Below are 576716 nucleotides of genomic sequence, written 5' to 3' on the forward strand. Positions count from 1 at the left end.
CGCCACTCCGCCGGCCGCCAACTTCCTCGCGCTGTCGCTGGTCCCAAGGGGGCGCAGAGTTTCCTTCCGAGCCAAACCCAGAAGCGCGACCTTTCCTGCTTGTATTCTCGGGCGCACACCGCAGCCCTTATCTCTCGCGGCGAGGCCGATACGAACCGCGCCGCGCTAGCTCTCATCTCGCAATTCGTGAAACCTGGCGATGGAGAATCATACGCGCCGAGTGGACTCTCGGTCGGAAGTCGGGCTGGAACGGTTCCTGTGGCCAGAGGAGGCAAAAATTGTCCTCGCGTCTGTCCGAACGCTTTAGGCCCGCAGGGGGAGCGCTGCGGGGACGAGCCCGGGGTGAGTAACCTCGCCTGGTTCCAGTCTCTCCTGTTTTTGTTCTTTCTGCGCGTCCTTCCTCTGCGCCGCGTAATACGCGAAATCACGTCCCAACATAAATACATCCGCGCAGATACCGTCCCCGGAACGTCAAACGAAATGGGCACAAGCAATGATAAGTACGACGGCCAAGAAGTAAGAATCATAAGAGGAGCTCTTCTCGCTGTTCCATGCCACGGGAGGGAGAGAAAAAAAAAAAAAAAAAAACTCACTCGACGGGACTGGTCAGCGAGCCGACGAGATTCGGGACCGAAAAGAAGTCGCCTAAACGGCGCTGTCTGTGAGAAGGGGCAAAAAAGAATCAACAAAGGATGGAGAAGAAACAGGTTCCCGCGGTCTCCTCCTCCCCCGCGGCGTCCCTCTCCCTGGGGGCCGCGCATCCTGATGCGCTGCCGTTAATAAGAACAAGTCCGGCCTCGCGATGTCTGCGGAGATGCGCCTCCCGGGGCCGTTCTCTCCCCCGGGCTCGCTCCGTTAAGACAAAGGAGCCGGGGACCCTCGCGCGGAAGTTTACGGGTGCGCACCGCAGCCACGCCAGCCCCGAAGCCAGGCCACGCCTTCGGCGACGCCGCGCTGCACGAGAGTCGTGCCTCCGGTCGCACTGGATGCATGCGAGCTGAGAGCGTGAACACGGCGGATTTGTTGAAGCGAGGAGAAACAAACAAACACGCTCACTTGAGATTAATGGGGAGTATCTGTCTATACCTCGCCATATGTCTCCTGCATCAACTTTTTATTTTTTTTTTCCACGTGCGCGCTAAAGTTTTCTTCAAGCACAACTGGCACGCTTCAAGGGAGTTCCAGCCGCGAGTGATATCTCGTCCTTGTGTTGGAATGCCTATTTCTAAACAGTGAAGGCGACATATGAGCGCCGACTTGTGTAACCGCCTGTGGTAATGGCAACAGAGCGCGTTTTCACAAAATATGACTTGCGGCGAGCAAACACTGTGACACGATGAGCACGCCTCTCGCGGGTCATGCTGCTGCCACGTTGGCAGCAGCGCGGCGCCCGGAGTGCTGCACCTTCGTTTCAGCAGGGTGCCGACTAACCAACCAACATTAAGAACTACACAGCACTTTCGCAGCCTCTGAAATGGACCGTCCTTCTATCATCTCTGTTAACACTGCCACGTGTGGCACCGAATCCCAGCTGCGGCGGCCGCATTTTGATGTAGGCGACCCGCCGCGGTGGCTCAGTGGTAAGGAGCCCGTCTACCGAGCCGGAGTACCCGGGTTCGAACCCGCGGCCGCGGCGGCCGCGTTTCGATGGAGGCGAAACGCAAGAGGCGCCCGTGTGATGTGCGATGTCAGTGCACGCTAAAGATCCCCAGGTGGTCGAAATTATTCCGGAGACCTCCACTACGGCACCTCTTTCTTCTTTAACTCCTACCTTCCTCCCTTACCTTACGGCGCGGTTCAGTTGTCCGCCGAGATATGTGAGACAGATACTGCTCCATTGCCTTTCCTCAAAAACCAAAAACCAACCAATGCAAAAAGGTCCGAGTGCCGCGTGGTGTCGTTGCACGCTGAAGAGCCCCGGGTGATGGAAAATGAACCCGGAGCCCGCCAAAACGGCGCCTCTCACAGGCCATCTGCACTATCAGGACGTTGAAACCACACATACCAGCAACATTACGGCACTCCAGCAGAGATAGGGGAAATGAAAAAGATCATTCATTGATGCTAAGTACCACGCGTTTCCTTGCTGGAAGTACCACGATGAATTGTGCTGGAGAAATAATGTGCTTGTTATTTACGCCACGAAGCAGGCTTATCTCTCAACTTAAATATGAAGGATGAGTTGCTAGTAGAACTTAGCTCATGTGACTCTTAGCTGTGCAGTTCTACCGGCTCAGTCGTCGCTGCACAAGCACCCTTTTATACCTGTTTACGCTCCCCTTCCTCTTGCTCAAACCGAATGCATTTGAGAAAACTTGCTTACTAGGCCCAAGGAATATATTTTTCCTTTGCACATAAAGTAAATGTCGACATAAAACGTCCTGCGCGTCAGTACTGTTCTGATATCAGCCCTGCTCTGCGCAGACGCAACTTCCTGATTTTTTTTTTTTATGAGAAGTTCAATTAAGAATGCAAAACATGGCGTCAAAAGAGAGCGTTTCATCGCGTTAACGGGGAGTTTCTTTTCGTGCCTTATGCTCTCCAGCGCTTTTTTTTTCTCTCCTTAGGCAATGGGAGAGAGTCGGAGAGGCGGGACTAGGAGTGCTTTATCCTTCCTGTCTCAACTGATGCAAAAGCATCCCAACAGTAAACCGGCTTTCCTACTCACATCCACTTTTAACGTGTACTTGTTTCAACGTTTCACCTTGGGGAGAATTAACTCGTTCTTAAGTTGATAGAATAAAGTTCATGTCTCTCTCTCCGTCTCCGTCCAGGCCACGACGCATAGACCTGTGCGGAGGCTCAGAAAGCGTAGTGAATATCTCCATGACTGGCCAAGCTTCCTTTGGAAGTTCACGTCTATGCTTCCGGAGTCCGGCTTCTACCTTATCCGACCGCTGAGCAAGCGGACACGGAGATCGAGCAGTCAGCGCAAACTTGAGGGGGCGCGTCGTAAAAACACGCGTGTCGGGGGACTAGCGCGCACCTAGAGGCGTTCTTTCGGGGAACAACGGTGTCCGATCGCGTAACGAGCCCCGCAGCGGCGTGCTCCGAGACGCGTGGGCGTGCCCCGAGCGGCCCCAGATAGGCCGCGGCGCCACGTCGTGCCACTTGCGCGCACCGCCGATGCCGACGTGCGTAAGATATTTCAATAGTAGCATCTCGCGGCCGCCGCGACCCGTCCAACTGGTTTCCGATTCCGGCGTCCTCACTCAGCAACCGAGCCACGCGACGCTGGTGCGACGGGGCGAAGCGCGCCAGCAGGGGCTCCCGGCGATCAGTCTGCCGGGAACCCGTGGCGCATACGGGAACGGCCTCCCGAATGCGCCGAAAGATGCGCTCGTTCCGCAAAACGCGTTCACCAACCACCGAGCTATTGTGGTTGGGGAGGGGCAAGCCCATTCAACGTTGTTTTTTTCTTTTTCTTTTTCGACTCTTTTCCGACGCTCTTAGTGAGGAGGGAGAAACTCCAGGCGCCAGAAAGTTTCCAATTTGAGCCCGGCATTGACCGCTCTCCGCGAACTTAAAATTCTCTAAGCATTTAAAAATTTTCAGACTATCTCCCTAAAAGCTGCTTACAGTACATATCAGTTGGGAGTGTTTGAAGAAAAGTTTCAAATATGCGGCACTCAAACACTATCTCTGTAAAAGACTGCAGCATTGCGAACGCTTCAGCGGGCGGCAGCCAATTGGGAGCCGAATGTACAGTGCCTTTAAATGTTAATAAGAACCCGATAACAAAGATGGCAAGCGCAGATACAGCTGATGTTCACTTCCGCTCTTCGCGGAGGAGGGACAGGTATACCTCGAGAGTTGGAAAAGGAGTCCGACATTACGGAGGCCATTTTCCTTGTAATGTGAATAAGAACAATATTTTACTTGCACTTGTTATAGTTACACGGAAGGCTGCCACATAAGCCCCCTTCTGAAGAAATGAGGAAGTCGCACCGCGGGATGGCCACGTTTCGATAAGCAGCCAAAGGGGCCGAATCCCTGATAGCAAGCCGTGGCGGCCGGCAGTTGTACTCGTGCGACGCGCCCTCTCGCAGACCTGCCGCTCCCCGTGTGAAATGTTTGCATGAAACAGAAGCCTGGCACAAACCACAGGTTGTAGCAAAGCCCGCCGGGATTTCAGCTTTAGAAACGCCGGCGTCAGGGTCGACGTATCTGCACGTTTTCAGGAGGCGCTCATTCAAGTCAGGCACACTTCGAGAACACGCAGCAGTCTCTGCAGGCGAGTTCGATTGCCTTTTATAGACTTTACGTATCCTGGCTTTTCCGTTTGCGTTGCCCCTGTGGCGCACGGGAAGCGGGGCCCATCCGCAACAGCGCTCGACGCAAGTCCTACGGCGGTGTCCCCCCAGTGGGCGCCCGGCGGCAGCGCTGTCAGCCGCTGTCGAAGCTGACGGCGCGGGCGGCCGAGCGTTCCTTGCACAACCGGGGGCACCGCGAGAGGACCCCCTCATTGATCAGGGTCGACGTCCGGCGCGGCCCTTCAACTCGCCGGCTCAACCGGTTGCACTGTCCGGTCCCCCTCACACATGCAGGCCGCTTAGCGTGGACGGGCCGCCGCGGAATGCCGCCTTCCGGCCACTTTCGTTTTCGGCCGCTTTTCAGCGCCGTCCGGGGATGCGCAACAGGGCCCCTCCTTCGCATCTCCGAGGGGCGTAATGGGCGCGCATGCCCCTTCTCCGCCGGGGCCCATTGTTGCTCGACCGGATGCGGCCGGCGCTAAAACAGGGGCCATGAAAATACCAGCAGCGGCGACCAGCGGCGTCGGGAATGTCTCGGCAGCTTTCCCACACGGCACCGCCGAGCGCCTGGTCCGTGAACTCGGCGCGAGCAAGACGCGCCGCTGAGCGCCGGGGAGGTCATCACGCGTGCGCCAACAATGGACGCGAGGCCCGCGGTGGCGCCTGCGGCCGAAAATCCAGTGCAGGGCCGGTGGGAGGGCTTAATTGCCGCACCCGAATGCACCACTGTCTCGTCTCCGCGCTCAGTGATTGATGACATCTGGAGACGCGTTTAGCGGCCGCAGTCTCCGTCCGACATAGGCCTTGAACTCCTTCCGCCCTGCTGTCGCCTCTGCTCTTCCTTGTCCGTGGCGCCGCCTGTACCTTCAGACGCCGCCTTGGTAGTTTCGTTCGATACGGTCGCAACTGCCACAAAGGCCGCACGCTGAGGACCTCGCGTGAAGTGAACTACATTTGCAGGCTCGTTCTATGCTCAGGATTCGGAAGATGCAAGGTGACTCCTGCCGTATGCACAGCTGGGTTGGCTTATCGCTAATGGCTACATTTCTTTGTTGGTGCAGGCGTTAATGGCGTTAGTTGGCGGCGTCTGAGGTCGCCTTTTATTATGAAAGGCGTATGTTTTGCACCAGAAAAAACGGACAGTTCATGGCGCATGCTGCGTTGAAAACACACTTTTGCGGCCAATTTACGTCATATTTATGACCACTGCCAGTTCTGAGAGGTCACTTCAGGGACCCAGAAAAAGTGACAGTAAATATTTTGTAAGTTTATTTAACATCAGGGCTAAGCCACTGCCGCCATTGATGAAAACCACAATCTTCCATTGATGAAAGGCACAAATTAAAAAAAGAAAAACAGAGATCTCTACGCTCCGTGGTTTCGTTGAGTGTTGGCTTCCGTCATGTATGTCATAACAGCACCTCTTTCCGTGCCCTTGTCTGCTCCCTCCAGACAAGTTACATATATATGGAGCGAACAGTCACCGACCAAGGAAATCATATACGGCAATGTTTCTATTTTCTTTTAAATTTTCGGCGTTGATCAACAAGAAACTATTAGAGCCGCCGCGGTGGCTCGGTGGTTATGGTGCTCGACTGCTGACCCAAAAGACGCGGGTTCGATCCCGGCCGCGGCGGCTAGAATTTCTTTGAAGGAGAAATTCTGGAGGCCCGTGTACTATGCGATGTCAGTGCACGTTAAAGAACCCCAGGTGGTCGAAATTTCCGGAGCCCTCCACTACGGCGTCTCTCATAGCCTTAGTCGCTTTGGGACTTTAAACCCCATAAACCAACCTACCAACAGAAACTATTAGGGCATTAATTCTATGGATGAAAGGTAATTGCTTTTAAAGTTGAAAAAAAAAAAAGAACCGCATGCCGCAGGCGGGATCTGAATCCACGTCCAAATTTCGCTTACGATGGTTTACCAACTGAGCTTCGGCGGCGGCTGTCCAATCTACTTTCGGGGGCATTTATGTTGCGCGCAACAGTAGCCAACAGTAACTTCCAACAGCCACCTTCAGAGTGTTCACCAGCGCCACATTCGTCCATAGCGGCGGACGCAGTACGTTTTGTACGACCGCAAGCGTCAAGTGGAACGTGATCGAACGGTGTGGGCGGAAGCTGCGCGAGAACCCTCTTATGACACCTACGGCATCAAGACTGCCAGAACCGAGGACCTCGTTTGGTTATTGAGCAGACAATAGATGGAGAAAGACAGGCTCGTCATGAATACGTATGGAGGAAGCCAAGTCACCGAAGCCAAGAAAAGAATAGGGAAACTTATGTTTCGATTTAAGTGCGAAAGCACTAATCCGGAGGTTCAGAGTAGAGCACTGCACGGGCCTGAATTTGAGGCCCGAGCCCGGCCCGGGCCCGCGACCTGAAGCCCGAGCCCGGCCCAGGCCCGCGGCTTCAAGCCCGGGCCCGGCCCGGGCCCGCTAAATTATCGCTCTAGTGAGCCCGGCCCGGCCCGGGAATCCCGGAGTGAAGCCCAGCCCGAGCCCGGCCCGTTTGAGCAAGTAGACTGCTACTACACCGATAAGGAACTGGCCGACAAAGGTTCTGAAACCGCAGTTTGGCTTAAAGAAAGTTGGTTCTTTTTAACCCAGAAGGAAGTGATGAAGAGTAGTTCTCGGCAGGCCCGTCTTTTGGAGACTGATCTCGTGTAGGTGGGCAAAGATAAACTCGGAAGTTTCGAGAGTCAAATAAAAAGGGCTGCATACACGCGTATTGGTCTACTCTGCGTTCCCCCATGATTGTAATCAGTTATATTCTGCCGCCTGCGAAGTATAAATATTAAAGCTGCCTAGCAAGCAGTAGGATGACATTTTTTTTACTGAATGCGATCTCACAGGTTGAGCTCATAGCCGAACTGGTCACCTTTCAGCAGAAACGAAAAGCTAAAAGGCTTGAGTATTTCATGGTAAGTGCTTGAAGACCATAAGCGTCCTAAACTAATTGTTCTTCCCTAATGCATTTCTAATAGTGTATAGGTATGTTTTGGGAACGCGAATGATCAATGGCCAATTAAGGCCCGTTGAATTTTACTCTTACTGCACCGCGGCGTGTAAATAAGGAAATATATAAGTCAATGAATAAAGCTTAGTATTTTTCTCAGCGTGTACTATAACTGATAGCTCATCCGTGTCGCTGCTTCAATGCCACAGTTCTGCACTTCACTCTGCAATATTGAATGAAAAGTCGGACACCAGCCGTTTCTGTACGGACCGAAGCCTGGCTCGGGCCCGCAGCTTTGAGCCCGAGCCCGGCCCGGGCCCGCAACTTCAGGCCCGGGTCCGGCCCAGGCCCGGCAAAATAAATCATGTCCTGGCCCGGCCCGCGGGCCGGGCCCGGGCTTTTGGGCTGGCCCGAGCCCGTGCAGTGCACTAGTTCAGAGCCTAGCAAAATCGTATCGTATGTGCAGCTCAGGTGCATAAAAAAAAAAAAGAGGCAGAAAAAGAAACCACATCAGGATAAATGACTGGGAGTCAAACCCGCGGTGGCGCGAACAGATCAGCTTCAAAGGCCGCTATGCGGGACCACTAGGCTACCGCCGCAGTTTTTTTTTTCTTTATTGCACGGAAATCAAACCTGCTCAGCTACCAAATGCTGCAGCTACACACGTACTATTCCGCGATGCAAGCACATACTCATGTTTTTGGCAGTGCACTCTACCAGCTCGTCAAAACTGCGGGAGACATACACATGCGTCAAGAATAGGCAACCATTCAAGCGGCCGGGTCTGCGCAACATAAACCTCCCGCACCAAGGCACTGAATAGAGACTTAGATGAACGTGGTGGTTCTGCGTGTCGATCCATCTTGCAGCTGTTCCACAGGCTTTTTTAAAAAGTCCAATCAGCATTAACAGATCGCACGGAATCCCGGAGTCCTTCAGGACAGGCCAGAACCGTATACTGTAAGGTGAGATCTCAATGCCCGTTTTGATTGTCCGCTGTAGTATGACCCAGAAAAACACAGCATCACGGCACCACACAAAGCAGTGATCGATCGTCTCTGGTTGGCCGCACAGGCGACAGTTCGCCGACCATGGCACAAAAGTCCCTTTGGCGATAAGCCAGACCTTTACGGGTAGTGTTGAAGTGTGGAGTTTAAAAAAGAAGGATCTTGCAGCAGATTGAGTATACATTCGCTGAACTCGCTTCAATACACTCGAATCCATAAAACCAAGGTAAGGTTGCCGATACACAGGCACAGGGAATAGAGGTTCTATTAGTACTTTTGTCATCTGCCCGAGCGCATACCCACCACCTCATCCAGGCTACTCTGGCTTAGAGAGTAGGCAACCGCTTCTGGAGCTCAGGGAAATCCTGGAATACTATTGTGAATGGCATCGGCTTTCACCGGTCCCTGCTAAGGGCCTAGTAAAGACGATGAGCGAACTCCGAGGCGCCTGCAGACCAACACTTTGTTGTGTACTGCAATGGCGAAACATTTTTAACCCCAAAACGAATGGGCGCTGCCCTCACTGTGGGGAAGTGCCCAATGACTTCCACATGGCTTGGGCCTGTTAGGAGAATCCTTCCCTTCCTCCAAACCCTTACCCTTCCGAAGAGGAATGGGAGGCAGCCCTGCTCAACTGCTCGGGGCTGGAGTCTTAAAGCGGCTCTAGTCCGGTGGGCGCGAGTAGCGGCCTCGTCCAGCGGGGTCCCGGACTAAGGACTCCACCTTATGTAAAGGGCCACTTTTGCCTGTAAACTCTCCTTTCACTGAATAAAAAGTTTTCCCCACTACCACCTCCTTGAAAGGCTATCGCCGCAGCCGAACACAGTGACGCCGCGGTGGCCCAGTGGTCATGGTGCTCGGCTACCCGAAAGACGTGGGTTCGATCCCGGCCGCGGCGGCTGGAATTTCTTTGGAGGAGAAATTCTAGAGGCCCGTGTACTGTGCGATGTCAGTGCACGTTGAAGAACCCCGGGTGGTCGAAATTTCCGGAGCCCTTTACTACGGCGTCAATCATAGTCTGAGTCGCCTTGGCATGTTAAACCCCAGCAAACCAAACCTAAACCAAGCAGCCGAACACGCCTCGTGTTAAACTACAGCACACTCTCGCGCTGTGCATTGCAGAGCGTCGTCTGCATCAACTTCCATCTGCGGCGTGAATAGTTAAGCGCCTTTCCTTTCCTCAAAACCTCCCCGCAGGGAGGCGTCTGCAGCATGCAGACGTTGGTGAGTGGCGACACCACGGGGTTAACCCGAGCATCCGCAGGGACATCCCCGCAGGGGGATGATGGTGAACAATGCGTCACCACGGACCCGAGCATCCGCGCTTAGCCGTGCGTGGCATCGCCGTGTCCGGGGAAAAGGGGATCCTGGTGGTTGAGCTGATGCCGAGCGTTTGGACCCTTAAGGCCCCTCGGCGGAGGCAACACACCACTTTGGCCCCAGCTTCCTGTAGACGGCACCTCCGGCCTGACCCGACCGGGGGAAATCGGCAGTCGCCTTTTCCTGTTCTCCTCTCCATCTTTCACTTTCCTATCTCCTTTCTTACAACTCTCCTGTATCCTCCTCCCTTCTTGGTTTTTTCCTCTTTTTCCTGGCGGCGAGGGTTAACCGTGTGTGACCAACTACCCTGTGTTGAGTCATATTAGGTTATAGTTAAGGTGTACAGCTGGCGTGGGCAGGACTTTCTTTCAAGTTCCTGTCGCGTCCCCTTGTTGGACTCCATGGTGGGTGGCTGGCACCATGACCGAAAAACATCAATTTTTTATGGCTCCCCCCCTTTCCAAACCTGATCGCTCTCTTAAAAGAGTGCGGAACGAAGCAGAGAACTTTTTTTCCAAAAAGAAACCAACATTTGCCAAATTCCATGTCATCCACAGTGAAGTTCAAGATAAACAGGCCAGAATTCTATCCCCCTTCATGGTATCGAAGTGCTTAACAGAAGCTTTGGGCCCCGGCTACAAAGTATCCAAAATGACCAGTGGCGATTTATTGCTGGAACTCCGAGAAAATGTCCAAACCACCAAACTCTGTAACATAGTGTCTATTGGGGACACACCTGTCTCCATCACTGCACACCGATCACTCAACACTGTCCGTGGCGTCATCTCAGAAAATGATTTTCTACACCTTACCGAGAAAGAAATGCTGGAAGGGCTTTCCGAGCAAAATGTCATTGATGTATATCGAATCAAGATCCGCAAGGACAACAAAGAAATAGATACCAAACACCTAGTCCTGACTTTTAACACATGCACATTGCCCGAAACCATCGACGTTGGATACCTCAAAGTAAATGTAAGACACTACATCCCTAACCCCCGAAGGTGCTTTAATTGTCAACGGTTTGGCCACGGATCGCAGAGTTGCCGCGGCCACAAAACTTGCGCGAAATGCGCGTCGAAGGAACACCATTCTGAGGAATGCGACGCAGCTCTACGCTGCGCTAATTGTGAAGGAGAACATGCTGCGTACTCCAGGGCGTGTCCGTCCTGGAAGAAGGAAAAGGAAATCATCACCATTAAGACCAAGGAAAACATTTCATTCAAAGAAGCCAGAAGGCGTTTTGCACTGACAAATACATTCTCTTTCACAGCCAAACCAAACTATGCTGACGTGGCGCGCAGGGGCGGTGCACCACGCAGCACTCCGGCATCTGCCGCGGCCACTCCCACCGCGCCTGTGGTAGTGCCATCAACGCCCCAGGCAGAGACAGCCAAGGCTGCTCTGCCAACTCCAAGCCAGGGAGTGCCGGCCCATGGGCCAGCATCCCGCAGGACTTCCCCCCGTCGGGGGAGGCCTGACACCAACACATCCGCGGCTTCGCGGTCCTCCAGCACCTCTGGTGAGGTGATGGATACAACTACCACTCCGCCCGCTTTACGGCGGCGGACCGGCTCTCACGAGCGAAGAAAAGATAAAACCCCGGTAACGGGCCCAGAACAGTAAATTCCTTCAGTTCCATTCACACCCAAAAAAACAAACATGATATTTGCGATTCAATGGAACTGTAGAGGAATGTTAAGGAACTACAGTGATATAACACATATTCTAGGGTCCGTGATGCCTCTAGCTCTATGTCTCCAGGAGACCAATCTTGGTCCACAACATTCAAATATCTTAAAGCATTATACAACTTTTAGGCGTGATCGCGAACATGCAAGTAGACTCTCGGGAGGCGTCGCAATCATCATCCAAAGCGGCGTCCCGGCTCAAGAAATCAAACTGAAAACAAAACTTGAGGCGGTTGCGGTTAGCGTCATCAGCTACAAAACCATAACAATATGTTCTGTATATCTTCCCCCACACATCACATTAACATGCCAAGATCTAGAAGGCCTGATCGATGAACTGCCGGAGCCATTTCTGGTAGTTGGCGATTTTAACGCTCACTCTCCGTTTTGGGGAAGCGAACGCTGCGACTCTAGAGGCCAAACAATCGAAGATTTTATACTTTCGAATAATGTCTGTCTTTTAAATACGGGAAAAGCCACATATTGCTGCCCAAGCTCAGCAAAAATGAGCTCTCTCGATTTAGCCTTCGCATCACCATTACTTTTTAACGATTTTAAATGGGATGTTTTAAATGACCCCATGGGCAGCGATCACTTACCTACCGTCATCAGGCTCTCATCATCCACTCCAATCATCCCCACAAGGCCACGGCGCTGGAAAATTCAGCTTGCCGACTGGTCACTCTTTACAAAAAGTGCCACTCTGGAAAAGGAATTTTGTGACGACCTTAGCACAGATGAAATTAATCAGAAGTTTACTGAATGCATAATATCGGCCGCAACACTCGCTATACCACAAACAACAGGACTTGCACAAAAGAAACACAAAGTATGGTGGACAAAAGAATGCACATTAGCAAAAAAACAACAAAACAAAGCCTGGAGCGCTCTGCGTCGATATCCCACTGCTGAGAACTTACTTACCTTTAAGAAGGCAAAAGCCAGAGCGCGGTATGTCCGAAGAAATGCAGAAAAAACCTCTTGGCAGAAATATGTCTCCTCAATAAACAGCTCAACAACATCAAAGAAAATGTGGGAAAAAGTGCGTAAATTTACTGGTGACCATACCCCTTTCACACTTCCTCTCTTGACAGCACCCGGGACACAAACATCTTTAGAAGAACAGGCCAACATACTGGGCGAGCATTTTGCTGAGATCTCAAGCTCATCCAACTACACAAACACATTTCAGAAACACAAAGCAATAGCTGAAAAACAAAAATTTCCATCTGGAGCAGGTGTTCATGAGGATTACAACCAGCCTCTCACACTACAAGAAATAAATAAGGTATTATCTTCTGGAAAAAAGACAGCACCAGGACCAGACAACGTGCATTACGCTATGCTTGCACATCTCTCCGAGGCTGCTGTAGAGGCACTGTTAAAATTTTTTAATAAAATCTGGATAACTGGAAATATACCTGACGAGTGGAAAAAAGCAGTCATAATACCCTTTCTCAAACACGGAAAACCACCAACAAGTCCTAGCAGTTACAGACCAATAGCCCTCACCAGCTGCATTGCTAAATCTTTCGAAAGTGTAATAAACATTAGACTGACCTTCGCACTTGAATCTCGGCAACTACTAGATAAACACCAATGTGGGTTTAAGAAAACATGCTCCACCACAGATCACCTTGTCCGCCTAGAAAACACCATCCGGGAGGCGTTCATCCACAAGCAGCACTGTATTGGGGTCTTCTTCGACCTGGAGAAGGCCTACGATACTACGTGGAAGTTCGGCATCCTCCGTGACCTAGCAGAGCTAGGTATCCGCGGCAGGATGTTGAACTGCTTGAACGACTTCCTGGCTAACCGCACATTCCGAGTCCGCCTAGGAGCAACTCTCTCCATGACTTTCACCCAAGAGAACGGCGTACCCCAGGGGTACATTCTAAGCACGACACTCTTCATAATAAAAATGAATTCCTTAGCTAAAGAAATACCCAAGTCCATAATGTATTCAGTTTATGTAGATGACCTACAAATAGCATGCACGTCCTCCAGCATATCAACCTGTGAGAGACAAATACAAATCACACTAAATAAACTAGGTTCTTGGGCAGACAAAAATGGATTTAAATTTTCCCCTCAAAAAACAGTAGCTGTTCTTTTCTCATTGCGACGAGGCCTACAGGTCGATCCCAGTCTATACCTGAATCACACTGCGCTACCAATTAAACAAGAACACAAATTTTTAGGCCTAACTTTCGACAAGAAACTCACATTTCTACCACACATTATCAACCTTAAAAAGAAAGCTTCTCAAGCCCTCAATGTCTTAAAAGTGCTCTCACGGAAGCGGTGGGGGTCCGATAGAGCAAGCCTTTTACAAATATATCGCTCTCTGGTGCGCTCCAAGCTGGACTACGGGTGCATAGTATCTGGTTCGGCAAGAGCATCCTACTTAAAAAGATTAGACCCCATTCATAATCTTGGTCTCCGCCTATCATCTGGAGCATACAGAACATCACCAGTAGCCAGCCTATACGTTGAAACTAATGAGCCCGCTCTTGAGGACCGAAGAATCGCACTAACATGCACATACGTCTTAAAAATCCGTTCTCTTCCGAAACATCTCTGCCATCCAGTTGTCACCAAGTGCCCATCTAAAAGATTATTCATCAACAAACCACATTCTATCAGGCCATTACTACTGCGCTTTGAAGATAAATGTGAAGAGCTAACAGTACTAGATGCCCTACCGAATATTGCACAAAGGAATGAATATTTGCCACCATGGTACAGCCTGCCTTCAGTATGTGACTTCACAATGACACATTTAGACAAAAAGCAAACGCCAAACGAGTACATATTACAGGAATTCTTTGCACTACAAGAAACGTATGACACCTACATTGAATTTTATACCGATGGCTCAAAAACAGAAAGTCATGTTGGAAGTGCAGTAATCCAAGAAAAAAATAAACAGATAATACGACTACCAGAATGCGCATCAGTTTTTACTGCTGAGTGTTATGCCATCTTCATAGCTGTAGAAAAAATAGTAAGAGAGAACATCAAAAATAGCATCATTTACACCGATTCCCTCAGTATGCTCAAAGCACTGCACTCCAGGAATGCTACTGAACCCATAATAGGAAACATCATACATAACATAGTTAAAATCACAAAACAAAAGCACAACATTAAATTCTGCTGGGTTCCTAGCCATGTTGGAATTGTAGGTAATGAGAAAGCAGATGTATGTGCTGCACAAGCCCGGAATGGCCAAATAAAGCAAGTGAACATACCGCACAGGGATTGTTTAAAGTTTATCTACAGTAAACTCAGAAATTAGTGGCAGGCAGAATGGGAAGAGCACGCAAACAACAAATTACATTCTGTTAAGCCCATTTTAGGGGAATGGCAATCGTGTAGGCATCAAGAACGTTTTACCGAAGTTATTTTATGTCGGCTCCGCATTGGACACACCCACCTCACGCACAACTTTTTGCTAACCAAACAAAACAAACCTCTCTGTGACATGTGTGGTGCTGAACTCACAGTGAACCACATTTTAATTTCATGTATAAAGCTAGAAGAGCTAAGAAAGAAATATTTTACAACGTTTTACAGGGAAACCATCCCATTACACCCCATGTTACTTTTAGGTGATCGAGCACTGGTTGACATCTCATGTATTATTAGGTTTCTCAAGGAAGCAAGCATTTTAAACAAACTTTAAGTATAGAAAGCTTCACCTTTAACAAAAACTCTAACCTTGTGTTTGGCGCATCATAGCCTCAGTTGCTTTTGCGCCATTAAAATCAATATAACTAACTAACTAACTTTCCTCAAAACCAGATAAAGTTCTAGACTACGTTGATTTTTAGGAAAGGAAACGCACATAGCTGGCTCCCCTAGGTCAGTGGACACCTCAATCGCGCTTTCAGGCGCGTGGCGGTGGTGTCCGCTTGGGAAAAAAACCGTGCTTTCCCGCAATATTTCGTACTTACCAATGATAAACCGCCAGTATTTTGTTTTTAATTTGCGGTGTTGGTGGAAATTTATTATGTATTCTTTTTGTGGGTAAAAGATCATTGAGCAGAAAGTAGAAGAAAAAGCAATCGCATACCGCCTTCCTGTACCCACTCCCCTGCTATAATCAAGGGCGTCCGCAGAACTTTTTCCAGGGGGGTGCACCCGATGTCTGGAGATGGGGGAGGCGGTAGGTTTGTAGTTGTTTTCTACTAGGGCATAAATAATGTCCGTAATTCCAAGGGGGGGCAACCGCCCCCCCTTGCCCCCCCTTCCGGACGCCCATGGCTATAATGCCTCGGCGCGGCACAGTGCACATCTACTGAACAAAAAAAGAAAAGAAAAACTAGTTATGTAGTGTGAAGCCTAAAAGACCTGACAAAGGCGATCTTAACATAAATGTCTTAACCTATCGCCCCTCTCAGTTGTTTTATAACATATTATTTGCATAGATTATGTCAATACAATTCAAGTTTATTTGCCTGTTAAGGAATGAGAATGAACGAGGCACAGTTTGACAACGGTCCCGCCACCCTACAGGTTGGTAACACACCTGTTTCAAGCGCACTATGCTTTAAAGAGCAAAAAATAGTGTATGACAAAATTGCATATATAGGTACAATACATAGCGTATAAATTTATACATATCCCCTTACAGAAGGAACGACAGCAGGTGCATGTCGGGCAACGTCCCCTTCGTGTTTGCTGTTTTGAGAGCAGCCTTGGTTGCGACTATTATTACGGTAGTAAGCCTTCACAAGGAAACGAGGCATAATCACGCTACTAAGCAGGGGAGCGTGGCTGCTACATGCGAAAATATCGACTGCGCATAAAGATGATGACCTGAGGTATGTACGAAGTGTGCGAAGCATACCGCGGCGCCTTAACCGCACCGAGTTGAGAATAGTTTTAACTGAATGTTCTTGTCGAAAGTCTGCACGCCACAACACGCACGCTGGAATCGCCGCGGGGCGTGTGGGGGGCCTTCCTGTTTCCGATAGCGTAAAGTACCCTTGCTGTAAATTACTACCGGAGCCCCAAAAGCGCTGCTAGAACTTCATAGCATGGCGTGGCGACTGTTCCGGTCACTGTTTCAGTAGCCAGCGCATTTTCTGACATAGACGGTGCACAGCGCAGCATCTATAGGCTCGAGAGAGGATGGCGATGGGGCGAATAAGACATTAGGAGCGAAACCTCTGCATAAATGTCCGCAGCACAAAGCGACCCGCCTCACCCAGCAGTTTTGAGCAAATGGGAAAGGTCACGCATGTTAACCGTGGCATTGACAACTCTACGCAGAGATAAGAGCCAAAGGGGACTTGTGCTACCGCAATGATCGGAAGTGGCTTCGCGCCACTGCCTCCCATCTTTGTCGAGGTGCTCATACGTAACAGTTTATCTATCGTCTCGTTATTTTTACAAAGGTTTTGGGAGCAAATATAGGAGGGATGGATATGGAAGCTTAGGTGTGCGTGATAGGGGGGATGAGTACAGCGGCAACGGGAGGCTTTTCGCGGGGGATCCGTATGACAGCCTTGCTATAAAAAAATAATGGGATATAATGTGCTCAGGCGGCGTGCTGATGTACTTGAGAAACAGTTTACCACTCGACACAGGGCTGAATTGAACTGAAAAGCGGCCTTCTTTACAGAGTGCCCCTTGAAATGCACTGTTGCTAGTGACACCCGGGCGGGCGTGCGGCGGCACCGAGCAGTCACGGCGGCCAAGGCGGATGTTGACTCCGTCGCCGTCAAAGGCCGTCGTGCTCAGGCCGTCATGGATGAATTCCGCGAGCTTGCCCTAGAGCACAAACACACAGAAAGTGACATATCACAATTCAAAACATGGGTTTGGTATTGACTGTCGAAGTTGCTGTCCTTTATTCCGAATGTTGCACAGCAAGCATTGTTGCTGTTGTTGGTAACTAAACGGAGGGCGGGAGGGCTCTGATTTTGTTACCCTTTTAAGGGAGCACTGCTTGGAGCGTGGTGGGTGGGGAAGGGAAGATGCGGCCACGGCGCAACTGCATAGCTTTTGTCGGGAAACATAAGCAGCAAGGGAGTTGTATAAAGTACTCCTACTGACCTAACGTATCTCTGAGATGCATTATTGCTCCAACAGGGTACACCATCCATTTTGTCAACAAAATGGAGTAAACGTAGTTGAGGTACAGGGACATAATTATACAATGGCGAAGGTGAGGGGAGGGAGGGAAAGGAGACGGAGTATGGAGTCACGGGCGCTGGAGGCCGAATCTCGCGTAAAACTTTGCCATCGCATGCCGGGAGATTCGAACAAAAACGGAGAGAAAACCGCGCAGCGGCGTGAGAGCTGAGGCAAATTAGCAGAAGCACGGCTGCAGCCACCGGAACGACGACCGGTGGCCCGGCCGCGCTCGGCGGGCCGGACGAGAGTCCCTTCGCGTTTATCGCGGAGGGTGGCTGAGCCGAGCGAGGGGAGCGTTGGGGAGCCAGCTGCTGCTGCTGCGGCATCGCGGCGCCCTTATCTCGCTCCCCTTCCTAACACACTTGCGACGCCGTTTCCCAGACGACCACCGCACAGACGGGCGCAGGCGAGCTCGAGCGGCTGGACGACAGCAAGTGTGACGGGCGAGCTGCGCCGAGTGCTTCTCTCCAATGTGCTGCAAGAAACAAAGCGCGCTCGTGCAGTCGCTAAGATAAGAGCGGAGGCGAATCCAATGTAAGAAGCAACAACAAAAAAGTAGGAAGTATAAGCAAAAACAAAATGGAACTCTAGTTAACTTTAACATCATCACCGTCAGTCACAGCGGCCTCTCTCTCAGCGGTCTGCAACCCTGTCATGCGCCAGGAACACCCATCTTGCGAATTGCTTGACCATGACATCCCTCACGACACTCTGCCAAATCCGACTACCCTTCCCTTCCTATAGCTATCCGCTCTGTCACTCTAATAGGCCGCCGATCATCTGTCTTACGCATCATGACCCGGCCCAAAAGTCATCTCCCGTCGCTTAATTACCGCTAGAATATCGTCCTCTGGCGTTCCTTCTCTGATCAACGCCGCCTTCTTTCTTCATTTTAAGTTACACCTGTGGCCTACTTTGTTATTGCTTCACGCATACGAATTGCGCAAGAACGGCTTCCTTCGGGTGTCATGGGCGTTGTTTCGGTGGCGTATTTAATTCGAGTTGTTTAATTATTATTTTTTTTCGCTAGAACAGAAATTTCGGAATGGGTAAGGGATCGCTGCTGGGTTGTACTGTGTGGCTCGTTATGCAGCGCTAGCGTTGCAAATCTCTGGAAGCTGAGAGCAACTCTCGTCCTCACCCCAACGAAACTTAGGTTTTGCGCGTAAGCTACGACGGCCCTTCTACGCGGCTTTGAAGCATGCTCTTTCGGCCATTTCTAATGCTACTTAAGTAGTACAGCTTGGCAATACAGCCTCAGACACGCACCGAGACCGCTGGAGTTAAGAAACATTTCACGTTTAAAGCGACGGGGCTCTCCGTTCAGCCAGGCTTCTCCTCGAAGTTTGTACGTGCTTGGAACAATTTGCCTCTTGCCAAAAAGGTGATGCAATCCAGCGCGTGCTGACAACGCAGCGCAAGCCGGCATTCGGTTTCCAGGACACCATGAGCGAACGCTTCCTCTTCCGACGACGGCCGACGCTTGCGCAACCACTTCGCGCAGACGAAGTCCCCGATACAAGGTCGGCGCAACCCGAACAGGTTATGTGATAATCATAACGTCCCTTTTTATTTGACACGAACTTGAGATCTGCACAATGATTAAAAAAAATTGCTGACTTGGAAGAGCCTTTCATTGAGCTTAATACAGCATCTTATGCACATGTGAAGTGTTTCATCACAGAGGAGTTTGACCACAGTTAGATATTAAGAGATTGAGCGAATATATGTGTCCCCGAGTACTTAATCCATACATGGGCCTTCGCTACAAGCTATAAGGGGAAAATTGGCTGTGGTTTAGAATTGCTAAGCACGAAATATTGTGCGCAAGCACTGTTTTTTTGCAGTGGACACCACCGCCACGTAACCTCAAAGCGCGAGTCAGGCGTCCACTGACCCAAGGAGCCAGTTATGCGCCTTTCCTTTTCTAAGAATCAACTGTGTCTACAGCAGTGTCAGCGCCAGAGCCAATGAACCCAGTGAACGCCGGCAGCCTATTGCTCCAGTGCCGCGTTCCTACCGTAACGTTGTCAACGTCGACGCATGCAGCGCACATCTCTCTCTCACCACAGCCACGTAGCTGAAAGCGCGACTGAGGTGTCCACTGACCCAGGGAGCCAGTTATGCGCCTTTCCTTTCGTGACTCTCTCAGAGGCTTCACGCAAACAGACGGATTTATCGGGGTAGGAGGCTTATAGTGCTTTCGCATGCCAGCTTCAGAAGCATGCCCGGCTTCTACTGCCAACGGATTCTATGTTGAGAAACAGAATGAACGGGCAGCGTGCGACCAGCTGCCCTTGCGTACCTTGATCTCAGAGTTTTAGGGCACGTGGCTTCACGGCCATGCACGTTTTAATCCATACTTTTCGAATAAAGAACCCGAGCCCTGCTCATGGCTCGTCTTGAACAGTTGTAGGATGTCCAAGCATACAGCCAGCCCTGCTTTAACCATATCATAACGTGGTATCGACTGGGGGCATTTCGTAGGCTGTTTAATCAATACATTCATTATTTAGGGGCAGTTATAGAAATCATTGCACGAAATGCATTATATGGTTGCAGCTAGACTTTCCGGTGTCCGTTATCCCGGTACCTACTTTTTCAGTGCCCGCTCCTTCGCACCTGTGCTAAGTTCGATCAACGCCTACTTTACAGCTGTCCCTCATACAGCTAGTGCTGTAATACATGGGCTGCAATGCGAGCCCACCTGGATAACAGAGCAGCACTAAGGTACACTTACAAAAGATCGGCGAACACGGGCCTGGGAGGAATTCGAAGAAGACATGAGTCATGCAAGAAAGGTGCGGTGGGGAACAGCGGCGACGGCGGCGGCGTCAGGTGGCCAAGTCTGCCCACGGGTCGCCGGACGGAGTGACGCGGTGAAAGGTCACGCTGTGGATTTTACTTGAAAGGCGACTGCGACATTGACAGAGGTCTCGCGTTTCGGACATCAGGCGGGGGCGTACAAGGCCCCTCATTCACCTGCTGGGAAACGCAGCGCAGTTCCCTTCCCATGGAGGCACCGATCTCAACACAGTGCTGAAGTCGACACGACAGCCTTCGATGACGTGTCTTTCCCCACTGTCCACCGGCTGGGAAACGGCGTGGCATTCCTTTCCCACGATGGCGCTGGACCTGCCAATTCGACACGACAGTGTTCAGGCGCTGCTGGCTTTTCCCCTTCCCATCGACCGAGCTGCAAAAGAGCGAGAAAGTTCAGCACCACCCCCTGACGTGGGTGGTACTGCCAGCGCCCACAGCTGTCCACCTGACTGGACATCGATCTCCGAACTTTATTCCCCAGTCAGGGATCTGGGGAATACGAAGGGTATTTAACGCGATGTTGTTTGGTGATCGAAGCACTCCCATCTTGACTGTAAATATGTAAAATAAACCTTCTGGACAGTTTCCTCCATAGCGGAGTTCGACACCGTACTTCGGAGCCGGGACCTGCGGGGCTGAACGAGTCAGTCATCTTCAGGACCCCTCCATCTTCAACAAAGCGTAGACCATAGCATCAAAGGGTGCATGGGCTTCTACCGGAGCTCCGTTAAGAGAAGCGCCGCGCTAAGATGCCCAACTACACTGCTGCATTTAATGATAGGGAAGGGGTCTCGAACCCATCCCGTGACGCCGGCCACATTGGCCAACCTTCGCAGGCCAGTGCACGGAAAGAAGGACAGAGGCAGCGTACCCTCCATGTCGCCTTTATCAAATTCAGTTCTTCGGCTCCCTAAAAAGCACCGAAATCCAAACGCTGACTCAGAGTTGGAAATAGTACGATGTAGGCAGATTATACTACCCCTGGAGTACGACAGGAAGCTTGCCTAGCCGCTGACTTGGAGGTATTGATGCGTAAGCATTACTTAGCTCATGCGTGGCGCGAACAGAAAGTGTAAGCAGAAAGTATGGGCACTTACCCGAGCTTACCTGAGTTGAGTGAAGGATGTTGGGCGAGTTGGTACTTGTTCATTATTCACAACAGCGCACGAAACACGGACAAAAGGGGGAGAATCGACAACACAACAGCGCTTGTGTTGTCGATTCTCCCCCTTTTGTCCGTGTTTCGTGCGCTGTTGTGAATAATATACCTGAGTTACCGCCGCGCAAGCTGCAGCCAATAGCAGGAAGCTCGGGTACTTTCGGAAGAGCGTCGCGCCAGCTGTGCGAGAAGTTGCTCAGGAAGAGCAACATGGTCGCGCAATCCCTACGGGTGTGTGACAGGAACAGCCATCTGCCAGTGCAGTGGCGCATCGCTTAACCGCTGCGCCACTGCGGGCTGGTAGTGGTATGAGGACTCGCCTCTACCTATTAATCTTAAGTAGAGAATGACCAATTTTCATATATGGACATTAACCCACGGAGCTCCGAATAGTGTGCAATTTGGTGACCAACGCGAACTAGGCTACACAAATGCACAAATGCACAAACCACAAACGCACCAACGGAAACAGCAGTAGTGCACAATGCTTTCCCATTCAAAGCACGTAAGCACACTTAAGTTCCTCCGGTAGTTTTTTATACGTTAAGCCATCGGCCCGTGTAAAACTGTTAACAGCCACAGAGATACAATATGGATGAGAAGAAACCAAGCTGATACCGGCACTTAGCTTCGGGAGAAAAGGTTGCAGTCTTTAGGGAGGCACGACAAGGCTTTGTACGCCTCATGCGGCCCACATGTTTGAGCTCTCTGCACAAGTTAATTCAGTTTAGGTGTCTTTCAGTTTAGGCGTTCATGTCAGAGACATTAATATTTCACACATCCCCCCCCCCCCCCCTCTTTGGCGCCAGATCCGGAGAAATAATCTTGCAGCTCATCTGTTTGCTGTTCAACACCTGTAGCCTTAGTCGCTTTGGGACGATAAACCCCATAAACCAAACCTGTGACCATATTATTAGCACACTGAAGCGCTTGAGCTCTGCCTCCCGGTGGCCTGCCGCTTGTGCTCAGGCATCCGTTCTCTCTCAGATGTATTTGCAGCTTTGTTCAGACCGACTCTACATTACGGCATGCACCACTCTTAGACGTGCGGAAAAGTGAACACACAGCCGCCGCGGTGGCTCAGTGGTTCTGGCACTCGGACGCTGACCCGAAAGACGCGGGTTCTATCCCGGCCGCGGCGGTCGAATTTCGACGGAGGCGAAATTCTAGAGGCCCGTGCACTGTGCGATGTCAGCGCACGTTAAAGCATCCCAGGTGGTCGAAATTTCCGGAGCCCTTCACTACAGCGTCCCTCATGGCCTGATTGGCTTTGGGAAGCTAAACCTCAATAAACCAACCAAAAAATGGCTGAGGCTTAGCTAAGGTTAAGCCTAGTCAGATGCGAAGCATATTGATGGCTAGGCTTGGTAAAGTTCCTCGCTTTGTTCTTCAGTTGTTGTAGAACGTTGTCGCCGAGCCGCATATTGAGCACGCCGCTTAGCCAGACGTTCATCCCGCTCTTCATCGGTCTCTGTGGCACGCTGAAGCTTTCGCTTCTCGTTCAAATCAGCCCTGCTTCTAGGCGGCATCCCAACACCTGGCCGCCTCGTAAGTGCCCGGAGAGCGAGGCAAGCTCAGCTTTATACCGCTGCTGTAGCGTCACGTGGTCAGCTGCAGCGCCTCTGATGTGGAGCCTCCACCGCCGCGGCCGACCGCGCGAGCCGCAGCCCACCTCTCCTCTGCTGTGACGTCATGTTGTCACGTGGTCAGCCGCCGCGCCTCTGATGTGGAGCCTCCCCCGCCGCGGCCGACCGCGCGAGCCGGCAGCCCATCATCATCATCATCAAAACGTTTATTTCCACCGAAATGAGACTCCTTTTTGGACCCCCCGGCACGCAGGCCTAAGGGAGCCCTACTTAGGAGCCTCGCAAACTAAGGTCTGATGAAGACACATTGTCTCTTCATCGGCCTCAGCCGCCAGGCGGATGGCTTGTTGCTGCTTAGCGGGGTCCTCGCTCCGCATCTCTCCTCTGCTGTGACGTCATGTTGTCACGTGGTGTCACGTGGTCATGCTAAAGGTCAATGGTAGCTCCACCGCCGCGCTCGACGGGCTGTAGTGTAGCTCTAGTAATATGCTTCGCATAAAAGTGCGCATACAACGGGAGCCTGCAGTCGCCACCTGACCCCAGTACTTCCAAGGGATTCACGATCCGTAAGGCTATGTGTGTGGCTCCTACTAAGAAGCATGGAAGTATGGGGAGCAGTCTTCGGCCCACACTACCACACCGCGGCTGCAGCGTCTTTTCTCGCTAACCGCGGAGGGGTTCGTGCTTGAGGGAACAAAGGGAGGGACGACAACAAAGCATGCACATTCAGTTGCTATTTATTACACTTGCAGAATACACACAGCGGGCCAGCTAGCTGCAGATCATCAACGAGACATTCTTCGGAAGTAGAGGGCTACGTAACAAGGGCTTCCGACTTACCGGCTGGGACAGGCAGGGGCGCTACTTCGGCGGTGTTGGCGCCGAGCGTTTGCAGGCGCCAATAATGGAGGCCGGGTCTTCCCGCGCGCCACATTTATGGGACAAAGCCATCCCCAGGCATTTTCCGGGGGAGGTGGCGACAGCGCGCGTTTGCTGCGCTCGCTTCGCTGCCCTGAACAAGAAGTGCGGCGGCGGTGCGCCACGGACCTTCCGTGCGCCTGCCATGGAAGGCGACGATGCGGCGAGAACATGCGGCCATAACCACTCTTGGCGCTGGCCAGAACCCGAAGAGACTTTCCCCGGCTCCGCGGAGTTTCGCGTAGCCATCGAGGTGGCGCTCCCGTCACTGCTTCAGCTTCCCCCATGAGGCAGCTTTCCTCTTCACCCAGCCGGCGCTGCAGAAGTAATAGGAAATTAGAATAGTGAACCCTATCGATTAGAGTGAGTTGCGCGACTGTTTTCCCCGCGCCGCTCGTAACACTAATCGCGGAGCGGTGATCGCGTGATCCTGCTGACGTCAAATGCTCCAATTCCTGTGGAGGTATGAGCGGGAGGGGGCGAACCGCTCCCATCATGAGCGCACTCTGCTTTGTTATCCGACTGAGGGGCTATTGCATAGCCACCAACGGGAGCAGGAGGGGTTCAGCTGCTCTCATCTTGAGCGCAGTCTGCTTTGTTATCGGACTGAGGGTGATATGGTATTGTATAGCCAACACCGGGAGGAGGAGGGGTGCCTGTGAACTGCCACCTCGTGTGGCAGGTGCAACACGAGTGCCACATAAGAAATAAAGACAAGGTACGTTCGATTCGTCTGAACTGCGTGAACTGGTTCTTGCGGTGCTGCACTTCACCATTCGTTTCAAATAAGTGCAGACGTTGTGCAGGTCTAGTTCAGGAAAACTGTGCACCTCCTCAGTGGTCAGTGCCGAAATGGTGCAGCTGCAGCCGCCATGGAAGCAGACGATGGCTTGCGCGACGATGGCTTGCGCTTTGCGATAAACGGCGGAGATACTAAAAATTTTCCACTCGTCGATGAGAACGGTGCTCCACACGGGCCCGACTCTGATGGATCGTGACTGGCCACCCGAGAAGGCGGCGACGGAGGTGGGAACGGCGGCCCTCGCCGGCACCTTGCATATCTCGACCACTGTGCTCTTGACGGACCCGTCATCGGCGTCTTTCCTTTTGACATATAAAGTTATAACAGTACTCTAAGCCAGTTATGTTAGCTAAAAAGTAAAAACGTACTATCGGGGACAAAAGTGGTATACTCCACGCGGCGGGAGCCGGAGTAACGGAAAACTGCGTTGCAATGCCATCTACAGGCGGCATCTGGGATCGAAACAGCCAATGCGTGACCTTTAATATCAGTAGGCATGTCGCTTGGCTCGTTTCAATGTTTCGTGCTTTAGCTCGCCGAAATGCCGCAGTTTTCCGTTGCTCCGGCTCCCGCCGCGTGGAGTATACCACTTTTGTTCCCGATAGTACATGCAGTGTGATGCACGTTGTTGCAACAACCGCTTAACATGCAAGTCGGCGCGCGCACACCTCAGTCGATCGTGTTCAGTAAAAGAAGAGGCGTGATTTTCGCTTAGCTGCCGCGAGGACGCATCGAGGCTGATTCATGGCAACACTTCGCTGCCATGTGCTGTTTGAAAATTTTTTGTGCGGTTCGGGATATTGGCGGCCGTTGATATGGGCACCAGGCTGCTGGCTGCAATTTGGTGGCGACGCCAAGGCTAGCAGACGACCAGGCCTGCACTCGACCATTCGTACTGGAAACAGCCAGTGCCAAGCTCCACTTGAACTGCAGGAACAGGCGCTGCACGGCTACAGCAGCACCGCGGAATGCAGGCGAATCGAACGGGCCTTTTGCCGCAGAGCTTGGAACAAAATGCCGGACCTTCGAGCAAGAATAGCGGGACACCAGTGCGCGTGCGCAGGACAATAGGGGCTTTTAAAATAGAGTGACCCCATCGGTTAGGGGCTGTTGAAGACGGAGGAGTCCTGGTGTTGAATGACTCGTTCAGCCCTGCAGGTCCCGGCTCCGAAGGACGGGGTCGAACTCCGATATGGAGGAAACTGTACAGAAGGTTTATTTTACATATTTACAGTCGAGATGGGAGTGCTTCGGTCACCAAACAACATCCCGTTAAATACCCTTCGTATTCCCCAGATCCCTGACTGTGGTATAAAGTTCGGAGAGCGATGTCCAATCAGGTGGACAGTTGTGGGCACTGGCGGTACCACCCACGTCAGGGGGCGGTGCTGAACTCTCTCGCTCTCTTGCAGCTCGGTCGATGGGAGGAGGAAAAGCCAGCAGCCCCTGAACACTGTCGTGTCGAATTGGTAGGTCCAGCGCCATCGTAGGAAAGGAATGCCACGTCGTTTCCCAGCCGGTGGACGGGGGGGAAAGACAAGTCATCGAAGGCTGTCGTGTCGACATCAGCACTGTGTTGAGATCGGTGCCTCCATGGGAAGGGAACTGCGCTGCGTTTCCCAGCAGGTGAATGAGGGGACTTGTACGCCCCCGCCTGATGTCCGAAACGCGGGACCTCTGTCAATGTCGAAGTCGCCTTTCAAGTAAAATCAATAGCTTGACCCTTCACCACATCACTCCGTCCCACGATCCGAGGGCAGACTTGGCCAGCTGACGTGGCCACCTGACCGCCGCACCTATGTTGCATGACTCATGCCTCCTTGGAATTCCGCCCCGGCCCGTGTTCGCCGAACTCAACAGGGCATAGGGGAATAGGGGGGCGCCAGTGCGATGGGGTCACCCTATACTGTAAATGTCTATACCAACCATAGGGGCGTTAGTGTTGTGCGCGTGCGCACTGGCGCCCCGCTATCCCCTCATCCTCCTAATCGGTATGTTCATCCTATTCCATAATGTGCCCATGCGTGGGAGTGCGGCTGGTATACGACTCAGGAGCGAGCACTCCGTGTCTCTGTACTCTGCGAAGACAAGAGCGAATGCAGTGCGATATAATATGACAGAGCAGCGCAGGTCCCCTCTGTGCCTGCTCACGCTTCTATCGCGCATCCGAGCCTCAGGATCAGGGAAGGTGACGTGCGGGTTGTCCAGCGTAAGCTATGGAGTCGGCCTGTGCCGAGAGCACGGCCGGCGAACTGATCTGCAAACAGAGCGACACCTGTAGCAGCTGCTCTAGACAACACTTGTGTGAAATCAGAAGCCAGGTGGGTGCACGTTACATGAAAAACATCGCCCGCTGTTTCACTTCATTTTTTGTAGCCTCTGAAGCTACCGTTGCGCCCTGCTAGAGTGTACAAGTGTGACGCCGGCTGTACAGTCAAGCTTACTGGTTTATATAAAGGGTTCGAAAGGCCGCGCGGCTGTCCATCAGTGTTGGGTCTGTTAAGGACCAGCAATTCAAATTAAAGCCAACCGCCAAGAAGCTGAATGTTTCGGGCTTCTGCTCACCGAAGTACGCCGGAAAGCATAAATTACGTTCTGTGGCTACCAATACGTCGGTTCCTGAAAAAATTGTAGGGACCCAAATATGCAAGCGTGCCAGCTAATACAAAGCCCTGGATTCAAGATTTCTGTAACAAACATTGCAAGCAACTCAACGCAAACGAATGCTGAAAATTGCGAGCTTGTTTTAAAGTGTAAAGATGTGGGCGAGTTCATCAAACTTAATGTGCGAAGAATGGCGCGGCAGAAGCTGACACGGGCGAGAATAGGGCGCACACACAATTGGAGCTTGGATGTATGTCCTCCTCTTGTCCGTGTCAGTTTCTGCCGCGCCATTCTTCGCACATAATGCATTGAAGCGTTCCGGCGAAAAGAATAAATGTCCTGCAGGTATACCCTAAAACAGAATGAAGTTGTTACTGGCTTGCAAGTGGCATATAACGTACCATGTATAATTACCTACTTATTGCTGCTGTTTTACAGGAAAACTGCAAATCAGTGACACTCTGTTCATTGCTTGGATGGGGAGGTCGAAATGCGGCTGGTGATAATTTCGGTTTCGAATGACTTCAATATACGCGAAGACTGTACACATTTCATTAGATGGGAGTTGTCTTCCTGTTTTCAATGCAGCCCGTTACCTTCATATTTGAACGAGTAGTTTGCCGTTTACAAGCTTGCCCTATGTCAATTTTTACTTTTCTGTGAACAGAATGCTACTCCTCAGTTTTCAGTTTATATCGTGAGAACTGCCAGTGGAGGGGCCTGCGGCGTTGTCAGGGTCCGCCTTTTCCGCAGACCTCAGGCATCAATTAATTTGATGCGAGTAAAGTTCCTTTGTATTGTGTTGCGTTGTATTGACTATTTTAGCGAGCGTTTTCCCGCGATTTGCGGTAGTTTGGTTCCCCGTTGCGCCACAAAACTGTTCTCTGAATTTTGAAATATTCACATCATGTAGTCCACAGGACCGGCCGAAAGGAAATCCAAACCGCACCGAGCGGCACCACTCGGCACCACACGATCGAGGTCGCATTAGGTGGAAGAGTGCATACAACTGCACTGCCCCAACTGCCAATGACAGGTGCAATTTTTTCTCTGTAACACACTGGTGCTCTTCCGAACGTGTTTATGTTTTGGAGCCGAGAGTCATAAGTTTATATAGCGAACCTTGGAAGCTGACGCTTCGTCATTTCCGTTTCTCCTTCCCATCACCGGAATTATTTTTGTGAATAGTGTCCTTGTTTATCACCCTCCATTAGGCACAAAAGTAAGTATTACAACAAGCAAGATTTTCAAGCATTTTATACTTGTTCGGATGTTTGTTGCACTGCGCATACGATGTCCGAAGCTTCTAAGCGGGTCTATTCGACATAGAGCGCCTGCTTATGGCCCGCTAAGTCTGTTATATCGCATTTAATGTATTCACTGAAAGGTGCAGCTTAATCGAATTTTTTTTTTCCGGAATTGAATTTCTATGACGGCCTCCGAATTACTGGCTAATTCGATTGGTATACCACTCGCTTCGGAGAGGAACGCTTAGCCACCTACTTGCAGAGGAAAGTGCTCACGCAAGTTTTCATTCGAAGTAAGTTGCATTCGCAAAATTTAGATTGCCTATTGCATGCAGTTTTCTTACCTAAACAGCGGCTCAGACGCCCTGGTTATGGTACCTAAGAAATTTTAAGTAAGATTCAACCTCTCAGGTAATGATCTTCGCACTGGGGCTATTATAAGATATCTCTCCGATGAAAAATTTCTTTAGAGTGCCAAAAGATACTGTTATCGAGATAGTATTCAGAAACAGTTATTGTATTCAGTCATTTTCAGGCCTCTACTAGGGGATTATATGAAGGGGAGTGGGATCAGAAAAAAATACGGCGGAAGAGCTACAATAAAATTTGTAAAAATATTTGCAAAGCCGGCATACAAGAAAGAACCGTGGGCATCTCTCGTACATCTTAATAAAGGAACGCAAGTGGTTTTATGAACTATAACCACGACAAAACAGCTTACACAGGCTGTAAACAAAGTACATAGCTACAATCTACACTTATGTGCGCTGTGAAAAGCGGGCACAAGTAAACACTTGAAAGCACGAGAGCAGAGAGCGAGAGAGAGAGAGAGAGAGCGAGAGAGCAGAGAAAGAAACGGACAACACAGCGCTGTGTTGTCCGTTTCTTTCTCTGCTCTCTTCTTTGGCTTTCGGCCTTGCGCTGCTTCAAATCAAACAAGTAAACACTTCAGCTTAATGTTAATTTGAGTAAGCATCAAAAGCTTCATGCTTAGAGGTGTAGGCCAGTGACATCGGGAAGATTATTCGAAACGTGTGTTTCCGTCCTCTGGCAGCTTATTCGGCATGGCTTTCTAGCTGTCGTATATATTACTAAGGCACTTTTTTAGACCCGCATTTGCTGCACATCGCTTGTGGAGATCAATTTGTTTCGCGGCGTCAAACGGGAGAGGAAAATCTTTATTGAAGCGCAGAGTGCTCTACCGGCAGTATACACGCCATACGCTGCTTGCATTATACGGTGCAAGATGCGGGTTTCGGACGGGAAAAACCGCAGTGGGCGGAGAGGCCGGAAAAAACAAAGTGAGTTACTCAGGAAAGAAAGCTGAGATGAGACATTTTACATCGGTGCAGAAAGCGCATGTCTTAAAACCCTTGAAAGACACCCCTGAGTTCCGCGTATCAAAGGAGTGCGATTGTATAACGCCGGACAAGGCCGCCAATACTATTTATACTGTCACCTCCACTAACCTCGCTTTTATAGAGAAAGCGGATGCAGGAATGCCTGGTTCATAAAAGCACAAAAAGCAAAACGAATAAAAGAGAGACGTAACGTACATTGCATGCGCTAGAACCTTCCTTGAAAAAAAATTACTGCTTACACTTAATCTGCGTGATGTTGCAACTCGCGCATTTTTTCCGTGTGTCACAGTAAGCGGGGGGTGATTACCGTATACGTTCACATCACGGATGTTTCAGAGATCAGGCAGATAAAACCATTTGTCTTGTCCTGCTCCTTTTTTTGTTGTTTTCTCTTCCTTGCTCGCGCGCGTCCGCGTATACATTATGCGGCTGATTGGTGGGCCGGGGTGTCGGAAGCCGCGCTGCAATGGCGAGGAGGCCGCCGGCCGGTCGCGGTCCGGTCGCTCCGGTCATCGCTCGTTCGCCTCCCCGCTGGTTGGCAAGTTTGCGTTACCGCTGACTCCTGTGCGCGCGGCGTACGCCCCCCCCACCCCCCCCCCCCCCCCCCCCTCCGTTAGTGCACTGTAGCATTTGGTTGTCGGCTTTAAAACGAGCATTGTGACTGTATTGATCAGGACGTATTTATAGGGCCATTCGTTTTAGGGTAAAGCACAGTTTTGTCCGACTCTTGCGCCCCGAACAGTACTGGTCATATGTCTGAATAGCATCGTTGTATCAAGCGCTACCGTAACGCTAACGACGTCTCTCTTTAAGGCACCTGTGTGTTTAAAATGGTCGTGGTGACATTGAATGAATATTTTTGCAGCGTACAAACAAAGCTAGGCAGGTCTTGTACGTACACGGAAGTGCTGCGCAGATGGTAATGCCCGCGCGACGAAATAATTACAATCAATCAGAAAAAAAAAACTGATTTGGTGAATAGTTTTAATGCGAGCAGTCGTGTTTATGTTTTTCATGAAATAATGAGAAACATATTGGCTATCTTCATAAAAATTCTCCTCTGAAAAAAAAAAATAAAAAATGGCTCGAAACAACCTGAATTTCGAAACTTTTTGCTACGTAACCCGGTTTGTAGCCGAATTTCGGTTAAAACAATATCGCCTGATTTTTACCCCTCGAATTTTCGAAAAAAGTAAAACGAGCGGGTCTATGGACATACGCAGCCCGGCAGCCAATGGGGTTGGAAGGGAAGCAGTGCCACCCCAGAGTGGCGCCACCACAGCATACTGCCAAGAAGGCTTGCACATAAATAGGGACACACAATCACCGACTCACAGATTCGGCAAGCGCTTAAATCTGGTTACAAGAAATATTTCTGTATTTCTAAATACACTATTTTTAAATACGTTGCAAGAGAGCTGTCTTAAAGTTCTGTTTTTTCGCAATATAGCATCAATCACGGTTAGCATCAATATATTATCTGGAAAGATCGTTATTGCCAGATTAGTAGCATATGTATGTGCTTAGCATAAGAGACGTTAGCAGTATGCCTGCCACCAAAATTAGCAAACATACGGAAAGTCTGCGCACAGGAGTGGGGCCGCCACATTCGCCGTATATTAACTTGTGTCCTGCAGCTGCAAGTCTGCACACGTTTTGGATATGTATGCCTCAGCGTGCATATGTAATACGAGTATATGTCTAAGCTCTACTCATCATTGTCGCCATAAACATCTGCCAAGCCACGTGCACTGCAGGGCAAAGGCCTATCGCATTTCATCTTTAATTCGCGCCGACTGGCTGCGCCCTCCGCAGATTTCTTGGTATCATCTGCCCACCGACCCTCTACCGCTCCCTGCATAGCTCTGCTATTCGGGCCTGCTAGTGCTGTTACAGCACTGCATGTGTATTGACCTTGCGTCATACTGATCGATCGTGCACGAGAAGAGAAAAGACGGGCCGAAAATCGGATCGCGCAGTTGCAGCCCACGTCAGCGGGTTTAGCAACAGGTCGTGGACCGGTTCAAGCCTCCCTCGAAGTGACTCGAGCGCCTACGGGGTGCGACACTGCACTCGTCTTGGCCGGGCCGCTGAAGGCACCGCGGCGGCAGCGCAAAAACGGGTGCTCGCGGCACACGGCCGATGGGTAGCCACCGTAAGCCGTGCCTCGGCCAGCCTCGGCCTAAGCTGCAGACTCTCCCCCTCGCAACGTCTGGCCTGACGCGCGCTCTCTCGGCACGTGCCGGAGGAAACGTGGACGAATTGTTTCAGCTGCGCAGGCGCATGCCGGACTACTTCCCCCGTTATCCGTCATCTTCTCGCGCTCCCTTTCTTATTCTCTTTAATAACGCATGCAGGTCGTGGGCGCGCGCAGAGAAGCGTCGGGGAGAAGGACCCACGTGAGAACGCTCGTGCGTGGAGAAAAAGAATACGTGCTGCCATCTGGCCTAACGCGGCTGCACACGAGTGCGAGCTGCTTCCTGCCAGACGCGAGCGGTGGCGCTTCCTCCAACCTTCCTCGCTTTCGAGAAGTTTTTGACAGCAACACTTTTATAGGGCACCGTCTCCGGGGCAAACACGGTCGCCGTCGCTGTACGTAATGCGTAGTAGTAGTATAAAACTTTATTCCGCAAAATGCGACGGGGTTTAGGGGTTGGGGTTTCGAGCTGCAGGTGGTGTTACTAGGTACAGGATCCCATTGGTTCTTGCTGCCTCCTCGGCCCGCTCAACCAGCGCAAGCTGATCTTGCGGGTCGGAACTGGACAGAAGCTCCTCCCACTGCTCGACTGACGGGTTTGTAATTTTGGGCTCTATCGGGCTCGCCCGACAGCCCGTAATGCGTGGTGGCTGAAAAGTGACAAAACGTGATTGAGGTGAGCCGCGGTCACAGCCACGGTCGCACGTCACAGAGCCCCAGTCCCTACTTATGCAGTGAACCTCTAGGAGCGGAAGTCTGGGAGCTTTATCAATGCTCCTTGCACAGTAGTTTCCGCTAATATTCCGCCGTAAGTTCACTAAAGTTAAGGTGTATATGTACTTCTTCCTGCCCATGGCCCCGTTCAGGGTTAGTTCAAAGGATATGGAATAGGCCTTTGTCCTGCAGCGGGCGTAGTTATGCTGCAGCTGCCGATGATGATGACTACACTTCCCTCCCATATCAACGTGTGGAGAAGAAAAACCCATAAAGGAGCGCTCCAAACATCGCTAAACATTGATCAAGGTGCACTGAATTCCATATGGAAAAAAAACTGCTCGAGTTTCCACGTTCCAACGAGATTTGAAAGAGCGCACAGCGGCGCATGAAAACACTTAGGTGACATAGCCGAAATTTTCTACTGTGAGGCGGAGGGGTGTCCGGGGCCCGATTCTCGATATTCACATTCGCCTGTCGGCGCCATATTGCCTCTCTGATTGGCTGTCAGAAGTGTCAATCGCCGTCAATGGGCGTGCCAATCAGGGTCGGTTACACGAGCACTTTTTGCGGTGACGTCAATTTGACGTGGCATTGAAAATGCATTTTCGTAGCGCTATTCTTGGTGGCCGGCTGGTACATATATGTGATTGTGAAGGGAAAAGAAGCTACAAGTGGTCCGCCGCGAGACCCACGAAACACAAAAAGCGCTAATAGACGTCTAAAAAAAGTCTCGGAAGAAAAAGCTTGACATCTAAAAGAAGTTTCATCTAAGCAGTTTTTTAGACTTAGACGTCTACTAGCCCTCTATTAGCTCTGCTAACGCTACGCTTGTATACGGCTAGAAAACTTCTGAGGTAGAACTTTTTTAGAATTTTTTTAGACGTTCCTTTTTTTTCCGAAATGGGTGCCTGTAATATCTTACGCATTTCAAGACTGATTTTTAGTGCTGCCTTTAAACCCTCTAAAGCTTTAAAAATGTTATAGTTCATTTTTCTGGTATACACTCAAAATGAACTCAAAGCTGATTTGCAAAGACCCGAAAAATGAGCACACTTTTCAGTCACTGCATTATTCTTTATTGAATCCAGTGCATACACCCACACAAAAAAAGAAAGGGACCAGGAAATTAATGTTAGAAGCCACGGAGGAGGTAGCTTCACTGGTTTGGCTGACATTACAACGGTAAGCACTTGGATGGCGGGAAAGTGTCGAGCAGCAACCAATTGTTAAATCAAAAATTCATTCGGCCCCAGGCCTTGTTCACAACGGATGCGTTGACGATCAAGTTGCTGTGATGTGGACGGCAATGAAGAGATCGCTAGGTGTTCCAAACATCGCTTTTCTTGCAAGGAGGATGCCAACTAGACGGTATACAAGGGGAAGTCAAATCCAGCTCTGTTCAGCAGCCTGCAGAAGTGAAAAATATTAGAGTAACCAAAAGCACAGTCAGTCAGGTGCATGTAGAATGGCCAATGAGGAGTCGGAAGCAAGTAAGACCAGGAAATGGCAAGGAGTGACAGCACAGGCAATAAAATAAGCTAACCAAAAACATATATGCATATGATGTCATTGCAAGCGGCATTTCAGCAGAGTGCTACGGCTCACCATAAACTCAAGAAGTCAACCACTGTGGAGGCCTTTAAGAGAAGCAAAATTCAAACAGCGTGCATGGACACTGAAAGCCAAGCAGTCAATAGCAAGTGCACTGCCTTACTGCGATGCACACTGTACTCACAGAACCTCCTAAGCTGTATCTCGCAAACAGGCTTTCTCTTACCTGAAAGAAGTGGCTGAATCAAAAGTGGTTGATGGTTGACATCTTGCACCGTCGCACGAAACCATAGAAGAGATGCTGCTGTCCTGGTAATATCTGCATCACTTCGGTATACATAAGAGATGCGTTAAATCTTGGACCTAACCTTGACAGCCACACAGGGGCACATCTGAAAGATAAGACAAATAAAAGTGCGTGTGTATAAGGCTCTTAACACTGCATTGCCAAACAAGCCCTTTCTAATCTGTACGATGAAGCTCAAACAGCGGGCAAGAGATTACTTACACCACTGCACAAGAAGCATTTGTCCAGATTCCCACCTCAGAACTGAAACAATCTCCAGACCAAGTCTTCTGAACAACCAAGTACAAGGTGCTGCAATTAATTTGCGTGAAACTAGACCAGGTCCTTGCTCCTCCAGCCAATAGTTGGAGTTCTAAGGGTCAAACAAATAATGGGGCTTGTGGAATGAACATTAGCAAACAGCCTAGACCTATACAAGAAATAATGAAGTGAAAGAAAAGGTGTCAGCTGCAAAGCGTGCTCACCAAAACTTGAGAAGTTGAGCAGGCAAGGAGGTCCTCTGAAAACCACTGTTGAACAGCCTGTACCCAAAACGAAATGCACACAGTGAAGCAGGGACAACGCCAGCTGTGCATGGCGCAATGGTTTCCCAAAAAATAAAAGCTGCCACGCCTGCAAAGAGCCGTAGTACTTCTCTGCACTGTCATACAGTCTGCACACATACAGAGCAGCACCACTGAGTAAACTACCTTTGTGCCGGGGCTCTCAATCGTAATGAAATAAAAGCTTGACGCAGTTAAGAGAACCATAAACTGAAGGCACAGCGCACGAAGGACAGGACAGGTCCTTCGTGCCCTATGCCTTCAGTTTTAACAATGTACCGACTAGCCCAAACAAATACCTTAGTGAAGATAACCAAAGCCTTTTTAACGGGAGTTTCACTGACGGCAATCACAGCAAGGAGAATTGGAGCACACAGGTGGCCAGATGATAGTCCTTGGCAAGAATAAAACCCTGCCAGAATGCAATAGAGCACAGACTTTAATCAATGTCTAGGAAAAAATTCGCGCCTTATCAACGTACGCTTAAACAAAGCTGGTTGGTTTGAAGCTTTGTCACGTTCACATTGTCACCGCCTTGGTAAAGAAAGTAACTCGCATAGCCTAGCTGTATCCACTTAACAAAAGCTCACATAGCACTTTGGTATGTAAAGCACTGGCTGATACTGTTTTGTGATTTGTAAACCAAAGGAGTGACACACTAGCCGACCGTTCAATCAGGCGCGTTAGAGGCTTAGCTAAAGCAAGGCCGACACTTTCACCACAGAAAAGAAATGGAAGGTTACTTACTTTTGCGGAAAACGAGGCTCACATCTCAGTGCAAAACTGGTAGTAAACGATACCGCAGAAAAAGGGGAAACTGCGAACTGCAGCGGCGTCAAGTGCCAACCAGCGCGGAAAAAAGTGCGCAGCGAAACGTACAAGGTACGCAGCATCCACTTCGCGCGCGTAGCTATCGCTAGCCTCTGCAACGCCAAATGAAGTACTAAATTTCTAAACGTAAAAATAAACAAATCATCAAAGAACCAAAAAAAACAAACTGAATCTAATATTTTCATGTAAAACTAAGCACTTGCAGCTTGCACTAAGATTTAGTTCTGCTGGAAACGGTTAAAACCACTTTGGCAAACTAGCCTGCATCGCCACCGTGCGGAGCGACACCAAGCAGCAAGCTGCGGCGTGACTCAAGAAAGATTATTGCCTTCAAGATCTGCCGACACGATAGCGCGCGGGTGACAAGCGCGCGAGCGAGCTCGGCGAAGGCGGCGTAGGCAGCGTACGCTGCGCCTGTCAATCCGCGTGCTGCCGCCAGCTAGCCGAGGGGTAACAGAGGCGTTCGCAACATGAAGCAAATTTTTTCGCTCGCGTAACTACCGTCGGCTTTCAGGGCCATTATATGTTACCTAAATCCATCCTTACGAGTGGCGGCTTAGCTGCACTCGATGTGGAACGTGATTCGGGCTCCATAGGAGAAAACGCGCTTTCAGTGTTCGAATACAAAGAGCGGTCTGTGGACCGGCGCGCCTGCTCTTCGAAACGTCAAGCAGGAGAGCCACCTAATTTATGTGCCGTGATTTACAGCATGTTTAATCCACGGCGGCAACTCCCTGCTGATTGCTAGGCGCGTCTCATTGACGTGGTCTCAAGTTCCACGTGTTAGAAACAAGTCTAGAAAACATCTGACTTCAGATGTTTCACAGAAGTTTAACAGCAAACATCTGACTGCAGATGTTTAAGAGACGTCGCAGAGGAAACTTCTTCTTGTCGACATCTATGAGACGTTTGAACGCAGCGCAAGACGTTTGTAGTCATTTTTAGCTGTTCCGAGACGTTTGTAAGACGTTTTGTGTTTCGTGGGGAGCACTTGCGCTCGACTTGCCAATTTGGAGAAAATAGCTGCACACCGGAAATGGCAACATCCTAGAATCTGATTGGTTGGAACAATATCACGTAAAGCACGTGATAGGCACACATTTTGGAGTGATGTCAGAATGACGTTTCATCACGTTTACGTTGTGCCGCCATTGCAAAAAATGGCTGAAATTCGCCGCCATCATTTCGCCCGGCGAAAGGTACCCGAATCATGCAAATGAGTTAGTGAAATGCTGATTTATACGGCGTTAGGTAGCCGCACTTTAATGCGTATTTATTTCAAGACAAAACTAAGCTTACAAAAGTCTTGTTTTGATTGCACAATGTAATGGTATGGCGTTATAAGAGCACATCTGAAATAAGCAACCCTTGAGAGCGTTAATAGTGAAGGCTTAAGCGTACAGCCGCATAGGGGCGCTAACTGCTCTCCCGTTGCAAAGCCTTCGCTCGCAGTGAGAAATCATCGGTCCGTGCGGTTAGTGAAGCGCGAAAATTGCTCGAATGGCGGTGCCGGCGCTGCGATTTGCTGCTCGTTGCATTCATTCGTCGTTTGTTAAATCCTATAAGTGGGAAAGGTGAGCGACCTTCGAGGTCACCGCGATGCTTTCGAGTTGTCTCTGACTAGACAGCTCGTCTGTGCAATCACCTGACGAGGCATATGGTGTGGTGGCTATGCAAGGATGCATTGCGACGAGAAGCAGTGCCGAACTGTCGAGCTCTGAGGGGCGATCGCTGTGAAACGTCGCAGAACGGATGGGCTTTGCGCGCGTGATGAGCGGATGACACGCGGCCGAGCAACAAACTCCAGGAATGTGTCGGGCTTCTCGACGAGACATCCGTGTGTGTGTAGCGTCATTCTCATTCCTTTTGCATGCATGCTGCGAATCAGAAATTTTTATTCGGCATTTCGCGTTGCTTTTTTTTTTTCATCATACTGTTTTCAGTTTTTGCACACGGCTCAAGTTGAGAAAACAAAGTCTAGCATGCTAGTACGTTGGTCGATTTCTTTGTTTTTGGTGTTGATGAATGGGAAAGGCAGCATAGGGGAAATCAGCTGGAAGGCGTCGTTTCCTTAAGTGTGGAAAAAAAAATTGCGTGAAACTCTAAAAGAATACTATACCCTGGCTTAAGCATTATGAGTGAAGCAGACAAAAGTGATTTTGCTATTCAAGGTAATATTTTCATAACAGTGTTACATCATCAGTTACACAGCAGTCACGTGGAAATGACCGTAGGAGGGTGAAAAAAATCATCTCTTTAGGGCGCGCGAAAAACAAATATGTACGACTCTTGTACATTTTATTTACAGGTGTGTTGTTCCTGCTGGTGAAGGTTCCAGCTCACTCGAAGTCTGTGCGGGATCCATCCATGACCCGTTTGTGTGCAATCTCTCATCATGTGCTGCCCGCATGGAAATCGTCAAGCTGGTGAGCACGCGCTTAGTGTGTTGGGGCAAGCATTAAGGGATAACATGTTTGCCTTTAGTAAGATTGCATACGGCTAATGATATCTGATTGCATTTATATATAGTTTATTCAGCAAGCAAGAACAGTGTAAATAGAACCACATATGGAAATAATGTAAATTAATCATGTCTGTACTTTTCAGGTGACAGCGGAGATAGGTGTGCATGACACGCAGTGTTGTTCTGTGGTTTTGAATTTCTCTCAGTGACCGCAATGTCAAGGTAGCCCCATTTCGATTGGTGCAAAATGCGAAAGCATGCATATACTAAAAAACTCAAGGTAGTCATAAACAGTTAAACTTGTGCCCTTCCTTGCAGTGCATTCTGTAGCGGTTTTCTTGAGCATAAAAAGACTGTAGTAATTATTTCTGTGCATCAGTTTGGGAAATCTGCCATCAAGTACCTCTAGCTATATAGAAACAGTTTTCTTTGATACTAATGATTGGTTTTGCAGTGAGCGTATTTTACATTTGTACATAAAACTAGACTATTTCTGAACACTATGTCTAGCTCGTTGGGAGATTTCAGTGTGATTAGTGTGCAGGTGATGGTGTGCATCTTATGCAGATGTGGCAGACCACCCTCACCATGGGGTCTCATGTGCTCTGGAGCCAGGATACCAGATTCATGTTTGGTCACTTCCCAGCTGGTCTGGTTACCAGCTGGGTGGCCATACCGGGCTCCTGAGGTGTCTGCAAAGGCCATGGTACAGCATGATCAAGAGTCCTCTGCGAAGGTCACCACAGCTTGCATTGTGCAACCCAACATATTCATCCACACTCAGCTGCAGGACCATGACACCTCTGGCAAGTGGTGATAATAGCAGGAGCACCAACACCTACAACAAGGAGGAGGACACAGCACCATTTGGGTTCTGCCTGACAGACCGGAAGTGCATGATCAGCAGCTGCGTGCGGGAATTGCACTCACTGCCACGGTTTTCACGTGTAGCTATGCCACAAGTAATCAGTGTACATTTGCTCTGCTTCAAGTTTGATGGCATACTGCTAGGAAGCCGGTGAAGTCTTCATCATTTCGGTGTTCTTCATTAAACTAGACCATATTGGTGGTATCCATGACAGTAGAAATCAGTTTTGTCTGGTGCTGCAGTTTTTTGTGAGTCAGGAAGTGTCCCAAGTGTTTTCAGCCTACCGTCTGCCAACTTGCTGAGTGCGTGCAACACATACTTTGGTGATTGTGAAGAAGTGCTTTCCTTCGAGTGGTGCCTCCCTATGTGGTCTGCTTGTACACAACGCACATTTTATTTGGTGCTTAAGTTCAGTGAAAGACAGGAAGCCACCAAAATGTTTTCCTTCTAGCACCAGGGTGTTCACTGCACATGCATTCACCAGTGCTTTTCTGTTTGCTTTGGTGTTTGTTGAGAGCCAGCAGTCCACAACATCCTCAACTTACAGCATGGTCGCTGTGTCTCTAGTCATTTACAACATCTGTTCTTCAGGGTGCAACATGCCTTGTGTGGCACTGTTTGTGTGATAAGATCGCAACATGCTTTGTCTCATGGCATCTGGTTGCCTCTGTGTGCTTGCTTTTGACTGCCTCTTTCACAAGCTGCTTGTAGTTATACAGCAGTGAACTATTTTTCCTGAAGGAGAAGTCAGTAATTGTTTCATGGTCATTTTCCCAGATGAAAATGCAAGGCCTGGCCAGCGTCTTCACACGTCTACCCATTCCCATCTTCTAGCTCAAATTTGTACCTGTGACGAAAACCTAGAATTTGTATATTAATTCAGTTGAAGGTAAATGGAGGTATAAATTATGCAGCTGGACGTAATTTGTGTTTCAATAATAAAGCTCCAAATGGCATTTTGTAGCTGGAAGGGCATGATCCGGTTCAATAATTCTACAGGAAATGGATCATAATAGTCGTAGTAGTAGTAGTAAACTTTGTTGATCTTTCTGGGTTACTCAGGCGGTCTTCCCAGGTTTGGGATCTTTTTCTCCTTCCAGGATTTGTGGTCTGTGTTCTTTTTCTGTGCTGGGCCATCAACCTTGAATGCATGCATTGGAAGATCACTGCCCACCTGTCCTCCCAGTGAAACTCTGTTAGATCCCATTTTCATTGACATGTTTCCTTGCGTTTTGCTTCATGAAAATTGGGGATGCTGTTTGGTCATTTTATGAAAAATCCGAGACAACCTGCTCACCCCCTGAACCCTTAGTGTGACTGGACCATATCAGTGTACATGCTGCCATTTTTCTGTTTAGCAAAGGCGACTGCTGGCTACTTAAGTTTGCGAACTAGGCAACACTAATGTGCATGTATACCACTGTCAAACGGTTATGAAAGACGGGTCTGTCCCCAAAAAATTCTTATCTTTGTAGACGCAACATATTCGTCAATGTGTATTGTTGCACTAGGTAATGATTCGCAGTTAGGCTGCATAATGAATTCTAGGATGCATGAAGTTCAGTGATGGAAATAAATTATTTTGCCAATAATGGCTTCCACAAACTTTTCACTCTGCATGTAAAAGACACCTCACTTTTTTTAAGCAAATTGTAACACCTAAGAGGCAATGCAACTTGTCACGCTCCCCAAAAATGTAGGGGCACACTTAAGCTCAGCATTCATGGGTATCACACAACAGTGTTTATGGCTCCCTGCAGCGGTTTCTCTTCACACACACAGTCACTGTTCTTCATTCGTGTTCACACATTTATCACAGTTGCCTCAACACAGGTTCTTTGAACTCTTCCACACTGTAGTTCACCTACATAATGTTATTGTAATTAGTTTCTCACTAATTGGCACATCTATAGTTCACTGCAGTAATTACAATGCTAGGCTTCAAATTAAGCCAACAGCACCCGCGCATCACTCCCTCCCACTTTGTACCTCAGTAAAGTCAATGTGCCTGCATGGCCTAGTTGGTAGCGTGCCTGGCTGGCGATCCAGGGGTCATGGGTTTCAAGGCAGACAGAAATTTATTAATTTTCTGTACGTAAAATCTATTATTTTATAAAGTGAAGTAGTTTCAGACATGTGCTGACGTTTGATTCAGATTACAAATCCTCTTTTCAGTGTCTTTCCCTGCCGACATACACGCGTGAAGCACGTTTTTTGACACAATGCCGGCTGGATAACACTGGGTCTTCTGCAGAATCGCAGCCTCTCTCCTTGACAGTGGTGTGTGCAGGCTTTCTGTACCTTTCTTTTCTGGTTGCACATGGCACCCAATAACTTCTTAGCACTAATTGCGATGCCATCATATACCATACAGCACTAATGATATTACTTGGTGGTAGTCAGAAAAAAAAAATTATTCTGATAGTGTGAAAAAAGAATAGCAGCCTGTTTCCAACTGACTTGGTTTGGTTTCATACTTCTGCTAGAACTTAAAGAGAAATTAGCCAGCAAAGCTGTACAAGACGGTAATTTTTCAGGGGGCTTAAATTTTATGCACAGGCACTTGCAATGACTCCAATTTCATCAACATTTTGCAACCTGTTCTATCATTATATTGGTGATGAATAGCTTCTGTTCATTAATTTAACACTCTCCTCGGGGAAACTCTGAGTCAAACTTGCTTGACATTTTTCAAGCTGCCTTAATCATGCTCAAAAAAAAACAATTTACCCTCCATGCGCACACACCACTAGGCATTTTAAGTGTTGTATTTTTTTTTTCATGCAGTGGAGTGTAATACATACATAGAAGGGAGAAATCTCCAACCTGTCACTTATGCTCAAGCACCAGAGTGGATTTTAAATGCACATATCAGGCTTGCCCAAACAAACCGAAACCTCCTTTCCAAGGGATGGAATCACAGGAGCGATGGGAGGCTGCTCTGCGCATTGCATCATGGTCTGGGCCTTGAAGGTCACTGTAGCCAAACAGTGCCTGGTCACCTAGAGTGGCCTGAGGGCCGTCGCCAACCTGTTCAACACCCCTTCAGCCACCCTCGCCTGATCCACTGAAGTGGGACTAATAAAGTTATTACCAACCAAGGGCTCCTTCCTGCCAACACGCTTCACCACAGTAATTTTGAACTGCTTCATTGAACAAATAATCTCTGAGCTGTACACAAGCTTTGTTCTCAGTACAGGTAGGCCCTTTGTTATTGGAATGTGGTAATCTACTTTTGCAGAGCAACTTTGATTGGTCCTCAGTGTCCTTTCAGACATTTGCCGACATTTCAGCACCTACATCTGGTATGGTGCCCTTCACTGAACTGTAGATGTCATATTTTGAGTGTGCATAGAGGGTTGTCTATTTTAGTTCACAGTAAAGGAAAGTACTTTGAGAGTGAACGCATTTCATTGAGCATTACTCTCCTGTAGTGCACAATAGTGGCATCACAGGGTCTTTATTGCATCAGCGTATGGTGTAAATGTTGCCTAATGGCACTGTGATTCACCACTCAAAGAGAACCAACAATGGCCCTGATATGTATGTGGTCAGGAGTGTGCACAGAGGGAAAGTCATGCACTTGCACATCAGGCTAGAAACATGACTGAGGCCTCTTGTAGATTGCTCGTGGAGTGCACATGGCTTGCCAAAACCAATCCACATCATCCAGTGTTATCATGCTGCATTAATGGACCTTCTGCCAGAATACCACTGCTTGTCTGTGATGCTGCCTCCCTCAAATACTGTGGGCCATGTTAGCCTTGCATTTCATGCCCCCTTTGTGTGTTATCTTGCTGCTGTGCAATGCTTGTGCTCTTCTTGTTGCGTTGCTGTTCTTCCTTCTTAACTCACCATTGTTTTTATTCTCCTTCAGCTCCTTGACCTGACACCGAGGCATGTTCAGGCTTAATATGACATGTGCACTAGATAATACGCGTGTATGTGCATCCTATGATAATAACTTGCATGCACGTTAAAGAACCCCAGGTGGCCGAAATTTCCGGAGCCCTCCACTACGGCGTCCCTCATAGCCTGAGTTGCTTTGGGACATTAAACCCCAATAAACCAAACCAATAACTTGCATGAAGCGAATAAAGCAAGTGTCTTGCACACTGCATTAGCTGTTTGTAATGTGGCATCACCCTCCACTTTCACTATCCTCTTCTATATTCGTCCCACTCCCCAATGTTGAGTAGCATATGTGAAGATATCTTTTTCCAGCCGACTTCACCTCTCTTGACATCATACGTTGCCCTCTTACAAGGAATTTTGCTGCATTGAAAGGAGCTGCCTGGTGCTGCTGTAGATGCATTACTGTTGTCCTACAGCAAAGGAATTGTAGGGATGGGCATGACAAATTTTGTTTCACCTCTCACATTTTGGTGCGTACTTGCATCACACGAGTGGTGTAGCTGCCTATATGCCCTTGGTAAGTGCTGTGTACTCAGTGTTAGACAGAATTAAAGAGATTGAGGGCCTTTTCAAACATTGAAATTAAATAGCATTATTGAGAGCCTTTTTTTATTTGAATGGAATAATGTACCTGCCACTCTACGCCATGCATTCGTGAGGTGCTTTTATATAAAGTCCGTGAAGTCTGCTTGCAGGCAGACTTATTCACAAAGCAAAAGATGAGTGCCATGTCCTATTCAGATTAAGTGAAACGCCAACACTGTGAAATACATGCTTCTGTTGACAGTGGACTTTTAGCTGTGTCTGCTTTTCTTTAAGTACTGGCGGGAAACAATATCTCCCTATTGTGCTTTCGCATTTGACGCTTTTGATAATAAGAAGTACGCGCTCATAGCGTTGCACTTGACGCGATTCGCAGTCGCGTTACGTGCGCGGCCGCTTGCAAACGTAACCAAGGGTAGCGTTAAGTTCTATGCACCTGAAGAAGTGACACGGTGAGGTAAAGCTTTCCAACGCCACTGACGCGTTGAGGTTACGATCGAGAGCCAGCCGTTTCTCCGCCAATTCCTCTCCCCGTGACGCTGATCGCATCTCAAGTACGGAGACGCGACACGCTGCGCGATGGCTTCGGGCAATAAGCGGTCGCTCTTATTTCCGTGACGACCGGCCACAGGGTTAGCGTCGCATTCAGCACCATCACTCAGCTAATGTGTGCGGCGAGTACGCCGAGACCGCCGCCGCAACGCATTTCACCGTCCATCTCTACGGTGCTACTGTGCTAACTCACCTTCGCGCCGAAACTCGGCGTTGTTTTTTGTACTTGGCGCCAAGTAGCAGACGACACTTCATTTTTTTGTCGTACTTTTTTCTTTATTCTTCGATGTCGTCATTCTATTCTGCTGTTACGCATTTTCGCACCGCCCCGATTCACACGTCAGGGGTACGCCCCGCTCATGGCGGATTGGCGAATATCGAGAATCGGGCCCCGGGCAGACTAAGACACAGGTGCAAAAGTATAACTGTTTATTTGAGAACGGCCATAGGCGTCCGGCGAGCCCGGTGGCACTCAACCGACTGCCTAACTGCGCTAGCAAGCCAGCGGCCTCCCTCGGGATATGCGCGATATGCGCGTACTACTCTCGACAGAACTAAATGTGAGGCGCTGGCGCGTGGCATGCCGTCGACGCGTAGAGAGAGAAAGCAAGTCCGAGGTGCGCGCGGGGCGCGGCATGCCGTCGACGCGTAGCGAGAGAGAGCAAGTCCAAGGTGCGCGCGGGGCTGGCGCGCACACGTGCACTCGAAGGGGCGTCGGAGAAGTTATAATATGGTAGTCCTCACATCCCACCCCTCTTTAAAAAATTTCCCATCCTCTTACTTTACTTCTCATAGTCTTCCAGCCACCTCGGCGGACGAATATGACGCCGGGGGCGATTGGAAACACGGGCGAGCTGCTCTGCCTGAGCAATGTTCTCAGTGTTCTGAGAAACAAAGTCAGATGTTTCGGGAGGGAGTTCAGGTATGTCACCATTTTCACTGTGCACAGCACTTTCGGTTGATGATGGAAGTGGCGTTGGATGTTGGTCTAGCAGGACTTGATCGATATACGGTGGCCGGAATCGTTTGATCTGGCTCATATGAACAGTTCTTTCGTCCCTTGATGAAGTACTGGCAGGATGGGCAGTGGCGCGACGAACTACGAAGGTGACAGGCGTCTTTTGGTCGACTATTCTGTAAAGACCCTTGAACTTGGCGGCAAGCTTGGACGTGCCATCTGTAATGGGCTCTTGGCGCTGAAGCCACACGTACTGACCGACTTGAAAGTTGGTATCGCGATGTGTTTGGTCGTAGCGTTTTTTTCGTTCTTGTTGAGCTTGAATTGAATTTGCATGTGCCTCTGAGCGATGTTCGATGAGGTCTATCAGCCTTGTCTCAAAGTTGGTTCCCACGAAACACAAAACGTCTTACGAACGTCTCGGAACAGCTTCAAATGACTACAAACGTCTTGCGCTGTGTTCAAACGTCTCATAGATGTCGACAAGGAGAAGTTTCCTCTGCGACGTCTCTTAAACATCTGCAGTCAGACGTTTGCTGTGAAACTTCTGTGAAACTTCTGTAGTCAGATGTTTTCTAGACTTAATTGTTTCTAACACGTGGAACTTGAGACCACGTCAAGGAGATGCGCCAGTAATCAGCAGAGTTGCCACCGTGGATTAAACATGCTGTAAATCACGGCACATAAATTAGATGGCTCTCCTGCTTGACGTTTCGAAGAGCAGGCGCGCCAGTGCAAAGACCGCTCTTTGTATTCGAACACAGAAAGCGCGTTTTATCCTACGGAGCCCGAATCACGTTCCACATCGAGTGCAGCTAACCCGCCACTCGTAAGGCTGGATTTAGGTAACATATAATGGCCCTGAAAGCCGACGGTAGTTACGCGAGTGAAAAAATTTGTTTCATGTTGCGAACGCCTCTGTTACGCCTCGGCTAGCTGGCGGCAGCATGAGGATTGACAGGCGCAGCGCAGCGCACGCTGCCTTCGCCGAGCTCGCTCGCGCGGTTTATCGCGCAGATCACCCGCGCGCTATCTTTTCGTGGCGGCGTATCTTGGAGGCAATCTTTCTTGAGTCACGCTACACTGTAGTCACGCCGCAGCTTGCTGCTTGGTGTCGCTCCGCACGGTGGCGATGCAGGATAGTTTGCCAAAGTGGTTTTAACCGTTTAAAGCAGAAAAAAATCTTAGTGGAAGCTGCAAGTGCTTAGTTTTACATGAAAGTATTAGATTCAATTTGCTTTTTGGTCCTTTAATGATTTGTTTATTTTTTACGTTTAGAAATTTAGTACTTCATTTGGTCATTTGGCGTTGCAGAGGCTAGCGATAGCTACGCGCGAGAAGCGGGTGCTGCGCACGTTGTAGTACGTTTCGGTGCGCACTTTTTTCCGCGCTGGTTGGCACTTCACGCCGCTGCAGTTCGCATTTTCCCTTTTTTCTGCGGTATCGTTTACTACCAGTGTTGCACTGAGGTGTGAGCCTCGTTTTCTGCAAAAGTAAGTAACCTTCCATTTCTCTTCTGTGGTGAAAGTGTCGGCTTTGCCACTAACGCGCCTGATTGAACCTTTGGTTTACAAATCACAAAACAGTATCAGCCAGTGTTTTACATACCAAAGTGCAGCGTTGAATGTTTTAAAACAGGGCATTTGCATGTATTTGAGCTCTTGTTAAGTGGATACAGCTAGGCTGCTATCGCATGCGAGTTGCTTTCTTTACCAAGGCGATGACAAGGTGAACGTGACAAAGCTTCAAACCAACCAGCTTTGTTTAAGCGTACGTTGATAAGGCGCGATTTTTTTCCTACACATTGATTAAAGTCTGTGCTCTATTGCATTCTGGCAGGGTTTTATTCTTGCCAAGGACTCTCATCTGGCCACCTGTGTGCTCCAATTCTCCTTGCTGTGATTGCCGTCAGTGAAACTCGCGTTAAAAAGGCTTTGGTTATCTTAACTGCGTCAAGCTTTTATTTCATTGCGATTGAGAGCCCCGGCACAAAGGTAGTTTACTCAGTGGTGCTGCTCTGCATGTGTGCAGGCTGTGTGACAGTGCAGTGAAGTACTACGGCTCTTTGCAGGCATGGCAGCTTTTATTTTTTGGAAAACCGTTGCACTGTGCACAGCTGGTGTTGTCCCTGCTTCAGTGTGTGCATTTCGTTTTGGGTACAGGCTGTTCAACAGCGGTTTTCAGAGGACCTCCTTGCCTGCTCAACTCAAGTTTTGATAAGCATGCTTTGCAGCTGACACCTTTTCTTTCACTTCATGATTTCTTATATAGGTCTAGGCTCTTTGCTAATGTTCATTCCACAAGCCCCATTATTTGTTTGTCCTTTAGAACTCCAACTGTTGGCCGGAGGAGCAAGGACCTGGTCTAGTTTCACGCAAATTAATAGCAGCACCTTGTACTTGGTTGTTCAGATGACTTGGCCTGGAGATTGTTTCAGTTCTGAGGTGGGAATCTGGACTAATGCTTCTTGCAGTGGTGTAAGTAATCTCTTGCAGTGGTGTAAGTAATCTCTTGCCCACTGTTTGAGCTTCATCGTACAGATTAGAAAGGGCTTCTTTGGCAATGCAGTGTTAGGAACCTTATACACACGCACTTTTATTTGTCTTATCTTTCAGATGTGCCCTGTGTGGCTGTCAAGTTAAGGTCCAATATTTAACACATCTATGGTGTATACTGAAGTGATGCAGGCATTACCAGGACAGCAGCATCTCTGCTATGTTTTCATGCGACGGTGCAGGATGTAAAACATCAACCACTTTTGATTCAGCCACATCTTGCAGGTAAGAGAAAGCCTGTTTGCAAGATGCAGCTTAGGAGGTTCTATGAGTACAGTGTGCATCACAGTAAGGCAGTGCACTTGCTATTGACTGCTTGGCTTTCAGTGTCCATGCACGCTGTTTGGATTTTGCTTCTGTTAAAGGCCTCCACAGTGATTGACTTCTTGAGTTTATGGTGAGCCGTAGCACTCTGCTGAAATGCCACTTGCAGTGACACCATATGCATCTATGTTTTTAATTAGCTTATTTTATTGTCTGTGCTGTCACTCCTTGCCATTTCCTGGTCTTATTTGCTTCCGACTCCTCATTGGCCATTCTACATGCACCTGACTGACTGTGCTTTTGGTTACTCTAATATTTTTCCCTTCTGCAGGCTGCTGAACAGAGCTGGATTTGACTTCCCCTTGTTACCGTCTAGTTGGCATCCTCCTTGCAAGAAAAGTGATTTTTGGAACACCTAGCGAGCTCTTCAGTGCCATCCACATCACAGCAACTTGCTCATCAACGCATCCGTTGTGAACAAGGCCCGGGGTCGAATGAATTTTTGATTTAACAATTGGTTGCTGCTCGACACTTTCCCGCCATCCAAGTGCTTACCGTTGTAAAGTCAGCCAAACCAGTGAAGCTACCTCCTCCGTGGCTTCTAACATTAATTTCCTGATCCTTTTCTTTTTTGTGTGTGGGTGTATATGCACTGGATTCAATAAAGAGTAACACAGTGACTGAAAAGTGCGCTAGCACATGCATTTATGGCTCATTACTACAGCCATACATCCCTTGTAATGTGGGCTCATTGTTCGGGTCATTGCAAATCAGTTTTGAGTTCATTTTTTAGTGGTGTATACCAGAAAAATGAACTATAACATTTTTAAAGCTTTAGAGGGTTTAAAGGCAGCACTAAAATGAGTCTTGAAATGCGTAAAATAATACAGGCACCCATTTCGGAAAAAAAAAAGAAACGTCTAAAAAAATTCTAGAAAAGTTCTACCTCAGAAGTTTTCTAGCCGTATACAAGCGTAGCGTTAGCAGAGCTAATAGAAGGCTAGTAAACGTCTAAGTCTAAAAAACTGCTTAGGTGAAACTTCTTCTAGATGTCAAGCTTTTTTTTCCGAGACATTTTTTAGACGTCTATTAGCGCTTTTTGTGTTTCGTGGGTTGTCGCTTCGCGGCGGAATTTCTCTGTTGGCAGTTTGGGAACATACCCATGTAGAAGTTCAAAGGGCGAAAATCCCAAGCTCGCGTTTATGGCAGTGTTGACGGCAAAGGCTGCCGCATTAAGCTTTCTTTCCCAACTGAATGGTTCAGCGCTGCATGTCTTCTTGAGCACGGAGACGAGAGTTGCGTTACTGCGCTCTACGAGACCGTTGCTGGACGCACGGTACGGGACAGAAAAGTGTTGTTCAATGCCATGTAGTCTCAGAAAACGTTTAAACTCATGGGAGTCGAAAGCGCGGCCGTGATCTGACAAACAGTCATTGGGGACACCATAACGGTAGAACACCGAGTACAGATGGTGGATTACTTCTTTGGTGCTTGTTGTGACCACTGCAGCGAGTACAATGAGTGCAAAGTCTATTACGTTGAGGATGTACTTATGGTTGCTGTCATTAGGAGGCATGGTGATGTGGTCCAATGCAATAGCAGCAAATGGCACTTCCGCTGTGGGCATAAAACACATTTTTCCTACATTTCTTGAGACAGGACGATTGTGAGACTGGCAAATCTGACAGCCTTGAAAGTACTCAGTCACAGTGCTGGTCATTCGTGGCCACCAATAGCGGTCTTGCACTTTCCTAAGTGTACGCTTTGCATCCATGTGGCCGCCATTATCATGAGTCAGTTCAAGAACAGATTGGCGCAGCTTGGCGGGCACAACAATTGTGTTCAAGTCCGAATGTGTGTTGCGATACAGAATATCGTCCACGATGAGGAAGTCTGCGCTCCCGTCGCCGTCATTCACCAGCTTGTGGCGTATGGATGAGCATTCTTGATCTTCCCGCTGGAGTTGATGCAATGTTGTCATGGGCTCAATGGTGGCACAGGCAAGGCGTGAAAGCATGTCCGCAACCACATTCTGTTTTCCCGGCTTGTGTTGAACAGTGAAGTCAAACTCGACAAGGTCCATGAGCATATTAGTAAATCGACGTGACGGCTTAATGTTGTTAGTAAGGCAGGCCACGGTCCAGTTATCCGTCAGAAGGCGAAACTTCCTGTTGAGAAGGTAGGGGCGAAACTTCAAACAAATCGCCCAATGAACAGCCAGACACTCCCAAGCATTGCTGTGTAAGTTCTTTTCTGGCGCTGACAAAGCTCTGCTGGCATATTCGATGACAACTTCGTTAGCACCTTGGCGTTGAGACAGCACAGCTCCGAGTGCCAAAGCGGAGGCATCCGTTGTCACGGTAGTTGGCGCGGCGGGGTCAAAGTGAGCAAGTATGGGGGCTGTTGTTAGTGCTTGGCGAAGCGATTGGAATGCAGAATCGCAAGCTGCAGTCCAAGTGAAAACTCCTGTTCTGACGATTGCCTGCAGGGGTCCTGAAATTTTGGCAAAGTTAGGTATGAACCGTCTGTAAAAATTTGCCGTCTGTAGCCAGGATAGGACAGACTTCGCATTTGTTGGCCTGGGCATGTTCAGAATCGCTTCCACTTTCGCAGGGTTTGGCTGTTTGCCGTCTTGGGAGAGAACGTAACCCAAGAATGTCAACGACGGTACTGCAAACTGGCATTTGGCAAGTGTCACTTTGAAGCCACTTCTCAGCAGTAGTGTAAGGACCTCCTGTAGCAGGTCCACGAACTCGGCGAAGTTGGTGCCAAAGCGAAGGACATCATCGAGATATACTCGAACACCACACTTTGGATGTCGCGGCCTCAGCTGTCGAAAGATGTTTTGCATGGCTTTCTGAAAAGTTGCAGGGGCGTTCTTAAGACCAAATGGCATCCTAGTCCACTTAAAGGTGCCATGATGAGTTATGAATGACGTCTTAGGCTGATCTTCCTCTCGTACTCGAATTTGCCAGTACGCGAATTTCAGGTCTACACTTCCGAAGAGGGAGCAGCCAGCGATATCGTCCATAATGTCTTCGGAACGGGGCAGGGGCTGGGCAATGCTGACAGTCTGCTTATTGAGAGGGATGTAGTTTACACAGAGCCGCTTTTTGGTACCTCTTGAAACAACAACTGCCGGAAAGGCCCATGGGCTTGTGGATGGCACAATAATGCCTCTTTTTAAGAGCTCGTCAGTTTGCTTCTCAATGAATGCTCTATCATCAGCAGCATAACGGTACGGTTGTCGGCTATATGGCACGGCTCCAGGGGCAAGATCGATGGAGTGTTCAGCCCCCTCATAGAGGCCCAAATCATTGTCATCAGAGGCAAAAAGCTTTATATGTTGCTGAAGAACATCTCGGACAACGGCAGATTGTTCTTTGTCTAGCTGTTTGCCTATCTGTGCTTCACGCAGGATGAGACTCGTTTCTTCCAATGATGAGCTGCCTGCACAGTTGGGTGGCTCGGCTGTCTTTTCATCGACACCGTTATCCTGAGGTGCTATTTCGTGGCATGCCAGTGAAAGCCACGGTGGCTGGTTCACATCTGGAAGGGGCTCGAGCTGTAAGCCTCCAATGGCGAAGTGAGTTGGAGCAAACGGGGACTGGGTCATTGTGCGTGGCAATACAGCGTTCGACATTCTCGGGAACACTTTTTCATTACAGAGCAGGATGGTGTTTGTGCTCGGCTGGTGGACTTCTGTTGGCTTGGGTGGCTTCACGACGAGTTCGGCATGGGCAGCTTCAAACCAGTCCTCACCGAGGATCAGAGGTAGCGGGTTACGTGGGAGTACCGTCACATCTATCACCGCGGAGATAGGTCCAATGGAGATGCATGTAGATATTATCCCTGCTGGTGTCACCGTACCACCACCGACGACGGAGATGGGTGGCTTCGTCCAAGGCGACAATGCAGACGATGTGACAAGGTCCTGGGACAGTATTGTCAGCTTGGAGCCGCTGTCGGGGAACGCATCAACTTTTCCGACACCTGCGACATGAGCTTCTATCACAGCACACTGAACCAGTGATCCCTCGAGGCAAGACATGGCAGTAGTATGGGGTTTGGCGTTGCCCGGAGGTTGTTGGCGTGGAGCTCTGGGCGCAGTGCACTTGGCAGACAGGTGTCCTGGTTGGCGACAGTTGAAACAGATAGCATTACTAAGGTCGTCTCCAGGGCGGTAGGCAGGGGCGCCGTGCTTAGAGGAGATTTTATTGTACCAAGCATCTCGCTGGTCTGGTGGAAGAGCTGAAAAACGTTGTGGTCGATCTGTTCTGGTTGCAGCTATCTGGGGATTTGTACGATCTGGGTTCCGTAGTGGGGCTTGCACTCTGGGCACTGAGAACTTGGCACTCGAACTCTCTGGTCGCATGAGTCGAATTGATGAATGACTTATTGTTTGGTCCAGTTGCGTGACAATATCCATGTACGCGGCGACTGTTGTTGGGCGTTGGGCTGCAATGGTGGTGGCAAGATTCGCGTCGGAAATTCCCTGAAGGGCGTACTCTATGCGCTGAGGGTCGCTGAGGTCGACTGGGCACCCAGCAATGAGCTTAAATTTAGCCAGCGAGTAGTTTAGGAGACTCTCTCCGTGGGCTTGAACGCGACAGGTAACTGACTGTTGCCACTGCAACAATGTGAGCTTGTCGCTGAACTGATCGAGAAAGGCTTGCCTGAAGCTTATCCATGTTGGGCACTGACGGCCGATGACGGCTTTCCAGTCAGCCGCGGCTCCGCGCAGTTTCCCAAGGGCGACGGCGAGAAGAGTCGAAGGCTCCCACGAAGCCAGGTCTCGAGTTCGCTCGAGCTCTTCGATCCAGTGGGCCGCTGAGATGCTGCCGTCAGCGCTGAATGTCGGAAGCGATCCGGATAGGTCTGGCAGAGTTGTAACCTGGACTGGGGCTACGGGGCGTTGAGACACGTGGAGGAGCTGTTGCACTAAGCCCGCAAGAAGCTCTGTGGTATCGAGACTCGGCGAAGGCAGTGCATGGTCAGGGCGCTGGGTGGATGCTACGGAGTCTGGGGAATGGCCAGGTGGAGTCGTTGGGCGGTTTTTGGCAATATCGGCGAGCAGGCGATGTATTATTTCTTCCTTCGACCCGGTAGCATCAAGGTTTCGGCGAGTGAGCTCTTCGCGGAGATAATCCGCTGTAAAGCCGGCGAGGTCCTCCGGAGTAGCTTCGCTCCAGTTTACGAGGGGCATGGCGGTCGACGGGGCAGCACACGTAAAGAAACACGAACACACAGGCAGGCGTAGAAACGCAAGGCGAGCAGGACAAAAAGTTCAGGCAGGGCGGGCGAGGTGCTTCATCAAGCAGGCAGGCATCACACAGGTCGGCGTAGCAAGGCAAACAGGCGAAGAGGCGAGCTGATTCGGGTGAAGCGGGCGAATGGCTTCATTTGGCGGGAGAGCGACAAAATGGCGGGAACAAGTACAGCACCATCGGAGAAGCGAGCTGGGCAAACAGTTCGGCGGATTACTTCACCAGGCGGGCAGCTGTCGACGTTCCCAGCATGGTCCAAGATCGACTGCGCCAAATGTGAGGCGGAGGGGTGTCCGGGCAGACTAAGACACAGGTGCAAAAGTATAACTGTTTATTTGAGAACGGCCATAGGCGTCCGGCGAGCCCGGTGGCACTCAACCGACTGCCTAACTGCGCTAGCAAGCCAGCGGCCTCCCTCGGGATATGCGCGATATGCGCGTACTACTCTCGACAGAACTAAATGTGAGGCGCTGGCGCGCGGCATGCCGTCGACGCGTAGAGAGAGAAAGCAAGTCCGAGGTGCGCGCGGGGCGCGGCATGCCGTCGACGCGTAGCGAGAGAGAGCAAGTCCAAGGTGCGCGCGGGGCTGGCGCGCACACGTGCACTCGAAGGGGCGTCGGAGAAGTTATAATATGGTAGTCTTCACACTACGAAGGGTCTAAAGATACGTCCGACGACCAAGTCAGTTCTCATTAAAGGCACGACGAACGTCGCTGTAGGCACATGGTTAAAGTCACGTCCTACGTCTGCCAGTCATGTTGCTTGTTATGCTCTCTTCCCCGCAAAGCGTATGCAAGTTACAGTTATATTCGCGACTTTCGAGGAGCTCTAAAGAGTAGTTTATCCGTTCTTGCAACACCGCTCGCCGACAAATGACACAGATCGGTGTCTTCACGCCCGAATGCGCGCGTTGAGCACCAGGTTGAATGCAAGCAACGGCGGCAGGCGACGCGACCTAAGTACACGTTTGCCGAGATACGTTCGATGACTTCGCGTCGCACTTAGTAAACTGTCTCGTAATCGTCACCTCGATCTGCTTGTAATTTAAGCTCGTCTGCAATTCTGCACCGACCTCTGAAACGCAGGAATTGTGCTGTGGATCGAGCGCCTCTACTCGGCACAACACACAAATTGTGATCTGTGATAGGTGCTGTGTTGAGTTTTATAACACATAGGCAAATGAGGCCATAAGAAAATGTTATGCTAGCTCTTCTTTACCGGGAAACATAGCAGATAGGATGTTCATTATTGAAATATTTAAATTATACCCAGCCATGGCAAAAGGTATGTCGAATCTGAGGCCTGCGCTGGTACAGCGGCGACAACAAGGCCAGCGAACCTGCCGAGGTGAAGACGTGCTCCACCGCATTGCACGTAGGAGAGACCGGAAAGCCAGAAGCGTGAATGATCCTCGAAAACATAAAACGACGCCTAGCTTGCAGCTTTGTCTACTCGTGAAAGCTCGCGTGCCCGGAGCTTAAACCCACGCGGGTATGATGTTAGCGCAAGCAGAACGGCCCCTGCTCTCCCGTCGGAGCTGAGATGTGGCGCGCACTCAGCTACGACTGGAGAACACGGCGCGCCGCTAGGAAAGCCTCAACTTCCGGACTTCAGCATACGGTAGAAAATCCCATGCGCCTCATGTGTGCATGAAATAAGCCGGGAGTAAGTTTGCAGTTCGCAGACTGCAAGCCAACCTTATTTGCCAACCGGTATACAATTGAAAGACATGGTGTTCATCATGAGCGCAGTAGCACCAACAGTTCATTGCTGGCGCACTCAAATTACGCGCACCGAACGCCAATCGCCCCATTCCGGGAATTGGGTAGACATGGGTTAAGCTGTGGAAAGCTGCGCCACCGCGCGACCCGCACTATATACAGTCAAAAGCCTCTATACACAAAATGAACGGGACCTCGAAATCGCTTTGTTATACAGGCCAGTCTGTTATAGCGATCACGTCGCCGTACGGCCTCCATAAAGCAGAATTAGGACTTTGGGTGAAGCCAGCTTTATTCCGGGTGGATACAGCATATATTAGAGGAAGCAGCCGGCAATTTTTTTTTGTTTCCCACGGTGCGCCTCACAGGATACGCAAATACCGCAGACCTCAGCGTACTTTGACGGAAGGCCCAGCAGATCCTTTACTTGGCCTGCTTCATAGTTCATAAGGCTAAGTAAAGCTCCTCATATTTTCGGCTCAAAAGAATCACTCTCCCAGTGGAATTGCTGTGGAATTGTAGCGGTATCGATAAAATCCGAAAAAAGATCACAAGCGGCGAAAAACAAACTTTTTTCCTGACATTTTCATTGCGCGTATATATGAGCAGCGGCATTCGGCCGGGTGAAAAAATGACAGGCGGTATAGCATTATAACTCTTTCTTGGGCGAGTTGGTTCATCTCTGGTAAAGGTAAATAGGCAAAGTAAGGTGGTAATGGTGGTTTAGCATTGCTCAGCACGAATTATTGTGCGAAAGCACGGTGGACTACCCAAATATTTGGGGGTGCGTCAAACCTATTCCGAGGCTGTCCCAGTTCGGTTCCGGACGTGGATCAACTCAATTTTAAAATATTTGGGGGTGGGCCAACCTCATTTGTGGAGGTAGGCCCATTCCAATCTAAGACTAGGGCAAGCCTGTCTTCCACTCGTGCACACACAGGTTCACCGGCAGTCTAATTCAGCCAAGGTCAATCAAAGGCGAATTTTCCGTGTCCTAACCATATTTAGGACATGGCTTGTGTGCCATACCATGCGTTGCCGAACTTACCCTGCGGGGCCATCCCCAAACTGAGAGTTGCTCGGTGCCTCACAAGTCTTTAAATCGACCAAGGTCATTCCAACGTCTGATTTCGGGTGGTCCAAACCATATCTGGGACATGCCTCGTGTGCCATATCATGCGTTGCCATCCTTAGCCTGCAGGGCCATCCCCAAAATTGAGCTTTGCTTGGTCCATTGCCATGCACACCCGTTCCCTTACCGAGTCTCGCTGGGGCTTCATATTCTACGCGTGAGACGTCGAAATCGCGAGCGTAGGCTAGAAGAGCCTTCGCAATATAAAGCGATCAAGCAGCTGCACGCACAGGTAGAAGCAATACGAGAGGGAACACAACAGCGCGTGGCCGCCGCACTTCGCGGACGCTGTCGCCGAGAAGCGGCGAAAACCGGCGATAAAAAAAGGCGCGTGCCCAGTAAGCAAGGACGGCTGCTCTTTCCGCGCATGCCCCCGGTGCCTCCAATTTTCTTCGTTCTCGGCGACAGTTCTTCACGAAGCGCGGAGGCCACGTGCTCCCGTGTGCCCTCTCAAATGGCGTCTACCTGCACCAAGTAGCGCTTCGCACTTCGTCCAGATGGAGACCGGCTGACCCTTGCAACCTTGCGCATCGCAAGCAAAACTATTTGTAGCTCTTCGTCCACGAAATAAATGACGGCGCCATGTTTTCATCCTAGTAGTCACATCTCAGGCTAAGGTGTCCAACCGTGAAGATTGGGCTTAAGACGTTTGAGATTTACGTGTAGTTCGTATGTCACGAATTCGCGACGACGACTGGAAGAGGTGAAAAATAGTCGTGTGAATCATGCCAGAACGCTTGATAAGAAGAAAAAGATGCATTGCGGCCACAAGGACATGGTTTAATTAGAAATTTCGTCTGGCGAATTTTGATTGTTTTGTAGCCCAACAGCCGTCCGAGATCCCAGAAGCTGGAGAATCTTGTTGGTAGCCATTCTCGTTGGTAAATGCTCGGGTTGCCCGTATTGAACTCTAGATGATTCCACGAGCTGTGGAGGCCGTTATAGCATGCTTCTGTGTCAAACGGTCCATTTTGCCTTATAGATGAGAACATGGCTGTCGTACTTCTCCTTGGCTCTCCAGGACTCCTGCTGGTTCACTCCACCTAATTGGTTCCCGATTTTGCTGCTTGATTCGCTGCGAGCGGCACATTAGGTTCTTTGTTACTTCTTGGCAGCCCCGCGCTTCCTGCGAGTGCTTGCACGGGTCCCAGAGCGCCTAATTTTCTTGCGGGGCTTCCCCGCCGAGCTGCTTTCAGAGGATGCGCTCGTCGAATGCCCTCGCCGCTTCCCCGTCCGCTTGCCATGGGCACGGCTGCTCGATGAGCGCGAAGTTCCCGACCGGCGGCGCCTCCGGCCATGGCGCCTGGAAGCAGAGCCGCTGTCGGAGGAGGTTGAGGCGGCTCGGCGGTGTGACCTGGAACGGCGCCTTCCTCCAGCGCTGCTGTGCGACCGGTGTCGCTTCCTTCCGCGGCTCCTTTTGCCACCTGCGGTGCTCCTCGATCGGTGGCGGGTGCGAGCACCTCGCTTCGTCTCGCGGCCGCTGGCTGACGAGGCACTCCTGGAGCGGCGAGTCCTACTGGCCTTGGGCTTCTCCTCGCTGCTGTTTGCGGAAGTCCCGACCGGAGAGCGGCCCTTCCGGCGAGTGGCCACACTCCGAGAGTGACCCTTGGACCCCCCACAGTCCACACCGCTAGGCAGATGTTGCGCGCCTTTCGTCTTGTTGGCGGCTGTCTGTTCGGGAAGTGTGGGCCTCGCTGTAGATGCTGCGCCGCCGATGTTCTCACCCTCCTGCTTTATCAGTGGGGACGCTTCAGACGGGCTCACCTCGGTGTTAGCGCGACTCGTGATCGCTGTGGCATCAGTGACCGCGTCTGCGGAGGAGGCCTTTGCTTTCTTCTCTGCTCGCTGATTGGTCGGTTTGCCGTCGTCTCCTTCAGGAAGAGGGGTCGACTGCTTCATCGACGGTTCCTTCGCTGGCTCGGTCTCGTCGCTAGGCATACTATAGCTTGGTGCTCCGCGGACAACTTGAGTGCTTTTAGGGCGATGCTTTGGCGATGTTGTCGAAACCACGAAAGGGCCCGGGGTCTGATGCAGCGCAGTATGGGAAGAGCCTCGGGCGGGTGCACAGCCTTCGCCAAGCCCTTCAGGTCGAAAGTCCCCCTGGGCGCTAGCGACGTCTGCGACGAGCTTCAGCGGGTGCCGGACGGAGGCACGGCGCTGCACAACCGCATCCCGTGTCCAAGCAGCCTTCGGGGGAAGCGGCTTGACTGGCGCAGTCCTGGGCGGCCGTGCGAACGCTCGAGCTGCCAGGGCACCAGTGCGCGTGGCTCTTGGCTGGTGCTCTCTTTCTCCACGTCTTCTATCCAAGCCGATGGAGGGCTGTGTTTAACTAGCCAAAGGCCGCAAGCGATCTAATGGAACCGTTAAAATTTGTGGCTTGACATATCACGTGGAAATAATGTCAGAAGCTCCGAATTTTGTGCCGTGCTTCGAGAGAAATGACAACGCACCACTGTGTGTACTCAGAGTTTCTTAATTTTACGAGAGGCCTTCTGCACCTTTTTTGCTGCATGGTGATATAGCTTCTGAGGAGAGAGGGGGAAAAATTATTTGTCTCGGAAAGTTTGGTTGCGGAAGCTTCCCATGATGTAGGGATAGCAGCTGCCACCAGGGCACAACGTGAAGTCAGGATGCAATCAAGTGGCGCCGGATTTTATAGCAGTAGCTTGTGCCAGAGCACCAGCTACTGATATAAGCGGCGCTTGTATATACCTGTGACATTTTCTCAGCCTTTCTTCGCGTGAAAATTGGTTGGCTGCATCTGCATAAGGAATATTTCTTCTTGCTGTTTGCGGGAAATAAATACAGGAGCCGGACGACAGCCGGTGCGCCAGCCGATAGTGCGAGCCGAAGCCAACCATGCGAAAATCCGGCCCCACAAGGTGACTGCGCACTAAATCAGTTCATAGACGCCTTGCATAACTCAATGCGGCTCCAAAGTGCTGCAGTCACTACTTGGCACGCTTTTCGCTATCGAGCTTTGAAGTCCATCATCACATGAGCAAACCTTCCGTAACACTTAAGGACCGTTCGGAGGCGAACGTTGACAGCAGATAAGAAGGAAGGCGTGTGAAGAGCACCCATACGCAATCCTACGCTGTCGCCATACCTCGTTCCACGGTAACCACTCTATAGATGGTTCCGGTGATAAGTAGTGAGTGGTTACCATGGCAACACGCCTACCGATTACGCCGATTGCTACGACTACCACTGCAACCACTATTACTACCACGCGAAACCCAGGAACGGACGCAAGTGGCTATCACTGTAAAAAAAAGAAGAAGCGAGGGTACCCTACTAAACAAAAAACAACGATTTAATTTAGGACGAGGAAGAAAAGGAAGGACAGAAGCGAGACCGCTCTGCTAGAATGTGAATTCACAACTTTTCTTTCTCCGTATTTTTTGTATTGTACAAATTCTAGCTCTGTGTCCCAAATTTTAGATTTAATTATACTCCATTCCCTGTACTTGAGTGCGTTTGTATCCGCTATGCACCCTGGCCAATCCCCCTCCGTGGGTATGGGCCATTCAGCCCGAGGACATCATCATCATCATCATCACCGGTGCATCTAGCAGGGAAACCTGGGAGAGTGAATTTGTGGGCAGCGGAGCGAACTGTTCCGTTGCTGCAGCCCAGCTGGGTAGCCCCAAACGAGGCTAAATTCGGAACTGTCCTAGACGGACATAATTTTTCGGAAGGAATTTCCAGGAAAATTGTTCACCTATTCTGCCCTTACTTCCCTGTTTTCCTTTATAGGCAGGTGCCAGCTTCAAGCATTTTCTTTAGATGAAACACTCAAAATATTCCTTTCTCTTGTTTGATCACTTGAAGCATTTGCAGCATAAGTGGAATCCAGGTCTTTGCCTTTCGGGTCAATGCGAGGTGTCCCTGACCATTCTTAGGTGCAGAATTCCTCTCCAAAATTTTTATCTTCATAGGTTTTGGTGTTCTCCCTCAGCAAAGTGTTCATTCTGCAATGAACCGAAACTTTTGATAGTTTCTTGTTCTCCTGTCGCTGATTCGCCTCCCTCCGAAAGATTTTCCTGGAAATTCCTTCCCAAAAGTTATGTCCGCCTAGGACAGTTCCGAATTTACCCTCGTTTGGGGCTACCCAGCTGGGCTGCAGCAACGGAACAGTTCGCTCCGCTGCCCACAAATTCACTCTCCCAGGTTTCCCTGCTAGATGCACCGGTCTCGCTTCTATCCTTCCTTTTCTTCCTCGTCCTAAATTAAATCGTTGTTTTTTGTTTAGTAGGGTACCCTCGCTTCTTTTTTTTTTTTTTACAGTGATAGCCACTTGCGTCCGTTCCTGGGTTTTGCGTGGTAGTAATAGTGGTTGCAGTGGTAGTCGTAGCAATCGGCGTAATGGGTAGGCGTGTTGCCATGGTAACCACTCACTACTTATCACCGGAACCATCTATAGAGTGGTTACCGTGGAACGAGGTATGGCGACAGCGTAGGATTGCGTATGGGTGCTCTTCACTCGCCTTCCTTCTTATCTGCTGTCAACGTTCGCCTCCGAACGGTCCTTAAGTGTTACGGAAGGTTTGCTCATGTGATGATGGACTTCAAAGCTCGATAGCGAAAAGCGTGCCAAGTAGTGACTGCAGCACTTTGGAGCCGCATTGAGTTATGCAAGGCGTCTATGAACTGATTTAGTGCGCAGTCACCTTGTGGGGCCGGATTTTCGCATGGTTGGCTTCGGCTCGCACTATCGGCTGGCGCACCGGCTGTCGTCCGGCTCCTGTATTTATTTCCCGCAAACAGCAAGAAGAAATATTTCTTATGCAGATGCAGCCAACCAATTTTCACGCGAAGAAAGGCTGAGAAAATGTCACAGGTATATACAAGCGCCGCTTATATCAGTAGCTGGTGCTCTGGCACAAGCTACTGCTATAAAATCCGGCGCCACTTGATTGCATCCTGACTTCACGTTGTGCCCTGGTGGCAGCTGTTATCCCTACATCATGGGAAGCTTCCACAACCAAACTTTCCGAGACAAATAATTTTTTCCCCCTCTCTCCTCAGAAGCTGTATCACCATGCAGCAAAAAAGGTGCAGAAGGCCTCTCGTAAAATTAAGAAACTCTGAGTACACACAGTGGTGAGTTGTCATTTCTCTCGAAGCACGGCACAAAATTCGGAGCTTCTGACATTATTTCCACGTGATATGTCAAGCCACAAATTTTAACGGTTCCATTAGATCGCTTGCGGCCTTTGGCTAGTTAAACACAGCCCTCCATCGGCTTGGATAGAAGACGTGGAGAAAGAGAGCACCAGCCAAGAGCCACGCGCACTGGTGCCCTGGCAGCTCGAGCGTTCGCACGGCCGCCCAGGACTGCGCCGGTCAAGCCGCTTCCCCCGAAGGCTGCTTGGACACGGGATGCGGTTGTGCAGCGCCGTGCCTCCGTCCGGCACCCGCTGAAGCTCGTCGCAGACGTCGCTAGCGCCCAGGGGGACTTTCGACCTGAAGGGCTTGGCGAAGGCTGTGCACCCGCCCGAGGCTCTTCCCATACTGCGCTGCATCAGACCCCGGGCCCTTTCGTGGTTTCGACAACATCGCCAAAGCATCGCCCTAAAAGCACTCAAGTTGTCCGCGGAGCACCAAGCTATAGTATGCCTAGCGACGAGACCGAGCCAGCGAAGGAACCGTCGATGAAGCAGTCGACCCCTCTTCCTGAAGGAGACGACGGCAAACCGACCAATCAGCGAGCAGAGAAGAAAGCAAAGGCCTCCTCCGCAGACGCGGTCACTGATGCCACAGCGATCACGAGTCGCGCTAACACCGAGGTGAGCCCGTCTGAAGCGTCCCCACTGATAAAACAGGAGGGTGAGAACATCGGCGGCGCAGCATCTACAGCGAGGCCCACACTTCCCGAACAGACAGCCGCCAACAAGACGAAAGGCGCGCAACATCTGCCTAGCGGTGTGGACTGTGGGGGGTCCAAGGGTCACTCTCGGAGTGTGGCCACTCGCCGGAAGGGCCGCTCTCCGGTCGGGACTTCCGCAAACAGCAGCGAGGAGAAGCCCAAGGCCAGTAGGACTCGCCGCTCCAGGAGTGCCTCGTCAGCCAGCGGCCGCGAGACGAAGCGAGGTGCTCGCACCCGCCACCGATCGAGGAGCACCGCAGGTGGCAAAAGGAGCCGCGGAAGGAAGCGACACCGGTCGCACAGCAGCGCTGGAGGAAGGCGCCGTTCCAGGTCACACCGCCGAGCCGCCTCAACCTCCTCCGACAGCGGCTCTGCTTCCAGGCGCCATGGCCGGAGGCGCCGCCGGTCGGGAACTTCGCGCTCATCGAGCAGCCGTGCCCATGGCAAGCGGACGGGGAAGCGGCGAGGGCATTCGACGAGCGCATCCTCTGAAAGCAGCTCGGCGGGGAAGCCCCGCAAGAAAATTAGGCGCTCTGGGACCCGTGCAAGCACTCGCAGGAAGCGCGGGGCTGCCAAGAAGTAACAAAGAACCTAATGTGCCGCTCGCAGCGAATCAAGCAGCAAAATCGGGAATCAATTAGGTGGAGTGAACCAGCAGGAGTCCTGGAGAGCCAAGGAGAAGTACGACAGCCATGTTCTCATCTATAAGGCAAAATGGACCGTTTGACACAGAAGCATGCTATAACGGCCTCCACAGCTCGTGGAATCATCTAGAGTTCAATACGGGCAACCCGAGCATTTACCAACGAGAATGGCTACCAACAAGATTCTCCAGCTTCTGGGATCTCGGACGGCTGTTGGGCTACAAAACAATCAAAATTCGCCAGACGAAATTTCTAATTAAACCATGTCCTTGTGGCCGCAATGCATCTTTTTCTTCTTATCAAGCGTTCTGGCATGATTAACACGACTATTTTTCACCTCTTCCAGTTGTCGTCGCGAATTCGTGACATACGAACTACACGTAAATCTCAAACGTCTTAAGCCCAATCTTCACGGTTGGACACCTTAGCCTGAGATGTGACTACTAGGATGAAAACATGGCGCCGTCATTTATTTCGTGGACGAAGAGCTACAAATAGTTTTGCTTGCGATGCGCAAGGTTGCAAGGGTCAGCCGGTCTCCATCTGGACGAAGTGCGAAGCGCTACTTGGTGCAGGTAGACGCCATTTGAGAGGGCACACGGGAGCACGTGGCCTCCGCGCTTCGTGAAGAACTGTCGCCGAGAACGAAGAAAATTGGAGGCACCGGGGGCATGCGCGGAAAGAGCAGCCGTCCTTGCTTACTGGGCACGCGCCTTTTTTTATCGCCGGTTTTCGCCGCTTCTCGGCGACAGCGTCCGCGAAGTGCGGCGGCCACGCGCTGTTGTGTTCCCTCTCGTATTGCTTCTACCTGTGCGTGCAGCTGCTTGATCGCTTTATATTGCGAAGGCTCTTCTAGCCTACCCTCGCGATTTCGACGTCTCACGCGTAGAATATGAAGCCCCAGCGAGACTCGGTAAGGGAACGGGTGTGCATGGCAATGGACCAAGCAAAGCTCAATTTTGGGGATGGCCCTGCAGGCTAAGGATGGCAACGCATGATATGGCACACGAGGCATGTCCCAGATATGGTTTGGACCACCCGAAATCAGACGTTGGAATGACCTTGGTCGATTTAAAGACTTGTGAGGCACCGAGCAACTCTCAGTTTGGGGATGGCCCCGCAGGGTAAGGTCGGCAACGCATGGTATGGCACACAAGCCATGTCCTAAATATGGTTAGGACACGGAAAATTCGCCTTTGATTGACCTTGGCTGAATTAGACTGCCGGTGAACCTGTGTGTGCACGAGTGGAAGACAGGCTTGCCATAGTCTTAGATTGGAATGGGCCTACCTCCACAAATGAGGTTGGCCCACCCCCAAATATTTTAAAATTGAGTTGATCCACGTCCGGAACCGAACTGGGACAGCCTCGGAATAGGTTTGACCCACCCCAAAATATTTGGGTAGTCCACCGTGCTTTCGCACAATAATTCGTGCTGAGCAATGCTAAACCACCATTACCACCTTACTTTACCTCTTTACCTTTACCAGAGATGAACCAACTCGCCCAAGAAAGAGTTATAATGCTATACCGCCTGTCATTTTTTCACCTGGCCGAATGCAGCTGCTCAGATATACGCGCGAAGAAAATGTCAGGAAAAAAGTTTGTTTCTCGCCGCTTGTGATCTTTTTTCGGATTTTATCGATACCGCTACAATTCCACAGCAATTCCACTGGCAGAGTGATTCTTTTGAGCAGAAAATATGAGGAGCTTTACTTAGCTTTATGAACTATGGAGCAGGCCAGCTAAAGGAAGCCTATGAAGAATCGGGTGGACGAAGCATCAAGCTGCACGAGAAAGCACTCTGAGCGGAATTCAGCGATGTCAAATGAGTTAGTTTTGGAGGGCTGGGTGGTTTGTATTTGAAGAAAGAGGAAGATAAGAATTTCAGAGGTAGTCGTCGAGATAAAGTTCGTGTAGTGTAAGCGAAGGCAGATGCTCCATTGAAGCGGGCGAGTTCTTCCTCTACAAACAACCTGTATTCCGTCGGTGAATGCAGTCCTGTGGCTGTATTCAAGAGTGAGTCTCCAAGGGAAAACGGAGCAGGAACAGTAAAGTATGGAACAAAGTAGGCGAAGTGGTGCATCCATGTCACCCTTTCTTAACTACAGTCGGATGCAACTTTAGTCTGCCGTGAAGCTCTGTCCCCATTCAGGGGACGTGCGCGCCAGCCATGCCGAAGTGTGCCGTCGACGCCGCTCCCTGCAGCGGTCTGGAAATGCGTTGCAGCACCATCATCCGGAGCATGGAAATATCGCTCCGCCATCTCCGATAGATCATAGGCAAGCCACTGAAAGTCAATTGAGATGAAGCATCTTTTTTAGTCACTGCCGACAAAATAAAAACGGATCGGAAACCGAGTGGCGCAGTTGGAGGCAGCCTGCAGTTTATTTCATTTTATCATTGTGCAGCCCGTCGATGTGAGCGGCGGCCGCTCACCTTGGCGCGGTCAGCACCTGCGCTTCTTTCATCAAAATAAGATTGAGAGCGCTGCAGTTCGGCAGCGCAAGGTTGATTGTAAAACATTTTATTCGTCGGAAAGAGCTTGGTTCTAAGAGGTCGCGTTAAGTGGTCGAGAGTACAAAGCCCTCGACGACTTTGTCATCCCACTCTACGGCCAGAACTTGCGTTCTGGGGTCAGAGGTAGCCAGTATGGTCTTGCACCGCTCGAGAGAAGGTTCGGTTTGGTTTGGTTTATTAGGGTTTAACGTCCCGAAGCAACTCAGGCTATGAGGGACGCCGTAGTGAACGGCTCCGGAAATTTCGACCACCTGGGGTTCTTTAACGTGCATTGACATCGCACAACACATGGACCCCTAGAATTTCGCCTTCATCGAAATTCGTCCGCCGCGGCCGCGATGTAACCCGCGTCTTTCGGGTCAGCAGCCGAGCGCCGTAACCACTGAGCCACCGCGGCTGGTGCTCGAGAGAAGGATCGGTAACTAGGTCACCCGGAGGTGGCTCTATTTTGCAATCCCACAGGATGTGATCGTAGTTGGCTCGTTGGCCGAAGTGTTTACAGTTCGGGTTGTATTGGTCAGGATAAATGTGCGCGAGGAGTGAAGGGGTGCGATCGACCTCGTCTGTGGTCGAAATTCCCGGAGCCCTTCACTACGCGTCTCTCATAGCCTGAGTCGGTTTGGGACGTTAAACCCCATAAACCTAAACCAAACCATCGTCTGTAGACGACGCCACGTAACCTCTTGTTCTTTAGTCAGGCTTTTGTGCGAACGAAACTGCTAGGCGACGAATACATGTGCAGGTTCGGTAGCAGTGGAAAACTACAACGGCTACGGTAGTGTGAAACACGAACAATTCAACGAAAAGTTTTCCTCGCGGCGATTCTCCCGTTGCTTTTTGACTTTATGAGCACGCTGTTCGTCCTTTAGCACACGTTCATCAGGCCGCGGCTCCGGTCCGGCCAATGGCCAAGGCGGCAGCTAGGCCGGATACTTCCCTGTACGCATGCCAAACTCCACGTCCATCTTGCGACGACGTTCAGTTGGACAGCGAAGCCTGCCGACTCCGCGTTCCACCTCACGTATGTACCGCCGACAACACGCTTAACACGAACACTGGAGAGTGCGCCCTGCATATGTCAGAGCTGCTGAGCGCTGGGTTCGAGACCACGCTGCACGGTGTGTTTGCGGCGGTTGTCGACAACAGGTACCCTGCTTCCACCCGAACATTGTCTCAGAACCAGCGGCCGACGCCCAACGGCGCTAATGTTAGTGGAAGACACGCGCTTGAGCGTTCGTGTTAAGCTTGCTGCCTGCGGTACGGCTGGGTATTGCCGCTGCCGACGCTTCTCACGCTCACGTCGAGTCTCAGCTGCTCACTGCAGCTTATCCGACGGTCACGTGTTCGCCGTGGCGAAGGAATCGACGCCCCGCGCGGCCTCCGCTCTGAGTCGCAAAGACGACGAAACGGCTACGGGGGCGCTAGGAGCGCTCTGCTTGTCGTGGACTATCAGCCATTAATCAGCCACTGATCAGAGCGACACCATGCGGCAAGCAGTGGTGTGAAGAGACGCGCGCGCGGTTAGGGCGAAGGCATGGAGGAAGGAAAACTAAGGAGAGGCCCTTCGTATTCCCCATGGAGGAAGGAAAATAAGAGGAGAGGCCCTTTCCACACAGCACCCTGGGAGAAAAGTGTGGAGGAAATCACGTGGTTTTTTCTCGATTGGGAGGCCATCTTACTCCGGCAGCTTAGCAACGGCGTTGTAGTTGCTGTTTACAAACCGGGCGATAGCAGACGGCCGCGGCGTAGCATTTGAGGTGCGGCGTAGGCGTGCTTTCCTCAACTGCTCGAGTTTGTTTTTGATCGTGCTCACAGGCTGACGTTGGCGCCGTTCACTCATATCTCAGGTGGAATTCGCCGCAAAACTCTCGTTGTTGCGTGCATTGATTTCAACGTGCTCGGCGACCAGGATCGCACAGGCATTTCGTCTACTGCGTCACTGCTCGGAGCCGTCGGGAGACCGCCGCTGCATTCGCGCTGTTCGTTCACCAGTGATTCAATACGGCGTGCGGCAGAGCGGTCGTCGGCGCATTGTGCGGACGTTTCGCGTCCTGTACGTGCAGTGTGTGTGTGACATTCGCGCTCCCGTTTACATCGGCGGTGAAACCTCGTTGCTACCTATGCGTGTTCTTGCAACGCTCCAGCGATTGTCACTGACGTCGGTATAACTGTCATTTTCGTTTTTCGACGATTGCGCTTGTTTGAGCGACGGGGGCCATGACATGGGCGGAGAGCGATATTGTAAAGGAAGCAGCTGTTTGCTCTTAGTATACAGAAACTTTGTTGCATGCCCGTTTGAAGCGTGTAACGTTTGAAGCGTCTAGCGAGCTATTTGCCTCTGACCCGTGCCGGCCTCAAGTGTATTCGGTCATGTTGTAGCGTGCAACGCGAAATCAAACACCGGAGTACGAAAAACTGCGGCGGTCCCTCAGTGGTCCGAGCGCGCAACTCTTCTTTCTCTTCTACTGCATGCACTACTTCTGTCTCTTCGAATGCATGTATCAATATCGTGGCCAATTCTGTGCTTTTGGTCACGCGCTATGTTTATACCGGTTTCCTGTAGCAGGTTTGCAATTGCTTTTCTAGCTGATGTCATGGTCAAGAAGTGCGAAAAAGGCGAAGCTCTAACTGAAATTGGAGGCCTTTTCTCACATGCGTTTATTGTGCCCATGTCCTGTGATAGTGTTATTTGTCGTAAAAAGTACGTGGTGAAATGAGGATCCGCATGTGCGCTGAATTTCATTGATGCTTGTGGTGGTTATTGTGATCAGGAAAGTAAAAACAGCGCTAAATTTTACACAAACCAGACAGAAAGACGGACAGCGCCCGTCCTGTCCATCTTTCTGTGTGGTTTGTGTAAAATTTATGCTGTTTTTACTTTCCTGAACATAATGTCACACCAACTAGCCCAGCAAAAGGGCCTGCGGTTATGTTGAAAAATATTATTTGATGCATTCATTACGTACAACAGATCGACTTTCATTGCCTGTATTGTCGATCACAACTAAAGTGTGCTACTATGCAGTGACATTACAAGCTAGTATTTCACCAAGTAGAGAAAAGTGGAGCGTACAGCTGCAGCTCTGCACATTAAATACGAAACACAGCATTGAAATGAGGCACAACACCATGAAACTTATACTGCAGCCAGGTACTCCTAAACTTCTAGAAGTCTGAAAAGCTACGGTCATATATATTATGCACAATACTAGATCTGTGGATGTGAAACATATGCGATGTTGCCATGCTACAAAGGGTGGATTTACGGAGGGGGCAGTCATATAATTTAAACGTATATTTTCTGAAATTTTTTAATTGAGAAAAAGGTGTACATAATGGTTGTCCTATGTAAAATTTCAGTCTTTTGGAGGGAAGCGACGCCCCCCCCCCCCCCCCCCCCATCCATAAATCCTCCCCTGCCGTCTACTATATGCACTTTGGCCCTCTCCGTTTCTGTCGCCTCTATGAATGGCTTTTGAAGTTGTGAATCAAAAGTCATTGTTGGCACGGCCACCATTACAACACGTTATGATACTACATTTTGTGTTCAGGGTCAAGAACTCAAACTTATTAGTATATTTGCCCATCCTCACTGCTGTATGAGAAAGCATTCCTTGCACGGCCAGCCGCACGAAAACATGCAATGAAGATAAGTATGGTATTCAACACCAACAAAAAAATACTGCAGAATTTTTCTAATCCTCACTGCTGCAACAGAAGGCACTGTTGACACTGCCAGCTTCCAAAACATACACAATGGAGGCAGATTGCAACATACAGCGACAAGAGCTGCAATGAAAGGCAGGTTGAACTCTAAGGTGGGGTGTGGTCATGCATGGCAGCATTGTACGACGCAGTACGAAGCAGTAACTGGAAGTAGCCGCCTGTCTGACACGGGTATTTCCGCTTTATTAACTTTTCCGCTGACGAACACCAACATAGGGCACCCTAAACCGGCAAGCAGCCAAGCGCCACCCGCGCGGGGGCCTGCGCCCATGCGGTAGCACGCTCCTTCGTTGGCTTTGAAACGCGCGCGCAATCGGCGCGGCGGCGAAATGTAAACAGAAGCCCGCCGGAGTAAGATGGCGCCGAGCTTGTTTCCGGCTTCACAAAATGTCACGTGACGGCCTCTCTTTTTTTTCTTCCTCCATGGTATTCCCAATGCATTGACAAGAATGTGGCGGAAGTGACGTCAAAATTTAGGCTTAAAAAGTCGGGCCACTAGCAACGTTGTCGTTGTTGCTAAGAAAACTCGGGCCACTAGCAACGGCGTACGGCGTCGTTAGCGTCGTTGTTGCTAGGGGCCCGAGTGTTTCTCGGTGGCGGTGGACGGGCTTTCGGCACGGTGTGTTCGGCCTTGCGTGTTAAAGTCTACATGCCTGGAGTCGTGACGTTACGCACGCATCTAAGATTGCTTTTAAATGCAGCAAATAACCGCTCATTTGATATTTTGTTCGTCAAACTTGGTGTCGTTACGCGGAGCGATCGATGCATTGAAATGAATCTCGCGAAAAGGTGGCACTCCGGAACCGCGCTTCCATGGGCGAAGGGCACACTGAGAAGAGTAGCAAGAAAACGAATGTGTATGATACTGCTCTTGCGTCACCGGCCGGCCGCGCCGGCTGATGCGAACTGCGTGCACTCGCTCGCGAAACGATACCCGGCTACGACAGTGCTACTTTTAGCTGTGTTTTTTTTTCCACAGCCCTCGCTGTAAGAAGCCAGCGGCGACGACAGTGAAGTAAGCGAAACCGTTGATGAGGCAGATGGGAGAGAAGGTTCACTGCAACGCAAGCGTGTAAAACAAGCGCATGTCGACGGTACGGGTTTATGCAGCTTAAGTGTGTTTAGCGGATAATTTGCATGTTTCGCTCTTGGCGCAGAGCGAAGCCGATAATTTTTCGTTACTGATAACGTACACCACACAATCTGGAATTACGAAAGTTGCATTCGGCAGTTTAGAACCTTCGGCCTCACTGCGTCGAGGGCGTCCTGGTATGTCAGGAACGCTTTCAGAATCTGCCGTGTCGCCGGCAACAAAAATGCTTTACAGCTTTTCGAAAAAAAGAAAAAGACCATCTCAAAATTCCTGTATCATTGCTCATTTTTCTTTTGATTCTTGCTCGCCTCACATGTCCCACCTAACTTTTCCACAAAGAAATGAACAGAAAGACGTGCACAAGTAACAGCGAGGAAACGTCGCGCTGCTATTGGGTGCCTCGATGGCCAGCGTCGTTTTCTGGGTGAAGACACCGCTATCGACGCCGCGTTGCGGTCAATACAAACGAACGGGTTCGTTTGTATTGACCGCAACGCGGGCCATTTCGAAGAGAAAACTGTCACTGCCGCGAGGAATTCCGCAAATTTGGTGTTCTTCTAAGACAAACTGGCACCAGAGGCTATCTGAAATGTGAATCGGTGTTAGTTACGCTAAAGCATATCAACTTTCGCAGCTGATCTGCTGAGAAGGTCGGCGCCTTGTGAACAATCGTTACATTCTCACAACGTGCGTAGCATATTACAAAGCAATCTGTTAACCCGGATACCCTACATTTCGATTACTTTTCCAACAATCAGGATTACTTATTTCGAGCTGCAGTTTCATATTAGCCAAAGACTGCCATTCAAACAGCTTCTTGTTAGCCATGAAATCAAGTTCCGTTCAGTCGCCTTTGACGGCAGCTAATTTCAGTCATTATGAGAATTCCAAGTTAAAGTTGTGCATTATACCTCCGGCCCCACCAAAAATTGTTTTTGAATGAAAGTATTTAGCACGCGTTACGTCCTATACTTCGGAGTTGTCTGTTGGACTCCAGCCGTCTCGCTTGACCTGCGATTCCCACTTTTTTCTGCTCGCGCTGTTCCGAGCAATGCAAAATAGCCACTGTCCTTTTCTCGTGCGGGCAGAACACTCGGGCACACACAACAGCCTCTCGTAGATTGATCGCAGACTGCTGCATCACACATACCACACGAGCTCCCATCTAACAAAGGGACGAGGCTCGATGGGCTAAACTGCCCACTTTCGCCTCAGTTTTGCGTCTTTCGAGCGTTCCCCGCCGCCTTTTTCTACCGACGAATAATGCCTCGTTACACATCGCAGCCTTTCTTCTCCAGATTACAGCCGCCTCGATATACCTCGCACCTTCTGCACCACGCTGTCAGAAGTCGCAGGTTTTCGCCACCTGACCAAGAAGCACTTGCGTCAATGGCGTAGGCCGAGAAAGCTTAAATGTGAGCGTTAAAACCTCCCAGGCCGCATTAAAATTTTTCCGAGCGCTTTCTTCAGAGCCTGATGACACAGACGTTTCCCAGTAAGACAGCCGTATTATTTAGGCGCTCTCACTGGTAAGCGAATACGTGATGCTCTCGTCGCTGCATTTTGTTCAGATTATATATTTTATCTTTATACGCGTCAGTAAGCATAGAAGTCGTGGCTGTGTGTCGCCAACGAGTGAAGCTTTTTTTTTCCCCCAGTAGCGGTTTATTTTTCTTCCTTTTGGTGTTGCTTTTAAATAAACAACTGGGGAAAAAATGCTCCTTTAGGTGGTTTCATGCACCCACATGGGTAAAATTCGTTACGCGTGTTTCTAGGCAGGCGCATGTCCTAGAGCTTACTTTCTTTTTTGCCTCCCTGTTAACTCGTCCGTGTGTTTTGCGCGCTTTACCTCGAACGCTTCTTTCCAACTAGCTCATACCCATACCTTAGAACATCCTCCGAAATTTTCTGAGAGCTGCATCCCCCTCTCCCCTCCTTTCGGTCTTTCATTCGCCCTCACTATTTACACACCGCATCGATATAATAAAATGTAAAATGAAAATAAGAAGAGTGTCAGTTTATTAACGGCTCATATTAACGGCGGAAGTTATTGCATAAAATAGTCACTCTTTTTCACCATCGCACGACGTATGACACTTCTTTCCATTGTAGGCGCAGTACACGCAATTAAAAACACCTCTTCATGTCATCCTACTTATTCATGCTTTGTATTGTCCTCAAATGACCATAAACTATCGCGAAAATAAAAAGTACTTTTTTTTAAGCGCCTCTGCAGCCGGGCGCAGGTTCACATGCATGGGGTAGAAGTTTTGACAAATGCCTTTCGCTCGCAGTTGCTGACTTCGTTGTAGAGCAGAGGCTTCTGTGTTCTTGTATGTTATGTGAAAATATTCTAAATACCCGCGATTTTTTGTACGGGTGTTTTTTTGTGAGAAAATAAATGTTCTTTACCAGTCAAGTTCTCCGCGCGTCCTGCGTGCATGGTATTTTTATGTAGATATTACAGTGAACTAAACTAACCCTTCCGGTTTATTAAACAAGAAAAATGACTAAGATATTGTTTGGGCGCAGGCTATTTGTTTTTATTTTTTTGCCGGCGGCGTATGACACCGCTCGAAAAATATTTCTGGCTACGCCACTGACGACGAGACCAAATAGCCGCTGTCGTTTTTCAGTGCAGCCAGTGACTGGAGAACACCGCAGTCCGTCACAACTTTTCGATTGCCGTGTAGTCGGAGCAATTGTATCATGCATAAAAACTCAAAACTGTCAGAACGTTACTGCCACGAGTGAAACAACTATGTAGTGAATTTTCAGTTCAGTCGCATTATTGCAATTGCCGCGGAACATCACAGAAGCAACACTTTTGCCTGAAAATCGTGAGTTACTGTCCGACATCACCTCTTGCTGTGTGGCGGGCATTGCTTGAGCGCTTACGCAGAAGGGCTTAGCAGACGGCACTTTCCCAGTGCGATCCCTGGCCGGTTTCACCTCAAGTATCAACTCGGCCAGCTCTCAGTTTGTACAGAACCGAGCCAAAAACCAGCCAGATGCGCCTCAAAGCAAGTAGATCGAAATACGACAGCAACAGCAGCGTAAATTAATACAAAGTCCACGAATTTATTTGACTGGCACTCAAAGACACATACAGGAACGGACAGGTGCAATAAAATTTCTAACGCCATATGCGGCACTTTGTCACAGTAACACAGAGTCCATTAAAAGAAATTTCAAAGAATAAACAACCACTCTACTCTTCATCGAGGTCATCGTAATATTCGTAGTATTGTTCCAAGTCGTCGGCTTCATGATCCGAGTCGAAATCAGGCGAATCATCCGAAAAGTTAAACGAGGAGTCATCACCCCACGGGTAAATACCGTCGAGTACCGACAGCGGGCGCCGAAACCGGTCGTCAGACGGGGTGAAGGCGAGCTCGGTGGTGCTGCTGAAAGGCACGTACGCAGTGAAGCCGGCGTAGTGCAGGTCCATCTCTGGGGCACGGTCCGGACCGAGCATGTTGGGGTGCGCTCCGCCGGGGCGGCTTTCGCTGGGGCCCGCGGTCGTCGCATCCACGGTGACGGGCGCCGAAGTCATCGCAGCTGTCGGCGAGGGGACAGCGTCGACGCTCGTGTCTTGCGTCCAGTTGACCGAAGGGACTGGGACATGGTCCACAGTAGGCATGGGGGTCACCGCAAGAGTGGCTGCCGTCGGACGCGAGTAGATCAGGAATACAGTCACAATGAACGCTATCCGTCCCATGGCAACGGCCGCCGTTCGCCTGCAGTGTGTAACGCCGCACAGGGTAGAGTAAAGTGGGCGCCGCGCCGAGCGAAGAAGCTGCTTTTATATAAGCAGTAATGCTCAGCGCATGCGTCAGCGGGCTTCAGTGACACTATTAATACACGCTCGAAGTGTGTAGATAGACAATCTACACGCTCAAATCGAGCTCAGGTGCTTCAGGTTTCGATAGCAGAGGCCGCGGCAAGCAACATCTTTTCCTTCCGTTTGTATTTTATTATCGATGAGCCAGTAATAATGATAATCATGCTCTTTATTTCTGCTTTTTTCAAGCCGAAACATCTGACGACTGCATGCAAAGAGCGATAAAATGCCTCAGCGACGAAAAGCTTGAATTTATCAAATAGAAAAAGGCCGCCGCTTCAAATGAATTTGCCGTCTTGAGTACGCTAGAAAAGCGACACAACATGCGCGAAAGATGGCCCCTGTTTGCGCTTAAGCTATTAAAGATACAGCGGACGACATCCGGAGTCCGGGCTCCCTTAGCTTCCAATTATTGACATGCACAATTATTGACTGAGTGGCCAGCATGCGTCCATTGAGCACTGCTGTAGTACCGAGTACAGATGCTAGCAGGCTTGTCTCGAGCTCTCGAGCTGTGCTCCGCGGAGCAACATACGCGCAATTTTAAAGGAAGTGGTGGACAGTGCTAACGCTGAAGCATCGCCGCACATCTACATAAACGACAAAGGCACAAGCGCCGGGCCTCCAACAAAGCAGCTGCCCTAAGACTTGAATTTATTTGTCTCGCGGCACGCAGCTGCGCACGTGTGTACAAGTGAGCACGATGGGCATGCCGGATCCGCGTCGGCACTTCTGTCTCGTTGCGCAGGGCGGAGGCACCTCGCGACAATGACTACTTTATGAGACTGCCTCGCAACGCACTCGGCGGGAGTATGCTAGAAGTTCGCACAGCGACGAGTGCAGCTATATAGTGATCCGCGTTCGACATCCCAGGTCTACAGCACTACCTCACCTGCTTGCGTGTAGAGAACCATACTGTTTTTTTTTTTTTTTAGAATGAGAACGCGTCTCAGGACAGATAACTGGCGCCCAGAAAGCAATTAGATGGTTACTGTTGTGCACTGCATTTCCAACCAGTAGCTAACGACCCCATCTTGAGTTATGCGGTGCTCCCCTACTTGGAATTGCTCGCCCGCTTTGTTACCGCGCGTAGCGCTCGCAGCTGCAGGTATTTTCCTGCAACTAAATATGCTCCCATTAACGATGACGTAATAATCACAACATGGTTCGCAACGGCTCCGAAAGGCATGCCCAACAACATCGAAAGAGCCTTCCTTCAACCACCAGCGGCTTTAGAGCCATCGGACGACCCGGTGACATGTGAAAAGAATGGCGGTAGTCTAACGCGACTAAAAGGTTATCACTGTCGTTTTCCGGCCAAATAGGAGCCCCAATTTTTTTCCAGCGTGACGGTCGCTTAATCTGCAAGAAAAATGACGACTCAGGAGAGAGGAATCCTTCAACTTGCAAAGCTCATGTATTGTATTCAGTCTCCTTGCGAAAATAAACTGCCCAAGAGCAGTTTAATCTGAGTCGGGCTAAGCCTGAAGTTATCACATTCAAATCGCTTAAGACTGTGGATTGTAGGCTTTTTGACGTCCCGAAGTGATTCAGGCTATGAAAGACGCCGTAGTGGAGGGCTCCAGATTAATTTAGACCATCCCGGCCCCCGCGGCCGGGATCGAACCCGCGACCTTATAGGATGAGCAGCCGAACGCCAAAGCCACTGAGCCACCGCGGCGGATTACTCTTGACTACACTTCTACAAAGGGGCATGCGAGTGCAGAGGCCCCAAAGCTGCTCGGAGAGCTCTTCTTTTTCATGTGCTTGGCTCATTTGATTGTAAAACATTTTATTCGCCGGAAAGAGCTTGGTAAGAGGCCGCGTTAAGTGGTCAAGAGTACGCAGCCCTGAAGTATTTCGAATGTACCCTTTGTTTCCACCGCCACCAGTCGAGCCAGTCTGAGCCGCGCTACCAGCCAACTAGTACAGATCTTGGGCAAGCCAGACGCCTGTTGTGTCGACCCAACTGAAACGCTACCCAAGCGTCACTTCCCAAGCCAATCTGGACGCTGAATGGGAAAGGCATCCAGATTTAGGGACTGGGCGTATCGCGAAATCCTGTATAGTTTAGAAGAACTTCTATTTGGGCTAGATGGTTCATTGTACTCGAGAAATCGTGAACCTTTTGATCTTCGTCTTTTAACGTGTCTCAGCAGTTAGAACATGCACGGCTCAAGCCAACAGTCTCAATCGAAAAAAAAAAAGAAAGAAACGCCGTTGACGTCATCCTCGTCATCATTATAAAAACCCTTATGAGCAAGTTTTGAGCGGCTTTTATTGTGACAGAAGCCGTCTGTACAGCTTGACCTACACAGTCACGCTGGCTTATCTAACGAGCCACGCATTCTTTTTTTTTGCTTCCGCGTTTTGTAAAAAAAATTAGAGCGCTGAAGCATGGCTGTATTAACTAGTAACTGTCTTGTTATTCTACAACGGACAGTCGTAACTAAAATTCTACTTCCAATAGAGATTTTAACTTTTTTATACCCAGGCCATTCAGATACCTACAGACGTTTCCTTGTGACTCGCACATTCAAAGAGAAAAACCGGAGTTGGGTCCTTCTTAGATTAGAAAAAAAAAACAAAAAAAAAATCATCGCTAGACAGCATATCTGATCCCATCTTATTCATGAATATTTCTCAAAAACATGAATGAGTGATTAAGCCCTTGCAAGTAAATTCCGTCAACGTACTGTGCTGCAATTTTGCGTGTATTTGTTTTTATTTGTCTGTTTTTCTGCTCTCCTCCTGTATAACGAACTGCGTATATTTTTTAATCGGCCCTATGCATTTTTATTACCTTCAATCTTCCCTGTAAGCGATCTCCTCCGGAACATATATTGTACCATGCCTTGCAGCTTCTTTCTTAAGTATTTTTTATGCCCTTTCGCACGTTAGACACGAGCGTATAAGCTGGCACGAAAGGTAGAGAAAGAAAAGGCTGATTCTGTTGTCCGCCATGTTGGAGCCAGGTTCGGAGGTCAACATGGCATCGCCGGACTTGGATCCAAACGTAAGATTTGCTAAATTCTTACTGGATAGGCCCACGCTTCACTCTAAACCCGTTAGCGCGTTGGAGTTGCACAGCCAGCAGGACGTTTGCAAAGCAACTACTTTGGCAGTAAATGGTTAGCCCCCCCCCCCCCCCCCCCTCCCCCTGCACCCCCCATTCTCGGAGTGTTCCAGCAGTGCTTATAGAGAGCCGACGCAACCGTTCGCGCACACGACGCCGAAGGCCGGCCGCGCGTCCTTATGCGTAGCCTCGTTGACTCCGCCGGCTAACGTTTGTCCAGGAACCAGAGATAAGCACTAACCAATGACTGTTTCTGGCGGCACAACTGCATTCGTTGACAGGAGTCGGATAACGAAGAGTATGTCGACGTGGAGAGCCCCCCCGAACATGAAGGCTTTGAGGAATACCCGCCAGACGCGGGCAGCCCAGAGGCCGCATTGGAGGGTGGGGAAATCTTCGTGACAGCTGAGGGCCTCGACGCGGGCGATGGCGTCGAGCTGGCCGTCGAGGCTGGCGGCGGAATCGAGGTGGAAGAAGGCATCGAGGCCGCGGCAGCCCCTCGGGACCGCAAGTTCTACAGGGCCATGGACTCCATCATGGTGGCGAAGCACGACAAGCCGTGAGCAGCGTCGCATTGCGTGTGTCGTTCTTGTTGCCCGAATAATGGTACGGTAACTAGCAGGGCCCACTTTTGCGTTGTGAACTATATATGTAGCACAATATAATTTTCTAAGCTCAGTAATAAGTTCTGGAAAAAAAATGACCCGACGCCATTTCCATACCACATGATTACAGTACGGCGAACTCTTAAGATTGCCACCTTAACACAGCTGAGAGCTTTACAATTAGGCCATTTTATATTATTTATTTATTTATTTATTTATTTATTTATTTATTTATTTATTTATTTATTTATTTATTTATTCCATACTACGCGCCTCATACAGGTCCAGGCAGAGTGGGTACAGGGATAACAAAAAATATCAAAAAAGTTTATAAAGTACCAGGATATCAAAGCGCGGCGAAATGCAATAAACAATTATTCCAATAGGTTACAGTGCGTGGAAAAAATGAAAATTTGAGTAAATCTGTTCGTGCAAAATAAGGCGTCAGACAATGCGGATGGTGGTGGCGGGTGTGCCTCGACGTTAAAGACGATAGATAGGGTGATGGGTTGATTGCTATAGTTGTCGATTCTAAAGGAGGAAAAGAAATTGTAAACGTAAATTTTTCCTTCGTTGTTCGAGACATTGTATACCATTAGCCTGCATTATTTCAGAGAGCGATTCATACAGTTAAAAGTCCTCAATGCATAAATGTTTAAGAAGATGGTATACGCAGATCGATCGAAAATCTTAAAATATGCAGCTGTTTGCGTCACCTCTAACAAAAAAATTAGAGATCACTGCTGCGACCCGCATGGGAGAATGCGAAAGCGTTGACGCCACCTCGGCACTCGTCGCCTCTCTTTGCCTCTCCTTACTGATTAAATGCAGATAAATTGACTAATTACCGACCAATTGATTATTTATCAGTCAATTGATTAATCACCGGTCAAATAATTGATTATCGACCAATTGATTAATTATAGATCAATTGATTAATTATGGGTCAATTGATTAATTATAGTTCAATTGATTATTTAACTATTTAAACCTTATCAGTCGATGGTTGATTACCCATTTCGTTGTTCAAATTCGAAACCTTAATTGCTTTTCCGTCCACTTGCTATATACCCGTCCAAACCATTGAACCCTCCATTGCTTTTGCTTCTAATTAATTAACTAATTACTCCAAATCAATGAAGTGTTTTTAATCGATTACTTTGGTTTTCATTCACCAACCACGTTTCAATCCATTTCGAACTTTTATTTTTTCACTCATTTTGTACAATTCCCTGCTATTCCTTGCTATCCGCGCTATTTCGACGTTCAATTTTGACATTTTGGCTATAATTATTGGCTGTAATTAATTACTTAATCATCTTAGCGACAATTTTTTTTCTTTGCGCATTATCCTCACACCGTCCTCTATCGATCACGACCATTCGTTCGATGCTACCTCTTCTAAGAACGTCGCAACATCAAGACGTTTTGCAGACACGTTTTGGTCACACGACCCCGCCGACAAAGCCTAAATATGCTTTCTAATTAACAGATATAACTAAATAACTGCTGAGATATCGCGGTGATGGGCTAGTTGGTCCAAAGCATCGTGCGTTTCACAACGCACACGAGACGGGAGTCGGTTGACATTCACTTACATGCGTCCCAAAGCAAGCCATACTGCGCTTTTTTCTGTGTTTAACTCTACGAGTGTTTCTGAGGAAGTTCACCGACGGCTGACCACAAAGATCCCAGTCTGCTAACCTCCAGAAGCTGGTTGGGGGAGAGGCCTGGATATTTTTTTCCATGTATCATGAATGAATTTTTGTTCCGGGGAGGCGAGAGCTTCTCAAGCAAGAATATTCCTCTTTTTCTCTCTGCCTCCCACGACTTTGCGATGAAAAATGAAGCCATTATTATTATTATTATTATTATTATTATTATTATTATTATTATTATTATTATTATTATTATTATTATTATTATTATTATTATTATTATTATTATTATTATTATTATTATTATTATTATTATTATTTATCACGACCGTCGTAACAGCTAGGTTTCAATAAGGGAATCTCTCCCAAACGAAAACCGAGTCAGGTCTTTCAGATTGCTCAGTCACATACCTAGCAATTTTGGACAAAAGCATTTTTCAACAGGAAAGAGTTTACGAACACAATCTTTCCATATATTGTAAGATTTCACTATGAAAATTAGTATATCCACGTGTCTCCCGTCGGCAGGCTTGCGTTATTTTGCTATAATGTTCTTGCTATCGTCAAAAAACGTTGCCCATTGGTTTTTAATGGCAGCCTTAACAACCCGATGCAAGCGGTGGAAAAACTTTAAAAGACAGATTTTGCTACGCATCGGAAGAATAGACAATTACCTTTAATATTTTCATAACAGTACCTTACAATATCTTAATATTAAAAATTTTTGTCCAAGAAAGTTGGACTTGCATCGAATAATAAGAGTACACGAAGGAAGCAAAGAACTGCAGGCACCACAATGAAAACTTGCGACGAGGACTTTTTTTTTACTGATGCTTTGCAAGATACATATTCGGCTCAAGCAACAGCCCCAAGGAATCATAGGTGCGGACGCGATACCATTCTCAGACGCAATGTTCAAGCATGAAGGCCCACAACTCAGTGCCTGTGATCTGTGGCGAAGTTTTCTCCACATACGACTGAGAAATGCAAAACAATCTGTAGCATCTTCGGCACGATGCTCACTGTATGGTGAACATCCTCATTGGATTTGGAACTCTCATGCGCGTGCACGAAATTGCGAGCTGCCCGTCTGAGAGTACGACGAGGAAATTCTTCACGACTCTTAGAACGAAACAAAGGCGGGAAGAAAGACACACACTCGGCGCTGTTCACGTTTCCTATCCGTACGCTAATCATGCACAAATACCAACCAGCCCAGCTTCCTGTTCTTTTGGGCCATGTCTGTATAAATCATCCCCAAAAAATTGGCAGTGGTTTAGCTCTGGTTAAACCTGGAGGATTGCGAAAGCAACGAGGAGAGAGAGAGAGAGGCGATGGAGAATGCGCGGCAGCGGCGGCGGCCCCGGCCTATGCGCCGCTACTGCGCATGCGCAACTGGCGAGCGCGGCGGCGGCACCTCTGAGTCACCCGCGCTACCCGCGCAGAGACGGCGGCGGCGGGCCAGCTATGCGCCGTGTGACGTCACTGCTCCTCGCGCATGCGCAGTATGGCCTTGCCGCAGCTCCGCTAGCTCCGCGAAATGGCTCGGCGACTCGCGTAGTGTTGCTTTCGCAACAAAAAGCAGCGCAGCCATAAACGAATCAAGCTTCATGTTTTCTCTCTCTACGAGAGTTTCTTCAGTTTCTTCTTTTTCTGTCGGCTCATATAGAGTTTTCTTGCATGTTTACTGCGTATTTGAGGTCCTTTCACAACGGTAATGCATGAGATGCGACAGGAACACACTGAACAGTCGTTCTGCGTTGGACTGACCCGAAATTGCGGAGCTGTATTCGTAGCCCAACATACTCCGTGTGTGCAGCGAAACCCGACGTCAAGTCGCGCTCGCCCTCTGCGTGCTTCTTAGGTCTGCGGCAAAATCGTCTCATTCCGGCCTTTCTCCGCCCATAGGAGGCACCGGGTGGCTGAAAACTCGGGCGGCGGCAGCAGCAGCAGCAGCAGCAGCAGCCTCATGGCTTTCTGCGTCGCCGGTGGCTTGGCCTTGGTCCTCATGGCCATATGCACAGTTAGCTTCGTCATCGTCAAAATGATGAGTGAGCGCAAACGACATACATCTGTTGCACGGGGAATGCGTCTCGCTTACTTGGTTGGACGTGGGGAACAAGGGAACAAGGGCCAAAATGGGGAACTATGGGGAACAAGGGCCAAAAAACACGCGCTAATTTTACTGCTCGCAGAAAGAGACTAACGCAAGGGCCTACAAAAAAAATTAATTCTGGAATTCACGTTTATAAGCATATTATCGCAGACATCAGCATGCCTTTGATAAGACAATGAATCTTTGAAAAAGGAAAATTCCGCGAGAATTAGGCGATTTGAAGGTGGAATTTGTAAGATTGTTCTTTCTACCACGATATTATTATTTATTCCTGAACTTCTGAATTAAGAAAACGAAAGTGTTCGTCATTTATTTCTAGTTTTCGCCTACCTTCAATGACTATAGGGGCCTAATTCAGATTCTAATTGATTGCTTAAATAATTAGAAAATGAGAATTAGTGTCACTGGAACGATTCGAGCTCAAAAATTGGACAAATGATTACACCACTCTTGCAGTTTTTTTTAGAGAAGTCTGTCCCCTGTCAGATGGGACACCTTGCACCTGAGAATTACAAAAAAAAAATGTGCTTCAGATGTCGCGTATAATACATGTTTCATTCCACATTGAGTTTTTCTTTTATGTCCTCCCTGCTGAAATGCTTCACAAAATATATTGGCCTTGTTGGTATGCTGTCAACCATTCTTTTTTTCTTGACAGGTTCGTCGCGTAAGTAAAGCTTCTTCCAGGAAGATTTCTCTTCTTTACGATAATTTTTACTTTTTTGATCTAGTCCACCCTCCTCCACTTTTTTTGTTTTTTTCAACAGCGAGGTCAGGTAAATAGAAGCTTTTATTACCCTCTTTTATGCACACTGTTGAGGCAGCGCTTGAGTATTACAATGATACCGGTGATATGTAGAGCACATGATTCTGGTTATCTTCGCCACGTATCAGGCGCGTGCTGTCATCAGGGTGGAAAGCGCCCTGAAAAATTACGAGACGTCAAACAGTGAGGAAACACCTAACCCCGTTGATATATCGTCTTGAGATGGAGCTACCGATAGGTAGAATTTCAGCCCTGCCTGTGTGCGCGTTTATTCGATCCCAACCGAACGCGCGTAGCGGAAGGGGAGGAGGCTCTTCTCATTGGTTGTCCCGCACTGTGTGCAGGGCGGCTACACGATGAAGTCTATTAGAACGACGGGGTGAGTTGAGGAAGAGAGGTTGCTCAGGAAATGGGGAAAAAAAAATATAGGGGCGATCAATTGGATTGGTGCTGAGGAAATGCGATAGCACTCTTTCACTCGCCACTCTATTCCGATTCTAATTCTATTCTAATTCTATTCCACTTCCGACTACACAACTGCGCAAAATGGGCCACACTCTCATTCCAATCTTACTGCTATTCTAATTCTGTTCTTTCAGTCCCCAGCCTTTTTCAAATCTGATTCTATTCCAATTCCGACTATACAGCTGCGTAAAATGTGCCACACTCTCATTCCAATTCTAATTCTATTCTAATTCTGTTCTTTCAATCCCCAGCCTTTTTCAAATCTGATTCTATTCCAATTCCGACTACACAACTGCGCAAAATGTGCCACACTGATAGATGGCGGCGAGTCTTCATATCCCTACCGGCGGAGTGGCGCAGCGGTTAAGCGATGCGTCACTGTACTGGCAGGTGGCCGTTACGTACACAGTCACCGGCGGGGGATTTCGCAAGCCTAATTTCTGCATTTTTCGGGAGGCTCTGGCAGGTGGCAGTTGAATTAATGGTTGATCGCGAGAGGTTGCTCGGGAAGACAATTTGGGTCGCACAAGATCCACCGGTGCCAGCACCTGCCATCGCATGGCAGTGGCGCACTGCTCAACCGCTGTTGTGCAAGAAATGGTGTGAGGACTCCCAGGGACATATCAATTAAAATTTTACAATCACCAAATCCGCACACATGGACATTACATCATTAACGCTATCCATTCATATCCTTAAGGAGGAGCTTAAGTGTCCCTTGCATTTTTTTTTGCATGCTCCCTGATGTAACAGGCGCGGGAGCTGTTCTTTGCAAATTCATTCGCGACAACACTAGCATTATCACTGCTAGCGGCTGCCGTGGTCCCTCTTCTGTTGGCTAATGTATATCAGCAGTTCAATATTTCCTCCATGAATATGGTCGTAACCCTTTAATTATTCTCATGGATCACTTGAACTATCGATTGAACTACCATGCATCACTCCTCACTGATTTCAGACGCGGCAATTAATTCGATGAATAGCTTTAACATTCGTCAAAAGGCTTCGTATGAAACATTCTTGACTTGATATCAAGCACTGATCGTTTTCCCGTCCACCGCGGTGTAATTCTCATCATTGAAGGCATCTCAGATTACAACATATCACAATGTCGATTACCTCTTGGCTCCACCACTGCCCAGTTGACGCGATGACTAATCCATCTCACACATAAATTTGACAAGTTTGCCGAATTGTCATCTGGCATATCTGCAAACATATGGTCTGCATTTCTTACACCCCCGCTCTGACACATGGCAAATGATAATAAACATGCGAAAATTCGTTTTTGTGACCAGAACAAGACCAGAACATCCGTCGTGTTTCCTACACTTTTAGCGGCGTGTACCACTAAAGAAGGTTCGCCATAAATATTTAGGTAACATGTTAACTCCAAACCTCAGGCTGGACTAAGTTGCTAACATGACATCTATTTCTTTAAGAAAACTTTTTTTTTTTATCGGGAGACGCCCGTGACCCCGTGACACGCCCGTGACCCTCACCAGAATGTACCAAAATTCTAGCGTAAACATCATCCGGAAGCCCTGTCTTCGAATAGGTGAACAGAGTTTGGTTCCAGTAGTCAAGGCTAAAATCACAAAGCTGGAGGAAGTTGAACACAAAGCATATTATGAATCGTTCTTAACAAATGCAGGCGCACCAATTCCCCGACTATTTTTGCAGCTTCATCCGGCCTTGCTCATTGTCATCGAGAGCGAAACAAGCTTGCCTCAAGGCTTCATTCCAAAAACTGCACTACAAAAAATACGCCACAATCCATAACATACTCACAACTACGACCATCGCGGCATAAAAACACGTGTACATTAACTGAGTACCTCTGTCATAAGGACACGCACATGCGTTCTTTCATCCCCCTCACCGTTAGCGAATGGAATAGTCTGGATCACAACATTAATGGCACTGGATCGCTGTCTTCCTTAGCGTCACAGATAGAATTTTTTTATGGATACATTGCAGCAATGTAATAGCCCTGCCTAATAGGTCCTGATAACAAAACTACCATTTTGTAATGTACAATCATGGACAAAAGATTGCGGGATGCGGATGTGCGGGGAAAAAAAAAATTCGGCGTAGCCTCTCTACCCAGGCAGATTGTATTCTTCTAGCAGACAGAGAACGCGCGTCTCCTAATGCTTCTATACATTTCAATGCTCTGCTGCGCTTGACCGCGCCGCAGTTTTTTTTCCCGTGATTCCCCTTCCCGCAAACTTTCGCCCATTACTGTACAAGAGGTTGAATGTACTCAGAAGTTGAGCCTGCCATTGCCAATGGTGGCATTCTTGTTTCCCTTTAGTTTTTTGCTTCTGCCCATCCGTCTTCTTCGTCTACTAATAGCTTTTTGTATTTTTGCCACCCGTGAATGATTTGTTGTTTATTTATTTTCGGTTTGCATCGTATTAATTGCCCTTTTCTATGGACTTGCAATAAAACCGGCAGTATTGTAAATGAATAATCAGCGCATACAGCTTCACAAAAGCGACACCATCAGGCTAAAAAGTACTAGTAAGTATTTTCGACCTCTCATAACTTGCATATTTAATGATGCACTGTAGACACCAGAGGCAAAAAGCATCAAGGCGGATTATCATTGAAAACGAACACGCCCTCTCCTTGATTGGTGCCTTCCGTTCCGCGCGAGCGCTGATGGCTTCTATACCGTACGAAGCATGCTAGTGCCATAATCTGCTTTCATACTACCTCTGATCTGACCCCGAACGGCTACGAATGTGAGAAAAAGTAATTCTGCAGCGTTACGATGATTTAACTCTTCCTGAAATTTTCCCACCCACTCATTAACCCCTGTGTAAAAATCACAATTATCAAGCAGAGAACTGTTTGTTTGATCATTTTATTTTGACAGAACTGGGTACAATAGAAGACCGAATAGCACACATGGGTATAAAGCACTGCCAAGATCGACGAGGCAAAAGGCGTTTAATGCACGCCTGACGAGGCCTCGTCTCCGGAATATTGCATCAGGACAGACAAGTGGCCGGTCGCGCCAAGAACAAGAAAGAATAAAGAGGCAGCAAAACTGTACAGTTACAAAACAATCAGAAAGATGCGCTACAAGACGCAATCATTAGAAACATCAATCACTGAGCTGGTAGAATGCAATGCAAAGGCACAACTCAAGATACAATACGATACCATATAAAAAAAAACAAATAAAAACAAATAAAAACAGCATACATCAAAACAGGGTAGTTATGTTTTACCTAGTAAAAAAGTTATAACTTGTCATTCAAAACTATTAAGTGAGTTGGAGTTACAGACTATTTGAACAATTTCCTGAAACATGTTTAAAAGTGCAGGGATTTGAAAGTTAACCGACTGCTTCCCATAAGATGTTCTGATCAGGTTTGAAGTAAACATTACATTTCTCAACTCGTAGCCACAGTCAGCGCGTTCATATGTTGCGAAAAAGCCTGGTTGATCACGTTTGATTTCGTTGTATATTCTGAGTGCTAGTTCTTGGCGAAATATGTTAGTAAATGTAAGAATCTTGTTTTCAATGAAAAAATCTTGAGTGTGTTCACGTGCTGATAAGTTTTCAATCAATCGAATCGCTTTCTTCTGCATGATATGAAGCCGTTCAAGATTGCCCTTTGAAGAAGTGCTGTTGAAAACTGTTGAAACATTTCAATTGAAATTTACCGAGCCGCCATAAGGCTGGTCATAATTTAGTAAAGCTATACTGCAAACGGTTTATGTCAAATATAGAATAGGTAATGGTCCTTCATACCGTGTCGGCGGACGGCAAACATGTTGCGGGTGAATCCGCAACACGCATGCCATTCTGAGCGACGAATAATGCTCTGGGGGCCCTCTGACTTCGTGCATGTCGCGACTAATGGCACCGGTGCTTCTATTGTGTATCTTCAGTTCCAACAGCTCCGGCTCTTGAACAAGTCAGCAACCTAACCGAAACCACTGAGCAGCTGTTGGCCAGGAGTAAGTAACGACGTCCGGTAAGCGACGGAATTTTGCACGAAAAACTAGCGCCTAAAGGCATCCGTCGCTTCCACGATGCCCGCTTTCGCAAATAAACAGGCCGTTTTTTTTTTGCCTTTTATTTATACAGTGTAAATTGTGTTTATCGTCCGTGAGCGACACATGGGCTATCAGGAACGCCATAGTGAATGACTCTAGATTAATTCGGGGGTTGTTTAACGTGCGCTGACATCGCACAGCACACGGGCGTTTTTGTATTTCGCCTCCATCGAAACGCGGCCGTCGCGGCCGGATTCGATACCGCAACCTTGGGATCAGCAGCAGAACGCCACGGCCACAGAGTCGCCAAAAAAAAAAAAAAAGAAGATATTGCGAGATAGTGTGGCTAAGGCTTCCGCTCTTCGAGCTAAGATTGGAATACCAATTTCTACACTCATAGAAAAAAAAGGTAGTAGTACATACTAACTTTGGGGTAGTAACTGGTTGTCACATATGTTACTACCCTGTTAGTAACTGCCAGTTAGTAACGGGGAGGTTAGCAACAGTTACTAACCCATTGAGTTAGTAAAGGCTGCTACCCGCAGTTAGCAATAGCAAGCTAGTAGTATTTACTAAGAAAATGAAAAGAAACTCGCATATGCTGCTTGGTTCTTCGTAGGGTGTGCTGGCGTGGCTTGTCTAATTTGTGCGTACTCTAAAAATAAAAAGCTTCACAGTCAATTTGACTAATTCCGGAATCCACAAAGAGCTATCAGAGCGTGCTGACAGCAAATCACACACTTAGGTTTAAGCTTACCGCGCATTATATGTAGAAATTATGCGACATGATGGCATCAACGACCTTACCGCGCGCACACAAAGATTCAGAATGCAGGAAAAGCACAAATCAGGAAGAGTCACACTCGCGCACTGCGCGTGCACATGTAGGGAAATTCTTCTCAGTCTTATATGCTCCGTAAATCAGACTCATTTACGGGCTAGTGGCTCGTACCGGTTGAGCTAAGATACCAGCGTTAATTATGAAGTTGATTTTGTAGAAACAGCTTAATCTACCTAACCGCATGCCCCTGCAGATATGTTTAATTACAAAACCAGTTTATTGGCACGACAGTCTGCGCCAGTTACATTCTTTGACAATATTTTGACTTTATTTTGGGGTAAAAGGAACGGTTACTAACTAGGTAGTAACTGGCGACCACAGTTAGTAAAAAGGTAGCAAGTGCTACTTTTACTAACTATACCGTAGTAAGTAGTCAGCAAAAAGTAGTAAAACGAAGTCAGAATTAGTAACTGCTGCACTTACTACCTTTTTACTACCCATTTACTAACTTTTTACTAACTTTTTTTTGAGAGTGTACCTTTCCAAATGAAGCTGGATGCGTTGTCGGAAAAAGTGGCTGAGCGACATCTCCCTTCGCTGTCTGTCTAATGTGCTGTAGTCTAATCTATATTAGGTCTTGTACAGTGATGCTGTTGAAGTCCTCGCTGGTGTCCCGGCTATGATTACTACGTTAAAGAACTCGAGGTGGTCGAAATTATCTGGAGCTCTCCACTACGGCGTCCCTCATAGCCTTAGTCGCTTTGGGACGTTAAACCCCAATAAAATCAAATTACGTTAGGAGTGTAAATCCAAACGTGCACTCCACACTGCCAAAGTCGCTTTGAGAGTGTGTCATTAGGTTCGCCTGTTCCCTGGCCGCCTGACCCCGCCCCTCTTGATCCAGGACATTGTAGCATTTGACCACCCCTCCCTCTTCATGGTCGCTACGCCGCGTAGCCTAATGTAGATTCCAAAAGACTCCAGGCAGCCAAACGACGTGCCCAGAATCAATCTCCAGTTGCGTACCCAGGCGTGTTTCGCTTGTGAGTCGTGGCTCTCTATCCCTCGGTTTGGGATCCCGTACTGTGCCGTCCTAGCCAACTGTCATTAGAGGGCAACAGTGACTGCGGCTGGTGTACTGGCAAAAGAAAAAAAAAGTTTGCGAACTGCATGCATACAGTACGCGGGACTGGTATCGTCATACTGTGTGGTGAACAACATTAGTATTTATGGAAATCTTTAGTTCGGCTTAAAAAGCGCGAAGCTAGGCTTTACAATGTAACCCTGTAGCACACCCTGAGCGCTCGCAGAATGTAGAAGCACCGCGCTCAGAACATATGGTTTTTATGTCCGTGTTTACAAAAAACAGGAGCGCAGGAACGCCCTGGAAGCAGGAAACGTGAACTCAAGCCATATGCGGCCAGCGCATAACCACGGCCCGCTCGATCTGACGGAACAATATGACTTCGGTCGTAGTTTTGGTTTTGGCGTCGGTTGTGCGAGTTTGGTATTTTTTCTCCCCTTCTCCTCCTCCTCCTCACAGGTGCTGTAGAGCAAAGCTATGACATCACATTCGCCGAAGCGAGCATGGACCCAAGAGACTATGCGGATGACGACACTGGTAAAGCACACGACCTTCTCTCAAAGAAGGGAAACCTCAGTATGCAGAGTAAGAGGCTCCTAACGTTAAAAATCACCGGTGGTGGTGGTGTAAAACATTTATTTATACTATATACAAGAGAGGTATTGCTGGGACCGTGCCTGAAGGGCCCGGCCCTCACAATCACTAGGAGGGATCCCTAGTCCGGGACCCCTGTGGCCTCCGCGGCGGCCCGGGCTCTTGTCACCAGGGCTCGTTGGTCCTGGAGAGTTGAGCAGCCGAGCAGGGCAGCCTCCCAGTCCTCTCGGAGCCTGCGATTTATTTTACCACCGAGTAAAGTCAGGTTGTTCCTCTCCATCTCTCTGCTTCGTGGTGCGTGTTGATTTGGCGTAGGGACGTGTAGCAGACAGCCAGACGATGACGACGGACGAATGGATGACACATGGAGGAACAGACGAACTGGACTTTATAATGTCTCAAAAACGGTACAGAAGTAGTTTCACTCAAAAATGGCAAAAGCTTCGCACTCAGTTAAGAAACCCGATAACACTTATTTCTCCCCTACCGAGAGCTCAACGCTCGCTATTCAAGACTTGCCGAAAGCTGGTCCCTTCTACTTCGCTTCGCGTGACCCAAAACCGCCTAACATCGTGCAACACGCTCTCGCATAACCAAGCAGGAAATCTGTAAAAGCGGGAAGCAGCGCTGATAAAGGGACCAGGAGGCGCAGCAGGCTCTAGGATGCGTCTCTCTCCCCCTAAATTCTCATAGGGCTCGAACCATCGAACTTCTTGAATAATCTGTCCGCGCACGGCGCATCGTCAAGGTCGCGGGGAGAGGAGGACCAGGGCCGTGAGCTGGGACGCGCTTGCGGGAACGCGCGGCTTCCGGTGTGTTCCAGAAAACAAAAACGTTCCTGAATGTGGTTAGCGTGTCGAAAATAGAAGAAAAGCTTACCACTGTGTCTCTTTTTTATTTTTCAGGCCAAAACAAGTCTCGGGCAACTCCAGGAACAAGACCTGAAAACACATCCTTCTCACCGAAGTTTCCCTGGTTTTGACGCAGGCAAAAATTCAACAAAGCTGACTTTTTTCGCGCCCAGATGCCTCTTGGCTGGTTGCTTTTCATCTACTGCAGCACACAATATACTTTTATCTTAATGCATGCCGCGCAAGCATAGCGCAATCACAGCAATACTCGCCATGATAATTACAACACAGCTGTTCAAAAAAAAAAATCTCACCATATCGCCCTGATTAAGCAGAAATGCATCACATCGCTTTGAAAGCGAATTCGTCTTAGTCACCTTATGGACATGTTTTCAGCAAGGCATCTTTTCTTTCGTTACTAGTTTGAATAACGAGACGCTTTTCCGGCATATAGATTTTGTACGCGCGTCCTTCTTTTTCTGAGAAACCGTACACTCTTTCACTGCACGAGTCGCGACGGCACACAATTTTTTTTTTACTGTCTCGGTTGAAAAAGTATTGTTGTACCGCGCTCATTGTGAGCTGCAGCACACAAGGTGTGCTAGAACCATCGTTCTTGAAGCAGTATGAACCCATGGAGCGATGCTGGAAATTAATGCATTTAGCCGTAGGTGCAAAGAAGAAAGTGCGCTAAATGTGCGCACTTTGTGTGTGAGGGCGCGTTGGTTTAGCGTTTAGCTAGTATAAAGTGAAAAACGAAGTTTTTTCACCCCGACGTTCTGCAAGTCAATTGAGCATGATAGTAAAGTACGATAGCAAATTACGCAAGTTAGCATAACAAACGCTTGTGCAGCAAGGCGGCTATTTATAAGGCTATTTAGAAGCGCACCTGCTGCAGCTGGAAGGCATGCCTGGAACTCATTTTACACAAGCGCGTCCATAATATTTTGTGATTCGCGCTTGATTCGGGAAATAGTGTGAAAATGCCGACCTTTGAGCTGAATCTGCATACGCGGGAAAAAGTAGCCAGTCGGCGCTAAATCTGGTGAGTAGGGCGGGTGTGGGAGCGATAACACGTGATTGACGAGAAACTCACGAACGTGCTCAGCGAGACGCTTCACACTGCGGCACGTTTTGTTCCTTATGGGCCAGCGGTCGGGGCACAGACATTGACACGCCGTGTGCTCAATGTGGGCGTTGTGATTGTCTGCACTGATTCGTACGATTCAATGTCTAGAATCTCGCACATTGGCCTCCGGTGATCGTCATGCACGCTCCATTTTTTTTCCGAGTTGTTCATGTATGGTCTCCCAATCACTCGTCGTCTGCGACAGACACTATTTCACATCTGAAGTGCCTGTGTCACTTGGAACATTGTGCAGGGCTCATTGTCTCATCGCCGTACGCTTGCTAAAGTATGTTTGCCGTCTCTGTGGCCGATTCGCCCAGTTTAATGCAAAATTTCACGTCGGCACGTCGTTCCAACTTTTTGATTATGGTGCAACCGCGAACTGACAACACACACGTGATTACGAAGTCAGCCCCCGAACAACTGTCGGTGCTACCACAGCGGAGTATTTTGGCACACTGCCATTTCGAGTTTTAATGCGAAAGCATTAATAGTCCCATTACGAGAAAAGCCGGCGGTGTGTGCAGATGGTGCAGAAAATCCCAGCGATGGCAAGAAAAATGGGTGACGTCATCAAGAGGCCGTATGACGCACACAGCAAGCCGAGCACCGCCACTTAATGCAATCCTTGGTCGGTTTATGGGGTTTAACGTCCCAAAGCGACTAAGGCTATGAGAGACGCCATAGTGGAGGGCTCCGGAAATTTCGACCACCTGGGGTTCTTTAACGTGCACTGACATCGCGCAGTACACGGGCCTCTAGAATTTCTCCTCCAAAGAAATTCCAGCCGCCGCGGCCGGGATCGAACCACGCGTCTTTCGGGTCAGCAGCCGAGCACCATAACCGCTGAGCCACCGCGGCGGCACTTAATGCAATCCTATACATGCATGTAGTTCGTCTATATATACTCGTCACTCGCTGACCTCCAAGTGGCGCCAATTTTCCCGACGAATGGTACGGCAAAACAGCGCTGACGGACGGGACGGAAGAAGATGAGACAAACACATGCGCATGTGTTTGTCTCGCCTTCTTCCGTCCCGTCCGTCAGCGCTGTTTTGCCGTACCATTCAACATGAACCAACCAGCCCGACTCAGCCCTCTCCTTGAATTCCCGACGACACTCGTACAAAAACTGTGACGCAACCGTTTGTCGTACAGCCTTCCGGGTGGTGCCACAAGATTTCTCGTTGCATAGCTTACATGAGCTAGTTAAGTTGGAGGCTACGTTGTGAAAGGGATTCGAACCGACGAGTATCCGTATCGGAAATCAATTTCAGTTCTGTATCTTGTATTAGTATTGGAAGTAAAATTTTTGAGCGTATCGGGTATTGGTATCGAAGACGCTAAGTTTTTGAAGTATCGTGCCCAGCCCTGAGTGTTGCTTAGCTGCGAATGACCGCACGCGTGTCAATGTGTTGACAGCTAGGAGCGTGGTTGCTAAAATCGAGCGCCAAGCTTGATACCTCTGTTGTTAGCCAAAGATCGGTTTTACACACGTCAACGCCCATATAACTCGGAGCCAACAACTCGTCGTTACTAAACGCGCCCATGAATTGATCTAAGGAAGCGTTGATGATGCGTCTTCGCGCCACAAGACGTCGCCTTTGATCTTCATATCCCTACGCTACTTTTCTAAACTGATCATCGTTTACCAAGTCTCGGCCCTAGTCTGGTCACAATTCGCGTTACTTCAAGCTTCCCTCGCAATAGAATGCATAAATATGTTGTCCTTTTTTTCCTCGTAGTTAGCCTTCTTTACTTGTGAGGTGCGCCAACTGTTCCCGTTCACATATCGCTCCCTGCTGTTACGGAAGTTTCCGGGCATGCGCAATTCTTCCCTTGAAAATAATGTTTCAAATAAACGATGTTTCGTATTTAGCAGACAAGATTAGGGAACTTAGGGGCTCATTATGACATACGTTTTAAGGGATCTATCAGTAATCGAAACCTCTTATTCCTCGTATACCTCCTATTTCTTGTCCAGCGTCCGTTTTTGCTGGTAGACGTATTCAAACCAAGTAGATGAGGTAACATCAGTGAAATCTATGTAAAAGTCACCCATAACAATAACAGCGCAGTTTCTATTTAACAACACACTGAACATGTCATCAAGCTCTGCACAAAATTCTTTGTAGGAAGCCAGCTGATGCCGATCGATACACGACTCCTACAACAAGGTTCTGTGACAGTTTCATTCCGTTTCTGTCACTCTCAGTCCGGACGGATTCACCGCATTCTGTTTGAAAATCAACATCGGAACGCTGCTGATGTGAAATAGCTTCGTCAACGTGCAACACAGTACACAGTCTTATGTGTTCAGCAGCGCCACCCTCGTCCATAGCGTGGCGGATGTGAAACTTTATGCAATACCGCGAGTGCCACGTGAAGCACGATCGAACGATAAGGGCGGCGGCTGTCCGATTGATTTATTTATTTATTTATTTATTTATTTATTGATTGATATTTTTATTGGTTGGGCTAGAATTCTCGTAATCTTGGGTGGTCCGCCTAGTCCGGCAGCCAAGTTGCTTGCGCCGCAGCGTGGGCCCTGCGAACTAGTCCTGGTTGGTCGTCGAGGTCCTCGCTGCGCAGAATGGCCTTCCACTGTTCCTGATTGGGATTAGGAAGTCTGTCAATAGCGGGATTGAAATGGCATGTCCACGCCATTTGAAAAGCTGTAGCTATTTCTCCACAGTGAGGGCACCCTGGTTTGTAGAATGAGGGTTACCATTGATGTAGTTTAAGTGTTGTTAAGAGAGTGTCTGTAGTCGGCGGAGAGTGCGTTTTTCTGCCTTGCCTAAGGTTTCCTAAGATGTGGGGAATGTCCTTCTAGACTGTCTGTAGGCCTGTAGGTGTTCGGTAAAGGAGATTATGGGCTGTGTAACATGTTCCTCTGCCTCCGCTCCGGGTGTAAGTGCGCTACGGGTGTAAGTGAGCTCGGGCGTGACGGTGGGCGGCATCAACGAATCCCGAGGGCAAACTAATCAACTGCGTGTCAGTGCGCGCGTCCAACCCACACTCACGCAGAGGAGTCAGCCATTGCGCTAGCTCTAGCTACCAACCCAAACGCTGATGTAAAGACAGATTTCCAAAACGCGTGCCGTTGTTTCGCTGATTTTCAAATTCTGTTCGCTGATCGGCTGCAGCTTGAATCTTAAACGATTTTTCGTTTGGACCCGCGACTAACCAATGGTTATAGGTGCAATAAGTGCTTCGTATTTTGCATGACATGCTACAAATTAATGCAACAAAAAAATGTTAACAACGGACTAATCCATCAATCAGGACTCACACTCTTCGCAAAACATCCCCTTAGAGAAGTCTCAATCATATGGTTCCCCGGACACACGGAACCAACGGCACCTGCGCGAGAACCCTATTATGCTACCTATATGACATCAAGACTGCCAGAATCGAGGCCCTCGTTAAGCTATTGAGCGGAGAACAGGTGAGCGTATTTTTTAGCTGTTCAAGTCGTCCCTTCTTGTTCTTGTCCTGTTTTCCTGCACTACGTTTCTTTCACGAATCTATAACTTTTCTGAACATAGAGAGACACTATCATTGTGCAATCTGCAAGTCATTGCAAGCACTGCTCTCAAATACAGTATGTGTATCACACGTGTCCGTACTGGGACTAAGGAACAGAAGACAGGGCACTCTACCATTCTGTTATCTGCAAGTACCTTGTACCTTTGTTCTTATTCATTCTTTTTGTATGCTTACTTTCGTTTTTGTACTGGCTTTACAGAGATTGTGTATATGTTTTACTAATAACTTTTTTGTGTACAATGTGTATGCCTCTGCATCCGCCCCTCCCCTCTATAATGTACATTTGTACCCTGAGGGTATAATAAATAAATAAATAAATAAATATGCAGTGCTACACCTACGTTAGCTTCTGTAACTGAGTGAGGCAAGCGTTGTATGCGTGGCGTATTTTCTTGATGTAGACGATCGCCGTGGAGCGGCCCTAGAACTCTGTGGCATTTGGGGCGTCTGCCGTTAAGAGCTGATATGGTCAGAGCTCATGAGGTCAGAGAGCAAGCTTGCTATCTACAGGGCGTTCGACTCGCTGTACTGGGCGTCAGTTTATTGTAGGAATCATCATGACTGTCAGCCAGGTTACATATATACTGCGGTATAAAGGCCTCTCCCGCCGCCGCGGTGGCTCAGTGGCTATGGTGCTCGGCTGCTGACCCAAAAGACGCGGGTTCGATCCCGGCCGCGGCGACTGGAATTTCTTTGGAGGAGAAATTCTGGAGGCCCGTGTACTGTGCGATGTCAGTGCACGTTAAAGAACCCCAGGTGGTCGAAATTTCCGGAGCCCTTCACTACGGCGTCTCTCATAGCCTTGGTCGCTTTGGGACGTTAAACCCCACAAACCAAACCAAACCAAAGGCCTCTCCCATTGGTTTTCAACTACCCGCCGCTGAGCCCGTCGTGGCAGAATCGAAGGAGCAACACGGCTATAATGCTTTTTATCTGCTCGAGGTTGGATGAAAGGCCCATTTTCCAAAGTCATAGGGAAGCCGAGCAGTGTATCCAGGGGCAGTGGAGATCGGACTAGCGCACCTCCTCCATACGAAGGCGGATGTTCGAACTACTTGACCGTCGTTGCGGTAGGTGGTGACAGTTAATCCGTAGCCCTCCGCATACGGTGTCTCCCCCCTCGGACAACTCGTAACAGTAAGCCATACATACCATTCCGTACCATACTATACCAATGACTCTAATTATGGTCCTGTCCTGCGCCAGCCGCCCTATAACCTAGCATATTTCTCCACCTGAGTCTCTGCCACCTAGCCTACGTTTCACTTCCCTTGTAATCCGCCTCGTAACCTTAACGAACCGTCGTTTGTCTGTTCTCCACATCACGTGTCTCGCCCAAGTCCATTTTTCGTCCTCTTGGTTTCATCTGCGGTATCTTCAACACGTGATTTGTTCCCTGACCCACGCCGCTCGCTTTCTGTCTCTTAACGTTACCTTATCATCATTCCATCCCATATATAGCTCACTGCGCTATCCTCAGTCTGATTTCAAGCTATTTTGTTAGTTTCGGACTCATAAAAGAGTAGCAGACCAGATATTCATTTTTTCGGCGTGTTCTTGCATATTCTCCAATTCATTGCTTCTAATCCCCCGTCACTACCTGGCGTATGTAGAAGAACTCGCTTCTCAGTTTCCATCTTAAACTGTTGTTGCCTTCCCAGACTGTCGAAAATTACGAAAGGCCTACAAGATAGTAAACCGAGATCGCGCTGGTATGCGTTCGAGGACATCATCCTACAACGCGCCGAACTGTCAGAAGTTCTGCAAGTGCGCGCCACCTTCCTGAATACACTCCGAAAGCTGGAACTGCTCTTTTCGAAAACGCGTCAGTCAGAAAAATGTAGCTGTATATTCGTCCGTTTCAGGGGTGACCGAAGCTCGAAACGGAACAATTTTCAACACAGTCCCGCCGCCCTGCAGCGCATCGAGGCAACCGCAAATGAAGCACACAGCTATAACGAAGCTTATAAACGTTTCTCAGCCGCGGTTTCGTATAGAGAAAATTTAGCCACAAGTTTTTATCCACTGTAAAAGTAAGACAACCATCTGGACTAGAATGCTTAGGGAATCAAAAAGTTGTTGCGATTGTTTCCTGCATTTTTTTTTCTTGTTTTCCCTCCAACGGAAAGGAAACGTCCGACACCTGCGACTGTTAGCTGGCTGCTGGTTCGTAACAGGGTAGTAGTGGGAGAGGCAGAGTTAATTTTGACACCCCCACCCAGCCTTGCCCCTCTTGCTTTAGGCACCGAGCACGGATGACGGCATTGCGACGGTGTTACATCGCGACTTTCCCACAGTCTGGCTGAATGGCCCCCATCTCCATGTTAATATCCTCTGCGATGTTAGCGCTCAAGGACGCCTCCTAGCAGGCACAACGCTTCGCTCGCGGGGGGGACGAAAGGCATCACAAAGGGTGCCTGGGACGCGAAGGGTGCATCCGCCGCGGTCGCCGGAAGCGAAGGCACGGCGCAAGGGACCCACGGCCCGTGGACCGAACCGCGGCCAGCCTTCGCGCCGGGCGGCGCTCGAAGCTCGGGCGCTGACCCACATTCGGCCGGAATGGGTGCTTTCCGAGCTCTGCGGCGGGGGCAGGCGCTTTTGTCTAGCCCCGCGACCTTTTTATGCGCGGCCGCTCTGGTCGGCCGGGACGCGTAATGAAAACGCCAGTAATGGCCTTTGTGCGCCAAGCTGTATATACAGGGCGCGCTAAGGTAGTGGGCAGTGACAGTTCCATCATGAGTTGCGCTCGGGAGCGCAGAGGCGCTAGCGACCGTTGGCTCCGGAGCCTCCGTCGCGCGATGCTGATGACACTGGCGTTGTGGATGACAGCCTCCGCGTCAGCTAGTGACCCATGGGTAAGCGAGCTGCATGTGTTCCGTATTTCCGCCTCAGGAGAAAGTATAGTGCGCCGAATGTGCATCGCGTGTGTCACGAATGACCGGCAGACTACACGAACACAATGATGGGCTCTCGTTCGTGCGAGTAGAAAATGCTGACCTACCATGACAACATCGCGTGTTCGGTAGCAAATGTACCAGCACGGATAAATGAAGCATTAAATTAGCGGTGCTATGAACGCGTATACAAAATTGATGGAGCATATGTAAAGGCACAGTTCGTTTTCAGTTACCTTGTGAAAAGACCACTCTTGGTTTCTAAACTTGATTCGTCACGTTAAATTGGGCTTCCGTCAGCCGAAAAAAGAAATTGTGTTCGCCACGTTCACACTATCGCTTTCGCGTTTGGTTTTTCCGCGATAGTACACGTCAGGAGTGGACAATCTTCTCTATGCACCAATACTCATGACACGTGATTTAAAACGCTATTTGTACTCTCGAAGCAGTTCCAGACGCCGTATAGAGAGGCTTTTGCTATGCCTTCGTCTCTTGCACACAAACTGTCGCCCACCTCTCGTCATCTCTTCAGGAGGCATCGCAGTGCTCATGCAGTCACGGTGAAATAATTAACGCATTTACTCTTGATTTGCAACACTCGTCTATCCAGTGCCTTGACTGCCTGGTTTCGACCATATTCTCATCTCTTCCCCCTCCTTTATTTTTTTTATTTTTGCAGCGAGAGCTTTTGATAGCTTTGTTATAAGCCATTTAGGGGGTACAACGGCAGCCGCAACGCGTTACGTTACGCGGGCTGCTTTTCCATTTTCTCACTGCGCGGTTCAAGCGTCCACCTACAAAGTCCACCTGTTCCGTCCACCTACAATCATAGCAAAAAAAAAAAAAGAGACGGACGACACAGAAATGGACGGAACAGATGGTACTTCTGTGTCCACTTTTGTGTCGTCCGTGTCTTTTTTGCGCTTTCGAAGAACTGTTACCAACTAGCCCAAACCAAGCTACTGTTGCTACAAAGTGAGCCAGGAATGCGCCTTTCATTTCCTCAGAACCAAAAGAGTGTTTTAGATATTTAGACCGCGAATAAGATTCCCAGTCTAGCCTTATTAGCAGTCTCATACCCAACAATTCTGGACAAAAGCATTTCTGAACGGAAAAGAGTTTACGAATGCAATTTGTTCATATATTTAAAGATATCCCTGCAACAATCAATATATACATAGATGTCCCGTTTAATAGCATTTTATTGCTATTAACATTTTTGCTATCGTCAAAAGCGTTGCCCACTGGCTTTATATGGCAGTCTTAACTGCTCGATACGAGCGATGGAAAAACTTTCGCTTCAAGCAAGCGGCCCTGAACTGTGCCGGGAAGGATTGAAAGGGGCAGTCCATGATGCAAAACAACGCTATGACTCAGGCATACGTCTCTGGTCGTGCACGGCGCTTTCTAGTCCCGTCCCGCACTCCACGCGCAAGCAACGCTTTTTCAGTCCCGGCCGCGCGGCAGGCGTGTCTGAACCTTCCAGTTGTTTTTGTCACTGCTCGGTTCAGGTGTCCACTGACAAAATGTGCCAGATATGCGCCTTTCCTTTACTCAAATCCTGGGGAGGGTCTCGACGGCGAATAAGGTTAGGCTGAGAACTGGACAGTCTTATTTGCTTCGTGCAAGCAGGCCCTCAAGCCCGTGAAGTGTGCAGGGAATGCGATCGAATGGAAACCGCAAGCGGAAGAAGGCCGAGTGAGCACGACAGCGTATAGAGAGAGAGAGAAACAACTTTATTGCTAAGGGTTTGAGATCGTGGGCGACTGTACCTCAGTGTGACCCCCATACAGGGGTGACCTCCAAGGCACCGTTAACAAGAGCTTCCTGTGTTGTCTTCTCCTGCTTCAGCAGCAGTTGATTCTGCAGCTTTCTTCGGAGGGAGCTGGCAGAAGCAGACGAGGTGGAGGCTTGACCTCACGTCCCTATGATATGTGATCTTGGATTGTCAATTCCTGGCAATTTAAGCACGCAGGGTTATACTCCCCGTTCGTAATAAGTGATAACCTGTGGGGGCTTAGAACTGATCGAGTCCGGATCCTTCTTAGCATCGTGGCCTGTGCTTTGTTAAGGTCCACATGCGGAGGAGGATAAATCCGCCTTTTATAAATCCGTCTTTTATCCTTATAGTAGTTAGTTATGTGATGGTTCGTGGTCAGTGCTTCACCTCGGGGGTCCGAGTCTGAGGAGCTGGTCTCCCGGTTCGTCAGACCTCGGGCTATATACGATCTGCCTCCTCGTTCCCCGGATTCTCTGGAATGAGCTGGGCCAATATAAAACTGTACTAAATGTTGTGGAGTGCAACCCCGGAAGATGCGGGCTGCCGTCTTGTCTACCGCGCGCCTTCACAGAAATTCGTAATGGCCCGCTTGGAGTCACCTAAGACGGTGTGCGTCGATGTATCCGTGATGGCTAGCGCCACGGCAGCCTTTTCGGCTTCTACAACTGAGGCTGCTTTGTGTGGAGACGCCTAACCGGAAAGTCACCTGTTAAACGTCAAAACGGGCCTGCAGCTCCAGAACTGTTGGCGGCTAATGCCAGTCGGCTTTCGCTGATTAATCTGCTAAGCCGGTAAGCTTAGGTCCAACTATTTTTATTTATTTTTTTACGAGGAGGAGAAACTCATGCCTTTCATCGCTTGAGAGAAAGTTCTGCTCTTCAAAATAAATGTGTTGCTTACTTTTCAAGGTGCCAGGCATTATTATTTTGAAGTTAGGCACTTTGCAGGTCGTGACTCAGATGAGCATCTCTTGTACGCATTTACCGATGCCTTCGTCGGTGCGCTGATTTCGACGTGCGCCTCGCGAATTTCGAGATGATTAATATGATAATTTTATCGCACCATTTAATCTTGCAACTGTGTTATCAAGCAAGTGCGTCGCACGTCCAGCGATGTAACCCATCGCGAAGGTCGTGCACCCACCGCCTGAAAACAAGGATGCATCTCAACCCTTTTTTGAGGCACCCGTTGAATACGAACAACAATCTTTCGGCAAATATTATCCTGTCTTCATCAAGATTGCCCACTTTTTTTTACTTTATTCTGACATTTAATTAATGCTAGCGCGTTAACACGCACGGGGAAAGGCTACCTGTATAAAGCGGACGGTCCAGAGGCCCTGAACGCCACTCTCTGAAAGCAACTGCACGATGATGGCTGCATATATGGTGCCCTTCGCGGGCGGAAAAAGGTGGGTGATATCTGTTACCGTGTTTCTGAGGCCGTCAGCTGCAGTGTGGCCAAAATGAGGCGCCTGGATATCGCATAGGTATCCGGGACGACGTTCGTTCAGAAAGCGCGCGCTGCTGTCGAGGGTGCGGTCCATATTATCCCTTTTCTTTCTCAACGATAACCGCGTACGCCTGACCGTGCAGTGGACGATGTCTCATCGCATTCGCCAGAAATTCTCCGCCCAGCCAGGACAGCGATCGGGACTATTGTTCATGTCCTGAAACTTCCCTCGTATGTAACTGGAGGCTATCGCCACAACGGTAATGGCCACGCACCAGTGCTCGGTCCGCCCGCTACGACCACGAGTTCTTTACCGACCGATCACGCAGAAACTTCTGGATTTATTTCCACTTATTCGCTGTGTTGGTTCCAACTTAATCTGCGCGGCTTACGAAAACCATTCATAGGGTCGTGCAAATTCAGAAGTCGTAAATAAATAGGTGTACTGTGGTGAAACACCACGACTTTCTCTTTTAACATGACAGCGTTGGTACCCCATGTCGGAAAAGTCGGAAAAAATTTTCCGGCGTCGGCGACCGTTTGCAACCTCGAAGGCGGAGCGGCCGGACCCAGGTCATGCGACCTTGTGGCGTCATCACAGCCTGTTCATCGGATTGTGAGAAAACTGGCCACCGTGGAAAGCGGCAGTTAAATTAATTATTGATCGCGAGAGGTTGCTCGGGAAGAGCAACCTCCATGGGTCTCACAAACCCCACCGGTGGCTATGTTTGAAACAGCCACCTGCCTGGACAGTGGCGCATCGCTAAATCGCTGCACCAGTGCTCCAGGAGTGGCATGAGGACTCCCAGCGATCTGTGTATGTAGAGAATGACCAATTACGCATGGAGGTGATTAGTAGGAACATTAGTCCACCAACGCTAACGCTTCCTACCCTTGAAGCGGAGCTTAAGTGTCCCTTCCAGTTTTGTTTCCTTATTTATTTTGCAGCGTCTTACATTGAACTTAGCATGTGAACGGATACAGCTTGTTCGATGGCGAACTGGCCCCGTTTCAGTCAGTCCCGCGGGCGCGAATAATTAAACGTCGCGATCATTACACCCTCGCAACACCGCATAACGGGACGACGCAGTCATAGTGCAAGGCCGATGCTTCCTCTCCATTTTCTGAGGACGAAGCACTCAAAAACCAGAACTCGGGCAGGTGGAGAGGATGACTTCGACGGCCGAGCGCAGGTGCCGGCGGAGCTGAGCGGTTGTGGAGGTCCGTGCTGGAGTCCCTCGGGCCTGTTCCCGGACCCGGCCGACTGCTGCGGCTTCTACAGCTGCGCCTCGTGCCGCGCCTACCGGCTTCGCTGTGCCCCGGGCACTGTGTTCGACCGCCGCTTGGGCCTCTGCAACCACCCGCAGGATGCGCCTGCCTGCCTGGCCCCAAACCCTGGTACGCATTGCACACTCTGTTGGCCACCGGATGTGCGTGCATCACATCACATCACACGGTTGAAGCGCTCTTATTCGCCGTTACCATTGCGCATCTCTGTTCATCATCATCATCATCATCATCAGCAGCAGCAGCAGCAGCAGCAGCAGCAGCAGCAGCAGCAGCAGCAGCAGCAGCAGCAGCAGCAGCAGCAGCAGCAGCAGCAGCAGCCTGACTGCACCCACTGCAGGGCAAAGGCCTCTCCCATGTCTCTCTAATTAACCTTCTCCTTTGCCTGCTGCGCCCGCCGTGTCCCCGCAAACTTCTTAAAGGGACCATGAAAAGAATTAAAAGCCGCTTGTAAATGTTAGAAGTTATGCTCAGAAGCACTGACACCAAGTATGAGTCTTCGGAACTGAGCCGGCAATTTATTATGGCTTTTTAAAAATCGCGTTTTTTAAAATTCGCGGGCCGTTTGGTGTCTTCGTAGGGAGCGATTTTGAAACCAAAACCGGGAAAACAGACGTCACTAGTCCCATGACGTCGGTAGGCCACCACACGCTGTCATTCGCTCGAGCCGCGGCAGCTACAACGTCACGGGCACACTTCCGGTAGCGGTGAAAATCGTCTGCTCGCGCGACCCCCTCGGGCAAGCACGGGCCAGGGCATTGCCTTCACGCATATGTTTTCAATTTACCTCTGCCACCTCTTTCTGCCGGGAGTTCGGGAGCAAAGAAAGCGCCGAGACCGGAGAGACGCTGCCGACGCACGCTGCTCATCGGGAGTGCGACAACCGGAAGTCGTAAACCGAACGTCAGCGAATGACGTATTCATGGGCGGAGCCCAGTCCCGGAGCTGTTTTCTTTATTTTGTCTTGGTGCTCCGCGTATATGAGTTGAGGGGGGAGAGGAGGAGCGTAATTTTTAATCGTCTATAACTTCGTTGTTATTCATACTAGCTCGAAAATTCTTTCGCTGGGGTGACGAGTGATGGATTGCCTATCTTTACGTAATCTTTACGCTTGCCTTCTCTTGGAATCCACTCCATTGCCCTTAAGCACCGGCTTTTATCTTGCCTTCGCATTACATGCCCTGCCCAAGCCCATTTCTTCCTCTTGATTTCGACTAGAATGTCATCAACCCGCGTTTGTTCCCTTGCCCACTCTGCCCGCTTCCGGTCTCTTAAAGCTACACCAATCATTTTGCTTTCCATAGCTCGCTGCGTTGTCCTTAACTTAAGTTGAACCCTGTTCGTTAGCCTGCACGTTTCTGCCCCATATGTGAGTACCGGTACAGCTGTTGTATACTTTTTGTGTACTTTTCTCTTGAAGGATATAGATAAACTGCCATCCATGATCTGAGAGAACCTTCCATTTGCGCTCCGCCCCATTCTTCTAGTTATTTCCCTCTCATGATCCGGAGCAGCGGTCATTACCTGCCCTAAGTAGAGGTATTCCCCTACCACTTCCAGCACCTCGCTACCAATTCTCAACTGCTGTTACCTTGCGAGACTGTTAAACATTACTTTGGTTTTCTGCATGTTAATTTTTAGACCCACCGTTCTGTTCTGCCACTCCAACTCATTGACTATGCTTTGCAGTTCATCGCCTGAGTGACTTAGCAATGCAATCTCATCAGAGAATCGCAGATTTCTTAGGTATTCTCCATTAACTCTTATCCCCAACAGTTCCCAATTCAGGCCTCGGAATACCTCCTCGGTTAAAATTTTTCTACTACAGACATTCGAAACATCCCATCACATCTACTACAGACACTCTAAACATCACATCACATTATAGCCCTGCGTGCGTCTGATCATGAGAGTGGCTTGTTTCGTAACATGAGATAACATAATTATATAGAAATGTGCGCATATTATTTCGCTGTTATGACTGATTATTGCCTGGCGTTTGTCGTTAACGTGGTTGCAGAAATGTTAGTGACGGTAACACTCAGTGATAAAGCATAATGAAACTTGCAAGAGGAATTCGTCCAGATCTGCCGTCTTTATGTCATCACTACAATGTACCGTTTCTGCTTTCAGGGTGCTACCTCTACTACCTGAGCTCGTCGTTCACTGGGAAGAAATGAAATCCAAGCGGCCAGAGCCATTGGGAGCAACAACATCACGACAGAAGAAATTTCACACCTTTTTCTACTGTTGAATTAAGCCGTATATTTGTGCGCGCGAAAAAAGAGGTGGGACTCCACAATGATTTAAAAAATATATATATCAGTCGACGCAGCTGCTGTGGCGCTTTTTCATTGTCTCTGGCCGATGCAAGCGGTGCCTCTAGCAACGTGAGGTTGTTGCAGTGTAATTGAAGCAGTACAGCTTGATGCATGTTGATGATAAATTTTATAGGCGCAAGGGCAACTTTAGCCAAAGAGCGTCATGATACAAGCTATTTTCCTTTCCTCAAGGTGGCGTCAAAGACTCATTTTTGAAGGCATTTCACCCCAGAGAAGCCGCACACAAGAGCAGGGAACACCTTGTACCCATCCCCAGTGGGTACCCGGCGTCCCTAGGGATCGAACCGTGCAACTCCCGCATGCAAGGCGGATGCGCAAACTAAGCCACCGCTGCGGTCAGTACAGCTTGCGGCAGATAATTTCAAGCAGGAGTATGTAATTTTTTTTATTTTTAATGGTGGTGTGAATAAATCGCTAAAATGCATGCTTCAGCGTTACACCTCTCTACTCGGCCGGCGGCTCAGTACAAGGGGGAGGGGGGGGGGGGGGGTCACCGCGGGCGTTCGGATGAGCGCTGTGGTCAGTGTGTGCATTGAAACAGAAAACTGAGAATAAAAAAAGGCCGCAAATGCCTCTAGGATGATGTAGATGATGCGTTTTCCGCGACATGAGGATAGTTCTGAGTAGAGTACAAAGCGGTACAGAACGCATAGAAGAAAAAAAAAAACACTTTCTTGCCTCATTTCTTTGACCAGCCGGTATACATCTTGATCTAACATTTAGAATTTTTCTTCAACTCTAAAACTTCTGAGAAAGCTATAGATTTCCTTTCTAGCCATATGGCTGCGCTAAGGTGATGCGTATGAGCAATTACTCCCTAATTCCTATCCATCATGGTATCGAAAGGAGGAGTCGCGAAACGAAACTTTTCTGTCTGTGGGGGCCTGATTATAGATATGTCAAGCCGACAAGATCCGGAAAATAGATAAACATATATAAAAAATAAATAAAGTACTAAATAATGACCGGCCTGAGACGCAAATTATTATTTTTGCTTTATTTTTAACACCTCTATCCCATTTATCAGGCTATACGCAGCAATTAAGGCGCAGAACGCCCGGCATGATTATGAATAATTGCATGGGAATGCATATATACAAGGTGTGTCACCTAAGACTTTCAGCAATTTTTTAAAATAAGCTTTTTCAGCTAGAAGACAGCTTTTTTCCGGCATAGTATTATGAGCCGCGTAGTACATTAGAATGCTGCTAAGACGTGCCAACTAATAGGCTGGTCAAGTTATACTGAATGTTAACTCTCGGGTAGACCCCGAGCAAGTTATAATGCGATATCTGCGAGCTTGTGCCGAGTGAAAGATATAAATAAATATAAATCAAATAAATATCCGCGACATGGATTCGAACCAGATGCGGTGCGAACATATCAGGTCACTGCGCGAGAGCACTAAGGTATCGCCGCAGTTTTTTTTCTTTATTGCATGGAAGTACACCCACACAGGCAGGCTTCAAGTCCGACTTAACCAGGTCGCATCACGCAACCCGTCATACACAATCACGCCAGCGTCCAGCTCTCACTTTGCCTGTACATCAAAATTCCGGGAGGTAGACGCATACATCGAGTGAAGACAGCCAGACAGGAGGTCGATCCTGCGCAGCATATCCTGCGATCCTGAGCAGCGGAGACTAGATTGAGATTTTCAAATTACAAAAACTGATATTACTTAAGGCGGGCAACAAGCCTGGCTATAAATAAGAAACCTAAGAGTAATAGTTAAAAAGTCAATTATTCACTAATAGTTATCCAGCCTGCTAGTTAGCACATCATAGCCGTATCCTGATGGACTACACCGCTGACAATGTTATGCCGAAAAAAAACACACTTTTAACTCAAAAGCCTACTTTTAAAAACTGCGGAACATCTCATGAGAAACGCCTAGTATAATGGTAGCTAGTCCAGCTACATACCGTTATAGCTTGCAGAAGCACGAAAACAAAAGTACCAACAGACGAAACCAGCGATCGAGCATTTCTTCGAAACTAATTTACCTTTCAGAACAATCCCAATGAAAAAAATTCTGAAATGAACGCGAAGCAAGCCCATTTCGAGCGATACAAATGATCAGGTGCTTACAATACAAGGCCACGAAATACCCAGAGTGGCCGAATACAAATACCTCGGGATATGGCTAAACGAAGGGCAGATATACACGGAAAAGCATGAACAGTCTTTTAGGGCAAATGAGCGAAAAGACGCCGGGATAATGAAACATAGGGCATTAGGGGGGTGCAACAAATATGAAGTACTGAGAGGTATTTGGAAAGGAATAATGGTGCCGAGGCTTACTTTCGGGAATGCGGTTCTGTGCTTAAGGGCAGAAGCTCAGTCGAGATTAGACGTAAATCAGAGAGCTGTTGGAAGATTAGCACTAGGTGCCCACGGCGAAACCACAAACGAGACAGTACAAGGGGATATGGGCTGGGCATCGTTCGAAGCACGGGAAGCTAAGAGTAAAATACTATACGAAGAACGTCTGAGGAAATTGGACGTTAACAGGTGGGCAGCTAAGGTATTTAAATACTTATACAGAAGCAGCGTTGGCTCAAAGTGGCGGAAAAGAACTAGGAAACTAACCAGTAAGTATGCCGGACACGAGGACGGAGAAAGAAAGCGCATTAAACGACAGGTTAAAAACGCGGAAGTTAAAAATTGGATTAATTCAATGGAAAAGAAGCATAGTGTAGAACTATATCGATACTGGAAAAGGCAGATCAGGAAAGAATTTTTCTATGATAACTCAAGAGGCAGTGCCCTACTCTTTGAAGCCTGGTATGGGTGTCTTAGAACGCGCAGCTACAAAAAAAAAAAAAACAAATCAACGAAGATGATGACACATGTGCTGTGTGTGGTAGATCTGTAGAAACACTTGAACACCTCATACTCAAATGTGATGGTATCCATCCGAATGTCGATGCAGGCACAGTCACTCTTCCTGAGGCCCTAGGGTTTAAAGATAACAGTGGTCATGTAAATAAATCTGCAGTGGAAGTTAGCAAAAAGCGATTGGAGGATTGGTGGCTGAAAAACAGAGAGGTGACATAAGGTTAGAAGTGTAGTAAACAGTAGGGAAAGAAGATGGCGAATCTTAATGAGAATTAACAACATAGTTGAACAAAAATAAAGAAAGAAAAGCTGAGCATGGTGGCAATTGCCACCACCGCGTTTCAAAGGAGGCGCTCCTATCCATCCATCCAGGAAGTACCAATTATTCCTTGCGCTTTCCCGCGCTTTTCGCGTGCGCGTCGTCTGCTCTTCGAGCGTAGCTGCAAGAGGTGAAGATTACTCCCGCTGCCTTTTGAGATGGAGGTAACGCCTGAAGTTTATGCTGTGCTGTAAGCCATGTTCGCACATCCGAGCGCGGACCCGCACGGTAAGATTTCTTTGAGACCTTTATTGTACAAAACAGTCGCGGTTCACCATTTTCAGTCTTCCTGAGCAGAGCTGTAGCTGCACGACTTTGAGTTTATGACAAGATCGTTGCACATCATATGTTTTCACGTTTAGTTTACACGTCGTCATTCAGTCTACTACGTCATTTGTATCAGATTTATGAATCGCTTTCCGAGCTGGAACCTTCAGAAGATGAATCTACACTGCTACTGCTCTCCGACTCGCTGTCGTCAAGCAGAGCGAGCGCCAGTGCGCGAAACACTTTTGAGTCCATACCAGCGGGTGATGCTGATCGTCTGCTACGGAGCGCGGAGCCGGCGCGGCGGACGCGGCAAGCCGCCGGAAATGGAGGGCGCCGCTAGCGCCGCTGACAAAAAACGTCACGCAAACTTCCGGGCGACTCCGCCGATTTCGGCGGAGCTGTCTCGACTGCTCCACTGAGCTACCGGAGCGATTTCGGCTCGGCAGCCGCTCCCTGTCTATGATTGGAAGACGCGATCCGTGGCTCAGATCTGCGTTTGGAATATAGTTGTTCCGAAACGAGCAGAAAACGTTGCTCCCAAAGTGCTCCAACTCTGCGTTTGGAAGTCACCATGCAAGACTCTCACCGTCGACTCACAATTGCCAAGCCCGCAACCTGTCTTTCATACTTACGCTGGTTGCGCAAGGCTGAAACCGTCGCTTTCTATCGCGTGTTGCGTAAATCAGAGAAAATCGAAAAAAAAAAATTCTCTCGGCTTAACCGCGCGTTTGTTTGGGCTCAAATTTCGCACAGAGGTTGCATTTAGTGGTCAGTTTTGTTTTATACTACATTTAGGTGGGGTACTTGCCTGATTCGGGCAGAATTATTTGGAAATCCCCATCGTATGTGTCGACGACGATCCAAAACTGAAAGACATCGCAGCAATGGTACCCGTAGCGCCATCTTGCACCCACCGGAGAAACCCAGCTGTGCTAAGTGGAGAGCTCGTTTCTCCGATGGCTGCGAGATGGCGCCACGCGTACCACGCGTACTTTGCGTTTTTTTTGTTTTTTTTTTGTTTCTTTTCTTTTCTTGTGCGTTTTCATCTCGTTTTTTTTGTTTTTTGGTCTGGGTGCTCACTTCAGTGGTGCCCGCCCGTTACAAAGGGTACGGCCTCAAGTACCTATCTATCTATCTATCTGCGAAGTCTTTCGATTTTGGTTCTCTGTCGCCACAGACGATGGGGATTTCCAAATAATTCTGCCCGAATCAGGCAAGTACCCCAACTAAATGTAGTATAAAACAAAACTGACCACTAAATGCAACCTCTGTGCGAAATTTGAGCCCGAACAAACGCGCGGTTAAGCCGAGAGAATTTTTGTTCGATTTTCTCTGATTTGCGCAACAGTCGGTATGATGCCTTCTACAATGGAGAAAATATTTACTTCCTCAAAACTTCCATTTTCTACTTTCAAAGATGTGCGAGAAAGTGCAAAATGGACTTCTTTGCCATGACCAGGCTGAACTTGCAGGGGGAGGTTCCGAAAGTTATATCCTTGTCCCATAATATCTAACTGCGTCATAATATCTCATAATAGTCATAATATCTAACTGCGTCATAATAAAGCTTGATCACAAGATTTAGTTACTATTTCGCCGCCCAGCTCCTGCAAAGTCTTCTTTTGCCTAAATGAAAGCTTTTTCTCTTTCTCTCGCCAATCTCCCGCGTTTCGAGGGAGGCGAAACGATATAGGCGCGCGTATGCTGTGCGATGTTGTTGTTGTTGTTCACCTCGTGGAATGGCGCATACCCACATAGGGGGATCGGCCAAGAAGTGGGGAGCATGTCGGTGCATGTACGCGACCCAACTGGCCAGGCAGAGCTGGCAGCAGTTCAGTAGCTCGCTGGACGGCACCCTCAGCACGGCGAGAACGTGGCGTATACTCAAGACCCTCCTCGACCCTACCCAAACCAGGGCCGAAAGCGGGAAAGCTATCCGCAGACTCGTCCACACCTTCGAGGGTACGGAAGAGGAACTGCTAGATAAGGCCAAAGAGAAATGCTACGGCACGACCTTGCCTGCGGCATACGCGAAACCATACCTGGGGAAACCGAACACCCACTTAGACAGGCCGATCACCAGGGAAGAAGTGTTCGCTGCCATAAAGGCATGCACGCGCAACACTGCGGCGGGAGCAGACAAGATCCAGAACGCACTCATACGCAACCTCAGCGACGAGGCGGTCGACCAACTGACGACCTTCCTCAACGGGCACTGGGCCGCAGGAACGGTTCCTGAAGAGTGGAAGCATGCAGAGGTCGTAATGATCCCCAAACCGGGTAAGAAACTCCAGATCGAAAATCTCCGACCTATCTCACTCACCTCCTGCCTAGGCAAGCTCTACGAGCGAGTCGTTACTCGGAGGCTCCAAAGCTACATGGAAGACGAAGACCTGTACCCCCACAGTATGTTCGGCTTCCGAGCCCACCTCTCCACCCAGGACGTCCTCTTACAACTCAAAGAGGAAGTCCTCACCAACGTCCCGAGCGTAGGCGAGAACGTGGTTATGGCCCTGGACATCAAAGGAGCCTTTGACAACGTTAGCCACACGGCTGTAATGGAAGGACTTGACAACCTCCACTGCGGCGAGAAGATTCACAGCTACGTGAAGGCCTTTCTCTCCAACCGCACTGCAACGGTTGGGCTCGGAGACCTTCGCAGCGCTAAATTTTCGACCCCCAACAAAGGCACACCTCAAGGGTCCGTCATCTCGCCACTACTTTTCAACGTGGCCATGATCGGCCTCGCGAGACAACTCGAGAAGATCGAAGGCATACAGCACGCAATATACGCTGACGACGTCACGGTCTGGGTTACCACTGGGTCGCTCGGCCAGAAAGAAGAACGACTGCAAGCAGCGGCTACCTGCGTGGAAGAATATGTCAGTGCACGAGGCCTCGCCTGCTCCACCGAAAAATCAGAACTCCTGCGAGTCCACAAAGGGAAACACAAGGAAGGGTCCCTCAATGTCTCCCTCGAAGGACAGCTAATTCCCGAACGAGACAAGATACGAGTCTTGGGAATGTGGCTGCAGAGCAACCAGCGATGCGGCCATACGCTCGGCCTTCTCAAGCAATCGACCACTCAGGTCGCCAGAATGATCACGCGCGTGTCGCAGAAGCGGAGCGGCATGCGAGAGGGGGATACCCTGCGCCTGGTTCAGAGCCTGGTGGTCAGTCGCGTGGGTTACGCCCTCCCGTACTTCAGCCTCAACAAAGGAGAAGTTGATAGTGCAGATACCATACTCCGCAAAGCTTACAAGACTGCCCTGCATCTACCAATGACCACCTCCAACGAAAAACTACTGGCTCTTGGAATTCACAACACCTTCGAAGAGATCAAAGAAGCACAACTGGTCACGCAGTTAGCTAGGCTCCAGCAGACTCCTACGGGGCGCTCGCTCCTTAGGCGACTGGGGCTAGGCCGAACTGCGGAATTCGAGAATCGTACTGCGAGCATACCGGACGCAATTCGCCAGACGCTAAAGGTTCGCTCCCTTCCCCGGAACATGGACCCCAACTTGCATGCGGCCCGTAGGGCAGCCCGGGCGAGGTATGTACAACAAAATCTAGCTACAAAATCCACAACGGTATACACGGACGCGGCTCCGTATACAGGAAGCTCACATAACAGCACAGTGGCGGTAGTTATTGATTCGAACTTAAAGGAATTAGCTAGCGCCTCAGTGAGGGATTGCACGGTAACCGAAGGGGAGGAGCTGGCCGTAGCTCTAGCGGCGGTAGCCGGTTATCGAAGCAACATGTCCCTTACCATCCTTACAGATTCGAGAGAAGCGTGCCGTAACTACATGAACGGCCGCATAGGTCGCGCCGCGCTCCGGCTCCTCCAGAGCGCGACCCCACCAAAAGTCACACACAGCATTTACTGGGTGCCAGGACACACCGACATAGCCGGGAACGAACGCGCCGACGAGGTAGCTCGAGGGTATACGAGCCGAGCTTCCTCCCAATCGGACGATCTACCCGACCGAGTCAGCCCTACGTACTCAGACATTCTCAACTACTATAAGGGGGTACGGATCCGCTATCCGCCGCCTCATCCTGATCTAAATCAACTAGAGGCAGTGTATTGGCGAAGATTGCAGACAGGAACATTCCCAAACCTGCATATCCTTAGCAAGATTTACCCGACGCAATATCGGGACACTTGCCCGTGGTGTGGTAGCAAACCATCGTTGTACCACATCACGTGGGAATGCAGTAAAAACGACAACTTTCGCAAAGACCCGAGTGCAGAACAGTGGGAGAGCCGGCTCTCCAGCGGCGATCTGGGTTGCCAACAAGGTCTTATCCAGCACGCCCAACGAGCAGCGAAGCTCAGCGGAGCCCTGGAATAGGGGCACCGACCCTGTGAGAAGAAGGAAGATGGACCTCTTCTTTCTCGTCTGCTACTAGCACCTTTCTAGAGCAATTAAAGTCTTTCCTACCTACCTACCTACCCCAGGACCTCTTCCTCTCTGTCTTCTTTCACTCCACCTTTATCCCACCTTCCTTCCATCCCTCACGGTGCAGTCTACCAAGAAGTGAGACAGTTACTGCACCATTTCCTTTCCTCAAAAAAAAAAAAAAAAACACTAATGATGAACCACTACACCTATGACCATTGTTATGAAGGTTACGAGTGATACGATTAATACGACTGAAATCACCGAAACTGCTTAATAACGGTATCTGAGGACAAATGTCTACTAGCGCGATCTCGTGGCAACCAACTATATATCTAGGCTCATGCAAGATTACGTTCCCTTGCTTTCTCGTCTGATCTCGCCTGCTGCGTGAACGTCCTCTGCTGTCCCTCGTCAGAATGGCTGCAGTCGTGGGGAGGTTTGGAAATTCAAGTTTCCTGCGACTACAGTCTGGATCATTGATCAGTAAGGTAAAATGTGTCGGAATTGTGTTTTTCATTGCAGATTTTGCTTAGCCATTTGTAACATCACAGAAAGTACTGCTTGTACTGTCAATGTACAACGGTAATACAATCGCACGTTGTTTAACCCTGATACCGGCTGCTCTTCCTGCCTACCGGTGCGACCAAAAATTTTGTGCAGAAAAACAGTGAAGAAAAAAAAATCAGTACGCACCTCAAGCGCGAAGGTTGCAGCCCAGTTAACGTTTCTGGGCTTCCTGTGCATTGTTGCGATCATGCGGGCACCGGAATAGGTCGTGTAGTGTTCTTTTCTCCTAGTTAATATGCCCTACTAAGCTGAGGGTGAGGTTCATACGTTAATACACGCGTGCATACTACTCGGAAGCACTTAGAGATATAATTTCATTTCTTACGCTTACATTTCAGGCTCATGCGTCGACCTACACGCCATTGAGCAGGGGCAAGAAAGTCGTAAGTGGAAGATAGTTTGACCTTGCCTCTCCGAATTTTGTATGAATCGAATGTCCAACATTGAATTTAGAGCCTTCTGCTTCCACTCCTACTCCTGTTCATCATAGGGTGACCCCATATGAAACTGGTTATTGAATGTATGTTGTCGCGGACGTCGATGTGGATCGTAAGCACGTTGATGATTCATTTGATTTCTTGATTAAATAATAGAAATGATTGTACTGCTGTTTCCTGGTGTTTCACAAAATCTGGTGCCATCTTCACCATCCAGCTGTGTGTGGCGCATAGCCGTTTTTCGTTATGACCTTTGTAAACACGATTTGCTTTAGGATAGTACCCAAGTTTATAGGCCCCAAAAAACGTTATCGCTGCAAAGAAAATACTTGCATGATTTTGTTTAGGCTTTGAGGCACAGAGCAGAGAATGCAGGAAACGGTGCCGTGCTCAGCTGAATTTGTTATTCATTATTTTGCCACTGTAGGGATTCACCTTTGACTTATGAATTTGGACGTGGTGTTGTGTGTAGCTGTTCCTTTCTTTGAACATGCCCTCAATTTTTTTTAACTGCAAATGTGTGTTTTATTGTGCTAACTTGAGTGAAACCTGATTGTTTTCTGTTCCTTTCAAGGCCAAGCCACTTGTTTTACAGTGATGTTCCCTTGTATTAGGTCTAAAGGCTGTAGGTTCTATCTCCATTCCAGAGGGTGGACAAGCTGTTGAAGCAGTTATGCTCCAACAGGTTGTCTGTTCCATGGTCAACGCACTGTTATGATTTATTGGCTGCAATGTCTGCATTTCAGTGCTGGTCTTGTGCTGTATTGTACGTAGCTGTTTGTCTGTCTCCTGTCGTTAACTGTGAACTTATGTGGGCGATTCCAGTTTTTCAGTACTGTCGGTGTGGTTGGAGCTGGCGTAGCAGGCGTCATTTATGCCCTCAATGAATCGGTGAAAGCGTCTGACCTTGAGCTACATCCGCCCAAGTTGCCATGGTCCCACAAAGAGACGCTGATCAGCTCCCTGGACCACGCCAGGTTGGTGGCTGTCTCGAAAAGTTTTTTCTTACAGGAGCTCTAGCTGTTGCATGTTACGCTCGCATATGTACTGTGCATGAGACTGTTTGACTACATCGAGAGCTGCCAGCGATGTTTCTCAGCCTGATCTAGTCATTGGCCCTCTGTGTTCTTCTGAAGTGCACACCTATTGAAAGCTTTCTTTCAGGTATTTCAAGTTGTCAAACATAAGACAAAACCTGGAAACAGGAAGCTGCTTCATTTGCCTTCCTCTTCCTCCTCCCCCCTTTTCAGCTTCTATTGTTGTTTTGATAAGCAGCGGTTTAATGTGTGTTGTTTCTGATTGCATTCCTTGTATTTCTGAGATGCTAGTGGAATCAGGCAGTTATTTCTTCTCTGGCGCATGTTAATATCCCAAGTTTCAAATGTTTGTTCACATGGTGCGACGTTACCCATCCTTTGATGGCAGTACATTTAAAAAATAAGTGACTAAATAACCATCAGTGGTGTACCTGACCTGGTTTTTATACTCCAACCATAGCAGAACTCTAGATGGCCTAATTAATTATTAATATGAAAACTTAAGGCTATGTCTAAGTTTGAATATTTTGAGAAGGCAGTAGCATCAAAAGTAATATTTAGTTTCATAAATATAAAATGTGTGTACTGATCATTTGCTTCATAGAGATGCATGAAAAGTCACTTTATATGAAATTATCTACTTTGTTGGATTTCCTTGCAATATGTTGTATAGGTCTGTGCAAGATGATGTGGTTCTATTAGGGTAAGAGGATAGCTCCTGTGCAATGAATTATGGAAGTTAACAGCATTTTCTGCGTCATGCAACAACAACTTTGATTCTTTTTTAAAAGTCTCCATTTGCTTTAGTATAGCAGGCTACTAAGTTTGGTCTGCAGATTATGCCTTGCATTCACTGGGTTTTGTGTGTTGTGTACATTCAAACCATGAGCTTCTTGTAGGTGCATTAGTTTTAGAACTATACATGCCCTCTTTCTTTCTCTTCAGCATTCGCAGGGGCTACGAGGTCTACAAGCAGGTCTGTGCAGCGTGCCACAGCCTGCGTTTCATCGCATACCGCAACTTAGTTGGGGTGTCGCATACCGAAGCTGAAGCCAAGGCTGAAGCTGAATCGGTGGGTTCCCTGTTTCCTGCTGTCTATTTCTGGTCTGTATTTTCACCCTTTGAATCATCAGGACACCCTATAGCCATAGCCGTTGAAACATGCGTAATGAACAGCTCCTAACTTCTGGTTACACCTTCCCTTCAAACTAAAAGCTCTCATGTGTGCTTTTTGCATGCTTTTGATTATGGTTACGTTATGGTTAACTTAGCTGGACACTTTCAGAAATCTGAGACTAACATCATATTGCTTCCTCATCATTGAGCAAGCTAGCTTTAAGAATACTTGAGTGGATGTCATTTACCGTATTTACTCTCATATTGAATGCACTTTTTGCCCATAGAGTCAACTGGGGGGGTGCGTTCTTTACGCTGGGTAGAATATTCCAAAAAAATTTGAAATGGTGCAATAGAGGACAAAAATCAAGCTGGTGAAATAAATACTTCATCCAGTGCAGCTTGCCTTGAAATGATTTCTTAACCCCGCATGTGTAACGCGAGTAGTGGCCCACAACTCTGTTCAAAGAGAGCACTAATAAAGTTCATTCTAGTGCAACTTGCAGTATTCAGAGCAAGCCGAGCTGAGACAACTTTTTACAATCTTTAATATGACAGCTCGAACAAAGAAACCCTTTGTGGCCATGCATGGTTTTTATTGGTTTTTGGATTTTTTGCGGAATATTCTTTTTGGCAATTTGTCTTATAGGGGAGCTAGTGGGCTTGACACTCGACAAGATGGGGCTTTATATTATTGCGTAGTTTTTTTTTGGCATTCAAGTAAGGGTTCCTGCTGGCATTCATTATCGTTATCAGCTAACTGTGGGCTAAAAGACAAGGGTGCGTTCATTACGTGAGGGAAGAAAAAAAATTGTAGTTTTCGACAGCAAAAGTAAGGGATGTATTCATATAAAATTGGTTTTGAGGAAAGGAAATGACGCAGTAACTGCCTCACATATTGATTGATTGATTCAATTTTTATTTCTCAACATTCATTCAAGGCATGCTTGTGAAAACATCTGGATCCCTAGCTGAAAGCTAGTCGGGATCCATGCAATTCAGTTTCAAAGAAAATTGCAGGCATAACAAAAATTAATTACATTCATATAAAAGCTTATGAAATTAGAAAGACATAAATGGGTACATAGAGCAACAATATTCAGAGCACCCAGCCTCTTTTACAAACAGACACAAACATACAAAAATACATGAAAAGAAAAAAAAAGCAGTGGCTTCACTCATTGTTTATAATATTTCTTCAGTGACACAGGAAAAGTTTTACAAGCTTGTTCCACAGCTTAATACCAACATGGGCCATCCTTCTTTCTCCATAGACATTTTTTGTTTTCGGAAGAAGGAAATTTCTATGAGTGGCGCTGCAAGTGCATAGTGGTGGGATACAGAATAGCGATGAGTGTAACGGGTAATTGTCTGTAAGGCATGTGTGTATTGTCAAGACAGTCCTGTATTCAAGTAATGATTGTAGTGGCAGTATATCCATCTGTTTAAAAAGAGGAGCAGTGTGGGCGTTGTATCCTGAATGTGAAATGAATCGAATTGCCCTTTTTTGCAAGACCCTAAGTGGTTCCAAATAAGATTGGTAGGTGTGGCCCCATGATTCAATGCAATATGATAACTGGCTTTGAAAAATTGAGAAATAAATAATTCTGAGTATGTCATTACCATAATAATCTCGGCATTTGTAGAGTGCAAAGCATGCTGCAGCTAACTTTTTACAAAGCGCCTGAATGTATGGCTTCCAGTGTAGGTTCTCATCTAGAATTATTCCAAGATAAGTGATGTTATTGACAAGTGCAATAGGTGTTCCAAGCCATTGCACGGAAGGCAGGTTTTCATGTATTGTTTTTCTGGAGCCCCTAAATATTATGCATTTTGTCTTATTAACATTTACAACAAGTTTATTTGAAATAAACCAGCTACACAAAGTTTCCAATTCTCGGTTTGCGGTGCTAATAAGATCTGTTGTTGATTCATGAGCACATAGAAGAGCAGTGTCGTCAGCATACATAAAAACAGAGAAGTGTTGTATATTAATGACCTGCCGCATTTCACACAAGGTAAAAAAAATCGGACCAAGGACTGAACCCTGAGGCACACCAACCGTAACTGTTTCAAAGTCAGATTTTACACCACTAAGTTGGATCATTTGCCGCCGATTATTGAGATAACTTCTGAAAAATTCTAAACTAATACTTCTAAACCCGTAATGCGCCAGCTTTTTCAGTAAAGTTTCGTGATCAACAGTGTCAAATGCTTTCTTAATGTCCAAAAAAATTCCTAAGACTATTTTATTATATCTCGGTGGACACCTGAACTGCACCATTAGGGAAGGGATAAAGGAGGGAGTGAAAGAAGGAAGGAAGAAAGAGGTGCCGTAGTGGAGGTCTCCGGAATAATTTCGACCACCTGGGGATCTTTAACGTGCACTGATATCACACAGCACATGGGCGCCTTTTTGCGTTTCACCTCCATCGAAACTTACGCAAGTAAATTTGGTGCTTCTGCTGAAGTACAAATGGTAGCTTAAGAAAATCTGACGTACCTTTCACTTCGCCCATCGCAACAGCTTATTGGCTTTGGCATAGGCTGCTGGCCCTAAGGGGAGGTGAAATGCAAAAAGTGCCCTTGTGCTGTGTGATGCCAGAGCACGTTAAGGAACCCCAGGTGGTATAAATTAATCTGGAGCCCTCCACTGCGGCGTCCCTCATGGTTCAAGTATCACTTTGTATAAAGCACGACATGCACTGCTGTACCGTACCAGTACACCACACCGCATACTTGTTTTGAAATGTGGCTGTTAGAGTGGAACTGGAAGTGTGCACAGATGTTCTTCAGAATTCACTTTCATTTGCTAGCATGCAGCGTGGAAAATTGACACTTTCTATTTTAGTTTCAGAAGTCTCATAATCAGAAATCGGGGCTGTGGTGCTAAGGGTACTGGTATGGCCTCGAGGAAGGTGCATTTTCATTGTCATAGTAGCCTATGGCAAGTGTGAACTGGCATTATGCAAAATCCTTGACTTGTTCGAGGCACCTTTAGTGGTGGTTTAGTAGTACTGAGATTTTGGTACACAATAAAGAACTCTAGGTGGTTGACATTTGGAGCTCTGCACTGTGGTGTGCCTCTCAGCCCACAGTGTAGCTCTAATGAGCAAGAATCCCTTAATCATCTTGTGAAAAGAAATGGTAACTGATAAGCCTGTGATTAAAAAACCAAAGTGGCTTCGCTGCTATATTTCCAGGACTACTGAGGGGAGTTCCAGCCAGCAATGCCTTCAAATTTTGTGGCTCTGCACTGCCTGCAGTTTGCCCAAGTTGCTTCTCGTTATTTTTTGCTTGGGAGTTTTTTTTTTTTTTTTCAGGTTCAGTAATTGCAGTGTCTGGTATGGGAACATAGATGGCTCTAGTGGTTGATTCTAATTTTTTTTTTATTGCTTCCATGTGTTATAAATTAACTGAGCTATTCAGTTCATGTTTTGTTTGGTGAAGACTAATAACAGCTGCTTGGTACACAACAAAACCAAACCACTGAGATACATTTGGAGTGCAAAAACTGCTGCTTTCCTTCAGTGTTCCTTCTCTTTTTGTCCTTTGCGGTAGTGGCTAGGCTGGTGCTTTCAGGTGTATGGGTTTTATCGTTACTGCTGCTGTTTGTAAAAGGGCCTGAACCCCCCCTTGCCCTTCGTCTCCCTGAGCTTGAATAGTTATCTCAGCATAACAGTGAGAATATGTACCTATGAACTTACCAGTCAAGTTGCTTGGGCTCATACCGTGGATAGGACTTGCATAGTGCAAAGTTAAGATTCCCTTCTTTTCTTACTGGTTCTCTGTGACATAGTACTGCAGCTGGCATGCATTTGGCGGGTGACAACCACAGTTACATGTGCTGCCACCAGCTCCCGACCTTCAGAGTAGCACACCATGGTAGTGACCATGGTCTTGGCAAGCGGAAGAATGTTCCCAGAGGTCAAGTTTAGGGGAAATTGATAACAGAATTTGAGTTCAGGGAAACTGCAGAAGCTAATTATTTACAGTGTAATCCATGTATTACAATGAAATTCTTAAATTCATCAATTCTCTCATTGCCCCTATTTAAAAATAAACCGTATACAATGATAAAATTATCGGCAAAATTACAGATACGATGATAGAATTCTGGCTGCCCAGAAGGTGTTTACCACCAAAATTTGTCTGATAGAATACTTAGAAGCAAATGACGTGAAAACTCTGCAAACAGACCCGGACTGGCGTGGCAAAATGTGTGAAGGGGCGTTGCTTACGGCCTTGGGAATCAAGTGCTGTATTGTCAAAATCGCTGCAAGGAGGAGGGAAGAGCTTGCTTGGCCGCCACCGCGCAAGTCTTTAGTAAGCGGAAAACAATATCTCTCAACCCCCCCACTATTGTGGTTGAGAATTTAATTTTTTTTAAAGCATCAGGGCGTGCTTATCTTTGGATGGCAGCTCCTGCAGGGGTGGCTGCTTGGCAAATTTGGCAGAGCGCCAAGACGCTGTGCACCCTTGACAGGAGCGCCAGTGGCGGTGGCTACATGCATGGGTAGTAGTACCTGCATGCACGGCTTGGGTGTTCTTTTCGCTTTTTTTTTTGCCTTCGCGATGTAAGAATAATCCGTTACAACGATGCGATTTTCCTGTTTTCTCAATATCGCTAAAAGTGGATTGCACTGTATTTAGTATGTCAGCTCCTGCGCTGTATTTACGAAAAATATTTCAGGACTGTATCGCTCATGAGGCACCCCACAGTCTTCGAAGTGTTTCTGATTATTGACAAGAGTGATTCATGGCCCTCTCAATCAAGGCTTTGAATTAATGCAAGGAAGCACAGTTTGAGTTCTGTGCACAAATTTTGTACTTTTACGAAAGACAAATGGATGGAGTAGACGGAAGTAGCATGTGCTGTGCACATTTTTGCGGTTCAATTCATGTTAATGTGTATTTCTTCCAGTATTTCACTACAGTGTACACAGGTAGGGAACGGTGTGCAATAAAAATCACTTTCACATGTTTTTCCTCATTTTACTCTTTTGCTGTGAGACACTACATTTTTGTGTGCTACCTTATTGCTGAATGGAAACTAAGTGACAAAAAAAGAAGGAAAACGCACACGTAAGGAACGAATGGTCACAACAAGTGCTTGTTCTGTTCATTAGTATTTTTTTTGCATGTATGGTGTTTTCTTTGCTGGTTGCTTTCTCTGTAGCCATGCATCATCTGGTCCAACTCATGACTCTTCAGCAATACTTTCTTTCTTTGTGTGAACATCATTGTCGCCTTGGCTAAAGCTTGGCTGGTAACTCCTGTTTTCTAGGTGCAAATTACGGATGGTCCTGATGAAGAAGGTAATATGTACCAGCGGCCTGGGAAGTTGTCAGACTACTTTCCATCTCCGTATCCGAATGATGAGGCTGCTCGTGCTGCCAACAACGGAGCCCTTCCACCGGACCTGAGTTTCATCACCAACGCTCGGCATGGTGGCGAGGTAAAAACATGTGCACAGTTTCCACGTAATTTGCATATTCATCGTTCTCTTTACTGTTCCCACCATTTCATATTTTTGTTCCTCCAGTGCAGAGTGGCCGACTATAATCCTCCAGTTTATCTCCCCATTTTCTGTCCCGTTTCTGCTTACATGTGGTCTGTGTTCCCTATTGTTAGTTCACTACATAAATTTTTTCTTTTCTCATTTTCAAAGTGGGGAAAAAAGCCTTCTCAGTAAATATTTTTAGCAAAGGCTCATATTTAAACTGGAGGGCTTGCTGAGGTTTTCTGAAAAGGGAGGTGACTAATACCCCTGTCACATGGGTATACTATTATCTTTTTTTTTTGTCACGTGGAATTTTGTTTCTGAATATGAGTGCACGGTTACCTTAGTGTGGGTTAAATGTTCGCTTTCACGCGTCGGTGGATGAGTATCGATGGAATAAACACGGATGACGAATGTAGTGGTACGTGTTTGAAGATAATGACAATGGGGTATGGCTGAACTCCTTTAAACTCCCTTCAGCCAAGGTTGTCTTGATCTGAGGGAGATGCGTGCTGTGTTTTCACATGGCAGTCCTTAAGGTAAGGAAGTTTAAAAGTTCCTAGCGAAAGGAAATTTATCATCTCCCTCGAAGGGTGAAGGGAATACTCTCGTTTCCAATGTGCTTTATTTCCAAATAAGTAAATCGCATTTCTTCAATAATTTTATCTGAAATAGTAATTATATTAGTTTTTATTGCATAAAGTAATTATTCCAGCTCTGTTGTAATGCCAGTTTTGTTTTGATTTGTCAAACATGTGCCCACATCTCTCATGTTTCGCTGTGAAGCGTTCCTCCACGCCGTGCAGCGCTATGGCTCATTCACACAACTCGCACAGCCTCCACTAGCAAAGTGTCAGAGCGGAGAATTTGCAGAATCGCAATCCATTGCACAACGCCACACATGATCTAGCAAAGCAGACAGAAGTGCTGTGCTGCGAACATGTTCGTTGTTTTTCGCAAATGTTTTTTTTTTTTAATGCAATAATTGCATTTTGTGAAGGGAAAAAATGTATAAAAAATTTCACTTGCTTTGAACATTATAATATTACGTATTTGTACTGAATTAATAGCGCCTAATGGGCCCTTGGCAGATCCTCTGAGAAGCTCGTTACAGACCGTGCAACATGGTGACAACTCTTCTGAGGCAAAACTCTTTCGCAGTCCTATAGGTCAAGGGAGTTCAGAGTCTAATACCCTTGTCACATGGGCGTGGCTGAACTCCTTTCAGCTCCCTTCAACCAATGTCCTCTTAATACTGTGTGCTGTGTCAGTATGGCAGTCCTCATGAAGAGGTAGTTTAAAGAAGCAAAAGGAGAGATTGATCATGTCCCTCAAAGGGGGAAAGAGTATGCTCGTTTCAGATGTGCTTTACTTCAAGCTAGCAAGGAGTGTTGTAGAAAAAAAAAAGAAACACGAAGAAAGGCTTTGGGGAAGATACTAACGAGCCAGAAAGTGCGCGTATTTTTCCGGTGCATTTTGATCTGTTGTATTCTGTGTGCAAACATAAAAGTCCATTTTTCTCAAAATCACTTTTTTGGAATTTTTCGAACTGTCATGTACGTTTTCTCGAAACCTATCAGGCTGATTACACTGAAATTTTCTCAACGTCTACTAAAATCCCTTGCAAATAGTCTGAACCTAAAACTTTTAACATTGTTGGAGCTATTATTTCGAAAAAAAAATTCATTGGGAAGTTTCTCCAACGGTTGGTGTCAAGGGAGGCCAATATATTTTTTTTTTTTTTTGAGGTGCACATAGAAACCCATTTTTATTAGGTTCCGTTTAAAGCCACTATCTTGTGGAATTAGTGTGCTAAGTTTCTCGGTCATACTGTGTTTTGCTTCTGAGAAAAGGTACATTTAATTTTACACCCCAGCCTAAAATTTGGTTCTCAAATACAAAAAAAAGTAGAAAGCTTGCTGTGAAAAAATTGCACCAAAAGAAGGCCAAAGGCATTCTTATTCAGCAACCAAAATTTCACAATAAAATATGTAACAGCTGGTAAACTATAAAGCTGAAACCACGACGACCCATGTACCCTACCATACCCCCTCAAGGTAGTTTTGAACAAGCAGCAGGTAGTGCACGCCCCTTACCGGTGCCTCTTCTCGACTGGACCGTGCATCACAAAAGTATTTTACAGAAAATTAGAATTCTTTTACAGAGAATGCATCTGTTTACCTGCTTCTAGGACTACTTGTTTCATCTGCTGACTGGCTACTGCGATCCGCCAGCCGGTGTTAAGGTTCAAGAGGGCCAGTACTACAACCCATACTTCCCAGGAGGAGCAATAGGCATGGCACAGGCTCTGTACAATGAGGCCATGGAGTACTCTGATGGCACACCGGCCACCGCATCACAGATGGCCAAGGATGTGAGCACCTTCCTCAAATACTGCACTGAACCCGAGTTCGACGACCGGAAGCGCATGTTCATTAAGGTGAGTGTTACCGTTTTTAGTTCAGTAGTGTGCGAATACAGTCAGTCATGCTTGTGCTACATGAGTACAGAGTTGCTGCAACAGATGGATGGGTGGAAGATAGGAGCGTCCCCTTTGCAACGTAGTGGTGGCAGTTGCTACACTGCTCTTTTTTGGTGTAAACACTGTGACATTAAAGGGACATGGCCCGATGGGCAAAATCTCCCACTTTCGCCTCTGAACCAGGTTTCTGTGTGTTCCCTCGCTGCCTTTCTTCTCCCGATTAGAGACTCGTCGGTAGGCGCCGCAGCCCTTTTTTCTTTTTCACCTGATTAGAGCCATCCTAGAAGTCTCGTGCTTTTCCCACCAGACTTTTTAGAAACGCATGTGCCACTGATGGAGGCTGGGAGAGGGCTGTTGCAGATAGCTTTTAAGAATACGTGAGGATAATTTTGCTTTACTGTTTTTCGAGCGAACGTTGTCTGTTGCAGTTGTATCCATTTTGCTGTGCCGAGTACAAGCATCCTGTTTGCATAGGCATGTAGTACTGTCAAAATGAAGGTTTGCTGCCATTTCTCGCAGAAACAGAACTATATTATGTAGAATGTAAAATGAAGTGTACATGCGTCTGGTGACCTACTGCTGGATATGTAGTGGTAAGCCTGTGCAGCGGCTGTGCATTGCAAAAAGAAATGCTGGAACAGTGGGTATTTTTCTCCATTACGGCTTACTGCCTAGATACTCAACTTGTGGAGCACATTTCTTCACTTTTTTTATTATTTTGACCTATTCAGCCGACAAGGGAATGGAAAGAGGTGCTCGTTACGACAGAAATGATGGAAACCAAGTCACCGAAACCAAGGAGCATAGGGGATGTATTTTTTTTTTTTTACTTTCATGAATGGGAGATTAATAAAAGCAGAATAAAAAACTACCACATGTCGCCAGTGGTATCTGAACCCACCACCTCCGAATTTCATGTCCGGTGCTTCTGCTTTTATTAATCTCCCATTGATAAAAGCACAAAAAAAAATACATCCCCTATGCTCCTTGGTTTCGATGACTGTTGGCTTCCGTCATCTTTTTTTGCCTGGTTTGTTTTGTTTTACTTTGAGGACCATAGTGCAGGTCAAGACAATCTCTGTTTTTCAAATTTTTGAATTTTATATCTCTTTTATGAAATTTTCTTTCACTCTAGATATCTCTACAGATGTTATATCGCAAAAATTCAAAACCGCAATTCGTGCTTTGCGAAACAAAATTCCAGAAAATGTCTTCGACCCCGTAGTACAGCAGTAGGAATGCAATCAATGTTGAACCAGCCTTAGGAAACAATTTTCTGGAGATATAATGGCAAAATTTGTATACTGTGGTCATAAAGTTATTTCTAATATGCTAAAAAAAATATGTAATACTTCAAGGAATAAACTGCTTGCTGAAAGCCGCACACCCCCCTTAATAAGGGATCGCCACAGGCTTCCGCAATGGCGGGGAAGTAATGTTGTAGCCGCCTCGGGTGCTTGTGGCTGGAGTGTGGCAGCGATGTAAGCACTACGCAAAAGTTCAGCATAATACATCCGGCCAGTTCCTGTACTGTGATGAGTGAAGCGGATGCAACTGCTAAATGCGCAGTGAGAAGAGCAGCACTCAAAATCGCATTACCTGAGGGGGGAAACGTCCAGGGAAGTTTTTGCAATTTTTTCAATTTTACTGGAGGCAACTTTCTTTTTTTTTTGCCATTCTTTACATGTCCTCATACGAGGATGCCAGGGCTTGGAAAGGCTTGTTCATAAAATTGTTTGTTTTTTATTTGAAGCAGTGAAGCTGCACCTCAGATCTTTTTCTCGATGTGAAAGCTTCCCAGGGACTGTTAAAGGGACAGTCGGCCGATTTTTTATTGATCTCATGTTCTTTGCTGCAATTGAAAGTTCCTTGCCCAAATAACTTACACCCGACTAGAAGTTGAGACACGCGCAGAACAATTTAATACAATTTTTTCAACATCGGAGTTTCGCTTTTCCGTGGTAGGCCATGTCTGCAAACCCCTAGACTTGACATGATGATTGCCCACTGCCTGGGTTAAAAAAATAGTCTAAAGGCACTAAGAAAAGGCAATTGCTTGTCACGTGTTTGTGATATCCCTCGCTAGGCACATTCTGCAAGGAGATGCAGGACAGAATAACTAGTTGGAATAACTTGGGGGTGACATGAGGTCTGCTGATGAAGTGGCCTACCAGCCTGTTTTATTGCTTGGGGTTTCCACCAGCCGTTGTATCGGACAGACCTTCAGTGTGCCATCTCAAAGAAGGGTTCACCATACCAGCACTAGTTCTCTTAAAATACAGTCATCGCACAAATATAGAACACATAATGCAAGTTAGAAAAATGGTGCTTTCATTAAGGGCCACACCTAGTCAAAATTAAAAAAAATTTAAAAAAAATGTGACCTTTACACGAGTGTATATGGTAGTTGCAAAAAAAGAGAAAAAGATTAAGGTACCCGACGTTCATGTGTCCACTCCCGGTGATGCAGCTGAACTGCCAGCAGTGTGACGAAGTTTGAACACAGTGTCAACACAGTGAATGCAGTGCGAGTATAGTGTGGCACGACTGCCAGCTTTGGCCCAACTTTCTTTCGCCAGTTTAAAAATAAATCCTGCAAACAGCAGACCGTGAGTTCTGCCATTGTTACTGCCACCATAGGGAAAGATCTACCAGAATATGCCGATACTTTTTATACTGCTCTCTGGCAGATTTTCAGGATGCTTACACATGCCCCATTTCTCTACTCTTCCAGGCTTCCATGATTCTCATAGTGCTTACTGCAGTGTCTTGGTACTACAAGCGCTTCAAGTGGACTGTCATGAAGTCGAGGAAGATAGTCTATAAGCCTAAAAGTTACGAGTAGGTGCTGCACAGGATGATCATTGCCTTCTTGTTTTTCCTTTGCAATTTGTGATGTAGATAAAAGGAAAGCAGATGAAAGAGACTGACCTTCGGGCAGTAGCATATGCTTTCCTTTCAGTCAAAGGAATAAAATGCAGGCCTGTCTACACACCGCTGTCTTGTGCATATTGTTTGCATTCTCATGCAGTCCAGGAATGAAATGTGGTTAGTATCCTCAGGGAGGTGTATTTAAACCCAAATAAAACCTTGCTACTAAGGAATGTATCCTGCTTCAGTGAATGCAGTGGCAGATTTAATTGATGAGGGGCCCCACGCCGGTTGCCCTCTTTGCAGCAAATGAAGGTTAAAAAAAAAAGTGATGCACATGAGACTGCTCCCAGCCGCACGCTCCGAAATTGAGCAATAATGTGATGATTTTTCAGATACAACTCTTTCGAGCCTTTCACTCTGAAGAGTATCCAGTATTTTTTGTCGAAGATTGCTTTAGTAAAAAGAACTCCTGCATTGCAGCTCATTATAAAAAAACACCGCAAGTGGTCTCGGTATTGACTGGCATCAAATTTCACCAAATGCGCTACACGATTTCTCAGTCTAAATGCTTTGCTAGGAACATAAGTGTGCTTGCCCCATGCATCTCATGCAGTGATGTTAATGGCAAAATGCAGTTTAGAACAATTTTTGGAGCAGAGGAACGTCTATTTAGGAGCAATCTGGAGCATTTTGGAGCAATAAAACATTGGTTTAAAAGCACTCCATGTAGCTTTTAGTTTCCAAAAATCTCTCTGGTTGGCAAACAATGCTAGAAAAGTTTTATGTAAGGTTCTACTATACTGTTATACTGCTATACTGTTAAGATTATTTGCAGTTTTGAATGAACGGTCTTTAATTTTATGTTTTACGCTGCATAATTGAACAGGAGACACCTTTGCGAAATATGATTAAGTTTAGGAAGCTTTATCAAATCTCCTCCACTTTAAAGCAGGGGCCCACTCCAGCTGAGTGAATGCTTAATTTCAGGCTACGTTTGCGTGAGCACTCTGTGTTTTTCTTCAAACAGCTCAATGTAGGATTTTATGGGGCTTAACATCCCAAAGCAACTTGGCTATAAGGGACGCCGTAGTGGAGGGCTCTGGGAATTTCGACCACCTGGGATTCTTTAATGTGTACTGACATCGCACAGTATGTGGGCCTCTGGCATTCTGCCTCCATCGAAATGTGACTGCCACGGCCGGGATCGAACTCGGATCAGGAGCCGAGCACCATAACCGCAGATCCAACGTGGCGGCTAGCACAGTGTAGGCATCATTCCGAAGTTAAAACACTACTACTGCACAAGAGATGGTATTGTAGATGAAGTCTGTAGTTTCGTTGATATGACCTACTTCAGAGAACAATTCTAGAGAGACTGTTTCACTTGGGACTGTTTCATTTGGCCTACATATAGAATAGATGTTTATCTAGTATCATATGGTCTCAAAGTGTGTGTTCATTGAATTGTATTTGTTCGGCAGCCTTTTAAATACAGTCAAACCCACTTATAACAATACCGGTTATAACAATATATCGGATATAACAATGGTCGGTAGTGGCACCGTCAACTTTTGCATGTGTTCTATTGTATTTTCAGCACAACCCTGTTATAACAATTATTGGTTATAACAATGGTATTTCTATGGCACTTCAGTATTGTTATAAGTGGATTTGACTGTATAGCAAAATTTGGCTATCTTAGGTGCAAAGTTTAATCTACTTATCTTCATTAGTTCATTTTTAGTTTCCTTTTCAATTTGAAGATTTCTGTAATGCGGCCTCATGAAGTTTGGCGCAATTTGTCTTAATTTTTTATCAGGATGGTGTGGTTTGGCATAGTTTGCTGCAACGGTCGCGTCGCTGCACGTGGCACTATAAGCTGCTTGCAGGGTTATTTTTCAAAAGCTGTGCTCTACTTCAGAATGCATACTATGTTAAAGTTTTATGAAAATTAGTTTGACATCTCTTAATGCCAGTCATACTACCCATGCAAGCCGTTCTAGTGAATATACAGTGTCGATACTCAGCATTAAACTTCAAGGATCCTAGGTGTCCATGGCACTGCTCTCGTGAACTTCGGAATGAAGGTTAAATTTCAGTAACAGCAAGAAGGTTAACACAGGTTGGAATCTATAGTGCTTGTCAGAGAGCCTCAAACAGTGGTTGGTCTCAGCTAATCTGGTGACTTTTACTGCTGCATCAGTTTTTGCTCACTGTGCCTCTAGTTGTCATATTCGAGTTCATTTTTTTTTTAAAGAAATTACAGCTGCACTAAATTGGATAATTGCAATCGAAACACGGCTGCCGCGGTCGGGTTCCGGGTTCGAACCCGACCGCGGCGGCCGTGATTTGATGGAGGCGAAACGCAAGAAGCGCCCGTGTGCTGTGCAATGTCAGTGCACGTTCAAGATCCCCAAGTGGTCGAAATTATTCCGGAGACCTCCACTACGGCATCTCTTTCTTTTCTTTCACTCCCACATTCCTCCCTTCCCTTACGACGCGGTTCAGGTGTCCGCCGAGATATCTGAGACAGATACTGCACCATTTCCTTTCCTCAAAAACCAATTTAACTGTTCACTAATTAAAAACATGCTTCATTATAAATTTGGCCTTGCCCTAGCCATCTTTTAAGGCGGAAGCCTTTAATGCCTCATCGTTGTAACCACAAGTTGTCGACAGAAATGTCACGCTTTTCAATTGGTCGAAACGGTCATGACGTCACAGTGCGCGAATTTCAAACGGGGCCAATTGTACTTTGGCTAGTAACCATGCAACCAATTAAAGGGTTTGTATAGTGATGCTCCAAGTAAGTGGGAATGAGTTTAGTTAATTGCTTAATTACCCAATTAGCCTAATTAAGCTTTCTAGTCAGGCCAGATAAATAAATAAAACCAAGTAGGAAATTGGTCGAGTTCGGGAATCGAACTCCGGAGTGCGAGACGAGCACACTACAACACCGCCATGCCAGATCGATGGTTTGGAATGAACAAAGGCACGTCTAGTGAATACGGTGTCTTCGTTCACTCCCATCTTCCTCCCTTCCCATTACGGCGAGGTTCAGGTGTCCACCGAGGTATGCGAGACAGATACATTTCCTTTCCTCAAAAAACAATTTACTGACGAGCAAGGCGTACAACCGAACGGGCGATGGCGTTCAGTGGACTCCCTGGCTGCGTTGCAAGACGCTGTCACATTTCACTCTTAGAGGCGAAGCTTAACATCTTAACAACACATCAGTGACACAAGCAGCAACACTGCACTTAAGGCTTTTGCCTCACCGCACTTTAGGTTAACAAAGTGCCCCCCTGAATTTTTTTGAGCAACTGCCCTGTAAACAGTTGTGAAAACTGCATATCGTTACTTTTGTAGGCATGCAGTTACACTCGGGTGGACATAAGTAACTTGACTAAAGATTAAGACGTTTTTTTCTCTCTGATTCAAAAGATTTGTGGAATTAAAAGTTGGACAACACTGCAGCTTGTTAAAAACGAGGTTTGGCAGAAGTACTTATGATGAAGCAAATGCACTGCGATAGATTCCAGCATCGTTTTTATTAACAGTGACAACCTACACCGATGTGCTGGCATCATATGTACAGGTTTGTTGATGTGTAACAAACCACATATCGACCATGTGTGTCGGTATTTGAAGATGACGACATTCACCCTCAAATACCAGCGCACTGCTTTGTGCTGGTGTGCCTTCCTTGCTACAGCAGAGTGTTTCATACATAACTCGTGCTGTTTCCACGCATCTTGTGCTGAATCCAACAAAACAGCAGAGTGTTTCATACATAACTCGTGCTGTTTCCACGCCTCTTGTGCTGAATCCAACAAAACAGCAGCTTGTGTCATACATAATTCGTGCTGTTTCCACGCATCTTGTGCTGAATCCAACAAAACAGCTCCACATGACAACAGCAGTTTGGAGCTGCAGTTTGGAGCTGCAGCACAGGATGTGCTGGATCTAATAATGAAGCAGCTCAAAACGGTGACAGTATTGGGCTGAAGAGCTGTGATGGTTTCTTTTTTCCAAGCTGAAATGAAGAAGACGCATCACATCAGGTAAACCAGTACAGTGTTAAGCCTCAATAAAACAAGTTCAAGGACTGCAGTGTCCGAATATTCTTAGTTCTGCTGGTTACCTCTCTGTGTGGCTCTTTCATGACAGATTTTACTGCACTAAAACGCTACTTGATTTGCACAGGCAGAGCAGCAAAGTATGAGCATGGGTAAAAACAGACTACACTGCAATGAGAAGAGAGATCAGGCTTGACTTGTGAAATGAACGTAGACCTTTCTGTTTTCACTGCTTCTCTGCAGAGTATTTCCAGGTAGTCGAACCCTACTAAATCATACATTTCCTTCAATAGAAGCAACTCGTTAAATCATTTGCCATGAGGCCTCTGGCTCCACAAGGGATGTGGAAACGCAATGTAGTCCAGCAACTTCTGCTATTTCAAGCATTTACTCCTTCATTTCGAATACCTTGCAAAGCACTGAGTGACAACAAAAAGGTATAAAAGGTGAAAAGGCGAAAAATACTAAGAAACTATGCAGAAGTTGAGTAAACTGAAAGCATGTGCTTGAAGCTGAATTGATCACGAAGCTGTCGGGACTTGCACACTAGTTTTTTCCAGGGGAAGGAAAGATGGCATGGCAGAATTGACGTACCATATTTACCCAAATGTAATGCACCCACAATTGTAACGTGAGGGTTGAATTTCTGGGCACGGCGTAGAGGGGAAAAAAAAGCATACGAATGTAACTAGAGGGTCGTTTTTGTGTAAGTAAAACAGGAAAACGAAGTACACAAATGTACTGAGCAAGGCAGGAAAACAAGCAGTACACAATTGTAGCGAGCAAGGCAGCAGTATACAGGAAGTCGGGTAGAAGTTTATGAATAAAACTACCTCAAAAGATGGCTTTCCTGTAGCTCGACTTCTAAGCAAGGCGAGGTCGCCTTCAAGCATTAGTATGGCAGTTGCTACTATGGTTACCGTGCAAATGTCAAGAGAGGTGTACAAAAGATTCTCGGATAAGACCAGTATGAAAACAAGTACGTTTCACCGCGCCGTCAGTCATGCCTCCCGAAAATCGGTAGCTGTTCTCAACAACAATTAAATGAGCTGTCGTCTTATGCACGGAGCCAACAAAAATTTGTGCAGCAGCATGAGAGTTCGATGTCCGCATTAACGAAACAAAGACACCTTTGTCTTGCATGTTCTATCTAGTTTCCCCGGGACAATCCGTCAAATTCGCGCTCAGTGTGCAAAAGTGCCGTCTCAGATGAATTTCTCACTGCTCTGCTGCAGCTCCAATATGTGATGCGCCATGCCAGTCGCCTTAGATAAATATTTGAGACTTGGAGCTTCTGTTGGTCAACCAGTATGGCGTTCTTTTTTTTTGTTTGTTTGTTTCTTTCTTTCTTCCTTTTTCTATTGCCCAAAGTGGGGGATATCAGCACGATGCATCAATCAATATGGGAGTAAATACGGGATAGTGCTCCTTTGTCATCGCATAATATTTAATTACTACACAAGGGGCGACTTTTCACTTCTATTTTCGGTAAAACAAAAAACTTGCATTACATTCAAGTAAATAGGGTATATGTATAAGTAGTTGCATAACAGTTGTATAACAGTTGCAATCCTTATAAAGTGCTGTAGAAACTGCACTACAGCAACTCTTGAACAAAAATGTTACATTGTATGCCATAAAAAGTTCTATCTGCTTTGAAGTTTCTATCTAAATAAGTTAGCACTACCAGAATTGGAGCACTTATGTCTTGCCAAGCTCCAATAAACTCCAATGAAACCTATTACTTTATCATAAAGCAGGGAATTTCGTGCTCACAAAATGCAGTCTGCCTCTGCCTGTGATGAACTCATTGATGAACTATTTTGAACTAACGTTTCAAATTGCTGCATATCCAATATATTCCCGCGAAAATCATCAATGAAAGCATAAGGATGCTTTGCACCCATACTGAACTCTGCGTCTGTCTGTGCCTTTTGTACAAGGTGGACCACATTTAGCGGAAGCCCTTGAGCGCGTGGCTCTGAAGCTTGTGCAGTGCCAGCTGTGAGTGAGCACAGACATAATGGCAGTGCACCAGCAGCACACACGCTGTATGTTCCCACTACATGTAGTCCATCCTGTACATTGAACGAAGTGCCACACTTTCCCACAGCACCAGGTCATGCAGTAAGGCTTGCTTTTTCAACTGCAGTGAGTGCATCAGCTTGCACATCTACACTAATGGCAATGGAAGAACATGACGATTTCTTGCATAAGGATTGCTTAATCCTGTGTTATTTATAGAATGGTGTAATACTATGCAGATCTTCAAGGAATGAACCATGGTTGTCAGGTGGCCAGTTAGCAGACTCGTTTTTTAGAGCGCAGCTCTTAGGTGCCCGTTTCTGTTCACCGTTGTTAGAATAACCGAACGTGGAGCACAGCGGAAGATTAAAGACGGTGATAGTGAAGAGAGCACAAGAAGGAAAGCGGAGGAGGAGGATAGAGAGGCAGTGTGAAGAATAGCTGCAGGGCGGCGACCGACGGCATCAGTGTCACCGTCTGCTCGCCAATGACATCATCGATAAGGCATGCGTTGCTCGCCAGAGATGGCGCCAGAATAGGCGAGCGATGGCAGTTCTCTCGAGACAAGTTCATCGGTGGAGGAACGCTGTGCAAACTTCCCAAGTCGAAACCCAGAGTTGTCTCCGTTCGGCACTGTGTGTTCCGTATGCAGTCACCTATGGTTCGAGTACCTCAGCAGCTGCGCTCAAAAATCGCATTACCGAGAAGCACAATCGTTGGCTGATATCTAAATGGCCAATTTCTTACAGCAACATTGCAGAACACTTACTACTGTTTGTTGAAAACCAAACTATGCAAAAACCCTCCTCCATACTGGCACACCTAGCTGGTGCAGCCCCAACGCACAACCAATTGGCTTTGGTAAGCCAAGCTATAGAGATCCTAAGCACAATGTGTTACCAAAGTATATTGATCCTACCCCTTGGAACTTGAAGTGCAAATGGATGATGCAAGAAATGGTAGGCAAATGCACTGCAACCAACTGCAGTGAAGATGTTATGCATTACATCACGTTACGAAGCAGCGCTTCTTGACGGGTCACCATTGGCTTCAACCAATAGAACCATGGTTTTCGCATTAGTGCCCATATATAGACACTAGCAGCGACAATGTCCTGCTTTGTGTACAAGCAAGGCCACTAGCAAGGCTGGCACGATCTTAGTCAGGCCGAACAATACAGTGAGTAACTGTAGTATGCAAGCCAACCAGTGGTGTTGTTCGCACACTCCTAACAAACTACTTTCAGACATATGGCACTTCACTTTTTACAAGAATCCTGTTTTGGCAAGTGCTGAGTGTTAGCTGTGGCAGCACCAGCTGCCCTGCATGTCCCTAGGCATCATGTGACCCATGGGCCTGCATTAGCACATTGTGCAGAGTGGTGGTACTACCTCCGAGCAGGAATGCACAGAAAGCTCCAGCCTGCCTGTCAACCAAGGTAATGGAAGCTAGCATGTTACTTTGACCTACTATCAGGCACAAAAGTCTCCAAGACACACAAAAAGTGATTCAGTTTGACTATCATGTATTAGAGGCACCCAAGTTCGACTTTTGCCTTCATAAGCATGGTCTTGGGTCACCGGCTAATGACAGACCTATTGGGTTCGATTGCTAGTCGTGTGTCCTGCAGACTTCTGTCTCAGATGGTACATAAGCTGTGACACAGCATCAAGAATGGTGTCTTAAAAACATCACTGCTTTTTCTATTTATCAAGGAATCAGGCATCACACTTTTCTGGTCCATCCTGAATGTAGGATAGTAGAATCTGGATTAATTTTTACCACCTGAGGTTTTTAACTGCAACAACATAGCACAGTGCACACACATTTTTGCATTTCATCTCCATCGAAATGTGCCCATGGCAGCCAGGGTTCAATCCCACAATCTTGGAATCAGTAGCCAAAGCCCATTAAGCCATCGCAATGTATCCCTATAGCATGCTGTACTCAAGACGTGCACTAAAGTACTTGGTGCCGTCGAGGAATGCCTTGAAGCATTCTGAGTGTAAACTAATGTCACACTTTTCGCATTGAGTTGAGGTTTTCTGATGGCAGTAGGCATACCTCCTCCTGTGAGATAATGACCTTCAACTCGAAGGCTAGAGGAGAACATATCTTCTAAGCCAGGGCTTGCATCTATGCTTTTCGGGGTAGGAGCCGACTGCTGAAAAGTAAGGCTGTCCACATGTTCTCTTGTATGTTTCCACAAAATTACTGTGCGAAATGCTGTGGTATTGATGTGATGCTATGACCGCAGTAAGGTATTCTCCCCAACTGTAGTTCATCTGGTCCTTGTACATCCCATATTTGCATTCCACAAGGAGATAACCTACAGCTAGCTGCCGTGGTAGATCAGTGGTTATGGTGCTCGGCTGCTGACCCAAAAGACTTGGGTTCAGTCCCTGCCGTGGTGGTCATATTTCGATGGAGGTGAAATGCTAGAGGCCTGTATACTGTGCGGTGTCACTGCACATTAAAAAACCCTAGGGGGTCGAAATTATCCGGAGCGCCCCACTACGGTGTCCGTCATAGCCCGAGTTGATTTGGGATACTCAACCTCATAAACCAACCATAGCCTATAGCTGATCCCCCATGATCCTGTCACCTTTGTGCCCCGAGTAATGCCTCGCCACTTGTTCCAGTCCGATTCTATAAGCATTGAAACAAATTGTAACAAAGCCATCGTTCCTGCAAAGGTAATATATGATTTTATTATTAGCAGTCACGCAATCAAAAGCCCCAGGGTGCTTTTGAGAATCCTCTGACATTATATCATGATTTTCCAACTGCGTACTGCTCTTTGTCAGTCTTTTTCAGATCACATGATTGTCTTCACTCTCAGATATGTCATCATACTCCCTGAAGGTCGCTACCAGGCAAAATCTGGAAGAATCATCAGCTTCCAGGGACATCACTGCCTGCGTCTATGATGACCAAAGTATCTTACCACTGATGCCTTAGCAAGAGCCAAGAGGTTTTTCATAAGATAAAAAAAAAAAGAGAATTGGTAATATCAAAATGTCAGCAAGCATTCTACATGCAGGGTGCTATAGTAGGATACAACTTAAAAAAAAAAAAAAAACAGCAGCTGGTAACACTGGCCACAGTCCATGGCATCCTGTATTACTCCGCTCGCCAATTGCAACAGTGAACAAAATCAGCTTTTTTAAAGTTTGACTGCATAAAACAAGACAGAGGCACCAAATTCCTTAACCTTATAATTTCGTCTCATGATTAGATTATTGTTTAGGTAACTGGAAATTCTTTTGCAATGGTTTACTTTTTGTCACAGAGGAATCCTGTTCGGTGGTCCTGAATGTAGGCGGGGCTTCACTGCAGACTTTGATTGTATCTGAATTATAGGATATATGGGTTAAATTCGTAAAAAAGTTGCATGTTACGGTTACTATAAACAGTAGTCACATATATGGCAATCATGGGAATTAACAAAAAAATTGTTTTTGTGTGCAGATTCCAACATTTCATGATGTCAGATTTTTATAAACAGTAAAAGCTTGTTAATTTTGAAATCCGGATATTCCGAACTGTTGGCTTGGTCTCAGCCAGTGTCCATGTAAGTCTATGGCATCAGACGCCGGCTAATTCGAATGCTAGGTTAATTCGAACGGGCTCCCGAAGGGAGGCTGTGTCCAGGTATCACTAACACAGCAGGAGATCGTTGAAATTAACCTACTTAAAACCTGAGTTCGGTGCTGCATGGTCGCTCGCACACCTCTGGCAAACACGCGATGGCAGGCGTGCCAACGAACAAGCAGCACCGTATCAGAGAACACTCCGACTGCTCAGTTTCGCTTTTGCTTCTCTCAGCATTGTGCCAACACGCAGTGACGGCAGCTCAACCAGCCGGCCTAACCCATCTGAACACTGTTTCGGATGTTGATTAGCGTGTCGCTGCTGAAACTGTGCACTCGCCAAGTGTCATTTGCTGCTTGTGTGGTAAAGCCTCCTCACACGCCACTTATGATGGGCGCTACGCGGTAGCGTAATGCCACATGGGGCACCAGGTTGCATTATTCCCTCTCTCCCCTGACAGTCTGTTTTCCTTGAAAAGATAGCTGGCACCAGCACATCTCCAGACTGTCCGAAATCAATAAGAAACTGGCACATGCGACTTCCACTAGCGAAGAAACAAGCCAAGCAGCTGACCTAACGAACTGGTGGCACCAACTGCCAAGCACAGGTGTAACTGTACAGGTGTAAAGCAAGTCACTGAAAACTTTCAAAAATAGCATCACCATGTATCTGTTGTCACTCCAGGCATAACCACTCTTTTCGTTTTTATTCTGTTGTTTCTCAGAGTATTTGTCCAACTGTACATAAATGTTCAATATGAAATACTGCAGTTTCAATGTTAACCAACCACTCTATTTCCATCTCATTTTGTGTTTATTTTACACACTGAATGTCTTGTGCTCTCAAATAGGAGCAAGAAGGGCGCAGACTCCTTGTCAGGCATCCCTTTGCGTTTTGGTCTACACCCTAGGCAACTGTACCTTTGAGTTGTCTGAATAAATACTTTGACTTTGAAACTGCCTGTCCAGAAAGCCAGGTACCCTATGCATCAAGTGCATCTCTGCTCGAAAGGTGATGCTGCCTATCGAACCCATTACGTGCTTGGCTCACTTCTCCACAAATGGGAACTGCAGATGACGGCGGTTTGTTATTGTTTCCAGAAAATCCAGCCAAGAGTCGATGTTTTAACCCTTTAACCACCAACCTCGAGCTGTACTTATCATAAGAGATTGTACCAATATCGCCAATGACAAGTCGTACTCGTCCAGCCTGATGCTGCTCCCACCACCTAAGACGAGTTACGGTCAGCAATTGCATTGGTTGCAATTTCAACGCGGCAAAAAAATTTGTTGACCATGGTACACTTTTCGAGAATTAATTTGGCAGTTAAAGGGTTACTTCTCAAGCAAAACGTACCACAACATGCTACCTTGTGCAAAATATCAGGGCATATATAGGCCAGCACTTTCCACAAAAGAGCTCTTAGAATCCTCCAGCCAATAAAAAGCAAGAACCAGTACAATCTGTATAATGAATGTGATACCTTTTCGATTTGATAGGTTTGGGTTATCGTTAAACTTGGATGTAATGAATTTCATGGTAGCGAATTACTAGATATTATCAAGTTTCTTAATTTCCCCAACGCTGCCCCCACTGAAGTGCGTGTATATGAACTCCATGTAGTGAAGGTGTTGAGGCAATAAACCTTGATGTCATGAACTCACTACACTGACTATCTGTTAGCCAGTGCTGCGTTACCTGAAATTTGGCCACACCATGTGAAAGTTTTGTGATGATAAAACACAAACTGACATGAGAGGAATGCCTATGATTTCAACGAGCAACTGCAGTTGTGCTCCAGTGCCGTTGGCGCCTCTATGTGGCAAACGCAGCAGTCTCCACCGCTTTTACTTTGTAATGTCACACCACGTGGGGCTACCACAGCTCATGCTCAAAAGCACAGGAGAACAGTAGGACACAGCAAAAAGGACACGGGATGACCAGTGTGCACCCATCGCCACCACTTCATTGCTCGCATGATTACGGCGCCGGCAGCTGTCACGTGTCAAGAGTGAGGACGGCGGAAAGTTTGGAGACGCGAGGCAAACAGTCCATTTCCTAGGGCAATAGCGGAACATGTAGGAAGAACGCAGGGCTTAATGCCAGGGGGAGTCTCGCGGGGTCTCAGACCCCCCTTCAATATTTACGAAGGGTCTGAGACCTTCCTCGCCTTCATTGTCTTGAGGTATTGGCGAACTGGAATCTGCACACAGCGATCTTTTTTTTTTTTTTTTGCAAGCATTTGTGCAAGATGTTTTACTTCAGATACCGTTCAGCACACTGGCAGAGCGTGGGCATCGCTTGTTTCAGGTCTGTGTCATAACCTGACGATTTCTCCATGCACTCTGCATAAAACTATGCGTAAAATAGGCTGCCAGCCGCTTTCTCTCTCTCTCTCCCTCTGTTACCCTCTCCATCTGTGCTCCAATCACTAGAGACACCCCTCCGATGGAGCCAGACTTTAAGTCCTGGAAGAAGGTGTTTCCAAGGCAGGTCTAGAGGCAGCACTGCAACCACACATGCTCTCGTCTAGTCTGGCCATGGTGCCTCCAACTCACCCACTCTCCCCACCCCACTTGTAGCAGAGCTGTGCGAGCTGCGGCGGAGGTGGTGGCAGCTGCTGCCACAGTCGTGATATCAGCACGATCGCAAAACGTTCCTCCGCGTTTATGACTTCACATAACAAAAGTTCATCATGAACATTTTCAAGGTGATTTCACTCACATTTATTTTTTACTTGTTCATTATGAACATTTTCAACGTGATTTCTACATTTATTTCTTAAAGAACTTTGGTTTTCATTTTGCACATTCCTTTCGAGTCTTCATGTGAAAACTGCATATAACAAATAGCAGCGTGTAAAGAAAAATCTGGGATTTTTTTTCAATTTCGTTATACCCAGGTTTAACTGTACACTGTATTAGCAGAAAATGCAGATTTCACATAATCAAGTTATGCCATTTGGTAGGTGCTGTTTGATGATGATCACATTTCTGCTACATTCCTTTTTTCAGCAACGTATACTGAGGGGCGAGTTGGTCAGACATACTGCTGTGTAGCGCCCGTCTTCTCCTCGCCTTTTCTGTAAGCTTTCTCAACGCTTCATTCTTCGTTCAAACATTCCTTTCTGTCACAAAAAGTGGGATGCTGGTCAGTAAATAAGGCCTCGCAGATGAAACTGCCAGGATTATACTCCGTTTCATACATAGCAGTCAACGCAGCGAAGGCTGCGGCGCCTGTTCGTGCTCCTCGTCCGCATCGTAATGTAGTGCGTTGAAAGTGAAAAGAGTAATGAACTTAAAATTAAAATAAATGTTGGTCGATATTGTAGTATAATAATAAAAGTGTTTATTTTGCAAAAAGATTGCTTTTTCTTTTATGTTCTTCAAAAAAGAGTACCTTAGTTTTCTGGTTTTTTCCGGCTCCTCCTGTGTCAGGTTTTCGCAGCTAGGCTGGCCGGTGATGTCGTCTGCTTTCGTCTTTCGGTTTCTGAGTCTGCGACAATAGCACCGCTATCTCCTACTCGCCTTTTTCTTCGGCCACTGCGGCTTCAAAAACATCGCCTGCTCGGCTATTCTCCAAGCTGAAGTCTCCGAAAATTTCGAAAGACTACAATCAAGTCATTGTCAACGTTTACTCTAGCGTAAGGAAGTGCTTCTCAGAGAAGACTGTGCGTGAAGTTCTCGAAACTGTGGGCAAGATGACCGGGGTGACCCCTCGGACAGTTGCGAGGTTCAAGAAAGAAGGTCTCTCTACTGGAATAAGACCACCGCAAAAACGACCTAGCAAGGTGACAATATCTAGCTCTCGCAGTGTTAAATATGACAGCTTTCACTCAACGCCATCAGACTCAAGTTACATCGATGTATGCCGTACACTACACTGCCTTTTCCTTTCGAAACACGTAAACAGCGCTGTGTTTTTCAAAGTAGGTATTAGAGTTTGACATTTTCGAGTTTCTACCTAATGAATATTTAAAAAAAAAAATTTAAAAAACCCAGCCAAGCGGGGAGTCGAACCTTGGCCCCTTATAAAATGAACAGACAGGCGCGCACTTCGTACCACTCAGCCACGACGTGAGGCGGACGCGTACATTTTGCTTTTTTTTTGCAGCGGACTACTTTCGTACCTTTGGCAGCATTGACTGCTATGTATGAAACGAAGTATAGGTTCCCGCAAGGTAGCTGACTGGGCACATAGAGATGCAGAAAAGTGATGCAGGTCTTACACCCAAGTGCGTGCCTCAGCTCGTGCTTTCTTCTCAAGCAATGACACCTTGATAAGATTTTCATCGAGGCACCCATCACCACGATGTTCACACAATCAATGATGGCACATGCACCTTGTGGTCATGGAGTGAGCTCAACGATGATCTCCTGCTGGACCTGCTGGTGGGGTCCCTGTTGGAGGACCATGCCATCAGGCTCCTGCTGCACATACTGAATGAGGTAGGACCCCTGGGTGCCTAATAGCAGTGGTTGGCCATCCTGTTCACGCACAATGATGGCCTCTGGGTTCAGCGTCGTCAGCAAGCCCTCGGCATCTAAGGTCTGCAGCGTCACCTCCTGGCCTGCAGTTAGGGCACCTTGCTCCACCATCTGCTGTATCAGGCTCACTGTGCCTTCCTCTGCTGCCTCCTCTTCCACTGTGGCTTCCAGTGGAACCTGCATGAGTTGCAGAACGCATAACAAATGAAGATGATCCACATGCCAGCATTGCAAAGGACAGCTAAGTTCAAGGCAACAGTCAAGCAGAGTTGCTGTAGAACCAAAGGCACCGTCCAGTGTTCACAAACTGAGTGTAAGCAACTGCATATTCCAACATGCTGCCAAGTGAACCAATGAAACTCTTGCTTTTGCGTGTCTTTTGTATGAATATAGCTTGGCCAATAATTCGTATAGGTAGGATACTAATCAGAACAGGACAAACCACTCGGCCATTCTTACACACCAGTTATGTCATGTAGTAGTTTATGTCATTTACTCTGTTTTACAAACCACATGCCATTCCGCACATACTGGATAAGATACACCACACATATGTTCAAGGCAGCATCTTTGCTGTATAGAATGTTGCAAAAAGCAATGCAAGGTAATACAATGAAATGCAATTATATAATCAAAACCATCATACTGGTTTTGATTTCACTCTACCCTGATGTACCTATACCCTTTCAAAATATTGTCAACTGTAACATCAAGCAGAGAAGAATAAAAAGATGGAGGGCACGTTAGAACATACATTTGCTAAGATGACCAATGTATATGTGTACAGTGTATACTGGGATATAGCTGTATACAGTAAAACCTGGCTATTTCGGAAATCCAGATAATTCAGACTATCGGCATGGTCCCAGCCAACGTTAATGTATGTCTATGGCACCTGACGCTTGGCAATTCGGATGCTCTGGGTCTCACACTGGATTATTCGGGCGGGCTACTGAAGCAAGCCTGTGTTGAGGGTGACTAGCACGCAAGCGACTGTCCCAATAATTCACCTCAAACCTGAAATGCATGACACACTGTTGCTGGCAGACCTCTGATGTACACAACAGCTGGCATGATGACAATCTAAAAGCCACACTTCAGGAAAACAGCTTTTCTGAACTTCACACCACCCCGCAGTGACAGCGGCTACCGGCCGCACATCAGCCAGCCAAACTGAGCTCAGCTGCGTGTTGTTTTTGATGGCAACTGGTGCATCACTGGTCTTTCTGTTCTTTTTCTCGCCAGTCTGTGCCAGTGCATTTCCCTCGCTTATGTCCACCTGGTTCTTCCATTCTAACAGTGCACCGAAATTAGGCGCTTCTTACGTGCCACTTGCTGTTTGTGTGGTGAATGTTCCTCGCAAGCAACGTAGCCGCTTGCAAGGGACCCCACTGCTACTGTGACGCACTGTGAAGGATGCTACGGAGGCCCTTCCCATTTTGAAGCAGTTTTGCTTCGATGCTCCTGGCATCATCCTCATCATCAGCCTGACTGCGCCCACTGCAGGGCAAAGGCCTCTCCCATGTCTCTCCTATTAACACTGTTCCGTGCCAGCTGTGACCACTGTTTCGCAAATGAGAGAACAGGAAGTGGACGTGGAAGAGTCCCAATGGTGAGACTAAAAATGAAATATACTTCATTCTATGCGCTCACCCTGGCATCGTGCAGGATGTGGAGGTCCTCGGAAAGGTACACTGTAGCAACCACAGAATGGTGAAGCGGAAGCTCATTAACGAGTTAGCGGTAAGCGGGAAAGAGGAAGACGATCTTAATGTTCAAACAATGAACAATAAACCTCACAGCTATCATTACAAAGTGTGCCTTAGAAGTAGGTGGTAGGATGCTTCGACAGGATACTGACAAGCTATCTGAGGAGACGAAAGATGTGATTAAAAAATGTCAAAGCATGAGGGTGTCTAACCCTACAGACAGAATAGAACTAGCAGAGCTATCAAAGTTAATAAATAAATGCAAGGTAACTGACGTAAGGAAGTTTAATATGGAGAGAATTGAGCATGCTCTAAAGAATGGAGGTAGCCTAAAAGCGGTGAAGAGGAAACTAGGCATAGCTAAAAACCAGATGTATGTGTTGAGAGACGAAGAGGGTAATGTCATTAGTAGAGATAGTTAAAGTAGCCGAAGAGTTCTACACAAACTTATAGAGTAGCTAATGTAATCAGGATGTTAATGAGAGAGGCAGTAGCGCACAGCAATGGGACATCCCACCAGTAACGAAAGAGGAAGTAAAGAAAGCCTTAGGAGCAATGCAAAGGAAGAAAACAGGTGGTGAGGACCAGGTAACAGCAGACCTGTTGAAGGACAGACGGGAGACTGCACTAGAAAAACTAACCACCCTGCATAAGCAATGCCTTATGACCTAAAGCGTACCAGAAGCTTGGAAGAATGCTAACATTATCTTAATTCATAAGAAAGGAGACGTCAAGGACTCGAAAAATTACAGACCGATCAGCTTACTGTCCGCTGCCCACAAGGTATTTACCAAGGTAATCGCTAATAGAGTCAGGACAACCTTAAGGCGTGTTCACACTTGCCCAAAAATCCGGCGAGTGAAGCGGATTCGCTCGTCGCAAAAACTAGGACCTGTTCTCATCTGATGACGTCAGGTGAGGTGGAACCGCCGCGCCGCTGCTGTTTCTCGCTTTTCCACACCATGTCGCTGCTGGCGGCATACACAGATATAGTGACGAAATTAGAGCAAAAATTTACGCTGTCTACACACCATAAGTGTATGCATGCTTATGTACGTTAAACGCAGGCGCATTCCCACTTTTAGTTCAGCTTATGCTAGCACAGACACAAAAATAAACTAAACCTAGAGTGGCGCCATCTGGTTGTCAGGACGGCAACCATTACTGTCAATAAACCAACTCTCCTCTTTAGCCTAGAAGCGGCAGAATCGTCACTCTGAATAAAAAAATAAAGCAAATTTATCACTTATACGTTTTCTTAGAGGCGAGGTGAGACAAAGCGAAAGACCGGTGCCCCATTTATGGCCAGTGAATACACTGAAAAAGGCAGCAACAACGAGAATTCAGTCCGAAGCGAGGGGCCCGGCTTCGAAGGGCGCCGCCATGTTTGTTGCCACGCGGCAGAAATAGGTCTCGACCGATTGGCCTGGCTGCGCTGCTCTCCGCCTCGCTCAGCATCAAAGGCGGCCGAATCCGCTTCGCTTGCCGGATTTTTGGGCAAGTGTGAATGCGCCTTTAGACTTCAATCAACCAAATAATCAGGCAGGTTTTCATAAAGGATAACAATAGACTATATTCACACTATCAATCAGGTGATAGAGAAATGCGCACAACATAACCAACCCTTATATACTATAGCCTTCATTGATTATGCGAAAGCATTTGATGGAAACCTTAGCAGTCATGCAGGCGTTGGAGAATCTGGGTGTAAAAGAGTCTTATGTGAAAATACTGGAAGATATGTATGACAACTGCACAGCTACCATAGCCCTCCATAAAGTCGGTAATAAAATTCCAATAAGGAAGGGTGTCAGGCAGGAAGACACGATCTCGCCAATGCTATTCACCGCCTGTTTTCAGGAGGTATAGGTGGTATGCACTGGCACACAGCCGCACCGCGGCGCTGCGGTGCAAAGCCGCCGGCCGCCATGATTGAGGTGCACGTTGCAGATCAACTTCTGCTGTGCGAGCATGTTTTCTTCACATGTTGCGCTGCAGCTTGGAATCCGCGTACATCAGAGATTCGGCTGGCAGTCGCCGGGCCCGATAGCCGCATGAAACTGCATCGTAAACGAATTCCACTTTGATTGGACAGCTGCGCAATTGTTAACGCTGCCTGAGCTGGCCAAAAAAACAGGTGTAGCAACGAAAATTGGTCACGATTTTGGTTCCCCTCGATGCTGGGGTAGAAGCTCAGATAGTGGAAAATGACAGCAGCGCTTCCATGAAACCAGTGAGCCGCATTTAGCTAAGACACATTCGCGGCCAAGCAATCGGTGATCCGGCCTCTCACTATGACATCTGCAGTGCATAAGCACACCGGATAAATCTCTGACAAAAGGCACCGATTATGTCTTGTGTGGGAGTCCTGGGACTTGTTACCACTCTAAAGCAGTCGTTCTTTTCACAAAGGTGGTCGTAGATTGTCACAACGGCCGCTCATAAGACAGAAAACTGAGCTAGGTAGTTGCTCACTTTTGCACTTTGCATGCCGTGATGACAAAACTCGACACGAGAGTACCTGTTAGCTGACACTTGATAGTCCGCACTTCCTCAGTGTCGTGTCTCTTTTTCGTGCCGGCATATGAGAACACAGTGCACAGTGCAGAAATTAGTGTGCTGTTTTGGTAGAGATTGAGGTTAACGCGCCAGCTCGGGGGCTTGCAGTGTCACCCTCACGCAAGCGCAAATTTCACATCATCCACAATATAAAGACGCTGCCTGGGTGGTCACGACTCCACCAAAAAACGAAGCGCATGCCCCAAGAATTCATTTCAGTATCAACGAAAGCAAGAGGCAACATCCTTTCATTCAATATTTAAGCAAACTTTGGTGGCCATCCTGCGCTAGTTCGTCCAAAAATTTCACAGGTCCACCTAAGATTAAAATCTGCAGCAATATATCGAGGCCAGATATGTAGTAGAGCTTGGAAGTCAATGGCTCTGCACAGATACGCAGTCCACAGTTACACAAGGAGCACCGCAGACGCGCCACAGCGAGTGGCGCTGGGTCACCGATCTCTTCCCCGCAAATGTGCCTGAACTACATGTGGCTCTCCTGTTTCACGGAAGCGCTGCTGTCATTGACCATAATCCGAGCTTCTATCGGAGAATCGCCAGGAACCAAGCCCACGACCAACCCGAGTCAGGCTCCACTGGGTAGCCAGCAATGCATTTGGCCATGTAGATCCAAAAAACTGCAACATAGAGCTCCTTCGTTGTTTGCTCCCCTTCTGCACATGATATGCAGATTTTCAAGATGCCCTCTTCGAGTGAACTCGGCAGTGCAGCAGCTGTGCTGAGGCATAAATAGACCAAGCACTAACTGACAGGCACGGCATTTGAGAGTGCCTGAAACCTGTACACATGCACAACTCCACATGCATGTCTCACAATGAAGGTGTGATGCAGGATTGCAATGCAGAAGGCCATGGATGAGAAGTGCAGAGGCACAATGCCATCCCTGCCTCAATGCATAAAGCAACTGCTGAGAAGTGCACAATAGCACTTACAACTGACAATGAACTTTGCAACTCTCTTGTTGTGAGGTGCAGAAAGCACACTGAGTTTTCACTCCCTCCGTTTTCTGGACGTTAATGAGCGAGACAAGCACTACAATCTTCCAGACTGCCATGTGTACACGGCACAAAAACCTGCAATTGTCACCATACTTTTGAACTCCATACCATGTATAATGCTGACCACACTTTTGATAGGTCCACAAACTCAACCAAGCACACTACTTTGATATCAAAATAAAACATGTTTTGTGCACTGCTTGCCTTTGCCATATGCCTGTACACTTCCTTGAATGTACGGAAAGCCTTTGGCAAGCTTTTTGCAGCCTTGAAATGTTCTGTGCTCAAACTTTCTGATAACTGCAGCTATTGGGTCTACATTAACCAGCTTTCTATACCAGTAATGCAAGACACACACTGATGAACTAAAATCAGTTTGTGAAGCAATATGAAATGATTGGCAAGTTGGTATGAATTTGAAGAAAGAGACACTACTTCTCTGAAGAGGAAATGGTACACATGATTGGAATGATGAAAAATATCTTTTCAGTGCTAGCAAACATTTTGCTTTTTTTTCTCTCCCAATATGTATGATTTCAAATTTGCTCCTTCCATGTAGATGAAAACAACCCTACACAACACAACTAACTTACCCCAAGTGCTTCGATGTCTTCACTAGGAGCAGGCTCCATTGTCATCTCCTGCTGGGCACTAGCCGCAGCTGCCTCTGCCTCTGAAGCAAGAGCTTCTGCTGACACCTCTTCTACACTCAGATCCAAGTTCTCCAAGCATACGCCATGTTTCAACTGGGGTAAACACAAGTGTAGAATGCACTCTTAAGACCACTTGCCAGAAGCTCTCTGCCACGCATTCTTCAACTAGCTGAACTGCAGCTGAAGATCGCTGCTATTGCAACAGAATTTTAATAGCATGAACACTACAAGCATCAAAGGTAGGTCTAGCTCAAAGGTAATTAAAATTTTTCTGTCACTAAACGAGTGGGCTTCCAGAACATTTCGAAAATTTCCAAGGCAATGACCTCACAAGTCACAATGCACTACTTTTTCATAAAACAAACGCAATGACCTCCTCTCGCTAATCAGAATCAAAGAGTGTTGCAGACCATGTGTTCCTCACTCATAGCTCAGCTTCACCACTCACAATGAACACATGCAAAGCTGACATGCAAGTGAAACACAGCACCTGTCAAATTTCTGTGTCCCTCCCAAATAATAACTTTATTTCACTCCAGTTTTCTACAGCGCTGCACTACCACGAGGCTGGGCCTTCCTAACGCATTACTCATTTTTCATCATTTATGTGCAGCATACCATAGCGGCAGAGCAAGTCCAGGCCTCTTAAACAGGACCTCTAATTGTCTACATACTGCCACAGCTCCAAAGTGACTAAGTGAGCATGCATATAAGTCTGCACTGCAACTAAAAGAATGGGAATGTTCTCTCCTAAGTACTTGAAAGAAAAGTGATTCGCTAGCATCCAGTACTCTCAATAGGAACACAAAGAACAGCAGCTCTCACCCTTAAGTGCCGCTTCATGTCATTCATGTTGCCAAAAATGTAGGAGCAACTAAGACACTTGTACACTCTGTCCTTCTGTTGTTCAATGGAGCTAGGATCAGCAACAACTGAATTTTGATTGAAAACCTCTCCACGATGCTTCCGGCTGTAGTGGACCTACAATGCAGCAATAAATATGTAAAATGAAGCATAAAAAAACATGGGTGGGGGAAAGCGCAGTGTAAGGCAAATGCAAATGTGAAATGATGCTTCTTGTCCACAAGGTCACTTCAAGTTACCCACAGTGCATTGACATAACAATGCTTCATCGTGAACACAGCTTTACCAAATAATAGGTAAAACCACTTAACAGAACACTGAGGACAACTCCATCCAATTTTTTTTCTTAGTAAAAACAGATTTTGTGGCTCCTTCTCGATATGATGACATTTTATTAGCAGCAAAAGACGCATCTATTGCTGAGAAAATTAAATGTAAAGAATCACTCAATGCTCATCCCCTAATGCAGAGAGTATCAGTGCTAGCTGGTGTTGCACAACACTTAAATTATTTTATTGCGTCACGTTCCTGAACCAAAACCTTGGGGCCCTTGTGCACCTCGCATTGTTGTGGCACTTTGTGGGTGAACACCTCCCGACGTTTTCATGAGCCTCACATTTTTAATCGGTTGTCGCACTCTTGCCATAGACACTTCTGAAGGGTTGGTAACAGACGCTCTTAAGACCCCTTCAGCTCCAGGCACAGCACATTTCCAAGCTAGTGCTCATCACTTATGCACCATGTCCCGAGCACGGATTTCTGGATGATGCCATTGAGCTTGGTTTTGGTTTTGTGGGGTTTAACGTCCCAAAGCGACTAAGGCTATGAGAGACGCCGTAGTGAAGGGCTGCGGAAATTTCGACCACCTGGGGTTCTTTAACGTGCACTGACATCGCACAATACACGGGCCTCTAGAATTTCTCCTCCAAAGAAATTCTAGCCGCCGCGGCCGGGATCGAACCCGCGTGTTTTGGATCAGCAGCCGAGCACCATAGCCACTGAGCCACCGCGGCGGCTCCATTGAGCTTCATCCATCTCACTGCTTTCACCACGACTAACCCGACACACACACTGGTTCTCCATGTCTCTATCCACCATTGTGCCACACACTGCACCGAAGCCACACCTCTCTGATTGGCCATCAGCACCTGTGACATACGCATGATGCATCTTGATGTGTCACCCTGTTGCTGCATCTCTCCTGTGCACACATGGCTTTCCCCTTTAGCCTCTCCTCCTGTTCCTCCTCCTATGCTCTCCCTTTCCGTTTTGCATATGGGACCAAGGTCACATGATGGTGGATGCACCGGTGAAGATGCGGATGAAGCGAAACCAAGCCAGGGAGACTTTCCACATACAGCTACTGCTGTAAACTTTCCCGCTACTCAATTCAAACTTGTGACATCCTCACTAATAAGGTTCCATGGTGACAGTTTGGAAGTGACTGGCATTGTTGCCTAGCCTTGGAGATCCACGCCAAAAATCTGTGTTTGCGTCCAGGGTTTGCTTGAGAAAACAGTCAAGGGTGACAACATTCGTATATTGTTTTTTGAACTTATCTATTTTGAAACCTCCATTTTCAGGTAAAGTAGTGTCACTAGTTAGAACACTATAACCTATTGACACAGGCCAACTTCAATTTGTCCTCAGTGTCCCTTTAATGGCTAAGGTTCAACAAAAAAGAAAAGTCAAGTCAAATACGATGTGAGAAGTGAAATGCTCTGTCTATTGAATACTCAAAGATCATTCTTCTGGGTTCACATATTTCACTACCATTTTGTATGACAAACTGCTGGGCCAAAAGCTTGAAAGGCAACAGTCATGTTGAGAAGTACTTAACAAGTTATACTGAATCTTTAAAAATTAAATGCCGCAAATAGACTCAACTTGTATAATAAGATCATTCACAGCATACTCAGCAGGATAACAGGATAACTATTTGAATTCAGATGGAGCATTCTATGAAACATTTTTGCTCTGTGTGGGAGCTAAAATGCACAAAGGGTATAAACTGCCGTCTCAAACAAAACTGAGAAGTTATGAGAACATAAATAAAAAGCAAGAGAGTAAAAATAAAAGCACACAAAGTAAACATGCATCTTTAGCTGTGTTTGCATGAGTACGACTGTAGTGCACTTTCCTAGCATATACAGTGAACTCTCACTTGAGTGAACTTCAAGGGACCGAAGGAAATAGTTCACTTAACTGAAAGTTCACTAAACTGAATATTCACTAGACTAACATAAGACATGGCATACAGAGTCAAAAGTTTGAAGTGCAATTCAAGGAGCATAAGACATGGCATCCATAGTGTCAAAAGTGTGAAATTTATACGTATCACCTTATACAAGGTGCATAGCAGTTAAAACGCTGCCTTTCTCACTTAAAAAATTCAGTAATTTTCTTCTGCACTTGTACATTTAAAGCACAGGAAGTAACAAAACTGTCGAAAGACTCAATGTTTAGGCTGAACGGAGCCGATGAAAAACACACACCACGTGGGTCGTTTGTGTGGACACGCGGAAGCGACGAGACCGGAAAGAAAAAAGCGACGTTCATGACTAGCCGATCGGAAAAGAACAGGCACACCACGTGGTTTGTGGTGTGACACATTGCCGCGTTGCTCCTGCGGCGCTGTAAACGCCAGCGATGTTATTTTGTTCATGGCCTCTGAGATCACTTGCACGTTTTACTATTGATCTCGGAGGCCATGCCTCCTTGCCGTTTTTCTTCCGCACCGCCGCTTTGCCCCATGGGCGCTGTAGCATGAGCGACGTTACACTGCCGCAGAAGCGGCGGTTCGATGAGGACGGGCATCGGTTGCGCCTGCAGTGGAGGGCTCAAAACTTCGTTGAACTGATCGGAAAAATAAGCCTGGGTCCTCTGAGCGAGTTCGTTAAACTGAAATATTCACTATTCCGAAATTCGTTTAAGTGAAACATTTGTGCATAGAATCTATAAGAAAACTGTCGGGGATTTTTAAAAAGTTTGTTATTCTGAAATATTCGATAAACCGGCGTTCGTACAACTGAGAGTTTACTGTATATACAACATCAAGCCTGGCAGGTCAGTGGAGCCATGCCCAGTGCACGCTGCAGCGACGCCAGCCGCTGCTATATTGTGTGCAGTCTGCTTTGTTTGCAGCAGCTGGGGTACTGTAGCCAGCACAGGTGGCAGGCAAGAGCACCTCCTTATAATCCAATAGGCTAAGCGCCACCTGTTGCCATTCACCATGGAAGTCAACCTGCTCTTCTCAATCTACCCCAACCCGATGGATTAGAGTAACATGCCGTCTTGGTGTGTCTTCCCCATTTTCATGAGCACTGCAAGCCAGAAAGTTGATTTCCAGCTGTTACATTCATGTAAACATAGCTTTTGCCAACATCAGCTGAAATAAACAATGTCATCACAAGTGCTGAGAGAATGATAAACTTTGCACAATTTCTATGCTGGAAAAAACAGGGAAAACTAATGTAAAATTGCTTCACTGGCTCAGAAGAATGTGAAAGAACAAAGGCAAAGCACAGAAAAAAGTGGCACGACCTTGATGCTATCACTTCACTATGGCAGCACCACACAGCAAGGATGACACAGTCTTGCATGGCATGCTATTCTTCCTTTCAGCAGTGAACAAGGCACATGCATTTGAGCACAATCCATGCAGTTTGTTCATTCGTTAAATTGCATCAATTAAACATTGACAAGGACATTCATGTAGCTAGCTTGCTAGTAAACTGACTGTTTTCTTCCTTGCGGACAGTGCGGTGGAGTTGGTTCACTATTCAGTCAGCAGGCAAAAAAACTGTGTCAATCAAACAAGAACTGCAATAAGTCAATGCCTGTAGATTTTCCATAATATGGCCTTTTACTGAAAAGTGTGTAGCTACAGGAGGGGGGATTACTCCACTCATTTCTGTAGCATTTCCCCTAATGAACTCCTCTCACACAAGCAGAATACCAAAAGTATGGTGACGTAACACAGAAGATCAGAGTAGAGTGCAACACAATCCTCATTCATAAGACAAAGTGCCCAATTCGCTCAAAATTTACAGGCATAACCACTGCAGGAACTCTTATTACATCTGAATGACAAATGGGAATAGGTCAGCTCACCTTCATATAATTTATCGTGTTTGAAGAGTATGAACAGTGCTCGCAGATGTAGCGGCGTATGATGTCATGAGTTTCCAGATGACGCTTCAGGTGGCATTTTTGCGTGGCGGTATATTCACACTTGTTGCAAGGATACAGAACTCCTCGGCCATGTGTTCTGCACAATGAGGAGAAATGAGTAAATCTGTCTAAAGATGTCACTCTCGTGAGTATTCATACTACAATCAATTTTGAGCTAGCTGGTACGGAACCTCTGGAAGAAGCCAAGAAAAAGTGCACAATTTTAAAAAATGCATGTGATCCTAGTAAATCAGCTTAAAGAGAGGGTCTTACAAATTTTTTATTAATGAAGTCACAACAATGAAATCTTCAGAGAATATGTATTTTTGTGTGCTGATTCCAAATATGTCTTAATTTTATGTAAAAGAAGTCCTGGTCCTCTTATGCAATAGATTGGGGCAATATATTGGGCAACTTTTTACCAAGAGCTTTCAAGAAATTTTGCTGCCAGAAACTCTAATATGCATGCCACTGGTTTCTCCTGCTATCAAGGTATGCAATAAGGGTAGAATTATCATCCTGCTTATCGCAGATGTCGAGTTTCAGGGTTCTGAAGTTGCCACTTCATAATGGGAAGAAAATTTTGTATTCCTTTTCTGAAGTGACTTCAAAAGCTATAGCTAAACTTCTATGACAGGTAGAATGATAAGTTCAGCCTTACTGCATACCTTGATGTCAAGAGAAATCCATGGCGTGCATATTAGAGAGTACCGAGCAGCAAAATTCCTTAAAAGGTGTCGGCAAAACGTTACATAATATATATTACATAACTGCGCAAGGTCGTTTTACACAAAATTAGAAGACATATTTGGAATCAGCACACAAAAATACATACTCCCTGAAGATTTGATTGATAGCTGTGACTTAAAGACCTTCTACCCCCCTTAAGAGGGCTCACCAGCTACAAGGCAACTCAGATTTGAACTTTTTCTGTCGATAGATGGCAGCACCTGAGTACCCCAAAAAAGAGGGAAGTTCTATTCCCCCTCCAGGTGTGTAAACTACACCGTGACACGAAAGTATTCGTTCTTCCGCGTACAAAAAGTAGAGCCCAGAACTTTCTGTAGGTATGCGGCCAAGGTTCCGGGGACCGAAGCACAAAAAAGTTAACCCCTCTCAAGCCATTGAGCACAGAAGGATGTGGGGGTCATACAATGGACCATTTCCCAGTAACCCACCAATTTAGCGTTTCTGGTTTGGGCCGCCTAAGCTTCCTTCAATCTTTTCTGCAAAAATTCTTTTAGAATGGTAAGGTGGGGTGACTGGTTTCGCCTGAGCAGACAGGCGTGGTCGGTTAAAATGGCGGAAGAGAGGCTTGGCGCATCCCCAGGACATTACCCGGAAAAGGTTCCATTGTGTTGAACACCTATGTAGTCAGTCTCTAAATAAAAGGAAAGAAAGGAGCTCCTAGCACAAGGCCTTATGACTGGTTTTCTTCCCATTCGCGCATAGCCTTCCTTAAATAGCTACGGAAGCATGTCCTCGGTTGTAGTGACAGCGTGTAGCTTACTTTGCCTAGTATCGTACGAGCCTTCCCAGTGCTGAACACCCATCTTCCGCTTCTTAGCACCAACAAGGCACCAAGCAAATAAAAGTTGGATGAAACTTAAAAGGACGAGAAGTGTGGTTTGCAAAAGCACCGAGGACGTCCTGTAGCTATGCATGGTGACTGAACGCAAACTTTGGCACTGCATAAGCGAGTTCTTGATTAGCTCTGTTTACATGAACTAATAACGCCAGGTTGAGTCGGGGGTCGGGCTGAGCGAAGTCAACCCAACTCGACCAACGCGTATTTACATGAACTCGATTTTAGCTAGTCGAGACAGGTTCATCAGCAGTGACACCAAGCGTCGAGCACCGCACTGCGAGCGAGCAGTGGTAGCATCCAAGATTGAGCCACACCACCGCTGCTTCGGAGGTGCGACGGCGCAAGTCAAAAACAAGTTTGCATTCATCCTCTCCCCTCCGTTTTTTCGGCCCGGCAGCGTTTACAGGTACATCGGGGCAGGGTAGAGTTGAGTCAACCTACCCCTTGCGGCGAAGTTTACTGGTCCCGACCCCTTGACTCTCGACTTGGCGCGTTTACATAAACCCAGTAACCGGTTTTTGACCCGACTCACGTGTGTTTTGGTGCGAACAATGCCTTACTATGTGTGCTGCGGGGAGAGGGGGGTGCTTTTGGGTGTGGCCTTGCATCCCGCTTCCTTTTCGTACCACAAGCTCGAGAAAAAAAGAAAAGCTGAAATCCTTTCGAAATACAGCCCAAGGAAGAAAAAAGGAAAGAAAGAAATCTAGTTCGTCCAGGTTCTAAGAAAAAAGTGCGCACGAACACAGACAAGCAAGAAGTTGGTGGTAGAGTGTAGTAGCGACAAATAATTTGTCGCCAGGTGGAGCCACGTCGCACTAGTAAAATTTTAGCGCGAAATTCAAATCCCCGCAGAAAATACATACACAACTTTCAGAGCCTGTAAAACGCAAACACTAGGTTTGATATGGATAAAAATTGCAGCTTAACAATCACGAAAGAAAAAGGGAGGAAATGTTGCGGACGAAATTTTGATATTTGGCTTAGTTTTTTCCCGAGATGACATGAAAGTTCGACATATCTAAAAGCACCATTTTTCTGGAACTTTGCGTCTAATTGGTAAAAAAATGAAACTTAAACAATAAAATCTGTCCGCAACATTTCCTCTATTCACTAAAGAAGAAAACGCTGCCACAAACCTTATGAAAATCGAGTCATATTTAGACACGGTATAGCTTCTGAAAGTTCCCATGTATTTCCTATGGACACTGCCACTGGTGAACCCTCTTAATGTCAGCACAAGTGAAATTCACATTCAGCTTCCATTAGTTTGCATTAAACAAGTTTGCATTCATGCACTCACTTCATTCTTTGCGTTACTGATATATAATAAAAAAATTTCACCAGTTTTTGTCTGCAATAAACATCTTATAAAAAAAATGTGTGTTTGGCTGAATGTGGTAAATGCTTATTAAATTAACAATTACCAGCAAGATTTTTAATAGCAATATTCTTGTTGGCACTGAATGTCCCCACTGAAAGGCATGTCATGTAGGAGCACATCTCTGCACCCAATAAAAGCATGCATGGAGGAAGCAGCTCAAGTTAAGGCTGGCATTACAGCAACCATAAGTGTCTGTAATACAACACTCCTGCCTCCAAGCATGGCTGTCTGTGATAAAGTGGTTCCATTGCGAACCACCACAGCTTTTGCTTGTTTTCTTAATGGCATCTTTTTACAGACAGCTGTGCCTTCCTATTAGGACTATTTGGTGGTTTAATGTGAAGCAAGGTAATGCCTGTAATGCAGCAAGCAAAAGCCTTCAGAAATTTCAACTTTTGAGCCTGTTTGCAACCTGCTACAGTTGGCTGAAATGCAAAGAATGCATAATAGCATTTGTGATGAATAATGAACAGTGTACTAATTTTCATCCACTTTTCTTCACATCACCCAGTTTGCATTCATATTAACATATTTACTTTTTTCAGTTATTCTATTCTATCCTTTTTAAGCTTTTACCATTCTACTGCGTAGTTTGCAAATTTTCTTTATTCTTTTGTTCATGTCAAGTGCTTTTTTGTTCATAAATTGTGCTCAAACACTGCTCTTGATCTACAGATATAATGCCTAGACAAATTATTATCAGATTCACGTTATTTGCTATTTATACCAACCTCTAGTACTTTGCATTACAAACATAATTTTGCTCTTCTCATCTCACCTTGTACTCATAAAAATTTATTTGTTTTGTACGTCCCATAAACCATACCTAAAAAGGAATATATTTATCAGACCTCTATTAGGCAATAAGTGTCTTTTCGGTACATGTACTTTGATTGCATATTTGCCTACATCTCTACATTTTCCCAACGCCTATCTAGTTTTGTACTTTATGCTCATTGTCTGTAAAAGGCCAAATTACATTCTATAAATGAGGGACCTTATTTTGAACAAGACTGTAACCAATGAATGAAGTAAAGTACTCATAAGTAAGTAGCCAGGTAAAATTAACTATTTACCTAGAAAAGAAAATCTGCCAATGAATGACAAACAAAAGGTACAGAAAGAGAGAAAATATGCCACTTTAAATTAGGTTACTAGAACGTCACTTATCAATATAACAAATATGCTGTCAAGTGGCCTCTATCATTTCCTTACAGTTGCACAGGCATGAAATGACACTAGCCCCGAAATTATTAACTGAACCATTGCCAAACAACCTGTGCCAGTCATGAGCACTATGGTGCCATAATACAGTAGCCAACTGATTTTTCGGACTCCAATAGTTTGGACTTTCATAGTGTTTAGGATTTGGTTGAGAAACCTTCACACACCTTACAGAAATGTGTACATATTCACAACCGATACTTCAAACTATGCAGAGTCCAAAAGTTCAATTTTCCAGACTTAAAAAGGTGCCAGCAGTAATATGGAGACCATTTCTTCAACCAAAAGCTTGTTTCTTCGAGCCAATAAAGATGCGAGCAAGCATCACTTTTGAAACCAACCAGATTTTATGGAGTCAATCGAACGTACTGGCTTGGATAGGCTTGGCTGTTATTCCTCACTGTTGCCACTCAAGTTAATGGCGCAGTCTTCACTGGCATAGAGATGGCCTACAAAGAGGGTGCGAGCATTTTTAGTGAATGCGCTGAAAATGAGCCAGCTGTGACGTCGTCTGCCGTGGCATAGACGATGACACCCATGGTGCGGGGCAGATGGAGGGATGTGGATATGGGCCAATCTTGGTTCTGCTTGCTTCTAGTCTGTTCCCTCACTCGGTCTTCGCAACTGTTGTTGCCCATGAAAACTCACTGTTCTTGCTTCACGCGGCGCGTTCATTACAGTGCATTCGCTGCACAACCTGCGACCACGTCGCACAGTCCAATACCGGCGACATAAAGTAGCGCAGACACTATGTATACATGACTCTGGCTCATATACTATATCTAATATTATCATTAGCAAACAGAACTTGGGAAATGGCAAAGTTCGTAATTCTTGAGGCCGGTTTCTTGTATAAAAGTTATTTTTTGAAGTTCACGGATTTTTTTATCTGTTCAATTATTCGGACCATTATTCGGGTCCCGCCGAATTCGAGAAAATTGGTTGGCCACTGTAACGATTTCCAGCCAGGCTAGCCGGGACTATAACGAAGGTCACTGGTAGCTGCTTCACTAGGTTTTCAGAGTGAAATATGGCTGTGCCACACATGGATGCAAACTTGCCCTTTCTGCACTCTGCTTTGAGAGTTTAAAGCAACCCTACCTGGTGTGCAAGCGCAGAGCTGCTTTAGACTTGTATCCTTTGCCACATTGGTCACAAAGGTGCGGCTTGTCATTGGAGTGGGTAAGGCGATGAACGTTGAGGTTGTTGCGGCTGCGGCACTGATATGGACATTCTGGGCATCGAAATGGTTTTACGCCTTCATGAATCCACATGTGTTTCTGCAGGTCAGTGCTTGAACGATGAAATACACGGCCACAGTAGGGGCACTTATATGTGCGCCGGCCAAGGCGCCCCATCACTCGAGGGGGACCACCAGGTACCTGGAAAAGAGCAGGTTGTTAACATTGGCAAATCTGCAAGAAATGGAGGAAAAGGCTCAAGAATGAACAGTGACACTGAGATCTTCTGTTGTTCTTAAGCTTTTCCAGCTATCTTAAATACTGAAAATTTGATTCAATCCATTTTTCACTTCACATGGTCAACAATCAGAGATAAGGAAAGAAGCACCACATACAGGCAAGCACTGAACATCTCAACCTCAACAATATATATAAAGGCTGTCTGCGTAGCTTGCCCTCGTCAAGTAGTTTTCAAAAAAAAGAGTATGGAAACTCTTCAAAGTTAAGACATAACTAGGATTCCCAAAGCTCTTGCTTTTTAGAGAAACTCTTCCCCATATCAGTGACAGCATATAAGTAATTAAAAGTTGGCGATTTTGGTTCAAACCGAAAAAAAAAAGATAAACATACAACAAATTCATTTTTTTTATATTCAGTTTTAACTGCAGGTCAGCATGCTTCAGATGCATGCCACAGCTTGGTGGCTGTTGAGTACGAGTCAATATCGACCACAAGAGAAAATTACTAAGTGCGGAAGCCAGGAGTGCGGTGAAACAACAGGATCGTTAAATCAATGTAGTGGAATTGTGCGTTTTGAGGCATTGCACTGCCACTTTAGAAAAATGCCTGGTGCAGACTGAGAAGTACCTACTGCGTCGAACTTCCTATATTAGCGAAACACCTTCTGCTCACAGACTACACATTATCAGAGCCATTCCTTGATTGAGGTGTTTTCGCATGGAATGTAAGGATACTGAAACATTTTGTAACCATTACAAACAACTGTCACCTCAAAACAATGCACAAACATCACAAAAAAGTGTCATGTTTTGGCTTCCACAACGGTTCAGCGGAGCTTCCATTGTTGCCATCATTGTGCGGACTTCGTGATTGGGTGAACTCTGGCTCCTTCTGGGTTTCGACCGAAATCACTTCTTCTTTCTTTCCAATCTGAAACTTCATTCTTGTGAAGCATTCGCTCCTTTCACAGTTAATTCTGTGAGTGAAGGAGTGGGCACTGCTGCAACCAACAAATACTTGCATTCACCACAACCAAATAAAGATCTACTCCATCATGAAGGCAACTATACAGAAAGGCTCTGTTCCATTTACCTAAGGAAGGCAAGTGTATATGTGTGTTGTTCCCCTGTTGCTTTCGCATGTCCCCCCTCCCCATTATTCGGGGTTTTGCACAACCCAGTCTTTAGAAGTAAATGTCTACTTACATTTTGTCTTATGGCTGGATTACATAAATTTCACTCTATTACAGCAAAACCTTGGTGATTCAAACTCAGCTAATTCGAAGAATTTTTTCAGTCCTGTTATTTCTAATGTAAATCTGACTGGATAACTCAAAGCGGCAGCGTGCACCAGCCCGGTTAATGCAAAGATCTGAGGTGCTGTGCGAGCATGTCCAATCCCGATTATGCCACAAGCCAATGCGACAGCTCCTCGGAGCTGCAAGGTGGCACTGCAGAGTGATGCTGATAAGTAACGCTGATGCTCGATATGCGATGTGCCCCAGCCTCAGTACTCTCAGCACAAAAAGCAATCGGTACAACTTGTGGACCACCGGACACGAGTCTGCAGAAACAACATGCTTCACAGCAGCACAGGCATGGATACTAGTTTCAAAGCAATGTGCTCTCAGTGCTTCATCAAGGCAAGGCCAGAATGGAGGCAGTGGCATGTGCGCTTGTCGCTCCTTCCAGCCTGGCCGTGGTCAAGGCAGCATCTAGCAGAGGTACTGTCAATGCGTGTCCCCCGACGTGACTATTCTTGCCATGTGCCCAGGATGGGTTGACTGTGCGAATGCCAGCCTGCGCTGCTTCTTTGAAAAGTGTGCCATGGTTAGAGGGTTACGTCAACCTTTATTTTTCTCAGCCCACTGCGGTGGCTCAGTGGTTATGGCACTCGGCTGCTGACCCAAAAGACATGAGTTCGATCCCGGCCATAGCGGTCGAATTTCAGTGGAGGTGAAATTCTAGAGGCCCGTGTACTGTGCGATGTCAGTGCACGTTAAAGAACCCCAGGTGGTCGAAATTTCCGGAGTCCTTCACAATGGCGCCTCTCATAGCCTGAGTCGCTTTTGGACGTCAAAACCCCATAAACCATAGACAATCTTCTTAAAAAAAAAGTTCATCCTAACACTCAGGGTTGACCTAAATGCAGAGCTGACCTATCTGCTGGGTCTGAGGTAGTTTTGGACGAGTGCCAGGTAGTACGCACCCCATGCCAGTGCCCGTTCTTGGCAGAACGCATGGGGCTCCATAACTCAAAAAAGTTAATTCTTATGTAAATGAGTTCCACTGAAGAAAATTCAAATTGTTGCGCGCTGTTTACCCAGCTTGTTTGCACTGGCAGTCGCTTCCTCGGACAAGCGGTAGGCAAACTTCCAATTCCCAGAATCTCCGGGATGTGCATCGTGCCAGAATCCAAAACTACAAGACTGTTCGCAGTTCAATCAGCCCAGCTTCACGCGAGTGTGGAGACAGGGTGGAAGCCCCCCTTTTCACTTTGATCTCCATTGGCTTCAGAAGGCTTCAGAACTAGGCTTCAGAAGGCGCCCGTGTGCTGTGCGATGTCAGTGCACGTTAAAGATCCCCAGGTGGTCGAAATTATTCCGGAGACCTCCACTATGGCACCTCTCTCCCTCTTTCTTCCTTCCTTTATTTCCACTTCCTTCCCTTCCCTCACGGTGCCGTTGAGGTGTCCACCGATAAGTATGACAACTACCGTGCTTTTCAGTTCCTGATAACCAATAAATTTTTTTTAATGGTAGCAGAACGTACCTAAAAAGGCTGACAGAGCCTAAGGATCTCCCACATTCCAACTTGCCAACTTTCTTAGTCACCCATGAGTAAAGATGCCGATGCTGGTACCTTGCAAAAGCATGCCAATCCTTGACTATTTTAGCATGTAATTATGAAGCTGAATAAAAAAAATTAAAGCTGTTTCTATGTTACCAAGTTTGTACTGATGTGAATGATTGTTATTTGCAACTTTTAAAATCACTTCAGTTTTATCTGCAACAGCATGACCCGAGGCTCATGCTAAACCATGAACTGTGGTTAGAACCCGAGTTGCTAAAATGGCACTGCACCTTGAACAGCTGCTGTGCATCTGGGTGTTGAGACAGCATATGCTGACGCAGAATGCGCCAGGATGGAAACTGTCGCTGGCACACTGGGCAGCGGCCTTGACCACCATTAGCCGTGTGCTTTTGACGATGCTGAAACAATGAGCTTCGCGACTGTGCCACAAAGTCACATCGCTCACATGGAAAGGTGCGCCCCTCGTGAGCTGTCTCCTGGTGCCTCTTCAGGTTGTCCTATAGGTCAACGGCATGAAGACAATGCCCTTTTAAGACACCCAACTCAAGAATAAAAGTTTAAATGCAGAAGTGGAAGGTTGTTCAAAGTTTACATTCCTTGAATACACTGGCTAAGAAACCCAGATTTAAATGGAAAAAAAAAATCAATACCATATACTGCCGATTATAAGTCAAATTTTTTTCGAGAAATGACCATCGAAAGCTGGGGGGTCGACTGATAATCGAAGTCAACCAATACGCAGAGTCCCAAGGTCAACCTATATGTGACGTCAAAAGTATGTATTTACCCATTTGATGAACCGACTTGCATAATGACCCCCCCACACTTTTGTCGAGAATTTTTTCTTTTTTTTTAGGCATTAGCTTTTCTCAGCGCGTTTCTCAGGTCCAGTTTCACGCCATCTGCAGCGTGGACTTGGTGGCACGCTAAGATGCTGCGCACCGATAACATCACGGCGTGTTTATCTTTTGACGAGAGCTCCTGCGGGAATGGTGCACTCAGTGAGCTAGGCAGAGTGCCGGCTCCCAACCGACATGGTCTGTGTGGTATTTTCCACATGCAGCATCTCGGCACCGCTTCCTACTACCAGCAGCAGCAGTGGCTCACAGGATAGCGATGACAGCGACTGTGTCCTTCTCAAAAGCAACGCCGTCGTAAGAGATGCCTCGTGGACAAATAAAAAGTTCCTCTGCATGACTCAGAATTCTGAATACCTTACTGGCGAGTTAGGGTCACAGGGTGGTCAACCTATATTCAGAGTCAAACTTTTTTTGTGCCCAAAGAGGGCCACTAGTTGGGGGTCGACTTATGAATCACAGTCTACTTTAATCGGCAATATATATATATATATATATATATATATATATTATATACAGTAAATAAAACTTTTTTAAGCTTTAATAAGCTTTTTTTTCCAACTCTGTACCACAGCACCCCACTCCCCAAATTACAAGTGTGTGCTTTGCATAGATCACACAATCACAGCAGGCACATCCTCAAGAGCACCTACTCCCGAGGCCCACATGCACCATTATCTCACTGAGGAGCAGGTAAATGTGGCAGTCTTTTATAACAAAATATGGCTGACATAACCCTCGGACAAAGTCCCTCGCATAACTGTCACTACTAAGAAGATCTGAACACCTTAACTGCTTGAATGCCATTTATCTCATGAAATAAAAAGCCAAAAAAAAAAAATGTGAAAGCGGCATTGCAAGCAGGAAAGTGCCGAAAACAGAGAGAGACAAGTTAGACCTGCTTTCGGAGCTAAGCAAGATGCGTATGAAGTGAACCTGCAAGCACAAATAAAGGCACATGTTTTAGATTTTGACAAGCTGAATTTTTCAGCAAAGAATGATTATGACCTACACCTAGCTCTAACACTAGTGAAGTGTGATGGCATGAAGCTGCGAAAATTTTGTGCATAATGGCAACCACAAGTCACTGTAGTGTTAACGTTGTCTACTTTTGCGGCCTCTGAGCAACTTTAAATGTGAGCGAATATACATATGTGCCGAAAACAGACAGAGAAGTTAGGCCTGCTTTTCGCATTTAAGCAAGATGCCTATGAAATGAACCTGCAAGCACAAATAAAGGCACATGTTTTAGGCCATCTACTCCAGTATGTGTTAATGACATGCGTCAGCGTGTGTGTTCAAGATGTGAATTTTACATGCGTCTCCTCACTGCGATGCGAGTGCCAGCCAGTGTGTGTGTGTGGACATCACTCATGAAACTCACTGTATTATGCCATCATCAACCTTCATTCGCACTTTCCCTTACCTCCCCTTCCCCTTTCCCCAGGGTGGAGTAGCAGGCCAGGGCCATGCTGCCACCGGCCGACCTTTCCTCTCATTAAAATTCCTTTCTCTCTCTCTCTCTCATATGTGCCATGCCATAACCACCTCACAAGTTCACAACTAATTTTGAAAGGCTGCACCAGGTGTTAAATAAGCACACACAGAGCCACGTGGGCAAAGCAGAGCCAATCATATTAAATAATAAAAGCAGCAAACAGCAAACACAAGAAAACAGGTGTTTGCTGATCTGTAGTGATGACTGCAACAGCTGCTTTTAAAGATTACAAAATTGGTTTAGAACTGGTTTAACCAATATTTATTTAGTTGCACCAAGCCACTAATGGCCTCAAATTGGCCACTTTCTGTGGTGGTGTAAAACAGGTGTCACAGTTATGGGAGAAAAAATAGGGACACAATGTACAAAGGAAGTTTTGACATGCATTTTAGAGGATAACACCAGCAATGAGAGGTAAAAGCAATTTATGATCATTATCTATGTATGATGACTGTCAAGCTAGCTTCAAATCAGTGTCAGTGCAATTCCTATTACCTCACCTGAAAAAAATGGGAAATGCATGCCAGTAGCATGATGCAGTTGATAAATGTCGGCAAAGCCAATGCCTCCAAAATCCCTAAAGTGACTGCTGTATTTCTTATTCAAAATGTGTGCAATAAACGACCTCTGCACTTAGTAACTTCGTTAACTCAGCTTCAAAGCAGCATCAGCAAAGCTTATATGGTTGCCAACAAAGGGCGGACTTGATAAGAGGACCTCCACTGACACTAGTCCACAGAAAAAGAAGGATCTCAGAGAAGACTTCAGAACCCGCCAGGAACTAGACTTAAATGAGGCCAGCTCTGTGCCCATAAAATCAGTACGGCTACTAGAAGGCACCAGCAGAGTGACAAAGCTGTGTGTCAACCCTGCCCTCAAATGCATCCACTCGATGCCTCGTAAGACGGTACAAGAGTAGACTTCTTACAATGGGGTGGAATATTGCATTATCAAAAGAAGTACAGAAAAATAACGGCATATAAAGGAATGCAACCCACAGAGATAAACTCAAGAGTAGACCTACCTTAGAGCCTGAAGAATAAGGGCACTTGCCACACTTGAAGGGTTTGTCCTCGGTATGAGTGAGACGGTGAGGGTCAAGATCAATGCGGCTGTGAAAGAGACGGCCACAGTCGGGACACTCTTCTTCCCCAAACACTTCCCGTATTTTGGAGTACACTTCCATGCTGAGTTGCTTGTAGTGAAGCTGTGACAATGACCACATCCCTGTCACACTGCTGCTCAGGGGTCCACTTGACTGCGCTAAGGATGCCTGCAACAAAGGTGACAGCACAGCAACACACAGACCGCAAGTGGTGAGCACCAAACTGTGCTTGAAGCTCACTGTCCATTGCTAAAGATGTGTCCAAGCATGAACAACCAAATGCCACCAAGAAGTGTCCAAACAGGACAACAAAATGTTCTTTACAGCTGTGTCTACTGACCACGTGTGGTGCATAGCTCTTATAAAATGTTGCCACATGCAGAAATCCTTCCATGGCTTATAACATCCATATCATCACGAACACCTTTCATTATCCAAATGGCACCTTTGAATCAGGTGGACAGGATATTTGTACCTACACATCAGCCACAAACAAATAATGCTGCTGCAACGAGAGTAACTCAAGATCCCAACAACGTGCATACACTCACATAGCACGCTGAAGCACCAAACAGCCACAGCATTATGTACAAGAAAAACTCATTAAATTTCCTTATTACAGAAGAAATGCAACAGCGCAGTTTAATCGCAGTAAATGATTACTTAAATGTAGAATTTTCAACATACCCCACCATATATGCTATGCTGTGCAGCTGTACAGATTCTAGGCCTAGCTGACAAACTCCCGCACTGCTGTCACTGGTTAAGAGGTAGCAGAAAGAGGGACAGAACTTGTTCACTCACTACACATGTGTTCTAAACGCAAACAGAACCACCGAGGTTTTAAAAATGGCTAAGAAACGGTTCTGACCAGCTGAAAATCGGGCCACATTATTTTTGACAACGGCTGCATATACATGCATACACGACAACATGGGGAAGATTCTCTGGATTACCCCATTATTACCATTTTTGTCGTGTAACAAAGATTATGCAAGACATTCCGAAGTTCAGTCTCACTAAATTTGTGGATGCATGGATGCAGGAGGTGTGGGGATCAATCCCCAGTGCCGCCGGGTACGCACCGGTTTTCCTCCTATGGGTACAAGCTTTCCCCTGGCCTGGTTCTTGGCTTCTTTGGGGCGAAATGCTTGGGAAAAAGGGTCTCTGACCCCACCTCGTGCAGACCAAATATGTTAGCGGTGGTGCTCTCTGTCCAAGCTGTCCTTGCGCCATTAAAATCAAATCATTATCATCATCAAAACTGTGTCTACATAGTTGCACTGTAGTGATGGCAGAGCATTTTTTTTTTATAAGAACTTTAGGACTTCTGAAAATTGTATAGTGAGAAAAAGTGTGTTTGATGATTACAGGGAACTTTCCAAATCATGTACAAACCGGCACTTTGTCTTATCCACCACAACAGCACCCTGTTACTTCACGTTCCATGTCACAAAAAGGTGGCGATGGGCAGCCAGTCCATCACACAGTTCTACAATGTTCTTCCAGCCCGGAATAACTTTAAAAAAATATGCTAACTGTACATGACATTCAATTTCATTCTATAGCCATAAATAATTGTGCATCATAACCTATCTAAGAAAAAAAAAGTGCAAAGGGGGACCATTCTCCATTCTAAAGCAAACGGTCAAGTCATTAGGTTTTCAGGTGGCAAAACAACACTGTAGGCTATTACGCAAGTTACAGTAGAGGGCTCCATGTTATTTTGACCCCCCCCCCCCCTGAGATTCTTTAATGTGCATCAAAATCTCACTACAGAGGCATTTTTTCCAACACCAGAACCAAACTTATGAACTTAAGCTGAGCAGTGAAATTCCATAGCAAGTAAGCCATCAGGGAGGATGCAAAAAGACACATGTGGAGGCTCCATAAGAAATGAACACAGTTCACAAGCTCACATGTTTGTCACAATCATAACATCGCATTGCCACAGAAGACAAACAAACTGATGGCTCTTCAACCAAAGCAAAGCCATGGCAGTGAATACTGACCAATACATACCATGTAAATTCCACAACATTACAAGAAGTACAAAATTCACAAATCTATTCAGAAACCCAAATTTGCAAGGGATTGGTAACACTGTGAAAATTTTGAAAATTCTATGTTCCTCCTCACATCACAGGTCCCCTCAGTGTACCTGCTGCCTCCTTCATCACAGTACAAGAAATGAATACCATGTTAAGTGCAGTACCATACAAAGGTTTCAATAATAAACAAAAGTGCTACAAAATATTTGGATTATGATATATATGCAATGCAATACATTCACAGTAAACTACGAAAATATGCAGATCAGTTTACCATCAAGCGTATTTAAAATTCCACATCTTCCAGAAGCTCATTTAGTTATTCTAAGTTGCAATATGTTCTTAATATTCACATCAAAGTTACATAAATTTATTATTGCCGCCGCGGTGGCTCAGTGGCTATGGTGCTCGGCTGCTGGCCCGAAAGACGCGGGTTCGATCCCGGCCGCGGCGGTTGAATTTCTTTGGAGGAGAAATTCGAGGCCCGTGTACTGTGCGATGTCAGTGCACGTTAAAGAACCCCAGGTGGTCGAAATTTCCGGAGCCCTCCACTACGGCGTCTCTCATAGCCTTAGTCGCTTTGGGACGTTAAACCCCATGAACCAAACCAAACCAAACCATAAATTTATTATGATTGCGATATTTATTTAAATTATGGCACGAAAGGATGAGAAAAACACTTATTAGGTACCGAATGTACACCACCTCTAAGTAAAGCCTCTTTAATTCAACCCATGTTAATTCAGAAATCCAGGCAATTTGGTCTGCAGGCATGGCCTGGGCCAACGCCCATGAAAGCCTAATGCATAGAAAGCTCATTCATTCTGACAGACTTCTGAAGGTGGGCAACATCAAAGTATGGACGGCACAGGCCCGTGACCTCTGACGTGTGGGCAACAGCAGGTGTAATGATGGTCAAAGGGCTGTCGCTGAAAAATAGCCTGGCTGTATGATAGTTTAGGTTTTACTTATCCGAGCTTTGCTCCAGCCTGCAGTGATGGCAGCTATCACCTATACCATGTCCACGCATCAGCCAGCCAGCTAAATACAGCTGTGTGATGTTTTGAATGCTGATCGGCACATTGCTGGCCTTTACGTCTATTTAGCAGGAGTCTCACTGTTCTGCCGCCAACTAGTGCCAACAGATCCCCCCCACACTTCTTCCGTTCTTCCATTGCACCGAAACTGTGAGCTTCTTTGGTTTATGGTTAATGGCGGTTCAACGCCCCAAAGCGACTGAGGCTATGAGAGGCGCCGTAGTGAAGGGCTCCGGAAATTTCGATCACCTGGGGTTCTTTAACGTGCACTGACATCGCACAGTACAGGGGCCCCTAGAATTTCGCCTCCATCGAAATTTGACCGCCGCGGCCAGGTTCAAGCCCGCATCTTTCGGGTCAGCAGCAGAGCACCATGACCACTGAGCCACCGTGGCGGCTAAAACTGTGGGCTTGCCATGCGCTGTTTGCAGTTAGAGAGGTGGAGACTCCAAACATGCGACACCACTGCATGTGAAGAGACTCTGCTGCTAGCACGTCACACCGTGAGGGAGTCTGCAGAGGTCTTTACCATTTTGGGGGAGTTCTGCCTCAACATTCCCAACAGTGCGCAATCAGTAAAGCTTATGGCAGAACTGTGAAAAACTGTAGCCTTGTAGTTTTTGTCTCAAAAGCAGCGAGTGTGGCCCAGTTGTCACCGTATAACTGCACAATGATGCAAACGGTTTTTGGCAGATTTTTGGGGGGCATTCAACAATTCAACCTTCAGATGACATGGAGGTTTTTCCTGTTCCCTTGAAGTCTGAGTTAGCGAGGCTTTACTGCAGTGGATTAAAAGGTGCCTTCAGTGGAAACCTGCGGAGCTACAAATAAACTTGCAACAAGCTGTGCTTGTCACCAATGATCAAGTGTTAGCATCACGTGAAAAACTATACTTTTTACGTCAGTGGAGTTAAACTCAATGTCCTTCAAGTAACAAAGAGAGCACAAAAAAAAAAAAATTGCAGGCAGCCGCATCAGCTCTCACCTGCAAATTAGAAGGGGAGTCAGAGCTGTTCTCCAGAGAGCCTTCAGTCAGCTCCTGAGGGATGTTGGCATAGCTGCTAATGATCCCATCAGGTTCAGGAAGATACCAGCTTTGACCAATAGAATCGGCGAAAAGTGACTCTAGTGTTGCATCGTTTGACGATGCTGCCTCAGCAGTTGCTTGAAAAAAGAAAAATAAGCACCACAATTACCACCGACAGCAAGTATCCTTGGGTTTTTTAGACTGTCCTTCTAAGCTCAAGCAGCAAGCTCAGCATATCCCTCACGCCCTACCTCCATTTTCTTTTTCTTCATCCACTTTATTGTGGAAACTGACCGCGGTGTCTTCTAAGCAAGTCTGAAGAGAGGACACTCTACCAAATTGAATTTTTCCAGTGTTTGGCCATGCATGTGGCGCCCTCTTAACTGGAGCTACACTACACTGACCATGCTGTAATGACGGCCACACATCTCTCTACTCATTTCTGCATGTGTGCCTGGCAGAAAGAGAGAAGGGCATAAATGCATTGGGTTGCTTGTCATTTGTTGAAAGCCAGTGTGTTCCTAAAGGCTGCAAGATTTGAGAATCACTGCTTTGCACAACCATCTTTCTTACTTTCAGGACATGAATACTACATTTCTGGTGCCAACTAAAGCACACTGAAGGACCTTAAATTTCTGTCTTCTACTGCACACACATAAGCTGAATAAAAAGAATATAAAATAATAAATGGTACATTCTAAAAACTTTTGCATACATCAATTCATTAATACTCCTGATAAAATAGCTACAAATCTAAGCCCAAAAATGTAAATGTGGAAACCTCCATTAAAAGAAGTACAGCCTTTGTCAAAAATAAAGAGCCCAAGGTGTTTGGTTCTGAGCCAAGCAGGGTGACTTTTTTTGCATTACCAGAGTTTCAACTCTCTTGAACGTGAGAAAAACTCACTCTCTCCCATCTGAAGCTTCGGAATTCCACGGGTGCTGCATGAGAAATGACACAAAAGCAAATCCCTTGGGCTGTACATTTTTGACAAAGGCTGTACACCGCTTTTCTGCCTTGGTACTACTTAGCTGCGGAAATGATCCCAAGAAAAAGCCCCCCCCCCCCCCCCCCCCCCCCTCTAAAAAAAGGGAGAAATAATAATTTTGTGCAGGCTGACACCAAAGAAAGCAATATAAACCATGATACAAAAAAGAATGACTGCACCAGTCACTTTCACAGGGATGGACCAAATTGTCAAAAGCAATTGGCTACACTTGCTGCACCAGTTCAAGGACAGCAGCGATTTCGAATTCATTTTGCCAGTGCGTTGCAGACCCCCTGCACTTCTGCACTTCTGCATTCATTTTGACAATGTGCCCCTCTAGTTCATCATGAGTTCTTCGCTGGCTTGCACTCTACCAAGTTGAAGTGCAGCTGTAGTGCAGCAAGATGGCGGCACCCCTGCGTAGGTAGGAGAAGATATGACCGCAGTCTGAAAGGAATTGTGGCAATCCTTTCTTGCAAAGAGGAGGTGGGTAGCTGTTCGTGGCTTCAGGATTGTAAACCTGAGCAGTCAAGTCAAGCACTGAGGGCAACGTTTCAGCGTACACAATAAAAGCTTGTTAATTCATCCCCCGTTACTTTGGAAATCCGGACAATAGACCAATTTCACCAGCAGTACACCTACGCCATCCCACCCGCAATGCATTCTGGGAGTTGTGGTGCACCGGCTGGCGGCTGCGTCGGCGTGGTGCGTGAGGTACGCGCAACAAGCAGACATGTTTGCATCCCCACATGGTGTTTACCTGCATGAATGCTGGATTTGTGGGACAAGTGGGTTCACCTGAGGAAAGTCACATGTTCAGACAGCTGAGCAAAGCAGCGGGCCCTGGGTTTTTCGTATTTTCGGAAAGAAGAAAAAATTCCCGAAAATAGAGCACAGGAGCTGGTCATGAGAGTCAGCTGAAGGAGCCCTATTCGGCATATTTAGACATCGTGTCCCTGTTAATCAGTGTACACTGGCAAATGGCGAATTCTCTAAAGCTTCGAAAATCCTTTTACGCACCATTCAGCTTTAAGGGAGGCCCTTAAACTGCCAACAAAAGCAGGTAGTCGAATTCTCCTTTGGGCTGCTTACGCCGACTTTACAGCGATTACTTCTCGATGTAAGGTTGTGGATGAAGAACTGTGCCAAGTTTTATTGTAATATTCAGGAGCCCACAATGCATGTGTGCTTGATGTGCATATTCATATACTAATCCCTCAAGCTGCCATATTAGCGATAGTGCTTTTTCTGTTTCATGGAATGAGAAAGCATGACTATAAAAATGTACAATTGTGGAAGATTTTTTAATTTTTTGTTGTATATCAGTCTTTGACTATTCCATTTTAACAACATACCATTTATGCCGGAGCATCACCCCCAGCTTGATCAATATTTTCAGAAATTAAATTAAAAAAAAAACTGGCATCTAGTGTTCACCAATCAGTTAGTACGTTCAGACCCGTACTGAGAAAATAGCGAGAGCGAGTCGCACGAGACGTGGGTGGGACAGTGCCCTCCGTGAGAACGAATGCCGAAGGGCCCCTGCGGAGAGATTCCCGGCCAGGTGGACAGACTCTCAAGTGAAAAAACTCAGCCGGAACCAGAAGGCGCAAGCTAGGCTTAGCTCGGCGCTGCCGAGCGAGGCCGCGCTACGCGCCTGCATGGATTCTGCGTTGTCGACGACAGCTACGCGGGCGCCCGCTGTGTTACCACCTGACGCGGCCTCCACGTCTACGCTACCTTCAGCGCCTACGGGTCTCCAACCTGCTCAGTCTCCCGATGCCACGACACTGGTCTGTGCCATGGACTGCTCCACCGCCTCCGTGCCTGTGGCACTCCCTCAAGAAACAGTGCCCGTCACACCTGTTCAGCACTCCCATCAAGGGTCGACACCAGCGTCTGAGCCCCTGCAGCCTCCACTGATGCCTCCCGTGAGTCGAGCCTCGCTTCCACCTGCTGCTCACTCTTTCCGCGTCACCATCAAGCCCACACTGCGCTTTGATATAACTGCAATCCCTGCCCGGTATGTTCAAGCCACAATTGACCACGCTCTTGGCTCTTCGAACTACTGCGGATTCGTCGTTTCATCGCCAATCTAACACCATCACGGTAAACTTGCCATCCTTGGTGGACGCCCAGAAAATGTGCGCAGTTACTCAGATCCCCCTGGACAATAGCAAGCATGTCCCGGTGCAAATATATTTTGCATCTAGTCCTGACACCCTCCGCTGCATGGTTTATCATGTTGACAGCACAAGTCCTCCGGAGGAGGTGCGGGCTAACATACGCTGCAAGTCTCACGTAGTACTGCAAGCACGGCCTATGGGACGCCGGGGCTCATACCTGCTCGTTCTGCAAGGCCCTTTGACTCTGCCGGAGTACCTTACTTACTACGGTGCGATTATCAAACCGCAGCCCTTTCGACCACGTCGTATTTTTTGCTATCATTGCCACAAAGAAGGCCATATGCAAACCACCTGCCCTAATCCTGCTGCTGTGATTGACATGAATGAACCATCAGTTCTTTGCGCCTTATGCAAATCGCCGGACCACGATATACGCTCTCCCGCTTGTCCAAAGAAGAAGCGAGCGAAGAAGCTGCACAATCCATCTGTTAAACAGGATATTCCTACAAGTAATCGTTTTGCTGCCCTCGCATGTGATGACGACGACTTCCCTGAGCTTCCTTCAACTGACCCCGCTGCGCAGCACCCGTCTTCTCAGCACCCCTCTTCTCGGCAGCGTTCATACGCACAAGCGGTTCGCCTTCGTGGATCAAATGATACACCAACACGACCAGTGCATCCCTCACAAGTGGATTCCACAGATGAAGACGCAGCTTTAGAAAATGCTATCGTGGAGGCTCCCCGTCGACTAGACGAACTCACCCAGCGCCGGGAACAGCGTCGTTCTCACTCCTCTAGAAGAACATTAATCACTCGGGAGCAATCTTCACAGGAATCACCCCCAATAACCACTGGACCACAATCATGTGCCGACCACCCGTTAACCGTGACTACCCCGACAGTGGATAAAATATTGGCGCTCATGAAGCAGTTGACCTCCCTCATCATAGAAGCTCTTCGGCCTCGCCATGGATAGTGCATCATCTATGGTGGTGCAGTGGAACTGTCGAGGCTTTGCTAATAAGGCCACTAAGGTGAATATCCGCCTTCGTGACGGAAAGTTGAAGGCATGGGCGTTCCTGTTGCAAGAGCATAATTCACTACCACGCCTTTCGGGATTCTGCGCATACAATTCACCCTCGATCCCTGATCGCCGTTGCATCGCCTCCTCCCTCACCCCAGGTAAATCTGCAATTTATATTCACAGCTCCATTCCTCATACTCCGCTAGACCTTTCACGGTGGTGCAACACACGTCAAGAGGTTGTCGCCCTTCTTGTTAAACCAGCACGCACCCCTCTTATTCTAGCTTCTTTTTATGGCCGTCCTAGCTCCGCATCTCCCAATCTTGGATGGGTACGTTTCCTTCGTTGTACCAACCCGGGTATCCCTATTCTAGTTGGTGGAGACTTCAACGGCGCACACACTTCGTGGGGTTACCCAGCAGATTCCTCAAGGGGTGCGCACATCCAAGGCAGCTTTTCAGATAATTCCTTTCAACTTTTAAACCACCCGAATACTTCTACCCGCCCAAGAGGTGGCCCGTATTCACCTGACTTGATTTGGTGGTTAGGGCCCGGTAACCCTCGTTGGGATGTTGAATCAGATTCTTGGGGTAGTGATCACTGCCCTATTTTTATCTCCCTCACTCCTTCGCGTCTACGGAAAGTACGCCGCAGCGTACGCATAACATCATGGGACTCTGTACGCGCTGATAATCGTTTATTAACATTCAACCCGTCTTCAGCAGTGTCTACCCTCTCTGATGTTCTTGCAACTCATACAATTACTAGTACTGTAAATGAAGGCGACCCAAACCCGGACATACACCTCCTGAATCTGTGGGCTCTTCGTCGCCAGGCCGATCATTATGCTTCTCGCAACCCTGAAGACCCCATGGCCCTTCCCTCTCTTCACCGAGCTACCGCCCGAGCGCGGCGTTATGCAAAGCAACTAGGCAGGAAACGCTGGGCTGCATGGTGTGCCCGCCTGTCCTCTACGCAGGGCAATCGACATCTTTGGAGAGTGTTTCACGCCATGGAGCGCCCTTCTCAGGTTGCAGATTACACTGAAAGCATTCGCCTCGCGCTGAATGTGGACGAAGATACATTTGCACAACAAGCGGCCCGTCAGTTTTTTCCACACCATGACTGCACCCCTACATCTCCTCCAGTCTTATCGGTTACAGAGCCTTCCGATGAGGTTACTTCTGATCTAACTATGGCAGAATTGCTAGCCTCGATTGAACGCCTCAAGACTACCACTTCTCCCGGGCACGACGGCATACCAAACTCTTTATTCCGTAACTTGGATGGGTCTGCTTTGCAAACCCTACTGGATACTTTCAACCAAGTGTGGCGTTCTGGTGTCATCCCTAGAGAGTGGAAGCATTCTATTGTGGTCCCAATACCCAAGTCAGGTCAGCCTCCAGTATCTCTTTCGGCCCTTTGTCCAATTTCTCTCACGCCTACCATCTGCAAGCTTTACGAAAGCATTCTCGCCGCACGCTTGTCGTGGTGGCTAGAATCACACGATTGTTACCCAGATTCCCAAATAGGTTTCCGTCCCCAAATTGGAACGGAGGATGGTCTTGCTACTTTGGCTACTGACGTGCTTCACCACTCTCCGCAGAGTCACCTCGTTTGAACGGTGATCGCGACAGACATAACAAAGGCATATGATAACATCCTTCACTCTGCCATTCTTGCCTCCCTTCAAACTCTTGGTCTCCCTCACCGGTTTCTCCTATCCATTCACGCCTTTTTAACAAATCGAACCTTCAGTGTACGGGTCCATGGAAAGCCCTTTGGTAACTTCACTTCCAATAGAGGAGTGCCCCAGGGCTCCGTTCTCGCCCCCACATTATTCAATGTGGCTTTTATTCCTCTTGTTAAAGCCCTAGAAACCATCCCTTCTATCCGTGTGCTTGCGTATGCCGATGACATAACCTTGTGGTGCTGTCACCCAGATGCGTCTATCCATCAGTCGGCCCTCCAACATGCGCTAGATGTCTTGACATCTCGCCTCCCACCTCTGGGTCTAACCCTCTCGCCTACTAAGTCATGTTTCATTCGCATTGGAAACAAAGCCGGCTTACGGAAAGCAGTCCCTTTAAACTTTACAGTAGATAGTTCTCCGATTCCTCAGGTAGAAACTGTTCGTATTCTTGGCCTCCTCCTTCATACCTCTGGGACTGGCACCCCTTGGCTGACAGTCACACGTAAATCAGCTCACGCTACTATAGGTCTGATTCTTCGCATAGCTATGCGATCTGGTGGCGCACGTGCTCATACGGCCCGCCAGCTTGTGCGCTCTATCCTTCAGCCACGGATAATATATCAGGCACAATTTCAACGTCTCACCCGCAGACAGTGGGACTCCCTTGAAGCTATCAATCGTGAGGCTATGCGCGCAATAACATTTTTGCCTCGTTTGACACCCATACCCGTGCTTCAGGAGTTCGCCCAAATTAATACTCTCAGTGAACTCATCGACCAGCGGGTGGCAAACAGAGCTCGCAAACAGTCTCTACAACTTCATCGTTTAAAGACGCTCCCTCCGTGGTCGTATTGTCAGCTCACAGATAATCGCCCCACTGTTTCCCCGTCGGTATCAGCCGCGCATCTGCCTGAAGGGTGCATATTGTACACCGATGCATCACATACTGCAGAGCGGGGAGTTACTGCTGTATATAGTCCCTCCCATCCGCATCTCAACTCTCGTGCGACGTACACCGCAGATACATGTACCCCCCTGGCATTGGAACTTCAAGCCATTTACAATGCCATTGCTTCCCTTCCGCTCGTTCCCACATTCAATGCAGTTCATATTTATACAGACTCCCTCGCCGCCCTTAAACAGCTTAAGGCTGTTCGACGCACATTCCTGATTACACAATCAATTCACCTACTCTGCGCAAAATACCCATGTCCTGTACGCATACACTGGGTTCGCGGTCATGCTCACGATCCACATAACATTCAAGCAGATGCTATGACTCACATTGACACATCAGACGACCCGCCACCTTCCCCTCTTCCCCCAGATCCGTTCCTGTCCCATGTCTCCGATTCACAAGCTCTGCGCCAGCGAACACGCGCTCTAATTCCTCCGTGTTCGCACCCTCTCCCCCGTAGTCTTACTCGGCAGGAGGAGGTATCAGTGCGCCGGATTCGGGCAGGGGCGGCCCTGACCCCATCTGTCCGTTATCGGTGGGGTGATAAATATCTGCCAGCAACTGACAGGTGCCCTCACTGCGGCGCTGCACCGGACATTTGTGATGTGCGGCACCTGTTGTGGACTTGCCCAGCGACGGCCCCTATTAGAAAACGGCTCCTCAGGGAGGTCGGCCTGTGGTGGAACCGCGACGGGGACTATGTGAAGTGGACTATGGACAATCACTCCACCAGCAGCCTATGCGAGTACCTCGCCGAAATTGGTCTACACTCCTTCTTTTAACTTTCTGTAACCTACATTCCACTCCCCCTTTTCTCAACTTATGCCTCAAGGCAGACTTCACGAATAAAAAAAAAAAAAAAGAGTCGCACGAGAGACACCCTGGCAGCACAGATTGTTATCCTAACTAAAAAAGAAATCGGTGTAACAACAACCTGCTCAAAATCCAACTTATTGGTCACAAGTATACATACCATTCTATCCTAATCTGGCACGCTCAAAAGCCTCTCCAGATTTGTTTTTTGTTTTCTCATTTTACACTGAACACACGTATTTGTGACCATTCTATTACGCAAAATGGCATAGACCATACTGCTCACCTTTCTTGTTGGTAAGCCAAAGCACTTTGCAAATATAGTTACATGTTTATCTGAGCAAATATCTGAGCAACTCCTTAAGGCTTCGCCTTAAGGCTTCGACTTAAGGAGTTGGAACGCCACAGCGTGTTGCAGCGCTGCCAGGGAGTCCACGGAATGCCATCGCCCGTTGTGCGCGACGCCTTGTCCATTGGAAACAGCTTTGAATGCAACGCATTTTTGAGTACAGGAAATTCAGTAATTGTCTCACATCTCGGTGGACACCCGAACCCCGCCGTAAGGAAAGGGAGGTAGGTGGGAGTGAAAGAAGGGAGAGAGAGAAAGAGGTGCCGTAATGAGGGAAGCGAAAACTGAATTTCAGGAAAGGAAGTTGCAGTAACTGTCTCACACATCTCGGTGGACACCCGCAGCCCCGTTATAGGTTGCCAGTTCGAATTCCTGCCGCAAGCTCTCTAACTTAACTAGTAACTTTATGCTGCTCGAAACGCTGAATGGTATTACACCATCTGGAACATTCTGCGGCAAACGGTTGGCATGATAGACTTTTTTCTGATGCGCGGTGCCGGCAGCTACAACTACGACGCCGACGGCTTTTCGACCGAACGAGCTGTATACGCTGGTGCGTAAACGACTATGTGTCGGATACTGAAAAGAGCATCATAGAACTACACAGATAAGAGCAATACCATCTGCTGGGCTAGTTGGTTGCGATTCATATGTATCAGCAGCGCGAACACAAAACAGAAAGAAGAAGGAAAAGAAAAGTTGTAAGTTCAGCGGTCTGTACTATCTTCTTCTTCTTCCAATTTTGTGTTTGCGCTGCTGATACATACAGATAAGACGGTCGCACTCATATTCTCAAACACAACATATCGCATTAACAGCTGACACTGAATATCGCGCTGACACGTGGTGACCGTCATGTCATTCGTTGTTTTTTAACCCCGTTGTTTCCCCGTAAATCCGTTGTTTTAACCTTAACCCCCGAGTAAGAGATATGCGGGTTGTGAGGCATCACACGTGGGCGTGGAGTGCTAGCCTTCGGTCGTAAGGATGCAGATGAGCAGTGGAGCTAGAAATTAAAACATGGTCAGGGCACTCACGTCTGCTTTACATCATGGCACAGGGGTGCGAGTGTGTGAAAGCAACTGGTTGAAGCAGCAGTGTGTCAAGTTTGTACAGCTGTGTGCTTGCATCGCTCTCCCCCCCCCCCCCCCCCCCCCAATTATACGTAGAAACTTTCAGAGGCACCCAGCAAACGCGGTAGCCGCATCTCCACGATAGCCTGCATGACAAGTTTTGTATACGACAGGACGTCCGGGTAGTCAATACACTAGATCAGTTAAAACCTTGTAGGCTAATCCAAGCTACGACCCGAAAGGCTTTTATTTATTAATGCTTCTGGGATTTTTTGCTCACAGCCAATGCCGCCGCCGACGACACCGGCTTTTCTGCGACATGGGGCCCTTAACGTTATCGTGTTAAAACAACTGCATGGTCATTTTTAGGAATGAAGAATGACGAAGAAATAAAGACAACAAACATTCTGTGACATGGTTAATGGATGCCTGGATGGATACCGTGAAAATTAACGGAAAGTGAGGCGGCAAGAAATGCAAGCACTGCAAGCACTCTAACGCGTGCAAAGCTATGCATTGAAATGTTCTGCTGGCAAAATGCACAATAGTGATGATCAAGCATGTTTTCGTCATCACCTGCAACTTCTAAACATGAAGGTTCGAGTAACAAGAGCAGCGTCGCCACCGCAGTCACCCCACTCCATGCAGCATCTAAACACGCTCTCAGCACTGCACTAGCTGTGATTAGCACTGCACCCCTGGAAACTCTGTAGTGGCGCCTCTGTTTCCTTTAGCTGACCATAATAAATGACACGGAGGAAAACTTCCACGACCGGGTCTAATGCCAGTCAAGGCGCCAAATAAGGTGGGCTGTCGTGTAGGTGCCGCCACACAGGACTACAACCAAGATGGTGCTTGACTACTTCGGGTAAACCCAAGCATGCGCAGTGGGCTTTGTAAAATCAGTCTATACAAACTGCCGGCACGGTCCTGGCGGATGCTCGCTAATTCGAACGCTGTAAGTCTCGCACTGGTTCATTTGAATGAGCTCCTGAAGGAGGTCGGGTCCAGGTATGACCGGAGTGGCAAGAAATCATCGAAATAGCCCTAATCAGAACACGAGTACCATGCTGCAGAGTCGCCCACGCACTTCTGATGTTGGCATAGTTCGGTTCTGACCGCATAATTTCGATTTCGCTTTTCTTTCCTTCACACCAGTCCATAGTGATGGCAGCTCAACCAGCCAGCACCCACCAGCCAACCTAATCTAGCTGAGCACCGATATGGGTGCCGACAGCCGCACCACTAGCATTTTCATTCCCCCTTTCTTTTTCTAACGCTTCGGTGACATTTCCTTTGCTTCCGTCCACATGGTTCCAGTCTTCCAGTGCGCCGAAACTGCATGCTCGTCATGCACCGTTCACTGTTCGCGCGATGAAGCCTCCACACACGCGACGGTCCCACTTATGATGGGTGTGACGCGGTAGCGGTGGAGCTCTACCGAGTCGCACCGTGAAGGATGCGGGAGGCCCTTGTGATTTTGAAGCAGTTCTGCTTTGATGCTCCCAACAGTATGCACGCAATAATACATTGATGAAGACATTAAAAATAGTAATAGTAATAGTAATTGCAGCACTGTTCTCATATCAAAATTAGGTAACCATTGCCCAGTCTCGCACCAAATAAATTTACTGTGCAAGCAGTTCTTGACAGTGTTTTTGGGGCCATTCGATAATCCGAACTTTTGAATAATTTGAACATTTTTTCCGATCCCTTGGAGTTCGAATTAACAAGGTTTGACTGTATCCGTAAATCATGTGTATGACAATTTTTTGTGGCTGGTTCACAGCGACATGTCACTGTGATTTGCTGCTTGTAAATTATTCATGCAATTTGAACTGCTGGAGGCCATTGATGTAGGCAGCACGCAGCTGGCTGCCATTCGGTGGCAACGCCAAGGCTAGCACATGATCAGGTTTTCATTCGACCATTCGTTTTGGAAGCAGCCAGTGCCAAGCTGCACTATAACTGCTCGAACTGCTACAGCACACTCATGGTACCTGGTGCAGCGAGTGCTGCCGAATTGAACAGACCTCACGCAACCGAATACAGACATAGCAAATCAAGTATGCCACAGTGCATAAAGCCTCCCTGTTGTGCTGACTCTAAGGAAGTACTAGCCGCGCGATGAGGCACACATCACTCGCACAAAACAGGAAGTGGCTGCAAGAAAACAAAATGAGCAGTAGTATTTTCTCTTTCAAAGTTGCAAAAATTTTTACTCTGAGCATGGTTTTCATGCAGGCTTGTTAAAATGGTGAGTGACTACAGGCATGTGAATTACATATGAAACAATACCTTCACTTTCTGTAGTAATCTCAGACAGGTCAGTGGTCTGAGTTGGCTCAGAGGGGTCGCCCAGCTCAGAGGTTGCTTGCAGCCCCTCAGACACAGTTTCCTCAGCTGTAGAGACCGTACCACTCTCGGCCACAAAGCATTCCATGCTCGAGTCAGGCTTGAGTACCCCTTCGTTTTCTGCAGCTTGCTTCTCCAGATGTTCTTTCTAAGGAAAGTCAAGATGAGGAGAGATACAACCAAACTAAGACACCATAATAAGACAGTGCAATTCCATGACCTCATCTTAACTTTGCTCATTTGTAGAAATTTAGACACCAAAGAGCATGTTTCATGTTCATACCACTCCAAAACCATGGTTGTACTTCAGCAAATGTTCAAACAAATCACAAATTCAATACACACAAAAGTCTAATATTGCCAATAGCAAAATCTATAGCTTAGACTATTAAAATAATCAAGAACACTGCACATTTTCTTGCCATTATTGTCAAGCCAATTTGGACTGCAAGTTTTGAGTTTTCAGTTTATTTTTCCAGAAATTCCGATAGCAACAGTGCAGGGCTTTACTGTTAGTTAAAAGCTTAACTATGAATAAAATCATAGCTACCCTTATTTGGTTAAAGTATAACAATTGCCATAGGAATTTCACCAAGTGATAAAATGGCAGTATACTATGCACTGCCTCCCTTCATCTGTAGCTTCTGCAATAAACTAAGCAAACAATGAATGTATACTATCCACTGTTTCCCAGCATATCCACTGAGGTGTTACACCTAGAGAGGACTTCGCCTAAGGACCTGCGCAAGTCACTCTTCTGCACCTTTCATTTTGCCATGTACTCTGCCATAGTGAACATACTTCTTCAATGGAGAGTTGCATTCTCAGAGTCTGCAAGGATGGTGGACACCACCAGATACAATACCAGCATGCAAAGGCTATAATTAACCTGGTGCAAAATGCAAATCAGCTCAATACTTTTTCGGTGTTTTTTTTTTAAGTGCATAACTATTATTAGCCTCCTGACCCACAAAATCCACATGTGGGCGTGAAGCCTCTAAGACAGACACGAAAGGAGAGTTGCATAACTGGCTCCCTGGGTCAGCCGACAGCTCAATCGTGCTTTGAGCTATGTGGTGGTAGTGAGAGAGAGAGAAGTGAGAGAGAAAGCTGCATGTGTTGGGGCTGACAACAATGTGACAGAAAGGCAGCACTGGAGCAACCACCGGCGTTGATTTGGCTCACTGGCGTTGGCGCTGACAATGTTGTTGGGTCAGTGGACACCTCAATCGCGCTTTGAGGTATGTGGCGGTGGCGACAGAGAGATGTGCGCTGCATGTGTTGGCGCTGACAACGCTGTGGCAGAAATGTAGCCCTGGAGCAATAGGCCACCGGCGTTCATTGGTGTTGGCGTTGACAACGTTGTAGACACCACTGATTTTGAGGAAAGGAAGGGCGCATAACTGCCTTGCTGGGTCAGTAGATACCTCAACTGTGCTTTGAGGTATGTGGCGGAGGTGACCACCTGCAAAAAACTGTGCTTTCGCACAATATTACGTGCTTAGCAGTGCTAACCCGCCAGCCATTTTTTTCTATTGCACAGACTAACTTGAAACCAGATTTTCAAAAAAAAAAATTCAGCATTATTTAGTTGTAATCAAAGACGCCTCAGTGTGTTTTAGCAGTGATCAAAAGGAACACTGTGCGCTGCAGCTTTGGGAAAGAAAACAATGGCTAGGGGGACAGGACATATGAGGAATTCAATGATGCAGTAAGGTAGTTCCAGCAAGAAGTTTTAGCTCTGTTCAACCTGGGTGCACTCAAACTTGTAAAATATGGCAATTCCTTTTCCCAGCCAATAATTCAGCACAGCAGCCTATCAAGTTAACTGGTTCCTATGCTATACTTTCTAGTGCTCTGACTAAACATGCACAATAACTTGTCTGCACTACTGATTAGCACATACATTTCTGAACACTAAGAACAACATATACGCACCTGCAGGTGTGCTCGAAGAGCTGTGGCACTCAGGTGCAAGCCGCAGCATACAGAGCAAACATACACGAGACGATGTTTACGATAGTGGTTTTCCAAATAGGTTCTTCGTGAAGCTTGGTAGCCGCAGAGTCCACACTGATATGCGGTCGGCGGCTCAGGGACATTGTGCACAAACAGATGCCGATCCCGGTCCACCTGAGCCCAGAACAAAGCAATTTGTAAGCACAGCCAACTTTTATATGACCGCATAACAATAATCAAGAGAGCAGCATGTTTCGTCAGCCCCATAGCTGACACAGGCAGCAAAATTTTGAGCAAGCAATGTATCTGGCCAGCAAAACACCTACCTTTTTCTTGAACTTGCGATTGCAAAGGTGACATATATGCAATACAGCCATGTTCTGAAGTTGCTTGCTTTGAAAGGAAGCAAGATATCGCTTTCCTGCTGGGCTTGTGTGGTACTTCCGGACATGGTTCACAAGAGACTTAATTGTGTTGTAGTCATTGCTGCACAGCTCACAGCGTTGCCTCACAGTGCTGTGTGTTGCCTGAAAGAAACCACAACAAAGTGATGCACTCCTTAAATAGCCTATTTCATGAAGCCTGGCCTTGGCCTGAAGTTTAAAGCATGGACCAGACCAAAGCCCATGAAATCATCTTAGTATCTTGGCATTAACTTGGCAAGGTTCGAACAGTTTGAAAAGATAAGTGTGATACAAATCGAATCGAATAGCAAACACTATTCATTACCTATTTGAAATTTCTAATATTCGCACAACCCTAGTCACTAGTTTATTGCACTCAGTTCCAACACATCATCCCGATACATCTGTGTGTATTAACAAGAGCCTTACCAATTCGGAACACTGTGTTAAACGTAGATTTTATGCTTTAAGTTGCATGGTATGTAATTAAGACATGCAACGATAGTAAAAATGTTATGGAATGCCAGCATTATTGACTTAACACACGTAAATCTCTGCCGGTGAGCCACACAAAAAAGACAACACAAGTCAGGCCCTGGCACACTGCAGTACCATCATGGAGAGGATGAGACAAAATAGAGATAAAAGTTTGGGGCCTGCGGAGGCATCGTTACGCCACCTAAAATGCTTCCAGTAGCATCGCCCGAAATTTACCTGGCTCACCGCAAGAAGGTTAATACGGTTAATACCGTAAAATACAACACAATGCAATGCAAAAAAAAAGGAAATAAACAAAAAAAAACTGGAATACATTGTGAAATGTTAAGATGCAGTTCTAATCAATACATGGTGGCGGATAGGCTAAAGGAGGGAATAGTAACAATAAAAATAAATGATAAAAATCAAAGCACGAGGTTGATTTTTCATTTGCTGTAATGTTCGATTAGTGAGTCTCTAAATTTAGTAGTGTCACGCTTGTTTACAAAGTGGTCTGGTAACTGGTTCCAATTTTCTATTGCTGTAGGTAGGAATGATTTATTGAAGGCTACTGTAGACCCATGTTGGTTAAATCATCTTGAAAATGTTTACAGCAAACTGCTGCTACTCAAAGGCATAAATGCGAAGCAACGATTACGATTGCGCTGATAACATGACTGTGGTAGCGGCCACCGCCACCGCTGCTCACATAACACCGCTATGAGTAAGGTGGGGAGAATGGGGGAGTAAGGAGTCAGAGGCACCACGAATGGGCCAGAGGAGAACATGCGCCGTCGCATCGCTGCCACTAGATCAGCCATGGAGGCACCTGCCTGTTCCTGCATGTTCTCGCTCTCGGTCTGCCCGCCACCATTACCCTAGGAAACAGACTTTCCCTTTGCCTTGCGTCATTTCGGCCTTGCGTCACTTTGCCTCAACTCACTTCGCGTCGTGTCGCCTGTGCTCTCCACTGTCCCCACTTCCGAAACACAACAGCTGTCGGCGCCGGAATCAAGTGAGCACCTCATACCTTTTTTTTTATGTCCTATTGTTTTTTGCTGCTTCTGAGCATAAACTACTGTAGTGCCACGTAGTGTTAAAAAAAACGAAAGCAGCGGAGACTGCTGTGTTTACCGCATAGAAGAGCCGATGGCGCTGAAGCATAGAATGTTGTGTCAACGGCAGTTGCGCGTTGCTATCGTAGACATTCCTTATGACAGTTAATGTTTATCGTCGTGAAACTTTCATGTGGTTCAGTCAAATTTCAAGTAATGCAATAACAGATGATAGACGGTCAGTGCAGCAAGTTCGTTATATCAAGGTCAATCACCGTAACACCTTCAGTGCATGGAGTCCACAAATACACGTGCTTCAATGGATGCGGCATTGGGAACTGGAGAAACTTCATAATATCGAGGAATTCGTTACATGGAGTTTCATTACATCCAGGATTAACTGTAGTGGCCCAAGCTAGGCCAGACCCAGGCTTTTGAATACGCCTTAAGCCATGCATTGCTTAGAATGGGCCAGGCATGCATGGCAACACCATTACATTTTTTTGTTGTTTTGATGGCTTTTGTGCTTTGTGTCCTATTATTCATACACCACTTCAATGAAAACTGCTCCAAAACACAAAATATCCTACCTTATACGTTCCAATTGCTGTTAACTTTCAAACACTTTACTTACCGAAGCCAATAACTTGCCCATCACAAAATTTTTATCACTCATACTGCAGTGAAGTATGTGATGAGTAACGGTACTTATGCTGACACTTTATTTTCTCTCAATAAAGCTTGATCCTTGGTAAGATCTGCATACCTAACAGTCATCAGAGGCAATCTGATAATTTAGACACACTTCATAATGAGGTTTGTAGTCCCTTTAAACATCAGATTCTAGAGAATGCCGGTTGGAATCTATTAACACCAGGCTATGCATGACCATAGCATGGTCAGCTCACACTGGCCTCCAATACTGCTGTGAATGATGCCAGAAGCCTAATACCCCTGTCACACGGGCACTTTCGATGCTCATTGAACTCGATCTGCATCGAGATTTTTGAGCACGCTCCGGTGCTCCACGGGCATTTTCAATGCTCATCGAGAAGTTTCCCTCATGTGCGTTAGGTGGCGCCAAATGTTCCTCCAAAAGCCATAACATGGTGATGTCCGGCAACGCTGTGCAGTCGGGGCCAGCGGCAGCCAAATCCGCAGCCAGTTGCGAAAGCGATTGGCGCCAAAACCAAAAGCTTTGTTGTGGCAGCTCTGTGAATTATTACGAGTTCAGAAAGCAAGAGCGAGATTGCTCTCATGATGGTGGTGGCTGCTGACCTCGAAGTCGAGATTGAGGCGGCTAAAGCAAAGACAGACAGCGCAAAAAGGCAGCTGCTTTTTGCGAACAAGCTGTGTATTGCGGCTGCGGTTGCGTGCGATGGTACAGTCCACCGGGACAGGTGGATGTACAATCGCAACGAACGCTGGTTTGAGGACACACTCCCCCACCTCGGTGAGCGATTCTTCAAGCAAAGCTTTCGTGTGATGCCTTCGACGTTCCGGTACATAGTCGAAGCTTGCCGGCCTCTGCTGCAGTGCGTCGATACGAATATGAGGCTGGCCATCTCTGTCGAGAAGCGCGTTGCAGTGGCGATGTATAAGCTGTGCTCCTCGGCAGAAGATCGGTCTGTGGCCAATCTTTTCGGCCTGGGGCGATCAACTGCCAACAGCATCTACCGGGAGTTTTGAGACACCGTAGTGTGCTTACTCGAGGACAAGTGGGTCAGTATGCCCTCTCCAGACGCAATGGGCGACCACATAAGAGAGTTTAGTGCCGTTTGCGACTTCCCACAAGCGATGGGGGCACTCAACGGGTGCCATTTCCCCGTGCCGCCGCCGAAGGAAAGCGCATTGGACTATTACAACTACAAAGGCTGGTGAGTTATCTCATACTTGGCTTATGTAGAGCTTACATGTTGAAGCCATAAAGGCAGCATTGCAATAATACGAATTTGCTAATGCAAAAGTCTTCAGTTCACAACTCATTGTGCTTGTCCATGATTTATGAAGAATTCTTTTAATGCTGTTTTTTTTTTTTTTTTCATAGGCACAGCATTGTGCTGCTCGCCTTGGTAGACCACCGGTACTGCTTCCTGTACGTGAATGTTGGCTCACCAGGATGCTGCCACGATGCGTACATCTACCAACGCTCCCGGCTGGTCGAGTTCATAAATGGGCCAACATTTCAGTCGCCAGCTGTAGTCATCAGTGGAACAGCTGTGCCTCCACTGATCCTCTGCGATCAAGCATTTCCCCTCACAGCCCACTTAATCAAACCCTTCAGCCACAGCGCCCATTTGGATGCCGACATGAAGAGATTGAACTACCACTTGTCGAAGGCCAGAAGGGTGGTGGAGAACGCGTTTGGCAGAATGAAGGCATGATTTAGGTTCTGCATGAAGGGGATGGAATGCAGCCTAGATACTGCTCCACTGGTGATTCGCGCCTGCTGTATGCTGAACAACATCTGTGAAGCGTTTGGCAACCACGTCATGCAAGACTGGACCTCTGATGAAGAAGTTACCGAGGCCCTGTATGAGCAGCCACAGAGAGTCACAGATGCTCAAACCACAACTGGTACTGCAGTACGACTTGCAATCCTAGAACACTACAAGCAGCGAGCACAGAACTGAGGTAAACAGTGCTATCCATTTACGATAACCGTGTTTTCAGGCTGGCTAGTTGGTACAATGCATTTCCTTTAAGAAACTGTGTGAAACAATAACAGAACACGTAGGAGACGCACAAAATATCAAAGTTCATACCTCTTTACAGGCTTGGCAGCCAACACTTTACAAAACAATGCATACATTACATTCAATGCAACCAAAGCAAAAAGATGAAGGACAAGACAAAAAGACGCTGGCTAGCTTTATTTTGTCTTTCGTATTTGTATGCTAGTCCTGTTGTCTGACCATGAATTACCAACATGCCCACAATGCTTTGTTGCTATATAATATATCACAGGAGAAATATCACAAACTGCAGCGAAATATTGCACAGGTACTGGAACAGGCGCAAAAAGCATAAAACAGCAAGAACGAAAAACAAAATAATAAACAGAATTGTAAGGAGTAACCTCACACGTCACACCGCATGTGGTTAACATTGCCGTGATTATTGCAAATCACTCAGGTACTGGAAAAAGCACAAGAAATACAAAACAATAGATAAAATCGAAAGGAGTAACTTTAGATAATGTAATATTGCACATAGGTAACACAGCTTTGAGTATCGGCCCACCGTGGTAGCTCAGTGGTTAAGGAGCCGGAGTACCCGGTTTCGAACCCAACTGTGGCAGCCACGTTTCGATGGAGGCGGAACAAAAAGGCGCACGTGTGCTGTGCGATGTCAGTGCAGGTTAAAGATCCCCAGGTGGTCAAAATTATTTACGGCACCTCTCTCTCTTTCTTCTTTCACTCCCACCTTCCTCCCTTCCCTTACGTCACATCAGATGATGTCATATTGCATGTGGCTAACAATGCCTTCAATATCACAAATTGCTGCGCAACATCACACATGGACTGAAACAAGTGCACCAAATGCCAACAGCAAAAAAGAAAACAAAACAATAGATAAAATCGAAAGGAATCACATTAGATAATGTAATATTGCACATAGTTAACGCATTCTTGAGTACCACAAATCATTGCACAACATTGCTCTGGCACTGGAACAAATGCAAAAAATGTGCACGGAAAAGAAAAGAGACAAAATCTGGAGTCACATCAGATGATGTTATACTGCATGTGGTTAACATTGCCTTCAATATCACAAATTGCTGCGCAACATCACACAGGCACTAAAACAAGTGCAACAAATGCACAACAGCAAGGTAGAAAAACAAAAACTATAAAACTGGAGTCATATCAAATAATGCCATACTGCACATAGCCTTGAAGAAAATGTCACACAGGATAAAAAAGTGCACGGCGCGACTTGCTGAGATGAAAGCAGGGGTAAAACATCAAGAAAACCGACGAATCTGAAAACTAGCACAAAAAGAAAACTGGTCGGCAAAGTAAAAATTGCCAAAATACAAACATACAACTCTGAAAAAATCAGAAAACCGTAAAAATTTGCTGAGAGTATGGCAAATAGATTAAAATGAAACTTAATGAGCTGTGTGGTATAGTTGCCAATAAAATAGGTATTAATTATGCATAAATACGCATGGAATGCATATGGCTAACCCTGTGCCCTTAACCCTTTCAGGCGCTTTGTACACAATTGTGTAAGCGGCAAACTTACAGCTTTTTCCGAGAAACTGGAGCACTTAACAGTGATTTCATTATTTCAGTCAAATTGAGTACCCTTCTTGTTGCAAATAAGTTGCTTTTTTGTACCATGTAGCGAATGCAGTAAATAATATTATACATAAGAGTGAGCTAGGTAGCACTTTGTCTGCCGTTTTTGTGCAGACAGATTTTGCCGCGAGTGAAAACATAGATTGTTTTTGCTCAATTTTGAGCATAATGTGAATCTTCCAAACAAAAAGCGATTCCACGATCCCTAGGGTGTTTGCCTGACACACGAGAACATTTTGATGTTATTATTTCTAACAAATCTGACACTTTGTATGGAATTCTCCACATCGTTGTAAGAACTGACCTGCTGGTCTTTCACGTTTCTGAATATACTACTTAGGTGAAAAAATAATTGATTTCAGTGAAAACAAAAAATGGCGCCTGAAAGGGTTAAAAAAAAAAATTCTTATGTCAATTCAAAAAATTTCGCGACAGCATTAACCAATTTTTCTTGCAGGGTCAAGTGCCGCTGCCTCATCTCCATTTCTCTGGCGTGGCACGCCTCAAAGCTTTCACGCAGCATCCTCTGCTCCGTGAGCAGAGCTTGTCTGAAGTCAGACGAAGCAGTGCGCATCCTTTTTCTGGGGTGCTGCTCGCGGATGCCTGCCTGCCCCTCAGTTCCTCCTTCCTCAATGGCCACGGACTCGGCTGCAACACGTTCAACGACCTGGCTGTCGTCCGCATTCAACGTGTGCTCTTGTGACGCCAGTGCTGGGTTGGCATCCTCAGCACCACTGTTGTTGGTGCCCACCACCATGTCAACAATGATCTGCATCATATAGAACAGAGAAGCAACAATTTATTATGTTTGCCTGTTAATGTTTTTGCTCCATAGAGAGGTGAGAAGTGTGGGATAATTTCTGCGTGTGTGAAACAAGGATGTCTCCAGTGACTAGGTGTGAATTGAAGCAGTGATATTGTCATGTGTACTTATCGATGGCCACGCCACGATGGCCCTCGTCGACACCAGCGCCGACTACTCCGTTGTAAGTGGGGAGCTGTCCCGCCGCCTTCGCAAAGTACTCACGCAGTGGGATGGCCCACAAATCCAAACCGCCGGAGGCCACCTCATCACCTCGGTAGGCCGCTGCACTTCTCGTGTTGAGATTAACGGTCTCACGTGCCCTGTAACCTTCGTCGTCTTGCAGCGCTGCTCGAGAGATATTATTCTCGGTATGGATTTTCTGACCGAGTTCAACGCTGTTATCGACCTCGCCGACTGTCGCTTCACCCTTTGTCGACCTTGCCTTGACACGCCGAGCTCAGAGGCGCGCGCGCATACCACGTGACTTTGCTGCCCGACTCAAGCATGTTCCTGCTGGTCAAGTCCGCACCAGTTGCCCCTGGCGAAGTTCTTCGTGAGGGTAATGTGCAGCTGCTTCTTGACAGGGGTTTTGGTGTTGCTAGAGGTGTCACGCGGCTTCACTCTGGCTGCACCGAAGTCCTCGTCACCAACTTTTGCAGCATACCGCAGCACCTCACCAAGGGCACAGTAATCGGCCTCATCGAGCGCCTCAACGCCCCTGTTGACGCTGAGACCCTGTCTGCGGCTCCTTCCTGTCCGCTCCCTCCCAAGCACTCGACGCTGCCTTTAGGTGTCAGCATTGCACCGCAACTCTCTGCTCAGGAGAGAGACGAGCTCATCGCTCTGCTGGGTGAGTTCCACGACTGCTTTTCTATGTCACCAGGGGTTCGCCAGACGCCAATAGCAAAGCACAGAATAATTACCGACGACGCTGTCCATCCTGTTCGTCAGTCACCTTATCGGATTTCGTTAAAAGAACGCGAAACTATACAACATCAAGTGCGCGAAATGTTGGCTGATGACACTATCCAACCATCTCACAGCCTGTGGGCTGCTCCGGTGGTGCTGGTGAGGAAAAAAAAAGGCACCCTTCGCTTCTGTGTTTATTACCGGCGCCTCAACAGAGTCACGAAGAAGGACGTATATCCACCTTTACGCATCGATGACGCTCTTGATCGCCTGTGCCATGCCCGTTACTTTACATCCTTCGACCTTAAAAGTGGGTATTGGCAGATAGAAGTGGATGAGCGCGACAGAGAGAAGACTGCTTTCGTCACCCCGGATGGACTCTGTACAGCTCCAGCGACCTTCCTGCACGTTATGGACACCGTGCTCACCGGCCTCGAGTGGCAAACATGCCTTGTCTACCTTGATGTAGGCATTTTTTCAAGCACGTTTAATGAACATCTGGTTCGCCTAAAAGCAGTCCTGCAGGCTATCAGGAACGCCGGCCTCACCCTCAAGCCAACGAAGTGCCAGTTTGCCTATGACGAACTGAAGTTTCTGGGTCACGTCATCAGTCACGAGGGCGTCCGTCCTGATCCCGATAAAACAGTGGCCGTCGGACAAGAACGCTGTGCGGAGATTTCTGGGCCTCTGCGCTTACTAGACACTTTGTCCCAACTTTTTGGATATCGCCGCACCGTTTACTCGCCTCAGGAAAGAGTCCGTCCACTTTCAGTGGTCTGATGAAGAGCAGATTGCATTTGACCATCTAAAACAGCGCCAGCAGGCTTCCCCTGTACTAGGCCATTTTGATCAGGACGCCGCGACTGAGGTACACACTGACGCTAGTAACACGGGCCTCGGGGCCGTCTTGATCGAGCATCAGAACGGCACCGAGCGTGTCATCGCATACGCCAGTCGCCTGGTGCATGGCAGGGAAGTCACTACCATGCTCGACGCTATGCTGCCCCACCAGCCAGATGTCTACACTCACGCCGATGCTCAACTCATCGCTCAACGTGCGGAAGAAGCCCGACAGCTGGCCCGCCTTCGCATCCAAGCCTGCCAGCGAGTCGGTGTTCGCCAATACAACAAAGGCCATCGTGATGTTAAATTCAATCCTGGCGATTGCGTGAGTGTGGACTCCAATTCGACGCCGTGGCCTTAGCGAGAAGCTGCTGAAAAGATACTTTGGCCCGTACGAGGTGATTTGCCATACAGGCGAGTTAAATTACGAAGTGCTGCCGATCATAACACTGGTGCCCCGCCGCCGCCTGCCTCCGAAGTTGTTCACGTCGCTCGCCTCAAAGAGTATTGTGACCGCTCGGAGCACGTGGCCTAACTCTTCGCGCTATATGCATACTTTTCAGCCTTGATTTTGCCTCTCTGCGCAACGGGACGATGCGTCTTTCGGGAGGGGAGCAGTGTCATGTGTGTTAATTGTGATTTCCGACTTAACGTCATCCTCAACTAGCGGGGAGCCGATCGACGGCAAAGAGGAAGAGGCTCGGTGGGAATCGCTCGTGAGCTTGGCTGCGACCCCTTGGACTGTCTCTGGCGCCTGCTCTCCTGTGGTCCCGGTCCTCCTGTGTCCCCACGACCCGCTTCGTTTGGACGACCCGTGACAATATTAGACAGATTTTGTTTCTGGCACACTTATATTCTTTTGCCATCTAGTGGAGAGAAGTTTCAGGCTTCAGAGAAGTTTCAGAGAAGTAATCAGGCTTTCGAAATACATTGGCAATGTTTCTTCCAAGGACATGTTTTCTTTACTTACTGCCTCAGCAAATGCCTTCAGGGGCCATCTATGGCAGATTCTGTTGACATCATGACCACACTTGAAACGTAAGGTGGTTGATACTTTGTAGCGCTACAGGATGACAGCACTAACAAATATGATGCGGAGAGGATGGAACTAGAGATAAACATCACTATGGCTCAAATGCAACCTAGCACATGCTGTGTGCTATGCAACGTGCAGCAGTTCTAAAAGACAGACTACTAATGTCAGGCTGTTTGCATTTTGTATGTGATGTCACCTTGGCATTTTTATTTAGCATTGGAGTGTGCCACATATTTCATGACCACAAGATCATAGCTACTCCAATAAAGGCCATTTTCCAAAGTTCATGGTGATGCATATGAAAAGGTGACAAAGTGATAGAGCACCACTTTTTTGGCAAGTGCCTTGCCAATCTTAAATTTGATCTACATACCTCCTCTACAGTGGCTCCCGCAGCACAGCAGGTTTCCAGAACGAGCGAGGGGTCGTTCATGGGTAACGACCCCAAGAATTCATGAATGCGGCTGTAATGGGGCCATTGGATGGCGACCGATCCTGTGGTAGTTCCGTTTTTGTTGATGTCCCTAAAAAGGATGGAAAGTCACGCAAATTTACATAACTGCTGAATGGCAGTGCAATGTGCATTTAAAAGCGACAAGAGAAGCCGTCATTAGTTCTATAGTAAACAGAAACAAGCCTGCCAGATTTTACATTCAGACGCCAGCCAAAATGAATGGAGACTTGCAATGACATCTCGTGAAGCGTGAATTCGAAGCAACGAAACAGAACAGGCGCAGGTGAAAAAGCAAAGGCCTGTGTACTTGAAGGCCATCTAAAAATGCTGCGTCGTTAACATGCACAGCCCCACTAATAAGCGCTTCGCAGCAAACGCCAGTTTACTTACCGGTACATTTGCGTCAAGTTTCTAATCTTGTGCCGCACCTCTGCTGCTGTTCTATCAAATCCAAGGGCCCGCAACGCCTCCGCGATTTCCGCGTAGATTGCGGCGTTCCTCTCCTGGCGCCGCAAATCGTCGAGGCGGTCTTGCCAGCAGTCTATAAAAGCGGCTGTCTCGCGCTCGCTCCACAGTTTGCGCGTCGACGAGCCGGAGGACGCCATCTTTGTTTACACTGACGAGCTGACGGGGGACGACGAAGTTTGTAGCATGGTGTCGAGATTATTTATAAATATGTTTTCATATAAGCAGGGATAGTGCCTGAGAATGTTCTGTCTTGCATTTTAATCAATTACAACAACAACAACTGTGGTTTTGTTTTGTTGCCTAGTGTTTATTGTTATAGCTTCGTGAGGGCGAGAGTGCTTGCGATTGCGCTTGGAACCTCAAGCACTCTTGAGGAGTCGGCATCGAGTCAAGCGGGATCGAGCTCGATTGCACTTGAAAGTGGCCGTGTGACAACCGTCGATCTGCATTGAGTTCGATGAGCATCGACTCAATGAGGATCGAAAGTACCCGTGTGACAGGGGTATAAGATCACCCGATTCAAGGCTACTGTAATGCAAAAAATTAGCTAGTCCTCTATGTTCAAAACAACGCTTAGTTAAGGATAAGTCTGGGTTGAGGACTTCTGTCAGAACACACCTTGTCCTAAAGTAAAGTACCAGTAATAAGGATTTGATCTGTGGCTACTAACATTGCATCGTCCTTCACAACATGCCATTACTATGCACACACACACCACATGGTCAACGCCTGGTGGTGCCAATCGCACCTTCTGAACCTCATGGCTACACCTATTATCTGAAATGGAACGTGTATCAAGCCAGCATGGATAACACAGAATGCAGAGGGCAGCAAATGTCTGAGAACAACCACAGACAACCATAATATATAATATTTTTATCTCTCAAAGGACACAGAGTGTGCAAATCCTGGGGGAATGAAGAAACCTGCTTAACATGACATGCATTCTTGCTTCTGAAGAAACAACAGTGAATGAATACAGTGCAGTTGAAAAAGCTTACAACAGCAGCAAACGTCTTTGGCAACTACTGCCGCAATTCTTGCAAGACGTTCACGGTATTCCAGGTACCCACAGCTTTTGATTTCTACAACCTTACAGGATGGTATTGACATCATCTAGCTTTGCTAGCACGCTTCCATAAATACCTCAGAGCTGCCAAGTTTTTGTGCAAAGCTATCAAGTATGCAATAAGCTCTAAATCTCAATTTAACACAAGGTAGCAAAGAGAAACCTACCTCGTGCTCAGCCATGTGGCTCCGGTTGCAGCTCCGAAAATCACAAAGGGAACATTTGAAGTAGTTACCAGTGTGTTTACGCATATGCGTGTACAAGTTGCCTTTGGCATTGGTGCTGAAATCACACTGATGACAGGTGAAAGGCTTCAGATCCGTGTGGATTAGACAGTGCAACCTCATGTGCGACTGCGTCTTGAACACCTGAAAAGAAATAGAGGAGTAATTCTCTGGTGCATGACCAAATGCAGTTTTGTCTGAAGTCCCATAAAAAAAAAAAAAAGACATACATGTTTACCCTCCACTACGTTCTCAGAATGAATGACCCGACCTCGCCTGGGTCCTGGCCCAGCCCTCCCTTCCTCTAGCCTAGCAGCCTAGCCTTGCCTATCAAAATGCACCTGCACTCCAAATGAGACCTATAGGATTTATATGAAGTAATATAATACCTTAAAATTTTGTTTGCATTTGGTTTTCACTCCAACAATTACGCAAAATGTTGACAAACTACCGTATTTACTCGCGTAATAGGCGCACTCGCATAATAGGCGCACCCCTAGTTAGGGCGCGAAAAATCAGATTTTTTTATTTCCGCGCATAATAGGCGCACCCCGAACTTGGCACTGTGATCAATACTGTATTTACACGATTGCAAGCCGACGCCTCGCCACCCCCCGCTTCCCAATCTTTATTTTAACAAAGTTTTTGCTGAACTGACTACTAGTCCCTACTAGTGCTGCTGCCGTCGCAGCTGCTGCGGACCCACAGCACGTACAACGACATCGCGTAGAACAGCCGCACACAGTTTTCAGGGATGCTCACTTTAAACGTCTGTTTGGAAAGCTTCATCTCCAGCCGGAAACGTTCCCGACTTAGGGCCGTTTCACATGCTGCGACTAGAACGAAAATAGTCGGCCTAGTCGGTGACGCCGCAGTGCGATTTTCGCACAGTGCTTTCACATGCAACGCGTACCCAGCGAATTCGGTCGGAGGGACACGCAAGGTTGCTCGATGTTCGCATAGGCAACCCACGATTAAACCCAACAGAAACACTGCACGGAATGTGTTGATGATATAATGACCAGCTTGTTTTTAGATGCAAGGCAATATTTCGTATGTTTTGATTAGAATAAACAGTTTTGCTTACGCCGCGGGAACAGCTCCCACGTGACCCCACGCCGAGACGGCGCGTGACGTCACGTCACGTGCGAGTTGTTGCCGCGGCAGGTCTCGACGCACGTGCGCTCTCGCTCGCGCGCCTGGAGACCGGTCGTGGCCGCGGCAGCTGCTCCCGCGTGACGTCACGTCACGTGCCGACTCGGCGCTGCCCATTGGTCAGTCGCAGAGCGACCACACCGACGCTGCGACTGGATTCCAACCGGACGGAACTTGGTCGCAGGCCGTCTGCGGCTAGACCGACGGCCCTCCCCAGTCGCAGACCGACCGAATTCGCAGCGTCGCAGGCGAGAATCGCATGCATGTGAAACGGCCCTTAGGCCCGCGAAAACCTTGGAGTCGCGTACGAAAATTTAAGGACGCCGCAGTCGCAACTGCCGCACTTCTCGGCCACGTCGTATTTTCCGACCTGCCGCACGCTTGCCGCGTTCGAGAGCAAACTCCCAGCCGTGTAGCTGTTAAGGTGCTTGCCCGTCGAGCTAAAACATCAACGATCCGCGGCAAAGCCATAAACCACGATAACTATCGCGCTACCGCAAATCCCGGCACTTGACAGCAACAACAACAACAAAAAAAAACGAGCTGGAGATGCTGATGGCGATATAGATAGCGAAAGCTCACGGCGGAGGAAAACGATGATGATGATGATGAGCTTGGCCTTGGGCGGCGTCTGGAAGCTCCTGTGCGCGTGTGTGGCCTCCGCGATCAAACGCCCGTTGCGCGCAGCCGGAGCCGATCGCGGAGGCCTCGGCGCGTGCATTCCGAAAGTTTCGGTGCGGCCCTTACACGGCCTTTTTTTTTTAACATTTTCTTCGCGAAAACGGGGTGCGGCCCGTACACGAGTGCGTTTACGCGGTGTGTTCAATTTTGCGAGTCGAAAAATTTCCGGAAATTTTACCCCGCGTAATAGGCGCACCCTGAACTTTGAGCCGGATTTTCTGGAAAAAAAGTGCGCCTATTATGCGAGTAAATACGGTATTTGAAACTATGCTAACCTCTTCATTCGCAGCAAATTTTCTGAGTTTCAGGCAATCTTTTTGCACACAGTCACCCTTTAAACCAGTTCAGTGCAGAAAATTTAAACAAGCGCCAGCATGTGCCTTCCGTTTTTGCACCAGGCTCTAGTACTACGTTTCTGCACCATTCTCTAGTACAATAAAGTCACATTCCTGTATGGTATCACACTGTGTGCTCTAGTACAGTAATGGACAGAAGAATGGAGGAATACTCACCTTTTTGCAGACATTGCAGGAGAATACATGAAGATCGCAGACCTCTTTAGGAGCCGGGCGGGTGCCTGGAGGGCAGGTTATCTCTTGGGCCACTTGGTGCTGTGTGTACAGGTGGTCGACGCAGCTCAGATCCACCCGATTAAGATGCTCCTCAAAGGCCAGCCTCTCCTCATCCCGAGAGAACACAGGCACATGCCGTGGGTCCTCCCTCCAGTGCAGCTTTCGGGGAGGTAGCTCCTCTGCTTCTTCTGCACAAGGTCCAGTTGCACCACGGACACAGCAGCAAAATGCAAATTACTCATTTAGTAACACACTTTCCAGTGCATAAGTTATGCTTTCTTCTTTTCTTTCCTCTTTTTTTTTTGCAATTTTCACTGCTGCAACATATATTTAGAGCCGTCCACAGACCTGCCTAGAGTACTCGAACTCCGTGCCGTCTGCACTCTACAGCGCGCACAGCGATGTCTAGCAGCAGCGCTTGGTTCGAGATTGCACATCTCTGATGCTCAGACGTTGCTCTGCGCGCTGCGGAGCGCAGACGGCACGGAGATCCGAGTGCTCTAGGCAGGTCTGTGGACGACTGTACTATGGTTTCTTTAAAATATCATAATAACAGCGCAAGCTTATTACATTTAACTGTTACAGCTGCTGAGTGAAGAGAAGAAGTCGAAGCATGTGCCATTTTTAGAGCAGCTCTTAAGGCGCAATCCATGAATGATGAAACAAAGAATTTGACACCAGTGGCCACTACAACCTCCATTAGAACACTGCAGTCTACATTCAGCTATATTCAATGATAAAGTTTATGGGGGTTTAACGTCCCAAAGTGACTCAGGCTATGAGGGACGCCGTAGTGAAGGGCTCCCGAAATCTCGACCACCTGGGGTTCTTTAACGTGCACTCACATCCCACAGCACATGGGCCTCTAAATTTCGCCTCCACCAAAATGCGACTGCTGCAGCCGGGATCAAAACCACATCTTTTGGGTCAGCAGCCGAACACCAGAACCACTGAGCCACTGCAACGGCTCTAGCTAGCAAAGTGTGAACGCAGCTGAGTTGCGAACCACTCCGTCCTTTTGACCTTACCTGCACCTCCTTCAGAAGCCTTATCAGCTGCAGCCTGGTCCTGGCGCACAAGATTCTCCTTGTTGGCTTCACCAGGTCCAGCAGACGACTCTGGGCCTGGACTGCCAGGTGTGCCTCGGCTAATGTTGCCCCGACGACCACCTCGATATCCACCTCGGCGAACACGATAGCGAGCCCAAGGCTCACGCTCACTGGTTCGGTGCAATCGAAAGTCTTCCGTTGTGTCTGCATCCTTGGCTTCCTCGTCAGGCACAAGGCCACTCTCCTCATCTTTCTGCGTGGCAATCAAAATGGTAATGGCTGCCAGCCCACTGCCAGCTAATGCCTGTCTGACACTAAAGAATTCACTCTACCCAAGCACAAAAAAATGAGACAAAGAAGGCTAACAGCTATGTGAAAGTTAAAAACGGTCACAATTCCATGAACTGTTCTTGCTTAAAAAATGTTGTTACATAACAGCAAGAAACAAGTGTTTAAAAAAAAATTAAAAAAATTAACAAGCAGGGGTTGTCATGATTACTCTGCTGCATACAGTAGCTTAGTTCATTTTCCTCTAAAATAACCCCCCAAAAGTGACCTTAGGGGTTGATAACAAAGCGGACTGAGCTGTTAACTGGAATGCATCTAAAGAGCATGGCACCGAGGATAGAAAACAAAGGACAGCAACAGTTCACCACAGTGAATGGTGAAAATGTGTAACCAACGAACACTACAAAACTACAAAGGTTAAGGTCCTGACTTGATGAACAAGTGTGCCTATAACTGCCTAGCAAAAAAATGCATGAGTAATGGCTTTTTGTTAGTTTTAGACGTGAAATGATTTTGGATTGCAATTGTACAACCTGAATTGTGATTCCACTCGTGTAAAATTTCAGAAATTAAAGAATGATAGGAAAAGTTGGCATCCCACTGAATTACTCCAATCTTATGATGATGATCAGCATGTAACCAGACATTTGCTAGAAATGAGGAGGCAGGGGGGCTTCCAAGCAGGTGGTCATTCTGATAAAATATATTACGGAACACTAGAAGGCTAGAGCATTTCCTATAAGCAAGAGGAAGCAGTTACAAAGATTCTTTTCACAAATGACAGGCCGAAACACAAAGAAGCATTCTTAGGGGTCGGCCAGGCATTACACACCCGGTCTCTTGCATGTGGCATCTTTGCGTCCCAATACATTGCTTCTCTCCTGAAGTTGCAATTTCCGTTTGGCTGGCCTAAGAACACTGCTTTGTGTTTCTGCCAGCATATCACTACCGCGAACCAACCGCGCTTGCCATTTTCCACACTGAATACAGTCAGGTCGCAGGTATCACTTTCAAATGTTGCCGCCACTGCCCACATCACTGTTTTTGCCTTGTCACATATGTAGCACTATCGAGCGTGGCTACGTTCACGAGTTCTAGATTTCAGAGTACTGCTGTTGCAGCATGCCAGCGGATGGTCATGTGGGTTTCTTTGTACAGTTCGTGGGCTTTCTTTCTATCACAAAAAAAAAACTAATCTACAGCCTACACTGATGAATTAGAAATCTTTTTTGGACACACTACAATTTGGCATTAGAGTTTTCACCATAAAAGCATAGCAAAAAAGTAAATTTCTTAAACTTATTTAAACACACAGCTCAACAAAATACCGTATTTACTCAAGTAATTTGTGCACATTTTTTGTTTAAATTAACGCTTCAAAAAGGGGATGTGCAAATTACACAGAGATTGCGCGAAACGCCCTAAAAAACTCTGCAAAGGTCATAGCGCACAACATATACCGTATACTGCCACCTATAAACACTAAATAAATTTGAGTGGTGCCATTTTGAAAGGGCTGTGGCGCCATCTGTTGAATGCGGACATTCGGGCTGCCACGCCAGGTGACACCACACATGGCGCATACAGGAGCAGTGGCTAAATGGCACTATATGAATGCTGCACGATGCCGTAATTGAACACATAATTTGCAGAGATCGAGTTTATTATCGTGCAACTTTCAGCGAGGCCGTTGTATCACTGGCGATGGATTTTGCAGGCCCCTTGTCCACCACCGAGGAAAATGTCTCCGGTGACTCCAAGAACTTGGCATGCGATTTTCTCAAACCGTGCGTTGTTAAAAGTCCGTAAAATGATGAGGCAGGGGTCAATAATGCACTCAGCATTGCTACAAACTGTTCATCTGCATGCCTGCCCTTTGCACGGTAATGCGGGAATACATGTACAGATAGCAGGTCTGATATGGTTTTGTCAAGCCGCTATCTCAAACCCTCCATGGCTGGCACTTATTGCGAGCCACAAATTACAAACTACGAACGTGCACAGTTGTGATATTACAAAATCCAGGGTACATGATAATTCGGAGAACGCTGACAAAGCGTTACCAACTTATATAGCACTTGAACACTCGAGCTACAACTGCAAGCCAATTCCAACGACCCCCACCTTGTCATAACTGTCAACGTAGTCACCCTTCGCCATACAGCGGTGACCAAGAATGTGCCGCTCCTTGCAGAAGGCCCGCTTGCAGCGTGAGCAGTGAAAAAGGCCATCTTGTCCTCTTAGAAGTGCATCTGGCGCTTCTTCAGGTTTGACAACAGCTGGCAGTGGCCTGCATTACGTTACATGTGCCTTACCAATCAAACACGTCTTCCCATCTAAAAACAATGTTTCATACGATAAGACAGAACTGCATTACTGTTTACAGTTGTTGCCCCAATTAAACAGGCACCCCTTACTGACAACCTTTGCACAACAGCTGAACTCCGCTAAAGCGAATGGCACTAACTGGAGACTCTCCCACAGCAAACTGTCGTCAAAAAATATGAGTCCAGTTCAACGCAATTTTCATGAGAGAGAGAGAGAGATACAGAGAGGGTGAAAGGCAGGGATGTTAACCAGAAAGGTTTCTGGTTGGCTACCCTGCACTGGGGAAGGGAATGAGGTGATTAAAAAGGGAAGAGGGAAGTTGTGTGCAATTTTCACGGCACACAACTAAGCTAATATAGGTCATTTCTTCTGCTTTGTGGTTCTTGACCTCCCCAAGGTACCACCAGAGTTGCAAAAACATTCAGAACTTCACTGTTTGGCACTGATGGCAACATAGTTCGGTATTCCATGAGGACTCCAAAATAAAAGGTGGCACTGAGTCAAGCCAAAGCCCAGTTGAAGAATGAAAGTTTTGTTCATGTTTATGTATTCATGACAGCCCTTCTGATGATAACTGCATCATGGAGGGATCATTGGCACCAATGAAAAATTAAACAGCGCTTTCAGCTACAGAGTTGAAATGTTTGATAGTACTACCATGAAGTAAGTCATAGCGCAATGAAAAACCATTCCATAAAAGAACAAGGCAATTCATATCACCTCGAATCTGCCCTAGCTCAAGCACATTAGCACTTTTTTGAACACCAGCAAGCTAACTTAACCACACCGGTGAATCTATCCAAACCAGCACTACTAAATTCATTCTCTTGAGGTAGTTTTTTAACACAATGTTGCATCTCACATGACTACCACCCAAATGCCAAGTATCCTAAACATACTAATATTAGCACGTTTCGACATCTGTTTTGATGCACCCTGCCGAAGCTGGAATCAAGTCCTGCCTATATTATATTCACATCTGACCCCTTTCATTCTATGTCAACCACTGATGATCACAGTTGATATGCTGGATCACTTAAGACTGCTGCCTTATATCACCTCAGAAGAAGTGATCCATAATAGGGCCTATGATATTACTGAATATAACTGATCAATAACCAAGCCTAAATACAGCATGTAAATCTTTCTCAGTCAAGAATTTTGCAGAAAAATGTTCTGCATAACAAACACTGAAATGAGTGAGAGATAAGAAGTTTGATCGTGGCACTTTTGCTAGAGACATCTACACTTAGGAAATATCCCCTACCTGACCTCAATATATTAACAAACTCGCATTAAAACATTAATTTCACATCATGCATCCTCTAACTAGAAGACAAAATTAACAATGACATAAAAACGACTGCATAGGTGGCCACACACATTGTCACATAAATGCACTTCAAACAAAGTAGTGCACAGCAAACAGCAAACATTGCACAAAGTGGCTACTGCCTCTAGTGCTAACATGAGACTCTGTAGTACACAACAGAACAGTAGCAACTTCTGAGTAACAAGGTAAGCCAACTAGACCTCTGCAGTTGATCAATTTTGCGAGGTCTACCCCTGCGACGCTTTGGAGGTGCTGGTGGACTGCTCGTTTCCACAACCAAATGCAGTGTTGTTGGCTGGGTCGGAGGCTCCTCGACATCCACAGGGAGCATGCGAAGTGTCCGCCTTTCTTCACCTGGAGTTGTGAGCACTGTGCACATAAAACAAAAAAAGAGGGCAGCCATTTTCTTGGACTACGCCATGGAGAGCAAGGCGTGAGGCTCAAACAATGGTAAACATGGAAAACAGAAGAAGCAACGTACCCGGAATTCACATCAGAGTTCTTGAAGAACACTAACTGACAGTGAATTTTTACATACAAAAGCAACAACGTAAGCTTTGGGGCACACCATAGTGAAGAGCTCCGGATTAATTTCAGCCACCAGGGGATCTTACACATGCTGTGAAATCTCAGTGCACAGGCATTCTTGCACTTGCGTCCGCTGAAATGTGGCCACCATGGCCAGGATCAAACACATGAACTCATGCTCAGAAGCTGAATGCGACAGCCACTGATCCACTATTATGGGTCTCTTATTAACGGCACACTGAGAACAACTCCGTACAATTTTTGCTCTAAGTAAATCTTGATTCTATGACTCTTTCTGGCTATGCTCACATCAGCAAAGGGCGCATTTATTGCTGAGAAAATTACACTTGCTATAAATTTCCCGACCACTTGATAGGAACTCATGATGTATATACCAAAAACAACTCCAAGGTCAATCTTGAAGTCAATGATGGTGTAGCCTAGCCTCCGAAATCTATGGTCATGATGTGTTGCCACACCGCAGTTTACTTGCAAAATCAGCCGGTGATGACTACACCTGTATTTACTTCTTATGCGAAGCTTAATACTTTCTTGTAGAGAAAAACAGAATACAAATCAGGTACAAGTAGGAGTGAACATTTCTCAGAAAGCATTTAATAAAATTATAATGTATGCACGGATGGGAGAAGGAGTTGTGCCTCCTCCCCAGACCATCGATAAGGAGAAAATTTTTATGTACACACTAAACGTCAACTGGAACACTGCTGGAAAGTTTTCCACACCTTTCAATAGACAGCCATGACCGTACTGACTCTGACAATATGGCTCATCTAAATCAACCTAATCCAACTCAAATCTCTCCTACATTTTAGTGCAACTAGGCAAGTATCCTCGTTAAAGTGCAATAAGCACAAACCCAAGTACCAACTTCTCCTTCAAGATAAGGCACAAACTAGAAAAGTGTTAAAGCAAGAATTTCGCAATGATGTGGGATAGCTGCTAAACACGCAAACAGCCTATTAAATGTTCCCAACCATGACTCTGCATATATGTGCATAAACAGAGCACACATTAAGTTCACATACAAAAAGAAAGAAAGAGAGGAAATAAGAAATAGCAAAGGTATTTGCCAACCCCCTAACAAAGAGTGCTGCAATACGTTTTATTTTTGACAAAATTATTAACATGCTTTATATTTCATGCTCTTCTTTTACCTTGCACTGTTTGCCTTGTGACTAGTGATGCAAAACTATGGATAGTACTATCGATAGTAGTATTGATAGTACCATCGATAGTACTATCGATAGTAGTATTGATAGTACCATCGATAGTACTATCGATAGTTCTATTGATAGTACTATCGATAGCCGTATCGATACTACTTGTTATATGTAGTACTATCGATACTATAAAATCAACTACGCATACCCACTGCATCCTAAACTTGGTTTCCAGAGTGTGTGGTATGGAGGTGATGGTATGAGTAACTGACAGGACTCGCCCGTTTTCGCAGCTTACGCGTCACCGAGCTCTGCAGACGTTCCCTACGTAAAGTTGCTGGATAAAATGTTAGCGTGTGAATGTCCTAGTTGCAAAACGTGTGCGAAAACCATTTCCGCAGCGGTTACGTCAGCAAGCCAGCACAAGGGCTGTTTGTTCTTTCATCGGATGCAGTTCCAGGTATTTTTCCGAACTGTCCCAGTGCACATTAAAGAACCATAGCTGGTCGAAATTTACCCGGAGACCTCTACTACGGCATCAATCATAGCTTTAGTTTTTTTGGGACATTAAGCCACATGAGACCGTCAAACCAATCAGGTATCGCAAATGTTTAGGTTATATCGCTGGCCAACAAATGCATAATATCAATATTGTTACTATCAATAATCTTACCATCGACAGTTTCACTATCGATAGCCTTGCTATCGATAGCGGTTCTATAGCTAGTATTATCGACAGTCTACTATCGATAGTAGAGTCGATAGTATTACTATCGATAGTAGACTATCGATAGTTTTTTTACACTATCGATAGTTTCAAAAAAACTATCGATACTATCGATAGTCAATTTTCCGATAGTTTTGCATCATTACTTGTGACCCACTCCAGTATGAGCCAGTAAAGGCTCACAGTATTTATGAATAAATAAAAATTCAGAGGAAGGAGTACGCATTTCACAAGGCATACCAGACATACCAGTGGGCGCCAGTTGCTGCAGGCGATAGTATGATGAGGGAGCCTCCTCAGAGCCCTTGGAAACATTGCGCTCGTGACTTTCGTTCACGTGGTTCACCATCTCCTCTTCACTCAATGCAAAGCACTGACATAGGCTACAGGCAAAGATGTCACTGACCACACTGTTCTCTGCAGAGAAAATAAAGAGCAAGGGCGTGGTAACACAGTGTGCACTAAGCTATTGTCTAAGGTCTTTCAGATATATACAGCTTTGTCGCTGCCAAAAAAAAAGATTAACTTTGCTCACAAAATCACTTCAAAAAAAGACAGCATTTTGTCATCAAGTGCAAAGGCTACCTTCATACCCGAGCCAACATTTTAAGCCTTTAGAGAGCAATTTAGGGAATTCAATTCTTCAAACCACAAGTTTAGAGGCTGAGCAGTAAAAAACAAAAATGAAAAAGTAAGACAAAGACAATACAACCCAGTAATGAGTGTGGTAGATAAACACATCAACCTACAACTACTGAATCCTCAAAATCGCAAAAGCTGCTCTCTCGGGACAGGACACGGCACGCGCACGGCATATAAATATTTACCTTGAGCGGCCGGCGTGCGACAACCAAGTGAGTGTGTGCGTGCGTCAATGTTCCCTCACGAACAATGGCCTCGCGCGATGCTCTGAATGGCGCAGGGCTACCGATCTGTGCTGGCGTGAAAGTCATCGCGTGGGCCACTATCGGTCGCTCCCTCCACCACGCAATTTGCACGCGCGCGCTCTTTAAAACCTCACGCGGTGCAGCACCCCACACTTATTTCTATTTCTATATCCTGTACTTGTACATAGTGTATATTGCTGCCCTACCCCTATCCTTTCTTACTATTGCTCTCCCCTTTCTTTCCCTTTTCCGGTCCTTTTATTCCCGCCATCCACAGCTCAGGTGCTTCAGGTTTCGATGGCAGATGCCGCAGCTAGCAACATCTGTTCCTTCCATTTTTATTTTTATTCTTTTTTATTACCAATAAATAGCCACTAACAACAAAAGGCGCCCATGTGCTGTGCGATGTCAGTGCACGTTAAAGATCCCAAGGTGGTCGAAATTATTCTGGGGACCTCCACTGCGGTACCTCTCTCTTTTTCTTCTCTCACTCCCTGCTTTATCCCTTCCCTTACAGCGCGGTTCAGGTGTCCAATAGACCAGGTGTTCAAAAAACCTATTTTCAGTTTTTCATTAAGTCATCACTCAAGAGGTACTACATCAGCATCATATCAAAGCTTAGCAAGCAATGGCCTGTTGCAGCATTGCAAACAGCAAACAGTAAATGGTAGAAATTAAAAGAGATTGCTTCATACAGAATCAAGCACTGCAAAGCAACAAAATGAAGATTTATATTTTTAATTTGGGCTGAAACTGCATAAAGCAAAATTAAGCAACCTCCAGCGGTGAAATGTTAGTATTACTGGAGTATCCTACCACGTGGCCTCGTCTCAGTAAATTATGACCTTTTTGTTGTCAAATGCATAATGCTTTTCTCTTTCAAAAGTGTTCATCACATTTTACTATGGTTCGCACTCAGTTCAATTTCTCTTTCTTGATAAAAAGCAATGCTTCCTTCGCACCACCGATAAATTTCCTCAAGTTAATATAAATAGATGATAGCTCAGTGGTCTGCATTTCTTAGGTCAAGGAGGTAGCTACTGTCCACTAAAATTGTCATCGATGACATGTACATCACTGTGCTGTAACATCTTTGCTTCTGGAAATGCATATGGACACTTAAGCTACATTAAAACTGTCCAGTCACTGTCCGTGGTTGGGGCCACACTAGCGTTTGGTTCCTCATTATCACTGATGTGCAATTGCTACTGCACACGCTGACCATAGTTCCTAGTATCAGTATACATAAGAAAAAAAGAGCACATCCACTGATCGAAAAATCCTCAGTAAAAACTTTCTGCTGCATTTCTAACAAAACCATAGCGGGATCGAACACCAAAGAAGCTAAGCTTTCAATTGCACAAAAAGATCTGGGTTATTTAAAATTCAATTGTTGGTCCCTTTAAATACACCAACAACTGAATTTTAATAACCCATTCCTTTCTTGCGCAACACAAAGCTTAGTGACCATGGTGCCCAATTTCACAATGATTTGATTAGAAACACCATTAAAGGTTAACACACTGTTGGGAGATATGGTGCATACTGCTAGAGGATGGCGGCGTGATGACAATAGCACCAGAAAGAGAATGACATATGCGCATGCACACGTGTTGTCCTTGTGCTGCCATTCACTAGCAACCACAAAAGATTTTCATGGAGAGTTTTTAGATTAGTGGATACACTTGCTTCCATGTATCCCGAAACTGGATGCCATGATGAGTGAGTTTAATGGTGATTGCACACGGACTAATGTGAAAAACCAAGAACAAATATGGTCCCAGCCAAACGGCAGTAATACGGTAATTTTAATACAGTGTAGTGGCCACTTGCATTTACACACGCAAAGCCTTTATGGCATACTGGCCTACAGTTCATGAACAACTAGTGTACCGCACCTACAAACGAATGCACAATACAGCGGTGACATCTAGAAACAATTCAAAGTGCTTCAACTCTGCAATACAAAAGGAATGCTGCTTTCCAGCTGACATTTCTTTAACACCAAAACGTGCACTGAAATAAACAGTAACAAGCACTTTTGAAAGACAACTCCATTTATTCAGCAACATATAAACCACACTTTACTAAGCTGAGGTCACATGGTTGAAAAAATCAATACTACTATGAAAGATTCATAGCATAATGTCACTTCAACTTGTCTTATAATGCCAGATTAAAATTAAAATTTCTTTTCATGGGTATTAGAATATTTCATTCTGTCGATATGTGAAAACGACTTTCCATTTTTATCAACTTACAACATGCTTTGGTCAGTAGTCATTTCTTTCAACTCGGAATTTCCCACAGATTGTCCCTTCTCACCGCTCTATGCTTAAAGGGGAGTAGAGATACCAAATTTTTCGTCCGCCGCCGGTGGCTCAGTGGTTATGGTGCTCGGCTGCTGACCCGAAAGACGTGGGTTCGATCCCGGCCACGGCGGTCGAATTTCTTTGGGGGAGAAATTCTAGAGGCCCGTGTACTGTGCGATGTCAGTGCACGTTAAAGAACCCCAGGTGGTCGAAATTTCCGGAGCCCTCCACTACGGCGTCTCTCATAGCCTTAGTCGCTTTGGGACGTTAAAACCCCATAAACCAAACTAACCAAACCAACCAGTTTTTTTTTTTTTCTTAGAAATGACACACATAAGACACTGCGTGCATACATCACCACATAGAATTTGCCTGCACCTGCTCAGTAATTTGTAATACAATTTATCTCTGAAATAGCTTCAGTTTTGGCTTCAACCACCAAACACTGGCCATGATGTATGGACAAGCTGACACAATGTTCACGTTGCACGAGCCATACAAAAAGTGCAAGAAAGTTGATGCTTAGCTGTTTTATTTCACTCCACCTTCTTCAACAGCCGTAATGATAAAAAATGAACAAACAGGTATTACACTGCAATTTTTGCATGCTTCATGTAGCCTCAATGTTGTCTCAAATTGTCTGCGACATCATAGCTACCGTTCGGTTGTTGAAACCGAAACATGACGGAAAAAATTGAATCATAAACTCTTTAGTGGGTATAGACGAATTCCATGTCATGATCCATGCATACTGATGTCTTCTGCATCAATCCAAAGAAAGGACACACAGCAAAAATTGGGTGCATCTACTCCTTTAGCCTCTCTCTAATATATTTCACTTTTTACATCACCTTGATCAAAATAAGGATTAGTACAGGTAGAAACTAGATAACTAAACAATGTGTGCCTTTAAACACCCACTGAAATACTACTGCAAAAGAAGATCACCATGAAAAGATTCTAACAGTTTACATCAGGCTATTAGCTGTCAAATTCCTCTTTACAATGGTATCCGAAAAGGATCTATGGTAGAACCCTGTTGATATGTTCCCAATTCGCATGATTTCCCAGTTCATACACTCAAAATGATCAGCAATAAAAAAACTTGCCAACAGTTACCATGCCTGTGTAACGCGACATTCTGCAACAGCAGTTTGTGGTGATGAATATATTGTTATTAATTGATCTCAGTCTTCTTCAAAGGTGTCCACAGAACTTATTGCAGGGGGGGGGGGGGGGCACCTGGTGGCCGGGGATGGGGGAGGCAGTAGTTAGCATCAAAAGGGCACTATTTGTGGTCTAAACCACACACATGAAACAAAAATTAGGAACAGCAAATTAGTGCTAGGCTTGGAGAACATACATCGGATTTTATTAATGAACAAAGAATTAAACTTAATAAGCAAAATGCGAAAAGTTACTATCCCCTAAGCGTGCTAATCAAGCTGTGTAGTTTTTTCTGCTAGTGCATAAAAATATCCGAAATTCCAAAAGGGGGGGGGGGGGGGGAGCCACCCCCCTTGCCCCCCCTCCGTTCCGGACACCCATGGTCTTTTTTTCTTTTCTTACTTCTGGTTGCGATCTTCTTAGTGTCACTTTATGCTGTTTCTAGTGCTCTGGGTGGTTGCGCTGTTGTCTTCAATGCGAGCAGTATTTCCCATGCAAATGCGCAAGCACTAGTTCTCACCACAGCACATAGAGGGTGCCACAAATATGTAGTGTGGTGCAGCGCAGCTTCCCTTTCCTATTCTTCTTCTTCACACTCCTTTGTGTTATGCCACCAACAGTGCTCACGCTGCACAACCTGGAAATGTGCCCTTAACTGCTATAGCAGTAAAATGTTCCTTTGACTTGCAGATTTTCCTTTGATAATTACGTTCCTGGATAGAAAGATTTCTTGGTAAGCGTCTTCATAAATCCAGGCAATATGTTTAGCAACCAACAGAAGGTGCGCTAACATAAGTGGCATGCGACGTGAACAAATGAGCAGCGGAAGTCTGCTACAAGGGCGTTTCTCCGCAGAGCAAATATGTAATGAGACAAAGCATAAACAAAAACGAAGCACAAACATACAAGCAGGCCGTGCCTCGGGGCACGCTACATGAACAGCAAGAGTGCAGCACGTCAGTTGCCTGAGTGGCTTCAACCAGTGCATAAGTGCGATGGGGTAAAGCATTACGATGACAATGAAAGCAAAGATTTTCGCCCGTCTTTTGCAATCACAGTTGTCAGCGGAGGCGTTTCCCGTTTCTTGATGTGACAGAACGCACCTAGTTGATGCCACGCGCACTAATGCTCTCAGGGTGTTAACAAGTAGACCAGTTTCTTGTAGGAGCACCTACAACCAGAAATAGTACGTACTGGATTAAAAAACAGACATTCATACCTGTGGCTTCAAATGAGAAACCTTCTGTAACTACGATGGTCTGCGAGTCTGCTGTAGTAGCACTGTCAATGGCAGCACTAATGTGGTTGTCACCTCCTCCACTGGATGGGTCAACCTCCATATTTTGCTCTAGCAACATCTCCTCCTCCCTGTGTACCAACCCTGTCAAAGAAGTGAAAAACGTGAAACGAATGCCTCATGTGTTCCTCAGCACTCCCAAATGGCAACAAGAAGTGCAGAATGCACACAATAATTCAAGTTAGGCATTGCCAATGCATATGGCATACCTCTGCAAGCGTGTACAGACAAGTGCCAGTGAGGTAGTAAAAAAGTAGTAGTACCATCACAGCATCCTAGAAGAGCTCACCCCACTTCTCCAGTGGGGAATAGCAACTCCAAAAGGAGGTTCTATTCTAGAATGCGTCAAGCTACTCACTTAACGCTAGTGAATTGAACTTGGCAGCAACATATTGGACAGCATGAAGGTACACACAGCTGCTGCAGCAATTCCGCAGACATTTTTTTTGGTACAATTTGTTGTTTAGGAATTCCAAATACTCAAGGAATTGCGATTCATGTAATTAATCTGTACTGGAGTCAATAGCAACCAACAGAAGGTGCGCTAACATATAAGAGGCATGCGACATGAACAAAAGAGCATGAACAAAAGAGTCAATAGTTTGATTAGCTGGAAGGTGTCTGAATTGTGGGCAACAGCTGGGAAGGCAGAAGGCAAAAATTATAGGAGCACCTAAGCAATTCTTATGATATGCAAATGCGAGAGCATTACTTGTTGCTGAGTTGTTGGTTAATGAGGTTTAATGTCCCAAAGCAACTCAGGCTATGAGGGACGCCATAGTGGAGGGCTCCGGAAATTTCGACCACCTGGGGTTCTTTAACGTGCACTGACATCGCACAGTACACAGGCCCCAAGATTTTCACCTCCATCAAAATTCGACCACCATGGCCGGAATCGAATTCGCGTCTTTTGGGCCAGCAGCCGAGCGCCATAACCACTGAGACATCATGGCAGGCTGTTGCCGAGTTGTTGTCGGAGATTTGGGATGTGAATGCTGTTTCGCTGCAGCAGCTCGCTTCGCATTTTCGCTGCCTTTTGATGGTCTCACACTTTGTCGCCAGTGAAATGCCGCCTCCAGCCATGCTTTCCCACCTCTCCTGATGATGTAGACATGAGCGATTCAACCTCTGACGATGAAGACTCCATAGCACCGCAACGTCAGTTTCCAAAAACTGTAGGCCAACTGACTGTGGCGGCAGGGAATTTCCTTTTTTAGTAATCTCTAGCAGCGTTCACATGAATACCACAGTGGCACATTGAATTTCCTAGTGTATCTCGCGGAGGCGGCAGGCCACTATTTACATACATACTCCATCAATGACGCAAGACTCTGGCCCACTGCATACAGTGGAGGGGGCCAGCCACTTCCATCTTGAGTATTGTCTGTTTTGTTATCCGACTGATGGGGTGGGTACTGCATAGGTACCCCAGGGAAGAGGAGGGGCACCCCCGAATCTGTTTCCAGCTGCTTCTGGCAGCTTCCCTTCCTTTTTTTTTTGTCTTGTGCAAGGAGGAGTTTCCCTCTGTTGCCTGGGAGGCATAGGTGACATTTTGATGAAGTGGATTCAGAGGGGGAGAGTCGCAGTGTGCAGTGCCAGGAGGAGTGTTTCCCTTTCTTGCATGGGCGGCGGCGGTGGCACTTGTGATGAACTTCTGCTCCAGGAGGAGCAAAGAAATGCGGGCCGTGTTTCTGCCATACATTTCTGCCATGGCTTTCTGAAAAAGGCGGAGGCTTTCCCACATCGAGCCAAGTAATGCTCTTGCATTAAAAAATGACGACATACACTGACGGCAATGACTACCAACTGCTGCCCACATCAATATAAAAATTTGTTTCCTGACAACTAAGTCCAAATGATGGCACCGTGCTGGAGCCAAAGTTACACACCTTGGGTTTGTGTTGGGTGCTCCTGGAGGGCATGCTGGGCTAACTCATCTTCTGTGTGAAAGATTGCAGTGCAGTGGCCACAGCTAACAGAACCTAGGGAATTCTTGTGCTCCACAAACTTGCCAATATCATGGAAGCCCATGTGACATACACCACAGATGAAAACGTCCATCTTTCAGTTGAATAATTGCAATAAGAGCGGTGCTGCCACCACTCCTCATGCATGGGGCCAAAAAGCACTGCGTCAGAAAGAAACCCATTAAAGTCAGACTGATACGAATTGGCATAGTGAGGCACAATGCACAAAATGGTTACCACAGCTGCTTAAAACACAGGCAGGGCTTTGTAGCAGCTATAGTCGGATACAACTTAAGAACAAAGAGACTTTTCCCCGTCACAGAACCCCCCACCAGCCAATGGCGTCGGCCGATTCTCATGACCCTGCTAGGGTGACAATGCAGGGAGCGGTGCCACAATGAAGAGAGCCTATCCCATAGTCTATCCCCGACTGTGGAGGGGGGGACTATCCCCTTTCACCTGCCACTCCCTGCACTGTCACACTAGCAGGACAATGAGAATTGGCCGACGCCATTGGCTGAAGGGGGGGGTCCTTTGACGGGGAAAAGCCACTTCGTTCTTAAGTTGCATCCGACTATAGTAGCAGGAAGATTTTAATGTGATCAAAGACTTCCAAGTGTCCACTTATACAGATTGTGGCTACTGAGATTGACATGAGAAGTTATTTCATTTGATGTATTCCCAAAAACAGGGACCAACAGACCTTGTGACCACAAAATGGATCTTAACTACACATGTTTATGCCAACAAGGTGGTCAACATGAAGATGGACGTTAGGTGCTTATGATGAACTGGCAGCCACCATAAGAGATGCACGTCTCAGACCCTGTGATGGCTTTACCGTGATTCACGCAATTCACTACAAACAAGAATTAATGAGACACTAGAAATGTACAAGTTTCACACCACCTATTCCAGTGCTCCACTTAAATCACACTCTAGAGTGTGGAGTATGAGCGAAATAAAGCACAACTTTCGTGATTTTCATTTCCATGCACAATCAAGTGACAGAAAACTTGGGCAGTTAAGAAAACAAACTCCAAGCTGAACGGTATAAATGCAATATGCACTCTATGTTACAGCTCCTAACGTGTCGTTCAGCACACCGCATTACATCACATCACTTTATTTTCCTTAAAGGCCCCCAATGGGATGTTACATAAGGGGTCTTGAAAAGACTTTATACCTGTGCGCAACCACGAAGAACGTTATGTTCTGGTTTTACAGCCCGCGCGCAGACCAGAACAACGATGCAGAAAACGAATGTGTACGAGGCAATGCAAGCACATGTAGAAGCTTGCTAAGCAAACCAAACGAACAATGACTGGGCATGGCCACCGCTTCTAGCAAAACACAAATAACTGGCGCCCAGCGAGGTGGCAATCGCACTCCTGGTGCGCAGAGCACCTCTGCGCGCTAGCTGTGCTGGGCTCAGCCGCGCAGTCGTCATTTGCCAGTCAGTAAGATGTCAAAATGGAGATGCGCGATCTTTACTCTTCGCATCGAACATCAATCAACCCTGACAAAGATTCAAAATAATGTCTTTATCACGCTGATGCTTAGATCCCGCCATAGGGTCTGTGGATTCCAGACCAAGGTGATTCACTTCACCAGAATTCCAAGAGAAATCAGTGGCACAAAGCACAAAAGCATTCGTTCTGTGTGCAAAACAAATCACAAATAAACAATGCAGGCGATGGTGCCAGTTAAATACAACTGCATGGGGTTCTTCCGGTCGGCTTCAAAAAAATAACGAATCGTCTGCTCGCAGCATTAAAACCCCAACACTGCGTATTTTCGCACACAAGGCCTTGGCTTGCGTATCAACGGAAAACAAGGATGCAGCTTAAACCAAAGCAAAATACACTTGAAAGAACACTTCAGTCCTCAAAAACAAGTTACATGGCTTGGCGCAATTATTTTAATGAAATGTGAAAGAAATGTGCGAAATGATGCCGAAGTGGCTCGGGGACGAATCAGCGGCCATTTCTCAAATCACAGTCTCTCCTCGGTTATTTTCGCCTTCATAAAATACTTAAATTCTGCTTCCTATGCCTACCGATGCATCACGAAGAAAGGGCGGAAATTTAATTCTCACTTAATGGCGAAACTTTCTCTGCTCAATTGAGCCATGTTATCGGCAGGAAAGAATTTCTTGACCATGCACTCACCCAATCTTCGTAGAAGGTAGGCTTAGCCAAAAGCACACAACCACAGATTACAATACCAGGTCTGTGGGAGCCATGTAGTGGTAGTGGTAGACCAGATCCTGTAAACTGATGCTTTTCAGACGGACACCGCCGAGAGGCGCTGGCGTAGCATTTAGTTTCAACGTGGCAGCATTTATCCAGCGAAAGCCACGCTTGACGCCAAATTTTGTTTTCCTTTCTTGCATTTCAGTGCGAACGCCTTCGATAAATGCTTTATTTCCGAATCTATAATGCGTCCTTTTTACAATAGGCCTAAAAAGAGTTTTTTTTTTTTCGCATTATTTCCTCCAATCTAGAGATTTTCGCCTACAAGCACTACGTGAAGCGAATACATGGGGAAAAAAAAAAAATGCTCCCGACAGCTTGTATCTGCTAGCTCATGTTCCATTGCGAGCAAAACAGGCGCGCACACAAACATTGCTAGGGTTTTCACGTAGTTAAACTGAGTAGACGTGCGAAAGCGTGTGTTTAGCCTGGATGGCTCATAGTTTTGCTTTGATGGGTCGTCGGCACGTCTGGCGACGATGTTAAGACTCGGGTTAAGATGACCTGATTTGTTCGCGCCCCAGATGGAAGTTGATGAAGACGATGACGTGCAATGCACAGCGCGAGAGGATGTTGCAGTTTAACGCGAGGCGTGTTCGAATGCATGCGTGTGCCTTCCAGAATTTTGATGTTAGGGAAGGTGGGGCCCTGCCAACGTTTTTAGGGCCCTGCGGGGTATATATGGTGGGCTCGTATTGTGTAGCCTGGTGTTTTGTGGCATGAGTACAATTTGATTGTCCTTTTCGGCTATTTTTTTTCATGCAATAACGAAAAAAAAAAAACTGCGGCGACAGCCTGGCGCTCTCGCGCAGCGGCCTGCGAAGCTGAGTTGTTCGGGCCGCCGCGGGTTCGACTCCCAGTCGTGGACATTGATTTCTTTTTAACTTAACACGGTTTCGCTGTTGCTAAGCAACGGCACAAGAAAGACGAAGATTCGTGGCCGGTGTTCATGAGCGCTTTCGCACTAAAAGTATTTTTCGCCACCTCAACGCAGGGGTATGCGACACCTGCGTTCAGGCAGGTGTTCCAAAGCGGACCTTAATCGCTACAGCAGCGCCCCTTGCAGCCGTCCACTTTCTCTTGGCCGATTGCTGAGAGTGGTTTTCACACGGAGGAAGGAAAGAACTGAGAGGCCCTGACGTCACTTTTTGTGAAGCCGCCCCGCAACCGGAAGTTGGCTCGGCTCTCCTCACTATCTTTTTTCTCCACCGAGCTACGGGGCGGGGTTCGCGCTCGGCTCGCAAGCGCTTCGTAAAAGAAAGGTATCAAAAAAACCGCGCCGCTTGCCGCTACACTCCTACACCTCCCTCCCCGTAAACACGCACCTAGACACAGACCGGCGCACAGGTGCGGTGAACCTTTTCCGACGATCCTCCTCGGGCTACCGTACACCCGCCGTGTGGCCTTCGAAACGCAGCTCAGCATCGCCGAGAGCGGCTTCATGTTTCTGTGCTGTTTGGTGAGGTGCGCAAGTTCACTGATCAAAACAATCAACGCTTCTTCGCGTGTCGAAGCGCGGTTCCGGAGTGCCACCTTTTCGCGAGATTCATTTCAATGCATCGATCGCTCCGCGTAACGACACCAAGTTTGACGAATAAAATATCAAATGAGCGGTTATTTGCTGCATTTAAAAGCAATCTTAGATGCGTGCGTAACGTCACGACGCCAGGCATGTAGACTTTAACACGCAAGGCCGAACACACCGTGCCGAAAGCCCGTCCACCGCCACCAAGAAACAATCGGGCCCCTAGCAACAACAACGCTAACGACGCCGTACGCCGTTGCTAGTGGCCCGAGTTTGCCTAGCAACAACGACAACGTTGCTAGTGGCCCCAGCTGGTCGAAACTTCCGGAGCCCTTCACTACGGCGTCCCTCATAGCCTGAGTTGCTTCGGGACGTTAAACCCCAATAAACCAAACCAAACCGACTTTTTAAGCCTAAATTTTGACGTCACTTCCGCCACATTCTCGCCAATGCATTGGGAATACGAAGGGCCTCTCCGTAGTTTTCCTTCCTCCATGGGTTTTCACTAGTTTTCACAAGTGAAACCTTGGCCGCATTTGTTTTTCCAGTCCCGGACTACTTGCTGGCAGGTCTCGGCTTCCGCTCGGACAGGAAAAGCGTCATGGTCACATGACCTACTTGCCATAGGCTGCTTTCGAACACGGCGCCAGAGTCGGGCTCCCCCTCGGTTACCGTACAAGGACGCTGTCATCTGCTAGCAGACGATGCAAGCCACGGCCACTACGACGCCGAAGCAACGCCGTGCGCTCGATCATGATACTGAGTCGATTTAAAGACTGTACTGTCAGCTTAGCGTAGGTGCATTACAGAACTCAGCTTCGGAGGTATGCTCGCCGCTACTGCTTGCGGCGAAGTTCGCACAAAGTAGCCCAACTCGTTGCGGAAAGGCGGATAGACGAAAGCCTCCGCAAAAATGTTGACAACAAGCTCTATAGCTGCTCCAGTATACGAGTGGTTCACCTGCGATGCTTTCAGGTAAGCGTACAGACAGCATGTGGCAAAACAAGCGAACAAGAACCTCTTGACGACACGAGCAAACAATACGCGCACGGAGCTCCGAACGCGCGTCCGTGTGCGGTGGATTTCAAGAAAATAAACGAAGATGCAAAAACAAAAAGTCTTGCGATGGCTCAGAGAGGAGCTACGGAGCTCATGTGAAGGTTTAACGCATGATATCGACCTCCAGGGACACGAAAAGCACTCAAAATGCACACGGAGTCTAACTTAATATGGCTGCCAGCGCGGCGCGCAGCTATCGTCTGCTGCCTTCTCAGCAGCCCCAAGCAGCCCGCGGACTGCCATAGGCTAAAAACGAACGCGTTGCTATGGCGATGCAAGCAGGTGGGCGGAGCTTTCGGGCTGCCCGAGAAAAACAAATACCGGACTCGAGTCCGCAAGTAGTCCCGGACAGTCCGGGACTGAAAAACAAATGCGCCCCTTGAGTTTTCACCACTGCGTACCTCTCCAACTTGAAGATCACGTGATCCCACGACGTCGTCATGACAACTTTAACGCCGTTGTACGAGCAATTCGAACCTGTCAACCAGCACGCAAGCAGAAAACTCGATAGCTTGAGTAGCTTTGGCGCGACTTTATGCTGTTATATGTGCATGCGCATGGAAGACGATATAGACATTCTTTTAGATGATGTCGAAGCGAAGTTCTGTAAACGTGTTGACCAGACAGTGTCTACGTCCGCTGTTGGGTACGTATGGTACAAACCTTTTGCTAGGCAATGGGCGCCACGGTGAACTGTTGATTTTCAGAACATCTTCGGACGACAGCATCGAAGACGCTATAAACGAAATATGCAGAGCTCCGGACCTTGACGTACGTACAGTGCGATCATTGTGTTCCTCAAACATCGATCATTTCGCTCCGAGCGGAGATTGTGCGCGGTTCGCCGCGCGACAGTCGTCCACTTTTGTCCACAACGCAGGTTCCGAACAGCGTCCCTGCCGAAAATAAGTTACTCAGCCGCAGACCTGCTCAGTAAGTAAAATAGCTACCCGACATCATAAATGATACGGCACACAGTAATAAATGTTATTTTTAGGTGTTTCGTAGTCTACCTCGCTGGCACAGATGTGGTATTTGGCGTGTCAACCAGCGCATCGAAGAGGTGCGTACACCTTTTATGCCTCGTGGCTGATCGCAACACACTATTAACTCTTACGTAAACGATTGCAGAGCCTGCAGCCACATCCACTGCTGCAGATGCGACTTCCAAGTTGCCATATTCGAAGATTTTGCCTGGGACCGGTCTACAGATTACCTGTTCTTCAGAAATAGCGCTCCAGACTTGAACAAGCTTCGTTCAAAGCTTGTTTGGAAACTTGGTAGAGCTGTCATTAGCACATACGTCCGACATATATAAAAAATAACTGCAATCTTCTAACTGTGCCTCGTGTGTTGCGCAGGCTGGCGTGCCTACTGCTGCCAGTGCCAGTGGCGTTCCGTGGCTGCACTCACATCTACACAGCAAGAGAAGCTCCCCTGGATGTGTGTTCGGCATTAGCGAACACCCCAACAAATCCTCATATGAAAGAAGCACGAGATATGAAACATCTGCTTCGGTGGCCCAAATAACTTGTGCTGCTACGGTCCATATGGTCATAGTTTCAGGCTGAATATTTGGCCACTGTAACTGCACTACGATGAGGGTACTCACTTTCGATGATGCAGCTTTGGGGTGCAAAATCCAGTGCTAGCACATAGGATCTCCCCAATTTCTTTTTTCTGCCACTCTTGGTTACATTTTTAGTAACGTAACCTGGTGCCCACCAGTTTCAAGATTAATGCAAGGAATTGTCTAGTCTTTTTCTCCTACATACCAGTTAGTGCATTTTGCCCTGTGGATACGTGCATTTCCTTTTTGCTTACTCTCTCTAATGGTATCTGCCTCTGGTTTTTGCTTTATTTCTTCCTTTTAATTTCTTGTAGTGATGTAAGTATATTCTGGCATTGTCTTTCCTGTCTTATGCAGCATTGGTTATTTTCTGTGTAAACAGTATATGCCAAATGTACAAGTGTGCCGTTATGTCTGCCTGCTGTGCAATGTACCGGTGGTGGAGCCTTGTCAGGCAGGAAATTATTTTACTTTTGTCCCATCACCTCAGGCCTTTTTTGTCTGAATAAAAAATATCAATCGCAAAAAACAAGCAGATCAAAACAGTAGCTCACCAAACTATGCCTACTTTCATAGCACGCATGGAGGAAGAAAAGAACTCTGGAGAGGCGTTTAAGTCACGTGTTTTGAAGCCGGCCTCTTACTTGGCTGCTGTCACAGCAGGCAATGCAGCAGACAACGCCGCTGCGCCCAGCGTTACTATTGTGTGCGCTGTCGGCAAAAGACTCCCAGTAGTCCTTGCGAAAACGCATAAATTCCAGCACACATTTTGGTGTGCAGCTCAAATAGCGAGAGCCTCTCCCAAGTTTTCCTTCCTCCATGGCATGTGAGACACACCATCATGCGCAGATAAGTCTAATCTGATTTGGTTTTGATCCATGTAAATACCATGTCGACCTATCATGTGACTAAATGAATACTCCCTTTCTAACCGCGTCAAATTCTGTTAAGCTATTCTTGCAGTCTGAATACGATCGTTCACTTACATAAAATGGTAGAACAATACTGTGGAGACCATTTGTGCTGACCTTGAATTATTTTTCATGGAAGATCCTTGCAAAACGGTCCCATCGCAACAGACAACGAGTTAGTGTTTTCTTTTGCACCCAGGGCACTGGTAGTTTGGCTGTGTGTATCTTGCATATTCAGACATTGGAAGATGGCAACAAAGAACAAGAAACTTTGTGGCTAGTGTTATCGAGAGGCGGCAGCCGTATCATCCTCCCTCTGCACTTACAAAATGACATCAGCTCCAATGCCAAGATTTTTGTCTTAAGTAGGCAATGGAAAGTCTCATTCATATTCAGGATCTTGTCACTGCCCATGGGCAGCAAGGCACGCTATAGTGCAGGGCCCCAGATTAATTTTGACCACCTGGTGTTTAACATGCATTGACTGTCAGCGATAGTGAGGATGAGTTGACTGCTTAGTGGCCAACTGCATGTGCCCCCCAGTATTACTCATGGTTAGCATAATTCTAAGCACGCAGATTATACTCCGTTTCACACGTAGCAAGTAACGCTGTGAAGTAGTGCGTCCGCGAAACTTATCACCAAGTATCATTCGTTCTTCTCGAAACTCCAGCGAGTGTCTGAATGAAAACAAAGTGGTACAACGATGCGGTAGCATTGAAAATCAAGGCCGAACCTGTGAGGCGATCGCTGTTTGGGCTCTCTGGCTGTCAGTGCACTAAGTGTGAACTACTTTTTGGGCACGGATTGCGTCGGAGCGATTCGCCCCACCAACTGCGTACCATACCGCCACATGTAATTCTTGCTTCTTGAAGTCTTGATGAGTCGCACGACAAAAATGTGTAAAGAGGCAAAATGAAGTCAATGAGGCGCCAATCACGGCACTTAAGCTTTTTCACAACAAAATATGCTTGTGTTCACTTTGGTTGCATGGCGGACTACTTTTTGGGCGCGGACTTAGCTTGTGCAAACAGGTGCATTAGCTTTGGCAGCGTTGCCGCCCATGTATGAAATGGAGTATAGGTCATAAATTTGACTTAGTTACCTGCTTAGTATAAGAGGCTGAAGTATAAAAACCCGAGCAAGAAGCCATAACTAAATAAAAAAGTTGTGGTTCCACTGCACATGTTGTACATAGCACAAATGGTAACACATTTCTTTAAAGAGCAACAATTTGTACTCTAGACAGGCACGTTAGAGCATTCACGAGATGTTTCGCATATCGTCAGTGTGTTTCAAAGACTCATAATTGTTAGCCATGCCGCAATAATTTCCTGAGAAGGCTTCTGGTACCCTAGCCCCTGGACAGCTCAGTTTGCCTGAAAGATGATGCACCGACTACTACCTCTTTCTAAAATCTATGATCTGCCTAGACCAAGGTTTCGAGCTTGAACTTGCAAGTATAACATCGTTAATTTGAATCCTGTTTAACTGCATAAAATATTCAAATTGTCCGAAATCAAAGCAAAACAAAAAATGCAAGCGCAAAACATCTCCAATCACTTGCAGCACATTAGCATCGCTACCATAGCATTGAAAAAAAGCAGCGGTCAACATTTCACTATTAACTCGTCCTACGGAGGGAGCCTGTTTAGACACGTGATTGCCACATCATTACCGATTGCCTAAAACTCCGTCGTGCTAGTTTCTAAGCTCGCAGATATGGTTGTGTACCTCTCAATGCAACTCTGTTATTGGCAAAGCTCTTCGCCAATTCAGTGGCATTGGTGACTGTGTGCGGGCATTGGGATTAACGAATACTAGACTCTGCTTTCCTTGTAGGATGCACTGCACCGCATCCATGGGAGGGGAATGGGTGGTCGGTACAGTGGATTCACCAACGGTTTCATACTCCTGACACTCGTGGCACGGCTCAGCATTAAGGCACATGCACGTAAGGGGGGCTGTTGTAGGTGGAAAAGGGGTGATGAGAAGGGTATGCACGGTCCGTCTGGCCAATCCGTGCTTGGCATGGTGTATTTTGTAAAATGGAAAGTTGTGCTAGTTGGTAGTTAGAGCGATGCGTGGGCTAGGGCCTACCTGGCTTGCAGGCTGGGCCAGGCCAAAAAATGTGCTCTTTCACGGGGCCTGGGCTTGAAGTTGTGGGTCCGGACCGGGCTTGGGCCCGTACATATAGGGGCTGTGTAGGGCTTATTGTCGGTTGTAGAGGGGCATTCTAGCAGCGACACCAGTAAAACAAGGTCATGGCGTTGGCTAAAAAAAAAAATAATAACTTGGCGCTTATTTAAAGGTGCCCTGCAACGTAAATAAAGCACGGGGTCTTTATTCTTTGTATGCAGAGTAAGGGACATTGCGAGTCCCGAACGCGCAATGAGATCACCGAAATCATAATATTTGATATTTTAATCTTCGCTAGAAATGCCTGTTTTGAGCCGATGGTGTCACAACGCGGCGGCCATTTGCGGCAGCGGAAATGAGGTGGCATCCAGATAGGGCGCTGCCTTTCTCATTAGTTGGGCGTCCAGTTTGCATATTGTTCCTTTATACTTGCGAAATGAATCCAAAATATTATGTCTCCGAGTACTGAAAGCTTTTCGCATGCCACAAAAACTGGAAAGAAGCAGGGAAAGCGAATGAAAACTAACAAGAATACAGCTAGGGGTGACACTTTCCATTCCGCTTCAAACCTTCGTGGCAGCCAGCGCATACCAAGACTTGGGGGGGAGGAGGGCTACTGCCCACTGCCTTCCAGTCCGACTAAAAAAGAAACTTTGGGGAGCTTCCTTTGTTGTTAGTCACCCCTGCCCTGAGTACGGCGTCGGCGTACACGGGGGGGGGGGGCCCCCGGGGGGGGAGGCGCGGTCAAAATGAGCGGGTGTCTACAGCCCCCACAAAGCAACAACTGATTGGTAGCGCCCAATCTCAGTACTGGGTGAGTGAAATGGGCGAGTGAAGTGCGTTTTCGTCTGAGCTTTTCATTTCGAATTTTCAGAGTGGAATAACTTTCGTTTGCATGCTCCGATTTCAATAATTCTTTTTGCTCTGGTCTCTGGAAAGCATGATGAATCTATTTAATGATATTAACTGGCACCGAGGAAATCATCGCGGTGCCCCTTTAACTTACTTTTGATGTCTTTTACAGTTGCAATTTGCTCATGGGAGAAAAATTACAAATGGTTGTTTTTTCTTATGGTTGGCTGGGACGTTTTGGAAAGGAAGGAGTCGCGATGCTAAACGCTTTCCAGTGCTTTAATAATAAACACTACTACTACTTTTTTGTTGACATGGAATTAGATGCAGCTCATCTATAAACAGAGTTTAGTCAGCGTGACTCGCAGTGCTATGTCAAAGTAACTGCGGATGCGCACGCCTGGCTGCACTGAACAATATACGAGAAGTTAAAAAAAAAAAAAGGCGCAAAATTCAGCGGCGGGCTGCAGTACAGCAACATTCTTAGTGCAGCGCTGTAACCCTCAACAAACGGCTCATTTGCACAAGTGCATTCACCTACTAAAGTACACAGCACCGCAGCTGCCTTGGGCTGTTTCAGCTATCAGCAAGCACATACCGCCCGATCTACGAGAAGGCGGTCACATTTGCTCAGTTTTGTGTTACCGCTCGTGACTAGACTTCAGAGGTATGAGGACTCCGAGGGATCTGTGAATGTAAAGTACAGAATGATATTCAGCATATATGGGAATTAACCCACTACACTATCGCGTCATATTCTTAAGGCGGAGCTTAAGTGTCCCCTCTTTTAATATATTGTTGCCCAATTACTGGAAAGGAGTGATCTGCAATTGGTTTCGCCCCCCAACTTTTTTTGAAGCACGCAATGACGTAGAAGTGGAGTTCCATGCTTCAGTGCTCCGCTGTTTTGGCCAACTTTGGTTATGAATTAAGTAAAGTATATTAAAGTTAGGCACCTGAAAGTTGTTTCAGTAAATATATGGATGCTTTTATTTGTGCTCAATTATTTTTGTTTGTCTGCAAGCTATAGATGTTTTTATAAAATTTTTCAAAATCCGCCCAGAGAACGTTTTTTTTTTTAAATCTAGTTTGCGGGTCGTTATATCAAAAACGGCTTGCAGCAGAGTGGCAGTGATTACGCACTATCATCTATGCGAACAGACCTATCAAACTGCTGAAGTTGATATTTACATGTCTTTTTGGCAGAGAGAGATGATCGCGCTAACTTCAAGAAACACAGAACAATGAAAACTTCTTACAAGTTAAAAAAAAAACATCTTTTTATATTTTTTCAACTTTGTCGACAGATTCTCCTTTGTAACAGATTTAACCATAAATAAAAACATGTTGCATAATTTTGTTTCTCTAGTAGTTGCGACCCCTCCAATGTGACCCTTGAGCAAGGATTGGCAAATGATGGTACATTTGATTTCTTGCCTTCTATGTCTATAGAATGAAGGGAGGATTAGATCTCAGTTTCTTAGAAAAGATCTGAAGTTGTGAAAAAGGTGTTGGTGGCACCAAGGGCGTCAATATTGAGATGATTTGGGCTCCACAGCGGCCATGAGAGTGGGGCTACTATGCATACGCCCGCACACCCCAGACGCTCGTTTTACTAGGCGACGCTTTGAGAGTTCGTTATTGCGTCTTTAGGCAGGCACGTGGGGTAGAGGAAACTGGCAGAAACTGCTCCTTTGTCCCCACACATGGTCACAGCGTAAGAGGATAATGCACGCTCACCCGCCGCCGCGTTGCTCGGCACGCCGAAGAACCACCGGAAATGAGGCCTTTTACGCTCAAAACTACGCGCGACATTCTTTTCTGTTGACGATGGCCGCAGTGTGACACAGCCCAGCACGATGATTGGAGCGATAGTCACTCGGGTCCTCTCCGGGTGGTCCATTATGGCAGACTTTAGGAGCAATCTTCATCAAGTTGACACAGGGTGCACCAGCCAAGTTTTGCCGACTGATTCCAGAGGAGACTTGCTGTCGTGCTGCAGTGGCTACGCCAGACGAATTCTAATCCACTTAGGGTGGAGGGGAGCCCGGGCACAGCACTTCCTATTGGTTTTCGGATGTTCACTTCCATCGCAGATGAGCAAAAGGCGCGCTTGCGTTTTGCTCGTACTGCATGCGCTGCTCACGTGCTCATGGCGACAAAGTATAGCTCTGACTGAGTGTTTTGTGCAGATTACCTTTCCAAGCACAAGAAGCTCATCCCAAAGTGAAATTTTCTCAGCATCGCCGACCTAGACATCAACGTTTTGAAGCAACTTCTAATAACCGAAAGACCTATGAATGTCGGTTAGACTGACTACTTGTGCTACCCGTGCTTTCGCTACTTCCGCAATAAAATATCTTCATGGAAAGAACAGTTTTGTGATGACATTTTTATGCCCCCTGAAGAAGAAATCGACATCCTCAACCGGAGCATTGCGACCACTGACATGTCCCCGTTGAAACCGCCAGGCGCAGTGACAAGTCGGGACAGGCCCGCTTACATCAAAAGGAAACAAAGTGAGGTGCAGCAGGCGGTAACTGAAAACGTTCGCTGCAAGATATGCCGGGCCTACAGCCAAAGTGATACATCGGGCAGCTTTGGGGGGGGGGGACCATTTGCTGATTCGACATTCGGTCGTTTTTTTCCACTCCCTTGAAGTCCGAATTAACGAAGTTTTACCGTAGCACATGTATTTACCAGTGCACCAAATAGCACATAAGGAAACCCATACATCATGTTTCTTCTATGCTGAGCCTTCGTTCAGTATGTCACCAAACCAGTGCTCTACTTTACAATCATAGATAGCTGGGAGTCCTCACACCACTCCTTGCGATTAAGCGATGCATGACTGCCTTCACGGCAGGTGGCTGTTTCAAACACAGCCACTGGTGGGGCTTTTGAGACTCAGGCTGCTCTCCCCAAGCAACCTCTCGCGACTAACCATTAACCGCCACTGTCACGGTGGGCAGTTTGCTCACAATCCTGTGGGCAGATTGTGATGACTCGCAGGTCACCTCTGGGTATATCTCGGTAGATTTTTCGCTCACACTGCCACCACTGCCCGGTTTTCCACTGTCGCGTTATATAAAGCTATGCTAGACTGCTGATTGCGCCCCCCTCCCCCACGAAATGCAGGCTGTATGTTGTCATTTTAAGACATGCAACCCTTGGAGTCTACAGCAAATCTGGGAAAATAAACCAAAACAAAACCATCTGGCCCACCCCTATGAAGTTTGCAAATACACATGCTTCAACGACAAAAGCATACGGGAACAGAGAAACTTTGTGATATCGAAGAATTTGCTACATGGAGGTACATCAGATTTGTGTTTAAAGATGCACTAAAGAGCGAGCGTACTGGAAAACCTAGTTTTCACTTATATTTTGTTTTTCGGGCTTCTGTGCACAAATAGTTTCAGTCGCAGACAAAACAGCTGCAAATTAAGGAGGGACCCTGATCTTGAAAAAAAAATTTTTATTAATGAAGTCACAGTTATAAAATTTTCAGGCCACATGTATTTTTGTGCGCTGATTTTAGATATGTCATTTAATTTTGTGTAAAACAATTCCTTGAGCACTTGTGCAATCTTTATGCAAATATTTTGGGAAAAGTTTTGCAGAAAATTTGCTGCAGGAAACTCGCTGAAATGCATGCCATTGGGTTCTCTTGACACCAAGGAATGCAATAAGGGTAAAATTATCATCCTGGCTATAATAGAACTTGAGTTATAGAGTTTTGAAGTTGTCGCTTCAGAAATGAGAAGAAAAGTGTGTATTCCTGTTTCTGAAGTGGCAGCTTCAGTATCCTATAACTCAAGTTATATGAGAGCCACTATGACAATTTTACCCTTATTGCATTCCTTGGTGTCAGGAGAACCCAATGGCACGCATTTCAGCGAGTTTCCTGCAGCAAATTTTCTTCAAAACTTTTCCCAAAATACTTGCATAAAAATTGCACAAGTGTTCAAGGAATTGTTTTACACGAAATTAAATGACACATCTAAAATCAGCACACAAAAATACATGTGGCCTGAAAATTTCATTACCATATCTAGATTAATAAAATTTTCTTTTCAAGACCAGGGTCTCCCCTTAAGCCCACAGTAATAAGAATACATGTGGACTCTAGCTTTCATGAGACTCAAACTCATCACCTTGCAATTGGCAAGTAAAAAATGTGAAGAGAGCCAAAGTGATTTTTATCACTCTTTTTGGATGCAATGTAAGTAACACTAGTTTGATAAAACCGCTACATATTTGTGGTTCAGAGAACATACCACCGAAAAAGCAAGCTTGAAACAATCGGACTGTTTTCTCCTTGTCTGCTACCGCAGGGTGATGTGCCCCATCACCTGCTCCGGCGGAAGCGCACGCCTCGCTTATTTCCTTGTCGTGGTGCAACGGTAAGCACCGTTCCCCTTTCTCAAAGGTCCCGTGTCTGCCCCACTCCCCAGGTCTGCAATCCCTTGACATCCATGGATCTGCACTTTTCCGCGTGACCTGTGGGGCACCATCACATTTTATTGCAGGTGCTTTTTGGTTCACGAGCAATCGCACATTTTCGAAGATCACTCCATGTATTACTCTACGAATTGCAGAGCGGCAAGCTGCCATGCAATTGGCTGAAAGGCACTCCAAGCATTGGCCGACTCCTCCTACTCTCTGCGGTCAGTTCAAAAATAAATAAAGGTGGGAGCCGGGACGTCTAATACGATTTAATAGAGAAATCGGCCGCACAGGACAACAGACGATATGCGAAATTGCTTGGTGGTCTGGCAACACAACGCCCACAACTTCCGGTTTCCATCTTGATTTGGGCGAGCTCGTCGAGAATCGGCACTGGGAAGTGTGTTGGCAAGTCGAACTCAGCGCCACTCTCATTTTAATTCGCGCATTAAAGCACCGGTTCAAGCATCACGCATTATCATGGCTATTTTATTCCCAGGTGGACGCGATTTCATCTCGTGGGGTAGCGAGCGGTTATTTTGCGCTGAGTGCACAGATGTCTTGACAAACTTCAGTGACAGTGTGAACTTTCATTCGCGCCGACGCCAGGAGCTTCGTGCATTGCAGTATATTCACACAGGACCCTCGACCAGCTGCGTAATGTGATTCCTTCAGTGCAATGTACAATGCACATCCGCGGTTTTCAACGTCACCGTTTCAGAGCTCGGCGCCGGCTAGTTTTCGTCGCAATTCGTTGAAACCGCGTCTTGCTTAAGACGCAGTTGAAGCGAGTATTGCGATGTTGTCAGTCGATATTAACAAAAGGAAAGTGGGCACATATAATTCAAAATATTGTAAGCAAAGACGCAGTTTTTTTTTTTCAGATACACTGAGCGGCGGCTTGGTTAGAGAAAGAGCGTACAGCTGTAGGTGCCTGCACGGACTCGATACGCTGGTCAAGCTGTGTATGCGAGGGTGAAATTCGCATGTTCGGTTGCCTCCGACACTTAAATCGCTTCCTCCCAAACCTACACAAATTTCTTTGTTGCGAAGCAAGCTGTTGCAGCTTGCCACAACAATAATAAAATCTGATGGCCTGAAGCGTTTTCAGAACAATGTTGCATGTACTTTCTAGCTTGGAAATGCGTCCCGCCTTCGCAATAAAGTAGCTTTTTTTTTGTTTTTTTTGCAGACTTTCGCCGCCAGAGATATCGAATGTGTAAGAATCCTAAAAAAATAAAGCATTCGCACCTCAGTTTTTATACGTAGGATGTATTGCTTCACAAAGACGCCTTAACGCGCATAACATATGCGGGCGCGATCACGCACGACATTATAAGAAAACAATGTGTGGGATCTTGCATCAACCCCATAGTCCAGAGATTGGATTGGAAAACACTTATTCCGTCAAAAATGCAGATGCAGACGGTCCGCTCTAGATGGCCACCAAACCATGGCTGGCGGCGACCTGAGCGGCCCACTCGGTGGCCAAGGCTTGAATGCCCGGATCCGAGCTGACCAGCACGGCCTCCCATCGCTCAACAGAAGGAATTCGTACTAGATCCTCCGGTGGAGGTTCTTCTTTACATTGCCATAGTATGTGGTCATACGTGGCTGTTTCGCCACAGAACCTCCACTCGGGATTGCTAGCCCTTCCAAAACTAATCGAACATGCGAAAAACTTAACTGAACACATAACAAATTAAGCAGTAATGTGCCTGTGGTTCTTCGAGTGCGCTTAGTACGCCACGGCATGAGCAATCGAGGTTTTTAGATGGAGCGCACTGAGCGCCCATGGCCGCGATTTACCTGCACATTAATGAACATGCTTCTTCGCGACTGGAATACACGCTTGAGGAACACAGGCGTAGGCTCGCTCAAAAAAATTACCTTCTCTATTATGTTGCTCAAGTACTATGTGTCTACATATATTCACGCCCAACCGGAGAGTTAATAAATGCACTAAATCGTCTTCTAATTTTGATCAGAGGCAACAAAGGCTGTGGTCCGTATCTTAATGTAAACGCAAATCACCTAGAAAGCTTTGTGAAAAATCAGCGCCAGCTGTGCACTGAATGGCGTGCTGACACAGGATACCTCACATGACATTTGCTGTTACTAAAACGTTGGGACAGAGTAAAGAAAAATAGAAAAGCGAAAAGCTGGAACGCACCTTGATCAGGCACGCATCGTAGTTTCTTTGCATAGTGGACAGCATAGCGTAATAGCGCATCGTTATTCCACTTTTCAAACGAAGCGCAGCCGTTTTAACCCAACGCAGGGCCGCAGTTTCGTTTTCTGTACCGAACCAACATGGAGGACTTAGTTCTCGGAGCGCCGAGAGATGGCGCTGCGCATTTCGCATATCGTCTATTATTCGAAGTTTCTAATAATGCTCGGTACATGTAAATAGAGTTCCCACAGTAAAAAGAAGAGCTCAGAATTCTCCTTAGTGCACCTTTAAACATAGTTGAAAACATCTGAGAAAAAATTTGACGCCTGGAATATATGACAGCTGTGAAGGTTGAAAACAGCACAGCGCTACTGTCGGCTCTGACCCGAATTTCTTTGATTTGAGATATAAATTCCTGTCAAAACCACGTGTTCTGCTCTCGTTACTATCACCACAGTGGAAGGTCCGCAAGAATATGCCAATATATTTATACTTGCCTCCAACAGTAGACTGTCCCTTTAAGCCCTACATTAAGAGCAACACAGCGATGGCGTAAAATAAAATGAACCAAAAATAACCCTGAAAGAGAGCAAGCAATGTTCTTTAATGTCTTTTCACTGATTACCTTGTGCTAAAAGAATGCAATAGGAGAGGGCCCGCCTCACTGTACATGGGGCACCTGGATAGCCACCCAGACTGCACACTGGCCTCAAGTCATGCTGTAATGACAACAGAGAAGATGAGAAATTCACCTCGGAAATTTCCACATTACACATAACAAAAGAACAGACAAGCAATGTTTTGGCAACTGATGGATAATGAAGGAAAATCACACAGGCTAGCTATTGCAGAGAACGGAACAGTTAAACATGTGATAAATTTTAATTCATACAGACGCAAATCCTTTGTATGTGCGCTACAATGATCAAGAAATTTAAATCACAGAAATTTTCAAAACTTGCGTCTAATCAATATTGACAGTTAAATACCAAAATGGTAAAAACAGTGATGATAAACTGTAGCACACTGTCAACAAAAATAAACCATATCAGTTAAACCTCCACCAACCAAAATATTTCAATTTTTATGTTCAGATTTATAGTTGGCTGAATTTAAACAGTCTGTGCTGGCTACATTACTTGTAGTCACCAGCATCGTAACAGTTCACATATGGCCAAATGCAAGCAACATGTGTCAAGCTGACAAAACACTGTCTGATGATCTAAGCATGCTGGCATCAAGGATATTTCAAATCCAGAAGCATAGTATGCTGATGCAGTGCACAAATATGGCACTGATATGCTCACACGTAAGAACACTATGATCCATTCAACTCCACAACTTCATACATCAGAGCACTCTGGTGGCAAGAGCCATTTTTTACTTACTTCTGGCATCACCTGTACAAGAATTTAACATAAGCAATATAGAGGATGTAACATAAGGTAATCGCACAAAGCAGCTTTTTGGTACAACCAGAAACAAATCATTATGTGCAGCTCGTCAAATTAAAAGACGCCAACTACTATACACAACCAGAGCCCATGTCAGGCAGCTTAAAAGGGTTCATAGGGCAAGCCAGGGGTTGTTTGCTCATACGCTTGAGCAGAAAGTTAAGCAAAAGAAAATTACATCGTTGACCCTAGCTAACTTCTATTTTGCATCTAGCCAAGTGAAGCCGTGGGAGCAATACACCTTATGTCTTATTCTGCAGCATGAAGACTTCCTTGCAAGCAAGAATTGCTCGTTTCAGAACAAATCTGTCATGGTTTCTGCATTGTTTGGCAAGTTTGTTGACAGTGACTTGCACCAGGTGATAATTCTTGACTACCTATATGATTGGTTAAGCAATTCAGCCATCCCTAGCAAGGTTGTTGGCATGACAGTTCAAAGGTGCAAGCTAATGGACTGCTCTGGTTCAAGGCTTCATACACATGGAATGGCGACTCCATCTATAAAACATTAGCAGCATCACATGCAACTTGCCTCTCAATCAGAGATGCCTTCATGGTCGTTGTGATGGCTGCTGGAGTGGCCTCGTTCAGCCGAAACACACTCTCCACCACTGAGAGCTCTGTGCTTGTGGTGTCCATGCCACAGAAGGCGCACCAGTCATTCACCACCATCCCTGCACCCACCACGTCGCTGCCTCGATTCACAGTGCCTGCCTGGACACAAACATACAAAATTTCCAGTCAGCTGCCCAACGTCCAGCATTGGCACACTGCCATTCCTCACAGCGAAAGCATTCACAAATATATGAAATGACCAGCTGAACATAATGTGATGTGCAAGTTCACCAGTAGTGAGACTTAACTTTGCAGAAATCAAGTAGGGCGATGTGTTGACACATGACCTAATTAGTATCGCACCGGACTTGCACTTCCACTCCTTAGTGCCTTTACTTTTTGTTCCCACAGATAAGTGCTAAGCTCCACCTCACGTGCAAGTTGTTATATCCTCTGGTGCACTGAGAATCCACAGCTATGAGGAGCCTGACAGAAAGCAGTGTACGTCATTGCAGGTGCCAAGAAAACGACGACTGATAAAAACTATGGAGAAGTCTGCAGCCCCCACACAGTTTAAGCAGTGCTCTGCAAGCAAAAAGTTCAAATTATCCCATGCGACGAGGCTTAGAGAGTGAACAGAATTCAAAATGCTTGTCTGGAAATTAAAAGACAATGACACTGCTCATCTAAATGTGTGGTCACAGTGTCTACGAGACAGCCACTTACAACAAGGGGGACTTGCAACAAGGAAGAAAGCTCTCCTTGGTCCTCAATGGACGTCCTTGGATGCACCTGCAAGGATGGTAAAGTTCCCACAGCTATTCAGAGAACACCAGCTTATGATCAAATAAATGTTTGATCAAATGTTTTTAGTTGTAAACTACAAGAGCTACATTCTTCAGCCGATCTTGTCACGCATCCCACAAGCGGCACCTGTGCCTGCAAGTCTGGCTACATTGCTCAAAAATCATAACTAGACATTGTAAGAGCAAAATTGAAAGAAAGGAAAAAGAAAAATCAATTAACAATGGGGGAAGTATAGGCTAGGTGGCACAAGCTGCTGCCCAATACAAAGGGTAAAGCTATTATCATCCATCCATCCATCCATCCATCCATCCATCCAAGGGCCAAGAATTCAAGAGCAACCGAGCTTGCTACTAAACACCACATATGTGGAAATAAAAGCCAAAACTGGAATAATTGGGCACTACAAGCCAATCTACAAGGACTACACATCAAAACAAAGACCAAGATGTCAGAACACAATCGCTGATTAGTACTGCGTCGGAAATCCTTTGCCAGCTACGACATCAGCGGTTTGCTTTGTGAATGAGTAATACAATGCATGCATAGTTTCCAACAAAATTTTGCACCATTTGCTTGCAAAACTGTGGCCAGCTCCTCAGCTGATGCCGGTAGAGGAAAATGATTCTTCACACAAATTGGAGCAGGTGCCCTATAGTGAAAATGCCAAGCTTAAAAAAACTGACAACGTACTGCACGAAGATTTGAATGGTGCAGGGTTGTAGGCGGCTGTCTTGGCCAGCTCTGTGCATATTTCTTTGAATGCGCCCCAATTTGCATAATGTGTAACATATTAAAATGAGCGAAATATTGCCGTTAATACTAGCGCAAATTTTTCTGTGCAAAAGTTGCAGATATTGAGAGAAACGCCCATTTCAGTTGTTTACTTTAATATCCCTCTAGCATAGTTTTTCTGAGCTTTAAAAAAAAAAAATCTGCAAGGTTTAAAAATTGGCACTTGACCGCGCTCCTATGTTGCAATGTTAGCACTCTGAATCATGCTCCGACCGAAGGAACTCTGTTAGCGAAAGCCAGAATGAATAAATGAAGGAATGAAGTGAGATCCATGGAATCGAGCTATATCAGCTGGAGCGCATTTGAAACCTTTCTTGTGGTCTTACACTGACCTTATGAGGTGTGACAGTGCTGTGCAAAAGCTCTATAAATCTAGCAAGACTCGAACTTAGCACTATTTGAGCCTCAATTTTTTTCTTTGCAAGTGCATTCACTGCGAAACCGGAAGAGGTTAGATTCCATTGGTCATCTTTCTCGTCACATATCACGAGAAGGAATCGCAGTCTTGCCTCTGCCCATTAGGCAGTAGCAGCTGTGCGCACTGGGTGGCAGCCTCAGCCTTTTCACATTGGCCGCCGCTCTTGGTTGCTGGAATAGTATTTTAGCGCAGCCTTGGTGCACTTTCATCAAAAGCCATTAAAGGGCCACTGCCCAGGGTCCGGACATTTTTGAAAAACAAGCCCACTGCATAGATGAGGCATCGAAGATAACCTCTGCAAAATACTAGAGCCATGCGCGCCCCGAAAAGCTGCGAAAATTCAAATCAAAGCCCATTCGTTCTTTCCTTCCTTCAAAAACGGGCCCGGCCCACTACTCTGCACCCCGCTGACGTCAAGGGGGGCTACTTTCGCTAAAGGCACTCCATTGGTGCATCGTTCTGACTGACGGGAGAAGGTTGGGCGTAGCCTTGGCGTCGAGTCGTCTGCACAAGGCTTTCCGCAGCGCCTTCTGTTCTGGCTCATGCCTACAAACCCGCATGAAGGAACAAAAAAAAAACTGCGGAGGGAGCGTGCGGCGACAGCTTTGAACCCTAGCCATAAAAAGTAAAAAAATAGTAAAACTGAGGGAGTTGGTTCGCCCCCCCCCCCCCTCCCCCCCCGCCGTGATCACGTCACGAGACGCTCTGCGTGCGCGCTCCCTTCTCAGTTTCTTTTCTTCTATGCGAGCCCCCCAAAACAAGGTTTTAATTAGTAGTGCAGCAGAGCCTTTCCCTCGCTCGCCCACTTGACCGCTCCGCACACACACCGCTTATCTTTCGTGCATCTTGCGTACGCCTTGACTCCAATGAATGACATATGCTTTGGAGGGGAGAAAAGACACAAACACACAGAACACAAACACGCATGGAGAAAAGCAAACGGGCCGTTGCCGGGTCCGCGCTTCGCCGTGTGTTTCGAACACAACCGACTTCCGCCCCTCCGCTCGTGAAACGGTGGGGAGGCCTAAAAGAAAATGAAAAGGTGGCTCGTTAACTGGGAATGACAAACAGATGTATGAAAGGATGCGCTCGCTAACAATTCTAGGTGGTCGAGCCGATCGCGCCTCTCGATCGTTCAGTGTGCGGAGAAAATGCAAAAACCAAGAAAAGAATTCTATTGAAGGCGGGGCCATGACGTCGCCCTGTGACGCACTCCACAGACACCACGCCTCCGGCTTACACCGGAGAAAGAAGGGGTGATTTTGCCTTGCCGAGCCTACTCGACGAGGAGCGGGAGAGAAGAATTTCGAGGAGGGAATGGAAGGAGAGGAGGCTCGCTCAAAGAGAGGTAGAGAGTGTCTGCTGCGCTGGGGTGGGCACGGGCCCTTTAAAGGGGCTGCGAAACACTGCTTGGGGGGATACCGCCTATACTTCAGGTGGGTTCTTTATGTCACACAGATGCTGACTTAAAAAGAATTACAGGAATCGATGCACAGGAACGGGAGTTATTCAGTGAAGAAATTTGAAAATACAAGCAAACAAAACGCTGCCCTCAACTCGATTTTGGCGGGGCTTCCCACTCCTATTTAGCTCTCCCAATGACGGCACCTGGCGCAACCAATCAAAACAGCCAGCCAGAGCACGTCGCGGAAGTTTGTACTCCATGGTTGCCTGCTCTCTGTAACTCGTTCTTGCTGAGACTGGCAGCGTCGTTTCCATGCCAGAGCGCCCCTGGTGGTGTATTTTTATTTTACTTGCTTTGCACATGCTTTTATCTAAGACAAACAAGTTGTTTTTGTTGATCTAACATAAAACGCAGACAGGTGACAAAATGTGTCTCTATTTATTCACACAATTTGCAGTATATTTACTGTTTGTCCGATCATCAAGCTCGCGCCAGGTGATGTCATATCCGCTGCTAAACACCCGCCACTGTGTGGCGACACCATCAGAGCCATGAAGTTGTTTTTGGGAGGACATTAAAATATTAAAAAACGGAATATACGCGGTATTACCGACGCTAATAGCACCATTATAACTCACTGTATGCAATCAACAGGCAAAACAGTTAACTAAGATTGTGTTTCTGGGCCCCTTTAATGTGTAGCAGCATGTAGCAGGTTTAATACGATGGTGCAAATTGGCAACATTGAGGCAACATTTCCACCACTGCACACTGATCTGAGGTACTCCAGAAAAGCCAAAATATGTTATGGTCAGGTGACTCCCAAGGCCATGAAATATGTTCTACTTCACTTTTGTACCTGTCAAACCATTTCTGTGCTCTGTATATTGGATCATCATCATCCTGATACATGGCACCGCCTTCTATATACAATGCTTAGATCACAGAGCGCACATGGTCTTCCAGTGTGACCCAATAGTCCTTATCAGCGAGCGCACAGAATGACAAAATATTGTGCCCAACATCTGACAAGATTTATGCTCTTAGCTCCACTGCAGGCAAAGCGTGGTGCTGCCACCTGTAACCAAGGGTTTGGCAATAGCAGTGTGGCCAAGAAAGTTCACCCTCAGAAGCTTGCAACATGCACTTTAGATAGAAACGGATATAAAGTTCTGCTGCAACTTAACAGCAGATATATTTTTTTAATGCAATAAACTTTAGCACCCAGACATCACATTCAGACAGCTTCCTCTTGCCATGACAGTTGATCCTTTCTGATGGTCCGTCTGTCTTAAAGGATATGCTCACATGATCCAAGATGCCATCACTCTTGATACATCGAAAAGATTTGCTGCCTTGTTCACTGGTATACTGGCAGCAAGCAACTACAACTTGTCCTTTTCTGGACATGGATATGACGCCGATTATGTGCCCGTCGAGCACAGCGTCCACAATTGTGGATACGATCAGCACATTCAAATCTTGCCTATACAAGGCACAATTTCCAGACACAGAAATATGCTGACGTCTAAACAATCTTGTCCAGAAAAATATGAAGTCAGCCATGAAAAATGAACACAGAAATCTGCTCTGTTTGAAGGATGGCTCTGCGTTTATGGTAGTTCTGGTATGGCTCCAGTGAGTGTCAATTTTTGCTTGCATTGTTTGTTTCTTTTACAAGCATAAACATTTTTATGCCCCTAAAATGTGCTGATTTGTCACACAATTACTTGTTGTGACAGGAATGAGTCAAAAAAAGCAGAATTGAGATCTTGAATACACATTGGACCCTACGGGATTAGCATAATTAATCACTGGGGAAGGTGGGATTTTTGCGTTAGATCTTTGCATGCTCCTCACAAAAATCTGAAACCCCCCCCCCATCATTAGCTCTCAGTTTGCGCCTGAAGGGCTACTGCTTGGTTGGCACTGTTTCATGCACAACAGTGCCACTGTTAACATAACTCAAGGCCACTCCCAGTCCTTCCTCATCAAAAGCAAGACAAGCAAAGCTGCCCACCAAAAACTGCATACAATGGCGTCAAACATGCAGCATCAGAAATGCTGAACGTATAGTGGTGAGCAAAAAGATTAGCACAAGTGACAGATGGCCAGAAGAGCGGAACCACACTGTAGGGCGGTGCAGTTTGTGAACATGCTGATAAGCGACAGTGCCAGGCAGTTCCCACGTTTGCATCAAGGGCAAGCCAGCAGGAGGCAACTTTTATCAAGAGCACCACTTCCCAAGTGTTGAAGCATCAGGATGCGAACTCAAGCATCAACCAGCCACGCGTGCCTCCGTGCATGAATTTGCTTTTCAGTACTGGTGTTGTGAGCAGCGGTATCTTCATTTTTATTAATGTTTTATCGTAAGCAAGCCTTATCGTAAGTCGCCACTGACCACCTCAGCACAGTCCGACAATGTGACTCAGAGCCTTAACCCCTCCACCCCATCTCCCTCCCCCACGCCTTTCGCATCACCGCTTTCCTTCTTTCGACATCCTGCTCCTCTCCATACATACTGAAAAAGACCCTACAGCTACTGCCCCCCCCCCCCCCCAGTCACCCCTGAAGAAGGAGCCCAGCCAGCTCCGAATGATGGGTTTTAAATAAAAGTTTTCAGTTGGAGATGTGTCAGAGTTTACTGTAAGTCATATAACCCAACCAGACAGGCAATTCTGTCAACATGTGCAGTTTTCAGTCTATTTATTATAATCAAGCCTTTCATCAAAAACAAGATAAAATTAACTCTTCGAAGATGATGACAGTGTTCCTGAGCTCCTCTTAGATAGAAGAATTAGAACAGCCTGGCAGTCTCATTATCCCAACTGCGCAGCCACACACTGTCACACCACCAATCCAGTACTCGGTCACTTGTGCTAATCTTATTTTTACTCACTACTGTACACCTGTAAATGTACTCCTTCAGGTCAAGATACTTAACCTCCAGGGAATAGCACAAAATTCAAATGTAACTTATTTAGTCTGCCTACAGCACCAACAAAGGATAAATAGGCACACAATTTCTCAAAGGTAGATGACACTTCATTTTACAGCATTCAAAGAATTCTGCTACCTGAATAACAAAACAAAGAATGTCATAGGTTAAACAAAAAAATTATACTTACCAGTCCACCTTGATTACTCAAGGTGCAATAACTGCCAACAAGAACATTCCCAGCTATTGTTTGCCGGAACACCTCCACCTTGAGAACATCGGCTATAATCTCCTCTGTCTCCTGAAAACATCAGAAAAAAGCCCAGTGGTCATTCCTAAAAGACAGCGATGCAACCAAAATGATGCGACTGTCACAAGGCAACTAACAGGTGTTACAATCAGCCCAATGCTAAGCAAGATACTGCTGCATGTAGTTTATTTGTGGTGAATGATGCTCATACTTGTGAGACCACATCCAAGAAATGTTATTTCCTGCAGATGACAAATTTAGTGCATAACAACTCACTGGACAAGGACATGAAGAATAAAAAAACTGCAGTCTCCCATACTCCCTATCGATATCAGTTTGATATTACACATGACTATTTAATGTACCAAAGGCAAATGAACAAAATAGTGCACTACCTGTTTCTTTCAAAGCAGTTAACCAGGCATGTTTTTGTGAATTATGCATGCATTTATGCAGCCAATACCAACAAAAACCCTGCCATCACTATTTTAGCCTGTTCTGTAGGCTTACAGATGCAGTCAAATTCAAATCTGACATTCTTGTTTAACATGTCATGAAATGTTCCAAAGGACAAGAACTGACATCAAAGAACTTGCTCGAGTTTGAAAATTTTGTCACAGTTTATCACATAATGATAATGATGTTATCAACAAGAACAATCAACGAAGGATACACCTTTGAAAGACAAGTCAGAAGTGCATGTGTGAAGTTAGTAGCCGGCTTCCACAGCTTAAGTGTAGCCAATATACTACAACAATATACATACTACAGCAGTGGAGAAGGCACACAACCAAAAACAGGTATAAGCCGAACTACAGCCAGAAAAGAAGTGAAGACCACCAGTGCAATGGCATAACATTTTGCTTCACCTGTTTCTAGCAGCTTCCACTATTCTAGGAATGATAAGAGGAAAGCCCTGGAATGCAATGCGAGGTCACTTTCAACTCTTTAACAGGTGCAAAACATTACAGAACAATTTTTGCCGGCAAAGATTCGTGAGGCAGTGCTCCCACATGCTCAAAGCATTTTACAACTTTACTAAAAAACTATTTTGAAGTTACTACAAAGTCTGCAGCCCAGGATACACAACATATAAAATTTAGAGGAAATAAAGAGCACACAGAATCAAACCTTGTCTAAATCTGGATGTGTCAGAGCAACATAGTCATTGCATGCTATGACATTCCCCAGTGCTGAAAGGCGTTCTTCTATCCGCTGTATCTTTACAGTATCAGGCAAGGAATTTCGAAGATGTTGAAGTTCTTGGTCAGTTGTGGTGTTGGGTACCAGCAAGCCATGGCGATTACCTGTGCATAAAAACACAAATGACTTATGAACAAACATAAGGTAAGCATTCAAAAAGAAAGTTGCACGAAATAGTTTCATTACAAATAACACCAGTTAGCACACATCCTTTAAGGAAACAAGTTTAAACAGGAATAGCCAAATACGAATTTCAACATGTACTTGAGCATGTCATCCTGTAAAAGTCGGGTTTATGGGGGTTTAACATCCCAAAGAGACTCGGGCTACGAGAGACGCAGTAGTGAAGGGCTCTGGAAATTTTGACTACCTGAGGTACTTTAACGCACACTGACATCCCACAGTACACAGGCCTCTAATATTCGCCTCCTGTGTCTTTCGGGCCAGCAGCCAAGTGCCACAACCACTGAGCCATCGCGGCGGCTCATCCTATAAAAGGAGTATAGGCACCCAATTTTTGGGTGCATGTTTTCTTCTTTGTAATGATGCATAAGCCAATAGTACAGGAGGTATTCACATGACGTTATCCGCAAGGGGCACTTAGCGGCCGGCACGGCATTTGCCACGTTGGCGGTCGCATGCGTGGCTGCTGCAGGCTTTTACTCGCTTGCGATCTGTGAAATGTAAGAGTATTTTGCGTCTCGTCACAGATAATTTCTGTCTGACCCATAAAACCGTGTGACTGGTAAGCTGTGAACTGTGCAAAACAGAGATGAGCAGGCACGCTGAAAAAAAAAAAAAAAAATAGGCAGTGGCTTTGCTCTGGTTAAGCCTGGATATACAAGCGAAAAGCTTCAGTTATGCTTGGTTTGAAGTCATGGCTGTCGCAGTTCGCGCACAATGCGCTGGGAGCACCACGTTAACGGTCTTGTGCATTGGAAGCAGCGCTATGTTGCTACAATCAAAACTGCAAAATATTCTCGCTGGGTCTGCCGTTTGTGCTGCAAGCGCATGACAGTATTTGCACGACCGTTCTATCGCGTAAATAACGCGGTTATGACGCTCTGCCTTTCTGCTGAAATATCGTCTGTTAAGCTTCAGCAATTCACACTCTACAGCCACTGGAAATATGAGTTTCTGTGGTGCCAGTTTTGTAATTTGGGTAATTTATCATGTGCTGTTCATCCAAGATGTGTCCTGCAAGAGTGATAGATGGTTATCAACTGATATGAAAAGCTGCAAGTTGTGTACATTCTTGAGTGCAGTGCAGCTTGCCAGTTTTGCTGCAGAGTTGCAGCATAGGGTGGCCGCCTAACTGAAACACTGAACAGGCAGCTCGGTTATATCATAACACAGAATACTGCTGCAAACTTCATGCACACAAAGTGTTCCACAAAAAAAAAAAAAACTGGACGCTGACACATTTAACAATGTGCAGAGATGTTATGGATCACTAGCAACATAGGCTCACGGCATACCTGACACTGCACAAGCTAATGTGAAACAACCGCCAACATGGCGAGCTAGCCTTGAGAACGCTTGCGCTGTCTGGTAGTGAGGCCTCAGTGAATACCTCCTATACACGAATTACCATAAGGTATTCACGTATGACAGCAAAATAATTTTTAATCAAATTTTTCTCTCATGCTTTTCGGTTTCGGTTTCAACAGCTCAACGATGGCTGTGACATCAAAGTTGCAAAGAGGTCACAGGAGGCACGAAAAAACACCGATATAATCGCTGCTTCATTGCTTTAATTCACTACAGCGCTAAAGACAGCCTGTGTCAAGAGCTGGAACGGCAGCGAACGAAGAAGCAGCGACTATATTGCAGTTTTTTCATGCCTCATGTAACCTATGCGGAACTTTGACATCACAGAGCTGTTCAAACTGAAACAGAAACAGCATGAGAGAAAAATTCTATTATAAATTATTTCGCTATCGTAGGCAGACACCACATTGTGATCCATGTGGTATCTTACACATTACTGCAAAGAAGAAAACATGTCACCAAAATTCGGTGTCTATACTCCTTAAAGGGTCGGAACAGTAAATTTTAAGCACCATTTTTTTTTGTTCTACAAAACGGAAAGCTTGCTGTCTAAGGTGCTGGATTCCCCAACGGTTCTGTTGGAAATGCTGTAGAAGAATTTTACCAAGAATTTTTCAATCCATACATGTGACCGTTTTTATGCATCCCAATGCTGGAAACCATGATCACCTAGTGCAATGGCGATTGCACATCAGCAAAAGTTCTGTACCAAAACTAATACAGATCTCACCCGCCAGACAGTAAATGAACGTTTTTAATATAGCGTAGCGTTCATGTTAGTTTCCACACCAAAGGTTGTTAAGGCACAGTGATGTACGCCTCGTAGACAAAAGTTTAGTGAACTGTGGTCACCACTCCATCTAAAAAATGCAAAACATAGTGGCACCACTACAGTGACAAAAGCTAAAAGCACATAGTTAACAGTATGAAGGGAGTGTTGCTTTTGATCAAAAGGCACATTAGAGAGAGTAAACTAATAAAACATGACAAATACTACTTAAAGAAAAAAACACTGCACTTGACCAAAGGGCACATTAGAGAGAGTAAACTAATAAAACATGACAAATACTCCTTAAAGAAAAAAACACTGCACTTGACAAATCAGTGACATTTTAATTTTACAGAGATGTGGTCACGTGCTGAGATGCACCGATAATGGCAGGTTGCACAGCAAGATAGCTTTTTATACGATTTTTAATGGCAAGTTAAAATTATAAATCATTGTTTCTTCAATACTGCAGTGCTGAATTCTTACAATATGAGACACTATCTTTTCATTTCCTCCATAACCTCATGACACATTTTGGTCAGTGGTCGGCCCCTTAAAAAAAAAACTGAACTTTGTCGTTCTTCTTACTTCGTCCTGTGTTTGCGCTGTTTCCCTTTTTGTCACTTAACCAGAGTTAGCATGACAAAGTAAAATGTGAAAACTTGTTCCAGACCACTTACAGAGCAAACCACCTCGTGGACGACTGTACTGCGCTCTCGGAATAAGGCCCTTTTTACGACCTGGCCAACATAAATGTATTTAAGGGAAAGAGCGCCGACCAAAGGTTATTTTTAATACGAAGACGTTTCGGCTTCCATACGGAAGCCTTGATCACTCCTCCCCTTAAATACATGAATCTTCTACCCGACCGGACGAGTTTTCGTCAAACATTAATTTCATAAATGTACTTACAACCCACATCCATGCCAAGCATTACGCAGGGTAGCTGTACTGTGTCACTGCAGACGTACAGTAAACACCTACAAAATACCCCACAAATTTGTGTCGCAGCTCTTTAAGAATATAACAACTTTAAAAATTCAGCTAGGCAAAGGAAGAAAAGGAAGCGCGCAATGTGCTGTTACGCACAGGCAGCCGCTGGCAACATACCTACGGTAAGCCGCCCGATAATACGGCAACCAGCGACAGATGCGTGGATCACAGGTATGGTATCCGCAAGCTCGCCTTCAAAGATGCTGTGGCAAAGATATCATTGTAACACGTTTCCATGATAATTAGCATGAACACTGCTCTGGTCGTTCAAAAGCTGCGCGCATGTCAGTGCGCACGCCGCTTACAACAGCTCGATTTTGTGATATCAATTCTCGCGTCTCAACTTAAAATGCAGATCTGACCTTGTTTACATTTTCATTTTATTGGCACCGATATACCCAGCACAGTTAACACCCACAGATTGCGACATTACCAAACAACACTGAATGGCACACAAGACAAATACTGCAACTCCATTTTTCTTATTGCGTACCCACGTATGTACACACAAGTCTTTCACTTAAACAATACCAAAAACTTAAGCGATGTTTCCAAGTAAGGTCGCAAAATCTTGTCACCAATGGCACATATCGCTTCAATTGCCACTTCGCTGACGACGCACGTGGACGAGCTGAGAGAGCTCACCTGTAGAAGTTTTCACTTCCCCCGATGGCCACCAAGCAGTAGGAGTTGGTCAGTTTAGCGAAAACGCCGATCTCATTATTGTTCTCAAACTGAGCTCTCACTGCCATGTCCGCCCTCAACAAGAACTCGTAAAAGTTCCTTACGCAAAATGCAAAATATAAGGACCGCGGTGCACACACCGTTTGCGCCTCTTGCCGTGCCCCAACGCAATACAACGCCACAGATTGCGACGATCCCTGGTGATGCTATGTTTAAGAGCGCCGTCACTTCATGTTCAAGTAGTTATGTTTGTTACAAACTAAAAAGTTTTAGATATTGCTTAGATCAGGAGTAAAAAAATAGATTTTCTGCCTGAAACACCACACGGAAGGTGAACGTGTACGCTAGTTTATGCGTAAGGTAGCAACGAAGCTCACCATCCGTCTGGCCACCAACACCCCGACGCAATTCTGCGTTTATTCGTTTTGTTTATCCGCTTTCTTCTGCGGCAGCGTGGAGCTTGGGCATGTGCTACTGATTCGTTGAACCGTTTTGCTACTTTGTGCTCTTCAAGACTTTTTTTTTTCCCTTTGTTCAAGCCGCTGCAAATATGGGTGCGTTATCAAACTTTAAGCGCGTGCAGCAGTGGGCGACGTTCACGCGCCGGTGGCTTCTGTACGACGCTCGGTGGCAGAACCCCTTCCAGTCCGCCGAGATGATCTCCGATGTGTTGCGAGGCAGACATAAGCCCATATTCTTCCCTACTAATGACTGCGGCGACCATGTCGTGGTGGTGAACTGCAAAGAGATTGCCATGCCGTGGTACGAGTGGAAGTACCGTATGTATTACCACGACACACGTTTTGCTGGCGGGCGCTCGTGGACTCCAGCTTGGCAGGTGCAGGACAAGGACGCCACGAAGGTTCTCTGGAAGGCCGTGTACAGAGCTCTGCCGGGTGATCTACGCAGACGGCCGTTAATGGCCAGATTGCATCTTTTCGCCGACGATCAGGTGCCGCACGACATCATGCAGAACATCTCGGGCCAGCTGAGGCAGCTCAGAGAAGTGCCCAAGAAGCTTGCAGAGTACTCGGAGGAAGAGCTGTCACAGTTCCCAAAAATCTTCGACTATCCGGATGACTACGTTATTCGCTAGCCTAGCAATTGTGACCGACTTTTTGCGTGTACATTGTAACCTAACCCATAGTCCCAAGGCTGTTCTACATGTAGAATAAAGTGCTACAACCGCATATTCGATGTTATTCCTCTTACAAGCACGGTTTAGATAGCGAAATGGCGCCGTTACCAATGAAAGTGTATTGCCACCGCCAAATGACAGAAAATGCAACAGGACCAACACATTTATTTCTCTACAACACACAAGATGTATTAACTGGCTGCTGAGATCCCAGACTTCCGGTGTCCAGTCTTGTTCTTTTCAAACTTCACAACCTACAGAAAGCACAGACAAAGATTAGTACTTTCGAAGTTGGTATTGGTATGTGGGTTTTAAAGTCGAGAAGTGACGCATGGGCTCCACTGGGCTTATGAGGGATGCTGTAGTGGAGGGCTCTGGATTATTTTAGATCTACGGTTTTTACGGCGCGAATTTAACACTTAGGTGGCCACTAGACATTTTCCACAATGTTTGCGCGATCGCTGGAATTCTACCGCTTACGATAAAAAAAACAAGTGAAGTGAGCAAAAAAATTATGGGGGCACCTAAGCAATTCTTGTGATGTGTAAATGCGAGAGCATTACTTGTCGCTGAGTGCGTTCCTGAGTTGTTGGAGGCTTGGGGAATGAATGCTGTTTCGCTGCGTTGTTATGGTCTCTTACTTTGTCGGCAGTGAACTGCTGCCTCCGGCCACACTTTGCTGTCTCACCTGATGATGCAGACGCGAGCAATTCAACTTCAGACGACGAAGACTCCATAGTGCCGCAACCTCACTCTCCGAAAGCTCAAAGCCAACTGACAGCGGTGGCGGGGACTTTCCCTTTTGTGTCAGCTCTAGCCATGTTTACATGTTTACATGCCACATTTACACGTTTACATGCCCCTTCAAGCTGTGCCAGTCTGAGCTCAGTATTACTCAAACAAACTTGCCCTAACTGTCTATGATCATCAACCAGCAATTGACTACGTTTTGATGGTCCTTGCGTGCCAATGGATACGAAAGAGCAGATATGAGCCAGTGCTTGTTTCATAACACTCTTTCTTTACAGCAGCTGGTTCATGCTTGCCACGATAACATTCTCAGTGTTGATCACCAGTTGTGAAAATGACTGCATTGTGTGCCCATATGACATTCAATCTTCTCTAGGTATCCAAAGTGAATTTTTGTAAGCCACCAGTTTGATGGGCTGAACAAAAAGCATTGAGCGATCCTTACCTGCACAGAAAAATAATCAACAGCTACTAAGCATTGTTATCAAAGGCTAAAAGGCAGCCACATGATAACCATGCAATATGCACAAAAACTGATAGAAACAGATCACACGCTAATAAACCATAAAATACTACAGGGAAAAAAACACCAGCATCTAGCAACACCTGCACCTCATGTGCAACAATATATGATGCTGATGATTTGGATTAACTACAAATGTCAAAAACTGCAGCATGTGGCACGCACCTGTTTTACATGAGAATCGGCAATCTTCTGTAACCGCTCACTGGTGCGACCAGTGCCGACAAGATCCTGTAAAATAGTAGGAAGATTTCGCGCAAATAATAATTCAATAATTTGAAGCAGAACTAAAGGACACGTTTATGTACAAACAGCACTCCTGCATAAGCTAAACATTTGCATCGAGTACTTCCACAAACAGTTACCAAGCTTTACGACTAAATTGTTCATCCGATACTGATGCAACAAGTGTGGAATCCTAAATGGGGGCTTCCGGATTACCATAAAGAAAGAAAAAATGCTCTTCACTAGACAAGAAAAATTAAAATGCAAAATACTGCTGTTACCTAGTGGGTGCCCCACGTTACAAGAAAAACTTTCAAACAGTGACAAACATGCTTAAAAAAACACAAAACACTGCCCAGCTTTGCCCACTCGCAGGGCCAACATGGAAAACCATCTGGACTGCAGCCCCATTGAGAACATCCACTCATGCGCCCACCTGTACCGCACAACTACAGGTGGCACATTCTCAAGAGCATCCAGGCTCAGAGCTACCTGGATAGCATTCTCTCCTTGGCCAGCAGATGAATATGGGAGCTCTTGGTTGCAGCACCAAATAACAACACCGCCTACGCCAGAAAATGTCCCTTATACAGCTATACCAGTAAAAACGTATGATTATATGTTAATAATAATAAATCCAGCTTCAACGCTCCAAGGATGTAAGAAGTGAGTTTTCACAACGCAAGGCACTGAATGTTCTAAAGCAAAGAAATAGCATTTAATTTTATTGTACTTAAAATCTGCACTTAGACTGGGGCTAAGATGTTTTGGCGGGCTAACTGGTTCAGAAGCATCATGAAGTGTACAGCGCAATTCGAGAGACACAGTAAAGGACGAAGCAACACAACATTATACACAGCACCGTGTATTGTCTAGTGTTCCTTCGTCCTTTACTGTGTTCTCAAATTGCGCTGTTCGCTTCATGATGCGACACTTAAAGTTGGCAGGCAAAACTCTGGCCTCCTTGTGACAAACGGTACCACATCAAATGTACTGGTACTGACAAAATGCAGATAGCAAAATGTTTCAGAAACAGCTAACAAGTACAACTGCAATTTCCTTCATTCAATGTAGGCAACTATTTTTCCTGATGTTTAGCTTGTTTTCATTTTACAGATTTGGGCCAGAAGGTATTGCACCTTGAAAGCAAAAAAAAGCTTTCCAAGCTGGCCGCTTGCTGAAGCCATGCAACATGCTAACAAGTGCAGTGCAACCCATCACACTGACTCTTGTTAGTGGAGCAACATGCCCGCACATGCCAATCAGAGACTTAAGTGAGACCTGCAGATATTACAGCAAACAATGGAAACAGCTACACAGAAATGTAATTTAGAGAAAAACCTCATACAAGAGAAGCACTTGTGTGATGCTTTCGCCCAAAGTTGGTACTTCATATAGACCTCTAGGCCAGGGGTACTCTAACTTTTCCTTAAGGAACTCAAACAGCCACATGCTAAGGAACTACTCCCCCATACTTCATGTGCGTATTCGCAAAGGCAAAGCGAAACAATCAGTCGGTGTTGCTTCTGAATGGGCTCTGAATGTCCATATCTCACTTGTGCTTAGGCTTCTAACTTCTAACTCCAAGATGAGAATGCAGAAAACTAGTCACAAGACAAATGTCCCACCACATTTCCGCACTCGACCGGCTGGGCTGTGCATAGAATCATGAGATGGCTTGCCCTGATTTCATTGGTCTGCCGCTCCCCACTCTGATGGCAGTGTGGCAGCGTTTTTTTTTTTTTCTACTTTGGCAGAGACTGGCTTTCTGGCGCAAATGGGCTCGTCGGCAGCAAAATTTCACCCCAGCACTGCCAATGCCATCGAACTGCCTGGAAAAACACCCCATATGGGCTACGTTACTAGGGCGGCTTGACTGGTTGAAGTGTGAAAAGCACCCCCCCCCCCCCCCCCCCCCCCCCCCCCCTGGAAACGGGCCCCACAGCATGCCAATGCTGTGCAAGGCAGTGCCCACAGCTTTCTCACGCTGTTTTGTGTCTTCGGATCTTCGCATATATATATTTTTTTTTTTGCTGCCATCTTCGCACTCTCGATAATAATTTGCGGAGCTTAAAGCTTAATGTTAGCCCCCTCTTTCATCTACCACTTGTGTTTAGACTTGATGAAGTGCACATGGGTTGCAGTGGATAAAAGCAGTGCACATGCATCTCAAGAATTTCAACAGGAATTTGAAGCCTGCGTTATAAACAAATAAAACTCTCACTGATACTGAGAAAAAAATTTTAAATGTGTATAAGTGCGCCTCTTTTTGAGCTGTGCTCAGATGAATATATATACTTAGCCTACGCCGCACTGTGTCATTCACAACTACGTAGTATTAGGGTATTAGTACAGTGGCTATAAGGCACGCCATAGTGAAGGGTTTGATTCAGATTAATTTAGACCCGTGGTGTGGTGTAGTTCGCATAAAAATGCCAGTACACAAGAAAACTGCGCAGCGTGCACGCGTCAAGGCGGTCTATGAAAAAAAAAGTGAATTTTTATCATGCAAGGAACCAATCGGTCAATGCAGCGCAAAGAACACCAGAACTGATTTTCTGACGGCTGCGTCAATGCCATCTGTATAAGATTCTTTAATTCAAGCTAAGGTAAATATTACTTGAGAAGGATAAACATTTGAATGGCTCCCTGAACATAAAAAGAAAGGAAGAAAAGAGTACTGTTAGCAAAAAATGAAACGCAAACAAGGAAACTGAGGCTATAATACAAAAACACCAACATATTAGGCTGCCAGAGAGGAAATACTAGCAAGGTTAAGATTAAAACTTCTGGAGAAGAGTCTTTGCGCCTTCGAAGTTAAAATAATCTGAGCTAGTAGTGAGCTTTCCCTGGCCAAGAGCTTCTTACGTTTCTTCTCATGTCTTAATTATCTTGTCCGCGTTTCATTTCTAGCTGATTGTCTATTGCAGAGAGCAAAAGTACATGAGGGGGTACCCAAAAGAAACCAAACACATTTTCTGGTGGGCAGAGCTTTTGCAGTACTGCGTTTGGCTGCTAGGAGCGCATAGAGCGAACATTCCAGACTCAGTAAGCCGAGTGCCGTCGCTGAAGGAGGTCAGACTAGCTTCGGCACAGTTTATAGCAACAACTGCTTTGTGTGAGTGTCGTTTTTGCAATGGCTGATTTTCGTGAACAGCGTGCGGCAGTGAAGTTCTGCTTTTTGCTCGGAAAAGGGGGAACAGAAACTCTGAAATGTTATAAATGGTACACAAGGACGATGCTATTAGGAAAACTCAAGTGTATGAGTGGTTCTCCCGCTTCAAAAATGGTGAAATGTCAATTGATGACGAGCTTTGTTCTGATCGTCCTTCCACGGCCCGAACACTTGAAAATGCTGAAAAAATTCACGCAATCATCAACCAAGATCAACGACAGACCACTGAAGAAATTGTGGAGCTGTTGGGAGTGACAGAGTTCAGTGCAGTGAATTTTGACAGAAGATTTGGGGATGAAAAGGGTGGCTGCCAAATTTGTGCCACGACTGCTGACTGCTGAACAAAAACAAGGTCGCGTGGAAGCATGCCATGCTTTGAAAGAAAAGTCCCGAAATAATCCAAACTTTTTTTTTTTTAATTATCACAGGTGACAAAACTTGATGCCATGCTTACGATCCTGAATCAAAGCAACAATCAAGCCAGTGGAAGACTTCAAGTTCGCTTCGCCCCAAGAATGCTCTTCAGGTGAAATTAAACCTCAAAACAATCGTGATTTGTTTTTTTGATGTGAGAGGAGTCGTCCATTCAGAGTTTGTTCTGCAGGGTCAGACAGTTAACCAGGCTTTCGACTTGGAAGTTCTAAAAAGACTGCGCAACAGTGTGTAGCGGAAGCGGCCTGGTTTGTGGCAAATTGGGTGACTGGTTTTTGCATCATGACAATGCCCCTGCTCACACAGCCCTGTTTGTACGTCAATTCTTGGCCAAAAATGGTATGACCTCTGTTCTTCACCCCGCACAGTACTCGCCCAACCTTCCCCTGTGCAACTTTTTTTTTGTGTCCTCGAATGAAAAGACACATGAACGGAAAGCTTTTGCTGATGTTGCTGAGGTGAAGAAATAAACGATGGAAGCACTGTCAAGCATCACAAAAGATGAATTTAAACAATGTTTCGAAAAACGAAATGAAAGATTAGACAAATGCATTAGTGCAAGTGGAGAGTACTTTGAAGGGGATTGAAGGTTTGTGCTTAAAATGTCAATAAATGGGTTCAAACAAAAATAATGTTCAGTTTCTTTTGGGTACCCCCTTGAATATGTGCATCACAATTTGTTTCATGCAAGTGTTTCTCTGTTTCATAAAGTTATTATTAGTAGCATGGGCCATACCTGGAATCGTCTGCGAGATGGATTCTCGAAGCCTTTTAAAGGAAGACATTAAAAGTGAGGTTTCTTGCATTACTGTCATGTCTGTGCAAATTCCAAATGTAGACCAATGAGGTTTCTTGCATTACTGTCATGTCTGTGCAAATTCCAAATGTAGACCAATGTCTAGTTCTAATCCTTGTTCTGCCTCCTGTTTGCAACGAGGGTCTCTCCTTTGAGCTAGTTGGCTTTTGGTCTTCATTTTTGTTTTCTTCACATGCATTTCACTTGCCTTCTTTCAACTTTTTCTAGCACCCTTGCACTACAGCCCCACTCGACGATTTTGCCACTGTCGGTTTGCCCGGTCCATCCAAGCTGAGCAAACTGCCCACCATGGCAGGTGGTAATTTATGATTGGTCGTGACAGGTTGCTCGCAAAGAGCAACCTGGGTCTCACAAGCACCACCAGTGGCAACGCCTTCCATCGCAGGGCAGTGGCACATCGCTTAACCACTGCACCACTGCACTAGAAGTGGTACAAGGACTCCCAGCGATCTATGAACATAAAGTAGAGAATGACCAATTCCACACACATGGGCTAAAATTCATTAACGCTATCGCATCATACCCTTGAGACGAAGCTTAAAGGGGTCATGACATGGTCTATCAACAAATACTGCTTTTACGTTGGAGCTACTAGCCACAACATTATTATGCGTACTTAAAAAAAAAGTAGAGCTCTTCATGCGCATCTGAGCTAGAAATTGTAATTTTATGTTACTGGCTCTAAGCCCCTCTCCTTGCCAGCAACGGCCATATTGGAAGCAGCCTGAGTGACGTCATAAACTGACAGCGCCGTCGTCTGCTGCATGTCAACTGCCGCGCGCACGGTTGGTGTGGAGCAGAGCGTGTGCCTACGCAAGTGTGGCCATGGCACATTGTGATGAAGTCGCCGAGACCAGGCAGAAGGTAGACAGAGCAGGGAAGGACACAGGCCTTTGATGCCTTTGTCCTCCTTGTGTCCTCCTCCCAATTCCCCTCTTTGCCCCACAACCTAAACCTGAACAACAAACAACTCATTCCCTTCACCACACGCAGTTCAGTCGTCCAGTTGTGAGCAAGCACGTGACTAAGTCTATGTCGTCTTGAACTGGGAGCGTGCCAGTGTTGCCTGACTGCCACACGGTTCAGAAACACCTTTCAAAATTCAATTACAAATTACTCGCTGCATCAAATGAGCTCATATTTTGTCCAGTTGTTCAGATATGTATAGCAAACAACACGCAATAAACAGCTTTAGTCTGAAAAATGGTGTCATGACCCCTTTAAGTTCAATTTTGCCAATTTTTGTCTGAAGCTTGCTTGACCTTGAAAACCTAGCCTAGAATCGTAACTGAAGTGAAAACCAAAGTGCTAGCACACTTTATTCACATTTGGCCTAACTATGCTAAATCATCCACCACTTTTTTTTTTTTTTTTCATCCTTTTACTAGCTTATTCCCTAGTACTATGCAAGCACACCTTTTACCTTTTGTTGACCTTCACAGTGGCTTCCACCCTTCCGCCTTGCTCCCTACGCGAACCCCCTGGTGGCATCGATGCATGGAGGGACCACTTTCAGCAAGGGAAACACATGCACTTCACACCTCAACAATTCTAGCCACCCTCACGCTATGGAGACGCGCACACTTTTTTTTCTGTCTCGGCTTGCTTCGCCTAGTGCAGTGGCACAGCCCACGCCTCCACAATTGCACACACAAGTGGCATCATGCAGCAATAAGGAACAGATGTGCAAATGCAGGCTAAGGTCAGTTACTCATGTGTAATGTGAACATCTGAGCACTAGCTACGGTGTGTGATGCTCAAGTGCACATACTCCATCATCCCACCGCGCACTCGCGTACCAGAAGCAGCAGCATCTTGGCAAGCTGCCAACTTTGCTGGGCAAGCCACCCCTGCTCTCAAACAAACATGCCCCACTTTTACTGGCGTGCTACCAAGGTCTGTGCAGTGGATGAAGCCAACACTGACAGAGCGAAACTGAGGAACCAGCTACGAGAAGCCAACACCTTGAAATGAGTTTTAACAAACCAGGCACTGTGTCTGGTCCCCTGCCTGTAAGTGTGCCGAAAAGGGGGGACCATGGCCGGTGTGGGTGGAGTGTGGGGCAGAGAAGTAAACTTGTCAAGGTGTAGGTGAAAAACAAAGACTCAGCACTTGTTATGCTTTATCACAAACTATCAATTCCTGTCACTTTTTACACTGTTGCTGTAGAAGTGAATTTTGAACACTGAATGTTCAAAAAGCTCTCGCACTGCACATCTGGAATTAAAATTCAAACAATTCCACACTGCCCACCTGAGCAAACGTTGTACAAATGGCAAACAGCTTCTTGCCACAAGGCTTGTAGAGAAGACTGCTTTGGGTCACGCCATTCTTCTCAAGTGCATTGGCCACAGCCACTCGCAGCTTCTGCAAAACAAGAAGGAAACAAATGAACTCACAAATAAGGTTACACAGCAACAGTAATCCAAACAGACAGAGCAGCAGCTCACCAAGCGTAGTTTCTCAGCTGCAGATGATACAGTACACAATGGGTCACACAGTTTCTTCCTGCTAAGAAAGCAAAAAAAAAAGTTCCCTTTAGAACTCAGAAGGTAAAATAAAAGCACATACACCCATCAATACATAAAACATGACACTCCAAGCCTCTACCCTCATGTGGACTGCTGTTGGGAGGATTTTCGTTGATAAGGAAGCTTCTGAATACAAGCTGAGACAGCATTTGTGACTTGCGCCTTCGAGTGTTTTCCGAAAAATGTACACCTCACCAGACCACGAAATTACTGCAGACCAAGCACTCAAACTATCTTTTTATTTGTTAAAACTTGTATATTGCATGTAAACATGGACATGGACATTAAGCAAGCATCATGCTTATGGCATGATGGTATTGTGTTATATTAAAGGATTACTGACATGCAGTAAAGCAGGAATACCTACCTGCTTCACTGCATGACAAAGAACTACATCTTCACTATTACCAAGCTTTTATTTTAATGACATAAAGCACCATGCAAGCCATATGTCACTATGCACACAGGAAGAAATTGCTGATGACCACATGAGCTCACAAGCCTCACAAACCATATAAGCACTTTTTTTATGAAGATCATAGGTGCTTGCAAACACACCAGTGAACTCGATTTCATCATGCTGATGCTCAAGTTGTATGAGGGCAAGCTGGCTGTCTCAGCACTTAAAATCATGCCACACTTTTGTGTTCGTTGCCTACAATCTGCATTCCTGTCTTTTGTTCCATTCAATAACTTTTCATTTTATACAGTTAAACCTGGTCATAACAAAATTTTAAGAAGTACGAAATTGTTCTTTACATTCACGTTTTCGTTACATGCAGTTTTCGCGAAATGAGTCTAAAGGACTCTACAGAACGGGAACCAAAATAAGAAATAAAAGTAGGCACAATCACCTTTAAAACGTTTACAGAAAGCAGCGTTACTTAAAAATCATAAATGCGGAGAAACGTTTCGCGATCGCGGCAGGAGCCGCCGCCACCTCCACCACCTCCGGGGGCACCGCAGCCCAGCTGGAGGGGAACGTGCCCGGCCACGCCACCACCTTAGACCGACCGCGGAGGTTCTTCCCGCATGCTCCCTCACTTGGTCTTCCTCTTGCTGCTGCCTTAGGAAACGGACTCCTCACCTTGCGTCGCCGGCGCTCTCCGCCGCACAGCAGCGGCGCAACCACGTGGAAGCGATGACCGCGCACTGCTCGTCTTTTATTTTTTGCTATGCCCTATTGTTTTTTGCTGCTTTTGAGCATGAACTGTTGTAATGCCACATAGTATGACGTTCCAAAAGAGAAAGCGCCAGAGATGCACCGACAGTGCTAGAGCACGGTGCGTTGCGTCAACTGCAGCGGCTTGATGCGATCGGCGTTCCTCTCATGTCAGTTCGTGCTTTACCGTCATGAAACTTTCACATGGTTCTGCCAAATTTTGAGTGACTCAGCACTAATAGATAGACGGCGTAGCCAGTTCGTTACATCAAGGTCAACCGCCGCAATACCTTTACTACATGAAGGTCTGAAATACACGCGCTTCAATGGGAGCGACGATGGGGAATTCACAAACTTCGTAATATCGAGGAATTCTCTATATGGAGGTTCGTTACATCCAGGTTGAACTGTACACGTTTGTTGCATTAGCATCACTTATGTCTTGTAACCAAATGTCATTCGCAACTCTGGCTAGTTTTCATGTTCAAGAAAAGAGGACCATGCATTCATAACAGCACCAAGACTATTCTGCTTTACAGCACTGAGCCGTGCATCTGCAGAGCCTGCTGCTTCAGGCATTAGCTGGTCCAGTACGCCCACTAACCTAGAAACACATAGAGATGAGGGAGAGCCCAACATACAAAGAACTGGCTGCATGAATGAAAAGGGCCTGCATGGATATCCTAAAATATAAGTAGAATCTCGGCGATATGAACATGGCTAATGCGAACTTCGATATTTAGAAGAACTTCAATTCGGGCTAGATGGTGCATACTGCTTGAGACAGCGCTGGTTCTGCGTCGTTCTCCCATTGTGTTCACCTTTGTACGCACTGTTGTTTCCTGTCTCAAAAACTTCGATATAATACAAATTCGTAAAATTCTCTGACCAAAATGCATTTTATACAATGCACGAATTTTTGATGCACTGAACACTTTCCCGCGCCCTTAGATGATATGAAAACAGGATCCATGACCGCACATAGAGCAACCCACGCATCACCAACACCACAATCGCCAGTCGCATCACGACCACTGAGTGGTAACGCGCGGCCTGCACATCACTGATGGTGATGCCATGATTGCCAGTCGCGCAATGTGTACCGCGACCACTGAGCAGAAACACACGGCCCAAACATCGTTGACGCTCTGATCACCAGTTGTGCAGTACATAATGCAACCACTGAGTAGCAATCTGGGCCCACACATCCCTGACGCCACAATCGCCAGTCAAGCAGTTCACACCACAGCCAGTGAGCGGTGCAGTGCAGTCTTAAATGAATCCCGTCAGCTGTAAAGATTTTTGTGAACACATTTCCTGTGCGTCCCCGTACAGATTTTTGTTTGTTTCTAATGATACAAATTTCAGGTGATACAAATATTTTTTGCGCTCCAGTGAAATTCGTATCACAGAGATTCTACTGACTACACAATAATCCTCTATTTTAAGGTACCTCTGCATATGCACCAAAACTGTATCGCAGAGCCTGGCAGCAGCAGTTGCATTTTGATGCAAAGATACTTATATGTAGTGCAATGTTCGTGCATGTTAAAGAGCCTCAGGTGGTCAAAATTAATCTGGAGCATTGCATTGTAGTGACCACGAAGCAAAGTCACACAGGAAAGTTGACTGCCGATGAATGAACACAACTAATGCTTTACCAGGCGGTGCTTTGGTGCATCTGATAGATGGTGTTGCAAAGTAATCAGCAAGGGGTTGGCAAGAGAAGGGAGGTTGAGGGGTGAGCATAGAGAAACACTGAGTATGTGATGCCAGCATGGCATTATCGGCGTTTGACAAATGCATTGCGCCACACCCAAGTCGGCGCTCCTGTCTATCTTACTCCATGGTAGCAACTCTTTCTCTCACTCTGCCTCACTTCACCTCTTCATGCCTTTCACAGCATGGTTCAGGTGTACAACATGAGCAAGCCAAAAAGAAAAAGACATGACAGGCCACGTGAAAATACACTCCTGCTGGATGTATAAGTTTCTGACAGTTCAATCCAACAGAAGCATAGTCGAAGAGATGAGACAGTAGGAAGACAGTAACACAATCACCATGTGTCTGACATCATTTCAGCTTCCCAGGCTTCACATGTTACCATGTGCTCCTTTGCTAACAGAATGATGCAATAGTAGAAAACTGGCATACCTTGTTTCATCCAACTGAAGCTTTCTGTCATTTTTACGTGGACTCCTTCGCAGCAGGATTTGAGAAGCAGCAACTCGTGAATTATTTTGGACAAGAGGGACAGTCTTTCGCAACACATTTCGAGTTGTGGCAGTCTTCCGTGGGCTCCTACGAAGAGGTGCTGACGCAACACGAGCACTGCGTGTTGATGCAAGGGAAAGCTTTCGTTGTTGGTCCCACATTGTAGTCTGGCTCCTGCTAACAGGTAGCTTTCGAGGGCTCTTGCGCACTGGAGCTTTGCTTGAGAGTTTTCTAACATTAGAAAGGGGCACAAGTAAACTTCCGATGCTGGAAGAACAAGTAGTAGCTGTCTCGTCAACTACGAACTTATCCCGTGTAGCGCTGTAGGTGCTCTCCAATGCTTCGGAGTTCGTGTTGTAGCTATGTTGAGGAGGAAAAAAAAGTGGCACATTATTTGAAAGTGATGACTCCATTACAAGAGTTGAGGTGCAGGTTAGCTGGTTGATCACGTTTGATGAAACAGCGCAAGGGACGAGGATGCAGACAGAAGAGGATGTATATATACATGGCTTGATGCATGACAGATGGAAACAGGTGCGATGCGTAAGTCAAAAACTGAAGCTACGATTGTTTTCTGGCAAGGTGTAAAAAAGATAAGTAGCTTTGGTTTTCGGCTTCTGCATAGCACCCATTTCCGTCTGTCACGCATCAAGCCACATATTTATACATGTGAATTTCTGCACAAATAAATCAGTTGTAAGTCAGCGCTGTGTTTGTACTAATCTGTCTACGTTCCCGTCCCTTGCGCTATTTCATCAAACAAACTCCATTAGTCTTCTTTTTATTGTTAGTCTTTAGTGCTAGGTTTAAGATCAACATGGAGAAATTAAGTGCCATGACTATGTGCAGAAGTGCTTGGCTGGACCTAGACTGCAACATGAGACAGCACAGCACAAGCTGCTTGTTTGAAATTGATCTGTAAGGGCCCAGGGAACCCTTTCTTTTCACAACTGATTATATTTTTTGCCAAATGCAAAATTCACATAAATTAACTTAAGCAAATGAAAGTTAATCATTTAAACACAACTATAAGAAGACATTAGACAAATATTGCACTTGCTGATGAAGAAATGGTTGCTACAAATCAGTAAAGCGCATTCCATACATGCAAAGGAAATCGGTAAGTGTTCTGAATGTACTAGAGGACATATGTGTTGGTTCATCCAACCACCCAACAGCATACGCGACCATTAGGCAAAACTACAAACAGTAGTTATTCCCATGCAAATTTCTCGCAACGCTCAACGATTAGAATTTTTTTCAGGAAATAAATGTATGTTGATGTGGAACACTTCGGTGTGGTTATTTTCTTTGTCCCCCGATAATTCGACATTTGGTTAATACACACATTTTCTCCGGTCCCAAGAAATCCCAATTAACAGGGTTGTATTGTACAAAGAAACGAGCTGTAAACTAAATAGGCAATCAACCAACGTGACAAAAGCCAATGGAGCCTGCCACCTCTCATCCACTGCTGAAAAATGCAATTACGTTGTGACACCACTGGACAGAAATGAGCATTTTAGAAGCAGATAAAGATATTAAATATTATGACTTGAGCATGTTCACAGGTACTAAGGCATTGCTGTATCCCATACTATGCAAACAAACAAAGCTGCATGCTAGATATAGGCTGCAGGGTCCCTTAAAAAGGGATACGGGCCTTGAGATCGCAAAAAATCGCGAAAATGTAGATTTTTAGAAAAACTGTCTCTCCAACTAAATATGCTTCAAACTACCTCCGTGAAATATCCATTCTCAAAACAATCCAAAAGTACAAAAAAATTAACACTTTGAGAGTAGCATAACTGAAAAACGGAACGCGAGCTTCAAAATGATGTTACACTTCACACGATCGAATTCCGAAATCGCTCTTCAACTGCCGCCATTTATCCATTTATCTACTGCCTGAAAGCTTGTTTCGCACCCTTTCGTTTAACACTGTCCAAGATAGCGTCAGAGCAGTACAGCCAATGCTACAGCTGTTTTCCCATGATGCAATTTCCGATGACTCAATATGAGCACGCAGACTTGAATTCTCTTTATCTCTGTACAGCCGCAGCGGTGGCTCAGTCGTTATGGTGCTCGGCTGCTGTCCCGAAAGACACGGGTTCAATCCCGACCCCGGCGGTCGCATTCCGATGAAGGCGAAATGCTAGAGGCCCGTGTGCTATGCGATGCCAGTGCACATTAAAGAACACCGGGTGGTTGAAACCATCCTGAGTACTCCACTATGCCCTTATAATCTGAGTTACTTTTGGACATTAAACCCCATAAACCATAAACCTTTACCTCTGTTCGTGATTTTAGAAATATACTGTATCTGCCACATGGGCTTTTTCTCTGGTTTGCCTTTGGCTAGTGAAATGAGCTTGGTATCCATTGTTCTAAGGAGTAAAGCTGTGTGGTGATGCTACTTTTACTACCTTTTACGGTATGCCTAAAATTTCTTTCTTTCTTTTCCTAAATTACCAGCCAATCCATTTTGCACGTTCTATTCACAGGTTTTTTTAGCAACATATTTTCAGTGGAGCAGGCATAAAGACAGCATCACTGCATGAATTGCAGCTTAGATGATGTAGTTGTGTTAATATTTATAACAATTTAAAAACTTTTTTTGGCTAATGGCCTGTAACGAAGGGCCCAATTAAAACCACAAAACTCCTTATAAATCACATTCTCAGGGAACTATTGAAAATCCATTTGCATATCTATACTCTGCATAAAAAAGCACTCCGTTATGTTAATTATGACAAAGATCATGCAATAAGTAAAAAAAAAAGCTTTAAGGCTCACATTTTTCATTTTCCTTTGACACTTTCTGTTGTTACCATCAGCAAAGCGAATTTCACAGCAATACAATGCTGACTCAAAGGCTTTACACGCTTCAATGCGGGCATTTTAGTGCTAAGACTATATCACCGACAGACTTTCAAAATAATGTTCATGCAGTGGCACCTTTTAAGGGGGGACATGGCTTTGAAATCACGAAAATGTCGAAAAAAATCTGATTTTATAAAACACCAGATTTTGTACCTAAAAGGGCTTTTAAATCACATTCCGAAAACAACCCAAAAGTGACTTTAGAAAACTGTTTTTGTCACCGTAGGCAGCGAAAAAAAACTGGCTGAAATCTCCGAGAAAATGGCAGTTTTCTCAAAAGTGAATTTTGTCCCAAATGCCCTGCTTGCAGAAAACGTAGCACGACAATGGCTTCACACATTTCATGTGGATTGTTGCATCGTGTTGTTTAAAAAATTTTTTATGCAGTGATGTTCATATAATTTTGAATTCGTTTTTTTCATTCTGTCACTAATTTGACATGAAGATAATGAGTGCATAATGCAAGCGTAGATATAACATTCCATGTAGAAAGCTATTATGCTGCTAAAAATATCTGGAGAATGTCACTCCATCAACCATTCCTTTGGGTAAAATCTGAGAGTGACTGCAGACTCCAACCATTCATTGTTATCACGTGAAGCTATCTGCAAGTTTGGTTTAGCAATGAATCATATAAAGATATATAATGTCAAAACTACTTGCAAGATATTTCAGTGAAATTTTGTATTTAAGTCAGTGGACTTTCCAATTAGCATGCCCATTTCATTACATTATGTCAAAAAAAATTTAAAATTTAACATCCGAAAGCAGTGTCCCCCCTTAATCAACATTTAGCTATTCATGGTTTAGCCCCTCAATCTCCTCTACCTACAAAAATTTCTCATTTATTGGCAGCTGTGAAGCATTTCTGAACAAAACAGCATAGTTTGCAGTAAATAAAATTTAATTCCATTTGCTATCATCATCCTTCCTTTGATGCTTACCCCTGCCCAAATACGTGTACCACAGCATTCAGGACACAGTAGTGTACTTTAGCAATTGGCACTACTTGGCCAAATGTTATCACATGCTGAAGAAGCAATCAGCACTGGCCCAGCCTCCTATTTTCAGTTTTCAAAGCGCACAGCAGTTACTTTTGGCCAAGAAATCATGCCCCCGCAAACTACAACAATGGTTTGCCTTAAAGGGGAGCCACTTGGACTGCAAGCAAACTTACATCAATGCTCAGTTGTCACATACAACACACTTCCTGCAATGCACCACAAATCGTCATTTTCAAAAACAAAAGCAAATAATGGTTACATTGGTAACTATCTCCCACAAGCTTTTGGCAGAGTGCTCAAAGAATTTCGTGCTTCTCATCGTTATAGCATTTATTTGTTTGCAGCACTGAGTGAAGCAGGTGCTTGACACTGTTGCTTTGCTAACAATCAAAGCTTTTCCCCCCTCAGACCATGTTACTGTCCCACAGCTGTGCCTCATCAGTGATGCAATAAATAATTACCAGGTGCAGCTGAACGAAACTATGGCTGTATTTCTTCTACTCAGCAAAAAGTACTAGAGCACGCTGCCAAGTATTGCAGGAATTAACCCCAAAATAAATGTTGACACACTTACTATATGTCATGGTACTTGCAATGAAGCACATCTGGCCACTGCATGCTTACCACCTGCTCCTTTGTCACAGAAGGTTTGGTGTTCTGGCCCTAAAAAAATATTTTCTGTTAAAAACAGCCAAAGCAGATATATGCATATTTCCTACCATAAATCCAGAAAGCAAAACTAAAATGTTGTTAAATTAAATACACTGCCACTTAATGTAAAATATGCCCCAAAAAATTTCCTTCCTGAAATTTGCAATATTTCAATTCCATGTAATCTGTCTGCCTCATACTTGTAAAGTTATTTTTTGTTGCGAAAGCAACACTAGCTAGTCGCCGAGCCATTTCGCGGAGCTGAGGCCAGGCCATACTGCGCATGCGCGAGGAACAGTGACGCCACGCTCGCCAGTTGCGCACGCGCAGTAGCGGCGCATAGCTAGCATGCCAGGGCCACTGCCACTGCCGCGCGCTCTCCATTGCCTCTCTCTCCTCTCCAATGCGCAGTAGCAGTGCACAGCTAGCATGCCGGGGCCGCCAGCACACCAGCTGTGCGTAGTGACGTCACTTGCTCCTCGAGCATGCGCAGTATGGTCGTGCAAGAGCACGCGAAACGGCAAGACTGTGGGCAATGTAGCTCACGCAACAATATATGGCTACGCACAGATGTTGCTTTCGCAATCCTCCAGGTTTAAGCAGAGCTAAACCACAGCCAATCTTTTAATTCTGAGTTGCATCTGACAGATCCTCAATACTGATTCTTTCTTTGACCACCCTTGTCCTATTTCTCATTCCTCCAAGTACACATTTACACACATATTGTATCGGGCTTGCGTGATAACACGATAACAATGTGCCTGACATGCGCAGTGCGTAAACCGCGCTATCACGAAGGCTATATATATCGATGCCCTGCAATAAACTTTGTTCTTCTTGTTCTGGCCTTCATGCTGTCGAGTGCCGTCATTGCGAACTGATACATGGTGTCAGAAGTGGCCAGTTGGGCAGGGCGTAGCTCGGAGCGCCATGGACCTGCTGAAGCCCCCGGAACCTTTGCAGCTCTCCGGTAACCTGTCGCAGAATTGGAAGCGGTTTAAGCAAAAACTGGAACTCTTCATCAAGGCGACCACGCCAAAGGACGACCCAAGAAGCGGAGCAGCGAAAGCTGCACTCCTGTTGAGCGTTGCCGGAGACGAAGCACTTGACGTCTTCAACACGTTTACGTTTGGTGAGCAGGAAGACAAGGAAGATTACGACACCCTGGTCCGGAAGTTTGAAGCATACTGTGCCGAGGTAAGTAATGAAGTGCATGAGCGGTATGTTTTTCGCTCGAGAAAACAAGAAGACGGAGAGCCGTTCGAAAGATTTATTAGAGACCTCAAGAAGCAAGCAGCGCAATGCAACTTCGAAGGACTGCACGATTCAATGATCAGGGATCAGATCGTCTTTGGGACGAATAATTCCAAACTGCGTGAAAAAATGCTGCGGGAAAAGAGCTTAACGTTGTTAAAGGCTGAAGAAATGTGCAGGGTAGCGGAATCAGTGGCACAAAGAACTCAGGTCTGGGCCAGGCCCAGTGACAGCATTGACTCCGTCTCTCGCAGTAGGGCATCGTGCCACCGCTGCGTAGACCGGCAAGAGACCAGTGCAGTAAACGATAGTTCGTACCGGTGCAAGAAATGCAACCGACGGCACGAGCCGAGGCAGTGTCCTGCTTACGGGAAAAGATGCAACACTTGTCGAAAGCTGCATCACTTTGCGATTTGTTGTCCGGCCAGGGCGGTCGTCAACGAAGTCGGCGCACAGTTCAATGATGAGTTTGATGTTCTTGACGTCTGCATCGACAGCTGCATTACTGGTGATTGGACTGTCGAAGCCAAAGTTGGGGGTCGTAAAGCATTATTCAAGGTGGATACCGGAGCACAAGCAAGCCTCTTACCATTTTCAATATACCGCAAGTTGAAAACTGCCGAACTGAATCCTACGAGCTCTGTGCTGCGAGCATACAATGGAGGCATCATCACCAACTTCGGAACAACAGTCCAAAAAATAACCGTTGGAGATGCTGCAACTGCAGTGAAATTCTACGTGGTGAAAAATGGACGTCGTGCAATACTGGGGCTTCACGCATGCGAAGCTCTAGGCCTTGTGCAGCGCACAGTGGACACTGTCAGCACTTCTGCTGAGTACGAAGCGATCAAGCACTTCAGGCACGTCTTTGAGGGTTTAGGATGCCTAAAGCAACCATACAGCATGGTACTACAGCCAGATGCTACCCCAGTCGTCCAGCCAGCGCGGCGGGTGCCCCTGTCTTTGCGCCAACCGCTTCGCGACGAGCTTCAAAGAATGGAGAGAGCTGGTATCATCACAAAAGAAGATGGACCTACCGACTGGGTAAGCCCTTTGGTTTTGGTCAAAAAGAAAGACTGCAGTCTTAGGGTGTGCATGGACCCGAGAAGGATCAATGAGCATATAAAGAGGCAACACTACCAGCTTCCCAGGCGAGAAGATATTGAAGCAGAATTGACCGGCGCTTGCTACTTTAGTTGCCTAGATGCAAACTCTGGATTTCACCAGATACCCCTCGACGACGCAACATCAAAAATTTGCACTTTTGCCACTCCTTTCGGTCGATACCGTTACTTGCGCCTGCCGTTTGGCATTTCATCGGCACCGGAAGTTTTTCACAAAATGCTGAGTCAGATGTTTGACGGGCTGCCAGGAGTTCACGTGTATATCGACGACATTTTGGTGTGGGGCACTACACGTCAAGAGCATGATGAACGGCTAGTAGCAGTTCTGAAAGCTGCCGAAACAGCAGGATTGACACTAAATGCCGAAAAATGCAAGTTCGGTTTAACAGAGGTGCATTTTCTGGGTGACGTTATCGGACAAAAAGGAATTTCCCCGAACCCGAAGCTTGTGCGCAATCTGTTGGAAATGCCAACACCAAAAAGCAAAGCCGATCTACAGCGCATGTTAGGAGTGATCAACTACTTCGGAAAATATGTGCCAGTGTTGTCAGAACGAACAGCGATGCTGCGAGCGCTTATCAAACCGCAAGTCGAGTTCGAGTGGACCGAAAACCACGCGAAGGAATGGAAATGCATCACGCAGGCACTTGCGACATCACCCTTGCTAGCAATATTTGACCCCAAAAAGAAAACAAAAATAACTTGCGATGCGTCCAAGGACGGCGTCGGAGCGGCGCTTTTACAGTGTCACGGTGGTCACTGGCGACCGGTGGCATATGCTTCACGAGTCTTAAAGGGACACTGAGGAGAGCACTATTAATATTTTTTTTATAGTAAAATCCGATAGTTCGGCATGTCATGGCTTTGTTGCCACTTGGCCGGCAGCGAAAGATGCATTTATTTCTAAGAAATTTGGATTCGAAGTTGAAAAAGTTTTTCCCGCCGCTCTGATTCAAACTTGGGATTCGTCTATGACGACAAGGGACTAAGAGACGTGAAACATGACGTGCACATGACGTAACGCAGACTCCGTGATTTCTGGCTGCCAGCAGTGCGGCCTAGCAGCAGCCGAAAAGAAAGCTACCGCCGGCCGCACGTTGAAGGCATCTATCGGCTATTGCGGCCGTCGCTACAGTCGCTTCGATTACGTTTGCACTGGCGTTTTGCCAGCGTTACGATGGATCTCGTTCTCGAAGTCGTCAACGAAGTTCTCGCAAATAGACACCTTTAGCATACCGTGTACCTTGTTACCGCTAGCGGAATACCGGGAGCCCGCCTACCGCCGGAAAACAGGCGCTGATTTGTCCCGATGCTTCAGGAGCGCGCGTAGCAGCCGGGCACGTGGCGCCATCTGGCGACGTCAAGGAGATTTGCGCATGCATTTGCTGCGCCTCAGTGATGCATGGCTTCTCGGTTCCTGGTGTTGCTAGAACCATTCGTTCTAGCAACACTGTTTTGGCCTATGATCTCATCACGCTTGTACTTGCGAGTTTGGCCTGTGGCGGCGATACCTGTATTTTGGTTCTTGCTCTTTTCTACGTTACAAGAGCTTTGTTGTCAGTATGAGTGGCGTTTTTGTAATCAGGAGCTGGTATTCTGTCGATACAAGCCAACTTCAATTTCTCCTCAGTGTCCCTTTAACACCACCGGAGCAGCGTTACGCGCAAATTGAAAAGGAGACGCTGGGAATTCTGTTCGGTTGCGAGAAGTTTCATCAGTTTGTGTATGGACAGACGGTCATTATCGAGACCGACCACAAGCCACTTCTGTCAATCGCTGCTAAAGGAATTTGTGACATGCCCCCACGATTGCAGAGATTTTTTTTAAGACTTCTCAGATATGACTATGTTCTACAGTACGTTCCAGGGAAGCAACTGGTCTTGGCAGACATGCTCTCACGATCGACTACACCCGGGGGTGTCGACAATGCTGGTGCCACAGAAGACGTCGAAGTTCACGCACTACAGCTCCTGAACGGCATGGTCACGGTAACAACGCAGCAAAAATTGGCAAAGGAAACTGCTCGTGACTGCTACTTGCAGACTGTCGTCAGCAACTTATCAGCAGGAAAACCAATTCAAGGTGAGCTGAAGCCGTTTTCATCTGAACTGTCCGTAATCAACGGAATTCTGTTCAAAGGAACAAAAGCTGTCATACCGAGACGCATGAGACAAGAAATGCTATCAAGAATCCATGCCGGCCACCTTGGTTTAAACAAATGCAAAGAAAGAGCAAGACTTCTCGTTTTTTGGCCAGGCTTGAACAACGACATCGCAGTGCTTCTCCAAAACTGTTCTACATGCAGAAAGTTCGCGTACCAGCAAGCTAAAGAACCGCTGATAATGCGCCCGGTGCCGCAGTGTGCGTGGTACAGGGTCGGAGCGGACATCTTTTGTTTTGGGGGAAATTCTTACGTTGTCGTATATGATGCTCTTTCCAACTTCCAGATGTCGAGAGGCTTCCAGACACAAGTGCAAGAAGTGTTGTTGCGGCTCTCAGTGCTATGTTTGCTCGATACGGCATTCCTGTCGAACTGTGCACTGATAATGGACCACAGTTTTCAAGCCAAGAATTTGCAGCCTTCGCTAAAGAGTATGATTTTGCGCACGTCACGTCTAGCCCACACTACCCGCAGTCTAACGGCCTTGCCGAAAAAGGTGTGCAGATTGTCAAGCGGATAATGAAGAAAACTCAAGACGCACGACACGACTTCTGGCTAGGCCTTCTGGCCTACCGATCAACGCCACTGATTGATGGTCAATCCCCTGGCGAGCTTCTTCAAGGCAGGCGCCTTCGATCTAATCTCCCCGATTTTGGCGGTATCAAGACTATCGAAGTCAAGAAGCACCGCCAGACGCCCAAAGGACAGCCGTTGCCTCCACTAGGTAAAGGTGACGTCGTCAGGCTGCGAGACACAACTTGGTCACAGAAAGGAAAGGTGGTTGGGGAAGCTGCCCCGAGGTCCTACCACGTTGTAACCGAAAGTCGTCGTGTTCTTCGGCGCAACAGGCGACACCTGCTTCATTCCAGCGAGCAGTATGCTGAAACAAGTGACGATGACACCGACGACGACTGCGCAGACGAAGCTGACTCAAATGCAAGGAACAGTCCAGGGAGTGTGACACCGCAGCTTTCTGGCACTACAAGTGCAGCACCCCAGCAGCCTCCGGGGCTCTGTGACCAACATCTAGCCCACGGTGCCACGCCTCCGGCTTCGATTACCCATCTAGAGCAACCCACAAGTGCCATCAGTCTGAGGAGGTCGACTCGTACCGTGAAGCCTCCCCAACGTCTTCGTTATGACGCTGCTTTCAATCAGTTATCATGAACTTGAACCACTGTCTTGTGCTAACCTTGGAAGGATGTATCGGGCTTGCGTGATAACACGATAACAATGTGCCTGACATGCGCAGTGCGTAAACCGCGCTATCACGAAGGCTATATATATCGATGCCCTGCAATAAACTTTGTTCTTCTTGTTCTGGCCTTCATGCTGTCGAGTGCCGTCATTGCGAACTGATACACATATAACATGACCACAAATATAATACAAGGGGAAGCTTCAGAGCTAACAAAAATGAAAAAAATATATTATTATAGCATGAGCACAGCTTGTTCAAGCCAACTACAGCTAAGGTACCAAGAACTCAGAAAAAAAAAGACAGCAATGCAAAAATACCGAAGCAACAGAGAGGCAGCACTTCAGGAATCCGCGCTACATCAGCAACTGCAGGAAAGCCTCCGGTGCGTTAACGCACGCAGTCTCATGCAGCATATTAGGTACTTTTAGCATAGCACATACTGCTACAGCTTACTGCATACTGTGCACCGCCACTGCGCACACGCTGATTTGTTCCGACGCAGCAGGTATCCGTGCTGTTGACGGGTATGCAGCGCTATCTGGCACCCTAAGGGTGATCCGTGCATGCACAGTGGTGGCTCGCGGTACGCAGAAAGTGATAGTGGTAGGGGTAAATACTATGCTAAAAGTATTAAAGGGACACTGAGGAGAAACTGAAGTTGGCTTGTATCGACAGAATATCAGCTCCTAAACACAAAAACACCACTCTTTCTGAAAACAAAGCTTTTGTAAGGTAGAAAAAGAGCAAGAACTAAAATACAGGTATCGCCGCCACAAGCCAATCCGCAAGTACAAGTGTGATGATGAAATAGGAGAAAAGAAACCACTGATCTCTGAGGGTGACAAATGTGCATGAAGGTTACCTGTTTGATCGATACGAAACAAGAATGCAGTGCTTAAAAAATCCTTAGATTTCTTAACAAAGCTGCTCAATCTTTTAACAATGAAAAACCTTTGATATAGGTATAAACCCCTAGAGCTAGCATCACTGTCGCTGTGCCACTGCTCGTACGTGTCTCATGCTGCTCACTCCTTGAGCCTGTTTACTCTTCTTTCCTTCCCCTTCTCCACTCAAATGTTTCAGTGCCTTCTTTTTTTAATGGCCCATGTCACATTCTTTCCAGGTTCTTCGCCACTCTCTCCTTTGCCTGTGCGTGCCACACCCCCCAAGGTCCTTAAACGGTTAGGTTCTCCTACCAGCTCGTGAGTCTGGAGGTGAAGGTTGCTGTAGTATCTTGAGGAGCAGAAGGAAAAAAAATTTCCGTTATACTCTGTTGGACCGAAGTCACGCCAAGTATTTGAAGTGTGCGCCCCTCTCCCCTCATCTCCTTGTTCATTGCTCCTGACCTTTTCTTCACGGTGGTGGCCGGCACAAACGAGTGGGGGGGGGGGGGGGGGTTGCAAGCTTGATAAACGGGGTGATCAGTCACCCCTCGACCCTAACGGACGCCTTGTCGCCCATGCAAAGGAACAGATACCCCAAGGTGTGGGACAATAAAGATTTTTTTTTTATGATTGCTGTGAGTCAGTGTCTGTGTGCCCTCAGGCAGAGGGAACACCCACTCGCCCATGCAGTGGAACGGATACCCCAAGATGAGAGACAATAAACTCGTTTTTCATAACTCATACCTTAGTTCCAAATATAATGCGAGATACATCCTGAAACCAATGAAGTAATAAACAAAAGTCACGTTATATTTGTGTAAATATGTAATTTCGCGCTAAGGCACAGTGGGGATTAAATTAACACTTTAATACCAGGTACTGCATGTCAGGCATCCACTCCTACCTCCGCTACCTCCTACCTCCGCTAGGTCAACTATTTAAAGGTAACACGTTGAAATACACTAATACTGAATGACTGTCGAAAATGAGAAGTAGATAAATGGCCAGTTAGTCTTACTAAGGATGCATAAGTTAAGATGCATAACAATGCATCTTAACTTTGAATGGTACTGAACTTACTTTCTTCCTTTGCAGGTTAACTTATGACATATTACACAGATATTGCCAAGACGACACAACAAAGGCACAAATTGCTTGGCAAGGCAACTAAATGTGGTATCAGCAAAATCACTGCAATATTTACAAAAATATAAAAACTCCCCTCTGTACTTCTCCTTGCTATCCTCTCCGCGTCCCTTAATTTCCACCAGCCGCAGGAACTGCCACGGCTGGCAACATGGACACATATTTTCCTTCCTTTTTGTATCTTTGTAATAATAAACCACTACTACTACTACTGCTACTGCTACTGCTACTGCTACTGCTACTACTACTACTACTGCAGATCTTTCTTTTCCAAAATGAATGTTTCTTTTTCTCTTTCAACCATGACATGAACAATGAAAGGTGCAAATATCAAGAAATTAGTGTGTTACGCCACAGAATTTAAAAGGACACATGTTGAGGCTTAACAGCACAGTAAAAGACCAAAAAAATTGAAATTATTCCGAAATCCTCCACTACAGTATAAAGAGAGTAAGATGTGGAACATCACATATTCATCAGTGTGGCAACTGTGGCATTTAATTAGGCAAACTTTTTTTTTTTTAACTTAATCCATCGGTTCTTCAGGAAAAACATACAACTCAGCATAATTGCAGTAGCATTGTGGTCCACTCACCAAAACACGAACACGGTGCAATGGCTTCCGTCTGGCACGCCCCGATTCATCAAACAGCTTCAGTATCTCTGCAGCTGATATGGAGACCACTAGAAACAGAACGATAGGTGTAGTACAGCAAAAAATTTCAATGATAATGCACAATGGCACCTCACTTAAGTGTTTTGTTTTATTACCTCCTTTTGCCATGCTGTGATTTTCACCAGTCGCCAAGCCTTTCAAAGAGTTAGACACAAGAAATCTCCTTTCGGGCCAATCAGAAGGATCCCCAGAGGATGCTAGAAATATAAGTCAAAGTGTGCACTTGGTCAAAGATATAGTACTGCACAAGCATAGGAAAATCAAAGTGCCTAACCAATTGTGCCATGGTCTGCTGGGCTCACAAACAGGTCCTTGGTAGAATCGGAGATCCATTCAGAGTCATCTGTGGTCAGCTTAGAGAGAGCCTTCTCAAGTTCTTCGATGTCATGGCTGGAGTTCTGACCATTCGCTGAAGCAAAAAAAAAGTACTGTGCAGTCTGGCAACAGCATGAAAAAGAAAATGTATTCATGCTTTACCTAAAAAATTCCGTAGCATTTCAAGGCGAAGAGAATTGGCATGATACACAGATCTAAGTATGCTACTAGATGAAACCACTGGGATGTCAGCCAGCAGCTTGACTGTAGAGTCATCAGGAATGGTAGGTACGTGAATTCCCTCCTCGTTTGAATACAGGCACGTTTCCAATGTTGGAGGTGTTTTTCGCAAAGGAAAAAGTAATGCCAAGCTGCCATTGGATACCAATACAAAATGTAGGTGGCCACTTGGTTCTTGAGGGCATGGATCTTTCAAGAAACCAGCTGTAAATGATAAACGGGAATACGTGACAAATTAAGAGCCAGGTTGGATGATGAAATACATACACACAAAAACAAAGAAAGCAAACTCACGCTGTATTGGCCCTTTTTCCAACAGAGAGCGCCGCCATTCCGAAGTAGTAAGCCTGGTAGGTCGTCTCTTCATCTCAACATTGTCCCAGAAAGATAGCCGCAGAGCCACACAATTCTGAACAAGAAATGAAGAGTGCATTAGGGTGCAGTGAGCAAAAATATAACCAGAAACCATATACAAATGTTTCTTTCCACATCTGCCGCAAGAAACTGCGACTGCATGTGCGGGAAACTAACAAACACGGTAACCGCAGCAGAACAATGGACTTTGCAAGATGTCACAGGGCTTACAATCAGGAATTATAGAATTATTCCACATGTATTTCAGTAGTACCATTTGTTATACATTTAAACAAACATACTCCTAACTGTAATTTTTCAAATTAAGAGGACAGTGCTGAGAAGGCACTTCAAATCAGACATGTGCGACACTCGTGGCCCGTACAGCACTGGGTCAGTTCTGCACTTGTGATGTATGGTGGGCCACTGGAAGGTCACAGCAGATTAGAATACATTAAAGATAACTTTGCATTTTTCTTCGTGACTGTTAGTCCCTCTAGCAGTTTCTTAGAACTTCACTGTCTACACAGATTAGAGGACATTACATCAAATTTGGTTCTCCAAACTTTTTTTTCAACTTCTAACAACTTTTTTTTCAACTTCTAACATCACAGAACATCTAAGTGCCATCAAGCAGAAAGAATCTCTACCTTTTTGTACTATTTCTTACATTTTGCTTGCTTTGTTCATTTTACAGGCTGTATGCAGCATGTGGGAATCCACATTACACAAAAACTCTTAAAACCTTCATACAACATTCAGTCAATTTTTTAAAGCTTAATAGTCCTAAAGACCACAGCAGTGGCCTAGTGATTTGAGCAACTGCCTCACATGCAGGACGTCTGGGTTTGATACCCAGTGCCGCTGGGTGCCCACAGGTGATACAGTAGGTCCAGGCTTTACCCTGGCCTGGTGTTCAGCTTCTCTGCTGTGAAATGCTTGGAAAAAGGCTCTTTGACTCCACCTTGTGAAAAAAGCCAAAGTTCTCCTTGTGCTATTAAAAAATTATAATCAAATAGTGCTAAATTTTACAAAAAAAAAAACTAACTCGGCATTTACACCACCATGTGTGTAAGACACGCAGTGAACAGTTCTAGATATGCAAGTCGGCATAGAAATACACAACGTACCTTTTGGTTCGCAATGAAGTGCTCCAGAAACGCTGCTGTCGTACTTTGGGGAGGTGCTGTCGACACGCTGGCCAAACAATGTTAAGATAAAAGCAACCAGCAGGACACAACTGCTTTTCATCATGGCTACATCACTGCATGCAGCTGTAAAATCCTGTGGTCTTCCAAAGTGACTTAACATTCAAGTTTTCTTTTCAAAAAAACAAATAAAGGAAACGTCATAGTGCAAGACCGTAAGAAAATAAAAACATTGCGTGGAAAAACTGTAGGTGAATTACAGTTCGATTGTCTGTGACATACTTTAAAGTTCAGACAAGAATTTGTCTATAACTGAATTCAAATATTGAACTACAGGTAAATTGGGCAAATCAGCACTGACAGCACCAATGCAGCCACGCCAAAATGCTTTACTACAATGAACAGTACACACAGCTTGGACTTTCTAATGGATTTCTTTTATACCAGCAGTAACACAAGTTTTACTCGCATAAGGCTACAATATGAGGACCCCCTTCTTCGCAAGAACCCCAAGCAGCATAAAGCAGCATAATGAGTACAGCCCATACTCAAACATATTAATAGCTCGATTGATTTTACATTAAGAATCTCTTTAAAATGTCACTAACAATATCTCACAACAGCTTTATACAAGTGGAAATAACATAATGCCAAATTTGCACTTTTTGAGTCATATATATGGAACAAAAGCACTGGTTATGAGCAGTATCAATGGCAAAGGATACAGCTGAAAAGGAAGTGGAATGACCAAATGCATTGGAAGACTGTTAAAAGAAAACTCCTCCAAAATTTCCAGATGGGAACTCCAACGTAGATCATCCTGATTTGGCAGCAAACAAAATAAAGTGCACTTTTAGAGAGAAGAGGATACTGCATACTGGAAAGCGAGTTTGTAAAACTGCTCCTGTATTCCTCTCATGGCAATGTGAATATCACATAATTAGAACAGGCTCCCTTTAACACAAACTTGAAGGGACTATGAAAATTTGTTACACCTTATCAGAAGTTCAGCTTATCAGAAGCATCCCAAAAAAGGATATGCGAGTATGCTAAGTGTGCCAAATATCTGTTACACAACAACAATATATTAAATTACCTTGTAGTGAGAAAATAATGACAAAGAGCATGCACTGCTCTAAGCATGAAGCGAGCTGAAAATGTGGGGTGTTCTACTTGGAAATGGCATTAGTCGTTTCTTTTTTAATGTAATAGCATACAGGCCAATATCTTACAAAAAATTTCCAGCTTCTCTGTAATGAAATTCCCTGATTCCCTGATGGCGTCATCAGAATCCCGGGACCTCAACTGATCAGTCAGAGAGCAGTTGCCACAATGCACTTGCCACCTGCCCACTGTGGCACCGCACATAAGCCTTACGGGAGCTTGGGAAGAGCAACCTGGGTCTCACAAGCCCCACTGGAGGCTGTGCTTGAAACAACCACCTGCTGGGGCAATGGCACATCGCTTAACCATTGCACCACTGTGCCAATAGGACATGAGGACTCCTCGTTATCTCTGGATGTGATTAACAGGGTTGTGACATCATCTACAACACGTGACCACCAGTGGACCAATCCAAGGCACCACCAAAGCTGAAAATGTAAGGAGCCCCAAAATTTGGAAGGTAGCCGACCCCAGAAAAGAGCGGGAAAAATGGCGGCCCACCACTAAAAATTAGTAGATCGGATCAGCACAATTCCATATAAAAATCAAATGGAAGGTACTGGAACGTTCTAGAAGGTGATGATGCATGCATACTATATAAGGGAAATGTAACCAGTTCCAACCAGAGTTTTGGCAGAAAAATTGCAAAAACATTAGACACTCATTGTAGACAACATAGCAGGAAACCTAAACGCTATTGTAGTGTTTTATTTTTTATGAATGTGGTCTAGAAGGCTCCCAGGTTTTTTCATGTTGCTGTTTCTTTCCATTCTGCAGTGCCCGCTATTTGTGTTCTTCCCGATTTTCTGCTTTTCCAAATGTTCCAAGGGCACTAAGGTGCCCAGCTTGCTAGCCATGTGGTGCGGGCTCTGAAAGCACATGACCATCCTTCTCTGTTATCCTACACTTTCTACAGCATGGCTGTTATCAACTAGACAAGCGGATGTACCTGATGTCTTACCATCCACCATAGGCCGAGCAGACGCGGCACAGATATATAGCCATGTCAGATATCTGCACCATGGAAACCTGTATATGGTAAATAGGGGCTTAACGTCCCAAAGCGACTAAGGCTATGAGAGACGCCACAGTGAAGGGCTCCGGAAATTTCGACCCCATTGGAAACCCGTGTTGTGACACCATGTCAATTGAAACTTTGGCTTTCATACGCCTAAGTAACACCAAAACATTATAATAATATTATTACTTTGTTCAAGTCAAACATAAATAGACTGTTCTTAATATCATTTTTTTCTAACTTTATTCAAATACCGCAAATAAACGCTAGTATAGTGTTTTCTAACAAACATTACTGGAACTTTTTTAAGATAACCATTTTGAAGGATCAGACCAAGCAGGTCTAACATTACATACATGCACAACAGCAGCCTCAATCAACTCTGCGTGAAGAATATTACAAGGGCGATAACAGACCAGTATAACATAGCACAACTATAAGACATGCCGCACTCATGCACTCACCTGATCTGCCTTGTTATCATGCGCGCATGCTTATATACTGCATGAGCAGTGCCCCTAAAAGTCCTTCATAATCAGCTGTTCTTCCCCTAAAAGTGTTAGTGGTGAATTGTTTTTTTCTAAAACAATTTTGACAGTACGTATAATCTATGGCTGGCACAAGCCAAAAGGTTTAGTTGCAATTTCTATTAGTTGAGGTTTACCACTACTGCCTGAAATGTGGAAAAAAAAGCCCTGGGACAGTGCTTAAATTAGCTGCTTGAATTTGGCTTGTGTTGGTCAGGAACATTAAGTTAATGTAGTAACATAATGTTAATGGTGTTTGGTTTGGTTTATGGGGTTTAACGTCCCAAAGCGCTATGAGAGACGCCATAGTGAAGGGCTCCGGAAATTTCGACCACCTGGGGTTCTTCATGCATTGGCATCACACAGTACACGGGCCTCTAGATCTGGCCATGTCAGAATGCTGCGTGGCTCGTCTTCGATACTCACACCTGCAAGAATGCTGCCCCGCACCTTTATGGCAAAGCGCAGGGAAGCTATCTTGTGAGGGTGAGCTCCGATGCAAGAAAGCTCTCTTGCGGGATACATTTGGCAAGGATGCATTTTTTTTCTTGCTTGCCACAAGAGTGCCACACAGAAGCTTTGAAAGTACAATTGCGCCGAGTCATCATAGGCCACGATCACAGCAAAAGCTCGTCTTAACCAATGGACGCGCAAAACAGTTCGTCTTAAGTGGATTTTTTTTTTTAGACTGAGTATATAGGACACCAACGAATGTTTTGACCCTGTTCGTCTTATCCAAGAGTACACCTTAATACAGTTCACCTTAACAAGAGACTACGGTATTTCATTTTTAATTGAAATTTCACAATACTGTGAAAGGTTACAACGTGAGACTATAGTTATTCTTCTTTTCGCTTACATCCAATTAAGCAGCATTTAATTTAGCAATTACAAACGTTGGAAGAGGTCCTGGCCAGAGTTCTGGATCCTGGTAATCAAGAGCTGCATTAAGAACTAAACACTGGACATTTTCTTTTTCTTTTGCACTAGACACAAACCAAGCTTTGTTTTTTTTCTTTCTTACCAAATCCAACCTGAGCAAGAAATCATTTTCGGTTAAGACAAGAATAAACTCCTAAGAAATGTAGCCTCAGTATGCTCAATGATGTGATGCCTTAATATTGCAAAGGACACTCATTTCCCCCTGTAAGCATTTGGCATATTTAAGCTGTTTCTTCTGTTAAGTAACTGAAGAGTGGGCTGTAAAAAGAAAATACTAGCAGGACAGCTTGCTTTCCTCACAACGTCCCACTGCAAGTACAGAAGGCAGAAAACTTGTCTAGAACGACCAAACTGTGTGTTCCGCAGCGCCCAATACCGCTCTGACCAGAAAGGAAAAAAATGACGATGAAATCCTATGAGTTTAACTGCACAGGCCAGACCATTTTTAATCAAATGTTATCACTAGATATCGCGTTTAGCTCGAAACATGCCAGAACGTGTTCTAGGCAAGCGTTCTGCCCTCTGTACTACACCAGTACGATGAACCAGTTAACAAAATTGGCTGAGGCTATAATTTTCTTGCTTTAGAGTAAAAGGAGAAGTGGACTTCTCACCTGAATAACAAAGAAATTAATAACAACAAGAACAATTAACAAACAAAACATTTTTTTTAGCCCAAGACCCTGACAATGGCACAGACTAGCTACACTGCTTACCTATGTCAATAACTGGACCTTGAGCTAACAAAATCTGCATTACAGACACTTTGCAAAACTCCAAAGAGTCAGCTTCCCTTCATAGCAAAAACCCATTTACCATGGCGGCTTATCCTGTCCCAGAAACAGAAGTTGGAGGCAGTGCTGGAGACGTAATTCAAGCCTTGTGTTCCACATGCACCTGGCGAGTGGCAGCTTGACATGGCTGCACACATTACCCGCCCATAAATGCAACACACACCAGATGCACTGCACGTGCCACTTGGCATAACAGCGCTTAATCCCGTTGTTTTGGCTGGAACACAAGGGAGGAGTGAGCAGGAAAAACCCCATTTTTCTGACCCAAAAGTTTCCAGTGCTGCGCCTAATTTCTAGCCCGAAAACAGGCCACGGTGAAAGATTTTTCACTGTGCAGGGAACCTGACTACCAAAGTTTAGCAAAGGATCCATTCCAGCTACACCTGTGGCAAAAAAGTGCCAGCAACAGTTGTGTAAAAGGCTCAGCTGCTGGCACTCTGCACATGCCCACTGACACACAGTGTTAAATGACCTCTCCCAACAACAGGCTGCTGCATACCTCTGGCCAAGAACTTGAAATTTCAGCAGTGTTTCAAGCGAAGCAGAGAGGGGACTCAATGTGGCATCAAAACTCTAGCCATTTTCCTCAGCTGCAGGGCACAGGTTCACCCAGTATTTTATCCATTATTATTTATTCACTATTTATGCAAGCTTAGGAATTGGCCACAGGAATGAGTGGTGTTATGAGATACATTTCATCTTTCAGACTGCAATGCTGCACGCACGAATGCATGAAGAGACAGCTGAGTAACTAAGTCCAAACTTGCACCATGGACAGAGTGGAAAGGAAGGCTATAGACCAATTTTGAACCCCTTCCCCAATTTTTCAACATCCATTAAAATCGCAGCACAACAGTGTTTTTGCATTCTAGGAATTGAAATGCAAGGTACATATCAAACCAGCAATGTTGTCCTCAGCAGCAGAACACTAACCAATAAGCAACAACAGCAAGTCAAGAGAGATTTAGCACCAGTACGCAAATATTAAAAGGCGAACGAGATCCAAAGGAGCCATGCGCACCGCAATGAGAATACAGTCAGTACGCCTTTGCAATGCCCTATCTATGCACTCTTATTTACGAAGTATCACCTCTTGTAATATACCATACAAATGGAACAGTCCAAGTTGTACTTGCTAATATGTACTTTGAATCCCACATCATATCTTCCACAAAGCTACATCAGACTTCCTTGCCATGTCTAAGCCCATGCTCAGATGGGATGCCAACCACACTTCAGCTGGTCACTTTCATAAGTAATAATAAGCCCCACAGACATGTGCCTGCCGTGAGGTACACACATTGGTCTAGCTCACCTCATTGGTTGACATGTCCACAAGAGTTTCTGCAGTGCTGTGCAGGGCCGTCAACTCAGAAGGAGGCACAGAACACTGGAGTTCAAATTGGCCCAACGGCGTGTTCTTCCCCCACTATGCAGAAGAAATAATAAATGCAAACCAAATACATACATACATAAACATATAAAACCCCTGGAAAGGTTAAAGCTGTGTTCAACTTCCACCTATCTCAGGAAAAAGAATACAACCAAAAGCATGCATGTTTACTGCTTCCTGCACATTATTAAAACAATGTTCTTGGACCAAAAGCAGCTTCACAGTCCCATTGTCACCATAGCAGAAGTAACTAAAGTGGTGCTGTAGCTGAGCCTTGTTTCAATTTTCCCGAGGTGCTGCCCTGGCCCTTTTGCTCAAACAAACATTCTTGCTGCTTGCGCAGTCCTTGTGTCACTCTCACATTACTGCTTGTGAATCCCAGCATTTAAGAGAAGTTTTCAGAAACATTAATTACCTACACAACAGCAGATTAGGGAAGAGAAAAGAGGGGATCATGATTGCATGCATGAAGCAAGCCAACAGCCATCGAAACCAAGGAGCCCAGGGGAATGTTTCTATTTTTTGAATTTGTGGTGTTGATCAATGGGAGATTAATATTGTAATTATTTTAAAACTCATCAAAAAAACAGAAGAAAAACAACAACATGCCGCCGGTGGGATCCGAGCCCACGACCTCCGAGTTATGCATCCTGTGCTCTACCAACTGAGCTACAGCGGCAGCTGTTCCATCTGCTTTTGAGGGCATTTATGTTGCATGCAACCTAACCTTGAGAGCGTTCAACAGCTCACACATGCTTGCTGCCATGCCATTCTTAACCTGTGCACCAGGTCATAGCAATGTTTTCACTGTCTTGCAGTTTTGTAGCCTTAAGAGTGACTCAGCAGGAGGTATGTGTGCAGTTATGTTTTTACTCAGGCTACGCAAGTCACTATAGTAGTCGTTCACCACACACTTATAGATGCCGTGCATTTAGGGACCTATTTTAGAAACCAGCCTTTGCTTAGTATTGTTCTCTGTGGTTCATGTATGAACCAGAATATGAACTTTTTGTGTAAAAATAAACTATATAACCAGTGTAATGATAAGAAAAGTCTTGACTAGTACACAATAAGCAACTGACTACCCACTGGGTGAATAACACAGACTTGGATAATAACACATAGGAGATGCTAAGAGATGCTATCATTCAACTTCATCTGTCAATATTTCATGAACCTAGTTCATGAAACTAGTTCTGTTTTTCAGTACACTGCACATAACAAAAAGACCAATCAGGATGTCTGCACGCTAATTTCTTCATGTTTTTGAAATACTACAGAAAACATTTTTTTTCCGGCTGGATTTTTTGCAATTTTAATCCATCGCAAATTTTATAAAGTGACCATATCCTGCAGATGCTGTGATCAAATGACTAAAACATTAATGTGCTCGCGGCAACCATGACTGACCATCTTGTTCTCGATTACAAAGGAAGTCTACAAAAGCCCATAGAGGAGGGACAGAATACAGTAGTTATCATGACAGAGTTATAACTCTTGTGGATGAATTTTTTGCATTTATCTGGAGGAAAGCAGGTTATGATTTGGCAGAAATTGCAAATTCTTTCTTTACCCATTACAGTAGAACCTCACTGACATTTTTTTTACCCCCCCCCCCCCCCCCCCCCCCCCCAAAAAGAAAGGTGTATTACCCAGAAGAACGGACCATCCAAAACTATTAAAATTTTGAAACACGTGACTCAAGAATAGTGCACAAAGACATTCATCAACACTTTCACCTACTAAAAATGGTGACTGATGCTTGTTGGCGCAAGATCTGAAGAGCTTTTCTAGTGCTTGTAGATTTATATTCACATTTGCGTTGTCCTTAGCAAGCAAGAAATTTCTAAACATATCCAGCACAGAGACAGCAAGGGCGAAAGTAGCCGGGACCACTTGACTGTCACCTGTCATCTGTCATCTGTCAATATTTCATGAACCTAGTTCATGAAACTAGTTCTGTTTTTCAGTACACTGCACATAACAAAAAGACCAATCAGGATTTCTGCACGCTAATTTCTTCATGTTTTTGAAATACTACAGAAAACATTTTTTTTCCGGCTGGATTTTTTGCAATTTTAATCCATCGCAAATTTTATAAAGTGACCATATCCTGCAGATGCTGTGATCAAATGACTAAAACATTAATGTGCTCGCGGCAACCATGACTGACCATCTTGTTCTCGATTACAAAGGAAGTCTACAAAAGCCCATAGAGGAGGGACAGAATACAGTAGTTATCATGACAGAGTTATAACTCTTGTGGATGAATTTTTTGCATTTATCTGGAGGAAAGCAGGTTATGATTTGGCAGAAATTGCAAATTCTTTCTTTACCCATTACAGTAGAACCTCACTGACATTTTTTTTACCCCCCCCCCCCCCCCCCCAAAAAAAAAAAGGTGTATTACCCAGAAGAACGGACCATCCAAAACTATTAAAATTTTGAAACACGTGACTCAAGAATAGTGCACAAAGACATTCATCAACACTTTCACCTACTAAAAATGGTGACTGATGCTTGTTGGCGCAAGATCTGAAGAGCTTTTCTAGTGCTTGTAGATTTATATTCACATTTGCGTTGTCCTTAGCAAGCAAGAAACTTCTAAACATATCCAGCACAGAGACAGCAAGGGCGAAAGTAGCCGGGACCACTTGACTGTCACCGCTGTCATTTCGAAAGCTTCCTCACATTGCATTCGCGCAATGCGGAGAAACCACTCTGGCAGCTGACTGCCGCTGAACTTCCATTCTCTGTGTTGCATGCCCCCAGGCTGGGTTTGCTCGTATATCAGTGCACCTTCTGTTGGTTGCTAAACATATCAGATGATCAGAATTTGATGAAAATATGAACATACTTGCTAGAAAAATTGTAATGTCCGGGAAAGTATTGAGCAGAAGAAAAACAACGTAACTCTCTAGGACATTTTTATTGCTCAAGATTTTGAGCGGATGAACCAGGAATGCGCTAATGAAGTTCTACTGTATTTCAACATGTTAATGGCAAAAACTTCACTGTCATAACTTAAGAACCTCCAAATGCAACTCTTGGCAAATTCATACTCATGCCAAAAGAACTGTAGCACCTACACCCCCCATTTCACCTGCATGGAAATGAAAACCGCTCAAGAGACCAGTTTTTCTATAAGCAGCAAGCCATTTGTAAAAATTAAGTCTACAGTATGTCACACCACTGCCTGTGCAAGTAAGTATCCCTCACTCCAATATGCTAGTCCATCAAAACGAATAAATTATGCGAAAAAATTTTTCTTAAAATTTTTGAGCAGTGGTGCTTCAATGCCGGTTATGTGACAAGCATTTGAAACATACAGCCACAGCACACAGGCTATCTGGCTAGAGTGTGCCAAAAGAAATCTTAGCAGCTTAAAAGATCTACTATGGCCAGCACACAGAAAAAGTTAACTTTAACTACAATTAAAGGTGACACATATCATTCATGATGACAACACAGCGCAAAAGACGAGGAACCAGAATAAGAAAGACACAGGACAAGTGCTGCGGACATATTATTCTTTCATATAGCCACAGCACAGGATGCACAAGGCATGAAGCAACAACTGACTTTAACGTTACAAATCTCCAGTAATGCAAGTATGCACCAGTGAATGCATTGGGGCAACTACCCATGAAATGACCTTTGGTGCAAGAATGTTGCAAGGTCAAATTATCAAACCTATAACATGATAACACAGGTTAAAGTAATTAAATATGGGTACTTATTCTTCCATTTAGACTATGTGATTTGCTCTTTCCTTGTCAAGCACTATGCAAGAGTAAGCACAATGCTTCTGGTCACAGCTATACTCACAGTAATAGCCCCCTTCCACATGGGAATCCAATCAGCTGGAAGCTGAACATCACAGGTATCCAGGTGGTCAAGCCAAGTATCATTCTGTGCACTGTTGAAGCCACTTCCATGAAGACGAAATGTGCCACAATGCCACGCGCGTGCTCGCAGCAGAGCACCATAGAGTGAAACATTCTCCCTGCGAAAATTTTAGAATAACACTCAGGTTTCACACCGATATTTCGAAAAAAGGTTACTATGCACACCTCACTCACTTGATTTCCAAGTCGCTGAATATTCTCCCATCCACCACAATATCCAAGGCATGGTTATCTGCAGCAAGAAAACAACAAGGCTGAATTGATTCAGCACAAAATCCTTCAGAAGCTTGTTCGCATTCAGAACGTACTAGGCAATCTGTCAAGGAGGTTGTGGATGCACTTGGCTGCGCTTTCACCTTCGGCCCTGAATTAAGCAGGAAAAATTGTAGAGAAAGTATAAATATCCTCTTGTGTGTAGAAGAAGCTGTAAAATACCTACGGTGACAGTTCCGATGGAAAGTGGTAGATATCCTTTAACCTTTCAATATCGTCGAGCCAGCTCTGCAAGGCACTTTCGAACAAACCCAGATTACAGGACCTCCAGGACACCTTTTAGAAGCCACAATAAAAGAAATCAGTGCGAACACTCGTCACTAGCCTCCTAAAAGCCTTTTACCAAAAAGTATGAAAACAGTTACCTCAGTTTCCTCACAGGTACTCAGAAGAAATGGCAAGATAGCGAAATGAATCATTCGATCGGGCACCAGCGGTAGCAAATGGCTTGCTACTGAGTGCACTTTCGATGACGTTGAAGCTGTGAGCACTTTCAAACGGTGTAAATATTCTTCCACGATGTCCTTTCCTGCGACATCTAAGAAGGCCGTTCGTCATAATATGCTATGACGTTCATCGAACGCAAATGAAAACTCACCTCTAATAAGGAACAAGCAGTTCCACTTCATGTTTGCGCACGACTAGAACCAGAGGGCATGGAAAGCGGCTTTTCACAGAGGTGTCATGGTATGCGAATGCCGTTAAACGGCACGGTAAGACAAGCAATGTATTCGAAATAAACTATTACGTGTCTGCATATTCTATGGCTCCACCGAAATCAACCGGCCGCGCGCCACGCTGCGCGCGTGCTGCGCGCGAATATTTCGAATCACTGTGTCCAGACCAGCGAGACTCCTTTCCAGATTTAGAGAAAATAGGTATAAAAAAAAAAACAGAAGACGATAATAAATTTCTGGCCGGTTGACCAGTGCTAGTATGGTAGTGCAGGCAGTGCGTCTGGTGCATCGTTGGCATATCGTCCTGAGTCAGACTAATAGTTGTTTTGAGCAGAGGAGGATTTGCTGATGATGCCCTGCTGTGCATGTCCCTCGTTTGCGTAACCTTGCGACCTCGCATCGACTTGGCGCGAACAAGAGCACGAAGAAAGCACTGCTTGACCTTATACTAACTCAAAATATAATTGTTACACGCTGTTGTGTCATCCTGTCGGCTTATGACGTCAACATGACCGCGCGACGAGATAAAGCCGATAAGGCTGATCAGATCTGCCAGAGCTCCATGCCAGAGCCTTTCGGGCATTGACCTAGCAGCTCCGAAGTGTGCTGGCAAATATTTCGCCTGAACAGAAAATGGTTTCGGTACTTAAGTTCCGCGAGATTTTCCAATCTGTACGTTGTGCTGTTATAGGAATGATACATGTAAAAGCTCTGCCAGGTTCGTGATGAGCACAGCGTATGCACGCTTGCTTTTTAGCTCGAATCTCAGTCATTGCTTGTGGTGTGTACGTATTGTACTTGCAACGGTTATGTTTTGCTTTGCAGGTGCACCATTTAACAAAATGAAATGCAGTCAAATTGTGGATGCCGCTTGTGAAGAAGCAGAGGTGTACAGGAACTGTGGCGTTGTATGTGGCTCCTTACCTTAACCTTGCCTTAAAATCTTAACCAGCCCAACTGGTTATGGAACAATTCTCATTTGGTTCCATACACCGGTTTGACCAGTTCCAACTGGAGCTAGTCTGTTCCTAATTGGTTCCAACTGGGCATTTGACTGGTCACAGTTGGAACCAACTGGGAATTCTGCCACAAACCAGTTAGACTAGTTAAGATTTTCACTTAGAAATGTGCTGTACATAAGAGTGCACTTGTCGCTGTAGTTTTTTTGCCTCGCATGTTAACCAGTAACATGTGATTCAGTGAAAAACAATTATGCTGCGCCTGTGTGCGCAACATTATTGAAACCATATAGAAGCTTATTTTGATTAAGGCGCACTGAATTTTGCACGCTGGAATTTCTGATATTTTCCCCTTTGTTTACAAGACCACAGGTTGGATCCATAATATTGTCACTCAGGAAATAAGATGAACCTGCAGGCGTAATAGATCTACAGTCATGCCTCGTATTAAGTATGGACATTTTGGTTCCATAAATCAAGTCATCTGTAATAACGAATCACGAAGAAAAAAAATTATCAGAAAAAAAAAGCTACAATTAGGTTCTGCTTCTGTGCATCGTCATGGTCAGTGAAGTTGAAGTGAAACGCAATTTGGGGCGCTCCAAGCCCATTATCCTGGTCACCATTATACTTGAAATAATGCCTTGCAGCTTCACATGCCTAGTGATCCATGTATGATACGCTTAACTGCGGCTCAAGGCCCCATGACTCAGTCAGCTGACGGCTGCTGAATTAGGCTTCCTGCATACCATAAATTGCAGAGAGTTTTCTTCACAACCGTTCAGTAGTACGGTAGATGATAAGGGGTGTGGACTTGACAACTTTGCATTTCAAAGCATAAAGCCACCAAAGAAAAGGGCCATCGCTCAGTCATTTTCACTTTTCCACTGCATTCCTCTGGTGTGCTGCGCTAAAATAGCAGAAAATGAAACATACATGGGCCCCAATAAGCTCTGTGCATTTTCCCCCTGTCCATTGTCCAGACAGAGTTTCCATATTAATGACGCATTCGGCAACCAGAAAAATTGTCCATAATTCGAGTCGTCCATAACAAGAGGTCTTAGAATTCAACGAGGCAAAAAGGTTGGATGTGTAAAACTTGCAGGTAAAGAATGCGAAGTCTTTTTGTGCTAAAATTAAAAATGAGAACGTAATTACTAAATGAAGCCTCATAGGCGTTCAGGCTGCTCTGTAGTGCGCAGCACCGGGCATGGGCCACAATAATGATGTCGTGTACGGCTGTGCTGTGTTTACAGCAAGGAAATGGTTTCTTGAAAGAACAAAACCAATGCCACCGAAAGTAAACCCCACAAAATGATGTTTGGAGGCAGAGGATGACACATAGCTGCATGTGGGCGAGGCAGCAGATATTTGAGATTTCGACAACAATGCATCTTCATGAGTTTCTTCCCACATCTCCTACACCATGAGAAGCCTGAACATTGTCACTGTTTCAGTCGGCGAATACGTCGCCATTTTAAATGCTAACGCAAAACTACTTGGTATGCTTCACCTAGAAGCTTCATACATTTGAACCATTGACTCACCTTGAATTCTCAGAAAACCATTTCAGCTTCCTTTCAACATAAGTTGCATTAATGAGACACAACTTTAATTCTGTGTCATATTTAACAAAAGTTTCGACACCTTTAACCTGCATCACATGCCATCATACTCTTCAGGGCACCTTTTGTTCTTGGGTTTATATTCAATATTTGGGGGATAAAAAACAGACACTATTTCTTATTCATAATTTGTATAGAAGTCAGGTTTTTCTTGAAAACATTCTACAGTTAAAAGTTTTTGGGTCATTTCTGTTGTAAAGAGAACTTCCAAAGACCATTACTGCAATGAGATCAGTCATTTTGTGTTTGGAAAAAATATTTCATTCCACAAAGAAGCTTCATTGCAACAAGAAAATGCATACAAACTTGCATGTTGCTTTTTTTTTTTTTCCGAAAACCCTTCTCCTTTATCAAATATGTTAATTCTAGACCTGCCAGCCCTTTGTGTGCATCCTAGCTGCGGAAAACGGCATTTTACTGTTGTAACTACCAGTTCGCAGATACATAATGGCTCTCAAGCAGCATAGACTAGTGAGACGAGATGTGGATTTTATTGGGGCCTCTTGAAATGAAGCCTTGCCTTGAGCAACAAAGATTTAATGATCAAAGCAGGGTAACATGGATAAGATCACTAGCAATTAACTGTAAAAGCCTTTCTGAAATGGCTCTTGGAAATCTGCTAGTCCCCTACCAGACACTCTGTACGGCTATAAAATAGGTTTAGGGAAAGCAGTTTTGGGTAAAATTTGTGCAGTAAAACAATCTTGGGAAGCAAAAATCATGACGAATTAGGTTTTACAAAAAGATAAGGAGCCTTCATATTCGTTTCATATGTCAACCTCAGTGTAAATGTTTGTGCCGAATTCTGCGGTGCTATACCTTAGAATTGACCACATGTAGCCAGTTTCTCATAATCTGTTCTTGTACGTCATGAATTCCGCTAGACATTCAACTGTTTCTTAGTGCTGGAACATTTACGAAGAAACCGTACTTGTTTGCCACTTTCTCAGTGTTGAAGTGCTATTTTACAACACACCATATTACTGCATTTAGAGCTGTCCATCATGGCGAGTGATGGCATTCAGAAGCAGTAAATGCAAAAGGTCTGCAAAGCAGCTGGGAATTGTTCCATAAACCAGTTGAGCTGGGAAAGATTTTCACCTGGGTAAACACTGTTCAGAGCTTTCAATACTTGTGCCTCTACTTGCGATCTATTGGCCATTCTGCTGGCATGGTTTCTTTTTTGGAACTTTGTTTTGCTCATAAAACCAGGATTTTTCAACAGAAAAAAGAACACTTTGTTAAAAGATGCTTGTGCATTCTTCCACTAGGACGGGGTTCTCATCGAAAATATGTTTGACCTCCCTTATGTCAAACCTTGTCAAGCTGGCCCAGAAACAACTGCGTTTATGACACGCATTTGCACAGAAGTGAAAAAGCTCCTTCCATCAGTGCCCTGTGGGGTCCAGATCCTTGCTGGAAACAATGAAAGTGCACTAGCTGTTGCAGCAGCTGCAGGTAACTGCTTAGTTTTGTCTCGTTTTAACGCGAAGCTTTAAGAAGTTCTGCCATTGGGAGTACCGTTTTTTTTTTTTTGTCTTCACAACAAATAAAACAATTTTACCTTAATGTTCCTTTTTATACTCAGACACATCATGTGGATGTAGCAAATATAAGGCATATGTACTTTGTAACTGACCTTATTTTTCCAGATTACAGCCTTTGTCAAAAATATAAACCCAAGGGGCTTCCTTCCAAGTCATGCACTACAGAACCGCTGGAAGTCCTCCTAGCTTTGGAGGGGAGATGATACTCAGGGACAGCCTTCTGTGGTGCACTAGAGCCACAGCTAGAGGACTAATGCACCAGTGTCGCTGCACAGTGGAGTGTGATCCCAAAGAGTTTCTCTCTGCCACACTGATTCAGCCATTAAGGCCAATAAAACTTCATACCTACTTTTTTTCTTTTACATAATTCCCACATGCATAGCATGATATTACCAAGCAACAGTAATATTTTTATTAACCTTTTTTTCGTTGCAACTATATATTGCACAAGATCACAGAGTTCATCTCTCCTTCAGAGAGATCTGGTACGTTGCCAATGCAAAAAGAGCAGCATGGCCCACAGCCAAACCTGTGAAGAATATGAGTATGCCCACTATCAGGATAATACTTATACTGGGAGCAGAACAGAAGTTTGCCCCTGGCTTTAAAAAATGCTGCATTGTTAGGCAATTGTGCAGCATGTAATCTGCCAAAAATATTGCTTCATAGTCAGTCAAAAAAAACGATACAACTTCTAGCCTAGCATAGAGAAAGAAAATGTAGGACTAATTAGCTCATGTCAATGCTGGCAAGCTTCTATGTGATACCTCTGTCTTGTCATTATTGTTCAAAGGCCGCTCATTTCCATAGGCTCTCATTTCATAAAGCATGGTGGAAAGAAATATATTGATATAGATTCACTGTGCAAGAATGTAGGTGAATACCTACCTGTATTAGTTGCATCGCAAGGAAATGCCAGTGCACACACCAGTATTCCATTATAATTATCTAAGTTTTTTCTTTTCCCAGGAGGAGAACAAATGTTTCAGCAGCAATGCAGTTTAGTCTAGCTGACGAAAGGAAATAGCATGCAGCGCTAGACGGCCGAGTGACAGACAAGGACAGAAAACAGGATAACAATTAGTGACAAGAACACACAAAAGTGGTTTGATTTTTTCTTTTTTCTCAAGAGCAAAATGTTTCACAAATAAGTTCAATGCAATTTTTAGGATTACACAGCAAGAAGCAACTTTGTAACAGATTCCTTGCTTTTGCAGAGCAAGAAATGCTAATGGCAATGTTTTTGTGGAAGGAAATAGCACTTTCATAGTTTTCCATCTGAAGGTTTCGTTTTAAAAGTTTTTTGTAGCAGAGCTTGTGAACACAACATTTTCCGTGAGGCTCACAAAGCAAATGGTGTGCAGGTCTCCAGTTTGTGCGTGCTGAAGGTTTTGTGTTTGGACATGTGGCAGACGAAGGTTTTATGGAATCCTGCGCGGGTGACCTACTGCGTTACAGACGCATCATCAATGCAGAGGACATCCTTGTGTTTACAGACATAAAGAAGAAACACAGGTCAGCAGTTTTTTTTATCACATCTCTGCTTTGCACTAGCCAGCAATACATAACCACTGCCAATACACCATCTTGTCTTGGCCAGTTCACATGCTATCACAAGTGACATCAGTGTCCTGGAAACAATGAAGGCAGCTGAATTTTTTCAGTCCGATGGTGTCGTACTGACAGGAGGTGCTACGGGCCAGCCTCCCAGTGCCAGTGAACTGCAAGGTGTGCTGCAAGTTTTGAACTGTTCCTATATTCTCACAGTGCATGTGTGTAGATTCTTTATAAAGATTAAAAGCTGGCAGGGTTTTTGTCTTTGCATGCAGCGGTGTCTTGGACAGCTCTTCAGTGGTTCTAGAGGTTACTGATCACAATGTCAGGAAGCAGAAAGAAGCCATCTTCTGGCACTCAAGCATTCACTAGGATGTCTAACATGTTCACTGCATCATGCATGTGGTACTCTGATGATAGTAGGCAGAGCCTTGGTTGATGAGCTTTTGCAAAAGGTCGCATTATAGCCCTTTGGAAGAGTGCACTGTCCAAATGACTGCATGTATTATTGGTTTGCAGAGGTGAAGGCAAAAGCAGCAGTGCCCGTATTGCTCGGATCAGGAATTGCATTGTGCAACATTGAAGACTTTTTTGCAGCAGATGCAGTGATTGTGGGTTCATCATTTAAGCATGGGAATATCTGGAGTGGCATGCTAAGCGACACACGGGTGCGTGCGTTTATGGAAAAGGTCCACCTGCTACGCCAAAATGTGTAGGTCTCTGAGCAGCCATTTTGCACAGCTCCTGTGCAACACGCATAGGGAAAGCTTTGTACTAGGATGTGGCATAAATAAAAGTATAACCTTCATTTCCTTCCCATATTTCTCAATGTGCACCAAAAACAATAATAGCCTAGCGCAACATTTACCATCATTTTATAAATAACAGTCGTGCAGTATTTGTGGTTAACACCTGTTTCATCACATGGTACCTTGTTGTCGATGTAAAGTGCACAAACTATAAAAAAATTCTTGTGTTAGGTACACCCTGGTGACACAGTACCACACAAAAGATGCATAGTGAGTACACTTTGTCCGTGCATCAAGTAGCAGAGTATAATCAATCTGTACACACAGGTGATTTGGTTGGACACTTGCTGCATCTATACCTATACACAAATAGTGGACAGCACACAGAATTTGGCAACACAACTTTCAAGTACACATCTGTTTTCAGAACTCTCAGTCCAAGGGCACAAGTGTAGCAATTTCAAAAATTATCAGAAAGGACAAAAGGGATGCAACAACATCGTATGAGTAAATCAGAATATCCAAAATTGCTGCCATAGTCGGTGCACTTTGTAAGCACCCTTTATATTCACTGCGGTATGCCTGTCAATTCCAGACAGTCACCCACAACACAATGTCCAGCTGTTAGAAAAGCCACACAGAGGTTGAGCTTATCGTCATTGCGGTCAAAACTCATTCAGTAAAAAGAGTTCTTTCCATACACGTAGCCCAATTGCTGCACCAAAGATATTGTGGGCTACATTCAGATTTAAATATATAAAGAGTAGGGGACACCCTGCATGTCTGAAAGCCATTAGAAAAGCATATTTTAAATCAAGAGGTTATACACACAGCTCAAAGGTGAAAACATTAAATAAAGCACAGAGAGTATGTTGTTAGTTGTTTGGCTACATCAAGTCCCACCCTGCAAATAAAACAGCTGTGTAACCACCTGTGAAGCTGAAACATGCATTAGACCCAACAAAACAGGAAAGAAGATCAGTACACCTCAAAACGCACAGCTGGTCCAGTGCATTTTTTTAGCACAACCTTTTTTCCTTTTGCAACAGCCATCTGAAAATTATTGTGAAAAAGAAAGGACTCTGTTGGCCTGGTAAGCGGAAGCATTATTTTCAAGCTTGATAAAAACAAAAAAATAGGAGAAACCTATGCGAGGTGCCTTAACTTGCAGTTTTTTAAAAGAGGCACAATTGTGAAAGAATACTAGCATTGCAGTGCGTGTGCTTGATGCAAGAAATTCTCCAAAAACATTCTAATATTGCATGAATGAAGCACTATTCTGCTAAAAACACTTACGCCTGGACAACTTATTCCTCTTTTCTTGCCTTTATTGTTCACAGGTTTGTTGTACCAACTGTAGGCCACAGACTAGACTTTTGGTTCCTTCCTGCTGAGTTCTTTTATACATATATACAGCCACGGGTAGTTGAGCTCATGCATGCAGTCATACAATTCACAGCTGAAAGGCATTGATTTGGTGTACTGTAGTGACCAAGAAAAAAAGCTGATGGGGCTGAGTCATTGTGCAGTACTGCACTGCATTACAGCAACTGACAGTTAACCAGAAAATATGCTGCCAATGCTGCTCACATTGCTAGGCCCTGCCCAACAAACCTAGTATTATGTGCATACATGCCATACAACTGGCAGAATTCTACAGATGCTACTAGAAGGGGTAGGTGCCTACAGTGAAATGACATTGTGCCAGCTTTTTGTGGCCACAACACTGAATATTGCCTCATACTGCACAGTGCTTCAAGGCTGCACTAGGCAAAGTATCATTAGAGCAGTAATTACACAAGTGCCTCAGTTGTTCCTAGCTATTACAGTCTTAATAAGGCTCAAAGTTTCACGAGCCACTTGGAAGATTAGCTTGAGATTTTAAGGACATTACACCGGGTAGCTTGGCCTGGACAGCAGGTAAGATGAACTGACACCAGTTTTTTGGGCTTACAAGATTGTTATGTGCCTGACAGTAAAAATTCTGCTCTAGAAAAGAAACCTGTGTGTGTGATGTGTAACAACTCTTTCAGGTGCCATTTTTTGTTTCTACTGAAAACAAATATTTTTTTTGTTTCAATAATACATTCAGACCTCAAGAAAGACAAGTTATTAGTTTAGCAATGCAAAATACTAGCAGTTAATTGTTTACCAAGATGTGCAAAATTTCATGTAGTCTGTCATAAGTGATAGAAATAGCAGCATCAAAATGTCGGGACTTGACCGGTAAACACCAGAATTATTGTGAAATCAAGTCCTTTTTCAAAGTTGAACACTATGCTCGAAATGGGGGGTGGGGGGGTGGGGGGGGGGAATGATGTTATTACTCGTGAGAATATCTGTCTGCATAAAAATTGCAGACAGTGTGCTACCCAGTTCACTGTTTTGTGAACGACCGTTTACTGTGTTCGCTATATGGTATAAAAAGCCATCTTGTTTGCGGCATGAAGGGTTCTATATTCATTTCGAAAAAAAGGAAACCCTTCTAGGTGTAGTACACTTTCAGAAAAAACCGTTAGTTTGCCTTATACACACTTGTGTACAAAGTACCTTAAAGGGTTAAGAGCATTAAACAATCCCTGCCAAAAGAAAAATTTTCTACATTATTTCTATGCTATATACTGCTTGTAAAATACATACTGTAATTTCCGGTATACAGTCCACACACTATACATGTTTAATAAAAGTTTAAATTTTGCGCTGTGAGAACTATCTATGGTTTCCGACTATAAAGTTTTTTTTCTTTCAAGCATCATCTAATATAGCATGAAAAACCCAACGAGATTCTGGCGATTCCACCACAAGTTTTGTAATATTTGCACAGTGCTTCTGCTGCCATTGCTTGGCTGACTGCTTGCATGCATACTTACTGGTTCTAGTTGCTATCTCAATTTCAAAGAACATGAACCTATGCAGGAGTGTGTAAGTGGGTGGTAGAATACTGGGAAGCTATTCCTCGTCAATTTATCATCAATGGCTTCTCTAAATCCAGCTTACAGACATCTGAGCAGAATCCAGAGAGCTAGTGAAATGAATACAATGATGAGCCTTCTCTCAGTGTGCAAACACTGGACTGTTTTTGTTCCAAGAGCTGAAATTATACTAACATGCACACAAATTTTTGCACAGACTACGAACTTCGACCCTGCAGATGGTCTAGTAAAAAAATTTTTTTCAGCCAAAACTGAGCCCTGTAGATTATACACCGGGTGAGGACTGTACACCGGAAATGACAGTACAACAAATTACCTGAGATATAAAGCTTGGAAAAATACTGAGGCCCACCTGCGGTGCTAAAGAAAACATCACACTGCAAGGTTCATTGTAAGAGCAACAGCATCCCCATCCTTGCTTGGCTGTGTGGCTTCAATTTTTGCAGTACCTCTGTCCCTGCTGTCAAACTGAAAAGCTAGAAGCCATGTAAAGGTAAGACCTATCTCAGTGTACTTCCACCTTCTTGAGGTGCCACTAGATCACTATTAGTCAAAAATTTTGTTACATGCTGGCAGTCCCAAGGCACTGTCCAAGGAACAATCTCCTGCAAAATGTTCTTGTGAAGGCGAAACAACAGTAGAGTTGCCCACTCCTTCAGTGCTTGCCCTCACCCTGCCACTGCCTGCCTCTTAAAGACCTTTTGGGAAAAGTCAGTGTGCAACACAGCCCAACACCACAGCAGCACACAATTTTTTTTTCCTTTGCTACATGCAGTGTTAGTTGCCACTCCTGGTGGTGATAGCCTCATGTGCTCTGCCTCAGCCAGCATCACCACCAGCTGTCACAAGCCTTCTGGCGACCACCAAAGCAAGCTGTCACCATGGGAGTCATGGGCGCATTACTAACGTCACTGGCAATGAAAAGAAATGGGCACTACTAAAAAGCACATGCGGCTTTCCATTTAACCTCACAAGCTTCCATTCGCCAGGTAGAGCACCGGTATTGGAGGAACATTATAATGACCACATTTTCTGCACTGTGGGCATGTTCATTCAAATATGCAAACCTGTTCACAGGTGCTTTAAGCCCATGATACAAGGAAAGTAGCCGAACAGCATGAATAGCTAGCCTTTAAGGCTGAATATATGCCAAATGCATTTTGTGACACTATTTTCGATGGAGGCCAAAGATGCTATGATGCAGGAGATTATTCCTCATGCCTATTGAAAGGGAAAAAAGTTGTGACTAAACCGGTGATGACATGGGAGGTCATTTGAAATCTCTTCCGGCCAACTACAGGGGCTGCAGTCATCCTTGCACCCTTAATGCACACACTTATGCCAGTTCTTTGGGTAGCATAGTCGGATTCTATGGCAGAAGTGCAGTCTGCCATCGATTGCCACTTTGTAAAGAGAAGGTATCAGTAACCCCAACAAGACCACAAATGCTACCATGAAATCTATAATGGTTAAGACAAAACTGGGCAGTTATGTGTTTTTAGAAACTTTTACACAAGCTCTGGATGAGAGGGACGGATTTGTGGGGAAAGTGCCAAAGGCACTGCGGTCTCAAGCCCAACATCCAAATCATGCGACTGCCTTCAGAGATGTTACTGTCAAGGTGAAGGTTGCACAAACACGGGGCGAACCACAAAGAAGAGACACAGAGACACAGCGCCTGTAGCGCCTGTGTGTGTCTCTGTGTCTCTTCTTTGTGGTTCGTCCCGTGTTTGCGTCACCTTGACAGTAACATGCACCAACTAGGCCCAACCGAAGTTTTATTGAAGTGCCTTCAGAGAAGGCGGTAGACTTCCGAACGCAAAGCTATACAGAATGGCCTTTTTTGCAGTCATAGACTTCATAATAAATGTTAAGTACGGCTGACAAAAAGGTTGCTTGAGAGTTCTGAAAAAGTTGTGAGCATGCCCTTAGACCTGAAAAAAGATATCAGTGTGTGAAACTAGGCATTAGCAAGGTTGTGTTAGCCATATATAAGTTAACAAGTCAAAAGCATATGGGGTAGGAAAATATACTGCATAAACTTAGCCAGCTGTGTGCACTAAAACAGTGTGGTTGTTCACAGTGATGTTGGCCACAGCTAGTCTTGAATGGTATAGAGAATAAAGGTTGTTTAGGTGGTTTTTTGTGCTCAGCATTCAGCAGTCTCTTAACGCTGGAAATTGTGCCAACACAGATCACCAGCGCGGTGTTCTAGATGGGGCAAAGTACAGCTGTGCCACTGCCAGCTTTCACCTCTGCCATGCATTGCATACCATTGATGTCCTGTTTATTATCACGTGTGGTGGCAGTGTAAAGGCATTTCTTAAGAGGTCATTATGGCCAGCATGTGCACACACATCCACACACACACACACATATACAAAAACAACTTTGTGTGGTTATTTACACATACTACACATTTCCACACTAACTTGCTAGCAGCTATTTATAATATGTATATATTAAAAAAAGCCATCTGAAAGTTACTCCACATTAATAACTCTTTACGCCTTTAATTTTTTTGTCACTTTTGCTATGCATTTTTTTCAAACTTTACATTTTTTTTTTGCCATTTTACAGCTATGTATATCTTGCGTCCTACGTGCACAAGGTTACAAAGCTAGAACATCAAGATATATATATATAGATTTTTTTTCACTTTCTTGCAGTTCACATAGTGGCATGCACTTCCAAGCGATATTTTTTCGCGTTTATTCTTTTACACTTTTTTTTTGTACCTCTTTGAGTTCTTTTTTTGAAGGAGGGGATGGGAGGGGGTATACACTTGGGCTTTTATAACTGTGCGCTAAAGAGATCATGTGCAATGAACGAGAATAGTGAGCTCCACTGCAATTTAAATCATAAGCACGACAGATTTGGGTTGCAAAGAGAAACAAGCCATGGGAGTGCATCTGTGCTGTATCACCAGTAAGAAGTGAAAGGCAGCTCTTTTGTGTCCCCAGATCTTTTAGATGACTTCCGTGGATTTTCTCCTCAGATGCCAGGAGCGACCCAATCACTATAAATGTTTCCAGCAGCAGGAGCTGGTGGCAAAATTGCAACAACAGTGCGGAACTGAACATTATGCTGCTTTAAAGCTTTATATAAGGCTTTTTATGTACAATGAAAGTTTAAGTTTCGCTGCTGGGTATCTATATATGTGTGTATTTATATACACACAGGAATACATTCACTGATGTTCCGGTAGTGGAAATACAGCTTTCTCTCAGTCATTCGTGTCCTTTGCCAACCAGCATCTGAGACAAATACAAACAGTATTTTAGGTCTGCTTGAGCACTGTCTGCACAGTGCCGCACTCAAGAATGCAAATTCTTTGTACATCTGCTGGATCAATTCCACTACTGACTGTCATAACGAAAGTATTAACGAGCAAGTGATGCTTATTAACCACTACAAAGGGTTCTTTCTGCAATGCTTGAGCCCAGAATTCAAACAAATCTAGAAAAAGGGAACAAGATATAACAAAATTTGTGGAGCATCACACTTTGGCTCAACCATGCATTCAGATAGGCACCGAGACTAAAATTTTCATGTTTTGCTCTGCTTTAGTTATATCATCTCTATTACACATTCATATAACAGAGCAATTTGTTAATTTACAAAGGTCATTTAGCCATGTTTCATGTACAATTCTATAAATGCAATGGTTTTTGTGGATATTAAATAGACATGTGCACACTGTCTGTGTGGTATATTAAACCAAGCAGCAACCAAGCAAAGAGAGCAAGAGCAGCCTAGCACAATGGCTTGTGTTTATGTTATTCTCTTGTCAAACACAGCCTGCATGTAGCAGTAGCATGACACACTCAGTAAAGAAACTCACGATAATAAATGGGCTTTCCAACTCGACTTGTTTTTGTTGTCTCAAGTGCCTAGAGCACAGTCTTCCTGCAGTGATGACTCGCTAGCACTTGCGGTTGTTGTTTGCACCAGACCGACGAGCAGCAGCACGATCGCGGCGCTTGGGGTGCCGATTGCCGGCTTGCGCCGTACGATTTTGCCGCTCCAGTTGGCTCCGGGCTAGCTGCCGTTGCTCGCGTTGTACCTGGCTCCGCTGGCTGGGCCGCAGCTGCTCCAACCAACCTGGACAGTGGCCATCCAGTTTCTTGTTGAAGGGCAGCTTAAAGCAGCAGATAAAATTTTTCACAGCTGCAGAGAACATTAATGGGACTGCACGAAATGTTTAAAGTCTGCCTATTGCTGAGTGAACCTCAGCCTATCTACTTTTCATGTCCTGAACAGGTTTTGCAATCAAACCCAACTTCTCCCCAAAAGATAAGTTTCCAGGGAACTTTTGGTCAGCATTCACAAATTATTCATTTAAAGGACAGTCACGTCAGTAAAAAACATGGCTGCAAAGAATCTTGCACAATGCCAAAAATAAGACCACACTATGACAGAGACAAAAGTGCTTGAGCAACACAGGAGCTCGGAGACACTGCCAGAAACTTCTGGAATGGTCTTCCACATGTCTGGGTCAGGCTTTTGAGGGAGGGATGTGACGACTAACAAAATAATTGTATTTTTTGTGGCAACTGCATTTAATGAGGTCCCAGCCCAGATGGCCCCCTAAACCTATAGCTGCCTTCAGGAGCTAGTATTGCAGAAATAGTACCTTGCTTATCAGTCTCATAGTTATAACTTGCATCGCCACTAATATTCATTCCTAACCTCAGAATTTAACACTGAAAATTATTTCTCAAGGTTCTATGGGAGGTACGGCTGATCATTCGCATCACAATCCTAAATGGCAACTCTCCAGCACAGGAACAACTGTGCTCACTGAACTTCATGTAGCAAAAATCAAATATTGAAGCCAACAAGGCACACGCTTACTCCACTTCAAACGCCTTGGGGCCTAGAGAATTTAACACAGCTACCCGGATGCTATGACTTTGACTTCGTAACATGGTCTTGAGAACTGAAAGGGAGCAAAGTAGCTCAGATGCCTTGTTTCTGTGATATTCCTACTGGTTGGTTCCTTTTTAACTAGTAAAGGTAAGGAAATGCTAGCTTTACTATTTAAAAATACAGCTGTCATTTCAGAATGACTGACTGAAGCAGGTCAATTACCCGACTGAAAAAAAAAAGAAAAGGAGATGTCCACTTTTTGTTTGTCTTTTTAATTTCAGAAATTTTCTGAATGCACACAGAGGCAAAGTTATGGGTCACTCTTAAGCAAAGGGGGAGGGGGGGAGGGTCCATTTCACTAATGTATCTCTTATTTTTTGGACTTTTTTTAGGCAAAAAAAAAAGGGGTTCAGCTTCTTGCTTGGAAGGGGGGGGGGGGGGGGGGACCACCCCCTCTCTTCCCCCTCTAAATTCACCCATCAATGCAGAAGCTAAAGATAATAGGCTTTGCACTGACAAGTAAAACACAGGCTTCCTTTGCGCATGTCCGCTGCTCTCCCACATGCACAGGCACCCATGCATGCACACACACTCACACATGAGCACAGAAAAAAAAAACATCCAAAGTGTATGCAGCTAAATGCGCATGTTATTGCTGTAACCACTGGTAGTGATATCCATGCCACACAGCAGTCCTCAAAGGCCTTTCTAGCAAAGGAGTCTTGTTTCATCAAAGCAGCAAGACCTCAAAGGAGCAGCAATGCTGCTATACAGTGCAGCTGAAATGTGGAACAGTCACTCCACCCCTAGATCACCATGGAGAAGCAGAAGTGAGAGCTTAAAATCTGAAGTGGCATATTTTATTCATTCGTTGAGCTTAGAAATCTATTTCATCATACTTCCTTCATGAAGGAACAACTGACAACTTAATTTGTCAGCAGCAGTAAGTTTGGTTCTTAATATTTAGACATGCAAAAGAACTAGATTCAGATAGACTTTTTTTTATATTTGTAAGATGCTTTCAAAGATCTTCAGTTGCTTAGATTTTCTCTTTGTTTTTGGTCTTCTATGCTAGATGGCACCATGACTGCAGCTTCTCGAAGGCCACTCCTTTGAGCTTCAAAGGTCTTCGATGGCCGCCTTTGCCTCCAAGGGCCTTTGCGGCAAAGGTGCTACACTTGTGTCGTTTAGGCGCACACCATGTGCCTTTCAAAAGAAGGACCCAATTCTCTAAAACCTTTGCAGCGCCCGTATGACAGGGGTATCGGTCACATTTGTTTACTGCACTGTGGATACATTTAAGGTTCAGTCAAAAGGCAAATTTAATGATGTTCAAAAATAGCACACCTGCTGACTCATGAAATGACCCTATTTTTTTTTAACCTCAATCCAACCAGCTGTGATACATGCACAGCAGTGCTCCTATGTCATATGGATGCCATAAAAAAAATAACAAAAAATGTGTAGGATGGTGGGGAAGCGTCTTTGCACATCACATTTCCTTCGTACCTTTTGACTGTGCTCTGGTTTCTAATCTTAAAACTATGCACTTCTTTCATGGTGCATGTTCCAAGGTACTGCATATTCCATAAGTAACACCTATAAGTGCCTCGCCAGTGCACATCCTTCAAACAGCTGGACAAACCATGTTACAAAATCTTAAGGCATAATGGCTATACATGTCCAATGGGACAAAATCCTTGGTTATGGTGGGGTCCACTACTGCAGGCCATGTCCCTGTTTAAAAGCACCACTTCAACTACAATCACAAACAAGCCAACACTCCTAGCAACACTTCATTCACTTGACATTGGTGGCAGAAGGTGGCAAAAGTAGTTGGGCTGTGTCTCTTCTTTGGGTTTACAGCACTGATAGCAGACAGAAGTGCTGCTCTGACAACATAGTTTCTGGACAACCCATGCAATGTTCACAAATGCTGCGAGCTCTTCAGAGGGCACTAATGAGCTGTCAATAAAGAAGAGCTCATATTTTTTTTTTGCTTTTTTTTCAGAACATGCATATACAAGGTGTTTCAGGGAAGACTAAGCAATTTTCAAAAACAGGTTTTTTGAGGTAGAAGTATGGCTTTTGCAGCATGGTATTGCCAGGTTTGACGGACACCAGAAAACCGGTGAATCATCTTAACTAGAAAGTTGGTTAACTAATTTCCCATAATTAACTTTAAGAATTAGGTACTATAACTATAAGAGTTAGGCACTAACTATAAGAGTTAGGCACCTGGTAGCAATTTGAGATTTGAAGCCGGTCGCTAGTAACAGCATACAAGTTTTTAGAGTTTCAAAAACACTCGGTGCTGTGGCACAACAAATCTTGCCTACATCGTGCCAAAATACACTCACATTCGAAGAGCATGCAGGCAAAGCAGCCCCTCCAGTGCATGTAACTAGTCGAAACAGCCAAATTTTGTAGAGCTACAACACCGAGGGTAGTCGCGTTTTCGAAATTCTAAAAACTTGCATGGCGGTTAAATTACTAATGACCGGCTACAAATCCTTAATTGCAACCAGGCGCCTAACTCTAATAGTTAAAAAGTTGACTATTGGAAATTAGTTAACCAGCTAACTAGTTAAGGTGATTCACCGGTTTTCTGGTGTACCATGCGCGAAAGCCATTTTTTTACCTCAAAAATCCTATTTTTGAAAATTACTTAGTCTCCCCTGAAATACCCGGTATGCAGAGCTTTCTGCTGCAAGCCTTTCATTGGGGCAAAATGTGTAGCGTCTAGTCTCATAAAATTCCTAATGACTCTTATCACTGAGAAATATTGCTCTAAGCCATTCCAAGAGAAGGCTCGTCACAAGCGATAAGCGAGGTAATACAGCTTGCACTGCCAGCTATGCCCATACCAGCTTTCATCCTGCAGTAGAAGATAAGCACTGATGGATCAAGGTAGGCCACATGCCTTTAGCAGTTGAGAGTGTGTCTTTTAAATGAGAAGACATTAACGAGAATAATTTGCATGAGATCTCACACACCACTCCCGTATTGCAAAACAGAAACACCATTCAACAAAAAAGCTCCCCAAGGCAACTGTTCTAGCAGAAAAAAGGGTTGAGAGTCTGAAGTATTTTCACTAACAACAGAAAAAGTTTAAAACCAGGAAATAGCAAGAAGCTAAGAAATCCAATGCAGAGAAGTCCTAAAACCAGTGATGCACAGGTTGCTTTATTGTTCAACCAGGAAGCTAATGACTTGGCTATTGTAGTTAAGAAATGATTTATTGTTGTTGAGTAAGCATGACTGGCACATGCACATTTATTTCAGTGAGGATAAAAAAAGCCTTGTTGAAGCAATTTTTTTACTCTGCCCCACACAAATCTTGAATGTCTGCAACAGCAATACATGACTTACAGCAAGTCATGAACCAACTGGCCCAACAATCTTCGTTTTGCAATAGACGACTTGCCAGCTATTTGTGCCCTGACTTGGAGTAAGCCTCAGCGATCATGTGTGCAGTGTCCCTATTCAAACTCTACAAGCAGGTGTACTACGTGTCTTTCCGTTCAACAGTGTCAACACGCCGATGGCGCCGATATCTGGCCATTTCTGTGCTTTGGAGCGCCAGTGTTAGAGTCAAAGGTGCACTCTGCACCTACACGCCTTTCAGTCCGCTGGAGAAAACGGGCGGCAGATGACGAGCGCGTGGTGCCGAGCTCTTAGTCATTTCATATATCTGCCCAGAGTGCAGGAGGCGCGAAGATGGCCTGCCTTTTCCGCACTGCAAGAAAGTTTCCCCATAAGAAAGCACGCTCCCGCAGGGCAGCTTCCCTGCACGTTTAGATGAAGGTGCGCAGAAGCTAACTTCTGGGGTGCGTTTTACGGGGTAGAAGCGCTTCAGTTTTTTTTTTCTCCCTCAACAGAGCCGCGAAGACAACCCGCGAGTGCCGTTGTGTGGAGTCGTCTTGGTTCGAAATCGCTATAAAATTTCGTCTTAACCGAACAGCATGCGAAACAATTTTGTGAAAGAATTTTACGCAACAGCGTGCGGGCGCCGTTCTGTAGAAAAGCTGGCGTCAGCGTTGCCATAGTCAGTATTACCGGATTTTCCGGCGTTACCAGAAATTCCAGATTGGTCGAAAAGGTGGCTGTTACAAGAGGCTCCCATAGATGGCGCCAGCCACGCATCAAATCTTCAGCGACTGAAGCAACCGCGAGCAACAACACCAAGCGCATCAGCCATTGGTCGCCACCTTCCTCCACACCCTCTTATAAGCATGGAGCAGACAAAAATGTTACAAGCGTTGCCTCTCAAGCTGCTAGGCAGCAGACCCATCGCTGTATTCCTAGTAACCACACCTATTTAACCATGGATAGCAATCTAACCCCCCTCGGGTTGCGAGTCAGACATGCCGCTACACCACAGAGGCACATTCATAGAGCTTGATTAAAACAGGGCTTTATATGTAGGTTGTGTAATCTTTGACATAATGGTTGCGATTGTAAACAAGGAAACCGTATGTGTCGGCGTAAGCAAGAGAACCGCCTGCGTGTCGTAACCTTAAAGACGGACCTTAAGGGTCCCCCTAATTTTTTTTTTACATTGAATCCAATGGGAAACAAACCAAATGATCTCACATTGTTCATCTTATCCGATAATTCGTCTTAATGGGACTCTACTGTATTTAGTTACGAAAGCCACAGCTATCAATGAAGAGCTAATTGAACTCAGCCTGATTATGCAGATGCAAGACCGTGAAAATGAAGTTTCACTTTGAAGTTCTGCAAGGCCATGAGCTAGGCACAGAAATCCCATTGGACCCACACCACCAAATGACAGTTTTTATCAGGACAGCAGTGAAGGTGCAGTAGCGACTAATGTGAACCACGCTTTCACTCAGTTCCTTGTGCCTTCATTAAACAGCCACTGTTCTTAAACTGAATTGGTGGAGGTTCATATCGGTAGTAGCATGTAGCTGTAGACCTCAGCATTGTATCTGCAGCTCTCCCTTGGATTCCGCAAAAAGCTGAGATGCAGCGCAGGCTACCGTAACTCAGGCAACTCCATTTCTGTAAGTGACAGAAGACCAACGTAACGGAAGCCAACAGCCACCGAAACCAAGGATCACAGGGGATGTCTTTTTTTTTTTTTTTCAATTTGTAGTTTTTCATCAGTGGAAGATTAATAAAAGTGGAAGAAAAAACAACCGGCATGTGTTTTTCTTTTCTGCTTTTATTAATTTCCCATTGATGAAAACTACAAATTAAAAAAAAAAGATGGTTTGGTTTGGTTTATGGGGTTTAACGTCCCAAAGCGACTCAGGCTATGAGAGACGCCGTAGTGAAGGGCTCCGGAAATTTCGACCACCTGGGGTTCATTAACGTGCGCTGACATCGCACAGTACACAGGCCTCTGCCTCTAGAATTTCGCCTCCATAGAAATTCGACTGCCGTGGCCGGGATCGAACCCATGTATTTCGGGTCAGCAGCCGAGCACCATAACCACTGAGCCACCGCGGCGGAAGCGTGTGTCTCTGACACATCTGAACATTGATCGCTCTCACTCAGCCGATTTGCTCTGATGATGTCGACCATACACAGCCGTCGACGTTCCCGCTGCCCCTTGCGGTTCGCACGGTTGAGCGCTGCCTGTTCCAAATTGCCGCTTTTCAGTGGCTCTGGGTGTAAAATCGGCACTTTCTCCTGTAGGTTTCCAAAAAAAAAAAAAAAAGACATCCTCTATGATCCTTGGTTTCAGTGGCTGTTGGCTTCCGTCATGTGTGCCATAACGAGTACCTCTTTTTTTCTTCAACTTTATGACAAAAGACCAAGAAAGCTTAGTTACAAACACCGAACTACTGACTTATGAGAGGTTTTTAACCAGTCTAACTGCTAAAGGTTTAGATTATACTATTAATAAGGTGGACTGGTGAGCTAGTTGGTTCATGATAGTATAACTGAGCAGCAGAAAGGAAACAAGGACGTCGAAGAAACATACAGACGAGGACGATGCTGCACTGACAACTGAAGATTTATTTGAAAAACCACATATTTATACTGAAGAACAGACACTGCTTCAAAAGATAATATATGGTCTTCTGCTCCTATCATACCTGTATCTATCATACCTGTACGGCAATGTAAGCAGAAGACCATAGATTATCTTTCGAAGCAATACTTGTTCTTCAGTATAAATATGCGGTTTTTCAAATAAACCTTCAGTTGTCAGTGCAGCATCGTACTCGTCTGTATGTTTCTTTGACGTCCTTGTTTCCTTTCTGCAGCTCAATTATACGATAGATTATACTAACTGAACCCTGGTAGGCATTAATGTGCTATTTTTGTTCCTTAATGTTGAGAAATTACAAGCCTGAGCGATATGTTTAGTTTGCATTTCTAAGAATGCTAGAGGAATTGACAACTAGCTAGCTAACCTGACTTATCCACAATACGGAAGTTAATCAGAACTAAAGCTTTTGCATAGCGCAGCTGGCATCGTAAAGCATGGCCCGCATGGAGCGTTTTTTGCCCGCGAAATTGCGTCGCGTGCCGACGCCCGTGCCGGCGTCAACGAATACACTCCCCCACTCCCGCATGGTCAGCAGACGAGCGGCGCGTGCTACGGGCACGTTACGGGATACGTTGACAAGATGGCGGCGCCCTGCTCGCCCACTTGGAAATAAATACATGTCACCGCTGGATTCTTTGACGCGATAGCTCGCCCACGCGTAGAGGTATAAGCGATAACTAGCCCTTGTTTTTCAGATAATTTGGCGATTTTCATACTCTTAGGCCTAACTAAATGCTGTGTGTTTACCTCGCAAGAACGACATCTGGCGAAGCAGTTTTCTAGCTTTTAGTCACTTGTTACATTTTCATCTATTTGCAGTTTTTCTTCTTGGAACGAAAAAAGGCTTGCAATGCACGCACCCTAGTTATCAGTAATTACGGACATGGGCGTCCGGAGGGGGGGCCAAGGGGGGGCGGCTGCACCCCCCTTGAAAATCACTCACTCGAACCGTGAGTGATGGCCGCACGCCAGGGGCGGTGGTGCGCTCAGCCAAAGGGTAAAAGCAGCCCCGCTTCCACACTTTGGGTCACATCTGCGAAATGCCGCATCCGGGCACGCGTCTTTACGCCGTTTTCAAACCACACCATCGTTAGCTCTCTGTTGAAGGGCGACCTGTTGCAGACATACAGCGGCACCGGCGAGCATGTGTTTCGAGCCGCCTTGAGATGGGTGTCTGTTTCTTTGATCTCTAGACAGATAGCGACACGGAGGCAGACAGTGCACAGGGCATCTTCACCGATGAATTCTTCAGGGGGGAAGGACAAATCAGCCGTGTCCACCCCGCTTTGTCGGGCTGCTCAGGGGCAAGCGGGCGATGAGTGGGCGCCGCCGCTCGCTGTCTCCTCCGATCCACGGGAGAGCGCAGTTCGGTAGAAGCGCCGCTTTCAGAATCTTCGGCAAAGGGGATTAGCTGCTTTTGTTCACGGCGACGCAGTCTCTAGAGGCGCCCCCACACCAGCGTTCCTTGCGTCTTCTCCGAAAACCAGCGCCTTTGGTCAACGCAGCCCGATGGCGCCTGCCTGGCTCGCCTGTCGCCTCTGGCTGGGTCTCAAATCACAACAGCGCTCATGTACTGTGCGATGTCAGTGCATGGGAAAGAGACCCAGATGGTCGACATTATACGAAACTCTGTACAACTCCGTCCCTCATAGCCTGAGTCGTTTTGGGGCTCTGAACACCATAAGAACACACAAAACAAATTTTCCGACCGGAGTGGCGAGTATCCCTTCCCCTCGGAAGTCGCGCGGAAGTAAGCCCTTGCACGTGTGCGCGCCGCTGTGTTTGTGCTTCGGTGTTTTTAGTGGCCGGTTGTCAACGAAGCTAAAAACAACCAAGACAGCGGACGAGAAAACGACGAGCGGCGAGCAGTGTGTGTGCGGTTGCTCGACTGTGCGGATGCGCGAGCAAGATGGAGCGAGGTGTATGAAGCTGTGAGCGTGCATTTATCTTGTAAATAAGTTTTCGTTGTATATATAGTCATCTTTTGTTTTCAACGTACGCGTTCAACCGTTTTTCCAATCAATGTGTATGATGAGTGCGCACCGAGAGCGTGTAATGAAGCACAGAAATGAATTTATCACCCGCGTAATCACGCAATTCGCCCAGAAAAATCCGAGGCGCCTAGAGTTGCTGTTCAAGGAAGACTGACTGAGTGACTGTAGTTGCGTGTTTGTGACCATATTGTGCTGTGTGCTGGTCATCAATCCGGGTGAGTCTTGAACCCGTATGCAGCAAGACTGAGCACTCTTCTCCACGAAGTGGCAGTATCTTTTTGCATTTTTATTAATTTTGATTGTTTCTTCATTGATAAACTCCAATGTATCTCTCCTAGCCACGCTTTAATTTGCTGTTTGTAATGTTTTCTTTCATGTGTGTATTTAACTTATTTTTTATTTATATATATAAATAAATAAATATAGTCCGCAAATAGTGCCTTTTTGCTACGAACATACCCCCCCCCCTCCGGCGCCAAAAACCAATGGGGCCCCCCCCTGCAAAAAATTCTGCGGACGCCCTTGATTACGGATGAAAATTTCTTCAACACAGCATTGATGTGCTTTGGCGTCTTGTCATTAGACGGCGCAACCGTTTATGCGTGCCCATCGCGTGCCCCTGAGGGACACTACGGCACGGCCAGCTAAAAGCGACTCCTCCGAAAGACAACAAGCTGCTCAGCCGTTTCGGCCGCGAAACCTGAAACCCAAGCCTCGGTACCCTCGAAGTGCTGAACACCCGCCTTTCCAGGAAGCGCAACGCAGTTTTGTGGGTCAAGCTACAGTGCCATCTCAAGCTCAAGCTCGTGAGCGCGTCTCTCTCGGCCGGTGTGGCTCCGTCCAGAATCATGTGACGCCCGCTCCGGCTCTCACTGACCTTCTAACGCTGCCCTCTCCTGGCATCAGCGCGGCGTCGGCGTTTTTTTCTGTCCTGCCAGAAGCCGACGATTTGGCAAAAACATCCTCTCCACAGCAAAAAAAAACGCTCCGGTGCCGTCGACACCGACGAATCACTTGGAAAAACGCTCCATGCAGGCCATGCTTAAGACGAGCAATATGCTTCTTAATGTCAGAGATTATTCTGAGCATGTGATCGTTACTGTTGCACTGGTAGGATGACAGCGAAGTTCTCGCCTTAGCACTATACAGCATTCCCGTACTCAAGTTTTTAATGTGAAAATTAGCTCTGATGCCACTTTGCCTTCAACCTCAGAACATACACTATCCACCAAACTTCAATATTTCATCCCTGCTGCACGAAGACCGTAGCAAAACATTAATAACGCAGTCCTCATTACTTATTCCTCTGGAAATTGCACAAGAATGTTGCATGTGCCACCTAAGAGTTTTCAGAACCAACTAGCACTGTTATCATCAAGTTGGCTCACATCTTGAGCTGTCGTACCCAGTTTGCTGTAGAAAAAAACTGGGAAAACTAGCTAAAAGACGACTGAAACGATTTGCAATGACAGTTTGTTGCAACCCTAAGGAAGCGTTTAAGAAATGGCGCCAGCTGCATTCCCTGACTGGTCTTCTGCAAATGGCTTGGGTTTTGCAGATACGTAATTTAAAATATTACTTGTAATGCAAGGCAATTGAGAGGTTAGTAAAACGAGCATGGAATGATTTTAAGATTAACACCAGTCCAAAACTCTAGCTCTGGCTTGCCAAATCCTTGGGAAGCCTTTTTGCAGACTGATCACAGCCAGAAGTGTTGAATACTGTAGTAAGAAATAGGCAGCTGGCACTCACCCACTCTGGCAGCCAGTGCGGCCGGCCTGGGGCCAGGCTGGGCGCGGCTCGCCGGGAGGGCAGCGCTGGGTGGTGGGGAAGGCGGGGGGGTCAGTGGTGCACCCCGCAGGCATGGCGGTCCATACACACTCATGCTGGGGTGTTCTATGAGCAGGTTCTCCAGAGGGGACGTCTCCAAATGCACCGGCCGCCGTGCCACAAAGCACGGCGGAGGTGTCACATACCTGCACGTGCCCACACACATCGTGCTCACCTCTGCTAAAGAGCTGCTAAGAGCACCCAAGGGGCTTCTCTTCTCATATCCCCTGAACTCTTCACCTCACTGGCATACCCGCTGGTTTTGTTTGTGTGCGTCTACCTTGCCAATAGCGCAGTGCAGGAATAGAGGTATCACTCTATTCCTGCAAATCGCATGATGACACAGTTTGCCACCTACTCTATCACCTGCTGTTTCTGTGGGCTGTATGTTACAGAAGGGACAAAAAATTTCTATGACTACAGGAACTTCAGTATAGTCTTTTCATGCTCACAAGGGTTGCTTTTACCAGGTATGCTGCCAGATATGGCTCAAAGATAATTTACTTAATGTCAATGTTCATGTGCCTGAGCTGGCTCTAACTGCCTTGCCTGCCTTCTTGGAATTTCCACTCTCTCAAAGGCAAAATAATAAAACTAGTTTGTGCATTTGGCACGCGAAATTCAGTTGATATTGAATCACCATTTTGATGGCCCACGCAAATGATCTTCATCATAGCCAGAACCAAGAAAATTTGTTATATATAATTTATAGCATACTTACACAGAAATGTTTTGCAATTCCCTCTCATTGTTTTCTTAGTGTTTCGGCATTAGTCCATGAAAAAAAAAAAACACATATTTTTGTGCCTTGTAACTATGGACATTTTGGTTCCCAACTGAAGCTGTCCATAACGCAAATCATCCACAATAATGAATCATAAAGATAGGCAAGAAATATTTATTGAGGAAAAAATCTTGTGAATAAAGTCAGTTTTCTGCATACCTGTATACAGTAAATTAAGACTTAGACGGCATTTTAACATGAAGCGCATTACGGTGTAAAAAAATCAAAGCGGTTTGAAGTGCCTCATGGGCCATGAGACAAGTGACAGCATTTCTCCTACTACTGCTATTCACATCTCATGAACCACTAGAACACATCTGCACTCAGGTGACTGACAGGTGCTGAACACGGCTGTCAAAGTAACTGCAGCTGTTGAAAAAAAGCCTTCTTCACATACATTCATGCAATGTGCTTGGACAAAAAAGAGAGGTGCTTCAACTAGGCACATCATTGGACAGTAAAGCCATCACTGAGGCATTTCAGCTTTCACACTGCTTTTGGCAGGGTCCTGTCCTCACCACTGCCCACATTAACATGACAAAAATACTTGGGTTCCAATGGACACTATGCACATTCACCCTGTCCGTTGCCGAACAGCTAGTTTCCACATTAACAGGGCATAAATATACACTGAAAAAGTTTGGTCCCAGAAAAATGGTATATCATTCGAGCCATTCATAACAATGAGGGTAGTATTAATAGAGCATGGCTGTATATACACATCCCAAGATTTGTGGCACCACTCTAAAGAGGGTTCCTTACCAGCTTCCGTCCATAGGACATGGACTCGATGGAGGTGTGGTCTCTTGAGGGGAATCCACCACTGCCACGGGCAAGGTGGTGGGGTGACTGTGTGGTCGCTCACTCGGTACCTCTGGCTGAGGACTGTCCTTGTCTGCAAGGATGCCAGAGGCACATTACTCTGTGAAGATTCATTCAGCTAATACAAGTGTGAGAAAAAAAATGGTAACAAGGCAATAATGGTCTTTACTTACGGGTTGCACTTTTTTTTTGGGGGGGGGGGGGGGGGGGGCTTTTTTTTTTGGTGTTCATTACAAAACAGAATTTTCGAGGGGTTCTTTTGGCAAATATGATTTCCTACAGAAGAATCATCCATATTTCTCCAACAATATATGTAGCATGCCTGTTTGACCAAAAGTCAGAGCTTATCATGGCTTTGTTGTTAACAAGAATAGCGGCTGTACCAGTAATACAGCCCTCCCAGTCTACATCATCAGCGCACGTGCTTCTGGTCTGGTGGGCAAAACGTGACTTCTGACAGCGTTGTGTAGGAGGTGCAACAGGTGCAACACATACCGAGGCGGCTCTAGTCAGAAGGAGAAGGGGTGCGATGCGTACCTAGCTGTGTATAATTGGTAGACGAGAGGTGGTGGGGCAATGCTTGACATTTGCAAAACTGGTTCATAAGCGAAAGTGGACAATTTTGCCCATTGGGTCACGTACTTCTGACATTACGTTGTTTACACCATTGAAAGGTCTATTAACGCGTGTACTGCCATATTTACAGCTGTGCTTGCAGAAGTAAATGCTATTGCTATCGGAAGGGTTAAGTATGGGAGCTAAGTGAGTGGGACATGAGACGAAAAATGTAAACAAATTTTTATCAAAATTTTCGCACAGACAGCAAACAAGCAAAAAAAATTGACATGACGGTTATCACTGTGTAACGCGAGATTCAATGACAGCTGTTAGGGTATTATATTTTACAATACATTGAGGTAGAGAATATGGGAGTGACTTCATGTATGTATAGTTCTAGAGTGCTCTTTCCATACATACTCACTTCTCGACTAGCTCTCCTTTCCACTCCGCCGCTCTAGGCACGCGGTGCCACCGACGACCCTCTCCTTGGGCAGCGCGTTTCACAGGAGCTGCCGCAGATAAACTGTGCTGCATTCCTCCGTTCTCGCCATACTCTCCCTCCTCCTTCCACAGTAACCACCCTCTGGATGGCTCCCATGGTAACCAGCCTCCAGTTACGCATTCCACTGCTCTCTCCATACCCTTCTTCTTCCACGGTAACACTCTCCTCCTCCTCCATTTAGGGTAACTACACTCCAGGACGTACCCATGGCAACCACCCTCCGCTTGCGCCTTACACTCTTGCCGCAAACTTCCTCCTTCCATGGAAACCATCCTCCACTTGGCAATTCCTAAGCTCTCGTTACATTCTCCTCCTTCTATGGTAACCATGTTCCAGATGGTTCCCATGGTCACCACCCTCCGGTTATGCCTTCCTACGCTTCCACCATACTCCTCTCCTTCCACGGTAATCCTCCACCTCCTTCAAGGGTAACTACCCTCTGCACCATGCACCGGTTGTGCCTTCTTGCACTCTCGCTATAGCCTCATAACCTCCTCCTCCCACAGCAACCATCCTCAGTTTTGGGATTCCTCTTCTCTCGCCACGCTCTCCTCTTTCCACGGCAACCACCTTCTGGATGATTTCTGTGGTAATCATCCACCGGTTACACCTTCCTGTGCTCTCGCCATACCCTCCTCTTCCTTCCAGGGATACTATCCTCTAAATGATTCCCATGGCAACCACACATCGGTTGTGACTTTTTACACTTTCACCATGCCCTCTCCCTTCCACAGTAAGCATTCTCCAGTTGAGGATTCCTCCGCTCTCGCGATACTCACTTCCTTCAATGGTAACCACCCTCCAGATGGTTCCAGTGGTACAGCTATAATGCAACAAAATGTTGCATTATAGCTGTATTCTAAACCAGACAAGTGGCACAGATAAAATAAGACTCAAAATTTACTCCCAAACTTGGTTTTAAAATTTAAGATGCATGCCTGCCGAAAGAAATTTTTACAACGTGGTAGCTACAGAAGATGAAACTTCTATGGGTACCTTTGTAAAACAGCATTGACATGCCTTGCTGCAATGTTCATATATGTTTAACATTTATTTTAATATGATAGTGTTAAGGTTCCCATTCTGCAGAAAATCCGGTGGCGGTGGTGGTGTCGTCGGCGTTGAGTGAAAAAGCAGGTGGCCCTCCTGCAACCCCGGTCACATGACCTTGTCATGCCATCACAACCTTCCCACTGTGAGCAAACTGCCCAGCGTAGCAGGCGGTAGTTAATGAGTGGTCGTGAGAGGTTGCTCGGGAAAAGCGACCTGGGTCCCACAAACCCTGCTGGTGGCTGTGTTGGAAACAGCCACCTGCTGGGCCAGTGGTGCATCACTTAACTGCTGCAACACTGCACCAGGAGAGGTACGAGAACTGCCCACGATCTATGAACGTAAAGTAAAGAATAACCAATTCTGCATATATAGGCATGCAGGCAGAACACAGGCGACAGAGAAGGACTAGTTGTGTGGGAGGGATCTCTAATGCTATCGCTACTCTTAAGAGTAGGTTAAGCGTTATGTAAAGGTGAAAGAAAGAACAGTATCCGTGTCTGCGAAGTGATACGCAAAGAGAATCCCAGGACACTGAACGGACCCATTAACGCTATCGCTTAAGTGTCCCCTCAAGCTTTTGCACTGCTATTTTTCAGGAGGCTGGCGCACCTGACACATCAACAAGCACCCAGTCGTCTTCAGCTTCCATTGTGCGATAGTCCAGGTCATCTTCAGCAGTGGGCGTAGGCGGGGCATTGAGAAAATAGCTGGCAATGCCACTCAGCATGATTCAACAATGCACTGCTTCTTAGACACCTTTTGGAAGTCTACCTGTACAGAGCAAAAAAAGTGCATAAAGATTCAGTCAAAATTTGTGTCCACAATGCCACTGGCAATTAAACATTAGTGAGGCTCCTGCACAATAAAAATTGTCTGCATCCATCATGAAATGAACAATATTGGTAATGTATAAACCCATCCCGTGAAAAAGGACAAATATGTAAGATATGTAACTAAGCTCCCACAAAGTGCATGAAGCAACTGTGTCCGCTTTCATCACTTACAAGAAGGTAAAAACCAACTGACAAGGCTGCACCCACGCTCTCATTTTAAAAGATGGTAAATTTTGGAAGACATGAATAAACATAAATCACTACATTGAATTTTCCTGCACCTAGCAAATGATTCAGTTAATTTTTTCAAATTATTTCTGGCTTTGTTTCATTCAATAGTTTAACGGTGGCCCTGGTATTAAAGTTGACTTGAGTCATGTGACGCATGAAAAAAAAACTGCGATATTATAGCTTCTTGTTCATTTGTAGTCAGTATTCCACATCTTGCAGCAGGTTGGTATATGGGCTGGAGTGAATTATAGTAGACTCAAGCTAGGTCAAGGTTAATGAACTAGGTTAAGATGAATTTTCGGATAAGATGAACAGTGTGAAACTATGCAGTTGGTTTCCCATACACTCAATGTAAAAAAAAAAAAAAAGAATCCACTTAAGACGAACTGTTTCCAGTTTCCACAGCGAACGCAACCCACGTCAACTCCGCGGAATGATACTCCCGGAGCATCCGTGCGGCACTCTCAAGGCAACCAAGAAAGAGAGAGAAAAAAAAAAAAAATTCGCCAGAGACATTTAAGGCTGCTTACGTGAGGGAACGCGAAAAACGCGAGGGTACGCGAGCCCCGCCGCGGTGGCTCATTAGTTACGGTGCTTGGCTGCTGACCCGTAATGGGCCTGCTTTCGCCTTAAAACGAAATGAAAAAATTTTAAACCGCGCTTTTGGCCCAACTACACATGCGAAGTGCAATTAGAACAGAGAAGCAAAGCCTCGCCACTGCAAACCGCAGTATCTCAGCGCTGCGCGAGCCTATACTTATTGAAAAGCAGCGGAAAGTGAGCGCGGCAAAGCGGGAGCACCTCGCCATGACACTCGATTTTCGCGCCCACACGGCGCGCGCAGACACCCGCGAATATCCACGCGCCCTCTTTCGAAGCGAGCCCCAGCGGCGAAACAGGCGAACGCCGCACATAGACTTTATCAGCCGTGTTACGTAACAACAGCTCGAGAGTGAGGGCGAAGGCTGTCGTCACGCGGTGCACTCTCGCAGCAAGCGCCGGTCGGAGACAGCAGCGCCGCGGTGCAGTGCGGCCCCGCGGCCGCTCGGCGCACTGAAGCCGTGGGCCGTGTATTTTTGAAAACGACTGTACCTGCGCAAGGGTTATTTCAAGTCCTGTTGCGATACATTAATTAGGACAGAAGCCCAGTACTGTAGAATCCTGCTGCATTCCTGGGTGCTGCACTTTACAGGCTGCTACGTTATTGTGGGCAGGTTCCTTCCATAGAATACGTCGTGCATTACAAACTCGGCATTGGGAATGTTTCTGCGTGACGCGTGGTGACTGCAACGTCGCGCCTGCCGCGAAACGAGTGCCAGCAGCCATTTTGAATTTCGACACGGCTTGGCCTGGCTTGACTACGGACGCACCAACCGCATGAGCATTACAGAGGCTGCAGACCATGGTCATGGTGGCTGCAGACTTCGCGTGCTCGGCACGGTGATGGTATGCCGTCCATAGTGGGACACTGCAAGTGCCCATCACAGCTTGGCCGCCACCTTGTTCGACAGCATCCAACGCACTCCGACGAGTGCGACGCATTGAGCTCTTGAGAGCGGCTTGATATATATGCTGCAGCTGTTGAAAAAGTTCCATCGCCGCCCACCACACAACCGAAAGCGCGTAAACGAAACTATGCTGCGAGATATGGCACGCTGGCAGCGCTTTGCAAGGTGCAGTAATGCGAGGTGTCTCCAGGGCTTCTGTTTCTGTTGTCCGCTTTTTCCTCATCCCCTATGGCTTAAAGGGCGGCGTTTCTGAGTTTTAGTAGACAAGAAATGCGTAAAGCGGTCCCCGCGAAAACGACCAGGAGCATATAAGCCTGCCCCGGCTTCGACCGAGCCCGTTTCCCTTCTACCGACCGCTGACCTGCAAGGAGGGCCATCGCAGGAATGCAGAACTATCGCGAGCGACGATCGCGAAAGCCGCAGTCTTGCAGTGGCAGACAACGACGCGCGATTTTTTCAGGAGCTAGTTTGAAACAAACTATAGAGCTCAGTACACTACGGCTCCTTCTCTATTTGATGCGAAAACGTGTTCTGCAGATGTTGAAATCGCACTAACCGAAATTCTGGAATCACCACTGCTCAAGGCCGTCATTTTGACAAAATTTGGCTTGCACAGCAAATCTCGTTTGGCGCAGAATGGCGCATGAGTGGAAGCACTGCTTGTAACTTATATTTTGACACACTTGGCATACTCACATATATCCTTTTCCTGGGGCTCTTCTGATAAGATTAACTTCCTATACAAGACCAACTAATTTCTTCGGTCCTTTCAAGTTAGTCGTAAAAGTAGTCTACTTAAAACAACAAATAAATTATATTTATTAAGGGAAAATAACTATATTTCCACCGCTAACACAAGCGGTATCAGCATAGCAAAAGCGTGACATGGCGGCAACTCCAAATGATCGAGTGAACACACAACCGTTCACCCTCGCAAAAAACTAGCAAAATCGGCGGCACATTCATTTACTGCACTGCATACTTTACCCTCGAAACGTTTTAAGTCCTCGCTGGAGTATACGCGTCGTCGTGGTCGGCTGGTCCTGTCCATAAGCAGCCCTGGCTAAACATCACCGCCCACCTGAACGACACGTGTGGATCGCACTCCCTGGCCAAGACTAGATTCCACGGAAGCCATGTAACTAACGCCAAGCTCAATATGTCAGCGAACACAAATGCTTCCACTATCTCTCTTTATAGAAATTATGACAGCGCTGTTGAATCCTTTGAGTTGAAATCGTGATGATGCATGCCTCGTGCGCCAGCGCAGTTTTTTGCCCTCAGTTTTCTCCCTTCAGGTACATACACGCACACTCGAACCCTCCCTTCCCTTCGCACACAAGAGCACGAAGGGAAGCGCTCCGTGAGCGCGAGGGCCCGCCGGGTTGCAATTGTGGTCGCGCAGCTGGCGGGAGCTATTTCCATCGCCGCTGTGGCCCAATCACGCATATCCCTCCTCGCCGCTTTTCAGAGTGCGGGCGAGTATATTTTGCTGCCGCAAGGATCGACACAAAAACAAGTGCTGCAACGACATACCGCTCGCTGCCGCAACCGAAGCCGCAGCCATATGACTGCACTGCCCCGCAGTCAGAGCCAGAGCGCGCAGAGCCTGCGGACAATTTTTCCATAGACACGAAAGGGCGGCACTCTCAAACGGGCAATACCTGCAAGTTTCCATTGCTTCTAAGCAGCTCATTCCGCATATAGCTCACCTAACCGGTCTATACATAAAGACAAAAAAGGCCTGGTCAAACTTTATAGCGACGTGTGCACTGACCAGACCCGTTCTTTCTGTGCCTCACCTTCCTCTTCTGCCTTCACCCAGACAAAAAGTCTCGCACCCTTGAGCTCTTGAGTTTATGATTAAATTTTTTCCGTCATGTTTCGGTTTCAAAAACCGAACGGTAGCTATGATGTCGCAGACAATTTGAGACAACATTGAGGCTACATGAAGCATGCAAAAATTGCAGTGTAATACCTGTTTGTTCATTTTTTATCATTACGGCTGTTGAAGAAGGTGGAGTGAAATAAAACAGCTAAGCATCAACTTTCTTGCACTTTTTGTATGGCTCGTGCAACGTGAACATTGTGTCAGCTTGTCCATACATCTTGGCCAGTGTTTGGTGGTTGAAGCCAAAACTGAAGTTATTTCAGAGATAAATTGGATTACAAATTACTGAGCAGGTGCAGGCAAATTCTATGTGGTGATGTATGCACGCAGTGTCTTGTGTGTCATTTCTAAGAAAAAAAAAACTGGTTGGTTTGCTTAGTTTGGTTTATGGGGTTTTAACGTCCCAAAGCGACTAAGGCTATGAGAGACGCCGTAGTGGAGGGCTCCGGAAATTTCGACCACCTGGGGTTCTTTAACGTGCACTGACATCGCACAGTACGCGGCCCTCTAGAATTTCTCCTCCAAAGAAATTCAACCGTCGCTGCCGGGATCGAACCCGCGTCTTTCGGGACAGCAGCCGAGCACCATAGCCACTGACCACCGCGGCGGCTCTAGGCATGCATGTGTTTCACTCATCGCTGTCAGAGGCAGCGCAGTAAGGTAATTTGAGACACCATGCAGCCCCTCAACTCTGCTCTGAAGTGTCGCAATACAGCAAAGATTCCATATGCGGCTCCCGCAGATGGGATCTGAAGAGTGCCGGGTGCTGCTCTGCGGGCTTCGCGTGTATTAAGACGTCACTGGGACTCCGGAGGGGACGGGGGACCAAAGCTCACGGTAGCGCCTTCCGGTCTAAGTATTCTTCCTCACCCCTAAAGGCGCGGTTATACTCCGACGTAGCGCGCGCGCGGGCGAGAGCCGGTTGTGGTCGGATACGTCAGATCGGCGACGGTACGCCAGGCTCAGTTCGGGAGCTCTACACTCAAGCCGCTCCGACGCGAGGCAGCGCATGCGCAGAACGTTCTTCGTTCGAAAACCGGCTGGGAGAGGAGGCGAGTGGCGGAGGGGGTAGAGGGGAGGAGTGGCGTGGGAGGCGCGCGCGGTGCATTCTGGGTGGGCGGCTTCGGCGCGCTCTCGGCGCGGCCCGCGCGAAATGCAGCCGGTTGCATTCCGCGCCGGGCTCCGTCAGACCGCGCCGGAAGCGGCCGAACACGCTGGCGGTCGGGCGCCGCTGGAGTATAGAGGGTCGCGTTTCGCCGACGTGACGTCGCCGTGCCGCGCGCGCACGCGCGCGCGCGCTACGTCGGAGTATAACCGCGCCTTAACGCACTGTGAGGAGGCACTGCCCCTCGGGTGTGCAACCATGATTGTAACGAGCAAAATGCGCCGACTTGCTTCCCGTACTGCTTCGACGCAGCTATCCATCGCGGGGTCGAAGGGTTGGCAGCGCTTCTGAGCGAGCTCCTGCTTATCTGGATGCACATCAAGGCAAAATGCTGACATATATAGGCGACTGTTTTGCGCATAGCTTCCGTAAACAGCGAGCGCATATCAAACGCGTCAGATTTCGAAGAGCTCGCTTATCTGGTGGAAGATACAGCGGCCTTTGTCGCTCTCGACCCTCCCGAGTAAAATGAATGCTAACGTCACAGTATATATACACACGCTGACGCAACCTGCAGCACCGCTTTGGATCTGCGGCCGCAGCAGCAGCGTCCCCCGGGGCGAGGCCAGGAAAGGAGGCGGTCACATGCTCGTTGTGCGCCATAACGCGTGAGCGCACGTGCCCCGCTCGTGCGACCAGCGCGGGATGGGGCGTGCAAGCGACGACGTCGGGGGCCTCAGACGAGGGGGCATCGGCGCCGCCACGGTCGACGACCCGCTACTCGCAAAACATCCGCACAGCCGCCCGGCCACGGCCCCGAGGAACCGCCTCGCGCGGCCGGCATGCACTGGACGCTGATGGCGCCCGAGCGTGACAGCCCCCTGACAACTGGCCCGAACACAGCGTCCAAATATGGTTTGGTTTAGTTTAGTTTATGGGGCTTAAAGTCCCAAAGTGACTCAGGCTGTGAGGGACGCCGTAGTGAAGGGCTCCGGAAATTTCGACCACCCGGGTTTTTTTAACCTGCACTGACATCGTACAGTACACGGGCTTCTAGAATTTCGCCTCCATAGACATAGAAATTCGACCGCTGCGGCCCAGATCGAACCCGCGTCTTTCGGCTCAGTAGACGAGCACCATAACCACTGAGCCACCACGGTAGCCACACATGGATGCATGGGCTGAAAGCCACTGTTGAAAACGGAAGGCAGGCAAGCCATGTTTTAATTCTGCAATGAGAAATAGCTGTACATTAACCAGCTGATCGTCAGTTCCTGCACTTCCTGCACTACACGACAGGAAGGTGTCCCCTGACTGCTGCGGCTTTCATCACAGTGCACCAGAGATTTGGGAATCGCAGGTCTCGCTTTTCGAAACCACGCCATCCAAAGCGAATAACAGTTTTGCGTTGGATTATATCAGTCACATGCAGCACATAAAAAAAGGCGGCACCCGAATTCAACGAATTAGCGTCCAGGAACGTCTCGATTTCTACGACCAGTGATGGTGCCATGGCGCGTGGCCGATATATGCTGGCGGCAGACACGGCTGGTCAACGGAGGCGCGCCTCTGATTGCACGCGCTGGAGGCGGTGCCGATCCAGAGAGCACGGTGAGGGATGGTCGCAGGAGGGAGCGACCCGTCGCTTTGGCCACGGGCCAGAGGCGAGGTCGAGGCTACGTCAGTATGTTTCTCTACGGCTACGTGCCGCTTGTCGTTCCTGCGGATCGCCCGGCACTTCGCACGGGCCGCTTACTTCCCGCGCTGGCAACACGGCTTCGTCTGTGCACACGTCAAAGCTCGCGGGCAATTAGCTAGCGCTGAGTGCACGACATATGTACGCTTCTGGGGCTTCGCTCCAGGCGCTCTTCACTGATCCACAAGCGTGGAAAAAGGTAGCACACCAGTCAGCGTGCGAAGGGAGACTCAGTGCGTTCCGGTCTGCGCGACGTCATCCATATATTAGATCCAATTCCTCAGGTACACAGTTCAAATGAGGAAACTGGCTCGCCCGAGCAAGGTCTTAGTGAATGATGAGTGCACAAGCCCCAAATTCCGTTTACGTTTCGCTGCAGCGAAATAAAAATACATAAAGAAGGCAGGATCGTCCGCTTCACATTTGCGCCATTTAGTAATGGCTCCGCGATTAGCCAGCTGGCTGTGAGGTAGCTATGGACCTTCACCGCTTTCAATAGTCACTGTAGGTTTCAGCGCCTATAAGCGTCCCCTCCGAGAACACATACGATAAATCAGTGCCACTGCGCAATTTCAGTTACAGATACCCAGTATCAAACCTCCCGCGCCATGTGCCGTGTGTTCAGCTCGAGCAGCGAAGAAAGTGGGGGCACACCAACGGCTTCGCCGCAAGTAGATCATGCTCCTGTTTTCGCCGCCCGTGCACGCTGAGCGAAATACAACGAAAAACGGACCACGGGTTCACTTCCTCAGCACAGTGTAGCCTCAACCACAGCGTGGATCGTGATGACAACACCGCAGAAAGCAACGAGACCTAGAGCGCGCACCGAGGATGAAGGCTCATTGGCGCGCCACCAGTGGTCTCGAAAGAGAAACGCGTGCAGCGCAAAATAAGTGCGGCACAGCGGCAGTCTAGCCTGGCAATCTGCCCCTCCACGCTCCAAGGTCAAAGCGGGGACACCGTTGCTAAACGCGAGGGGTTTGGCAAAAAACGATTTGGCAACATCGTGCCGCCGAGTTGCTCGCGCGGTCAAGCTGTCGGCGGGGGCGTAGCACATTCCAAGCGAGCCAAAGGATATGTGCTCGGCGCGATGCCTGGTTCGTAAAGCGGTTCCTCATTGATACTTCCGAGCAGAATTGAACAGCTGCTGACACAGTTATAATTAAGCACCAGTCTACCGATGAGCGAGGCGCGGCCGGACTTTGATATGGAGGCGCGCACAGTGAACGCGTTGCCGAGTATTCAGTTGTCGTGCCCTCCGTACCCCACTGGGTGTCTGCACTGCGTAAGAGTTCGGCACCTTCGCCGCTGTCGGCACATTTCAGCAATGTTTTTACATTTACTGTAACCGGAGAATTTTGAGCATAGGGCCAACTCTTGACGTCGCAACTGTGGAAGCTTTCCCCACAGTTCCTCTCTGTGATGCGGCGAAGTGCGACTTGTGGGGGCTTTCAGCCTTTTCACATCGCCCGCCTCTCCGCATCCTAAAAAAATTAAAGCACCCACAACTGATCCCCGCAGTCAACATCACATATCTATCGCGGTCTAACCGGGCGACTGCTGCGATGCTTTAAAACAGCACCAAAGAAGCAGAACAGAATTAATATGCGACCACAACTTTTTCCAATAACTGTAATCACTCATGCAAATGCCACGGGGAGGCGCACAGCTCAACGATCATAAACAGGCGTGCGAGTGATGCAATCCCTGCTGTCAGTGTGCTGCAGCTGCTCCAACCGTGCGCGAAGCAGGGGCAACGATCGGCAGGCATATACTACATTCCAGTCGAAATCAATCGGTTGGACAGGGCGCTCTCACCGCGACCGTCGGCGGGCGTCGGAGCAGTGACGGCCGCGTTACTGCTGCGTCGAGGGCGTGAGAAGGGACGCAGCGTCTGCGAAAGCCAGTTGCTACGGCATCCGCACTACACGGCGGCGACCTTGCAACTGTCATGCAAAGTCGAAGGGGCACAGCTCGCCGTGCCTACAAACACCGGAGCGTGTTAGCCTCCCGAAATAGGCGGACGAAAGCGGGTGGCCCGCATTCTCGGAAATAACCCGCGATAGGCAGGGGACACACGAATGAGCGCGGGCACTGACGTAACAAGCCCGAATGAGTGAAACCGAGCAACGGTGGCACGCTCGCCCTCTCCCCCGTGTAGCGCGATCTCAAACCGAAGCGCGCTTGGAGTGATGCCGATAAGCAAAACTGCTTGGGAGCGAAACCTCTGCAGATGACGCGCGCCGCAATATATGCGCCTGCATTATACGGCGGCCGGCCGTTGAGCCTGGTTGCAGCAGCAAAGAGAGCACATATATGCATGCGAGACTAATAATTGGCGCCCCCAAGGCCTCAGTGGCCGATGAAGCATCTCGACGAAATAAATTACAGCTGCGCGGAGGTTTGCGCTGGCGTGAGCGCCGAGTGGGCCAGCGTGCCCCCGTTCGCGACGGGCACGAAGCCGTCTGTTTGGGCAGCACGCTCGCCAAGGCTGGCTGCACGGACCCTCGCGAATAGGGAACGCCCCGGAACCCCCTTCTTGCCCCCGCAGCAGCTGAGCTGCTCCGGGGCTAATCCATTGGCGTTCTCCGCGCGGAACCAACCACGGACGGCTTTGGAACGGACGCTGAAGGGAGGAAAGATCTGCATTCTGTTTCCGCATTTATTTCAAGGGCACTTGTGACACCGCTAGAAAACACAGCTATGAGCACCTTCTATGAACAAACCAATTAATCCGTAAACAATCAGGCAACAAAACCGTGCATCTTTCAATAGTAGCGCGAAAACCGAACTCTGCCCACACCACGACAAAAGCTTTACATCCTGAAGAGGGAAGGCAATCGAGGGACCGTTGGTCGGACGAAATCAAGGTTTGATGTAAAGCACTGGGATAAAAATCACCGAGTTGGACCTTCGGTTGACCCAAGTAACTGCAGCGGTCACCTCCGTGTCGTTACAGGCAACTGCAAATCCCACAGGCTCACCCTTGTCAAAACGGTGTTGCTGGCGGTAGCCGACGGTGGACGATGGTCAGCAGGAGGACTTAAAATGCATTTAGTACCAGTGAAACGACACGAATGGGTGCCACAACAAAGCGTTTCGCCCTGCTAGCGATCCTTGCACAGTGAACACACAGCTGAGGCAACTTTTTGCTATTATTGTTGTTGCCGAGCGCTCGAGAGTTGTCAAGGGGGGACGCGACGATTGGCCGGCAGTACCCTGGGCAACCAATCGGCGTCGACCAGCTGATCGTAGGTCACGTGATGACGCACGCTCCCTGGAGCTCACTTATGGCGACGAAAAGACAACGGTGAAAACAGAAAAGCGGAGAGAGCGGCCGGAGAAGAGAAACGAAGCAGAAAAGGAGAAAAAAAAAATATCCGGAAGCGCACTTTTTGCAGGAAGTGACGTTGAAAGAGTTTGCGAGTTTAGTAATTGATTTGATGAAATGTAAGCGTAATAATTTAAGTAAAACTTATCTTTATTTTAATCATTAATTACTATATTTCTTTGCAAATAAGCTTGTCACTTTAAGGAGTACCAGCGGCACAAACTTCACAAACAAAACAAGCAAGTCTTTTTCCGGGCGCCTTCTGCTGCCGCATTGGCGCAGTTTTTGTGTCAAGGCCAATTGATTCCTCCGCGCTCCCCGACCGAGCAGCTCAGTTGTGCACTCGCAGCAGCTCTTTGCAGTTGGCGCCTTCCCGTCATTTTTCCCCGCGTCAGACATGGCCCACCTCGACAAGCTAAGCACCAAGGAGTTGGAGGACATCCTTTGCCAGCTCTGCACTGATGAGAACATCAAAGTCGCCGTCTCGGGAGACGATGACTCCAAGAAGAACCTCGCTAAGAGCGCGGGATCAGCCATCGGTGGCAAGGTGCTCAACAAGCTGGGCCCATTCGGTTCGTACCTTGTTGCGATTTCGAGCTCTTTGATGCAGCGCGGCCGGCAGTTTGCAAACGAGGGGTTTGTGCGATTGAATTTGGCAGCCGCTGGAGCATGCTGCGCAATGTTAAGAACTGGTAGATCGACGCAGTTTCCGTGACCTTGGTATAAACGCACGAGCTAACTGGTTGCGTTTGTAATGGGAACCACTGGATAATTTTTGTCGCACCACGCCCAGAAAATGTCACTAAGGGTCAAGTAGGTGAGCACCGTGTTTCTGACGCGGTTCTGTTCTGGCCACGGAGCCGACAGCAGAATCACCGGTGCGGACACGCCCAGTTATCTCTGGCGGCCTCGCTTCTCCACTGTTAGGAATCCTGGCCTACAGCTGCGTCAGATCTCGGGGCAGCCTTATTTATTTTTTCCAGTTGCATTTCGGCTCCCTGCAGTATTATATCTATCATTCTATGAAGAAAAGATGGTCTTCGAGCCTACCACTTCCGCTAAAGCTGCGAGGCACGTTGTTGGGTGGTGGAGCTGAAAGGTACGTCGTTCACTCCACGCGCCCTCCGCGACTAAAAAAAACCGGTGCATACCATCGGGTGCGTTCATCATTTTGTTTTCCTTGCACCTCCCCTTAAATAAGCTTTTAAAAAAGTGAGAAACGTGTATTTGAAGCGGTCAGTCGAGACAAAAATGGCAAATATTGCGCGCGCCGTGCGTAAGGGTTAGAACGAATTAATTGTAATACCGTGCGTAATACTTGTGCAGCAGGAAGCATCGGCACTGAAGCGAGGCGCGGAAGCCTAGTCGTGTGTGTAATGCCACGTGTGGCGGGGAATGTGTGAAACGCCGCCGCATCCACGTACGCTCCGCGAGACATTCCATATCACTGCACATTTTTAGTTTATTTTCTTCCCGCTTCACTCGAAAAGAGCATGCGCTATTGGTGTGCCCTGCTGCCAGTTGGAGTGTCGTTACTTCCATCATGGAAGTCTCTGCTGTCTCTCTTAGTAACAGATATATGCGCCTTGTGCTCGCAGCGATTTCGACATCGGCAGCGGTTGCCATGGGGATGTCGGTGCTGAAAATACTCGACATGAGTGCGGTTACGCGATACCAGTTATGTGGAGCAGATCTGCTCGACTGCCTCTGTCGATAATAGCGGTTTGCGGGTGAATCTATATCATGCACAATGCTGCTATGGAATTTATCGAAGGGCGGATCCTCCAAGAGATGAGCTGCGAGGAGTTGAGGTGAAAGAGTGAGGGGGTCGTAGTGGTCACATCACAGCGCTCCTCGAGCACCACTTTACCTAAGGCGCGGCCATAAAGGCGGGTTTGAAGTGCCCCACCCAAGTCATATGAGCGAAATATTCGTGTATACGCCATAGAAATTTAAGGGCCGCCTCGAAATTCCACTTCCTCGTTAAAGCTGCATCGCCTGTTCCATGTGCAGGAGAGCGCAGAACCCGCTAATCAGACGAAATCATGTCATAATTGATCAGTTATTTTGATGTCCTGCGTTTTAACGCTACAACGTCACGCGATGTGACTGCTCGCCTGCGAGCTTGTCACTGTCCGCCAAGCCGCAGCACATGCGTCTATTACTCGCCAAGGACATGGAGGAGGGAGAAACGACCATGCCGTCCACGTAACTTCCCGACGCACGCGGAATGGCCCCCAGCTGCGCATTCCGTTCTTCATGGCGAAAGAGCCGGCTTTCGGCGATAAACGTGCAAGATAAGGGGCGTGCCGCTTATTTGGCTGGACCGTGTATGAGCGGCGCTTCTTCGGGCGCTCTCTCGGCCCCAAGTGTCCGTATCGTATCGGGGTAGGGCGAGTCCCGAGTCTTGCACGCTTAGTCACAGCAGATCGTGGAAGAGATTCGGACGGGGCGATCGTTTCGAAACCGGGTTGCCGGAGAGCATACGCTTCGTTCCATTGAATTTTAAAATTTTCTATTCACGCATCGGCCAGCTCAGCGGTGATTGGAGAGGGATTCGGCCATTTTGTCAATTGTCTCGAAAAAAGTGGCCGCTAGAAAGCCTTCGCGCAACCAGCCGTACTCTCGGTAGCGAACAGACGAATGAAATCGCCACGACAGTCTTGGGCCTGAACCTTCCATCCAGCATTCGGGAAAGGAAAGCGCAGTAAAAAGCATTTTATTATGGAATTATGGTTGCTTTTAAAATGCTGTTTATGTCTGAGGGATGTTAAACCAGCAGGTTAACCAAGTTTGTTAAACTTGCACGTTGGGTGCGCGAGTCAGCAGTACTATTCGACTAGATGTTTCCAGCAGCAGGAATTTTTATTTTGTGTGAAAGCTACACATGCAGACAGACCGACCTTGAGCCGTTGCCTAGCAACCACCGCAGCTGGCGGACGCCGCGTGCGCGCCGCGCCATCTGGCAAGACGTCACACCGCGTGCCTCGTCGTTGCGCTCGCTTTCGCCACGTATATCCTGGCATAGCTGAGCTAAGACACTGCCATTTTTTTCCCTTTCGCCTTGAGCGGTTAGGAAACTGCAGCCGCCACTTGTCATGCATATACAGGTAGTTCTGGTATATAAAAGGGTACATTTGCACACAAGAACAAATACTGTGTAGCGGGGCATTCTAGAATGCGAGCCGTTCAGTGGGGCTCTCAAAATCCCAGGAAGCCCCAAGTCTTGGAGGGGTAACAATAATAGTTCCTTCTCTTCCGAAAGAATTGGATTTGAATGTTTGCGATGCAAAAGAAGCTACACTGCACGGCCCAGAAAGCAAAACCCTTGGGCTGTATATTTTTGCAAAGACTCTACGTCCACGTCCCCCCCCCCCCCCCCCTTTTTTTTTTCAGTCCCTAGAGCAACATCTCTGGATTTCTGGCGAACCCTGCTTCATTTCGCACGAGACGACCGGCCACCATAGTTCGGAAAGCAAACAATCTCTGATCAGCCTATCTGAGCGCATCACGCTATGGTCAGCCAGTTTTAGCCGAGATGCAGGAGTCTGTGGTGCTTCCGGTTGCGGCTTTCATCATCGGTGCCTTTGTTTTAGGCAGATGTGGTTTTCGCAGGCTAGAGTCTCTGAAATGGAGCGAGAATTTTCTTTTGCTTGGACGCGAATGGTCCAGCCGCTGAGCATACGCCAGCCACTCAGAACAGGCAGGAATGCGATAGCCAAGTGACCGCCTAGCTCTGAACCCAAATCTTAACTCTAACGAAAGGTTCCTGGCTTTCTTGCATATCCTTTATTTTTTTTTACGTCATTAATGTGCTACAGGCAGTCATTCTGTGAAATCACCATATTTTCGCTTCATCGACTGCACATTCCTTTGTTCGGAGCTTCAGGGCAAACAAGGTAGGGCTCCCTGCCAGTCTGCCATCTCTATATTGGGAAGCTCGGTGTTGTGGCCATACAACCAACCGGCTATCTATAGGGGCGCCTTGAGATGGTTCACAGCTGCACCTGCCGGGGACAGAGTTTCCCAGAATGGCAGAAGCACGCTGCGTAAGCGACCCTTCACAGTCGTATAGAAAAGAACTCCACGCCATTTGAATAACTACTCATTGTTGGCGGCAAGTGGAACGGCCGGACTTCCTTTAGAAAATGCGTCCTGATTGGTATGGTTGGATGGAATATTTACAAGCAATTCACTGTACTAAAAGCCGCATATATTACGCGGCTATGTAAGGCTGTCCACTACAGAGCCCTGTGGAAATGTGCCCGCTACCGACTGGGAATGTGCGCATGTGTGGTTTGAGTCTGTTTGCTGCGCTACCAGATTGCACTGTCAGCTGAGTGCAAACAGAAAATACGCAGTATCAGCTCTTTCAAGGCTGCTCGAGTCTGATATTGTGGAGAAATGCTACGGATAATGTCAGCAAGCAAGTTCAGATGATTGTGGCAGTGGTTGTGGCAAACCGCTAGAAGAGAGATACAACACAAAGTGTCAAAACTTTAGCTATCACCCTTCCCTCCCTCTTTCAGTTATATCTAAATATAATTATGCACATGGCCAATCCATACATTTAATTGCAGATAATAACACATATGCATGAATAATTAGATGGAATTAGACATCATTGCATTAGCGCTGCGAGCACACCATCAAATATGAAAGGCTCAGTTCTGATATGTGGTGGGTGCAACTCCCACTGCCAGCCAGGTACAAGTACCGGTTTCCTCAAATGGTTACGAGCCATCCTCCGGCCAGGTGCTCGGTTTTGCAGGGTGGATGGCCAGGAAAGGAGCCTGCGCCTCCAAATCCCGTTGCTGCGGGCTTGAACAGGTACTTAGGCGAAAAAGGCCCGCGAAAGGGCTTTACCACATGTTACGGATTTATAGCTTCCATGTATCAACAATCCGTCGAAGAGAAAGGTAGGCCAAATACCCTTTTCCCAAGCATTTCACCCCTGAAAAGGCAAGCGCCAAGGCAGAGCAAAGCTTGTATCCATTTTGCCGCATTCCAGTGGGTGAACAGGAACAGTCAAGAGACATTTTTAGTTGGGCACACGCAGTAAACTTGCATACACTGTAAATAATGTAAACACAACACTTAGTTGGCCGTGCCGTAGTATCCCTCAGGAGCATGTGTAAACAGTAGCACCACCTATCAACGCTGGGTTGAAGAAATCTTCATCCGTAATTACTGATAACGAGGGTGGGTGCATTGAGAGTCCTTTTTTTTTCCAAGGAGAAAAACTATGCAAACAGAAGAAAATGTAACAACTGACTAAAAGCCAGAGAACTGCTTCGCCATGTGTCGTTGCTACGAGGAAAACGTGCTGCATTTAGTTAGGCCTAAGAGCTTGAAAATCACCAAATTATCTGAAAAACAGGGGCTATCGCTTATACCTCTACGTGTAGGCGAGTGTGTGCGAAATAAAGCGAACCGCTACCATTTGAGCGAGCTATCGCGTCGAATAATTCAGCGGCGACATACGTTCCGAAGCGGGCGAGCAAGGCGCCGCATCCCGTAACGTGCCCGTAGCGCGCGCACGCTGTGGTTTGTCTGCGTGCGTATGCCCGCAAGATACGCATTCGTTACCCACAGAGTTGCTGCGTACGCCCAACTAAAAAGAGACTTTCAGTATAGCGTATGAGCGCTTACGTACAGCCGGCCAAAACCTTAGCTGGCGTGCGTGACGGCCGCATTTTCCGTGCTCCTGCAGCTTATGACGGAGCAAACTTGCGAAAATATCAAATCTGGTTTGGTTTGGTTTATGGGGTTTAACGTCCCAAAGCGACTAAGGCTATGAGAGACGCCGTAGTGGAGGGCTCCGGAAATTTCGACCACCTGGGGTTCTTTAACGTGCACTGACATCGCACAGTACACAGGCCTCTAGAATTTCTCCTAAGCACAGGCTCACTAAGCCCGTGCTTAATATTGAGCTTTCGACAATATTGAGCTTTCGACGCGACGGTAGCGCGGGCCGCAGTTGCGCCATCTGGTGTTAAAATGTGAAAATATTTTGACACATTTTTCGCACTTAGCCGAGGTTATCCAAGTCGTATTGCGTACATAGCCAGTTCAGTAAAGCCTAACTGAACCGAGCAAGATTTAAAAAAAACAAAAACATTTGAGTTCTTTCGGACCCTTCTGCCTACCGCCGGAACGACTACATTTGGCAAGGCTATGACTGCCTTGGCGTTCTAGTCTATATTATAGAATTAATCGAGAGGAGAGAGGAGGTAAAGCGAATATCACATGTACCATTTAAAGGCAATGAATATGCCTAAAAACCCAATAACATTGACGAATTCTCTCCGAAGCGGGTGACGTGTGCGCCGACATGTTGACAACGCGTAAGCAAGAGCACGCACGCTAAATTCGAAAAACAGCATACGTAACGCTAACGTACGTAAAACCTCGATTTGAAATAGCGTTTGGCGCATGCGCAGTACGAAGGACGCTATTTTATAGCGTTCGCTATGCCTTTGCGTATGTCTGCGTACGCTCTACTAAAAGTCTCTAAAGTGCCGAATAGCACTCCTAAAAGTGCCCGGCTGATCGAACCGCTAGGCCACTAGGCCACTCAAGCCACTAGGCCACCGCTGTGATGACATAGTGGTTTGCTAGTCTTTCTAGCTTGACATCGCAGGTGGCTGGCAGGCGACCGACCGCGGCATCATGGCAACAGCTCGACGCCATTGGTTCGAAGGCCTCCTTTGTGGGCCATTTGCCGCTTGTTCTTGAACTGCATCCGACTACTCCGTCAGCAGCAGCAGAACCGCGCTATAAGGTCTCAACGCGCACTGTGTTGTCTTCGCCGTTGGCACGAAAGCGTCTAAACACGCGGCGGAGCGTAAGGAAGAATAGTGAGGAAGGGAGGAGGTGTCACCATATAGTTCAGTGGGTGATCTAATCCGTGAAAGTTGGACCCGGCCTTTCAGAGCGCACCAGTGATTTTACCGGGCTTTGCATGAGTCCATTCGTATCAAAGGTCCACAGTTATTTCGTGCGCAGAACGTTCTCCAAGAAGAACATGAGCTGCTCGCTGACAGAACTTTCGATACATGCAATGTGTAGCGTCGTTGGGGTGGTAGGGTGCTTGTATGCTAGCGGAGACGCTGAAGAACGGCCCCGTGTTGTCTGCGCTCAAATTTCGCTCGAAAGCAGTTATGCTTTTCTATTTCCATATGCTTGGTGATTCGCAGTGCTCGCCCAAGAGAAATAAAAATTCACTCGTCGCAGCGCTGCCTTGCGAAACGCTGGAATGCTCGTGGACCAAACTGCAGCGACGACGTGTCAGAATGGACATCTCATTTTCAGACTCGGCACTCCTCCTGTTGCGTACTTTTGATTCCATGACGAATGTTACAGCGGCTGCCCGTCTAGATAACTCACACTCAAAGGCATTTGGCAGTACGGCAAGGTCCTACGCATCAATGTCTTTCCATAGGCCATCGTGTACTTTGCTTACATGGGACGAGCTAAGCGAGCCATCAGATGTGGCTTTTGACAAATGTTTAGCACCGAATCCGAATGGCACCAATATATCTTGGAGTGAGCCACCGGCGGAGGTAGAAGAAGCATATACGCGTCTGTCTCCGCCATAGCCGGTCGTGGTCCGCGCTAGCAGTGCCTAGGCAAGCGTGCGTCGAATGAGGTTATGTGATGGACATACGCCCACGCCAAGCAACATGTGAAATTTCTCGTGCTTGCCGGTGAAGTAAGAGAAATTGTCCAGTAAATTTTCATTGGCGCTTATTATATACGTTCTGCTAGTGTAGTCTACTACGACACTACAGCAGCACACGAGCATGCTCCCGGGGAGCTTGCATCATGGTGCCTTTCATTTGCGTACAAATCGGCAATGGGTCGACGCTATGTATGTACGGAGGCTTCATAACAGCCGCTGCACTTCTTGGGGGGAAAGAGTAGAGACATCACGTACCTTATTCCCGCGCCGAATCGCGTTGGTCTGGTCAGCTGCACCTTGCGAGTGGACAAACAATGGCGGCGGCGGATGGACACAGGCCTAGGGACGAAGCACGATCTACATCCAAACCGTTAAACACGTGCACGTGCTAACCAGCTCAGCGCCTAAAAAGAAAAAAAAAAATACTTGACCGATTTCATGATGATGATGATAACTTTATTTTCCGCCAGATAAGGAAGCCCCCCTACTCCCCGTCCCCGGCACACAGGCCTTGGTGACGGGGGCCGGGACCTCCGCGATTAGAAGCAGGCGAAGAGGTCTTGATTCCTCGCGGCTTCTTCCGCCATCCAAGTATCGCTACGTCACAGCTGATGCAGAACATGCCGATAGTTGTAGCTCTTAGCAGATGCTGAGAGAGAGATAAAGAGAGGGGGAAAGGCAGGGATGTTAACTAGAAAGGTTTCCGGTTGGCTACAATGGCTACTATTCTTGGGGGAAGAGGTTATGAAAGAGAGGAAAGGCGCTGTAACTCCGGTAAAACACGTTCGCAGCTAGAGCTCTCTCGCTCTGTTTATTTCGAAATATAAACACATTTCTAGTTGCATTCCAAATTTGAGAGGAAGGAAGTGTGTCATTTTATTTTATATTATAGTGGAATAGTGATGTCGTTCATTTGTCAGTGGTGTCCTGACGCGGGTCTTTCGAAATGTCATCCACAGAGTGCGAAAGAGTCTCCCGACGTTTGTAGAGCGGCTAAACTTTGAGTTTTCCTGTTTTTATAATTATAATTTTTATACAGCTATATTGTTCATTTCTCGTGCAAACTTGTCAAGACTGTGAAGCTCTTGTACCTCCTTCAAAAGCATGTGCAGACATACAATCTCACCCCACTCACGCTTCGATACAGGTTTTGTCTCGCTGTTCCCAGGTCTGGGCCCAACGGCCACATGGCATTGGCTTTTCATCGTGACCCCTGTAACGAGACGCAAACGCTCGTAAATTCGACTCCTCATAGTTTTGCTCGCAACGCATGGTTTCTTGATTAGTCGTGGTCAAGAGCAGCGTTTGGCTGATCGCAGGTGCACATATTCTCTGTAGAGAGTTAGCAGCTTGCAAAGATGTGGCGCCTACGCGTCAACGCTAATTGTCCAGGAAAACCGCCGTGATGGGAGCCGTGCGTCCTGAGACAGGCAGGCGACAGTAGGTGCGAGGCCAAACAGTGGCGACCTTGTGCGACAGGCGTTGTGGGGCGCTCGACAGCGTAGTGGGTCCGTCCATTGTTAAGCCGTTTCCTTTCGCGCCGAGCGTACAGGCAGCCAACGCGTTGAGCGCGGCTTCCGGCGTTGCAAGATGACGCAACAACATGGTGCTTTAACGGCCGCGTGGCCCATAAAAAAGCGCCCGTTTCCGGAGTGCACAAGTTATATCTTGGAGCGCATCACGGAACGCACTAGGCAGCGCGGCGGCACTGTGCACCTGGCGCCTAGTCATGCTGCTTCTGCGCATCGCGAAAAGTGTAGCGAGGTTGAGGGTTATAATAATGACCGCTAAATATGACACGCGTCGGTTCTACGCGGTGTCTTCATCCAGGAGCGCTGCGCCGCTCATATGCTCTTCGATTCCTTGTGCCGGACACGCGGCGCGCGTTTGGAAGAATCTCAGGTGGTCGAAATTAACCCGGAACCCTCCACTACATGCCTCGTCATTTTTCGTTTTTGAATGACTGCTGGACAGCCGCAATTCCGGCTCGCTACGCTGTCGGAGGAGAGAGCAGAATGCGTGCATCGTTTTTTTTTTTTTTTTTTTTTTTGTGGTGGTTGCGGCTCTCATAATTCGATATCGCGAACGCCTCCAGCTTGAGCGCGACCAAACCGACGGCCGCGACTGGCTGGGAATGCCACGTGGCCGAGTTGAGCCTATGCTAGTTACTATATTGTATGCGCGGCTCTTTCTGGCATCGATTCTCAGTAGAGGTCCAGAAGAACACTGTGGCTGATGCAGTTGCTAATGACCAGCTGTTGGCACTAATCAGTGCAGCTGTTTACCTTCACGTGCTTTTGTATGAAACAGGTGTGAATTGACACATTGAAGTTCATCCAACAGGCACTTCAAAAATTTGACAAATTGGCGTACTAAATGATTGGTTACACCAATTTGCTGCTACTGGCATGAATGGATTGATGTATTTGCCACCTGACATTCTTTTAGGTGCATGAAAATCTTACACTAGCATTTTTACATTTCACCTTCGTCAAAATGCAGCCGGGAATCAAAACTGTGTGCAGTGGCAGAAAATCATAGCCACCTATTAGGCACTGTGGCTGGTTGTCGCATAACAATGATGCTCGTTATGTGGAGGTGGATAGGATATTGGGGATCTGCATAATCATGGGATTGCTACTTTACTGCCAGTTGCGACAGCCTCAGAATGCAGTGGTAATGACTCAGGTTCACCCGAGATACATTCGCATGGCATCTGCCCATGTCTTTTTCTGCCACATCACTCATGCTTACCTGGAGTATTCATGAAAATTTCAGCACAGAAAGTCAGCCAGCAAGTGTTAGGAAGCCTATCACTCTTAAGTGTGTAAGAACTGCCAGAAATCTCACCAAAACCCTGCCGTGCGCCAGGCAGAAAACAGCTCTTGGTGACAAATTGGCTGAAGAATATAGTGTCACGTCACCTATGCAGTATGTGCACATAGCTGAACTGTTGACCTCGCAAGAAGTTATCCTTTTTTTGCCCATATCCTCGTTCTCTGTGACCAGGTGATAGAACATTAAAGCAGTGCATGGGCTCTGCTGGTTTTCTAAATAAAAGTTGGCTGTTACTCTTGTGGCATGTACTTTGGAGCATGCTGCCAGCTTAGATCCCTTGCTGGTCTGCCACAAGGTGTTTTTTCATCCATACTGGTTGTGCAAAAAAAAAGATAGCTTCCAAGAGCAGCTTAAATGTATGAAATTTAGCAAGTGCCTTTAAGTTTGCGTTACTGAGATGCACACAGTGCTCAGAGGAGAAGTTACTTCTCACGATGTACTGTTGTCTGGTGCGTTTTTGAGGTTGCATCCTATTTCTCTCCGGTCACCAAGCTTCAGGGACACAGTTTAAGCCAGTATGTGACCAGTGTTGAGAGTGTGAATGACTGCCATGTTGGGTCCATTGCATGTTGTAGGAAGCATGTTCGGTGGCGGCTCCAAGGACAGCAAAGACAGCGGTGCAAAAGAAAAGGAGGCCGAGATGCGCCCGGCGGCCGACGTGATTCGGGAGCTGCCAGAAAAGGAGAAAGATAACCTGGCTGACACCATCCAGAGCACGATCTCCAAATTTGGAGACTTCAAAGACCCACAGGCGCTGCTCAAGCTCATCACTGAGAACGCCATGGTCAAGCAGCTCATCACCAGTGCTGTTAAGAACTTCCTGGGCAACTTCCTCAAGAGCGCTGGTGGGGGTGCTGCCTGAGCGGTGACCCACAGCCCTTGTCCGCTTCCTCCTTCCTTTTCCCTAACCCCTACTCCCTAAGGGGGGCACAATAGCTGTGCTTGTTGATGTTGTCTCCTCGTGGCTTGCTCTGTAGCAGCTGCTTCCCTACCTGCTGCCCGTCTCCTCTCAACAGCCCAAACCTGTTACATAGCCCTTTTTCTTGGGCAGTGTTGCAGGCTCAAAATGTTTCACAATGCGTCTCCGAGCTTGCTTCAAGAAGTTGGCAGATTTGCTCGTGTCCTGTGATGTAGGCCCGTGCGCTTAATTTTCGTCCATCTTTTTAAATCCGGGAATGCTGTGCAGACTTATCAAACTCTCTTTCATGGATAACAGGCATGTTCAGTCCTGGCTGACAGAAAAAAAGAAGGGGGAGAGATACTTTAACATAACTCGAGATACCATGAGATTGACAGAACACAAAAGTGTGGTTAATTGACAGAGCACTGGGTGTTTGAATGATGGAAGTCTTTCATATTCTGGCATTGTAAGAGATAATGACTGGTGCAAAGTCTACGGTGTCCTCACGCTGTGATCAGTTTAACACACAAAGAATAGCAAAGTGCACTCAGGTGAAAAGGCCCCTCTTCGGGATGAGAATGCCTGCCATACATGGGAGGTGAAGATTGGTTAAACATAGCAAAGGCTTAAAAAAACTGGAGAGATGAGTGGAGTCTGTCAGTGCATAAGAAGATAGCTTGTGTACCCACATGTCCTCGCTTTGGTGGCTCCGATCCTTGTTTTGCACAAACCAGGGTAAGCTGTGTATAGAATGATATGCTGGAATCACAGTGCATTCGTTATTTGGGCACTGCATTGAATGAAGCCTGCATTCTTGTCCTATCATTTATGATGCAGCTATTTTGCTTGAGCCATACTGCACATCTACAAAGGAATCAAGTTTAAGTACACATTCATATATATATATACCTATATTAAAGCTAAATTTGGACCTGTACTGAGATTTCTCAGGGACTCCTTCAATGATGTGTTATATTAGTGTATGCTTGCACCTTTCTTTATACCTCACATGATAGTGCTTTTCTGCTAAACTGTTATTCTACCCTGGTTTCATTTGTAGCGGCACTACATTCATTGGCAGCACTACTGGCAGTAAAGAAGGTTCACGTTGCACCGGTCAGGTCCTGGAGTTTGATAACCCTAGGAATAAAATTCTTCTTTATTGGTGGTAATGCTTCTAAATGCAGTGTTGCTACACATTCATTTATCTTTTCATATTTTCAACACTGTCAAGAGGGACTTTTATCAACCGAGCAAAAAACTCATCAGTCATGCATTGCAACCATTTCAAGCAACACTTGCTTGATGCCTGGCTAAACTATAGCAACAAAAAGAGCAGCTTTTTCTAATCGCATTACAGCCTGCAGCACTACAGCCACGAGTATGAAAAAGCTATTTTTGCTGACCCAGTTACTACTATACGAAAAAAGCCTTAACAAATGCGAGAAGCCCTGTAGTATTTTATATCTGCAAACTGCCAGAAACAGCTTTGTTTATATTTATTTAACTTGTTTTCCCCGGGAAACCACCTCGTCTTCGATGTATACACTGCCATTGTTTGTGTCGAAGAGGAGAGCAAAGTTGCATACTTTTGTTAATAGCATGCAATTCGACCGCCCATTTTAGTTAACATGCCTTTTAATTTGGCATCAGCTCACTTTTATTGTTTACCTGGTGCTGTGTTAATAACTGAAGTGTAAAGAATATTACATGCTGTTTACTTTATATAAGAAAGGCTTGATGGTACTTGAGACACTAAGCAGTGTACAATCATGACACAGAATGGTTATCTGAAGCCTAAACTAAATTAGTAGTAGTTTCCACTTCTTGCTGCATGAGGTGTCAGCAGATTGTTTTCCTGATTGGAAATATTTTGTTGTGCAAGAATGCATTATGTATACATACATATGTATAAAAACATATAATGGCTTTATGTATACACCATGTATTGTTACATTCTGCAGCTATTGTGAGCACTCAAATAAAATGCCCATGGAAATGCACTATGCTCCACTCACTGTTAGACCATGTCCAGCATGCCACACTAGCAGCCCAGGAGGGCGACTCCTATTGGAGGATTCTTACGCCAGTTCTCCACCAAGCAAGTTGAAATTCCTGTATTGGCCCTTTACTAGCATCTCATATTAGTGCGAAGTGCAAATTACAAGATTCTGAGAAGTACAAAGCTAGTTGCACTAACAGATTTGTTAGGTAAATCTGGAGTGAAATAAGAAAGTTTTATAGTCTGTTCGCCCTTGAAAGCAGGCACTGGTGTTGGGGTGCTGCCTTGTTGGTTAGAATGTGCTACATTCATTTCAGTACAGGTAGGGTGGCCAACCGAAAGTAAAAGTTTCTGCTTGGCCTTGCACAACCTACCATGGTTAAAAAAAATGGGCTGGTCGTGTGACCTTGTGATACAACCTGCCCACCGGATTGTGAGCAAACTGCCCACGTGACAGGTACGAGTTAAATGGTCGTGAGAGCATCCTGGGTCTCACAAGCCCCACCGGTGGCAGCACCTGCCATCACAGGGAAGTGGCGCATTGCTTAAAGGGGCTCTGAAACACCTTCAGAGGAGAGCACATCAACTCACTCAATCACTGCATTGTGATGTGAAAACCTGAGCCAAGTAATACACTTCTACACACAGCAGAGAACCCACAGTCACGTGCAAAAGTTGGCGAGCCCTTCCCGGCGACATTTTCATCCTCGCACCCTCCTCTGTCACTCACGCCTGTGTATACAAGTTGAGAGGTGGTTGTTGGTTAGATTCTTTCAGGCGACAGGCAGCTACCATAGCCGCGGCTACTAAGCCGCGTAGCTCCGGCAGGTCAGGAGGCTCCTCTCCCGGAGGCAAGGTCGGCAGAGGAGCGCAGACTTTCCAGCATGCAAAATGTGGCGAGAGGAGAGGCAAAGGCGCGAAGACGCTGAAATTCAAATTTTGACCACAGATAGCTTCCAAAAGCGCATTAAAAAAATTCTTGCTCAACAATATTCATGAAGCGGCGTACTTTAACATCCCGCATACCACAACTTTATTGCAGCCCCTTTCAGAGCCCCTTTAACCACTACACCAGGAGTGGTAGGAGGACTCCTAGGGGATTTATGAATGTAAAGTCGAGAATGACCAATTCCGTATATATGGGCATTAACCCATTAACGCTATCGCCTCATTACCTAAAGGCGAAGCTTAAGTGTCCCCTCAAATTTTATTACAGTTGATTAAAGGAACAGTCACTCACTAGCATCCACCAAAGTGCAGGTGTACAGCTACAAAAGAAAGCTATCAGCTTCCTCAAAAACTTTGCAGTTGAAGTTAAATTCATCCTGGTATGTTCCCAACATAAATTTACCAATTCAGCCTTACCCTGCTATCTAGTCATTTTTGTTGGCTTGAGAGAGCAACTGCCCTAGGCAGGTGGTGGTCCCAAGTTTGAGCTGTGGACAAATTTTTCTTCAATTGCGAACTTTCTGAGAAAGCTGAATAACTTCCTTGTAGCCGTAAGGCTCCATTTGGGTGAATGCTTTAAATCTACACCTGGAAGTTTCCCCTGAAGAAATTAGACTAAGCTGCACGGTTGCTGACAAAACGCAGAAGTGGCCAGCTTCTGGAAGCGCTACGGATTCCAACTTGTTTTATTGCAGCAATATTTACAAGACAAGTGGCTGATGTCATGAGATAGCACCTGACGCTACACACAAAACAATATCCATTGTTCAAGTGAATTAAAGAAGTCACAGCAGTCCTACATCACAATAAATGCATACAAACTGGGAGTGGCACTTCTAGTCTTCTCGAAGACAATTTTAACCCTTTCAGTGCCAGGTTTTTTTACTCACATCTGCACACCCCCTGCCGGGTTTTTTTCGCATGTTAGTTTCCTGGAAATTTTTTGCTAGTAACGAACTAAAATGCTCTGCAGGACATGTAGATATGTTTATTCAGGATAATCTTATCGATATTAGTTGTAATGAATCAAATCTTCCAGCACCAATCTGGCCTGTCGAATTTCCTCCACTTACGCGGATTTTTCGGTGGCAGGGGGACTTCATCGCTGTCATCACTCGACAAGGCACTTAGGTCGGCTCCTTCCTCGTTCTCATTATCATTGGACTCCGAATTCACAACCAATTTTGAATTTCTTCGTCCGTCAAAGCGCGGACGGGTGTGGCACATAGCCTCATGGCTGCTGTGCGCAGACCAAAACGAAGTGACTCGGATGTGAAAACATGCGCGCCATCTGTTGTTTAAAATTTATCCTACAAAATCTAAGAATTTACAGAGTCTCTCCATAGATGGCGCTACATGTTTGCTTAGTTTTTTTTTACACAAGTATTATCGGGAGCGGCAGGGGGTGAGTTAAAAGGCCAAAACGAGTTAACTCGGGAGAGGCAGGGGGTGTGCATATGTGGTAGCCCGAGTTATCTCGGGAGTGGCAGATTAAGGGTTAAGTAAATGTCTAAAAAAATCGAATAAATTAATATTAAGGGCAAAACTAGCACTTAATAAATTCACGGCATCTCACATAAAGGGCTGAACTGAAACTTCCCAGCCACCACTGGCATAATTAAAGAATTTGCATTTAACCTTCACTGCAAACATTTTTCAAATAAAACAGGGGGATGGGGGCAATACTTTGTTGGATAACAAAAGTTCTTTCCTCTTCCTCCTCCTCTTTAAAAGATGAAAGGCATGCTCCAGTCACACTAAAGGCACAATGATGTCAGGCAACATGGTGAAAATAAATTTCCTCTCCAGCAGTGCGACAAATATATACAACAAATACGTCCAGCGGCCTAAAGCATTGCCAAGAGCATACACAATTTAAAAGTTAAAAGCTGCTAGTTGAATATGAAATTTAGGCCAAAAAATATTGCATTATGCTCAATGGGTCCTCACATAAGGTGAAATATCTGCAAACAGATCCTCCAATCAAAGTAATATTTAGTAATGATTATAGCTTTCATTAGCATTGCACTTACTGCCAATGTCTTCTCAACACACTACAATTCCAACAACTCATTATACATCTGTTCAGCACATTCATATACTCGAGAACATGCATTTTTTTTTTCCTGGAAAAAACATTTGCACCATGACCATGATATTTGCACTTGCACCATGGTGCAAGTTGCATCGTCATGCATGCCAATGGGCCGACGCAGGTGAAGGAACCATTGCCAACATATTGACCTACCGCTGCAATGGGACTGGCGAGTCACAGCCACAGTTGATTTAGTTCACTCAAACCACGGCTGAGAGCGACACAATCGTGGCGAGCAAATGCGCTAGTCAGGCGTTTTTTTTTTTTTTTTTTCTGTATTTCACAAGGTTTCTTCGGAGCTGGGAAGAAAGGTATAGGTGAGGCTTTCCTTATTGCAAATAATGGAATGGGGTTTTCTGGAGCTGCTCTCCAACTTTGTGAATCCCATTTATAATCTAAAGGCAACAGTACATAATGTAGGTAATTAATCTTAATTAACTGGAAAACAAAAACCTGCCTGTGGTGTGCAGGGTGGCTGCCAGCAGTACGCAACTGGTTTCCTTCGCCTGCCCCTAATATTTTATTTTTAAGCGCTTGGCTTAAGTTAGCTGGGACACCCAGTATATCGATATTCCCAGAAAAAGCATGCATTCATACAATGCAGCTCACATAATCATTGCCATTATGACCCACAAAACATGCATTTGATGAAATTTCAGTAAAGTGCTGGTGCCTAATCTGCGGCAGTGTAATGTTGAAGCCTGGCAGCGTTAGTTATTTCTTGTTCTCTGCTGAGCTCTCGAAATAAGGTGAAATTCTGCTGCTTTAGCTTTGAATATTTACTGAGCCAGGCAGGGCGTGTGCTCAAATACTGTGACACTACTTCTGGAGGTTGACAAGTACACAAGTATCAATCATTACACTCAACACATTGCTAACACAAGTTCCATTACATTCTTGCGTGGACACATGGGTATACAGATGACAATACTGCAGCTGGCCATGTAACAAAAATACTACACAAGATAAAAGCCTGATGGCATGGATAATTGATACAACTAAAAGCTTATGTACAATGCAAAATCACAGACTTGTAACAGCTCACTCCAGGACGATAAAACAATGAACACATCAGTTTAGAACAGAAGGCTGACATCTAAGTTATCAAAATGATGCATGTAGTGCCAAATGGTTGAATTAACCAATTCACATTTAGGATTGCAAAGGCCATTATGCTTCTAGCAGGAGCAACTTTTGCAAACTGAAACTGCTGCAGACTGAATCTGCTCCAACACCACAGACAATACCAATTAGTTGGTGCACATGCATTTTATGAGCAGACTGCACACCTAGCCCCTGCAGACTATGTACCGGGTTTAAATAATCTTGTAAAAAACATTTTTCAGCCAAATTTAAGCTCTGCAGAGTTATACACCAGATACTGATTGTATACTGGAAATTACGGTACTTTGAAGTGTACAACTATATATATAAATGCAATGAGGTGTTTGCATTTTGGCACCATGAACTCGCAGCTGACGATTTCTTTCACAGCTTGATTACTCAAAAGCACAAGACAGCGCTTCGTGGTAACTGACTTTTTAAAAAATAAATTTATGGGAAACAGAGCAAATATTCCCATTTTATTTCAAAAACAGAGACACTGACCAGTAAAATGGAAATTGTAAATGACGTTTCGGTGCCCAGAACGGGGGCCTTGTTCACAAGTTTGTAAATGATGTTTCGGCGTCCAGAACGGGGGCCTTGTTCACAAGTTTGTGAACAAGGCCCCCGTTCTGGGCACCGAAACGTCATTTACAATTTTCATTTTACTGGTCGGTGTCTGTTTTTTGAAATGTATCCCCCCGGCTAGACGGGATTCCGTCACACTCTCGACTTTATCCCCATTTTACATGGCATATCTGGAAATTGTTTGTTTTTACAAGGCCCAGCCATATTTGCAGCACTCTAGCAAACACACTTCTTATACTAAATGCCAAATCATTTATGCAAGAAAAAAAAAAGCTGCATACAGTCCATTTTTGCATTCTGGATTCTTCTTAAGACAATTCTGAAAGACCAATACATGACTAGTAATAAAGTTGCGGGGGCATGCATACATTTCCACCACCAACTAGCCGGTTTAATGCACTCAAGGGTTACGCAGAGAAATGTGTAACAGCAGCAGTGTTCTAGTACCTCTTTCAGGATATAAATTTGCTTAAAACTAATATATATCCGGTGCTGAACATGAGATCAGGGCAAAAAGAGTATAACAAAGCACATCATGGCTTCCTAAGGCACCAATATTCAATCAATGATCTCCAGTCGCATCTGGCTTTGAAAATAGTCAACAATTGCACGAATAATCCGTTTCTTGATATGAATATCACCACAAAGAAGAGCCACCAATTCCACAGCGTCCGCAACTTCGATGTCAGCAAAAGCTCGCTGCGCAGCAGTGACAAGTTGGTCTTTTTGGTCATCCGACATATTGCTGATAATCTCAGTAGCAGATACAAACTTATCTCGCATAAGTACTGCTGCCACACAGCCACCAAGGGCACCACCTGCAGAGAAGACACGTGAACCACTTTCAACTCGTCAAGAACATAACCTGAAATGACAGCTCCACTACAGTGCAAACTACTTAAAGCTACAATACAGATGCATGCCCTACTATACAAATGTAGCTGGAGAAAGGCAAGAATATGCCAGTGCACAGAAATTCTTTCTGCAAACAATAAGAGAAAACTATATAATCCAGCGTGACCTTGGTGGCTCAGAAATGCCAAGTTCTGAATTGAAAAGCAAGGTTTCCTATAGGGTCTCAGGATGTTTCAAGCTGTAAATCAGCACACCTGTAAACCCCAGTATAGTCGGTGCTGGTGTACTGTGGACCACAATGAGCGTGACAGCACACGTACATTTCTTTTACATGTAGCCCATGCATGCAAAGTTTTACAAATGTGGCCATGTAAATGCATGCATAATATAAATATGCAGACAGCTATTGCTAGAACAGCACACACTATCTCAGCTCTAGCAAAGGCACTTGGATGCTAATATTTTAGAGGCTTTAACAAAAGCCTAGTCATGTTAATTTAAGTTTGGATGGTTCGTATGTCCAGTTCATTGTAAAAATCCCAAAACTCTGGTTTGGTCACTATGTTTTCAGTGCATTTCAGAGCTACTCAATTCAAATAGCATTTCCAGTTAAGTCATACTTTTAGTTCTCTCCCATGGCATTCCTGCAGGAAGACAACCACTTGCAGGTTACATTTGCAATGGGAAAAAGAAGATCAAACAAAAAAAAATGGGTAATATCAGCATCATGCACTAAAACAATACCACAAGTGCAGGACAAGGCCACTGTGCTACCTAAACAAAACTTGTAACAGACTTGTCGGCTATCTCGCTTGTTCTGAACTGTCTGAGCACTCAAAGAAAAATACTTTTTCACAACAGGAGCATGTACACCCTTTGTCAATAGTATAGAACTCAAAAGGCTTGCTCCTTGGTCATGCTATGTAGCTCCTTATGCATCGCCAGCGTTCCAAATCTCGTGAAGGTGAGACGAACCCTCGCCCTCAACACTCCGAAAGTTAGGACTTCTGCAGGTGCCACAAGAGCCACAAGAGAACAAAATCCTAGGGCTCTTTACTTTTGACACAGGCTGTCTGCATCATGGAAGAAATAAACATTAGCATAGACTTTACACCAATGTACATGATGTAAAAATAGCGCAAAAGGTGGGACGGAAAGGGAACGACGCAGACAAGCGCTATTATGTTCCTTTTGCGCTATTTTTACCTCATTAATGTTATCCAGCTTGTCCAGCTTTCGGCGTTACACCAATATATGCTGGTAGTTGATCAACAGGCTTATGCAATAAAGAGCATAGTAAAATGGGTGGTAACGGTCACAGGCTGGACGAGTTGGCTTTCACTAAGAGGCATGGAACTAGTGGAAGTAGATGACAGAGGGTAAGAAGGATGATGGCACAGAATGCTAGCATTCTATGTCATTCTTCTTATTCTGTGTCTGTGCACACTGGTGCTAATGCCATGCCTCTTAATAAAAAATTGGCTTATCTCAAAAGCTTTATGACTTGAGCTGCAAGTACAAATGAATCGAGCATAACTGAACTCTTTCACAGGCAGCGAGAAATATGTCCCACTGGCTACACGTTCATTTCATCAATAATGCCCAGCAACTGTTTTTCATGACCTGGAGCCTCAAAGATGCGTAAAACCTTCAAAGCAGTTTTATTAGCATCCTAAAAGCAATATTTAACTCCAAATGCATGGCTAAAATGCTTGCTGTGACTCATTTCCCATGCTGGGATGCATTGTTCACTATAACTACAGTACATACTTTAGCTTTTGTCTATTTTGACTATAGATATGCCTGTAAATAAGGATTTTTATACAAATTACAAGTACTTTTATACAGAATACAAATGCATGTGGTACATAATGTATATCTTTCCAATGTGGCTATGCACCTGCTGCAGAAAAAGGGCACTACCGAAGATGCCGACACTGCATCACAAAAGTGGCTGAAAACTGAATGTGGTACATCTGCCATGGCTGTGCTTTGCCACCTTGTGCAGAATACTTATTTTACTTTGTGAGCAATCATTGCTGTGCTGTGCAGTGTTTCTGAGTAAAAATAAAATGCATAATTTGGAAAACTTTGTGCATCTACTTGGTGGTGGGAAGGCTATATCCCACCAGTGAGTATTTCCGGAAATTTCTGTTTGAAAAATTTGATCTTTACCATGAACTTCCACGACTATATATTGTGGAAAAGCTGTGAAAGTCCCCAGACCACGTACAGAAAATTTGCCCCTGAAAGGGTTAAATAAACATCTCTGGCCACATCACTCACGTGCATATGCAAATCATGCACACATGCTTCAGAAAGCAGTGTCCCAGCCTGTCTCACAGCCTTCACTGCACACGGCTGGCCTGAGGTTTGTGCACCTAGAAACATAGCGAGGCTGTTCTATCCATCCCAAGACGAATCTGGCTGTGGCTTAAAATCTTTTCAATGTGCTCAAAAAGTGTCTTGTTTGAGAAGCCCTAGACTGCACAGCCATATTCCAAAATAGCTGTAATACCTCTGTTACATAGGCATGATTAACAGCATTTAAGTGCTTCATGACATTCAGTGCCATTAGCACAAATTTAATGGCATTAGCATAAATGAAACTCACAACCTGCTTGGTTTGCCACAACTTTTTGCCCATGAAATGTGCACTCTCGACTAATTCTTGCTCAAGCAGCACTTGAGCCGGTATAACAGAATTATAGCTGTCAAGCTAACAGCATACCTGTATGACATATGCCACTCGGCACACCACACTATGCCATTTCTAACAGTGTAAGTGGTTGGTTTGTCAGTCAGGTTAATTTCTACAGCTATTCATACCCCAAAATGCCGCACAAGAGCCAAGTGAAGCTCTATGTATAATGGCTAGCATACACGAGGGTTACTATTCAAACAAAGAAACTGGCCATAACATCCCAAAATGCACAGCCTTTGTCAAAAACACGTAGCCCATCAGGTCTGCTATTGGGCTCCTAATAGTGGTCCTGTGGCACCTCTGGCACTCCCACGCTCCGTAGAGATGCAGATGGCTCTTCCCTTCACCCTCAGAGATACGATGCCACTGGCAGTGCAAAACCACATTTCTAGGCAGGCAGCTATCACACAAAATATGCATTCAAAACACAAACCATACAGGTAGAAAAGTGAATGACTTGGCAGATAGCCATGCAAGAAACAATTTGATCAAATGAGTACAATGAAGCAATGACTGATTGATGCACAGCTAGAAAAGCTTCCAGAGCATGCAGCATTTTGAGTGCGATTGGAGACGACAGTGCAGCTCGCAACTGAGATCAAACCCAAAACAAGAACCAGTAAGATATGCAAATACTAAGAATAAGGGGAATGCAAAAATAAGCCTTTATGTGCAAACAGCCGGTGGTTGGATAACAATGTCAAGTTGTTCACAACAATGCATCACACAGTGCATGACAACGGTAATACAGATAGGCAGTTACTGAAAACTTGTATCTAGCTTTGAAGACATTCACAGGTTTGCCCAAGTGGTGCTGCTACGCGGCACACGCTGGATCCCACGATGAAGGGATAGCGTGGCAACAACGAAGAACAGCCTAGTGTTATTTTGCTTACATGCACCGTACCTTTAGTTTTTAAAGGGACTGTGAGGAGAGCGCTATTGATATTTTTTTAAAACCAAAATCCGATAGTTCAGCATTTCATGCCTTTGTTGCCACTTGGCCGGCAGCGAAAGATGCATTTATTTCTAAGAAATTTGGATTCGAAGTTGAAAAAGTTTTTCCCGCCACTCTGATTCAAACTTGGGACTCTAAGTGACGTGAAACATGACGTGCTCATGACGTAACGCAGACTCCGTGATTTCTGGCGGCCAGCAGTGCCGCCTAGCAGCAGCCGAAAAGAAAGCTACCGCCAGCCGCACGTTGAAGGCATCTATCGGCTATTGCGGCCGTCGCTACCGTCGCTTCGTTTACGTTTGCACCGGCGTTTTGCCAGCGTTACGATGGATCCCGTTCTCGAAGTCAACAAAGTTCTCGCAAATAGGCACCTTTAGCATATCGTGTACCTTGTTACCGTTAGCGGAATACCGGGAGCCTGCCTACCGCCGGTGAGCAGGCGCTGATTGGTCCCGATGCTGCAGGCGCGCACGTAGCTGCTGGGTACGTGGCGTCATCTGGCGACGTCAAGGAGATTTGCGCATGCATTGGCTGCGCCTCAGTGATTCGTGGCCTCTCGTGTCCCAGTGTTGCTAGAACTAATGGTTCTAGCAACACTGTTTTGTCCTATGACGTCATCACGCTTGTACTTGCGAGTTTGGCCTGTGGCGGCGATACCTGTATTTTGGTTCTTGCTCTTTTCTACGTTACAAGAGCTTTGCTGTCAGTATGAGTGGCGTTTTTGTAATCAGGATCTGGTATTCTGTCGATACAAGCCAACTTCAATTTCTCCTCAGTGTCCCTTTAACATGTTCCTTTTGCACGCAGCAAACTTACAAGAAGAAAGAATTGCAAGAAGAAAGAACTGCAAAAAGGTGCACTAGCATGCAGATTGTGCACTGTAGAGTGACACGAGCCTGCATAAGTTTGTTTTGGGCGAATGGCTGAAGCGAGAACAGTTCAGTTTGTTGAGTTTTATGGCACATAGGCAACTAAGGCCATCATGCGCCAAAGCTCAAGGTATAAAGAAATTTTTCTGAGCACAGTTTTATAGGAATATTAAAATCATTGTTGGTGTAGAGAGGCTATAACATTGGTATGTATTACCTTGAGATGACAAAGAAAAGATATTTTATAAATGGCTAATAATAAAAGCTTTAAAGAAGGTCAGGTAGCCTCAGCAGCCATCCTTGAATGGGCAAGGATGTTGGGCCTCCCAACAACCAAATAAAAACCTCAGTCCTCTTCTCAGGAATGAGAAGGTGGCTGAAGTGCATCTAAAAGTAAAGCGAGGCAGTGGGTAAAAATTCAGTTTGTCAAGCAAACCTGCTTCTCTTAAAAAGCCAAACACACAAGGCATGTAAACAAATGCATCTTCTCCCAAGAATAACATCGGGTGCCAAGGAATGTAGTCATTATAAAACTGTGAAAATACTTTTCCTTAGTTTTTCAACTTTCGTGCATGAGAGTAAAATGATTTACTGCTAATTCTTCCCCACACTTTTCACATAGAGGTTTTTCTTGTTTTGTCAGTAGAAAGTTACGAGTAAGGTGTGTGTGTCCTATATGAAGCCTGCAGAGAATAACTTCCTTGAAACGTTCCTGGTGTGTGCTAGACTCCATTCACCTAAAACTGGCTTTATCAAGTGTAGTTTGTTACTTACTTCATTGTTCCAAGCTAACTGCCATTTTTTCCTTAATTTACGGTGTCCTAAGTGCATGCAATCATTAAAGAATAGTTTACTTTGTTTATTTGTTTACAACGGCTTGAGCAGCGGACAAGTCTGCCCACTCGTTGCCTTTAATTCCGATATAACTTTGAACCCAGTAGAGTTTTATGTTTTGTCCTTGAGCTATATTATGTTGTGTATGACGTCACCAAGTAACGAAGTGATTGCATGAGTGAAGGGCTGTAAGTACACTCAGTGAGTCTGTGTATATAATACTGTTTGTGAGGTTCTCGTTTACTACTTTTTGTATGGCTACAGAGATGGGGTGACATTCAGTAGTGAAGATGGATGCACACTGCGGAAGCCTTACTATTTGATTCCAATCCCCTTGTATCACTACGCTTCCAACATAAAGATCTGTTTTTGATCCATCTGTATAAAAAGCTGTGAAAGTACTGTACTTTTTCTCGAGTGCAAGAAATTCTTGTATTATACGTTGTTGTGGAGTTTGTTTTTTACTGAACTGTGTAAGACAAACCACAGATTGCAGGAATATTGTACTAGTGTATCTCGTCTTTGCACAATACCAGGCAATATGTTTAGTATGCCAAGATCCTGGCACATCTCTTCCAATTGCAAGAGCAGTGGCCTGCCCGGTACCTCGCAGTCAAAGAGTGTTCGAGATGGACACTTTGTGACTATAGGATAACACAGATGTTTCTGCAACGACCGGATTTTTAGAATGTACGAGCATGTGACCATGGCTCTTCTGTCTGTAAGTGATGATTCGTTGCTCTGTACATAAAGGCTGCTTATGGGTGACGTGCTGTATGCACCAGTGGAAAGACGCAAACCTAAGTTATGTACAGAATCCAGTCGTTTTAAGATACGATGGTCTCGCTGACCCATAAATTATACATCCATAATCTAAGGTAGAGCGCACTACAGAGCAATAAATTTGTAAAAGACATGTCCTATTGGAACCCCAGTGTTTTCGGGAGAGTACCGTAAGTATGTTCAAGGATCGGCAGGCTTTCTTTTTGACTGCATTAATGTGAGGTAAAAATGTTAGCTTTTTGTCAAAAGTAATGCCCAGAAATTTTATTTCATTTTTTATAGGTAGTGCGGTTTTGTTCAGATGTAATGCGGGGTCGGACTGTAGGCCTTGTTTTAGTGAGAACAGAACACCCACTGTTTTCTGTATGGCAAACTGGAAAACATTTTTTTTCTGCCCATGTCTCTAGTTTGTTTATTGTCAACTGTATTTGTCTCACATGTTGCAACGTAGGAGGACGTGCAGGCTATTGGAATACCATCGACATAGACTGAATAAATAATGGACTTCGGGATTATTTTGCTTACAGAATTCACTTTACAACAAAGAGTGTTGTGCTTAAAATACACCCCTGAGGAACCCTGTTCTCTTGAACGAAGTTCCTGGAAAGGGTTTATCCCAGGCGCACTGAAATGAGAGGTTCGACAGGAAATCATTTGGGGAGACATCCTGCGCCATTTCCTTTCCTCAAAAACCAATTTAGTTTAACATCCTGCTGCGGATGCCAAGGTCTGCAAGATCGCGAAGAATCTCAAACATCCACATTGTGTCGTATGCCTTCTCCAGGTTGAAAAAGACAGCTAGGCACTTGTTTGTGTATAAAGCTTCACGCACAGAATTTTCAAGGCTAACTAGATGATCAGTTGTTGAGCACGCTTTTTTAAAACCACAATGACAGATGCCAAGGAGTTCACGTGAGTCAAGGACAAAAGTCAATCTTATATTCAGGAAACTTTCAAAAGATTTGGCTAGGCAACTCATAAGGGCTATCTGTCTATAACTGCTTGGGGAGGTTGGTGGCTTTCCAAGTTTAAGAAGCGGTACAATAATAGCTTTCTTCCAATTCTCAGGTATTCTCCCTAGAACCAATATCTTGTTGAAAAATTTCAAAAGTGCCTCTAGAGCAAGCTGGGAGAGATGGGCCAGCATTGAATAGTGTATTTTATCAGGCCCCGGAGCAGTTAGTTTTCCGGCAGACAGCACACTATTAAGGCGGAAGCCTTTAATGCCTCATCGTTGTAAGCAGGAGTTGTCGACAGAAATGTCACGCTTTTCAATTGGTCAAAACGGTCGTGACGTCATAGTGCCCAAATTTCAAATGAGGCTAATTGTACTTTGGCTAGTAACCATGCAACCAATTAAAGGGATCGTATAGTGATGCTCCAAGTAAGTGGGACTGAGTTTAGTTAATTGCTTAATTGTCCAATTAGCCTAATTAACCCTCCTAGTCAGGCCAGATAAATAAAAACCGAGCAGGAAATTGGTCGAGTTCGGGAATCGAACCCCAATCTCCGGAGTGCGAGACGAGCATGCTAACCACTCTGCTATGCCAGCTCAATGGTTTGGAATGAACAAAGGCGCGTCTCGTGAATACGGTGTCTTTGTTCACTCCCATCTTCCTCCCTTCCCGTTACGGCGAGGTTTAGGTGTCCACCCAGATATGCGAGACAGATACATTTCCTTTCCTCAAAAACCATTTTATCGACGAGCAAGGCGTAGAACCGAACGGGCGATGGCATAGAACCGAACGAGCGTTGCAAGACGCTGTTGCGTTCCACTCCTAGAGGCGAAGCCTAACATCTTAACAACGCATAAGTAACACAAGCAGTAACACCACGCTTAAGGCTTTTGCCTCACCGCACTTTAGGTCGACAAAATGCCCCCCTGAATTTTTTATGGGAGTGTGAAGAGACTATTGTATTGTTCATTTGTGCTGCTACTAGCTGGCAGCTTTTATTTTTCGGCTGTGTTTTTGTATTTTAAAAAAGTCTGTGTGTAGCGTGAGGAACTCGAAACTGCAGCGAAGTGCTCCCCTAATATGTCTGCTGGTTTTCTTATATTTGTTTTTGTACCAGGTGTTGTCAAAAGCGTAATTGTGAACGGTGAGAAACTGCCATTTAATTTGCGAACCTGCTCCACATTTTTTTCGATGTGACCTGGCTGTTTATAGACGGGATGTAACTTCATCATAATGCTTTTTTGGCGCTACGACGGATGTAACGAGCTTTAGCTCTGGCTTTTTAAAAATTTACGAGGTTCTCCTGTGTCGGGTACCTGCAAAATATACCCCATGCTTTTTGTCATTTTTTTGCCTCCTTGCAGTCTTGTGTCCACCACACTTTGTGGTTTTGTCGCACCACTCCAGAAGACTGAGGAATAGCTAAGTGCACAGCAGCTAGAATACAATTTGTGAAATTTTTATTTATCTCATCGATGTTAAGATTATCTCAACATATTTTTTCTAAAGTGGCTTCTGTTCTAAAAAGTCGCCAGTCTGCTAAATGAAGCTTCCGACGTCACGGTTCGTTGGGATGATTGGTGTTGGAGATGTTACAACTGATCGGTAACGGAACGTGATTGCTGCCATATGGGTAGTCGATGGCATTCCATCTAGATTCGTTAAAAACAGACGGTGAACTAAGAGTTAAATCTAAACAGCTCACTTTCTCCAAGGTTGGGGAGCAGTATGTACGTTTACCAGAGTTTAACAAACAAATATTCCAGCCAAGAACAAGACCCTCTATAATTTGACCTCAGGTATCTGTTTTTTCACTACCAAAAAAGAGGAATGTCCATTAAAATCACCAACTACAAGATACGGCTCCGGTAGTTGCACTAAAAGGTTTTATAGTTCTATGTGGGTATTGGATTGGATTGGAAAACGTTTATTGTCAGCACTGAGCCCTAGTGGGCATTATACTAGGTGGCTTCGAGCCCATGGCTCTTGGCGACCTTGTGAGCCCACTCAGTGGCCCAGACTTGCGTCAACGGGTCTGAGCTGGCCAGTATAGCCTCCCACCGCTCTAGAGAAGGGACTGGTAGTAGGTCCGCCGGTGGCGGCGCCTTTTTGCAGCTCCATAAAATGTGGTCATATCCGGCTATCTCGCCGCATTGTTTGCAAGTAGCGTTGTATTGTGTTGGATACATGTGTGCTAGTCTCGACGGGCTAAAGAAGGCTCGCGTCTGGAGCCGACGCCACGTTACCTCCTGGCTTTTGTCGAGCTTTTTGTCTGGTGGCGGATAGATCCTCCTTTCCAGTTTAAACTGATTGGTGTATTCGTGAAATGATATGAATGCATCTCTCGTGAAATTTGGGGACTCGACCCGGCTCACTGCTCGGCTGACATAACCTCGAGCTATACTGTGAGCCAACTCGTTTCCCCTGTTCCCCGAGTGTGCCGGCACCCATATTAGTTCCACCTCTCTTTGGTCCCAGTCTTTATGTCTTAATATTCGTTCTGCCTCCTGGGAGATCATACCCCGCGCAAAATTGTTCATAGCCACCTTGGAGTCGCTAATTATGGTGACTGCTTTGGTGCTGGCCATTGCCATGGCGACAGCCGCCTCCTCCGCTGTCCCTGAGTTTTTTGTTTTGACCGAACCGGCCGTTAATGTTTCACCTGAGTCGTTCACGGCCACGACCACAAAGGAGTCGCCTCCTTCGTATTCCGCCGCGTCTACATAGGTTGTGTGTTCCGAGCCTTCGAGCTTGGCTTCAAGGGCCTTTGCTCTGGCTCTCCTCCTGCCTTCGTGAAAAGCAGGGTGCATGTTTTTTGGAAGTGGTTTAATAGTGAGTGATTTTCTAACTTTCAGGTGCGCCTCGAGGTATACAGAGCACACTGTGATAGTAAGCAGAGTGGATGCTACAGCCTCTAATTTAGTTTTGTAAGTTTCACTTCACGAGCTGCTATTCCACTTTGAACAATGATGGCTATTCTCCCGATAGCCTGTTTGCATGATCTCGGTCATGGTGGAATAACATATATTTTAGTACATTTGTATGCTAGGGACCTAGGTTAGTTTCCTGCAGGCACAAAGCAACAGGGGAGAATGAAGTTATAATGTCCTTTATGTCACTTAAGTTATTTAAAAGTCCCTGATGTTCCAATGTATTATGACTGCCATCTTGTTTTACGTATGTGGGGTGAAAAACTGTTTAATTGGCCCCATGATTAGGGGCTTGTCTCTCTTTTTTTTTTGATCCAGGAAATTCCGTCGTACCAGCGCCATTGACGGCACAAAGCAACCCTGGCTCATATGAGCCCATCCCCTCTGCAAAGGCACTGGACGATTGTGCACACCGCACGTGGGTCTTTGTGACAGACATCACCTCATGGGCAGAGGTCTTGAGGCCTGCTGCCTCGAGAGGCAGCATGACCTGCTTTGCAGGTGGTAGAGTAGTGTTAGCTACTTCCACCTAGGGCAAGGATGGCTCCACCGCAGCCTCGCTGCGTGAGGTGTGGACAGGTGCTAGAGGCCAGTGTGAAGGATCGCCCCATTACACCACATCGGTAAAGGTTGTGTGTAGAGTCAGATAAAAGTTGCCTGCCGTTTTGATACGTGTTCTCGCCTCTTTAAAATGTTTTCTTTTATTTTCAATGTAATTATTTCTTTTTCTGTCTTCCACGATGGGCAAGGCCTGGAGTAGGCTGGGTGTTCGCTTTCACAGTTAGTGCAGTGGAATGCTGCTTTGCAGTTTTCTGAGGCGTGTTCTTTTGAAGCACATTTCGCGCAGGTTTTGCAGCCATGGCAATTCTGGGAACCATGGCCAAATCTTTGGCAACTGAAACAGCGTCTGGGGTTAGGGAATGTAAGCTCTCACGGCAATCTTTGTGTACCCCACTTTGATGAAGTCGGGGAATGAGCAACAAGTAAAAGTAAGTACAAGGTGCTTTGTTGGGATTTTTGTTCTTTCTTATTTTGATTTGTTCAACTTTGGTGATATTTTGATTGGCTATGCCATCCAGCATTTCCTCTTTTGTGACATCTAGAAAGTCGATTTCAGAAATCTTGTCACTGACAGTGTTTAGTGACCTGTGGGGTATGACGGAGACACAAATGTCCCTAAATGCTAGAATATTGGAGTTTAGGAATCTGAACTTTGTCGCGTATTTCTGGGAGCGTGCTGCGTTGTGTTGTGTTGGGTTTGGTGGCGCATAAGCATCTAAGGCTATCATGCGCCAAGCTCAAGGTGCAGGAAAATTGATTTGTGCAGAATTTTACTAAAAAGCGAAAAACATCGCTGGTGTAAAGAGCCTAAAAATTTAGTTGCTGCTACACTAATGCTGGAAAGGAAATTTTAAAAATGTTAGTATTAAAACCTTTAAATAAAGCTGAGTAACCCCAGTGGCGATCCTTGGCTGGGCAAGGATCCCGAGGCTCCCAACCAATCAAGTAAAAACCTCAGCATTCTTCTCAGGAATGAGAAGACTGCCGAGGTGTATAAAAAAGTAGAGCAAAGCTGGGATCAGAATTTAGTCTCTCAAGAAAACCTTCTTCTCTTAAACTAAAAACACGATATGTCAACAACTGCATTGTCGCTTAAGATGAGTGTTGAGTGAAATGGAATGCACTTATTGTGAAATTGAGTGAAGTACTTTTTCCATATTTTTTCAAGTTTCAAGCATGAGAATAAGATATGATTAATTGTAAGTTCATCTACACATTTTTCACAGATTGGTTTCTCTTGTTTTGGCAGTGGGAAGCTGCGTGTAATGTGTGTGTGTCCAATGCGCAGACGATGTAAAATTACTTCCATAAAATGTTCCTGGTGCCCACAGGTCTTCCATTCACCAAGGACGAGCTTTACTAAATGCAGCTTGTTGTTATCTTCGTTGTCCCATGAAGCCTGCTATTTTCCTCTCAATTTATTTTTTACAAGTTTCATGCAGTCTTTATGAGGTATATCCACTTGTTTTATTTGAACATTACAGGCACGTGCAGCACATGCATCAGCGCTCTCGTTCCCCTTGATTCCCACGTGACTAGGGACCCAGCAGGTCCAAATGCTTGGCATCGACTCAACCACCAGGATCCCCTTTTCCCTGGACACTGCGATGCCACGTACAGCTAAGCATGCGTGCTCGGGTACGTGGTAGCCAACTGCTCACCATCATTCCTCTGTGGATGCTCAGGAACCCGTGGTGTCGCAAATCACCAACATCTGCATGCTGCAGATGCCCCTGCGGGGTTGAAGCGAGAACAGACGACAGAACTGCTAATTAGCAGGCCAGTAATAAAGCCTATAAAAGAGTGCTGCAAGCATTCTGTTCTGCTGGAGTGTCTCCTGAGGGATACACAGAGTGGTCATTTCACAGTTCTCCTACGTTTTGACAATGCTGGGGTATGGATGCACTGTACTACCTGTCTCTCTAGGCTAAACTGTTGATTCATTCATTGGAATTGATTTGTGTATTTACCTTTTTATTTTTTTTGCATGAAGGGACAATGAAGGCCAAAGGTCTTGTAATAGAATATTTATTCATTGCTTACACTGAATGGCCTGCTAGTATGGTGACCAGTTTTGTTTTCCCTGCCCAATTGTTTCGAGCAATACAAGCTTGTCAAATAAAAACATCTGTTTGTTCAGATTTCCTAACTGTGCAACTGACTTCATGACTTTTAACACATTTTTAAGCTTAAAATGCACAAGCAAAATAAATGACAAAGAAGTTGACACATGTCAAGCAATATTACAGGTGCTTTTGTAATCCTCTGAGTAACTGTTCTGGCATCGCTTGCTTATGCTGCATGCAGTATAACGCTGGAAGGAGCTTGTATCACGAAGTGCCTCGTACGTATGAACAAATAAAACGTATGTCATTACGAAGTGGTTGCGGAGCTTCTTGCTTTGCATGCTCTGTTGACGAACTAAGCAAAAATTTTGCATAAATTTTAGTATAAATACAAGCACTGCAGTTTTAGAGCATGCACCAGCAGTGTGTTATAAACAAATCTTGTTTTCTTTTCTCTGTTCACTTCCACATGTGGCACCACGCTTTTCTTCCGTTTCAACAAAACGAACCTTTGAGAGCACTGCCACTAGCCTGGAATGGAGTCAGGAGCTCGAACACTAAATCTGCACCTGGACAGCAACATTGCACTTTTCCAAGCCAGCGGATAGGCTGAATCAAACCGATGGCAAATGAGCAAATTTGTTCTTTCAAGACCGCTGCACTTGGTTATTCTGGAGGGGATGCACTTTCGAACCCGTAGCTGTCACCGAATCTCAGAAGGTATGTGGGTACAGCATGGCTCAACAGTCTGCCGGTTGGCACAACTGTGCTTCGCCTCCCTTCACGACGTCTATGTGTGGCAGGTGTGTCGCACCTGCCAAACTGTGGCTGGGGAGAGTCGCGTTTAATGCCTTAATCACAACACATCAGCAGCACAATACAGCAGTGTCCAGGAAAGACTGGCTGAATTTCCCCGACTGGAGAAGTCTCCAGCCCTATATCTAATTTCTGCCCCCCAAAACTGGTCCTGTGGCCATGGTGAAGGTGTTTTCCTGTGGATGGAAGTTGACTCTCAGATTTCTGCAATCCATCTCGCACTGTGCATGACGAGGCTGTCACCACAAAACATATTTTGTGGACACCCTTAATGACTTTTTCGCTGGCTCAGTGGTTATGGCACAGCTTCTGACCTGAAAGACGCGGGTTTGATTCCAGTCGTGGCAGTCGTGTTTCGGTGGAGGCGAAATGTTAGAGACCCATGTACTGTGCGATGTCAGTGCATGTTAAAGATCCCCGGGTGGTTGAAATTTGCGGAGCCCTGAACTAATGCATCCCTCATAGCCTGAGTCGCTTTGGGACGTTAAACCCCAGTATACCTACCAAAGCAATGTCAAAGGCACAACTTACCAGATGCTGCAACATCTGTCCTTTGGTTGTACATTCTAGTAATTAACAAGCTGTATTTTGAAACTGTGCGTTCCGCTACATCTAAAGGCATATCAGCTTGGCGAAGTGTAGAAGGTGCCAAGAATCCTTTGCCTTAGTGTGACATATGCGAAACAAGCAACCATGCCACTTCGGCCTTATAGTCTATTATCCAAAAATTTCTGCCAGACCAACCTGTTGGATACTTTAACCTAAACACTAGAAAATCAGTGGAAGGAAAGGTACAAGAAGCAATGTTGCAATACAAGAAACTTTCAGAAAAAGACAAGAGGGCCGAAATAAAATGACAACACTTGTTTGGCCACAGGGGTGTGGCAGCGGGTAGTGTACGGCAAGAGTAGATGGCGGCAGAGGTGTGAACATAGCTGACACTCTCTCACAGCAACAAACATGAGTGAAAAGAGGGCATGGGAGAGCATTAAACAATGGTGGTAGTGGTGGTGAAAAACATTTATCGTCTATTAAATTTTACAGAAAGGTGATTGGGGTAGGACCCTATTGGCCCTTACCCCTCACAATACTAGGTGGAGCCCCTATTCCGGGGCCCCATTGGCAAGCAACGCCGCCCGCATCCGTCGAACCAAGGCCTTTTGGGTCTTTAGGTCGTGACAGCCGAGCAGGGCCGCCTCCCAGTCCTCTCTGGTGGGGTTGGGGTTGGGGGGGATAGATGGGTTTGACTGACACGCCCAAAGCATGTGGAAGGCGTCAGCCACCTCCCCACAGAACTGGCACGTGCCATCAAAGGATGTATTGAAATGTTTAAGCACCGCCGGGCACAGTACAGTGTTAGTGAGAATTTTGATGAGCAGGCGCTTGTTAGCGCGATCCAGACACTTACAAGGGACCGCGTAGCTCCTCCTTGTAGTAATCGGTGATGTGTTTGAATGTAAGGACCAGATTGTCTGAATGGGAGTAGCCTTCCAAGGACAGGGAGATAGCCCAGGGAGAGAGTGCGCGGGCGGCCTGATTGGCCTGTTCGTTTCCCTGGAGTCCCTGGTGACCGGGGGCCCAAATTAGGTTGCGTGGTGTTGGATCTTCGCATCGGCAGCTATATTCCAGTATGCGACAGGCAAGCGGGGGAGCCCAGCCCAGCTCATAGTTCCGACAGGCCCCTCGCAAGTCGGTGATGATGTGTTTTGACTTGGGATTAGTGAGAGCCAGAGCAATGGCAATCTCCTCCACGTGAGTTGCATTGTAGGCTTTGAAAGTGAGCCCGTTAACTGTGTTTGTGTTGTGTACGACTGCGGCCGTGTATCACCCCCCGTGGTGTGGGCCGGCAACGTCCACGTAATACACGTGTTGTTGGTTACCATAGTATCGTGCCAACGCTTCCGCGCGCGCCTGGCGACTACCGCTATGGTCTTCTCTGGACATGCTGCGGGGAAGGGGTCGGACCCGGAGGGCGCGTCTCCAGGGTTCTGGCACTCTCTCCCTTTCCTAAATGTGGTGTTCGTGTCTGATGTGTAGCCGGCCCAAGAGGCGGCGACCGGAAGTGGTCTGTGCAAGACACGTGTATTGGTTGACTAAGTGGGCTTCTCGAAGCTCCCGGAATGTGTTTACCACGCCCAAGGCCAGCCGTCGCTGGTTGGACGTGGCGACCGGGAGGTCGAGAGCTCTCTTGATGACTTTCCAGTGGATGACCTCCAGTTGGTCATCATTGTGTTTGCACAGGTGCAAGTAAGGGGTTGAGTAGAGGATCCTACTTGTTACGAAAGCATGGGCAAGCCGCAGTGCATCCTTGCTTCGTAATCCACCCCACTTGTTGGAGACCCGGCGGACCACGCGGCCCACCTGGTCTCCCACCGTGCGAAGTTTGGATAGGGTGGTGTCGACCCTGAGTTGGTGGTGTATGAAGAGGCCAAGGACGCGGATCTCCTTGGCCTCCCGGATCGGTCCCGAGGGGAGATTGATGCGAAGCGGAGTTGTGTCCCGAGGGGAGGGACGTAAGTGCACAAATTCTGATTTAGCTGGGGCGCACTGGAGTCCGCAGTAGGCCGCGTAGTCGTCGACTAGGGTAGCCGCTGCTTGCAGGCAGGATTCCATGTGGCCCACGTTGCCTTGCGTGGCCCAGATTGTAATGTCATCCGCATAAAGAGTGTGATGTATCACAGGCAAAGAAGACAATTTGGAGGGAAGACGAAGCATAGCCAAATTGAAGAGTAGGGGAGACAGGACCGCGCCTTGAGATGTTCCCCTCGAGCCGATGATGTATGGCCAGTGTTCGCATCTTGTATGCGTATATAGGCTTGACGGTCTGTAAGAAATTGTCTTATGTAATGGAATGTTTTGTGGCCACAGGATTACTTCATGTCTGACGTTGTCGAATGCGCCTTTAAGATCCAAGGCCAGGACCACCTTGTCATTGTGGGGACATTCGAGAGGATATAAAATGTCATTGTGGAGCTGCAGAAGTATATCCTGTGCTGACTTGTGAGGGCGAAAACCGAACATGGTGTCCGCGAAAATGTGCTGTGTTTCGAGATAATCAGAGAGTCTGTCGCGCACCATCGTCTCCATCAGCTTGCCGACAAAAGACGTGAGGGAGATGGGGCAAAAGTTCTCTACATCAATAGGTTTGCCGGCCTTCGGGATGAAGGTCACGAGAGCCGATTTCCAATCGAGAGGGAGAGGAGTCTCTCCGTCTCATATGTTATTGATGTATATGAGGAGCGCGGCGTAGGCTGCACCGGGAAGGTTGGCCAAGAGCTTGACCGTAACCTTGTCGCACCCAGGTGCAGTGCCCCACTTCATCTTGCTTAACGCTGCCCGGAGGTCGTGGAGCTGGAACGGGGTGTCCAGCTCCGTGCTCTCTTCGCCTGCATACGAGTACGCCGCCGGCCGGGAGTCCTTAGTGGTGCACAGGTATCGATCCCTGAGCATGTGCGCTAGCTGTGTTGTTGTTCCTGTAAAGTTGTGCAAGGCCCTATGTAACTGGCGTTGGGTTTCCGTGCGTGTTTGTATTGGATTGATGAGAGCGTGGAACAGGCGCCACGTGTTGTGGCCAGACATCTGGCGCGCAGCCGCGTTGCACCGGTCCACCCAGTTAGTGTCGGCTAGCTGAGTAGCACATTCCGCTGCCTGTTGTGTGAGTTCGAGGATGCGTTTTAGGCGCCTGTAATGTTTCTGTTTCTTCCATCGTTTGGTGAGGCTGGAGCAAGTGGAAAGGTGGAGCAAGTGGTTGTCCACGTTCGTTTGTGTTTCTGTGAGCTGTATCTGCTTTTCATATTGTGTGAGTGTAGACGTGAGCGATTTGGACCAGGTGTTGTATCCCGACTGGAAGGGGTCTACGATAGGTAGAGAGGTACGGAAAGCCGTCCAGTCCGGGACACGAGCTTGTGTTAGTGGGCGTTTCAGGACACGCACGTAAATGGTTGTGTTGATTATACAGTGATCACTACCCAGAGTGTCCTCTGTATTCAGCCAATCGGCATGGCGTATGTTGCGTGTAAATGTGAGGTCCGGGCAAGTATCTCGTTGAATCGAATTGCCGACACGTGTTGGGTTGGCAGGGTCAGTGTGTAGGGTGAGTCCAAGTGTGGAAATAAGTTCCGCAAGCTTCCTCCCATGCCTGTCCTCCCGGGGGTACCCCCATAGCCTACTCAAGGCGTTGAAGTCGCCGACGATCAGGAGGGGATCCCGTCCCGCCACCTGCATAGCTTGGGTGAAAATTTCACTGAACGTGACGTTCTTAAGTTTCGGTGGGCAGTAAATGTTTAGAATGTGTATAGGTGGGTCAGACCGCTTTAGGAGCAGCACTGACATCATCGTGTATGGGAAAGGCGGTGTTGTGGGGAGCGTGACCTCCTGCGCAGTATACTGCTTGTGAACAAGTATACATAGACTCAAAAGAAAACATTCGACAGAAGTCTGTCTGGTTGGGAAATTTAATGTTAGGAGAAGGTAAGTGACGCCAACCAAGTAAAATACAGGAAAAACACGACGTTTCGGGACCGGCTCGGCCTCTTCTTCACGGTGTGACTACGGGCGAGCGCAGCTTGGCTTTTTAAGCCCCTGTGTGGAGGACCTGCGGGTCAATGGCCGCAGCCCATGGACGTAGGATGAGGGGAGAGTCCCCAGGGAACGATTAACATTCTCTCGTGTTTGCTGTATGTGCCACGACTCGAGTAAAAGCCTCCTGCGTGGGTTAGCTTCCGTTTCCAATACAATGGTGCTGTCGAAGCAGCACCATTGTATTGGAAACGGAAGCTAACCCACGCAGGAGGCTTCTACTCGAGTCGTGGCACATACAGCAAACACGAGAGAATGTTAATCGTTCCCTGGGGACTCTCCCCTCATCCTACGTCCATGGGCTGCGGCCATTGACCCGCAGGTCCTCCACACAGGGGCTTAAAAAGCCAAGCTGCGCTCGCCCGTAGTCACACCGTGAAGAAGAGGCCGAGCCGGTCCCGAAACGTCGTGTTTTTCCTGTATTTTACTTGGTTGGCGTCACTTACCTTCTCCTAACACAAGTATACATGTCTGCAGGTTGTGCTGAAATATAGTGTAGTTTGTGAGTTTGGCACCGGCGCCAGGTTCCTGAAGGGCAACTACAGCGACGAGGAACTCAAGGGTCTCAAGATAGAGGCGGAGGCGAGCCCGCTTCTTGCGGTTCTTGAGACCTCGGCAGTTCCACTGCGTTATTGTAAGCGGCTGAGTTGTTCTTGCTCACGACTTAGGGTTGGGGGCCATGGTCGGAGGCGAAGGGTGGGGTTACGTTGTTAAGACTCCCCAGTCCACTAGTGCCCGGTGCAGACGTGCAGGAGTCTTCCGAGAAGTCAAACTCATCGGGAATAATTCTGTTGAATTTTGAGGGGCGGTTAGCGTCCCTGATGGGCCCTATGCGTTTAAGGACGCGCGGATTGTCTTTTATCCACATTTTTGGATAATATAAGTTACAGCTTGTGTCACCTGCGCGATGACACTGTCCTTCTGACGCGTGATGGCATCGTGGATAACGCACGAGCTGACAGTCTGTTGCAGGAAACCTCATGATGAACTTCACAAATCATTTCATGCTCAGACGTAATTCTGGACACACAGCATAACAATTTTTTATTCCTTATATTTACCACAGCTCCTCCAGTGAGAGAAAGCTGGAAAAGGTAGGGAACAGTGCGAGTAAGAGCATGCCGGTGATGCCATTGAAAAAGTGCTTGATGGTAAAGCTTGGACATCAGTAATAAGACAGTGCACCAAGCATACCATATCCCTGCATGAAGTTTTCAGCTGTGTTTCACCAAATCCAGGGTAAGTATTTTTATGTTAAAGGATTTTCAACCATTTTGAGCTGACTATCGCACAATATTTCTTGGACCTCCTTGTCTTAGCTGTGATGAATAGTTTTATAAAAAATTACGGAGGGCACTTAAGACTGCTTGCGTGCAGTGTATGCGAAAGCATGCACGCGGGGTGATTTTGGCTGCGGGGATGGCATACTACTCTAATGCAGTGGCCAGTGAAGCTGATCTGTTCGTGCCGCCCGAATGGAAGTTGATAAAGAGGACGATACACAAACCCAGTGCCACAGACTTGCAGTTTAGCGTGTGGGGTGCCGCGCTACGGTGATGAGTTACTACTCTAATGCAGTGGCCAGCGAAGCTGACCTGTTCACGCCGCCGGTATGGAAGTTGATGAAGACCATCATCATCAGCCTGACTAGGCCCACTGCAGGGCAAAGGCCTCTCCCATGTCTCTCCAATTAACCCTGTCCTTCGCCAGTTGCCGCCACTGTATCCCTGCAAACTTCTTAATCTCATCCGCCCACCTAACTTTCTACCGCCCCCTGCTATGCTTTACCTTCTCTTGGAATCTATTCCGTTACCGTGAAGGACCAGCGGTTATATTGCCTTCGCATTACATGCCCTGCCCAAGCCCAATTCCTCCTCCTGATTTAGACTAGGATGTCATTAACCTGCGGGAAGAGAAAAGTATACAACATTGTTTATTTATTTATTTATTTATTTATTTATTTCATAAATACTGCCGACTGCCCTTTGGGGGTCAAGGCAGGAGTCTACAAAGTTAAAAAGAAAATTACAAAGTAGTAACAACAAAATAACAGCAACAAAGGGCGATTACAGTACGAGGACATAAATTCAATAAGACCAACAGGAAGCAAAAAAAGTACAGGCAAATCATCCGACGTCAACCAGACTTGGTGAACAGAATAAAAACAAAAACCGAAATACACTATGTACTAGACGCGATACTGCGATACATGAGACGAAACAGCAGACAAGAAAGATTCTGAAGATACCAGGTTGGAGATATCGCTTGCCAGTCAGTTCCATTCGGAAATGGTGCATGAAAAGAAGGAACAAGAATATGCTTTTGTTCGGCATCATGGCATGAAGATAGTCCTTTCGTGTTTGTTACAGGTGGGGCGTGTTGTGTTGTATTGCATGTAACTGTGAAAATTCAGTTTTGTTTTATTACGTATGATATTGAACAACATTTTTAGTCGGTGCAGCTTGCAACGGGATTCAAGAGTGGGAAGCCCAGATCTGTTCAACAAATCAGATACCGAGACCTGCCGACCATAAGCGTGATAAATAAACCGGAGTGCTTTCCTCTGGACGCCTTCAAGAATTTTTATATCTGTTTTTGTGTGCGGATCCCATACAGGGTCGGTGTATTCGAGCACTGGACGCACAAGTGATGTGTATGCTGTCAGTTTAGTTTCGCTCATGCAATGCTTTAGGCGGTGCTTTAATAACCGAAGTTTTTTGGGCACTGCTGAGACAATGGACTGGATGTGTACGCTCCAGTCCAGGTTGGATGTCAAGGTTACCCCAAGATATTTCACCTGAGTCACTGAGTTGATCGGAAGGCCATTGATTTTATATGTTCATTGGAGCGATTGTTTCTTTCGTGTTACTGTCATTTTTCCGCATTTGGAACTGTTTATACCCATTTGCCAAGTACAACACCAGCTGGAAACTGCTGTTAAGTAGTCGCTTAGGAGTGTCTGGTCTTCAACGCATGTGATACTATGGTATATAACACAGTCGTCGGCAAAGAACCGACAGCGTGTGCGCGAGTTGAAGGACAGGTCGTTCAAATAAATAAAGAAGAGAAGTGGCCCAAGGACTGAGCCTGGGGGACTCCTGAAAGTACCGGCGCTTTTGAGGAGCGAGATTCAGATATCTGAACAAACTGATGCCGCTGCGTAAGGTAGGAATCTAACCATTGTACTACTTGCCGTTTATTCAACAACCACCTTATTTTTAACAAAAGTACGCCATGCGATACCTAGTCAAACGCTTTTTCAAAGTCAATGAAAATTAAATCTACCTGTCCATTATTGTCTAGTGACATCATAATTTCATTTGTGATATGAATAAGCTACATCACTGTCGTAAAGCCTTGCCGAAACCCGTGCTGGCTTTCAATAAAAAACCGTTTCCCTCTAGGAATGAGCTTACGTGCTTGAAAATAAAATGTTCTAATACCTTACTGGACGTACATAACAAAGAAATTGGCCTGTAATTCTTCATGCAAAGTTTGTCTCCTGATTTGTGAATGGGTATCACCTTTGCTGTTTTCCAATCGTTTGGAATTTCTCCTGTCCTGGGACTTTGAGTAAAAATAATGAAAAGGTATTTAGCGCACCACTCAGCATATCTGTACAGAAAAGCGTTGGAGATATCGTCTGAGCTAGAGGATTTTTTTGTGTTCAACTGCAATAGATACGAAAAAATACCCTCCTCGTTAATAATTCTGGCAGATTGAAGTGGCTAGTTTGAGATTCGGAGACTGAGTTGCTGTTACTCAGGAATACAGAAGAAAAGTGCTCATTGAAGGCAGTCGCTAAGCAGAGAGTCGGTAACAACTGTGTTGTTAAGGAGAAGTTTGTTAACCGGGTCTTTTTTCTGTGACAGATGCATTCAGAACTTTTGGGGGTCAGTTTTTAGAAAATTGTGCATCTTAAAAGTGGTACCGTGAAGATTTTATTTTTGAATGCAGTTCAGCCTGAAGAGCCGGCAAAGCCCCACCAACCTTACTGCTTGACCTTGATAAGCGTTTCACGCGACGTTTTAACTGTATGATCTTCCGCGTTATCCAGGGACATGCCATTTTCAGCTTCTTATGTTTAAGCGGCACGTACTTGTTGATACATTGATGAACCGTACTTTTGAATTCTAACCACAAGTCATTCACACTTGTACGCCCATCAGTCTACTTTTTAGCAAAGAATTCATACGTCAGTTCAAGCAGGTGTAGAACGCTTTCATCCTGAGCATTGTTAAAGTCGCGAAACGCTTTTCCTGCCTGATGAACAATTACTGGTCGCAGCAATCCGCTTCTAAACAGCACTGCTTCATGATCTGATATTCCGGGAAAGACATCTGTCGAAAAGCCCAATTGACTAACAGTGTCCGATATAAATACCAGGTCAAGAAGGAACTCATATTTGCTGATATGCGCGTAGGTTTCTGAACAACCTGACTTAAGTTATAGTTGAAAGCAATGCTGAGCAAAGCATCCGAGTTAGCACACAAAGTCTGATTGCACAGAGAATTCCAGTTGATGTCTGGCAAGTTAAAATCGCCGCATACAATGATATGGCTATAGCACTTTGTATGTTCATTTAAAAAGTCATGCAAGTTGTCCAGTACAGAAGTATCAGCATTCGGTGGTCGATAAAAAACACCTATTAAAAGACTAAGCTGAAGACAGAGAACAACCCAAACCATTTCAGTGTTGGTGTGATGTGGTATCAGCGTATAGTTAATGCCTATCTTTATCAGAATAGCCACACCGCCCCTTCTTGAAGTGCGGTCGTGACGAACGATTTCGTATTGATCAGATGTGATAACTGCATTCGGAATTGCGTCATGAAGCCATGTTTCTGTAAGAACAGCGGCGTCAGGATCGCGTGTGAAGTGGAGGCTTTCAAGTTCGTCGAATTTATTTACTATGCTTCTAGCATTAATATTAAGCATCAAAAAGGGATTCAAGGATGGGTGTGCTCTTAGTGCTCTGTGTGTTACTTTGTGCGGACACGATTTTGGAAACAGAACACCACTTTGAAGCACAGGAAACTCTTCCATTGCGGGCATCGTCCCATTGATACAGTTTGCCGTTTATTTTAATTTTGTCAAACTTAAGCATGACCTTTTCTTCTTTCAACCTTTGCTCTTTCGTACTTTCCCAAAGCTTCTTTATTGATTGAACGCGAGGGGAGAAGTCCTCGGATATACTATAGCCTGTGTCTTTCAGATTTTTGCAGCCTTTGAGAATTTTCTCTTTGACCCTCCCGTCAACTAGCTTAAAGATAACTGGTCTGCATTTGTCCTCAGATGGCTTCCCTATTCTGTGGATACGCTCAATAGCCACATCCGAAATTTTCAACCGGTCCCGAAGAACACCCTTGCAGACCGTGTTCTCAAGGTCTTGGGGCATTTCGTCCTTGGTTTCCTTAATGCCAAACACAATTAGGCTGTTCCGCCTGCTTCTATTCTCTAGGTCGTCTACCTTCATAAGTAGACTGTCGACAGTTTTTTCCAGTGATTCTACTTTAGAGGTGTAGTCAGTAACCGTTGAGGAAATATCGTCTAGCTTCTTTTCGATAGCAGACAGTCTGGTGTTAGTACAGCTGGTACTTTGTTTCAGCTGTTTGAGATCTTCCAATATTGTTTAGAGCATTTCCTGTGTCGAAGGACCTGGGTTTGGTTCTTAACAGTACTCACCTATGGGGCAGAAACTTGGAGGCTAACGAAAAGGGTTCAGCTTAAATTAAGGAAAATGCAGCGAGCTATGGAAAGAAAAATAATAGGTGTACCGTTAAAGGTGCAATGAAGAGGAATCTGAACTCGTCTTTTTACCGCGGGAACTCGATCTACACGTTCCGAGCATTCTTAGAAACTTCTGATTTATTGCCCTGTGCGGCTGATTTCCGTAATTAAATCGGATTAACGTCCGGCTCCTTCCTTTTTTTTTTCTTTGAATTCCCTGCAAACGGTGCGAGGAGTCGACCAACGCATGGAGTGCCTTTTAGGCAGTCAAGTGGCGACTTTGCTTTCGCTTTTATTTTGTTTCTTTTAGGTTTCCGTGAATAAATAGATCTAGTCAGAGACTACATAGTGGCAAATTAGGTCCACGAAAATAAAAATACGCGTGGACTCTTTGCTTTCGCTGATCACTACGTATCACTCCACCGATGGCAGAGCGGCAAGCCGCCACGGGACTGGCTGAAAGGCTGCTCGACTCCTACCACCGTTTGCTGGAAATTCAACAAAAACAAAAGCAAGAGCAGGACGTAGATCATATTTAAATTAGGGAAATCGGCCGCACAGGCAATAAATCGAAGTTTCCAAGAAAGCTCGGAACGTGTAGATCGAGTTCCAGCGGTAAAAATACAAGTTCAGATTCATCTTCAGTGCACCTTTAAGAGACCGGAAGCGGGCAGAGTGGGTGAGGGAATAACACTGGTTGATGACATCCTAGTCGAAATCAAGAGGAAGAAATGGGCTTGGGCAGGGCATGTAATGAGAAGGCAAGATAACCGCTGGTCCTTAAGGGTAACGGAGTGGATTCCAAGAGAAAGCAAACATAGCAGGGGGCAGCAGAAAGTTAGGTGGTTTGGTTTTGGTTTGGTTTATGGGGTTTAACGTCCCAAAGCGACTAAGGCTATGAGAGACGCCATAGTGGAGGGCTCCGGAAATTTCGACCACCTGGGGTTCTTTAACGTGCACTGACATCGCACAGTGCACGGGCCTCTAGAATTTCTCCTCCAAAGAAATTCAACCGCCGTGGCCGGGATCGAACCCGCATCTTTCGGGTCAGCAGCCGAGCACCATAACCACTGAGCAACCGCAGCGGGGCAGAAAGTTAGGTGGGCGGATGAGATTAAGAAGTTTGCAGGGCTACGGTGGCCGCAGCTGGCAGAGGACAGGGCTAATTGGGGAGACATGGGAGACGCCTGTGCCTTGCAGCAGTTCACCAATTGTGAACTGCTGTTCCCTTGCTAGACTGCTTGGTTTTCTGCATGTTAATTTTTAGACCCACTCTTCTACTCTGCCTGTCTAACTCATTGATCATGCTTTGCAGTTCATCTCCTGAGTGACTAAGCAAGGCAATGTCATCAGCGAATCGCAGATTATTTAGGTATTCTTCATGAACTCTTATTTCCAACTGTTCCCAATTCAGGCTTAAGAATACCTCCTATAAACAGGCGGTGAATAGCATTGGCGAGATCGTGTCTCCCTGCATGACACCCTTCAATATTGGAATTTTATTGATGACTTTGTGGAGGACTATGGTAGCTGTACAGTTGCTATTAATATCTTCCAGTATTTTCACGTAAGGCTCTTCTATAGCCCGATTCCACAATGCCTGCATGACTGCTGAGGTTTCCACTAAGTCAAATGCTTTCTCGTAATCAATGAAGGCTATATATCGGGGATGGTTATATTCTGCGCATTTATCACCTGACTGATTGTGTGAATAGATCTATTGTGGAATATCTTTTACGAAAGCCTGCCTGATTGAAGTCTAAGGTTGCCCTTGCTCTATTAGCGATTACCTTCGTAAATACCTTGTAGGCAACGGACAGTAAGCTGATCGGTTCATAATTTTTCAAGTCCTTGGTGTCCCCTTTCTTATGAATTAATGAATTAAGATAATGTTAGCATTCTTCCAAGCTTCTGGTACACTAGAGGTCATAAGGCATTGCGTATACAGGGTGGCTAATCTCCCTTCCATCCTTCAACAGATTTGCCGTTACCCGATCCTCACTAGCTGCTTTGCCCCTTTGCATTGCTCCTAAGGCTTTCTTTACTACTGCTTTCGTCACTAACGGGATGATGCATTGCTGTGCGCTACTGTCTCTCTCATTAACGTTCACACTGGCCACAGTATAGATTTAGGTAGAACTCTTCAGCTACTTTAACTATCTTATCCATATCGCTAATGACACCGCCCTCCTTGCCTCTTAACGCGTCATCATCACCATCATCAGCCTCACCACGCCCACTGCAGAGCAAAGGCCTCTCCCATGTCTCTCCAATTAACCCTGTCTCTTAACGCACACATCTGGTTTTTACCTATGCGTAGTTTCCACTTCACCGCTTTTAGGCTACCTCTCCGTTCTAAGATGACGATACCCAAACCCAGTGCGACAGCGAGTGGGGTGATGTGCTGCGGTGATAGCGTACTATTCTAATGCAGTGGCCAGCGAAACTGATCTGCTCAGGCCGGCCTGGGTTCGAAACCCATTTTGAAGAATATTTACTTCTCTTTCTTTCCTGTTGATGTACGAACTGCCGATGACGCCATGAGGTCACGTGGTTTTCCGGACCATCCAGCAAAGTCAAGGCTGGATTTTTCGCCTAATGAGCCATGCTTTTGTATTAATAATGAGGAAAACAATTACAAAGCCGCCGCAAGCACTGAGGGTCTGAAAGTCTATTTCAACCAAAGTACGATGTCACGACAGGCCAATAAATGACTTCACCGATGCTGTCGCAAAGCCTGTCATGTGCATGCTGAGTGGCACTATAGCTTAGTTATTTGTCTGAAATGACTAAATACAAACTCGAAAAAAAAAACTTTGTTCTTCAGCAAATACAGAGCAAATACTGACGGACATGCTGCTTGTGACGTCAATTGCAGCCTGAAGGCTTTGGATACAAGCCTACTTGTCACTGTTGGGGCGATGCAAAAATACAATAACAGATGCTGACGCTGGCACAGCAATTAATGCACATAAATGAAACCTGGGGACTCTGCACGAATGCTTCATGCACAGAAAAGTAACGTACCGTTAGCGGAAGTGTCTTTGAATAAAAACAGAACAAAAGGTGTGTGCTCATGAAAGAGTACGCAAAGTTGAAGCGTCACTAATTTACAATATCAGGAAAAAGCTTGACGGGATGCTTGCGGTACAATTAACTCGCCCTGTTTTCGACTTCACTGCCATGCTGATAGAATTAGCTGGAAAACTCACCAACAGCTAAACCAACCGGTCCCATAAGGACAGCAGCTGCCATTGCGCTTGCGCCAGTGATGAGACCTCCTCTAGCCGAGTGCTTCAGAGTCACTCTCAACTTTTCTTCGTTTGAGATCATGCAAAGAACATCCAACATTTCGTCCCTTTTGACAGGCATTCTGGCAATTATTGCGTCCAGCAAGAACAGATGATTCTAGATAGTAGGCCGAGGTCCACTTGCGCTGAAGCAGAAACAAGGAAAACTTGAATAAATACTCTATACACCCACAGAAGCAGTATGACGCAGCGCAAGAAAATGCGCCACTTCAAGGAAAACTAGCACGACGTGGCGTAGCTAAAAATGCCGAATCGCTTTGGCGGACCTTGTACAGAATGCTGCAAAGAAAAACTACTTACTGCTGGTAAGTCCGCATCTGTACAACCGCACTACCCAATCCGACGAGCGCTCACCAATGTAATCAGTTACGAAATACGGTCCGACGTCGCCGACTACGGCGGCGACATATAAACAAGCGCCATCTGTTTGGCTTGATTTGGCTAGTTGCGTGGCTAGCAGATAAATTGCGACAGCTTTCAAAGCCCAAAGTTGACCCTTTGGCATGGAGCCCTTTGGCACTAGTTCACTATATTTGGCATGGAGGAAGAAAAACTCCTCCATGCCCTTTGGGCTGCTATTTGTTGTCGCCGGCCTGTATAAAAACGTTGGTCGTCATCATGTACCGGTTGGCCCAGCACTTGCTCACTGGCAACGTTTCTCACTGGAGTGGATATTTTGCATGCCTCCATAATAAAACGGAAACGGTGACCATCGAGCACTTTGTTCTGAGGAGCTCAGAACAAGACCTACTAGCTCAGAACCATGCTCAGAACTCCGCCCAGCCAGCCCAGCTCAACGTTACTGACGTTACTACGTTGGCCCAGCTAGAGTTATGTCCAGCTATGGTCCCAGAGGGAACAGCAACAGACATAGAGATAGCCTTGGAGGAAGGAAATTTCCTTCCTCCATGGAGATAGCGCTGGGATTTGCTGGGGAGGACGGGCGAGTGATGTGAAAGGCGTGACATTGACGAAGAGGAGGTTGGAAGATTGGTAAAGGAAATCAAGGAAGGGGTGAATTTGAAGAGGAAAAAGATATTCAAACTAAACATTGTAAGAGCGAAACTGAAAGATAAGGAAAAGAAAAATCAATTAATAATAAGGGAAGTGTAGGCAAGGTGGCGCAAGCTGCTACCCAAAAAATAAAACTATTATTATCCATCCATTTATCCAATTTCTGTCGGCTGCTCCCGTTGCGAGGGCCCAGCGGCCTCTTTAAAACTGTGTATTGGCGAATACGCATGGTAATAACCCTTGACAGTTTTCTTGGTTTTTCGCTGCTAACAGAAGCACCAAAGACACGTCGTACTAATTTCCTTTATTCCCAAGCACTCTGACTGGAGTTCGTCTTTTTACGCGTCTCGCGCTCCTGTCTCGCGTTCCCATCGTCACGCGCTCTCTCACGCGCTGCCTCTCACGCGCTGCCTAGTGTTCCTGTAGTGTTCCTGTCGTGTTGCTCTTTGTCCACTTCACTGCCAAATTATTACTGTTCTTTTCATCTGTAATTACAACTGCGTTTTGATATTAATTCAAGCAACATGACCGACGGGACCGAGAACAGCCTGCGATGGGCCGACCTCTCAAAGCAGGCGGAAAATGTCTTCGCGGAATGGGAGGTAATAGTAACAATATTATTTATTCCGACCTTGAAAGGCTGAGGTGTGCCAGCTGAACAGAATTATGCGAATTCAGAACTATGACGTGACAGTATAGGATTGTGACTGGTTTAGCCTTTGTTGGAACTTTCGCACCGCTCTAGTGCACTGGTCTTCTGCGGTCTTCAGATGGCTTCGTCCATCTTCTTGCACAACGGTCGGTTGCCCTTAGTCCAGGACTCCGATGGAGGCTGCTGCCGTGCTCGTCGAATCAGACTTTGGTCGACCCGGCGATCGCTGAAGAGCACTTCACTATATATACGTACGGCGTCTCTCATAGCCTGAGTTGCCCGAGTCGCTTTGGGACGTTATACCCCGTTAACTCTTTTGCTACCGCGGAAAAATGGTCGATTTGGAGTGTACTGAAAGAAAAAAAATATTGCAATGCATGAAATTGTAGCTTATTTAATTCTGAATGAAACAAACAGAAGAGTTATGTGTGCAAAAGTAAATGAACATTTATTTGTGAAATTTGCAAAAACACAAAAAAAAGTATATACAAAAATTACCGGCTGCACTTAGCCAGAACTTGATTAGAGGAAAACTGGAATATAAACTGTTGCACAAATGTTTATAGCTGCCCCGCCGCGGTTGCTCAGTGGTTACGGCGCTCGGCTGCTGACCCGAAAGACGCGGGTTCGATCCCGGCCGCGGCGGCTGAATTTCGATGGAGGAGAAATTCCAGAGTCCCGTGTACTGTGCGATGTCAGTGCACGTTAAAGAACCCCAGGTGGTCGAAATTTCCGGAGCCCTTCACTACGGCGTCCCTCATAAGTTGCTTCGGGACGTTAAACCCCAATTAAAAAATAAAAAATAAAAAATATGTTTATAGCTGTCATTATTCACAGTTTCAGCTATGAGAAAAAATTACTGCACTTTTCATGGCCGGTCAAGTCAGGGGTCATGAGCTGTGGTGCCACTGTGAAGAGCAATCAGGGGTGAAGATGTGAAGCAGAGGTAGACTGACAGGTGCTTCGCATTTTATCTTTGTTCCTCTCTTGTTCTCTGATAGCTGAGCTTGCAGTTTCTTCCTTTTTTCATTTTTTTTTTTCGTTTGGTGTTGAATGGATTCTATGAGAGGATTGGGGGCGTGGACTTCTTTTCCCTCATCATACCCGAAGATGGGCTGCTCCCTGAAAGCCAGCTGATAAAATTTGGCATTTTAGGCAAGCTCTCAAACATCAGGATGGATGAAACAAGTTTTATCGATGTGGTTCAAAAGCCAGGACACTTGCCAAGTCTTGCGCCAATGCTGCCGCCACTGAATCATCCGGGTCCGTTACGCGCGAAAAAACAAACAAAAAGCGAAAAACCAATTTAGGGAAATGATTTTTGATGCCAGAGGGCCAGAATAGATTATTCCCGTATTTCAGTAGCGATATAGTCGCGGCAGGTCAACAATTCCGATGTATATGATGATTCCAAAACTTCAGCATGTCCAACGGATTCACGTGTTCGCACACGGTCTTTATCATTTCCGCCGTGAAGAGCATCAAAAAAAAAAGAACAAAATGCCCAGGCTTAGCTTGGTTAAGCCAAGAATGCGTTGCATATTGCGCGGTCTTTTTGCTCGAGGTATTGCTTGGCGGCACTGGCACTCGATTTTCTCAGCAGCTTTTTCTCCGTGACGTATGGATGGATGGATAGGAGCGCCCCCTTTGAAACGGGGCGGTGGCAACCGCTACCATGCTCAGGCGTGATTGCAATATGCAAGGGCTGAACTGAGTGATTGCAATATGCTACGCATAAAAAGTCGAGAGGTCGAGCGAATCTCCGAGCGCCGCTCCGCAGCGATGCGACGATATGGACAACTTGCTGTCATCTTGGTTGAAAAACGCGACGCGAAGCATTTGGCAAACTGTCTTCGCCATACGTTGTGAAGACCCTGAAACACAAAAATTAACCACTGTCATCAATTACAAACCGTATGCACCACAGAAAACACGCAGCGAACGAAAACAGAACTTACATGCAAGTACGCGCTGACGTTCCAGGCGCCCGAGGCGAAGTCTCGTTGTCGAAACCGAAATCCGACGTTTGTACATTGTTGCCTGACTAATAACCGCTTCTCTCGTCGCAAAAAACGAAACCGAAACTGCCTGACGTGTCAGCTTTCGCTTTTGAGGAGCGTGCGGCGATGCGGATGCCATTTTCTCCGGCTGACGCTGCTGCGGCCGTTAAAAGTTTTATTTTTCACGGCGCCCCCTCATGTCACAACACTGAAACCAAGGCTGCAATCGAATGAGCAGTTGTTGAGCTCGCTAACTAGATGGTGGAGCACGTCCACGACACTCCAAAATGAGCTTTTTTGCGCGGGCGATTTGAATCGTTCATATGCGAACGATAACCTATGGCGCGGTAGCGAAAGAGTTAAACCAACCAAACCTATTTGCCAGTAACTCAGAAAGAGAGATATATGTTGCGTTTACTATTGACAAACCCGTTGTTAGCTTCTTTTTGTTGTGTTACATTGATGGTTTAATGTTTATGGGGGTTCAACGTCCCAAAGCGACTCTGGCAATGAGGAACGCCGTAGTGAAGGGCTCCGAAAACTCCGACCTCCTGGGGTTCTTCAGCGTGCCTCCATCGAAATTCGAACGCCGCGTCTTTCGGGTCAGCAGCCGAGCGCCATAACCACTGATTCACCTCGGCGGCCAGGGTTGCCAGATTGGGCTATTAATAGCCAATTTGGGCTACTTTTTGTCCGAGTTGGCGTCAGAAATTTCGTTTTGGCTATGTGGCTACTTTTTGGCTACATCTTTTTTATGCGTGAAAAAAAATGTTAAAGTAGTTATAATGTGCTCTGTTACAATAACGCAGGGACAGAAATAAAAGGCATGTTGGAATCAAAATGCAGGCTATTGCAGGCTAAAGAAATTAAGCGCGTCTGCTACAAAATGACAATTTGTAAACGCTGTGTTCGAGAAAACTTGTGTGTGTCAGGCGGCCAAGGATCATGGCCTTTCGATTTCTTTTATAAACAGTGGACACTACGTGAAAGTTGCCCCCAGGAACCACTTCACGGCCTATACCTATAGATTACACTTAATTCGCGAACTAACCCCACCCACGCCCGCGCGCCACCGAACATAGACTGTTGCCGTCTGCACACGTGAGCGTTCTCCCATTGACGGTGTACCACGGGTGACCATGGTACCAGAATAGAGCTAAAACACAAAGAGAACTTAAGTCTCTACGTGGTACGAATGCGTAAGCATTAAATGCTACTGTTTCGCTTCTGTTGCGCGGTTTCGTGATCATCACGTATTAATCGTTAACCGTAGACGTGGCCTAGTGGTTTGGGGTCCGCTTCGGCTGCGGTAGGTGGCTGGTTGGAAACCCACCGCCAGGAATGTTCTTTTCTTGTATTGTTTATTCTGGTTCTGCGAACACATTCTGCTCAAGATACGCATGAGGAAAGTTATGCTTACGCATTAATAAGGTATTCTTCTGTTTCTTCCTAATCTCGTGGTGGACACACCAAGCGCGCAACTCGCAAGAGCCTACGCTTTTTTTGCAGCCTCAGGCAGCACACGTGCAGCCCTCGATATTCATCGCGAACTACGCGAGAGCGCCGTGTCCGTTGCGTAATCCACGTGCACTGATACGGTGCCATGGCGTCATCCTTTGGAGCGGCGCGGAACCCACTGTAAGAACGAGGACGGCGGAAGTTAGTGGCATGACATGGCATTAGATCCGTCGCTACGAGAACTTTAATCAGAATGGGCAGGTTGGCTATGTACATCCGGAACTACAAAAAAAAAATGGAAAAAGGAGCCGAAATTCAAGGTTAAAATGTTTTTCTCATTATTGTGAACGTACTGTTAGACTGAAGATGAAATCGACAGAGATTATCATCTAATGGCACATATCCTTAATTTCTTCTGAGCTCATGCATATCGTGCAATGTAGCTTCAAGAAGGCGCATGCTATAGTCGGATACAACTTAAGTCTGCAGTGAAGCTCCGCCCCATTCAGCCTACGCGCACAGAATTCCTCCACGACGAAAAAGTAGTCCGCTGCTTAAACGCTTCTTGTTACGTTAACAAGAAGCTTATGACAAGAAAAAAATTATGAGCTCTAGAATTTTTAATCACGAATTGTTTGATATAGCCAAACGTTAAAAGCTGATTTCGTTTACACTTGCGATTGGCCAGCGGAGTAATACAAGACGCCGCGGACCGCAGTCCAGTGTTAGCAACTGCTGTTTTTTTAAGTTGTATCCTGCTATAGGTGCTTTGAGGTGACGCTCTCAGCGAGAACCTTTCTCTTAATGCATAAAATTGAAATGTGAGGCTGCGTAAATATAGAGCAAGGTATTTTCACTGTCGATGTGTGTAATGTGCGCGCGATCATTTTAAGGTGAAATATTTATAAACCAGAGCTGCGATTGCGTTGTATAGCGCCGCCGTTCTTTTCCGCGTGCAGACTGGCTGTCGTAACCCGTTTCAGGTGATATGGCCTACTGCCGCACATGAAAAGTGGAACTGCGGCCCCATCTTGAGGACCTGGTTAGCGCACCTGGTTAGTCGTAGTGGTTAGCGCGCATGAGGGATGCGAAATGTAACTACGGAAAGAACACACCATGGGCACCACCTCAGACGGAAAAGAAATCTAATATGTAAATATTCTTGCCGAAAAGTAATTTAATTGGCTTAAGAAATGTCGTCCCAAAAACAAATATTTTTGGCTACTTTTGGGCTACGCAAAATTTTCGCTTTTGGCTATGTTTGGGCTACTACGCAGGCCAATTTGGCTACCAGAGGCCGGAACCATCTGGCAACCCTGTCGGCGGCACATTGATGTTTGCGTTGTATAAGTTTTTATTGATGTCTACATCTGTATTGTTGATGAATTATTTCGTTTCTGTTTGCTGCTGCCATACCAAGTTTTGGTTTCCTGGGCCTTTGTCAAGCTGTTTGTACAGCTTGTAGCCCAGGTGCATCCAGTTGCAGGAAAGTTTGATTTGAAAGTTTGATTTGATTTGATTTGAAAACAGCTCTGAAATTGCAGTGCTAGGAGCAGCACCAGAAATATCTTGTAATGCTGAGAAGATTGCTTGTTGTCCTTACCCAGTTTTAGCTTGAGTTATGCACTGGAATGTGAATGGGCAGCCCCGCCCAAGGCAAGGTGCCAGAGGAGTTCAAGCTTACTGTTCGTTTCAGAGCAGCTCAGCAGAGAACGGCTGGTGGCGGTGGCAATACGTGTTAATTTTTTTTTACTTTTTTTTCTAGCTTATAAAAGTTTCATTTTCAATTAAAGGAGTCTCCTTGTCATTAGCGTATAGTTAATTTTTTTATACTGGCAATCTTCAGGTTATTGTCAGTTTCCCTTTAATGTTTCAAAATACTACAAGGATATGCTAAACTAGCTAACACTGCAGAGCTGACCCTCAGCTTGGGCCCCTCTGTGGCTTAGTGTTAATGCAGTATCCCACTGTGGACTTCAACTTGCATCAAAATTGTAGCCATTTTCTGAATGCAGTTGCCAGTGTGAACATCGGTATTTAAAGTACAAAGCAAGTGGTGTATCTCTTGGTCACATTGCAGATTTATATGGTTTTGAATAGACCAAGGGGGTCAGAATGTGCTTGGATGCAATTCATTAAAGGACCATAGACACCAAATTTTTGGTGGCGTGCTTTCTCTTCGTTCCAATTGTGCATTAGACATTTAGGTACATAGATCACTGCGGAGTACTCGCCGACCACTAAATAAATTATGATTGGTTTTTTTCTTGACACTGCGTACGGTTTCATTAACCAAATGGTAGCTGTGATGTGTAGTCACGTGAGGCACGAAAAAACTGCAATGTAGTTGCTGACGTTGCTCGTTGTCATCCCAGCTCTGGAAGCTGGCTGGTTGAAGTGTTGTAATGAATTAAAACTATGTATCAGTGTTTTTATTGCAGGTTTTGGAGCGAAATCTCCACTCTCCCAGCTGCAACTTTCAAAGTCATGGACATTGTCCATTGGCATTTAACCTTGAGCCAGGATTCACACGCGTGACGTTATACCACGTGAATGGCCACAGCTGAAGTCGAGCTGCGCTGCCGCACTGAGCCTCCACTGTATGGTGTAGCAGTGACATCGCACTATTGTTCGCTATAAATACCACTGGCTTTGCTTTCGCTCGTCCACTAGGTTCAGCCGGGTTGAACCTCAGCCAATTTTTTTTGTGCTTCTCGTGACATATGCTCCGTTTCACACATCAGGTGCAACGCTATGAAAGGTACGGAAGTAGTCTTCAAGAAAAAAAAAATATAGGAAACTGTGTTACTCTGCGCTTGTTTTCTGGCCGAGTGGTCTGAGCACGAGAAAGGGTCAGCATGTCGTCATCAAAAAGAGCCCGTTTATTCCAGCTCATGACAAATGTGCCACGTAAAAGGCCTGCAGGCAAAGCATTTACTCTTTCTTGCGCACTGCAAGGAATGCACTACTTTTTGATCGCGGATGTAGGCTGCACAAACAAGAGTGCTAGCCTTGACAGCGTTGAATCAGATGTGTGAAATGGAGTATAAGCATGGATTGCATGTCAGAGCCATTGTTCGGTTGATGAAGCCGAAAAATTGTAGATGATTTGGCGGTTGGAGGTGAATACCATGCAGTGATCCATATGTTCTAATGTCTAACTCATCATTTGAAAGAAGAAAATGTGCAACTGAAATTAGGTGTCTGTAGTCCTTTAAAGTTAGTCAAATATTACATACTGCTGAAAGAAAGGAGATGTGCATCGAATTTGACCTCTCATGAAATTGTAAATCCTTCTCATGGTCACAGCGTTTCGAAACGTACCATTCAGGTTTCAAAGTTTACTGGCCTACAAATTGTCAGCTATCTCTGGCTAAGCAAATGAATGAATCAGCCCTGCCTATTACAGCAACAAATGCTTCACTGTTGCAACAAACACATAGGCATTTGCTGACTCCCAAAAATGTAGCAGAATATGGCTAGATTTGGAATCCATTTCACAGCTGGTATGATCGAATGACTAATGGCTAGAGCTCAACCACTTAATATTAGTGTGCCTTCACATGGTTTGGAATGGAAATAACTGATGACTGCAAGTGCCTTGCGTACAGTATAAGCTGTTTTAGCAGCTAAGACCAAAAAATGCTTAAGGGACATTTGCATAATCTGAGAAAATATTCAGTGTCAGCTATAGGCATTGGGATATCAGGGATTATAGGAGGCACTTGTTTTATGTGCAGTACATGCATGCAGTTGCTTCAATGTGCCTCAGTGGTGACCAAAGCAGCAAAGAAAAAATACCTGGTGTGTTTATGTGATGCGTACCAGCGAGTACAATTTCATGTGAAGTTCAGCTGTATTGAAGCGGCAAGGAGGTACAGCTGGGTGCCATTAAAAGCAAATGGAAGGCAATATTAACGAAAAAATTTAATCATTGCTCGTTCAGTTCATGCATCCTTGAATACATATGTGTAGACTAATTGTGATTGTGCGAATTGCACTGTGCACTAACAAACATAGACCATTATGCTTTAGATTTAAAGAAATTAAATTTTTTTGACAAAGTCACCTTCCATTTACTTTTGACGGTGACTGTACAAGGTCTTTCAGCATTCCCTTGGTTATGTACTGCTTACCTTTCTATTTGCAAATCAGCAGGACATGTCTGCTGAAATCGTTTGTAGGTTCTGCGGCCAAGTAGCCTGCTGGTTCTGTACGGTTATGGAGGTAAATGCTCTGCTACTTTTGAGCATTAGTGTGTTCCCCTCTATACTTCAGCATTGATGTTCATGCAAGCACACTATGCTACAATTGTATTTGACCCACTATTGGGCTCAGTGACTTTGGCACTCGGCTGCTGAGCCCAAGGCTATGGGACAAAATGCCAGCTGCAGTGGAAACATTTGGATGCAGGTGAAATTCAAAAACCTTGTTTGTGCTGTGCAGTGTCAGTGCTGTTGAACCTAACACGCATAATGAATGTGTTTGGTGCATTGCAGTCATTGTTAAAAGAAACTCTACAAAAAAAAAACGAGAGAATGGATCAAGAGCAAAAGTTGGATAGAATAGTTGCCTTTGTTGTTCAAATACTGGACAAGTTCAAAGAAGCAACTGAAAGAGAGGTAGGTAAACTTAAGTATGCTCAGAGTCAGTGCTTATTCTGTTATTTTAATTCTTTAATTATGTGCAATGCAGCAGCACCAGTGACAAATCTTCACATTGATTTCTGTAGCTTGCAGGTGTGCAAGAACACCTGGGCAAGCTTGAGGAAGCAATGGAGGGAGAGGTAGGTAAACTTAAGTACAGCTGCTCAGAGTCAGTGCTTATTCTCTTATTCTAATTTGGTATTTTAATTATGTGCAATGCAGCAGCACCAGTGACAAATCTCCACATTTATTTCTGTAGCTAGCAGGTGTCCAGAGTTGAAATATAGTAGCTAGTTCCTGCAGTGATTGGGGGTACCCTTCATTTAACACCTTTCTGTCTGTGTACTTGTTGCGAATTGTCAAAAGGAAATAGTCTTTCAAAGTTATGCCTTGAGGAATTAGAAAGTGAAGATAACACTCATTACAGAATAAGAAAAAAAGGCACTACAGGTATTACTGTCGCTGCTGTTGATGATGATGAAAAAAAAATTCGAAAAACAGTTCATCATCACATTGCACTGTGTTTATAGGTTGTGAGGCAGCATGTGCACTGAAGGCAAAGCCCTTTTCAGAAGTGCCCGATGCAGAGGGTTTGCTGTCAAGCCTCCTAGCAGGGCGGGCACCTGCAGCAACCTTGAAGCTAAAAGTGTCGTGCTAAATGGCTCAACATGGAACTATCTGGGCTCATCACTTTTGACAAAGGCTGTATGTTACCTGTTATATTAGCGAGCTCCTTGTTCCGTGACACTGTTCTGCGCATCTAGTTTCACTCTTTCTTGTTTTCTGGCTGTCACCTTTTCACGCACTTGTTCGTGCACTCCCAGACACCCTCAGAGAGTGCGGGGGGTAGCGGTCTCGGTCTCAAAGGAGACGCCCTCGACTTAGCGTGGTAAGCTCAGCCAGAAACCAGCTACAAAGTGACAAGGGGGGTGGTCGTTTGGTGCCCAGCTGTTGTAAGCCAATTCGCTCTGTAGTGGAAACACAGATATAGAGATTTTCATTCTAATCGTTGTCATTTAACTGAGGTTTCTCTGATTGTAGCAGCTATTGACTTAGTGAGCAACGTGGACAACCGTTTAAATTAGTGACACCATCATTCTTGTTTCATTGCCTTCACAGGATTTACCCGCGCAAGATAGCAACTCCGTTGCTATGGCCAAGAAGTTGTTGGAAGAAATGGCCAGCACTGGGGTCATCAAAAAGGTTGAGCCTGCAAAAATAGGTGAAGTGAATTTCATCCTCTGTCGGCTTTGCTCTGTTGTTACAAGTGACGTGGTGCTGTAATGACTGCATGAATATTGCCTCGTGCTCGCATGCAGTGTACCTTGCCTGTGCTGTTTTTGTTACAAACAGCATAGATAATTTTAATTGTTTCTTGAATTTTTTTTTTGTTTGTAGAGGCATGTGAAATGGTTAACCTATGTGTAGAATCATAGTTGTGGTTGAGCCTTACTGATACTAGGTGACCAAAAAAGGACTTTACATCATTGTAGTTTGCTTTTGAAAGCTAACTGTGGCTGTGATGCCTATATTTAATTTTTTTGCCTCTTCTAGCTTATAAAAGGTTAATTTTCAGCAAGAGGCTAACTTGTTCGTCCCCGGTGTTTGTGAAACACTGCGTTCTATTTTCTTTTCTTCCCAGAGTATATATGTGGATGTATAAAGCAACTGGAAAAGAGTGACAAATTGTTAAAGGAATTGACTTTAGAGCGCGCCAAGCTGCGCACAGAAGCTAAGCGTCTGACCATGGAAGGCTTGGAACGCATATCCAGGTAACCAAGTTCCCCATTTTTAATTTGGTAGCATTAGAGGCCCCATTCATGAGAAAAGCTGGCGTCCTTCCATGTCGTGAAAAAGCAGGTGGGCCACCTGCCTGCCGAGTTGTGGGCAACCTGCCCACCACGGCAGGTGCCAGTGAATTTAATTCAAATAAATTCAATGCAGTTACCACCTGCCTGCCGCGACACTCCAAATCAGCTCATTGGTCAAGAGATGAACAGCCTTCCGAACAACCGTCTGTGCAAAAATTAGCCTTAAGGAAGCTCGGGAAGAGCAGCCCGAGTCTCGCAAGCCCCACCAGTAGCTGTGTTTGAAACAGCTACCTGCCGGGGCGGTGCATTGCTTAACTGCTGCACCGCTGTGCCAGGAGTGGTATGGAGACTCCCCGCGGCCTATAAAAGAGACTTGTGCGGGAGGGATCTCTAAAGCTATCAATTGTACCCTTAAGGGTAGGTTGACCATCGTGCAAGTTTTTATTGTGGCAGTCTGCTCTTTGAACTGGCGACTGTGGCCAGCAGAAGGAAAGGAAACCAATAATCAAGCATCCAACATGCTCGGTGCTAGTGAAAAAGAACTCCCCTCCCCCTGCACTCATGCACACCTTCATAACTGTATCTATCCCAGCTGACACAGCTGCTGTTATGTGTCGTTATTGAGGGTGTGACGGTTGGTGTGCTAAAGTGACAATATATAGTGTTAAAGTGACAGTAGAAAAATAGTCTGATAAAGAGTGTTTGCTTGAAAGTGGGTGTAGACGATATCTTACCATTGCTCTTAGTGCGTGCACTCAAGGGTGTGGAATGTGTTGTTTGCTAGGTGGTTATTAGTGTGTGTGTGCATTATTGCAAATGGTCAGCTTTGAAAGAGAGCTGTGTAATGGTCCTGAAAACTTTTATAGGAAACTTGATCTTGTTTGGCATGAAATGCTGACACATCTGGTTCAGCTGCCTGGTATGTAGGCTGATTGGAGGCTGGTCTTGATTTGCTATCTAAGGCAGTAGATTGGTCATGTGAATATATTTTTGAGAATGGTACAGTTAGCGCATTTTGTCACTTCATCTAGAATGTACTAAAAGTTATGATGTGAGAGATGAGGAGGGCCAGTACACACAAAGTGCATAATGATTGTGTTGCTCAAGAAAGGAGGAGGATAAAGTCGCTTTATGCGAGCATAAATTAAGTTTTTCCGGCAGTGATGTCAAGGGCCTGGTTGATCAAGGGTTGCTGGCTTTTGCAGCAATCTGACCCAAGCCGAGGACACTTCTGCCTGGTTTTCATTCATAGCAAAATCTATTAATAGCTGTGAAAAGTTTTCATGACTTTCTTGAAGTTTGTTCGGCACCGAAGGATGCCTGCAGGTCTGAAGAATTTGGAGTTGGAATGATTTTTATTGCGCAAGCAACACTGCACCAGGTTTCGAGCCGTCGCGTAGCTCCCGGCGATGGCCACGGTTGACCTTCAGCCGCAGCGCGGTCAAACAGATGAAGCGCCGTTGCCATATCAACCGTTTCAGCTGCGCTCCACCAGGCGGCAGGACCGTCGCTGCGCCGCTGCGTGCTCTCGACGCATGTGTCGGAATGTGGAGAGAGGGAAACAGGGAATAAATACTTGCGTTCGCCTCAGGCAAAGCAGTTGCTGCTTTCTTACGCAACTTGCCCGGTTTAACCAGAGCTAAACCTCAGCAAATGATTTTTTTCTGCCTCTGTGATTCAGATTCGCGACATCGGGGATTACATCGAGTGTTATGGCTTTCCTTCGTTTAATTTTCTACATTTTGTTCCTACTTGTGTCTTCCTTAAGTGACAAAGGTGCAGTAGTGGACGTGATACAAAAATGCGAGCGACCTGCCTGCCTTATTGTAGTGCCAGGGATCACATATCTCAACTGCCAAAACATCATCCTGTTTTATAGAAATTCCCACCTTATGTACCCTCCACCACATAAATCTCTCCTCAACCTGGCTTTGTGGCGCGGACTTCAAACATCCACAGTTATGACCTCTTTCCTTCTCTCCTTTGTAACTCGCGGTGAAACCTCTCCTCACTACCACTTGTGTCTTAGCACCATAGCCGACTTTAATCACGTCTTTCTGAACTGCCCGAACAAACCCAAACCCCCGTGGCAAGGATTAGGACATCAGGAGCAATGGGAGGCTCCTCTGCGGAACTCGCTGCCGGAGATACAGCTTCTGACAGTGGGCTGGGCCCGAGAGGTCGCTGAGGCACAAAAGTGCCTGGCCATCTAGGCCCAAGGGCCCATCATCATCCTGGTTCCTCTTTTCCCCTCCTCCCATCACTTGGTACTTTCATGAATCATTGAAGTTGTTACCTGCCACCTATCTTGAGGGGAGACATGGGTCTTGAAATGATAAAAAATATGAAAGTTTCAATTTTGCAAAAATGGCATATTCAGGATCAATGCACTCTAAAGTTTCTGCCTATAAAAAGTTTCAGGGTCTTAAATAGACTTCCAGCCACTAAAATATCTAAGTATTTTGCACCTATGAAGCCAGAAAATGGCAATTTCGGAGCAAAATGCGGCACAACTTCGTGCCCGTCGCTTCCCATGACCACGTCCTTGATGGCTGCCTACTTCGTTTTGTTTGAAAACTGGGCCTCTTTGCCTCTACCTGGTATTGCTCACTACTGTGGAATATTTTTTGGAAGGCTCATATTCTTCTGTTTTTTGAGGCCTCTACAACGACCTCCGAATGGCTGGCGCACGCTCTTCAAATGAGATTTTCTCAGCTTCGTGTTTTTTTGCCAACATGGCTAGCCTGCGGAAATTTTTATTATGTTTTTATGATGCAGTTTCAATTAATCTTATACCGTTGAATTCAAAAAGAACTAAACTTGGGAGCTATGCTGTTTTGTTTGGCTGAGTCAGACACTGCAGATTTGGTGAACCAAGTCACCTAACTATGCAGTCGAACCTTATTGTAACAAAACTGTTTAAAACGAAATAATGGATATAATGAAGAGATGACAATTCCCCTTGGAAGCTCGGTCAACATGTGCTATAACAAAGCTGCGGCTATACCGAAGTAATTGCTGCGCCCCTTCAACTTCATTATAACAAGGCTCAACTGTACTTCATAATTACGGTGCTTATACGAAATTTAGCTTTTTATATGATGATTTACTTCAACAAAAATATAATTAGCATAACTCCAGATGTCAGGCATGGGCGCGCCCGGAGGGGGGGGCAAGGGGGGGCGGTTGCACCCCCCTGGAAAATCACTCACTCGAACCGTGAGTGATGGCCGCACGCCAGGGGCGGTGGTGCGCTCAGTCAAAAGGGTAAAAGCAGCCCCGCATGGTCACATCTGCGAAATGCCGCGTCCGGGCGTGCGTCGTTCCGCCGTTTTCAAACCACGCCATCGTTAGCTCTACTGAAGGGCGACCTGTTCCAGACATACAGCGGCACCGGCGAGCATGTGTTTCGAGCCGCCTTGAGATGGGTGTCTGTTTCTTTGATCTCTAGAGAGATAGCGACACGGAGGCAGACAGTGCACGGGGCATCTTGTTTTCGCCTATCGTTACGCCGGTCACCGATGAATTCTTAAGGAGGGAAGGTAAAATCAGCCGTGTCCACCCCCGCTTTGTCGGGCTGCTCAGGGGCAAGCGGGCGATGAGTTGGCGCCGCCGCCGCTCGCTGTCTCCTCCGATCCACGGGTAGCGCAGTTCGGTAGAAGCGCCGCTTTCAGAATCTCCGGCAAAGGGGATTAGCTGCTTTTGTTCACGGCGACGCAGTCTCCCGAGGCGCCCCCACACCAGCGTTCTTTGCGTCTTCTGCGAAAACCAGCGCCTTTGGTCAACGCAGCCCGATGGCGCCTGCCTGGCTCGCCTGTCATCTCTGGCTGGGCCTCAAACCACAACAGCGCCCATGTACTGTGCGTGTCAGTGCATGGTAAAGAGACCCAGGTGGTCGACATTACCCGGAACTCTGTACTACTCCATCCCTAATAGCCTGAGTCGTTTTGGGGCTCTGAACCCCATAAAAACACAAAAACAAATTTTCCGACTGGAGTGGCGAGTGTCCCTTCCCCTCGGAAGTTGCGCGGCGTTCCTTTCACCCCCAAAGTGCGCATTCGGGGATACTGCGGCAAGTAAGCCCTTGCACGTGTGCGCGCCTCTGTGTTTGTGCTTGGGTGTTTTTAGTGGCCGGTTGTCAGCGAAGCTGAGAACAACCAAGACAGCGGACGAGAAAACGACGAGCGGGGAGCAGTGTGTGTGCGGTTGCTCGACTGTGCGGATGCGCAAGCAAGATGGAGCGAGGTGTATGAAGCTGCGAGCGTGCATTTATCTTGTAAATAAGTTTTCGTTGTATATATAGTCATCTTTTGTTTTCAACGTACGCGTTCAACAGTTTTTCCAATCAATGTGTATGATGAGTGTGCACCGAGAGCGTGTAATGAAGCACAGAAGTGAATTTATCACACGTGTAATTACGCAATTCGCCCAGAAAAATCCGAGGCGCCTACAGTTGCTGTTCAAGGAAGACTGACTGAGTGACTGTAGTTGCGTGTTTGTGAACATATTGTGCTGTGTGCTGGTCATCAATCCGGGTGAGTCGAGAACCCGTATGCAGCAAGACTGAGCACTCTTCTCCACGAAGTGATATAGCATCTTTTTGCATTTTTATTAATTTTAGTTGTTTCTTCGTTTATAAACTCCAATGTACCTCTTCTAGCCGCGCTTTAATTTGCTGTTTGTATTTTTTCTTTCATGTGTGCATTTTGTTTAATTTTTATTTATATATAAATAAATAAATTTACTCCGCAAATAGCGCCTTTCTGCTACGAACATACCCCCCCCCCCCCCCCCCGGGGCACCAACGGGGCCCCCCCCTGCAAAAAATTCTGCGGACGCCCTTGATGTCAGGCCTTTGGCTACAGCCCCTTTCTGATTGAAACCAAGGAATATAGAAAGAAAATGTGTTAATGGCTTGTAGGAATTGAATTATTTAGGCTTCAGTTATTTTCTTATAATGTGGGAACTAATTGAGATATACTGAAACTAATTGTATTTTTGGAAATAGGAAGAAGAAACACATATACAATATCTTTTGTAATAAAGATGTTCGTTTCAGGACCCACGTTTCCCTTTAATTTTCAGGATTGTAATCCTTTGCTTTTTGCTACAAGAATCTCGCATGACATCACCGCAGTGTACTCATGAAAATGACTAGTGGTGGCAACGTTAATTCTTCGTTGTTTGGTCTTTTCTAGCTTATGAGAGGTGCCCATTTTCACGGGCAGTAGCCTCATTGTCACATGAAACTGGGGTCATCGAGCTAGGCCAACTTCAGTTTGTCCTTATTGCCCCATTTAGTGCAATGGAACTGATAGTATTAAAATGTTCCCTGAATATTTTGAAAGCAGGTATTAAGACGAGAAGGGCACAAAATATTGAAACCGTTAGTGAAACCTTGAGCTGCTTATAGTCGCATGAAGCTGGTTTGCTGGTGCCATCAGCATTTGAAAGTACTGGAGGGAAGATTGCTCTTGTAAAAGTAGGCCATGAATTCAAGAATAGCTTAGCTTGCGCTATGCAAGCCATTTCCAACTGCGATAAAAACAGCAAATTCGTAATTTTTTATGTTTAGAAGGTTTGAATAGCAGGAATAATGAAAGTGCAGTGTGAACCTTATCATATTTGCAAACCATTTGAAATTTTGAATATTTGCACACTCTTTAATGTTCAGAGTACACAGACATCAAGTTTTGGTAGCATGTTTTCTTCTTTGTAATAATGCGTTAGACACTACTATACATGGATCGCCGCCTGGTATTCGCCTACTACCGCTAAATAATTTGTAATTTATTCTCTTGCCTGTTTTGGTTTCAGTTTCAACAGCTGAGTGATGGCTAAGACATCAAAGGGCAGTATAAGTCACGTGAGGCATGGGAAAAACTGCATTGTAATCACTGCTCCTTCAAATGTTGTGATTCCAGCCCTTGAGGCAGGCTGGCTTTAGTGTTGTAGTGAACTAAAACTACAGAGCAACGATTATATCGCAGTTTTTTTTTATGCCTCACACGATCTGTACTGACCTTTGACTTCATAGCCATCTTTCACTCAACAGGTGAGAGAAGAAAATTAAATTATAAATTAGCATTCATAGGCGAATACTACCGCATACTGATGAATGTATATACTAAGGTCTTGTGCATCATTACAAGGAATAAAACACGCAACTAAAAATTTGGTGCCTATGCTCCTTTAAAACATTTGATTGAGTCACTTATGCAAATTTACTATTTCCTTTAGAATTTCAGCTGCGCTGAAGGAATTGGAGGATGCATCCCAAGAGTTGGAGCATATGGTGCTTCTGAAGAAAAAATCGGGATCTACTCCTATGATGTAAAAAAAATTTCAGTTTGAGCGTTTGGTGTAGTGCCTAGATGTGAAAAGTGGAGGGGTGCTAGCAATGTTCCTAGCATTTATTAATCTGTCCTCGTGTTGAAATTGTACATATTTATTTAAATAATGTTTCATGAGTTGTTAGAGCCGTGATGGATGCAGAGTTCATGTTCCAGCTTGTCTGAGTTTGTCAGGAGGACATTAAATGCAGTAATAATTTACTTGAGTTTATTGTTAAGTAATAATTGTCAGATTGTTAGCCTGAAGGAATTTGTGCTGCATTAATAAGGATAGGCTGCCACTGTTGCTTGAAAACTAGCCTATTTTGTACAGGTGGTATTTTGAGCACTTGCACTGCGGTGTTCAGGTTGCAGGTGTTCTCTGTGTTGTTCAACAATGTATGTATGTATGTATGTATGTATGTATGTATGTATGTATGTATGTATGTATGTATGTATGTATGTATGTATGTATATTAGCGAGCATGCAGCCTGGGTGTAATTTTTGAAATTGAATTAACTGAATTTATTTCGATAAAATGAAAAATGATGTCGACTCAAGCCGTGTGGTGTGATTTTATTTATTTTATGGTTTTAGAATCATGTCCATCAGTGCTGTAACAAAATAGCAGTATGATAAAAATTTAACCCGTCTGCTCGTGTCAAAAGAAATTAGTACACAAGATGAAGCTGGCAAAGTGTATTCACTCGCTGGAAGAGAAACTTGTGATTATATGTAAGCATGCTAAAGCAGAGTAGCATGTTATCTTGCAAAATGTCTCAGAGTGTTACATTCCATGCATACATATGCAGTAAACACATATCGATAAACTTGTAAAAACACATTACCTTGGCCATCACTTAATTTTTTGTTTCAGTAACCTTGGAGCCGGGAAGGTCATTAAATAGGGAGCGTGTACAATGCAAAAAGAAAAACACAAATACAAAATGCAGATTTGCTAACGAAGGTTCTGTTATGAAAAGTAGCCCAAGTGTTGACTTGAAAGATGGTGCATCCATTATTGAAGCAATGGAAGTGTGTGTGTGTGTGTGTAGGGAGGGGTAGGCGGTTTCATGCTGCGCAAGTTATTCGTGGAAAGGAGGTGAAAGAACATTTTGCATGGTATCAAGGAATTGATACTTTGATCGGGGGTCAGTGTGAGATGCGAACGAAAGCTGGAAAAGAAATTCGCGTTTTCATTAATTTACATTTATTTGTAAGTATGATGAGGAGACTTCATACCTTTATTTTCTTTGTGTTGTGAAATTTTTAGTGATTTGGATTTGCTATTTTTCTCTACCTACCACGTGGTAATGAGGTTGCTAACCACGTGGTTAGCAATACAAAAAATTAAATCCTGCATTACAGAGCGAGATGTAGCCATTTGGGGCATGAAACATGCACCAGGTGATCTGATGATCAGTGCCATGTGCGACTGAAACATAGTAGATGGTAGCAGCATGCCATGTGCATATTAATCAATGCAGGACGTCATTCCAACCTGATAACGTCACCAATGTGGCATGCTTGTTGCTTAACTGTAGCATAAATGAAGGGTGATGTGAAACAATTTTGAAATAAGCACTGTCGTGTTTTAGGGTTTTGGGTACTCAAACCGATTTCGAGTTCTGGTATAGGGCTGCAACAACCTTATTTGGAGGGCCTAGAGTCTCCAGCATATGTAGCCGTTACTGGCTTTCTGAACCTTCCTAATGTCTAAAGTTTCAATGTGTTTCAATGTTTCAAGGAAAGACTCTTGTCTGCGTCATTTTGCGCCGCGCTTTCGTGCCATTTTCTGAACTGAAACTACTAGCTAGCATACGAGAGCACTACTCAGTCTATGGGTTCGAGAAACTGAAAATGAAGTGGCTAAATAAAGCAGGTGGCGAATAAACTCTACTCTTGTGTGGTTTTCTACAGTACTTGCATCAGCAGTCTACGCATTTCTAACATAAGGTTATAAGTGTCACGGCCACACAATGGAGGCGCACTTGGTGCGCTTGGGAGTAGACTTCAGACAGGAGCAAGAGAGGCCTTTCAACAAATATCGATCATATGCTAATTTTTTATCACACCTACACAAAAAAACAGGTAAGCAAAAAAATAAGCTCAGAGTGTTCAGAAACAGCATGGTTTTCGCGGACGAGGCGTCACGAGATTCGTCTGCTATGGAGAGCGCGTAGGTGAGTGAAGAAAGGGCTTGCGTCTCTTTTCTGCATGTGGCACAGGCGCGAACCCGACCATCTATCACCTTTCATGGGAGTGTGTTGGGCTACAACACATGTGTGCCTAGCACATTACCTCGGATATTCACTGCCTACAGGTTTGGATTATGCCCCGAAACTCTGCTCGGGCCAAAGACATGCTTCTGCTTTTATATGTGGGACTTTGTGCATGCTACCTGGATCGACCACTGCATGAAAGACCTTCCTCCCAACTTTCTCGCCCAATAACTAGGCCACTGAACCATCCGACTTAAAATAGTTGCAGTCAATCAAACATCAGAGCATGCCTGCAGGCAGGGTGCTGAACTGGAATTTTGAAGTGAAAGCTTCGCTATGCTAGGTAAAGCCAGTTTTGCGGTGGCCCCAAGTTTCACCTTAAAATGACCTTCGAAGGCAAAGGAAAGGCGCATAACTGGCCCCCTGGGACTGTGGACACTTCAGTCGTGCTTTAAGCTATGTGGTAGTAACAGATGTGCGCTGCATGCGTTGGCATTGACAACGTTGTGGCAGAAACACGTCTCTGAGGCCATAGGCCATCGGTGTTCATTGGCTTTACTGTTGGCGTTTGAGACTCCGATGATTATAAGGAAAGGAAGTGCACATAACTGGTTTTCTGGATCAGTGGACGCCTGAATCATGCTTTAAGGTATGTAGGGTGGTGAGAGAGATGTGCGCTGCATGCGTACATTAGCACTGACAATGTTGTGGCAGCCACGCAGCACTGCAGCAATAGGCCGCAGCGTTCATTGGGTGAGCAAACTCTCGCGATCAACCATTAACTGCCGCCTGCCAGGGTGGAAGGGTGGGCGCGCTGCCTATCCAGTGTCCGGAATGCAGTCAATGTTCCAGACGCTTAACCGCATATAGTAGCCCGATACACCGTAGCTTTCGCTTTCTAACCACGTTCAGCAGTAGTTGAACCGCAGCTAATTTTTTTTCAGGTTCGGTTTGGCTTTGGGTTCATGCCTTTCAGGTAGGTTCATGCAGTTCCAGGTTCAGCTCCACAGCAACATTCCATTCTGGTTTGAACCAGTTCATGATTGAAAAAATTCTGAACGTAATTATTTTTTATTCAACCTTGTTATGCTATTTACTTTTCTGTGTGACATTGGTATACAAAATAACAGAATGCAAATTTTGTTTTGTACAAGATGTTTTCATTTTACCCGCATTCTGCAAAATTAAACGAAGTCCAAATTAATCTAAATCGGCTATGTGTATGCTATAGTCAGGCACAACTTAAGTCTGTAGTGAAGCTCTGCCCACATTCAGGACCACCACATGGAATTCCTCCACAAAAAAAAGTAGTACATAGATAAAACTTGTTCCCTAAAAAAGAAATAATCCCCAGACGAGATTATAAGCTGAAGAATTTTAATGCCTCTGGTTTGTTTAACAAATATTAAAGAGACAATTCCGTTTACTGTTGTGATTGGTCAGTGGAGTAACACGTGGACACTACGGACCATGGCTCATTGTTACAAACTGCAGTTTTTTAAGTTTTATCCTACTATAGGAGGTATTCACTGAGGCCGCGCTACCAGACGGCGCGAGCGTCGTCGCGGCAGGCGCGCCATGTTTGCGGTCGTTTCAGGCCAGCTCGCGCAGTGTCACGGTGCGCCGTGAGGTAACCGGCCTGAACTGTTAGTGATCCGTAACATATTTGTACATTGTTGAATACGTCAGCGACCACTTATCTTTGTGGAGCGCGTACTGTGCAGCAGAATTCTTCTGCGCCGTGATATAACCGAGCTGCCTCAACTCGGCAGCAAAACTGGCTGGCTGCACGCAAGAACGTACACGACTTGCAGCTTTTAATATCGGTTGATAACTGTCAGCTAGTCATGCAGGGCACATCGTGGATAAACAGCACGATTAATTACCGAAATTCCAAAACTGCCACCGCAGAAATTGATAATTCAAGCGCCTAGCTGTAGTCCGCGAACTGCTGACGCTTCTCAGACGTACGGTCTTTCAGCAGAAAGGCAAAGCGTCATAGCTGCCTTATTTACCCGACAGAACGGCCAAACAAATATACTGCCATGCGCTCGCAGCACGAACGGCAGACACAGCGAGAATGTTTTGCAGTTTTGATTGTAGCTACGTAGCGCTGCTTCGTATGCACAAGACCGTTTTCGCAGCAATGCAGTGTGCAGCCATTCCGCTAGATTCAGCTGTAACACGTCACTTTCAGCAGGTAGAGATGACAAGTTAAGCTACAGCTAAGTGAACAGACCCTTCGAATTACTCACCTCTTCAAAAACGGCACTTCGGCCGTCGGCACCGCGGAAGTCGGCACCGCGGACGTCGGCACCCACAGCACGGCTCTTGGACTCACCCGCTTGTCAAGTAATTGCACCCTCTCATAGGTTTATATCCTTTAATTCCTTGGCCTGCCAGCAAACTTAAGCCGTTCACAAGGTGGGCCTCGATACCGGTGAATTCAACGCGCGGCAGCAGTCTTGTATACGTCGCACACCATGCCGGTGCCTCCGCATTCCTACGGGGGGTCGACCTTTTCACAAAGTAGAACCTTCTGAGCGTGCGCGCTCTTTTCTGCTTCGCACAGTTCACGGAATATTCACTCAGTCACGCGGCGGCGCGGGTCGGACAGAAATTACGTGCGGCGAGACGCGAAATACACTCACATTTCACCCATCACCATGCTATGCTATTCAAACGCTGCGGCTGGCTGCGGCGGCCGCGCGCGCGACCACCAACATGGCGAATGCCGTGCCGGCCGCTAGCGCCCCTTGCGGATGACGTCATGTGAATACTGGTGGACTTTGCATCTACAAAACCCCCCAAAGTACTTATGTGTAGAGTGCTTACCCAAACAGTACACAACGTCTGGTGGACGTCCAGCGGATGTCCTACAGAGATCCGTTTACGTCCGACATATGAGGAACGTCCGGCGAACTACAGCTTGTGGATCGACCGAAAATCCCACGGACATCCGGTGGGCATTTTGATGTTTTCCAGACCAGTTCGCTGGGCACGATACTGGCGTAATAATTTACCAATAGTGTCAGTGTGAAGCTCGGCTAGCATGTGTGCCACTCATGGAAATTTAAATTACACATTATTCATTTGTCGTGAACAAGTGCAGCAGACAACGGAACATGCAACAGCTGTTAAGTTTTGTGTTGTGTGGTTTACTTTAAAGGGAGGGGCTATAATAAAGTTGCGGGATGCCTGAGATGTTAAAGCACGCCACTTAACGAATGTTGTCCAGCAAGAATTTTTTTTAATGCGTTTTGTAGAAGCTGAGTTTTCTAGTCGAAATTTGAAGAGCGTCTTCGCGCTTTTCCCTCTCCTCTCGTCACTTTTTGCACGCTGGAAGGTTTGCGCTCCTCCGGCCCCACCTCCGGGGGCGGAGCTTGCTGACCCACCGGAGCTACGCGGCTCATTGGCCGCGGCCCCATGGTACCTACCTGACGACTGAAAGAATCTAACCAATAGCCACCTCTCAGCTTGTATACGCAGGTGTGAGCAACGGAGGAGGATGCGAGCAAGAAAAACTCGCTGGGAGGGCTCGTCAACTTTCGCGCGTGATTATGGGTTCTTTGCTTAAACACGCTTGCGCGACTATCGCGAAATGCACCGTACCTGTGAGCTAAGTGATCGAAAAAGGCAACACTCACGCCATACCCGTCCACGTTTTAGCAAAAAAAGAAAGAAAAAACGATACAGCTCCCCATATGCCCATAACAACATTTTATTTCTACTTGAAACCTTCGAAGTCTTCATCTTCAGATGCGCTATCAAAAGGCTCACCCATTTCTGGAAGCAACTCGGCTGAAACATGCACTACGTACACGGAGCAAAAAAAGTTGCAAAGGGTGACTAAAAAAGAACGCCGGCTTGTCTTGACAATGGCGAGAAGCGCGATTGTCACCATCTTTTGGCGCTTCTCATTACTTTTGCTTGGAGCCTCCGAAACAGCCGTACGTTTGTGATCCCGGAAGTCGTCATCCTCGCCGTTTCATGATAAAGATCACCTAGAATGTCGCGCACGGCGGTCCCGGTATTGAAGTATTAATCGCGTTACAACCGCGTTATTGGTAGTGATATTTTTTAGGTGAAAAAAGCTTGAGCATGAACCGGAGTAATCGATCAACTCGCAAAAAAAAAGATGAAAAATTCGCATATAAGACGCACCCTTGTATAGGACGCACCAGCAAGATTTTCGAAAAAAAGCCGCGTCTTATACACCGGGAAATACGGTAATTAAGAGAGTTGATGTGCTCTCCTCAGAAGGTATTTCAGAGCACCTTTAATGTACACAAAAAGCACTGAAAAGCAATATGCACTTTGAATATTAACGCGATGCCCTTTCGAGCGGACATTCGCAGGGAAAGCCATGAACGTTGTCACACTAATTCAGGATTGGTTGAGAGGGCCGTGACGTCATATTTTGACCTTATGGAATGAAACTTGATAAAACTCAAGTTGTGGCTACAGGGGCATAGCGTGACTGAAATGTCATGGTATATGATGATCTAAAGTGCATTAGACTGAAAAAGAAAATTGCGGAAATTGTATAATTACGAATTGAACCCATGACCCTTATGTCGACAGTCAGACACGCTACCCCTAGGCTACTGAGGCACTTTTTTCCAACTTTATTTACTATATGAGGTTACGTATGTACAGAAGGGGCTATATAAGATTATTTACAAATACCGCAGATTGTGGCTGCACTCCAACAGCTTGACAGAATACAACACGACCAAAAGGGCACTAATGATAGACACCGTATCAACAGCGGAAACCAGTCTTTTTTTTGTCTCTGAGCTGGAGTCTAAAATGGCTTCTGGGTGAAACAATTAAGATGCCTCGGTCGACTTCCTTAAAGAGAGACCTCGTGTGCCTTGTATCTTGTGATTTAATATGCCTACCGATGTATGCGAATGAGTGTGTGCAATTAGGGGTACTAATTAGAAAGCAATAAATAACCGTTAATGCGCTGTCGCGTCATAATCTTAAGACCGAGCTTTAGTGTCTCCGTAATTTTTCATACGAGTGGCACACATGCTAGTCGAGCTTTACGCTGATGCATAGTCTCTGAAAACATGCAAATCAATGTGCACAAGCACACTATGAAAATATGCGTGCTAGTAAAAACAGCAATTTTTATTCTTTTCAAGCTTTATTGCAAAAATTGCGTAAACAATCTGCGCTCTACATGAACTTCTGCATATTGAAACTGCGCGCATAAATAGACAAAATGGCTGGGTCAAAAGGCAGACCGAATGGAGTAGTAAGAAAGACTCAAATAACTTTTAAAAAGATCTTGGCCAAGGCAGTTATTCGCTTGGTCCTCCAAAAGAAATGAGAACAAAATTGTGAACTTTGATTAGTTCCAAGGGCAACCACCGTTTTCCTAACAGCCTTTTAGTGACTATATTTTTACGCTTCATGCAGTGAGGTCATAAAAGTAACTGGAAGCAAAATCGAGTTCTTTAACGTGCACTGCCATCGTACAGCATTAAAAAAAAATGGTTTTGAGGAAAGAAAATGGCGCAGCTAGTAACTGTCTCGCACATCTCAGTCAACACGTGCACCCGAACCGCGCCGTAAGGAATTGGGATAAAGGAGGAAGTGAATGAAGAAAGGAAGAAAGAGGCGCCGTAGTGGCATCTGGGGATCTTTAACGTCTGCTGACATCGCACAGCACGCAATTCGTCTTCCAAACAGTCCATCCAAGAAAAAAAATTTTCATGAAAAATTTTTTTGCGCGCGTTACGAAGCGAGAAAAAGTCCACCCTGGTAGGCAGCTTCGCAGTTTTGGAATCCAAAAGTCGTCGGAATGTCCGACGTGGACGTACGTGGGACGTTCATTTGGCAGTCTTTTTTTGCACGGGAAAACCCAGATATGTCCGCAGTTTTTATTCGGGATCAAGTTCGACGTCCATCGGACATCCGATAGCGGACGTCCTTTGTACATTCTTCATACCGGTGGTCTATTGGATAGTTCCGTGTTACCGTATGGCGGTGCTAAAACTTGCTGTTACCATACGAACCACCGGTCATAAAAACCGGACGCAACGCAACCTCGCGCACTCCGAAGAACACGGGCTGCGAACTTGCCAGACGCGAAAAAACGCCGCTCAGGATGCGCCTATATAGCGGGTCTTTTTTTAGAAGGTCCAAAATTTAAAAAAAAAACGTAAATTGCTTTAGATTTATTTTAGCACTTGGACTATACTGGAGGCTACGGCGGGCGCCAGGCAAGAGGAAAACTGCTTTAATTAATTCGCTGATTAACTAAATATGTTAATAAACTTTTCTCATTTTCATTTTAGGGGGTATGTTGTATTCGCAGAATTGGAGATCGTCCTCCAAACAGTCCAAGCGAGAAAAAACAATTTTAATTAAAAAATTTTCACGCACGTTACGAAGCGAGAAAAAGTCCACCCTGGTAGGCAGCTTCACACTGTAACACAACGTCTGTGAGCGCCTGTGACGTAGTTCGCTCCGCCCTGCGCTTTGTGTCAGTGCGTTTTTGTTCCAACGCGGCATTCCGTGAGGCCGCGGAGCGAAGCGAAACAAGCAGCGATAGTGCAGGCCGCCCGTCCGGCTTCAGGTGACGTCAGCCGTGTGACGCAAAGCGCAGGGCGGAGCGAACTACGTCAGAGGCGCTCACTGCCGCTGAGTTACGGTGTGAAGATGCCTACCAGGGTGACTTTTTCGCGCCTCGTAACGTGCGTGAAAATTTTTTAATTAAAATTGTTTTTTCTCGCTTGGACTGTTTGGAGGACGATCTCCAATTCTGCGAATACAACATACCCCCTAAAATGAAAATGAGAAAAGTTTATTAACATATTTAGTTAATCAGCGAATTAATTAAAGCAGTTTTCCTCTTGCCTGGCGCCCGCCGTAGCCTCCAGTATAGTCCAAGTGCTAAAATAAATCTAAAGCAATTTACGTTTTTTTTTAAATTTTGGACCTTCTAAAAAAAGACCCGCTATATAGGCGCATCCTGAGCGGCGTTTTTTCGCGTCTGGCAAGTTCGCAGCCCGTGTTCTTCGGAGTGCGCGAGGTTGCGTTGCGTCCGGTTTTTATGACCGGTGGTTCGTATGGTAACAGCAAGTTTTAGCACCGCCATACGGTAACACGGAACTATCCAATAGACCACCGGTATGAAGAATGTACAAAGGACGTCCGCTATCGGATGTCCGATGGACGTCGAACTTGATCCCGAATAAAAACTGCGGACATATCTGGGTTTTCCCGTGCAAAAAAAGACTGCCAAATGAACGTCCCACGTACGTCCACGTCGGACATTCCGACGACTTTTGGATTCCAAAACTGGTATGTTTCCTAGAGATGTCCATGGAACGTTCAACACTGCATTTGGCGCGCGTGTTACATCCGCTAGTCACCACTGTTCGGATGCTCAGACCTCCGTCGAACAATCCAATTTCTGCCCTGTCACCCCCGTACGTCCGGAAACCGACATTTATGCACCGTTTTGTGGCAGCTGCTAAAACAAATAAGGTTGAAAGTATTAACTCCTCGGCATTATCTGGAGACCCAAGCAACAATTAACATGCATATAACTGTCAAAATGGTGATGCAATCTTGGAAAAGTTGACATTAGGATACTCCTAATCATTAATTAACAGCTCTAATTAATCTACAAAGAGGACAATTAATAGAGCACTATAACATATAGCACAATAACGCACCTCACACGCTAACCCTTGGTGATGGGCTCAGCCTCCTATGCCCAAGAGGATGTCCATTATGTGCTAGCGGTGGGTGGTTAATAAGTTTTTCAATTAAATTTTTGCGCCATGAACACAAGATAAATCAGGCGCAATTTAACAGGCTCAAATGCAAAATTCTGTTAAGTTGAAGAGCATTATTACTGTATAAACGGCGAAAAAAACTGGGACATAGCACTAGAAACATACTTCTACTAATTGACATCATCAGCTTCCATTAGGTGTTCCCTATCTCTCTCGGACAGTATATACCGATTCACTGCCGCTAGGCAAAGTGATTTTTATATAAATCTGCTTTTCTGACCGCATTTCAAAGTGCCTGCCTAGAGAAGTCCTCCTCTGTGAGTCCCGCGAAGTCCCGATTCGACCGTCTGCTTCCGGAGAATTTCATTCTTCCCGTGGATGTCCGGATTCGGTACGGAAGTACAGATCTTAATTAGTCGGGCGTCCGTCACACATCGCTGGCTGTAGCTTCGCGGGCAGTGGCGAAAAAAATGGCAGTGGCTTAGCTCAGCTAGGCCAGGATGTACGTAGCGAAAGCAGTTTCCTCTACTGACATTTCGCTTGCGACACGCCGTCGTTGTCGTTCAGCAGCTTGGCGGCGTCTCTTCGCGATACGTTCCTGTCGTTCTCCGGGCGTCTCGGCCGCCCGCTTAGCCTTTCTCGCCTCGTTTTCACGCTGTCGGCCGGCCTTGTACCGTACGATGACTTCTGGATTAGAATACTCAATTTCACGCAGCCTGTACTGCTGCCGTGACGAGTGGCCGCTCTCCTTTTTCCCTGGTACGCAGTGCGGCGCAGCGGCTGCGGCGCTATGGTTGCCATGGTACTGGTTGCCTTGAGAGCGGCACATGCGCAGTAGCGGCACATGCGCAGTAGCTGATATCTGCCGGACATCCGTTGGTTCACTAAAGGTTAACATTGATTAGTGCCTAGAAAAGACATCCGGCAAATGTCCTGTCAACATCCACTCTGGGCCGCGGACGTTCGGATCTAAATGGGATGTTCGACGGATATTCGTGGTTTCATTTGGTTATAGTAACTGCTACCGTACGGCAGGTGTGGCTAGGCACGCCTGGCAACGGTAGAAACTGTAACGCGTTACCGGATTCGCCGTACGGCTAACCGGCTATGCTAAAACAGTTTAACATGGTGTCCCCCACGGCTCCCAGTTTTTATTTATTAAGGCGGAAGCCTTTGATGCCTCATACTGTCGTTAGCAGCTGTGTCGGCAGATTTGTCCGCGTTTCGGCGACACTACTTAAAAAGAAACTGCGTCGAGGCTGGGAATCGAACCAAAGCATTTGGCATTTGAAGCGAAGACGCTGCCACTCCGCCACGAAGGCTCAATGTTTGGACATGTATAAAGGCGCATCTAGTGAATGCATGGGTTTCATAGATAAAATAAACGGAATAAAAAATAAAAATAAGAAATGAAAAAATATGAAAAGAAACAAAAGCATAAAATAATATAAGCTGAAAATAAAAACCTATAAAATAACAAAAGAAACAAAAATAAAACATGTAAAATAAAAAATTAATAAAAACAGTGCGCCAGGAAGAGCTTTCGCCTTGCAGCACTTTAGAGAGCCAAATTGCCCCCTGAATTTTTCTATTTCAAGATACCCCTAAAGGACTTCTTCACGAGGGTATTACATAGGGGGTGGCAAAAATTCAAACATGAATATAAAAGGAGCATCAAACATGAGTAACAGAGCAAAAAAAACAAGAATAGGGCAATAACTGGCATTCAGCAAGTATCAAAATGTGGCGGAATAACAAAATGCGAAACGAACAGAATGAAAAAAAAAAACAAAGATAACAACAACGTAATAAACAGAACGAAAAAGCAAAACTCAAACATTACGGTGATCAGAACAGAACTAGAAGAAAACTACACATCACTTTGATTTTTTAGAAGTTCATGAAATGATGTCGCCCGTGTGAATGCGGCGCGGAGGAGGGTGTGTCGCCGGGAGGTGACACCTTGCGCTTCCCTCCGCACCGGGATCTCCCGAGGGAATACCGCTAGTTGATATCCCTCTCTGGATCTTGTCGGGGGGAATTGGGTTGATGATGATGGTTGAAGGATGCTTGTCGTCTTGCAGATTCGAATTGCTCAATCACATTGCTAGAGGACACTTTTGGGCAGGTTAACTTTTAATAACAATTAAAAACACAAAGGAAGATACAAGCAGGAAGAAAACATATTTACACTTGACTGACTCGTAGTTCTACGTAACTAAACCAGCCAAGTGTAAATATGTTTTCTCCTTGCTTGTATCTTCCTTTCTGTTTTTAATTGCTATTAAAAGTTAAACTCTCCAGAAGTGTCCTCTAGCAATGTGATTGAGCAATTCGAATCTGCAAGACGACAAGCATCCTTCAACAATTGTCATCAACCCAATTCCCCTCAACAAGATCCAGAGAGGGATATCAACTGGCGCAGTCGACAGGATCGCAACTGGCGCAGCCGTTTCAGCTGGCGCAGTCGATACAGGATTTGCTACGTCTTTCTGCTCGAGGTATCTGACGGAGGGGCGGAAGATCAAGTCGGTGGACAAGATGCAGAGCGGTACGTCCTAAAGGAGGAACGTGAGTCAGCGTCATAGAGTGACGTTGGAAGCTTCGGAGACTGGCAGTCAATGTCAAAGGGACGTAGGAGGCTCAAGTCAGCGAGAAGCTGAAGGAGCCAGGCGACCGACGTGTCGTGGAGGTGCCAAGTCCGTGAGCTGCGGAAGGAACCAGGCGTCCACGTTGACGTTCAAGACAAGAACCAGGCGACCAGCGAGTCAAACGAGGCAGACGTCAGCAAGCTGCTGAATGAACCGGGCTGTCGCATCGAGAAAGTTCAAGCTGCAAGGCGACATCATCAGGGAGGTTCAAGTCAGCGATCTGCTGTGAGAGCCGGGGCTCAACTCATCCGCATCGAGGAGCCCGCTGTCGTCACTCAGGGTGACGAGATCACTGTGGCAGTGGAGAGCAACCAGCGAGGTAGGAGACCTCTCTGCTTCCTCCGAATTCACCATGTCGGTGTAGTGTTTTCGTACTAGAAATGATAGCACGGAAAATGGAGATGGCTGCTGTACGGTATAATTGATGCGACGCGTGGAGGCTGAGCAGAAGGCAGAGCAGCTGCTTGAAATTGAGAATTTGAAACTTATAATTGAGCTAGAAAAGGCAAAGCTTGCACAGGTGCAGTTGAAAGTAGGACAGGGAACGAAAGCTGATAGCGAGGTGTTATTTGCTGAAGTTCAATGTTTTCACTGCATGAAATTTGGGCATTTAATGACTAAGTGTCCGAATTCGAAGCGAGAACAAATTATTTCCGCTGTAGATGTGGGCAAACTAGCAGCCCATGTGGAGATGCTGGTGCCTGATAAGCTGCGTTCCCAATCGGAGACGACAGTTAATAAGATCAGTCAACCAGACAAGACCGAAGATCAGGCATGCGGCGATTTGCATACCGAAGATCAGAGTCCCGAAGCCTGTGTGGATTCAGGGACCGAAATAGCGCTTAAAGGAGAAATGATTCAGTCACTTTCCAGGGGTGAGAGCTCCGATGAAACAAAATGGAAAGGTGTGGTTCTCCAGGTAGCAGAAGCTGATCTGACGTGTGTGCCAATGGCTATAGCTGTGAAAGCGGCAGCGGTTAGTCAGCAGGGCCCAACCCTGTGTGCCGTGCCAGAAGAGATGGCTGAGGGCATAGGGGCGTTATTCACGCCTGTGAAGCTCTGCCTGTGAGAGCAAGCTGAGATAGAGCAGACCCAGAAAGAACATGAGTGTATTGTTTGTGAACAGCTAGAGTTCAGCATTGGGCCAGAACAGGTTGGCCGTTTCAACTCCGCTGTAAAGAACTTAGCTGATTTTTTATGCCCTGTGAAACATGATAAAGCACTTCGAAGCTCTCGAAGATGTTGCTATCGAAGTCGGCCCGCGAACGGAATTGCCGCGCAAGAAGCTCATCTCTCAGTAATTCATCGGCTTGTACAGCTGTAGTTATTTCGCTGTAAGGTGAAACTTGGCAAACCTTAAAAACACTGACTGATCGAAATCTAAAAACAACACAAAACAAAATTCCGCCACAAAGCGCGCCAATAGCAATCGGAATGTCACATTGCCGATGTTTTTGTTTTTTCCGGCTACAGCTGAGCGTTACGCGCATCTACAGACCTACGGAAGAACACCCTTCTCAATTTTCATGGCAGAGCAGACTTCGACTATTTGCTAAAAGCAAATAGTAATTATTGTCTCTGACCTGGAAGCCGCACAAGCGATGCGTATTTATCTCAATTACATCCACTCGTTTCTGAAAAATGAAGGTGCTCACTGCTCAGTAAGCTTCATGAAAACGTAACGCGTTAAGCACAGATCTATTAACCGCATGAGTAGTATGAAATCACCGAATGAGACTCGTGTGGAAATAAGCTGTTCGGAAATAACCTGTCGCCCACTTACTTTGCAATGTACGAGAAACAATTTCTCTCTTCCAAGATGTAGGTTTGGGGTGAAAGAAGCGTAAAAGCGTAAAATTACAACATTCGAAGAAATGCAGTCCTGCATTGGTCCAGATACCGATTAGGTTCCTACTCGGGACTCTCGCCGTGCCCTATGTGACATATACGCAGTCTTTTTCAAAAGCTCCCAGGTTTCCTGTTGGCCGTATAGCGGAAGTCACAACAGCTCTGGAACTTCAAAGCTCTGAAAAAGTAAGGGGGAACGTGCTCCTATATAGGCTACAGAAATTTTCAGTGGAGAGAACGCTCTCAATAAGCCAAGGTGCAGGGAGGCCCTGAAAAAAGTCGTGTGGTCTGGAAGCTTTTGAACGTTACTATAGACGCGGGAGAGGAAGCAAGTGGTGGGTGAGAGACATGATTTTGAGTATGCGTAATTGATAATCTTAATGGTAGGTTTAGATGTAGTGACTGCGTCACTGAGAGGCGCGGTGAGCAGAATGCAGACTCTCGCCACTGTCCTCTTCTAGGGTGAGGACGCTTAATGCCATTACGTGTGTGATGCGATGACGTCACTTCAGGTATATGCCATGACTGGTCATATGACTCATAACACATTTACAGTTGCCACACACAACATCCGTCACTTTAGGTCTATTTCATGAGTCATGACTGGTCATACGACTCATATGCACATACACAGTTGCCACGGCATCGTGGCTCCCCCCTATTCCAAAACGCCACTTCATACTGCCCAAGCTCCGGTGTGAAATCACGGCGTCAGTGCAAAATGGTTCTACGAGCTCTTTGTATGCTATCGCATAAATCGCTGTAGTTTTAACCTTTGCTTCCTTCTGTTTATATAGGTCTCAACTCTACGAGAAGAAAAACATGAACTCTGTATGCGCCAGTGGCGTCACTGGGTAGCGAATACGTTGTGTAAGTCCTCTATGTTGCGACTGAGTATCTATCCAGTTATCCTCCACATTATATAAAAACATATGGGTTTAATTGGAGATTCTGAAGAGAGAAAATGCGCGGCAGTTTTCTCAGTCTACGCGGAAGCCCCAACTAAATTTTGAAGTAAGGCTATCGGAGTGAAAAGAGGGAAAGAGATTGCAAATTGTGAAGTTTAACTTCCCGAAGGGACACATGGGATGTGAGGGATGCCACAGTGCAGGGCCCCTGTTTAACTCGCTTTTTGCTACCGTGGGAAAAAGGGGCGCATTTTGTGGGTTTTCGTTAAATTTTCTTAGTTTAAGAACTATGAGGCTTCAAAGTGTAAAAAATACATCTAAGAAAAGCCAATTACACACACCTTTCGATGATATATGAGCTTCTTTTAAGTGTTCAATGCCTTATTATCAAATTTAATTTGGGAAATAAAGGTTTTTTAGAAAAATCTGAGCAATAATTGCAAAGATATGTGTATGTTCAAAAATAAAAAAATAATTAAAAACACATGCATATGCAAACACATGCATATCCAATAGCAAATACTCTGAAAAAAAAAAGTTCTACAGAATCGCGCGAACCCTTTGCAGCGCATGTGGTATCAGATTTTGTCTGAATGATGCGGAAACGCTGCAAATAAAGCAAAAAGCATCCGTAACGTACAGTATAGCGCAATTTGAAGGTTATCACGTTCGTTCCGGCTGAACGGGACCAACAAATTTTTCCTAGCGGGACGGTCACTTAGACCGCAGCAAACTTATCTGACGATGCAAATTAGAGGAATCCTTCGGCTAGCTAAGGTGATGTATTAGTTGCAGCCTCCTTGCTAAAATAAATATCATGTTGGAACAGTTTAATCGAAGTAGGTTGAGCTTCAATTGATCGCCTTCAAATTGCGTTAGAATGTACCCTTTTCAAAACGACCGCTAAGTCTATCAAAACGGGCCCAAGTGAGAAACTAGCCGAGGCACTGTTCTGGGCTGGTTCCTCGATCGGGTCTTCCTCGCCCTCTGAACTAAAGTGAGATGATGGAGGCAGCATCCTCAGACCTACTAGTACACCATCGAGAGAATCAAACGTGGACACAGCTGAATCACGAGATTGGCCGCGTTTCAAGGCGCGTGCCACGATGCGGCCATTAGCAACTTCTCCGCTCCACTATATTCGCGAGCGGTTCAAAAATCGCCGCCTCGCTGAAAAAAAGACAAACTAAAAATTACACCGTAGTGTTCTTGCTTCAAGGCAAACGTCGCAGCGTGTTCAAAACAGTTCGGAAGTGTTTGAAATTGTAGTTCGCATCCATCGTCACCGGGCCAGCGATGGTCAATGGGCGTGGCAGGGAAAGAGTCAATTTATGTCTTCTGGGGTTGTTTAACATCGCACAGTACACGGGCGTTTTTATATTTCTTCTCCATAGAATTAAGGCCAACACGGCCAGGATCGAACCCGTGACCTTGGGATCAGCAGCCGAACGCCAAAGCCACCGAGTCACCGCCGCGGGGATGAAATAATGGAGCGATCGTGCACATGACCTCGAATGTGCGTGATTCGGCCCATTCCCCATGTGCTCAGGTCCAAGGCGTCGCAACATACCAAACGCAGGCAGACCGCGATTTCCCTCTGCGAGGGACGGCGAGCAGTCTCTGCACGTTGCGGCCCCACGCCGTGAACGAACGGAAGGGGGCGAGCATAATCTCGGATTCTCACGGTGTGCTGCTGTCGATGCACGTGCCGATTGGCGAGAAGCTCGTGGTCTTATCTGACTCCTCTCCACGAGTAAGGAGCGGAATCTAGGATGACCTACCACGGGGCGCCGCTGATAGCCAGAAAGGTGTCGATAGGGGGGGGGGGCGAGTGGAAGACGGCAGTGTAACCGCCGCGGAAGATAGCGCGGCCACAAGACGCTGCTGCGCCCTGTGTCGCTGCTACGTGCCGCAATGTCTTTCGACCCGGAGACCAAGATCCTGCGATCGGCGTATTCGCCCATGCCCATCCCAAAGGGCCTCACCTACAGCCGCCTCATGGTCAACGCACTGGGCAAGCATGGGGACTCTGTCTGCCAGGTGGGCGCCACATCTCAGCGCTAATGATGACAGCGCAGCAGTGGAACTCGTACACGGTTGCACGCAAGCGATTTTGCCGGATTCTGCCGCAAGACGCTCTGCGCTCGCGGGTCTCGAGGTGCGGCCAGTGTAGCTCGAGCACTCGTTTTACAAGTGTAATGTGCGGAGTGGAAAACAGTTTCGTAGATGCATTAGAACACAAACTGCGTAGGTATCACCGAGTGTCGCATTAACAGCGAAGGCACGCAGCCGCCGTCGTTGCACCTGACGCTTTACCGGTCCTCCATCTGTGTCAAGTGGAGGAGATAACCCTGCACGAAGCTAGTATTCGCCGCAAGCTTAGTTTTATATTTTTTGAACAGCGTGAACGCTTACATTTCCTTCTCGCATCTCTTGACCTGGTGGTCATCTTATCTACATGCAAATCCAGCGAGTATACGTTCTCGAGTGCGAGTGCAGACTGCTGACCAGCCAGTGTGTTTGAGCACTGTATGAGGAGTGCGTGCGATATCTCTGACCACCAAAGCTTTTCATTTTTTTTTTGCTTTTTCCCGATGGGTAGCGAGTGGTTGACTATATTGTAATTAAATAAAACTAAGGGTACGTGATCACAAGAACCAGACCGAGGTCCGCAGAGCAGCGAAGCGAAATAAATGTTACCTGTTAAACAGCGATCATCGTTCTCGTGAAAGGTGCACGGCTGAAAAGTGAAAGAAGCACTGATCGGCAAAACATGCTTTGAGATAATCTCCTCACCCGCCTGGATCGCTCAGTGGTTAGAGCGCTCGGCTACTGAGATGGAGTACCCAGGTTTGAACCCGGCCGCGGCGGCCGCGTGCTACGCTATGCCAGTGCTAAAGATCTCCAGGTGGTCGAAATTATTCCGGAACCCTCCACTACGGCACCTCTTTCGTCTTTCACTCCCACCTTCCTCCCTTCCCTAACGACGCGATGTATCACCAAGAAGTGAAACAGTTACTGCGCCTTTCATTTTCTGATAACCAACCAATAATCTCTTTCATGCCATTTTTATGTGCTTATGGTTTAGATCACGCAGGATATGCATGAGCGAAAATATTTATACGGCATTTTCTTTAAACGGAGAGATGCTGGACTAATAGAAAAATGATAAGTGCACTAATAGCCCGAGCATACCGCCAAACTCGACAGTGACCACGGACAGAGTCGAGGTCAATCATATTTATTTATTGATTGGTTTTCGTGTAACTGTAAGGCTGGCAGTGAACCGGAGGCGTATATGTAAGACATGCAGGCCGCCGCGGTGCCTCGGTGGTTATGGCGCTCGGCTGCTGACCCGAAAGACGCGGATTCAATCCTAGCCGCGGTGGTCAAATTTCGGTGGAGGCGAAATTCTAGAGGCCCGTGCACTGTGCGATGTCAGCGCACGTTGAAGAACCCCAGGTGGTCGAAATTTCCGGAGCCCTTCACTACGGCGTCTCTCATTGCCCCACAAACCATATATGTAAGACATGCATACTGGTATATAACTCAGAGCTGTTTATTGGGCGAACCTGACCTGTGGCTGAGAGAAGCAAATAAACTTGGCGAAAGCTGCAAGCGAACTGTTCCGTCATTGGAAATGAGAATGACCGCGACTTTCAGCGGCGCTATGTTTAAAGATGGCTTCAAACTTTTCAGGTTACGCAATAACATCGTCGCAAACAGTTCCGAACGGCGCAGAATCAGTTTCGCTAGTCGCGATTAATCAGGAAAAATCTATAGCCGTGTGAAGCAAACATGTGTGGACGATAACTCGCCCCGCGAGACAATTAGAAAATGATAAAGCCATACGCCGACAGTGATAAACAAGAAACACTCTTTGAAAAAGTGGACATAACAAAACACCGTGGAAATATCACAACTGCAAATGCTGCGCCGAAGGCGCTGATACATGGCAGCTGACCTGAGGAAACAAGCCGCGTCTTCGTTGTCTCCTGCTGCCTGAAGTGACGTGTAGGCTAACCATGATAACGCTGGGGTCTATAAGTTCGTGTTAAAATATTGGACATTTCTACATTTTGGCAAAAAATAGGTTTGCACTATTTTTTTTTACTATCTCAATAGCAGGAATATTAGTATGAAAAATTCGGTGTTTTCAAACAATCCATCAAGCTAAGTGGCAGCAAATCCCGTATTAGAGAGAAATTTATATTGGTACTTTAGCACGTCCAAAGAGCGCATCACCCGACAGTTAGTTCATGGTTTTCATCATCAGTCTAACTACGTCCACTGCAAAATAAAGGCCCCTCCCACCGACGCCTAGTAACACTGTCTAAAACCAGCTACACAGTCACCTTATCCCCGCAAACTGCCTAATCTCATCCACCTATTTGACGCTCTGCCTCCCCCTAGTATGTTTCCATTGACCTGGAATCCACTCCGCTGCCCTAATAGACCATCTTTATCTTCTCTTCGCATTACATGCCCTTCCCATATATATGTCTTCTTCTTGATTTCAGCTAGGATGTCATTAACTTGCGTTTCTTCCCCGACCATCTCTGCTCTCATCATGTCTCTAACGTTACGCTTATCAGTTTCCTTGTTAAAGCTCGTTACGACGTCCTCAATTTTCAAGCCTTTTCGTTATTACCCTCGTGGCTTCTGCCTCGTAGGGTAATGTCAAGATGCAACTATTTGTAATACTTTCCTCTTAAGACCGGGAACTTGCCATTCATGCGTTGAGAGTATCTGCCAAGTGCACTCTACCCCATTCCTAATTCTCCTAGCTATAGTTCACTCTCGTGGTGTAGTGGTCATGCGATGTTTTTATCACATATAAGTAAATACGTACTCAGCAATCGTACACAATTTGTTCGCTTCACCGCCTGGTGTTGCTCAGTGGCAGACACTTAAGTAGTCAAGTTATGGAAGCTCGTCTTTGATGAAGAATAACAAACAAAACATTTGATTTTACCTTCGCACTCGAATTAATGGTTTATTTTTGTGCTCAGCTTGGTAAAATAACCTCTCATCTGAACGATTACTTCCCCTCGCTAAACAGCACGACATCATAATTTGTATTTACCTGGTGCTTTCCAATCGGTTTTAAATACTGTTAGTTTAAACGACCCCTCAACTCCCCTATTCCTGTCAATTCGTAGCAAAGCCTCTTCCCACCTTCGACTACGCTCTATGTAGCGCATTTGTATCTTGGGACGTAGAGTTAGGTTCAACATGAAAGGGCACAGCCAATTCGCACAAAATACCGAAATATGTCGTTATTTGTGCACTCGAGTAGAAAATGTCCGTTGGGATATTATTTGACAGGGAGAAAAACTATTAATAGAAAAGGTGAAAGTGCACTTGTCACTCATACATACGGCGTAATCATTGGCCGAATGCTCATCGCGTGTTCCCTTTCATGTTACCGCTGCCTGTGCAACGGCTAGCTGTCGCTTTGGTTGTGTGTGGCGTTGGTGCGCACTCCGTTAGGTTACAGTTTAAAGATAAATTCCTTCAAAAACACAAGGCGAGACAACCATCGCCGTATTGAGTTTATAACGCACTGCATGCGGTATTCGGAGGCTGTGGGCTCGGTTCCCGCCAGAGTCATCTTGTCTTTTCCTCTACTTTGTCAAATTATATTCCATCTAAAACGATTACTCAACTGCTTTTCCACTATAAACAGCGGCAATGTTCCCATGCGCTTTCCTTTGAAAAACTGTTGGTTTCTTTCGCATGCAGCTTCCTTTGTGCCATGTACGAAAGGTACTACACTTCTCGAACCTCTGCAAAGCACTATTCAGTGGTTAGCACAGGTTCGAGTAGTGTTTTATACATCTGCATTGCAATGAAAAAGAGCGCATTTCTGTCTTTAGCCTTCTTTTATAGTTCGACAACCTTCGTGCAAAAGTAAAGAACTGTCTAGCATGCTCACCTTCGCGGATTCCTGGAAGTAGCATCGACCAAGCGCAGGACTCCCGCATATGACAGCTGCTGTAACCGACTAGTAGGCACCTTCTCATGAAAACTGCAATACCGTCCCCTCTGCCCCGCGGCGTAACCGTTGTCGCAGTGTTGGAGTTGCTGACTTGTCCCTCGCAGATCGGCGCCGTGAGTGGCCGGCGGCAGACGTACCGCGAGGTGTTGCAGGCCAGCTACCAGCTGGCATGCAGCCTGCAGCGGCTGGGCTTGCAGCCGGGAGACCTGGTGGGCGTCCGCTGCGGCCTCATCCTCGAATTCCTCGTCACTGCGCTGGCGGTCATCCGCGCCGGGTGCACGCTGCTCTCCATCCGCGGCGAGACACTCCGTGAGCGCCTTTTCCCGCCCCTTGTATAGTGACCGATGACGAGCCACGTTCACTGCTGGTGCTTTTAAATGCATGTTCAAGGTGTGCTTGCACTTCGTGCGTGAATTAGTTCGATCTTTGCTCTATTTAATGATGCGATTTGTACGTCGCTAATTACTTTAATAGGCTGATTAAGGCGTGGTGGTAATAGCAAAATGATAGGAAACCGTTGCCGGCGGTGGAGGAAAGGCGCGACGAGACGAAAGCACGAGACCCCGCCATGTGCCGAGAGAAAGCTTGTTTTTCGTAGCCCGCTGGTGCGTGTATGTGCGTGATTTCACGTGCCTATATGGTACCGACATCTAGCTAACCTAGGCTGCTACACTTCCTACAATGAACAGAAACACTGACTGTGGAGGGAAAGCGGCAGCCGCACTCTTGTACACATCCTCTTCACATGCTTGCTAACAGTGGTGGCAGCCATTTTGGTAGCGCCGATTGATATACCCAGCCGTTATCCTGCGGACAAAATTCATGGCGTACTAACCTGACAGGTGATCTTCTGAAATCATGGGATTATAACCCGTATTATGATGGCCGGACAGCATAGAGTGCTTTAAACTTTATAAGTACGCTCCAATGCTTGAAGCGGGCAGTCGTTTATTCTGTCTCGTTTTGTGCAAGCATTCCGCAAGCCTCTCAAACTTCGTAAAGCAGTGACATCTCCCCTCCCCTCTTCCGTTTCCCTCTCCCGTAAGGATCACTTTTGCCCAGCGCGAGGGAGAAGGAAAGACGGGAGTATACTCAGGGGCGAGCCAGCGCTCTAGGCACTAAATCAGCGCCTTACTGGCCTTTGAAGATTGAGGTGCTTTGATATAGGTAAGCGCAAAGCACAACCGCATTCTTTATCTTCCTGGCGGCGGAGGAGGAAAAGTGGCTGCAGGGCTGGCCGGGCTGGTGCGTGGAGAGGCGGAAGGCAATAGGCGACATTTTATTTGAAATGTTAGGTTATTTTTTTAGAACTTTTAGCACCGCACATTAGATGCATTATTTGTGATTTTTTTTTCGGTGTCGCCTGAACGAAGCTTAATTCAAACAGGCGCAGCGACGACGAAGATTCTGAGGAAGTTACAGCATCCATAGAGTTTCCCAAAATTACCTGTAGGAAAAAGTTGTGCCACTGTCAATGCGAGATTCTTGAAGTGCGCTTCTTTCACAAAGAGTCATGCCAGGAAAATGAGCTTTCGAATTTGGCTAAGCATAGTGATGGGCCAGAACCACGGACCCTGGAAAAGGGGGGCGCCCGCCGCCCCCTCCCCCCAAACATTGCTCCAGAAGGGGCAGCACCCCCGAATTTCCAGATGCTTGCGCTCAGATCACATTCCTGACAAAAACTTCAGTTCTAGCACGTTATTAATGTAAAACACAGTGGGACTAAGGTAGTTGGCTTCGTAGCCAGTCATAAAGCATTTCGTTTGAGTAACCGAAACTAATCACTTCCCAACAGACGCTGCTCATTGTATGACCCCTGTTCATGAGCATGATGAGCAGAAGTGAAACAGACTATGCGAAACTTTTTCAGTGCAGCCGATCACTCCTTGTTTGTACATCAAGCTGCCCATTTCAATCCAAGCTTTATATGCACTAACAGACACATTTGAACTGTGCAAAATAAAAAAGAATATAAACAAAAAAATGGATATTTGAATAGTAAACAAACAAATAAATAAATAACAAAAGAAACTCGAAGTCTTGCTCCCCCCCCCCACCCACCACTAAAATAAAAGTTCCGAAGTCCCTGGCCGAAACACTACAAGCTTCTGCCACGGATTCATGTCTGTGTTGCAATAGAGTGGATAGAGTGGCTAGATCTACCCACCACAACCGTGATGCTCTCCGCCCCATACCAACTAATTTTTTTTTTAATACAGCGTTTGATACTTCTTTAACAAACTTAACATGAATGTATGAATGTACGCTGGTATGAAAATTAGCAGAACATTCCGTTGAGGTATGCCTCGGGAAAAGTTGTATTTATTCAAGTACGTCACAGGCTAGACACTTGGAACGTTGTGTGAGGGAAGGGGTTATAATATTTTGCAGACAAAAGATGGTGCAAAGTGGGAAAGTATAAAAGTAAACAATATTATACACATTGCACTACAAGCAATTATTAAAAACATGAAAGAAAAGCGTATTATATGGACACACAATGAAACAGTAAACAAATAGCGGCACTGCATGAATTAAACTTACATATTGTGAACGCATCTTACATACTATATCATAGATGCATAAAGGTGGTTAATTCGTTTTTGAATATTGATGGGTCACGTATATGGTAGCAATGCACTCCGGAAGACTATTCCGATACTTGATAGCATGTGGCAAAGCAGAATTAAATGCGAGTGTTCGGCCGAACAGACGTTGGAAGCTTAGATTATTATGTAGGCGACGTGAAGTGCTTATTGGCCGTGTAAGTGGTAGTGTTGACAGGTGATGGCACGATTGAATCCACGTTTTCCGCTCAGCGACCATCTTACCCTCATCGGCATTCAGAGAGAAAATATATTGAAAGCAACCGAGGAACCAAGTACATTTATAACTCTGCAGCAGACAGATTCAGATGGTGTCTCAAGCTCGTGCCTGTTTGTTTTTTTTTCATTCGGCGGTCACTAAGGCTACACGTTCTATCTTTTCCAACATCGACGCCATTAGAAAGTGTTACTCCCCGGCAAACAAATGACTAGGCCGAACATGTGGCAAAGTGTAATGCAGGGAATCACCATTTAAAGTACGGGAGAAAATGTAAGAATAAAACAAACTCTCAAAGGTGCACACAAAGTAGAACTTTTATAACGTCACGAACTACTAGCGATCGCAGTACGCACTCTTGTAGTTTGAATAAAGCTCAGGTTCTCTCCAGAAATGTGCCCTTATTTTCTCATTTCCCAAATGCCGACTGGATACCTGCACTTAAAACTGCCGTCTTTACGGAGCTCCACAAGAAGCTCAGGCTGGTCGATAATTAGCCGAGTTATGAGCGATGTGAATAGGCATAGCGGCGCCGCGGTTCAGATATGCATGACCGATGAGCTGCCGCACGACTGAGGAGCCCTCCGCAGAAGACAAATCAGCTTATTTATGTCACTAACATCATGACGTTTAACTAATGCAGAAATGCATTCTTGGACTACTCTCACTTACCGTGTGCGCGTCCGAATTCTCAGCCCCGCATATGCCTGCGAGGGTGCCTCGACGTCAGCGTCACTTTTAAACTTATCTGAAATAAAGCTTCTATGCCAGGCGGCAGTATTGACCGGTTTCATGCTTAAATACGCAAAAATGCTGCTTCCGCATATCCGATTTCCGACGTTGCACAGTTGAGCCCCAAACACATAATATACCGTGCCCACCGCGATGGTGTGTGCTCGGTTGTTGAGACGGCAGGCTGAGATGCCTTCGCTCAAGGCGCGGTTCGAGTACCACCGAGAAGTGTGACAGCTGATGTGCCCTGTAAATTTTCACTGGCTTTTGTTGGCAACACAAAAATCAGCGCTATTTTTTACGGACAGGCACAAGAACACACACATGACGGGACGTGTGTTCTTGTGTACGTGCCTAGCTGAAGTTCTCATTTGAATGCATAGTCCCATAGTCCCGCAACGTGTCTTGCCAATGCTTAACAATCAACCGTTATAACTACCGGACAGAGTTGTCATCAACCCCATTCCAAGAAGTGTTATGTTATTAACGATCAATAAATTAATTCTTGAAGGCCGTCTCATAATTTCCATACAGGAAGCATCTTTACTAAACACCAGGCCACTAACATCAACATCTTGTAGGCGATTTCTATGCGCGAGGACGCACAGACAGTGACTCGAGCCAGGTCTTTGTAAAAAAATGATTTACTCTCACATTGTTGGTGTCGCGGCAGGGGGGTCGGGCGTCGTTAAGGCAGAGGGTCAGGTGTTCTTCGCGGTAGGTATCAAGAGTCAAGAGAGGAGCCTCGGCGGTCGAACCCTCCTTAAATAGGCTCCCCCGCGTAGCCTTGTCCCCCCCCCCCCCCCCCCCCACACACACACACACTAGGGAGGAAGGGTGGTCGAGGGTACCCGCGGTGAGCGGCGCGGGATTTGAGTGGGCCTGCGGGCGCGGCCCTTACAATCTCTACAGACTGCAAAGCCATCCGCAATATACAACGCAGTCTACTGGAAGCCCACCTACATGACATTCTAGTAGAATCTTATAACAGCAATCCGAACAATAAATTTTCCAAAATTAATTAAAGCCAAAAACCAGTGCTTTCGCATTAAATAGGTTAAACCCTGACAACTTTTTATTGTTTCAAAACTCGATGGGCCTTTCCTCGGTGTTTATCACAGAACACAATATTTGAATATTACTTACCATGGAAGACCTACCGTATTTTTTTCGGGTATATATAAGCAGCCCCGTGCGGCAAAAAAGATCATTAAATCTGATCTGTTCGCGCCGCAGACGACAGTTGGCGAAGACGGCGATGTACAATGTACTACAGCGCGAGGGTGTGTTGCAGTTTAACGCGAGGCGTGATCAGCTGCGGCGATAGCATATGTACTCTCGTGCAGTGGCCAGCGAACCTGATCTGTTCGTGCCTCCGCGGGTTCGAAACCCACTCGCGGCAATGCTTATTTTATATCTGCATCCTCATGGACAGGGAAGCCGCAAGATTCTTGTCTGGGTTCGACCCCGTGAAGTAAAATGCTTTCGCACTAAAATGCTCTGGAAACAAAGCGAGTTCCGGGGACTCTGGTTAGGGGAACATAACGGTTCATCTCACATTTACTCCTTTTTTAAAAGATTAGCTGCCCAGGCAGAATGCATGCACTACACCGCGGGGACTAAAACGAAATCTTTTAAAATGACTAAATAGACTTTCGATAAAGTAGAAAGAAAAAAAGCTAATGGCAGTTGGAATTAACAACTACATACAGACATTAACTCGGCTCTTCGGCATTTGGCTGCCAAAATGTAGCCACTTTTCGTAACTAAATTGGTGTTGTATACTTCTCAGCGACATTTCGCGGAATAGTGTGATCTTTTTTGGAGGAAATTATAAGACGTTCATGCCCTGCAGTGAGGAAGGGAATACATCGCAGGACCGCACAACACAGAGTCGCGGAGCCGACACATTTGGATAACCGAGTAAATATTTTTCGCTGCAGTAAAAGTAGTTAAAGAACGAATACGTCAAGGGTGTTGTAGGTCTGCGTCTTCTGCGTCTTCTTGTGGCGGTCTTAATCATGTTGTGCTCCTAAAACAACTCCATTCTCGTTTCACTAAACAGATGAACAATCGAAATATTAGCACTCGTTCTTTTTTGCGCATAGTTCTAAGGTCAGGTAGGAGCCCATTGGGTTTACAGGGACAGCACTTGGATTCGGCCAGCGCATTTGTCGCTTCTACTCCGTTATACTTTCACGTCATTTGACCACAAATGGCCTCTATAGCGGAACGAGCTCTTCTTGTAGCGAATAGTGTCCTCCAATGAAGTTGGTGTCCTCCTCCTCGAATAGAGATACGCCAAAGAATCGACTGCACTACACATCCCCCTCACTAGTAGTGCGAAAGCACTTAAACTGTCACCAACACCGACCAACAATCTTGTCACTCTATGTACGTTCACCGTTCACTGTACGCACGTACGTACGATCTTGTGCCGTTGCCTAGCAACCCGAGCTTACCCGAGTCACTCGGGTAAGTTCGGAAGAGCGTCGCGCCAGCTTCGCGAGAGGTTGCTAGGGGAGAGCAACACGGATCGCACAATCCCTACCGGTGGCTGCGATAGGAACAGCCACCTGCCAGTGCAGGGGCGCATCTCGTTGGTATGAGGACTCGCCGCCATCTATGAATGCTAAGTACAGAATGACCAACTCTGCATATATGGATATCAAGATATCATGTCATACCCTTAAGGCGAAGCTTAAGTGCCTCCTCCAACACGTCTATCTCATTAAACCCCTACCATTTTTTGCGATTGCAAAATGCGCCAGCGTGAAAGTGCGGGAAGTGTTGAACATCTGGGGCACCTCCTTTGTTCTTATTGTTATTCAAGCAGCCAGGTAGATAATTCGTTATAACGATTTATATGGCGACGGTAATGGAGCATTCGCCTACGATACTCAGTGTCGGCTTCCTGGACGCCGAAATCCATCCTCTCTCTCTACGCTGTTAGTGTGCTTGCCGTTTACGCTTGCTGCGCTAGTACGCCCAATCTGCGACAATCTTTCGTTTCGTCTTTGTTGAAGTTTCAGGATGGCCATGATGTAGCGAGCGCAGGGGGATAAATATGCGATATGTCGCGAAACCTCTGGAGCACCCGCTGCAGCAGCGCGTTCCACACATCTTACCGCAGGCGCACATTCAGTGAAGGAAAACCGAAAAACAACCGGCCAAGAGACGGGCGAGAAATGAGCAAATTAGTACTGCCCTTCTGTCCTAATTAAAATGTCGGCATACCTTTTCCCATGCCGTCACCCACCCGCCTCTCCGATCGCGTGGTAGTATTTTTTTTTCCGCTTTTCTCACACATATCAGATAGCACGTTTATGTGTTAATTAAAATGTGTTCAGGGCCTATCATGATCATAGAAACATAGTGCGCACTGCTGCGGAGTAAATACATGACGTTACTGGAAGAAATCAGATATGTTAGAAGCGGTCTCCTCTGAAATCGCTGCAAAACACGGTGGGAAGTTCTTTGCTCCGGAGGACTCTCCAAGGTTTGCGTTCCATGTACGCTTGATTGGACAAACGGGTCTCAGGCATGCGGGTCTGCTGCCGTGCACATGCAGGAGAGTTCAAGTACCAGCTAGAAGACTCCAAGCCATCGCTGGTGTTCGCCGAACCCGAGCACTGTCCAAGGATGCTCGAGGCAGCAAGGGGCCTCAGTAACTTTAAGGTTTGTGGAACAGATCTTCTTTACAAGTTTACGTGCCGCAGTTGTGCCTGACACAAACAAGCAAGAGAAAGAGGTGTAAATTCCTCCTTCAAGCGCCTGTTGTATGTGTCCTCAGAGCATATAGTAAGCAGCTTTCATGCACAGCTTTTAAAATGAAACCGTAAATATCTGCTACAGCTGGAAATTTTTATTTGCCTAATTAATGCGCTTAATCGGTTAAGTGTAGAAATTATAAATTTACGATGAGCTTTAAAATTATACCATATGTGCACCAGAAAAACGACGTCAAGATGTTTCCACAGCATAAACCGCGGGGAACGAAATCGCTTTGACATGATGCGCCCCTCAGTGCTGTGCACGAAACGAATAGAACTGCCGAAACCGCGGCCATCCTCACCCCTCGGGCCTGCTTTTAGAGACCCCGAAGGGGCGGGATATCTTCCATTGCGACCCTTTCTGGTGCGCAGGGCGTCGTGTCGTTCGGGGAGTGCGAAGGATGCACGTCGTACGAGGAGCTGGTGGCCGACGGCGAGGCGACGACTCTGCGCGAACCCCAACTTGACCCCCGCGAGGCCGTCATGGTGATCACCTACTCGGGCGGCACCACGGGGCCACCAAAGGGCGTCATGCTCACGCACCACAACTTTGTCGCCACCCAGATCATGTGGGATGCGTACGTATTTGAGCGTTTGGAATTGTTTAACCCACTCGCAATTATGGATAAAAAAAAAAACGAGGGTTTGCACCATGTCACCGTAGCGACAGTTTAAATAAGGGACGTATATAGCGTGCACATCGTTGTGTTGTAAAGCTGTTGAAAGCGTACATAAAGAAGATTCCGTACACAGAGGCGGATTTATGGGTGTCTCTCGGAGAGGGCGGTTGGAGGTGGTTTTTTGCGCAATGCATTTCGAGGACCTTCTGCGTGGAAAAAAAAAAAAAAAAGGAGTTTCACATGGTTTCCTCAAAGAAAAATTCAGGGGGGCACTTTGTTGACCTAAAGTGCGGTGAGGCGAAAGCCTTTAGCGCGGTGTTGCTGCTTGTGTCACTGATGTGTATTCTCAAATGCTGGAGACACTGGAGGGCGTTTGGGAGGCATCCGTCTGATTCGACGACTTACTGCAAACGCTCCCCAGCGTCCTAGACAAGGAGAACTATACATATGCGTTGGCAGCTGCCGCGGTGGCTCAGTGGCTATGGTGCTCGGCTGCTGACCCGAAAGACGCGGGTTCGATCCCGGCTGCGGCGGTTGAATTTCTTTGGAGGAGAAATTCTAGAGGCCCGTGTACTGTGCGATGTCAGTTCACGTTAAAGAACCCCAGGTGGTCGAAATTTCCGGAGCCCTTCACTACGGCGTCTCTCATAGCCTTAGTCGCTTTGGGACGTTAAACCCCATAAACCAACCAAACCAACTAACATATGCGTTGGCAGGAAGTAGCGTAGCCATAAGCACGCTCGGCTGCGGAAGGGAAGGATGGTGGTTCGAATCCCATCGTGCACAAATATTTTTTTCTGGTCTGACTAGGAAAAGCGTGACACCTCTGCTGACAACCTTCTATCGACAACGATGAGGCATTAAAGGCTTTAGCCTTAAAATTTCCTCGATATAGACATTTGCAGTAAGGGCTCCCTGGGCGCTGCCATATTGTTCACTGGACTGTCGTGAGCACCTCGTGCTAGCACGGTGGAAGTGGCGGCGAAACCGGTTTCCGACAGTCGAGAGAGGGGGTGTTTCGACACGTTGCTCTATAATTCAAATTTAGCTCGATCGACTGTGTATACGTATATTCGCATACAGCAGCACATGAACACTATTTCATACGCATTATAGCGCCTATATATAGAGAGATTGCAATGAAACGAAAATATTGTAACTGCCTCATTGCACTGATCGCTTGGTCGCCTATAGTTTGGCATGAATGTGGTCACAGCGGTTTCTCAGGTATATCTCGTGGTATAGAGCACCCGCCTAGGTTTCGGGATATGGTGGGTTCTACTCCCGCTGCCGGCCGCGGGCACCTACCTGTTTTCTCATTATGGTGACGCTCGGCTTCCTAGGGTTGCATGACTTGGCAAAGGAGCCTGCGCCTTCAAATTCCGTCACAGTGGGCTTGAAGAGACACATCAATAATAATCAAGGGGCATGTACTGTACTTAGTCCATAAGATTCGTAGTACGAGGACCGCCTGGGCAGCTGACTAACGTGTTCTAGAAAACGGAGGTCGCTGCAGTTTTCCAAAGTACTGGCACGAGCTAACGGTGCAGATGGACAGCCACGCTACCAGTGGCTAACGCTCGCGTGGTGCGCCCGGTGACGCTGGACTGGATGCCACCGGTGCACCTGTCGGGCATTGTCACGGTACTCGGAAATTGCCTCCGGGGCTGCACTCAAGTGCTGCTGTCCTCCACCGAGACCGAAGACATCTTCGCCGCCATCGAGAAGTATGGCGTAAGTTAATGCCTTTCTTGTCATTCTCTCACATACCGCGAAGCAGGTCAAATACTCCTGCGCCGACTCGTAATCAACCTCCCTGGCCATACCACGTCTACGCGCTCTCCACCACTGCTGTCAGTAATAACCTCTACATCCCAGAAGTGTTGCTTGTTGGGCGTGTCATTCAATGTTCCTCCTTTTGTCCTGTCTTGTTACGCGCTGCTTTATTATTACCCTACATCCCGCCACATCCCGCCACATCCCACAAATACCAACCCGGAGCGTGATCGAGTGGGCTGAGCCCGAAGGGCCGCCGAAGCACAAAAGTGCCCGGCCATCTAGAGCGGCCCGAGGGCCCGTTGTCGTCCTGCGTCCTCCCCCCCACCTCATTTGATTCTCTCATGAGACAATAAAGTTGTTTACCTCTACCTACCCTCAACTCAGCGTCGCCCAGCCTCATCCTCTGCAAACTTTACACCAACATCATTCTAACCCCGACCTTTCTGCGCCTCTTCCGCATGCTCACCGACCACTCGTGCTCCAACTGCCCCTCATCCTATGCCACTCTAGAGCACTGTCTCTTGCAGTGCCCAGTAGCCTTCCAAATTCCCCTTCATGGGTACCTGGACTATCTGGCTGCAGCGTCGGACCATCTGGACGACCAGCACGCTCTGCTGCTCTATGCAGGATCTTTTGAGCGCTTAATTCTTTAATAAAGTGATTTCTCTCTCTCTTTCGTCGTCATCGGGTGGGACGCGCGGTCGTAAGACGCCCTCAAACGCTTCGAAACGCCTCTTAGGGTGTCGAAACGTATAATATGTATTTTGGTCGGCGCCGCTTATTTTTCGTCAGACTTAAAACAACGCTTGCCCCTGCCAGTCCTTCTTTCTTTCAACATTTAGCCGAGTTGTGGAACTTCGCCTGTGATTTTCGCCTGTGTGAACACTCCTGTGATTTTCAGCTGTGTTTATTACGACTTCTAGCAAAAATCGCTTCAAATTGCGGTGCCACAGCAGTTTGCCTTTGCCCAGTGATAGATATATGTGCACCGCGAAAACCTTGCTACAGCCTCGCTGCGCAAGGCTAGCAAGGCGGCTGCGACTGACAAAGCTATCACTCCCACTTTGTTCACTAGATTACTCACATACCGCTGATGCCCACACGCCTGATGACCCTGGCCAACAGTCCTTTGGCTTCGAAGTACAATTTGACCAGCTGGACGAGTGCCGGCCTAGGTGGCGGTGTCCTTCCGGCCTCCGTCATCGAAGATTTCAAACAGAAGTTTAAGCTGGACCACCTGTACTTCGGTGAGCACGTAGACATTACCGGTGATAGCATGCATCCTCGCCCGTGCGCAGTCTTGAACCCCTTCTCTCTGAATCCTCAACTCACAGACGCTATGGAAAAGTGAGGCGGTTGGACAAAACTAGTTCACTGTGCACAAAACCTAAATGGTCGGCGGCTTGCGTGCGACATGAAAGCGTCGCTTGCAATGTTGCTTTCCTTTTAAGCGAAATCTGCAGGATGTGTATGGTCAAACGATACCTGAAGCTATTTCAAGTATACAGCTTTGCAAAAAAAGAGAGAGAGATCGATAGAGAGAGAGAGAGAGAGAGTTTACCACTGTGTTTGGAGAAAGAACGCGTAGTTCGAACACCACAGCAACCTTGGTTTTTCAACTCGCCCAGGTTACTCCATGACAGAGCTGACCGGTTTCATGACAATGCCTACCACAAACCCAGATTCCATAGGAGCACCCTTCCCTATGACTGAAATAAAAGTAAGCTGTCTCCCTTGGAGAAAGCGACTGCGCTAGGCCTCGATTAGGGAAACAATGCCTTCGGTTTTGCCTCAGGTCATCGACATTAACACCAAAGAACCGCTGGGCCCCAACGAAGACGGCGAGATCTGCGCACGCGGCCCGCAGGTTATGAAGGGCTACATCAACAACAAGGAAGCCACGGACCAAACAATCGATGCCGACGGCTGGCTGCACACAGGTAGGTGGTCAGATGGGTTGGTACCTGCTGGCCAGCAGGTATAGGAGCAAGCAAGGCAGCAATGGGTTGGTAGTTCATTTTTAATGGAATAAACGCGATACACTAGGAATTACATAATATACCTCCACTTTCTGAATAAACCCATTTGTCAGTGCGCGTTTGTCCTGTGTACCCCATTTTGTCTTGTCTAATTTCTAGCGTATAGCACGTTTATTCCACTCAGTAGAAACCTCAGCACAGTCAGCAGTCATGCAGGCATTGCGGAATCAGGGTGTAGAAGAATTTTGTGTGAAAATATTGGAAGATATCTATAACGACTGCACAGCTACCATAGTTCTCCATAAAGTCAGCACTAAAATTCCAATAAGGAAAGGTGTCAGGCAAGGAGACACGATCTCGCCTATGCTATATTCACTGCCTGTTTACAGGAGGGATTCAAGGGCCTGAAATGGGAACAGTTGGGGATAAGAGTTAATGGAGAATGCCTAAGTAATTTGCGATTCGCTGATGACATTGCCTTGCTAAGTCACTCAGGACATGAACTGCAAAGCATGATCAATGAATTAGACAGGCAGAGCAGAACGGTGGGGCTAAAAATTAACATGCAGAAAACCAAAGTAATGTTCAACAGCCTAGCAAGGGAACTGTTGTATATGTGGTTTCGGTTATCCAGTTATCCACCTGGGGATAACCTGGTAGTTTTATTACGCGATAGCGTAATGGGTTGATTCCAATATATGCAGAAGGTCACACCACTTTACATTTACAGATCCCTGGGAGCTCTCCTGGCGCAGTGGTGCAGCGGTTAAGCGATGCGCCACATGGTTAAGCGATGGCAGGTGCTCCCAGCAGTGGCCCTTGTTAGGCCCACCGCTGGGAGCGAGCGACCAATCATTAATTTAACTGCCACCTACCACGATTGGCAGTTTACTATCTGGTGGCCAGGTTGTAATGACACCGCAGGGTAGCGTGACCTAGGTGGCCCACCTGCCTCCCAGGTTGGTGTCCGGGCGCCACCTACCAAAGTCATGTTCGTGATTCTTCGCTCAGAACGCCTACACCGGATTTTCTCGACAACGGGGCCTTTAACGCTGTCGCGTGAAAAGGTTTCGGAAGTATGCACTCAAGCCACAGTGGTCGCCATTTTGGCGTCCATACAGCACGGCGAAAAGCAAGGCCGCAAGGGCGCCTGTCTAATCGACTTAGCAGCCCTTCTTCGGACTGCACTGCTGAAGCTGGGCGTTGGACGCCAAAATGGCGCCTGGGACGTCACGTGAATATCTCCTATGGACATTTGCATCGGGTGATGGAGATGCCTAAACTGAGGGAGAAGCAAGAGTGAAGAGACAAAAAGATGTAGAAAGGGAGGTGTGCCCGAGCAGGAGAGCTGTTTATAGTCAGCAAGTCACCTGCACCTGCGCACACGTCATCAAGGGCTCAGCTGTGGTACAACAGCCGGAAGACGGTGCTCGACTGCTAAGTAAAAGTGGCGAGGCTGGTCGATGCTTTCTGGTGGGTTCTGCCACGAGACCACAACGGAGCTTCGGCACTGTCTGCAAGTAGTTCAGTGTCTCTGCAGTTACCGCTACAGTCATCACGTTGTTAGCGTTACGTTGGGTGTTATCTGGTTCACCTTTGGCACGTTTGCAAAAGCCATTTCGAGACTCGTTATCGATCAACTCCGATAATTGTTTAATGCAGTAAGCGCGCGCATTGTCTTTGCTCGCAGAGCGGCAGGTGGACCGCTTCATAAAGTTAAAACAAAGAGAGGGAGAACACCTTCCGCATCCTATTGGGGTACAGGAGTGGCACGTAAGCTGCACCATGTAAAACTCCTTCAACTTCTTTGGCTCACCTGGGCAACAGTGGGATTACGGCATATGCGACGCGGCCCTGTACATCTATCGTTGTGAAACTGCGGGTCTGGATACCTGGTTTATGATATTACCGAAATAAAAACTAAATGCACTTCTTGTCCGCTTTTTGTCCTGTCAAATGAAAGTTATCTTGCATATGATATGCTCAGGGCTCGTGGTGCGTTTCTTGTACAGCCCAAGAACGCTTCTAGAACCCAATAGACGCTTAATTACCACCTGTCATATGCGAATTTCAGCAAGTGGTGCGACTGTGGAGAGATGGCCTTGCTGTCGCTGAAATGCGTTGCGAGGTGCGAAGTGGCTTGCACGAGTAGGCGTCACGCACTGCTGGGTTTTCGTGCTTGCAATGCTTCGCTCCGGTAGCCGCAGCATGTATACAGTCAGCGTCAATATGAAGGCGATCGCTTTCGTGCCGGCCGAACGAGACCAATCATTTTTTTTTCTGGCATGGCGATCTCTTGATCGTCGATAAAAATTGCGCTGAAGGAATACAGGGATGGTGGCCCTTTTCTCGTGGCATTTTGTCTCGTCGGTCTTCTTGGAAATGTGAACAGAGGTGGAGCACTTGGTCCGGATAGATTTGCGCCCGCTAAAATGATCACCTTCATATTGGCTGTCGTTCCGCCTATGTCTCCGCGGCACGCACTGCTGGATCTCGGCGAAATAGATGTTTCGTTAGCGATCCTGCGCCTGTCGGAAAGCTTGCATTATAGGGCTGCAGGTAACTCCACGAGCACAGCCCCAAAGGGTTCTATCACCCGAGCGGTTTATTTTATGTCCAGGCGCCTGGCTGCGACCAATGAGCACCGCCTTCTCCCCTTGCACTTGCTCCCTCTCCCCACCGAGCCCCTTCCTTTTTCCTCTCCTGCTCTTCCTCCTCTGCGGACAAGACGGCTGACGCCGCAGTCTCGGGAAACTGGGCGTAAACAGCTATTGGTGTAGAAACCTCCCTTCTCCGTTCACGCCGGCACTTCAGCTGCACTGCAGAGAGGTAGAAACCAAAGGCGATGACTCTGTGCTTCGGCTGCCGATCGTCGATGCAGGGGACGTGGGCCACTTTGACGAAGACGGTAACGTGTGTGTGGTGGAGCGCGTCAAGGACCTGATCCGCTGCGAGGACGTGCACGTGGTGCCGGCCGAGCTGGAGCAGCTGCTGCTGGGACACCCGGCCGTGGCAGAGGCGCTCGTCGTGGGCCTCCCGCACCCGCAGATGGGCGAGGCCCCCAGGGCCTTCGTCGTGCCCGCCCAGGACGCCAGCGCCGATGATGCACTCTCCCAAGAGCTCCTCCTGCACGTCTCTGGTACGCCTCTGATTCATTCACGTAGTAGCGCACGTGGTCGTTCCATTCCTGGTCGGTCAGGCCCTCTGCAAGCTGTTGTATTCTGCGGTCGAAAAATTGTTATCCCATGAAATGGACAAACATCGAAAGATTCAGCTGATAGCTCTAATAACGTCCTTAAACGATAGTAACATTATCCTACAGTAGGATTCAAGGTAAAAAAAAAAGAAACGGTCCGCGGCGTCTTGTAGTACTCCACTAGCCAATCACAACAGTAAACAAAATCAGATTTTAAATGTTTGACTTTATTAAACAAGCCAGGTATCAGAATTCTAGAGCTTATCACTTTTTTTCTTGTGGATAGCTTCTTGTTTAGGTAACAAGAAAAGTTTTAACAACGGACTATTTTTTTTTGTCGTGGAGGAATTCTGTGCAGCGGTCCTGAATATGATTGTGATATTTACTTTAGTTAATATATTGGTTTGGTTTGGTTTATGGGGTTTAACGTCCCAAAGCGACTAAGGCTATGAGAGACGCCGTAGTGGAGGGCTCCGGAAATTTGGACCACCTGGGGTTCTTTAACGTGCACTGACATCGCACAGTACACGGGCCTCTAGAATTTCTCCTCCAAAGAAATTCTAGCCGCCGCGGCCGGGATCGAACCCGCGTCTTTCGGGACAGCAGCCGAGCACCGTAACCGCTGAGCCACCGCGGCGGCAGTTAATATATATATATATATATATTAGGGTTCAAAAATAAAATATTTGAGGTAGGCCAGGGAAATTACCGACATACATCTACCAACCGGCTTGCGCATCATAGTCATTTTTTTGTTTTGCAGTTAATTAATTAGCAATTAAGATCATTTTTTTTAAATGCGTAAATATTGACTTTATAGACAGCAAATGTGAATAGCAAAGTTGGAGAGCACCTTCATAAGCCCTCATTCCATTTATTTGCGGTAAAGAAAACCTCACGTGTATCTTTTTCCGAGCTCCAAAGAAAGCCCGCGAAATACAAAAAAAAGATTACGTGACTAGCGCATTCGCGCGCCACGATTGTGCTGCTCTCAACAGTGGTTTGAATGAACGAAATCAGCCGCTGGCAAGGCGCGACGACCTCAATGCGCCGGCAGGCAGATCTGTCAACGATGGTTGCGGCGCCCGCGCGAGCCAGTCTGCAAGCGTGACGGTGCAAGTTGCAGCGAACGCGCCGGGCATTGTGAGCTATGAAATGGCCAAAGATGAGGAACACAAATGCGTCGAGTTTTATTCGCCACTGAGGCAAAAGAAGATAAGTAAAATACTGTGTGTGTGTGTGTGTGTGTGTGTGTGTGTGTGTGTGTGTGTGTGTGTGTGTGTGTGTGTGTGTGTGTGTGTGTGTGTGTGTGTGTTGGTTGGTTTGGTTGGTTTATGGGGTTTAACGTCCCAAAGCGACTAAGGCTATGAGAGACGCCGTAGTGGAGGGCTCCGGAAATTTCGACCACCTGGGGTTCTTTAACGTGCACTGACATCGCACAGTACACGGGCCTATAGAATTTCTCCTCCAAAGAAATTCCAGCCGCCGCGGCCGGGATCGAACCCGCGTCTTTTGGGTCAGCAGCCGAGCACCATAGCCACTGAGCCACCGCGGCGGCGTGTGTGTGTGTGTGTGTGTGTGTGTGTGTGTGTGTGTGTGTGTGTGTGTGTGTGTGTGTGTGTGTGTGTGTGTGTTTATGGGGTTTAACGTCCCAAAGCGACTAAGGCTATGAGAGACGCCGTAGTGGAGGGCTCCGGAAACCTCGACCACCTGGGGTTCTTTAACGTGCACTGACATCGCACAGTACACGGGCCTCTAGAATTTCTCCTCCAAAGAAATTCTCGCCGCCGCGGCCGGGATCGAACCCGCGTCTTTCGGGCCAGCTAGCAGCCGAGCACCATAACCACTCAGCCACCGCGGCGGCGCGCGTGCGTGCGTGTGTGTGTGTGTGTGTGCGTGCGTGTGTGTGTGTGTGTGCGCGCGCGCGTGCGCGCGTGTGTGTGTGTGTGTGTGTGTGTGTGTGTGTGCGCGCGCGCGTGTGTGTGTGTGTGTGTGTGTGCGTGCGTGCGTGCGTGCGTGCGGGGATTTAGTTTTATCTGTGCTGAGCGAACTCGTCGGAAAGTCCGCAACTATGCGCGAGCTCTGGTGGTGAAAGGATGCGGCAGTGTACAGCCCTCTTGTGTAACCCGACCGCGGCTACGCAGCGTTTCGATGAAGGCGAAGAGCAAAAGGCATGCTCGTGTACTGTGCGATGTCAGTGCACAGTAAAGATCCCCAGGTGGTCTACATTATTCCGGAGCCCTCCACTACGGCACCAATTTCTCTTTCTTGTTTGACTTCCACCTTCCCGCTTCCGTCACAACGTGGCTGAAGTGTCCTCCGAGAAATGAGAGTTATTGCGCCATTTCCTTTCTTCAATCCACTAATTGTTTAACCGTCGTCTGAATTTCACACCGCCGCCGCGGTGGCTCAGTGGCTATGGTGCTCGGCTGCTGACCCGAAAGACGCGGGTTCGATCCCGGCCGCGGCGGCTGGAATTTCTTTGGAGGAGAAATTCTAGAGGCCCGTGTACTGTGCGATGTCAGTGCACGTTAAAGAACCCCAGGTGGTCGAAAATTCCGGAGCCCTTCACTACGGCGTCTCTCATAGCCTCAGTCGCTTTTGGACGTTAAACCCCATAAAAAAAAAGAATTTCACACCAGGCAGGCCCAACTTCAGGAAGATTTCAGCAAGCACCGTTTCAAACAAGTCTCATGAGCAAACCTGTGGGGTATATTCCAGGGGATAAGTATAGCGAGGATAGCATATAGACTAGCGGAATGAAGCCGCCTCTCTTCTGGAAATATATACTGAAGGGTCTTTATGTGCTAAGGCTACACTGGGCTGTTTGACCGGCTGCATGCAAACTCGCAGTAGTCAGTACACAGTCGACCCGCCGCGATGGCTCAGTGGTTAGTGCTCTCGGTTGTTGAGCCCGAGGACGCGGATTCAATCTCATGCGTTTCGACTGAGATCGAATGCAAAACGCCCGTGCTGTGTGGTGTTAGAGCACGTTAAAGAGCCGCAGCTGGCCTAATTTAATCGAAGGCCTACGCATCCCTCATAGCCCATGGTCGCTTTGGGACATTAAACTCCATGTACCATACGATCAGTACACAGTAGCTTTTTTTTATCGTCATTTCGTCCCCACCGGAATGCAGCCACCGCTCAAGCGGCGCGCTTCTTTGTTGCACACAGCGACACCTCGTCTCTCCCAGATTCCAAGGCAACGCGTGCGCAAAAGTGCGCGGCAGTGGACCCGAGCTTCGCCCGAAAACCTACAAACGCTGTTTGTGTTGCGTTCACTAGAAGTCCATGGTCGGATCATAGCATATAGCTCGTGGAAGGAGCGTCCTCGCTCTGCCGTTGCCAGAGAAAGCTACACACGCACACGCTTGTGGTCACGCAATACAAACGCCATTTGAAAGTTAGCGCTGATCTACGTATCGTATCGTCATCGCTTGAGCGCTGTTTCTCAAATTTAAATATGAATCAATTAACTTGCATAAACTTACTTCTTTAAAGAAAACCTCACGCTCACTATCGTGTTGAATTAGCGCAGTAGTGTTCACAGCCTGATGGAGCAATTAAGCCGCAATATTTTTGCGACGCATCAATCTGACTAATTAGCAAATTTTACTTAATGAGTATTTTGATTAAGGTGAGCGCAAATTTTGGATTAAAAATTGCAGCCCGTGATGAGCAGCATCATTACGTCGCAGCAGAGCCGAAAGTTGGGCGAGTGGGCGAACGTTTAAACGTTCTTCATAAACATCATAAATGTATGATGTAAAAAATAATAGCGCGAAGGAACACGACAGACGGAAAGGACGACGGAGACAAGCGTTAGCTAACTCGCAACTGAGGTTTTTTTATTTTTTTATAACAGGTTCCCCTCGGGAGGCAAGTAAGGAACGCATGCAGCACGTGTCACTAATCGCTTGGGGGAGGGAAATAAGCGTCAAAGCATTTTATGAATAACCCTGCAAGGCGGAGACTAAAAACTTATATTCACCACTTGCCATGGCGACAGAGGGCTGGCTGATCACACTGATCTGGACAGATGCGTACGTGGTAAGCTTCCGTAACTTCACGGACTGGGCGCGGTAAAGGATGGTTGTTCTATCAAGTATAGGTGTGCACTTTTTCGTTTTCTCTTATTTTCTTCCTCTTTATCTTTACATGCGCGGCAATGTTCAGGGCCGCTCAACGAGTAGTTGAGCGAACTCCGACGTTCGCCTAGCCTCACATTTAGCAGCACACAGTGGCAGTTCGCTGCGCCGACGCAGCAGGGATACAAACGGAGATGAAAGCTGAACGGTGCACCCACGCCTTTTTCTAATGTCGCCAGCGCCTTCCCGCCGGTTCTGATCTTGTGAGCACAGACTGGTCAACTTATTCGGACCGGAAAAAAAAACACTGGGAACGCCATAGCGACTTGCCACAAGCTTCTTTAGGCCTTGCGCCATTATGTGCACACAGGGCACGACGCCGACCTTCCATGTGTGTTTGGGCATGCTGTTTCAACAAAACAAACCTTCACCGAGGAGTGCCGCCGCGCGTGGAAACGATAAGCGGCCAGCGGCAGCATTCTGATGCAGGGTTAACGTTATTATTATTATTATTAATCATCAAAGGAGGCGGAAAGGCCGACGGTTTGGTGTATGCATGGGGGTCTAACGCCCAAAGCGACTCAGGCTATGAGGGACGCCGTAGTGAAGGGCTTCGGTAATTTTCGACCGCATGGGTTCTTTACGTGCACTGACATCGCACAGTACACAGGCCTCTAAAATTTCGCCTGCATCGAACTTCGACCGCGGGATTGAACCCGCGTGTTTCGGGTCAGCAGCTGAGCGCCATAACCACTGAGCATGAGCATCAGTAGTGCAACGCTGTTTTTCTTCTCTTTTTTTCGGCACGGCATGCAATTTTTCGCATGTAGATTTCTTCGCGGTTTTTTCGGTGCGAAGCATATAGATACGCTTAGCACGTGGGAGATTGGTAACCAGTATTGCCAATATATCAGCAGGTCGCTGCCTTGGCTGTAGATCAGATAAACAGTGAAACGCCTAGTGCAACCCTGAACGCTAACATGTTTGATATCTGCCTTTCGTGATGCTAAAGCTGAGAAAAAGCTCGTTACAACGCTCGCATGATCCAGAAAAGAAAAAAAAAAACGACCGTCATATCCGGAATGCGCTTTGTGTGAAATAAGGGGAAAGGCACAAAAATTAAGTGTACAGCACAGCTTTATTTGTTATTTTGAAAATAAATGAGCGATGAAGGCCTGCCCGAGTTGATTAAACAAGCCTACCGTAAATCCGTAAATTTTTACTATATCATAGCAGAGCTCTCTCCCCCCCCCCTCCCCCTTCCATGCTCCCGAGATGTAACACAGCGTTACGTTGCGGTATGCTTCGATGCACATTTGCTTGCTACAAGTGGATGAACAGCCTCGTGCACATATATTAGACACTTCTGTTGGGGTTCGCTGCTCTACAGGAAAACGGGCTCCGCTGTGGGGGCTTGTTTGTGACGATTTGCAACACATACACCAGAAATGTATGCTCAGAAGCTGCTCTGGACCAAATGTTGCTTCAAATTTAGTCAGCTGCAGCCAATTGTTTGTTATAGCCAGGTCCGTTAAAACCAAAACATGTTGCATTTAAAATGTATGCGGACCAAAAAAAAAAAAGTGCTGCTGTCCGTTATATCCGGATGTTCGTTGTAACGAGCACCGACTGTAGTTGAAAACTATCAGGGAACATGTAATGAATAGGTCAGTGAGGTTTCACAAAGAAACCTGAAAGACTCCAGCGTTCAAAGTGCTTTCATTCACATGTCGCTAAAATTCAGATGTGCTCAAACAGCCCTCCATCAGCACTTATGCTCAACTGACTCCTGGCCAGCACATTTTCTGTTGCGTTTAACATGCTCAGAGGGACAGATCTTAAACTATTTTTGTCTTTAAGGCCTCGGGTGTGGTTGTTTCCAGGGTATAGTCAAATGTGGGTACCTGGCGGGAAAAGCCACAGGTCTGAGGCGCCCATTTTTCTGGAAATGTTTTTCTGAGCTACTCTCGAGCTTGGCTGCAGCTATACACTGGAGCCCCTTCTTGCAAGAACCAGATGCCAATGGGAGGTCGCAGATGGTCACTCAATAGACCATCGAGTATTTCCTTGACATATAGCTAACATCTCTGCCTTTCCCCTCTCTCTGTATCTATCAGTGCTTAAAGTCAGGCGGGCTCAGACCCCCCCTTCCCACCACCAATATCGGCAAGGGATCTGAGACCCCCACGCTAGAATGTGCGGACTGCATGAATCCGAAGAAAGCAGCCATTTTTTAATGCGAAAGCACTACTTCACTAGCAATCCTGAAAAAGCCTATGGGTTTCTGAAGCCTCGACCTTTGACCCTTGACTTCCAACAATTAATAACTCTCAAATACCCGCAGAAATAAAATAAATATTGCCATGACTGGGTTTCAAACCCACGCCGGTGCGAATAGATCAGCTCCGCTGGCCACTGCACACGAGCACTATGCTATCACCTCAACCGATCACGTCTCGTGTTTAACTGCCACACTCTCACGCTGTGCATTGCACGTCATCGTCCTCATCAACTATAGTCACGAAAGGAAAGGAAACGCGCATAATAGGCTTCCTGGGTCAGTGGACACCTCAATCGCGCTTTGAGCCACATGGTAGTGAGAGAGAGAGAGAGAGATGTGCACTATATGCGTTGGCGTTGACAACGTTGTGGCAGAACGCACAACTGGAGCAATAGGCTGCCAGCGTTCACAGGCATTGGCAACGCTGCAGACTCCGTTGATTTTGAGGAAAGGTTAGTTCCCTGGGTCAGAGGACACCCAAATCACGCTTTCAGGTATGTGGCAGTGCCTACCTGCAAAAAACTGCTTTCGCACAGTATTGCGTGCCTAGGAATGCTGAACTACCAGCCTTTTTTAATTCTTCGTGTCAATGGTGGACGAAACATTTCTACCCTATATGGTTTCGAAAATTTCGCTGCAATTTTAATAAGAGTCATTAACATGTTTTCTAATACCAAAGACGGAGAAAAATACAACGTTGGCAGCATTATACAAAGGATGGAAGAAAAAAAGGAAACCCATGCATGCCCTCACACCACAAGTCAGTCCAGAGCTGGCCGCGCAGCTGTAAGGCTACACAACAACAAGCACACTGGCACAGCGTGGAGATCATTTGTTGCAGGTGTGTGACAAACAGAGCAAAGAATGACCTTTAAAATTATTTCTCACCTTGGTATAAAAATAAAACAGGCTGCCAGCCGCTTTCCCTCTCTCCTCATTATTTCCCTTTCCAGATGTGCTGGAATCACTAGACCCCCCCCCCCCCCCCCCCCCTTCGATGAAGCAGGACTTTAAGCACTGGCTAATGTTCTCCGGTTAATGTTGCATAAAAATAAAAATAAAAATGAGTCAGTGATGTAGCAGTCGAAAATCGCGCACCTAGCAAGTGCAGTAGCCAGTGAGGTTTCGTCGCGCTCCAGTGGCGAGCACTGTAGAGATTAACTTGTAAACGTTGCGGAAAATTTTCGCTTCGTCTGACCAGATATACTTATCAGGAAGTCAGACATGCCCTCCTGTCTTTATCGAAGTCCAGTTCGAGTAGTCAGGGCAGGTTTGGAAATCCCTATGCTCTAAATGTTGGTGCAAGCGCACGCGGTATGGATAAAGTCCTCCATTCCAAGTGACTTTGCGTAGACGGCGGGGTCGCGACACGAGTGCGCAGTAAGGTGCCAGTGAAGGGCACTGACAAATGATTGCAATCGTTCCTTCCAGAGCAAGTGGAGCACGCGATGCAGTTACATGGCGGACTGGAATTCGTCTCCGACCTACCCAAGTCGCCCACAGGCCAGTACCTTCGCCGGGAACTGCGCTCAAACTTTTTGAGTAAGCAGCAGGCCACCTAGCAGCTCAGCTCATGTTGGACACCTGCCAGCCAGACAAGTCAAGCAGCCAATAAATACTGTAACTTCTGTCATATTCGCATGTGAATTTCATTCTGCCCACAGGGGCAAGGCTCTGGGTGGGGAAGCTCTCACATGGCAGTCTTGTCGTGACAAAAGGGCATGATCCACCTCTATTAGGACGACGAGCTAGCGGGGACAGCCCAGACCAGGAATTTTCCATCGGGAAACAACATTGGCACCCACTATATAGAATAGAACAGAATAGAATAATTTTATTTCCCATCATAAGAGATGGAGGAGGCTGCAAGTAAAAGCTGCACGAAAACGGCAGCTTGACAAAGCCCGCAGCCCCCTTACAAGGCGACAACATTCAGGGCGAGAGGAAAGCAGGAAAAGTCCACGTGGTGGAAATAGGATCATATCCTCCAAGAGTTGCCCAGCCGCTTGCCTGGGCCTCTTCGCAGGCGCAGTTTTGCTCCCTTCGAAAGCGTAGCGCATCCCTATGTTGCAACTTTACCGCAGCCTTTAGCAAGCCTACAAGGAATCCACCTTTCTCACGCAGCCGCTTCGCGCATGCACGCATCTCCTCTGCCCTCTCTCGCGCTCTACTGGTTGAAAACCCCGACATATCGAACGGGAAGGGTATCGCGAAACAGTTCGATAAATATACCGGGTGTCCCAGCTAACTTGAACCAAGGGTTTAAAAATGAAATATTGGGGTCAGGAGAGTGAAACTACCTGCATATTGGTGACAGGCATTTGGCGCACCACAGGAAATTTTTTGTATTGCAATTACTTAACTAGTAATTAAAATAATTTTTTTTAAATTTTTAATATTGACTTTAGACACTAAGTGTGATTCGCAAAGTTGGAGAGCACTTTCAGAAACCCCCATTCCATTATTCGCCATAAAGAAAACCTTACGTGTACCTCTTTTTTCGAGCTCGAAAGAAAGCCCGCGAAATACAAAAAAAACCACGTGACGAGCGCATTCGCGCGCCGCGATCGTGCTGCTCTCAACCGTGCTTTCAGTGAACGAAATCAGCTCCGGTATTCATTCGGCGGCCCCGTTTCAGAGGCAGGCCGATATCTTGGTGGTGGTTTCTTCGGCCGTGTCAGCCAGTTCGCGCGTGACGGTGTAAATTGCAGCGAGTGCGCTGCGCTTTGCAGTCGCGATAAAGACTGCCAAGCTCGAAGTTTTCAAATGAGAGGAGTTTTATTTGCCAGTTGCAAAGAAAATAAAAGTGGCGGTTTATGGCTTGGCTGTGCGGCGATGACAGCCGTGGCATGCGGTTGTCCTGACTCCATTTCATTTCGGTTTCTTACCAATTATAAAAAGTGCTCGAATAGGTCACCTTGTGCGACGATACAGCTATGGCATCTTGTAACCAAATCAGCCGTTGCATTTCGTATGACAGCCTCAGGCATGTTTAAACAGACTTCCGTTATTTTGTCTTTAAGGTCTTGCGGTGTGGAAGTTGGTGTGCTGTACACCTTGTCCTTGATATGACCCCACAAAAAGTAGTCCAGAGGTGTCATATCAGGAGACCTGGCTGGCCAGTTCACGGGACCTAGTCGTCCTATCCATTTCTGCGGGAACGCTGCGTCGAGCCAGGTCCGAGCCTTGGCGCTGCTGTGCGCGGGGGCGCCATCGTGTTGAAACCACACATTTGTGGCCCTGGCGAGCGGTAGATCCGAAAGGAAGTCGTCAACGGGTCCTCTGAGGATATCATTGGTGTAGCGATCTGCTGTCAGCGTCTGGTCGAAAAACACAGGCCCGATCAAACTACCGTCGAAAAGTCCACACCAAACACTAAATGACCACTGGTACTGCGTCTGTAAAACCCAGTAGGGATTTGAATCGCTCCAGTAATGAGCATTGTGCAGGTTCACCTGTGAATTGCGCGAAAAACTAGCTTCGTCACTCCATATCACTTTGTTCAAAAAATCCGGGTCGTCCTGCATCTTTATCAGAATCCAATTAGAAAAATCGGTCCTGTTTTGGAAGTCCCGTGGCAACAGATTTTGATGAAGCTGTACGTGGTACGGATGCAGGCGGTGTTTGCGCAGTATTCGCCAAACTGATGACCTGGAGACTCCGGTATCCTCGCTCACGCTGCGCACGCTTGCTTGGGGTTCCAGAGCGAACAGCGATAAAATATGCGTCTCGAAGTCCTCGTCAAAAACAGGTGCTCTGTGTCGTGTGGACGTAAAACTGCCCATCCGTCGCAGCGTCTCGAAGGCACGCAGGATCGTTACTGAACTTGGCCGCCTGCCTGGGTGCCATTGTTGCATAAGGTCTGCAGCGCGCCTTCTGTTCCCATGACATGCACCTAGAGCCAGAACCATGTCTGCTTTCTCTTCATTTGTAAACGGCATGTCTGCAGTGCTAGTAATCACTACACCAAAGATTCAGTCTCGCATGAGAGTGGCATAAGAAGAGCACACGACAAACTGTGCTTCACCGCTGCTTCCAGCTTTCAAAATCCTCATTAGGAAACTGCAACACACAGCCGCCAACACCTCGCGGCGAAACATTATTCCCTGTATTTCTCTTTTGCTTCTGAGTGACAAAGCAGACTCGCCATCTCAGTATCTTATCAGATTGGGACTAAGTCGTCGTCGCCGGGTGCCAACTAGCTGACGCGGACGAAAAACCCCCGCCAAGATATCGGCCTGCCGCTGCAACGGGGCCGTCGAATAAAGGCCGGAGCTGATTTCGTTCACTGAAAGCACGGTTGAGAGCAGCACGATCGCGACGCGCAAATGTGCTCGTCACGTGATTTTTTTTGTATTTCGCGGGCTTTCTTTCGAGCTCGGAAAAAGAGGTACACGTAAGGTTTTCTTTATGGCGAATAATGGAATGCGGGTTTCTGAAAGTGCTCTCCAACTTTGCGAATCACATTTAGTGTCTAAAGTCAATATTAAAAAATTTAAAAAAATTATCTTAATTACTAGTTAAGTAATTGCGATACAAAAAATTTCCCGTGGTGCGCCAAATGCCTATCACCAATATGCAGGTAGTTTCACTCTCCTGACTCCAATATTTCATTTTTAAACCCTTGGTTCAAGTTAGCTGGGACACCCGGTATATACAGGGTGTCCCAGCTGACTTGGACCAAGATTTATAAAAAAAACTAAGCGTTCTTCACAACTGAAACCGTGTGGATGCTGTTAGGGTTATTTGAATAATTACTCAAGATAAATGAATTAACTTTTTAAATATAGCTTGAAACGTTCAGGAGTCAATAAGAAAGTTGTGGAGATCCGCAAATATTGTCCCCCCAGGCACCTCCAACGAGATAGACTTATCGTGGCCATTTTTATTCAAGGAAACGAAAGCCCGCGGAGTTTAAAAAAATACCACGTGACAGCCTGCTCCGTGCGCCCGGATGCGCACGGAGCAGGGAAAGCGCTCTCATCCGTGCTTTGTAAAGCATCACTCGCTTCGCGCCTTTCGTGCTGCCCAAGACAGTGCTTCGCGTTGTGCTTGGTTCCAAGATAAGCGCCAGTGGGTACGGGCGACAGTTGAAAGAAAGCACGGCTCCCGTTTCTTGGGCGATAATCGCTCCGTCACGTTAGCAGAATGCATGCGGAGGAACGATGACAATCACATGAGTTCGAATTTGGGAGCAAGATCCCAACAAGCAAAGACGCATATAACAAGCCTGATAACGTCGTGTCAATTACGCTGAAAAACAGGAGCCGCGCTTTCTTTCAATTGCCGCCCGAACCCACTGACAATTATCTCAGAACCAAGCACAACGCGAAGCCCTGTCTTGGGCAGCACGAAAGGCGCGAAACGGGTGATGCTTTTTACAAAACACGGATGAGAGTGCTGTAATCGCGGCGCATCAGGGCGCACGGAGCGCGCTGTCACGTGGCATCTTTTAAACTCCGCGGGCTTTCGTTTTTTTTTTTTCGAATAAAAGCGGCCACGCTTAGTCCATCTCGTTGGAAGTGCGTGGGTTGGAGAATATTTGTGTAGCTCCACAACTTTCCTATTGACGCCTGAACGTTTTAAGCAATATTTAAAAAGTTAATTTATTTATCTCGACTAATTACTCAAATATGACGAGCGAAAAAAATGGCGCTGTAACTTTCGATAAACCCTAACAACATCCACATTCACGCGGTTTCAGTTGTGAAAAACGCTGTTTTTTTATAAAGCTTGGTCCAAGTTAGCTTGGACACCCTGTATATACACCATGTGTTTCAAGGAAGGTGATCACTAATTTTTAAAAAATGGGGTTATAATGGGGTTATTGAAGTAAACAGAAGTTTAGCTTTGTGAGGGATAGTTGTACCAGTGTTGGCGGATGTCAAAAAGCAGGCAATCATGTTAACTAGAAAAATGATTAACTAAATTCTAATAGCTTTTTAATCATTACCGATAGGCACTTGATTCCAATTAGAGATTTGTGGCCGGCCGTTAGTAATAGAAAATTGGGGCCATACCAGTTAGAATTTCAAAAACGCGATTACCCTCGGCGCTGTGGCTGAACAAAAATTTGGCTACTTCAACTCGTTATGTGAACTGAAGGGGTTGCTTTGCCTGCATGCTTTTCGAAAGCTCATATAATATGGCATGATGTAGCCGCGAGTTTTCAAAATTCTAAAAACTGATTAGGCTATTACTAACGGCTGGCTGCAAATCTCCGATTGCAATCAGGTGCCTATCTGTAATAGTTAAAAAGCTATTAGAATTTAGGTAATTATTTCACTAGCTCAGATGATTCTCCTCTTTTCTGACATTCGCCAACACTGGCATTACTATGCCGCACAAAGCTTCTATTTACCTCAATAACCCTGTTTTTTAAAATTAAAGATCACCTTCCTTGAAAAACCTGGCATGATACGAACGGTGAAATTGGAGTTCGATATACAAGGTGACTTTCCTATCTTTAACATGAATAGCAAGAGGATAATCAGCGTGTTCAACATGGCCAATAATTATAAATATCTGGGCTCAACTGAAGAGTGACCTTGAAGACTATACTAAAAACAAACTGCGAGCTTCTACTGCGCATGCGTATAGCTCACGCCAGTGACAGATGGCGGCAAATGCCAGGCACACATGCACCTGCGCCACTTTGTAGGCGCGCAGTTCATGGAGCCGGATCGTTCTTGAGCCGCCCAGGTGCGTTTGTTTCAACCAGTTTTTGGGTAGCATACGAATTGCTGCAAACTCCTCACAAAGGTCCATACATGTTGCGAGAAAGGCACCGCGCCGCAGCCTTTGTCAAAAGTTGAACCCATGGGGTTTGCTTCTAAACCGTGTAGTGAGGCTCTTACTGCATCCCTGGAAGGCAGAACCAGAACTTCTCTTTCCTTCAAGAAATCTGGAACACGGGGGATACAGAACGAGCCACACGGCATGGCCCAACCCCCCCCCCCCCCTGGCTCTGAACTTTGGCAGAGGGTGTACATGCACAGCTAGCGCTGTATATCCAGGCATGCGGTGTTTGTTAAAACACTGCGATCAAGCTTACTTGGCAAGGCACGTGTGTTCATAGACACATCAATATGCTAGCCAGCTGGGACAAAAAAAAAAAAAAATCCCGCTTTCCCAAACGCTGGCGCACACTTCGTAAACTTTACTAGCCGACCAAGGCGCTGACTGCCAGAGGGGACGGAATGTTAGCTGCGCGACAGTGACCGCTAGTGCAGCCAATCAAAACGAAACTTAGCCTTCCCGTTACACGAGCGATGCAGCTTGCACTCCTTGTGCAAGCCGCGGTGCATGCATGCATGGAGGGTGCAGGCAGTACAGGGGCAAGCATGCCTGTGGTGTGCTAGAGTGGTGTGCAACAGAATAAAGCGAAATTGTAGCACAACTGCTCTGTTAAGGGGGACAGTGCTTGTGTAAGTCACTGCCGCAAGCTTGTATGTTTATGCAGTTGCACTTGAGCATCTGCTTCAATATCTTGCGTTTCCTTTGGCCACTCGAGAGCTCTAGACAGGCCTCTGCCACGGGTGACTCAATGTGGCACACACTTTTCGGCAGGCAACAAAAGCAAGAAACAATTTAGCTGCAGGCATGACTTGCAATCCAGGAGTGTGGCAAAACTGAGATTGTGGTGCAAAGGGGACCCCATCTAAATCACCTGTTAACAGCCTGTGTACTCAAAAATTTGAACGCGACAATGTCAAGGGCCCCGTGTCGCAGAAAAGCCGCCGTCGCCATTCGTGTCTTCTGCTGCGACCGAAAAATCCCCAGGGCAACCTAGGAGGCAGGTGGCTCACCTAGGTCACATGACCATGTGACATCACCACAAGCTGCCCACCGCGAGAAAACTGCTCACTCGGGCAGGTGGCAGTCAAATTAACGACTGAACACGAGAGGTTGCTCAGGAATAGCGACCTGGGTCTCAAGCACCACCGGTGGCAGCACCTGCCATCGCAGGGCAGTGGCGCATCGCTTAACCACTGCACCACTGCGCCAGGAGTGGTACGACTCGCAGGGACCTGTGAAAGTAAAGTACAGAATGACCAATTATGAAATGGCCCTTATGGTGGAGCTTAAGTGTCCCCTCCAGTTTTTTTATGCTGAGATAGTTACTGCACCATGCCAATCAAAGCCTTATAAACACCAGTGAAGGTTTTTTTAGAAGAGTGCTTCCAGGTAATTTTGTGATTTTGTGGGAGCTTTCTGCTGAGCATGAGACTGAAGAAATTACTTGAAATCCTTTGCCAAAAAACACCTATGGCACAACTGGACACAATATACAAAAATTGAACATGTTTATTTGTAATACAGAAAATGTCTTAATAACAAAAATGGCACAAGCAGTACACCAGCTTATAAGGCAGGGAGAGTCAGCTGAACTACACTGCAATCCCAAAATTATCACAAGTTTTCACAGGCACTAAATATCCCCGTGCATAAAATGGGAGGAGAAAAAGCTTTTCCTGGTCCCTTAGCATTGGAAGAGTACCTTGATAAAGCAGAAGCTATGATGATATATTCTGAGTTATATCACCGTGGGCCTTTGAGGCAAAAATTTGGGTAAGGACCAAAAATACTAAACAAGGTGGTTCAAGGACCAAGTCCACAGGCTAAGATCCAGAAGAACCAAGAACAAAAAGCTTTAAATGAATGTTTATAGATGAAAAAACCTTGATAGCAGCATATACAATAAAACAGTAAAAACAATTACTGGAAATGAGAATGTAACAGAACAAGCACAAAATAAATTTAAGCCAAACCGCATATAGACAAACCACATAAGCGTTGACACTCAAGTTTACAGCAATGCTTGCAACAGCATTTGTTCTCTTTGCACAACACAACCTTAAAGTACAACGTTTGCTGCCATGCTGAGGAAATTATTTACGTCTCAAGATTCAAACTGCATAGGCGTCATGCTTCTGCATGATGGCAGCTTTAAGCACCCATCTCTTAAAATGCTTCAGTGAGCCACAAGGCACAAAAGGAAATTGGGTGTGTTAGGAAAAGTATATTCTGTGGGAGCACAGTTTTGACGCGAAGCTGCAACCTGAGAAGGTACTTTTTTTTTACAGTTGTTGCATTTATTCGGCACTTCCGCAAGGCAGACTGAAACAGCTACTGCATGAAAGGCAGGTAACGGGCACAGGACATTTCACAGCCTCCATAAATAACATGAACAGAAGTGGGTTGCACCCTCTAATGCTCAGCCTAGACCATGCATGGTCACTGCGTCACTTTTAACTCCAGCTCTTCCCTCATAGTGCAGTTTAGGCACCCACTCTGAATGAGACAGTTCCTGCGACTTTCCTTTTCTTATAACCTGCTCACCCAAGATGGATGAGAGTAGTCAACGAAGCATTTTTTGAAGATTGCAATAGCAATTAAGTTTCAATGACAGACACAAGCATACACATGTTCGTTAACAAGTGGAATGCAAATATGATAAAAAAGCATACAAATGCATCCTGGTCCACCATAATATTCTGAACATTTTCAAAGACAAAAGTTGGAGCTGTGGAAAGAATACAAATATGACCAAAGCATAAAGCTGATAATATAACCACTCCTTTTGCATGGTGAGCAAACATATTTAGTACACAGGGTTACCCATGAGTCCACAAACCTATAAGCCAGGCTATGTGCTGCCCTATGCAGCAGGTAGACAAAGGCCACAAATAAAACATGAGTCTAGCACCTTCTGCTTTGTATAAGTGTAATCCTTACCACATTCCGAAGCGCTATGTGACGTCCCGGAGCACACTGACATCACAAGCGAATGGGCTGGATAGAGAGGAGCAAGACATGAATGCATACTACGAGCAAAGAGAACAAAGCAGCACTGATGGCATGAAAATGGCAACATTAAAGAAAGCCATGTATGCTTCCAGGCGATATGGCCACAGTGAGCAGCAAGTTCCTCTGTATGCTACCAGGATGAAAGTTTAAAGGGACACTGAGGAGAGCTCTATTAATATTTTTTTTATAGCAAACTCCGATAGTTCGGCATGTCATGGCTTTGTTGCCACTTGGCCGGCAGCGAAAGATGCATTTCTAAGAAATTTGGATTCGAAGTTGAAAAAGTCTTTCCCGCCGCTCTGAATCAAACTTGGGATTCTGCTATGACGACACAGGACTAGGTGACGTGAAACATGACGTGCACATGACGTAATGTAGACTCCGTGATTTCTGGCTGCCAGCAGTGCGGCCCAGCAGCAGCCGAAAAGAAAGCTACCGGCGGCCGCACGTTGAAGGCATCTATCGGCTATTGCGGCCGTCGCTTCGTTTACGTTTGCACCGGCGTTTTGCCAGCGTTACAATATATCCCGTTCTCGAAGTCGTCAACGAAGTTCTCGCAAATAGACACCTTTAGCATACCGTGTAACTTGTTACCGTTAGCGGAATACCGCGAGCCCCCATACCGCTGTGAGCAGGCGCTTATTGGTCCCGGTGCTGCAGCAGCTGTCTGCAGCTGTCGGGTACGTGGCGCCATCTGGCGACATCAAGGAGATTTGCGCATGCATTTGCTGCGCCTCAGTGTTTCCTGTATTCTCGTGTCCTAGTGTTGCTAGAACTATTGGTTCTAGCAACACTGTTTTGTCCTATGACGTCATGAAGCTTGTACTTGCGAGTTTGGCCTGTGGCGGCGATACCTGTATTTTGGTTCTTGCTCTTTTCTACGTTACAAGAGCTTTGTTGTCAGTATGAGTGGCGTTTTTGTAATCAGGAGCTGGTCTTCTGTCGATGCAAGTCAACTTCAATTTCTCCTCAGTGTCCCTTTAAGGATAGAGGGAATATTCCACCGACAAGAACTGGGCATATTTGCTCCAATGTATAATTACTCCCAGGCAACAACACAGCTAAAACAGCACAGTACCATCCCTGGGGCACCTCTTGCACATGATAAAAAGGTGCTTTAAGGGCTGCACGTCATTTTTTCCTTTCGAGTGTACAGCCTAGGTAAAAAGTTTTCGGGCCACATGGTTTGTTTTCCAGCCAAGTATCGAAGGACTTATGGCACCCCTCAAAGTTGCATCTCGACAAGGTGATTTGAACCCATGTCTTTGCCTTTTAATACCCCTCTCACACAGCACTTCTCGAATGCCTTTTCCAGCAAAGGTGCCTCTTTTAACCAAAGGAGCAAAACCTGAAAAGTGCAGTGACGCAGTTACATGGTGCAGCTCAAAGGGGAAACATTCATATCAAACTTAAGCGTCCCTGGGAAGGTCGGAAATTTTATTCATTCACTGAGCTTAAACATTTATTTCATTGTATTATCTCCACAAAAGGACTACCGACAGCTTCTGTAATCAGCAGCACCAGGTTTTGCTTATCATCACGGACACCATGGGCACTACGAAGTTTCTAATACATTTTAATGCATTGAGATCTGAGCAATAAATACAAACAGCCATCCAAAAAAATTCCCCACCAACACTGCCTCAGTGTTCGACTTAAGAGCGTAAGCTATGGGAGCTTCAAGTGTTTACATCAGCATGCTCAGCAAACGTGGAGAAGACCAAATCCAAACATCCGCGGATGTTTCCTTACCAGAAGCATCCCTTCTAAGACAAAAGCAGCGCCATCTACCTCATGGATTTTGCACTACTACTGCGATTTACAGCCACCTTCACTATATCCGGTATATTTCCGCGTTATATAAGCTAACAAATTTTATAAACGTGTGCATCACAACACGACAAATCATTTGACACCATCCAGAACCCCCTGCGACAAACGGTTCGGCCATAATGGCCGTCTGACGGTCCTCGGAATACACGGTCACGGCCGCTGAATGGTGACGCACTGGGAGGTTTCCATTGAGTGGCCGTGGCATGATTTTGGGACGGAAAGGTCGTCATTGCGAATCCCACATGTATTTTGGGCTTCATCTCAATTAGCAATTTTATCCTCAGGAACATGCCAAGCCACTTGACACTACTTGGAACATTCTGCTTCAGACCGATGGCCCCCAAATTTTATGCAAATGGTGGTCCCGCGGGGGAGGGGGTCCCACTTCGATGGCCACTACACTGGCACTTATATAATGGACCGAAAGTATAGGTATCAACTGAGGTGCTACACACCCACTATTGCTATGTGATATAGCGTGGTCATGTGGTTGCTGTTTTGGTCAATTTGACCTTCCCTGCAGACAGACGCATCGTTGACAAACGTAAGCAGTAACAGCTAACGCTCTTAAAAGTAAAACCAGAAAACCTTTTTTTGTATTCATAAGATGTTTTCCAACACTGTTAGCTGATTCGATTTTCTCATCTTTGCTTTAAATATTGTGCACATTGATGGTACTGGGATTATGGTTCCCTATAGTTCTTGAAGGCCGCTCCTTAGGTTCAGACAGGTGCCTCAGTCTACAAGGCCTTCAGTGGCAAAGGCACGACATTTGTGCTCTATGGCTGCACACAGTGTGCCTTCGAACATAAAGATCCGATTGTCAAAGGCTTTAGCAGTGCCCTTGCGACAAAGGTATAACACCTCTTGGTCTTTAGGGGCACCTTAACAGCGCTGCTATACGGCTAAAAAGCAAAACCATAGGGCCTGAAGACTTTTGTCCAAGGCTGTTCATTTCGTAAAGGGCTCAAAAGCCAGCTCAGCATGTCTGAGTAAATGCAGAAAAGCTGAGAGCAAATTGAGTAAATAAGGGTAAATGCATCAGCACAGACATGGCGTTGCTTCAGAACGTGTCATACATGCATGACATAACGAAGGCTACTAAAATCAGTAATGAGAGACAAACACTGCCACATCAGCAAAAGATAAAAGCAACCATGAAGAGCAATGAACATATGATGTACTTAAGCAGGACACGTATACAAGGTGCCTACCTTGCAAGTACACTCCATAAGCTCGTATAACCTTGACTACTTACAGAACAAATAAGTTCTGGCACACTAAACACAAAGTGACAATAGCTGTCTCTTCACAATCACAATTGAACAGCTGCAAATAAGTTACTATAAGATATCATCCAGTAATCAAATGCTGTGACACTAAACATTTAGTAGTGGCACAGCATTCGCCTGTGTAAATAGCATAAAAAAAATTCTAGACTGCATAAAATGGATAAAAGCAGTGTCCAAAACATATTTCAAGTAATTATAAAATAATATACGGCTTAAAATGCACCCATCTAGGCACAGTAATGTCTTAAACTGATGAACGATTGTTACAGGTTAGCGCTGTTCCATACAATATTACATAACAGACATGCTTGCACCCAACAGCTAAAAAAAGAAAGTAAGCACATATTTTGGATACAAGTCTGACTACCCAATAAGTACTAGGAAACAAAATGAATAGGCAGGTAAAGAAATACATGGAGGTGCCAATCAGACATGTTCCAGCGACTGCCGAATGTTGGAGAGGACACATCTGTCAGCATCTGAAGCCGTGGCTTTCGGAACAAACATGCCAGCAAGAAGTGACAGTGTTGTCCTGTGTGAATGAAAAAAAAAAAGCAACAACATAGTGCTATGCAGAAAAAAAAAAAAAAACTTGGGGGGCCTTCCTAACCACATTCTTAAAGAAAAAAATGCGATAGCTTTTAAGTTGCCTGCTATGGTGTCTACAATGAGAGTCTAATGTTCTTGCGATTTTCCCGCCAAAACTCTAGTCGGAAATGATTTAATTGCACCATGGTGTGCGTGAGTAATCACCTTCTAGAATGCGCAAGTACCTGCCATTGGATTATTAAACGGGATTACACTAGTCCCATCCACTTATCCACCTTGATGCATTTTCTGGAGTGGGCCTACTTCCAAAATTTTGGGGGTCCTTTGGAATTTTTGTCGGTGGGCCAACTTCCAAATTTTGATGTTCCTCAGATTTTCAAATTGGGCAGCGTTCTATGATTGGTCCACTGGAGATCATGTGGCGTTGATGATGTCACGACCCACTCAATCGCATTTACAGATCACAGGGAATCCTCGTACCACTACAGGCGCACCACTGCCCCAGCAGGTGGCTGTTTCAAGCAAAGCTAGCTACCAGTGGGGGCTGGTGAGACCCAAGTTGCTCTTCCCGAGCAACCTCTCGCGGCCATTCATTAATTTAACTGCCACTTTGCACGGCTGCAAATTTGGTAGTGCTCCCAGATTCGTCAAATGGGGTCACTTGACCTCAACTGACCAATCCAGGAATTTCTGAAACAGAGAAATTGGAAACTGCAAGACAACAACCGAAATGCTATCGCATAAAAAGTTACCACTTTGAGCCTGCCACTTCATATGTTTACCATGTGCTCAAGGCAGCAAATTCGCTTTCACTGACCCCACTGCAATGACAAGCCGTTTTTACAGTCCCAAAAGGTGTACAAATACAGTATGAGGTAGTGTATTCACGAATATTAATACGCTAACTTACCAAAAGAGGTAATCCCGTGGCACCACAGGCACTCCAAATGACAATATAGAAATTGCTGACACAACTGCCTAAGAAAAGTAAGGAAAAATATTGCACAAAGACATTTATACATTCAATGAGCAATGCAAATGTTTAGTCACTCATACAGCTTAGATAAAATACAAAATTTTCTCTCTTCAAACATTGCACAAGGCAAGATGGTTACCAATTTAGCTGATTTGGAATGCGAGGTTCTTGCTGCTTTAAACATTGCAAACTTGCAATGAACGCCTGTGCTGCTTCCACGTAGATGAACTAGTACTACAAATGCACAGAATTAGAATATCAGCACACATGAACAGCAACATGCAGAATGCAAATATTCATATTACTGTTCATCACTGCAGCAATATAATATAAATATTTGCAGCCGGCATGTTGCTGTTCATGTGTGCTGATATTCTAATTCTGTGCATTTGCTATTGATATTACTGTTAATAACAGCAGTGTGCGATGTCAGTGCATGTTCCCCAGGTGGTCGAAATTTCCAGAGCCCTTCACTACGGCGTCCCTCATAGCTTTAGGCGCTTTGGGACGTTAAACCCCCATAAACCATAAAGCAATCACTGCTGCGAGAAGCATGCCTCTGTGATAAGAAGTAACTTACACAACAAAAACAAAGGCAATGAATGTGCACGCACAACACGCACTCACAAAATAACCTGCGATACAGTGACGTGGATGACACAGCTGAAACAGTTCCTTGTGTTGCTAATATACTCCTACAAGCAGAAGTAGCACTAGTATGTTCTGTTTACAAAAGTACCATGCAATGTGTTTTGACAGCTATAGATTTACTATAGTATGACTATCATTCTGTGAAATTCTGATGAAAATCGAAAATTATTTTCTTTGGCCGCTCGAAGTTTGGCAATATTACAAGTTTTCACAATATATCAACTTGGTGATTTCCATACAAGCAACACAGTTTTAGAGCCACAATATTTTTTTTACCAGAACTCCACAACAACAGAGCAAATAAATAGAAAAAATAATTCCCAGGTTTTGTTTAATTTTGATAACCTTGTTTCTGGAGCCAAGTTAGCAATTTTTTTTATAGTGTCACTCAATTATATCAAATGCTGAACTGCGCTGAGTTAATAGAAAACTCGCATAAACTGTGAAAAACTTTAGTGAGGAAAACACAAGTTTTTTTCTACAAGTTTTCATATCTTAAGAAGCTACAAGTCACAGAATTAAAAAAAAAAAAAACTAGTTGACACAACTTGCAATGCATAACATTTTTCAATCAAACTATACCATTTATCACGGAACTAATTTTAGCTTCTTTGCATAAGCACGTTTGTCCATCCCTCCTTAAGTTAAAACAGTTATGGGACGCTCATAAGCGCGTTTTCAGAGCAGAGCTATACATTAAAAATAAGAGACACAAGGAAATTCTGTAGCACTGTCTGCACTCTGACTGAAACCTTGTATTATGTCTTATATTAATCAGCTGCCAAGCAAGCACTGTTGACACTAAGCACACAAGAAGACACAGTCAAAAGTCAAAAGCTTATAGAACACAATATGCAGGAAAAAAAAAATTAATTTCATTGCCATCTTTGCGCATAGCTTGGAATAGATAAATTTAGCTTAATAGAGCATGTGCAAATCATGCAGTGCACCATTAAATCTTCAGCAATGCATCTAATATGCAAGAAATTTAATTCATTTTACCTAATCGCATTCCATAAACTTTTGACGTAAATTGTAAGCACACATACATATTGTGAAACAATTGGTGCGCAAACAACAACAAACAGCTCTAAATTCACTAAAGGATAGGTTCTTAGACAATTACCTTAGCTAGGCCAATTTGATTGATGTGCACCATTTCTAACGATAAAATCCTGGGGTGGAGTATTAACAGCAAACATCCCAAAACAGCACTGAAAAAGACAACATTTAATGAGCCTGCACATAAGCATAAAGTACAAATGCAAAGAATGTAAAATGAAGACAAAAACCTTGTAACGAATGACCAACAGAACCCAGGAGATGTAAGGTATGGGTATTGGAAAACCGCATGAAAATCACCTGCAAGAAAGCAACAGACATTACAGGGGGGGCCAGTTACCCCTTATAGAAAAGAATGCACATACATATAAGCATCACGATGCTTACCCAACAAATAACTTGCAGGCAACAATAAAATAAAACTGAAAAAAAAAACATTAAATCAAACATCAGTATTGAAAATAAGATCTAGTACCACCGGGTAAAGATAGAGTAACCGGTCCCCATAAGCAACACAGCTCGAGAAACAAACCTTGCAATGGCATATATCATCTGTCGGTTGAATGCACTGCAATAAACCAACGTTTAATTAGACAGCGAACATGCTTCAGCCATCAGCTACTTGCATTACTCAGTCTTAATGCAGACAGTCGAAGACTTTTCAGTTGAAAGGATAACTCCTGGAACAGACAAGAAAACATCAATCTCCATGCAAAATATGAATAACAGTACACTAAATGTACGGTAATACAGTTACTAAAGATGACACTAAGAAAAGGATAAAATGGCACACACATGAAGCAAACACTATCTTTACACACATCAAAAACTGCAATCAGTGTCATTGGTTCATTTTGAAAAGTTTCCAATACTTGCCTGCGCAACAAATATGAAGCAACATCCACCACATTGCACTACCGAATCCCTGAAAACAAAATAAAAAGAGAACCAGAATGAGCAACCTATTAAAACTTGCTCTGCCTAGATAACTAGTCATATGGCAAGAAAGAGAAGCTGAGAGTTTACCGCTTAAGGTATTAAGTTGGTTTGTCCAACAGAAAGCTTGCAAAATAAAAACACACAAGTTTGAACACAAAACTAAAGAGTATCAATCCAATAATAAGAATAAACAATACAGTGGAGCTTAAAATCCCAAAGAAATGCAAAGGTTTTGAAAAGGTGCCATATAAGCTTTCTTTACTTACTCTTGGAACAGTGGTAACAAGCATTACGCTGCTCACAGCGACTGAAGCAAATGCGACCAAGTCCTTGGGGTTGGTGCTGAAGAAAACACTCTGTAAGGGTAGTTATGCAAAATATAATCTTTTCCAATCTCAATAAGCAAAACAACATTCCACTATCTCAGCTGTGGTGAAATAAGTTACATGCAGTGCATGGCTACGACAAGACAAAGGAAGTAATACAGGCTGCAAAGCCCAATGTATGGGCCATTATAAGCATTTTCATCATTAATGTATTAGTGTTGATGGAACATGCACAGGCACTATGTAAAACAGTATGTAGTTTTCAAGTACATAAGCATGGTTAAGTATGAGAAATGTGTACCACAAGCAGTGTCTCGCTTCAATGCTATAATATACTAATCCAGGAGAAAAAGAAAAAAAAAAAGATCATGATCTAACCTGTTTCCCAAAGTCAAGATCCAAGCTACAGTGGACAAGAAGTAAGGAATTGTGGATGCCCAAGAATATGGACAGAGGCTATAAAGCAACAAGAGGTACATCAAATATAGTAAAGAAGAAAAACCTGCTTTCAATAACAGGGCAGGCTTCACCATGGACTAAAGTGCTCTAGTCGAACAAGGCTACATGAACCACATCATAACATATAAACACGCAACGTAAATAGTGATGTGCAAAATGGGCACACTTAATTATAATGTTATAAAAAGGAAAAAAATAAACAAACCATAAAGCCACATATCTTGGGCTGCACAAAGCCTCAGTGGCAAATTTTTTTCACAAAACTATAATCATGAAACAGTCCAAGTTTGAGTCAAACCTACATACCATCACAGCTCAAAACCAATGTTGTGAACAGCTGTGGCTGTGGACAGGCCCTCTTGTTGTCAAAACAGTTTTCCCTATATTGATGATCGAACATATCCCCACACCATGTACACTTATCCCCACACTATGCAGAGAAGCATTGCAAGTGAGACAGAGAGAATAAGTGCAGTGAAATCACCGAAAAGAGATCACTCAAAAAGGTCAGGATAAAAAAAAAGCACGATCAGAGAGAGACATTATACTCTTGAAAGCAAGTGATAACTCAAAAAGAACATTCACCAGGTTCAGTTTTGAAATAACCACTGCTTAAGATGTGCTTATCTTTTATTTAACACTACTACCTGGGTTATGTTAAGAAATTTTGCTAATTAATATTCTGGGAAATCTTCAGGCACATTTTTCTTCATAATACTAGGCTGATAACTCCTCAGCAGTGTGAAAAAAGTTGACTTTTACAAACTGCAAGATACCCAAAACTGTGACTCACAAGAACAGTAAGGGCCCGAGAACCAGCATATATGCTGAGTGTATAATATGGAATAGTCTTCCATATGTACTGAAATGTCAATCTGCAAAAAAAGAAGAAAAAAAGAAAAACATATTACAAGGAAATATGAAGCACACAGATTTGAGAGCCCTCCGTTAGTCACACACTGCTATAAAAGCAATAGCACTGAAGCAAATGACAATTAAGCGTAAGCCCATCACCTATACACATTTTCCTGAAATGACCCAACTTTTTGCGCTGCACTACACAAACCCGTAAAAGAAAAACTAATTTGAAACTTTCTTTGATATAAGACAAGCTGAAAACAAACCTATCACATAAGCAACCATGAATAAAGGGGCAATGATGACAAACTGAAGTAGCCTTACCACTTTCTACTGACAACGAGGCTACTTTCATAGAAAATAAAGCTCCAATACGCTAGAAAGAGCAAAAAAAGATAAGACATGCATTGTCACCTCTGGCCATTCCCACAAGTGCGCTACAGTGATATCAGGTGAGATTTCTTGCTCAAAAAACAGATTTATTTATTTATTTATTTATTTCATTACCCTCAGGGCCAGAGGGCATTACAGAGGGGAGTCGGTTACACATGAAAGTGAAACAAAAATACAGCTGTAAATACACACAAAAATTAGATATAAATGAAGCTCATGGAAAAAAGAAACAAACAGGTTACGTCAAAACATTTAACAAATTAACAGCGCATATCGCTGAATAAAAACAACAACAAAAACAAAACGACAAGAGATGTCACGTTCAAAAAGCAGTAACATGCGCGCATATAGAACAAGTGGAACAACCGTTTTAAAAAAGATTGACTGCATCTTGAAATTAACTAAAACAATGATGCAGTATTATTTATACAAACGTTAAGGTAAGCTCCACACTGCTACCGCTAATAATTTTTATCACAGAAAAAAGACAAAAACAAAAACTGAACATCGAAAACTAAAGCAACTCCACAGCACTTTATTTCAATCACACAGTACAAGTTTGAACTAGAGTGGTGGAAAAAAAAAATAGTGTGACTTCAACATCTCAGCAATGAAAGCACCTTTTGCTGCTAAACATGAAAAGAGACATAAAAGCCTTAATTTGTCGTCGTCTCCGCCAGAGTAGCCTCCCAATGCTTCTGTTGCAATCGTCAGGACAAGGGAGGTGGTAGTGCTTCTATCCTAGTAAAAGATCATTTTGTCTGTGACACTCAAGACAAATTCTCTGCTGTCACACCAGATTCTGAGTGCTCACTTTTTGCTACTTTAATCATTTATTCTGTGTGGTATACAGACGGCCATCTGGAGTTTTTAGTTGAGTTTCTTAGTTTTTAGTTTACCTTCTCAGACGAGTTTTTCGAACATGTTACAGAACAGAGAGCGCACATCTGAATGTGAACATGCTTGTGCTTACGCATAACCAGAATGAGCTCACCATTGCTCTTGCTGCATATGAACTATCCAATGTAACCACTTATCCAACATGGATCACAGAACTAGGTTTTACTCTATTAGATGCATTTATTACTAATGTTAACATTGACACAATAATAGCTGAAACTATCTATACTGGCACGAGCAATCATTTGGGGATTTTTTTACTGGTAGATAAGCCATTTTTGATCAAGTGAAACACAGTGCCATCTGTTTATAGCCGAGTTAATCCTTTTTGCCTTGAGTCATTCCGGTGCAAATGAACAGCAAACATTGGATGCTGTCTACGAATTGAATGACAGTAACACCCCTTATTTGAAATTTATCAGCCTATTAGAAGAGCTATACCATCCACACTTCCACTAGTACAAGTAAAGAAACCGAAAAAAGCACGAAAACCCTGGTTAATAAGCGAGTTACCAAACAAGATTAAACATAAAAATGAATTATTTGCTAAATTTGTAAAAACGAAAGATTTAACAATATATGCACAATTGAAGACCTATCGAAATAAACCAATGCATAAACTGAAGCACGCTAAAGATGCTTACTTAAAAAACATGTTGCATGATAAACACTCACAACATCCCTATATAATTTGCCTCAAATTGAAATCGCTGTTGCACCTCAGCATTCATGCATTAACTCTTGATGCCTCTATGCATGAGGAAAAACTGCTATCGGTGCTTCATCAGCAGATGCTTTCAACCCCTTATTTATTGAGCAAACTAAACACAGTTAATACATTGGGAGTGTCTACGGAAACTACACTCAGTATGTACGAGGAAATAATAGCATGCAGTTCCTGTTTTTAGTTCCCACTGATCAAGCAGAAATTTTCACTTGCATTAATAACATCATGAATAGCAAGTCATAGGACTCAAATGATATGCAAATAATGCCCATCAAGTATGTTCTTGATGCACTGTGCCCTGTTATAACCTATAGTTATAACTTGATTTTACCTATTAGTGTTTTCCCAAGGAAATGCAGACTGCCGACTGCCGAATAAGCCAAACATTTAAGCATGGAGATAAAACTTTAATATAAAACTTTAATAACTATCAACTGATTTCCATACTTCATAAGGGCATTGAGGAAATAATGCATGTTAAATTGACCTCATATTCTGATTACAATCACTTATTCCTTGGTTTTCATCATGGCTTTAGGAAGCATAGGTAGATTCACTGAAACAACACTTTTAACAGAGAAAGAAATTACATTGAAGGTAATCATAGAAAATAAACTAACCGTGGGCATTTATATTGGTTTTCACTATGGCATTTGATCTCATGAATCATACTATTCTTCTTTTTAAATTAAATATATAAGGCATCAGTGGTGTTGCACTAACTTTATTAGAATTCTACTTGTCACACAGGCCTCAGTACGTAGGTGTAAACATGGCACCTTCTTCTGCCCTTCCTAGAAAATCCAGAGTGCCCCAAGGAAACATACTTGGGGTGTTACCTTATTTACATAAATTATATCTTCTACAGCTTGCGTATGCTGATGACATTTTTTTTTTCGTTGCAGCTACTTCAGTAGCACACGCTGAAAAAACAAACAATGCTCTTTAGCTCAATTCATGGGCAGAAGCAAATTATCTGCAAATAAATCCGGCAAAGACAAAAATTATGTTGTTCTGCCCTAAGGGAAAAAAAAAATCAATGCATACTAAAGCCATATCCCATAATCAACTTATAGAGCTCGCTGAGTCTGTAAAAACACTACGAGTTACCACTTCCGAGTAATTAAACATGAAATACACATATAGAACACACCTGTTCAAAGGTCCCAAAGGTTACCCCAGCTCTAGGTATACTAGCACTGTTTAGGCACAATCTTTCAGCAAGAATAAAAATAATCCCTTTATAAGGCAATAATACTTTCTCATATTCAATATTGTACTATAGTCTGAGGCACAACAGGTATAACAAAACTTCATAAGTTACGTTTGCTTCAGAAAAAAGCTGTGCGATGAAATGCATATGTACCATTCACTCCTGTTACCAGAAACATTTTTATAAAGTTTGATATTCTTCCAATATTAGCGTTATATTCTTACTAGCTTGTACTATGTTATATACCTCACTTGAAACACCCATATAATCCCTTCATTTTGCTTGTACACCTTGAAGAAAACCCTAGCTGTCTGGACACAAGACACAGAGAAATTTGGTTTACCCCAACATCAAGAGCCTACTATACGAATAAATTCTTATGATATAACCTTCCAAATATGCTAACACTGATTAAACCAGGACAATTTTGACATAACCTGCAAATAAAAACCCATGAATCAGGATTACTGCCATAAAAATTTTTGCGTGAGAATTTTATTAAGTTTTCTGTTAGTTGCTCACAGAGTTATGTGCATTGTGCTTTTCCAATGATTATTTGTGTCCTTTTGCTCGCATCCCATAACATTTCGCTATTATTTCAAGATGTACTATCGCACTCAGTATGAGCTACACTGCACTAGTGCCTGCCCGGGCGCTCGTGCGGTGTAACTCATACTAAGCGCGAGAGTACATATGTGGCCAGTGAACTGTTCATTTAAATATATATTTAGGAGTGAGTACTGTAATTCACTTTATGTATTACTTTGTCGTTAAAGAGATAAGTATCTTCGTTTGTAATTTTATGAAATGTAGTATAACCATCATCTTCGCCTTTTTGTAACCTCATGTAAGGCTGTGTAGCCACAGTCTTCCTCTTGTGCTGTCAGTTATTTAAAGGAGCCTGCATCATTGTTACGCTGTTGCCACAGCATTTAGTTTCACCTCCTCCTATGTAAGAAAGGAAGATAAACTTCTAACTACTATGTTTTATGAACAACAAAAGCATAAAAGTCACCTTTAGTGTCCCTTTAAGATAGAGGGATATGCAAAAAATGTGACTAAATTGTTTTTGATCAGGAGCCACATGCACTCACTACAGTCATAAATAATACGGAACCAAATTTTGTACCATTTATTGAAATGGAGACTCTGGACAGCATAAAACATTGTCGCCTGTGTGAACTGTGGAAGGTCTACAGGGCCAAAAAAGTAACCTATAAACTAGAAGAAATTTCCCAGGCACAGCAACTCTTAAGTCTGTGCTGAGGAGGGAGGAGGGGAGGATTGGAGCTTTCCTCTCAATGTCGGTGAAGACAGCAACTCTTCAGAAAAGCAAAAAACTGACACCTCCCCAGGCCCCCCCCCCCCCCCCAAAAATACCAAACTAAATATAGCAAATGTGCCAGCATGCATTGCATAGTTGGAATTGATCCCAATCCTCAGAACTGTTTGCTCTACTTTAAGAAAGTAAAGCCACAATCACCATACAGTTCCATGAAGCAAAATGAATGCAGGCATTATTCTTCAATTATGTAGCGAGTTGGTTCGAGCATACAGCAGGTTCCTTTTCAAATGAATACGATGGTGCCTTGAAATTCGTTCAATTTATCAGAAGTTCAGCGCAACACAGATGGCTCAAAACAGCAAGTTGTATATGAGCATTTAGGCACCAAGAGTAATCCAGTAATGAAACAAGCAAGCATGAATAATGAGTCTGCAAGAAACATTTACCGAGCATTGTAAAAAAACAGCTTCAGGAATTCAGCACACCTCTTCAGCAAACTTTAAAGTAGTGGATTTGGCTTTTTTGATAGCTAACTGCTCTTTAGTCACAAAATAAAACACTTGGCTGTTAACAATGCTACAACCTTTATGTTTCTAGAAAATCTGCTGCTGGGTTTAAAGAGCTGAATGTGTCCAGATGCAAGTCAAGTGCAAGGCCACCTCAAATTCGCCATTGCTCTTGCCAGGCTACAATGCTTACATGCACAGACTTATTCAATTATGCTGTCGGCTTTCCTTTAATGTCACTACATCTTTGTTGCTTGCTAGTTCCTTGTACAACACAATCACAGAATCTTATTGGCCACTTATCGCCGAGACCAGCTAGCGATAATGGCACTGCTAAAGTTCATGCCAACCAATCTGCATACGCTGGCTGGTTTGTGCTAACCATATTGTATTTTTTCGTTCTGTGCCTGTAAGAAACTAATTAAAGCTCCCCAAACTCTTAGCCAATCAGAAAATTTGGCTGAACAAAGCTGTGTACATGCTAATAAAATATTCACTCCACAGATGCCATACTTCCATTGTCTTGTGGTAGTAGGTGTGGTTTAAGGAGAGACGTGGCGATCGGCAGCAAAATTTTTTATTTTCTTGCGTAAAACAATGAAATCTGGCATGCTTATTTGAAAGTCCATTGAATACTTAGTACAAAATTTCACTGAAACATCTCGAGTAGTTTTGATATTTACTATATATCTTTATATGCTTCATTGCTATACCAAACTTGCAGAATGCCTGGAGTGACAACAAAACATGGCAGGGGCCTAGATTCACTCTTAAGTTTTACCCAAAGAAATGGTTGATGTAGCGGCATTCCCCCAATATTTTTAACAGCCAGATTCATTTCTGCACAGAATGTTACATCCATGCTTGCATAATGCACTCATTATCATTATGTTAAATTAGTGACAGAGTGAAAAAATGAGAAAGTAATTCAGAAATATAGGAATCTCACTGCATATGGAAATTATCAAGGAACAAAATGCAACGAACTGAATGAAGATCTGTGATGCCATTCTGATGCTATGTGTTCTGCAAGCAGGGCAGACAGGTCAAAAAACACTTTTTAGAAAATTAGGTATATTTTAATGGAGATTTCAGCCAGTGTTTTGCTGGACACGGTCACAAAAACATTTTTGAAGTCACTTTCTGGGCTGTTCTCGGGTGAAATGTTTCAAGATATAATTAAAAAGACCTTATAGATAACAAATCTGTTGTTCTCTAAAATTAATTTTTTTTTCTCGCGATTTTAGCGATTTGATCGCCACATCCCAACTTAATGCGCCTAATACCCGTGTCACACGGACAGATTTAATGCCATTAAGTGCTTACTGCTTTAAGTTTTAATGGCATTCGTGCGGTGCCACACGCATAAATTTAGTGACATTAGCCTTACTGCCATTCGCGACCTACTGAGTTCGCCACAACTCATTCGCCCGTGCAATGTGTACTCTCGTTCCCATTCCACACGCAGAAAAGCATGCAGCTTTGTCAGTTACAACTGCCTAGCCCACTATAAAATGGTTAATTCTTAACTTTCAGCCAGATGAGGCACCTAAACCGCATTTTCGATGCGAAGAGCGCCATTTTAACCAGCCTTATTGACTGGTACTCTCGACTTCTGTGCTGACATGCGAGTTTATGGCTACCTTTTCGACTTGTAAAGCAGGAACAGCCGTATTTTCTGGAAAATCGTTTTTACATTACATCTGAACATCATTCCCGATATATTCTGCTCATTAGGAATGTTTATATTAAGATGAAACTTTTGACTACCTTGCAAGTGTTATCGTCATCGCCACTTTCGATAATGGCATTAAAAGTGGACGTGTAGCACCAACTCCGAAAATAATGGCATTAACAAACTTAAGGCCTTAAGCATTTACTGCCATTTCTTGTGCGCGTGTGGCACGGGTATAAGTGGCACATGGGCTATGAAAGATGCCATAGTGGAGGACTTTGGATTAATATGCAATGACATTACACAGCACACAGAAGCTTTTGCATTTCACCTCCATCGAAGTGTGCCCACTGCAGCTGGGACTCGATCTTGCGACCTTAGGATCAGTAGCTGAGCACCAAACCCACTCAGCTAATGTGGTGAGTATTTCCACTGCCTTGATAGTAAATCTGTTAAAATATGTTTCCTCTGGATTTTCACAGGCAGCTCATGCTTATTCTTGAGGTGAAAAATCAACACCTTTACTGTGTGGCATGTTGTTGTGGAGCCCTCAAAATTAATTTGGTACCTGGTGTTCCAACGCACAGCAAAATTTCAGCCCACAGGCATTTTTGCATTTCACCTCGATAAAAACGTGCTCAGTGCAGTTGAGATCAGATCTATGAACTCATGCTTAGCAGCACAACTCCACATACACTGAGGCACAATGGTGAGTCAGGCAACTCACACTTGCCAAGGCACTTTTCATCACAGCTGATTTGATGAGCAAGGTCAAATGCGATTATTGCCAGGGATTTCAGTACAGCTGCAGTTTCAATAATACACCATTTATTTGTGACTGATCACTCCTCCAATGTGCTTCGAATGCTTACTGGGCTAGTACACCAGCTTGACGAACAACCACTACTACTTACATAAGACATTGCATGTGCCATTTCCACCTGCAGCAGCTAGCAGCTAGAACAAAGCCGACAGCAGCCACCAGGACTTGCCAGCTGTGAATGGCCATGGAGACAATGATATAAGAAAGCTGAGCAGCAATTAAAGGAAACAAATTTTGAGCATTATGCAAAAATTTGTTAATATAAAATTGAGAACAAGATGAAAGCACTTTAGAGGAACAAGTGCCTTGAATAACATGCAGCCTAAACACAACATGAACTTATCCTGTGCTAAAAAATGGTTGTCATTAACTACTTGTTTATGCACCAGCTCAGTACTCTGTTAAGCAACCTCATACATTAGCCCTTCCCTGAATACCTGTGTAGACAGCACATCCTGCATGTTGTTCCTATTTCCTTGCTTCATGCTTTCAAACTTTTTTTTTTATTTCTTTTCCCACAGGCAGTTTTACACCAGACCCCATTGCATCTGCTGCAACTACATTATATGCTGATAAAAAGTAACAGATGATGCAAAGAATTACCAAAGCAAACAAAGCTTCTCACGACATGAAAGTTTATAAAGGCATTGAGCTGCGTTTCAAAGCTACTAAGCCGGCTATTTATTCTACCGAGGCTTGTTAACCTCAGAAAAAAAGGTTGTCAGGCTGTCTCGTTGAAAAAAACAAAAAAAACTTCGAACACGTTTCAGCATCTCCTGGTGCCTCTGTGCACGAAAATCAAGCGTCTTCACGCGTGCAAACGTTCCGAATTTCCATCTCACTCCCTTGCGCTCGGCTAAAAACAATCGCCCACATGTGGTCTGCCTCGACCTACCTGGGCAAGTCCAGGCCCGGCAGGCATCGTTACACAAACTTCCGTACTACTTCCGCGCGGGAACAAGAAAGTGCAACTAGCCCAAGCGTGCGATGCCAAAGAGCAGAAAAACTTCGCTTACCACTGAAAGATCGCAGGATAGGCGAATCTCTCTATGGTGAGTACATACTGTGGAAAAATCAGAAAAATCACAGGCTGGTAGATCTTCATCTTAGCAGCACATCACAGCTTCCCCCCGCAGCAGCCTCAACTTTCCCCGTAAATAATCATCTGCAGATAAAATTATCCATAACAAAAGTAAACAAAATCCTGGTTGTGAAAGCCTCGCGACCACTAAAGCAAATGGCACTACAACGCTCGCACTCATACGACCCACAGATACCATATGCTTACGAAGATATCGAAGACTCACCTTGTTCGTGATGAACGTCGAGCTAAACAAGACAACGTAGAAAGCAACAAGGAACGTAGTGCTCTGGCGCAGCATAGGTGCATCCCGTCCTCCGCTCGCTTCGAGCGTAATTTGCAGGTGTAAACATTTGAACCTGTGCAAGCGAGCGTCAGAGACGAACGCCAGACGGAATCATGTTTGCGCGCAGAAACGGTGGAAGCGGCACTGGCGGCACGCTGGCCAGAAAACCGAAACAAGTCATGGTGGCTAGACGTGAGCAGTTTCCGGCTACCGAGGCCACTTTCTACAAGGAACGCTGATCGAGGCACCTTACCCTACTTTCCACTTTTGTCACCCGAGGCCGGCGGCGGCGGCGGTATGGTTGATTACGTGCGTTTGAGATGCATGGCGATGGCGGAGGCTGAAGCGCGCGCGCTAAAGACCACTAAAGTACAACTGTAAATAAAGACCGATGCCTCGATTTGTCAGACTTCGCTGTCGCTGCAGTTTAGAACAGGAAAAATGGAAGGAACGTGTGAGGAATTTAATGTGTTGATTTGTGCGCTTATACTTAAAAAAAAAAAAAATCGGCAGACACTTCAGGCTGCTTACGTGTGGGAATGCCCTGGGTACATTATTTACGCGTCATGTTTGTACATGCATTAAAATTCTGTTCTACGAGTCTGTGTTTGCGCATTGGTTGCGCGCCAGACCGCAAACGTTCGGACCCTCTCGCTGTAGGGCGATGGGTCCGAACGTTGCGTTTGCAATAGCCAAACGATGGCTCTGACGTCAAATGTCAGAGCCATCACGCGAGGCACGAAAAAAAGTTTTTGAGACAGGCTTCATCGTCGTTCCGGCTCTTCAGGCAAGCGGGATTTAGAGATATAATCGCAGTTTTTCATGTCTCATGTGACATATGCTGAACTTTGACGTCACAAGCACCGTTCGGGTGTTGCAACTGAAACTGCACGAGAGAAGCCTAGGAAAGCCCGAACGAAGAATCGTAAAATCCGCGCCCGTCTATGAAGCACGTGTTTCCAAGGGGCCTTGGCGTTTCTTCCTTCAAGCAGCTTTTTTTTTCCTCTTTTTTTTGCGCGCGGTTAGAACTTGCTTGGCCAGAAATTATTTTCTGCAGTTATGAGGATATGTTGTAACTGAGATATGTCTAGCTTTTAAATGAGGGGTTGTACGCAAAGATAGCTGCACTAGCCATATTTTAGGTGAGGTCTTCAGCCACGTTGCCATGCCTTTCGAGATGGAAGATGTTACGAAGTTAGAGATGCAGTAATTTACTGTCTCACTTGAGGTGGGTATCTCAACCGTGCACTTGATGAAAACGGTGAAAAATGGAAAAGAGGAACGTCAGGTAAATATGTTCTAGGGCATCCGTGGGTAGGTTCTGCCACCTGTGATCAGGTCCGTGGCATCAAAAATACATCTACATGCAGCAGACACTCAGCAGTGGGAGGATATGCGAGCACACAGTCCACCCACTACCAAAAAATGCATGTGCCTCACCTGTGACGCCACTGCACCTTGCCCGGCTGACAATGCCATGCCTGAATTAAGGCAATGCAGTATAGAAAGCCAATTCATTTTACCTAGTTTGTGAGATGATAACGCCATGTCCACTCCTCATGGCCGTTGCTTATCGAGTCTTGCGGCCTAAATCCACGGAAGGCATTGTCAACCGGGCACGGCGCAGTGACATCACAGGAGGAATCCAAGGCTGTGGAGGAGTCCAAGGCTGTGGCATCTCAGTGGGGGCACAGACCAATGCCGGCAATGCCTCACGAGCAATGCTAGAGCCTCAAGGGTCACACCAAGGTCAAATTCTTGACACTCTATGTCACAGCTAGATGTTCATTTTTAATACTTTACTTTGCAAGCAGTATAGTCCTTTTCTGGCAAAAAATCAATGGTCTATTTGTGTGTGAAGCCTCCATCCCTGCTCCCCAAGTGGATCGAAGTGGAGTGGAGCACCTTCTGGACATCCTCAAGGACAAGAAGGTGCCTCCTCCAGTGTACCCACTGCTAAAAATAAATTACTTATGAGCCTCCACTGTCTCTGTGCGTGTGTGTGAAGCCTCCAACCCTGCTCCCCTAGCGGATCGAAGTGGAGTGGAGCACCTTCTGGGCATCCTCAAGGACAAGAAGGTGCCTCCTCCAGTGTACCCACTGCTAAAAATAAATCTACTTATGAGCCTCCAGTGTCTGTGTGTGATGCCTCCACCCCTGCTCCCCTAGCGGATCGAAGTGGAGTGGAGCACCTTCCGGGCACCCTCAAGGACTAGAAGGTGCCTCCTCCAGTGTACCCACTGCTAAAAATAAATCTTCTACTTATGAGCCTCCAGTGTCTCTGTGTGTGTGATGCCTCCACCCCTGCTCCCCTAGCGGATCAAAGTGGAGTGGAGCACCTTCCGGGCACCCTCAAGGACAAGAAGGTGCCTCCTCCTGTGTACCCACTGCTAAAAATAAATCTTCTACTTATGAGCCTCCAGTGTCTCTGTGTGTGTGTGATGCCTCCACCCCTGCTCCCCTAGCGGATCGAAGCAGAGTGGAGCACCTTCTGGGTACCCTCAAGGACAAGAAGGTGCCTCCTCCAGTGTACCCACTGCTAAAAATAAATCTACTTACGAGCCTCCAGTGTCTCTCTCTGTGTGTGTGTGATGCCTCCACCCCTGCTCCCCTAGCGGATCGAAGTGGAGTGGAGCACCTTCTGGGCACCCTCAAGGACAAGAAGGTGCCTCCTCCAGTGCACCCACTGCTAAAAATAAATCTTCTAATTATGAGCCTCCAGTGTCTCTGTGTGTGTGTGATGCCTCCACCCCTGCTCCCCTAGCAGATCGAAGTGGAGTGGAGCACGTTCCAGGCACCCTCAAGGACAAGAAGGTGCCACCTCCAGTGTACCCACTGCTAAAAATAAATATACTTATGAGCCTCCAGTGTCTCTGTGTGTGTGTGATGCCTCCACCCCTGCTCCCCTAGCCGATCAAAGAAGAGTGGAGCACCTTCTGGGTACCCTCAAGGACAAGAAGGTGCCTCCTCCAGTGTACCCACTGCTAAAAATAAATCTACTTATAAGCCTCCAGTGTCTCTGTGTGTGTGTGATGCCTCCACCCCTGCTCCCCTAGCGGATCGAAGTGGAGTGGAGCACCTTCCGGGCACCCTCAAGGACAAGAAGGTGCCTCCTCCAGTGTACCCACTGCTAAAAATAAATCTTCTATTTATGAGCCTCCAGTGTCTTTGTGTGTGTGTGATGCCTCCACCCCTGCTCCCCTAGCGGATCGAAGCAGAGTGGAGCACCTTCTGGGCACCCTCAAGGACAAGAAGGTGCCTCCTCCAGTGTACCCACTGCTAAAAATAAATCTACTTATGAGCCTCCAGTGTCTGTGTGTGTGATGCCTCCACCCCTGCTCCCCTAGCGGATCGAAGTGGAGTGGAGCACCTTCTGGGCACCCTCAAGAACAAGAAGGTGCCTCCTCCAGTGTACCCACTGCTAAAAATAAATCTACTTATGAGCCTCCAGTGTCTGTGTGTGATGCCTCCACCCCTGCTCCCCTAGCAGATCAAAGCGGAGTGGAGCACCTTCTGGGCACCCTCAAGGACAAGAAGGTGCCTCCTCCAGTGTACCCACTGCTAAAAATAAATCTACTTATGAGCCTCCAGTGTCTGTGTGTGTGATATCTCCACCCCTGCTCCCCTAGTGGATCGAAGCGGAGTGGAGCACCTTCTGGGCACCCTCAAGGACAAGAAGGTGCCTCCTCCAGTGTACCCACTGCTAAAAATAAATTTTCTACTTATGAGCCTCCAGTGTCTGTGTGTGTGTGATGCCTCCACCCCTGCTCCCCTAGCCGATCGAAGAAGAGTGGAGCACCTTCTGGGTACCCTCAAGGACAAGAAGGTGCCTCCTCCAGTGTACCCACTGCTAAAAATAAATCTACTTATGAGCCTCCAGTGTCTGTGTGTGTGATGCCTCCACCCCTGCTCCCCTAGCGGATCGAAGTGGAGTGGAGCACCTTCCGGGCACCCTCAAGGACAAGAAGGTGCCTCCTCCAGTGTACCCACTGCTAAAAATAAATCTACTTATGAGCCTCCAGTGTCTGTGTGTGTGATGCCTCCACCCCTGCTCCCCTAGCAGATCGAAGCGGAGTGGAGCACCTTCTGGGCACCCTCAAGGACAAGAAGGTGCCTCCTCCAGTGTACCCACTGCTAAAAATAAATCTACTTATGAGCCTCCAGTGTCTCTGTGTGTGTGTGATGCCTCCACTCCTGCTCCCCTAGCGGATCGAAGCGGAGTGGAGCACCTTCTGGGCACCCTCAAGGACAAGAAGGTGCCTCCTCCAGTGTACCCACTGCTAAAAATAAATCTACTTATGAGCCTCCAGAGTCTGTGTGTGTGATGCCTCCACCCCTGCTCCCCTAGCGGATCGAAGCGGAGTGGAGCACCTTCTGGGCACCCTCAAGGACAAGAAGGTGCCTCCTCCAGTGTACCCACTGCTAAAAATAAATCTTCTACTTATGAGCCTCCGCTGTCCACAGAACTTCACCCTCCAGAAGGGTACAATCAACCCATTTTCACCCTCCAGAAGTGGAATGAAAAAGCGATGGAAAAATTGGTATTCATCGATATTCATGTGAAATATACTACCAATACTGCTAATGCAGGTTGGTCACATTCCCCTGTACAAATGCCTGTGCACTTTACCTTCTCCCTATGAGTGTGCAAAGGCTGCTGGCTGGTACCACTATTACTAAGCCAACTGTAGGTTTCACGAAATGAAAATCCACTTTCCATCGAGCTTGTGCCACGTAGCCATAAAGGAAACCAACTTGGTTCCTTAAGAGCAAACTTCATTGTGGAACAGAAATTTGGTCTGGGCCAGGGATAAAACCCAAGGCCTGTCATGGCAGTCACCCTACCAAGTGAACTAATAAAGGGCCAGCAGCTGACAGTGCATAAGTGATGGAAGCTTGAAAGCTAAGCAGCCAGTTCTGTGGGAACCCACATGGTGTTGTATCCAAATGGCTGCACTTCGGTTGAAGGAAAATTTTCTGTTCCATGAAATTTCCTGCATCTTGCAGATTCCTGTGGAACTAGAGTTGAGGCTTCTAATTTATAAGTTAACCAAATGTGCTCTGTTGAAGTGCTCAGAGTTTGAGTAATCTACAGTTATGATGTGTCCAACAGTTTTAGTTCTCCAGTTGGAAATTTGGTTATTACTTCAGATGCTCAGAATCAAATGATAAAGATAAGAAACATCTGCAGGAACAAGCCTAAGACAAGGCACATGGCTACGCAGTTGCATAAACAAAAAAAAGAAAACTACTTAACACACCATGATTATGCCGGAAGTCAACTCAACTACTTAAAGGTAAACCTCAGGTAGAAGACAAATCTCTCATTTTTGGGTTCCAGCCTGAAAACAGAGCTGTACTAGGACAGTTATCCTGCTCACCGTTTTCCTTATCATGCCCATTAAGCACAGACCACTGGTGACCCACAGATATATTGCATGCTATTTCAAAGCTATTGCTGTACTTTCCAACCTTTTTGGTGCAGAACTGAAGGGCACGGTGTATAATTTCCTAGATTAATGCCAACAAGGCATTTTACTGCTCTTTTGTGCATACTGCATGTGTTTCTTTTCACTATAGTGGCGATGAAGGTTTTCTTTTCTGGTTCGAACCGTTATTGAAGTGAAACTATTTTTATGCAAGGCCATTAGTCACTTTATTTTGAAACATTCTGCGTGCCGGACACATATCAATTTTCTTGTTTTATGGTATTTGCATATCTTTTGAAGTTTTCAATAATTTTTGTACTTTACAATTCTTCTTATGTATTAAAATTTCACATTTGCTTTATGAATGTCTACCACTCAGAAGCACATTTTTGTCATATGCCATATGTTGAACTAAAATATTTAGAGAAAAAATAGATAGGCAAAATAGAAAAAATAGAATGATCAGCTATGAAGTAAACAACATGAGCGCTTGTGTTGTCTGTCAGAGTCTTCAGGCTGCAAAAATTTTTTTTGCAGCTCAGTGTTAGTGCCAGAGAATTGAAACTCTCAGGTTCCTCATAAAATAAAACATACAAATTTTCGTACATTTCAGCGTTTGAATTTTTTTGTTTTCTGTTATAAACTTAACACGATTAAAATAATTTTCATCACAGTTTGTATTAGACGAATAAAATTTCATATTTATGCCCAATATTTCTATTTAAAATTCATAGCACAGAAGAGTACATTTATTTTGCTTTATTTTAGTATGGTGCATGTTAATTTAATTACTGAATAATTTTCAGTCGAAAATAATACGAGGACAAATCAGAAAGTCTTTGCCCCTATTTTTTATCAGGCAAAATAAGGTACAGTCTTTGTGAAAAGTAACCAGGCTGCATGGTTTGCTTCTCACTCGTATAGTAGAGTTCTCACGGCTTCCCTAAAGATCAAAAAGTTCTTTGAAGGTGAGAAGAGGGGTTCTTCTTACCATACAGAGATTTAGAGCTTGAGAGCTGGCATAATAGCTTTAATATACGACTGAGAAGCAAAATGTGCAGCCTGGTTACTTTTGACAAAGACTGTACATATAGGTAATTACAAATACTATATGTACCACTCTACGTACCTTACACTATTTTTCCACACAGTCCCCACATTGCTCCAGGCTTTTGTCCCATTGCAGCACTAAATTTGAAATTCCCCTGTGGTAGAACTCATCCGGCTGACTATGGAACCATTGTCGGACTTCTGTCTTTGCTTCTTAGTTGCACGTGAATCGCTACCCTCCCAGGAACTTCTCCAGCGGACTGAAAACGTGGAAATCACTCGAGGCAAGGTCCAGACTGTATGGCGGGTGGTCCAGACTCTCCCACTGAAATTACCACAGCTTGTCGCCGGTTCTGATTGCCACACGTGGCCTCGCATTGTCGTGGAGGATAATTGCGTTGTCCACAATGAAAATCCCTCGGCGTTTTTGCCTGATGGCAGCTAGCAGACATGACAATGTGGAACAATAACTGTCGGAATTAATGGCTACACCTTGCGAGACACCTTTCCCCATGCGTGGGCTGCATTTCTCTGAGTTCATCCCTTGCTCCATAGAAAAATAATCCCACTTCCTCGCACGTACGCCGTGGACATGTGAAGCACAGTCACCATCTTCAACAACTGACAGCAGCGCCGTGCTGTGGCGCTAGCGGCAGATAAGGCCAGGCCAGTCCAAGAAAGGTCCATAGCTGGGAATGGATATGCTAAATTCCCATTTACAGCCGTAACTTGGTTTAAAAAAAATAGCGGCAAAGACTGATTTGCCTCGTAGAATAAACCAACAAAAAAATGCTACTTTTAAATGGTAATGAGAGTCAGTGGTCTAGCTAGGAAATACTGTGGACTGTGTAGTTTAGAGCTTGGAACACTAAAAGAAAGCACCAGTAAAAAGTATATGCTGTGAAGGGAAATCACGCAGGTGAAGAGATATTTCAAGAGAACATGCTGCCAGCCTGAACAAACAGCTAGACCTCTATACAGGAGCCCATCTCATTTTCTTGAAAGCAAATTATTGAAGTAAAATTTGCCTTTGTACAGCACTCGAGCTTCTTGCCACTACAAGGCCCAGGTAGCCTTCCCAGCAATGGAGATTCATAAGGTCACCAATGGGCCAACAACATATGACAGGTTTTCCAAAAGTAAGGTCTCCAAAGCACTATGGCTGCAAGTAAACTGTTCACATGGCTGTTGGCCACATACATGTTTGCTGCTTCCCCCATTCCCAAACAAGCCATCGCGTAGCCCGCTGGGATGCTCAGTGTTGGCCCGGCAGCCGTTTGTAATGGAGCTCCCGCTTGCCACTACTGCCAAGCATGAAGTTCGTGCAGTTATTCACTTTTGAACGCAGAAGGTGTTCAATCTATGGATGTTAATTTCCAACTGACGAAAGTGTAAGCACATTCGTGCATGAATGTCAAAAATATCCGCAAGTGGTGCAGCGAGTTCACAGCTCGTCGCACAGAAACTCATGACGAAGAAAGAAGCGGGAGACTGTCAATTTCCGATAAGATAGTCGCGAAGGTTGAACAAATCATGCGTCAAGATTGGAGGATCAGTCTTGACAATTTCCACATTTTGCTTGCTGAGGTTTCTCGAAGTACCATTTACAGAATTTTGACTGAAAAGCTGCAATATCGGAAGATGTCCACAAAATGGGTCCAGCGCATGCCTACTGCAGACCACCAACAGCAAAGCATTGACTCTTCCAATTAATTTCTTCAGCACTATGTAGACGAAAAGGACAACTTTTAGAATTCTATTACGGATGACAAAACCTGGCTGTTTCATTTCACACCTGAGATCAAACAGCAGTCATGTGAGAAATGGCAATCCTCTTCGCCTAAGCCGCGAAAATTTGAACAAATGCAGACTCACGGCAAAGTCATGGTAACTGACTCGAGACATTCCCTGCTTGTTCAATAAACATTTTATCCCTCTCTCTCCCATGGCAACTTTGTTTTGGAACCAAAAGGCGGGTATCATTGGTCAACTGCACGGCTCTTGGGACCACAATAAAAGCCGGCAGGGACAACTCAGACGGGCGATTCATAACAGGAAAAGAGGAATGTTGAGCTAGGGTGTAAGCCTTATCCATGCCAAAGTTTGCCCCCATGTCGCCCATCAAAACGTCGTTCTCCTAAAACAGTTTGAATAGGACACCACCACACAATGATCTCATAGTCCAGACTTTGCACCAAGTGACTACGACTTGTTTCCTAAGTTGAAAGAACATTTGGTTGGAAGGCGCTTCAGTGACAGTGACGAAGTAAAAGATGAGGTCAAACGCTTTCCCAGCGACACAGCGGTGAGCTGGTATGACATGAGCATTCAAAAACTGCCACAACGCCGACAAAAATTCATAGACCGAAATGGAGGTTATGTAGAAAAATAGAGGTATGTTCAAGCTTTAAAATGATATATCAGTTAAAGAGAACAAGTATTTCTTTTTATTCTAAACCAATTAGAGATCTTTCTTTTTGGGACCACCCTCGTACTATAAGTTGATTGAACAATGCAAAGCATAAGCCCCTGGCATATACTGCCACTTCTGCACAAAAAATCAGCCACAAGAAAAACAAACACATGAAAGCAGGGAGAGCAGTATATTTTAACAGCATATTTGACCACTACATCAACAAGTTCAACACACCAAGCTGCATTGTGGACTAGATTGGGTAACAGAGCCAGGCTGCCCTGAGAATGACTATATAAGAAATAAAAGCCTTTTGGCTGTTGTGCGAGGCCCATTAAGATATACAGCACTCCTCTGTGCTTAGGTTTTCCAAGCCAGAAGTCAGAAGGCGTGTCATAATACCACGCGAGAGGTAGCATGAAGTCACAGATGATGGAGAGTCATAGAAGGATGTCATATTCTTCATGTCAGAGTCCTGAGGGTGCTGCTCGCTCTTGAATATCTTACAAGCATCTTCAATCAACTGGACACAAGAAAATATAATGATTAGTTCCAACTGCTTGCATAGCAAACATGCCACAAAAATTTTGTGAACTTATTAGTGCATGAGCACAATCCTGCACAATCCTATATTTTTTTAACTGTATCCATGAGCTAGAAAATGCCAGTGAAATTACTTACAGCTGTAAAGAAGCTGCTTGGAAGTATGTTCAAGACTTGTTTTGCTACACTACACACACTCTTGATTCCAATAACTTGACTACTACTCACATTAGACCACGGGAACAAAGTTACTGTGGAAACTACAGCTATTGTTGGTCCAATCAGGAAGGAGAACGCAACAGAAGACTGTACCGCTCTGTGACTCCATACGGTATTCCTCTGAATTGCCTGTACCTCTACTGCTACAAAGGGGTCGACAGTGACAGTTTGTTTCAAACTAGATGCCTTAGGGCCTGTGACATATGCAAAAGTTGCCAATATATGTGGTACCACTACACAACTAGTTTAATACCAGCATTCAAAACAGTTAGAGAATTAACACTGAGCTTTAACAGAAGCTTTTCACCTTAATTGACTTCATGAATATACTCACATTCATAGAGTGAGCCTTTACAATCTGCCAAGAAAAAACTACTACCCTACTGTTTCTAAGCTGTTCCAGGTAGCACCGAACATTAAAACAATGTTATAAAATGGTCACGTAAGTTGCATTATGTTACATTGGAATGTTATTTCAATGTTTAAAACCAATAAATAATGTTATATGTTACACCATAAACATTAGTTTAACATTAAAAGGAAACATTGTGCTAATGTGTTGTTGTGAATTTGTTACACTTTATGTTATGTATTATCACAAACGTTACTGACTTTAAACATTACTTCAACAAGAGAGCAACTGACGTAAAAATGGCTAAAATCCACAGCAACTGGTAACTGAAGTCGCTATGAAGGATGAAAACACTCTCCTTCGGAGGACTTAATAAATGCACCCTTGTGAAGATATTTTTGCGAGTCTTATTCTTGGTTTACAAAAATGTGCCTATATGCTTACACAACCTGATATTTTGGGCATTCTGATACTGCTCAACCCGGATATAGTGAACTCAAAGGGAATCTATCTATAATTCGATATATAAAAAATGGCAATTTATAAGCTTATCTGCTACCTAGAAGCAAGAATACATTGCACCCACGATAGTGAAGCGCTTCCTGCAGCGACATGCCGCCTGCCAGCACGCTGACAGTGCATCACTCGCTAAGCATGGCTAGGCTAAACCTGCTTCGCATCGAAGGTGCAGCAGACGCTGCTTTGTTACTAGCCATTGTAATATCATAAGATGGCTAATCCTGTTACCAGTACACTATAAATAGAATAATCTCTCACTAAAAGAACAGATAGTTTCCGCACCTCCTTCAGCAGCGAAGTACACTAGGTGAGGGCCGCCACTAGGCTTCAGTTAGATTGGCTTCACCGCATGACTGCGATGTGGCATAAAAAAGGTACAAGAGACCAAAGGCGACCTTCAAGTACACCCCACGTTTACCTCGTCAAGTGGTTTCATAGCACTAGCATTGTCACCATGTGCCCGAGATCACGCAGTGTCTCCGCACACGAAAAGTGATCGCTGCAGCGCAGTTAGAAGAAATGCCACTTGCATGGGCCTGGTGCACTGTTCGATATATCGAACGACCGGCGAAACTGGAGTTTGGTATAGTAGACGCCTTAGCTCGTTAATTCAAATTCCATTGGGACACCAACACAGTCCGAATTAACTGAAGTTCGAACTGTTCAAACTAATGAAAGTGAACAGAATTTGCTGTACACTGCAATCGAGAAGCAGTTGGGTAGTCAGATTACCCTATTTTCTTGTTACAAAATATTCAGTAACCACCTTTAGTTTTTTTTTTTTTTTTTCTGGAGGGCAATGACCAAAACCTTCCCAGCAAACCAAAAACCTTTCAGAGGCATCTAGCCAGACGTCTCTGAGAGGTTTTTGGTTTGCTGGGTTCTGTTCTAAAGCCCGAACTTATTGGAAGGCCTCCTTTTCACCCTCAAAACTAAGGCGGGCAGCGCTCAGCATGTCCCAACTTGCGCAGCAGAGGGCCACACCAGAGGCGCGAAGGGCGTGCAACTGCCTGTGAACTTGATGGCAAGGCTGGAAAATCGAGCAGTGTGCGACCATCGTGTGATTGCCACTTTTCTACTAAAACAATAGCTAAACCTTCGCGACTCAAAAATTAACGCTTACATGAATCGCAGACATTGCGTGACCCATTTAGGTTGAAAAGTGAGTCTCCAGGATGGCCACACATACGTTGCCCGATTTTCCAGCCTTCGGACACTGAGTTGCAAACTGCCAAACCAATACGCGCCATCTGAGAAGAGGCTCAGCAGTGGTGGCGCCGTGTGACTGGAGCGGCAGACTGGAGAGGATGATAGTCGATGAACGACTATGTGTGTAAAACTAAAAAAAGTGTTTCATAGCCGGAAATAAATGCATGTCACTCTAAAATGCTTTGCCTCAATATAACAAGAAATGAAAACGCATCAGCCAAACCAATGAGCGTGCTTTCTGACGACATCCTGCTATTGACTTCACGTAAGGTGTCAATCTTCTCTTGAAGCATTTTGGCTCGATAATTATTGTAAACAGACATTTCTATCTGAAAAACTACTCCGTGGCAAACTGCTTAGGTTGACCGCTGTGGCTGCAACGAATTGTATGGAATGTGACGCCAAGGGCACCGGAAAAAAAGGCGGCAGCAAACATCCATGAAAGCTCCAATTTGTTCATTTTGCGCATGTTGCGGTTTCGTGCATGACTGCATGGTTTCAGAATCGGAGTGCTGGAGACACTGCAAAGAGCTTGAGTTCATATATTTCACCACTAGTCACAACAATCACTGCCCAAAAAAAGCAAACACAGCAAGCTACTGAAGCCTTTGAGACTGGTATTTACAAGCAACAGCCGGGTACAAATCTGAGGTGATGAATAGTTGCAGTCACCATGCCGCTGCTAACGTTGATAGGACCCCCCTTCCCCCCTTCTGTTCCCATTAATCCGGCCTCCCACCTCCCCCCTCACATGCCAATTTTACCCTCTTTACATCTCCAAAGAGGTGATGCAAGCTTGCGGGAGCATTGACTGATTCAACGTGTGCCAGGCCACCCAGCGGTGGCGTGTAGTTCAAATTATCAGTGGCACCACTCATTCATGTTTGAATTAACGGGCTAGAGTTTACACGAACTCCAATGGAGCATGGACGAAGCAAGTCATAGAGTTGGAATTATCCAAAAATTTGAATTAATGAGATCTGAGTTAACGAGCTTTCATTGTACTTCTATGCAGGATTTTCAAGAGGATAATCTGTGTGTCCGGTATATCTGGTCTCAACAGCACATGGTACATGTTTACAAGGTCTCATTTACTTTCCTTAAATAACAGAGTCTGCTGCATTGGCAAAACCCCAAAAAAGAAAAAAAAAAAGTTGTTCCTAACAACTGCCCATATATTGCTAAAAAGCTTTTCTGGACAAAGGGCACAATGAGTGCACAGAATAGATATAGATTTCACTTGCATATGAAGAAACACATACCACATCCAAGTCAACTTTTTCACTGAATGAAAACTCTGGGTTCCTTTTCAAAATTACATCAATCACCATGAGGAGCTGAAACAAAAGCACAAATAAGACAGTCAGCTTACATTTTGCACACACAGCTGATATCAAGAAGCACATTACCTCAATCATAACGTGCCGGTATTCGGGCAGGGATATGTGGCTCAGTAGCATTTCCACTTGAAGAGCAAAATTTAGGTCATATATGGTCAATTCACTGAGAGTAGGTTGCTGAAAAATTAACACACAAATAAAAATTCGCAAATAAATAATAATAGGTTCACAGGCTAATTCTCGGTAGAGTGATTACACTCAGCTTCAAAAGAAAACATTTAGTGCACACCACACCACCACAAAGTTTGTTAGTGCAGTAGGTCCTCAGTTACGGGGACTTCAGACTAATCACACAGCTCTGTTGCCAAAGCTTGAGGAAGACCATAGGTTCCTTTAGAAAATTGCCTGTCATCCTAGCAATGCTGGTGGTGATACTCTTTTGACAGGCTTCCAAAACTGTCTCAATGCAAATTTTTCATTTACTGATAGTTCTAATACACTGCCCAAAGAATGGCGTCCCACAAGAATTCTACAAAGAGGCAAGTTATAGTCAAGTTAACGATGTTTCAGGTGTAGGGTGCATTTATGATGTGTTCTTGGAGAATACCACTACAAATATGGGTGAGCTTCAAGGACAGGCTCACCTGTGGTAGGTGGTGCCCTGCAACAACAATGCCACCTGGGGTCCTTGTCATGACATCCCACACTCTGTCAAAGAAGTCCTTGGGTACTCGGCACAGTGCACCTTCTATTTGTCTTGTACAGTGCTGAGACAGTCTGGTTCACACACACACACAAAAAAGAAAAACAAAGTGCAGTAAGTGAAAATTTCAGCACTGCTGCTGAACAGCGAGAAAAAAAAAACATGGCAAACTATAAGCTTTTGACAAAAAAAAAAGGCATCTACACATAGTACATTAAACACGCTTTATTTCTGGGTTTTAATACTACTATTCTGTTGGATTTGAGGGGCTGAGGGTCGGGGGAGGACATAAAAAAATTATAGGGGAGTACGAATACTACTTTTCAGAACCAATGAATATAAATAGGGCAGCTTTGCTACCGAATTTAATACAGATAGTGTAGCTAACAATCAAATCAAATATGAACCAAACAATGAATGAGCCAAACCAAATTGAATACGAATTGAATATTGGTGCAAATATTAAATCTAATTTGTGGCGTGTGAGCAAAAACAGCAAAGCGCCAGTAGCGGCACTGCAGAATGGAACTCATGGAGTTATAGCTATAGCTAAGTGCCTAGCTTCCTGTGATTCTGTGAAAAATCATGGATTTAAGCATTTTTTGCGAAATTGTGTGTTAGCAGCCACATTCTCTTTCTTGACGCTGCTCTGCTGCTACAGATATCGGTAGGAGCGACAGTATGAGTGAAAAATGATTAATTTACCTAATCTGCACGAATATAATGCACGGGGGAGTTTGAGAACTTGGGAGAATTTGAAAAGAAATATTACAATTATATGCAATCTCAAGCTGTTCAGGTCAATTATACCCAAGGACCCCCCCCCCCCCCCCCCCCAAAAAAAAAAAGTGCAGACGGCACACTAGAATATGGAAGCAGTGGCCACAACATTATTTAAGAGGCAATGCTTCAGATGTGCATGCCACAATCGAGTGAAGCCGAATCTCCGAAACTTTTAATGCACATAGCCTCCCACGCAGAAGCAGCCACTGTTTTGGGGCGTTGTCACCACTCAGTACATGTTTGCCTTTGTTTGCTTTCACTACTCCACTCAACTTTTTCAGTTCCTTGTCTCTTTTGAATGGCCAGGACCACCTTCTTTTCATATCCACAGCCGCCTTCTAGTCTGCACTTGCACGCCGCGCGCTTTGCCCAAAGGTAAAAAAAGGCTGGCTTCTCCTGGCAACTCTCAAGCCTGGTGGCGAAGCTAAGATAAACTCGAAAAGGGGTGGGGGGGGGGGGGGGAATTTGCACTGCATTCATACTTTGGTTCCTAATATAACAGGAGATGCATTCTGACACATTATTCAATCTCTTCCGGGAATTTCACGGATTCTTCGTTCTCGGTGCGCAAAGTTCAAAATTTTTTGTTGCAGAAATTTAGGGGCCTCAGCTTCACTGGAAAAAAAAAAGTGGGCAGGACTGGGGAAATACTGCTAGTACTTAGGTGAAAACAGATGCTAACATTTTCCACAGTGCTTGAAAACTTTCTTGTTGACAGTTTAAGGCAAAAGATAAATACTGCTAATAAGCAGTCCCTAATTAAAATTAAGATGGTGCAATCACTGATAGCTACTGTACACAGCATGTCACAACATTCCCAAGGTTTCATTTCTCAAATGCTTTTTCTATACTTTGGAGCACGTCAGGGCTAGGAAGCATTGTACATGCACAAGCAACAATTACAGGTGGCCAAAAACCAAAAAGAAAGCAGGGAGCTTATGCTTACTTGACATCGGTGCTGTCTCGAAGCGTAAAGACATTAAAAACAACTTTCCTCAGCTCACTTGGTGAAAGACTTTCCAAGGTCTGAAATATATACACACATATATATGAGAAAAGAAATGGGAGGCATATTCCTGGGCAGTACTTAATGCATCCTATACTCTGTTTCATACATAGCAGCAACGCTGCAGAAATAGTGCGTCCGCAAAGCCATATTACTCCGCCACGTATAATGTCCTCTTCGTGTAGCCTCGGTGAGTGTTCGGACAAAAACAAGGAGCGGTATAAAACGAAGTGGTAGCACTGAAAATCGTGGTCAAACCTGTTAGGCACTCGGTGTCTGGGCCTTGTGGCTATAATTTTCATCGAGTGTGGACTACTTTTTAGGCGCAGAGAGAGTAAGAGCAATTCCCCCTACCAGCCGAGTATCATTAATTCTCGGAGTGTTGATGAGTTGCAGGACGAAAACGGGGCATGAGGTAAAAGGAAGTGCAGGAGGTTGCCATTCACGGTGCTTGAGATCTGCTGCAACGAAATATGCCTATGCTCAGTGTGGTTGCACAGCAAACTACTTTACGGTTGCGGACATCACCTGCGCGAACAGGCACTCTAGCTTTGGCAGTGCTGCCTGCTATGTATGAAACGGAGTATACACAAAATTAATTAGTAGCATACCGGTGGAGAAGGCTGGGTGAACTTGAGGTATAGGTTCATTGCGTGAAGTACAGACCTATAAAGCAAACAGAAAAGCTTATTTTACCAACACTCCAGCATATACAGAACATACTAATACACTTTGGCTCGAATGTCACAATACATGCTCTTCAAGGAAATAGAATTCAAGAGACAGCTATAACATTTGTTCCACAAAACAAGTTTGGAAGTTACGAATTGATTTGGAATTTTTTTAGCGGCAGTAAGGCTGACATCTGACATATTATTGCTACCAAAAATTAAGAAACAAAGATACACTTGCCCAGTTCTGATCTTGAGGATTCCCTCAAAAAGCTTTGGAGTGGTGGAGATAAGACGACCAACATAGACAATAACCTCTTGAAGCAGCACTGCATGGTACACATGGTCCTTGCATTGAGCATAGATGATGCTCTTAATTTCCTTTGGAGTCAATGGCTTATCAATGACAGCTTCATCCCGGCCAAAAACACCTACAGTGATCTGAAAACAAAGAAAAAACACCATGCCATCAAACTCAGTCTACAGCTGAAGTGAATGCTACCAATCCAAATCTATAAATAAATAAAAATAAAAATAAACTATGATTGCCCAGACATATCAAGTTTTTTAGCTCACATTCACATGATGGTTCCTTGCGCGAAATGCGGTGCCACACGGAGCCGTGTTCACGCTAAGTGTGACTGACCGTGTACTTCTATCAGCAATGAACTTTCACTGCCAGTTATTTTTGATCTCGTACAAGTACTTTTCTGCCCTAATTCTTTAAAAATGACAGCTGCATGAGAGACCTTCTGTGGAGTTTATGGTACCCACTGGGCACAGCAAGCCATGATGAAAAAGAACACACATAAAATAAAGACAGGAAATGACACACGAGCCTGAAATTGAACTCCTAATCCCACTGTCAATTTACAGTAACAGTTCTTTCAGTTCAATGCACAGCATACACATCTTCTGGAACATGTATATACAGGGTGTTTCACCTAAGATTTTAAACAATTATTAAAAATAGGCTTTTTTTGGCATAGTATTGTCAGCAGTGTAGTGCATCAGAATACAGCTAAGACGTGCTAACTAGCAGGCTGGTGCAGGCTGAATAGTTAACTCTAACTATTAGTACTACTAAGCTCCTTAATTATTGAGAGACTTGCAGCCCACCATAAATAATATCCATGTCAGTTATTAGAATTTCGGAAAACACAGTTACCCTGGAGTCTGTGGCCCAACAAATTTCGACTACATTGCACCCAAAAACATGCTCTTTTGAGAAGCTTGCAGGCAAAGCAACTTCTTCAGTGCACGTACCTTGTCAAAATAGCCAAAATTTGTTGGGCCACAGTGACGAGGGTAACCGCATTTTTGAAATTCTATAAACTGATCAGTATATTACTTACAGTGGGCTACACACCTCTCAATGACTAAGGAGCCTAATAGCAATAGTTACGAGGGGCGTTCAATAAAGATTTCCCCTGACTCACTTCTACTAATTGCAGGATGCTTAAACTGCACATGTGTAATGACTTAAGTCCCTATAGGTCACGCGCCAATGTGCAACTCTCAACGAATAACGGTCTTCCTTTCACAGGTGCTGAAGTGGTGTGAGGTGTGATAATGGATGCAGTGGAATACAGAGCAGTTATCAAGTTCCTGTACTTGAAAGGCCGCACTCCAAGGGAGACGCTCGATGAGACAAAACAGGTTTATGGGGAGGATTCCCCATCATATGATGTAGTAATGAACTGGCATTGTCCATTAAAATGTGGTTGGACTTTGGTGGAAATGGCTCCGATTGCAGGGCGACCTCACTCCGCTATCGATGAACACACCATCCAGCCATGGGAGGCCGCCATTTTAGAAAATCGCCGCGTAACCGTTCGAGACCCAGCCCAAAATATCAAGATTAGTGTGGAGTCCGTGGAAAAAATCATTCAGAACCATCTTCACATGCGTAAGGTAACCGCTCGCTGGGTTCCCTGGCTGCTCACACCTTTCCGAAAGCAGGAACGAGCTGAATGCTCCCAGGCTCTTTTGACCATGTGCCATGGAAACCAGGAGAACTTTTTCAACAGACTGATTGCACAGTATGAAAGCTGAGTCCATTACTATGATCCGGAGACTAAAGTCTAGTCGGTGCAATCGAAGCACTTGGACTCACCGCCTCCAAAGAAGGCTCGTGCCCAGCCCTAGGCGGGCAAGGTCATGCTCACAGTCTTTTGGGACCAGCACGGAGTAGTCTTGGTGGATTTGCTAGCGAAAGGTGCCACGATTACTGGGGCATACTATGCTTCACTGCGGCAAAAATTGCGGGAGGCCATCAAAAGCAAGAGACGTGGCATGCTCACCAAAGGTGTCCGCCTTCTGCAAGACAGTGCCTCAGTTCACAACTCTCATGTTGCCCAGATGGAAGCACGCTGCTACGGCTTTGAAATTCTGCCGCATCCCCCTTATTCACCAGACCTCGCACCATCGGACAGCCAGCTCTTTCTAACAATGAAGTCATATTTGAAGGGCAAGCACTTTCCAGATGATGAGACTCTGATTTCTGAAGTCACAACATGGTTTTTGGAGCTACCTGTTGACTTCTACAAGCGAGGTGTTTACAGCTGCATAAAAAAATGGGATAAGTGTGTGTCCCTGGGTGGCACCTATGTAGAGAAGGACTAATAAATCTGCAAAGTTTATAGTTGCTCTCCGTCCAAAGGAAGTGAGTCAGGGGAATCTTTATTGAACGACCCTCGTAAGAAGTTAGCTATTCAGCCTGAACCAGCTAATTAAAAAGTTAACTATTAAGCCTGCACCAGTCTGCTAGTTCGCACGTCTTAGCTGTATTCTGATGTCCTACACCGCTGACAATGCTATGCTGAAAAAAGCGTCCTTCTAACTCAAAAAGCCTATATTGAAAAACGGTGTAAGGTTGTAGGTGAACCACCCTGTATAAGCAACTGCTATCCTGTCTACAACTCAAATATGAACACTTGCTGCATGGCTTGCAACAATACCAATGCGAAAAACTATGCTTAGTTACAAAGCACCACCAGAGAGCAAGTGGTGCCAGATTATACAACACAGCATGCTGACGTGTTCTGTTAACATCAGGAAACACCAGCATGCTGACGTGTTCTGTTAACATCAGGAAACACCAGAGTACCACAGCGAGTCGTGTGTGTGCAATGGAGGCTTGGTATGTTTGCTTAAGATTTGCAGTACAGGAATGACACGGCAGCAGTTATGCTGTAGTGGTGCTTTGTTAAGTTCAAAGAAACATTAACTTCCCAAGCTTGTGGCCAGTCAGCAATGATGGCTCATTAAGCTGAAGGCAAAGTACCATCCTTGGTGTTTTCCACAGGACTTGAGACTTGAAAATGGGGAATGTAACAGTTATTATTAACCAGGGTATGGCAGAGTCTTACACAATTTTTAAAACTTCTTTGCCATATGCCTCATTGCACTTGCATGCACGCTACATATGCATTTGGTGCAGCTCCCACTATACATTTTCACGTCAAAAATAACAAAATTTCTCAGTTACTAGCCATTGCCATGCTTGTCCCTTCGTTGCAGTCATTTTCATTGTTGCTCCTAAGTAATAAGCACAGTGTAGCTCTTGAGCAAACACACACCGTATCTGAACATTGTGAAAAGCAACTTCCTAAAACTGTACTCGTCAGGACACCAGGCCAAGAGTCTCTAAACGGTAATCAGTACACGCACAGCATAGCCCAAGGTCTTGCCAACTGGGCACCAAAAGAAGACTCAGTGGCCCTGGAGCTGGTCTCATAACAATATAGAGGGATCCTTAGCCAGCACAAGCTAAATCGGTGAATCTGCCCCCATCACACAAGACACTGACACTGGAAGCTGTAGCCTGGAGGGAGCTACAGATAAACACAGACCAACACCTCAACCTCTTACAGCACATACACCTCACATTGTATTACACTAGCTGGGCTGGCCAAAGCATGCAGGCCACCCTGAAAATCTCAAACCTTCAACCTGAGCAGTGGTAGGCTGTGCTGTCCAGCTCAAGCTTAGAGGACCAAAGACAGCTAGTTCACCGAGCACAGACAACAAAGAAGGCCATAGGAGCCCTTGACTAAGGGCTCTTACTGGTTTCGGAGCACAAAGCTCTTTACTGAATAAAATGTTTATCACCACCACCACCACAGCATTCACTAAGTATCTGATGTAGTGCAGTCCCATAAAGCCATTTCTAAGTTTTGCATGGCTGTTTGCTTCCAGCAATACCACGTAGGCAGCCTTGAACCCTGCATCTCTAGGCAGCCATCCACCATGCACATCCTGACCATGCACAGGCAACATTGCCTGGCTAGGCAAATGGCAGATAAGGCATTGGCCTCCTCGTGGGCAAAGTGCAAGAAACATCACCAAGACAGATACAGGAGATCCCAAGGAGCCTGCGAAAAGGTCTTCTAGCTCTGAGCAGTGGCGTGAGAAGGGGCCCTATCATGTGCTCTTGCCATCCCATGGGCAGGCAATGTCTTCACCCTGAGGAGCGGTACAAGTGGGATAGCTTGCTGCACGCCCCGCCATTCTCGGTGCAGGCCCACACCACCGAAGTCACACCCATATCCTAACCATTAAGTTGAACAGGGTGAGCTCACGGGCTAGTTGGTCATTCATAATAATTTCAACAGCGCATGTTACACAAGGACACAAGACGAGGAAACTCAGTGCTCGTGTGTGTGTTTCCTTGTCTTGTGTCCTTGTGAAGCATGCGCTGTTGAAATTATTACCATTAAGTTGGAAGCCTTTCTAATGTAGCCTCCTCCTTCTGAGAAGTCCTTTGATATTTTGTAGCCAGCTGGGGCAGTCCATGTATTAGCTGCAGGCCTAATAAACAGTGTACACATGTCAGCAAGCACATCAGTGTGCACATGTCAGTGTGCACATGTAATTGTGCACATGAAACTGTGCACATGAAACTGTGCACATGAAACTGTGCACGTGAAACTGTGCACATGTAACTGTGCACATGTAACTGTGCACATGTAACTGTGCACATGTAAGTTGCACATGCTGTTCTCTTGAGCAAAGATCTAAAAGTGGTTAGAAGACCCATGACACTGCAACCAAGGAGAGGAAGCATAACCCTCTAAATCTTCACATCTAAAAAGTCCTTCAACAAACAAAAAATATTAACAAGTATCAATTACAGTATTGCAAATAAAGTGCAGGCCTACATTATGCAAGCTTAATGCATAGTGTATTTCTTTTCATGGTACAAAGTACGTTACATTTATGTGTATGTGACGTGTTGACGTTAGGCTAATAGGTTTTAAGATATGATCATTTTTTCAGTTCACAAGATTCATGAAAAATTAACACTGAAATTGGTGCACTGGTTTATACAGGCTGACTGCAAGTACTGTTATGCAAGATTTCTTAAACTACTATTCAGAATGCTTAATAAATACTTTCTTGCAAATACCTCTTTATTCATGCCTTTCATATTATTAATTTGTTGATAGTGCGCGTGTACTCTCGAACAATGCTGTTTTATGCATTTTTGCTAAGCTGAACCACTGACAAGCTGAAGATATTTAAAAGGTCTCTTCATGTTTTTAAAGGACAATAGACACCTATTTTTAGGTGTGCGTTTACTTCTTTCAAATGATGCGCTAGACATTAGAATACATGGCTCACCACTTGTATTCGCCTGCGACCGCTAAATATTTTATAATTTAATTTCTCCTCTTATGCCGTTCTGGTTTTATTAACTGAACAATGGCTGCAACGTGTAGTTGGCCTTTAGGTCACGTGCAGCATGAAAAAAAACTACAGTACAAACGCTGATACATAGTTTCAATTCACTACAACACTAAAACTAGCCTGCTTCAAAAGCTGGAATGACAATGATGACATATATTGCCATTTTTATCGTGCCTCACGTGACCTAAAGACCAACTACACGTCACAGCCATCATTCACCTGAGGAAATCAAAACTGAAACAGCATCAAGAAGACATTCAATTATAAATTATTTAGGGGTCGCAGGTGAATCTCATAGGGTGCTACACGCATATTAATGTTTAACGGATTACTTGAAATAAGAAAACACACAAGCAAAAATAGATGCCTGTAGTTCTTTAACCATTTGCAGGACAATGGGACTCACGTCCCACTGGACAATGGAGCACCTACGTACCATATTTTCATGTGCTGAACACAACCAAACAAACCATTTAGCACATTTTTCTCTTTCGATAATTGGCCTCATTCGTGTTTTGTGTGTTTTTGCAAGCACGGGAGTACTGTTTGATACGACCCATTTTGGTGGGGAAAAAAAAAAAATTAGCAAAATAGTTAAGCTTTTGAGCCCTTTACATCGGTCGACTGCCTCATAATACTTTTTGAAGCAATTTTCAATTCTACTGCAAGTTTTCTTATCTATCGATAAGACTGAGGTACAGATATGCAACCACATTTGAGTTGAGGTCTTTTTACGAAATCACTGGTAAAAATTTATACACCTTTCTTCTAGAAAACCAGTAGTTGAAATGGGTTGAAAGTGATGTCATTCAATTTCTAGAGGCACTCAGAGTGCAATTTTGCCATTTGCATGCCTGTGAGACATTGCATGCAGCTTGTGCCTTATAGAGTGTTAAAGGGAGTCTAGTGAATTCAAAGGAATGCGGCCCTTCATGGAAGTGCCTTTCTTGCAGACATCTGAAAACCAAACTTGCCTGTTTTCCATTGACCAAGATGGCTGTGATGTACGGGCTGAGGCTATCCACCACTTTGCCCAGAATGCTGGAGCAGCGACGCACGACTGCCCTAGAACACGCGCATATACCACATTGAACGCTTACAGAAAAATCTGCATGCTAAATAGACAACAAGCACTAAAGAAAAATGAAACATTTGTGAAAATGAAGAGATGATGTTTCTTCTTAGAATGACAGCCATTGCATCTTCTTACTTGACAATCAGAGAGACAACAGTGAGTTTATGAACAAAGCCACAAATGGAATTAAACGAACTTTGGGCACAAAACAACTTAATGTAGTGTAAGTTGTGCAATACTATAGAGCAAATGGACTGGCTCATGTTGGTAACTACATTTTTTCCAGAAAGACTACAATTCCCAGAAAAAACACTAGCTTGTACTTTCAGAAATTTTGTGGTTATGTTCCAAAAGAACTCAATGCATACAAATAATAAAAATGATGCGAAACCATTCCTTCCTTGCACTTACAACTGTGCTAGTACCATATTTGCTTCCACAATAAACCAACTTTTTTCCAGAAAAGTTAACATGAACTTGGGGGAGGGTTCAATAAGCGGAGAAAAAAGTCTCTACAGATTTTTTTTCAACAGTCGAAATTTCACACATGTTCGTCCGTCCACCTGCCTGCCGACCGGTCTGATTGGTCTACCTGGACGTCCCTCCGTCCATTCATCAACAACAAAAGCACATCGTCAGCCGCATTCGTGTCGCCAATGTTAAGCACTGTTGGTTTTGAAAGGTGTTTGCAGTGTCGTGGTGCTATACATTGGAGTAGCCGGGCGCCCAGCAGCACACCGACAAGCCATTGACACCGGCGCTCCTGTCGAGGGCACACAACACCTTGGTGCTCTGCCAAGTTCGCTGAGCATGCCACCCCCACAGGAGCATTCGTCAAAAGATATACTGGTGCACAACACCTTGGCATGCTGCTGGCACGAAAACTGAGGAACGTGCTAAGGAAGCTAACGCTTAAAAAAGAAAGTAAATCTTGAACAACAAAAGTGGGGGGGGCTCATTATATGAAACTGCCGCAGTGGCTCAGTGTTTAAGGCGCTCATCTACTGAGCCAGAGTACCCAGGTTCTTCCAGAAAGAAGATATGTTTTGTGCAAGTTCAAAACAAAAATTGCTTGCAAAGGAATTATTGTGCGCAGTATGAATTGCAACGCTCCAGAGCGTGCCCCAGAGCACTGGGCGGCGAGCTCACAGTAAAGCATGTCACATGCGTGAAAAAAAAAAAGGCGAGGGTTCGGCCATTCCAGAGATGCGCGTCTCCCGAGTTAGGGAATTGCAAGAGTGCTCATTGGAGTGCCCAGTTATCACCGTTATTGCTTCAGTGAATGATGTACTTCTCGGGAGAGGAGGAGGATAGGGGAGGAGGGCTCAGGGGCGACGCGCATCTCTGGAATGGCAAAACCCTCGCCCTTCGCCTGGCTGCCTCGTAAGCTCAGCCACCAGGGCGCTGCGGAGGTGGTGGCGCACTGCAAGTCATACTGCACGCGATAGTACAGCTACTCAGTTGCAATGGAGTTTAATGTCTCAAAGTGACAAAGGCTACGAGAGGCACCATAGTTGAAGACTTCGGATAATATCAACCTCCTGAGGTTCTTTAATTCGTACTGACATTGCATAGTACGCAGGCCTCTAGCATCTCATCTCCACTGAAATGCGACCCCTGTGGCTGAGATCGAACCCATGTCTTTCGGGCTAGCAGCCGAGCACCATAACCACTGAGCCACTGCGGCGGCTAAAAAAGTTCAGGAAAAGAGCTTACACCCCTTTTGTGAAGCAAGTGACTTTCTCTTGGCAAGACTTTGCAAACCAACAAAACAGTTGCGCTAGCACATATGATCCCTTTCCATAGCTTCACCTATACACGTGATCTTCTTAAACTGCTACAATCATCAAAACTCCTCAAAAATGAGCTGCCAGAAATACTTTAGTTGTACCCATAACATGCAATGGTTAACAGGTATATGTACATAACCCTGGTTCTGCAACAGCACATAGAATAAAGATAATAGCCAAGTAAAAGAGATGATATATCAGCAGTGGCTAGCAGCTTACATTTTCTCCACACATGTGCATGGTCAAAATGTTTAGGGGAATCCCCCAAGGTGGACCAACACAGTTCCCACTTTGAGTTATTAATCAATTCGCTTTCGCCCTACCATCAGCTTACCGTCCCAGTAAACTCAGGTGGTAGAGCGACTGCTCCGGAGTAGCGGTGGTCCCGGGTTCGAACCCCGGAGCAAGAAAAATTTTTCTTTAACTACGAAGTCTCTGAGAAAGCTGTATAGCTTTCCTTTATAGCCGTATGGCTGCACTTGAGTGGATGCCAGTGAGTAATTACTCTCTTATTACATGTGCATACGCATATACAGTCGAACTCGATTATATCGAACTCTGTTAGATAATTTTTTACCACCGTAAAGCTATAATGTGAATGTATAGAAAATAGGAAAATGTACAGATATATCGCACAAAAATTAGCCGTCACATCCGAAAGATCGAACCTCAGGCAAGCTGACTTTCCCTCATAATATCTCCGGGGGTTAGCTTCCCCGTAGGTCCAATCGAACTTCGGACAACTCCGGTAGGCACAAGAAGCTGGCTTTCCTCAGCACATCTCCGAAGGTTAGCTTTTCCGTATGAATGTGCAGGTGCTATCGGTGCTACACAGCAAAGCAGACCAATGATGACATGGATTTTCCAAGACGTAGGCGATGGGAACGTACCCAGCCAACCACAGTATGTGTTTTTAGCACGTTGTGTCAGTTCTACCCCATTGTCATGCAGTTCACACATTCGACGCCTCGTGCCGCCATTGGAAATTTCGCGCGGTTTTCGTTGTCTGTGTGAGCAAAGTGGCAGCTGCAAAACAGCAGAACCTCCCTTTTTCCAAGAAAGTGGAAATTGCCAAGCGAGTTGGAGGAGGTGAGAAGAAATCCAAAGAAGCTCACCACCAAAATGGATAGATCAATGAAGCTTTAACAACTCGTTACTGGAAAAATCAAGTCAACTTATTTTCTGAAAGTACAATCTAGTGTTTTCAAACGGAAAAATCTTATTTTCCGTTTCCCACTCTGGCCGCAAACGGTCATATTGTTACTCATCTGGAACCTTTATTTTTTTTTCTCCACCTCTGTTTTATATCTGCATTTATCCAATGCCCATTGTTATCTGATGTCTTTTTGCGTTATTTCTCTTGCTCTTATGCTTTGCTGTTTTATGCCTTTTTTGTTAAATTACGCCCGCTAACTATTGTATAACTTATTCATTGCCAAAAATTACACTAATAGGTTTTAACTTCATTGTATACTTATGTTCCAGCTCCCCTGCCAAACTTGTGCACTTTTCTTATGAATTCCTGATGGGAGGTCCCCCAGACAGTTTTCACTTTGGGACCTCCTACTGTACTAACTTTTTTATGAAACAACTCATTTGTATTTCGTTTTAATAAACCTTCAAACCGTCTGCAATTCTTGCAGAATGTGCTTTCGGTTCTGGTGACCTACTGGTCCAATCGAAGAGTGGATGGCTTGGAGCAACGACCTGATCAGCCAAGATCACTACATCGGTGCCCACTGCTGCAGTACTAGTTCTAGCAACATTACTGCTGCCGAACGCAACGTCAGTACTTCAACCCATGGACTAGTGGATAATCCGCATGGATTTTAAACACACTTGTCAAAATTGCCCAAACAAACTGAAAACCCCCTTTCAAGGGATGGAATCACAGGAACGATAGGAGGCTGCTCTATGTAGCTCACAACCGGAGCTACAGCTATGCATTGTGGGCTGGGCCTTGAAGGTCACTGCGGCCCTACAGTGCCCGGTTATCTACAGCAACCCGAGGACTCATCGCTGTCCTGCTCATACCCCTCTCCCTCCACCCACCTCACCTGATCCACTGAAGTGGGTCCAATAAAGCTGTTACCAACCAACCAACTGCGCAGTGAAGGTAGGATTTAGGAAACGTCTGATTGAATGTCTCCAGCAGAACCCGAGGACTGGAAGGGAGCCAAAAATCGATCTTCAGGAGCCCTGTCTATGCTAAGTGGGTCGTGGAACGATGTCAAAAACGAAAGGTATACGCAACTGCTTCCAACATGTTGGCCTCTGCTTTCCTGGAGAAGATAGTGCAGTTTCTTTGTTGGGTGAGCTCAACGAAGCTGTCGTGGGTCTTGATGATTTGTGGAACCAGTTGTCCAAATTTCCTGGTGCCATTTGTGATAGGGCAGCCGTAGGAGACTGTCTCCGCGGACGATGACATTGAGACCGCGGGAGTGCGTGCAGACGAGTAAATCATTGCCAATGTCCTGGATAACCAGGAGACTACTGATGTGATTTGCAATGAAGACTTGAGAGAACCTTTGCCCACGTGCTCCGTGCGCTCAGCATGGTTCACCACTATTGTATGTTGATAGAAGGCTGCAGTCTCCGCTGTATGGAGTTCATCGGCAACATTAAAAAATGCCCATGTTCTCTCTGAGCAATGAAGATGAATAAATATAAAAAAAATTCACGTCTACTTTGCTCTGTAATCTGCGAGCGGTACTTAAGTGGCTATCAAAGAAATATATTTTTTCCCATTTCAATATGGTAGTATGTTGTCAAATTTACTGCTACTTTTACATCGAATTACATATTATACTGAACTCGTAGGTACTTTTTTTGCCAGTTTGATGTATGCGGATTCTACTGTATACACCGTCAAGCCCACTTACAATGGATGTAGTTATAGCGAACGCTCACTTATTACGAATGAGGGCAATGCTACCGTCAAATTATGTATTAGGGAAATGGCATTGCACCTCAGATACAACAAACACCTGTGGCTGCATGACTTGGTTACAGTGAACGAGGAGGCACTGCAAACTTGGCCCTGCAGTCGGAAACCACCGCTTCTAGCAAGAGTGGTGAGTGACGAGCATGGGTCCCCTCCCCTCATTCCTACGAAAATAACACAGCAACCAAATAAGCAAGAAAAATAAAAATAAATAAATGTGACATAAGGAATGTCGACAAAACTTTTTGCAAGATGTGGCTGTTAAAAATGCATGTCTTGAAATGAGATGCCTAGCTTGTGTGGAAAGTGCAGTAAGTTTCACGTTAACGGCTTCTGTGCATGAGTATGAAAAGCAGTGAACGGTAGTCGCCGTCTGTTATTGGGAAGACTTACAAGAGGTAGTGCTTTGGAAGCTACACTCTTCAACGCTACATGCATGACACGAAGGCCTGAATGATGCACAACTTTTTTTGTTATCTGACGAGTGTGCCACTAGGCTTAAGTCCAGATGGGGGCATGCGGATGACAGGGGACTTGTTCACCGAGTGGCTTGTTGAGTTCAACCATGACATGGTAAAAAAAAAAAGGAAGGTCCTTCCCGTGCTCGAAGATGCTGCTTTTCCTTACTACAATGACCGCACTCTTCTGTCACCGGATGCAACAAGCAAGACCAGCCACTTGACATGAGCATAAATTCATGGGCTCAAGGTGTCATACCAGCTGCATGTCACCAACGCATAATGATAGCAACTGACCAACTAGTTGCCACGATGTCCCAGTTTGAATTTCTCTGCTCCCCGCCGCAGAGTGATAAAGTCTCGTGGCTGGAATGACTGTGGTGTCCACCAAGAATTGCTTCCATAAGGCAGCATTTAGGGACCTACAAACGATGGAGGGCGATGTCGAACACCACGTTGCTGAACGAATGTGGATTTGCGGCAATGCATTGCGAGCTGGTCCGGCCTGATGCCGTCGGATGAATTCGTCAGAGCGGATGATCACGCTGACATCAGAAAGCCATATACTGACAAAAATAATAGTATGCGAAGTACGAGAACTCTTGCACAACCAAGAATCTCACGAGGACGATGATGAGAAGGTCAACCTACCACCTGCTACCGTGGGCACTTCCACCGTGATTAGTTATATCATGTCCCTAAACCAGCTGTTTGGTAGCAAGGGTATTGGCAAAAAGCATGAGACTGCACTGCAGAGCTTGGAAAGCACCGTAATAGAGTCTATAGTTTGAATAAGCAGACACTCATAGTGGACTTACACCATCCGACTTAGCATTTTGGGCTGTAACATGGGAAGTGCATCTATTACAAGCCTTGGACACAACGAACGCTATCTGCGCGACCGTCAGATTCGTTACAAGTGGGCTTCATTGTAGAGTGAATCACGTCTGTCCCACATAGCTATAGTGTGCCTCCACTGGACATATACAATTCATCATAGCGAACACATAAAAGTATTAAAATAGTTCGACAGAGCCAAAATTCGTAATGCAGAATTTTCTCAGAAACACATGCAAAAGCAGTGCAATTCAGTCAGTGAAGGGGCAGCAGCTTAGCCGATGCTTACTAAATAAACGGGGAGACCGTTTCCGAAGTTTTAGCTCCATTTCGAAGGCGCTTGCGGCGATTCTGTAGGCCGCGAAAAACCGAGCGACAGTTAGGTTGGCTTCTCTGCACAGCACCGCCAGCATCCGCTAAAGTGGCTTCCTTTCATTAAAGTAATGCTACATGAAAAATGGTACATCAGAGTGAAAGCTATCACCATTTTCACCACCTTTATGAAAGCCAACATGAGTTCAGGATGGTTACTGCAAGGCTGCATCTGTCCACAGTGCTGCTTCAGGGGGCACTGTCGATGGGCGTGAGAGGTGTGAACGCATGCTGACCACCTAGCTTCAAACTCTGCTATCTTCCATAGCACTGTAGGCGAGTTCGAGATAAGGCAAGAGCCTTGGCACAAACGCTTACCACACGATCACCAGTCACTTGCGTAGTGCGGCAAAGCCTGCTGTCTGCCCTTCGAGAGGGCACTACTCGGCACTGGGAGGTTTGATACATCTGTTCGAGGGCCAACCGCGTTTGATATATAGTACAGTGAAAATACATGTGTCTATTGAAATATTGAGAAAGTGTTCAATATAGCCAAAAATCGTAATATCCGTGTTGCTATATCGAGGTTTGACTTTAGCTACATAAATGTATAGATACACTAGTCATTAGTGTCTCTATATGCACAGTGGAGGCAAACCATAGCTGCCTTGGGTAGACATGGCACAGTTTGGTGAATTTCATTTCCTTATTAGTATTTTGCTGATGTATTACATTAGTATTGTATTATAAATACAATGTATTAGGGTCAAGTTAGCAGCCGAGGTCATCTCCTGGGTGAGATGAAGAAAAACTTAAGCAGGCTGAAGTAAGGTTTTGTAGTCTAATCAAAACCACCACAAGTACACATAAGCTAATATTGCTTTAAACTTTCTCATTAGCAGCTGATTTACTCCAAAACTAACAAACATTCGCAACACACTACATACTGTAATTCAATGCAATGAGCCTACCAGTGTTTGAGTGCACCTGCTTGTCTTGTCAGCTTTTCCAGCCTGTCCTTAAGCATCACTGAAAAACAAAGAGAAAATTAGCTTAGCAGACCCAGAGCAAGTCTCATACCGCATGCAGACAGTATAGCTCTGAAGATCCGATACATGCCTCCATCTATGGTGAAACTGGGGCTCACTCTGCTCCACAAGATGCCCAGCAGCTGACTCTGGCCATGCAGAGTATCGACACTGGCCAGGGCCTCTATGATTTCATTGTTCGATTTTCCGTAGAATGACTGCAACAAAACGCAAAAGTGCCTCCTTTACACTCCTGCGATTAACACATTAGATTGTGTGTCACAAAGAAGTTATATCATGATGTTATGAAAGATATCACAGCACAAACACACATGTTTTAGCAGTTTAAGTGGACACAAAGCCAATTACAAATAAACTCAGCCTATTTTCAAGGAAAAGGGCCGAGTTCCCAAGACAATTAGCACTTTTTTGCGTAATATTTAGATATTTTTTTTATCGAGAATACTTATTTCAAGGGGCCATTTTCAAGACAAGAGTAGCGTTTAGGGAAGTTTCTACTATCACTCAGCGAAGCACTCTGCTTGCCTCAACAAGCTCCCTTTGGTTTAAAAAAAAAAAAAAAAGAAGGCAACCCACGTTGGCGAGTTGCATAGCCTCTTCCTCATGGAAGGAAAGGTGCTACGAAAAGTACAACTAGTAGGTACATCTTAAAGATTCCATGTAGTGGCACTGCTCAGCGTGCACTGGAACAAACAAGTTGGCATATCCACACAGGGAGTTCCTGCAACACAGCCTACCTCTCAAAATCTAAGCATCTTAAACCCTGAACCAGACAAGCTGCCAAAGCTCCAAGAGCGTGTGATGTGTGTGAATCCAAAGGCAAAAGTTCTTTGCACAAATAAGGGTAGTTGAAATAAACTGTTTCAGAGAGGTGGTGTTGCAGCTCATTTGTTGAGAGAAACAAATATTGAAATAATACAAAAACAATATCATGACAAAACTGGTAAAAGTACGCACCATTACCATACCATTATAATAAGCACAGTCAGTCCTGGAAGTTATGATTTATCATCAATTTATTACAATTAATGCCACAAAACAGTACACTACAAATTATCATAAAAGCTGTGGAAGGGAGTTAGCAGGAAAGCACATGGGAATGAACTCTCACTAATTCGATGCAGCCCTATGCATGATAAGGCACTCGCACATCAGAGCTTTATTTTATAAAGTGTTTTAATTCTGTAGTGCAGTAGGAATGCAAACCTAAACCTAAAACTTAAATGAACTGAAATTCTACTCCTGCCTACTCTACTCACATCAGACAAAACTCAACTCAGAAAAAAAAAAGCTCATACAATGTTGCAAAACCTGCATCACCCTAAATAAGCAGGTTACATATTGAGCCCCAACTGCGCCACATATGATCAGTGATATGTGCTATAGTTACAAATAATTACCATGCAGATTCATTGGGGATAGTGACATTTAGCTGCTTAAGATGCAAGCTTCTTACATAAGGTTACAACTACGAAGAACATGCTACACAAGAAACTGCTAACCGAATAATCATAGGATGGCTCGCTGTATGCGAGGGCCTTGGGCACGTCGGTCAGGCTCTGGTAACCAGTGTTTGTGTGCTCAAGCTGCTGGAAAGCATCAAACTTGGGAAGGGCATCATGTGGCAGGAGGTGCAGGAAGTCCAAGTGCTCAATGCACGAGGAAGAAATGAGATTCTGTGAAAAAGAGACAACAGGGTGATTATATTTTTGAAGTGAATAATATTTCCGTGTTATTTGCAACTAAAAGGCAGTTTTAATTCCCGTAGAATGCTCATGCACTGGGGCAAAAATGTAGGGCAGCTGGCAAACTCCTTTGTATGCAAAATTCCACCCAGCTATGCAGTGTAAGTGCCTGAGGAGGAAGCCTAGCAAGCCAGAAAAAGTGTCACCTGTGAGAATGAATACACTGAACCCCGAGTATGACAAGAAAATTTCACAAAATGAATATGTCTTTAGTGACTGCGAAATACCCCAAAAACCAACAACTTTTCTAGCAACAAACACCTGTCTGGCTAGGCAAACATATCCAAATATTAGAACTATAGAGCTGCACCAATATCCTTAAAGAGAGGTTCAAAATAACAAGAAAACAAGACAGCGTGCAGCACGTGACATACTATATGGTGGACTTAGCCAACGTGGGTACACTCTAATAAGTATTAAGATCATAGCATGTGGCGATTACGCTTACTTTTTTAAACTGTGCACTACATAGTGACAAATTCTAATGGTAATTATCATACATGGCCCAAGATAGCATGGGCCCTAAGTGATAATGATCACTGTTCTTCTCTTCTGTCCTGTCATCAACATGCACCAACCAGCCTGACTAAGCACTCATCTTGAGGCCTAAGTGATACTAAGAGGGTTTCAAATTGGGCTAGTTGGTAGTTAACATGGTCACACATAATTGCGCTTTTGAAGAAGACTTGGTACAACACACCAGAGTTTGTGTCGTCCCTGTGTTCTACTAAGTCTTTTTCAAAAGCGAAGCACTCTCGAGTCCAGACGTTGCATCTTTCGGCTCTGCCTCTTTCATAAATTTTATCACAGCCAACTTGATGTTTCAGCTATCCTGCCAGCTCATCGCTTATCAAGCCGTACCAACCATCCCAAAACAGTCTACCCTCCCCCAGCACAGACTACAGCTCATCTTCGCTCATTCTTCGTGCAAACTGCTCGAGACTGGAACGGCCTGCCATTCGACTCCGTGCACCACTCCGATCCACTGCACTTCAAGGCTGCCATCCAATCTTCCATTAGTGACACATTCAGCCCATCCCTCATGTAATACCCCATTCCTGGGGAATTTGAGGTATTGATAATAAATAAATAAATAAATAAATAAATTATGTGTGACCATACTAAGTGATAAGTTTTCCATGACTTTGACAATAACACCACATACCCCTCAGCATTGCCTTGAATAAGTGACGTGACTGTCAGGACACTATGACACAGGACACCATGTGTACCAGTGTACCAAGAATAATTTACAGTAGCACAATTTTAAACCTAGGGCTTTCTTTTCGATCTCCAAGGTGCATAAGTATCTTTGACATCAATCATCAATATGTGACTCAGGACAGCAGTAGTAAGCTTCTCCATAGTTGGCTCAAGTCATGCCTCAGTGATAATGCGATTTGATATTACGTCAGTTTAATCAAAAATGTTAACTGGTCAGCCTGTTAATTACTGAAGGTATGAAAAATGTCTAATAAGAAAGTTAAAGAGCATGCAGCAGAACATCGAATGATGCTGTTCACAAAGAAAGCAACCTTTTTCTAGAAAGAGGTTCTCATCATGCTTTGCTTGGGCCTTTACTCAAACAGCGATGCAAAGAAAACAATTGCAATATATTTCGTAGTATAAAAGAGATCTGTCTGAACATACTGACATCGACAGTGCCAGCTATTGGCCGCTGCCAACAGTTGCTACAGGATAGAGATGAAATGAAACCACCAGGATTTTTTTCCTCTGCAACTTTGTAACATAATATTTTTATTTGCTTGGTGCTTAAAAATTTTGGTAATTCATAATTAATAAATTACTAGCTAAAAAAATAAAGAATAAGCCCACTAGCACGAAACAACTTCAAGCAACAGTGACCTTTACCTTTGTAGAAAATCTAAGGTTTCTCTTTTTTGAACATTTTTTTTTAACTACCACCACCTCTATTCACTGCTTGCTGATATCACAATGGATGCCTGAATGTCGGCAACAATGTTGTAGACAAATTGGCTCACCTGTAGCCTGCCCAATCGCACTTTGAGCCCATCACAGTGGCCCTTTTTCAGCATGGCTAGAAGGTCTAGCAGCTCCTTGAAGTGAGCATCTCTAGAACAGCCCGGTAAGACTCGCATCAAATGCCACTCCCCCATCAAATGCCATCAAATGCCAGTTCACTCCCCCAACAAGAGTGAACTTTATAACGAAACTTTTGTTTGAGGCTGCCAAGGCTTACAGCATCGTAGTAGGCTAAGTGAAACATTCTAGCAAACTAGCAATAACAAGAGCAGGGAAAACACTTGCATGATACTGAAGTCTTACGGTTTATTATATTACCACAGGAGAACAATATCACAACTACAAACATGTAATCCGTATTCCTATTTACCTTATATGCAACATGGCTAAGTAAATGCAACGCGGTAACAAAACATACTCAGATATGCGGGAACAAAATTTGTAACTGCATTTTCAGCTCATGGCAAATGAATAGAGAGATCTCCGAGTGGATTTAGTATGACAGAGATTTACCAAGTCGACCTTTTGTTTACTACGTGGTCAGCAAGAACTGCCAAAAGTGTGGTTAATGATGCCTCCAACATCTTTGGAAGGTTGTGCATGTGCTTCTGTATGGATGCACCTCCCATTCCCCTTACTCTCTGAGTTGCGCTTACTAGTGTGGAAGTAGGCAAAGTTGGAGACTTATCACCACACTGAGACATCATGTCTAGCCAGTGAATTAAAACTTAGAACCCGTCAGTGCTTGAACACAAGCACCTTAACACCTTTAGGACGGTCAGCATGAAACACTGCAATCAATTCTGAAATGCCTAGTCAAGCTATAAAATTTGTTGCCATGATTTATAAAACAATAAGGTGCTACAAGAAATACGAACAGAAAATATTAGATCTTGGTGTTCACCTAAAGACACTATTTATTAGCTAGTACATTATTTTTAGCAAAAATCTTTGCAATATTTTTTCTTTTTTTTTTTACTCGCATGCTTGAGGCAGCACATAACGCCAAAATATGACTTGTCCATATCTCAGAAGGGCAGTTTCAGTTCAGAGTACAATACTTCTAGCATTTAGACAGAATTGCCTTAGCATGCTTTGCAATGCTCAAGTTTCTGCCAGCAATACAATTTTGACACAGGATTTCACACATCATCCACTTGCTTCCATAAAGTGAAGTTCGGGATTTCCAGACCATATTCACTCCATTTCATAAATGTTTGAATGCGTGTTTTACTAAAAATCACCTTTAGTTTTTCACACATTCTTCTGCAAAAAATGTACATTTCCATATTTCTAGGTTTCAATCTTAAGACATTACGTCTTGTTTTAAGATGCAATGCCACGTTACTTTTCAAAATAGGAAAACAAGAATGTGATGCGAATAGCTGTATCTTAGTTCAGTTAAAAGGTCACACTGTAACTTGTGAGGAGTACACACTGCCAAAAAGTTTCTTTCTGTACTATGCCTCTTGAATCAACACAGCTAATAAACTACAAATGACTAAGGAGAATTACACACCTCATATTGTCTTCTCTGATAACAATGGCAAGTGTGGGCCTACCAGACATGCGCCAGTACTTTCCAACAAATGTCAGCTCATTCTGTACAGGGAAGAAGACAGAGTAAACATTATGCATAATATAGTAAAGCAAAAGACAACTCATTCACAACTGCAGTCTGAAAGTCATCCCAGTTTAGAACAATGTACCGTATTCAAATGAAGAAGCAATAGGACTTTCAGGACTCTTTGCACACATAATGAAAACTATTATGGCTACTATTCAAACAGTTTAAACACGCAATACTTTCTAAACTAAAGCATTAAGCAAGCTACAGGAAAAATGTGGGCATCACCTTATCCAGGTGTAAAAGACTTGGTATCTCTCGTAGAAAAAACACAGCAAGAAGACTGATCCCTAAAGGATCAATTATAGCCTTAATCTGTTCTTCAGAGACAGTATATTTTCTCTTTGACCACAAAACCAAAACCACAAAAAAAAAGCATCCAGAAAAGAACAGAAACGGATAGAGTTGTCCTCAGTGCTCCTTTAATATATTTTAGCTTTGATCTCTATAAACAGAAATACTGGCTGGCTGACTGGTGATGACGGAAGACCTAAAAATATTTGTCTGAAATTTTTCTAAGAAGCAGTTCAGCCCAGTAGAGGCTTATATAACAATGCCGGCAGAATTTTCATTCTGAAGAGGGAGGGGCGCATTTAGGAATTTCGAAAGGCCAGACAAACCTATAATTTGTAGCCAGATACATTTACTTATTCAGCAAACGCTGTGCTTATAAAAACGCAAGAAAAAATTCCTCAACCTGTCAGTATCACAAAGAAGAAAGACAAACCAAAAGAATTTGCTTTCCAGAAACATTACAGTACAGTAATGATATTACGTAATGATATTCCCCCACAAATTGAAATGTTTAGACAATACCTTTATGTCATCAATGAGCAGTGCCATGTCATGCGAGAGGTAGAAGTCATTGACTTCAAAGATCAGTGGATAGCACAATACTGTTTGTCCACATATCCGGTACAACTGCAGAAAAAAAAAATTCAAAAACAGAGAAGAAAAAAGCTTACAAAAGAAAGCAATGCATAAGGTATGCCTCCACATTTAAATATCGATATTTTTGAAAAAAAAAAAAATCTTTTTAAAACTTTTTCTCTAAACTTTTACTTTTTCCCTAAACATCCCTAAACTTCAAAAATATGTTGCAAAAGGAATTATTTTCCTAAATTACTTAGTTTTGAAGTTACAGCCAGTTTTACAACCCGCATACCCTTGTATTATAAAATCAAAACTTAAGAGCTTTGTATGTGAAGCTGGTAATTTCCCTTCATTATGGAAAATATTTTTCCTAGCATTTTATTCTTTGATGTTTGTGGTGTTATCTCCTATCTTTACACTTGGTTAGGATCATAAACACTAAGAACAATTTTAAGAGGTATGTGCAGCGTCTGGACTCATATAAAAAAATTTAACTATATGCCCTGACTAGTCTGCTGCACAACTGCTGCGGCATTGTAACACACTTGTGTGAGGAGTGAAACAAGCAACACAAACCAGTTGCTTTCACCGTAGCCCTACACACAAGCATCCAAGGCATGACCTCTGCCACCCTGGTCAAACAGCTGTTGTAGATTACAGAAAACTGAAGCAATGGGTCAAGGGAGCTATGTGTGAATAAGAGGCCTTTAAAATGGCCCAATGAACAATGTGAAAGCTGTAAACAGTGCTCTATGACCATTCTAACTCCTGTCGATGTGTCTACATGAAAAAACAATACATGCAAATTAGTTTATCAATAGGCTCATCCCCCTGCAGGTCATTTCAGTATTGGAAGCAGATGCGACCTGCATACCCTAAGACAAGCACTAGCCTAGAACCAGGGTACTCAACCACGAGGGCTTGCATCAGCAAAGGTTAACGGTAGATGCAAAGGGCTTGGTGTCCACCAGTCAATGACACAAAATCAGTGAGAAAGAAAAGACGAGCAGCCACACAGGCTGATGGAGATCTCATCACATCTCAAGGGGGGCCCAGCCAAGGGGGCCTGCATTTATTGATTTTTCATATCTCTGACAGGTTTGAAAACTACATTTTCATTTTTCTCAAACAGAATTTTCCTGCACTCGGTTTAACGCAAACATTCGTAACTTTTCTGTGAGTGAATATTTTGAAATGAAATTTTGTGCACCCATTTCTATATTTATATGCATGCAATGAACTAGGATGAATAAAATCAGTCAAAAATTCTTGAATTCACATTTCATTCACAGACAGATGTGATCAATCGAGGTTATATTTTTTGTTTAAATGAAAAAAAAAAAATCTACAATTCAAAGCAGAAAAGTTTTTCGAAGATTATGTCCAAAGTATTTACCATATTACATTTATCCTAGTCCACTGCATGGAGCGCACATACAGCTATCTCGTTTTAGCGCTTCAGTGGTTACTTGTCACCACTGGCATGAAAAGCAATTTTAATGGGCTTTTTGGAAGTAAATAACCCCCCTATAATAAACAGAACTCCTGTGTATACTTGAAATACTTTGATAAGGTAACTAAAACATGCTTAATGAGACAAAATAATTTTAATCATAACTGGTGATTAAAAAATTTTCTTTCCTTTGTGGCCTCATACTTCAACAATGCAGCTGTGATGTTGTCAATATGAGAAGTTTTGCAAATTAATTTCATCTTTTTTTCATTATTCTCAATTACTGATGTCACAGAAATCCATAGTAATCATGCCAATTTGACATGCACAGTAATTTGGAGAAACTTGCCTTGCTTGTCCCTAATGCACCAATTGGACGCTGTGGTCTTCCCTTCAATCCAAGCTTTCGGTTTACCCCAAGGAACTCATACACCTACACAGAAGACAAAAGAAGAAAAAGCAAATAATATGCTCCATAAGAAAAAAACTGCTTCGAAGAATTAATTTACATTAGTAAATTAGTAAATTAAATTAGTAAATTAGTAAATTAATTTACATTAGTAAATTAAGGGGGGATGTGGGGATCGAAGGCAACTTTTCTACTTTTCGACTTAGAGCGATGAAATTTGGCAGACTGGCTTAAAACAGCATCAAACTATCAGATATAAAGTTTCACAATGACAGGGTGAGTAGGTTCCCTTTTATCGTTGTTTATATGTTGGCCCCATGTTGCTTGCTTGTGGAAAGCCTAGCATGACAGTAAATGCTTTTAATATTTACTAAGAAGTGTGGTGCAAATCAAGACTCTCTTAATTTTTTTTTTTTAATTTCTCCGCTCTTTTTTTTAAAGGACAAAATATGCACCTTCTTTTATGTTTAGAATGTATCATGCTCTAATTACCATGTAATAAAAACATGTGAGCCTAAATGGTAAATCTGAGACTGTCTTGACGCAGACCACATTTCAGTGATCACAACAAAACAAACAGGGTAAAAATCCATGCACCCATTGCTGTGCTACGCTTTCCACGAGCAAGGTATTGAGCTCAAAACAAACTTTCAAGAAAACAAGCCTGAAAGTTCTAAGCTAGCACACACTGTCTATGTGTGGATGCCGACAAATATATTTAATTGGAGCGCTTAAAGTTTATTTTTGGGTGAAATATTTCAGTACAACATAGAAACCATGTTGGAGATGCTAAAAAGTGTACTTTTCAAAAATCGACAAAAAGCGATCTGATCCCCACATCCCCCCTTAAGTTCTCACATTGCTTCAGACAAAGATAAAACATCATGAAATGGCATTACCCTCACTCCTTTTGCAAGTAAACAGCTGGCAGTGGAAGGAACACAATTTTGCTTCTCACATACTGGAAATGCTTTAACACATTACGCAACAGCAAGAAAAGTGAAATGCTAAAGTAGTAATCAAATGCAAAAAACTTTCAACCAACTGATGCTATTTCAGATTCCATGAGGCCAGAGATACTGAATTACAAATAATTAAGTTACTCATGATGAATTACAATTATCCGAGCAAACATTTCAATATTACAACAAAGACGCACAACTTCTGTCTTAACATCTTTTTTTTAACCCTCCTGTCAAAGAAAGCATACTGCTTATAATCTAATACTTGTAATGTCACGCTCTTCTGCCTAATGCCCAATTAAATTTTTGCCTGCAGCTGCCAATTTCTTTTTGGAAAGTGTTTATGCACTTTCTCTAAAGGAGCACAATGCCAGACGACACCAAAAGAAGATGAGATGGCAGACAAATGCTACAAAATATTCCCCAACTATGTATTTCAAAATGTCATGTACCATGATGCCATTTCATTCTTTATTTCTGAGCTCTCCATGTTATAATCTTAAGCCTGCCTACATTTTCATCATCCAGCCCTCTATGGATGTTTATTTTTCCCTGCTAGCGATGGGAAGCTTGTTGTACAGGCTTGAGAGCAAAACCATGTGTGTGCACTATACTGTAAACTATGGGGTTTAACGTCCTGAAGTTACACATGAGCTATTAGGGGAGCCGTAGAGAAGGGCTTCGAATTAGCCCATCTGGGGTTCTTTAACCTGCACTGACATAACACAGCATACAGGCAACACTTGTGTTTTGCCTCAGCTCCATCGAAATGTGGCCGCTGCGGCCGGGATTCAGTCCGGGTCCCCCAGCTCAGTAGCCAAGCAACACAGTAGCTGCTGCCTGCGCACGGGCGTACTACTGTAGGCAGAAGGATCAAGGTGTGTAGGTGCAATATCCGCAGGAGACCGCTAGATAAACCACCACATGCATGAGTAAGAGCAAGCATGTGTATTTACTACTCCACACACAATAATTGCAAGCCCCTTGCAGACAGAACACCTCAGTACCTAAATGGCCACTCAAATGCCTGAAGACTTTTGCGATGAATACTAGCATGCAGCACGGCTGACTAAGCATAACCTGCGTGGGTGGTATACGAGTACTGCACCTGAACAGATTGACATACTGTATGAGAAGTCACAGTTAAGGAGCCTCGCAACAAAACCTCTGTAAACAGCAAAGGCACAAAGCAGGTATAGCTTATAGGCATGAACTGTGCATGCATGAGAACAATACCATGGCCACTGATATGAGCAGCGCAACCCATTCTGCTGCACTAAAAGGTGAGCGGAAATAACTTTAGTACTTTGAATGTTAAATTATTTGTAAAAGGCCAATGTGGGCACATCATAACAAACAAACAAACAAACAAACAAACAAACAAACAAACAAACAAACAAACAAACAAACAAACAAACAAATATATAAATAAAATAGTATAGATATGAACCAATTTACTTAACTAGCATGTGATTGACTTTCAATACTCGGAGGCCTGGAAACCCCCAGTTTTTAATAATGTGGTCAAAGAAGTTTTGTACCAGAAAGGAATATTCAGAGATGTGCAAGGAGAATGCACAGCATCCTTGTTAACAATGAGATAAAGGTGGAGTTTTGTATAGGAAAGGACTATTCAGAGATATGCAGGACAGAAGCGGTGTTCTCAATAAACACATGCCAGAATGATACCCAATATAAACAACATATTTCTGGCTCTTTGCACAGTGAAAACTTGGTATGTTCTCAGCTTTCAAAGTCGGAAACTGGGCTATAATAGGAACACTTTTCTCTGTCCACCCTCTGAGAAGATTCCCAAGGCCCAACAAACCTTCATCAGCTGCTTGGGAGACCAGATCTGGACGGGCTCCACTTCGTGGGGCGTCTGAGTCTGGATGCCATATGTGGCCATCATAGCCTGCAGCCGCATGCTCTCCGCTATCAGCACCACTTGCACCACCAGGTCCGTGGCTGCGCTCTGTGTTCGGGGGTTTGAGTGACATCAGCAGACCTCATACAATGATAATCATACGCATGCAAAGCAGCTCAGTTTGCAGTAAGCCAGGCAAACAGCTGCCAAGTAACATATTAAGTCTGCACAAGCAAATGCTGCATAGCAGTTAAAAGATAAGTACAGTGAAACCTTACTATAACGAAACAATCTGTTGCAAAAATGGCTACAAGAAGAGGTACAAGAAAACTGAAGAGAAGATTGCCACTGAAATTTAATGTCACATACTATGTTAAAATTCATCACGTGTATTCAAAAATAAATTATGCAGCTGCAGCCACTCGTTGACTCTATCAACACATTTATACGTAAGCTCAAAGCTTAAGCAAGAATTGCGCTTTTCAATGAGTCATAGCATAAAAAAAAATGAAGAAATAATGCACATTACCCACTTAATGCTAAGTGCAAACACTGTCATTTCATTCCCCCTTTTTAAGCCATTAAAGGGCAATGGCAGAGCCAGCACTTGCTCTAGGTTACAGAAGCACATTCGTGAAAAATTTTGAAGACTTTTTTTAAGCTTATTTTTTTCCTAAAAGGGCAGACTATACAGGGCATGCAGACAGTATATCATCAGTATCCTGACCTCTGGAATACTTTTCGACAGACACTGTATCTACATAAATGGACAAATGTATTTTATCAAGAAGTGCACTCTGACACATCATGATAATACAGCATTAAAACTATAGTGACGCTCACAAAATATTCCGCAGTGTGCTCAAAGCTACTCCTGTGAAGGAAATTTTAACCAATATTAAATACAAGTGGACTTAGACTATGTATTAGTTCATGAATTCACAATTTTCATTCATTTGTGACTCTGAAGAGCCAAAACAATCTTCCAAAGTTTACACCTGCACAAGAAAAAGAAAGCCCTTTTCGTACGCATCTGGTCAATATAAGCTCAATAAGACACAATTAAGAAAGCAGCAATATGTGAAGTTGCAACACAACAAGCTGACACACTCTAATACGATTTATCATACATTCAAACCTCATTTCACCTCCAGTAAAACGAAAATTTCTATTCACTGGACAAATATGGGTTGTCTGTTGAACATCAAGGGTTTTCAAAATTTTTCAGATCTCAGAGATCGTGCAAGCATCTTGAGTAAAACACTGTGATTGCCTTCGGCATCTCAGCTTATTCATATAAGAGCAATGATTACACACCAAGTACGCTGCTGCTTGACTTCAGTTTTGTTATACTTAGGTTTTACTGTAACAAACAAAAAAATTGCCATAGATTGCACTCAAGCAGCTGAACTCAAGATAGCATGCACACTTGATGCATCTGTTCATGCATTCAGCATCTAAAAAACATCTTATTCAAGCAAAACAGAACTCATCTACTACAGCACATCATGCAAAAGGTATACTGCAGATAAATGTAGTATACTCTGAAAAGTCTGCACTAATGCAATAAATACCTGCATAAAAATCCTAATTTTCAGTAAATGCATTAGTAATACAGACACAATCACACTGAAAGTCAAATAGCTATACGACTTTTTGTGACTTTTTTCAGTAACTTCGCGATCATAATAAACTCCATGTTCATTAAATATTCAAAATAAAATGAGACTACACCATAATGATAAAGTGTAAACAAGCAAAATACAAAAGAGAGGCATACAAAAAGTTGAACGCCCTTGCTGCATGGTCACTATCTATCACTGGCATCAGCTCTAACATTTCAGCAGTTGAGACAGCAGGCCAAAACTGTACAGTCAATAAGTTGTTCAATAATTTTTGATTACAAAGCATACAATCACAGTTAACATTCAATGCAGAGGCCCTCCACTTTGCCCCTGAAAGAAATCAAGGGTAACTTTCCTAAACTCTGCCTTCAACAATTATTTGTCAGCTGCTGCTGACAATAACTATAATCAGGGGTTGGACTTATCGGCTTTTATTTTTTCAAAATCTGGCTCACTTTTATAGTGTTTATTAGAGAATGCAGCTTCAGATTTTTCTTGGTGATCATTATTTCCCACAGATGATTTTTTTTTTTTCGTTTATATCATGTTCTATTCCCCTGCGGTCAAAAGACACTTAAGAGTTTAACTCGACTTTTTATCAGTTTGCGCATCACCAATAATTAATCCTCAAATGGTCATTAATTACTGGTAGAGCACGTATACCTGTGTTTGCAGAAGGAAATGCTGTCACCAATAAAAGTTAACGGAAGTTACATGGCAAAACCATGAGACATAAATGCAAGTTGAGGTTGACTTCTGAAAGGTGAGTTGACGTGTTATTGCTGAGTTCTTGTGCTAAGAAGAGTGAGAGGGTAGGGCATCTTGTCATCTCCGTACTGATGACAGTGATGGAATTGCCGCTTAACTGTCATGGTAACCAGAACATGATACTTTTTCGTGATGCTTATGCATGGTTTCTAGTGCCCTTATATGCAGTGGAGAAACCAGCTTAACCAAGGAACAGTCCTAAGCAAGTGGTGAGAGTGAACATCGCTGCGCTAGCAGATGACGTTTGGTGATGGGGTGGAGCCTCCTAGTCTACAGAGGCAGAAAAGGTAGTAGAGCGATACCCCAAAAGGGCACAACTGCAGTACTTGATTCAACGGTACGTTCACCATGTCCCTGGTTTCTGCACTTTGTTAATTTTCTCTCGTGGCTGAGTGCAACTCCTACTTGATAACCCACTAGCTGTGGTATGCATATCAAGGGTTCTGACATTTTTCGGTTAAAACGAAATTTTTAAAAATTAAATTCGGTATACTTTTTCTTTTTCAGTTTAAACCGAGAAATCCAACCCTGAACTACAAGATCCACTGTTTCAAGAGCCAACATTACACTTGACAGCGGTTGCATCATAATACAATGGTGCCGTCAAATGTGGAGGTTTAGCAAATATCAGCTACATTTTTTTTTAAAGTTATATACAGTACATAAACCAATCCAATCACTGGATGACTAAAATTGACCCAACTCTGCATTTGCTTCCTGTGATCACTACTCTTGGAATGTTTCAAACAGGCACACTCAGTGACTCAGCAGCTTTCACAATGAACAAATTGTACCTAGTTGGTTTCCTGCAAAGCAACTACCAGTCCACTGTGGACTATGCAAAAGCCTCAATCGTAATAGCACACTGCATTCTGCAAGGCACCAAGAGTCGCATTTCAAGCTAGCTCTCATGCACATAAAGCCAGTGCTTCAAAAATGAGGCTGCCCTGTAGGAGGCAGCACAATGCTTGAGGCTCTTTTCCAGACTTGCAAGCAAAGCGTGCAGGCGTGACAGGGAAGATACTCACAACTGCCTTTCCCTGTCAGGATCAGAGCCCAGGTATCCCGTTTGCGAGTTAAAAGCGTGAAATGGCACCACCAGAATAAATGCATGGCATAAAGTGTTATCAAAAATTCCTCCAGCCCCAACAGCAAATGTGTGAGTAGTTGACACTGCACAATAATAGCTGCCCATGTGCTCAGTTGCATAGTGTAAATATCTTAGCCAAACTCTTGCTCTGATCTCGAACAATCATTAACTTGCTGACCCACAGGGCAGGTGAGGTGGAAACAAAAAGTCACGCAAGAAAATGGGCAGAAAATTGCCCTGTACCTCAACCACAAAATAGGTACTTTCTCTTGTAGAGATGACAGAGCAAAACATCAAAACAAAAAGCTAAGTACTAAAGTGTCTATGTCAAAATTTCAAGAGCTCAATAAGCTAACTGCATGATTAACTTAATTTAAGATGCCATTTTTCCGTGCTAAGCAGGTTTATAAATCCAGTGTGCTGTTTTCAGTATTTTCAACCCTAATGTTCCTGACCTTTCACAACAGTTCCAAACACTCTCCTGACATTATCTTTGACACATGAGCAGAATCTCTTCCTTTAGAGCAGTAAGGGACAGCACTAAAACAAGTGAAGCTTTAGGTCAGCCATTTTCAGCCAGACAGGCAAAACATCACTGCTTTCATGTTCCAAAACTCTGATTTGCAAGCAGCCGAGATCACTGATTTTCAGGAATTTTTAAATTGGTACAAAATTACCTTTCTCCAGGCAGTTATTTCAACAAAATTTCAGTGTTCAGAAGTTTCCTGCATGACGTTCATTTCTTCATGGTGTCCCTAACTGACCTCTTCGCAGCAGAAAGCAAATGATTTTACCAAATGAGTTTACACAAAAACTACATTTAAAACGAAGATTCAGGCAAAAATTTCATACAAATAATATATCATGCCATTACCAGTCAAATAATTGCACTTCACTTCAAAAAAATAGTCCGTAATTATCAATCAACCATTTCAACAGCAAGCCTTCCAATTACTCTCAGAAAAAAAGAAAGGCATATAAAAATCAAAGCTGCAAATTTTCAATCTTGCATTTGTGTACCTATCACAGTAAAAATAAGACGTAAAAAAAGGAAGACTGCTGATGTAAATATTATCAGCACCCACCTGAAATGCCGAGTATCTGTCAGTGCGTCGAGGCCGGTTACAAGATGGCAGGTAGCGCCGTACTGGATCCAGTTCGGAGATGTGCAAAAGGCCTTCCACTGTGCGATAAATAGAGACCAGATGCTAAAGTAATAAAAAGAGCACTTGAAGCACTTTTTAGGCAGCTAATGGGCAAAGACAAATTATCAATTGTGACAAACAGTGACCGACCACATGCAGATACGTGTGCAAGCCATATACAGGGCGTCCCTGCTAAAATGGAACAAGATTTATAATACTAAACCAAAGCGCTCATCCTAATTGAAATCAAGCAAATGTTGATAGGAGTTATGTAAAGTACTGGTTAGTATTTTTTTTCATTCTCCCTACTTCAAGAATTAGTCGATATTAATTCATTTAATTTTTTAATATGGCTTTCAATACGCAGCTGTGAATTGAAAAGTCGTTGAGCGCCATAAAAATAGTCTAACACAGGTGCTTCCAATAAGGTAGCCTTAGCGTAGCCCTTTTTATTCGGCAGAAAGAAAGCCTGCAATGTTTAAAAAATACCACGTGAGAGCATGCTTCGCGCGCACCCGCGTGCATCAAGATTATGGTGCTCTCATTCGCGACTTGGTAAAGTGCAGCCTTATGCGCTACCCACGAAAGACTTCGCGCTGCTGGTTCTGAGATAAACACCAGTAGCTGCCGACGGTGTGCTGGAAAAAAAAAAAAGAAATGTGGCGTCAGCTGCTACAGGTGCTTATCTTGGAACCAGCAGCAACACGAAGCTTTGTCGTGGGCAGCACAAAAGGCATGCCTCTGGCATCCTTTAACCAAGTCATGGATGAGGACACCGTAATCACGGTGCATGCGGGTGCACGAAGCACGCTCTCATGTGGTATTTTTAAATCTCATGGGCCTTCTTTTGTGGGATGCACTGGTATCCTTCATCGTCCCTATGCCAGAGGCGAACGCGTGGAGTCATGAGACGAGCGCGCGCGCCGCCGGGAATGTGGAAAGAAGGCACTATGGCTACTCTCCATGTTCCCTACAATGATGTGACGTCACAACGCACTGGCCCTGTAGGGAAGGTGTGAAAGCCTTACCTTGGGCGCAACCGGTTGCCCCGAGCGAGAAATGCCTGAGGGGTTAAAAGGAGGAGCTCGCGGCGGGGATGGGCCGTCCTGCCGCGAACCTCCTGCGAGCTGCCCCGACGGACCCCTGCGTGCCCGCCGACTCCCGGACGACCCAACGCCTGTTGACGACGACTTGGTGAGCTACGAGCCTTTATTTTATCGGATAGAACATTCTTCTGCAGTGTGCTTTACCTCGCGTTAGGACAATAAACTGTTTCCTAGCGTGCTCTGCCGTTACCTATTTCGTCCGAACCTGCCGTGGCTGCGACTCTGCGCCACAGGTTGGGGAAACGTGTCGCGTACGAGTAAACGCCTGCGTGTAGCCGGCACGGAAGCTCGCCTTCCCGGCTGGCTGGACGCGGAATGACCCCATACTTTCTGCCAAATAAAAAGGGCTAGACTAAGGCTACCTCAATTGAAGCACCTGTGTTGGACCATTTTCATCACGCTTGACAACTTTCCATTCATGCCTACGTATTCAAAGCCAAATTTAAAAAGTCATTCAACTATTGTTTACTAATTATTAAAGTAGGTGGACCAAAAAAATACTAGCTGATGGTTTACATAACTCCTAACAACATTAGCTTTATTTTAATTCAAAACAACGCTTTTTTTTAAAAAAATCTTGATCTATTTTAGCTGGGACAACCTACATGAGGCAAGAATGATACAGTGAGTGACAAAAGCTTTAGATGTATGCAAAGCATCTGCACTTGAGAAACCCCAGTAAGAAAAACTGGCATATTTCAATCGATTCACTGTTTAAGTCACAGTGTGTCATGTGGAACATATGCAGACATTTTACGTGCAATCAAAATGCTCACCACCTTAAAATGTTGTGAGCAGCAAAACACGCAAAGAAACAAAAATAATGTGCAGGAAAAACTATGAACTGCTCACTGGATTAGGATGAATTCTATATCTAGCAGAAGCAGCAAAAAGCAAAAGGTCTCAATCACGAAGAGAAGCACGAACTATTTATGCTGTTACAGGCAAGGATTCATATAGAAGTTCAGAGGATACCCTTGCAACCCCCCCCCCCCCCCCCCTACCCCCCCTAAAAAGACTAGTGAGCAGAAGCTAGCTCTAATGCACAGAAAGTCATGTAAAGGTAACCTTTAGGCAACAGTTTTTGAGGGAAACGTGGATGAAAACTGTTGCACTATTGAGCGAAGAACAGAAGTCTACAGAACTAATAAAACTGTTAAGCGATCCTTGGTGGACTGTTTTAATGCGTTAGCAGCCAAACATTCATATCCGAGGTTGATACACTAAAGTTCATTATATCAGAGGTGGTACACTTAGGTTCATTACATCCAAGGTCCAGGCATGAAAGTTCCCTATGTCTGAGGTGGCACACTTAGGTTGGTTCGTTATATAAATGAAAGTTCATTATACCAGAGGTGGCATACCACTTAGGTTCGGTATATCAGAGGTGGCATACTAAGGTTTGCTATATCCAAGCTAATATACTAAGTTCATATCAGTAGTATATTAAGTTCATTCATAGCCCAGTGCCACTGCTTACCGATAGACAGCGACTGCCATTTCCACTTGCACTGACCGCTCTAATGTTAACGGATGAAAACAAAATACAGCTTAGACTGCTGGCCTGTGTAGTATAAAACTCACTAAAGAGCCCAGAGGTAAGCACACAAGTTTGCTCACTGCATTCATGTTGCTATTCTTTAGGCCTCACCAACTAAACTAGCATACAGAAGAACTCAGCTCAGATCACATGAAACTCACGCAGAAGCTTGGAGATTATGTACAAGGCCTGGCCCATCATGAACAGATTGTCCACGTCCCCTTCAGGGCTGGGCAACCGAGGCTGTGATCCTGGTTCAGCTCGTTCTGCCTCAAGGAACTCCTTGGGGACGTAGAAGTACATGGGCACTATGTAGTCTGCAATGATGTGTACCAAACATGCCTTCAGTGGCAAGCCTAAGGAAAACAACACGTTGCCCTGGCACTCCTGAAATGCCCAGCACTATTTTAGAAAAGAAGAAAAAACAAATCGACAATACTGGGTACACTACAATGTCAACATTGCTTTCTCACTTCCAAGAGAAAGAGTGGCAAAACAAAAGACTACATTGTACTATTACAAGCACAGCAACAAACATTGAACAATTACAATTTATGATCATACCCCTAACTAGCCATGCAGAAAACTTTTGCAAACGCAGATTAATATGTTAATATGAGCATAAACAAGGGGGGTTTTTAATAAGTTCGATCTCCTCAGCTGATACTTTTTGTTAATAGATGAAACTGACAGACGTTATATTCAAACCGAAACGTGGAATGTCGTCTTTCCCAGGAGCATGCAACACTTCGAGAAAGTCTCATCAGTGGCATTGCACTTCCACTACCTGTGTACTAGTCTGTGATGTTGTAGAAAAGCAGACCTGACAGCGTAAGGTCAAGACTGTTAGGTGGGAGCGGCAAAGTGAACAGCTGCCCTCATCCCTTCACAGCATGCAGAGGCTAGAGTGCCAAAGGCAGGAGTGCACTGCCAGTGGTAAGGACCTTATATAAAAAGAGTGATGTGCTCCTGGGAAAGCTGATATTGCAGACCTTCATTTGAATACAGTATCTTTCAATTCCATCCCTTGTAAAAAGAAAAAAAAAGAGAAAAATTGCAGCTCACAAGATAAGACTTTAGCACTGTACAGAAACCGTGCTCGACTGATATTTAGATGATATTTAGGTTGATACTTAAGTTAATGAGGAGGATGAAATGAGTAAAGAAAAAGTGCGGTAAATGTCTCACTCTGCGTGGGCACCTGAACCGTACTTTCAGGGAAGGAATGAAAGGAGGCAAAAGGGGGAGAGAAAGGTTTGGTTTGGTTTGGTTTGGTTTGGTTTATTGGGGTTTAACGTCCCAAAGCGACTGAGGCTACGAGAGACGCCGTAGTGAAGGGCTCCGGAAATTTCGACCACCTGGGGTTCTTTAACGTGCACTGACATCGCACAGCACACGGGCCTCTAGAAATTCGCCTTCAAGAAATTTAGCCGCCGCGGCCGGGATCGAACCCGTGTCTTTCGGGTCAGCAGCCGAGCGCTGTAACCACTGAGCCACCGTGGCGGGTTGGGGGGAGAGAAAGGTTCTACCTATAGATTAAAGAAGTAGTTGTGCAGCCTATGCCATTCTACACTCCTATAATTCTAATGTGAAGATTTTTCATTCACCACACATAGTTTTGTTGAACTGTTCCATCTGTTTCAGAAGCAGTCACACACATCAAAATCACTGCCAAACAGATTGCTTGAAAACTGTCAGTAAAACATAACAGAAGCCTTAGAATGGAAATCTGGACTAGTTAAGAGTTCACTCGTTGAATACATAGTCATATTAGCACTTTGAGTGACAAAGGACAGAACACGCATGCGTTTGGCAGATGCTGCTGTTATAATAGGTGTTTACCCCTGTCAAGTGTGAAAATCACATAGGGGGAAAGAGACTAAAATCAGCACTTCCCACTAACAGTTTTGCTTATTAGAGCCATCACTGGATAATATTTGTCACGAAAGTCCAAATTACAAATGAACATAATTTTTACAGACTGGCACCTATTTCACTTGCCGCTGTGTACAAGCTCATTTTAAATACCAATGGAATGCATTTCAAATATTTCCACTTATGTTTGGATATGTCTCTTATCCTGCTACGAGGTACCTACAAAAAGCATTTCATGCTTTAAATTATTTGGTGCACACAACCAATCTCATAACCCTTGCATTTCAAAGGAGAAACAAAGTACAAAATGAAGCAAATAAACAGCTATCGTTTTAAACCAGCATAACATAGCTTTAAAGAATCCTTGAAAAACTGCACTATCTGCCCCCAACAACAGGCTAACTTCTTATACTTTCTTCAGTTTTATACTACAGACCTGAAGAATTCTAGCAAAGAAGTGCTCTAATGAGATACAAAATACAGTCCAAAATGCAACAAACGAAGCTTAAAATTGTGGATCATGTTAAATGTCCTGAAGCGACTCACAGGCTACGAGGGATGCCATAGCAGAGAGCTCTGCACTAATTTAATTTGGTTTATTAAGATTTAACGTCCCAAAGTGACTCAGGCTATGAGGGATGCCGTAGTGAAGGACTCCAGAAATTTCGACCACCTGGGGTTCTTTAACGTGCACTGAAATTGCACAGTACACTTGGTATTCTTAATGTGTGCCAATATCGCACAGCACAGGGGCGTTTTTGTATTTCACCTCCATCGAAAATATGGCCACTGTGGCCAGGATTGAGCCCATGACCTTGGGATCAGCAGCCAAACGCCTAAGCCACAGAGCCACCCAGCCACAAAGCCACCATGGCGAGTGGCTCTGTGGCCTCAGTCAATATGACAGCCTATGCTGGTTGTCACCATACACCACGAGAGACCAGTGAGAATGTTGCTACATGTCATTGTGCGCAGAGAGTCACTGCATTTATAACGGTAGAGCATGACACCGAAAACAATGAGACACATGCAGAGACATGCTTCTGACTCAGCAGACCATAGAAAGCAAGCTTACTTATAAAAGCATACAAAAAGCACACACAAGCCAAATGAAAGAAAGCTTTAAAGAGTTGCTAGACACATGCATGGCAGTAAAAGCACTCCACTCCACCAAAAGTAGGCACAGAAATAGTTTAATGGAAATCAACAACATTATTACTGGAGCTTAGTTTTAGAGTTATTGTATATTAGAGCTGTCATTATCCTTGACTCACACACAGTTTAATATGTTTTAAAGTTTAACTGCACTGTACATTAAAGAAAGTGCACAGTAGATAAAAGACACAAATACTGAAGTATTTCTGTCAGCCTTACGCTAGCTTTACCTTCCCATTCTTTCGTTCCATCCTTGGCCACATCCGTCTGTCCTGAAAGTAACATGTGTAAACATATACAATGTTTGCTCAATGTTAAATTACTGTGTTATTCATTTACAATGGTGTGGCAATAAGGGCTAATGCACATTAATACTGATCAGTAGCCTAGACAACATAAAATGTACTTCAAACTGTAAGAAGAAAACTTCTTTGTTCTTTAAGACACAATGCAATTAAAGAGACAATAGAAGAAAGGAGCTACAGCCACTGCATGATGAAATAACATGCACGCAAGGAAAAGCTGTCACCACAGAAGCATGCAAACTGTCTCTTTTTCCCCAAGTACAGCATTTGGTGTGCCATGCTTTTGGGTACTAAATACAAAAAACTAGCGATCAATTACAGCATACAAAATGAATAAATGCTGTGATTATGCCCCATTCGAGACATATATATTTAGGAACTGTAAATGCATTGTAAGTTACCACCATGAGGCTAACAATTTGCTCAGCAGAGAATGCCAAAACTGGAAGCTTCCGAGTACTTTAAAGGGACTATGAAACAAATTAATTGAGATTACGTAAAGATAGGCAATCCATCACTCGTCACCCCAGCGAAAGAATTTTCGAGATAGCATGAATAACAACGAAGTTATAGACGATTAAAAATCACGCTCCTCCTCTCCCCCCTCAACTCATACACGCGGAGCACCAAGAAAAAATAAAGAAAACAGCTCCGGGACTGGGCTCCGCCCATGAATACGTCATTCGCTGACGTTCGGTTTACGACTTCCGGTTGTCGCACTCCCGAGGAGCAGCGTGCGTCGGCAGCGTCTCTCCGGTCTCGGCGCTTTCTTTGCTCCCGAACTCCCGGCAGAAAGAGGCGGCAGAGGTAAATTGAAAACATATGCGTGAAGGCAATGCCCTGGCCCGCGCTTGCCCGAGGGGGCCGCGCGGCGCCTCGAGCAGACGATTTTCACCGCTACCGGAAGTGTGCCCGTGACGTCGTAGCTGCCGCGGCTCGAGCGAATGACAGCGTGTGGTGGCCTACCGACGTCATGGGACTAGTGACGTCTGTTTTCCCGGTTTTGGTTTCAAAATCGCTCCCTACGAAGACACCAAACGGCCCGCGAATTTTAAAAAACGCGATTTTTAAAAAGCCGTAATAAATTGCCGGCTCAGTTCCGAAGACTCATACTTGGTGTCAGTGCTTCTGAGCATAACTTCTAACATTTACAAGCGGCTTTTAATTCTTTTCATGGTCCCTTTAACAAGGTATACAAATGCCATATTACCCCAGCTTTTATTACCTACTGTTATCAAATATTTCCAATGCATCCTTGACTGCACACAGACACATTGGCGCACACATAATTTGAACACTGTAGATTTCTGCACCGTTCATATTATTTAGCCCAGAATGCTTAAGCCTCTGCTGCATAGCTATGGTTTCAAAAAAGAGTAATGAATAAACTCTCTAAAGTCTGAAGAGAAGAATCCTCAAGCGAATACTGATGCAGCATTCTTTTGAGTATTTGATCCTTAAGCAAGTGTGCAGCCTTGAACACATTTTATAACCGAAAAAAAAAAAATACTGACATGAAGTCATTCAATGCCAGGAAATGAAAAACAACAGGAAAAAAACATGCGCACTGCATGACCCCAGCAGTGCTACTATTCCAGCTTGGCAATAATAAAGAGCGAACACACGGGCTGTCCTATAGTAATCTGCAACATCACCAAAGAGTGGTCCGCCCAACTGTCACAACAGTCATCTCTGCACAGCCCATTCTGCTACCATTGAAATAGCTCCACAAGATAAAACTCACATACCTAAACATGCATTTCCTTCAAAACTCCAAAGCAAATTTTTTTATTTTACAAAAGAAAATGCTCATGATTATGACACAAAATAAAGACGTTTTCAAAAAATGAGTGCCTGTACTTGGTTTAAAAGAAACAGTCAAAGCAGATGCGAGTGTGCAAGCGATATGCTTTTAAGCTGCAAGCTTGTTTAGCAACATGCGCTAACATGCAAAAAAAAGTAAAATAGAGGTATCAACTTCATTGCTTGTAAAAGCCCGAGTAAAAGTGCAGGAGGTAATAAGAACCTACGTGCATGGGAATCATGGCAATAACAGCAACACTTGCACACTGGCAGGAGTATGATGAACACGTACACCTCCCAACATAAATGAAGGTTTTAGAAAGATAACAACAATATAAATGTCAATGGTATCATAGAAGTAAAAAAAAAAAGATGTGTGAGCTGAGACAATTTACTTTCATAGTCAACTTTACCAAAAAGATGATGCACTGCATACAATAGGCGCTAAAAAATTGCCTTTCCTATTCATTCTAGTTTAAGTTACGCCACATTTGGTAAAACCAGGCATTCAATGCTAAGAGATCGTGGAAAGGAAAGGAACAGCGTGGCATGTGCAGCTGTTCAGGACTGGCACTACAAATACAACACGTTTTCAGCCAATCAACCATCAGCAAAGCCTGGCCAAGCCAAGAGTCTTTGTTTGCGAGTCTTCTCAATGACAAGCAATATGTCCTTGGCAGTGACGCAGACAATAAATTATACTGGACATCTATTCAACAATACGCCCCGCACTGGCCCACATCCACACCAACTGTTTTCCAGCAGACTTTACTTCTAACAATCATTTGGTCAACTGCTTGTTTGCTGGAATGTTTTGCCAATTAATCTCTGTTAATAAATATACACATTTTTAGCACATTTGACAACTGTACATTCGCCTTCAAGAAATCGTATTTTGCCTTACACCACATAAAAGAGAATCCAATTTTAAAGCTCAAGAAAAGCTTAAGAACAACCTGGAAAAAATAATAATAAATAAATAAAAATGTTTGCAGTATCAAATTCATGGCTGTTTTTGCATGGAAAATGAAACAGACTGTTTGACATAAGGGCTGTTGATAACAGAGAGTTGATAATGATTATAGCAGTATGTACATTGCTCATGCAAATAATGATAACAAAAAACTGCTAACTAGTTTCTATAGCACTGTAAACATTTTGATACCATTAGTAATTTCAGATCCAAGTTTGCACTAAGTTTCTCCTTGCTGCAATACCTGCAACAATACAAATTCTTTCTCTGATTATTCATCACACACCACACTAACACATCTAAACCTTCTTTTTTTTTTTAAGTTGACAAAATAACTGGAAAGGTGGTTGCTACTGTCTTATTTTCACTTGTGTACAGTTATCTTATCATGGCATTCTTTTTTATGGTATTGTATTACTAGTTCTGAAAAATGAGCAAGAAGTTCACTGGCCCCATTCAAGGCATCACCACATAGTTAAAAAATCAAAGGAGCTAAACATACGTCAAAGATGTATGGCAGATGATGGCAGGAGGAATCCCTCTATTTATTGACATATAAAAAAAGGAATAAAGTAGTGGTCTGTTAACTTGCACATGTTTAAAATATACGGCCAGCAAAAACCAGCACGCCTAAGTTTACCTTTAAAGGGGCTTTGAAAGGTGCTGTCAATAAAGGTGCGGTACACGTCGGGTGTTCAAGGACGCTGCTTCACAAATATCCTCCAGCAAGAATTTTTTTAATGCATTTTGTAAAAGCAGAGTTATCTAAAGTTAAATTTTGAATCCAAGCGTCTTCGCGCCTTTCCCGCTCCTCACATCACTTTTTGCGCTTTCAGAGGTCGGCGCTCCGCCACCGGTCCCACCGCCGACACATGCAGGAATTCCCCAGGGGAGTGCAGCTTCCTGACCCACCAGACCGACACGATTGACTAGCCGCTGCCACAGAAGCTGCACGACGTCTAATAAAATCTAACCAATAGCCACCTCTTAACCAGCATACGCAGGAGCGCGAGATGCAGGTGGGTGCGAGCACGTAAAAGTCACTGGAAAGGGCTCACCAACTTTCCCATGCGATTATCAGTTCTCTGCTGGGTGTGGAAGTGTATCATTTGGCTCAGGTGTTCATGACAACACAATGCAGTGCCTGAGCGAGTTTATGTGCTCCCCTCAGAAGGTGTTACACAGCCCCTTTAAGCTTTCTAAATAAAGAAAAATACAACCTGGTACCTGTAATTGCACTGTGTATCAAACAAAAAACAATAAATCCTCCTGGTATGCTCCCAGATGCACAGAGAGAATGCAAGGAAACAGAAGCCTGTGGCATGACAATATTGGTCAATATTATACAATAAAATTCAACACCAGAGGTCAGTTATAGCCAAGGCAACACACATGGCGTCACACCGAAACTAGGCAGTAACAAGACAGGAATCACCTCCATATTTGTCCCTCTTCAATCTTGGCGCTAGGAGCTGTTTATACTTCTGAACTTGGTCATCCAAGCCCTTGAATATACCTGGAAGCAGCAAGGAAAGGAACTGAGTTTTCCGCCAACTCAGGCAATAAAAGAATCTTGGGCACGATTAAAAAGCAAAAATGATGCTCAATCCTCAGAGAATGAAACAAATTAGCAAACTCAAATGAAATGATGCATCACTAACAAAGACCTGATGATTGGTTTATTGGGGTTTAATGTCCCAAAGCAACTCAGGCTATAAGACGCCGTAGTGAAGGGCTCCGGAAATTTCAACCACCTGGGGTTCTTTAACGTGTACTGACATCACACCAAAAAAAAAAAGACCTGATGAGGCAAGGTACAAGGCTTAGTTATAAGAATTGTCCAAGACAACTATGACTAGCATACCACCTCTCAAATTCTGCAACAAAAAACAAATTAGTCCTTATCAGCAAAACATTGCGAGTCCCACGAAATCAACTACAAAATTGCTGTTGTCATTCCCCAGTGGCGAACAACCACCTTAAAACAAGTCAGAAATCCCCATAGTTTCAAAACTGCTCAGGGCACTCCACAATAAAGTGTGTGCATCGAACTTTGGACACAAATGTATCCTCCTGAGACCCAGCATTGAAAAATTCGTCCAACATATTGAACAGAATCACAGGTACGGCAGCCATGGAATGAAGTCCACGGCTTTCCTGATTCTTCCCATTTGCTTCAAGCATCGCATCCAGCTATGATTACCATTATACTCTAAACCAAAAGAACAGTAATAACCACAACAGCAAGTGTACACAGTGAAGTCATCACCAAAGACTTCGTTGCCGATCAAGATTAGGGTCAACCATGTTACTCCCCTCTCACATTAGGGCTTTCTGCCTAAGAATCAAGCACTCATATACAAAACTTCTATGCAAGGCTCAGCAGCACTGCAGCTAGAACAACACACCACATAACTGCACAATGAGTTGCACATCTTAGTCTAAGAGGCACTCAAGCCAAGTTCTCTATATTGCTCCTCTTCCTTCACCAGAAAAAGTGCACACAGTAATATAAAATAGCTGAATTCATGCTGCCAGGCTGTCACCAATTTACTCATAAAAGTTATGTAGAAGAGGCTGCGAGCACAAACTCAAACTGCATGCATTGCAATCAACTGCACTGCACTGCAGGCAGCAACTGCTTGCAATGCAATGCAACTCTAATCCTTCCAGTAGCCGCCACAACCTCTACTTTATGCAACCAATAAAGTGACACACACTCATAAATGTGACAGCACACCAACAACAGACCTTGAACTATCATCAGTGCATAACCTCCTACCATGTGTTCATAGCTTGCTTCATACTATACACCAGGACATATCATGCTTCTCTACACAGAACATAACTTACCATCAAGTATCATGAGAATAAAAAACATTGGCCACTCAGACTCGATGTTTTCAAATGCCTAAAACAAAAGAAAGCAGCAAAGTTATAATCCTGCAAAATTCATGGCCAAGTTAATAAGCCAAGCACAGGAACTGAAAAGGCAAATGAAGCAACTTGCCTTGGTTTCCCCCGATGTGTAATACTTGCGACTTTTGTCTTCAAGCACTGTGCCATAGCCATCCCTCAGGAACCTCTTGATGCCATAGTTGCTACGGTGTAGCTTTCGTATGATTTTATCTTTTGTGCGTTTGTACAGGTAGTCATCATGGGTTGCAAAACATGGGAAGCTCACTGCCATAAGAAGCCCAGTGTCGGTGTTCTAGACATGGAAGCAGTGAACAATGTTTGAACAATTACCATAGAGTGCTATAACATCACTATGCAAAAACGTAACTGCTTTATGACCTTTTAAAAGGTTGTGGATTGCGGGGTTTTAACATACTGAAGCAACTCAGGCTATGAAGGACACCGTAGTAGAGGGCTCCAGATCAATTTAGACCCCCTGGAGTTCCTTGATGTGCGCTGACATCGAAAAGCACATGGGCGTTTTTGGATTCTGCCTCCACTGAAATACAGCCCTGGGACTCAACAACTGCAATGTAAATGTTTCTCTGTGCAGTGATGCACTGAAGGCGAAAAATAAGAAATAGGTGCGTGCAAAGCAAGCTAATCAATTTCTTTCCCTATTTAACTTGCCCCAATAACAACAAAGGTAAGCAAACAATGAGAACAGTTCCTCCAAATACACATTAAAAGGCTCACAGTGGAATACTGTATTTACTTAACTCCCTTTTTTGACTCTAAAAAATGTTTTTTTTTTTTTACCTCGTGTAATAACAACACTTCATTCTTTTGATCTGCAGTCAACTGCTGGTGACTGTGAATGCCAGCTGGCATCCTTTCCTGAATGTCGAAACAACTGCACAGTCCTATGAAGTACCATCCGCCAAATCTCATGACTACTATATACCCAACCCTAAGGAACAAACAACCGATAAGAACGTTCCGAGTGGAATCTGAGAACCAATAGAAACCACACCTGGTCAGAAAGGGTTTCTGTGCCATAACCACTGAGCCACCGCGGCAGGTCACATGACAAGAAGTGTCAAGTAGTGCCCAAGGTATCACTTGTAGCCCTTTTCAGTTTGTAACAACTGTTTTGCATTAATTTCTAAGTTAGAAAACAGTAAAAGCATACAGCACAAATTTGAAGTAGACTATTAGTGGCAGCACCATATTCAACATTTTGGACGTAGTATCTGCAGCAAATGACAACAAATAAAAAAACAAGACAATCGGTGGTAGAATATTGACTGCTTAAGGACTGAATGATGAATGTTAAAAATCTAGCATTCCTTAGACACTTAAGCACCATGCTTCATATTGCACAGAGAATGGATACATAACGCTGCCTAAAATAGAGAAGAAAAAAAGTATGCCAAAATTACACATGCCATCATTGTAGGCTGCTGTGCACACTAGCACTTTGCTTCAGAAGAGAAGTGTTTGAACATATTGTTTGACACCCTTCGAAGGATTACTCAAGAGATGCAAAGCATATGCTAGATTGATCGTAGGAAGAGTATTGAATTTAAGTTATCTCATACAATGTATCATCTCAAATAAAGTGAATCTCATTCATGTCACAGAAAGTGCTGACTACTTCTGACTGGCTCTTACACATAAAAGCAAATTTTTCCACATCAAGTCAAAGTTGTCATTTCTCTTCATCTAAAAACTGATGGCTTAAAAAAAAACATGGTTACAGCAGCTGTAACAACCGTTATAACAGTAAAGTCCTTATTGCAAAACTCTGTCAGAAAAAATAAACCTCCAGCTTGTTTGGCTCGAATTCAGGAAGCTTCAGTAAGTTTCAGACCCAGAGGGTAGGCCTATCTGAGGAAGGCTACAAGAACAAACTTAATAACAGACCTTTGAACTTGACTCTCTGGGCAGCAATGTCTCAAAAATGCTTCTGTTGCGGTTGTGAGCATCAACATCAACATAGATGACAGACCACGATGCTCCTTTGTCACCAAACAGGTTACAACCATTGATGGCTTCCAGAGCAGATTTTGCCATGCCAATCGAGCTGCATTCCAGACAAGAACACTTAGTTATTAAGAAAGCAAACAAACAATCCAATGAAAGGTTTGCATTACAACTAGCTCATTTACCTTGAGTGAATCTCAGGAGTGCCATTGTTGTACTTGCTGCCTCTTTCCCAAATCCCGAAATCTGGTGTGCGATAAGCCCTTTCCACATAGTACACCAGATTCTGTACAAAGTTCACTTCATCCATTGTATAAATGATCTGAAACGATCATGCACTTGAGAAAACTGTGACACTGAAATGCAGGTCCTGATTTTAATGGTAAAAATCTGTGCGGATTAAACTTTGACTTGTGCTAGGGCCAACACACAGTATGGAAGAAAACATCTGAATAGTCCACAAAGAGCTATTTTCACTTACCTGTAGTCCTGACGTGATCATTTGAACAAGATACAGTAGATAAAGTGACACTGAATCGATCTGAAAGAAAAAATATCATGAATTGCATCTGGAAAAGCACTCAGACTTCCACAATGCAAGGTCCCATGCAATGAAATGTTCTGCTACTGAAAACAAACAGCAGTCTGCAGAAAGAAAAAATACATTCCGTTTTTCTGCAAGCTGGATACATTAGGCACATTACAATATCTTCTAATAGGATGCAAAAAGCTCATCTGGGAAGCATGTAAAGGCTTGCCTGCAGGTGCCCATAATCGCTTTCGGGAATGACAGTCATGCCAGTCTTGAGATGAAAAATTGAGTGTAGGGCGTGCTGGGGTCCTTGCTCCACTTTAAATTTTTCCATCTGAGAAACAATGAAAACAACATAGCATCAATCTCTCTGCTGATAGTAATCTTATCTTCCCCATGCCTCACCTTGTCTTTGGACTGCCGCATCCAGCAAAACAAAACACCACGCATGCACTTGACGACACTCTGGCCCAGCTCGTATGACTTGCCACGGTCATCATCAATCCTCCTGCAGAATGGAAGAAAGAAAAAATGCAAATTCATGACTGCGCACAAGTTGCATATCAATAGCATTACAACAGAGTTAAACAGAAAATACAAAATATTCTTGAAGTGCGACACAGTGCAGCAGCATAGATACATATTTTATTCAAGGTGGAATAGCACTTTATCTGTTAGGCTTCACAGCTAAAAACTTCAAAGACTACAGGAACAGAACAAATCCAAAGTAACATTTAATTATTCGAGAGCTGCATTCTACACAGCTGCATGCAAGGTCAAAAGGGTTCTGTTGCGTTTTATGATGCACAAACAATTATGGCTACCATGTGCCAAACGCAAGGTTTAATGTGTTTGCTTTGTGGATAAGGACTAGAAAGTTTTTAAGATATTTTTAGGACATAACTTGTTTAGGAGCATTGCTTCTTGTAAGAAACTAAAAACAAAGGAAATTTCGACAAGTACATTATCTCCTTGGAGCAAGCCGAGGTGGAAAGCGATGCGTTTGTTGTAAAATTGCATAAGATGTTTTTCCTTAGTTTCCCAGAGTTTTGCATAGGAGTAAGATGTGGTTAATCTTGTTTCATAAGAAGAAAGTTATATGTCAGATGTGAAAGTGACATAGAATCCCGTCAGTGAAGCATCCTTGGCGTCTACATGAATTCCATTCTGCTACCACTGGCTTAACCAGGTGGACAGCGTACAAGTGAAGGGAAAAGAGGTGCTTGTAATGGCAGACATAACGGAAGCCAACAGTCACTGAAACCAAGGAGCCTACGAGATGTCTTTTTTTTTTTGTTAACTTGTGTTGTTCTTCAATGGGAGATTAATAAAAGCAGAAGAAAAAACAACCACATGCTGCCAGTGGGATCCAAACCCACGACCTTCGAAATTCGCGTCCAGTACTCTACTAACTGAGCTACGATGACAGCTGCCCAATCTTCTACTTTCGAGGGTATTTATGTGAAGTGTAACCGAACCTTGTGAGTGTTCACCAGTGCCACCCTCGTCCATTGCGGTGGATATAGTACGTCCTGTTATACCGCGAGTGCCACGTAGGAACATGGTCGAACGGCAAGGGCAGAAGCTGTGCGAGACCCATTTTGCGCTACCCATGGCATCAAGGCTACCAGGTTCGAAGCTCTTGTTAAACTATTAAGAGTGGAGTTTGCTCTCTACTCTGCTGCCCAATGAAGCCAGCCATTTAGTTATAAGTTTACTGCATACAAACTTCACGAAATCTTTATGCCGTATATTCACTTGCTTTGTTTTTACCGTTACTGACTCATGTTGCACATGGATCTGCTCTCTTATTCACGCCGACTCCGACTTGGGACTTGAAACTCATTATGTGCCCTTGTGTTTTGGCTTTTGTCCTGTTGTGTATGCCTCTTATCAAAGGCTGTAATGCATGTTTGGAGCATAGTATGACAGCGCGCTGCGCGTCTCCAGAGGGCCGCTACCACTGGCGACATCTTCCCTTTGTGGGACCAAGGAGGCGCTCAACAAGAGACTGTACAGCACCAGGAATCGCCGGGTGTCGGGGGTCAAGGGTCATTAGGGGTCTGAAGGGTAGCAGCCTGGCTGCCATCTTTCTTCCCACGCCAATAGGTATTTAACTGGTGAAGCACACCCCCGCAGGAGTGATAGTGGCGCCGGCTGGAGGAGGAAAGGCTCAAGCCAGTGGGAAAATGCCGAGGAAGACAGGGAAGTGGAAGTACTGCATTTGCACATTTACAACACGGCCATGAATATAACGCCAGTTTGATTCCAAGTAAAAACCTATGTTTTGTGTGAACATGATGTCATCTTCCGCAGCATCAGCGTCATTTATGAGGCAATAGTTAAGAAACGTGCAGAACAGTGAAGCGCAGTAAAACCGCCCACACGGTGCCGTCGCTGCCGTGATGTGAATGTTAACTCTTTTCTTCTCTTCTCTACTCATCACTGCACTTACACTAGCTTTCCTTGCTCAGTGAGTCGCGCTATTCATTGTCAACGTAATTTTTTTTGTGCACGCCGAGTGTTCTGCCTCATGGCCCCAAGGCCTTCGATAAATGGCTTCTCCTAGCACACTTGAGGTTGATGATGAAGCCACCTCAAAAGCGCCATTTTATCGTCTTCGGTATTCGTTTGCCTCCGAACGTTGGCCTCGCAATCCTTGACTTTGCGTGTGCCGCGACGTCATCATTCTGCCGGAAGTACGTCGCCATGGCCAGTCGCTTTATACTATAGGAGATTTTTTTTTTTCAATTCTTTTCTATGGACGAAAAAAAATGTGCAGTCGTCTACATAACGCGAAATGGGACAGCAGTTTCATTTTACTATATCCAAGCGTACAATAGCGGGGTTCTACTGTACTACACTTCCGACATAGTCTCCTAATTTTGAACCATCTGTGTAAAATGCTGTGTAATCCTTGTATTTTTCGTTCAGTGCTAAGTACTCTTGTGAAATGTGTTCATGTGGTGTTTGCTTTTTGTGATGGTGCGTTAATGTGGAGTCACATACAGATAGAAGACTATACTAACGTGGCAGTGAAACAGGTCTTCGAGCAATATCGGGGAGTGCATCCAGTATGCCTACGCCTTGGCATTCCTCTTCAAAGTGGAAAAGGAGTGATGTGATTGCTTGGAGTTTGTTGCTGAGTGTTTTAAATGGCCACCATGTAATGATGAGGTAGCAGAAATGTTTTGGCAGTAAACTGGTTTTTAAGACGCACGTGCATGTGAGCATGGTTCTTCTACATGCAAGGGATGGTTCCTTGCATTATATGCGCTGACAGTTTATGGGTGATGCCCTGCATGCACCACTTGTACCACTGCATGCACCACTTGTACCACTGCATGCACCACAATGCAAATGCTCCGAGACAAACATATTTCTCTTGTTGACAAAGTAAAGTCAAAGGGCTCTTTCGATGTAATAATGTAGGTTGTTGAATCTGTAGCAAAGCAAACCATGCTTGGAATGCATACATTGAAGTGGAGCTGATGTTTGCATCCTTTTGCATTTCCTGTTCAGCCGACATCCAGCATTTGCATAGCAAGCTCCTTTCCATGTCCCGTTTTCAATACAGGCAAGTAACTTCACAGTGCAAAGACAAAAACAGAACTACTTCACTGGCAACAAAACGAATTCAAAGATTGAAAAGGCTTCAGTCCTTACTTGTAAGACTGGTAGAGACTCCATATGGCAACAGCACAGTAAATACTGTCACGAACATAACCATGCTCTTTATCTCGAGAGAGGCGTGGAAAAAGGCCTGTTGTTGGGCTCTGGAAGTTGAGCAGTTGCCGTTTCACTGCAAAACAGATCCAACAAATGGCTTAGAATATTAGCATGACCAAACAAAAAGAAATCTGCTTCTCAACGCCTTATCAACACCCGCAATGCTCCTCTGGCGCGTAAAAGTCAGTGAAGATATCAGCAAATCAACCATTCACAACCCCTTCAGGTGCCCTGTCCACATATGCGGTTGTGACCTAAATCTGCTCATATTATCGTATACAACGTAAATTTCCACCTTTGAATTCAGCGCTCTTAACATTTTGATCCTCCCTGCCAAGTATGTGGTGCCATTTCTTGCAGCTAGAGTAAAATGTGTTTGTAAATAACAAGTAAAGATGGACATCACAACGTTTGATGACGGGATGAGTAAGTAGCTTTTATTTTTTCATGCTCTCTTTTCAAATTGTCGTGAATGATGCACTTTACCGTTTGGAATGAGTCAATAGATTAACATAGAAATGGCACACCAATTTTCATTGTCATAGGTGAAGAAAAACTGCCGCAGTGGACATTCAGGATGGCGCATCCACAAAAATGAGATGGCGCCTTAATCCTGAAAATATCAAAGCAGCATTTTCTGGCCTCTATGCACCATTTTTTTTAAGCAAGTGCGGTAAGAAATGGGCTTATTGCTTAAGGATGTTGAAAACCACGCTTCTACATGGAGAAAGTTCTGACGACTTCAGCGATGAGGCATTGTTCATGAAAATAGCCGATGAAGAAGCACCTCCAAAGCGCAGCTGACCGAGCAATGAAGGCCCACAGACGGTTGCAAAGAAGCCTCACAATGCTGAGCCACTGCCGACAAACACAGCATTCTATGATCAGTGCTTAAAGTCAGTGGGGTCTGGAAGGCGGGGGGGGGGGGGGGGGGGGGTTAGAACCCCCATTAGTACTGACAAGGGATCTAGACCCCCCTGTGCTAGAATGCAGTGACTGCATGAATCCTAAACAGGCAACCATTTTTTATTCTTGTCAGTAGTGGTCAGAACATTTCTTCTCCATCATTTTTGAAAATTTTGCTGATGTTTTTAGCCAGAATTATTAACATGTTTTCTAAAACCCGAGACTGAGAAAAAGACAAAGTTGGCAGCACTACACAAGGGGGTAGACGAAAAAGGGAAACCCGTGCCCTCACACCATGCGTCAGTCCAGAGCTGGCTACTCAGCTCCAAGGCTACACAACGATGAGCACATTGGCAGAACATGGGGATATTTTGTTTCAGGTATCTGACATAAACTGAGCAAACAACGACCTTTAAAAACGATTTCTCCCTTTTGTAAAAAACCATGTGACAAACAGCCACAAGCCGCTTTCTCTCTCTGCCGATCTTTACCTATGCTCAAGTCACTAGCAACTCCCTCAATGCAGCCAGACTTCAAGCACTGGCTATGATAGCAGCAACCATTAGTCCCAACTTCTATAGAATTTTTAAAACCACCAATAGTGCTCTCAACTGTAGCTTTAATAAAACCTACCTCAGTTAACATCATGCTCATTACTGCCGCTGCATACCGCTTAGATGACACAGCAGTCGTGTCCATAGAGTTGCATAGAGTCACGGTACTGACTATATTTTGTGTCCTCGACGTCAGGGTTCACAGACACTGACTGCCATGAGAAAGCGAGACTGCGATATGAAAAAATCAGGCTCAAACTGTTCTGCTCTGTTTCTCAGCATCACAGCCGGATATTCGTTTATTTGGGCAAGGAGCCTTCAACTGCAGCAAAAAAAAATTTTCTGATGAAAGTCAGTGGACAGTTCATTTAAGTGAAATTTCTTTTGCGTCCATGGCCAAAAAGATAGTGCCTTTTACCTGCAAAGGATCCAAAGCTCATACCTTGACCGTAGAACTTGTCCAAGTGATGCACGGTGTCTGTGTAATTTGTCAGCTTTATACTGTCCACGTCGACCGTATCTGCTACACTTCCCACTCGGCTTCTGCCAAACAATGGCACAGCCATAGTGCGGTGCCGAAGCCTTGAAAATGGAGAGACAAAGCAGCATGGTCACAGCCAGTGAAGATGTCATGTTTAATAAACCAACAAAAAAAGTGTGCACATATATTCGTTAAAATTTTCAATGCAGCTAAACTGCTGCAAACACTAATGAACGATTTCAAAACTTGATGTTCATACTGTAAGGATCAAAAACCTCAATCTAGTATCTAGCACAAAAACTTCAGACATTACAAAGAAGCCTCCTGCTATGTACAAACAGTCAGTGAAACAGCTATTTGTGCCACGCCCCTACATTTGTTGGTTCTTTAACAATAATTCAACTCAGCATGGCAACACTCAATGCAGTTCCATAGGCAGAGGTCACAGTGCTTGCACTACCTCCTGTATAAAAGTAACACCTCTTTTCTGCCATTTTTAGCTTCCTAAGCTCAAACGCTTAACTTCTAGTGTCTTCCAACAGAGAAACATAACAGCCTTACTGCAAAAATCATCTTCGCCGTCATTAAAGTTGTGAAAGTCAAATCCATGAAACACGAGGATTGAAAAAATAATGATTGGCCATGGCACCAAAGCTCCTCAGCCAGCTCAGCCCTTCCCTCTGGGGTCAGAAAATGAAACCTCCAAAACATGTGCTGGAGCACCCTCATGGAGACAGCACCTTATGTCCAGCAACAAAAGCAAAAGTCAACCAGGAAGTCAGATAGGACATGAAAGAGGTTGATGGGTACAGCTTAAAATGGGACCCCAATGGCTCTTCTCCAATGTCAGCGTTAATGGGGTCACATGAACTGCTGCTCATCTGCCACTCTGCTTGGCCAGAACTTGCAGCACAAACCACACAAATATGTCCTGTTGTTAGATACCAGACCTGCAACAAGTTTTTGCCACAACATAAATTAAAAAGTGAAGGAAAAGAATGAATAGCTGCTTTGAACAATTAAATTACCGAAGGGCACGAGTAAACCGCACAAAAGAGCACAAATTACAAAGCAGCAGAGCTCTCCAAAATCTAGCGGGTCATCAGGCTGCCAGCTCCATGAGGTGCACACACGTTCTGACTGCTTTTTTGCAGAGAAGGAAGGCTGGAGAGCATGCCACAAGCCACCTCTCTCAAGCCCTCCCACAGTAGCGCGCACTATTTCAGAACATTCAGTGTATTAAACAAAGCATTTTAATTTCTTCACAATACATGCACATAGCCTTGAAATTAAAGGTGCACTCTGCAGCTGCATATGCAACACACACATGTGACTAAATGTTCGATTCCAGACTGTACACCCTGGCAACAGCATAACAGTTTTTCTTCATGGCTCTTGTTCTAAATTATTACAGCAAACTATCGCACAGCAGAGTTGCTCACACACAACATGAACAGCAAAGTAATAAACCAATAGTACTGCACAGGGCCACTCGTTTTGTTTGGTTTTTTTTCTCAACAACAAGTTTTTTTGCTACCACTCAATTACTACTGTTCCCAAGATGGAAGAGCAGAACTTAAGAAGAGCACTATCATCAAATGTCCTTGAAAAGCAGGCTCTCAGAGCCAACAATAAGCCTAAGCAGCATGCACCAGGCAAGAGCACTCCTTCATTTACAATTTATTTATTTATTTATTTGTACCTCACATGTGCCAAAGAGCCCGAAGAGAATTCTCTGCAATGTCCTTTTAAAATACTACCAGCCAAGAAGTGGAATAGAAAAGCAGCTGCTCCATTTGCGATTAATAAAACCCTACCCATGACACCAGTACCTATGACATTTAACAAAGATGCATGCTTTGGCACACAGCTTTGTTAAATATCTTTGTCATCCCACAAATGGGGAGCCCGAAGAAACACAAAATTTGTAAAAGACTTCACTTTGAACCAGAGTGCAAACATTGTGTTTGGCGCATGATAGCCATAGTTGCTTATGCGCCATAAAACCCCATATAACTAACTAACTAACAGAGTGCAAACAGAATTTTTTGAATAACAAAAATTCCTTGCATCATATGATCAGTTGTTTTGGTGACATGGATAATAGATAAGATACAGCTTCATGCTGCTCGCACCATCACATTGGTCGAAGGGTTGCAAGGCTGCAGTTCTAATTCTCAAAATTAACCTGCTGCAAAAGCAAATGTACTCAAAATATACGGTGTAAAAAAATGAACGGTCATTAAAGTGGAACACAATGCGAGAATCAAAAGCTCCACTTATAACTTATAGTCTTAAGGCTTATAGTCCTTAAGTCCTTATCGTCCTTAGTCCCTGTGCCGTGGGGAGTGGGCTCCTCAACCTTAACGCCCCTCACCGTCTTTCCAAATTCCCCCCTTTCGTGCTACTGCACCCCTAGCCTGAACAAAGAAAAACCCATTCCCCACAGCACGGGGACAAAGGCCCGTCTCTCCCTTTTCTGCCTAGCCTCTCCTGCACTACCAAAAAAAAAATTTGCCCTGAGTATAGCTACATTTAAACCTAATAGAGTTTTAAACCAGTCAGAAGGCACCAGCACAATTTATTCACTATTTAGTTTTCTGTAGACAATTACAAAGGTCTTGGCAAAGGAACTTAACAGGGTGTTTATTAATGAGGAGGTGAGACATACAACAAACAAAACAACACCATAAGTACAAAATAGAAAAATTTAATTACAGCCACACTAAGCATCAACACTGAACATGCTATGTTACAACACTGTTGGTTAATTCCAGTCACTGATAGTTATTGGCAAAAAACAACATCTGAACACTACCTTTTTGAGATCAGTAGTATTTTAAAGAAGAGCACTTTTTGTATGGCACTGCTAGAAGATTACGCAAGTATTTTCGTTCTGTGTTTGGCTTCGTAGGGTTTAGCATCCCAAAATGGCCCAGGTTATGAGGGACGCCGTAGTGGAGGGCTCCGGATAATTACGGCGACCTATGGTTCTTTAACAAGCACTGACATCGCACAGTACATGGGCCTCTAGCATTTCACCTTCACTAAAATGCGACAATATTGGCCGGGATCGAACCTGCATATTTTGGGTCAACAACCAAGCACCATAACCACTGAGCCACCACGGCGGCTATGATTATGCAAATATGCCGGACGAGTCCATACAAAAGTGGATTTGAATTGATAAAAACTCTGAGGCAGTACACACAATTTATTCATTAACTGAGCATTGACCACCAAACCTGATCAAGTGACCGCACATCATCCATAAAAGTTAAAAATAAACTGCAACACCATTGTTTTACTTTCTTAAGTTTAAGTTTGTCTTTGTGGTACGGTACTAGATTCTTATAACAAATTACAAGACTGCATTAAACTGAGACCAAAACCTTCAAAAGACTATCAAATGCAAAAAAAAAATTAGTGTGTTACAGGTACAATGTTAGAAGCGTGGCAACAGGTCAGTTTGGTAGCCATTGCGTAGGTGTATTAAATGACGGTCGGTGGCAGAACAACAACAATAACCATACATAATTGCAAGAAATCGTGCCAACCAGTTACTGCTCTGCTAACCACTTTTTACATTAAATGCAGTGTAGAAGGTGCACTTTACAGGCTGATGTTGTATTTTTGTGTTTTTATCAAATCAATGAGACATTTAACACCAAGTTAACTTTTCAATATCTTTTGGTATTGGCATTTGCTCCAAATGTTTTTCAAGGCCATTCTGCTACTAACTGCACAAAATATTATTGACAAGCACACTCCAACTCTAGGAACAAACACAGGTCAATTTAGCAGTTTTTTATACATAAAGGGAACGGTCAAAAACATGATTACATTGACTTCTTGGACATTAAATCTGTACACAGTAGAAGTACACAGTATCAACTGCCAAAGAACCTGAACTTTCCGCATGTCCAAAGTGAACGATTTCCTACTGCGAATGATTTATAAGTGATAGCTTCACTCATTCGCCATATATACATGGGGCAGCTCAGTGGTTATAGTGCTCGGCTGCTGACCCAAAAGACGTGGGTTCGATCCCAGCCATAGCAGTCGAATTTCGATTAAGGTGAAATTTTAGAGACCCATGTACTATGCGATGTCACTGTACATTCAGGAACCTCAGGTGGTTGAAATTTCCGGAGCTCTTCACGATGGCTTCTCTTACAGCCTGAGTCACTTCGGGACGTTAAACACCCGTAAACCATAAACTGTATATACATGATATGGTGAGATGACAACCCATTTCCCGAAAGGCTTGTCTGCATTACACAGCTTTTCAACAAATCTTCTGGGCCATCAACTGCCTTTCCCTCCCAAGAAGGGTTTCAATCCATTTATTCTAAAAAGAAGGAGCCCACCAGATGTGCACGTTAAATTAATATTTTTCAGACAGTAAACACTTGGCTGCAAAAGCCAACCATTTCAACAAAATTCAGCACTTCTCACTTTAAATCAAAGCACCAAACATGAAAGTGACAAACTTTCCGGGCAATAGCTGACAAATTTCAAGGACTACACAGGGAGAGTAGGGAAAAAAGAAGTCAGTCCCTGAATGCATAGGTCACGAAAGCTGAACGGAGGATCGGAAGAAAAAGATCAAAGGTGATGACAGCAACACAGTAAGCAGGTGCAGAAATTAATGCAGCGTCCGCGGCCACAAGAAGCAGGGCAGACTAGTGCTGTCAGGCTTGCAGCAGAATAAATTCAGGCATCAACACGTATTAAAATAAATCGCACCCAGAACAACAGCTCCTGAATAAACTCGCGCTAGGCAGAAAGCATAAAGCATGCATTTGGGACGCGGGCAGTACAGCGCGCCTGCAGGCGCCTGTTTGTAGTACCTTGGGCTGAAGAGGCTCATGATTGTTACTTTCGCAGCAACACAATCCGAGTTGCTGGTAGCAAGCCATGCAATCACCATGCCATGCAAAAAGAGAAAATAAGCGTCATGCTCGTGAGAGCAAGAATGGACAGTTAAAGCAGAAGCGTTAGATAGGCAACACATCACAAGCATCACAGCAGAAAATAAATACCAATCACCAACGCCCGCTACTATTATGTTTGCGACGACTGGCTATAGTGGTGCGGTAACCAATAAGATTAAGGTTTCCTTACTGTGCTTTGCATGCAAGTCACCTGTGATGCCACACACATGCTAACAACGCTGCAGGCAGGTTACGCTCGTCACAGGGGTTACAGAGAGCAACATACATTCAGAAGTTGCGAAAGTTCAGTGCCTGAGAATAGATATCAGACTTGCAAGCTGTCAGGAACAGCTATGAAGTAGCATGTGATTCCAAATTAAAATAAACACCGCTCGCAACCGACTGTGAAAGGTGAACATAACGGTCGGTACAGCAAAATCGTGTCTCACTTTTTGCTGGCGCCTCCAGTAGAATCCGATTAAAAATCCTTCTGTAAAGGGTTAATTAATGAAAGCGGTGCCATGGTTACACTAGCAGAAAGCATGATTACTTCGCGCAAGGAAACTTTCGGGCCAGTAACTGCTACAGCTGAAGGACCCCAGTAGCAGCACAGCTCCACCGCTCCATTGGCATAACAGCTCAAGATCAACACAAGGATGATGACCAAAGGGGGAGAAGGGCAGAAGTGGGAGGGTAATGCAACATACGACGCTGCCGCCACCTACGGCTACGAGCCGAAAATAGAAGACGACGTCTGGGCCTGGGTTGCCTTGCTTCTGGTTCGGCCCCTGGGGCGCCTGGGGTCCTTGGACAAACTGTCGTTTGGTCGAGCCGTGAAGTCACGCTTCGTGCTTTGTCTGTGGTCGCTAAGGGCTGCGCAAGCCGTTTGAGCGCAAGTGAACGCGCCGTTAACTGCCTTGCGTTTTTTTTTTTGTGAGTGTGTAGCGCTGTCTTCACATCGTAATGTAGCGCAACGCAATCTGTGCAACATCCGCTTCTACTCAAAGCGCGGATAGAAACAAGGCCGTGGTAGACAACTGTGCAGTGTCAGACTGGGCGATTGCGTTAGGGGTTGAGGGCTGGACGAATGTGTTTCGCATACCGCACAGTGCACACCGCTAATATGTGTTGATTAGTACAGCTCGCCAGTGGTACAGTTACGAAACGTCATGTTTGAGTCGCTGTCCTGTGCTTCGCTTTAGAGCCTACATGCATCTGCTTGTGTCCAGAATGAACGTCGGCCTTATAGACGCGGTGAAGTCAACTGCAGGTCAGCTGTACAGCACCGTAAACTCGAGACTCATGGGCAGTCAGATGCCCAAAGACTGCGTGCCGCACAGCTCGAAGTCTTGCTCCGCAGATGGTAAGCTCCCGAGTCGCTCGTCGCGGAAGTTGTGAAACCTTCTCGTGACTGTCACGTGAAATGGGTTTTGTTATATCTTTGTAGATATGAAATTAATTGACGCAGAACTTGGTCTTTCTGAAGAACACTTTTCTTCAAGCCCCGAGGCAAGTACCGACCGTTTTGTCGTGTTTACTTGGCCGCATGGATGCATTTCACTCTTTGTTTACATTTAGAACTCGTCAAAGGCAGCGCCTATGTATTGAATTGCCATTCATTGAAGTGCCAGACTTTCGTCTCTTTATTTTTGTTTGCTTTTTTTTTTTTAGGGGCTGCTTAGGTTTTCTACCATCGAGGATCTAGAAACAGCCATAGAGCATTGCAAGGAGATGATTCTTGACTCTGAGGAGAACTCTGAAAGGCGCAAGAAGTTGGTTATCAGACTAGTTCAGCTTAGACAAAAACTGCAAGAGATTAAGGTGGATACCCCTTTTTTTGTTTTTAGTAATTATGTTTTGTTGCTTTGTCTTGTTGGGTGCATTTAGCACAAAAACCTAATGCTTTGCTGCTAATGTGTACTCGTTGAAAGTCGAAGGTTCTTTTTCTACACGATTTTTCCTATATATTAGGATGGGCCACCAGACGAGACAACAGAAGATATTAAAGTTGTTATGGACCACCAGTTTGAGCCGCGAACATATGAGCGTGCCCAGCAGTACTGTGAGAAGTGCTGCGGTAGCATCTGGGGTGTACTGTACGGCTTCTACCAATGCAAGAGTGAGTCACTGATATAGTAACCCAAACACTAAATACTGCATGTATATATGAAGCAGCTGAAGGGTGACTTAATTACACTTGAGTATTGCAAAACTGCTTTTCAAACAGGCTTGGCCACAAAGCGTTATTCTAGAATGAAGCTACAAAGGAATTGGTTTGTCCCTTTATCAGAAAACAACTAAACATCCAAACTTTTTAACTTCGGATGTAAAGAGTAATATACTGGAACATTGTGGAATAGCACTTCTTATTTCAAGGTCTTGCGGCTATGAACAAAGAGCAAATTGTGCAGTGTTTTCAGTTGCAGCTTGGAATTGTGCTTTGAAAATTTTATGGCCGAAACATGTAAAAACTGTAAAACTAAAAAAAAAAAAGTTTGTCTCTCTAGTCTGAATTTTCATTAATGCATCATTATTCTCAAAACAGCTTTACTACGTATAATATAAGTTACCTCTTGCATATTTCTGACAACTCTTAAAAGAGTACAGGCACTTAACTCTCGGGTGCTTGTTTTCTTCTTTGTAGGGATGTGTAAGGCATTATTATGCATAATTACCACGTGGTATTCTCCTACGACCGCTAAATAATTTAGAATGAAATTTCTTCCTCATATTTTTCCGGTTTCAGTTCCAACAGCCGAACGATGACTGTGACGTCAAAGTATGCTTATAGATCATGTGAGACATGAAAATACTGCGATATAATCGCTGCTTCGTCATTTTATTCACTACAATGCTAAAGCCAGCTTGCCTCAAAAGCCGGAATGGCAACGATTGTAGAAGCAGCGATTATATTGAAGTTATTTTCATGGCTCGCATGACTTATAAGCACACTTTGACATTAGTCATCATTCGGATTTTGAAACCAAAACAGCATGACAGAAAAATTCGATTATAATTATTTAGTGGTCGTAGGTGAATACCGTGGGGTGATTTGTGCATAGTAGTGTGTTCCACATCATTGTAGAGAAGAAAACATGCCACCAAAATTAGGTGTCTCTATTCCATAACTACAGTGCAAATGACAGGACAGAGATGAAGAAGGGACACCACACAGCGCTGACTCACCAACTCGCCCAACAAATGCTTTTGTCATATCTCTACTCCTTTAAGAACCTTTTTCTAGTTTTTGGATTCCACTAGTTACCTGCATAGTATGATATCCTGCCCAAAAGCCAACTTAGAATGCTGTGCCGAAATAAACCAAGTGAAATTCACTGCAGCTTGCATTCCTTGAATTGGGCAGTTACAGTAGCAGTGTGTATGAGACTTCATCCACAAAACTGCATTCAGTTATTTTTTGCTTAGTAATTTTTAGTTCATTGTAGCTGTGATGTTTGTAAACAGTAAATATTGTTGTGATCTTTCTGCTGTAGTGGCCAGTAGTGTGCAAACTTGACTGGCCTGCTTATTGTCAGCATAATTCACTCATTGTAGGTTTATGTGTGGTTTTGGTTTCTTAAAAATTTCGTTTGGTTAATAACTGTTCTTTCTTTTCTTTCCTTATAGACTGCAATTTTAAGTGCCACAACAAGTGCCTAAACAGCATCACCAGGAAATGTGCATATGTACGGGTATGTGTACAGCCTTACTTGCAGCAAAGATAAAACCGGGGCCAGTTGGTTGATCATTGTGGAAACGTATGCGCTATAAGCGCATTATTTCGTTTATAGCACATACGTTTGCATAACTTGCTTGCAGTTCTGGCGTGCTGAAAATTGAGTTCTTAACCTTAGAGATTTCTTTCTAGGTATAGTTCCTTATAGATAAACCTCTTCCTGTTGTACAGTTTGACACAGTTCTTTTCACCAACTTGACCCTAGATGTTAAAGGACCATAGAAACGTAATTTTAGTTGCATGTTTTCTTCTTTCAAATGATGTTTTTAATAATAGAATACATGGTTCACCGTGTGGTATGCACTACGGCGTCCCCATAGCCTGAGTCGCTTTGGGACATTAAACCCCAATAAAATCAAAATCAAATCTTAATGCTGTTCTGGTTTTCGGTTTATTAACAGAATGTTGGCTGTGATGCAGTGTTTGGTCGTGTGAGGCACAAAAAAAAAACTGCAGTGTAATCGCTGATACGTAGTTTTACTTCACTATAATGCTTAGGCCAGCCTGCTTCAAAAGCTGGAATGTAAGCAAAAATGTATCAGCAGTGGTATTGGACATTTTTTTTTTTTTGTGCCTCACATGACCTAAACATTCCCAGCCTGAACACACTCAACATGTCACAGCCAACATTCATTTGATAGAACCAAAAGCAAAACAGCATTAAGAAGAAATTAAATTATAAACTATTTAGCGATGGATGCATACCATGTGGCGAACCATGTATTCTAGTGTCTAATGCATCATTTCGAAGAATTAAAAAAATGGTAGGCATTTAATGTAGTTAAACCGAGTAGACATGTGAAAGCAGGCGTTCATTCATAAATTGGAGGGGACGCTTAAGCTCCTTAAGGGTATGACACGCTAACCTTAGTGGGCCCATATATGCATAATTGGTCATTCTCTAATATTTCATAGATGGCGGCGAGCCCTCATATCACTGCCAGCGCAGTGGTTAGGTGCTGTGCACTGCATTGACAGGTGGCTATTTCTATCACAGCCACCGGTAGGGATTGTGCGACCCATGTTTCTCTCCCCTAGCAACCTCTTGCACAGCTGGCACGACACTCCTCCGAACTTGCCAAGCTTATAAAATCCTTTATTACCTAGGGTCAAGTTGGTGAAAAGAACTGTATCAAACCATGCAATAGGGAGAGATATATTGTTTTTTTGTTGTTTTTTCTTGAATTTAGCAAAGAGTTTTAGTGCAAATAATGTAATATTCCTGTCACACGGGTACGGCTGAACTTCTTTCAACTCCCATCAACCAAAGTAGTCTTTGGGAGATACGCTCTGTGTTGCATGATGAAATTTAAAGAAGTTCCCTAGTGAAAGAAAATCTATCATCTCCCTCAAAGGGTGAAGGGAGTACTCGTTTCCAATCTGTTTTACTTCCTAATTAGTAAATTATGTTTTTCTTCAATAACTTCACTTTACTAGTAATTTTATTAGTTTTTATTGCTTAAAGTAAGTTTTCCAGCTCAGTATATTTAATTCTAGCAACTGCACTATACTCTCAAACTAGGCACTTGATGGCTTGCCTTGACTGCACCATTTTGCTTGTTTTGATCTGCCACACGAATGCTCACACCTCTATGCCCCCAGCATTACTTCACACCATGTAGTGTTATATGATCAAAGATGTATTTGCGCAGCCCACTCAACTTCCACTAGCGAAGCATCGGAGCGGAAAATTTTCAGAATCTCAATCCATTGCACAGGCTGTGCACAACACCGCACGTGGTGTCCAGCAGAGTGGACAAAAGTGCTGTGCTGAGAATGTTATTTTTATATGACAACTGCATTTTCTGAGAAAAAAAAGTGAAAAAATTCACTTGTTTCAAATGTTTTTCTTTATGTGTTTGTACTGAATGAACAGTGCCTAATGGGCCCCTGGCAGATCCTCTGAGAAGCTCGTTACAGTCTGTGTGACATGGTGATAACACTGTGAGACGATGAGGCGAAGCTCCCTAGCGCTGCTTAGGGTCAGGGAAGTTCAGTGGAGTTCCGAGTCGGCTGCTTGACAGGGGTATAAATAGCGTGCTATTTTCTGCAACCAAAAAGGGGGGGGTAACATGGTCCTCATATATGACTGGCGATTTTCCATGAGGAAAGAAGAAATGTGTGTCTATGCATGTCAGTCAGTAAATTTGAGGAAAATCCTTTTATATACCAGAAAAGGCCTCATAAGAGTGCTTTAGTAATGAAAAAAAATCTGTTGAAAATGTGTGCGTGCTGTTAAAGTTTTGAGTTTGTATTAGGTTTTCCAACTGTGATTAGCATCGATTCCAAATGATACTTTCTGTGTAGCATTGTACTCCCAAAGTGACACTTCACGAAGTGAAGTGAGTTGGCTGAAGGGAATACTAAATTTGCCTGTTCATCTGGACTGTTAGACCCACCGTGACCTTTATGTCATTCATATTCAAAGGTGTTGCCATCACTTGGCTGGCTTATTTTGCACTTCCAGTGTAGTTCTACTCGGTGTTTCGGAATGCAGGTCAATGTGATGGACGGCACACACCCTGTTGCTCTAGCAGCCAGGACAATTTGTGTTAGTGCATGTTTTTGGTGTTACACAAGCCCAGCGCATTCTGCAAGAAAAAAAAATGAATTTTTCAGGTGCAGGAGAAAAGCGAGTTTGTTCTAGAAATCTGTCCAGAGCAAGGGTTATCAGCCCAGGGCTATCGCTGTGCTGAATGTGGCCAGAATGTTTTTCCTCGTAAGTGGTGTTCCATCTTTCCTTGTTTTGCATGCCACCCAGCGTCTTTGCACTCCACTTCGCTGCAAGCATGCTTGCATGATGTTCTGTATCAAGAAGTATTGCTGGGCTGCATTAGCTGGTGGTAGTGCACATTTTTTTAGCTTTTCATATAGCCTTGCTAGAAAATCCACAACTTTGTCTTTCTTTTCTAACAGGTGCATTTCCTCTTTTCTGTCTGTGATGCTGTTTGCACCTACTACTGCCTTTGCAGGACTACTCGTGGTTGGGCTTGGCTTCAAAGATATAACTTGTGCACTAGAGCATATTGTATTTTTAACTATAAACTTGAGTGAGTAAGCGTAACCTGTTGTTGTGCTGTCGTGGCCTGTAATAAAAGAGCCTGTGCCGCTTAAATGTGTAGTTGACCGTACAGACTTAGCATGTTTATTCATTAACTTTGTATTAGTACTTTCCACAGTCAAATATTTGGTACCTGATTCCATCTTAGTTTCTTTTATTTACATTATTTATACTGTGTACACTACTCAAGAGAGAAAGGTAGACATGTTTGCAATGCGAGGCATGATAATGGGACATGATTTAAGCAAAGACTGTTCTCAGCCCAGCATTGCTAATCATGTTGGATAACCAGATTCAGGGTAAATCAAGAGGCGCATTATCATACTTTTGAAACCGGCATGTGTTGCTTCTGGAGCAGGTGATTAGCCTCTTGCTTTGGTCGAAGTTTATTTCACCAAGCCCTCAGTTAAGGTGAACCTCTCAAGCATGTAGGACAGCACCAGTTCGAAGCTGCCCTTGCCTGTTGTTGCTTGCCAGATACTTGTGGCAAATAGCCTACAGTGTGCCAGAGGGTGCATGCCTGCCCTGCTTGCTTTCTGTGCGTGATTCTGTGTCGTCCTGACCAATGTCCCTCTCTGGCCGCTGGGTGGCAGGCTTTGTGGTGCTGGGTGAGGCCGCAAGTGCATTCATGCCCACTGCCCTTCGATCCCTGGCAGAGCAAGGGCAACCGCGGCGCTGCGAGTACACGGGCCGCTATTACTGCTCGCTCTGCCACTGGAACAGCTACTCTGTGGTGCCTGCACGTGTTCTCCACAACTGGGACTTCGAGCCACGCAAGGTGAACTACTACTTGGGGAACCACATGTCCTTGAAATAGAAAGCCATATTTCTCACAGCTCTCTCTACCAAAGTGAGGTTTATCATATGTGTCAAAACATGTTTGGCTTGCATTGCTGTCACACTTGTTTTCTTTTCTTTTTTTTTTCCAGTGCTGTAGTCACCTTTCCCCTAGCAAGGCCTCTTCCCATTGGAGCAGTTTTGAGTTGCATTGCACCTTCCCCTGTTTAATGCCATGTCATTGCCAGCAAAGATGAACTATTTCACTCTGTCTGTTGGAAGACAAAAGTAATGGGCATTTATCTTTCCATTAGGTGTGTCGAGCATCACTGCAATTTCTTCGGCTCATGGTCAAGAGGCCAGTCCTCAATATTGATAAACTCAACCCTATGCTCTTCACATTTGTTGAAGACCTTCGGCATGTCAAGGCAAGTTTGTTACTGGAAATGTTGGGCTGTGTGTTAGTATGGAGCTAGTTCCGTCACGCAAAGCATATTTGTTTCTCCAACAGTTGATTCATGTAAATGTTTTTGTACTGTAAAATAATATTTTTAACGCTGCCTAGAGCCATATGGCAGCGTTTTAGAACAGTAGCCATTTTCATTTATTTTGCAGGAAAAGGAACAGCTTTGTAAACATAAAGCACAGGCATTCACGGTAGCAATATCATATGCCCTTTAGGATATTTCAAATATGAAGGCTGGCATCTATGTAGTCTGCTGAAAGACTTGCAGGTTTACAGCATACAAGCCTGAAGTTTCAGTTTACATTTTCAAGCTTGATTTTCTATTATGTTGGGTCATTAGTGTATATCTGTATTCTTTGCAGTTTTGTTTACCTTTTTTTTTCTGGCGAGTTTCACTCTGTTTAAAGAAAAGTTAACAGCTGTATGATTAGGTTGGTTCTTCTACTCTTATAGATAAATACTTAAGAAAGGTGCTGGCTTAAGCAGCAAAATAAATAAAAACTTTTGTTCTACGCAGTGGCTGCAACATTTGCATAGCTTGAACAATATAGTCGGACACATTCTTAAGTCTGCAGTGAAGCTCTGGCCACCTTCAGGATTGCCATACACAGTTCCACTGTAACAAAAATGTCCGTCATTGAAGTCTTTCGTGTTATTTAAACTGGGGCTAATCGCGAGAAGAAAATGTAAGCCCTAGAATTTTGATGCCTTCAATTTGCTTGATGTAGTGAAACTTTAATAAGCTGATTTCATTTACCGTTGAGATTTTGGCCAGCGGAGTATGCAGGGCATTGTGGACCATGGCCCAGTGTTACCAACCGCTGTTTCTTTAAGTTGAATCCTACTAAATAGCGACCCTGCAGAAGCAAACCTTTGTACAACAGACTATTACTGTGTTGTAAAACAAGAAAGCACTAAGCATGTTTGGATTGCTGAAGCAATAGCATATAATAGCTATGTGATGCCTGTGTATTTAGGTAAGATTTCATTAGTGCTTATGGTTCAAGCATAATGTAAGCAGAGTTCTAGCAGAGGAGTTATTTTACCCTGTGTTCAGCTCGCTTTGTTGTGTAAGCCACAACCCACCTACCAACTGCAGTCTGTACATTATCTGAGAATTTTTCTGGGCAAGTTCCGTCTCCTGGGATGGTTGGTGCAGGTGATAATTTACACATGGGCATTCTAGTTGCCAGATATGTGCAAAATATGGTTACATTCGTTTTTTTTGCCAGCAAACCACCGCCTGTGTTGGCTGTTGACATGTAACCAGGCAGTTTATCTTCCACAACTGCTGGCCTATCAGTTCAGGCCACGTCATCTTTGGATTCTGTCGCAAACAACTGCTGTAGAGCCTTGAAAAGCACTGGTTAACCTTCACTTTCTTATCGCGCATTCCAGGCTGATAAATCCTTGACACATATGCACACAAGTTGCACTGATGAACATTCTAAAAACAGTAAACCACAGCTTACACACCAATAAAATCAGCACATTAAATTTTTCCTCGTTTTGAAGAACTTGCACTGTACCTTCCAGCTTTAGCTGTGTTTATTTAAAACGCAGCAAATCTTTTTTTTTATGAGGCAAATATTCCAAGTTGTTTTGTATTGATTTTGCATTTCTACTGCAATCCTGGTGTCCTTAACCTTTTATTTATCAATGTTTCAAAATTGGAACATATAAAACTCAATTTTTATTTTCCATCAGAATACACCCTTCTTCACAATTTTTGTTTTTGCATACTGTATGAAGATTGTGTAAAACATTGCAGCTATAATATTTATTATCTACTTATCTAAAGACTGAATTACTACTTGGAAATGGACATATTTTGGGCCTTGTTGCAGCGGAGTGTTTGTGCAGCCCTTTTCCAGGAAAAAAATAACTTAATATTGAAACAAACAAAACAAAAGCAATGACATATAGTTGGTAATTTCGTTCAAAAAAAGAAATTAAAGAAATATAGCCTGTGTGTCTTTCAGTTGCAGTGATTTTATGCAATTGTTCCTTTTTGGAGCATTGGCGTTTGGCTGCAGGAAAATTTAAAGACAGGTGATAGTACTCCTATCTTAGAGTCCCGTATTGGGCCGTTTCGTGTAAATGGTGTCCCATTCTGGCTAATAAATGTGTGGGCAGCGCCTTTGTGGGAAACATCCTAGGCTCATGCTACATTACTTGGACCACCTGCATGCCTTCAGGCTCTCATCTCCCGGGTATGTGCAGCATCTAAGAGGGGTTTCGAAGCGTTTGGGGCATCACAACTATTTGTCCCACCTGATGACAAAGATTACAAGATCTGAAAGAGGGAACACATGATGGGCATAGTCATGCAGCCCCCTCCCTCCTCTTACTCCACCCCACCTGAAGATGACGAAGGCAGCACGAGGCACGTGCAAAGGGTGGTCACGTGATCATGGAATGGAGCCATGCGTGGGTCCTCCTGGGATGGGCATATCGTGGCTGTGCTGTAAAAGTCATTGCTCAAAAAATGCTTTCCTGCTTACTACGCCTGCTGAAGCACTGATTGTGATACAGCTTGCATGGTGAAAGAAAACATTATTCAGGCATATTGGTTTTCTCTACAATTGGCTTTATATAATTTGCCAAGACGTTGCAGCCAGCTGTATGGTTGTCTTCGGAAGATAAGAAGAAATTCGCACTGCATAGACCGTAAAAGCTATTTCAGATGAGATGAGCATTCTGTATATGGAAAACACCTATGTTCCAAAAGTGGAACATGGAAAAAAATATGCTCAGGCATAGTAAATGTGGCTGCATTTTTTTTTCATGGTTATTTTAGAAAATGTGTGAATTGTCTACAGGAATTTTCGTCTTTGAAACATTACTTTATAGTGTGGCATTTAAAAGGTTAAAGAAAGCTTAAATTTGCTGATCCCTTCTGTAGACGTTTATAATAAAAGGTGAACGCAATGATATGTGCATGCAACATCCCCCTGTGCTCCGCCTTGTGCAGAAACTTCGCGAGGACATTCTGCAGATGAAGCCCTACCTGACCCTGTGCCATGCAGCGCAGCAGCAGAAGCTGCTGCTGCTCTTACACAAGCGACAGCACTTTGTTGAAGGAAGTGACATGTACTCCTTGCAAGACCTCATTGACCTACATGATGGCAATCTGCTTGGCTACCTGAGCCAGGTGCACCAGGTCTTCCTTGACCACATCACCAAGAATTGCGAAGCAAGTACATTGACCTCACTACCAGTGGTTTGAATGAAAGCAAATGTGGCTGCACATTTTGAAGGTTAAGCTCAACAGATGCATTCCATGGGTCATTACCTAGTTGGGCTTTGTGCTGTCGGAGCATCATAGAAAAAGGTACTCAAGGGACTGGTAACAATTCCTTAGAAACCAAATTTGTGAATATATGATGGACACTGTAGTCGGATACAAGTAAAGAAAAAAAAGCGACTTTTTCCCATCAAAGGACCCCGTTCCAGCCAATAATGTCAGCAGATTCTTATGAACCTGCGAGTGCGAGTAGCGTGACAATGCAGGGACTTAGACTATAGCCTAAGGTGATGGAGATCACTTTGCAGCTACAGGTGATGTCAGCTCATCTGGCAATTGGAGCCATTTGAAATTTGATTTTAAAATTGCAAGTATCTGTTACCATTTACCATTATTTGATGCGCAGTTCTTGAAGCTTTCCGACTGTTTTATTACTGCAGAACAGATTTAATTTTTGTTAATGGGTCACATTAGACTTGGAACTCATTATGCAAGGTTCAGTTGCTTTAGTAAAGTGCATTCTTAACTATTCTTGACCATAGGGATGTCGTGGAAGAGGCTATTTGTGTAAGCTGTGCAACAGTGATGAAGTGATCTTTCCTCTTGGAGGCAACACGTTTACCTGCCCCGACTGTGGTTCTGTTTATCACAGGTGAGTTGCCAATTGGTAAGCATTGCAGTCTGTCTTGTTCCGTACCTGACTCTACAACAAGGTTTGGTTCTACGATTCCCCACCCCCACCCCTAGAGAATGCAGGGAAAAATCCCAGGACCCTTGCCCTTGGTGCGAATGGAGAACTCGCCAGCAGAACAAGGCAGTCAAGCACACTGTTGAGCTGCCAGGCTCTTGATCACCACCACGTAAAAAAAAGGACAGCTTTGTTAGCTTGTACACTAGATTGCTTAGTGTAATTTATTTCCAGAAATTGAAGCCATTGAGTACACTTTACGATGTTTTACACAGGTTGCTGTTGGCAAGACACATTCTGTTCATGTTTAAAAAGTTTTGCGTTGCAAGTGCTTTGCATTAACACAGGATGCTCTCCTGTTGACTGCTCATAATTGGACTTGCAGCTAGGAAAACGCACAATTAAATAACGCACATTTTACAGAATCTGGTTGTGATTCTTCTTGATTGCTTGTGGTTTTCAGGAGCGGTGCCATGGCTTTATTTGCCCCTCTTGAACTTTCCACCTTTTGCAGGAGCTCCCTTCGCTTTCTTTTTGTTGGCTTCACTTGTGGTCTCACTCTGTGAAGTAAAGCAAAGGCATTCACTCAGCATGCTAGAACTCTCTTCCAGAAGCAAGTAAACTGCACAACTCTACACCTAAGGACACAGTCAGACCATGAACTGAAGATGAATTTATACTGGATCATAGTGCTGTTTCTGCTGTGATGGCTGCCGTGGGATGCAGCTGCTAGCTTAAATGTGTCCAGAACCTTCACTGACATGGCTGTGTGGCCTCTGCATACTTTATTATAAAGCAAACCAGCTTGTGCAATACCTAACCAAAGAAAAAAAAAAAGTGACTGTGGTGTTTGGATCCACTGTTCACATATGGAAGTTGTTCGGATAGCGATACGGGGTATTTCAATCCTGGATTTCTTAAATTTTTGTCCTACTTGTTTCTTCAATGTCTAAGGACCCATAACCACATAGTAAAAATTTAAAGCTCGTGATGCAAGTAATAATGGATTTCGAGGTATCGCGTCAAAATAGGACATCAGGGCTCAATGGGTGTAAAATGTGAAAGGCACAGCTTTGGTTGCCACAATTCGCAACAAAGTGACCGAAAAAGTATTATTTTGCAGTGTGGAGAACTCTAAAGTGGCTGTTTTTTTTTACTTTGTAAGGGATAGATGGATCTTGCACTTGCCACAAAAGATGCTGCTCTTTTCTGTTTACTTTGTATATTGCATTATTTCTCCTTGTTCATGTCGCAGACAGGGGACTGTTACAGCTCATAATATGGCACATCAACAACACGCATGTTGAAAACTTGCATAGTCTTCCTGGAAGGCTAGTGTGGACAGGATGAAGGCTTTCCCCATATCTGTAATGCCTTCTACCAAGCTTCCTAAAGCACTTCAGTAAAGCTTAGTGCACAGCCCAGGGCACCAAAGTGCTCAGCAGACACAAGGCACAATGCATCTGGCTCACGCGTTTTCAAACTAGGTGTTCACAATAGACAAATTCATAAAATAGAAGATAATCTGTAGTGTCTGCATCCTGACCAAACACTTTTCTGTACAGTGCAGGCGACAAGGAATTCCATCTCATCTATAGCCCTATGCAGCACGGACACCTCTCGGCCAAGGAGAAAGCAAGACTTGTTTTTGAGCGCACCTTTATGCGTTCTTAAGAAAAAGCAGCCAAACACATTCCGTCGAGGGTGTGCCACACATGCAGTGTGCATGCCCCGGTTGTTTCTCGCAGCAAAGAAAGAAATGAAAGCACAAAGTCAGGAGTTCATTTATTCTCTTTGTTCTTTTGCTCACCTTCCAAGATAGCAAAAGTTGATATCTTTTATTTCATCAAAAGCTAATTCTAGTAATTGTCACGAGGTATATTTATGGCAAAAAGACTAGATGTTCTAGAAAGATTACCTATTGTCACTCAATGGCAAACGCTGGCAACCTTTGAGCCCTGGTGGTGTCAAAAACACTGCAGCCTCCACGCATTCAATAATGTTTACAACACGGTGTTTCATGAAACATTTAAAAATCTGAGCAGAAAAGAATAAATCTACAAATTCGCTACACCTCGGCTGCCTGCCGCGCTGCTGCTGCTTGCAAGAACAGTGATGCCTGTAGGAAAAGAAATCCTCGAGGAATATTCTAGCAAAAATTATATTTTCGTCCCTTACTGAGGTGCAAGCAGAAAACTTGTGTTGTGGTGTCAAATGACATCATCAGTGTCAAGAGGGTTAAATGGCCTCTGAAAAGGGGTGTTGAGGTTGGCTATAAAATGGCTCTATTAAGTGACTACAAGCCACCGAGTGTTCACACCACATAAGAGACCTCAAAAGAGAGCGGATAATTCACAATACATTTTAAAAAATTCCAACTTTTGCACCTCACGGTGACCAGTGGTGTCGAGCTTTCATGCAAAACCTGACACTCGTCACGTCGTGCAAGTGACGTCGGCAGCTGGTGGTTATCATTGGTTCGCCAGCCATAGCCACCCCAGTGGGTCAGTAGAATTCTCACACGCATCCTTAGAATACTCATTTCCTTGCCGCTCTTTTTCCTTTTTTCCCCTTTGTTCCCCTCCCCAAGTGTAGGGTAGCCAACTGGGCATCGCCTGGTTAACCTCCCTACCTTTCCGTCCTTTTCTCTCTCTCTCTCTCACACGCATCAGCAGCCGGCGGATAAGCACCAACATATCGGCATGCAAAAAGTGAGGAGAGACGAGGGAAAGGCACAAAGATGTGGAAATAAATTCTGACTACAGATAACTCAGCTTGCACAAAATGCATTCAAAAAAATTCTTGCTGGAGGATATTTGTGAACCAGAACCCTTTAACATCCTAAGCAAAGCCCAACTTTAAGGGCTGGCCCCTTTCAGAGCCCCTTTAATGCCCATATGTGTGGAATTCGCCATTCTCTTTCTCACATTCAAAAATCCCTGGGAGTCCTCGTACCACTTCTGGCGCTTGCGAGACCCAAGGGGCTTGTGAGACCCAGCTGCATTTCCCAAGCAACCGCTCGCAACCGTTCATTAATTGAACTGCCACGTGCCAGATGTGTGCGTGTGTGCAGTAAGTCTGAAATGTTGCAGCAGCACATGTACTTCTTTTGGTTTTGAACAGAAAAATGCATGCACAAGCATGGACAGGGCCTGCCACAAAGCGGGCAAAGATCATCATCAGAGCTGCGTACCTGGCTTGCAGGTGCTGCCAACGCTGTGAAACCAGGAAAAGAGCTAAGCTCTAAAAGACCAACTACAAGCCATCAGTAAAAGCACCGAAGTTTGGGCCAGTTGGTATTGATCCACCTTGAAAACGTAGCAGCACGAAAAAACGAGGACAAAATAGACACAGCCAAAAAACTGGCGTTTTTGGACCATTGCGGTTGATTGCCATGGGGACGATAGTAGCGCTGTACTTAAGCTTTGGGTTCCGCAATAAAATTCAGTTGTAAGTGCAGCATATGTCCTGTCGTACCTGTATCTATTTTGTCCTTGTCTTTTCGTGCTGCTACGTTTTCAAGATGCATCAGTAAAAATTTACAGCATTTAAATGGGCAGGTGCAAGCTCTTGCTGGGTTTCACTTGTAATCTGTATTTCTTTTGACACACAGCTTAGCAAAAGGTGAGAAATGTTTTAGCATGGCATAAGTAGTTGCTGGTGTCATGTAATAGCATTAACTAAGTGCTGCATTCCTTTTTGTGCCTCTGGGAACTAGAGCTACCAAAAGGATTCTTCTTACATGCATAGCAGTTGGCAGCAAAGAACAATGAAAAGTGCAAACGTCTTGGTTTCACCTACAGTTAGCGACTACTACATAGTAGGAAACTAAACATTTCAACATAATTGCCTGTCTGGTTGGGTTTGATGACTTATAGTAAATAGCGAGACATCTCCAGCCAAAACAAAATCCCAACGCTTCAGAGCCAGCTCTGCTGCTTCTTCAGAGGTGATGGGGTGTTGGCTTGAAGTACATGGTGAAGAAAAGTGCAGCGTTGTGGTGGCATGCGAGTTGGTCCCGGGCTGTGCTTTGATGGCCGCTGGCGTCTTCTTGTTTTGTGAGCTGCGGAGCGAAGTCCCTGTGCATACACAGGGGAGGTTGCCCCTTGTGTGGCTGACATTGTTTAGAGTGATTTGAATATACCAAGGTTCCAGTAGGAATCTTTCAGTATTTGGTTTTGGTTCTGAGGACGATGGCTTCTTCAAAGTTGATTCTATGGTCTGCATCTTCGGAATCCTTGGCCGGAATTGGTGACCGGGTTGCATAGGTCATTCTCGTGTTATCAAATTCCTTTAGGTTTTTTGTTGCGCCATTGTAGCTTGCATTGCAGTCGGCATTGGAGATTTCTGGTTTGGAGATGTCTTGCAGTTTAATATAAACTACTACAGAGCAGCATGGGGTTAAATGAACATCCTCCAGCACACAATTCCCATATTTTAGTCAAACCGAATAATAACCCATTGAACACTGTCCATTTTTCTGGAAACATGACACAGCCTAGCAAGTACTGGCTTTATTTTATGCATTTCATTGCAACTTGCTTGTCCACAAAGCCTACCCTTGAAAGGAACACTGAAGAAGCAACATTGTGCATAAGGTCTTGCTCGTACAAACGGGCCCACAGGATTCTAAAGGAGTTTGCACTGAAAACAACTGAGCTGACAAATGCACTGACAGAACTGGTGTTCGGCACTGTACTGCTTTTGTATAAATAACTAGGGATGTGTGAATATTTAAATTTTTGAATACGAATCACATATGAATACGAAGAAAAGGCTTCAAATATCGAATTTAATATCTGTTCACTATGGAAAAAAAAATATTTCAGAAAATAATATACAAGCAAATCCTGTGGCACTTATGTTTTTCAAAACAGTGCATGTTTTTTGCAACTGAAATAAACACCAGACTGACTCAGCACCATATAAGAAGCATGATGTTAATAGAAATGTGAACTACTTGATTAAACAGCATCCAACCTGTAATGTGGTCATGTAAAAAAAGGAAATCCATAAACTGACATGTGACTGGCAACTAAAAATAACATGATGGCTAGTAAAACCTCATTAATTTGAATTCAAGGGGCCGGAAGAAATGCCCGAATTAAGCGAAGGTTGATTTATAAATTGCCCCGCGTCCCCCGAAAAAAAAAATGCGAAAATGCGGCGAAGCCTTGTAAGGAAGCTCCATCGCACATAGAAACCGAAACTATGCGGTCAGGTTATTTTTCGCCTGGCGACAGGGGCCCTCCGACTGTTGCCACGCCTGCTGTTACGCCCACTTTAAGAGATGCGCGCGTTACAATTCGCCATGAAACAGGCGGGATTTTTACACGATCGCTTGCCCTGTTGTGACCAATCGACTTGCTCCTCCGGGAGCCTCATGCAAAGTTCCACAAGTGGGCTTTCCCGCATACCATAGCTGACAAAAACGATCGAGATGGCTGAGGTCAGGCTCGGAGAGTATGAAGACGACAGGGCGAATGCCATGGGTGTGGGCGCTAAGTATGTAACACGTCATGGAAGGATAAAAGAAAAAACAGCGCGCGCTCTCTGTGAAGCGGGTGGTCGGCCATCTTGTTATCGGGCGTCATATGTGGGGAAAGCCCACTTGCGGAATTTCGTTCGAGGTCAAGCCTAGCAGCGGCCGAATGCGATCGATCCACGCAATAAACGCCGGAGAAGCAAGCAGAGGGCGGATTTCTATTGTTCTCTTTGCACTTTAAAGAATTTTCCCAGACATTGCGGTTTTGCCATGGCCAAATTTACAAAAGTCGGCGCGGTATACGATCGCTGGCGAATATTCAATTTCTAGAATACGACTATACACCGAATATCAAGCATATTCGATTCGTGTTCGAAATTTCGAATATTCGCACACCCCTATACGTAACCCAAAAGTGAAACGGAGGGCACATCTGTGGAAAAATTGTGCCACTTCACCCAAGTGACTGATAAGACAAACAGCAAAAAGTGTAGCACTGGTCAGCCGGGTGTGCCACATGTGCATCCGCAGCCAGAGCGCACCGCGATAGGAAGTTTTAAGAGCGTTAGCTCTTACTACTTACATCTGACGAGGATGTGTCAGTCTGCAATGAAGGTCAAATTGACCAAAACAGTAACCACGTGACCACACTATATGGCATAGCAACAGTGGGCGCCTAGCGCCTCATTTGATACCTATACTTTCGATCCGTTATATTTGCGCCAGTATAGCGGCCATCGAAGTAGGACCCCCTCCCCAGGTCTACCATTTGCATAAAATATGGGGGCCACCCGTTTGACGCAGAATGTTCCAAGTGATGTCAAATGACTTGGCATGTTGCTGAGGATAACTGAGATGGCGCCCAAATTATGTGTGGGATTCGCAACGACGGCCTTTTCGCCTCCAAACCGTGCATTCCGAGGACCTTCAGACGGCCATTACGGCCGAACCGTTTGTCGCCGGGGGCTTTGCCTCACGGCCCCAAAGATGTTTAAGTTGGCTTCTCCTCACAGCTTCCGAGCATGGGGGTGAAGTTATCTCAAAGAGCACCGTTTTATCGTTTTTGGTATTTATTTATTTAACAATACTGTCAACCCTCGTGTGAGGGTCCTTACAGAGAGGGTATGCATTTACCTCCGAATGTCGGCCTAGCGGGTGCCGCGTTGTCATCGTTCCGCGGGACGTACGTCGCCACGACAAGACTCTCTTTACTATAGACGTTTTTTTTTTTAAATCTTTAATATAACCGAAAAAAAAAATGTACAGTAATCTATCCGTGGCAAAATGGGACTGCAGTTTCACTTTACTATATCCGAGTTTACTATAGCGGGGTTCTACTGTATGTTTGATGCATAAACTGCTCAGCATCTATACCTAATTCTTAAAAACGCTCAAAGCTACCTTGGGGTGCCAAAAATTAAAAATCAGCTCTACATTTTGTTCCCATCACAACAAGAAAGGCATGTGCTATGCAGGCTGGTTAAAAGATGGACAAGTCGCATCAACTTCTTTTCCAGAGTGATACTGGTTGCTCCCACCTATTCATCATCATCGTCAGACTGACTACACCCACTGCAGGGCAAAGGCCTCTCCCATGTCTCTCCAATTAACCCTGTCCTTTGCCAGTTGTGGCCACTGTATCCCCACAAACTTCTTAATCTCATCCGCTCACCTAACTTCCTGCCGTCCCCTGCTACGTTTGCCTTCTCTTGGAATCCACTCCGTTACCTTTACGGACCAGCGGTTATCTTGCCTTCGCATTACATGCCCTGCCCAAGCCCATTTCTTCCTCTTGATTTCAACTATTGCGAACACCAAAAAGATGATTCAATTGTTTACGCTAATACATGCATACAACCTGTGCACATTCACATCAGCAGGGTACAAAAAAAGCCACAGGTCTTTTTCACCAATAGCAGGCCTGACCCATACTCGCCACAAAAACGGAAGTTTACAGTGAACAGCAAGAAACTGCTAGTTCCCAGTGTACTGTCCAAATATTCTGCAACGCATCAATACTAACTTTCAACACAGCCTCTCCCAGTTTAGAGAACCGACACAGGTAGTAATAAAAAACACCAATGATTTATGACATCATTTTCTGAATACCACTAAAACAGCTGCATCAAATTTGGAATTGGTATAACAAGAACTGAAATCTGTACAATGAAACGAACGGCCAAAATTTTCAAACCTCTTACTATTCATTTTTCTGAATGTTCTAAATAACAGCATGTTACAACAAATCATACTACAAAAGAATTTCATTGAACTGTAAGTAGATTTTCTTTCCAATTACTAGTACAGTAATAGCAAAAATTATACACCAGTGTTGGCCAGTTTAATGCACTGAAAGCATGGCAGATAAGAATTCAGGGTTGAATTGTGTTTAGCAAATGAAGAAAACACCTGTTTTTACTGCAAAAAAAATAAGTTTTCATTCTAGAATTTGGTTCAGTCCAAAGCATGGCCATCTGGTCCTACCATCTGCCAGCCTGCCAGGTATGCTTAGTTGGTCTACTGACTGCCTAGGTGTAGCCATGGTCCCAGGTTTGAGCATTGGACCAAGACAAATTTTTTCTCAACAATGAAGATTTACGAAAGCTCTACAGGTTTCTTTCATAGCTGTATGGTTGCCCTCAGGTGGATGTTAATGGCAGTTTTTCCATTGTTCGAATTGTACTCCACCTTGGGGGATTCCCGCAACCATTGCACTACGAGAGGACTACGCCTGAACACCCATCATTCATGTTCAAGTAACTTTATCAGCACAAAGACATCATGAGGGTTGCCAAGCAAGACAAATAAACAACTGCATGAAGTTTCATTGCATTAAATAATACCATGACGCTTTAAACAAGTTTTCAAACCAGGGAAAATCCCTGAACAACTGCCTCTGCTTTTGGTAGCAACCATACCCTCATGACAGCTGCAGCAGCTGCCAAGATTCTCCTCACGACTGTCCCCATTCAACATGAGTAAAGTTTCACAGGCTTTAATGCTTCTTGTAGGGATCTCCTTTGGATTTTTCAGCAGCTTTTGGTCCTTCCCCTCTGTTAGACGCAGGATTAGTCTAATTCCATGCTGCAGTACACAACATTGCAAGCATCTTATTTGTGTAGCCATGTTTTTTACACAGCATAAAAATAAATGAACTAGCATGGCAGTTTATTTAAGAGGCCTGCTTATGTTCCTTTCAGGGCATTTCAATCACCTCTTGGTTGAACTAAAATTTGTCCACTGCACCATAGGCCTCGCTGCTGCCACTCGTTTGGCATGCAGTGCACGAGCAACTGTCTCATATGGATGGAAGTTATTTAATATTGCAAATAAATATTGTCGTTGCAAAGTATAGCCCTCTGGCTATACTGGGTGTTATGGCAGGCACTGGGTAAGAGGCAGAATGATAACTTTTCAAATTTTTATTTTAGGGGACATGTTGTATTTGCAGAATTGCAGCTCATGCTCTGAACAGTCTAGGCAAGAAAAAAAAATTTCATCAACAAATTTGTAGCAAGTGTCACGAGTTATCCTGGCAAGTGGCTTCACACCGTGACACAGTAGCAGCGAGCGGGTATGACGTAGATTGCTCTGCCTTGCACTTCGTGTCACTGCTGATGTCACCCAAGGCCCGGACCACATGGCCCGGACAGGTGACTGCGGTACCGCTGCCAGTTTCGCTTTGCCTTGCGAATTGCCACCACGTTGGGCCCAATTTGTGCTGTCATCGCGCTTGCAATCCGGCCTCAAAGCGACTGCATGGCCGTAGTCGTTAGTGGAAGCACGAAAAAGAAAGCTCAGATCATTTTCAATTGCTAAGAGCACGCACAATGTGAACTGTTAACTTTTGCTTCGGCAAAACTTTTTGTTGACTAAACTGTGCACAAGCACCTTTGACGTACTGTTCTGTCTTGACACCCTCATTGGAAAAACATTCAGCATGAAGCCCTTCAGTGAGAATAATTACTGCACACCTCAGTTTGGCCACAGCTCCATGGGACTGTAGGTTTTTTCATGAGAGAGAATAAGGAGCTTGTCGAGCCACTTGGTGGTATCGCTGTCTGGGTCACACCTGACGTCATCAATGACATGTGATGCGTGGTCATGACAAGCATGTCACGCTCACTCAGTCATGACTGAAAGATCGTGATGTCATCAAACCGGAAGTGAAGATCGGCCAAAGTGACGTTACGGAACAGAAGTGTTCCGACAACGCCTCGACGGGCTTCTCATGCTACCGCAACCCAGGCTGGGCATTGTCTAGGCATCCACAAATTTTAAATGCGATTGCGTTAAGGTTCCCGCTCCACAGAAAACCTGGCGTCGGCAGCTTTATGAGCAACAAATCCGGATTATGTCACCGGCCCATTGTGGCAGGCAGGAACTTGACCACCGGATTATGCCACCTGCCTAGCGTGGCAAGTGGCAGTTAAAGTAATGATTGCTCGCGAGTGGTTGCTCAGGGGGGAACATTTTGGGTCTCACAGGCACCACCGATGGCTGTGGTTTAAACAGCAACCTGCCTGGGTAGTGGCACGTAGCTTAACCACTGCACCATTGCACCAGCAGTGGCATGAGGACTTCCCACAATCTATGGATGTAAAGTAGAATGGCCACAAAGAGAACCCCAAGCCACTGAAAGACCCATTAACGCTATCGCCCCATACCCTTAAGGCGGAGCTTAAGTGTCCCCTCAACTTTTTCTGTTCAAGGCATTCATTCCACCCGAGGCTTAGATAATGAAGCTGTCCCACAACATTAATGGATTGGATGGAGTTCAAAGTGATCCTTCAGAGAGACTCTTGACTAACTTGCTGAGAGTGCATATACTGTTCAGTGCACTATTGAAATACTTTTTCTTCATCGCTTGCTACAGTGAACTTGCCTGCTTGAAAAACCTACTTAGTACAACTTTTTTTTTGAAGGAAACGTCCCTATCATGGTTGATTGGTAGCAGTCTACTGCCATTGAATTTCTGCAAGAATAAATTAAAACTTATAACTCGCAATTCATAATGCAAAAAAAAGAAGAATCTATAATTTACTTCCCAAAAGTTAAGCCACCTTCAAGATTTGACCAGAAACACTTTATTTCAGTGTTGCTTTAGTGGCAAAAAGAAGTACAAGAAGCACACAAAACTTTTACAAGAAATACTCGAAATGCCGTCCCTCCACCGCAGATACATCATGTGTTGCACGCAGACAGAGTATCCAGCTCTGCATTGCAGAACCAACTGCAGCGAATGCAGCAGTGATCATCACCTGCAGGCCCTCTGCACTGTGCCACTGGCAGGCTCAGCAATGAAAACATTGTTTTTCATGTATCCCAACAGAAAGAAGTCTAATGGTAGTCAAGTCTGGAGACCTTGAGCCAGGTGGGGCTGTTGCATCTTATCCATTGCAGTGAAAATCTTGTATTGAGATGCTTAAAGGGACAGTGAGGAGAGCACTATTAATATTTTTTTTATGGCAAAATCCGATAGTTCGGCATGTCATGGCTTTGTTGCCACTTGGCCGGCAGCAAAAAATGCATTTATTTCTAAGAAATTTGGATTCGAAGTTGAAAAAGTTTTTCCCGCCGCTCTGATTCAAACTTGGGATTCTCCTATGACGACAGAGGACTAAGTGACGTGAAATATGACGTGAACATGACGTGACGCAGACTCCGTGATTTCTGGCGGCCAGCAGTGCGGCCTAGCAGCAGCCGAAAAGAAAGCTACCGCCTGCCGCACGTTGAAGGCATCTATCGGCTATTGCGGCCATCGCTACAGTCGCTTCGCTTACGTTTGCACCGGCGTTTTGCCAGCGTTACGATGGATCTCGTTCTCGAAGTCGTCAACAAAGTTCTCGCAAATAGACACCTTTAGCATACCGTGTACCTTGTTACCGCTAGCGGAATACCGGGAGCCCGCCTAACGCCGGTGACCAGGCGCTGATTGGTCCTGATGCTTCAGGCCCGCGCATAGCTGCCGGGCACGTGGCGCCATCTGCCGACGTCAAGGAGATTTGCGCATGCATTGGCTTCGCCTCAGTGATTTGTGCTTCTCATGTCCTAGCGTTGCTGTCGTATCACTGTTGTGTCCTAGCGTAGCACTGTTTTGTCGTATGACGTCATGACGCTTGTACTTGCGAGTTTGGCCTGTGGCGGCGATACCTGTATTTTGGTTCTTGCTCTTTTCTACGTTACAAGAGCTTTGTTGTCAGTATGAGTGGCGTTTTTGTAATCAGGAGCTGGTATTCTGTCGATACAAGCAAACTTCAATTTCTCCTCAGTGTCCCTTTAACAGCAAGTTCAGAAGAAAGCACTGGTGCTCCATCGTGCTGGTACCATGCTTCCCTGACTACTTTGAGAGGCAGGTCTCCAATGAAGTCTTCCAATTCTCCTCCCAGAATTTCTTTGCCGTAATTTCTCCCAGTCAGTGACTCGACAAAAAAATAGAGGCTGACGATTCAGTCATTGAAAATATCGCACCAAATGCTGACAGACCACCTTTGCTGACCATTTGTGCACTCAAAGCCAATGGGGGTTCACATCATCCCAGTAATAGACATTGTGCAGGTTTAAAGAAGAATCTCGGCAGAACTGTGCTTTATCAGCTCAAATCATCTTCTTTAAAAAGACAGGATCTCTGTCTAACTGAACCAGGGTCCAGTTACAAAAATCAAGCCTCTGCTCAGTCCGTCGGACCCAGCTGCTGGTGCAGACCCGCATGATAAGGGTACATGCAGTGCTTGACATGGACTGACGTCATGCTTGCACTCGCCCTCAGTGTTATTTGTCGAATGCTGGCTTCTGGCTTCGCTCTTACGAATGCAAGCATGCCAGTTTCCAACTTTTCATCCAGAACATGCACGTTAGGCCTCACTGTTGATGCCACATAAGCTGTAGAAGAAAATTTGTTAAAAATTTGCACAATGTCTCCGTTAGAAGGTGGTGTCCCAGATACTTCGCAGCATGGAATTGTGCCACCACATGCTTGTTCTTCTCCATGGTTACATATGCGGCATCCATGTCCACTTTTTCTTCGGTGGATAACCTCTCTTCACTACATAACTCCATTCCAAGGCTGATGCTGTCACACGGCACAAGTGAGAATGGTGTGGGCTTTTTTTTTTTGCTGCTTCCACAAACGGCCACACAGTCGCTCTGAGGCCAGATTGCAAGTGCAATGACAGTGCACACCGGGTCATACGCGGTGGCAATCCCCGAGGCTGCGGCCGAAGCGAAACTAGCAGCAATACTACCAGCCTGCCCATCTGGGCCTCAGATGACGTCAGCAGTGTGACAAAAAGCGCAGGGCAGAGTGATCTACAGCCATTGCACTCGCTGCCGTCGTGTTACGGTGTGAAGTCGCCTACCAGGGTGCCTTTTCTCCCCCAATAATGCACGCTACAAATTTGTCAATGACATATTTTTTTCCTGGCCAGACTGTCGGAGGACAAACTCCTAGCCTGCAAATACAACATGCTGCCAAAATAAAAATAAAAAATTTTATCAACATGTTTAATTAGTGAACTAACTAATTAAAGCATTCTGCCTCTTACCTGGGGCCCACATTCGCCCCCAATATAGCCCCAGGGCTAAGATAAATCTAAAGTTACCTTTTTTAAAAAATTTTGGATCCTATAAAAAAAGAAACACTCTGTAAGTGCGCATTTTATGTGAAGTTAGTAGTGTGTATCTTCTCCTGTTTGGTACAAAAACGTATTTTCATCTCCTATATATTGAACCTTCAGCATTCATTTTTAGACCCTAAAAATAAGGTCCTTAGTAATGAAAAATCATGCAGCATAGAGTGAGGAACTGATTTTCCACCACAAAGGCTTTCATCTATGTATGTGAATAAGTCTGTGATGCTCTTCTGTACATAATATAAGTTCCCTACTGCAAGAAATGAAATCATTACTGTGCTTACGCTACTTTCTCCAAAATCCGAGACAAGTTTCCAAATATTGAAACTATTCCATTAATTTCACAGCTGAACTACTTCAGAGCCAGCAAGATGGTCAACTGCTAAATATTGTGCTACGACATACTTGCGCTACCACCAACGCTGCTCTATAAAGAGTAATTCAAGAACTCTCAACCTGTCTATACAGCTTTTAAGAGCGGTAGCTCTTACTACTTACTTCTATCGAGGACGTGTCTGTCTGCAATGAAGGTCAAATTGATCAAAACAGTAAACACGTGACCACACTATATCACATAGCAACAGTGGCAACGTAGCGCCTCAATTGATACCTATACTTTCGATCCGTTATATATATGCCAATATTGTGGCTCATCTTTTATGCCGATACCGACACCGACGATGCTGAGCTGTTGTCTCCCTCAACGAAAGATTGGCATGCACACGCAGAGGTAAATACTTGCGTGAGTCTAAACAGGGACTGGCGGGTGTCAGTTGAGAATAACTTCAGCTGGCATGGTAAAGCGACTTGTTGACCTTAATAATATTGGGCCACGAAATTCTCCATCGAGCGTTCTAGGGTCCGGCAAATTATGCAGCGAGCATATTCGTTTTAAATGTTACCGGCAAGTCTAACCATGTTTAGTGGCACCAAAATGTACAGCCGGTGGAAACTGGTCACGAGATTGCCGACTAAAATTAATTGCTCCATTGCCATGGCATGTACAGGGATTGCTGAGCACCTAGAATGTTAGGTACCCGGACCAGTGCACAAGAGAAACCTTAGCAACATGAATGCCGATGAAGACGGAGCTTGCACTTAAGTGAGTTGGCGCCTCCAAGTTTCTAGGTGGAAGAAGGGCATGTTCCTTGATCAGCTGACACGCATGATGCACTCCAGCCTTTATTTAACTGCAGAAGTCCTGCGAAGCGGACGCGGCCCTTTGTCCAATTCCTCAATGGCCTGGGCCGTCTTGCTAGCCCAGTTGCCAGAGCTAGCGCATGCATCTTCACGGGCCGCCGCTAATTCCCGCGAGGGGAGAGGCACCTGGGCTTCCTTGCTTAACCAGTTCGCAGGCCAACAGAGCGCCTCTCAATGTGGTGATGCATGAACACGTGATGTGCGGGCCGCATGTGAACGGACCATCCGTGTGAATCAGCCTTTAGCTGCTTGGCACACGTGACTGCAGGCTGTCGTTTTCTAGGAGGCTTTCTTGAACTTGCCTGTTTTATCAGATATTTGGGACATCCAGGAAAAATACTGGGCACATCATTTGCCAACAGCACTGGTTTCTTGGGTGCATTTAGAAGTGCCTTGCCACTGAACTCTGCGTAGTACGATTTTATATCGTATGCTTGGGAAAGTGCTTTGAGCAAATCTGGTCGCTCGGTTGCAATATCCCATCTGCTCTGGGGATTGCCTGACGCCATAGTTCTATGTGAGCAGGCTCCGACACAGCTTTAAAAAGTGACACTTGGTCCGAACAACTCTGATAACCCGATCTGCATTTGGGTACAAAGCATAATCGCGTCTAGTCGGCTTCTGGACCCAGCTGGACCCCTCAAGTGTGCCACAGCAACAACCAGCACATCACAGCCACTATGAACTACATAGGCCGCCATGACCGTCCACGGCGTCGGCCTGCACCACCACGTGCGTTTGCACAACGATCACTGCGACTGGTCCCAAACTATGACACGAAAAGCCAGTTCTAGCAAACTTTGCTCATGCTCGGTGCCACCACAATGCGGAAGCCGAGAACCTAACGTCCACACCTTGTGATGCACTCTGGCAGTGCAAAGCACCACAAACACAGCCTAAAACGGCACCGAAAGCCGTGCAAACCGCTCAGCTGTGTCTGCTGCGCCGCAAGTGAATGGCCACTACTTCGCAGCACCCCCGCGGCGCTGCGGTCGGCGCATGTACTAGAGGGCGAACATGACCTGTGCGCGCTCTCCGCCGCAGCGGGAGGTCAGTGTCAACACCTAAAATAGTCTTCCACTGTGCTTAGAAGGGACGTTTCCAGAAAGGAAACATTCGCCAATGTTTGGATTTGGTCTTTTCCGCATGTTTGCTGAGCAACTGATGTAAGCACTTGAAGCTCCCATAGTTAATGCTTTTAAGTCAAACACTGAGACAGTATTGGCGGAGAATTTTTTTCACCTGGATTCCCTCGCAACACCTTGTTGCAAATTAAATCTTCAAAACTCAAAATGGAACCAGTTATCAACGTAGTACGAACTCCACTGCCAAAAGGACTGCACAAGCTGCTCCAAAGTCTTCGCACACAGCCACAGGATTAGTTGAGAACGTGAACTGCAGCTTATAATGTGTCCTCATTTCTACTGCTGTTTTCATGCCTGTTAGCAGAACTCTGCCATACTTCACCTACATTAACTGGAATTTTTACATTAATATTCCTCCTCTTTACTCAATCAATGTGTCAAATTTCAGCATTCTTTTGAGCACTGCTGGCAAGTAAAGCATTGTTTCAATCAGTGAAAAAAAAAACAAGTGGCTACTTATTAAATCGGAATCAAAAACTTAACCATTAGTTATACCATTCCCTAGCTCCCTTCTTGTGAGGCTCTCTCAGCCAGGATGCAAGAAAAAAAAACCTAAAATCTGCCAGATCAAATGTGTATTCATGCTCACCTCGCAAATGCAGTACTAAACATTACTGCCAAGATACAATGCAAACACACAGAATTACTTGTGTATATTGTGGGCAAAACCACAACAACAACAAACATGAAATGAGACTACAAAAATATAAAAAATGCCATGACTGTCGAAGATGATTCCATTAGAACCAATATCTTCCGAATGTCGCTTTCTCATATGCAAGTCCTCTTGGGTGTTTTATCCAAAGAGTCTTGTTATGGCAACCCATTGCATATTTTTTTTATTTTGTGCTTTATCCCCCCTCCTTACTGAACTTTGGTGGTATACTGAATGCATAAATAAAGTTTCATTAATTTACAATTGTGCACTGAAACCTCGAAACTGTGTTATTTTTCAATTGTTGCCGTCAGTTTTGTACATTTAGCCAAACTGTAGGCTACCTTCAAAGGTTCAAATCCTCATTTTCAAATTGCAGTAAACCAAACCTGCTAAATGATGCCATTGCCATTAAGAACTGTCCAAAAGCACTTGCCTTGCGCTTGGATGAGGAATCCGATGGCAGAACCTTGAAGAAGGTGTCAAGTCTACCCTGGGTGGTGCTGTTACGCCCTTTCAACAACTTCTTGGCACCATTTCGGATGCGCTCCTCACTGCAATCAAGCATCACGCATTGCTAGCTTTTGCAACAGCATAAATTGCTTAAACAGCCACTGAGATTGCCAAAATGATACCTATGCAATTGACATCTCTAAAAAAATATATTCAAGGCATTTCATCATATGTTAGTCATTACTCTTTCCAAACGCTTGTTAAACTAAATTTTCGCAAAGTACTGACAGTTCGTGACAACTAATCAGGTGAAGAACGTGCAGAAGATTGACAAAATGGTATTTGCCAAAGACAACATCAAGAGGTTAATAGATGACATGGTTACACGCTCTGTTGTCTTGTCCTTTCTTCATAATCCTTCGTCTTTTGTACAGTTGTAAACATGTCAAGTAGTAACCAACTCGCCTAATGTTTGGTTCTTCAAAGGTCAGTAGTCTTACTGTAGTCACAAATAGCCACAAATCTAAAATAGCCAAATAGTCACAAATAGACACAAATCTTAGCAGCGTACCGACGCAGAGTTTACAGACAGGCACGTTTCTGACAGCAGCTTTGAATACACGCTGCATTATCTTACCTCTAAAATCAAGTTTTGCATGCAAGAGTTTTCTTTTTGTACCAATCAAGCACAACACAATGTACTACAAACAGAACCAAGCCTGCTCTAGAAAAAAACAGAGCAACAAGCATAATCACCTGAAGCCATTCTCCTCACAAAGAAACTTGACAAGGCCTTCTTCATCAGGATCACCCCATTTCAGCTGGAAAATCAATGCCAAATAATGCCAGTTAAGTTAATAACCTTCTACTGAAAATGCTTTGCACAGTCTTACTTGAACTTCATCAGCTGCAGTAACTTCGGGCTCCAAAAAAAGCTGACGGGCTTCTTTGTAGGGCCAGTCTTCAGGCACAGGATATTTCTAGAAGTAAAACATCCTTTCAATATGCATCTAATTAGAACATTTGTACCATATAAAACTGTGGAAATGTGTAGGGCCAGTTTTTGAGCTGGTAATAGACACTAAAAACCTACATACAGCTGACTGCACTAATTAGTGATGTCGCACTGAGTTAGATACCTATCCAAATGTCTGAAACATTGACCGGGCACCATCACAAAGCTGGAGAACTGGTTTTCATCTCAGGTGCAATGGCCTTGTACAGCAAAATGGCGGCAGGATACAGAAATGCTATTGTACCAAAATAGCTGCATAGGAAAAAGAAGAAAAAAAAAACAGCTTTCTGAAAGCCACTCTTTACTGCAGTGCCTCTGATCAGAACAAAAGCATAAACAGAACAAAAACAAACAAACAAACATTCTGGCCTTTGACCAGAAGTCACCTTCTTTGGCATACACTTGGAGGTGCTTCTTTGGCATACACTTATGCCAAAGAAGCACCTCCCAAACAAAAAGGAGGCATAGAGCCTGTAATAATGCTGCAGCGTATTAGCATTCAATAGGGCATTTGCAAAGGGTTCAAGCATACCTTGGTGTCAATTGAGCTAATGATCTTTTCAATGCACTTGTGCTGCTTGATGAGTTCCAATGCACGTTTCGGTCCGATTCCTCGAATGCTTTCGCAGTAATCACACCCAAGCAGGATGCAAAGATCTATGAACTGTAAAACGTCATGTCAAGGTCAGCTACTCTTGGTGAACTACACTGCTTAGCTAGCTGGTTATTTTCAGTCATTTTGTGCTGCACAGCACTGGCAGAGAATGGACCAGAACACGGAGGAGACGTAACTGGGTCAGCACAGTTGTGTCTCCTCCTTGTTCTTGTTGGCCAGTTGCCAGCGCCGCACACCCACAAAAGGCACTCTCAGGCTCATAAATACACGTGTTAAAAGTGCTTCACATGTGGACCATAGTCTTTACAAGATCACGTACCTCATTGCGATTCATTTCAAGCCCACTCAGGACTTTTTCAAGGCTGAACTCCTTGATGGGCATTTTGCTGCAATGACACATCAAGAGATTATTGACATCATAACCCTCAGTCTTATGTCACGGCACTAGGAAAACAAAGCTATATGACAAAGCCATTTACCGAGCTTCACTGTAAGTCATATGGCGAAGAAGAACGTTAGTACCAAAGGTCAAACCATCCATGTCTTCAGTTGCAGTTCCATACACTTTGCCACCCTTTACAAGCTCTGCACACTGAGCTTCAGCCTCACATGGAGCCTGCAGACAACAGATTAACAGAAAAGCATAGTACAAGTCACACACGCATACATCAACGAGCCTGTAAAAACATGAACGACTAGACAACACAATATTCCTACTACTGCATAAACTAGATGCCGTTTAAAAAGCGTTTAGATTGCACACATGGATGATGGCCAAAAGGCGCTTTAAATAGAATTTTGTGAACAAGAAACAACATCGACTAAGTGTCATGTCTTGTTCTCAAATGTGTATAGCAATTCCCTCCATAACTTTATGAGGGCGAGCTACAGATGCGTGGCAAATGAATAAAATGTGAACATGAAGTGTCAACTTACTTCAATAAATGGGACGCCCATGAGGCTCAGAAGTTTTTTGCAGTCTTCGCTATGTTGCTTGGTCACTTTCACAAGTCGCTTGCTGAATTTGTTGATTTCCTCCTGGTTTCCTAAAGAGAACAAGCGAGAGGCACGAATAATTATCGTCTGTGCCATGACATAACATGATGAAACAAAAGCACATTATAACCGCTCTCTAGACCCGTCATTTCTCCGCAGTAAATGGCTAGTAAATCTCTCGTACACGACACAATACATGCACGACATTCTGCATAAAGTCACTTGCCTGCCTCTTCCGCCTTCTCAAGTTCCTTCTCTGCTGCTTCCCTACGTTCTTGGCGTTTTTCAAGCTCCGATGACTTCATGCCCGGCGGTTTTCCATCGAACACGTAGACTGGTTTGATGCCGTTTTCAATCATACGAATAGTTCTGTAGAAGAAGCCAACAAGGTGGCTACCGAAAGAAATGAAACATACGCTCACATTAGCTCACGTCATCGAACGCCGTCCACACATGCTCACCTTGTTGTCTCCCCTTCACTGTTGGTGAGCATGTTATTTTCCTGACGCACTGCGATCAGAAATTGGTACAAACACATCGACGCATCGATTGCGATTTTCCTTCCTGGAAAAGCATTGCACAAGATTAAGCATACGCTTATTAAAGCAATCTTAAAATAACACTTAACGGATATTAGAACAAGGATATACCGAAGTAGTTCTTTATTTCAGATTCCTTAATCGCACCCGGAGCATTGTCAGCGATCACCTTCGCTAAACCTGTAATTCCCATCCTGAATGCCCTTATCAAGAATCACCAGGGCGATGAAAACCTTACAAAATACTACTCAAGCTGCCCAGGCATAAAAACAACTAGAACTGCCGTAACTCCTGAAACATCCCTTTGCAACAAGCGCACTCCAACACTCACGACGACGATACCAAGTCAACAGAGACGCGCACGCGCTCCCGCCAAAACAACTATGTCTTGATGATGATGATGAAAATAATATTATAGTATTTCTAGATACTCTATGGCTAATATAACGTAAATTATGATAATAAAAGGTTATAAAAATTAATATTTTCAAACATAGTATGAAGTCGAGTAAATTGTTTGATTTAAAACATTTCGTTTGTTTTGTTTAAATTTAAAGCCGTTCATTGGGTTCTTTTTGCTTCCTGTACGTCTTGTGCCTGTATTTTTTGTGGTTAAATATGCGACTGTCTGCAAGGTCCTGCAGCGCAAGGAAATCACGTGTTTGCTTACTTGCTTGTTTGCTTTGCGCCAACGTTACTAGAACCTACTCTAGTAACGTTGCTTTGCGCAAAACCGAAACTGAGCGCTTTGCAATCAGTGCAGCGCCAAATTTGAACAGCCTGTTAATTTGTACCAGGACATGCACTTTCTATTGCATTGCAGTAAAAAATATCGACTACGTAATGTGGTCAGAGACTTGCCACATGAAGCCGTCATAGGTACAAACTGGCGACAATGCATCACGTTCGACTACATCGAACCATACACTGATGGAACTGATACACTTGACTGGATAGCGAAAAGCAGCTCGCAACGAGGGCGACAAATGGAAGCCTACCGACAGGACGACCCACCGCAACAACCGCAGTGCAACAGTCAGAACGGGAAAACCACTACAGCAGTGAGTGGAAGTGTCACCAAGAGCAACTTTGACAAGCGAGTCCCATACTTCCATCACGGGAAGAAACCACGCAGCTGATCATGCAAGTGAAGCCCCAAGATCTCACAGCACATGAAACAGGCAAGCTGCCATCCGCACTTTTCGACAACATTGACGTGTTCACAAGCCCTCAGAGTGATCCTGGACTGTGCACACACGTGGAGCACACAGATGAGCTCACAGATCCTAACCCCATCCGCATATATATGCAGCCGAACGTTATAGCACTAGTGAAGTCAACAGGGGGTTTATTCGAGCGCAATTGAAGAAATAGCTTGAAAAACGGATCCTACGGCCTTCAAAAAAAAAAAATGTGTGGTTCAACTACTGCTGAACCTGGTTACAGAGCGAAAGCTATGGCGTATCGGGCAACTATAGCGGCTTGGCGTCTGTAACGTTAAGTGCGTTCCGGACACTGGATAGGCAGCGCACCCACCCTGCCACCCTTGCAAGTGGCAGTTTATGGTTTATCGCGAGAGTTTGCTCACCTATTGAACGCTGCGGCCTATTGCAGCAGCGCTGCATGTATGCCACAACGTTATCAGCGCTAACGCGTGCAGCCCATATCTCTCTCTTCTCACCCCACGTACTATCGGCGTCAAATGAAACGCGAACAGCGGAACGCGTGGCGGTGGACACCTAAATCGCACAGTACAGGATGGGAGGAAGTGGGGGTGAAAGGAGAAAAAGGGGCCGTAATGAAGAAAATGAAAATTGCATTTGAGAAAAGGAAATTACGCAGTAACTGTCTCACATATTTCGGTGGACACCCGTCATCCGTTTGTAGAAGAAGGGAGGAAGTGGCAGTGAAAGAAGAAACAGAAAGAGGGGCCGTAATGAAGAAAATTAATTTGAGGAAAGGAAATTACGCAGTAGCTGTCTCACATACCTCGATGGACACCCGTCATTCGTTTGATGACGTCAGAGATTACCCAAGTAAATCATCAGTAGCATTACATCGCTTAACCACAGCGAAGCATAAGCGTAGTCATGGCCTGTAGCTCGCTAATTAATGACGCAGTAATTCTCTGTCATCTCGGTGGACACCCGAACCGCACCATATAGGAAGGGAGGAGGTGGGAGTGAAAGAAGAAAGCGGGGCCGTAATGAAGAAAATGAAAATTGTATTTGAGGAAAGGAAATTATGCAGTAACTGTCTCGCAGATCTCGGTGGACTCCCGTCATCCGTTTGTAGAGGAAGGGAGGAAGTGGGAGTGAAAGAAGAAACAGAAAGAGGGGCCTTAATGAAGAAAATGAATTTGAGGAAAGGAAATTGCGCAGGAACTGTGAATCTACGTCCAAGATCGAAGATGAAGAAGGAACGCCCAGCGAAACGCAGCAGCGAAAGACTGACTTTGCAATTCGACTCAGCGAGTTCCACTCGGCCAGCTGTAGCTATCGCGTCACTCCAGGTTTAATCAGAGCTAAACCACGGCCAATTTTTTTTTCAACATACCTCACAAGATGCTACTATGGTGTCTAGATGACTAGGTGTGCCGGCCGGCGGGAGTGACTCTAGGCGGGAGAAGCGCGCGCCCTTTTTTCATGGTGCAGCGGTGGCGCCACCGGCGAAATCCCGGTTCGCGCCCCCTTCCTCCGGTCTTTGCTATGCATGTACGAAGCCGATTCTCTTCAATATTACTATCGATATTACTGCGATATATGACTTTACTGCGAGTAAACTGCACAAGAAAAAAAAGACAGAGATGTGTGCTTATTACAGGGATGCAGAGTTCGGAATATCTGACCCGTTCAGCTTGGCCGTGATGGGTGCAGTATCAGTTTTCGCCCGAGTACTGTGTTGTATAAGGCTCTGTCCTGAGTACAAGTTAAAGCGCCATATTACGGTAAATTTTTCTAGTTTTCTTCTGAAAATGGCTGCAACATCATGTAACCACATTCTATGCATTTTAACGAAATGCATGCTGAAACATGAAGAGGGATCTGGCGAATTGGAAATGATTGATAGAATATGAGCTTATATTTAAATTCGATACTCTAAGTGAAGCGAATGAGTGAGCGAACAAAGTAAATATCATGGACATAGGAGTGTTTATCAGCACTTGTAGTGAAATAACGACGTACAGTCTGCCTTGTGTAGAGCGCTCGAGAGGTGCCCTCCCCTGCATAAAATTCGACATTGTCGTACGCTTGCGCGGAAGTGGAGCCACATGAATCTGCAAGCAAGTTCAACGCAAGCAATTTGCGCTCACACCAAGGACTTATTTCTTATTTCATTTTGACTGCGTGGTGCTGACTGCTCAAGGGTGGCGCAGACGGGTTCATGCAGTCAAGCATGCGTCGCAGCGCTACGTTTCCTCACGCTTTAATCACCCGCCGTTCTTACTTCTTTTTTTCAAAGGAGGGGGGGGGGGGGGGGGGGGGCGCACCATGAATGATGAAGGCTTGCGATAGATTGAAGCTTGCTGACACGATTTGATAGTTGTCTTATATATGTTGCTCACATTCGATCTCATGTGGCACCTTTTAGTCGCAGGCAGTGATTTCCCTGCACCTCCTCCCTCCTCGCCCCCGCCCTTGTCTTCCTGAATTAAGCACCCCCCCCACCCCCCACCCCTTTATTCGCAAAGAGTTTCTTTTTTTTTTTGCACGCGACGGGGAATTCCTGTCATCTTTCTCATCAGTGTTAGAGTCATAAACGTTGCTAGTGCTACGCGACACATCGACACAAATAAAAATAAAAATGACTAAACATCCCCCCCCCCCTCTCCTACCCTAATTTCAGTTCCGTGGGAAACCTCTCGCTGCGGGAAATAGCTAAGTGGTCAGGCAAACTCGCCTATGCTTTGCCGCACTAACCGAGCGAGCGAAGGTGTAAGCAATCGCGAAGGTGTCCAAAGCAGCAGCTAGGTAGTACGTACTACGTGGGAATAGAAGGCTTCCCATTTTCACGCAGGCTGGCATGTGGCAGGGGCCACAGCTATAACGGGGGCGCCAGCCCCAAGAAACGATAGCATTCCCCAGCGTTTGTGCTGCATAGCATAGCATAAAGAAGCGTGTAGCCCGCCGTAAGTAATAAGTTTTTAGAATTTCAAAAATTCGATTACGCTCGGCGCTGTGGCCCACATGTTTTGGATATTTCTGAGAGTTACGTACACTGGATGAGTTGCTTTGCCTGCAAGCTTCTCGAAAGCGCATGTATTATGGCACGGTGTAGGCAAAATTTGTTGGGGCACAGCGCCGATGGTAACCTCGTTTTCGAAACTCTAAAAACTGATATGGATATTGTGTGTGTGTGTGTGCGCGTGTGCGCGTGCGCGCGCGCGCGCGTGTGTGTGTTCAGGCAAGAACGGTAATCAAGATCCCATGACCGTTTTTTGTTTTCAATTAAAATTTTATAGATTTATTTATTTAAGTACCCTAAGAACCCAGCTGGGCATTACATAGTACATCGGGGGAGAGCAGATAAAAAATACACAAGGATTCACGTCATACATAATAAGAATATAGGAAAAACAAGAATGGAAGAGCACAGCGTAAATTATCAAATTGGATCGGTGTTATACATCGTGGGCGTGGTGCAGTGTACAATGTACAAAATAATATTTTCACGCACAAGTCAAATCACAGGTACAAGCGGCAAGTTGAAACCAACTGCAATGCTGCGCCTGATTCAAGAAATGTTAGTAACGATGAACGGAAAGATGATGGTTCGTTAATAGCCACAATGCTACCAGATAAAGCACTCCACTCCCTTATAGACAAGACTAATGGGGAATTCGGATATTTCTTTGTGCGGGCAAAATTGTTTGAATTTTACGCGCATGGTCGGTACGAGATGATATATCATGTGCTGCTCTGATGTGCCTGCGTGCGAAAGGTGATTGGTTGTAGTAGAGGATGTGGAACAACGACAGGCGGGAGAATTTCCATCGTATATTGAGGTCCAGGGGATTTAAAGATTATTTTATTGCAGAAGACGTATGGAGGCAGATGAGTCGATATAAGGGAATCGTACTTAGTTTTGCGAGAAACGTTGTAGTTTTTTAAAAAAAAAAAAAAAAGTCGTATCACGCGCTAATCGCAAAATCGCTAGTTTGGATCCGTGCAGAAAGTAAAATGAAATTTTATGGGACCTGATTATTTTTACAGAAATTTCATGCAAATTTTCCTGTTGGAAGCAATGCAAACCTATAATTTTGCATAAAAAAATCGCAAATATTGCTGAAAAACTAAGGCACTCCAATAATTTCAGTTTTTTGGACAATAACAGGTCAAAACGGTATAAGAACCTGAGGCTGAAAATTTTCCTCAGTATTAATCCGAACCCCGCCGCGGTGGCTCAGTGGTTACGGCGCTCGGCTGCTGGCCCGAAAGACGCGGGTTCGATCCCGGCCGCGGCGGCTGAATTGCTATGAAGGCGAAATTCTAGAGGCCCGTGTACTGTGCGATGTCAGTGCACGCTAAAGAACCCCAGGTGGTCGAAATTTCCGGAGCCCTTCACTACGGCGTCCCTCATAGCCTGAGTTGCTTTGGGACGTTAAACCCCACTAAACGAAACGAACGAGTATTAATTCGTTCTTTTTAACATCGGGCTGATGATTTTTCATTAGGCGTTGAGGACATCTAAAGTTCGAAAAATTCGAAAAAAAAAAGGCGAACTTTGACGGAGATTTAAAAAGAAAACCTCTGATTTTGTTTAAAATTCCCCTCAAACACCTTCAGTGCCTGGTAATTCTAGATCAAGAAAATGTGTTGCATTACATTGTTTCAAACTATAAAATTAAAGGCCTAACAAAGACCATATTTCGTTCAGTCACAATTACTGGATATTGTATGTTGAAAAAATTGCTGCCGGTTTACGAGGTCTGTTAGAAAAGTATCCGACCTTTGGCCGAAGAAAAAAATTGCATAACTGAAGCATTGGAAACCTAATTACCTTCAAAGTAGTCTCCTCGGGACTCCACACACTTCTCTCAGATGTGCTGCCACTGTTGGAAGTATTCCGAAAAGGCCTTTTTCGGAATGGAGTTTAGCTCAGCTGTCGTTGCAGCCATAATGTCCACTCTTGTCTGAAATCGCGCTTCTTTCAATGGCCTCTTGATTTTGGGAAACAACCAGAAGTCGCAGGGGGCCATATCAAGAGAGTAAGAAGCCTTTTGAACTACAGGGGTCTGGTTTTTCGCCAAAATAGTCTGAATCAAGTGCGAAGAATGTTCAGGAGCATTGTCGTGATGGATGCGCCAATTTCCTGTTGACCACAACTCCGGTCTCTTGCGCCGCACAGCATCACGTAGGCGACAGAGGACATCCCTGTTGTACTCTTTGGTCATTGTTTGACCCTGGGACATGCGTACCCGTGGTGTGCCACACAGCGAGATTCCAAGAAAGCAGTCAGCATCACTTTGACGTTGCTGAGCATTTGGCAGGCCTTCTTTGGTCTTGGGGACGTGGAATGCTTCTACTGTGACGACTGGGATTTGGTTTCCGGGTCGTACCCGTACACCCAAGACTCGTCACCAGTGATTATGGTGTCGATAAAGTCGGGGTCACTGTTTGTGGAATCCAGCGTGTCCTGTGAGACTTCAACACGAAGCTGCTTTTGCTCCACCGTGAGCAGCTTCGGCGCGAATTTCACCGCAACTCTCTTCATGGCCAAATCTTCGGTGATAATGGAATGTGCAGAAAAACTACTGATGTCCACCTCTTCCGCAATTTCTCGGATAGTCACACGACGGTCCCGCATCACCAGAGCGTTCACTTCGGCAATGACCTGGCCATTTCGGCATGTTGGTGGCCGACCGGAGAGTGGCTCGCTCTCCACCGATGTGCGGCCATCTTTAAATCAGTTGTACTATTGCTTAATTTGTGTGCTGCTCTCAGCATCGTCACCGAAAACCGTCTGAATATTCCGAATGATTTCCACTTGGCTGTCGCCCCGTTTATGGCAAAATTTGATGCATTAGCGCTGCTCCTGTCGCACGCCATTTTGCTTGCACTAAAAAAACCGACGAGAGCACTGCGCACTACCTCACTCAAACGCTGCCTCCCAACGACTGACGCTATCGGCAGGCGGGAAAAAATTCGTGCATGCGCACGACGGTTCAATGTCTGCTGGTGCAAGTCCTCTTGTTTCATATCCATCAGGTCTTCGCAAAAAAAAAAAAAATAAGGTCGGATACTTTTCTAACAGACCTCGTAGAGCTACCAAGCACGAAATATGATGCAAAAGCACAGTTTTTCGCTGGTGGACGTCACCGCCACGTACCTGAAAGCGCGACTGAGGTGTCCACTGACCCAGGGAGCCAGTTATGCGCGTCTTCATTTTTTACTTTGTCAATGCCAATTCACTTAATGTACACCGGTGACCTATGCTCCAGTGCCGCGTTTCTGCGGCAATGTTATTGTCAACGCCAACGGGTACTGCTCTCGTGCCGTGTTTCGGCCACAACGTTGTACACGCCAACGCATGCAGCGCACATCTCTCTGTTACTGCCGCCACATAGCTCAAAGCGCGAATATCCTTTTCATGGCAGTATTAGTGGACGAAAAACACTATGTGCAATGCACAGCGCGAGAGTGTGTTGCAGTTTAACACGAGGCGTGATCGGCTGCGGCGATAGCCTAGTAGTGCTCTCGCGCAGCGGATGCGAAGTTGATCTGTTCGCGCTGTTTGAGATAATGCATTGATACACATTATCTGTATGGTAGGGAATGCTGTAACAGACATATAGTGTATTTTGATAAATCTCTCTTTTAGACTGAAAGTAACGGGAATGATAAATGTGTCAATAAAACCATGAAAAATACGTTCTCTGTTTTTCTTAAATCGACCCAGCGCTGCAGTTACCATTGTTGACCAGCAGACCAACCAATTTTAGCATGCCACAACAGCAAAGAAATAGTGTACTAAACCCTTAGTAAAGCGCAGGCGGACAGCGATACATCCGCCCACCTCCCCTAGCGGGTCCGATTCTGGACTAGTCCGTGCGTGAGGCAGATGCCATGCGAACACCCCCCGCGCCCGCGTGTTTCGGCCGTCCGTTGTCATGGAGATTAATACGCCGTAACTGCGCCGTCAACCGCTATGGATGTAACTGAGAGAGAAAGTTGGCGCTGGCGTCTGTAATTCGTGGCCGCTGGGGAGGTATAGAAAGTTCCACCCCTCTGGCGGCCCACCGTGCAAAAATCTATTTGCTTGTGAGCATACCTTGGCATCATGAGAAGTGGCTCATTCACACTCACGTCCACACACCCTCACATACACTCACACCACTCGTTTCCACTCACTCACTCACTCACTCACTCACTCACTCACTCACTCACTCACTCACTCACTCACTCACTCACTCACTCACTCACTCACTCACTCACTCACTCACTCACTCACTCACTCACTCACTCACTCACTCACTCACTCACTCACTCACTCATTTGCACTCACACTCCCGCCCACTCGCTCAGAATCATACCCATTCACATCCACGTACTCAAATTCACATACACTCACACTCACATCCACTCACTATCACGTCCACTCACACTCGTATCCATATACGTACTCACACACCCCTAACGACCACTCAGACTCACATCCACTCACTCACAATCATATCCACTCACACTCAAATCCATGTACTCTCACTGATGTACACTCAACTCACATCCACTTGATCAGATACACTTGTGTGGGCTCGGCAGCTGTGCCACTGTAGTAATTGAATCTGGTTTTATTCCTCATGCAAGTGCCCTTTCATGTCTTTGCTTGCCTTTTGCTGCCCGTTTTCTTTGACGCCTTGTGGACGCTGGACACTTCCCGGTCTCCAGCCGAGTTTTCTTGCAGAGCCGTCGAAGTTAACCACCCCTTCAACAGCGCCATCATCGACTCTGCCTGTTTAAACCGCTTGAACCACTGAACCCTCGACTTGGACTGGAAAACGCTACCGGCAGCAACTTCACTCGGCGAACCACCCATAAAGGAGGCTCACATCTATAATCACCTCCCATGATCTCTGGGCTCGGCACAGTTATCGAATCCGGTTTTGTTCACGAAGCAGGTTAGTGACCCAGTCTGCCTTTTTGCTAAAAAAATCAGCAATTTCCCGATACAGCTGCCCAGCTCTCAGTGTTTGGCTGCTATTTGAGCCGAATATTGTCATAGTGTGCGGTCTTTGTTACTACTTGCTGGTGACGTTGAACAAACCCTGGACCTGACACGTTGGATGTCGCTCTGGCTGAAGTGAAAGAGCTGTCTGCTGGCCAGACAACACTAATCACTAAACTGCAAGGTATAGAATGGCGCATGATTTGAATAGACAGAGCGATATCAGATTTCAATACTCGCCTCACTGAACTCGATGAACACTTCCAGGCTCTGTCTGCAATTCAGTCCTACGTTGAAATAGTTCAGACAACCGCTAACCAGAGAGCTCGTTTGGTTCACGACCTACGTCTTCGTGGAGAGGGCTGAGTCGGGCTGGTTGGTTCATGTTGAATGGTACGGCAAAACAGCGCTGACGGACGGGACGGAACAAGACGAGACAGACACATGCGCTGACTCGTCTTCTCGCCTTCTTCCGTCCCGTCCGTCAGCGCTGTTTTGCCGTACCATTCAACATGAACCAACCAGCCCGACTCAGCCCTCTCCTTGAATTCATTTCTTGTACATCGGGCACTTTCCTTTCCGCCTATTGCCTTCGCTCATTCAGCGCATGTGTCTGTCTCGTCTTCTTCCGTCCCGCCCGTGAGCGCTGTTTTGCCGTACCATTCTACGTCTTCGTCTTTACGATGCTCGAAGCCACTCATGCAAGAATGATCTAATTTTTTTATGATCTGCCTGATTGATCTCCCCATAAAATGTTTACCAAGTGTGAAAGCTTATCACTTATCACTGTTTAGAACACTTAGAAATAATCTTGGATCCCAAAGATATCGAGCAACCCCACTGGCTCGGTCGTTCTACCTAAAACCGTCAGCGTCCTATTATTATCATCCAGTTCATATCATTTAAAACCAAAGAACCTATTCTTTTCAAAGGGCCCAAATTTAAAGGAACTGACTTGAGTGTCGGCGAAGATTATCATCACTGCGTCCAAAATATTCGCAAGCACTTGGTTGCTTTCGCAAAAGAAAGGTCTGAAAAATTTTCGCTCCACTGTAAGACACTTGATATTCGTCTCAAGCACGATTTCTTGACGAGACGTCAGAGCCAGTGAAGGAAACCTCATAATACCTATTTTTTCGTTGCCGTTCTACTCAGTACACTCGTTCAACTTCCCATCTTAGAACACATTCCCGAACTAACCTTGACCGTTCTGTGATCTTCAAAAATGTACGCAGCTTCCTTTTCTTGTATCGTCATCTGGCACCAAGATATCCATACTAACAGAAACATGGCTGAACGATAACATCAGTAACTCTGAAGTTTTGCGCGATTTGCCGAATTTTCGCCTTTTTCGCACTGACTGTGGCGGTTGTCCAAGGGAGTGGGGGGGGGGGGGGGGGGGGTTAGTTAGTCAGGAAATGCCATTCTCAATAGTCACTAAACCATCTCACCTTGAAATTTTGTGATCATATGCAGCACTGAGCCAATAACAACATTGACTGGCGCCTGCTATCGACCGCCTCACAATAGCCCTAATTTCGCCCGTAAGCTTTAGAATTAGCAGCTAAATATCCTAGCGCACGAACTATTCATTTAACACGAGGGCGTTATAGTATCCCCATGTCGGAAAAAACTGTTCGGCGTTGGCGACCGTTTGAAACCGTCGCATCGGCAACCTAGAGGAACACCTAGGTCATGGGATCTTGTGGCTTCATCACAACCTGCCCGTCGGATTGTGAGCAAAACTGACCACGGTGGCAGCTAAATTATTGATTGCCCGCGAAAGGTTGCTACAGAAGAACAACGTGGGTCGCACAAGCCCCACCGATTACAGCACTTTCCATCCCAGGGCAGTAGCGCATCGCTGCACCACTGCGCCAGGAGGGGCATGAGGGCTCCCAGGGATCCATGAATGAGGAGTCAAGATTTGTCAATTCCGCGTGTATGGGCATTAAGCCATTATCGCTATCGCGCCATACCCTTAAGGCGGAGCTTAAGTGCCCCTCCAAATTTTCGTTACTTCAACTATCCATCTATGAACTGGCATCCTCTCCATCCTGACTACGTCCACTGCAGGGCAAGGGCCTCTTCCATATCTCTCTAATTAACCCTGTCCTATGCCAGCTGCGGCCACCCTATCACTGCAAACTTCTTAGTCTCATCCTCCTACTTACCTTTCTGCCGCCTCCTGCTACGCTTGCCTTCTCTTGGAATGCACTCCGTTACCCTCAAGGACCAGCGGTTATCTTGCCTTCTCATTACATGCCCTGCCCAAGCCCATTTCTTCCTCTTGATTTCCACTAGGACATGATTAGCCCGCGTTTGTTCCCTCACCCACTCCGCCCGCTTCCGGTCTCTTAATGTTACACCCAGGGTGTCGAACCGGAACTGAACCCGAACCCGAAACCGGAACCGAACCCGAATTTTTGCCCGGAACCGGAACCGAACCGAACCCATATTTTTTTCGCCATCTTGGAACTGAACCCGAACCGGAACGATTCAAAGGAACCGTTCCGAACCGGTTCGGGACCCGGTTCAGCCCCACTCTTTTTGAATCCCGGCATACGTCTTGTTTTCCGACAAAATGATATGATCTATCGCGTAGACTTACCCACCCGTAGCTGTCTGCGCTGGGAAGTGCGAAAATGGTACCCAGTATATGCGACAGCAAACTTACAGGAGGTCTGGTGCGTGGGAAGAAGCCTAATTGACGCTTCTGTAATTTGATCGTCGATTACGTCACTATTTAAAATTGTAGTGCAAAAAACTTAGTATCCTTTACCTGCAGCCTGTATAGATTTGAATCCTTGAGTATCGCGAAATTCTCAAAAGGTGGCGCAGTTGCCCTTTCTATTAGGAAGTTGTGTTTGCACAAACATTTGCACTGTGATCATTATATTGTTTAAGTATGTGCATGTATGTGCCCTTTGCTGTTGTGTTCGAGTGGTGCTTAGGGCCCAGTCAGGCGGATTGATTTTCGCCTTTTGCCCTCTGCACCAAGGCACTGTGTTGTCTAAATTTTCTTGAATAAATAAAAAAAAAACTTGCACTGACATCGCGCAGAATACGGTGGCTTTTGCGTTTCGCCTCCATCGAAACGTGGCCGCCGGGGACGAGTTCGAACCAGGGTGCATCGAATAAGTAACCCAGCGCCCTAACCACTCAGCAACCATAGTGGGTAGTGCAACATTTACTTTTGTAGGCGCTCATTGTCTTAGACAGCAAGTTCTAAATGAAACCCCTCACGATGAGCCTGTAGGGCAATAAAGAAAAAAAATGGCTCAATGGCTGTGGAGCTCGGCTGCTGATTCCAAAAACACAAAAACCAGCGTGCTCTGTCGCGCGTCAAAAATCCCCAGCTGGTCTCCGTTAATCTGGAGCCCTCCACTACACCGTCTGTCATATAGCCCCAATGTTTACTCGACACGTTAAACCTGAGATATTACTACTAGTATTACCAAAAGAAGGCTGTATAAATTGGTGGTGCTGCTTTTTTTTTTTTTTTTAGAATCCGCATATTCTTGTTTGCGCGCGACGGAAATAAGCGACGAAAGGCGGGTTATTGGCAACGGTGGAGATATACTAAAAAGGAAAAAATTAAATACCGATTACACAAAAGGGCAATGCGGAAATACATGTGCTCGCTGGCATGCGATAGTGATTACGGCCAGAAAGATGCTACTGCGATGCAATGTAACTACGATGAAGTGATTTCGTTATGCCGATTCGCTGAAATTGTTCTGCTTCTAAGAAAAAATTTCTGCCAGTCGCCAGCGCGTGGCTCCATCCGCTGTTCTCGCACTGCTCGATCTTGAATTCTGTGTCTGGCGACTTATATCTACTTTTCGCAGTCATATTTCCCGTTCTTAGTGTCTGACGCGACAGGCTTATGATTGTTAGTGTTTTTATTTTCTTAGAACGCTTGAGCGATTGACCACGTTGAGCCTTCACAACAATCTGCCTCGGCTATATCGGGTACAGGCGGGTATTGGGGGGTCGTGACATGGGTGAAAGTTTTTGAAGGTGAATTTTTATCAGTGAATGCCCTGATGTGTCGTCCATCGGAGTGTGCATCAAGGATGGAGGCTGCACGCAGGCAGTGCGATTATTTTGGGGAAAGCAGGCTATACTGCTAACGCAGTAAAAAGAACAACTAAAAGAGCATGCATAGTCTTACCTCTGACTCCGAGTGGGATTCGTACTAATGGCGGCGCAACAGAAAACTCTGTTTACAGATGCTTTAGGCTATTCGGCTATCTTTTAGGCTTCTTTTTATGGTTGTTGCATGGGATATTTGGAACCTCTCTGACCCTCCTCATGCCTTACTTGACCGCGTCGAATTCAGCGATCTCGTCATAAGGCCTTACGTCACCATAACTACCTGCGTCCGCCCGCACGTGAAAATTCCAGACGGTGCACACGCCATGAAAGGGGAACCAGTCAGGAGGTTGAACTTGCGCAGCATATTCCCCCTTCGTTAAAGTGCACTGTGTCTGAAGAGTGATCTAGTGGAACGCGGCGGTTCGGCGTCCTATGAACACGAAGAGTACGCACGGAATTCAAGAGTTATTCATCGCAGACGTAAGTGTTAGAATGAAATGTTTGATGTCAGTGGGTTTTTTAAGAGACTGCTTAAGTATGTTCTAAAAGAATACAGCATCATGACAAAAATATCATATTATTGCTGAAATTGTTTCTCGTTGCTCGCACAGGCTGAAATGCACTGACTACGGCACAAACGATCCTTTGGCGCGAAGGTAGTACGTCCAAACATGTAAGGTCCATGTCTGAAGGGTGAAAAAGGTTTTTGTGACCGAGTAAAACTAAGTCGAGCCCACTTATAGCGAACCTGACCGTCCCGCAGGTTCCATTCGTTATATCTGATGTTCGGAGCAAGTGGATTCTTCATACAACAGCCAAAAATACTAAGGCCGCTAAAAGTGGCAATTATTTCTTACAAAGCTTCGTTATGCGTGCCAACTTGTGCAAAGCAGAGCCTGCCGCGGCTCTTTCCAGGCTATCTAGGGCGGTAATTTAATCCTCGTCGAGACCTTGCTGCCAACTATCAAATTTAGGGACGGGGTATAACTAATCATGGATGAAGTGTGCATGGCAACTGGTGGCAGGTCGGCCACTTAAATGAGATTCCTGGCAGTAGGAAGAGATCGCACTTGGTGTTCAACGTCTCCGTCATAGCAGGCGCTTCTGCGATTTTGTGGTCCGCAGGAACGTAGTTATCCGAGGAAACATCCGGTCGGCTATGGATCAACGAAGCGTTGCCTGAAATCTGCAATCATCTGGTCACGCGTGTTTTCGAGCTTCTTCTGTCGTTACTGGGCTGATACAGCGACGAAGTAGTGCAGCGCTTGTGGCGCAGAATGCATCCGTTGCACTGTCAGCTATAGGGAACGTGCGCTGCCCAGGTGGCACTGCAGTTATTCCACTGTTCGACTAAAAACTGCTGCCGTCAGTCGCTTGGGCCGCTACAAACGCGAGGGCACATTCTGAACGATTAGAAGCCCGTGTTTGGTTGATAGCACTATCTGCCTCGCTTCTGTAGATATAACCCCGATAACTGACACGCACCACGTGTGGCTTCGACAGCGCGCAGAAGCTCACGCCAATAAGCTCAGGAAGGTGGCGTGGAATAGCACCAAGAGCGCCCCCAGAACTGCTTGCTCCTCTCGCTATGCTGTGTGTTAAGGCGCTGCAGTCGACACGGCAAACTTGAGCTGCGGTTCCCTATATGACAATGCCTGCACATTGCAGCGGCGCCAAAGATTGAGACGACTGGGCAAGCTATGCATATCACGTGACTGGGATGGCCAGCAAGGATTTCAAAAATGATCTAATCGCTGTTTTTAGTTGATCCGCGAGATTGGTCAGTATCTTCGCTTTGACGATGCCCCTGTCTCACGCCCACCGCGCTTCTTCTACTCAGGATGCTTTGCCGAGCCGGCGAACACGTAGGCAATGATTGCCCTCGTTGGCCATCGACGCGGGTTTGGCCGGCGGTTACTTACTATTTCAATAGAGAATTATAGCATATCGTTACCGTGTCTACATTAGCATTTACAGTGTTACCGGACGCCGGACTTTCCGGTTAGCGCTGCGCACAGCAGTGCCGCCTTTTAATTCCATTTCTGGGTTGACATGTTCTTTCCGGGGCGGTGTAATGAAGGTTGAGAGGCGCTATTTCATCTGCGTGCTTAGCGGAAGGACGACCTCTACAACCTCGGGGTAGTTCACCACGCCACCTCGTCCGCTATAACCGAGTGGTGTGGCCAGAATTGTTCGCTGTATCTGCGACGAATTTCCGTTGCCCTTATGCATATTATCACGGTAGCACCACACCCGCTCGAAATAAGCGAGCTTTCGTTGAATGGTACGGCAAAACAGCGCTGACGGACGGGACGGAAGAAGATGAGACAAACACATGCGCTTCTTCTTCCGTCCCGCCCGTCAGCGCTGTTTTGCCGTACCATTCAACATGAACCAACCAACCCGACTCAGCCCTCTCCTTGAGCGTTCGTTATATCTGTGGCCATTAAAGTGGGCTCCACTGTACATCCGCTGACTTCGCTTTAATACACTAGTATCAAGAAAGTTTAGGTAAGGCTGTAGGTGTATGGGTAGAGGAAGTAATGACCGATCGCAACATTTGTCATCTGCCTTGTGGAGAGGCCGTACAGGTAAGTAAAAGCCAAGAGTGAGAAAACAGAATGAATCAGCACTCGCGAACATGTCCAGCAAAGAGAGGCAAGCACTTACTCACCTAATAAGCATAGCTGCCAGAAAGGGGTTGTTTGTAGCTTTGGAAATAAATTCCTGAAACAAGTTGGTGGACAAATGGTGCACGCCAGATTAACCCCTCTGTATCACTCTATCAAGGGCGCAAAAAATTCTGTGGACGCAAAGGTTGCCTTTGATAGCGCCCCAGGAAGAGTACCAAACATTCTATCACGAACAAATTTTTTACTTTACTATAGTGAGAAGCCACATTAGCTGAGTTTTTGAAGATACTGAGCTGTAGGGGCTCAGGATATAACGTGAGTCACAAAGGCGATGTCGAATAGGTGATTCAAATAAAATATGTTTGGTAAGTTCTTTATGTTAGGGAGAGACAGTGCTCCCACGAGGTTCTCGTTGGATGGCGGATGGGCGGTGGAGGGATTCTCGAGCATTTTCTTACCATGTAGTAAAGGAGGCGGGACTGGCAGGTCGGTTTCGGTGTTACGGAAAGGTATCTGGCTGTATGTATACGTGACAATACATGACAGTTTCATTTCTCAGTAGTGCGCGGGAACGTAGCGGGCGCGTGCGGCGGCAATTTTGGGGCCCCGTAAGTACACTGCGTACTTACGGGGCCGTAAGTGCACTGCGTACGAGACCTATTACTCGCGCTACGTGGTCTCCCAAACTGCTCAAACAGGAGGGTCTTGTAGATGCAAAATGTATCGGCTTTTCGTCCTACACCTCGTAAGGTAGATTATAGCGTATATACACAGCCGATTTTCATTTATTTCGAGTTCATTTTATTTTGCGGCTCTTACCGTAAATTCGTCTTTTTTCTGCGGACAATAAATAAAATGGGTAAAGTGAGAACATCTCGCATTAAACAATTTTTTCGCGCTCAAGTAACGCAGTAAACACGACAAAAGGAAGAAAGGAGATGACACGAGCGCTGAATCAACTGGTTATTTTATTCTGGAAAAAGTATATAAAGGCGCAGGGCACGAGAAACAACCCCCCCCCCCCCCCCAAGAAAACAAAACAAAACAAACAAACAAAAAAAACAGAACAAAGGTTAAAACTTAAAAACCACACTGCGCATGCACATCACCGTAGGAGTCGTGACGTCTTTTTCAACGAAATTCGAAGAGTATCTTCGATAGCAGACGGCACTCCCCTATCTCCTGGACCTCACACAGTGCGAAGAAAGCCTGACTCCAAGGGCGTCCGCAGAATTTTTTGCAGGGGGGGGCCCCATTGGTTGTTGGCGCCGGAGGGGGGGGGGGGGGGGTATGTTCGTAGCAAAAAGGCACTATTTGCGGAGTAAATTTATTTATTTATATACAAATAAAATAAATAAGTAAAATACACACATGAAAGAAAAATTACAAACAGCAAATTAAAGCGAGGCTAGGAGAGATACATTGGAGTTTATCAACGAAGAAACAATTAAAATTAATAAAAATGCAAAAAGATACTATCACTTCGTGGAGAAGAGTGCTCAGTCTTGCTGCATACGGGTTCTCGACACACCCGGATTGATGACCAGCACACAGCACAATATGTTCACAAACACGCAACGACAGTCACTCAGTCAGTCTTCCTTGAACAGAAACTGTAGACGCCTCGGATTTTTCTGGGCGAATTGCGTGATGACACTGGTGATAAATTCATTTCTGTGCTTCATTACACGCTCTCGGTGCACACTCATCATACAAAGGCCGTCCAGTCTGTCGTTTGTCATCGTTGAGCGTAGCCACGTTTTCACTCTCCTCATTGTACTGAAGGAGCGTTCGACCGTACAGGTAGTAACTGGCAAAGCCAGAGCCACCTCAATGGCTTTTGCAACACCAGGGAAGAATGTCTTGGCCTGATGTAGAAGCTCGCAGTAAGTTATTTCTGATGGGTCCCCAGTTTTGTTGCACCACATCTCGTACCAAGAGATGGCCTCTTCCTTGAAGTTGTCGATGCCGTAAAAGCACTGGAGTTCTTCGGCGAGAACAGCGAACTCAACACGGCTCAAGTGCTTCATTTTTGATGGATGCAGCTGGAGAAGTTTGAAGCTCCTCTCATTGCTTTCAGAAAAGCGCCGAGCTAAAGAAGCAGTGAGGGAGTCCAAGTACGGCACATATATTGCCACACGGTAGTATTCCTCTGGCGACTGAATCCCGTAGTTGTCTCGGTGGGCCTGACGAGAGACTTGTCTTGGTACAGATATCACCACATTTAAGTGATTGGCTGCCTCCCTTGCTGCATTCATGATGTTAGAGAACTCCTCTACAGCGTTTGTCCGGTGGCCGCGAAAAATACGTTGTAGCTCAGTGATGTGGCCATGCACAGAATGGAAGTCCATGGATACACCTTGCAGAATGTTCGTAGCTGGTTCGAGCCGAGCGCTGTACTTCGCTACAATATGCAAGCAGACGATGAAAGATGAGCTTGTTGTTGCGCAGTAGAGGATGTGAGCTCGTTGTCTAGTTGCAGCGTTCGAGCATGATTCCGTGGACGCGAGCTGCTCGAGTGCTTCGACTATGGCCACGTAATGCTGAGAGAAGATCCTAATAGACTTGTACTTTGCAGACCATCTTGTCTCACACAGCATCGGAATGTTGGGCACCAATTTTCTCCGGAGCACGCTCTCGCGGAAGAAGTTTATGGTTTGTTTGATTATCCCAATTGTGTTTCGAATTTCAGAGACTTCGTTCAAATCGTTGATGACGAGATTTAGTTTGTGACTTGCACAGTGGAAAAATAGTGCCTTCGGGAACTGTTTTTGTATAATTTTGTTCACTCCAGCTTCTTTTCCAGCCATTGTAGAGCATCCATCGTACCCCTGTCCAACGAGGTTCGAAAGAATCAGTCCGACATTCGTCAAAAGCTTCAAGATTGCCGCGGCGATGCAAGCGGAGTTTAATTGCTCCAGCTCTACAAATCCCAAAAACTGCTCTCGAACGCACACTTCGACTTCCGCCTTGTCAATAAAGCGAACGCCTATAGACATCTGCTCTTTTCCTGAAATATCTGCAGTTTCGTCAGCAAGAACGGAAAAAGCAAACGCTTTGTTAGTTTCGGTAACTATCTGCTCTCTCAGGATGTCGCCACAGATTGTGATGATCTCGTTCTGGACGCGGACAGAAGTGTACTTGGCATTGCCAGCAGAAGAAGCGAAGTGCTCCTGAAGTAGAGTATCTCCAGCTTCTACACGAAAGTCAAGCAGATCATTGAAGACTCCACTATCGGACTGCTTGCCGCGAATCGGCAAGTCATGCGTCGCGCAAAAGACAATGGTGGAAACTATTGGAAATAGTTTCTCACGGTTCCTTTCAACTTGCGCGTGCAGTGCTCTGTTCAACTGCTGTACAACGGGTAGCTGCTTGCCTTTCATCACATCCATAAAGTTCTGTGAGGCCGTCATTGCCTCCTGGTGCCATTGGGATTTTACGTGATCCCTGCACGCCTCGTGCATTTTTCTGTAGTTACTGAAAGCGCGCACGATAAAACTACCTTGAGTACCCCGGTGAACACGCGGAGGAAAAATGACGCAAAAACGACAAAAGGCGCCTTTCGCTGTCGCTGAGTACGCAAGCCAGGGGGCGTAATCTCCCAGCCACTGATGTCGAAAAGGCCTCTTTCCAGGTGTTACATCCTTCTTAAAATCATATGTGACATTTGGCGACCATGGCTTAGTAAGAAGACGTAACTTCAAAAAGTCCGGTATGCCAGTGAGTTTAGCTTTGCCTAGAAACTCTCCTAAGTCATATTCTTGAGGCAAGTTATTTGTTTTCTTGATGTTGTCTCCGGACTTCGATCCCAAGCAAGGAGAAAGGGAATCGTTTCGGCTTACTGCGTGACCGGAGCTCGCTGGTGGAGTTCCTTCCATGGAGACGACGACGCCGGCTACTGTCCGGTGATGAAAGGTTGCATCGCTCTGGTCAAATCCGGACTTGAATCCCAAGAAAGGAGAAATGGAATCATCTCGGCCTGCTGCATCACCTGAACTCACTGTTGACAGAGTCCCTTCCATGGAGTCGACGACATCAGCTACTGTCCGGTGATAAAAGCTTGCATCACTCTGTTCAAATGCTACACCGTTGTCACATGTCACACCAGAATCTGCAGGGGCGCATTTGGATAATGCTTCGTCAGACAACCGCTGACGCTTGAAGAAGCGTCGAATATCCATCATTCGGGACCGCGCGAGACAAAGCTGGCTATGGAGTTCCTCGGGGTTGGTAGTGTTAAAAATATATACACATTGATTGGAAAAACGGTTGAATGCGTACGTTGAAAACAAAAAATGACTATGTATGCAGCGAAAACTTATTTACAAGATAAATGCACGCTCGCAGCTTCATACACCTCGCTCCATCTTGCTCGCGCAACCGCACAGTCGAGTATTTGCACACACACTACTCGCCGCTCGTCGTTTTCTCGTCCGCTGTCTTGGTTGTTCTCAGCTTCGTTGACAACCGGCCACTAAAAACACCGAAGCACAAACAAAGAGGCGCGCACACGCAAGGAACGCCGCGCGACTTCCGAGGGGAAGGGACACTCGCCACTCCGGTCGGAAAATTTGTTTTGTGTGTTTTTATGAGGTTCAGAGCCCCAAAACGACTCAGGCTATGAGGGACGGACGGTCTCTTTACCATGCACTGACATCGCACAGTACATGGGCGCTGTTGGGATTTGAGGCCCAGCCAGAGGTGACAGGCGAGCCAGGCAGGCGCCATCGGGCTGCCTTGACCAAAGGCGCTGGTTTCCGGAGAAGACGCAAGGAACGCTGGTGTGGGGGCGCCTCTGGAGACTGCGTCGCCGTGAACAAAAGCAGCTAATCCCCTTTGCCGAAAATTCTGAAAGCGGCGCTTGTACCGAACTGCGCTCTCCCGTGGATCGGAGGAGACAGCGAGCGGCGGCGGCGCCAACTCATCGCCCGCTTGCCCCTGAGCAGTCCGACAAAGCGGGGATGGACACGGCTGATTTGTCCCTCCCTCCTGAAGAATTCATCGGTGGCCGGGGTGTGCACTGTCTGCCTCCGTGTCGCTATCTCTCTAGAGATCAAAGAAACAGGCACACATCTCAAGACGGCTCGAAACACATGCTCGCCGGTGCCGCTGTATGTCTGCAACGACGCGTCCCCGGACGCGGCACTTTGCAGATGTGACCCAAAGCGTGGAAGCAGGGCCGCTTTTACTCTTTTGGCTGAGCGCACCGCCGCCCCTGACGTGCGGCCATCACTCACGGTTCGAGTGAGTGATTTTCCAGGGGGGTGCAGCCGCCCCCCCTTGCCCCCCCCTCCGGACGCCCATGCCAGTGACTCCATAACTACCAAACTGATAGATGTTGTAGCAACACGCTCATCTGCTTCCCCAGTTAGAAGGACAAGTATCCTGTTTAATCACTCTGATCGAATTTTCAGGAAGATGGTGGAGGCCTTTATGATCAGGAAGGATGCAGATGATTCACTTGCCACATAGCGGTAAAAAGACACTGACACACAGGGGGACACACAGGACGGGCGCTAGCGCCCGTCCTGTGTCTTTCTTGTGTCCTTGTCTTTTTAGCGCTATGTGGCAAGTGAACCATCACCAACTCGCCGAAGCTTCGACTCTGACTATACTGATGCAGATGAGCATGTTGCTTCACCATACATCAATTTCGTAGATAAGGAGCCAGGCTTTCGTGGCAACTGTATAAGGTCAAGGAGATAGGGGAGTGCCGTCTACTATGGAATATAGTCTTCGAATTTCATTGAAAAAGATGTCATGACTCGACTACGATGTGCATGCGCAGTATGTTTTTTAGTTTTAATTTTTGCTCTTCTGTATTTTGGATGGTTCACTGAGTCCTGCGCCTTCATATACTTTTCCGAGAATGTAATAACCAGT

The 576716-nt window shown here is 45.6% G+C and overlaps 21 protein-coding genes, 2 long non-coding RNA genes and 1 pseudogene across 39 annotated transcripts; 14 read left to right on the forward strand and 10 right to left on the reverse strand.

The window, feature by feature from the left end:
- Positions 1-33856: 33856 nt before the first annotated feature.
- LOC149350643 (uncharacterized) lies at positions 33857-36237 on the reverse strand. Of its 3 annotated transcripts, XR_016290401.1 has the most exons (6): positions 35940-36237; positions 35492-35604; positions 35115-35171; positions 34852-35002; positions 34570-34735; positions 33857-34199 (listed from the first exon to the last, which is right to left on the reverse strand). It is a non-coding gene; the product is annotated as an uncharacterized LOC149350643 (long non-coding RNA). The 3 variants fall into 3 exon arrangements; XR_016290402.1 differs by lacking the exon at positions 35492-35604 and having other exon boundaries at positions 33858-34199; positions 34570-34652; positions 35940-36232; XR_016290400.1 differs by lacking the exon at positions 35492-35604 and having other exon boundaries at positions 33858-34199; positions 35940-36229.
- Positions 36238-36971: 734 nt separating this feature from the next.
- On the forward strand, positions 36972-43706 carry LOC149350644 (uncharacterized). 3 transcript variants are annotated; one of them, XM_089579728.1, is made up of 3 exons: positions 36972-37862; positions 38332-38397; positions 39055-43706. In XM_089579728.1, the coding sequence occupies exons 1-3, from the start codon at positions 37802-37804 to the stop codon at positions 39507-39509; spliced, it is 582 nt and encodes a 193-aa protein (XP_089435854.1). In that variant the 5' UTR covers positions 36972-37801; the 3' UTR covers positions 39510-43706. The 3 variants fall into 3 exon arrangements, with proteins under 3 accessions (XP_089435854.1, XP_089435855.1, XP_089435856.1); XM_089579730.1 differs by having other exon boundaries at positions 37853-37862; positions 38332-38449; XM_089579729.1 differs by having other exon boundaries at positions 36972-38449.
- Positions 43707-46237: 2531 nt separating this feature from the next.
- On the forward strand, positions 46238-48832 carry LOC149350645 (uncharacterized). 2 transcript variants are annotated; one of them, XR_016290404.1, is made up of 4 exons: positions 46238-46816; positions 47652-47800; positions 47939-48275; positions 48474-48832. It is a non-coding gene; the product is annotated as an uncharacterized LOC149350645 (long non-coding RNA). The 2 variants fall into 2 exon arrangements; XR_016290403.1 differs by having other exon boundaries at positions 46422-46816; positions 47939-48103.
- Positions 48833-76923: 28091 nt separating this feature from the next.
- On the forward strand, positions 76924-90105 carry LOC149350646 (uncharacterized). The gene is made up of 5 exons (XM_089575555.1): positions 76924-76977; positions 77319-77596; positions 81209-81351; positions 88989-89066; positions 90029-90105. Exons 1-5 carry the CDS (start codon positions 76924-76926, stop codon positions 90103-90105), a joined length of 630 nt encoding a protein of 209 aa, XP_089431681.1.
- Positions 90106-97387: 7282 nt separating this feature from the next.
- On the forward strand, positions 97388-104245 carry obst-I (obstructor-I). Its single transcript, XM_089576912.1, has 3 exons — positions 97388-97507; positions 101972-102176; positions 104199-104245. The coding sequence occupies exons 1-3, from the start codon at positions 97388-97390 to the stop codon at positions 104243-104245; spliced, it is 372 nt and encodes a 123-aa protein (XP_089433038.1).
- Positions 104246-112594: 8349 nt separating this feature from the next.
- Cyt-c1 (Cytochrome c1) lies at positions 112595-126382 on the forward strand. Its single transcript, XM_089579737.1, has 7 exons — positions 112595-112734; positions 113152-113196; positions 114076-114227; positions 115233-115359; positions 120691-120861; positions 123098-123346; positions 126123-126382. The coding sequence occupies exons 1-7, from the start codon at positions 112663-112665 to the stop codon at positions 126231-126233; spliced, it is 927 nt and encodes a 308-aa protein (XP_089435863.1). The 5' UTR covers positions 112595-112662; the 3' UTR covers positions 126234-126382.
- A 3412-nt stretch (positions 126383-129794) lies between these two features.
- On the reverse strand, positions 129795-227922 carry LOC149350649 (zinc finger protein ZFAT-like). Of its 4 annotated transcripts, none has more exons than XM_089579732.1 (21): positions 227846-227922; positions 210210-210448; positions 208243-208404; positions 202907-203074; positions 200422-200590; positions 198685-198850; positions 196252-196525; positions 195164-195411; positions 192759-192959; positions 181091-181291; positions 180744-180938; positions 178749-178953; positions 167384-167562; positions 163230-163478; positions 160120-160347; positions 156718-156998; positions 151364-151520; positions 147212-147367; positions 146327-146479; positions 140303-140624; positions 129795-130298 (listed from the first exon to the last, which is right to left on the reverse strand). In XM_089579732.1, exons 2-20 carry the CDS (start codon positions 210379-210381, stop codon positions 140310-140312), a joined length of 3879 nt encoding a protein of 1292 aa, XP_089435858.1. In that variant the 5' UTR covers positions 210382-210448; positions 227846-227922; the 3' UTR covers positions 129795-130298; positions 140303-140309. The 4 variants fall into 4 exon arrangements, with proteins under 4 accessions (XP_089435858.1, XP_089435857.1, XP_089435859.1 ...); XM_089579731.1 differs by lacking the exon at positions 227846-227922 and adding an exon at positions 212459-212557; XM_089579733.1 differs by lacking the exons at positions 160120-160347; positions 227846-227922 and adding an exon at positions 212459-212557.
- LOC149350650 (uncharacterized) lies at positions 182929-184581 on the forward strand (annotated as a pseudogene).
- On the reverse strand, positions 185559-192752 carry LOC149350651 (uncharacterized). Its single transcript, XM_089579740.1, has 3 exons — positions 191445-192752; positions 190974-191124; positions 185559-187776 (listed from the first exon to the last, which is right to left on the reverse strand). The coding sequence occupies exons 1-3, from the start codon at positions 191657-191659 to the stop codon at positions 187414-187416; spliced, it is 729 nt and encodes a 242-aa protein (XP_089435866.1). The 5' UTR covers positions 191660-192752; the 3' UTR covers positions 185559-187413.
- Positions 215491-218248, forward strand: LOC149350652 (cilia- and flagella-associated protein 418-like). The gene is made up of 6 exons (XM_089579744.1): positions 215491-215772; positions 215834-215897; positions 216007-216059; positions 216124-216189; positions 216258-216406; positions 216488-218248. Exons 1-6 carry the CDS (start codon positions 215567-215569, stop codon positions 216583-216585), a joined length of 636 nt encoding a protein of 211 aa, XP_089435870.1. The 5' UTR covers positions 215491-215566; the 3' UTR covers positions 216586-218248.
- Positions 227806-241235, reverse strand: eIF6 (eukaryotic translation initiation factor 6). Its single transcript, XM_089579739.1, has 7 exons — positions 241001-241235; positions 240473-240558; positions 236971-237146; positions 235780-235890; positions 229956-230021; positions 229207-229388; positions 227806-227939 (listed from the first exon to the last, which is right to left on the reverse strand). Exons 1-7 carry the CDS (start codon positions 241105-241107, stop codon positions 227930-227932), a joined length of 738 nt encoding a protein of 245 aa, XP_089435865.1. The 5' UTR covers positions 241108-241235; the 3' UTR covers positions 227806-227929.
- Positions 241236-241441: 206 nt separating this feature from the next.
- mRpL13 (mitochondrial ribosomal protein L13) lies at positions 241442-242229 on the forward strand. Its single transcript, XM_089579745.1, has one exon. The coding sequence runs from the start codon at positions 241590-241592 to the stop codon at positions 242133-242135; it is 546 nt and encodes a 181-aa protein (XP_089435871.1). The 5' UTR covers positions 241442-241589; the 3' UTR covers positions 242136-242229.
- Positions 242230-242324: 95 nt separating this feature from the next.
- Positions 242325-280213, reverse strand: LOC149350655 (uncharacterized). Of its 2 annotated transcripts, none has more exons than XM_089579736.1 (20): positions 279665-280213; positions 279432-279604; positions 279233-279342; positions 279102-279157; positions 278968-279025; positions 278714-278891; positions 274808-274921; positions 269773-269867; positions 269030-269096; positions 267840-267954; positions 267468-267749; positions 267265-267399; positions 267086-267187; positions 266910-266998; positions 258468-258556; positions 253947-254366; positions 250550-250607; positions 250353-250466; positions 243616-243681; positions 242325-242431 (listed from the first exon to the last, which is right to left on the reverse strand). In XM_089579736.1, exons 1-20 carry the CDS (start codon positions 279693-279695, stop codon positions 242369-242371), a joined length of 2415 nt encoding a protein of 804 aa, XP_089435862.1. In that variant the 5' UTR covers positions 279696-280213; the 3' UTR covers positions 242325-242368. The 2 variants fall into 2 exon arrangements, with proteins under 2 accessions (XP_089435862.1, XP_089435861.1); XM_089579735.1 differs by having other exon boundaries at positions 250550-250610; positions 279665-280209.
- Positions 259031-264408, forward strand: LOC149350656 (uncharacterized). The gene is made up of 3 exons (XM_089579749.1): positions 259031-260842; positions 262779-263004; positions 263370-264408. The coding sequence occupies exons 1-3, from the start codon at positions 259475-259477 to the stop codon at positions 264248-264250; spliced, it is 2475 nt and encodes an 824-aa protein (XP_089435875.1). The 5' UTR covers positions 259031-259474; the 3' UTR covers positions 264251-264408.
- Positions 280125-286236, forward strand: LOC149350657 (uncharacterized protein F13E9.13, mitochondrial). Its single transcript, XM_089579738.1, has 6 exons — positions 280125-280461; positions 280569-280651; positions 283599-283785; positions 285239-285389; positions 285475-285602; positions 285948-286236. The coding sequence occupies exons 1-6, from the start codon at positions 280377-280379 to the stop codon at positions 286142-286144; spliced, it is 831 nt and encodes a 276-aa protein (XP_089435864.1). The 5' UTR covers positions 280125-280376; the 3' UTR covers positions 286145-286236.
- Positions 286237-291380: 5144 nt separating this feature from the next.
- On the reverse strand, positions 291381-326263 carry TP53INP (Tumor protein p53 inducible nuclear protein). 3 transcript variants are annotated; one of them, XM_089579741.1, is made up of 5 exons: positions 326091-326263; positions 308166-308327; positions 305381-305513; positions 303757-303980; positions 291381-293214 (listed from the first exon to the last, which is right to left on the reverse strand). In XM_089579741.1, exons 2-5 carry the CDS (start codon positions 308281-308283, stop codon positions 293036-293038), a joined length of 654 nt encoding a protein of 217 aa, XP_089435867.1. In that variant the 5' UTR covers positions 308284-308327; positions 326091-326263; the 3' UTR covers positions 291381-293035. The 3 variants fall into 3 exon arrangements, with proteins under 3 accessions (XP_089435867.1, XP_089435868.1, XP_089435869.1); XM_089579742.1 differs by lacking the exon at positions 326091-326263 and adding an exon at positions 317805-318030; XM_089579743.1 differs by lacking the exon at positions 326091-326263 and adding an exon at positions 309713-309939.
- LOC149350659 (uncharacterized) lies at positions 318418-331577 on the forward strand. Its single transcript, XM_089579746.1, has 2 exons — positions 318418-318723; positions 329249-331577. The coding sequence occupies exons 1-2, from the start codon at positions 318549-318551 to the stop codon at positions 329533-329535; spliced, it is 462 nt and encodes a 153-aa protein (XP_089435872.1). The 5' UTR covers positions 318418-318548; the 3' UTR covers positions 329536-331577.
- Positions 326571-364703, reverse strand: LOC149350660 (protein C19orf12 homolog). 2 transcript variants are annotated; one of them, XM_089579748.1, is made up of 3 exons: positions 364562-364703; positions 364163-364386; positions 326571-327048 (listed from the first exon to the last, which is right to left on the reverse strand). In XM_089579748.1, exons 2-3 carry the CDS (start codon positions 364320-364322, stop codon positions 326867-326869), a joined length of 342 nt encoding a protein of 113 aa, XP_089435874.1. In that variant the 5' UTR covers positions 364323-364386; positions 364562-364703; the 3' UTR covers positions 326571-326866. The 2 variants fall into 2 exon arrangements, with proteins under 2 accessions (XP_089435874.1, XP_089435873.1); XM_089579747.1 differs by lacking the exon at positions 326571-327048 and adding an exon at positions 333193-337129.
- A 6028-nt stretch (positions 364704-370731) lies between these two features.
- On the forward strand, positions 370732-381509 carry LOC149350661 (uncharacterized). The gene is made up of 6 exons (XM_089579750.1): positions 370732-373798; positions 373885-374007; positions 374118-374171; positions 375151-375253; positions 375674-375803; positions 375976-381509. The coding sequence occupies exons 1-6, from the start codon at positions 373757-373759 to the stop codon at positions 376025-376027; spliced, it is 504 nt and encodes a 167-aa protein (XP_089435876.1). The 5' UTR covers positions 370732-373756; the 3' UTR covers positions 376028-381509.
- Positions 381510-399340: 17831 nt separating this feature from the next.
- On the forward strand, positions 399341-426472 carry LOC149350662 (luciferin 4-monooxygenase-like). Of its 2 annotated transcripts, none has more exons than XM_089579752.1 (10): positions 399341-399604; positions 403670-403874; positions 410692-410798; positions 411266-411471; positions 413064-413247; positions 414368-414539; positions 414921-415012; positions 415088-415232; positions 418153-418410; positions 426271-426472. In XM_089579752.1, exons 1-10 carry the CDS (start codon positions 399479-399481, stop codon positions 426399-426401), a joined length of 1626 nt encoding a protein of 541 aa, XP_089435878.1. In that variant the 5' UTR covers positions 399341-399478; the 3' UTR covers positions 426402-426472. The 2 variants fall into 2 exon arrangements, with proteins under 2 accessions (XP_089435878.1, XP_089435877.1); XM_089579751.1 differs by having other exon boundaries at positions 399428-399722.
- Positions 426473-433128: 6656 nt separating this feature from the next.
- Positions 433129-452993, reverse strand: LOC149350663 (UDP-N-acetylglucosamine transporter SLC35D4 homolog). The gene is made up of 14 exons (XM_089579753.1): positions 452424-452993; positions 452133-452179; positions 451208-451288; positions 443530-443611; positions 442656-442733; positions 442218-442307; positions 441889-441937; positions 441644-441692; positions 441545-441580; positions 441400-441434; positions 441243-441312; positions 441077-441164; positions 439234-439301; positions 433129-438306 (listed from the first exon to the last, which is right to left on the reverse strand). The coding sequence occupies exons 1-14, from the start codon at positions 452496-452498 to the stop codon at positions 438201-438203; spliced, it is 954 nt and encodes a 317-aa protein (XP_089435879.1). The 5' UTR covers positions 452499-452993; the 3' UTR covers positions 433129-438200.
- An 8558-nt stretch (positions 452994-461551) lies between these two features.
- LOC149350664 (putative phosphorylase b kinase regulatory subunit beta) lies at positions 461552-523874 on the reverse strand. Of its 2 annotated transcripts, XM_089579754.1 has the most exons (30): positions 523674-523874; positions 518249-518388; positions 516284-516419; positions 513023-513125; positions 512844-512951; positions 512567-512626; positions 512271-512407; positions 512026-512185; positions 510212-510412; positions 510055-510112; positions 508637-508717; positions 504351-504392; positions 501252-501407; positions 498385-498482; positions 493778-493924; positions 490928-491011; positions 489069-489173; positions 488145-488227; positions 486625-486715; positions 484379-484552; positions 482947-483073; positions 482799-482856; positions 475386-475476; positions 468962-469161; positions 468661-468715; positions 467990-468069; positions 466202-466334; positions 465627-465734; positions 465480-465554; positions 461552-461898 (listed from the first exon to the last, which is right to left on the reverse strand). In XM_089579754.1, the coding sequence occupies exons 2-30, from the start codon at positions 518370-518372 to the stop codon at positions 461710-461712; spliced, it is 3264 nt and encodes a 1087-aa protein (XP_089435880.1). In that variant the 5' UTR covers positions 518373-518388; positions 523674-523874; the 3' UTR covers positions 461552-461709. The 2 variants fall into 2 exon arrangements, with proteins under 2 accessions (XP_089435880.1, XP_089435881.1); XM_089579755.1 differs by lacking the exon at positions 504351-504392.
- A 91-nt stretch (positions 523875-523965) lies between these two features.
- On the forward strand, positions 523966-536971 carry DEF8 (differentially expressed in FDCP 8 homolog). Of its 3 annotated transcripts, none has more exons than XM_089579756.1 (11): positions 523966-524587; positions 524672-524733; positions 524896-525045; positions 525196-525343; positions 526852-526916; positions 529580-529679; positions 530615-530799; positions 531113-531226; positions 534239-534460; positions 535054-535163; positions 536765-536971. In XM_089579756.1, the coding sequence occupies exons 1-11, from the start codon at positions 524434-524436 to the stop codon at positions 536871-536873; spliced, it is 1419 nt and encodes a 472-aa protein (XP_089435882.1). In that variant the 5' UTR covers positions 523966-524433; the 3' UTR covers positions 536874-536971. The 3 variants fall into 3 exon arrangements, with proteins under 3 accessions (XP_089435882.1, XP_089435885.1, XP_089435883.1); XM_089579759.1 differs by having other exon boundaries at positions 530678-530799; XM_089579757.1 differs by lacking the exon at positions 536765-536971 and adding an exon at positions 535259-535624.
- Positions 535406-555305, reverse strand: Fen1 (Flap structure-specific endonuclease 1). The gene is made up of 11 exons (XM_089579760.1): positions 555046-555305; positions 554857-554959; positions 554622-554788; positions 554336-554445; positions 553879-554015; positions 553719-553785; positions 553316-553447; positions 552662-552748; positions 552525-552589; positions 551752-551869; positions 535406-535759 (listed from the first exon to the last, which is right to left on the reverse strand). The coding sequence occupies exons 1-11, from the start codon at positions 555125-555127 to the stop codon at positions 535679-535681; spliced, it is 1149 nt and encodes a 382-aa protein (XP_089435886.1). The 5' UTR covers positions 555128-555305; the 3' UTR covers positions 535406-535678.
- Positions 555306-576716: the final 21411 nt, after the last annotated feature.

Source organism: Amblyomma mixtum, chromosome 3 (genome assembly GCF_055824585.1).
Source record: "Amblyomma mixtum isolate Tamu chromosome 3, ASM5582458v1, whole genome shotgun sequence".
NCBI lineage: Eukaryota > Metazoa > Arthropoda > Arachnida > Ixodida > Ixodidae > Amblyomma > Amblyomma mixtum.

Coding starts and splice junctions, on each gene's coding strand:
- LOC149350657 (XM_089579738.1), top strand. CDS start 280,377: ATGGTTTCGGTACTTAAGTTCCGCGAGATTTTCCAATCTGTACGTTGT. Junction 280,652..283,598: donor TGTACAGGAACTGTGGCGTT/GTATGTGGCTCC, acceptor TTCTTCCACTAG/GACGGGGTTCTCATCGAAAA. Junction 285,603..285,947: donor CAGTGCCAGTGAACTGCAAG/GTGTGCTGCAAG, acceptor ATTGGTTTGCAG/AGGTGAAGGCAAAAGCAGCA.
- LOC149350656 (XM_089579749.1), top strand. CDS start 259,475: ATGGACCTGCTGAAGCCCCCGGAACCTTTGCAGCTCTCCGGTAACCTG. Junction 260,843..262,778: donor AAGATGGACCTACCGACTGG/GTAAGCCCTTTG, acceptor TATGTTCTACAG/TACGTTCCAGGGAAGCAACT. Junction 263,005..263,369: donor AGCAGGAAAACCAATTCAAG/GTGAGCTGAAGC, acceptor TCCAACTTCCAG/ATGTCGAGAGGCTTCCAGAC.
- LOC149350660 (XM_089579747.1), bottom strand. CDS start 364,322: ATGCCTGTCAAAAGGGACGAAATGTTGGATGTTCTTTGCATGATCTCA. Junction 337,130..364,162: donor ACCGGTTGGTTTAGCTGTTG/GTGAGTTTTCCA, acceptor TCTTCTCTGCAG/GTGGTGCCCTTGGTGGCTGT.
- LOC149350664 (XM_089579754.1), bottom strand. CDS start 518,372: ATGGCTGTGCCATTGTTTGGCAGAAGCCGAGTGGGAAGTGTAGCAGAT. Junction 512,186..512,270: donor ACTCCTGAGATTCACTCAAG/GTAAATGAGCTA, acceptor TCTGGAATGCAG/CTCGATTGGCATGGCAAAAT. Junction 468,070..468,660: donor TCACCCAGCCTTCTCCACCG/GTATGCTACTAA, acceptor TATATATTTCAG/ACCTTGGAAAGTCTTTCACC.
- LOC149350661 (XM_089579750.1), top strand. CDS start 373,757: ATGGGACAAAATGCCAGCTGCAGTGGAAACATTTGGATGCAG. Junction 373,799..373,884: donor GTGGAAACATTTGGATGCAG/GTGAAATTCAAA, acceptor GGTGCATTGCAG/TCATTGTTAAAAGAAACTCT. Junction 374,008..374,117: donor AAGAAGCAACTGAAAGAGAG/GTAGGTAAACTT, acceptor TGATTTCTGTAG/CTTGCAGGTGTGCAAGAACA.
- LOC149350655 (XM_089579735.1), bottom strand. CDS start 279,695: ATGAAGTGGAACTGCTTGTTCCTTATTAGAG. Junction 274,922..278,713: donor TGTGGAAGGGGGCTATTACT/GTGAGTATAGCT, acceptor TCTTCTGCATAG/TGGGGGAAGAACACGCCGTT. Junction 254,367..258,467: donor TGCAAGTACCATGACATATA/GTAAGTGTGTCA, acceptor TCCTCAACATAG/CTACAACACGAACTCCGAAG.
- LOC149350644 (XM_089579728.1), top strand. CDS start 37,802: ATGACACGCGGCCGAGCAACAAACTCCAGGAATGTGTCGGGCTTCTCG. Junction 37,863..38,331: donor CTTCTCGACGAGACATCCGT/GTGTGTGTAGCG, acceptor TTTTATTTACAG/GTGTGTTGTTCCTGCTGGTG. Junction 38,398..39,054: donor GCGGGATCCATCCATGACCC/GTTTGTGTGCAA, acceptor CATCTTATGCAG/ATGTGGCAGACCACCCTCAC.
- LOC149350663 (XM_089579753.1), bottom strand. CDS start 452,498: ATGCTGCGCCAGAGCACTACGTTCCTTGTTGCTTTCTACGTTGTCTTG. Junction 442,734..443,529: donor CTCGGGCCCTTACTGTTCTT/GTGAGTCACAGT, acceptor GTTGCTTTATAG/CCTCTGTCCATATTCTTGGG. Junction 441,938..442,217: donor TTGTTACCACTGTTCCAAGA/GTAAGTAAAGAA, acceptor TTTTGTTTTCAG/GGATTCGGTAGTGCAATGTG.
- LOC149350651 (XM_089579740.1), bottom strand. CDS start 191,659: ATGGCGTCCTCCGGCTCGTCGACGCGCAAACTGTGGAGCGAGCGCGAG. Junction 191,125..191,444: donor AACTTGACGCAAATGTACCG/GTAAGTAAACTG, acceptor CATCCTTTTTAG/GGACATCAACAAAAACGGAA. Junction 187,777..190,973: donor CGGGAGCCACTGTAGAGGAG/GTATGTAGATCA, acceptor TATATGATGCAG/ATCATTGTTGACATGGTGGT.
- Cyt-c1 (XM_089579737.1), top strand. CDS start 112,663: ATGGCTGCAGTCGTGGGGAGGTTTGGAAATTCAAGTTTCCTGCGACTA. Junction 112,735..113,151: donor CTGGATCATTGATCAGTAAG/GTAAAATGTGTC, acceptor CTTACATTTCAG/GCTCATGCGTCGACCTACAC. Junction 113,197..114,075: donor TGAGCAGGGGCAAGAAAGTC/GTAAGTGGAAGA, acceptor GGGCGATTCCAG/TTTTTCAGTACTGTCGGTGT.
- mRpL13 (XM_089579745.1), top strand. CDS start 241,590: ATGGGTGCGTTATCAAACTTTAAGCGCGTGCAGCAGTGGGCGACGTTC.
- LOC149350652 (XM_089579744.1), top strand. CDS start 215,567: ATGACAACTTTAACGCCGTTGTACGAGCAATTCGAACCTGTCAACCAG. Junction 216,060..216,123: donor CTCAGCCGCAGACCTGCTCA/GTAAGTAAAATA, acceptor TGTTATTTTTAG/GTGTTTCGTAGTCTACCTCG. Junction 216,407..216,487: donor AAAGCTTGTTTGGAAACTTG/GTAGAGCTGTCA, acceptor TGTGTTGCGCAG/GCTGGCGTGCCTACTGCTGC.
- LOC149350659 (XM_089579746.1), top strand. CDS start 318,549: ATGGCCCACCTCGACAAGCTAAGCACCAAGGAGTTGGAGGACATCCTT. Junction 318,724..329,248: donor CAACAAGCTGGGCCCATTCG/GTTCGTACCTTG, acceptor TGCATGTTGTAG/GAAGCATGTTCGGTGGCGGC.
- eIF6 (XM_089579739.1), bottom strand. CDS start 241,107: ATGGCAGTGAGAGCTCAGTTTGAGAACAATAATGAGATCGGCGTTTTC. Junction 237,147..240,472: donor TATCGGGCGGCTTACCGTAG/GTATGTTGCCAG, acceptor TTTTATGCACAG/GTAATCGCCATGGCTTGCTG. Junction 229,389..229,955: donor TGTTGCAAGTCCCCCTTGTT/GTAAGTGGCTGT, acceptor GTTTGTGTCCAG/GCAGGCACTGTGAATCGAGG.
- LOC149350662 (XM_089579751.1), top strand. CDS start 399,585: ATGGGGACTCTGTCTGCCAGGTGGGCGCCACATCTCAGCGCTAATGAT. Junction 399,723..403,669: donor CTGCGCTCGCGGGTCTCGAG/GTGCGGCCAGTG, acceptor TGTCCCTCGCAG/ATCGGCGCCGTGAGTGGCCG. Junction 403,875..410,691: donor CATCCGCGGCGAGACACTCC/GTGAGCGCCTTT, acceptor GTGCACATGCAG/GAGAGTTCAAGTACCAGCTA.
- LOC149350649 (XM_089579732.1), bottom strand. CDS start 210,381: ATGGACGTTTTCATCTGTGGTGTATGTCACATGGGCTTCCATGATATT. Junction 151,521..156,717: donor GCTCTGCGCTTGCACACCAG/GTAGGGTTGCTT, acceptor CTCATTGTGCAG/AACACATGGCCGAGGAGTTC. Junction 146,480..147,211: donor ACATGAAGCGGCACTTAAGG/GTGAGAGCTGCT, acceptor TGTTTACCCCAG/TTGAAACATGGCGTATGCTT.
- obst-I (XM_089576912.1), top strand. CDS start 97,388: ATGAGTTGCGCTCGGGAGCGCAGAGGCGCTAGCGACCGTTGGCTCCGG. Junction 97,508..101,971: donor CGTCAGCTAGTGACCCATGG/GTAAGCGAGCTG, acceptor GGCCGAGCGCAG/GTGCCGGCGGAGCTGAGCGG. Junction 102,177..104,198: donor CTGCCTGGCCCCAAACCCTG/GTACGCATTGCA, acceptor TTCTGCTTTCAG/GGTGCTACCTCTACTACCTG.
- DEF8 (XM_089579756.1), top strand. CDS start 524,434: ATGCATCTGCTTGTGTCCAGAATGAACGTCGGCCTTATAGACGCGGTG. Junction 525,344..526,851: donor CGGCTTCTACCAATGCAAGA/GTGAGTCACTGA, acceptor CTTTCCTTATAG/ACTGCAATTTTAAGTGCCAC. Junction 526,917..529,579: donor GGAAATGTGCATATGTACGG/GTATGTGTACAG, acceptor TGAATTTTTCAG/GTGCAGGAGAAAAGCGAGTT.
- Fen1 (XM_089579760.1), bottom strand. CDS start 555,127: ATGGGAATTACAGGTTTAGCGAAGGTGATCGCTGACAATGCTCCGGGT. Junction 552,590..552,661: donor CTGCAGCTGATGAAGTTCAA/GTAAGACTGTGC, acceptor TTGATTTTCCAG/CTGAAATGGGGTGATCCTGA. Junction 535,760..551,751: donor ATTCCTCATCCAAGCGCAAG/GCAAGTGCTTTT, acceptor TTTACTTCACAG/AGTGAGACCACAAGTGAAGC.
- LOC149350646 (XM_089575555.1), top strand. CDS start 76,924: ATGTTGGAGCCAGGTTCGGAGGTCAACATGGCATCGCCGGACTTGGAT. Junction 76,978..77,318: donor CGCCGGACTTGGATCCAAAC/GTAAGATTTGCT, acceptor ATTCGTTGACAG/GAGTCGGATAACGAAGAGTA. Junction 81,352..88,988: donor CGTCATCGTCAAAATGATGA/GTGAGCGCAAAC, acceptor TCCTCCTCACAG/GTGCTGTAGAGCAAAGCTAT.
- TP53INP (XM_089579741.1), bottom strand. CDS start 308,283: ATGCTGAGTGGCATTGCCAGCTATTTTCTCAATGCCCCGCCTACGCCC. Junction 303,981..305,380: donor TGTCCTATGGACGGAAGCTG/GTAAGGAACCCT, acceptor GGGCACGTGCAG/GTATGTGACACCTCCGCCGT. Junction 293,215..303,756: donor CGCACTGGCTGCCAGAGTGG/GTGAGTGCCAGC, acceptor GCCACTGTCCAG/GTTGGTTGGAGCAGCTGCGG.